The sequence below is a fragment of the Colletotrichum scovillei genome (assembly GCF_011075155.1).
Source record: "Colletotrichum scovillei strain TJNH1 chromosome Unknown Contig00006, whole genome shotgun sequence".
NCBI lineage: Eukaryota > Fungi > Ascomycota > Sordariomycetes > Glomerellales > Glomerellaceae > Colletotrichum > Colletotrichum scovillei.
This window is the reverse complement of record NW_023336264.1, coordinates 1,825,754-2,276,523: the sequence shown is the minus strand read 5'-3', so window position 1 is coordinate 2,276,523 and position 450,770 is coordinate 1,825,754. Positions and strand designations below refer to the sequence as shown.

The window sequence follows — 450,770 nt, the reverse complement described above, 5'->3', positions numbered from 1 at the left end:
CTCTATCTGTATGTACATGTGAAGAGGAGACTTGGATATCGTCCACTAGGACAATGCTAGCGACAGATATCCTTTTACGCCAAGAGATAGCCCTGCTTGCAAGCCATCCTGCTAGGTTGCGTCCCGCCCACGGCCATGGGTCCTGTCGGTCAGGACGCGGCCGACCGGACCAGTCCAGTCCAGTCCAGTGAGAACCTGGACTGCCATGCCTCGACCAACTACAGTATGTGAGCCTGTAAGGTCTGCGGCGGCGCGGCCTGCCAGCTTCTCCAATCCCATGGTGAGTTTCTGCTCCTCGTGACTTGACTTTGCCAGTATCTCCATGTCTCTCCTCATGGACTCTTCCCTCGGTACGTACACTCGACAAATGTCGGGCTACGGCGGCTTTGCATCGTTGTAATGACTACCGGTACCTAGCATGCGACACTGCAGAAGTGCAGATTGACATCTCTCTTCTTGGGTCCTGGCTTGCCTGTGTAATAACGGGTAGACGATCCAGAACCAGGGCCAACATCGACGCCGTTGTCGTAGCCATTGCCGCAATAACCAACCGCCTGGTTCAATTGCTGAACTTGCTGGCGATCCCTTCTCTCTTGAATCTCGCGTCAAAACGTCTGCAGCTCATGTACCTGACTTGTCCGGTTTGGGATACGCTGCTGTTCCCTACCGGCGGCTCGTTGGATTGTTCTTTCGAGGGCCGAGCTAACGCATAGCAGAGCCTAGGCGTCGCCGTGGACGTCCTGTCAGAACTTAGAACCTTCGCACCGACGCTGTCAAAGCCTTCTTCGCTGCCTTCGATCGCTTGCGGCTTGGTTTTCACGGCTTTGGGGCTTGAGCCACTGCGTTCCTCCTCATGCCTCGGGAGCACACACTGCTGCCTTCATCTGGCGACTATCAGCCTTTCTGGGCCAGTCCCTGCAGAACGAAGGAACATGTCAGCAAACACCAGCCATTTCTTTGGACCCTCGATTGCTAACGCCTTTCCTTTTCTCACTGCACTGTGCCCCTCAATTTTAGCTCCCTCATCCTAGGTCCGGGCTGCCAGTGGAATCCATGGGAAATAAGCGGTCCAGGTATTCCACAGTGTAGCACAGTCGGCGGCGCCATGGCTGTCTAAACGGTGGTCAAAGCATCGTGGTTTGCGGCATTCGGCTGCATTGCGAGATAGGGCGGGAAGAGAAGCAGGGGAAAAGGGGCGAAATGTTGCTTACAACGTGCCAAACGACGGGAGTCAGGGAGAGCCTAGGAAAGACCCTCTTTCGAAATTGACTCCCGCCCTCGATTGTCAAGACACGAGAAAGCACCACGCGTGCTGCGTGCAGCGTGCAATATTGAATGAGCGCGCCAACGAAAAATAATTAATGATTCTTGGGTCCTGTGGGGTGACTCCTGCCTTGATGATTGGGACCTGTGGAGAATTGAGGGATCGGGAAAAGCGCCCAGTGCGACGAGCGTGCAGGGTACAAGATCAAACCCCTGCTGCTTACCGCGACTAGCGGTATCGAGGACCTCGGCTGGTCTTGGTTCTGTCTCCCGTCGCTTTTCGACATCCTCGATCGGCCCGCCTGTTGTTTGGCTGCGTTCAGCTGGTGAAGATACCTACTGTGCCGGCTCATCGATGAAATTGAATGCCAACGTCGAGTTGTCATGCCCCCAGTCAGCCGGCCTGTCGAACCACAACCTGCGCGTAAGGCTTCCGAGCGGCCCTTGGTGCAGCTGGCAACGACGCTGGAGTCGTTGAAATACGCAGTACAAAATGCTTGCGCTGCACTGCACTCGGTTTGCAGGCGGGAGTGTGTGGAACATTGCGACGCGGTTTGGCTTAGCGTCTTCCTGCTGCGCTCGGTGTAGGGGTGTTCCTAGATGGCCGCTGGAAGCTGATTTCCTGGTTTGGAGAGCTGCAAGCCTGCGAATCGACCGAGCTCATTTACGCCCATTCTTGAGTAGCGCTCTAGAAGCCTGCCTCAATCAGCACTGGCATGCCGTCCATAAAAGGAAAGTAGCTCATAGTTCTTTGACCTCAAGACAGACCGTCACGCGCGCGCCCGAGAGAAGATGCTGCTCAGCGGCGACGGCTTCGTGAAGCGCAGCATAGTACATCAGCCGAGTGAGAAATGACAATTCAAGCAACCGTGAGGTCTCGCAGGATCTCAATAGACTATTGACGTCGATTGCTACCCCCAAGGCTGGCCTCCTGTGAGTAGGGGCCACAAAGACATCCGATGCGCGCCATGAGACGACTTTCATCATCTACCTAAGTTACCAGTGCAGGGCCAACCCGACCAATCAATGATTGGCGGAAATTGGCAATGGATTGGTATTGTGTGCGTGTATTACTCGACGGTGGGCTTCCATTCTCCTGGAAATCGATAGTGCTGGCCAGACCCAGCCGCGACTGGGACTTGGGGACTTCGATGTGGTTGTCCTGTCTCTCTTTCTCTCTGGACAGGTGGGTGTTCGTTCGTTCGCTTGCTCGGTCCATGTGGATGCCCCACGCCGTCGCCGACCGAAATCAAACGACACGACACGGCGCGGGCATGGTAGTTGGGACAAGGGTCTGGTTGGTAGTTTGCTGGGAGGTGGATGGCAAAAAGACGCCGTCGCGCTGCGGCACAGCACACAGTGCTTCAGGCGCAGGCGTTCAATATGGGACGTGCTGTTGAGAACGTGGCCCCAGAGCGGAGACACACAGGGCGAGCTAAGGATGGGTAGCGTGTGATTGCAGCGGCCACGGGTACGGAGCAAATGTCGTGAGCGTGGAGTCGAGGGTACTTTGTAGACTGTATCCGTCCATACTGCGGAGGATAGAAAGTACGAACAGATATGTTACAGTTCCTGTCTGGTTGTTGATGGCTGCAACTCGAGACAAGAAAACACTGGGTCGATGCTGGTAGAGATTTCGGGGCTTCGGAGCGGATCTTGGAGGAGCACATGTTTGATGGGCAGACGGGGTTGTCAGGGCAGGCAAATGACAGGTGGTAGATGCGATTCTTTGCTCTGCTGCCGCGGCTATTGTACGGGTCCAACGTGTTTCTTTGTACGAAGTCTGGTGGCACTGGAGCTTTGTGCCCGCCTTAAGTTGGAGAGCGGCGATTCCGTTGCGTATGTCTCGGAGTCGGAGAAGAGCGTATTAAGGTATTCGTGAGGTTGCATTGCGTTGCGCTGGGTCACGGACCTGAAGGCGGCAGCCGAGACAGGCGTGAGAACGAGAGCCGCGATTCTTTCCTGGAAAGATGAATGAATCAACTGCCGTCGCATACGTACGAGACAACGCGTGCTTGTTCACACGTGGAGAGTATTCGGTAAGCATTCAACTCGAGTTTGACGACAAAGAGATCTCAAAAGCAACGCCCCAAGATGGCCAAGAGTTGAGTGGTGGGAGGAAAAGAAACGATGACAAGACGGGTTGAGTCTTGATATGCAAGCTTTGACAGGGGCCGTCATTCACCGGTCTGGCTCTTGCTTGGGGCCTGGGGTAGGCCGCAGGGTGGGATACGGCTGCTGGACATGGTCTCGTAATCCATTGCTGTCCGTCGTCGTTCTTGCGAAAGGCGAAGTACGCGGCCATCAATAAGTCTAGGATGCTGAGATGCGAAGTCAAATCTCGGTACTAATCAAGCCTTTTTTCGACGTTGGATTGGAGTTGAAGAGGCTGACACGGGAAGGAAAACCAAGGGATTCGAGACCAAGAACAAGGTGGGATGTCAGGCCTGACAAGGAAAGGCGTGCTGAAATTGACTTTTGTGCTCCCGAAGGAGAGATCTGGACGTTGCTCGATTCGTCTTGACAGCTTTGATGACAGCCTTTGGAGGACCAAGGACCTGGGGCAGATGGCTGGGCTTGCAAGGCTCGACGGCGCGTGCTATGCTGGACGCGGCTTGGGCTGGGCTGGGCTGGGTCGGATTTACCGGTTTGCCGGGGGCCCATGACGAATGGAAGGTGATGGGAGGGGTTGGGACGCGGAGGGCCGGTGCATCGTGACTGAAGCCGTCCATTCAGATTCAAGCCTGCCACACTTTGGTCCTTGACTTGGAAAGTTGTAATTTTGGACTCTTCGAGTGTCAAGACTCAAAAAAGTCGATGTAAAAAAGAGTGCAGCTGCAGGCTGCAGCAGCAGGCGAGCCCCTCCCCTTCCCCTCCGCTCTCCCATGTTCCAATGTGCCCCCCATGAAGTGTGGGACTGTGGAACGAAGCGGGGAGCAAGGGGGCCGAGATTGGTCCAAACCCATCCAAAAGAGCAGAGAAATTGATACGGACGGGGACATGGAGACACAAGCGTGGTCCGGAACAGGGGATGTACGTATCTTTACCTACCTGACTGGGCAGGCAGGAGCTGCGGGTTTGCACGAAGAAAGGCAAGTGTCCACGGGAGGAGCAAGGCAGTGGCAGGGTACGTATCCGCCACCTCGCAGTTAAGGTATGGTTCATCGTGCAACTCCGGGCTCACTCTCACTCATGGCGACATCAGGTCGGATACAAGGAACATCTCAACCCCCATGAGGTCGATGGCGTCTTGAACACGCGATGAGAAGCTGGGCAACACGACAATCGAACATGGGTCTACACTATGGACTACGGATAAGGTGGCTATTAAGTTGGTTGTCATTACCTTTTCCAGGAATAGACTACTACTTCACAGTCAGTAATTGCTCATGAACATTTGCTGGAGGATCGAGAGTAGGTACCTAGAGCGAGGCAAGAGCGGACGCTAATCCCCATCAGGAAGTTGAGTCTAGATGTCTCCACACAGTGCACATCGTCTCAGAGGGTACTTCATCAGCTACCCGTACGGGTACCCGAGCGAGACGAGGAAAAGAATGCAGGGTAAATGAGAGAATCAATGTTCAATGTATTGTGTGCCGGGCTGCAGTCTGCATGTAAGGTATTGCTCGCTCTGCCTGCAGATGCATGCAGGCTAAGCTACTGGATTGATTCGCCTTTGCGACTTGCCATGGAACTTGCCGTCATAGCCCATCGTAAGGTGAGAGTAGAGGCCACCAACATGTTTAGGAAAATGACATTCGAAGGGATGCCTCGAGACATGGCTAGATTGTTTCCTTCACTAACAGCAGAGTCTCTAGGAACACAATCTGCCAGGGTCACGAACAGGAGCTGCTTGCTCTTCCTGTTGCTTTCCTCTACCCCTGGCACATCACACGCGAGCATGCTGACTTGGTCCACTGGATCGGTTTCTTTGATCAAACGAACTCGGACTCCGGAGCGCGCAACAGAAGATGCTTGTTTGGTGTCAAGTCAGGGGGGGACTTGGTCTGCTCCGTGGCCCGTTCATCATCGGGCCCGTTTCTTATCGAAAGTTGTTATTCTGCAGCATCTCGCGGCAGTACGACTTCACACAAGACAAGCAAGGCCTATGTACGCTGGAAAGCCACACAAGATGAAGAGGAGCGGTGGTGGCAGCAGCGGCGGCAACACAGCATCGTGCAGAAAACAAATAATGTACTTCTCGGTCGTTGCCAATGATTTCCTTTCCCTTTCACGATGCATCGCGACAGCAGACAAGAGAACATGCACACGGAGTGGCAGGCAGCTCAGATGCCTCACGCCCAGCATCGGCGTCAGTCAGCAATGGAAATGCCAGAGTGAGAGTCAGATCCAGGTCCCGGGGAGAACTGGCGAGCGGTTGCCGATCGAAGAACGCCTCCCCTTACCCTACCGCTCCTTCCCTGCAATTCCCCAGTCATAATAAGTCTGTGTCTCTGCGTCGCACCCCGTTGAGCCCAATTCAACCGGATCTTTTCCGTGCACGTGACGATCCGATCCTCCACCCCGGTATAACACTTGTCAGAGAAAACGGTGGCTCTTGCTTCGCCTGATTCACTCACGACTTGCCTGCGGCGTGCCTGCTTTCCAGACTCCCGACTCCAGACTCCAGTATCCTCTTTCCCTTCCTGCACCGTGTGTGTTCGTGGTTTCCGAGGCTTCGACCGACCTTGCCTGCTCCACACCACCAAACCGCTCTGCCCGATGCACTCGGGGAGTCGGGGCTGCAACTGACACGGCGTTTCGTTTCTTTCGACAAATTATCTGACCTCAACCGTTTTCCTACCGACCTGTTGGCGCTTGTCGCTCACATCCGGCTCTACCCTCTTTTTTGTACTCTCGCAAGCGGATAACCCGTACGTACTCGTTCGCATCCCGCCAGACTTGTCCGCAGGACGTTAGAGACCGTGCGTGTGTGATGAGTTCGCGGCGCCTCGAACCGCGGTTCACACCCTCAACATCCTGGGGCACATGGGATCACTGCCGCTTTCGGTCTCCGCGCAATATGACGGGATGGTTCGCAAGAATCTCGTTCAACGGGGCAAGCGATACAGTCCAGCCTTGCGCTCGGTCGGTGCTCTGAGCCCGAGTCAGGTTCGTTTCCGAATCCAGTGTACCTAAATGGGCGCGACTCTCGTTCATGTCGCTCGGAAGTCAACGGCTTGACGTCAATTGTATTTTGAAGGGTCGCACTCAAGTCTTTCAGGCCTGTCAGTCTACGTGAACCAGATCTCGCGGCATTCCTCGGCCAAGGAAAGGCTCTTGGTCTCTAGCCTACCGAGGGCCAAATTCGGGAGGTACCAGGCGGCTCCCATGACGGATTCTCGTTTTCTCGCCTGGCAGTCGATGCAAGAGGAAGTCGTCCAGAAGCAGAAGCTATTCGAGGCATGCCATCTCGCTGGTACTCCGGCCATAGATGGGACGGTAGCTTCGTAATGACATGCTGACCACGTTGTGCCTAGGCTCCTGCGATTCGCCGTTGCATGTACAAAACGGCTTGAGCCAACAGTTCCCGATTGAAGCAAATCTAATGGGAATTTTGTTCCCGCGTAATATTTCCAAGCAGTCAAGTGAATTGGGAGAAGAAGGGGACTAAGATGATATCACTGAAGAAAAGTGCCAGTCTGCTTTTCTGAGGCTGCACCGTTGTTGTCTCCCATCTAGAAGGATGGCACCCTCTCTGCTTCGTTTCCAGAGTATTCCTCCATGATTGCAACGCAAACACGGCTGAGAGCTCCACGGGTGTAGTGAAAAAGATAACGCCTATAATGCAGACTATATCCAGCCGCAAGACGACATCGTCAAAAATCCATAGGCGTGCTAGACACGTTGGGCTGCGAAAGCTAAAAATTTCCGGCGACAAGAGTTTCGAGTGTATTTACTACTAGACAGGATACTAGGCATGGGTACCGTGTTACTCTCGAATTCGACTCTGGTGCTCGACAAATCCAAGCGGCCGATGAGCCCCGCGAAGCATCGCCATCCACTGACCATTCGATGATTTCTGCCCAGCCATGACGCTCTCGATGTCGTTGATTGCTCCGCGTCCAATTCCAAAATGGTTAGTGGCCGATCTCACGAGCCCGGATTTCAGCGTTTATCGGCCGAACCACGTTATTCGGTTCTTAGCAAGTTCAAGCTTGGCATTCTGCCCTGTCCAACGTCTTTTGACTCCAAGGCTAGACGTCTTTGGGAAGCAGAGGGGAAGAGCTAGTAAAGCGTGTGCACTGTCGTCCACGAGAGCGTGCTACTAGCGAGGATGCCCCGAAATAGGGATGTCAGCAAGGACATGCTATTTTTCTTTCTTTTCGACAATGCCATACTGCTCATAAGGAGCAACCGGCTCGGACAGTCTTTCTCATTGCAGTCTATGGATATGAACGACTGTTCGGCGAAATTACCGCGGTATCTAGACCAACTTCCGCAGGGACGACGAAGTGGGATTGCAATTATGGGCATTTAGATCGCTACCGCCATCATACATACATAGCCCACATCACGAAGCACATCCTGTCACCCCGGCTGCCTAGAGACGAACAGCGCCCGCTCCACAAAGCTTCCTTCTTGCTCTAGCCTCCGAGCTTCAGCAGCCCCTCTCTCCTCTGTGTTGCCGCCCGCCCTGGTGTGATAAGAGAGATCCTGCTCAACCTGCACCATATCACAAAGCCTTGGCTCGGCCTTCGCCTTCCGGCTTGCGGAGGTAAAATTGCCGTGAAGAAGAAAACAGCCGGCTGGTTCCACGTCCACGTCCACGTTTTGCGTGCTGACAAACGTGATTTGCTGGTTGGAAGGGGAGCTTTTTTTTTTTACTTTTAGGGGAGAGGGGCCGGCCCACGGTTGGTGCTGGGACTAAAGGAAGACGCGTTTCTTTCGTGAAGTTGCTTAAACGCGCTTCGCGTCGCGCCGGGATTTCCTACAGCAAAGCCGAAGCCGATCTGAGGATAGTCTGTCCGGACGTGGATTATCTACTAGATGAAGCCGTTGTAGAAGTAATGGTAAGAACTTGCGAGGCAGAAGAGGCATTGAATTTGGGGGCTCGCTTTATTGGTCTTGTCTTGCGGCCACTTTGGGGGGAAAATATCGAATCAATCATTCCGGAATTGCCATTCTGCTCAGACACATAAATGCCTTTGAGCTACTCTCTCTTGTTATCAATACAGTCAGTCACCTTAGTCCCCACCAGTCTTGCCAAACCCATCCTACTTGCAATGAGAGTCTATTTCGGATTCGAGGCCAGGCAGGCTGTGATGAAGACTTGAACACATCCTCCCCTGCCAATTGCCCCAGAATGCTACAATGTCATCAGTATCTCTCAGAAACCCATGAGAAGTGCGGTCCAGACTCCAGGGGGGGCGACATGGTATTCTCGAGCCAGATCTCCCCGTATTGATGCCCCTCGTTCCCGGCGTCGGTCTTTGAGTTTGACCTAGTTCCGCCTCGGATCCAACGTCAAATCCGAGGAACACCGCGGATCGCGTGTGCCGGGGACAGGAGAGACTTCGCCACGCGGTATGCTGTTTGAGTTTTCCATGGTGCGATGTCGCTGAATGTATGTTGTCGACTATCGTTTTTCTTTGTCTATGTTGCCCTTTTCCTCCGGTTGAGAGCTATCCTCTTGCGGACTCGATATAGTTCAATCGCGCACGGGACGAACCGTTCGTGCATGTATGTATTCAGCTGTCGGCCTTACACACATCCTTGACTGGAGCCAAGTCGGGTGGGATAACCCGCAGTCTAGGTATTTGAAACAAGTGCGCGTAGGAAGACTTAGTAATACTACGGTATATATGATTTGTGGTGTTTGGCGCTCCAATGAGAATTTTCCTTTCATCTACCGGAAGATCCTAAGTTTGCATATTCAGGTGGGAATAAAGTCAAAATCTCGAACCTTCTTGATAACCTTATTTGAGTGCCATCGACCTATCCCCCATGTGTGGTGCGAAGAACAAGGTAATCCTAAGCGGCGAGTGATTCTGATTACAGCTCATCAGAGTTGAGCATTATGAGCTATACGAAGACTGTTTACTCGAAGGCTGTGGCTGATGTGTCGATTTGCCTAGCCAATATACTGAGGCCCGCCAGCCTTCGAATACTCTCGTGTACAGTCTCTCATCGAGCCTAACAGTATGGCAGAGACGTGTCAGAGCAGCTCCCAGCAATGAACTTCTGGCCCACCTTGGGCTTATCTGCTTCAAAGAGTTGCGCCGATGGATCAAGAACACGATCGATGATATGAACGACGCCCTAGGGCCAAAACTCCCGTTAGCACTATTGGTTCCGAACAGTTCGAATCGACACAAGTTGGAGATCTTGTCTTTTTCTTTGCAAAAACAGAACGCACATTGGTAACCCTCAAATCTCCCTCCGTCACCGCCGCAACATCATTCAACCACACCTGTCCATCCTTGACCTGCGTGCCAACGTACAAGTACGACCCCGTCTGGATCCTGGTCGCAGTCTCGTTGAAGACGCTGGTGAGCAGCTGCGAATTCGGCACGTAATGGTGCTGCACCAGATTGCCGAGCCACCACTTGCCCTTTGGCGTCGGCAAAAAGGTATTGAAGTACTGTCCCGTGTGTTTCTCAAACGCAGCGTTCGAGGGCGCGAAAAATGTAAAGTCCCAGGTGGGAACGGTGTCGAACGCCTCCGTGAAGCCCGCGGATTCTTCGAGGACCTCGGCGAGCGTTGTCAGGTCGCTCCTAGATTTGATAAAGTCTAGGAGGGTTGTCGTGTTAGGGGTCTTTGAAGGCACGTAGGTACCCGCCGGTTTGGATGCGTACGAGAGCGGGTTCCTCTCTGCGGCGGTCACCGTTGATATCGTTCCGAGAGTGAGAATGCTCAGTAGGTTGATAAGCTTCATTTTTATGTGAATAGCAAGGTTTGTCAAATTAGTGTCGCGAGGAAAAGAAGCAAGATTCAACGACACGAGGAGTGGCAGTCTTATACCAGCAATTTCACATGGACGAATATACCATGCTAATTGGACCACAACACTCGTTGTATTCAATTCATCCCAATCCCCCGCGACTAACAACTAGTCACCGGGTCAATCTCCCGGGCCGGCTCCATACGCCGAGAGTCGTCCCGGGATGCGGGGAACAAGATGGAAAGACGACCCCCCGCAGATCTGATCTTTCCCCGGACGGGGAAGCTGCAGCGGAAATATCCTCCGGATGAAGTTGGATTTCTCTAGATGAGAAGAGGTCATCGTTTCCCCGAAAGGCCCATCAGCTGAGTGTAGACCTTGGTTTAAAAGGGAACCACATAGCTTCCATGGCGTCTTGATTCAGTCAATGTGCATGTATCCCATGCTTACCTTCGAGAGTCAACACCATGCGATCTTTGACGTTCCTCGCTATCTTTACCGCAGCGCCCTCTGCCTTAGGGGCGAGCAAGCCACAAATGGGTGAGAGAATTATCCGTCTCATAGAACTTCCAATCCAAAACTCAAAGTCAATGTCCTACTCACTTACATGTCCTCTCTTCCGAGACAGGTTGGAACTCGTGGAACACATTCAAGCAGAATATCAACCAGACCCTGATTGAGGACACAGCAACGGCAATGGTAGAAAAGGGCCTAGCCAAGGCGGGATACAGCTACGTCGTCATGGATGAGGGCTGGCAGGCTCTCGAACGAGACGTCGAGGGCCGGCAGCAGCATAATGCTACCCGCTTCCCGTCTGGTATCTCGGCACTCGCGGAGCACGTACATAACCTAGATCTCAAGATTGGTCTCTACAGGTACTCTACTTACTTGCATGGATGCTTCTCACTCTGCCTCCCCCTTCTGCTCCTTTCCCTTGGGGCAGGTCGAGCTGAAGAGCAGAAAGCGACTCGCGAAAACGAATGCTAACGAAAACTTAGTGACTCGGGAATCTTTGGCTGCGGCTTTACACCCGGCTCCTGGGGCTACGAAGAGCTCGATGCCCAAACCTACGCCGCCTGGGGCATCGACTACCTAAAGTACGACAACTGCGGCGGCTTCCACGCGGGCACGCACACCCAGCAGGAACGCTTCCAGACAATGTCGTCCGCCCTCCTGGCAACCAGTCGCGATATACTCTACAGTCTGTGCCAGTGGGGCCACCAGTTCCCCTGGTACTGGGCGGATCAGGTCGGTGCCGCCTCGTACCGTATGTCTGGCGACATTTACGCGCGGTTCGCCGAGGACAAGACCAATATCTGCAAGACGGCGTACTGTCTTAACACCGGGTACGCCGGAGTGAGCGTACTGACTATGATCCGGAAGATGAGGGAGATCTCGCCGTTTCAGGCCAAGGAGAAAGGTAGTTGGGCAGACATGGATATGTTGGAGGTCGGGGTCGGGTATAATCTCAGCGGAAAGATCGTGTACATGTCCGAGGTGGAGGAGCAGACGCACTTTTCGTTTTGGGCGGCGCTGAAGTCACCTCTCATCATCGGTGCCGACATCACAAAGATCCGGGATTCGTCGTTGAGGATTCTACTCAATCAGGACATCATCGCCATCTCGCAGGATGAGAGGGGCGAAGCTGTGAGATACTTGCCCAGGTTGTCGAGGGAGGACGAGGTGCAGGTATGGGGAGGCGCCATCGAGACGGGGGCGTACCGCCACGTTATTCTCGCCTTGAACTATGGGAAAAACAAGACGAACATCGAGGTGCCGTGGAAGGAGGTCGAGGGGTTGGAAGAGTGTCCCGGTGGAGGGTTAAAAGTGAAGGATGTATGGGCCGATGAGGATTCGGGGATCGTCAAGGAGAAGATCACCTTGGAAGGGGTGACGGTCGGGCAGACCAAGGTTCTCTTGCTGTCTTGCTAGATATGCAGGAGGGTATTCTGGTAGTTACATATCTGGCAGAGCTACAACCAGTTCAAGAGGAGCATCTGTGAGCCAACTCGTGATTTCAACAGTTAGATGGAAGTCTTCGGATGGAGCTTCATAGAAAGGAACAGAGTCTAGGTTTGTTATATGTGTCTAGCTTTATTGGTTCTTGTTTCATGCCTGCATCTCGCTTGAACCGTATTGTCTTAAACTTGGCGAAATCTAAGGCTTACCAGAAAAGAAAACCAATCTCGAAGGTTGAGGGAAAGAAACATGATGACAGGCGGGTTAAAAAAGTCAGATCGATTCTGGTGACTATATCAATCTCACGGTAGTAAGTCCCAGCCATGATCTTTGGTCTCCACGGAGAAACCCGGAGTGATCGGCTTCCAACATGTTCGGGGACCTAGAGGCCAAGGAAACGACTATTGGACTGGCACCAGCGGCAAGCCTCAGTGTCCATTTCGTGGAACACTACACTAGTCTCTGAGTAATCCAACAGATTGACCCTTACAAGCGAGGTCCTCGTTCATTCTTGCATCCCGAGTGGCTTGGTTTTCTCGATTCCCCTATACCGGAGTGCGGAGCAAGTCCCGGACAATCCTCCGGCACCACCAACACAACGCAGAACTTTCCACCGAGCACGACAAACCGCTTTTCATCGATAGGCTATGCGGCCCGAAAGCTCTACCGCCGGGAGCCGATGGGTCGTCTGTCAACTTGCGAGCCATGTTTCTATCGGGAAGGTTTGCCCGCGGGGATGTGTTCCATGACTAAGGCGTTGTGTCTCTTGGCCGTAATCCCCACGGAGTCAGAGGTCTGGGAGGCGAATAGGATGAATAGGAAAGTGATTACTTGAATGCGGTGCCCCGAAAGACGAGTTCCTAGTGAGTACGTTCCATCAGTCTCTTATGTCCTTTGAGAAAGCGCGCACTACAATTTGCTGTCGATTACTCCAAGCCTACCTACTTCAGAAGAAATCACAGGACAGAGAAGCTTCAACTAAGTCAAAACTAGCAACATGACTACTGAAGCCATCATAACAGAAGAAGTCCCAGTCACGAACAATCTCAGTAAGAGGTTAGTTGACAATGGCACGGACTTCAAGATGGGCGGCAACGCTTGTGTGAGTAAAACCGTGCTCTTAACGCCCTCATCACCATCGTCACTACCGCGGCCCCTCCATGCTAACGCAAAGTGTTTTCACCCCAACAACAGAAGCGCAGCAAACACGTTCAGGAGAAGATGGAAACAGTAGCCGGTCTCACGACTCCTCCGTTCTCTTCAGCAGAGATCATCAAGCAGGGAGAAAAGTCTCTGGCGGCCTCGCTCTTCTCACCCAAGGTCGCAGCCAAGATCTGGGGCGTGGCACAACAAAGCTTCTCATCGGTATGAGCAACTCCCCTAATCAGCTGCCGTAAGAATCGAAAGCTCCATCATCTGCTAACTAATCTTTTTCGGTGCAAAGTCTTTGCCACCGAGCTTATTCCCGGAGTACACCAAACCAGGCGGCACAAAGTACGTCTACCGCGAACTGGACTTTTGGACCTCGGGTTTCTTCCCCGGGTGTCTTTACCTCCTCCTTGAGCGAAGGCGTAGACATCCCCACCAATTGAAACAGCTAGGCTGGTCAACAGAGGATGAGCCTCACTTACTACATCTCGAGTAAACATCCCAAATACCAACATTCCAAAAATTCAATCAACTAACCTGCGAACTAAGGTTTGCTTGTAAGTGGTGGACAGAAACCCTCCACCCCAACGCAGAGCTCAAGACGACACATGACCTGGGCTTCATGATCTTTCCCTGGGCACGACCCGCGTGGGAGCTCTCGGGTGACCGCAGATCCTTCGAGACAGCTATAACGGCAGCTAGGTCGTTGTATAGCCGATATGACGCTACCGTGGGATCCATCCGGTCGTGGGACGTCTGCGTGACGAAGCGATACAAGTTTCTGGACCCGAGCAAAGACTTTCTCGTGATCATTGTAAGCGTCACCTCACAGCTACCGTCGACAAAGATGAATCACGTCACTAAACCGAAACCAGGACAACATGATGAACCTCGACATGATCTTCTGGGCCGCTTCCCAGCTTGGAGATGATGACATGTGGAACGCGGCTGTCAAGCACGCCGAAACGACGAGAGAGCACCACATTCGCCCGGACTCTTCCACCTTCCACGTCGTCAACTTTGACCAGGCGACCGGCGTGCCAAAGGAAAAGATTACAAATCAGGGATACTCTGACACATCCTCGTGGTCGAGGGGACAGGCGTGGGCTGTCGCCGGATTCGCGCAGACCTATGGCTGGACACGGGACAAATCTTTCCTCGATACAGCCATCTCGTGTGCGGACTATTTCCTCGAGCAGCTCCCCTCGAGCGGGATCCCGCCGTGGGACTTTGCTGCGCCCAAAGACATGGCACAACCTCCGGACGTCAGTGCTGCCATGATTGCGACGTATGGCATGTTGCTCATTCACGAGGCTCTGACGGCGCTTGGGAGGCCATCGACGTACCTGAGAAGTGCCATCGGTCTCACTCGCGCTACCTGCAACAACCACATCAATAGTGGTGGAATCTATGTGAAGTCTCAAAGGTCGATCGATACGGTCGAGCACGGCACAGTGGTTGAAGAAGTAGGTTGGGAAGTGGAAATGGGGGATGAGCCGGAGACCATATTAAATGGGGCAACCATCAACAACTACGAATTTGCGCCGCGAAGGTGGGCAAACCACGGACTGGTGTATGCTGACTACTTCTTTCTGCTGGTGGGGAACAAGCTTCTGGAAATGGGCGTCCCAGAGTTGTTTGACGACAACCAGTCTTGAGCATTTGAACGAACGAGGAGAATGACTGAAGTATATTTAGAGAGTCTTGTTTGATGAATTATCCGTAAATAATGTCAATATGCATCCCTAAGTCCCAGCTTATAGAGCCAATGGATTGTTTTTATCGTCATCATTCGCCTGCGGATGCGTTGGCTACTCTTTCTCAGCTGCTCCCGAGAACATACTGATTCGCTGGTTCGGCAAGAAGGAGTAGTCCAAGTAAGCGTTGAGATCCTCGAAATCTCCAACTGGGTGATGTATGTTGTCATGGTTATTTACAACGCCTACGTCGAAGTGATCGTATCCATTCGCGTGGCTTGGCATTATCGCACCGCCAGGCACTGGTGACGGCATGGCCGTCGGGCCTCTGCTCGCACTTTGCGCATGGAACGCTATCGGAAGCGGAGGAAATGCCAGAGATATACTGTCAGGGGATGCCTCTTGTTCATAGTCCATGGTAGAAGTTCCAAGGCCGCCGACAAAGGACTCTTGGCCGGTGCCTTGACTCGGCGAGAATGCAATATCTCGATGATTTGATCTAACACGAGATACCCCAGGGGTCCTCGGGTTGTCTCCAGCCGGCATGGAGACTGTGTCTGGACGGGCATCATCCGAGTAGACTGCTTGCCGTATGTCGAGCATTCCCCTGCCCTGGTGCCGCGCTTGAACCAGCCGGCCAGCGAATTTGGATGCTAGGTTGTCGGACACATCGCCAAGACCGTTCCATCTTTGAGCTATGACACTGAGACTGTTTACTAGTGAATCAAAGCCATCCGGAAGAGCAACGTTGTAGTAGGTTGAATGGGCCAGAAACATTCGTCCACAGATGAAGAGGCAAAACGCGAATTGTGGGCTGACGACTTGCTGCGAATCTTGTAAAAATTTCTCGGCAATGATAGCCACCTCTGTTGCGGCAGCCATGCACGTTTCCGCACTAGATGCTGAAGGCAGTCGTATTCCAGTAGCTTGCCATTCAGGCAACGGATAGGCGACGCCCTGATGAAGCAGCACTACACTCGAATTGTGCGTCAGGTGAGCGAGAGTAAGGTTTGGGTCCATGATGCCGTCCACGTTGAGGACGCATGCCTCCCGCCACTGTTCGGGAAGGAATATTTTCCACCTGTAGGATGTCAGTGTCTCTCTCAGAATCGATGATTACTGGAAGACTCACTGTACCAGACGCAAGTCAAGTTGTTTGAACTTCATCAACCAGACTTGTATCTCGTGTGGCTTGGAAATATCAATAGCTTGCTGAAGAAAGAAGGACGTCACCAGACTAAGACTCTCGGTGGCTTCGATGCAATACGCAAAACCTCCCAGTGAATCCTGGGCTGCCTCTTCCAAACGTGCAGTAGGAAGGGTTCCACTGGAACCGCTGGACTGATCAGCTACACCGAAATATGGTGTTGGGGTTTGGAGCGGTTCTCCATTCTCCCACAGCGCCCCCTCGCAGGGTAGACGCCGTTTCACGTCTGCGCTGGTAAGGGAAAAGTTCCAACCTGTTGCGACACTGCAGAACCTGTCCATCAGGAAAATATTCCAGAAAACTCGACGTCTCTCTTCTCGTTCGCTCCAGCTTCGACATAGCGGCAGGAATGCCATCCGCTTGATGAGATGCTTCGCAGCCGGTGGTTGGTCTTCGTCTTCGACACTGAGCTGTAGCTGCTCAACCGTTCGGGTCATGCTGCCAACGATAGACTAGAAACATATAAGTATGGACCAAAAGTGAGGCGACGTGCCACTAACCCAAGCCGATGGACCTCTGCCACTGCCGATCTGTGTTCATTGATCAGCTAAGTTATCTGAACTTAGGTTGAATACAGATCTGGGACTATACTCACGGTGTCAAAGGCAATAATTGTCAGAGCTTGAAGGTTCTCCACTGAGAAGGACTCCATGCTGTTCAGTATCACAAATTGCCGACATCTTCGTGCCCTGCGTGCCTTTTCCTCATGCAGTCCTAGGCGGGGATCTTGGGAGAACCTTGCGCACAAAGAAACTATGGCATGAAAGATGGTGCTGAGATGGGGACGTTGGGCAGGGTCCTGCATCCTCTCCCGAAATTGGCGCACGTGAAGCATAGGAATCCAGGGGTGAATATTGGAAAAGTAAATCTCGACAAGAGCGTCCATGAGGTCCAGCTCTGGCAGTAGGTCTGCTTCTGTCATGGGATCGAAATTGAGACTTGTTCGCGCTGGCTTTCCCGTCGTCTTTCCCGGAGTGGCAGTGTCTTTCGTCGGAATGGTTGCAAGTGTTGTCAACGCAGGCTCTCCACCTTCGGCCAGGGTTGCGAGAGTGTTTTTGAGCGCGGTTGTTCTCTCGTTGAGCGACACATTCGAAGAGCCGTCTTGGCTTGGACTGGGGGCATTGCGGCTGACTGCCGAGTTCAAGCAGTTGAAGACCTGTTGCCACAGAACTCCTTGACCTAGGAACATGTTTTCGAGCGTGGCTTTAAGCAGAAATCAGCTTCATGATAACATTTTCAAAGACTCGCCAGACGCATACCGACTCTCTGGCTGAGGTTCTCAACGGCACCAGTGCGCAATCCCGGTTTTGATCGTCTGTCATCGTACACGCATTCTACATCTGCAAATGGAATTAGGGGAGTTCTTCATTGGCGTCAGAGCAGAGACTGACTGTATCGTACACATGCCGAGCAAGGCTGCCGCCTCGAGCATCTAGCCTTCTTCTTTCGACAGGATTGACAGCTTAAGGCGTCGTATCAGCATGGATTGGTCATTTGCGCCGTGGTCAATTCGGGAAGTATCTCACGCGGGGCCTTCAGTATCCACGCCATTCGCTTGCGCACTTGAGTTTGTCCGCCTTTTCTTGGGTCGGGGCTGGTTGTCTTCCTCGCCGCCTGAGCGACCGGACAGCGCCTCGTCGTCGTCCTCAAAGACCATCGCGCATGCAGGGACTGCAGAAAGAAAGAAAAAGTCAAGAATGAGGAGGGAAGTTGGAGGATGCAACGACGGGAATTTCCTTCCCTCACATTCTTTTCCAGATCATGGCAGGAGCTATCTAACTGATTTGTCCATCTCCCGTCACTATCCAAACCAAGCGAAGGCGCCGCTGTCGCAAGCCACTTTTGGGGATCATGTCGGGGTACGACCTGAACGTGGAGAAGGTGCATGCGGGGAAGAAGTGGGCATCCATCACAATAACATGCCACTGGACCGCTAAAAGAAGCCACTATGGAGGGGATCCTTGACTTGCGAGCCTGCTGATCGTCGCTGTAACCGTTACTTTTCCTCGTCTGAACGCTTCTGAGACTGTAATACTACAGCCGTAGAGGCCGGATGAACGACTTGACCACGAGCATTTGAGGGTTTGAAAAAGACATCATATTCTGAGATCTTCAGTCTAGCTTTGTATGGCATGAATTGTCTCTGTTCAGATCAAATTTGCTCACTTAATTCCCATGGTAGTAACATCAATAGGCCAAAAGTCGATAGGTACGAGGTACGGGAGAAGACTCCTTAAAAGACGGATAAGCAAGTAATTTCGACAACCTCGGATAGTCAAAATGACAAGAGGAGGCCGGGGAGCTTAGCGTAACCCCGAATCTTGATCTTTCTGGTCTCAATCAGAGCCTTCTACCGTTACACTAATGCATAGCAACGCTCCCGGTCTCTGAGCTGACGATCCGCCCGCCAACCCCAGCTCCGGGCGCGGGCGAGGTCCCGGAGACTGCCCCGAGGGGACATTCCGCCCGCAACCTTCACCCCGGATCACCATCAGTCCACGTTTTTTCCCTCTAGGAGCGTCTCTGACTCCGTCGTTCCGGGCTCGTGAAAGCTGGGGTCCCCAGAGTTTCAATATTGGTTGCATATAGAGGCTTGTGATCCAGGGAAATCCGGGGTAAGCTATGAGACAACATCAAGCAGCCTCAGTTACAATAGGTCTGAAGAACAACTACATTGCACTGCAGAAACCAGAGCGCCGTACAGCATGAAGCAGGGACATACCGTCAAGGAAACTGGCGACAATGCCATCGCGCCGGCACCTTCCCATGTGGCTTATGAGCACCAGGAGGGAGACAAGTCGGTGAGTTTACTCTTTCAATATCGCAGAACCATGGCTCAATCGTAGAAGAGCAGGGTTGAAGGTGACGTAGGGCTTGGGGAGCTTTTGACTACCATGTATTCCTTATGGAGATAGCATTCGGCTAATACACCCCACAGGCCAACGGATATGCTGATGCTCAAGCGATCTATGTTGACGACAAGACAAGCAAGGAGCTTTTCTGGACAGTCAACAGACGAATCCTGGCTTGTATGCTGGGCACATACTTTTGCCAGTCCCTCGACAAAGGCACCCTTGGCTTTGCCTCCATCATGAACATCAAGCAAGATGCCAACCTCGTGGGCCAACAATTCAGGTAAAGCAATATTACCTTCTACCCGTAAGCGGGAAAAGAAGGTTCCAAAGAGCAACAGCTTACTCTTTGTTAACTAGCTGGCTCGGAACCATTCTGTATATGGGTGTTCTCGTCGGAGAGTACCCGACCAATTTGCTTCTGCAGAAACTCCCCGTCGCAAAATATCTCGCCGCCAATGTTTTCTGCTGGGGCATTGTGATTGCATGCTCAGCTGCCGCCAAGAACTTCACAGCCTTGATGATTGTCAGATTTCTGCTCGGAGTATTTGAGTCTTGTGTTCAACCGGCCTTCATCATCATGTTTGTCAACCCTTGCCCCTTGAATGGTAGACAATCCTGCTAACACAACTCTCACAGGACTTCCATGTGGGTATGTAGTTACCCTCTCTCTAGCTCCAGTATTTCTCCTATTTTGCTAACAAGGAAACTGCAATTAGTACACAAAAAGAGAACAGTCAATTCTGACCTCCCTGTGGTACTGTATGAGCGGAGTCCAACTAATGGCACGTCTACCTCCTTCCAATAGCCTGAAGCCTCCACAACACTCGACTAACACAAGCAACGTAGATCGGTGGCATCATCGCCTGGGGAGCCTCTCACTACAATGGTCACGAGATCAAGTCATGGCAGCTGTTGTTCCTCGTCCTTGGCGTGGCGACCTGCGCCTGGGGCCTCTTCATCGGCTGGTGGCTGCCCGACTCGCCCATGGCGGCCAAGTGCTTCAACGAGGACCAGAAGCGCCTCATGGTTGAGCGTGTGCGGGCCAACGAGACGGGCATCCAGAACAAGACGTACAAGCGTTACCAGATGATCGAGACCGTCACCGACCCCGTCGTGTGGTGCTACGTCATGCTTCAGATCACTTCCACCCTCATCATCGGCGGCCTCGGCGTCTTCTCCAACCTCATCATCTCCTCGTTCGGATTCACGTACCTGCAGACGCAGCTGTTGAACATTGCACAGGGTGCCGTCACCATCATTGTCATGGTTGGCAGCGCGACCTTGGCTACTTGGTCGAGGCAGACTGCCTGGGTCATGCATGTGAGTAAAAGCCAAGAATTACTCACTGTAAAGAGACGAAGCTAACCCTTCTCGCATGCAGGGATGCACAATGTTAGTGATTACCCGTTCAAAAGGAAAAACGACGCGATATGCTAACATCTAGAATATAGTCCCGCCATCATCGGCACAGCCATCATCTACAGCATCCCACCCAGCACCAGCAATCGCATCGGTCTTCTCATCGCCTTCTACTGCACCCAATTCTACCTGGCCGAGGGCAACCTAATCTTCTCCCTCATCTCGCGCAACGTAGCGGGCCAGACCAAGAAGTCGACGACGCTGGCCATGACCTTCATCGGCTGGGCCGCGGGTAACATGACAGCGCCCCAGATCTTCCAGGCCGCCGACGCCCCCCGCTACCGCAAGGGCTTCACGGCTCACTTCTGCCTCTACGTTCTCTTCAACCTCTTCCTCGTCCTCCTGCGCTTCCTCCTCGTCCGTCGCAATATGGCCAAGCGAAAGGCCGCTGCTGCCGCGGACCCGGCGAACATGGCGGCCGAGGAGGTTGAACAGGACGTCGGCAAGGCCGGGGCTGTCGGGGCAAATGACGAGAAGATTGAGCACTCGAATGCGTTCGCTGATATGACGGATAAGGAGAACCCTGACTTCAGATATGACTTCTGAGCAGTGTGTTCAGGCTCGAGTGATCTAGCCTTGCATCGGCCTTATTTCCGGATGGCAGGTTGCGGTTGAGGAGAGTACCGTAGGATGCGTGGTTCGAGACGTGGAAGCGTTTGGAGGTGGAGTGGATTACACAATGATTTGCCGTTTAATATCTAACCTTGATTTCTACTACTGCTACCATATCCATGTTGGCTTTCTCATTCGCTTGAGGTATGTCGCTCTCTACGTCTTCTCAAAGACCATACTTTGAGAGGCCTTGTAATGGGACAACTGATGTAGTAATCATAAGAAGGACGACAATTGTGGGTTGACCGGCATCCTATCTTGTCAGCTTGGCTGGTTAAAATGTGTATGTTGGCACGGCAGAGTCGACGCTGGCATTACGGACTTGATGCTCAGTTTTCAATATTCGTCACCTAGTTAGAAAATTCACAAAAGAGTCGTATCTATCTACTTTGAATTCTGCAGCCAATGCAACTCGTAATTGAAGCGCCACAAGCCGTAGAAATGTCTCACCATCCGTTCCCGCTTTTTGCGCCTCATCACACCCCTGTCTCGTGTCAGTTGCCCTTAGTCGAGAAAATATCGTGGCCCTCCACACCTCGTCCACAAACTTGAGCACAATTTCCGCTCCCACTCACATCCAAGGACATCCACTTGGAGTACAATCTGCCCTGATGGTCTAGCGGTATGATTCTCCCTTAGGGTCTTCACGACACGTCTGGGAGAGGTCCCAGGTTCGAATCCTGGTTAGGGCCCAATCCTTTTGCCGATTTGAGATCGATGCTTTTTGTGGTGATGGAAATCGAAGAGAGGGCATTTTAAACAATTTTCGCAACATTGTGGTCGTCGGCGTGTGACTGGAAGTGGTACGTGCGCATGCAGTTGTTGACTTTTGAACTCTATTTCCCCTGGATTTCTTTAGATTATCGGATTACATCTAAGTCTTGTTTGCTCATCATCTAAGCACAATATATGGAAGTGCCGGGCTGCGCCGCTGAAGAACATGAAGATTTCCCAGTTTCTGGGCGCAGCGATAATCCGAGGTGTTGGTTGTATAAGGTAGATCGGCATCCTCAGCTCGCTGCACAACTTGCGTCCCATCTATCCATGCTGCCTCAAGAACCACTGGAAATATGATCGCCTGGTAGCGAACCGTGAGTGACATCGAAACAGTCCGGAACAATCAACAAACAAAGACCACAAATCCGAGAACCAGAGGCAATTCAATCGACGAATGCAAGTACCGGCTCAGAAGTTGCCGGACAATGAAAGTGGAAATGGAACCGCACGCTGTTTCCAGGCTCGTCGTGCGCACGTTTCCTGTTGATTGCACCATGAATCGAAAATGAAATACCAGACGACGCAAAAACGGAACGGAACGGCATCGCACCGCAGGATGCACGAAACGACAGGCATCGAACATCCACGGCAATGCTTTCCACTCGGATAGCACACCTTCTCAGTGGGTGGAACCCGGGCTTTTCCGTCGAAAGGCCAACAAGACCAGACTGTCTGAGGTCTGCACTGTCCCTCGTTCAAAGGGTTGGAGAGTTCTCTCTTGACAGGTCTGGGCGTCCAAACCAGCGGTAATTCTGAAGAAGAAAAGTCCGAGAGTTCTTCCATGCAATCCAGAGGTGCGTTGCGGGTATACGTTGGTATGCTAGGGATGCGTATGCAGTCTCTATACCACGTACGCATACAGAAATGCGTAAAGAGACAGAGCCTCATTACGGATACTCCAGGCAGTTATTCATGTGACAACGGTAAATCGACACTGATCATGGTTATCAAACTCTGATGAAAGACCAGAGGAAAGAAACTAAAGGGAGGGTCCGAGTCGCTAGCGCCTCAAGATCCCTGGCGTCGTTCCCGAGGAACCACAACTGTCTGCTCACAAGCACCGGCGACTACCAGTCTTTTTTAGTCGCACATCTCCGGATTACCTTATCATGGAAAGCGTTGGTGGGGAAGCGTTGAAGCGTCAGACATGGTTCGGCAGGTGAGCCAAGAGGATGGAAATTGGGCGGTAATGTGGTGCCACCGTACCACCGCTGTCTTGAGTCTATGAAAAAGGCGAGACCATCGGGCTGAAATCTCACTGGATCGTGCCACGACGATGGGAAGAGGGGCTCCTGTCAAATTCGAATTTCGCTGGCAGGGAGGGGAGGGCTCACAGCCTCGGGCGGCGGGCCTGAAAATGAGGTGTAGACAGTAAGGGAAGGATTCTGAATCGGTAGAGTGCTCCGCGGTGCCCGGAGCTTACCTTGAGCAGCACACTTTCGTACGAGTGCCAAGTGGGAGCCGGCCGACCTATCCTTTGAACAGGGCATCTGTCCGTAGTGTACTCCGTACTCCGAGAGACAGTTATCACTACGGAGTACCTAGTAACGACTGTATCCGAACTCTGTACGTTGTCGGGCTAGCCGGCACAGGTTGTGGATTCAAGAGGCCGTCGACGCGTGTTATAGTGGTATTCGCTATCGAGGGTTGTGACATGTCTCGCGTTGCCGCGTCCACTTGGTGAGCAATTGGGCCCTTGAGGTGGTTCCTGAATTCGTCTCCTGTTTGATGATGTAAGTCGAGGAGGCTTGAGTGTCTCGAGGTCTTGGGAGGACAGACCGTTGGGCCGCTGAAGTAAGCGTAACAATAAGGTGTTTTTTCCGCCAGGTACCTGAGTGTGGCAGGCATGAGCCATGCTTCACCACGTGAAGATGTAAGGGAAGAAAATGCTACGTAATGTAGCGTTCCAGCGTATGGTTGGTGGGTGGTGACTTCTCTCAGCGTTCCAACCTGCAAGTTCTCTGGGTGTCTGGCAAGGGCCAAGCAAGGGCCAAGCCAGGTACCGAAAAGTGACCAAGCCTCCAAGGAAGGTACGCGCAGCCCTAAGCCATTGGCTCAAACGGACGACCACCCCAATCTGGCGACTCTTGGACGATTCTGGTGTTGTGATTGGCCACGATCCCGGACACCAGCGCCTGCACGGCTTCTCGATTGGTGCGTGCCACAGCCGCCTGCATGAGGTCGCCCCTCGATCCTGAAACGCAGTCCGTCAGGGAGTCGGATTCATCGCGACCTCCCTCAGCCCTCTTCTTCCCCCTTCACAGTTCCTTCTCTGCTGTTGTCTCGATCTCTTCACACGGCTCCCTCTTGCTGGCTCACTGGGGGCAACAAGGCCTCCAAGGCACAGTGTGGACGAGCAATGGGCTGGTCCCAAGGTGTTTCTGGTGCGTTTCTCATCCTCGCGTCTGCTGTTCGAGCCTTCAAAGACGGACGAGGGGCCCTGACCGCCCGCCAATAAGGTACCTAAGGTAAGACTAATGTATGGATACGTAACCAAGTAACCGCTCTCTCTCGAGTAGTCTCGAGTCTCGATACAGCGCCCCCTCGCCTGACTGATTGAATCTGGCGATTCCCCTCTGGGGTCTCCCTTGCCTACACAGGTCTCGTCCGAGACAGTATTGTGGACCCCCCTTACCGGCTGCTCTCCCGCTCCACCGCCCACGTCCCATTCTCTCATGGACCCAGTGGAGAGAGAGACTCAGACCTCGTCTCTGTTGCACTACGAGGCATCTCTTCTCCTCTCCTCCCACTCCTCAGTGCTGTAGTCGGGTTTTGTCATCTGGAGGGTGATTTTCGGTCCATCTTCACGTTCTTCTGTACAATCGTTCACTCCAACCTTATTCCCTTCTTCGCGACGGCTTCGTCGACTTCTCTCTTTTCAAAAACCCTTCCTTCTCGTGTGCTCGTCCCCGCTGGGTGGTGGAGGTTCCGTTACATTTTTGCTGGTCGAAGACAGTCCTTACCCACCGACACCAGCGATACCGACGACACCGACGAACGCATACCCGCCGATTTTCCCCCTACCGATCACCAAATTATAGACACCAAGAGACGCCGGACGTCAAAATCAAACATCAATCTTTAAATCGCAAAATCTAAAAACTATTTCCAAAAAAGAGGAGGATTCTTCGGAAGAAAAAAGAGGAGGAATTGCAGCACAAAGGAGCAGCCAAGTCTCTCCGAGCGACATCTTGGTTCTCGGGTCTCTAGGCTGCTCGGTTTCATCGAAAAGCTTCAGCCATGGCGAACAAAGTGCTCATGACCTTCGTGGTCGCCGACATCGTCTTCGTCATCACCGGTGCTCTGCTTCTGGGTTTCACCCTCATCAACCAGAACCTCATCAAGGAGGCGCCCACGGAAGGAACCGAGGCTGTTATGCGCTTGCTCACGGCCCAATTCCCACTGACAGGTACGACGACGATCCAAGAGGATGTCACTTACGTGACGGAAGTGAGCAAGGGAACATATCGAACATCGTGACTGACTTGACTTACAGCCGGTATTGCCAATGCCGTCTTCATCTTCGTTACCTTCCTCTCCACCATCCCCGGAATGATCACGCCGACTCGTGGCTGGCTCAAGATCTCGGGCTACCTGACCACCTTCTGCGGCCTCTTCAGTCTGATTCTTGGTGTTTACCTTTGGGTTCTTACTCTCACCACCAAGAACGACTTTGGCAAGACGTGGAACGTCCAGGACCCTCGTGTTCAGGAGCTCATGCAGACTGCTGTAAGTGACCTTTCTTCTACTCTCAAGCATCGTCACCAATGATTGACACTCGACATCAGTTCAAATGCTGCGGATACTTCAACAGCACTTCGCCCGCCTTCGTCACCGACGCTCAGTGCCCGAGTCCCGCCGCCGCCGCCCTGCAGCGCGGTTGCGCAACCCCGATCACGAGTTTCGCCAACATCTTCGTCGACAACATCTTCACTGCCGTCTTCGGTATGGTCGGTATTGACGCCATGCTCATTGTCACCATCGCCATGCTGCTCAAGGATCGCAAGGAGCGCGAACGTTACCGCCACATTGACGAGAAGGCTGGTTACCGCGGTTTCTAAGCCGGCGGCTCAGCTTTGGTTGTTCAGGGCAAAAGAAGCCGCTGGCTCGAGTTGGCGCTCATTCTCTGTCGTCTGTCTCTCGCTCGGAAAGCCAGCCTCTTCTCGGGAACTCCTTTTCTCTTTTGCGTGTGGCAAATCGGGAGCAAGCAACTGTTTGTGGTCTCCTTTCCTTCGGACCGGGGAAAAGACTGAATCGCCTCACCCCCGCCGCGGCCATTGATTGGTCTTAATCTTGTTCCAATTTTCTTTAGACAAAGTGGACAGGCAGAATCAATAACTTGACCCCTTCTCTTTTTCTGCGTTCCGCAGAAGCCCCTCGATCTTCTTCTCTGTTACGAGGAGACACCGGGGTGGTGTACGAATCTTAACGCATGGAAACGAATTTTCGGACGGAGATAGTCGAAGCGACAGGTCTTTTTTTGTGTGACGGCCAACATCTCTCTTACCTCTCTCTCTCTCTCTCTCTCAAAGCCTTCCTTACCGACGAACCCCCTTCTTTCTTGTTTGTGCGGACACCATATATAGATTTTTAGTGTTGATTATCTCTGTTCTGTAAAAAAGGGGGGAACTTGCCCTGAAAGCAGTACCTGTTTTTTCAAACTCTCTCTTCGCTCGTTCGATGGTTAGTGACCGGTGACTGAACATGTGGACTCGAGTGAAATCGATGGGAGGGCGTGAGATGTGTAAGAATAGGGGGAGGCTCAGCTCCTCATGTCGACAAGGACGGTTTATGCTGTGATCATATTCCAGGACGGAGGGAGATGCGTGTGTGCATATATATAACAATTTCGGTAGTCCATTCTAGTGTGAGTACGCCACTATGCGCCGGATCTATTTGTGACATGAACGACGTTGTACATTGGGATAGGCCAAGGGCCCAATCTATTTGTTTGCAGCCCTCACGGATTGAAATAAACAAGATTGACGATCATGGTAGGTGAACCACAGATGGCATGTGCCAGATTGACTGGCCTACGGACAGAGTGTCGTACGGAGACGGGGGGGATTGGAGGAGCTGGAAATAGAAGAACTCTTGGGGTGTATAGTGTAAACACGCCAAGCGAAACCCTGTTGAGCCCGTATGGCGGAGGAAGGGAAAGAGGCCGGTTGAGGATTTTGGGAGCTGGGTTGAATGGGATCAAGCACCTGGTAGGAGGTTGACGGACGAGAGACACTATGATGGAAGGGAGGGAAGGCATAGAGAGGGCGGACGTAATGTGACTCCACAATGTAGATGGAACGAGATAAACGAGCTGGATCATCTACCCGGATCAACGGCGGGCAGGGGGGCGGCAACGGCCACCACCTTCAACGACACCAGTTTACAACTCTGACTCGGCATGGAGTACCGCGTCACCCGTCAACATCTATCTCAATAATACGCGGCTTGGGGTGATGGTCTTGTCTGTCTATTGCTGCGAAGCCGAGTATCCGAGTTTTGTATCCGTGTGAATGGGAGAATGGGCGCGGCGACTATTTGGGATGCATGATGTCTGTGGAAATGTCGTGTCAAGTAGAGCCGATCCGGTTTTCTCTCTCTCTCTCTCTCTCTCTCTCTTTTTTCTCTCGCGTGCGCTGAGTGAATGATCAATCTCGTTTGACGCTGGATTAGCAAGCAGACAGGTCGATTTACGGCATGGACTTCAACTGTAATTCCCACGCAAGGAAGGATAAAAGAGATCCCATTATTTGACTAGGTGTGGTACTATGTCGAAATCTCGCCGGATGCTGGAGACTTACCTCGATTTGTTTTTTCATATGCTCATCGGAATCAATGGGGTATTCATCTCAACAGCTTCAATTGAATCGCCTCCCGTCAACTGTTCGTACACAAGATGGCGCCAATACCTAGTTATCCGATATCTCCCAACAGACAGCTTGAGATTTCCTCGCCCCCCTCCCAAAATGACGTTATAAGTCTCCGAGTCAAGATGAGATGGTCCAAGAGTACTATACAACAAGCCGCTAGAAAGAAAAGAAAGTTTACCTGCACCGTCGCTCTCCCGCCAACAAGTGCGATAAATATAGTGGCTTTCTGACTCGGTCAATACGTAGATGAGAATGAGCCCAGTAGGTTTAGATAGAAGAATCCGAACCTAGCTGCCCAGCTACGTCCTCAACCACACAGGGCTTGCAATCAAGCCCATGCTCTCTCTTCGTTCTGACCATATCAAAAAAAACCAAAAAAAGGAGCGAGCGATGACAGGCTCACCTTCCTTATCGCGGGTATTGTGTTATAGCAAATTCGTCAATTCTGAACTTTAGGTGGTGTTGACATGAACGGCGCCCATGGCCCACTGCCATAATGATCCCTGTCTAAATGTCCAAAAAGAACGAGAGAACGAACAAAGGCTAAGTTTTGTAACATCACTCACATTGACCGTGCACCTAAAACGTGACAGCTGTCTTTTATTGTCCTTCATCCACTTCTCTACATCCTTAGAGATAATTTCAGCACTCTGAACAGACTCTCATCAGACAAAGATAGAAAGAAAAAGGGCACTGAAATGAACAAATAAGACAAAGTGTCTACTCGTAGTAGACAACTGACCTCCCCCCCCAAAAAAAGCATGTTTTGACCAAAGTCAAATTCGACCATCCGATGTACCTGGCTCTATGACCTCTCTGTGCTGAACGAGGTCATTGATCAAGACACGTTGACGACAGGTGCTCCCATGAACTATATCAGACAGGCAAATGATTCAAGAATCATATAAAGTCATACTACTGGCAATTGGCACATGTCTAAGTAATCGCTATTATGCTCACATAAAGAAGTAATGGGGTTTCTTGATAGAAAGAAAAAAAGAAGATGTTTAAAAAGGGAATAATGACGTGACAAGTGTTCCAATACTCATACAGGCGAATCATCATTCGGCCGCCGGTCCCGTCCCCTATCTCGGGACCCGTCGCGTCCATCATTGCCTCCACTACCACCAATATCCCTTTCCCCTTCCCCTTGCCCCGTCGTCGGCGGAGGCTCGTCTCGAAATGCGGGCCACACACTGCCGCTCCCGCTGCTACCCGGTGGATTGCTCGCGCCATCGTCTCCTCTGTCAGTTCGCCACCACTTGAGCTTCCAAATGCCGCCCAAAGCCTCTTGGAGTGTGGGTTGACTGCTACTCTGACTCTTGCGCCGACGGCGGGCTGTGAAGCCCGGAAATCCCGTGGATTTACGTCGCCTCCTACCCGGGCCGGGCCGGCGTGACGAAAGGGACTCGGAGCTGGGTCCCGCTTCTGAGGACGAAAAGAGAGGATTACCGCTACCGCTACTTACACCACGGCGGTGCGGTAATAAAGAGGTAGATTCGGTGAGTTCGCCAGGCATAGTGCTGGAGCGCCGGCGCGAGATGGGCGGGCTGGACGTGTCGCGGTCTTCGAGCTCGCCCCAAATTTCGGCGCGCTCTTGCCATCTCCTGCCCGTCTTCTTCCGCTTCGGGGTCGGTGTCAGCGGCGTTGTCTCGCCACTGGCCACGTTGAATGTTGAGTAGGTTGTAGCTGGTAATGGGTCATCTTCTTCGTGGAGGCTGTAAAGATCGTCGCCACCCAGAAGGGACTCTTCTTCATCTTCTGTGTCCTCCACGAGGCCAAGTCCTGGTGCCAAGGATGACTGGCCCACGCCTGGCGTGTGCTGTTCGTCGCTGAGTCGCCATGACAATGCCAGCACACCGGCAAGTAGGATGACTGTCCCCAGTGCAATGAGACATGCCCGTAAGGGGTTGATCTGGTCCGTCTGCTTAAAGTATATCAAACCGTCCAGGATCGCGATGATGTTGTAGATGCAGAAAACCATGGGGTATAAAACCGAGGTCGAGACGAGCTTCAGGCCACGGTGTAGGTAGTATAATTGACTCAAAGCCAGGGTGACCAGCGCCAGCACGAGGACCCACGCCTGCCAGTGAATAAACTGGTTATTGCCGTCCGCGATCGTCTTAATGATCAGCTCAACAGCCGACTTGGCAACCAACAGCGAATGCGCCGAGAGGATACCACTTATGGCTCCGTAGGCGAGGCCGCGGACGAAGCGGAATCTCGAGTTGAGTGACAGGCTCGTGAAGTGATCGAGGCAGTCCACACTGATGGCTATTGATAGGACGAGGAAGGCCTGCATGATCATCCATACCACGAAAGGCTTCCGACCGAGGAGCTCAAGCAGCTCCTGGAGGTTGTGCGCAGGCGCGGGAATGGCGCCAAAGATGGCGATCAGCACGGCGCCGGTGCAGACGAGCAGTGTGCCCCATAGCGACCACCTCGTGAAGGGCTCGTTAAGTATGAGGGTAGCGCATATCGAGTTGAAGACGAGGCCAGAGGCCTGCAGGGTTGAGAGTACAGGGAGAGGAAGGGTCGAGATCTGGACGGAGCTACCGAGCAGGTTTGCGGCGATGAACATTCCCATCCCCAGCTGCCATTTCCCTCTCCGATACGGTGGCCGACGTATTTCGTGGGGGCCCTTTTCGTCCTCGAGAATGTGTGATTTTCGTTGGAGGGTGAGACCCAGGCTCTGGACGCTCGTGGACAAGAGACCTACGATGATTCCTATCTGCGCGAGGGGCAAAATACAACGTTAGCGACGGCTTTTTGGTCGTTCAGCGAGCGACAGAGGCGCAAAAGGGAGGCGGATGCGTACGGCGATTGTCCCCCCAGGGGAGATGCCGCCGAGGGACCCCATTGCACGCGCAAGGAGCTAGCCGTCGGTCATCTGGCGGCGGTCGATGTTGAAGCAGCGGCGGTCGGTCTCATGGATTTATCGTCGTCCGTTGTTTTCTGTGTCCGCGCTGCCGTGTGTGTCGTCCCGCCGGTATCCTAGCGGCACGTTCGTTGGATGTGCAGCTTCTCTTTTCGCAACAAGGACCAGATGAAATCGACTCCGGCGGTGGGACGGAGGGAGGGGCAATCGAACGCTTCGGCAGGATGGAGGGGGCGGGATAGGTAACGGTGCAAACGAGGCGTCTGCGATTTGCTTCGACGTTGAGAATTGGAGATGATGTGGTTAGGTAAATTTGTCCGACGGGTTGTGTCTCGCCACGCTTGGGTAAATGGTGACTTTGGTGTCGCTTCCCTCCAATAGCCGCCAAGAGAGAGCTTGCAGATGGGTTTCAAGTTCGGATGCGCGTCTAAATGGAAGCGACAAAGTCGGAGCGTCAGAAGGTAGGTACTCCGTCTTCCAGGCCGGCTGTCCTCTACGAGAAAATGCTGGTTGCGTAAACCTGATCAATGCAGCGTTATGAAATACCGAGTTTCCACATGGCCGGAGTCGGTGAACAGGTCTCTGGTGTTAGATGATGGCTCAGCTCGAAACACCAGACAGACGTACGTTCGCTATGCACCGACGCAATGGCCGCTCTCTGTTCCCATCGGTGTAGAAGAGGGTCGGGGTGGTCTGGCCAGGACGGAACCAGGAAGGGGGAGATGCCGACTGCACCAAGCAACCAAGTCACCAAGCACAAGGTACGGTCAAGCATAATAGTGGTGCAGCAGCAACCCACATCACACACCCCAGTGATCTCAAGGTAGGTACCTCGCCCGCAGCAACCAAGCAGCAAGGGACTCCCGCCGCTCTCCACCTCTCCAGGTGCCGCCTGCATTGCATTATTCAGTTCAGGTACTCCGCGTCTAGCCCCTCTGCACCTTTGCTATGCGCTATTGTGGTAGGCGGTGAGGTAGCTCAGCTGGGTGCATGACTGTGGTGGGTGAGGCGGCTGTTCCTCGGGCAATCGTCACCTGACGTGACCGGATTATCTTATCGCTCCTTCACCTCCACCTGCCCGGTTCTATGGCGGGAGGTGAGGCCTGGTGGGCCTTGGGACTGATAGGCTTCGCCGCCCCCCGTGATGTCACAGCTCGAGAAGGAAACGTGGCTGGAGAAGTGGACAAATGCCACCAGTAGTAGCCGCACAGACCAGATGTGGCTCAAGTGCAATCTGAGCCGGTTCCCGTATCGTACCCACCCGGCCAAGCAAGCAATCTGTGGCTGACGGGACGGATGGATACCTGCTATGTGGTTCCTGAAGCTGGGGGGGCCGAACGCCCAGTGATGCGCTTGCTGCGCGGCTCAGAGCACCTTAGGTAGTCAGTAGTAGGCCTCGTCAAACAACAGCTTCATTCAACCACCGCAATCCGATCCCGATTCTCCCCCTCCCCCCATCGCGAGACCTCCTCCCGACGGGCTCCCCACCAGCTCCTCTCTACATCCCACGCGATCTCATCATCGCCCGTCGTCCTTTTCGTCTCCGATAAACCTAATTGAATCAACAAAAGTCGCTCACGCAAACGCCCCAAAAACCGCCCATCATGTCTCACCAACCGTTGACGGACGACCAAGTAAGCTCTCCCCCCGTCCACGCCTTACATTTCAAACCTCGTAGGGGTTAAACCGAATATCCCGATGTACACGAACGCACACGAGAATGAGGGGGGGATGGAGATAGACATGGACAGACGCAGCCCGGCTAACCAGACATGGCGTGCACCAAACAGGTCGGTCAGGAGCTCCGCAAGATGACGGCCTTCATAAAGCAAGAAGCAATGGAAAAGGCCCGCGAGATCGAAATCAAGGCCAACGAAGAGTTCGCAATCGAAAAGTCCAAGCTCGTCCGCCAGGAGACGGACTCCATCGACGGCCAGTACGAGAAGAAGTTCAAGCAGGCCCAAATGTCTCAGCAAATCACCCGCTCTACCGTCTCCAACAAGACGCGGCTCAAGGTCCTCGGCGCCCGCCAGGAGCTCCTCGACAATATCTTTGAGGACGCTCGCAAGAAGCTCGCCAACGCCACCAAGGACAAGGGCAAGTACCAGGCCACTCTCAAGAACCTGATCCTTGAGGGCCTCTACGCCCTCTCCGAGCCCGAGGTCGTCGTCCGCGCACGGAAAGCCGACTTTGATGCCGTCAAGAAGGCCATCGATGAGGCCACCAAGGAGTACAAGAAGGAGGTTGGCAAGGACACCACGGCCAAGCTTGACGAGTCGGACCCCCTGTCCGCAGAGAGGTACGTGATATACGAAAGAGAATCGGGCAGACATATCACGATGACGTATCATGGTGCTAACGAACGAGGCAGCGCTGGCGGTGTTTTCGTCATCGGTGGAAAGGGCAAGATTGAAATCAACAACACATTCGAGGAGCGTCTAAACCTCCTCCAGGAGACCGGTCTGCCGGCCGTCCGAGAGACTCTGTTTGGCAAGAACCCCAACCGCAGATTCACTGACTAAACCACTACCCTTTTCCCATAAGTGCGCCTTGCAAAAACCCTGTATAGCCCTTTTTATCTCCCTTGGGGCTGGACACACTGAACGCTGCATGAAGGACTCCCCGGCGCCTACCCTGTTTCAAACTCCTTCCTGTGGTGTATCTTAGATGCTGTATGATGGTGGCCAACCCTTGGCGTATTAGGTAGTTATCGTTGCAACTACGAGTTCGTTATCATCTTAACCTATTGCCGTAACGAAAGTCTCATCCTCGCTTGAAGCTGGCTCGACGTTGGTATCTATCTCGGACGGCTTGTTCTTCCGAGAATGCACGAATCTTTGCATAAAGTCCTGTTGACGCCTCTTCTTGGCCGACGACGGACCCTGGTCTCCAAAGATGCTCTGTGTCGGCGGGCGTTTGGTTCTGACCGAGTATGTCAGACGCTCTCCAACCCATTCGAGCACGCTCTTGGCCTCTGTGCGAGCCAGGTTCGCAGCTCCTGTGTCGTTGATGCCTCGCCAGATGGCCTTGAGACGTTTCGCCAGATCGTCAATGTTACTGTTGAACTCCTTTTCGTAGTCCGAGTCTTCGTTATCATGCGCGAAAGCCCCTTCATCTACTGCCATGTCGAGGAGCTGGACTAGAGCCTTCAAGTTCACATAGTCAGTCTTGTTGTTGATCTTGAAGTCACTGTCCTTGACCCGGGCAATGACGAGGCGAAGGCTAATGACATCGTCAGGGTGCTCGTTTGCTAGAGCAGCGTCTCGAAGGAAGAAGGCGACTGCTAGGCGTCTGCGCAGCTCGTGCAGCTTCCGCGAAGTGACAGGCATGCAGATGAGCGGCAACATTCGCAGCGAGGTTTTGTCGAATCCATGATAAAGAGACGAGCAGGTCTCGGCGCACTATGACAGGCCATATTAGCAACAGCATCAACTTAACACCCGAGGGATATACTTACAAACTCATCCCAGGCACCATCCTCGACAGTATCGACCAAGGCTGCCAAGGAGTCCTGATGGCGCGTGAGAACATCCACATTCTCGAGGACCACCTTGTCAGCTGCCATGCGCAAGAGCATCTTGACAGCGTACGCAACTGTTGCATAGCTAAGATGATGTGCCATGTAGGAAACCCACTCCAAAAACGACTGAAGAGGTTCCCATTCGTAATCGGCGTAGATATCTCGGCTTTCTCGCACAGGTCGTAGTACCTCGTCGCCTACATGGTCCGCTGCGCCCAATTTCTTCAAGCACTCTTCGAACTTCTGAGGCGTGATCAGGCGCTTGACCTGTTTGCCATTGGCAGTGACAATCTTGCTGTATTCCTCCCGAAGAACACCGACTCTCTCAACGGCAACCATATCCAAGATCCAGAGATATAATTCGTCCGGAAACCTGACATTAACGGCAAGATTGTTCGGCAGCCCCGACATGATGTGTCGATCTCTGGTACCAGGTTTCTCGAGAAAAGACCAAGGACCCTTTGCAAATTTCTTCGGGAACGGAGGAGGTTCATCGAGGTCGTGAATGTCCTTTTTGAAGAAGTACCATCTGGTCCTCGAGGCACCGGCATCGGTTCGCTCCATGGCTCGGAGAGCCTTGTCCGCATCTTCCTCCGTCTTGACACCAGCAATCTCGATCAGCTTCTGGCGAGCTTTGCTGGGACTTTCTTCGACATCAACCATGATCTCATCCTTAGGTGCAGGCTCAGCCGGTCGTCGCGGGCTGTCGAAGAGCACATCGTGCCTCCTCGAGTGGGCGTCCAGCGTCTTGAAGTCGAATTTGTGCTTCGGCTGGATGGTGAGAGGTGACTTGTGAACCATCCTGGCCCGTCTCTTGGCCTTTGGCGTGCCATCAGGCCTCGGTTTGGTGGGGCCAAGCATGTCGAGATCCGGAAAGGAGTCATCGGACAAAGAACCGTCGTCGTCCTCGTCATCGGACCCTTTGATGACTGCATCCCTCGTGAGAATCGGACGCTTGTTCGCAGTCGGCGGAGAAGATGGAAGGGCCGGGGAGCTAGGTAGACTTGGAAGTGACGGCAAGCTGTTGGGGGATCCATCGACTTTCGGCTCCCCTGATATATCGCGCTTTGGCGTGCGTTGCAGCTTGCCTTTCTGCAATGAGGGTAACTCGGGCAGATCACCGGCTGGAGGGGAACCTGTTGGGCTCTCGCTGGCCGTCTTCCTGCCTGGACTCTGACCAAAGAGCAGCCTTCGTGGGGTTGTTGGCTCCTCGGGCTCAAGAGACACCCGAGGCGACGATGGTAGCGATGAGAAGCGGACCTTACGCGGCGAGCCGGTACTTCGCCCTGACCGTAGTGTTTTGGGTGTTGAAACCCCCTTCGGCGTGCCAGATCGTGACCGCTGTGATCTTTGCCGTAGTGGCGTTAGGCGAATGACACGCCGCATGGCTGGAGATAGAACCGGGGTATCTTGAAGTTCAGATAAGGATGACATGGAGGCATTGAGATCTGATGCCGTAAGGGCAGGCCGTTGGCCGGCGGATGAGTTTGCGCCTTTGCCAGGCGAGAATTTGGCGATCTTGGGATTCTTGTTCTCGTCGAGGTCTCTGTTTGGCGGGGGATTCTTGCTCATCACCGTTTTCACATCTCGGGCAGGAGCGCGGGTGGGCAGGAGCTCCTGGGTTGCTGCCGAGGACTGAGAAGCAGAATTTTGAGAGGCCTGTGAGGAAGAGACGGCAGGCGCGACCTTCGTAACAGCGCGGCCGGCACCAAAAAAGCTTCTGATATCGCGGTTCTTGTTCGCACCTGCCTGGGCGGTGTTGGCCGATTTGCGAGCCATGGCGGATGAGAGCAGGCGCCTGCAGCCTTGTGCACAAATCTGACCACGCAAATGTCTGTTAACCCAGGCTACTGAGAACCCAGCGGGCTAAAGACGGACGTGCCTTTCAGGATGTGTGGAGAGTCGTGATAGAATATTGGTTACATAATTCACTGAGGTCGGATACAGCTGTAGTTGGGAGGCTCGGGGGTCCGACGCGTGGGTGACGCTTTTCGCGTTGGGCGTGGTTCGAGGAGCATTTAGTGGAGACCACTTTAGCTGTCGTCTTATCTTATCAACCCTTATGTCATCAGGGCACCCCTTTGGAGAGAGGCTCTCTGGAACAATGGAACGTGTGCGGCCATTCTCGACTTCATGAATATGTTTCTCGATAGGTACAAAGCATCAGTTTAATAGTGAGCAACTTGATAACTGATATCTCCGCCTCATATTCTCGTTTGGACGGAACCATTTCCTTTTAGCTACTGTGTCCATACTCATTCATGGTAGAGGGGTTGGCGTCTTAAACCGCTCGCACTTGGGCAAGCGTTCTATGTAGCTGTGACATTGCTTGTTGATTTTTGTGAGATATTGAACGAAGGAGCAACGGTTGACACCTGACAGCAAGCATCCGGGTACCACAGTGGCAGCTCACGTTTTGTTGCTTCTCTTCTCTGCCAAAGCTTCCCTTGGCTGCGGCACATGTGAGGCCCGGCGATGACTCGACTCGGGTTAGTGTCGGACGAACAGAGGTTCGGCAACCGCGGGGCGGCGGAGATGATTGCGACGGCGGAAGCTACGGATAACGGGAGTAAAAGGATTTCGGAGGTGCATCAAAAACGGATTTGATCATTCATCACCGCGCAGGAACGCGGGCAGCGGACTGCTCAGCAGTCCACAACCCCGGGCTGTCAATGAAGAGCGGCCAAGAGGACGACCCCGAGGATCCCCAGCGCGAACCGTTGGAGACCGCATCCATCCCTCGAGATCTTTTTTCGCGGTTTCAGGGGCCAAAAAGGACTCCGGAATAGGGGCCATTGTGGTCCTGGGTTATCGTTGCGGTACATGACTGCTTAGTTCAGGAGTTCCTGGGCGACGTGAACAGGTAGCCGTTTGCCATGTCCCGTCCCTCATTCCCCCTCTTTTTCTCGCACATCTACGATAGCCAGGAAAGGTCATGGCCCTGCAGACAGTCCTTGGCCACGCTGCCCAGACGCTTGGAGCACACTCGAAAACTTGCCGAGTTTGTCATCAGACCAAAAATTGCTCAGGGAACCCATCTGTAAAGACAGTGGTCCGGGTCAAAGGTGCATCGTTGAACCTGTTCCAGGACCTTGGGCCGCGATCAAAGCGATCATCCTAGAAGGTTAAATCAGCCTGCGTCCCGTGTAAGCCGTCTGGCCTCCGCTTGCACGTTTGGGAAGGGCTTGCATCGAAGGGGGCGTGGGGATTCCAGCGCGAAGCCACATTCTGTCTCCCGCCTCCCATCTATTGTCCTCCGTCCGTTTCCTTGCGGGAAAAGACTGAATCCCAGAGAGGTCCTGGATTGGATGAGAACAACCTAGTGTCAATCGACGTAGGTACGAAATCTGGGTGTTGGCTTGAGCGGGTTCCGCATCTGATTTTAAGTCGCACAGAATTCTCGAGGCAGAATCTGTGCGACAAACGCGGCTTGGAAGAGAAGATGCTTAGCAGCCACTGCTGCTAACAACCGTTCCGCCCTTTGATGCCCAAGCAAAAGTCCACCTGTCGAGCTGCCCATGGTGTGGTGCTTGGCGCGTTTTCTTGGGGTAGGTACATTGTAATACTTTCTACTTGTGCCATTCAAGGGCGGCGTCCGCTTGTGAGAACGGCGCGCGAGAGTCTCACTCGTCCCACCCTCGTCGTCCTCGGCGTCAAAATGGGCTCCGTCCGCGCCGTGAATGCGTGGCTATTTAGTGCGTCCTGCAAGTCCCGCGCCCCCCGTCCTACCTCCGAATGGACATATCGCAAGCCCCGAAGGCCCGACTCTGCATACGTCCCTCCACTTCCTGTCTATATCCCAATTGAGATGTGTGCGGTATTAGTACGCTCATTGCTAGCGAATGTGGCAGTATGTCCCCTTGGAACGAACCCCTTCAAGTGGAGTCTCACTTGGAGATAGACAGCGATTTGACTGCTTGATGCAAATGGCTGGACCGATCAATGGTGCTGACGAGGAGGAGCCTAGAAGGTGAGGCTAGCTGACTGATGTGACGGCTACCTACTGCTCGCCGGCCCGGTTTTAACGACTCTGTTGGCTTGGAATCAGCGTTGACAACGTCGATGTTCCTTGGTGAGCGCTGAGTAGTTCATTCTAGCATTATCTTCCCTGTATCGCAATAGAAGAACACGGACAGATCTGTGAGCAAAGGCGATCCCAGAAGAGGCTGCCAAGGTCTGGCGCAAAGAAGGTTGCCCCTGCCAAAGGTACCAAAGGGGTGCTGAGTGACTGATTGCATGCCTTCACAGCGGCTGTAGATTTGTTTCAAGATGCCGTTCCCGTGTAGCTAGGACGGTTTGGTCGAGCGGTGCGATCGGGACGGGATCGCCTCCTCGAGAGTCTCTTCTCAATGGGTGTTCAGCCTCATGTTTGCCCCCGAACGGTTGGATCTCTATGTGTGTTTGTATGTGACTTTCTGCTTCTTCCATGCCATTGATGTACCGCTGTCTTGCGCCGTTGTAGTGGTGGACTGCTACGAATCCCGCGCGAAGGAATTGAGCTTGGCTGGCGAGTTGTTTTCTGTAACTTGACACGACATAGGTACTGAAAAAGCTTGGCTCAGGTGAGGAGCACTAGCAGGCTTGCTCGAGCGCGCATCTCAATCCCGCATGCCTAACAGGCCCTAGTGCCACAGGCGCAAAGATTCGCGATCCGTCCGGGCGCCGTGGGTACGATGCAACCCTGAGACCCGTCGACCGCCCACTTCCATCACGGGGGGCCTGGCCGATGCAGTGTCGTCGCTTGCTATTTGAGGTGTAAATGAGATGGGATATGGAGCACACGGCGACCCGGAGCCAGTGAGCCCGGGATGGCATCGGTGGCTCGTAAATGAGGCGTCAGTTCTGATGCTCCGCCAGTCATCAAGACAAGACTTGAACTGCCCCTCTGGGGGCCATCTGCGTGCTCCCCCCTGGCTGGCACATTCTTGGCCAATTTCTCCTTCGGGGGGCAGTTGACAGCCAAGTATGGGTCATTGTCAGAACCGGCATATCTAATTTCTGGCGAGAAGCGATACCTGCGCCTGGAACGGGTCCATCTTTCAAGTCCCTGTTAATACGCAGGAGAACGGGCAGTGGATGGGCCAGGGTGACGACGATTGCTTCCCGTAATAAACGCGCCAACTGCTCAGCCTCAGAGCAATTGGAGGTAACAGGGCAATACTGTGACGCAGCAAATTGGTTTTGGTTGATCCCGGGCCACTGGCTGGGAAGTGGCCCAGAGGAATCGTCCTGTGTCTGTAGGTGACCGCCTCGAGGTTGGGATTTGCCTGGTTGCGAGGAAGGAATGCTGACTGGAGCTCATCCGAGTGAACCAGTAGCCGCCGTGGTTGCTCTTGAGATCTGCCTGTGGTCAGTGTGTAGCGTTGCCAGCACACAGTCGACGGCCGGATCGATGTCAGCGAGCAGTAGCAGTGGCTGGGCTGTGCAACGAGACATCCATGCCTTTTCTTCCTTTGGTGCTTGTCTCTTCCCAGTTGCCCACCATGTTCTTCCATAAAATTTCGGCGAAAGCGGTAGACGGAAAGGGAGAAGAAGCCTGGCGGGGCAGAAACGAAAGTTGTGCTATGCAGACACGGGAAGCCGGTAGTCGGTACACGTGAGCGCTAATACGCAGTGCGCAGACGGACGTGACGCATCCGGAAGCAGAATAGACGGCGGATCATGGGTGCTGAGTGTTCCGTGTTAGTTGACGCCTGGGAAGAATGGCAAGCAGACTCTGGGGTGCTTGAAGATGAAGTGAATTGGGTTGGGTCGGATCTTGATCGATTGGACGACTGGATGTAGTCGCAAACCTTGAAGGTGAGTGTATTTTGCTTCATTAGGTTGTTGATGCAGCATTGCAGACAGAAAAAAAAAAAGAGACAACCGTTCGCTGGGAAGGGCGAGCACAAGGATGACCGTGGCATCCGTTGTCGTTCTTTACCAGAAATTGCCGATCAGGTAAGCATCTTCCTTCGGCGTGATTAGACAGGAAGGAGCTGTGGCTGGCGGGAGGCAGGAATGGCGAGGTACGTACTCCGTAGTGAGATAGGAATCCGCTACCTTAGGTACCTAGCTGGAAGCTGCTGACATGATCAACATCAAGAATGTTCCTCTCCGGCAAATTGACACGGACGGGTACTTCTGGTCCGCGCCCAGGGCTTAGGTATCGTGACGAAGGAACTAGAATTACCAGACGGGAATTACCAGACCTGGGCTCACTGGTTTGACAGTAGGGCGTTGCATTACAAGCCCAAGGCCCTATGGCCACGGCCCGTTCTGTGCCCGTTTGGCCTGGTCTTGTTGTGTTCGTGCTTGTTGCTCATGAACCACAACCATCATCAAATGGCCAATGGATTAAGCTATGCGTACCTACCTAGGTAGACGTGAATGGGGGGTAATGTGTCGAGATTGGTGAGGTCAGATAGGTATGTTGACTACAGTTCTCATCTCCTCACTGGCTGGCTGTGTTTGGACGACGACTATGGAAGCATGGGGCGAAGAGGTCCCGGACGACTGCTTGCTTTTCCTTTTTCTCTTTCTCATGCACGCCTCGCAGTTGCAGGCACATCACTAGGAGTCTAACGACGAAGTTGCGAATGAAGGTACGGTGTACTGCGGCGGTTGTCAAGTTGTCCACATGGCCAGGTATACGTACGGATACTTTGTACGGATACCTGATAGCGGTCGGGTATTATATCAAAAACGGGGTGGGAAAAAGAGGGCGAGGCCTGGCACTCAGTGGGCACATTGCAGGGTAGGTTGCATGGGAAATGGAAATCTCTAGAGCCGATGCTAGTGCAAAGGAGAAAACATGGACAGAGTGTCAATGTCCATGGCGGGTTCCATGCTTCAACTCTTCTCGAATCTCCTGTCGCCGTGGTAGCGAGAGTGAGGGAGACAGAACGGGACTGGGCCATTGGCCAGGCTGGCGGGTGATTACCAATTGCACGCATCCATCAACCTCCATCGTCCGCCGAGCAGCCGACTAGCGTCAAGGTTGCGACTTGTATCTGTAGCCAGTAGGTAGGGTATCCGTAGGTGGTTCATGATTGCTCATCGACTGTACAAAGTACATGGTCATGATTACAGAGACAGAAGCGCGGCTTTGATCTGTCGTACAAGACAAGACTAAGCGGGAATCGTCCTCTTCGCCGTGCTTGCTTAAGCAAGAAAAGATGGGAATTGTCGCCTTGCGCTTCCCTTGAGCAGTTTCTGCTACCAACGTTAGCCCAGTCGTCTGCAGGAGCACTGGAGCAGAGACGGACGTGGAGTCTTGCTAGTCCCCGGGCCATCCGGGCGGGCGGCCACTTGACGCGCCCATCCCTTGGTACTCTGCCATGTACCTGCGGCGCCACAACTCTGCGGGAGGGTGGTGTGCATCGGTGACGCGAGTGACCACTTGACGGGCAGAGAGGGACTTGAGGGACCCGACGGGGCTGTCTGGGTTTTACGGAGGAGTCGTGATCATGGTGGTGCATTCTTGCTTGTCGCTTGTTGGTTGTGGTGGTGGTGCCGCCATTCTGAGGTGCATCTACAACACTCCATCTGCGGGAAGGGAAAGAAAAAGAGGTGTGAGTGAGGTGGGGGGAAATGGGAGTTGGGAACTGGCCCGGCCGACACGGCACCCGCACCACGGGCTCGCGCTTTCGGTTGCTTGGTTGCTGCTTGCTTGGTTGGATAGATGGATTGCTCCTCTCTCCAGTTCTTTTCTCTCTCCTCCGTCTTGCTCTCCTTCCTTTCCGCCCTTTCCCACTGTTCTCGAGCGTCCAACTCCGTCTGTCTCCCTTCCTTTCCGCTTCTACCTTAATCGTGCATCCCTCTCTGTGCCTTTCTCCCTCCGACTTATCTCCAGTGGTGCGGCGTGCCCTGAGAAATTTGTTACAAACGTGGAACTCGACCCTTTGCACATATCTGAGCCATCAAGCCTTTTAGTTAGGGGGACGGGAATCAGAAGAAAAAGCACGATACAAGGGCAATTACAGACAGTACCTGTTCTGGTCTGGTCAAGGTCCGTACCCAGTTAGGCTGTTTCTGCTACAGTCCCCCACTCTAACGGTAGGGCGAGATACTTCCGCCGCCATGCTCCCTCCAAGTACCTCCGATACGTACATTTGCCTACCCCTGCGCCATTGCACAGAGTGAGAGCGGGAGTGAGATCCATGAGGTGAGGTGAGGTACTTTATCCAAGCGTGGATAACTTCCATGTCTTGTCTCTCCTCTCCCCCCTCTCAGTCTTCTCCGAGTCCTCCCCCCCGTGCCTCACAAACCCGTCCTGGCCGTCTAAATGGCCGAAGCACTGTCCAATTCATCTACTGCTATGCCGCCTGCATTCTGCACAAACTGACTGCGCGCACCGCTGCTCCCAGACACTGAAGGGGTTGACTCGAGGTACCTTACCTTCGCCTACCTACCTACCCACCCACCCCCGTCTGCCCCGGTACCCAGCTGTACTCTGCACTCTGCACTCTGCACTCCCCTCCCCCCTTCACAGCGGGTTTATGGACAACGCTGTCATCAAACACCGCGACAGCGCCTCCCGGCCCCTTCAGCCAAAATAATTCTTGCCCCCTTCCGACCACTCCCTTTCAATTCTGCTACTCCCTCGCACGAACCACACATCTCGCCCAAGTTCCAGCCAACACCACCACAACACAACCTCGGACGGACATCGACGACAACGACGACGACGTTACGCTGAACACTCACGGTCGCTCGTTTTCCCTCTCACAATTCATTCAACAATAACAGTCTGCTTTACTTCGACCTCCGCAATCGATTACCCCGTCCTGGAATACCACGCAACACATCGTCTCCCTTCCCCGTCTGGGACCAACGTTGCGGCCGGACGTGGCCATACTGGAGGACCACTCGGGTTGATCGGGCTGCTCGCCCGTATACCAAGAGACCACGATGGCGCCCACGAACGAAGAAGGGCCCAACGCGGCCCTTGATCCTGCTAACGATCCCGCCAACGATCCCGAGGGTCCCGCGCTGACAACATTGAGGACGAGATGGGCTACCCGCAAGATGACGATAAAGAGCAGCAACAAGAAGAGGCTTTCCATCATGCACCGCGCCGGCCACAAGAAACATAACAGCGAGAAGAGTCGTAACTCCGGCGGCACTGAATCTTTACAAACCGAGGCCAACACGGCCACTGATCCCGAGGAAGGAAATGGTGGCAGGAAAATGTTCTTCAACCTCCCTTTGCCCGCGGAGCTTCTAGACGAGGAAGGTCACCCAAGTCAGCATTTTCCGAGAAACAAGATCCGCACAGCAAAGTATACGCCCATAAGTTTCGTTCCCAAGAACTTGTGGTTTCAATTCCAGAATATCGCAAACATCTTTTTCCTTTTCCTCGTCATCCTGGTGGTAAGTCGGACTCGAGGTCTTCCCCAATGCATGTTTGAACCAGTTCCAACCCTTTGTAGTTCTTCCCCATTTTCGGCGGTACGAATCCAGGTCTCAACTCGGTACCTTTGATTTTCATCGTCACTGTCACGGCAATCAAGGATGCCATCGAAGATTACCGTCGCACCATTTTGGATATCGAGCTCAACAACGCCCCCGTTCATCGTCTGCGCGGCTGGAACAACGTCAACGTCGAGGATGATAACATTTCTCTGTGGAGGCGCATTAAGAAGGCCAACAGTCGCTTCTTTGGCCTTGTCTGGCACACAATCGAAAGCATTTGGTCCAAGAAGGCTAGGAATGAATTGGCAGTGCGCAAGAACCCAGAAGCGTACGCCGATGCGCCGCGACCCTCGGTTGAGACCCACATCCCTCGAGACTCCTTCAACCAACCCCGATCCAATCGAGACTCGTTTGTATCCGCCCGAGAGGATATCCAGATGACGCCGGTTCCCTCTCCACTTCCCCGTCAGACTCTCGAGGTCCCGCAAGAAGACGACCACAAGCGCGTCAGAGAGTTGATGCAACGAAAGGGAGACGTGGTGAACCGCAGTGCACCGGTCAAAGGTGACGCCCGATTTCACAAGGATCACTGGAAAGACTTGAGAGTTGGCGACTTTGTGCGGATTTATAACGACGACGAGCTGCCAGCTGACATTATCGTACTGTCCACATCTGACCCAGATGGCGCCTGCTACGTCGAAACCAAAAACTTGGACGGCGAGACGAATTTGAAGGTCCGACAAGCACTGAGGTGTGGTAGATCACTGAAGCATGCCAGGGACTGCGAACGAGCCCAGTTCTGGATCGAGAGTGAACCGCCGCAGCCCAATCTCTACAAGTATAACGGTGCCATTCGTTGGCATCAAACCTTCGAAGACTCATCCGAGCCCGACTTGATGACCGAGCCCATTACGATCGACAACTTGCTTCTCCGTGGCTGCAACCTGAGGAACACGGAATGGGCCCTTGGAGTCGTCGCCTTCACGGGACATGACACCAAAATCATGATCAACTCTGGTATCACGCCCAGTAAGCGTCCCAGAATCGCCAGGGAAATGAACTTCAATGTTATTTACAACTTCGGCATTCTCTTCATTCTCTGCGTCTTGACCGGCATCGTCAACGGTGTCGCATGGGCGAAAACGGACGCATCTTTACACTTCTTTGACTTTGGGTCTATCGGAGGAACGGCACCCATGTCCGGCTTCATCACATTCTGGGCCGCTCTTATTGTGTTCCAGAACTTGATTCCCATTGCTCTCTACATCACTCTCGAAATTGTCCGCCTTCTGCAGGCGATTTTCATCTACAGCGACGTTGAGATGTACTACGAACCCCTGGACCAACCCTGTATTCCAAAGTCGTGGAATATTTCCGACGACCTTGGCCAGATCGAGTATATCTTCTCCGACAAGACCGGTACACTGACACAAAACGTCATGGAGTTCAAGAAAGCAACTATCAATGGACAGCCGTATGGCGAAGCGTACACGGAGGCTCAAGCTGGCATGCAGAAACGCCTCGGTGTTGACGTGGAGAAGGAGGCAGCCGAAGCCAGAGCCGAAATTGCGGATGCCAAAATACGTGCGCTCGACGGTCTCAGGAATATTCACGACAACCCTTACTTGCATGACTCCGACCTGACTTTCATTGCGCCTGACTATGTCTCTGACTTGGCGGGTGACTCTGGTGATGAACAGCAAGTGGCGAATGAGCACTTCATGCTCTGCCTCGCCCTGTGCCATACCGTCATCGCCGAGAAGATACCCGGATCTCCGCCAAAGATGCTGTTCAAGGCACAATCACCTGACGAGGCGGCCCTTGTCGCAACAGCCCGCGACATGGGTTTCACGGTGCTTGGCAGCTCTCAGGAGGGCATCAACCTGAATGTGATGGGTGAGGATCGGTTCTACCCGATATTGAACACAATCGAGTTCAACTCGAGCAGAAAACGTATGAGCGCAATTGTACGGATGCCTGACAACCGTATTCTGCTCATCTGCAAGGGAGCGGACAGTATCATCTATTCGCGTCTGAAGCGGGGCGAGCAGCAAGAGCTTCGCAAACTTACCGCAGAGCACTTGGAAATGTTTGCCCGCGAAGGTTTGAGAACGCTCTGTATTGCACAGCGAGAACTCACCGAGGACCAATACGCCACCTGGCGCAAGGAGTACGACGCGGCCGCAGCGGCTCTTGAACATCGAGAAGAGAAGATGGAGGAGGTCGCAGATCACCTTGAGCGCGAATTGACACTACTTGGAGGCACCGCTATCGAAGACAGACTGCAAGATGGTGTTCCCGATACCATCGCTCTGCTGGGCGACGCTGGCATCAAGCTTTGGGTTCTCACTGGCGACAAGGTCGAGACTGCTATCAACATTGGTTTCTCCTGCAACCTTCTGAACAACGACATGGAGCTTATCCACCTGAAAGTTGACGAAGACGAAACTGGCGAGACACCGGACGAACATTTCCTCAACATCTTGGAGCAGGAGCTCGACAAGTACTTACAGGACTTCGGCCTGAAGGGCGACGACGACGACTTGGCCAAGGCCAGGAAGAACCACGAACCACCTGGCCCTACCCACGGCCTGGTCATTGACGGTTTCTCTTTGAAGTGGGTTCTCCACGATGCTTTGAAGCAGAAGTTCCTGCTTCTCTGCAAGCAGTGCAAGTCGGTTCTTTGCTGCCGAGTCAGTCCTGCTCAGAAGGCCGCCGTAGTCAACATGGTGAAGAACGGTTTGGATGTCATGACTCTCGCCATTGGAGACGGCGCCAACGATGTTGCCATGATTCAAGAGGCAGATGTCGGCGTTGGTATCGCAGGTGAGGAGGGTCGACAAGCGGTCATGTCTTCAGACTACGCGATCGCTCAGTTCCGCTTCCTATCGCGGCTAGTGCTCGTACACGGTCGATGGTCGTACCGTCGTCTCGCCGAGACGGTTGCCAACTTCTTCTACAAGAACGTTGTGTGGGTGTTTGGTATCTTCTGGTACCAAATTTACTGCGACTTCGACGTTACGTATATCTACGAGTACACGTACATCTTATTGTTCAACCTCCTTTTCACTTCGGTTCCGGTGGTCGTTATGGGTGTTCTTGACCAGGATGTTTCGGACAAGGTCTCTCTGGCTGTACCGCAGCTTTATCGCCGTGGTATCGAACGGTTGGAATGGACACAGACCAAATTCTGGTACGTATGGTCACAGCAGTGGCCCTGATGCGATGCTAACTAGGTTCCAGGCTTTACATGCTTGACGGCGTCTACCAATCGGTCATGGTCTTTTACATTCCGTACTTGGCAGTGAGCAGCACGAGCTTCGTGACGAAGAACGGTCTGAATATTGAAGACCGAACGCGACTTGGCGCTTACATTGCACACCCCGCTGTCTTCGTCATCAACGCGTATATCCTCATCAACACGTACCGGTGGGACTGGATCATGATCTTGATTGTAGTCCTCAGCGACCTTATGATTTTCATCGTTACCGGCATCTACACAGCCACCGAAGGGTCAGTGTTCTTCTATCAAGCCGCCCCGCAGGTATACGCCCAAGCATCGTTTTGGGCGGTCTTCTTCATTGTACCGGTCATCAGTCTCTTTCCCCGGTTCGCGATCAAGGCGATTCAAAAGGTCTACTTCCCATACGACGTCGACATCATCCGCGAGCAAGAGCGGCAAGGAAAATTCTCTCGTCTCACGCAGGGCGACGACGCGACGGTTATTGGGGAGCAGACGGCGAGTAAGACCCCGTCGAACTCGTCGGTCAGCTCGCGCAAGGGTAAGCATATACACTATGCCAGTGTGGATGAGGACAGAAGGCCAATCTATCCACCTTCAGTTGCAACACACACGACGCACAACCCGCGCAGCCAAAACGGCAGCGATGGCACCAACTACACGGGCCACCGGCAATCGATGGACATGATGCAAACGCAGTCCCTCGACATGACCCCTCCGATGCGATCCTCCTTCGAACGACCCCGTCCCTCCTACGATCGAGCCCGACCATCCTACGATCGAATGCGAGCTTCGATGGACCGCACACGGGCCAGTTTCGAGGCCAGTAACGACTTTACCTCGGCCGCTCGCCTCTCACGGATAGAGTCTAGCCAGTCTTACAGCGATCGTTTCCATCCTAGACGACTACGGGGTCTGTCATTGACAAAGAGCGCCAACATGTAGCGGCTGCTCCAGATCCCGACCGAATCGAATCGAATTCTCCTTGTACTATATCCGGCCTGGCCCTCCCGACAGGGCCGTATTGTTTCTTTTTGCTGTTTTGTTGATATCCCCCGATGCATCACGATCTGCATGAGCGATCTACGACATTCCACCTCTCGCACGCCAGCGACTCGATGCTTTGTCACCCACACACACTCACACACACGCTCGTCACTACTTTTTTCTGTTTGGTTCCGAATCCATTGTGTTTTGTTGGTATTTTTATTGTGTAGGGATTCCTACTGCGACGGCGTTTTAGGAGGACAAAGGGATGGAAGTCTCGGAAGGCATTTTTGTGCAAGCTTTGGTGTGCATCCTAGAATTGAGAGGGGGGCGCCAGGGACCAGTCCATGCTGAGGGTGCTGGATGTTCTTCGTCAGGCCCTAGGGCGTTGTGAGTCTGGGCGGACCAAACAATGTGATGGCGCACAGCTCTCGCGCTGTTGACGCTTTTTGTACATACGCGCGAGCATGAGAAGGGAAAAGATGCAAAAAAAAACCAAAACATAATAGGGGGAAAGCTTGAAGATGAGCCACACAGACAGAAGCCAAGTGGTATTTGAATTGTTACCAAGACCCGTTTCAACTTTGAGTTCCTTGGGTGTTAAACTTGTGACTCCCCTTCATCAACTGACAGTATGAAGACGAGAAGATTGCGGTGATGATGTTTTTCAAATACCTAGTAACGTTATCAGGCAACACGCCTTGCTCAGGGCCTAACATTGCTTTCCAAGAGTCCAGTAGAATATGAGCACTTGACTGGGACACTGGGAAAGTTCAGGTACCAAATGTATTGCGCACTACCTGCCGTGTGCCTGTCACCCCTGCAGCTAGCCCCTGCCCAATGCCAGATGCAAGTCCCACCACAACGAGGGCCCTGGCAAGGAACCAGACCGGGGCAAGCTCCCCCGAGCTCTGCTGATTTTTGACCAAGAACATCCGATGCGCCGCAACCTCATCGATGGATCCGCTTGGAGGGGGCTCGGTGTTTGAACAAAGCATCTTCACGATCCCAGTGCCCACGACGGCCATTGCAGAATCTCTCCGTCACAAGCACTCTGGAGATACACAATTCGGCCCGGGTAAACTTCATCATGGACGCACAACTCTTGGATGAGGTCGCCGACAAGTTCAACGCGTATCTCGACGCCGTTCCGTAAGCTACTGCCAGCCGAAAGTGGCGTCACAGTTGTGCTCGAGACCTAAAGACTAACTCGACGTGCTCGCAATAGGGCCGGGTTTTCTCAGTATGTTCTAGCTGCGGCTGCTATTGCGATCAGTATTTTTCTCTTGCGGCTGGCACAGAGCTGGAACGAGGACAAGGCCGTCCCATACACCGTCCCGCCGCCGAAGATTCCCGACGAGCACTCCATTGTCAAGGAGACGAGTGTGAAGGTATGGTATACTACGTTGCCTAGATCTCCACCCCTTTCTCAAGCTTGAATCAATGGCTGACAGGGCTGTACAATTCAGATCTCCGGCACAACCGCAGTCCAATGCTACGCCCCGGCCACGGGGCAGTTTCTCGGCTTCATCAATCCCTCCACCCCGGCCTCCATTGACCGCGCCGTCGACGCTGCCCATGCGGCGCAGGCGAAATGGAAGAATACTAGCTTTCGCGAGCGCCGTCAGGTGCTTCGCACGATGCTACAACACGTCCTCGATAACCAGGAAGCCATCTGCCGCGCCGCCTGTCTCGACTCGGGCAAGACGATGGTGGACGCCCAGCTTGGCGAGATCCTCGTGACCGTCGAAAAGCTCACATGGACACTGAATCATGGCGAGAAGGCCCTCCGCCCCAGCCCGCGACCTACGAATCTTCTCATGGCATACAAACGGAACGAGGTGCGGTACGAACCACTCGGTGTTGTCGGTGCCCTGGTCAGCTGGAATTACCCGTTCCACAACCTTGTCGGGCCCATCATCTCGAGTATCTTCGCCGGTAATGGTGTGCTAGTCAAGGTCTCTGAACAGACGGCCTGGAGTTCACAATACTTTACGAGTATCGCGAGAGGGGCTCTCATCGCCCACGGCCACGATCCCGCCCTGATTCAGACGGTTGTGTGTTGGCCGCAGACGGCGAACCACATCACCTCTCACCCAAAGATCTCCCACTTGACTTTCATTGGCTCGCGCCCTGTATGCCTAAAGGTCGCTGCCTCAGCTGCCAAGTCTCTCACACCTCTGATCGCGGAATTGGGTGGCAAGGATCCCTCCATCGTCCTTGACTCCGCCGCCAGGGATTTGAAGCGCATCGTTGAAATCCTCATGCGAGGTACGTTCCAAGCTTCCGGGCAGAATTGCATTGGAATTGAGCGCATCATTGCTACGCCGAAGCTTTACGACCAGCTCGTGGCAACTCTAGCGCCAAAGGTCCAGGGTCTTCGTCTGGGACCGACTGCAGACGTGGGCGCCATGATCTCGGATGCCGCGTTTGACCGTCTCGAATCCCTCGTTGAGAAGGCAGTCAAGCAAGGAGCCCGCTTGCTGGCAGGTGGCAAACGATACATCCACCCAGAGCACCCCAAGGGCCACTACTTCGTCCCGACCCTCCTTGTCGATGTTACCCCTGAAATGGAAATCGCCAACGAAGAGTGCTTCGGCCCCGTCATGACCATCATGCGCGCTCCTGGCCCCGACGCAGACTCAGTTCTGTCAGTAGCCAACGCGCCAGAATTCGGTCTCGGCGCTTCCATCTTCGGCGGCGACAACGACCCCGTTCTCCGCGCCGTCGTCGATGGTCTCAACACCGGCATGGTAGCCGTCAACGACTTTGGCGCAACCTACGCCGTCCAGCTCCCCTTTGGTGGCGTCGGCGGCTCAGGGTACGGCCGGTTCGCCGGCGAGGAAGGACTCAGGGGCCTCTGCAATATCAAGAGCATCTGCGTCGACCGCTTTGGCTGGTTGGGCGTTCGCACCGCCATCCCCCCGCCCGTAAAATATCCCGTTCCGGAACAGGAGCGGAGTTGGCGGTTTACTAGAGGTGTTGTTGGCGTGGGTTATGCGCAGAGTCTGGCAGGCAAATTCAAGGGCATTCTCGACATAATGAAAAATGCCTAATTCACCTTTAATAGCCCTTGCGAATATTGAAATGAAAATGGAGGAGCTTCACTGCTCTGGCTTTCTAGATCTTGTATCATAGTAATAATGGGGGAAGGAAAAGTAAGAGGTTGGAGTCATAGATATCAACTTAATCAAAAGCATCGAGACTTTCCATTCATGCCTAGCTTCATTCCTATCTATTTATATCACTCTGTGAGTCTCAAAGTGTACTATACATGTGTCACAGAATCAGGGAACCAAATGAACAAAGCTGGCTGACTTGCTTGCTTTCTCGTGACGGATGTTGTCAGCCAAGGACTTGATTCTGGAGTATCAGACACTTCTAAGTTGGACCCCCAAGCGCAAGTTTAACAGTCTGGAGGCGCGAGTGTGGGTATCAAGAGATAAAATGATTCATTAGCTGCGATCCTATTCCATTCTGGCAAACTCCATCAAAGCATTCCGAATAGACCGCCCCAACTTCTCTCATCTATCCCATCTTATGGTCGACATACCCCGCAAAGAACCCAAACTTTGCCTCTGGAAATGCAGAAGGTATTATCTAATTACCAAGAACCACCACCGCCAGAAGAAGCGCCCCAAGCGGGAGCGGCCTCGGGCTCCTCCTGCTTGGTATCGTTGCCGGCGGAATCGCCGCCACCACCCCAGCCAGAATCGCCTCCAGTAGCGCCCCAGGAGCCATCGCCTCCAACATCGCCACCGCCGCCCTCGTTGGACCAGCCGCCGCCCTCGCCGCCAAGGTGAGCAATGCCGGCCTCCTCAGGGTCGAAGTCGCTCTCAGTCTCGAACTTGAGGTTCTCAAGGCCCTTGCCAGTGGGCTTGAAAGGCTCGAGGAAGTCAGGAATCTCCTGCTTAGTCTCCAAGAGGGTGCGAACGAGAACGCTAGCCATGGGCTCATCGCGGTCAGTGTAGAAAGAAGTCGCAATGCCACGCTGACCCATACGACCGGTGCGGCCTGATGATTGGTTGCGTTAGTGACACTTCAAAATCACGAGAGAAAGGGCACAAGGCTATTTTTGATGCGCAAATGAAAACATGCAAGAGAGGGCTCTACTTACCGATTCTGTGGGTGTACTCCTCAATGCCACCGTGATCCAAGCTAGGCAGGTCAAAGTTGATGACGTGGTTGACATTCTTCACGTCAATGCCGCGAGCGCTGATGCCAGTGGCAATAAGGATGGGAGACTTTCCAGCACGGAAAGCGCGCATAGAAGCTTCACGCTCAAGCTGAGTACGATCAGCATGCATCGAGGTGCAAGGGAAGCCAAGGTTGAACAAGAAATCGTCCAAGTCATCGCAAGTACGCTTCTGGTTGACGAAGATGATGGTGCGGCAGGCAGGAAGGGAATTGATCTGGTCCTTGAGAGCCTCCTTCTTCTCGAAGGCGTCGAACTTGAAGACACGCTGGAGAATGTTGGTGTGAGTGCTTCCAATGCGACCGATGTTGATGCGGACGCTGGAGGAAGACAGGTTCTCCTTCGCGAGATCGCGGAGCGGCTTCGGGAAGGTAGCCGAGAACAGCATGTACTTGATATTTCCCTCCTGCTGTTCTGGAAAAAAGGTTCAGTGGAAGTTCGCTACAAGAACCGGGAAAGAGTACTTACCACCGCCAGTCATGATGACGTCCATCTCCTCGCGCCAGTCATCGTGAAGCATCTCGTCGGCCTCGTCAAAGACCATGTATCTCAAGCGCTTGAGCGAGAGAGTGTCAGGCCGCTGGATAAAGTCGACAAGACGACCAGGGGAAGCGATGAGAACATCACAGCCCTTTCCAAGCTGCTGAATCTGGTCTCTCAAGGGACCACCGCCATAGGCGACACAAGGGCGAAGCATAGTTCTGTAACAGAACTTGCGGGCCTCGTTAAAGATCTGAATTGCCAACTCGCGAGTTGGACAGACGATGACCACCAGAGGCTCTGCACGAACCCACTGCTGTCCAAGAGCAATCTCGGCAGGGTTAGGGCGAGGGGCAGCAAGCTTCTTGGCCTTGCCCATGAGCTTGTTCAAGATGGGAATAAGGTAAGCTGCGGTCTTGCCGGAGCCTTTTTGAATACGTTAGAAATAGTCAACCAGATGCAAACAGAAGGAAACTTGCCGGTCTGAGCGATAGCCACAACATCGAGACCCTTGTGAATGGCGGGAAGGGTATACTTCTGGATGGGGGTCGGGGCCTCATAGCCGCAAAGCTCGATGTTCTCCAGCATCACAGGGTGCAAGCCGGCGTCCTTGTAGGAGTGGACAGGCTCGACACGGATCTCACCCTCCTGGGTAACCTCGACAGAAGAGATGCTATAAGACGTCAGCTTTGTTCACACCACTGTCAAAAGGGAACCTACACGGAGAAGTCGAGGCCGGAGTTGGAGGCAATGCGGGAGTTGGAATCACCGAAGAGAGCCAGCTCGAGGTCGGGGAACTTCGGGCCAACATCGCCATACTCCTCATCCCACTCGTAAACGGCACCGTTGCCAGCCCACTCAGTCGCAACCTCGGGGCCCTGCTGGGCAAGCTCGTCGTAGTTGTAGGGCAGAGGCTCAGCCCACTTCGTACCGTCGCTGTTGACGGCAGCGGCAGGGGCCTTCTTGCCATCGGCAGGAAGAGCCGACTGCATATCGGCAGTGTCGAAGGCAGACATCTCGACGGGAGGAAGTCTGCTCATGTTGATTAGTTTTTGGTTTTTGGGAGGCCGGGAGGACGCGGCTCGTGGTACTTACCTTGATTTGCTTGATCGAAGGATACTGCGAAAATTGCAAGGAAGACTACACGGGGCGAGAACCTTGGTACTGGATAGTTTGTCGATGAGTTAGTACAGCGCAAAGAAAGAAGAAGGAAGCCGTATTTGTGTGAGAGAAAACAATGGAAGCCACTGAAATGCGAAAACGGTTGATGTGTTTACAATGAGGAAGGAAAGAACGGAGGACTGTCAATTTCCGAGGAGGAAACTGGCAGGAGCTTTGAAGAAGGGATGTTCTCGAGAAACTGCAGCCTCCGATGGAGCAAGCAGATCGGGATCAAGGGCTGGGAAAATCAACGTGAAAGTTGATTGCAAAGTGAAAACAATTTGGGGGATTGAAGCCAAGAATTTGGCGCTCGTCAACATCTTCCACAATTGAAGTTGAAACGGCGAATCCGTCGATGAATGATGACGGGGATTGATGGAAAAATAAATGGGAATAATGAATTCGCTGATCAAATAATTTGGAAAGTACTCACCTCTCAGACGAAGAATGAAGTCAAAAACTGATCTCCTGCTGGTGATCCTTTCTCGACGATCTGTGATGGGTGTGGAGGAAAAGAGGGAAGAGGAAGAAGTTGAGCAGCAGCAGATGAGATACAAATATCCGTGGTGGGAAGCCTTCGGAAGGCTGGAAGGCGGTAGGTCGGTCCGTAGAGGGCGAAAGGGCTGAAGGCCGAGGGCAGGCACCGCCCTGAGAGGAAGGATGACACAATGAACGAGGCAGGTAGGTAGGACGACTAAGCGGGCATGAGGGTCGAAGTGTGACTGCCTCGTGAGGCTTTCAAATTGGGCGGGAGAGCACCATCCGGGACTTGACCTTCTGCCTCATTTTTGAAGGCTCATCGGAACTTGGAAACACTGGACGATATCTCATCGAAGCTTCGGACAAGAGGAGAGGCCAGACGAAGGAAAAGATCTCTTCTTTGACAACGCTCATTTGACATGACACTGACTTATTGTCTCGACAAGGTCCTTGGAGTTAGCTGCCTACAGCAAGACAAAACATAGAAAGAGAGAGAAGTAATCCGGGGAGAGGTTGAACAGTATACGAGTGATCCCGTAAAGACAAAGGCAGGTGAAAGGCCTTGAAGATACATAGTATTCTGCGTATTTCACCTTTGTATCTGAAGTTGAGTCGATTTGAATAGTTCCCCATGGAGAATCTGACCAACGAATCAGAGCATGTGAGAAGCTGCTTGATGACAGCTTGGTGTCAAGAGTAAGGCTAGACGAAGACAATTCAGGAGCTTCCAATCTGATCGGCTCACCACACGACCCCAAAGGACAGTCATTCACCTGAGAGATGTCTTTCCGGCTGTGGGTTCGGAGTAACTACATTCTTTGGACAACAGGAGTCTCACCGAGGTGAGATGGGTATCATTGATATATCCATCTATGGATGCTACATGATGAGGTAGCGGATGGCGACGCTCTTGGGACTTACTGAGCGGCTTGAATAGCACTTCGCCCCGTCCGCCAATTCCAATAAACCAAACGTCTATCGCGATAAAGCCTAGAGTCATTCTATCTCGCAAGAAATCCTCCGGCGCTTTACTTTGCCCCAACAGTCAGGACGCAGCTGCTCGGGCACTGACATTCAGCGGCAGTGACTGGAACCTCCAATACTGCAGGAGAGCGGTTGATACGAGCAGGAAATCTTGTCGGGCAGGTTCCTGAGACCGCCAAAGATTGTAGATGATTGTAGATTTGCGGGGCCATATCCTTCACCACAGATCAAGGAGATCTTGAGGCTCAACAGCAGACGTCGCCTCGTACCCGCTCATACCTTCGGTCAGGGCCTGATCCAACGCAACGGCTGAACGACCGATGGTACCGCCCTCTTTCTTAGACTGTTCCACGCCTCGCTGGAACGAATCCATGAACCTCCTGTGGAACACCCGTTGCCGTGACTCGCGGTCGTTATACATCTCAGCTTCTTCGTCCCGGCGGGTCCCAAAAAGGTTGAGGTACGCAAAAGGGTTCGGCGTCCGGGGCACCCGATACATATTGTCCGCATAGGCATTGGGGTTACTCGGCCTCGCAACCTCGGGCTTGAGTCCGGCCTGCAGAAACCTAGCCAGCACGGCGACCTGCCTCGCGTGCGACTGTGCGTCCTTTGTGCGGAGGCCCGTCTTGGGCGCGGTCGACCACCCCGAGCTCGTCTTCACGGTCCACCCCATCAGCGCGCAGAAGCTGTTGAGGGTCTTGACCCAACCGCCGGGGCAGCTGACGGTCTCGTCTTCCGCGACATCCAGAAGCCACTCGAGAACGGATAGCGAGTCGTTGCTGATGTCGGCAGAGAGGTGAGTCATTCCTGCGCGGGTGTACATGATGCACTTTTCGGCGTGGTGCTTGACCTCTGCCTCGGGCAGGGCCCGGAACAGCTTCAGCAGTTGGCTGCGAACAGGACCTGACGCGTCTGAGATCAGGGGCAGGAGTTTGCTTAGCACCGTTGCGGTTCCGACGGGGTTGTTGTCTGCCAGCACCTGGCTTGTCAGATGGGCCAGAGATTCTTTGCGCTGCTTGTCTGCTCTTGACGTAGAGGCTAATGAGAGGTTGTGCTTGAATTGAGTGGCGTTATCAGGGGCTTCGGTTGAAAGCTTCTGGTGGCCCATAGCAATGGACTTCGCCTTGAAACTTGTGTCTGTGAAGTTGGTAGGCTTGGCCTTGGCCTTTCCGACCTTGAACTTTGGTTTCTGTGGGAGCATGTTAGCATTGATGCGAGGTCTCATGAGAGGCAGCGTTACTGAGATGTTCATACCGCAAAGTCCTTGGCCTTTTCCTTCTTCTTTCTCGTGCTAGAACCCATGATGTCTTATTATTCGGATATTCTCCTTTAAAGTTGACTTGGTTTATTTGTGAATCTTATGGCTGTGAGACTGAATTTTCGTAATATTTCTCGAGCGTTGAGCAATAAAGTCTTGGTCACTTTTCACATGAGATGGCTGGCTCATTGAAGGTTAGGACCCCTGCAAAGTCTGGAGCCAGAACTTTTCGGCGGTCAGGTGCGGCAGAATCTGGTCGAGCTCCTGGTCCCCTCGCAACTCAGCCCCACCACAACGTCGAGACGCTGTTACCCGGTGAATCCTAGCTCCAATTATTGGGCACTTTAGCTTCCAACCCAGCCTTACAGACGAGACCCGACCCAGCTTTCGGGGGCATTCATTTGTTTCCACGACCCAGCGACACTCGATTTTTTTGCAAAGTTTCAGTGCCATTTAAGACGCTCTCAGAAGCAGCGTCGCCCGTACCTGTCTCTCGTTTGTTCAACTCTCAGTCCATCAAATATGGCCGACGCAACACCCGTGAGCGACCTCGACCCCTCCTCCTCTCCAGCCATGGCGTCATAGCTAAACAAAGAATGTGTCCCCTCGCAGACCAACGGACCAGACACGCTGGACGAGACCCTCAAGCGCCTCTCAAACAAACCCGGCGTCAAAGCCACCGTCATCCTCGACCGAGTCACTGGCGCGATACTACGAACGAGCGGTCAGCTGTCGTCCTTCAACGCAGCAACGCTACAGACATCCGGAGGGGGCTCCTTCTCGGGCGAGGGCGCCGCCGCGCAGCAGCAGCAGAACGGCGAGGAGCAACCGCAAGGCTTGGAGGACTTTGCCGCCAAGGTCTGGAACTGGGTGAATGCGTCGGGCACCCTGGTGTTGGACCTGGATACCGAGGTAAGAGGAGTGACACGGCTGTCCGTAGAGCGACTGCGGAACGAACCTTCACCCCTGAAGGGAGAGCCGAGGCTAATCATCTGGAACAGGATGAGCTGAAGCTACTGAGGCTACGAACGAAGAAACAGGAGCTGGTCATTGTACCAGATCCGAAGTACCTCCTCATCGTAGTACATGACACACCGCCGGCTTGAAAAATCTCGAGGTCTGACTCACGATGTTGGCATCGACCGGCGTTTCACGGACTTATCGCCATTGGCTTCACCGAGCGGACGTCCTCCAGAAGGATTTGCGTTTGCCAAGCTGGGAGGGCAAAGGGGCCGGGATTGATATGCTCATTGGTCGACTCCAAGGCGATCGTATTTACAAATACGCAGGAAAGGGAAACTGGGAAACCCTCCTTCAAGCTGCCAAGCTGCAAGCTCTACGCACATACACACACATGGAAAACAAACAAGGGGGGAAAGAGAGATAGATAGCTGCTCTCGGCATGGACGGTCGAGGCGGGCGCGATTACGAATGATACCCTGATATTACCATCCGCCACGACCCTCAAGCATATACGTCCGGAATGAAGCCGGTGCAGGTGTTCCGCGGGCGATCGCGGCCAGGGCCGCGGCCCTGCCGGATAGCTCGAGATGAATGCAAGAAATGATGGACAAGTGCAAACTCAAAATGATGTTCGAAGCCATCATCGTTTCGTGATATAGGACAAGGCGGACAGCCTAGCCCAGCCCGGCCCAGACCCCCCGCGGAAGCCATACCCGTCAGCTCCGGAAGCTGGGCATTTCCCTGCCTTCCGTGACAAACCGTCCGAGCCGAGACGTCCGCTTCTCCCCTGTCTGGTTTAAAAAAAAAAAATTTAACATTAGCATTCTGACACTGGCACTTCCAGCTCTGAAGCTAAAAAAGTTAGCCTCACGAACCAGGTGTAGCACCACGGACATGAGCTCAATGTCATCCGGGAAGCTCAGTGGCTCGCAAACATATTGGTAAGCTCCCCCCCTAGAGCTTGGTTGGGGCTTTGGGTGCGCCTAGAAACGTGGCGCGACACCGAGCGAACGGGAAGTGGGCTGGGACTAGGCCGGGATGAGGCGCCGGTTCGGATTTGGGAAAGTCGAAGTTCAAAACGTTGACGGGCAGAGGTTGCAACCACACACCCTTGCCCCCCCCCCCCCCAAACACCTGGGAATTAAATTAAAGGCCCTTCCCCTTGAGGAAACCACCAGTTTACCACCACCACCCACGTCGCTTTCTCGCTTCAGTGTCGCTTCGGGCTTGTCGACCAGTTGGCGGCCGAGGATTTGCTACTTTGGCGACGATTGCAGTGGATGCCGGCGAGGAATTTGGTCCGGCCATGCTCCGAACTTTTTTTTCTCTCCATCTTTGCTAGCGCACTTTTATGTATGAGCCTTGCCTATTGTTTTGGAAGGCTTTCCTCCTCTCGTTTCAGTAACTTGTGGCGAGGTCTTGCCGAGACTCCGGGGGCCTTACTCGGCTCGCTTGCTCACGCCCTCGTCCTCTTCTGTTCTGGCCCTTCTCGTGTAAACTTGTCATAATGGGAGATTGGGGCTCCTTTAGAGTTTCCTTTAACCTTTTTCTTGCGTCCTTCTGGACGTTCTCGCTTCTATAGTAGCATGTCAATGTCAATATGTCTACGGCGTACGCAACGCACCAGGGCCAGCTCTGTTGCAACTCGTTGGTGTAACCCGTTCCATTTTGAAGTCACCTCGGCGGTGGGCTTTTATTTGAACTCTGTTGGGGATTTTGACTGGTGTTATAGTCAGGGTTCAGAATTAGTCCGCGGGACGCAGCTCTCTGCTTCCCGAACTTGTCAACTTTGTCAAGACACCTTTCTGATGATATGCCTTCCTTCCCCTTTCCGGCTTGCTGTAGGAACCGGACCTTCGGCTGGGAATATCACAACCTCCTTTCTTATTCGTTTTCTTCCACCTGCCTCCTGTCCCCCTTGCTCCAGTGGTATGAGACGAAGATGTTCGAGAACAATGGAGAGAAGCCCGGCACTCCTTCCTCGTTGTCCACGTCGCGCCCACACTCACCCGTGACATGTCGTCTCATGTCCACAGTACAGGCAGATCCAGGTCCACCAGCTGCCCAGTGCTCATGCTCTCCGGCGGAGACCTTCTCCCAAGCCACTACGACGGAGGCCCCCCTTGTCAAAGAAAGTTGTCCCATGCTCCGTTCTCGTGGCGGGAAGGGTAGAGCAGAGCTTGTCGTTTTGCCGCGTGAGGCAAGCTTCCCGTTGTCTTCGTTTCGGAAATCATTCTCGAAATAGGACCATGATGTTTTCAATACTAGACCCTCTCTATCTAGATTTCAGAATGGTCACGAGGGGGAGGCAGATTGGGCTGTAAAGTTCAAGCTAGAGCTTCAAAGCCAGAAGTTCAAGGTCATCATTGCGTCCAGGGGACTCGGTTCCAATTAAATCCCACCAATTCATGGTCGGCTCGGCGGCATTCGAAATGCTGGTTCCTCTGCTAGACGTTCGAGAAGAACAGCCGAAGGGAAGATCTTTAATGCCAAGGGGAGGCGGGCGGGAAGAGGTTCAAGTTCTTCAAGGTCTCCAAGCCACACACAAACAAGATGCGACATGGTACCTCCGTAATACGCTATTTCTCTGCCGTTCGGCCCTAAAACCCATTGGTGGCACAATGCGTGCTTCGGCTTGCAAAGGAAAGTGATGTGCGACGACTGGGCCCGGCAAATGGGTTTTGGTTTACTGACGATGGTGGCGTTCGAGTTCTGCAAGAAATGTCAAATTACACCATCTTTGCCGCACAAGCGTGGTCCTTGCTAATTCAAACCTGGCCCTGCCCAGAATTATTCTGCACTGCCTGTACGGCGTATGGAGTAATCGATTTTTGACCTTTCAGCGGCATATACGAAGTTCGTGGTATTCTTGCTTTTTGGCCTTTCTCTTTAATAATGTGGTATGTGCATTCTGTTTCTTTTCTTCCGGTAATATTGTCCCACCGTATTCGGCATGAGGGTCTTTCGGGGTCAGAATCCCACGATTCCGGTGAGTACTGAAATCAAGGCCTTCCGAGAAAAGCAGACAACGCAACGTCAACCAGAGAAGAAGCCCACCGCAGCTGCAACACGGAATCCATGGGACAGACACCTTGATCCATCGTCAATCCTCCCCTTCTCTCCTCTCTGGTTTCCCACTGCCCAAAGGGTGGAGAGAGGAGCGATGTTGTGTGGGCTTGCGGATCCCCGAAACCACCTAATCAGAGATCTTCCCCAAAAAGACGAACGAGACCCCTGTCTCTGAGGGCCGCGAGCTGGCGAGCATCGTAGCGGCTTAAGGCAAGTTGGGTGGATTTCACATGCACTTTTCGATGAGCGAGAAAGAAGGCTAGAGCTAGGCCAGCTGGTTTTACGGATACCTGCAGTGTAGTGTGATTTCCAGCTTTCTGAATCTGGCCTGTTGCAGGTGTCTTTGCGTTTCGTAACTTCCTTCGTCTCTTCTTCCTCATCTCCATTACTTCCCACGAAATGACTATTCTTCATGATTTCTTATTCTTTCTTCATCACCAAGTCCATCTAGAAGAAACTCCACCTGTTTGTTGATGACGAGAGAGGGGGCCCCTAAAATGGTGTTTTGTTGCGGCCGTGATCATGGGCCTCCTTTCCCCTTACCCGCTGCGGCTGTCTGATGTGTGAGTGTATGTGTGTGTCTGCTCATCTTTTTCTCTTGCCTCATGTACCCTTGTCGAGTCCTCAGTTGACATCTCTCGTTGGTGATGGACCTGCCGGAGACAATGCAAGACCGAAAAAGATGAGCGGCGGGCAGAACGCACGCTATCATGCAATCTGACATTAGCACCACTGCAATGACGAGGTGAGGGAGGGTATAATTTGGTTGGCGTTATACGGGATGAGATGAAGAGAAAAAAAGCACAAGCCGCCAATTTCAAAACCTGACATTCCTCTCCTCTGTGCGCGCCGTGCGACATTTCAGAATTGCCATTCGAGCTGGTCGTCATCTTGTTGATCTCTTTTTTTTTTCTCTGCCCTGCTGCTTTATCATCATTACACCACGGCAATTCCAAGGCTACGGCAACGCGAGAATGGCGAAGCCGGCCGCCACGCGGGAGTCTGGGTGGAGCACACCTAAGGTATCCTAGAGGTTTACATGGAACTGGGCTATTCGTTTTTATGCTGGGCTGAGCACTCCCCGATGAAGTCACAACGCAGCAAGTTACACGACGAGGCATGGGAGACAGAGAGAGTGCAAAAACACACACATGCACACACATAAAGTCCATGCCATGCCTGCAAGACGCGGAACGCCCACTCTGGCACTCACACCCCTCCCCCCCCTGGTCCATCTGGATTATGGGGTGGGAGAATGACGAACGAACGGGAAGCTGAAGGTCGCTCTGCTTCCATAGGGCATTCTTTTTTCGTCTCTTCCCTAATCTTGTAATCTTGCTGATCTCCCTTTCGGTGCTTTTTCCTCTCTGCTCGTCCCTGTCTCTTTACCTTTTTTATTCTCACTCGACATGAGAGCATTGAAGATCTGAGACTGCCGTTCGTTCTGCCCACCCTTTTCTTCTGTTAGCCCGGGGTGGGAGGGGGAGGGGAGGGCTCATCTTCCTCGCTTCCCTCCACCCCCAGAGCTTTCTATCCCAGGGTATGCAGCTATATTCTATTCAGATACGTGAAAAGTAATAGGCACAAGGACGCTTTTCTCTCTCTGTTTTTCTCGCTCTCCTTGCCGTAGCAGACCACACAGCCAGACCCCCTCCCCGGTGCCTTGTTGCATGTCGCCTGCGGCTAGGACGAGGGGTACACCAACAAAGTGGATATGGCTTCTTCTGCGGCCCCCTCGTCGTGTCCTATCCCGTGGATGTCTTATCCCGTCACTGTCCACTGGTCCAGTCAGAAGGGGACCCCCTTCGTCGAAAGAGTCAAGCCCAAAGGGCCCCAGGCCCAGCCCAACACCTGGACTCAGTGAGTGGGAGGTAGAGAGCGTGTCTAGCAGCGCAAAGAGGGGAGTGAGGAAAGCAGAAGCGACAGAGAAATAGTGGATGATAACAGATAGAGAGAGAGAGAGAGAGAGATACGGATACAGAAAGTGTTGTTCTTGTTGTCACTCCCCTCCAAGTCCAAGACCACCCCTGCCTTGGCAGACCATCGACCGTGTGTGTCTGTCTGTCTCTGTTATTGATTCGCATTCATTTCTTGTTTTAACATCCTGCCGCCTTGCCTCTCATTTGCTGTAAGACTGTGCGTCTCCCACTTCTTTGCTTCTGATTCTCATCTTACAAGACTTGACCCCCTTCCCCCTCCTCCTCTACTACGTCTCGTTTTTGTTTTTCCTGTTTATTTTCTTACCTGCCTACGACCTTTCGAAACTTACCTACCTATCGTTCACTTGGGCCCGCGTCCACTTACCTTGCTTGCAAGAAAACTTGGACTCAACACCGCGACTCGGGTTTTCGCTGCGACATATGAAAGGTTACCTTGCAGGAACCTGGACTTGCATCATTCCCGTCGGCGATAAGACGTCGGGTCTTTCCCTCCACCACCATCGCCATCACCCCCAGCTCCTCCAACGACGCCACTTGTTGATCAGCCACCTTGGAGGATCAGGATCACGCGGTTGAAAGCTTGTCGAAAGAGCAGAAGAACTACAAGTTGAAAGAGAGTGGGAAAGATTCTGGGGAAATCAAGACAAGAAAGAGACTGGAGAATTTACTTCGCCTTAGGAGAAGAACAGGGACGAAATCGAGACGAATGAGACGAACACGACGACAAACTTCATCCCAACCCCCGACTAACACATCTCGCGACTGTTATCCGTAGCAGTAGCAGCAGCAGCAGCAGCAGCAGCAAACATGCCGTCGCTATCACTCCTCAGACGAGGATCCAAGGCACACGACCAGCGGCCGTCATCTCCTTCAAAACGCCAGCAACGACAACAACAAGAAGTCCGACCACCGCTCTCGCCGCCACAGGAGAATGGAAGGGAGGCGCCGGCGGGCGGCTTGGGGATCGGAACGGGCGAGCCGGAACGGGAGCGCAAGTTCTCCAAACGGGACCTTTTTGGAGGGCTTTTGAGTCGCAGCAAAGGCCGGAGTGTCAGCAGCAGCGCATCGACGCCGGCTTCGTCAACAAAGTCTGGACGGGGCCCTGGTGCCGAGTCACCGACAAAGTTGCCCGTAAGTTTGCATTTCTTCGTATCTGTATCTGTCGTTGTCTGTCATTCCTTTCTACACCAAACAGTCCGCTCCCTTCAGAAAGTTTTAGCTTCCCACATTTCGATCGATGCTTCAGTGTCATCAGATCGCCAGCGTCTTTGTCGTTTCTATTTTCCACCTTTTTTGTGGTCCTGTACCCCAGTTTGTCTTTTCAGGCAAGGTCCCTGAGATGAGGTGCTTCGAGTCTACCTAGTCCGTCGTCCCCGATGTCACCGGTGCCGAACGCTGAAAGATGAGGAAGTTCCTCAGAATAGCAGCAAGGCCGTACCGGGAAGATGCACGCAATGCAGTAGTGTTGGTTGGATACAAACTTGCTTGCGCATAGCTTACATGCTTTATCCAAATCACACGCACCTTTCCTTCACTACCACCCACCATAACCCCCTTCCTTCCGTGCTGTTTCCCCCGCACTCTCAGACCAGGTCCGGTTCCCGCGTCGGTGTCGGTGGGTTTGTCTTGGCCAAGGCTGGACATTCCGTGCGCCGCAGACGGAGATGGAAAACACAGACAGTGGAAGAGGAGCATCTGCACAAAAGTGGCAGTAGCAGTGGCAGTCCCCTGCCTGTGCTTCTCGGTCCTCTACTGTGTATACTACGTACTCCGTAGCTTCCTGGTTCCAAGCTCCCTCTCTGTCCCCACCTCACCGGGCTGCGGCTGCATCTTGAGTTCTTGGGTGAGGATACCTTGTTCTAGGTACCTTACGTAAGGCTCGGAAACGGTAGCAGTGACGGTACTGCGTAAGGTGAGGTGAGGTAGACGGCGCCACAGTCTGCAGCACGACGCACCACAACTGCACCACGACCTCATCCCCCTCTCCACCGTGTCACTCCCCCGCCATCGTCCTATGCAATCCATCAAATGGGAGCTGCATCAGGCCACTTCTGGTCTGCCCTGTCTTGCAATTTCTACTTGCCCATCCATCATCTCATTGCTCATCAGTTCTGCTTGCTTGCAGTGACGTCCTCCGAGATGTTCATCCGCTGTTCCAGTGTTCCTTAATCCTTACTTAATACCTTGTTCCCAAGTTTCCAAGCCTCCGTACCTACCCCGTTGCTCAGACTCTGACGATCTATACCTCCGTTGCTCCCTTGCATAACCCGTCCCTTCTCTGCCGCGTGATCAGCTTCCGAGACTCCAATTCCTGTCCCCTCTTTACTTTAGTCAATGTTACTTGTATAACACCCCTTTCTGTCTTTCTCTTCGTCGACAGTCTTTCTTTCTCCAAGTCTACAGTTTCTTTTGCAGTCTATTGCTGCCATCATCAGCCACGCCTTTCCAACGGTCAGAGACAAAGACGTCGTCTCCCGTTTACACGCAGAGAAAGCAGACCATCATACCAACCCAACCAACCACCTTGCCCTTTCCAGTCTCAGTACCTAACACCAGCTCTTCTAATTACCCCAATTGGACCGCGTCTCTTTGTTCAACCGTTGTAAAAGCCGTTGTGTCTCACCAGCAAACCCTAGGTTTCCCCTCCGCAAAGCAGTGCCGAGTCCCGTTCCTCTCGATCGCCGCCCCCTCTCAACCCCAATAAGCCACTGCCTTCCCCGCCTCCCTTCGCCTTCGACAGCGCCGACCAGAAAACCAATGGCCCTCCCGCCAAACCAGTTCTGAAACTGACGAAAATCATGGCAACCCTCAGCGACGACGACGTTGAGAAGCTCTTCTCTGGAGCTCCTCAGTACTTTGCTCGCTCCGAGGGCCATTACACCGGCGCTCCCCACCCATCTGTCGCCTTTCCCTGGGACGAGTCGCTCGAGATCCGCGACCTGACCGACCATGTCCAGATCGAGGACGCCGCCTGGAGCTGCATCACAGCCTGGCCTCATATCACGAGGGACATGAACTCCAATCCTGCTGCTATACGATGCGCCAAGGAAAGGAAGCGAGCCCATTTCTACCCCCGATGCCGAGAACGGCCTAATATGCTCAGTATGCAAGGCTTGGAGAAGGGCACAATGGGATACCAGGCGGCTCTGGAAATGCCCGTTGGTGATGCGCTTCAGGAAGAGCAATTTGGCTTCGACAGCATCGGATCCAAGGCCAAAGCAATCGTCGAACAGCGCCAGAGAATGTTGGCTTCCAAAGACGGACTTCGCCGTTTGGAGGAATCGTCCATTTTGGATCAGCTCATTAAGAATGGCGCCAGGTACAAGGAGAACAAGGTCCACAGAAAGATCCACAACACCCTGTATAACGAGCTATTCTTGGGCATCCTGCATCCGCCAACCCGTGTCATTGACCACCATGACCCCTACAGTCTCTCTGTCCAGATTTCGGCGCTCGTCAAGGTCCTTGCTGCACCCAATGTTTGGATCGACTTCTCCCACGTGGAATGGAGAATCAGACTGGGTCAGATCCTCTGGGGTTCCTTCGAGGGCGATGAGCTCGAAACAGATGTCGAGATCGACGACGCCGACAGCAACGAGGAGCGCAAAGAGGAGAGGTACTGGCTGTTGCTTCAGATTCTTCTGGCGTGCGAGCTGCTCATTAGGCTAGATGCCATCACAGAGGGCGAAGAGCTCGGTATCGAGAGCATTAGACCCACCGAGATTAAGCGCTTTGAAAAGGATGCAAACTCAACAGTCAAGTGGTCATTGCACTTGGCACGCGCTTGGCTAGAGAACATTGAGATCATTGAGCGAAAGGTCGATCCGGCGAACACTCAGAAGCGCAACTCTGGTGGATGGCTGGCATCTTTGACTGGGAAGATGAGCCTTCACCCAAATAACCATGCTCATTCTCACGGCGACGTCTCCGTGTACACCATTCAGGGACGGTACAGCGAGAGACAAGTCAATGGCTTGACGAATTTTGCAAGAAAGCTTCGCTGGCCCGATATCGAATCAGACACATACGCCGAGCAGATTTCTGAGACAGTCAACAAGGTATCAGAAGCAACGCCGATTCACACGCCTGCGGAGACACCAATGAGCATTGACACAAAGAGATCATCCTATTTCGGTGGCGGTCGGACAGAAGCGAGCGTTACTCGACACCCGTCCGGGAAGCACAAGATCTCGGCAGCTTTGCACCCGTCGGGATGGTTATCCAAATCTTACGTGTCCGGCCTCATGCTTCCAGGCGAAGGACTGTACCACTTGATCATGACCACTCTCTTGGAGAACGACAAGGAGGCAATGTCCAAATTGGGCCCGATGGCAAATCTGTGCGGTGGTTTCGTGTATCGTGGAAAGAGTTTCTGGAGCACGGCTTGCATCATTGGCCGCGTTCTTGCTGCTGGTGCTGGCTCTGCTCAGTGTATGGGATGGATCTCGAGCGATATCACTCCCCAAGGACATGGTGACGGCTGGGTCAATATTGACGTTGCCGAAGTCTGTGGTAAGTGACCCTCTAATCAGCTCTCCATTGACCTAGACTAAACATCGTTGGCAGATGACATGAAAAAGACAGGCAAGCAAGCCCGGTTGTGGGGTAAGACTCACGTCGAGCGCGAGTCTTGTGTTCTGGGTGATGCGGATCCCAGCTCGGTACTCCCCGCGGATTTCATCATCCCTTATGAGAATAACTATTCGGAGCCGCCTCCCAGCCTGAGCATTTCCTTGACGTCGCTCAATCTCTCTGCGCCCGTGGACTCAACCCGCACCACTCCGACTGAGGAGACGGTGATGACCCCCTTCTCGGACGTGACCCGAGCACACGAACTCTACACATATCCCGCCTCCATCTCCTTTTCTGTCGGCCCCAACGGCGGCGAAGCAAAGGAGCACCAGTTTTCACTGATGAAGGACATCCATTTTGTTACGGCTCATCCTTGCCACCCGTCTTCCCACGTCAGGGTCTTAAGGTCCCCTTCAAGCCCCACCATCCAGCAGATCGACGTGGACGGCAGCGGCATCGGCGGTGTGAGCTCTAAGCCGGCCACCATCACGGGTAAGAAGAAGCGACTCCCCCCGAGACAGCCACACAAACTGACCATCATCTAGGACATCCCCTGCACAAATTCTTCACATATACCGTCATCCACCTTTCAGAGCTTCTTGAGAAGCCAGACGCCTCCCTGGATACTTTACTCCTCAACACGTCATCTGTCCGACGTCCATCTCTCACTCCCACCATGAACACCACACCTCGCGTTCTGGTCATTGACTGTATCACCGGCTTCAAGCGTCAGGCCCCGACGCAAGAGACCCCCACGTCTCCCATCCTCGAACGTACCGCCAACGGTGCCAGCCTTGCGACGACCAACATGCACCTTGAGTCCCGGCGTCGCCAGTTTGGGAGTGACATGGAGGTCCTGGTGAGAGCGTTCTGCGCAGAGAAGGGCTGGAATGCCATCATCTCGAGACGCCGGCGGGGTTGCCTTGCATGCGCCATCAGAGAGGCCGGCGCTCTGGCTTGGAAGGTCATCATCCGCGTTGACTAGACGCTTTTTTCTTTCTTTCTACTTTGTCTTGAGACCGTTCAACCTTTTCTTGTGTGTACATAATTGGGGACGATTGACGGAGATCAAGTCATCATTTCTGGCGTCGGGCCTATGTTTTTGATAAGGGATACCAGGGGTACACACGCACACGTGCACACACGAGAGGCATGCATAGCGTTTGATTTTGTTCGCGGGAACGACTGAGAAGGGGGAAAAGAGAAAGAGATGGACTACCTAGGGTGCCTGCATTGTTACGTCTGCGAGCTGTAGTGCTAGATACCCCCAAACCCTGATATAATACGCTGTAATGATGCATCCGCCCCTCCACAGCCCGTTTGCTATTATGTGGCTTGATTCTCAAGCTTCGCAGTTTTGAAGTGCGCGCATATAGTGTGCATGCATGATGATTCAGCTTCAGTAGTCTGCGTATCTCGCGTAACTACCGCAAGTACTTCAAGAACCAAATTCTCGTCCAAATGACGTTGCCGATTTGGGCAAAACTGGCATGTAACTACTTATCAAGTAACCGACCCAAAAATGCATGACAAACTAGCAAGCCCCTTTGAGGCCTTTGGGGTCTGGCCTTGTAAATGGTATCATACCAAAAAGAAAAAAGGATTGGATCCCTCCCGTACGCAAAACATCAACTACCTGATCAATGCAGGCGTCATCCTACTCAACACACATTCAAAGGTCCTTGCCGTCAAACCAGCTGTTGACGCTCCACTCCTTCCAGCCGCGCTTCTCACCGGGGAGCTCGATGGACTCGTACTCCTCCTTGGTGACCTTTTGCCATTCCTCGAGGGGGATCCAGCCAATGTAGGCGCGGTCACCGAAGCCGCCGATCCAGTAGACGGATGTGACGACGAAGCGAACCCACTCTGATTCGTGGACGGGGCTGCCGGGAAGCCAGTACTTGGAGTCCGGGTGCTTGTTCACGAAGCAGTGGGCGAGCTTGAGGGAGGAGACGGGGTCGACGGGGATCTTCTCGAGGTAGCCGAGGAGAGAGAAGCGGGGGAGGTTGGCGGCGGAGTAGGGGACCGTGTCGGGAAGGCCGGTGGCCGCCGCGTCGGCGTCGGAGGAGGAGCCAAAGATTCTGTTCTTGAGCGAGGAGAAGAGGGAGATGCGCTTCGCGGGCGGGAAGGGCGGGACCCAGTGCATGGAGAGGGAGATGTTGGAGCCGGCGCGGACGTTCTTGAAGGACGTGGCGATGGTAATGGCCAGGATGGTGGGGTTGCCCTCGTCCTCGCAGTCGGCGACGTAGTCCATGAGACCGATGGGCATGCCGGAGAGGTCACCGCCCGAGGCGGAGTGGGCGCCTGCCGGGAAGACGGTCGCGAGCTCGGCAAGCTTGGTCACGGCGAGAATGCGGCGGCCCATGACTGCGGACTCATATGAGGTCGGGATGCGGTTTGCGTCGGCACCGCCCTCGGGGTTGGAGAGGAGGTGCTGCGGCATGCCTGGCTCGAGGACAGCGGTGGCGGCGGAGGCGGCTAGGCCGGCGAGGATGGCGGATGTCTTCATCTTGTTCTCAGGTTGGACAAGACCGAGAAGGAGAGGTATGGGACTGGTTTAACGGTAGGCGGGAGAGAGGGTGTAGTAGGAGGAGGATCTGTCGGGAACGGGCGTGTGCGAGGTTTTGTAGCAAAGTCCTCACTTGAGGTGCGTGTATGTGTGTGTGTGTGATCGGTCGGTCGGTCGGTCGGAAAGGGTGGGATGGATCGGATCGTACGAGCTGCTCGTGGTGTGAGGCGGTCTCGGAAGGGTTAGGACGTAGGGCCAAGATATTTGGGAGGGAACTATTGAGCGCGAGTACGGCGGGGACGATGTCTTCTTCGGGGAGGATTCTTCGGCGTTGGGGGATGGATTGAAGAACAAAGAGGATGGAATGGATCCGCCTGGGCAAACACGAGTTACCAACAACGTTGGTAACAGTCAGAAGAACGAGTCGGGTTTCGTAACGGGCGAGGACGGGGAGGTCGGTCTGCAACGGTGGTGGGCTGGGGTCAGTCAGAAGGTTAGGTTACCTCAAGTTGGGTTTAGCTGGGCAACTCCGCAAGAGAGGAGATGGGCGCATGTGATGTCTGGGATGAGACGCTTGGAAAGTGGCCCGGGGTTAGATCTGATAAGCCAAACGGCGTTTAGCGCGACAACGACCCAAGCCTGACTCTATCCACTCCGAGCCATGCGAGCATGGGGCAGGGCTGCTGGCGGCTGTACGGATACGCAAGGTGAAATTTCTAGGTCTTGTCCCGAAATTGTGGGCTGGCGAAAAGCTGTCTTGTCCGTCTGCCTGCAGGTATCTGGGTTGCATGATCATCTCCGGCGTCTGGATGAGCAGATGTTGTTGGTGTACCTTACCTTACCTTAGGTATCTGCAATCCCAAGACCGGGCAGACGGTGAAGGCACGGGATGAACAGCCGCCAGTGTCCGGTTCCATTCGGCCCAGTGTTCCATGGCTAGGTATCAGCTTATCAGGAGGAGGGGAATACAGTGCATAAATCAGTTTTTGAATGATTTATGCCTCCAAATGCACACTGTACTGGCTTTTCTGAGGTGGGGGGAAGGAGCGGAGAGCCAGAGGGGTTTTGGGTGAGGAAGGCACTGACGGTACACGATTAGATGGCAGAAGGCGCCCACTTGTGCTAGGAATTTTCCAGGAAGGAAGTACCGGTCGCTCTAGAAGGGTCTTCTCATTGCCAAGTGCTGATTGGTGCGCGCAACTTGTCCGTTCGCACCTCAAGTCAAGTCTTTTCAGGGAAAGGCATAGGTCACCTCACAAAGACCACCAAAGACAACAAACTGAGGTACCTGACCTACAACACCAAACATGAAAGACTCAAGCCCTTCGACTGACAGGTATTAGCAGAAGAAGAAAAAAGAAGGCGCGCCTTTTTGCACACAAATCTAGCACATACTCAGGGCCCTTCGCCCAACACGAGGCATTTCATTTGCCCCTCACTTACTCGATTATCCAGTGTCGACTTGAACAAGGGTCTATGGTGAGCCCAGTCTCCATTCTTGCCCCGCTGAAAATTCACTCTCAACTTCCTTAGCATTGAGGGACTTGGGCGTCCACAGGTGAGACCGATCAACTAGGGTCCTTCAACACCAACGTGCTTACAGTACCTGTCTGACGCCGACTTCACACTAGGCCTCACAACTGATTGCCATGGAAGAGGAGACCAACATGGCAACTTGGAATGGTTTGCCTGTCGAGCTTAAGGGCCTCATTCTCGAGCACCTCGCCTACGGAGCCGTCGCCGAGAGACGCTCAAAAACATCAAAGTCAAAGAGCAAGCGTCATGACATGGGCAGCTATGCCGTCGTCTGTCAACAATGGCAGAGATTCATAGAAAAGATCAACTTCAACAATCTCGAGATCAACTCCGCCAAGGACCTCTCCCGCTTCGACGAGATTCTCCAGGACCCCATCCGTCGCTCTTATCTGCGCCGTATTTCACTTCGCATTGAGCTGCCTCGCTATAACAGCAAGCTGGCCAAGGTTCCCGAGACAGACACTGAGCAGAATGAAAATGAGATTAAATTCACTCAGGGAATCTGGAACCTTTTCGACATCCTCAGTAAATGGACCCCTTCGGGCCAGAGTGTCGAGTTGGAGCTCAGCGCCGCTTCACCCAGTGACAAGAACAAGCTGTTTGGTGAGCTGGGCTTGGATCAGGACGGCAACTCACGCTTCTTCGACCACGACCTGGACTTCTGCTTCATCACTGCCGGCTGCGAGCAGGTCGGACGACATGGTCTCCCCGAGGTCTCAATCATCAACAGCTGCCAGATTCTTCGACGTAACCATCGCAACATCTCATCTCGAGCATTGCTCAGCATCATCTCGAGTCTGCCTAAGCTCGAGGAAGTCCGATTCGAGCCTTGGCATCAAGTCGACTTGGAAGCGCAGCTCGAAGTCGACTCTGGTATGCCCCTTTTGTCTCACCGTCCACAGACCTAATACTGACTGACATTCTCAGATTATGCCCGTACTTTCCCTTTCTGGCCTTCCCACATTAAGCGAATCAGCATTTTTGAGCATTTCGATGCTTTCAACGATGGCCCGGAAGCCGAATGGGAGGATGCTGAGTCTGTCGACGACAATGACGCCGACCCAACCGGTGGAGACATCGCTCTCCCCGTGCCCCCCGACGGTGCGGAGGAAGGAGGCGACGTTGCCCGGACCTCATGCCCCAGCCTTGGTCACAATTTGGGCTTCCTCAGCTTGCAGGCCGAGGAGATGGCCGTCTCGAATGTCTCTGACGCGACCGCCTTCTTTCAAGGCCTCCTCGCACGCAAGCCCGTCTGGAACAACCTCCGCCGACTTGCGCTTACCTCCCACACGATGATTGACGGCATCGACCACGAAACCGTTAATGGCATTCTGCGTTCGATCGCCAGTGCCGCGAAGCACATGCCGGCATTGCAGGTGCTGGAAATCTACAAGACCGACCAATTTGGAGGTGCCGTCTTCCGCTACTCCGTCGAGATATTGTCGACCACGGCATCGTGGGAGAGCACCTGGGACTTTCACATTGGAGCCGATGTGAAGGCTGCGTGGGCTGAGGTCGCTAAGAAGAACACTCCTCACAACATTACCTTCCTTCCTGAGATTCGCCAGAGCGACTACCGAGGCCCCTACGTATTCTTGGACGAGAACCTGAAGACGAAGGATCTGATCATCCACCCGGCATCGTTGGAAGATATGCTGTCCAAGAAGTTGGATAAGTGCTTGGCCTGCAATGGATACTGCGCCGACCCCAAGAGCGAAGAACAGATGTGGGGTTCTTCGGGACTCAACAATGCTTGAGCAACTGAGAAAGATCCGATGTATACACACGAGAACATGTCTAGATACCCTGTAGAGTACGAATGTTGGACGGCTGCGAAGATGGATAACGGAAAAGTTGGCGTAAGGGAAAAGCGAACATCATCAAACATTGGTTGATTAGCACAATAGATCCTTCTATCAGTCATAGCGGAAACACAACTGGCATCCTGAGTCATTGTGGTCAATCGTGTCTCCCAACTACTCGTGTCCACCAGTGTTACCTAAAGGCTACGACGAATGTTGTTCAGCTAGCGTTGCTCGCCGATGATTCATCTCGCCAGCGCCACTGCAAGAGCTCAGACCACCGAGTGCTGAGCGTGGCTCATATTGTTGTGTTGATAACCCCTAAGGCCGAATTTTCCGCCCGGACCACCTCTTCCGGATTGGGGCGGAGGCAAATGAAGGAAGGTGACTGGCTGAGTACAAGAAAGAAGGCAAGCCCCCTCGCCCGCCCTGTTCCTTCTCCACTCACTACACGTGACGCACAGAATTACGAACCGAACCCCCAAAATTGTCCAGGCCCGCAACCCTCCCACGCAATCCGACGCCCATTGCCCGCGCAGAAGACGACAAGCCCGCTTCTCGATTCCATCGACAACCAACTCACCGAAACACCACAGCAGCAACTCAAACCGCCACAATGGGAAAGGTTCACGGATCGTTGGCGCGTGCCGGAAAGGTCAAGTCTCAGACGTAAGTCTTTTTTCTTATCCGCGAGAACAGAAAATACCCCCCGTGCATCTGGGAATCGAGGGTGGCAAACCGACGAAAACTTTGGTCACCACGGACGACGATGAGGGGGAATGTCGGTTGGGAAAGAGAAGGGACAACAACACTACTCATTCGACAATCTACGACGGGAGAATTCGATTTCCATCGAAACGACGACCGACCGAGAGACGGACCGTGTTATTTTTGATGATGAAATGTCGAAACCGTGATCGCTGACCACTGCAATAGCCCCAAGGTTGAGCCCCAGGAGAAGAAGAAGACCCCCAAGGGCCGCGCGAAGAAGAGACTCACATACACCCGCCGTTTCGTCAACGTCACCCTCACCGGAGGCAAGCGCAAGGTACGATTTTGATAACGACTTCCCTCTTTCTCTCGATGACCCCAGATGACTAACTTTGCGTACTTTGTAGATGAACCCCAACCCTACCTCCTAAGCGCCTTCCTCTTCCCACATGCATTCGATACGACTCTAGGAACGTCTGGGCCACTGGCATGAGGGTGGAATCGACGGGACAATCAAGTTCAAGGGTGGTTGGCGAAAATGGTGAAATTTGGGACAAAATGCCGTCGTGGTTTCGGAAATCTTATCACGCCCCTCATATCCCTCCGGTTTCCCTCCGCCTGACGACGGCTTGAGGAATCCCCTACCGGTGTGGTTTACTTGGGTCCGTCTGTGTGTAGATTGATCTCTCCCGACCCGACGAAAGCATAAGAGACAAACGAATGCGTATTGCAGAATTCGTAAAAACTATTTGGGTTTTTTCTGGCATTCAAATCGGAAATGGGGAATACTCGCTTTATCTTTGAACTTGTCTTTTGTCAAACTTTGATGAGCGCTCGCACATGCTTGGGGAGAAATACACGGATTTCTTCTGCCAACTCTATGACTTGTGCTCAAGAATTACTGTGATTACATGCTACACAAGATCTCTCCCCATCAGTCCCACGGGCCGAATGATTCAGCCATATGCTGAGAGACAACATAGCACCGGATCAGAGGTATTGGCCTGGCTGACATCCAATTTGCGGCCCTCGATTGGGTTATCTGTATCGTGATATCATCCGCAGCCTATCTGTAGATGACCTACCTGTCATGAATCACTGGCACAAAGAGGCATGACAGCGAGGAGACCTTCGTCAATTGTATGATGCGCCAGGATGACACGGAGTGCTAGCCATGCATGCATACTTGACGAGGCAAAGCTCGGGGCGACAACTCGAATTCCAGGTCGCTGTAAATTGTCCGTATCACCAATACATGGGAAACATCCGCATCTAAAGAGTGCTAGTCCGGCAAGCCCCTCGTTTTGGGCAGATACCTCTACTCAGATCCATCTTCGGCACACACCATTAGGAGCGGGCGCAACCGTAGAGAGTCATGATTATCCTACCAAACTCTGGCTTACAAGAGCCAGATTTTCCAGGCTGTTCCGGACTGTGTGACCATGACCTGCTCGGCTTATGACGGGAAATGGAGGCATTTCTCTTCGCTGTATAGGTCTCAGGGCGGTAGATTGCTTGTTTCTACAGCAAGACGCGCATTGTGTAAGGTCCCCTTGTGTGTCCCATTCTCAGTGGCCGATGGTGGAGAGTGCAGACTCAACTGAGGACTTGGGAGGCATGAACATCCTGGCGTGGAGGCATGATAGGATGCAGAGAAACGACGAGGTTGCGTCTCAAGCGGTTTTTGTGAAGCGAAGTATGGTATGCTGATGTTAAGCCGGAGAGCAATGGGGGTTCGAAAGGCAGTGCTGAGCTTTGATGTATTTATCCCATCTCCATAAAGCATCACAGTCAAGCCTACGAGATATTCTTTAGTCAAGTACACTTCCATACCGGAACTTCTGTGCAGTTTCCTCACAGAGTTCATCTGACATACATTCTTTGCGGATTTCCTTCTTCTGTGCGAGATGAATTGCGCAGTCTGGGTCTCAGGTTCGATTTTCGGGGATGAAGATACTGTGGCGAGAAGCCAAAGAGCCGGATCTAGAGTGTTGGTATCACGTATCCTGCTAGTTACCATAGCCTCAAGATTCTTGGGGTCTCTAGGACTGGAATATGAAATTCATAAAACTTGTCCCGAGTAAATCAAGTATGGGCTACCCTCGGCGTGGGATGCTGTGACAAATGCCTCCCGCGTTAGACATGGGAGCGCCAACTTCGAGACTATAGAGGCTGTTCAATCCATGATCATGATAAGTTGTTCCTCATCATGTATTATTTACGGAACCAGGACTACGTTGTAACTAGGTACTCACCCACATTGGCGGTGTCATGTCAAACTTCCACCCATTTCTCCGGCATGTAGCTATTCACGAAACTCAACGCTCGTCTGTCTTCAATTTTCACGGATACTTAGCCTTTTCTGTACCAGAAGAGAAGATGTAGTGAGTTTTATTTGCAATAATGTTCACTGCCGAACACTGCAGATTTCTTGATTGGGCTTGCAGATTACGAAGTCCTCCAAGCAAGACAGCAATATCTTCCAGCATCGTGGTTCGAGACAAAATTACCTGGCCGAAAGGTCACTTTACAAGTTGAAAACGCCGCCGTTGATTCAATCAACAATTCTCCCGAATCCGTCAATATGTTCACGCCAATCCACGTCGTAGTATATCTCGCAACGACACTCTCTTTGAATTACGGCCGGAAGCCAGCTGATACGTACAATAAGCCAAGTTACCCCGCGAGCCAAACGATGAAATATTTGCCACGGAGTAAGTCGAATCATACTCGAGGACTCGCCCACATTCAGGCCACCAAACTCAGCCAACCTACTTCCTCCGCCCATCGAGGTGCCCACCCAAGTGTCGTCAACCCGCCCGGAACGACGCACGTGCCCCCACTCGGCCCCCGAGACGTCCCCGGGGCCGTGGAATGCGGGGCCACATAGACGCCTACCGCTCCATCACCTGTGAGCCTGTGCGAAAGAAACATCTCGCGTTGCTGTAGAAAAAGTATTTATGTCACTTTGCGAGCCCATCAAGTCAGATACATCTTGTAGAGACACATGAGATGTTTCTCAGGTCATTTGTCACATACAATGAGGTTACTATGATCAATCAGTGAAATACATGTGGCTGCTACCGCTATGCCTGCTCCATAAACACCATCCCATGCCATTGACCATCCTTTCGAGTCAAACTTGCGTCACTCGCTACTACAGCAACACCGCCGTGTTGCCAGAAAATTTCCAATATTTCGAAAAGATACCAAGCCAAATAATGTCGAGAAAAGTACATTGCAGAAAGTTATGGCAAATCCGAGCTCCCAGCCCGCGAAGGTCGCCCTGCTGCCCCCGAGCCAAGGTCATGCAACAGGCTCCGTAGACTCTCGACCAAGGGCGGTAAAGGCTCCGAAACCACGGGGAAGTTGTTCCGGAAGATATCTCGCGCGATAGAGAGAACCACGCTCGGATTTGAAAGCGATTCCACGCCATCGGCAGGGTTTCCGTTGATGGTGATGCCAGGTACTCCGCGGTCAAGCTGGAGAAAAGCTCTGGTGTCCCGGTTTTCGTCCGAATCCATCAGCGTGTATCCCGACGTAGACCTGCTAGTGCTCATGCCGTTACCAATTTCTTGGTCGGAACCATGTCTAGATGCCGAACATGATAGCAACCCATATGCCCATAGCGTGAGACATGCGTAGTACACGGCGATGGCGTTAAATTCACGCAGCGACGCAGGTGGAAGCTGGCGAGCATGGTGAAAGATCTGGCCAGCATGCCATATCGCGTAACGTGCCTCGGACGTCCTTACCCAGCTGTCTTCCAGGCTGGTATACGTCCTACGGGCCTCGTCCTCTCCCGATTTGCCAGCAAACGTCTGCAAGATGTCGGGAGAGACGTGTAGGAGCATCATGAGAAGCTCTGACATGACTGCAAGTTGAGCTGTGGGCCGCTTTGATGTGAGGATCATGGTTGAAAAGTCGTTCAAATCTCGGTAGAGCTCCTGATACTGTGTTTTGAGCCACAGGCGGTGGGTCGCATTCCTCTTACTCGAGAGACCATCGGCATAGAACTTGATGGCTTCACGATATGCCGCTATTTGACCCCAGTAGCCATGTAGCAAGGCCATGTAGCACAATTCTGTATCGACCAGTTGGTCGAATTCGTCCAGAATTTCAGTGCAGTGCATCACTTCTGATACACGTGGAATGATACGGTCTGGGGCTGCGTTTGTTTTGGCGACATACACATTCCTCCATTGCTCAGCGGATCGTGCCCTCCATAGATCTCGAGAAGCAGGAAGGCTGAAGTTGAGTTCGGTGTAAGACATTAGTGGGTTTTTGCAGAACCCAATGGAAGTTTGGATATCGTGAAAGAACATATGCAAAACAAGGCGTTTGTAGGATTCACGCTTCGCAAATTTGCGCCACTTCGAGTCCAGGACCTCGGGGGAGTCTGTCATCATCGGGATCATAGCCGAAGAGTCTGGTGGGGCCGAGAAGTTCCCTGCACGTCTGAGCATGGTCATCGGGGGCTGCAGGAAGCTCTCCGCAATCTCCATTTTCCGCTTGAAGCCACTCCAGATGCCAATATCTAGGTTGAGCATGAATGCTTGGAGAGCCGCCAGTTCTCTCGTGAATGAGTTTGAGCTTTCGAACTAGGCAATGTTAACAAGATAATTTGTTGCAAGGCGGATGGTCAAGGGTGCTATCGACTTACCAAATCTGCCAGCCCAAGCCGGAGCACTTCGTGTAGCGAGAATCCGAACTGCCACACAGCAGGAATGGAAATATACGTAGCACCGCTGGACAGAATACCGGCAAGTAGTTCTGGAATAGCAGCAGCAGCATCAAACGTCGCCAGATGAATCCAACTGTCGCTCTGGTGCTCATCGTGGATGAAATGGGCTTGCACGAGGTAATTCAGGAGATCCAAAGAAGGGAAAGATGGTGTACGTGTGCGACCGCCTTTCGAGACTGTGCTAGCTACCACCATGGCCAGAAGACTGTCTCTTGAGAGGGAAGTCATCTTTAGCTTCGTGCCCGGAGTATTGATGAGCTTATCGAAAGCGGGAGAATTAGCAAAGGTGCCGTTGTCAAGAATGAGCTGCTCCTTGTCCTGCGGTGACGCATGATGCAGCGCGTAATCCTTTGGCCCCGGCTCCCACAGCCAAGGCGACCGTTTGAATGCCGCGTGTGCCTTTGACGCATTTCTTGTGTTTGATTTTGACCGGCTGGTTGTAGTGGATTCAGGGGTTTGGTTGACCTCAGGTTGTGGGATGGTTATGGCGTCAAAGTTTAGGTCCCATGAGGAAAAGTCCATGTCCTGGAAGTACGTGTGTACTGGATTGAAGTTGACAATATCGTCCATGACCATGTCCATGACAGGGTTCGAAAAGCCATCGTCCATGTAGGAGGATGCGTCCAGATCATGGTTCATATCGGGGTTTGGTGGCATCATGACCAGTTTGGAGGCCGTATAAACGGAACCTGTGTCCATGCTGCCGTTCATGTCGACGCTCATATGCAGTGTTGATGTCTCGGAAGGGCTGGAGGCGCCATCGATTGACGTCCGGTGAGGATGTGTACGCTTCGAGGGGACTTCGCATGGTAAATTCTTGGATCGACAGCGAGAACATGGCTTGGCATCCTGGAAGTGTATCAGCCTACTGGTACTTTGGACAGGACTATAGTTTTTCCCGAAGGAAAGGGGAAGCGGGTTTACCTCGCATTTTGACTTGGAAGCGGCACAATTCAGGCACGCCTCGGCAGCCCGATCGCTCCTCCGGATGAAGGTTCTACCTTTGCCTGTATTATCTCGGTCGTGGGTTGTCTCATGGCGGGTGAGGAGGTCGGCTCTATTGAATCGCTTGGGACAGCGGGAGCACTGGTAGGGACGAGCATTCTCATGAGAGCGTAGATGTCTCGTCAGATGATCGGCCCGCTCGTAGACGCGCTTGCATATATGACATACATGTGTCGAAGAGGGAGAGGCGTCGGATGTGCTCAGTTTGCGTTTCCCGGCCTGTTGGGGTAAAGGTTGGGCTGATTGTTTCGGCAGTTCCGGCGGGGAATAGAGGGGGTTCAGCATGTCAGAGCCGGCGGCATCGCAAAGGATGTCGATGCCGTTCATGATATGTTTGGCGAACGGTGGGCGGGAAGGAGGAGGAGGATGTAGATGGGGCCGGAGGTTAGATTGAGTTAGGTAGATTTGATGATGAGCTGCAGAGGCTCTTTGCGCAAGTCTTGCGACGGCAGCGGCATCAGGGAATTGGGCACCGGGAAGTGGCGGGGAAGTTTACCTCAGGACGGCAGCAAAGTGGAGAGCAGTCGAGCTCATATTCTGGGGGAAGGCCCGTGGTGGGCAGGGCAAGAAACACTGAGCGGGCATGGCCGCACTGCGGGCACGGTAATTGGCATGTCACGGCGGCCGGGGAAAGGTAACTCCCCGCACATATTTGTATGAAAGGGTACTTTTCCCAGCCTCGACGCTCATCTGTACCTTTTTGCGGGGTTTTAGGCCCAAACCTAAGACAGCCTGGATGGTGGAAGGGGGGGAAATACATAAATACCCAGCGCCAATGGGGACCAGAGCCGTTGGATTTTGCCTTGACGTGGTTGGCTGCGGAACCGGAGCAGATGGTCAGGCTGGAGGACAGCAAGACGGGACGGGAGCGTAAAGTTGATGCTCGATTTGCTCACACGTTGTCGAGAGTCTAAATCTGACTGACGGTTCGTTGCAACTCGTTGCAACTCGTTGCATTCGTGGATCTTGCACACCATTTCGTGTCGAGTCGGCCCATGGCTGTTTCTTCCTTGTGGGGTCGACAGGCCTTGTTCATGAATACGAGGCGGTTGAGACAGGAATAAGGAACAATTCGAGAACAAATACCTAGGACACTCTGAGAATAATGGAAGTGAAAGCCCTCCGATTGACGTCTCTGCTACATTGCTGGGCATCGAAGACTAAATGTCATCATGGCGGACCAAGTTCAAGAAGAAACAATTCCATTGATAGGGACAAACTCAACTAAAACGAGCCGCAATGACAACCTTTAGAAAGCGACGACATCCTAGAGCACTAGGATAGGTCAAGTACTAGCTCCAAAACGGGCTATTGACGACTCCCACCCTCGCTGGACTTCAGTCAGAGTAAATTGGTAGTGATGATGATGACATTTACGTGAGATTGGTGGCCCGGATTGATGACTTGCTCCTGCTGGTCGTCTATCTTCTATTGCTTTTCTTCGGGTCAAGAACTTCCCATGACTGAAACCCATTCTGAGCCTTGAGTTCTCCTGTTTGACAGTGAGTGCTAAGATTATCACAGAGAGGACCCATAGATCCACAGGTACTGTCCCGTCCAAAGGGTCCGGTTGCGGGCCGGAATGATAAGGTTTGCATATCTGATTAAGATACAGCAGGACCCTGGAGGAGATGGGCTCCGTTGCCATAAATAATGGTGATGGGGGAAATAGATGAGATATTTGTCAGGGTCCTGACTCCTGGGTGACACCCAAGTGCAAATTGTCATCGTTCCTTGAGGTGTTCTGACTTCAAATTATGTTGGGGCTTTCTGTCGTGCGTGATTTCCCCATGGCCCGCTGGCAGGCAATTTGATTCTCAGGTACGGAGTACGGATAGAAGGAGCGGATTCCCATACTCCGTACTTCGTATCCACCCAGTTTCGACAACTCACGTGAATGAATCTTGCTCACATTTCACAACTCACTTGAAGAATGAATGAAGAAGTTGCGATTGAGAGTGAGGCAGGCAGGTGGGGACCAGTGCTTCAGATCGGAAAGTGAGGGAGGAGCGCATTCGAGACGCGGGCCAATCAGGCAGTTGACACAACACACAGCAGGTGCCATCGAGGAAGTTGTCAATTCTCAACTTCTCAACCCAACGCAGCCTCAATCCATCCTTGCTTTTTCTTCCCTTTCTTCCCCCAGCTCTGGCCGCCATTTCTTCTGTCACTTTTCCACTCCTTCATCCTCTTTGCAATGGAACTTCACAGTGCTGAAGCTTGACGTCCCTCCGAAACTAACGGTGAACACTGCCAAGCATCGTCTCTTCACACCGGTGTAGTAGCTACCCTTCCTTTCCTCCTTTTCCTCGTCCAACTCAGCTTGCCGACCCCTGAACAAATCACCAGCGCTTGCAGACATACCCTGCCTCGTCATATGATGCGTCCAATCAATACCTGACTCTACTCATCGCTGCGATTCAGTATACCGATTCGATCTTCGCACAGCCTGGCGCTATCCAACCTGGAGGGAATCCTCACCGCGCGGCAAATCCATGGCATCTAGGCCAGGACTACCCGTGCTGTCACTTATGACGGTTTTGCATGTCTTACGATGAGAGACATGACCGCCCATACAATCCTCATCTTTCCCTTGCCAGCCCAGGCAGTGGCATCTCCCGCAAGGCGGCTTTTCAGGACCCCGTCGCGATCCGTCACGATCTGTCAGAGACCCGGCAACCCACACTCTCTGACTCTTGCCATCTCGCCCAAAGTCATTCCTGAGAGCAAGACGTGCTGGGACGCTACGAAGCTAGGGACATGGATCTGGATCTCAGCTGGAATGCACCTTCCTGGATGCCGGCCCTGCTTTTTGACAGGCCTCTGAACTCCCTGTCGAGTGTTGCAGGACGTCCACTCGTGCGTCCTGCACGCCGTTTGGTGTAACGAGTCTGACCCAGCTGGCAACTCCAAGCTACCTTACAGCTGTGTGTGTCAGTGGAACCGTGGGATCGGGACCGATTGGGCTGATAGGGGACCTGATCGCAACACAACCACCTGAACCCACGCAAGCCCGAGGTCCGCCATGCATCACCGCTGTTTCCGTCCTCCACGCCGACCTCCCATCCCCGTTGTAGCCCGTCGGTCCGCAGCTACAGACACAGCTACGAAGCCCCGCGCCGCAATCCAGAAACGACTTGTCATCACTCCAAGGCCTGCACAAGATGCAGCTCGCAACCTTATGCTGAATATGGTCATTAGAATCGCCATCACCTGCCAGGTTTCCATCCAACGCGATACTCTCTTCAGAGAGACTGCTACCTTAATCCGCACTTGATATCCAGTGCCAAAGTACCTCTTTGCTTTTCGACTCATCGTCTCTTTCCCCTTTCCAACTGCGATACCACCTCGATCTTGACCGATACACACATCAGGGGATCGGGGTTTCCCCCCATGCGACGACAGGCATTGCTGTGCCCATTCGTCGCAAAAACGGGCTCAGCGCCAGCCAATACCACACCCCCGGTGTTATCTCCGAGCAAGCCACAGCCCGCGTCCCGTCCGGCACTGTCGCGATCGGGGCCATGCGATGTGCTCCGGTCCATACAGGTGTCGTCGGCCTGCATCTGAATACTCCGTTCTTGGTCCCAAGATCGAGGGTGGAACCTGCACAAAGGTACACACCACTCGAGTCCCGTCGCCGTATCCATACCTCTGAAATCGATTCCGATTCGAAACAGTCAAGGTCCAAACGAGTTGCGAAAACGAATAAAGAACCTGTATGGTGTCTGATTGAAGCAAGTATGCCGAAAGCGGCTACCATTACATTTCCAAACTCCCCCTCCAGGCCCAAGCCCAAGCGCCAGTTGGTTTGCCCATGTTGTTCTTACCCCTCTGCTCATCCATTTCCCGCCCATTCTACCCCTCCGACTGTACATTCCGATCTGAAAATCGGACAGACATGGCTCGTTAACATTACAGGGCCAGTACCCAGATTGGCCCACCCATCGATTTTGATCTGCCCCCTTTTTTCCCATTCCCTCCAATGAACCCAAAAAATGACGGAAGAAAAAAAAAGGATGAAAAGAATTCCTCGTACTCGAACAAGCACAACCCCCTTTGGTCATCTCATTCTCGCTCGCACACAACCCCTCAATCTATAGCCCTTGTGTGTCGCCGTTCGCCGTTGTCCCGGGGTATCGTAATTGTTTTGGTGGTTCCCAATATCGCATCGCAGTCCCAGCTATATGACTCTTGATCGGGGGATTTCAGCGCTGTACAAGAGTCAGCCTCACCGCCACATCTTTGCAATGACGCGGGAAGAAGTTGGAGAACTCACATGAGCTGTCTTAGCCGCAGGGGGTGCCGCAGTAGCCGCACTCTTTTCCGGGTAGTACCCACACCTCTTTACCTGAGGCATGGCACGTAGGGCAGCGAATGCCTGGGAGAAGGTGCTGAGAAAAGAGAGTTAGTTCGGGCCCTGTGTGGACGTGGGGTGCAGCCATGCACACTCACCTGTTTCGAGCCGCTCTTGGAGGACGACGATGGCTTCTGTTGGTTTCGGAAAGCGGTCTTGTCGACCTGGCAGTGGTTTGAGCAGACCATGTTGGCGAGATGTGATGGCGAACTTGGTTGGTTGAGTGTAGTTCTGGTTCGTGGGATCTGGATTCGAAAAGGTGTGGTGGGGGTTTGGTTGGTTGGGGTTGGACTCGAAGTCGATGTGTTGATGATGGAGATTGGAGTTTGGCTGCGTCAAGCTGAAGTTCCTTTGAACCTGTAAAATGTCCGATGATGGTGATCTGGACAAGGCGAGAGAACTCCAGGCGGCAACCGTCGATACTTATAGTTTGGCAGATTCCTTTGAAATCGCACGACAAGGACAAAGCACTCGCTAGCTGGGCCGTCGAGACGGGCAAGGACCAGGTCGGCACAGCGAGGGAGACTTCGCTCCAGGCGGGAGCGGGTGTTCCAAGTCCCTGTTCTGGTTACTAGTGCAAGAAGAAAATATGGCAGTGCCATCTGATAATAATCAAATCGGCGAGCAACCGGCGGAAGGCCGCCAGCAGAAAAGTAGCAAGCAGCAAAAGAAACCAAACAGGCCGGTAGACCGGTACAGTGCAGAACATGGCACATATCACATTCTGGTGCGGGACTAGCAGAGACCCCCCCGGAGGCGTAGGTATCAGTGGCAGTTCAGCGATGAACGACGGTGGCGCGAACCAGGTTGCCAGGATAGGCATGGGTACAAGGATCTGAACGATGGGGGATGTGGATGGATACCTTGGGATCACTCTACTTTGTTCGAGGGGGGGAGCAAGGTGGGGTGGAACCAGGCCCCATGGTGATGGCTGAAGAATTGTTCATCGGGAACGACCGTAAGGTACGGTACATACATACACGCTTCGTTTGTGTGTGCGTGTGTGCGTGCGAGGTGTGCCGTGGGCGTGGGCTGCGTGTGTGAGCGTAGGTAGGTAGTTGCGTGTACATGCATCCGGGTGTGTCTCTTGTTTCCTTCTTGCTTTTGGCCTGTCTGTCTGTATGTATGTTTCCTTGGCTTGGCACGACTAGCACGAGCTAGCTCTTGGGTTTCTTGTCTATGGGGAGGGGTGGAGGGGGGTAAGAAGAAGAAGAAGGCGAAGGCGAGGATGAACAAGAAGAAGATGAAGAAGTGATTGAGAGTTTGTGCGAAAATGGTACTTTGGTCTACGGGAAAACCAAGAAGCCCATTCTTTTGCTTGTATTTTCATTCTTTCCTTTGTGGGTATCGTGGACTCGTGGGTAAGACAAGACAGACAGACGCCGAACCAGCTCAAGCCATGAAAGCCATGAGGTGCCCTCTCCGAGTCTCCAAACGGGGGACACGGCTCGGCTGGCGGCGGCTCCTCTGGGGGCCTGGGCTGAGGGATGGACGGAGGTTGTTGGTTGATTGGTTTTTGTTCTCTTGTTTTGTTTTACCGTGGTTTTTTCTTCGTTTTTTTATATCCCCGAATCCTCCTTGTTTGGAATTAGATACCATCATACCAGGGCATCACCACACACGGGAAGAAGTGTTGGAAAGAAAAAGTGAAGGCAGAAGCGCTAGCTGCTTACCTAGGTAGTACTCATTATTCTCTACCACACACACCTCTCTCTCTCTCTCTTTCCCTCGTTCTCTTTCCCTCGTTCTCTTTCCCTCGTTCTCTTTCCCTCTCTCTCTTTTTTTTTTCTTAAACCATGTAAATCCGGATGCTCCCCCCCTTCTCCCCAATCCCAATCCCCCCATGCCCATGCGGCCATGCCCCCCCGGGGTTGCTCATTGGCCCCTGGCGGGCAGTCGATCGCGAGGCTAGTGCAGGCAGGGGTATATTCGAACAGGGAGCGAGCAGAAGAATAACCCAGATGAGTGGATGTTCCAGAGCTCTGTTCGATCTGCCCCGGGATTCCGCGCCGGGGAATTCCTTTCTCTGTGACTGTGTGACTTTGCAGCAAAGAAAAGAGAGGGGGAAGTTCATTGCTGTTGTATGTAGTGTAAGTACTGCGTAGTCATTGAAGTATGGCAAGGTTAAGGTATCTTTCGCGAAAGAATCCCCCCCTGGTACGCACCCCCTCCCCTCCCCATATCTAGGTATTCTCTCTCTGTTTACTCCGTACCTCTCCCAGTAACGCACGTATGAGCGGAGAAAGAAAAGACTTTGGGAAACTCTGTAATAGTGTATCCGTATTACACTTCATACAATGACCCATATTGTCCCATGTTGTCCCATGGAGCAGACCCTCCCCGTGGATTCCTCTACTCTGAACTGCATGTATCCGGTAGCCAACGGAAAAAACCCTGCAGAATTGTCGCAACCACCCCCCTAGAGCCGACGTGGAGGCTCAAACGGCTCTCTGTCCCCCCTCTCTTCCCATGGTTCTTCTTCTTACCCTAGCGCTTCCTTTTTTGGGGTGGTCTAGAGGGGGGGAAGATCGGTTCATAGACTCCACATCGCGGATGGGTATGACGAAACACCAACGAAAGCGAGAACGCAACACTTTTTGGTTGGCACTAAGGTAGCTCGGACAATATTTCAAATTGGCTTTTTTTTTTTTTTTTTCGCCTTTGGCAGAGTAGAGGAAAGCATGGCAAGTGTAGGTAAGGGAGGGGGTGGCGACGGAAAAGGAAGAAAAAAAAGGGCTTGTTAAGTGTCTTTGGGTCCATCGCAAATACTATCGCGTGCCCGTTTGCTTTGGTAAACGCCCCCAACGGGGACTAGGTTACTAGAGTGAGAGAGGGAGGAGGGGGAACGGGATGTGGCTGGAATAAATCAACCACGACGAAAGGGGGCCTCGTAATCCTCTGCAACAAGAGCCATGGAAGTTGTAGTAGCAATGCAGATTGCCAACGAAGGCACAATAAAGTTTGGAGAATGTCTGGATTGCACGTTGTTGGGATAATCTGATGGGCATGGCGAAATGCACGTAATAAGTCCAACCTACCTAGTTTCTGTTTTTAGCGGGTGCGAACTACTGCGTAGAGATGAATAAGGTAATGGAGATCCAATAAGAGACGACATATAGGTAGTTTCTGTTGTTTGCGTGTGTCAGTGAGTGAGTGTGTGTGTGTAAGTAAGCCTGTAAGGCGAAAAAGGCCGAACGGTAGTGTCAAACGTCCACGAGGGAAGATGCTTGCCGGGGAAGGGTTTGTATGGCTACCCGTTCGGAGCACTGACTCCTAAGGACTCCTTTTGATGGGCACGAGGTGATGGCAAGCCCGGGAGGAAGCTATACCGTAAACTCTGTTTGCCCAGGCTTCAGCCTAAAAAAAAGAGGTGACGGCAGAAGTGTGTGTGTTCGTTCATCTCTCCTCCGAGAACGAGGGGGGGCGCGCAAAATGCAAAACGAAAGAGAATTTAGTTGTTGCTTTCCAAGTCCCAACAAAGTCGATTATGTTCCTTTTCTGCAAGCCGGGATATTTGGATTCCTGGGACGGGATTTGTGAGCAGTCGTAAAAACAAATTATGATTAGTATGGATAGCCTGTCGCAGAATAAAAAAAGGATGGCCCAGACATTTACCTACCTACCCTGGAGAGAGGTTCCAAGGTACGGATACTCCGTAGAGACACGCAGAGAGTGTGAGAGAGTTTGGGATAGCAGCAAAGCAATGAACGAATGACAGCGACCCTGGTCCTGTCTTGTTCGGATGACCCTATTGGTTCATCCCGGGGGGCTGAGTGGCGCTCCTCTTCCTCTCGTCTCGGGGGCCCGGGTGGGAGGTCGTGGGAGGGGAGGGGAGGGGTTATCGCGGCTGGTGAAGCTCACCTTACCTTGACTGCATACTCCGTACCTACCGTGATTGTGGCCGGCGGCTGCCCGATTGGTGGCTTGCCCATGGGTTTGTGCGTGCGAGCACACACACATACACACAAGTTACAAGTTACAACCATTCACACCACAACCATGACACCTTTTGCTGCATCCATGGATCTCACTCAACATCTCCGACATCTCCAACATCTCCTCACATATCGCACTTTATTCTTTCCAGTCATGTACGGTCTGCTTCAACTGACACGCACACACACATACACACATATGCCGGGATCTTTTTCTGTTTGACCCAGGCTGCATGCCGATGGATCTTGCAACCGCTGCGGTTGTCGATGTGCTCCATAGATAGAGGTTACCTTAGTTGTGCGACCTCACCACACTCCTGGTGGTCACTCGTCAGGAAGTAGTGGTGATGGTGGAGACGGAAGCCATTGCCCCTGCTTCCCTAGATGCCAGGGCTAAGATGCTACCAGATCCGATACCCACCTTTTTCTTCGCACTTCCACAATGTATCGCTTTGATCGATTGCCTTCCTTTTTGCCTACGAAGTAAGGTACTTCGTACCTACCTTACCCTCCGTCACTCTTGCGCAATTCACCTTCTGACTAATAACTGCCTCCAACTTGTATCTCTTAGTTCCCATATTCTTTTTCGGGGATAGCCCTTGACTCGAGCTGAATCTCGAACCTCAGGTCGACCGTATCTCACCAGTGTCCATACCTTAGCCTACTGCGTCTGAATCTCAGCCCAGCCCATTACCCACCCCCAGGTTCGAATTTCCCAGCCCTGTCTAGCCTTTCCTAATTTCGTTGATCATCATTCATTCCCGTCACATGGTGAAATCTGGACCGTCGTCTAAAAGCGCCTGAGGCCCAACTGCTAGACGCCAGGGCTGAAAGCTCCGATGCAGCGCGCAAGCTCTCTCTCCCGCGAGTCTCGCTCTGGCTCAGCTCAGCTCCTCCCGATATGAGAATCTGCAAAGTATCCGTACACTAATCAAACTAGGAACGTCGTCGTTGAAGCCCCCCCAGTTCCTGCCTAGCCCTGCCCAGAATGCACTCAAGCGGGGCCAACACGTGTGTGTAGCGAAGCGTAAAGGGAGAGACCACAAGAGAACCCAAGGGACCCCCGCGTCAAATCTCCAAGAAAGCACAGGAGGAGCATGGAGGGATTTCTTCTCTGCGCTTCTCACGCTTACGAGGGAAAAGGGGGAAGAAAAGGGAAGGCATACAGATATGCCGAGTCGTTCTCTTGCATGTAGGTACTTACATCCGTCAACCTCGATGGACACATATCTGTACATGAGGTTGAGGAAGAAGGAAAATACGACCTGCCTCTTTCCTGCGTCACAGCATAGAGCTCTTGCCTCCACGTCGCTTCCGTCAAGTATCTTGTATCTCCACTTGCACACTTGCAGTGACCAACTTGGAAGGGAAAGTGTGTACGAGTGTGGGTGTACTGTACGTACCGCGAGCGCGAGGTCCAAACTTCCAAGAATGTAAACCACGATCCGGGGTCGATCATCGACATCAAAACTCTTTTTCTTAGTTTTACCGAGATTTCAAAGCGTGGAATGTGGTTCCTTGCGTCAGCTGCTGCTTCTTTCCTTTACCTTGCGCTCCCTCCCCTTCCCCCCTTCCTCCTAACTCTGATTGCATGCCCTGAGGAAACTGGGCTCGCAAACCGCAGTGGATCCAATTACCTACAGCAAGAGAATGAGATTTCCACCTTAGCAAACATCAGGTCCCCATTTCACCTACAACATTTCCTTCCTTTCAATGTCAGTGATACCAAGGCTTCTTTTGCGTTTAGTTACTTTCCATCCCTTACCTTGCTATCCCTTCATTTCTTCCTAGCTAGAAACGTACGACCATGGGAATGCCCTCTGTGGCCCACCCTCCGAGTTTTCCGCAACGTCCTCCACTGCTGCAAACACCCGGCCGCGGCAACGCTTTGCTCTCTTTTCGCCAAATTTCACTTACTTTTCTATCCTCTTTTTCTGATGGAATAATCCGTCCCATTCTTTCTTTTCCCATGGGACCCAAGGTTCGCGTTTGGTTCAAATCTTACTCAAATGTCTCCACTCGACGCACAAATCCGCTTTCTTCTTTTAGTCCCTGCTCCACGGACTTACGGGCTCCCTTGCCCATAATTGCTTTTCTCTTTTCCCTTCTCCTCATCCCAGGCTCCTTAGCGTCCTGTTCTGCAACAACTCGCCTACGCATCGATCGAAAATGGCCATGGGCTCTCTCGTTGGACTGGGAGGTCAACGGTGTCCTTAACGTTCCTTCCGCACCGTGCCCGCACCTACAAACTACCTACCTAGCTATCGTGAGTAGGGGCAAAGAGCAGCTCGGCTCGACGGAAAGGACGAGAGTCCCCCAGTGGATGTCTGTTGGGAATGTGAACGTCTGGCGCCGTCTCTGCTCATCAAGCGGGAGTCTAATTCCAAGCCAGCGGGATCTCGCTCATCGTTCGCGATATCGCTGCTCCAGTGGATGGACTTACACCTCGAAACGTGGACAATCCTGACACACCCCCTCCAAAGTCGACCACAATACCTACCGGCCTGGCGTTGCTGATCGTTGCACAGCTCACCAACTACTGCAAGAAGCAAGAGCCTAGCCTCATCCCAGCAAGCTGGTTAGGAGGTGGTCGCACCGTGATCGGCCGCGTAGACTTTGACGTTCAGCCGTATCCGCCATCACATCCCGCGATCTACGGTGCGCACACGCTACTTGTCGTTACCGCGGTGTGACGAGGCCGCAATACGAGGCCGCAACAAAAAGTGAATGTGTGATACCACAGCCCGCCGCCCTTGGTCCAAGCGACGCCAACGAGGTTTGACACATGTGCCAAGGTTTGTACATAATGTGACGTCGCAGTGGCCTTTTCTAACGTCTTTGCATCTCACCCCATCACACCAGCCCTGCCGAAAGACACGAGATCATACGTTTTCGGGCCTCCGGCTGTCGTCCCGGCTGTTCTCGCAGACCTGCCGCCGTGTGTTGGAGGCATTGCCACCAAAACCTCCATCAAACGAGGAAGGTGTGTGCAACTACTTGGTGCTTGGGGCAGAGTCGTTGTTGATCGGTGAGAGTATGGTGCCGCGGCTTATCCCGCCCTGGCTCAGGTGTAGCTCAATCCACACCGACCCATTCAATGGCAGGCCATCTTCGAAATGCATGTGGGCAGACTCACCGATAATCATCGAAGGGTCTGGATTCAGAAATCCCGATTCCATCGTCACCGAAATGTGAATCGACAATGTTAGCTGGCGCCGACCCAGGAGCACCATAAGACAATCTCATGTCTCACACATCTTGGTTTCAAATAACCAACAGGCGAATCGACGTGTCAATTGTTCTCGGCGAAATATCATTGTTGTCATTTGTGACCACCACTAGCGGAACACACAACACGCACGCTCTGAGCCTCCTCCCAGTGTCAACGACTGGTCATTACGGAGTAGTCACTACCTCTAGCCGACGTACCAACACACATCTCTCGGCCTTCGTCTAGCAGTCGACGCCTCCAACATTCGACCTGCATACTCTTGCAGACAGCTTTGTGCGTAACACTACGGATATTCAGTGTCAGATCCGGGGGCTATTTGGGAGCCTCAATGCCCACCTCCTGCGTGGGCCTCAAGCATACCAAGAGGCCGATGTGACCTGTCATCTCGTAGACGAGATGCGCGGTCGATCAGTCAGTCTCTCATCGAAAATCGGTCCATGCCCGGCATTGTCCCAGCCTCCGCTTCCAATTTCACGGAGGCGCAATCGAACGGAAGAAAGTGATCTGTCACATTGACTACATCTCCGGCTGCAGACCTTCACTACCCGCCCATTCAAAGACATTTTCTCCGTCACGATCACTATTCAACAATTCCGCGATTTGGTCGCGCTCAAAAATGGTGAAACCATGGGAAAGAGCGGCAATTTTCTTCTTGCAAGGATGTGGCAGCAGTAATTTGCGAAACTTCGAGAGGCTCTGCTGTTGGAAATTTCGACCAGCAAATTGCATTAGATCGGTAGCGTCTAGGTCAAGCACAACTGAGCTGCTCAATCTACCGCCCTTGCTTCGGGAAACTTGGCTGCACCAGTGTTGCCTGTCAAAAGATTCCATTGACTGCTCCAGAGCTGGCACCAAGTACGAGAACAAACAGGTTTTCAGCAATTCTTTCGCGTATTCCACGACTGCACATCACTAACGACGAGTCCCTTGCGGTGAGGGTACTTGCATTACATCTGCAAGCAACCGGAGAGACGTGGTGTTTTGGCAGCCTCCAGCTTTGATAGGCGTATGTCTCATCAAAACGCCAAACGACTGTCGCCAGGATCCTCAACAAGGACTACAACTGTTCCGCCTCCTCGTTTGGCTATTCTGGTTCATGGCCTAATTGATGGCTTGCCGCTCCAAGTCTCGAACTCAAGGTTCCTGACACATGGTAATCACCGCTTTTTGGGCAAGGCTAAGAGGTAATGATTGATGCAAGACTAGGATTCAAGTCTCAAGACAGCCCCATTTGAAGCTCCATCGGATCTACGAGCGATCCCTCCCTCAATCTCCTGATCATCTCCATGGAAAACACCAAAACCTCGGTAACATGCTCCTGGACGACAGGCATACCTAGCTAGTCTTCCAGACTGTCGGAACCGCCCGCAGCAACCCGAACAGTGTACCACATGGCCAGTCACAAAACCGAGAGGCAATGGCGGGTTGTTGCATCTTCATCACTATGAAGTAACCAGAGGCTCGATTCCCAACGGTACTCTTAGATTGAGAGAGATCTCGATGATGCCCCCACCAAACGACTTTCACAACTGACAGAACAACCGCATGTCTCACTTCCCGAACCCTTGCGCTTTGCATACGTACTTTAGGTACCTTGGACACCTTTGCCATGGCCAACTCCTATTATTACTCGAGGGCTAGGCGCTTGGTGATAGCCTTGTTACACCGCCCTAGTTCCCGCAACGCCAGGTAACCACCAATCGCCTGTCTCAATATCAAGCCATAGTACTGTCAACTTTAATTTGGCGACATTTGTACTCGTTGCGGACAGGAAGATGGCCGACTTCCGATGGCTACGAGTTGAATCAACTGGTCCTGGCTTCTGCGTGACGGCTCGAGGGGATGGGCTATTGAGATGCCTACTCAAACCTGCAGCCGAGGCTGCTTATTCCGCGACGAACCCCCTTGGTCGGATCAGTCACACCAGCAAATCTATCCCCGGTGATAACTGACAAGTTGTCTACTGTCGGGCCGCGCCAGATACCATCTAGTCCGGCGCTATGATTGTACATGACGGCCATTGTTCCTTTTTTGTCTTACAGACATGCAAGATGAAATGGCTTCATTGGATAACTTTGGAACAATCTTTCTTATTCTACGTTATGACTTGTCTCACGACCAACGGCCACACTGGGGACCTCGCCTTTTGGCTATACCATCACGCCCGCCACAGCGGGTTGAGACTTCCTGGGGATCGGCGCACTCCCGCTTAGCTTCATCTGTTCTTATCGATGGCTTGCTTCCTTATGCCGAGCCTGCAGCCCACAACTGGTGCCACCGGGTTAGGTATCCAGGCAGGAAGGGTTGCCAATCGTGCATCTTTCGGTGCCAAGCCGCAAGAGCCGGGCAGGGCTGCAGCGTCGTCTGTTGAGCCCTCACCAGGGTTGAGATTGTTGCGGGTGGGGTTCATGAGAGCCCTTCATTCGTCGCAGACAACCAACGCGTGATGGCGGACAGAAGCAGTCTAGAACCTTGCCTTTTACGAGCAGAAAGTCCAGCTGCAGTCAGTCCTCTTGGCACGGGAGCGGTTGGAGTCACAACCAGAGTCGTTACACGGCGGCTCAACGAGGGCCGACTCCCGTCGAAGGAGCGGCAACAGAGCGGCAACAGAGCGGCAGGAGGAGGACATCTTTTTTTTTTTTTTTTGATCCATTGTTGACAGCAGGGAATGGAGTCTACCGATGGCCGGATATGATGCCCCGTCAACTCAGAACTCGTCGCCGTCATCAGCCATTTTTCTTCCTTCCAAGGTTACACAGTGTCGAGAATCATATTATCCAACCTCGATGAGAGAATTCCCTTGGTCCGCGAGTCTATTGTCTTCCTTCCCGGCGTCGTACAACCAAGAAGTACGTCTGCCCAGGTGCGACGTGAGGCAGAAAAGCAGAATCTCGTTCGTGGTCCCACGACATGCTGCCATGGGGGAACCGACAGCTACCCTGATGGTCATGACCCTTGCAGAGAGATAATACGCCAGACAGGGGGAAAAAAAAAGAGGTTGTTATGGCGATACGCCCGACATGTCATTGACGAGATTCATTGTTCGTTCTGCATGTCCCGATACAGGGTCTGGCAGGTATCCGCTTCCCGTCTACATTGCAGTGACAACCCGTCGTATTTGACTGCTACACAGCAATACAGGAGGACATCCTCACAAGTTCGCGTTGGTCAATACTCAAATATGACAGATCTTTCTCGGCGGGCGGCGGTCAAGCTTCAGGATGGCCGGCAACAGGTTGCCCCCCCCAGATCCGGTCACGTTGGACAACAAATGAGACCGTTTAGGGAGGGAGCCGTTGACAGAAGAGACGGGAATGGTCACACGGAAGCGACGACATGTCACGGATTGGGGCTTTAACGGGCCCCCCCCCCCCCCCAAAAAACAGAGTCTACATGTGTAGGTGAGATACCTTGGATTTGTTCATTTCCTCTCCACTACGAACGATACGGTAGGTTTTTGGGTTCCATCCCGCCTCGCGCTTCTCTGCGTCAAGATCGGCGCCCCACAGGTTTGTAGGTTTGTATGTGTGCTGTTCGTCCTTTTGCGCCCTGTCTTGTATCTCATGTGTGTGTGTGTGTGTGTGTGTGTGTCTTATCTCAGTGACCTTGAGACAATCCTTTCCCACCAGCGTATAATCCTGTCTCTTGATCTTCTGACCTCATCAAGAGAGGGGGTTTTCCTTCTCTCACACCACCGCCGCCGCCGCCCGGCCCCAAAATAAGGAAATGACTCTCTCATGACTCTGAAATGACCTGCTTTGTCTCTCCCGCTGGTTTTCCATCCGATTCTCAATTTTTTGCCTCTCGATCAAAACAGGAGAAAAACTCCCCGAGACACACAAAGGGAACCTCTCCGAATATACCGCGTACGGTGTATGCTCAGAAGAAAAGGAAATTATAGAATAAAAGAAAATTGTGGCTTGATAGGGAATAAAAAACCTGAAACTCTAGGTTGTAGCAGGGGGAAAATAGGTATCGCTTGCCTCGAGAAAGGAAAGAAGAAGAAGAAGAAGAAGAATACGAATGAACGCCATGCCAACGCCCAACTAGCCAACTGTGTTATGCAAAAAAAAAGTTATCAGAGCCTCCCATGGAAACCCGCAGAACCAGAGAGAGAAAAAAAAAAAAAGGAACAAAAGGAAAGAAAGGCTTTCCCTGCTAGAATGTCTGCCACATCGCGCGTTACAGCATTTTCGCTTCTGCCCCTAGGCCGGGTACGGTATACGATATCACGGACAGACGGACGGGACGCGCGGGTCTCTACCGCACCACCTTGTCGATCTTTACGAGCAGCTTACCACCTTCAATCGGCCTGTTCTTGGTGTCCATGAGCCTGATGAAGCGATAACCGGGACGTAGACGGTCGAGGCGGATACATGCCCACGAGAGAAGCTCGTCGCCACCGAGGAGTGGATCATCCTCAATCTTGAATCTGCGCGGTTCAAACACAAGTCAGTAAAAAAAACATTCTCATTACTTTTTTTGGCCATGGCTATTCGCAGGATGCAGAGAAGCGGGAGAAAAAAAGAACAACGTTGCGGTGTGCGGCGGCCCGGGCTGTCAACGCAGCGGCCCGCATGGTAGGTGAGTATTGACGGGTCAACGGTTCGTGAACGGGTAGGGGACGGCGACACGGCATGGAAGAGGGACAGCTCGACGACCGACTTCGTTCCACGAGCATACCCGTCTCGTGCCTATGACGAAGAGCGGCGACGGGTCCCGGCATGGCATCCGAGGATGAATCAGGCCATTCCCGGGGGTCGGGGAGCCGTCACGACTTCGGACAACGTTACACCGCCGGAGGTGTTCAGGTCTTGCAGGTCGGGTACGCCGGCGCGCGGGAGGGTAGGCGCGGAGCCGCGCATATCCTTCTCGCCGTCTTCTCGAGTTGTAGGATCAAAAGATCGTCAAGGCCCGTAGGCCCAGACATGCCGCTGCCGGGGGAAGAAAGAGAGCAAAACATGAAGGAGACCGTGACTTTTCTTACCTGAGGAAACTCAACTCCTCCACCACCCTCGAGATCTTGGGGAACTTGAGCCGTGCTCCATTCTCCCACTCGGGGTGGTCAGTCTTTCTCGACCCCGTCTTGAGCTTGAAGTCATCTTCGTCCGCAGCCTTTCCGTTCTGCGCTCCAATCTCGACGTGAAGCTCGCACTTGACAAATGGCCGGAGGTGCTTACCGCGGCTGCTGTCGCTGGCAGAATCGTCGTCGACAAAGATGTGCTGGCCGGCGATGATGGTGACGGTGAGCTCCAGGTCGCCTTGCGGCGCGGCGTCGACCTCTGTCAGCGTGTCCTTGTCAGTGCTGCGGTATCCAACGGGCTTGAGGACCCATCCCAGCTCGTCCGCGAACATGCCCTCGTTGAGCATCATTCCTTCGTCGAGATATTGCCAGTTCAGAGCAACCATTTGCACGCCCTTGCGCCAGAAGAGACTGGGGTCCGGGTTGGAGCTGTCGACACGCGAGCCGTTGGGGAATGCTCGCATGAAGAAGTTTTTGTTGTGCGTGAACATCTCGCGGGCCTTGGTCGTGTGCAGTTCCAGGATCCTGTTCTCACTTATCGAAAAGATGTGACTCGGCTTCTTAGCCGCCGGTGTTTCAAAGCTCTTGAAGTGCTCGCTGTGAGTGTAGATAGCCAGACTGCTGAGTGCCTGTTCTCACTTATCGAAAAGATGTGACTCGGCTTCTTAGCCGCCGGTGTTTCAAAGCTCTTGAAGTGCTCGCTGTGAGTGTAGATAGCCAGACTGCTGAGTGCCTGGCAAATTGCCACCTTTGTGCTCTTGGCCGGCTCGTTTCCACTATGGACCTTGGCCGGGGCATCAAACTTGGGTGTCATGGGTGGTTTCGGTGTCTCTTGCTTAGGTGCCTCCCTGTTGCGTTCATCGTCGGAACCCGAAGCGTCCTCGTCGTTGGCAAACACTTGAGAGAGGGCTGTCGTGCTGGGAGGCACCTCAATCTTATTAGGCGCCTTCTTGACCTTGACCAGGATCTTGCGCTTGAGCTCCTCGAGCTTGGGGAGGCGGAACCGGGGATCAATGCCCTCCCACGACTTGTCAATCAACATGCCTTCCCACTCCTCCTTCATGATCCTGACCATGACCTCCTGCTGCTCCTTGTCGGCATGGACCTCAAGACTAACAATCAGGGGTAATTCGTTCGTCTCGAAGGCGGACTCGCGAACGGCCTTGCAGACCTCTCTGAAGCCACAGGGAGTTGTCAAAGTCCAGCCATGAGTGACAATGGGCTCATCCTTGGGATACGGCAGGCGATTCTTCATAGAGGGAGTCGGCGATGAGGGCCGTAGGGTTTTGCCGAGAGAGTCGGTGGACTCGCTCGGTCCCAGGAGAGTGGCACTATCGCGAGGATTCAGAGATTTGCTGGCAGTGCTGGTGTTTCTGTTATGGCCATTGCCGTTCGTGCTGCGTTCGATCAGGAGATCTTCCACCGTCTCCTTGACGCTCGCAGCCACGTTGGGAAGGGAGGAGCCAGACAGATTCCTCGAGTGATCAGGTTTGGGAGAGCGGCTGCCCTCTTGGGTGGTGATGGGTGTGTCTCCGTTCCAGATATCAATTTCGATACACCGACATCCACGGCGAAGGACCTGCAGTTCACATGTTAGAAGTTATGTCTCTTTGCTGGGCGAATGCTGGGCGAATGTGAGCTCAGAAAAACATACAGTTTTGTAAGCCTCGGGTGAGCTCCTGGAGGCAAGCTGGTTGCCCTCCAAGTATGTGTTGTGGCTGCTGCTGATGAAGTAGTTCGTAATGGGCCGGCTCAAGTCCTTGTCCCCCTCCTTTATTGGGCGGGTGGCATCCCAGCCGTAGTTTCTCCACCACAATTCGAGGAACTCGCCATAGTTGTATCGTTGCTGACCCTCAGGCAATACAGCCTCGACATCAGTCTCGCCCTGGGTATTCTCGAGGAATACGAGTAGTTGGTCGCGGGTCACAAAAGGTTCGCGGGATAGTGAAGAGCGGCGGGAGCGTAGGTCGTTGAATATCTTCTCGAAACGTTCGCGAATGGCCTGGCTGAGCAGGATCTCATCGGGGCTGGGCGAAACTACTGCCTCCTTGGGGTCCGATGCGGCCGATGACGAGGACGAAGGGTCGGTAGCGCCGTCGACGTTTGTGATATTGATGAGGGGCATCGGCCGGGGAGCGGGCTGGAAGTGGAAGCCGTCTCGTGTAGGTGCCAGGATCGTGGTGAGGCCAACCATCTTCTTGAGGGTATTGGCGGAGGTCTTGTTGGAGGAGGACCATAGCGGCATCGTGAGGGTTCGTTTCTTTTGTGTCTTTTCGTTGCTCGGGGCGGTCTTGCGGCGCCAGAACTGTCAAGATGTGTGAGTCTTTGTGCGATGATTGACCACGAGCTCGAGGCCAGTGTCAAAAGGCTTTGAGAAAGTGCAGGAAAGGCATCATATGCGGGCGTTGCCAATGCCGGAGCCTTGCATTGAGCGCACAACCCCTACGGGATATGGTGAGAGACGTACAGAGAGACACATGGCGGGCGAGCTGCAGCGGCTTGATAGCCTGCCTCCGGGTCAAGTCCTCTTTCTCTATGTGTGTGTGTTGGTTGACCGAATCGATCGTGCGTACGGCTGACGGATTGTCGTCGCGGGAGGGGGTAATTCTTTGCTCAGTCAAGCCTACTCTGGTTCTAGGGGTCAGAGGGGTACGGCTTCGGAGAGCGTATGGATATGATCATTAGCCCATTGGAGGGACAGGATAACAAATGGTTACGGAGACGAAGGAACGGAGTTGTAAGAATACGGGTTGTCGTTGAACGAGAGTTTAGGATTATTTTCGAGGGATTCGAGGAAATTCGAGGAACGAAGGCATTCGAGAGACAGTAAAAGGGTAATTTCAACGAGAGTAGGAAGCGTGGATATGCATGTCAGCATAGCTGAGAACATGGGTGGGCAGGGAAGTACCTACCTTACTGTGGTGTAAAGTGTGATCCAGCGTGATGGGGTTCCCGTTCCGTAGCACTTGGAGCCCTTTGGAGAGCACTTGCAGGGCACTTGGAGGGGGACAGCCTCGTCTGATGGGTGTGCTGAACGATACAAGTAGCCAATGGGAAGGGGCCAGCACTGCCCCCGATGGTTTGGATCCCTGCTGTAGGTGGTCCCGAGGGCCCTGTCGAAGGTGCCCTCTAGCGTGGTGTTCCTTACCTCTACTGCCTGTTGAGATGGAAACTGGAGTGAGACTCTTCTCAGTCTCTGCCAGAATTAATTGAGACATTGAGGGACGGCCTCCTCGGGATCCACGTCCTTGGTTCTCGAGCTGGCCTCTGCATCTCGACTTGTTTCGTTTTGTTGTTGATCACGTCGGAGCCCGCGTCTCTTCCCCATTCTCCCTCGACTTAGAAATGTCGGCCATTGGACGAGAGTGACGCGTACCGCATAGTTTCTGTCATGACTGTCTGTTTTGAGTACCTGATATGCATGATGATTGTCAGACTAGAGAGTGCCAGGCCTAAGGCACATTTCCCGACGCTCATGATCTTCTTCGAATACTGAAAAAACTAAGTGGTGATGCCTTGTTTTCAGAGGGGCGGAGTCTGCGCGTATGTGTGTGACTCTCTCTGGTCTTCTCCCTGCATCGCGAAGCGGAGCGTCACACTGAATCCATCTGCAGATGGCTAGTCTTGGCCCCCAATCGCAGTCTGCCCTGTCTGTCTTACGGGGTGCCTCTTTCGGAACCATTGGACGTGAGCCTCGATTTATCACTGACAGATTGGTGTCGCTTCGTAGGGCACACTGGGAGGCTCAATGCCCGACGTACTTTGGCTACTACATAGAAGAGCGCTCAGCCCATTTTCGCCTGCCACAAGATGCAGACTGCAGCAGCACCTTAGCATACAACTCACCATGCGTCGTTTGCTGTGCTGCGCTGTGCTTCCATCGCTGTGCTGTCCTCGCGAGATCGAAGCATTTCATGCTATACCTACTGTCACCGGTCCCGGCAAAACGGCAGTACGGCTGATGCTTCGAGACAATTGTCGCCTGCTAGCCAGCCTTGCCCCTATTCAATATTGACGTCTCGCAGTCCCCCGTTCGCGATGCGCTAAACATAGCATCCGTACGGATACAGCGGGTGGAAACCATCAGTGTACGGATAGGCCCTAGGCAAGCTAGGGTATTTCGTACGGATACCTTATGTCGTAACTAGTGGAGGCGTTGCCGCTTCGTATGGAGGGAGGGATGATCCCCCTACAAAGTGATATCATGACCATGCTAAGGTCGAGGGAATAGCTCGCTAGGCAGCCATTAAACACGGCGACACGCCAGAAAATGTGGAAAGAGCTGAATGAGAGTGACACAGTATGTGACAGAGTCTCCAGGGCTCAGAAGTCTGGAAACCCAAGCATTCTCAAGTGGTCTCCACTTGGCCTGACAGAGCCTTGGGGCGGTTTTCTTCCGTCGAGCCGTTGTCTATGTTCCACTTCAGTGCATAGGTCCAGCCTCGGAGGGGCGTCAAGTCTGTCACCCGCACGCCAAGGATTGAGGGAGCGTGGTGGCATGGCGGGGCCTGTGCCGGTGCTCCGAGTTTGTCTGCTTGCTGTTGCTGCTGCTGGCCACCAAGCCACGCATTTCCCACCGGCGCCTATGCATCTCTTTTGCTCGGCTGCCGCCGCTGCGCCTCCCGGAAACCACCGTCATTTCAATCGCCACACGGCATCGGGGCACTCGGGGCATAAGTGGGGGACGGGCACCCAAAAGTCGGCTTCCCCCACACTGCAGCCGACTCTCGAGACCTGAGTACGCGGACCACCACCCTCCCCTCTGGGCACCCGACCCGGCGTTTCTAAACATCGACTCCCGTACTGAACTATCTCAATGAGGCTCCTCTCAACTCGAATCAGCTCAGTCTTCAAAGGAGAACATACCTGTCAGCTGCGGAATCGCCGACGAACAGCTCTCGGACCCGGTCGACTGCACAGAGCTCGACATCTGATCTTCTCTGACGTAATCGCAAGCTTTCTTCAGTCTGCCTCCGTCGCCGTCGCCGCCACGCCACGAGCGAACTTCTCGACTTTGCCTTGCGCACATTTACCCCTCAGCTTCAAGCCAGCAATCGCCCAGTATTGCAGCCATGCCTTCTAAGCCCAATTCCCAGCGTGATAGCGAGTCCGAGGTTAGATCTTGGGGGTTTCCTCATGTCTTCACTTGGACCGACGGACCGTACGTGATGCCCACTGCCTTTTTGCCTTTCCTTCTGGCCTGCCCCCAAGCGAAAGCCAAGTATGCACGAACTGACGATCAAAGCTCAGAAACGCGCACTACTCCCCGCATTCGCATCGTGGTCTGACGACCCATCTGATCCTGCGTGGGAACCTTACCATTACTTATCCCAAGGACAAGAACCCCGACAAGGTTACTTATGGCGTCGGCGATCGTATCGACGTGGACGCCGGCCGCGTGCATGAAGTATGGATTGGCGATGAGGGTTGTACCTATGTCATTGGGGAATGAGGCGGAAGTCTTTGGTGACCGTGTCTTGCTTCTGCAATGTTGCTAGATCACGGCTGTTCTGCGAATTCAACGTGGTGCGTTAAAGTCAAGCACGACAAGCTCTTCCCTGGCATGCAGAGTCTGAGCAGGCTCATATCCCTCTCCCATTCTCTATTATTGGAGGGAAAGAGATATGGGCCGAAGAGGCCGTTAACCTGTGGTGGGATAGATGGAGCTTCCCGCCAAAGTCCAGATACCTGGTATCGACATCAAACGTGAAATTGTCCGATTTGACTTTGAAAACCCCCTCAGGTGAGATTCATGCCCGACTTGGACCTCCGAACACCCGGTCAGAGCTTTGGTCCCCTTATTTGACGGTCTGGTGCCCTATGAGACACCTTCACACATGTTCTCTCTGGTAATGAAGCAGCCAGGCGCCCTTGGCGTAATAGATCTCGACTATATCTGCGATGGTCAGCCTTCGTTGTCCAACAGTTAAGTCTGGAAGAAAATGGATCCTCAAGCGTATACAATGCGCTCCCCAGCCGATTTGCCCAAACCCCATCGAACAGGATCAGAAGACCAACTCCGTGAAAGCGCCAACCTCAACCCGCAGTGGAACTAGTGCTTGTGTTTTGGACCAGGGCAGAATAATAGAATTTGTCCTCTCGCCGTGAGGGAAACGACTTTGAAACATGGAGAAATCCTTTGCCCGTGCACCAGGGCCTTGAGGACCGCCCCGACTCGTTCAGGAGCATGGCGATCAAAACGTTCCGGAAGGCCATGGAACCTGCCCAACCACCTTGGCCACGAGGCAGCTTCGTCTGTTCAATGCAACAGCTGACTCGAGTTTTGGGTAGGTATACCTGCATGCTTGTAAAAAATGGTGCATACTGTCGAGCTTCAGTATCGGCGTCCTCAATGTGTCCTCCGAAAGAGGCCATGGTTTCTGAAGCAAGATACGTGACCAGGAGGCTAGGCAACAATGCTATCGATTACACGCCGCTTGAGAAAACTTGGCTGGGGTCGACGGAAGCGTGCTTGTTCTCTGCTAGATCTCCCGCTTCACTGATGGATGACAAGCTCAAACCAATCGAGGCTATCTCGTAGAGTCTGTTCCCGCTTGGATAGTAGGCGAGCGATCAAAGCTCTGTAGCCCAGCAGTCCGCATCTTCAGGCTGTCTGTGAGCGCTTGGACGCCCGAATTTCGTCCGTCTACCTTCATCTCATGGCCTTCTTCCCGGCGGTTGGCAGCAGTATTTGCGACAGCAACTGTCTGGCTCCAGGCATGGGTTTGGACGATGGCTCCTAGTCCTAGAGGCCCCAGAGAAGCTTCGAATCATTACCGACCTCCTGCAAGGCTTGACTCGAGACCAGACGACCGTGGTTTAGTAGTCTGCGAGATGTTGCTCGACTTCGCTCACTCGCTGGCGGAAGGGGGGAAAACCATGGAAAGGTCCAATCCTTTGATCATGTCTGGGTTGTGAAGGAGTGCGTGCGATGAGTCGCGTACTCTGTGACGTGGACCACGCTTGTGCAAGTTTCGCATGAGGTTGAGTTTGGTCATATAGCCATGTTTTCTTTCTTCCCGAGTAGCGACATATGTCGTGCGCAGGTCAATTTTGAGGTGCCTACGTTGTAATTCAATCTCTTGAAGGGGATAGAGAGGCGCGGGGAACAATCTCGCCCAAACAGCGACGGCTCGCGGCGCGGGCATTTTTCAGGTTGCATGATCATCGGGCCTTATTTTATGGAGCTTGCCGTGCCGACATCTGCAGTCTGCTCCGAAGCTGCTCCGAAGAGGAACATACCCCGTCGGTGCTGCTTGATCATCATAGTGGCTCCGACTCCTTGTGATTCGACAGGTAACAATCGGGTGTTTGAAGAAACTGCATTAGCTGGGTCCAACGGGGAGGAGTCCCACGCGTGAGCGGGCAGTATCAGACGGTGAATGGCATTTGATCATGTACACCGTAGAGTTCGTTCACACAAGAACTCATTCTTACATAACATCCTCCACCAGCGGGCAAAATAGACAGTCCATAGACAAGGATGGCGCAGATAAACGTCGTCGGGAAGAATCCGTAGTCCAATCTAGAAGTCTCAGTGGTGCTGCGGGCAGGTGGGGTTCGGGTCGATAGCAGACGTGATAAGTTTGAACGGCGGAAACACCGCCCATCGCTTAAGCCAGGTGAGCTGGCGAGGTAGTCGATACTTCGCTGGTGGGCATCGATCGCTCCCACGCGAACTGGTATGGTCCTTGGACTGTGAGAGATCCTAGGGAACACCCGTCTGCTGCGTCGGCCGAACGAGAAAGAATTGGTGGCGTGTCTCGGGGAGTATGTGCTGTTAACGTTTGGTACCAAATCCAGAGCGAGTCGAGCGGCACAATTACCGGTCGACGCTGGTACGGACGATGGATTGCGAGCGGGGGAGTTGCAGTGCATAGCAGCAACGTGTGTCTCGTTTCCTTCCATGTCCGAGGCTGGTACGGATACTCCTGGCTAGGCAAGGCCAGGCATGCTAGGATACAATTACGGCGCCTAGATGGAAAGAAATGCGCGCACTTTTGGCGATTACAACCGTGCAACGCCACTAGTATTTTGTCCGCAAAGACGTGACCCGTCACCCTTGCTGTCAACCCGGCCATTCGGAAAATAGGTGATGGGAGCATTCGTACTCCGTACTCTTGTGCAGCCATTGCAGAACGAGAATGACCAATCTCGATCATGACCGTTGCCCGTGTCAGCTAGCGGGCCACTTCGCAATTCAGCGTGGGCAGCCGAGCCCGAAAACAGGGCATCTGTGTCTACATGACGTTCCCAACACGTGGTTTACAAAATGGGCCGGAGCATCCTTCGTTGACCATCTCCGTTTGGTGTGGAGGACCGGTACCACTGGAAACCGGCGAGGCATATTGCAGCTTCGGAAAATGAGCTGTGTATGATGAAAGATTGATGAGTCGTCTTTTCTCTTTTGTCTCTCGGTCTTTGGTGCTCTAAATGAGGAAGCAGCCGGAGTAGGAAGGGCAATTTCGCAGGCCCCTGAACCTTGTTTGTCAGGGCGACAGAGCTAATTCAAAGTGGGGGAGATTGCCCGCCCTTGGTGTCTGGTGAGGCTATCTTGGGCGGGGAGCAGATTCTCCATACCAGAGCATTCGTCTCGCGGGCCGTATCGCAGGACGGCTGATGATGTATCTTGTGTCGGTGTCTTGGGAGTTGCCGGAAATGAAAGACAAAGTGCGAATGTCTCGGTCATCTGAGCAGAACAGCAGGATAATGGCGTGCCAAATAGAGTGCTTCGATGCAGGAAACGAATACGCTGCTTGACCCTCGTCTGAATGTCGACACCTAATTCCTCAAGTTTTGAGTGCTATCGCAACAAGCGACACTAGAGCGAGAGTGACGACTCTGACGAGCCGGTTTCGGGGAGTGGGTGGTCTCAGATAGCGTTGTCCGACGTTGAAAGAGTGGCTGTTGGCAGCCGATGATCGACGACGGGCATCCCTTCGCATGCACGAACTGCATCGGGGATGTTGGGGACTGGTGCTGGCCTGACCAAGCATGTTGCCTGAGTTGCGGGCAAGCCGGGGATCATTGATGAGGATATGCTGGTCTTTGCAAACTTCCGATTGACCCATCAAGTCAAGTGGCACAATCTGAAACGGGCACACTTTCTGAGAAGATCTGAGCCTCAGACGAGGGATATGGCACACCGCACGACGGAAAGGTGACGGATGCTGCCACATTACTGCTTACACTAGTGCTGCGTAAGGAATTCGTCAAGGTTGGTTTGGGCTCGATTGTGGTTGAGAGGGAGATGCATGCCGCGCAACAGAGACAACCCGGACTGCGGCCGAGATGGGACAAGCAGAGATGAACGCTTGACTTGTCGTGCTGGTCCACGGGCACGCAAAGGTCGTCAAGAGGAGCGAGTAGGTATCCGTAGCAGCGACTGTGTCTTCCTTCCGGTCTCTGCCTCTCCATGGGAGAGGGGAAACATCCTTGTTGGCACCTGGCCATTGTAAGAGGTTGGCGTCGCAACCCCGTACCCCGTACGAAAACGAGGCCACGGAGAGATGGCAAGTGACCGGACCAGCCAACGCAAGATCTGGTATTGGTATGCTGGATCAAGGCAGAGAGACAGTGATGTCCCGATTCAGGCGGTTCTCATGTAATGTGATGATGAAGGACGGAACTTGGAAGCGAGTCGGCATCGGAGGAATAGCTGAGGTGCCTCACTGAAATACGATGGATGCAATGGATTAAGGTAGGCTGGGCATCATGTTTGGCCTTGGAAGGAGATCGAGAGGGCATGAGGTGCCTGCCTGTCTGGACAAGCGAACCAGAATCAACAGCAATCTGGGCGAGGCAGGAACTCGATGGCAAGGTACGCAAGGAAGGAGGAGTAGGAGGTTGAGGTTACGTTCAGAAGCACCTGCCTCAGCAACGTGGACATAGCACGCCGCACGACACACGAAGCGCCGGCAAGAGGAAGGCGGCACGCACAAAACCAGGAGCAGGAAGGAGCAGTAACAAGATAGGTACCTCACGAGGGAGGCAGGAGCGTCGCAACGTGGTGGCTTGATCTAGAATCTGCGAATGTGCCCATGTAAGCGGGGGAAAGAGCTCTTCTCCGCATTCACTTACCAACCTTTTCGACCATCTTGTTTTATTGCTCCATGTCCGTACTTTGCTCTACTTGTTCAGATGCGGCTTCCTCATGGGAACATTGACCGAAAGTCGAAAAGACAAATCCCAGAATGGCGGCATGGCTGCAGGGCCACCCAGTATGGCGGAGGTACATATCCGGCACTTGGGCCTTGTTTTGCGCCCTCTTCAAGTAACAAGGCCCATCTAGAACACCAGCCGGCATATACCTCAGCTCAGATAACGACGCAGATGGCCTAGCTCGCGCCTTCACAGCTTGCCTACTGGACAAGATTAGGACACGGCCACGAGAGATCACGACCTATATTGATGCCGGCTGGACCGCCACTACGTGACAAGACGTCCTTCCGGGTCCCTAGCGGACGGGAATCCACGAGAGACAGCTTTGGAGCCTGAGCGATTGGCTTCCCGCTAAAACAAGTTCAAGACGCCGTTCAGAGCGAGTCTGACGCCCCCAAATTCCCCCATCCAAGCGGATCAAGACCTTGAGATTGGGACTCTGAGGGAAAGAGAACCTTGGACCTCATGGCGTGCGAAGCGGGCAAGCGGGGTCGACCCGGTTCTGGGATCCCGAGCTGCTTGACGACGCCAAAGACGGGCAAGTGCAAGCCACCATGCATTTCAAGTGCTAGTTTCCTGCCTTCCATCGTCTCAAACGTACAGCTCATCAGCAACCACCAAGCTAAGCTGAACTGAAATGATGATGACGACCAAGAGATGCCAACTCCGAAGAATCAGGGTCTCTGCAGCAATGGCTAAAGCTTACGGTGCAAACTACCTTACATCACCTCCATTCTAGAGCTTTATTGACGACAACCTTGACGGCTTTGGGTACGGAGTACACCACGGATATACGGATAGTCATCGGTGAACCAAGACAGAACCCCGATCCAGGCGTCACGTCGTCGATTAAACTCCAATCAACTTTGCCGGATGCATCGTCCACTGGCGTCCGAGCCACAAGTGCCACACTCCCTCTTGCCGTGTTGGTTCTCCGTTTCTCTCTCTCTCTTCCTCTCTCCTGTCGTCCTCTCTCGGTTCACTTACACTGACACTCCCTCCAGCTGAGCTTTTGCTTCTTGAGTTACCTACCCGCCCTAGCGCATCAAAGACATGGAATGACGCCTTGCCAGTCCCCTCGCATCATTCTCACCTCATATCCCGTCTGCACTCTGCCCGTCTGCCCGTCCGCCTGCTATGTACATCTCGGACGCTCCTAATCTAACCCCACCCTGGCTTCGCTTGGTCAACCCGATTGTATCGGATCATTTCAGTAGACCATTATTGCAGCTTTTGTCCGGAGCGGAGGGGCTAGAGAGGGGCAATGAGTGTCCGTAATCCGTAGGTATTTGCCAATAATGCGCCTGCGCACAGCCAGCTGCGCAGAAGCCTTTCAGCAGCCACACAAAGACAACTTGTACATGGACCGGACTGGACGGACGGCCGTGGCTGACCCCAGATAACAGGTACGGAATACGGATACCTGCTGCAGTTGCAGTCGCAGTCTGCAAGACGCCGGACTGGTAAACGTTTTGCTGGTTGCACAAACCACCATTCAAAGATTGGGGGCTTGTGGATAGAGGCTGGACGCCCCGTCGTGGAGTCTTTTCAAGCGCAGGACAAGGGCAATCTTTAGTCTCGTCTCCGCCAAGGTTGTAATACCCAGGCCCCGGCCAGACCGCAAAATGGCATCAATCAGACGAAATACCATAACTAATCATCATCCATCCCGTCTGGATGTCCATCCACCATGGGCCATCCACCATCTTGAACCGGGCCGCGCCCACAAGAAGAACTGTCGCCGGTACACGGTACCTTTGGACTTGTTTTGCTGGCCTTGTTCTCACCTTAACCTTCACCTTACCTCAGCCATCCAACATTGCCAATCACCGTCTCGTCCTCTTGGTCTCTTGTGTCTCGCCTCCGCCTTTGCTGGGTCCTCGATGCAACTTGATGCCGCTACACCCTTGCGGATAGCCGTCCGACACTACTTGGCACTCTTTCTCCCTCCCTACCCTACCCTACCACACCAACGCACCTCTTCATCCACGTTCCGCCGGCCAAGACGCATGCCACTACAGCCCTGCATGGGCCAACAACGAGCCAGTCTTGGAACTTGGAACAGCCCTGCCCATTCGCTGCCGCAGGCGGTACTCTACCCTTTTCCGCCGTGCCCCAACCCACCTTGCGCGTCTCAAACCATGTACGTCGTCACCGTCAGTTCCACCTCCTGGTTTCCTGTCGGTGTCCATGTCCATCTCTCAGATGCCATCTGAGGCCCATTCCTGCTGCACTCGCACCGGCCCTTGACCGTCGCTGTCCGTCCAATACTCCCCAGACAGAGACACCTGTTCCCGCATATGAATGCCTGCCGCTGCTGTATAATCCTGCACAACTCGCCACTGACCCTGGCAACTGACTCTGTTAACAGACCAGGCATTCCCTTATGTGGAGTTGGCAAAATCGATAGACGCTTCGCTCGGTCTGGTCCGGTGGTAAATGCTCAGACCCATGCCACCTCTTCTTTAATTGCGCCTATCCCACCTTCTACCACCGCCTTTCTCTCTTCGTGCTGGTCTCCGGCGGTGATCAACTAGACTCCTCGAGCCTCCCTCCCCCTTTCCTTCTTCCTTTCACTGGTTGCGCCTGCCCCCATTGTCGCCTCACAGTCTATCTACTTGGAAAGGAGCATCGTTCAGGGCGCAGCTCACAAAGGGTCGACAAATATCAGACCATCTCGCCATTCTCACTACCGCAGATAGTACTCGAGGATCGCTCAACCTACAATCCACCACCCACGAAGTAACGTTGATAATTTCAGAACAACTCGCGCGGCATGGCAGTTTCAACAGTGTCATCGTAACCAAATTCTATCGGCTGGCCGTTTCGAGCACTGCCATCCGCAACCCGTACCACTTCGAGGCGATTTTCTCTACTTTTACTAGATTGCAGACTTTTTGTCATCTGGTTGAGGACTAGGGAATCGTCTCAAAATTCCACCTTTTAAACGTCAAGATGGGCAATGCACAGTCTACCGAGACGCATCATGATTCACATGTGCCAGGTGGAAGCAGCAGCAGAAAGTCACCTCACAAGTTATCGAAACCTAGAGTCGGCAATCATGCCTCTCCCACACCCCAATTACCGGGCCCCAGCCAACTAAGCATACAACGTGCTGCATCCGCCAGTCTGCCACCCTCTCGATCGAATTCGCGACTTCTGCCTGGGCAAAATTCGCCTGCACCGTCACCTATTTCTGCAACCGCCGGATCTCAGCTTGGTGCAGTCGCCCGAGCACCCAGCACCGCTTCCATGGCGGACCCAGAAGTGAAACCTGTGAGGGATTGGAAGCGCAGGGCAAGCTTGTTCAGATCAAAGAGCTCTCAAGAGCCCAGGAAACAAAACCGTAGGGAAAGCATGGTGCTGAGCCCGCCTGTTCCAGACAGAATGTCGAGGGCAAATTCAATGACCTGGGAGAGTCAGCAGGAAATGGACATTTCCAGGCAGTTGCAAGTTGAGAGGTATGGTCAACTCCCAAGCATTTCTTCGCAAATACTGACTAACGGCGGCTTTAGCTGGCATGTTCCCGGGAATCGTCAGTCCATCAACTACAATCTCATGTCATACGAATCGAGAAGGCTCCTGAACCTCAACGAAGATCTCACCGCATGCGAAGAGAACTCGATGGTGTCTGAAAGCAAGTTCGAGGTGTCACCGAATACTTGGAAAAGTTCGCATCCGCACCAGCCAGTCCTTGCACAATCAGTCAGCGCTCAGCTGCCTCTACCCCGAGCCAACTCAGATTTGGCACTGTATGCACCCGTACGGCGACGTTCCATGATCCAAACTCCAGGTCTTGCGACCCGAATGCCGTCAGAATATGCTTCATCTAGACGGTCGAGTGTGCGGCACAGCATGCCTACAACGCCAGCAGGAGGGCGTTCGCGAATGAACTCATTATCGGTCGACTCGAGCGCATATCCGATCCCGACGTTGGAAGAATACGTCGCTGAGCGATTCGCCTCGGAGCCCGAATATCTGTGTGAACCAGTGGCGGAACCTGTCGAAAGAGCCTTGACCCCTTCTGATATGGATTACCGGCCGCTAGGTGCTATGAAGTTTGGCTCGCTGCGGATCACGAATGGAGAGGCCAGCCCGCTTCCAAGTCCGGATTTTGAGCCAGCAGTTCAGGTCAGCATAGCAGAAAAGTCGCAAATGGTTGCTGTTGAGGAGTATTTCAGTCACGAGAACGGATCGGGTGGGACGGGCTTTGAGAGCAAGGACATCGAAATCACGGTCTCGACAGTGCAAGCCAGTGCTACTTCGCAGACACTCAGTCCGATCAAGACTTCGGTTTTAAAGGCAGAATCGCAGAGGCGGCGGTCAACTTCGTTAGTAGTCTCCCTTGCCAATTCGTGCAGACGGCGCCATGTTGTGTAAGGCACCATGAGACGGCTCACGCTGACTCAAATATAGGCCACTCAGTCCAGAGTTGAAAATATCATCCAAGCACACAGCAATGGAAGACGACCTTTTTGCGGAAGAAGATGAAGATGTGCAAATGGAGTACTCTGTCGAGGTCCTGACGGTCAGAAATGACCCGAACGCAAAACCAAGTTTCGAGCGACTGAAAGCGGATCAGTCTCAGAAACATTCCCGAGCAATTGCACGCGCCGACAGTGGAGTCGTTGCTAGCCCGACCACTGAGCACCAGCCCAAACCGCTGTCCAAGGCCGATTCCGGCTACAGTTCTAATGTCTCGCTGAGGTCGTTTCATGCCAAGCAACCGTCTGCAGGCAGCCGTCCAGCTGGCCGTGCCGCATCGGAGGATTCGGGCGATGAACTGTCAGACTCAGCCGCATCCCCAACTGTAGCCGTCAGCGGCAACAGGCTGCAAGTCAGTGTTCTTAAGACTGACATCCGCCCTGTTGATCCTTCACAACTTGGCGCCTCAGTTTCTTCGTCTCTGCCCCCGAAGGACGATTTTCTTGTCTCTCCGACTAACAACACAATGACGGTCACATCGCCCAAGTTCTTCTTCAACCTCAGCGCCGGTCATTCCTTCCGCAAGGACCGGAAATCTCCGGCCCCAGCGTTAATTGACAGCACTCAATCGGCCAAACAAGGCCCCGCTTCTCCGGCCGCCATTCGTTCTCCCGGAGCTGCTTCCGAAAAGTCAAATTCCTCCTTGAGCATTGGCAACGGCTTGCAGAAACCTGGCAAGTTGCAAAGACTTCTCAGCGGCTCTGGGATGCGAGGACCCCCGACCGTTCACGCAACGCATCCGTCTGACGAAGAGATACCCTCGGTACCCCAGGATGTTCAGTCAAAGCTTGAGGAGCACTCTGGTCGGTTTCCTATCACAACCAAGCGATTGACTCTTCGTGCGCAGGCCAGTAAAGAGACTCTCAAGACCATTTTCAGTGTCGGAAGCTTCGATGCCGGCCATGCCGACGACAAGCGCAGCTCTGCGCTCCTGGTCGATGCCACTCAGGTTGTGAGCGAGGTGATAGCAGAGACGCCTGGACCCTCTGAGAAGCCCAAGTCACCCTACCGCCGTTCCTTTCAGACTATGCCAGCCTCGTTCGCTCAAGCTGCGGCTTCTGTCATGCCGCGGCGCTCTATCCACCGCAAGCCAGTGCCTTCTGGCGTTGCGAGCAAGGCCGAGTTTATCGGCGAAGCCAGAGCCGACGAGATCCAGGTCGGCTTCGAGTCGAACATCACGGCCATCGACAATGTCGGCGAGAGCGTCGGCAAGAGTGCTTTCGACCAAGCTTTCATGGCGCTACCTCGTGAACAGCCTGTTCAGACCCAACACAGTCGTACTCTGACAATGCCGGCGCACATGGAACGTGAGATTGGGCTACGATTTCGTCCCACCGAGCCTCTGCCTCCGACAAGCCGCCACTCCGAATTCGCGTCTCAGAGTCTGCAGGTTCCCGAGGTGTCAGTGAAGAGGAAGACTTCTCCGCCCGTCAGTCTGCATACCCGCAGTAGCACCAAGAGTCCCCGAAAGCCAGTGCCAGTGCGCCCCCAGTCATCCTCGTCCAGCGAGGCCAGCCGAAGACAAACCTTGTCGAGGCAGAACAGCCGCGAGACCATCCACAGCTACCCATCGGCGTTGATGGGGGCATCACTCGATGACGCTCTTGCTGTGCCGCCCATTCCGCCAATGAGCCCTCGCAGGGGCATGACGATGCTCGAGAAGCAATACGCCAGGCGTCGCTTGACGACTGAGGACAAGTGGCGCCCTACCAATGGTTCTTTTCCCGAGTTTGGCCAGCCAGTTACACGCAGCGCCTCCACCAACCCAATGGCACATCAGCAGCAGCGACAACTCCGTCATCGATCAAGCTACGACAGTTACTCGCAGTACCGGGGACCTGTTGCACGCGGACATTCAGTTATCAACCAGAGCCCGAGTCAAAGCGGCAGTTACTACCAGCAGCAGCTCTTAAACATCCAACAGCAGCAATGGGAACAGCAGCAGTACTACTCCCCCGACGCCGTTCAGCCGGGTCTTTCCAGAAGCCGCAGCCGGAGCCGTAGTGTGCACGCAAACGGTGACCAGCCCTATAGAGTCCTCCACAGCTACAACTCGCCGGCGTACCGCAACGCACCAATCTGGGGTTGAGTCTTTTTTCGGTGGCGTACCAAATGCAGTAGCTGACCCATCATTTCACTTCTCGAGGTGGCCAGTCCCCTCATACATAATTGCTCTTTTTTGAGCGTCCAATACGACATCAACCGATTCTCGCCAACTTGCGCAAGCTGGCGCTGGTTTTGTCTACAAAGTTCTCTATGTACAGTCTTGCAGCATACGCATTTCACGATCAGGCTAGCAACACCGATCGTCTCGGCATGAAACTCGCGATTTACGGATTTTACAGAAATGCGAATTATTCCGGTCGTTTTCCTTTGACACGAACACATACACAACCTCGGATATACCCAGTGGTAAAAAAACACAACGGCCTGATGAAACACGGATAAACCGGCCAATGACATTTCTTATACCCGATATCGAAACAAGAGGGGGGGTTCTTTTTTTCGAGGCTTTGTTCATTTCCCAATTCTTGGAACGGGCGGTAACACAGTATACGTCATTCTTGGGGAAACGTCTGCTTGAAACTTGGTTTTGATTTTGCGCCGAACGGAGTTTGGAATACCCACTTGAAATTGTCCATGATTGGGAATCATTTGGGGAAAGCTGTAGTTCTGGTACACAGCTGAATGGGATAGTATCATCGGGAACAGGAGTGATGCAATAGGTTCATTAGGTTTTCGATTAGACTAGGTAGGGATAGCAAGCAGAACCTGTCTGAACAATATCGATGAATACGAACATGTTTGTTTCAAAATTGACCATCGCTCCGTGTTTCTTTGGCGCAGATCGATCGGACATGGGGTCCATGACACTGAGTTGAGGAGAAGAAGTCTTCTTCCACACGGAAACGACGCTGCCGATGTAAACACATGTGATTGACCAAAAGACAGTGAAATCCTTGGGAAACCAGATTCTGAGATGTTCTACAGCGTACTTTTGGTGAGGCATATGTCCTCCATTCTCTGTGTTAATGGCAGCTTTAGGGCAGGTTGAAGGGTAGTCATCGAACGTTGGACACCTTCCTGCCACGCCTGCCTCACCCACGAGAGCTAACGCCACACTTTCACCGAGGAATGTTCCGCACAGACCAAGGAGAACGCGAGAAAACGTGGGAGCCGGGACACTACCTTAGGTACCTACCTTGGCTGCGGGAAACAGTGGGGGTAGGTTGATGTACTGGGAGGAGAGGTAGAAGTATCTCTCCACGACCGTTAGAGATGGTATCCCCCAAACGGACAAGTTCGTTTCTCCTTTTTAACAAGTATGACAGAATAATGGAATATTAATTCGAGGAATGCATTGATTCATCTCGATAGATACAATTTAAATCAGATTAATATCATGAATTGATAGTAATTTCTCCATCCGGCGACCTAGAAGTCTCCGAGCAGAGACAACTCTGGGAAACTTGACGTTGAACCCCCCTCATGTGTACTTGCTCAACAGGGATGGTACAAGGATTCTCCACTATTTATATTCCCCTTAACGCGTCGCGTCTTGGTGCAATTAAGTTAATGGGATGAAGATTGATGCTGGGAACCCTTTCTATGTGACCAAACCTTTGCTATATCAGACACCGTGATGGATTCCCAAGCTCCCACAGTTGACTCGATACTTAAGACTGAAAAGGAGCTCCAGGCGAGTGAAGCTATCACAGCTCAGACGACCGCCACTGAGCCCAACACCAGCGACAACGAGGTCCCGGCCGGGCCCAGTGGAACCGGGGACACCGCAGCCAGCCACGGAAACGATGATGACACAGCATCTGTAGCCAGTAGCGCACTCTCAGAGGACTGGAAGCGCTCCTTTGAAGATGACCTCACCGAGGCGCTTGCCGGCATCCAGACACAGGGCACCTTTGCCTCGTTCCACCCTCTGAAGCGCGTGGACCTTGACCTCGCCGTCCATGATGTCGGACCCGTTACCCTGCCGCTGCCGGAGCCGACGGTGCGGCAACTGATCGAAAAAGCCACTCGTGCTCCGTTTGGTAAGGGTAGTGAGACCATTGTCGACACTGCTGCACGCAACACGTGGAAGCTGAATCCCTCGCAGTTCGAGCTCCGGAGTCCGCGCTGGCCGGCGGACTTGCAAAAGATATGTGCTGTCGTAGCAAAGGATTTGGGCGTCACGTCGCATGTGACGGCGGAGCTGTATAAGCTTTTGATTTACGAAAAGGGGGCCGTATCCAAGGCTCATACCGAGTAAGTCAGTCTTTAGTGTGTTGTCCTTTATGGTGCGTGAAGATGAATTAGATGGCTGAGACTACACGGGTTATCAGCACTGAGAAATACCCCGGCATGTTCGGCACGCTCGTCATCTGCCTTCCCTGCAGCCACGGGGGAGGCGACGTAGTCGTCAAGCACTGCGGCGAGACGAAGACGTTCCAGACCTCGGGAGTCGACCAGTCCTTTGCGTGCTGGTACTCGGACGTCCACCACGAGGTCCTGCCCGTCACGGAGGGCTACCGCGTGGTACTCACTTACAACCTCACCATCGATTCGGCGGCGACGGCCTCACAGCAGCGGCCCTCTGCGACGCTGCGGAGGCAAGAGACCGGGGCGCTGAGGCACACGCTCCGGCGGTGGCTGGAGAAACCCGAGCAAGGCGGTGTCGATCACGTCTACTACGGCCTGGCTTACGAGTACACCGAGCCCGGCATCTCGATGAAGGCGCTCAAGGGGCGCGACGCGGCTGTCGTGCAGACGCTGCAGGAGCTCTCTGCGGGGCTCGAGTTTGACGTGCTCCTGGCGCTGACGGAGAAGATGGAGATGGGCCCGGCAGTGTACGAGGGCAGTTCGCGGTATTCGGAAAATAGACGGAGCCGGCGTGGGAAGCGGAAGCGGCTGGCTGATCGTTTTAATGATTTTGATGGAATGGATGGATACGATTCGTGCGGTGTGCCGTATGAGGATTATGCATCCAGCTCGGACGGGTTCGAGGAAGATCCAAATGAGGCGGGCATGTCTCATGACATTGAGGATGTGACGGACGAGTCGTTGTCTGTCAAGGTGCTTGTGGACTTGAGCGGGCGCCCGATACTCCGTGATATCGCGTTGGATTGGAAGAATGTGCTTGATGCTAGCGAGTTCTTTGAAGGCGTTGAACGAAAGGAAGAGTATGAGGAATACCACAGCTGGGTAGGTCTTCGATCCAGAGGAGTGGCAGATACGTTTGTCATGTTGACAGAGATGAACTACAGGGACCAACAGTTAGCCACCGGTATTGCGTAACAGTGAGCTTTTTGTTCCCCTTTCCCTTCGCGGCTTCTAGCTAATGTTGGACTCAGGCCGCGCTCATCATTCGCCGAGACAGGATCCCTTCATTCCTCAAAGCCAGTACAAGGTCGGGACGGGATCACTACCAGGACAGCGCTGTACTGGTCGATTATCTCACAGATTCGATCCTCAAGGCCTCGTCGAACAGCAAGTCGTCATTTGAGACACTTAAAGACGTATGGGATACGTCGGTCCCTCGTCCAGGCAGGCGCACCCAAAAGGCTGAAGACGAGATCCTGTGCAAAGTGTTGCGATCTGCTTTGGCTATGAAGGATTGGGACTTTTTCGAGAAAGTCAGCAAGAAAAAGGCTGAAAAGGGGCTGGACGGGCCACTGCCCGCGGGCTACTATCAATTACTTCACGCAGAGGTCTCGCAGGGCAAAGCGGACTTCTCTCAGATCAAAAACGGGTGCGTTCTCTCCCCGATATCCAGCCCATTCTTTCAGGTTCGCGTCCTAACCGCGTTATCGATGTTCTAGCTTGACTTTCACAGTATCCAGGGGTCGGTATTTCTTCGAGATCTTCGAGGCGGTTGAGGCCTTTGTCCCAACCGATCAGCCCCTGTCTGACGAGATTCGGGAGTGGGCACGAGCAACGCTCACCAAAGGCCTCAAGGACATTGCCGATACCGCGATCTTCGTCCGTCAAGATGGACTGGCTTTAGTGACGAGCGCTGAGAAGTATGCTGACTTTGGTTGGCTTTCCTCTGAGTAAGTCTCTCCCAAGAAACCCTAATCACAGCTAGGCGTACATACGACTAACTCTTACTTGCAGGGCGATGCCCTTGATCGAGGAGCTACTTGTACGGACGCCCGCTTTTGCACTAGAGGTCCTATCAGCACTGCTCTCATGCGCTAGACGAAAGGCCTTTCCGGTGACTCTGGCCGTCAACTTGTACAAGAAGCTCGCCAAAGACCTCATCTCTATGCTCGATCTCGAAAGGGTCCACGGGCCCAGGGAAGACGACCCAACCCATAAGGCGGCGAGGTTCACATACGGCCAGACGGCGCCGTCCCCCCCCGACCACCGCCTCGCCTTGAATCACGTCGCCCTGGCAGACCTCTTTTCCGGCCTCACCAAGCTGGCATCCTCCCCTCCGCAAGAAGACCTAGTCCTGCCACTGGCTCTCAAAATCGTCAGCCACGCCCCCAACATGCACGCCCTTGACTTCCCCGTCCTCTGGATCCCGCTCCTGCACGAACTCTTCGCCGTCCTGGAAGCCACCAAGACGCCGCTCGACACCCCGCGCTACCAGCAACTCTTCGCCGCCGTCCTCGAAGCCTACCGCGATAACTACGTCGGCTCGAGACCCGTCCGCCCGTCGTCCGGTCAGCTGGGGAGCGGCATGTACCTCGTGCAATTCTGCACCTGCGGCGATTGCAGCAAACTGGACAACTTCCTCGCGAACCCGGCGCAGACGTCACTCCGCCTGATCATTGGCGCCAAGAAGCAGCGACACCACATGCACAGGGTGATCGAGGAGCACGACATCCGGGTCACGCATGAGACTGAGCGGTTTGCGCCTGGAGGCCCCACGATGGTTATTAACAAGGTGGGGCAGACGGATGTTGCGAAGCAGCAGGTGAGGGCCAAGGAGGCAGAGGAAGCCTTCAAGGCTTTTGATCAGACCAAGTTGGGTGTATTGCTGGGTGAGGATTATCCTGCTATTGCGACAGCATTGTGGCAGCGGCCGGTGAATCTTGTGCCAGGGCGGGGCGGTGTAACGTATCCGCCGGCACCGATCCCAGCTCCGGCACAAATGTCAGCCCCGGCTCCGGTTGCGGCACCAGCTGCAGCTTACGTTCCTGCTCCGGTTCCAGCTCCAGGGGCCGCTGCGGCAGGTTATGTACCGCCGGGACATACCATTGTGCCGGCAGTTGGGCCCGCGTGGGTTCCGCCGCCCACGGACAGACATCAGCCGATGACTGGGTCTGCCTGCGGCCCGCCGCCGTCACATTACAATAGGCCAATAGCCGGACCATCGTCCGTTCCTCCGCCTATGAGCGGCGCTCAACCGATGAATGGTCCCCAGCCGATGAACGGGCCGGCACGGGTGACTGCAGGAGTACGAGCAACAACCAGGGCTTTTGCGCCGACGACGGGCAATGCGGGATCGCCGTCGCGATCACCGCCCTCGGGTCTGAACGGGATGGGCCTGGTTGCGGCTTCTGGGCCAAGTCGGCCTCCGCCACCTATTGCTGGGACGAAACGAAAAGCAGGGCCAGAGATTATTGATTTAACTTAGGTGACTAGTCACTATAATTGGATGATGTTCTTTTAGCGTGCTATTGATATGTTCTTTCAGAAGCTGCACCACATGCTCCTTGGTGAGCCGTCATAGGCTGAACTGATCGGTCGTCACGACATCACGAACGAGCTGCGCGTCATGACAACGTAGCATGGCCAATATGAAGCATATTCATCTTCAGTCCCGCTAGCCCATTACCATGGATCACGACTGATTCTTGGGACAAACCTTGTCCACCGCGCTGTTCGCACAAGGAAACGTGTCGGGACAAGTGTTGAAGACGTAGAAACCAGTCCCGCAGCACGTGCTGATGCCACCGCAGGAGTCCGCAGGGATGTTACATATGCCAGACTGTTCATTCCCCCACGTCAGCATTTGCATTCTCAGGTTTTGTTTGTTCCGGTCGTTGTAAAACTTACCTCGGAAAAGCGGAAGTCGAACTGCGAGTCGCAGCAGAACCTCGTCTTTCCGATGTCCCCGCCGTCGCCTGCCAAGTTTTGGCAGTAGCCCATGGACCTAGCTGCGATAGCACCGGTCGCGAAGGACGCAGCCGCGAAAACAAGTGTGGCACGCATGTTTAGAGAGTTGTATACCGAAAGGATCGTGGGTAATTGGTGGCAAAGTATGACGAGAAGGACTCTGGCCAATTCACCTACTCAGGGACTTCAACCTCATGTTTATATCAGTCCATCAGACTTTATCCCCGTTAATGAGTAAGGAATTCAAAATACGAACTATCCCACGGGCACTTAATATGCCTTCGAGTCAGGCAAATCGGTAACGGACAGCTGCGTAGTCCGCCTACTCCGTGCTGCGAACCCGCTGGAGGATCTGCGTTGACGAGAAGAGAGTTTGGGCCAGTGCACTCAGCCAGTCATGCTTCACTCGGTACGGGTCAATATAAACGAAATTAGCACTATAGTCCTTCACAATAACTTTCTGCTTTTGCCGATCTCAGGAAATATATCCCTACGGAGTTTTTAGGCGACTACTTCGGGATTCCTCTGTCTCCCAAACTCCGTATTGTGTGCAATGACGTACGCGGTGTTGGTGCATGGGGTTTTTGGGTAAGTTCGACCTACCAGCCTGGTTCCCTTGGAGATTCTGTACAGGAACATGACGATTCGTAAGTCAATTCTTGCATATCAAGTCTGACGTTGAGTGGCTAGTGGCCCTTTCCTGACAGGAACGAAGAAACTAGTCATTCGCAGCATTCGCTGAGGCTTGGGTCTAGGTAGTGCTATAACACTTGGGACCAAGGCAACGAACCTTCCTCCAATGCTTGATCTCTCGAAGCAATTGTCACTTCGAGTCTCATAACGGGTCTTCTGAAACTGGTAATCGGACGTCTAGAGAATAAGGCTCGCTATAACTTGTACAATGCCGGAATTGTGTCCCGTGAGGCTATGGTCCATACACCTCACTCAATTCCTAGACCCCGTTCTCGTTAAAGCTTCTCATCTCCAAAAGAATAGAAGAAAGAAAAAAAGCTCAAAGTCCGCTTTTACTTTGTACTACAGTTGGTTCCCCTTGACGTATTCGTGATAGCAGGAACCAGTCCCAAAGTACGGGAGCTCGGCAAGGACTGGGAGGTTGCGATTTGATTAGGTGCTAACTTCCACATAGCGGCATTCGTCCAACCTAAAGGTCAGGGGCTTCCGGGTCCTCTAGGTAAGGCCGGCTCGTGTCTTACTCGGAGAGCCACGCCGTATCGGAACTTACAAGACTCGTGTTTGCGCTCAGACGCACTTCCGTTATCTTCAAGTGTTTTGAACCAATAAACATTTCTTTCTATAATATAGACTTCGATTCATAGCAAAGATCAGCAAATCGGGCGTATGTAAGGTACTAGAAACAGCTCAGCGTGGCCTCTCCACTCTCCCGTTCCCCCCCAAAATGAGATGGCTCGGACCAATTCAGGAACGCTGGCCTTATAGCGGCCCCTCAAAAGTAGCTCACTAGCATAGACCTTATGCACTATTGCCAGTTTGATCACACTCCTCTGCGGGCTTCATTCCTTATACTAACTTGCTAGAGCAGTGTAAGGCTATATAAGGTTCTTTTAGGGTGCACTAGGTACGGTGTCTCCTCGGCGAAGACGATTACCATGATTTTGCCTCGTGTTCTCCGGCCATCAACGGCAGCCACGCACGTGTGGCTTGCTTTATCTTCTCAATGCCCTGTGGATGTCGTTTTTAAACTCTTGCCAAGCCCCCGTCCGATAATGAAGGCTTCGCATGGACGATGGCGTGACTGAATACGAGACGACTTGTTTAGTTGAACATCTCGAATCAAAGATCGGAACACCGTGGCTCAATTCTCTCTTTGTTGAATTCCATGCTGGCGGAGGAGATACCGAACGCTGCTAGCGTCGTGTTCCGTTTGCGAAACTCTGCTTCAAGATGACAAAAGCGCAGCATCCCTGCCAGTTCGTCCACACCTCAGCCCTACCGCATTACTGTGGTAGACAAGATGGATTCTCAGGAATGAGTTTCCGCTCGATCCTGCGTGCCTGCCCTTGTCGACCACGCCTAGCCCAGCGGAGCAGCTGTCGTTATCAGACTAGGGTAACAGATGAACGGGGTGTCGGCTGGCGATGGTAAGCTAGAGTATGGGGCACGTGGTAGGTTAGCCACTGTGAGTGTTTCACAGTTAGCGCCATTGCTCTTGCATGCAGATACACTACTCGAAGCACCGTCGAATGCCCCCCTAACCTAACCTGCGAGGCGACCAGTCGTGTGAACCTCTTGAAGAGAGCGGTTCCGCGGACCTTGGGGGCCGCACTGCAGAACGACTCCTTAGGTAGAACGAATTCCATATTCAATTTGTCGGGATCTTGCCGCGAAAGCTCTCAGGTCTCGTTTTGTTTTCCTACTCCCCGAAGTTGCTTTCCCCCACGAAAGACTTTGCCTTGGCTGCCGATTTTGAGTTCACAGTCACCCAAACAGCCGACTGGTACAGCTTGATCGCGACGATGAAATCTATGCTGTTGAGGACAGGTATCTTGGCGGCTTTTGCGATAGTGGCAGGGGCAGAGTCAATTTTTGATATAAATTCAACGGCACTCACCCAGTGGCTCGCTACAACGCCAAAATGCTCGGTACGTAATGATTCCCTTGATTTGGTACATAGTGCCTTGTCGTGGACTTCAACACCAGTCCAACCTGAATCCCACTTCAACAAACCCTTATACAAATCGCCTTAGACGTCATGCTTCTCCGAGCCACTCTCATCCGGAAGATGCCAACTTAACGGAATTGCGAAATGCGCCTGTACGAACGACGAAATCCAACTTCGAGTCTCTACTTGTGTACAGCTATCCTGTGACTTTCCTGATCAAGTCGGTGAGCACATACCGCTACCCGACACTATGAGCTCTATACTAACATTCAGCTTGTCCAGAGGCTTCACGAAAGTCCCAGATTCTGTGTTATGAATACCCAAATAATAACCAAAAGGGAAATGCTCCTCTATATGCTATCGCGCTACCTTCTATCACATCGGTCATTGTATTATTAAGATGTTTCGCTCGTTGGATCGTTGCCCGTCAGTTGTGGTGGGACGACTATGTCACATTACTGGCCTTGGTATGTTCGTCGGTACTCCTATCTAATGACTCTTTCCTAAGGGCTAACAATCTCAGGTCTTACTTGGTGTTCTTTCAGCATGTGGTTTGGCCAGTAAGACACCTACGATTTCGCCTCAAGGCAGTAGGGAGAGTTGTATGCTGACATTACTCTGCAGTCGTTGCTCTGGGGTTTGGGAAGCATTACTGGGCCATCAACCCCGATTCAGCAAAGACGCTTCTACAGGTAAAAAGTCCTTTGCAAAGTGTTCCTTGACGATGAAGCATCTAACCTGTATCACAAGTCGTTCTACGTTATGCAAATTTTTTATGTTCTTTTGAAGTCAGTTTCCAAAGCCTAGTCGGGAGCATTTCTAAGCTAAACCTCACCAGTGTTACCGCAAAAATCGCAATCTGCTGTTTTTACATCCGAATTTTCCCCAAACAACGATTCCAGCTGGTTACGAAGGCCGTTATCGGTCTGCTTATCGTCCGCGGTCTTGTTATCGTCTTCCTAATCTCGTTTCAATGCGTCCCGATTACTGCGATCTGGGATAAGTCGGCTCAAGGAAAGTGTCTTAACCTGACGGCTATCGGGTATGCGGGTGCTGCCGCTAGTATTACCGAGGATGTGGTATTACTTATTATGCCGATCCCAGAGCTTCTACATTTACAGCTTGGCCTGAAGAAGAAGCTGGGCCTAGTCCTTATGTTCTGTCTCGGCTCCTTGTAAGAAATCCGCTGCTGGCTCGATTGGAGATACTAATGAGGCACTCAGTGGGTGCATTGCAAGCATCGTTCGACTAAAGTACCTGGTCTCTTTTGCATATAGCTTCGACCCAACATGTGAGTCACCACCCTAAGGAAATACGACTACCCATGAGCGGCAGTGGGTGCTGACCAATTTTCTCCGATAGGGGACAACTCAGACATCATCAGCTGGAGTGGCATCGAGGTCAACGTTGCTATCATTTGCGGTAGCTTGCCAGCATTGCGGGTCCTGTTTCAGTATCTACCAAACCCTTTTACCACAAGTGAGAAAGCTGGAAGTGAGAGTATTCACTCTCTGCAAAGAGTAACAGAACAAGAATTAAGTAAGGCTTGAGGGGAGTCTCTAAACCTTTCTCTTGATGGCTGTACCCCGGTGCTAGCACTGTTGTGGCGTTGGCCAAAATTCCTCACTGACCTCGTCGGCCCACCTCTTCCCCGCGTTCTGACCCTGCAATCGTCTCATTATCTTTCCTATAGATGGCTAAAGCTGGCGTTACTGTATCCCCGTTGGGAAATGAGGAGATAGAGAGGAGTGCAGGTGACAAACAAATAGGTAGCAAAGACTATGACATTGACCGCAAGCTCTCAAACCCGAGCCACGCCAAAGTGAAGAAAACGGCCAAGGATCAAAGTTCAAGAAGTCACAGCTTCGTGAACTTGGATGACCAGTCAGCGTTTCCCGAAACGCCGATGTCAAGTCCGCCGCAGAACGCGTTCACCTCACTTTCATTCCCAAACGCAGTCAGCGAATCAGACATCAAACCTTTCGGGCGTGTGGGATGAGAACGAGAAGTGGGACTCTCAGCTTCGGCCAAGACAAAATCGCGATGGCCCTTGCTCAGTTGAAAACCTGCAAGTTTCAGCCTACTATTCGCATATGTCATCGCCTGCGCGCTCTCAGAGTTATGCTCATCTGCACCCAATTGAAGCTACGAGATCTCGGTTGAAAGCTTTTTGAATGGAATCTTGCCAATTGCAACCTGGCAGGCCGCATCGCACCGCGAGCCTGAGTCGCTCACCACGGAGGATGTTGGAGGTGTCGGGAACGACAGGGGAGGTCAACCCTGAAGCCACCTCAAAGCATCAGCCACAGTATGTTCTCATCTCATCCTCACTATGTGACTGATGATCTAAGTAAGCTGTCATGTAGCAAGTAAGCTTATTCCGCTACACTCTCCACTCCTGCAGTGATTGACATCATGGAGATGCTGTGTCAATGGAAAGGCAGCTTGTCGAAGACGCAGATGTCTTCAGCTCAGGTTGCGTCGGCAACCATCAGCGATCCCGCCGCCAGTCAACTGGGACATCTCAGGAACACCAATTGAAAGGGCCATGTTCCATCATGTACGCACATGCACAGTTGCGGGCTTCGGAGCTATCTCCTTCCTGGAGAAGCTATGGCACAATTACATCATCCCATTGGGATACTATTCCGACTCAGTTAAACACGCCCTGATAGCCTTGGGGTGTGCACATCGAGGCTTCATAGGTGACTACAAAGAAGAAGATCAGGCTGCGGGCGCGCAAACATACGATCTGCTAGCAGTTCAACAATTCTCCAAGGCCATGAAGTTCACGACTCAGGATATGGAAAGACTTTCGCCTACCACTCTCAGGACATCGCTCGTTTCTTGTTTGATATTCATCTGCTTTGAAATCATGCAGGGACGTTACGACAAAGCTATGCAACATCTTAGATCCGGCTCCAGCATCATGGTTGCCCTGTCGAAAGCGGCAACGGATGCTCAGGCAGGATTACCTCTTTCGGTGCACCACAGATGTCTGGCTGAGACTGTCAAGGACTATTATGATCAGTTATGCGATCTTGCTGACATGTTCACCTGCTTGGGCTGCGATGCTGCCTACTTACTGGAAGAAGGGGAAGTCATTCCTGACCTGTCTTACTTCTTTCGGAGCAATAGCAACGAAGATGCTTCCAAGCCTTACTCCTCCGCCACCGAGGCTCGATACGATCTCCACCTTGTAGACCAAGCTTTCGGGAAGGCTTTACGATACAATGTTCGAGGTAGAATTCCGATGAATCCGATATCTTGGACCTCATTCTTGAATTTGCCAGAGAGCATGTCACCACTAAGAGATGACGACCGGCGGCTCGGGGAATGGCTTACAGCTCGCCATCTCTTTGATATCTTTAGTAGTCGGCTTGCAACTTATACTGAGCATCTCAAGTCAAGCTCATCAACAACCAGACAGCAGTTATGGGAGGCACGGCTAATGTCAGTCATGCAAAAGGACTGGTCGGTCATCATCAAATGCTTGGAGACTCCGAGCTCACAACCTCTGGATCGACAATATTTTCAGGATCTTTTAGAAGATGCTGAATCGCTCATATACGCCGAGGCCGAGCCGATGCAGTATCCAGTCTTTACCCTGGGTGCGGATGTGATCCCGCGAATGAGCCTCATTGCCGGGTTCTCTGGTGAGCTGGACCTGCAGCAAAGGGCCATTTCGCTGCTGTATGCCATGCGAAGGAAAGAAGGCATGTGGGATAGTCGGGAGATTGCGAGTGTGCTAGAATCTATCTTGCTGGCTAGGGAAAGCAGCATCTGGGACATGGAGTATGAGAGGATCTCTCTTCCGCGAATAGCAGGGATGCTGTTATCGCTGAAGCTGTATGATGGTAGCAGTACGTTACCTCTGGCTACGCTGGTAGACTAATGCTCTAATTCACTGAGATACAATGGTTGTCGTTGTAACGTGTAAGAGCAGCCTGCAACTGTTCACGAAATTTGCAGATAGCAGAGCACGCTCACTGCTACAGCTTGACCTTGTTTTGCCTGTGTAACCCTGTTTAAACTTAAATATAGCCTAGTAGTGGCATTCAGGCTAACCTAGCTTCCCGTGCCTCATATTCCCGCGTGTAGTCACCCTTATCCATCACTGCTGCACGCAGAATAGTAGGTAGGGAACGAGACGAGAACGAAGGAATATGATTACTGCAGAGCACATCATGACATGCTATAGTTCTCTCCACTAGATTGCTCTCAGAATGATGACTCTCAGGACCTCCCCATCCTCTTCTCTAATTCCCACACACCACGAGAGTGTTATCCCTACTCCCACCACGCTACGTCCGTCTCCCTGAAAGTGTTGCTTCCACAATGGACCTCGCCAAAGGTGTGGTGATGCGACATGAAATCGTCCACAAACCCGACCTCCATACCAGCCTTTGCATATGCCTCCCGGATGGCAACCTCCAAGATGTCTCGTCCCTCAACCACGGGACCCCAAGTCTTGGGACTCACGTAGTAGTTGCCCAACACGACGCCATTGATAGCCGCCGGGCTGAAGCTCACTAGCAAATACTCGCCCTTTGCTACCGTTTCAGTCAATGAGGAGAGCGAAGACACCTTGGGAGCCTTGAAGAGCGAGGGGATGCGAATCACATGATCTCGAAGAATAGGTATTTCAGCGAGCAGGATTCCCAGATTAGCATCAATATGTCTCTGCGCATAAGCGTTGACCTCGTGAAATGTCTCGTTTGCAAGAAGCTCATCGACTGTCATGGCCAGCTCCTCTTTCGTGATAGAAAAGGAGCCCTCAACAGACCCATTGAAGGAAATCGCCCGCACACCGCCATGCCCCGCTGCTGAGGTGTTTCTGAGCAAGTCGAGGGCGGTCATGGTGTCAGCGATACCAATCGTGAAGCCAAGGCCCGTCTCGTTGGAAGGTAGAAACTGGACGAACTCATCAACATGACCGATGAGTAGCCATCCAGACTCAAGGAAAAGGGGGGTCTGAAGCTCTTGGCCTTCCAAGAAGGCAATCGTGGCTTCCGCTGGCATCTTGTCATAATGCTTGCCATGGATGATCCGGCCGGCAGGATATTTGACTCCACTCTTGGACGTGTAAGGTGGGATCGTTTCGAGGTTGCCGTATGCGTTGATTTCTCGGGCGCCATAGCCGCCGCGTCCCCCCTCAGGCTGGAAACCACCAACACTTTTCCCGCGAAGCTGCTCAAAGACCTGTCTTCCAGCAGTACGAACTGACTGTGCCGACCTCAACATAATTCTGAGCGAGATCGGTTGGCCGTTAGGTCCAGGCATGCTAGCATACGCTGGTTCAACAAAATCCTGTGCCCAAATATCGTCACTCTGATTGAACAGATACAATGGCTCCTGTATCCCTGCCGCCTTCCGCGCCTCGTCAAGTCGGCTGAGAAAACCGAGCTGTACAGGATCAGACTCGTTTGCCGCAGTACTGACAAAGGCGCTGACACGTTGGAGATGGTGATGGGTCAGAACTGGAGCCACCTTGAGCTCAACGGCGTCAGATATGACAGTGCCATTAGCGTGAACATCGAAGTGCACCCTCACTTTGCCGTCCCATTTTGTCAAATCCTTCACAAACTCACGCCCGTCAATCCCGAGAGTGATACCCGCTTGGACATGGCTTGCATTGAACGTAAATTCAGCATCCACAAAGCTCCAAGAGGCAGTCTCGGCGGGATTGGCCGACGAGTCGTTCAGGTAAAAGAGACGAACCCTTTCAGATGCGGCATCAGGCGTGGCGTAGATGTGGGCAATAGTGTCGTTTGAAACTTCCAATGGGATCGTCTTCAGGGGAGCAACCAGGCTTGGCTCAAGGAGTAGGTGGCCAGAAGCATCGTGACAAGATGCTAGCTCGTGATTACTGAGAGGATTACCCTGAAGATCCTGATTAGGACAGCGTTTGAGAGAGTCGCCGACGTTGGGCAGGAAGATGGCGCCGCGAGAAGGGGTCCAGAATGCTCTGTCCGTGGCGTCGCTGTCATCGACGATACCGTCACGGTTGGTATCTGCGAGAATCATAGGCTTAGGCTGCTGGCCATGAACTGCTCCGAAATGCAGCGTGACCAATACAATGGCCACAGCCTTGGCTGATAAATGCATCTCGAGATAAGTCTGATGAGGAGAATGTTCGAAAGGCTCATGTAAGAAGACGCCGCTGGTTGTATCATTCCATACACTATCTAGTTGGGGTGTATGATTACTCTTTATATCAAAGAAGGACATACTCAACAATGAGTGCGATCATCGAAAAGCATTCGATGGTAATTCCAGCCTTCCTCTCAAGAGTTTCCCTTCAAGATACCGGCATCCAGTATTGAGGCCGTAGATAGTAGCAATCACGGTTAAGAAAACCATTTCCACCAATAAACCGCGTCAATACGCCGTATTAGGAAAAAGTTGTACATGAGATGCGCTCACGATATATCAAAAGTCGGTGTTACTATCTTACGAAGCCACATTGACTAACACATGCAACTGGGATCGGGGGCCGTGATCACCGGCTCCGGACCCAGGGGCCAAAGGACCATAGACCCTACTCATATGCTGGCGGAGGCGTACGTCATGGCATCCACTGTTGCCCCGTTACCAGCTACATTATGCTTGTTGAATTTGTCGAAAGTTTGGCCATGTCCGTAACTGCAACTCTTACCTCTCGAATAGTTTGTTGCCAAGATCAATTGCCCCGACTTTGGGCCTAACCTCAGGAGAAATCGAACTCTTTCCTTGCATCACACACCAACTGCAGCGGAATATTCGGAACCCGAATACGTATGGAGAATGCGTCGGGTGCCTAGCTCGGTACGTTTTCTTCTGCTATGAATCTCTTGATCTCATCTGACTACCTAATAGGTATGCCACGAATGAACGTAAGAAAGTAGTTTTGATGATATGGAAGATAAGAAAACATTGCTCTCATAGACGTAGAGATATATTTACGCCGTAGCCTAGGCGACATGTTTCTAATTGCCGCACCTCTTCAAGCATTCGTCCTGGTTGTAGCTATCATCAATTATCTGTTAAACACGCCGCGACCAACAAAGAGTAGGCCAGAGCAAGAAAGTCGTAGGCAGCGGCTATGTTGCGATGAAAAATGAGCAAGTTGCCCGAAAGAAGTCACGGAAGTCGCGCGCGTTACTGACGGTTGACGAACGAAGTGTTAACTCTAGATCCTCAACCCTGTGCATTCCTCGATCCCGATACTCTACCTTGAAATACAGGCTCGCCCTTCTTTTATCACTTTCGAGCATCCGACGCCCTTAATCTTGCATTGCCGCCCTACTCCGCTTGTTTCCGGGATCGACACGTTCTGCCCTTGAGCAATGCCATCCCAAATGGCAGATATGCCGCCACAGCTCCCGGCGTGGGGTTGCTCATTGAGGTTTCTTACTTATCCTTTCTAAACCTTCACCTTGTGACGCAAAAAGATGTCTACAAACTATTGCTGTTCAGCATTTTCGTTCGTCTAACTTTATAGCGATGATAGGAAACACCGGAAACGTGCGTTGAGTATTCTCCGCTCAGCACATATGCGTGGGACAGATTGGTACAGTAACAGTCTAGCCAGGCTGATTGAGACACGATCTGAAATACCGGACGAGAAGCTTGGGAGTCGTAGCGTGTTTCGACAGTTACCATGTAGCCGAGCTGCCATGAGATGGCTGGGGTGTTGGCTGCCAAGCCTTCCGTCTACCTCAAGCACAATCAACACATTACGACTGTTTTGCTTCACTATGACTGTACATATTATAAGTCCGATGTTGGAATCGGTCTCCGTGAGAGAGGTGCTATGCATTCGGCCGAGCCGACCGAGAGATTCAACGCCCGGTAGATATCTTAGCCGTTACCACACCTTGTTGTAACGACTTGCTCAGTAAGCCGCCTCACAATGTAAGGATGTAGCGAGCATCGCCCTTGGGGAATTAGCCTGTTTGAGAAGGAAAAGACCCTCTCATTGGTCGACGGTAGACTAGGCGTGATAGAGACGCCCGATAGCTATGTCAATCGAGGCAGTGCTTAAGGGGGCTTGTGAACTCTGATTTACGGCGACTTGATACCGTTTTCGGGTTCTATGCAACTGCTCCCAACCTGAGTCAAGACCCGCGCGCCGTTACAGTTGTAAGGGGCCAGACGTAGGTAGTCTAGTGATTAAGCTTAATTTATCGGATGATCTACTACAGGCGTAGTTGTTTGGGCTACAGTCGATTTCCGGCCATAAGCTTAAAACCGTTATTAGTGTCAGCAACTTTATCCGAGTAGTTGAGTAGCCTCTAGCCGATCATGGAAACGTAGAGGATCATAGCCAACGTCAACCTTGTCAATGGCCTGATGAGATCCAAGGACGAAAAGCAGCTTCACTAACTTCGTTTTCGCCAAGCCATAGCCTTCGTGTGCTAAGTTCGACTATTACGCGTTCGCCAAGTACTCGGCCTTTAGTCCATCATGTCTACTGATATTGATCATTGTCTCGTGAGTATAAGTTTACTGACATCGGACGAACATCAAGTCACAATGCACCATCTCATCAACCTTTCTCACATCAATCACCCCTCCATTTCAAGATGCGTCTTTCACTCCCTTTGCTGTGTGCTCTCCTGGCCCAGCAAGTCTCCGCGGCTGACATCTCTCTCGGCTTCAACACCCCACAAGTCAACGAAAACCGCACCATCGACGAAATCTACCAAGCCGCCCTAGCCGAAGGCGGCATCGTAACATGCTGGCACGGCGGCGACGAAGTCACCCAGCAAGACGGCCTCAAGCGCGCCTTCGAGACCCGGTTCCCAGGCATGACGCTCAACATCACGGTCAACCGCTCCAAGTACCACAGCGTCAACGTCGACAGACAGCTCGCCTCGGGCAGGCCGCTCGAGGTGGACACCATTATCCTCCAGGCCCTGCAGGACTACCCCCGTTGGGAGCAGCAGGGATCGCTCCTACATTATGCTCCGAATAACTACCTCAAGGTGCTGGCGCCGTTTCGTCATGTGCGCGCGGCGTACTACGGCTTTGCGATGAATGCGTGGTCGACTGTCTGGAACACGCAGAAGCTTGCGAACCCGCCGCGAGAGTGGCCGGATTTCTTGAAGCCTGAGTATAAGGGCAAGATTGTCCTGACGCACCCCAGTGACGACGATGCCATTGCGTACATCTTTGACCTCGTGTAAGATACTCTCAGAAGGTCCTGTTCTTCGAGAGGCAGAGTGCTCACATCTTCTTCTAGCATGCACCAGTATGGTCCCGAGTGGTTCGACGGCCTCCTCGCCAACGAGCCCCGCTGGGTGCGCGGTACGGGATCGCCCCTGGCCGTACTGCGCCAGCCCAACAGCACGCAGTCCGTGACCTTCACCGCCAGCATCGGTCTCCGATCCTCGGGCAGCCTCAACGCCTCCTTCCCGACGGAGGGGCTCTTTGTCAGCTGGCCGAGGTCTGTCGCCATCTTCAAAGACGCGCCGCACCCCGAGGCCTCGAAGCTGTTTGCCAACTTCCTCCTCGATGATGGGTTCCAGCGCAATTCTTCTCAGTGGAGTGCCCGGAAAGATATCCCGGCGCCTGGCGGCTACCCTGGGATCCTTGACATGGATACAACCAACTCTGCCGAGTATCTCCGATTCATGTCGGATCGCGGTAGGGTGGAGGCGCTGAGGATGATGTTTGAGGACAAGATTGGGATGCCGCAGGGACCTAGTCCTCTCGTTGATGACCTTTAGGCCGCCAGATGTCCGAGAGCATATTTGCTTTGTCTTGTATCGAATAGACAGAAACACAGTTCCTACCGAGAACGCCTACCCATTCTCACGAACATAGTAAGAATAGAAGCTTGACTCTGCAAATACCTTGATTATTGAAACCACCGGACTATATGTACTACGAATGTACAAGAAAGAAAAGTGCCCATGAAATAGTTCTAATATGCGCCCGCTCGCTGACTCCAAGCCGGCGCCTCAACAACATTGACCTCTTCGCGACCAGTCGTCACCACCTCGCCGGCATCAAGTCGGAAGTTCTGCACGCGAGCTCCACCGTTGCCGAGTGCCCAGAGGGCCAGACCAATGTAGTTGGTCCCCTGGTACCGGAGGATGCCCTCGGGCACGGGGAACCTGGTCTGCGGACCGATATTGCTCACGTACCGCCCGTATTGGAACCCGTTAACGTACAGAATGGCGCGGTACGCCCCCGTTCCGTTGGATGCTGCGATGTCGTCAAAGACGAAGGCGAGGGGCACATCGAGGTCCGTAGCGGGGATCTGCAGATCCAGTTTCGCGGCGTAAAAGGCCACGCCGGGCGCGTCTGTCCCTTCGAATGGCGAGCGTTGTGTGTTGAGCGCCGATTCGGGTGGAGAGGGGAGGTGATAGCCCTGGCGCTCGATAAAGAGCCCGCCCTCGTTCAACGGGCCGCGGGCCCTGTCGGCGTAGTCCTCGCCGCCGAGGTTCCCCGTAATCTTCCACGTCGTGACGTTCGTTTGGGCGCCCGAGGGGGACGTGATGCTGTAGTCCATGATCCCGCGCGGGGTTTTCATCACGTCCGCGGGGATGACAAAGTTCTCCTCGAGGCCAGTGGTGTCGACGAGGACGGTCAGAACGTACGTTGCGCCCGCGGTGAGGTTGGCCAGGGTATAGTTGGAGGTGTTATCGCCCGCGGCGTCAGGTCCGTTGGCGAAGGAGCCGATAAAGGTGTCGTTGAGCCAGACAGAACTCGCAAAGGCGGAGCCGCCCTGGGTTGTGATGTCAAGCTTGTCTTCTGTGCCAGTTGAGGTGAAGTAGCCCCGGAAGACGAGCGTGCCGGTGTGGAAGCCGTAGTCTGAGGCGAAGAGGGAGACGGGGGTTGTGAGGTTGGCGATTGTGTTGTTCGTGGTTTTGTGGTCGGCGAGAGGCCATGCGGAGTCGTCGTAGCCTGCGCGAATCTCGGGGAGAGAGTCGATGAAGGTCCAGTTGAGTGACTTGAGATCCGGTACGGTGGGTGCGGCACCTGCGAGGGACGGGTTCGCGATCCAGTTGGTTAGGTTATTCGTCGTGTGGTCCAGTTGCTTGCCGTTGACTTCCAGCTTTGTGACTTCCGGGTCGACGCCAATGATCTCTATCTCTGTGGTACGGTTGAAGTCCGCCTGGACTCTAAGAGTGCCATCCTGTATCGAGATCGATCTTACCAAGTACCCACCATTGACGATGAGAGAGTCTGGATTCATAATGGACGTGCCATACGCCGGTTGGCTTCCGCTGGGTTTGTCTGGGACCCAATAATTGTATGCCGAGTTGCGGTCTTCCTTCTGTTAGTCGCAAGGTGGTGCAAAGTAGCTGGTGTACTTACCCAAAATGTATATAACCAGGTTGTCGACCTTCACTACCCGTCGAGTGCTTGATGTTTCCCATGCCAGAAGCAGGGTGTTGTTCACATAATTGTGATCAACGCTGGTACCCTCAACGAGGAAAGGCGTCGCGGGCGATTTGACCGCAATCTCGTGCGTCTCGCCAGGTCCACTGTAAACGACGAGAACTGTCTGATTCTTGTACTGTTTCCAGGTAAAGATCTCCGCTGTCGAATACAACAGAGTCGTGTTTCCAACCGGGTAATCCGTGACAACGATCTTCGAGTCACGACGGGTAAGCTGCAGCAGATCGCGGGACTGCGGGATCGTGATGGTTCCTTGCGACGTGGGCAGACGAAGCGTGTAATCGGTCGTTGCAAGACTGTTGTAGTTGCTGTGCCGGACAACGAAAAACGAGCCGTTTCCGTTCCCTAGCAGAGGTGTGACCGTGATGTCTGGAGTTGCGCTGTATACACCGACGGTCAAGTTGCCAGGCGCTGCAGTCAGGTATGCGGGCGAAACTTTTAGGAACTGTGCCTCGAGCTTTAGCTCAGAGTACTTTTCCCTTGAGACAGTCCTCTCTTCCGTGATTGCCTTGAAAAGCGTCAGTGAGTGTAACAAAAACAAATTAATCGGCTTTATACTCACGGAGCCGTAATCGTACGACGTGTATCCTCCCGGATGCCCCAAGTTACCCCAATTGGTGCCGCCGAATATCTAGGTTTTCGTCAGCCTCGGTCTCTCATTCCCCCTCCCTCGCAGTAACTTACCATACAGATGTTATATATAGTGACACCAGCTCCAAAGTTGTTCTTGTAAAATACGCGCTCAAACTCGTGATTAACCAACGCCGCACACTTTTCGAACCCAGGTCCGCCGTAGGGGTCAAAGGAACCTCCTTGGAACTGCAACGAGTAAGCGTACGTCTCTCTATTTCTTGTTGCAGGCATACCTCTGGAATCGTGAATGGCGTGCTTGGACTTGTTTGCAAGTGTAGTGCGTGGTAGGTGGTTGGTAGAGCGTTATCCGGCCACGTATTCGGGTTTGCCTACACACCTCGGCGGTCAGTTCCATTTACTGGACTTTTGAGGATGGGTTTCAGGATCCTACGCACACAGTTGAATCCAAGCGGGTACGCATCAAAGCCCTTTAGAACGTATTAGTCTTGAGTCTCTACGACAGCTTCAGAGTGACTTACATAAATGTCCACGGCGCCTACGCCCGTTCCCGGCGCATTGTGGCCCGCTGCTTTGGCGTCGTTGCTGATGAGGGGAACGACAATCCCAGCTTTGCGAGCCTGGTCGATGACATACTGGAAGTATGGCCCATCGGCACTACTGCCGTCTACAAAGTTGGTGTACTCGTTCTCCGGCTGGAAGAGAATGACTGGGCCACCGTTGGTGATTTGGGCCTTGGCGATGATGCCGCAAATATTTGCCATGTAGCTGATTACCAACATCAGTCACTGATTTTACCAACGAACTCCTCCAAATTTGAAAGGGACTTACTTGTCCGTTGCAGAAAGAAACTCGGGGTCCGAAGTCCTCAGCTTCGCCTTCAACCTCGCCAACCAACCCGGAAACCCACCACCAGAGGCCTCTGCGTTGATATACGGACCGGGCCTCGCAATGAGGTAGATGCCCGCCTTGGTCGCAGCGTCGAAAAAGGGCTGGAGATCAAACACGCCCTCGGCGGTAAAGTCACCGGCCTTGCCCTCGAGCAGCGCCCAGTCAACGTAGAAGGAGACCGTGTTGAGGCCCAGGGCTTTCACCTTTTGGAAGACGTCGAGGTACAGCGACGGGACGGGCAGGCGGAAGGGGTGAATCTCGCCCGAGAAGATCATAACCCGCTCGCCGCGGACGAAAAGCGAGCGCTCATCCCATGTCACGATGTCCTGGAGCTGGTCTCTCTTTTCGTCCAGGACTCTTACTACGGGAGCGAGGGCGAGAGACGAACGAAGTCCGGCGCCGAGGCTGCTCGCCACGGAGGCGGCGGAGCATAGCCCGAGGCCTAGCGAGGCGATGGTGAATAGAGACGGCCTCATGTTTGACAGGTTACCCGGGTGGCGGCTGTCAAATGGGGGAGAGAAGGGTGAAGGGACGGGACTAAGAGACCACCCGGGTGCCGTCCGTACATGTTATAATCGTCAAAGTCACAGCCTCGGACATTTGCAGCTGCGCGAACCCTGAGAGTCATCCGGAGACCAATATCCTTCTAGGTGCTCTAGCGCTGTTCATGCGCAGATGATGCGGATAGTTGAGGTGTGCGTAGTATTGCCCATCGTTCGTCCCTTTCCCCTCTCCTCCATTGCCGGGAACATGCAGTAGCGGCACTGGAAGCATGATATGGGCATATCCGGAAGAACAGGTGTGATTAGCTTCGCATACGAAACGATCGTCCGATGCCCGGTTGCTGAGGAAAGCTTGGTCCACAATATGCAAAGCCATTTTCTGCAGCCTCGAAGTACGACGGATCCTGAGAAGAGGCTGGTTGGGGATTAAGCTTCGCCGGCTTAGCCCGCGCGAGCCGTGCGGAGACGCGGTAGTGATCGTTGGAGCATGTGGAGGAAGCGGTTCCAACAACCCCTCCTTTGCCGTCCTTGGCTTGCTTTACCAGGTATAATCTCGGCCGATTGTGTGCGGAGGCAGATCCGACTGTAAAATGCGACGGAAAACAGGCGTATCAGCCAGTGATGATCGTCTCCAGTACCTATCTCGATATCAATTAACGCGATGCCCGTTTATTGTCCGTAGAGCCGGCCTTCCCGATATATCAAGTGCCGAAGGTCGGAATTCCTTTGATTGCGACTGTCTGGTCGCATTCAAGCTCGTATCCGTAGCCTGTTGGTGATGATCCGGCCAGCGCAATGTAACCTTGCTGCTCGTCACGGCCAGTTGGAGCGGGCAAGCGATTGACTAATCGAATTCAATGAAGCTCATATGACGCCATGTCAAACAAAAGTCCAATCCGACTCCTCATCGGTGCTTGGGTTCGAATCAATTGTCTGCTCATCGAAGAAGCCGACTGCTCGCCCGTCCTTCTTCCAGACCTTGCCGTCCTTCATGACAAAGTTGACTTTCCTCAATGCCCCCTCGTCTTCTCTCGGGTCCGCGTCCAAGGCAATGATATCGGCTCGGTAGCCTTTCTCGATGGAACCAAAGTAGAAACCGCTCCTCTCCTTACCGCAGCTTTCCCAGCCTCCCATCACACATGCTTCCAGCACATCCACGACGGGAACCCCGGCCTGGATCATGAGTTCCATTTCAAAAGCACCTTCCCCGTGAGGAAATGTTCCGGTATCGCCCCCGGCAGCAAGACGCACGCCGAGATCGTGTGCCCTTTTGGTCTTCTTCGCGATGCTGCTGAAATCAGGCGAAGTCTTCATGATCCCGAGCGTCGGGACGAAGATGGTACCACGGCGCGCCATTTCTCGAAAGACCTCATCGGTGGCCTCTTGGCAGTGCTCAACGGTGTCGACGCCGGCCTTGATGGCCATAAGTGCCCCCTTGGCTGAGCCTGCGTGGCACGCCACGGGTAGCCCGCCTAGCTTGGCTTCCTTAACGATTGCGTCCATCTCCTCTTGATTAAACATCACCACAGTCGGGTTGGGCTCCGAGGGAAGAAACGGGATCGGTTCCTTTGCATTCGGAAATCGCATCACCTTGCGCCGATAGTCCGCGTAGAACTTGATGATGTCCGCCCCGTCGGCCGCACGACGCCGGACAGCCTGTGTCACGCCTACCGGACCGTCGCAGGGGTCCGAAATGCGCGGTAACTTCGCCCACGAGTTCTCGTGACGAACCTCGTAGGACCCAGTGCTGGCGAGACACTCGGTGGCCACGAAGAGTCGCGGGCCGGGTACCAGACCTCGGTTGACACAGTCTCTCAGGTTTGCGTCGTATGAGCGCAGCCCTTCGGTGCCCAAATCTCTGTATGTCGTGTAACCGGACAGAAGGGCAACACGGAGATGATTTGTAGCACGAACGATTCTCTCGACGACACTTTCGTCGCGCATCTGGACCGTCGATGAAGCCTCACTAGCCAAGGTTAGATGAATTAAGGGCCTTGTGCCACAATGATTGGGCTCACTCGTATGGATGAAGAAACACGTGTGTGTGCGCGTCGACAAATCCTGGCATCACAACCTTCCCTCGCAAGTCTATATCATGACTTTTCAACTCGACATGTTTGGATCGCTGCCGGTCATACACATCTGCAATGGCGCCGTTCGTTGGATCGATGACAATCGAGATATTCTTGTCAAAGGTCTTTTTCCTTGGATTGAACAGCAATGACGTGTGTATTGTAAATGGTCCATCGCCCTGTCTGCTACACATTTTTGCGGCGTTGCAAGGCCTTTTGATACTACAAGTGAGTTCTGGCTCAGGTAATGTTTTCGGGTTGCGAGACTCGTCGGTAATATAGCAAAGTCAACAAAGAGTGCTCAAGTAGACTGCAGAATGAGACACCTAAATGATTACCGTCTGATGATGTATTCACCTGCGGGCGAGATCCTAAGCTAGCTGTCATAGGCAGCTCGGCTATCATGAACTCCCCGCTGAAACGTGCAAAAAGTTCAAGGAGAGACACGCAAAGGGACTTTGGTAAATAAAGCAATCTCGTCTCCAGGTATTCATCGCTGCATGGTTGATCAATCGTTTCACTGTATCGAGAGGCGACGCACACTTCTAGTGTACGATTAAGGGTTCAATGCGTGGGTTGACACCGGCAGGCTGTAAGCTGGAATGCAATGCTTCACATCATCGTTGCACTATGCGGGTGTCCGTGAGTAGGCGGGTCCTCCGACGCCGACATCCGCGGAAGGAAGACATTGATCCGAAATGATGCTTGCTGCGGACGGATTATCGTTCTACCATCGGTTGCCTCTTGTGCTCTGCATCCGCACGCAAGGGTCTCCAGTCTCCTCCATGGACGGAAAGCAAACACTGTGCCGGGATGTGGGAAGAAGGGGAACCCATGACGAGGGCGCTAGGAAACACAGCTTCGAATAAAGGGTACCCTGAACTGTAAAAGCTAGGCGAAACGCACTCGTTGAGTTTTCAGTTTCCTTCAAACAGCTGCTAGCTGAGTGGTTCATCTGGAGGTTGACCATTGGGTGGAAGAATGACGCATGAGGGGGCATCAGTTGCATGCCAACGAAAGGTTTGAACAGAGCTGTCGTTCCCAGTTCGAGATGCTTCGGGCGCAGTCTGAACGGTATCCTCAACATCGTCATCCTGCAGGCTGTACTGCAACAGTAGGTAGTCCTGTTGATTGTTGTTGCAGGGGCCCTCGGTGAAGTGCGAAGACCCTCGAGCGCGGAAGTGACGTCGGCCACCGCGGAAGGCAAATCTTATGGCCCAGTGAGGCGATGCCCGTCGTCCGAGAAATTCTTGACCCCTTCCCCATAGACCCCTCACATATCCTAGGGTTGTTGTCGACGTCCATATTGGCATACCTACTTGCGTACGGTAGGGCATGCGTGGTGCAACGACGAATGCCGAGTTCTGGAAAAAGTTGTGGAATCCGGATTCTTGGACGGGGCCGGGAAGAATGACGAATGCTGGGAGGGGCCCGGGGGACGGTGGAGACGTGCTTGGAAGACCCTGAGGAGAATTGGCCGGGTTTGGCACGCCAGGCTGGCAGAAGCGGAGGCGGTTGGAGCAAAGAGCGACGGGTCGATGCTGAAAATAGAGACAAGATCGGCCCTGGGCAGGCATGTTGCATTGCCGTGGATGGGGACAACCAGTGGCTTCATTACTGCAATATTGCCCTGGTGTTTTTTGCCATCGTTCCATTGGTGCCGGCTGGCAAAGCATGTGTGCGTTTGTATGCTTTGCTTTCGCTGATGCTTGGTTTTAAGCATCTATGAAGGGTTTGACCCAACGGCACATGCCATATGATTGTCGCTCCTTTCCATCCTGGATTAGACAGACCAGCACGAAGCCTGATGCGTATCCCATCGTCATCGTCATGGTGTCCTGCATTATGTCAGTGGTGTAGTCAACGGTTCTTTGCTGTCGACAGATAGTTTTGTTGAACAATAGACAGACAGACCATGGTTATTTTTGGGATGTTCATTGTCTGCTGATGAAAGGAAAAGCGCGCCATGTAAAATCGGATTGCTGCATTCAAACGCTTGGGGCTTGGGGGCTTGCAGAGAAAAGCTCCTGATGGCAAACACCTCAGTCGGCGCCAACCGCTACGAGGAATGCGGCAGAGTCAGCGGTCGCAGCGGGCTGGACCAGTCTCTCGAAGTCTGGAGCCATCTGACGGGCTAGAAGGGGCCGTTCAAGCCGTTTTTCATGGGCACCAACCATTCGGCCGCTAAAGACTGCTGACAGCTGGACTGCTTCCTTGGGGTGTTCCAACATCTCCTACTGACCTAAGAGGCTCGGCGGTATTCTCGGTTGTGTCGTGAACTGTTGGAGGCGGCGAACAGACGATTTGACTGAGCGTTTGAGCAAAGGGTCGTGAGCAGTGAGCTGGAGGCTGAGCCGTGTAAATTTTTCGAGAGGTGAGGCCATGAGGGTGAGCGAAACTCAAGGAGGGCAACGACGGGTCTGAGGGTGAAGCCATCTCTGATTCGCCGAGAGACGAAGGAGACGAGAGAGACGTACTGTGTACGTACCTTTTAGCATTGATCGTCGTGTGCCACAGTGCCCCGCGCCGGGCCCAGGGTTCAAGCGGTTTGGCCAATGAAAAGTTCTCAACGCGCGAGAAGCGGACAAATCTGAGATGGGTAACCTGATGTCTTAGGCCGTCAGACCGCCACCACGTTGTCCCTTGCACCAGAATCTGGCAAGCATCCACTGCCACTCACCCCGGTCGCTACCGGCTCGTCCTCCCACCTCTAACTTCTGTTCCCCCTTGCGCAACGTTGCTGGGCAGTTTTCTGCTTGGAGACTTGAGGTTCCCTTTTCTGACGCTTGTTGGCCCAGGAAGAAGCCAAGAACAGCCACCACACGGGTCACGGACAGTGCGACGGAGGAAAGAAGAAGTGGCCCGGCCCTGCATCCCTGGTACCTGCCTGGACCCGTGGACCTGTCCCCAGCGCTTTACTGCGTGCACAGTAACCCACCAGTGACTGCCCACTTGGCAACCGCACCTGCCTTTTCACACTGACCACCCTCTTACGCCGCTCCAGCTCGAATACGAGTCTTGTTTTTCTGACCTCCCGCTCGTTCCACTCCAATGACCACCCCCCTCAAAACCTATCCCAACTCATCCTTCACTTCATAAAAACCATTCACTCGCTTTTCCCTATCGTCACCTTTGGTTCCTTCCTCTCGTTCTACTCTGAGTGATTTCCGCGTCACAATCAACAAAAAATCGCCTTTTACCTTTTTTCAACCTACCGGTCGTTCCCGCCCTCCCACCTTGACCCGTGCCGCCCTCCTATTTTCATACCCACCCGGCACGTAAGAACTTTCCGAGAATTCCAGACGAACCGACTCGACTCATCTCAGAACCCTGTGTCTTCGACACCACCACGAAAGAATTTGGTTGTCGGCACACAAACGAACGATTCTTCAATTTATCTGGCCGACCGAGAGAACTATTTCTACAGTCGGCTGACTTGATATATCATTCTTGAAGCACCACCAGCATACTGGGAAACTCGTCATCCACCAAAGTCATAATGCATCCCCAACGCGCTGTTCAGGTCCTCGCCCTCGCCTCGGTCGCTCAGGCGTCATGGTTCAACTTCAACAAAGCCGAGCCCCGCGATGGCCTTATTAAGAGACAGTCAGGAACCGCCAGCGGTGCCGAGACTACATCGACTGCCGCTGCTCAAACCACCACATCTGCTGCTGCCGTAACTACAACAACGACTGCTGCTCCGGTCACCAGCACCACCGTCGCCGTTGTCACTACCACATCTCCCGCTGCCGACCCGACCACATCCGCCAATGCGCCTGCATCAAGCACAACACCGGGAGCCACGGCTGCTCCTACAACCCTGAAGACTAGCACCACATCTGCTGGCAGCAACAACGACGAGACCACCAGCGCAAGTGCCGCTTCCTCCACCCACTCCACTACCGCCGAGCCCGTTACCTCCACCATCAAGACCGTCATCACCACCACCAACTCCGCTGGTGTCGCAACTTCCTTCACCTCTGAGGCCACCGTCACAAGCACGCCCGGTCTTAATGAGGCAAACTCTGGAGACTCATCTTCTGGCATGTCGTCCGAGACTCGCAAGACTGTCATTGGTGTCGTTGTTGGTGTCGGCGGTGCCATTGTCCTCGGTGCCCTGGGCTTCGTTGCCTGGAGAATTTGGGGCAAGAAGAAGCAGGCTGAGGAGAACGATGGCCTTATGGAGTACAACAACCAGTACGGCAACGAGCCCAAGAACGAGATCGGTAGCGCCCAGGGATCTGGCTCCGGCCGTACCCCCTTCCAGTCGACTCTCGAAAGCTACCACGCGCCTAACCAACAAGTCAATGCATCGTCCAACTTTTAAATATGTTTGTTGTTGCGACTTCCAATGATTGTTTCTTGCGGCAGAAAGCGTTGATTCCCCAGTCCTTTCCACACGGATACCACACTCCTTGATTTCTCTTTTTACTCATTTGTTACGGCTGGCCTTTCCACCAGTCATGTGGAGTTTAGGGCCGCCAGATCATCATGGCAGGCATGGTTGCATATCGCAAGGTCTTCGGACTAATGGATAGAAATATGTACATAGAGGGCTGAAAATTACTCTTCTTTGTCGGCTGGGCTTAGGATGATCACTTCACTGGACTAGCGTGGGCTTCAAACGAGTCGCGCATCAGGACAGGGCATCGATACCAGCAAAGACGCACGGCAGAGACCGCAACAAGCAAGTCTGATAGGCAGCCTTCTAGGCCCGTCGGCTTGTACGTACGTTAAGATACAACTTTAATATCAGGACCACCAACTCTTAAACAATTCAAACATTGAAAGGCAAAGAAGAAGCACATACCACATTGAAAAATGACGCAAGTGAAGCCTGTTGGCTCATGTGGCCGGGGGTTGAGGGAGAGAACTGAGTTCAACCGATTGATTGCAGCCCCTCCTCCCTCTGAACTCTATTCCATTCTATCTTTCCCGATATGATCGGCCGTCATCCGAGGGGGCCAACTGCCATCTGATGAACTCCATGTCTCCAAGCCAGCATGATCGTCCTTTTTCGGTTGCTGTCCCGTCTGGGCAATATCACGTGGACACAGCAAAGCTAGGCCATCCGTAATATGATTTCCCCGTCTCAGTGGTGTTTCGGGTGTGCTTTGTGGTGGTGTTGCGGTGGTGTTGCATCCCAGCTTTTTGTGGGCAGCCGTGGTTGGATCTCTTTCCGCGTTTCAGGTTCCCTTTGCTGCTTGCTGCAAGGCCCCAATCCAATACCAATCTTCCCCCTCCCGTGCCGTGCATGTGTCGCAGCGCAGCCGCGGGCGCCTGTTAATCGGAAAAAAGTGCTGCTAAGGTTTAAGGGACGGACGTTGGGTTGTTCCTTTTTGCTTTTCTACTCCTCCAACGTCTTTTCGGTGTTACGGTTTTCTACGTACGAGCGCTGCGCGTCGCCAATCCACACTACAACTCCTTCTGCGCTTCGTTGACGACGCTATATACTACGATTCGACGAGGTTGAGCCTCGGAAATACCATCACAACGACATATTCCTAATATTTCAATTCGACGAGCTGGTGAAAGGACGGAGCTAGGAGACTTTATCTACGACACGAGAGGGAGAGATATCAATTGGGTTACGATCACAATTACGGAACCACGATACTCGACCAGAGCAACCGACGCGATCGATTAATCAGTCCGAAGGAGAGTAAACCCGATAATTGCATTCGAAAGGACGTCATAAAACTGAGCGAGCAACGCCAAATCACTGTCGGTCTACGACAAAGATCAGAGAGAAAGCAATGAGAACGTCAACACTCTTCAACGCCCTTTCGGGGGCCGCTGTGGTGGCGGCGGGTGTGCTGGCGATGGACCTCGGTGACGAGATGCGCATGGGGTGGAAGTATGGCCTGCTGCCGCGGCAGACGACGCAGAACCTGCAGACTTTTGAGGGGAATTTGGGCGGTGTACAGGCGTCAGCGGTATGTGATTGCATCTCCATCTCTCGGGATGTTCTTCCCCTCCACACTCGAGCAAGAGTCCAGATCCTCAAGGGGGGGGGGGGGCGCAAACGTTTAGCTCCGGGGAGGTGTTCGGTGTGGCGTTCAATGGGTGGCGCTGTTTCAGGAGTAGGATGAGGGAATCGTAGGACGGAACGTTGTTTGCTGACTATTGTGGCTTGGCTACAGATTACCAAGTCAAATGACCCTAGCAGACCGTTCGAGGTCGACGGTGATACTTTTGTGAGTTCTTTCCGTGTGATCTCCGACGTTTACTCCTGGAGATAGAGAGGAAGAAGTGAGCGTGGTGGGTACGGGAAGCAAACGTGCTAATGCGTGCTTGGTTATAGCCCGACTTCAACACCGCCGCGGGCCGATCTTGCGACAATCAGAAGAACAAGTGCTCACAAGCAGCCAACAACGGACCGCAAAAGTTTGAGGTGACCAAGTGTGACGAGCAAGCTGGTGAGTTTATGTTACTCTCTTGGGGTTTGAGGGTTCCATCACACATGAGGGCCACTATACTAATACGGACCGGCAGAGCAATGCAAAAACACAATCGACACAATCACAAAGCAGAGCTTTAGCGATCCCGTGTTTTCGGGTACGGTGGGAGATTTTGACATCTTTTGTGATCCTTGAGAGGCTCATCTGAGTTGGTCGAGCGAGATGTCGGTCGTCGGCGGTGGCGATGATGATGGTATTGCTGTCTCAAGAGGCTATGTGAATGAAGTCACGTCGGCATGTGTATACTGAGAGATTGGGAAAGGAAACGAGCGAAGTAGGGGGTGAAGACAGCAAGCCAAAGGATTTGGCAGAGGTGTTGATGGGGATTTTGAGTTGTACATGTTAAAGGTTGGTTTGGTGTTATAGGCTCCTCGAGGCGAAGATCGAGGATGATGTCCGGCGGGCATGACGCTCGGCTGTTGATGAGGTCGTGGAGGTTATTCTTCTTCTTATTCCATGAATAATACAATCATGATGAAATTTCAATGGTGCCACAACATCCTCGGATGATATTGAGAAGCGACAATACAGAATCGTTTGCTGTGAGTTGTGATCATGGTTTATGATGTCTCAGAATGCCTTCACTTTTGACAGCAGACAATCAAAGGGAAAAAAGTTTTGAATGCAGCTGTTTCCAAGCCATACCTGCCTTTTGATAATGACTAGGAAGTGGTGCGTCTTCCTGGTGACATCGACACAGGCTGTAGGCAGGATTCACTTCCTTCTTGGCGTCCCAATTCTTGGTAAACCCAAACTCCCCTCCCCCCGACCTACCTTATACGTAGTCTCTCAAATATGGAGAATGACCAAAAGAACGAGGAAAAGGTCGTTTCAATCGAATTCTTCGCCTGAAAAGGTAGCAGCTATAGGAACAAATGAGATCCCGACCCAACGGCCGACGGGGGCTCTCTTTCTCGAAATAAACCACACGGGCGCTAGGATCCGTTTGTCTACCTACCTAATTAAACACATCCCCCAGGTTCAACGCTGTTCCGGGGAATTTACCAACCTGCGTTTGTTTTTGCCCCGAGCTCCTTTCGTTTTTCGCGTTTTGTGGCCGGCTTCCAAGGGAGTAAGACAATATGGAGTATTGTCTTGGGTCAATGAATCTTAATCTCACAATCGAAAAGGCGATTTTCCCGTGCCTGGCTGGGGCGGGGTGCCACCTGATAACATGCAGGAGGCTTCTCACGGATGGTCTAGTGGGAAGGGACGGAAACCGGGGATGAGACGAGACGACGTTCAGCTCCGATGAATTTCTGGAGATCTGTACCTGCATATTGCATATTCTGGAGGTTGGACCGAAACTGCAGGAGTGTCGTGGGAGAAAAACGTGCGTTCAGGGGATTATGGATGATGGACGGACGGATGACAGCAGTAATTTGACAAGTTGGGGCTCCCGTCATGCAGGTTTGCTTTGGTGGTACTTTGATTTCTAGCTGTTGAGGGAGTGGACGCTACTACTAGACAGGACCATGAATCATAATATGGCTTATTATACCTTCCATGTCTATTCTAGAAGGTCGAATCCGCGATATTGGATATTGGCAGCATGGCGTTTTTGGACGAAGTAATAAGTATGCCAACGCCAACTTTGACGCTGAATTCAGTAACGATAGCTATGCAAACACAGTGTCCCTTTGGATCCAGGAAGCTGCTTGCAGCCGAACAGAATCATCCTTTCAATGTAGACAGACATAATGTAAGCAATCTGGCAATCTGAGCACGAGCGTGACGGGCCGGACATTCGAGCCATTGGCAAATACGATGTCGTCTAGGAATCCAAGCGGCGGGGCCTCTCATCCGGCGGGAAATCACCCATAGCCCCAGATGCGATGCAGTAGTAGGGGAGGCGATTTCCGGGGGCAATTGATCGATGATAATAGAGTACATTCCCTCTAGCGTACAATCATGGGGTGTTGGATGTATTGGAGTATCAGCCAAACAAGGCGAGATTGGGCTGGTCATAGCTCGGCCCCGTAAACTCTCATTAAAACAAAGCTGGGCCGCTGAGTGGCCCATCGTGCCGTCGTCGTTCCTCTTCGCCCCGTGCGTGGTGGGTGGAATCGTGTGGATTGGACAGCCTGTCCCTGGCGACTCGCACTCCCCCGGTCCATCCCATTGGAAAGCGGGCAGGGGAGGCCCCATCTCTTCCAAGCTTGTCACTCTTGTCTGCCCCGTTTTCCCAATGACATTCGTTCATGTGCTCGCAAGTTGGCTGGATCAGTGGAAGAGAAGGGCCCCGAAGTTCAAAGTCAGAGGCAGAAAATGCCAGCTGTCTTTCGTGGAGCGCGGCCCCAGTTGAAGCCGGCCAATCTCATCGTGCCACTGGTGCCGGACCACCGAATCAAGGTCTCCACGTCTACTCGAACCCGAAAGCCTGAGGCGGAGGTATCCCGTCCTTTCTCTTCTCGAGTCTCCACGAATTCGTGCCGGTGCAGATGAACTATCCTGTCGTGGTTGTCACTGCATTGAGGGACGTGACGGTTTCTGTTCAACAAAGGTGTTCAACGTTTAGGTAACGGAACCAAGAAAGTCTGCCAAGTTGCCTAAATACCTAGGTAGTACTCACAAAGGCAAGGTACGGCTATGTACTATGTAAGGTAGGTACTAGGTAAGTTATGTAGCGAGACTAAGGCAGCGTTTTGTGAGCTGTCTTCGGCTGGCGGTCGTGCCTTAGCTCTGCTGTACCTGCTCCTTCCCGTGCGCGTACCTGTACCTTGCCATTCCTGTCAAAACCCCGTTCCCAGTCTTGTGCATGTACATCGAGTCCCTTCATTTTCCTGGCCTTCCTATGAACCGTCCGGAGAGTAAGGTACACCTAACCTAAGTCTTGACCACCTAACCGGCCGGCACCATCTCTAACGAGAACTTTGGAAAGGAAACTAGGCAATAATTCTTACCTTAGCTTCCCATGTGTCCTTCCAGGTTGCCTTTAACCTCGCCATCCTGTCCAGTCCTCACTGACTTACCACCTTGCTCCTGACACATCACGTACCTTATCGACATTTCCATCCTCTCCTCTCCTCTGTCTCTCCACCAAAGCCGGCAGCATCGTGCCATATCGACGGAATCGCCATCATACGTGTAGCTCAACCTGTAATCCGATGCGTCCGGTAACCGCATGCTGCCACTGTCTGCCTTCTCTTCTCATGTCGCTCCTTAGTCAATAATTTCCCTCTCTCAGTTCCTTTCTGCAACGGGCCCCCCGTCCCTCTAATCCCTGCACTGGGTCACCACCTGCAAAATAATACCTTATTTCTGCTGGCTATCCTTTTTTTTTTTTTTTTTGTCCAGGTCCCCTTCCCTGTCCGCCTAACAAAAAATACCTGGGCTACCTACCTGCGGATACGCGTCGCGACCAGAAAAACCACCCATCGGCCCCAAATATACACACTCATCCATCCCCAATCACACGGGCCGCCTCTCCTCCACCCCCTTATTCCTGTCAACAACCTCGACAGCGCTCGTCCGTTCCCTTCGTTCTTTTCTCTCGCGGCCTGCTTCGTTGTGTGTGCATGCCGATTTTTGAGGGCTGTTGAAGAAAGGGTCCTCGACGCGAATACACAGAGACTTGGCTGCAGACGATTCCCATCGTCTGCGCTGATCTCACCGTGGTAAGCTACACCTCACCGCATCCTCACCTTACCTTACTTTACATTCCCGGCGTGGTACGGATACCTTGAACGTCCACTCGCCACGCCACGTCTTTTCTTGGACCCATTCCTGATTGAAACAGAGTCCCACGAAGACGTCTTCTTCCCAGCAATCCCATTCTCCTCCTGCTGCATCCGCACAGGACGGCACAGGATCTAATCGTCCATCCTTCAATTCGCCGCCAACGTCTCCCGCCCTCTCATCGACGTCCACAGCTGCCGACGGCGAGGGCCTTGGGTCCTCTCCAATTTTGCCTTCGCTACCCGCGCCCAGACTCCCCGACCGAGCTCGGGAAATTCTCAGAAGTCAAAACCAATCCAATCCCGAAGAAGAGGAGAGATACGTGACAGCTAGCTGGGGCTCGCCCTACTCAACTGAAGAGACGAACCTCATTCGCCGCGAAAGCATCGGCAGCGATCAATCCGAAGGCTCGCCTATCCATCACATTGCTATCAGCACTCCCTTTCTTCGACCCCCACCAGCGCTTTCGCTCGGACAGGACGAATCGCACGAGCCATACCTCAGCGCAGCTCAAGTTCTCGCTAATCGCGCTCGGAGACCTGCGCGACGATTGACTGAAGATTGGATTCGCCAGCACACGGCGGGTGATCATACTGAGGGCCGACATTGGTTCAGCGACGGAAGCGAGCACTCTTCACTGAGCGGCTCAGGATCTGGCGACGAAGCTGTTTGGCACGATAAGGAATCTCTGCGAACCCCTAGAGCCCGACCACGCCTGACGCGCGCATCGCTCACGGAACCTCGCTATCCTCGAACCCGATCCAGCGTTGAGACCCTCAAGCAAGAAGACGTGAAGCCTCGAGACGAGATAACAAACGCGAAGATGGAGAGTCCAGATCTCTCCAAGGCCGACTTGGCCCGCGACCTGCCAGACCTCCCACCAATTCCCACAACGCCCAGACGGAGTGCTAGTGCCGCTGTCGGGAACACGGCGAGGACGCCAACTACACCAATGAGGAGTGCATCTGCCAGAGTGACAATCAAAGAGCCCAGCATGACGCCTCGGGTGAAGAAGAAGATCCCGTGGAAGGGCAAGAATATTATGGTTCTTCTTCCCAAAGACGAGGAACGCGGACGTCCCGGCCATGCGCCCAAGCCGTTGAACCAGAACGAAATCGAGGGCATGTTTAGATCGTGGGAAGAGCTTGGATACGATATCAGTGGCTTCGATTTGGATCTTGCAGAGGGCACGTACCAGGCCCCCACTGGATACTCACAGAGTCGAGACGCTTGGCCTAGCCCCGAGGACCTTGTTCGAGAGCGTGCGCAACATACATACAAAGTCACATTGCCTGATTTGAATGGTAAGTCTGCATCGTGCAGAGGGAAAGCAACAGGAATGCTAATTGTTATGCAGCTTGGAGAGACTATGTCAATGAGCTTAACGAAGCCAAGTTGCGAGCTCTTGGAGTGTCATTCGGCGACGACGACCCCCCGGCACCCTCAATATCGCCTGCAGTATCACAGCCCAGCCGACAGGCCTCTGCACAATATCCGCCTTTACCATTCTCCCCGCCATTGCCTACATCTTCAGCGTCGAGCAATCATGTGCAAGGCTATCCGTTCCCGCCACAGTTCATACCCGGTGGGCGCTCTTCTGCAGGCCACAGTCACAGCCCGAGCATGGCCTCGCCCATTGGCTTTGGTAGTCACCCTGCCAAGTACAATAATCGACAGTCGATTTCGGTTCCCATGGGCCACTCGCCTTTCCAGATGCCAGGTCAACCATCGCCTCTAGGCTGGCCAGGTCCGCATAGAACAGAGTCGCCTAATCTGCTGAACGGAATCCTCTCTCCAGTCTCCCCCTTTATGCCCGAAGGGTTTGCGCCGACTGGCAGCCCTGCTTTCAATGCGCACCAGCGTCACCAATCTTTGCAGTACCCTATGATGCCCCATCAGCAGTTCATGCAGCAGCACCAGCAGCAACCGGCGCGCGCATCACCTCGTCTGCAAGAGGTGCGAGAAGACGAAGAGGAAGAGGAGGAGGCACACGAAGAGACGCCCATGAAGCCTGCAGAGCCTGCACAAATCAACGATGATGACCTCCAGGCAGAGATTGACGAGGCCGAGTACCACTTGGAGGAGCAGATGCGCAACGAGTTGGAGCACGAGGACTACAGCCCTCACAACGAGGAAGCTGCGGCCGAGCAGCTGGCCAATTTCTCTCAACAGCAGCCTCTTGCGCATGCTAGAGAAGCATCGGTCCAGTTCCAGGCACCCCAGCAGCTTCCCAAGCAGTTCGGTCCTCAAGGCGGCGATGGTCCAGTCCTTCACCACCCGCGCCCTCACAGCCGTGGCCACTCTTTGTCCCAGAACTTCTTCTCTCACCATGACGAGACCCGACCCCGCGGCGACAGTTTGGCTGGATGGCACGAGGTTGACGCACAGCGAATCGATGAGGCGGCGGAGATCGAGACCAACCCCAGCAATCTCGGCACCCCCGTACAAGATTTCAGCCTCACGACGCTCTTGCAGCAGCACCAGCGATCGTTCTCGACAACGAGCAATCCTTGGAACGATGTTTCGTCGATGTCAAGCAACTCTGGCATGCCGAGGAGACCCAGCCATGCTAGCAAGCCCTCGCTGTCCAAGCTCAACGTCAAGGCACCCGAGTTCAAGTTTAACCCAGGACACGAGTCAAAGACGAGCTTCACTTTTGGTGCTGGTAGCAACAGCTTCCAGCCCTCAGTCTTCCAGGCTGGTGGTGGATCATTCGCTCCGTCAGTCACTTCTCCGTCAGCGGGCTCGTTTGGTGCAGGGTCCATGTCGTCCAAGATTAATGCGGCTGCCCCTGTCTTCTCACCTGGTCAGAGCGACTTTAGCTTTTCTGCCTCTGGTCCCAAGTTTCGACCGGATGCACCCGCCTTCACACCCTTCGGAAATGTTTCGGATTCTGTCACCAGCCCTGTGTCGGGCAGCGAGAGCGCTGGGAACCGCACTAGCTCGATTTTCGGCAACATTGATCTGAACCTTTCGGACATTGTCAAGCCTCCCAAGAAGTCAAAGGCCGTCCCAATTATCCGTCCCAGCAGCAGCGATAACAACCACGATGAATCTCAAGACGATCTTCCGGATGATGCAGATGGTCGCTTGATTGACGAATCTCGCTTCAAGAGGGCAAAGGCGTCAAGAGGAGATGAGGACGATGTTCCGCTGTTCGCTGAACCATCGCCCGAACCCACGACGTTGCAGTCACTCCAGCCAAGGAAAGAGGAGCAGGATGCCTCTGACGAGCAAGCTTACACGCCCGCCGACACTACCATGTCTTCCACTGTTGCTTCCGAGCACCCCGCCGACTCCAAGGCTGTTACGGCTACTAGCCCCTCGGATACTTCGCCTGACCAGCAGCACCTGAACTGGGCACCCTTCGAATTCGACTCAAACAACGATGTTCAAAGCTTCGCTGAAGCCCGACCTTTTGGCATTGACACGTACAAGAAGGGACACAACAAGTCGCTCTCTGCTACTGCGAGAGCTTTCATCCCTGGCGGCGGCTGGGCGCCTACTCCGGCAACCGAATCCGATGAGGACGAAGAGGACGAGCGTGATAGAGAAGACACCGTTGAGCCAATCCTGCCCAGCACCGAGGCACCCGCCCCGGTCTCGCCACCTCGCGAGCCGTCTCCTCGGGCCCCGACACCTCCCAAGTTCGCCGCACCCAAGGGACTGGGCGCTTCTCGCTTCGCAAGCCCGCCTAAGACTAAGGGTCTGTCTGCGTCTCGGTTTGCTGCGTCTCCATCGCCTGCGCGAAACGCTGGAGAAGAGGATTACGAAGACTCTCTGGAAGAGGGAGAGATTCCCGAAGACTATGTCGTTTCTGAGGGAGAAGAGTATCTTGATGAGCCCAACGCCCATGAGTTCACCTTCCCGTCAAAGTCCGCGATTGATGCTAGTAACGAGCAACATGAGCCAACATTCGAGGAGATTGATGACATCATGAACCACCTCAACCAGAATGACCCGACTTTTGGTGTCAACAAGGCCAATGATGAGGCCGCCAGATGGCACCAGCCTAGCCCCAACAGACAGATCCAGGTCGCTGGCGTTACCAACTTGTCGCCGTATAAGATGCAGGCCGGCAGCCAATACCGCAGCAGAACCTCCAGCCCTGTGCGCCAATACCATGGACTACCCACCGACAACTCGGCTATGCCGACTACGGAGTTGGAAGATCCTTTCGTCGATCCTCCACTGAGTGCACAGTCATTCGATGCTCCGATTACCCACTTGGTTGGCCAAGAGAGTGCTGCGCAGAGCGACTGGGAAGGTGCATTCAGCGACGAAGAGCAAGCCAAGTTGGAGCAGCGTGTTCAATTCTTCGACGGTCGCGTCAACGAAGCCGTCGGCGATCTGCTCTCCGCTCGCCTGGGTCCCCTTGAAAAGACTCTGCTGTCCATCAAGCAGTCCCTCCGGGGCGACAGAAGAGCCTCGTCTTCCGTCCGCCGCAGCGTCTCTGCCGATATACAACACAGTGACGCTGATGATGAGGATGAAGAGCCCGTGCCTCGTCGCTCGCTTAGTCCGCGCCGCGACAAGCGCATGGAACAAATCCGTGCTGCTGTTCTCGATGCTTTTGCTGTTCAGCAGCGTGGTGCCGCCCCCGTACCTCAAATTTCAGCCCCTGCTGCCGATGAGCCCTCCAGCACTGCTGTTCTGAAGGCTTTGGAGGAGATGAGAGAGCAGTTTGGCGCTTCAATGCGCCTTGATTTCCGTGGCGAGGATCTGCGTAACATTGTCGAGGAAGCTGTCGAGAAGCGCATGCCAACCCCGTCTCAACAGCCGACCGCCGATCGTGATCATGACGAGGCCGTCAACAACAAGTTGAGTGAACTTCAAGCCAAGGTCATGGATCTCGAAGAGCGCCTCTATGTTGAGCGTAGTAAGACCGAGAAGGAGGTTACCGACCGCCGCGCCGCCGAAGATCTCGCGGCAGAGCTCGACAGGAAGCTTCAGACCGCCGAAACTCGCGTTGAAGTCGAGATCATGAACAAGAGCATTTTCGACCATCGCGTTAGCGACCTGGAGGATAAGCTCCGACACCAGGAAGAGCGCACTCAAGCAGAGCTCGACGGTCGCCGAACCGCCGAAGATAGACTCTCTGAGGTTCAGCGTCTGCTCCGTATCGCCAGCGAAGAGGAGGTCCGTCTCCGTGAGGAAGTCGAGGAGCGGGACCACAAGCTCAAGGCCTTTGAACAAGCCGCTTCCAAGCAAACAATGCGCATGGCACTCATGGAGGCTTCCCAAACCAACGCTACTCAGGCGCAGACTGAACTTACCAACAAGATCAACGCTATGGAGGACGAGGTCCGAGGCGCCACCCACGAGGCTAACCGCTGGAGATCCGAGACAGAGCGTGTGGTTGAGACTGCCCGCAGACAACAGATCGATCTCACCGAGACACTCCAAGAGAACAAGGCCATGCAGAAGTTCATTGATACCCTTGGAACTCAGCTTCAGGAGAACGAGCGCGTCAGGGAAAGCTGGCGTGCCAAGTTTGTCTCCCTCCAGGAAGACATGGCCAAGGCTGCCCGCGACATCACCGAGGAGAATGCTCGTCGCACCAAGCGGGAGCAGCAACTCGTCGCTCGTCAAGAGGTCTTGGATGCTAAGCTCCAAGCCGAGGCCCGTACGCGCGAACGGATTGAAGCCGAAATGGAGAGGCTCGAGAATGGTGAACGCCAGGGCATGCGTGCCGTTAATGAGTGCAAGCGTCTCGAGGGTCTGCTTGGCGAGATGAAGACCGAGAACCACAAGCTTCACCAGTCTGCCATGCGATACCAGAGCGAGTTCAAGGAAGCGAGAGAGTCTGGCATTGCCGAGGTTCAGCGAACGCGCGTTTCTATGCAGCGCGAGATTGACGAAGCCAACCACCACGTCAATGCTGTTCGTGAAGAACTCGAGGAGCAGGTCGCTAAGCTCAGAGCCGAAATTGATCAGGCCAACATGGACGTCGAGACTGCCAAGGCTCAGTCTGAGATGATGATGGAGGAGGCTCAGACCAGCAAGACCGATGCCATTGAGGAACTCAAGCGCAAGCACCAGAACGAGCTCGAAGACTTCCAGACTCGCTGGGAGCGTCAGCTGAGCAACGCCGTCGAAGATGGCCAGAAGACCGAGCAGCACCTCCTCGAGCGTCTCAGCCTGTCCACGTCCAAGACCGAACATCTCCAAGACCGTGTCGCACATTTGGAAGAGAAGCTCGAGATCGCCAAGGAAGCCGCTCGTGCTGCCGCTCAAGCTGCCAAGTCCGCAGGTGTCGAGCCAACCGTTCTGCCCACCGCATCTTTCCAGCCCAAGGCCGTGGCACCTGCCGCACCCGTCGTGTCGAAGGCCATGGACCTCCCAGAGAAGATCTCGCCCCAGGCGTTGCGGGAGTCCATCATGGTCTTGCAAGAGCAGTTGCAGGCACGCGAGCAGCGCATCGAAGAGCTCGAGTCTACCGTCGACAAGCTGGATCCCGAAGCTCCTACCAAGATTGCCAAGCGTGACGACGAGATCACTTGGTTGCGCGAGCTTCTTGCCGTGAGACATGGCGATTTGCAAGACATCATCCTTGCCGTCTCTGCTGAAGACTTTGACAGGGAAGCCGTCAAAGATGCGTCCATCCGTCTCAAGGCCAACCTTCAAATGGAGGAACAGGAGCGCGAGCGTGCGATGAATGGCGGATCGGCAATCAATCTGCCCAACATTGCACAGTCGCTGCGGGAGGCTGCATCGCCTCGTGTTGCTCAAGCTGTAGGACCCCTGGCTGCAGCCTGGGGTAACTGGCGCAAGTCGCAACAACCCATCTTCGCATCGGGCGGACGAAGCGGTAGGCCCTCTACGGCCCGTCCTGCTGTCAATAGCAACCACACCCCGTCCCGATCTACCGCGTCGGCCTCTTTCAGCAATAACCACAATGGACTGATGACCCCGCCGGCTTCTGGTCTCCGTCAGACCCCCCCTTCAAACGCTACGCGCGCGGAGGAACCTCAACCAACGGCGTTCCAGACCACTGGACGTCGGTACACGGCTCAGCAACTGCAGGCCAGGAACCGAGGACCGTCCATCACGGAGGTGCCATCTGAGCCGATGCCCCTCAAGAGCCCGCCCGCTCGCCGTCCGTCGAGCCGTTCCCAACAACCCATGACTCCTCCGATGATGCGGTCAAGCGGCTACGACTCAGATGCTCACCCGGGCGACTTTGACGACACTGACTTCTTTGAAGACTAAGAAGGAGCAGTGATGAGTGGAAGGAAACGTGGGGCCGTGGAGGATTTCCTTTGTCTTTCGCGCCGCAGTCAATCTTTCTCTCTCTGTCTCTATCACGCAGCATGCTTTTGAGCCCAAAAGAATGGACACACTAGAATGATGATACCCCCTTTTTCGCAAGACTACTTCTACTACATTACAATCCACTGAGGGTATTGGAGGAGGATTTTCATATACAAACACTCAGAATCGTGGATTTTACCTTCTTGTAATCACACCTCACGGGGGAGGGGGTAATATCTCCTCTCCGATGGGGAATGAGGATGAGAGGGCTAAATTTTAATTTCCTTTGTTTTCCTTTGTTTTCAGTCCGATGCATAGCGGGAAAGAAAATGACGATGAAATGGAGAAGGGGGGGTTTTGAAGGGCTTGAAGTATAGCGTGTTGGCTTGCTGGGTCTATCTATGGGCTTGGCTTGCTTTTACCTTTTTACTTGGCCTGGTTATGTTTACTGCAGCCCAGCCCCTCTTTACTTACCTATTACACTACACACCAAAGAAGTATATAGTAATAATTCGCACGCCTGATTTGGCCTATCAATCTTGATCATTGAAATATTTTTTACTAGGACTTGTCGTGACGAAGGGTCAATATGGCAGAATGCTCGTGGCTAAACATGAACGGCACATATGTGTTTTCGTGGGACCCGAGAGATAACTAAGGTAGGCATATCGCATGGAGACTATCAGAACGCTTGATTTTGTTGGGGTATCATTGATTCTCGCCATGGAAACCCGATTAAGTTGATTTCATTTCATCTCATTTCATATTAAAAGGTGATTTATACAGGTATACACCCAAGTAAGAGGCAACTTCCATTCCCTCTCCCTCTATAGCCCTTCTTCAACCCCCAAACGGAGAGAAAGCGAAAACCTTACGAACTGCTCAGGAGCTTCTCAACCGCCCACTTTACAGAAAAGTTGCGCAGGTCAGAGTAGTGCTGGCCGACGCCGACAAAGAGCACAGGGACGTTTGTGGCGTGGACGAGACTGACGAGGGTGCCGACCATGTTGCCGACGGTGTCGCATTTGGAAATGATGAAGCCGTCGAGGGTGCGGACGGAGCCGAAAGCCGCGTTGAAGTTGCGGGCTTGGGCTACCGAGTCTGTGCCGACGAGGGCCTTGGGGGAGAGAGTCAGTAGTTGTTTGGCTATAAATGTGAGAGGAAAGGAAGGGGCTTACCTCGCCGACCATGAGAATCTTATCGGGCTGAGCAAACTTTGCAAACTTCTCCAGGGAGGACATGAGACGCTGGTCGTTGTGTCTGCGTCCGGCCGTGTCAATGAGGACGACGTCGAAGCCGTCCTGCGCGGCGTGAGCCACGGCGTCGCGCGCAACGGTGGCGGCATCCTTGCCGTAGCCCTTTTGGTACAGCTCGACGCGGCCGCCCTCACGGACGGTGAGCTCCTTGAGGTTGCGGACGTGCACGGCGAGCTGCTCGACGGCGCCGGAGCGGAAGGTGTCGCCGGCGGCGATGAGGACCTTGTACTTGTTCTGCAGGAGGAAGAAGCAAATCTTGGACAGGTTGGTAGACTTGCCGACGCCGTTGACGCCGACGATGGAGATGACGTAGGGGCGGGCCTTGCGGAGGGATGTCGCGGGCGGGGCGGTGATGGCGTCGATCTCGCGGAGGAGGTCGAGGGAGGAGGTCGGGGTGAGCATCTTTGTGAGGGAGGCTTCCATGGCGGCTTGGATCTTTGCGTTGATGCTCTCGAAGGAGGCCGTCTTGGCGCCGAGAAGCTCCTTTTCGACGCCCTCGCAGAGCCGTACCGCGGCTTCGCGCGCGACGTTCTTCTTGAGGAGGTGCTCTTCCATGCCCTTCATCGCCTTGTCGAGGTCCGCCTTTGATAGCGTCTTGCCGCCGACAACATTGCGGAAGAGGCCTCCGATCGTGCTCAGGCCGGACCCGATAAGTCCGCCCGATGCCTCTGTCTTGTTGGAAGAGTCGTTCTTGGCATGCGCCGAGGCGAGGATGTTGTGCACCTCGTCGTCTAGGTCCTTTAGCACGAATTGGCCCTTTGACGTCTTGGAACCCCATGTCGTGTGATCGACGTGCTCGACGGTGGAGGAGCGGGCGGTCGTCTCGGCTTCCGAGTCGCTCGTCGCCGACTTCGGAGCAGCCGAGTAGTCGAGCACCACGTCGTCCTCCTCGTCGGCCATACCGTCTGCGTCCCATTTGCGGCCCTTCTTCGTTGATGATCTCGTCGCGGGCTTGGGTCTTCTGCCGGCGGACTCGTCGCCAGAAGAAAGGGGCGCAGAGTTGCCCGCCTTGCGCGCGCGCCGCGACATCTTGGCGACGGGGCCGGCCTTGCCTACTAATACGCCACCGGTTCCGGGAGTCGAGGGTCGAGAGGTCGTGGGCGTCGCGATGGGGGTCGAATCGTTGGAGGTTTCGTTTGCGCTGTTGAGACCACGACCTGGGAGGGGATTTGTTAGCTGCTTGCACACTGATACACCTGCACGGCGCATTCGGCTTACCCCTATAGTGCAGACCAGGAGGGAGAGGAGGGTCATCGCCGAGGTTTCCAGACAGAGTCTTCTCCTCCTTTGCGAAGTCGGCTTCTGAGACGTTGGAGTCGCCCTTTGCCCCCGTCGTCTCCAGCTCTCTGACCTGCTGGTCAAAGTACTCGTCGAACTTGTGGCATTCGACCACTGTCGTGTGCGGCTTCGTCAATTGCTCTCCGTACAGATCTACAAAGATCGTCTTGATGTTGTCGACGAGCTTGTCAATCCATGACAGGTGAAGTAGTGATCTGTAAACAGCCTGTTCGCAAACCTCGTTAGTACCATGGCTTGGAGGGGTGCGGCGCATTAGCTGCTGTTGGGTTTCCATACCACAAAGATGACACCTAGCTCTTTTACAAACGTATACCGTAATGTGTGCTGGTCGCGCTTGTATGGGGCGTTGCTGGCGGCGGACTGGCTGGAGGCAGCGCCGCCCTTCTCCTCGATGAAGACATCGGCAATGAAGTTGTTGATGACGGACGGGTTGACCGGCGCATAGGTTCTGGACCAAAGGACCACCCCTGAGGTGGTTAGAATCTCGAACGTGTCCAACATTGTGTGTGCGATTCCGGCTTCGTGATTGACGGCGACACCAAAGATCGTGGAAACTCGGGGACTAGTGGAAGAGGAGAGAGGGTGAGGGTTGAGTTGGAGGCGACTTCCTCGATCCCAAAAGCTGGCCTGTGGCGCAAGACCCGTGGTCAATGAAGTGGGCTGGACGCTCCTTTGGGCCCTTGGAGTGGGTGAACCCTTGGCCTTGGGGTCCCTTTCTTATCGATAAGCTCTGAGCATATAGGAAGATTACACTGTATACGTACTGTATATTTGATGGTTTAGGGGACGGCCTACACAGTACAGATTGAAAGCTTACTTCTATTCTAGGTATGATTGAGTTGCTTCCTTAGAGTATACAGATGGAATTGAAGGTAACTCCACTTAAGGTATGCGTCTTTGCTTCCTCGGCGAGTCTTGCCTCCAGTCTTTATGTCAACTCGTCTTAGTCTCTCTTTGCACCTGTAAAACGATACCCAATTGACCCTCCAGCGGCAGGTATAGCTCAATGGTGTGAACATGGAGATACGATACTTGGTGAAATGAGACTTTCTAAGACGGCTTCCGTACCACGGGTAAGAAGACACATCCTATCAATAATACTAGTATGCGTACATCTTTACAAGAGTATGCCACGAGAAGCCTGCAAAGCGATGATAATAGAGGTATTGGTGGTACCTGCAGGGTAGGTAAGAAAGGAGAGTCGTTGATTGATATGCGCCGATGCCAGCTTACTGGCAGCTGGCAGCCGGCCGGCACCAGGCCTTGAAGCGGCTTAAAAAGGCCCGCAAGAGGGCTTGTGCTGAGCTGGCCAAGAAGAACTCCGAGCTAAGCCCCTTTGGGCCACCGCTACCTGTCCTGCTCATCTGGACAATGTGGGACATCTATGGAAGTAAACACCTTTCCGTACCAGCTCCATCGCGGCCCGCCAAAGACGACGTGGACTCAGAGAACCTGGAAGGGAGGCATCCCAACACCCACGCCGCCGTCGAACCCAACATAGCTTCACAATCTTCCGACAAACCCCATCGAACGATATTCACGAACAGAAGACGAAACTACGAGCTCATTTGCACATCATGCAGCGTCCACAAACCTACGGGCAGTCGCCCCCCTTGCACCACCCCGTACCCCAGCATGTCTCTACAGTTCCGCAGTTGCGCTCGCCCCCTCCTCCCGTGTCGCAATCGCAATCGCAACAAGGCTATGGTGGCAGTCCCTACCAACAGCAAGGCGGTACGAGTGGGAACGTATTCGGCGCATACGGACAGTTTATGAATGATCCCACGGCGCAAGTGGCAGCGCAGTTTGGCCAGACGGCTTTCAAGCATGGCCAGGAGTACATGGAGCAAAACGTACGTCGAGTCTAGGGACGGGGAGGCAGGCCTCTAAGCATCTCGACGGTCAACTATCGAGATGCATCAAATTTATTCTGAAGCTAACCCTGCTTGAAGTTCAACCGATACGTTAACGTCAACGCCCTGAAGCACTACTTCAACGTTTCCAACTCCTACGTCATCAACAAAATAGTCCTCGTCCTCTTCCCTTGGAGGCACAAGCCATGGTCGCGCAAGCAGTCCGTCGGGCCTAGCGGACAGGAGGGATGGTACCTCCCTCCCCGAGACGACATCAACAGCCCCGATATGTACATTCCCGTCATGGCTGTCGTCACGTACATCCTTCTCTCTACGCTCCTTGCCGGTCTCCGCGGCCAGTTCCAGCCAGAACTTCTCGGATACACAGCGTCGACGGCCCTAGTAATAGTCATGGCAGAGATCCTCGGTCTCAAACTGGGCTGCTACTTGTTGGGCATCTCGAACGATTCGCAGCTTTACGACCTGATCGCGTACTCCGGCTACAAGTTCGTCGGCATCATCGTCACCGTTACTGTAGCCGAGATCTTGAACGGTGGCAAGGGTACCGGTGGGTGGATTGGCTGGGGCGTGTTCCTCTACACTTTCCTGGCCAATTCGCTGTTCTTGGTATGTCCTCGTACAAGTCACCGCGTGATACAAGAGATTAACATTCCCATTAGATGCGTTCGCTCAAGTACGTTCTGCTCCCTGAAAACGCAGCCAACGGTGCCGGCCCTATGCAGACTGGCGATTCCCGAGCCAAGCGAAACCAGAGGACCCAGTTCCTCTTCTTCTACTCCTACATTGTCCAGCTACTTTTCATGTGGATCCTGTCGAGGCCTTGAACCATCATTACGACACTTTCAAGTTTACGCCAAAAGCACCCTTCTATAGAAAAAGGTCAACATGAAAAAGGAGTCCGAGAGTAGGTGGGGATGCGCTTGCTAGGTGGTCAGACACAAGGAAGGGATGGCCGGTTGGGGTCAGCTTTTGTGATGTGCGAATTTATCGGACAGTCATAGATGAATTGTACGATACAACAACGACGCGTCGTCCTAGCCGCTTGCGTTGTTTGTTGTGAAGAGTCCCTATCATATTGGGGGGCTGGGTATACAGTAGCCGAAGATGAAGCTCTATCCCTGTACTATAGGACCAGTCGGAGCTTGTCACAAGGGGCAATCCACGAGCATGAGACGACGAGGGGCACGCGAATAAAACAAACATTAGAAACCTGTATTGTAGTACCTACCTTACCAGTGCATTGAAGATTGCGGCAAAACATCATGCAAGCTCTTTGCTGCCTCTTTGCTGCCTGTGTGTCATTCACCCAATAAGGTTGCGCTAGTAGGCGCGGTGAAGTCCACTGCAGCGAATCAACTTTGCTGACATCTATGAAGATGGCAGCCTTTCTAGGCATTTTCCCAGTACAGTTGACCTCTTATGAGACACAATAGCTATGCTCAAGCCCAATGAGACTCGCTTTTGTTGACCTTGGTACTTGTTGCCTATTGTGCCTGGAATCATGTAAGTGAGCAGCCACGTCGTCTAGCCTATTGGAGCTCTAGCTTGCTTTGAACGGACAGCTGTCAGGAGACCCACAAATCAGACATGTCATCAGTGATTCGCCGGTCCGAACTTGGACTGTTGGAGACCGGCCACCTCCACAAGCCGGGGTCGCTCCTCCCTCCACAGCCCATGAACCCCCGCCAAACTTTCAACCATCCGGGCCTGCATCCCGTCAAGCCTCAACTTATGCCGATTACAAATGCTCCTGCTCGGAAGGGTTATTGAACAGATTGCAACTTACATTTGACTCACGTTCCTCACGCAGTATCGCATATAAGTCTCGACGTCTCCAGGCACCTGTTTCGCATCAAGGACGTCATCCGTTCTTATCTCCATCTTTCTCTGCCTCCCGTCATCTTGGTTTAAAGACGCATCTCAAGAGTGCACCTGCCGTGGTTTACCCGGCACAACGGTATACGTCGTTCATCTAAACTCACAACTTCATTTCACGTCTTCATCAAATCAAAGTCAAGCTTGCGTTTTCACAAGTCACCATCATGGCGCTGCCTCCCATCGTCACTGCAACTCTGCAGTCAGCTGCCCTCAGTGGCACTTCGAACATACTGGCCCAGGTCCTGACGGCCTACCAGACCGATGTATGAATTTCCGAAGCTCATGGACTCTATAATGTGTTTCACCGTCATAATATGGCTTCATATGACCATCACTCGAGACCTTCGTGCTAACACTGTGACCAGAAACAACTCGTCATCGACTGGGTCCCCGTTTTCCAGTTCATCATCTTCACCCTCCTCAGCACGCCGCCAAACTTCTTGTGGTGGGTCTCCCAGCGAGCACTCGTCTTTCACCATCGCGGATCCCTCTTCTACCTGCATGCACGATACGCGTCATACCCCAGACCGTCATCACTGACACATCCCAGGCAAGGTTTCCTCGAAGAGAGCTTCCCGGCCTACCACGTCTCGCCCACCAAGAAGGCCATCGCCTCGGCCGCGGCCAACGACGACAAAGCGCTCGACCGCGAGGCGCGTGAGGACCAGCTCGTGGAGCCCAAGCTCAACATCCGCAACACGCTCATCAAGCTCGTCCTCGACCAGACTGTCGGCGCCGCGCTCAACACGCTCGCTTTCAGCATGTTCATGCACAGCATCCAGACGGCCATGGTGCGCCCGGAGCACCTCGCGGCTGCGCAGCACTCGGGCACGTTTTTGTTTTCGCGGGGCGCCATCGACTATAGTAATGTTGACTGGCAGTCCGTCGTCCACAAGAGCCAGCTCGAGTTCGTGCCCATCTTCATCGCGGGCCTGAAGTTGTGGCCCATGGTCAGTTTGGTGAACTTTGCCTTTATCAAGAGCATTGAGGGTAGGAACTTGGTTGGTTCTCTTGCGGGTGTCGCTTGGGGTATCTACATGAGTCTGGTTGCTGCACGATAAAGGACGCAATGGCGATGTAAGCCCGCATCGTGGTGGGATCTCCATGCGTTCGACGATGCGAAGAAAATGATCCCTAGACGGGGCTGAGAGGGTAACGGCTGGGTTGATACCACATTTTCAAATTTTGGAGGAAGCGAGCGACTGGGGAATGATAAAGGGCACTCGGGCAGGAGGAAACAAGGCGCATGGCAAGACAGAGGACGACTTCCAAAGCTCGCTTAGACGAAGTGGCACGAAGGTAACGAGAGGATCGAGAGGAACGCATCCCGGTTCACCTTGGCACTATAAGCTTAGACCGTTGGAGTGCCAGCACGAAGGGGTTTATAGGACACACTTGATTCTAGCTATAGATCCTAGCCACACTATTGACGGTTGTGCCGACAACGACATTGTTCAAGCCTCGACCATCAACTAAAGTGACCCCCTCGAATATAGTTGTAAAGACAATGGGATTCCAAATCTTGTCCTCCGCGTGCCTGGTTCACATTCTTGAGGAATACTTGCCGCCATGCAGTCTCACCTTCGAAGATGGGTCGCCACGCGGGTGACAAGGTCATCCGTCAGTCTCCGTAAGCTCTCACTTTCCACCAAAGATCTACAAAGCACTACGTAAGTCAAAGTACGTGGGAAGCTACAATCTAATAGAGGGGAATGAGGTAGGTATTTTGGGATATTTTGAAGTTGATTCATCTCTTTTATTATAGGCAGTGTGGGCCCAGAAGACTGGCAGATGAACCTCTTACCCAGGTAGAAGCTTCAAGTATGGGCTTCAACAACCCGATCCAGAAAAGAACGTTAATCTCGCCCACATTCTTTTGGTAATTTCTTTTTGGGTGGCTGGCTGAAGAGCCAAAGCGGGCTTGTTATTTGGCTATTAAACGGTGAGAAAGCGCCGCATGGCGTAATGACGTTGAAGGTCTTATAAAGTAAGACACTCGGCTGCTATCCGTGCAACATCGTGTTCGCGTAGTGTACTATTACAGACGGATCGCATTGGTTCAACGATGGAAAACGACGAGGATCGGTGTCTCTCCACCAGTTGGCCTTTTCGGTGAAGTATTCCCACCTTAGCAAAAGCTCGGCTTCCAAACCCCCCCAAACTGCACACAGTCAACTCGGCCGAGGGGGGCTGTGGAGCGTGGTTATTTTAGGTGCATTGCCGATCGGATTTCTAGGTATGCAACTCTCTGTATCATGTAGTACAGAGGCTCCGTATCCGTACAGACGTACCCATCTCCTGGAATCTGCAAGTCCCAACCGACTGGTCTACGGCCACTGGTATGGTCTTGTCTGGTGATTTTGCTCCGGAGCTTTCTCCTGCGTCGACCATTTGAGAGGTTTTCATTGGCTCACTCGTAACGACGTTGGCAAGTGGCCTCTGATTGGTCAAACGGCAAGTAATCCGTGCCATCCACTCCGGGAACGAGGATGATGCCGTCTGGAAGCGATGTGACGTCAGGGTTAACGCAGAGGCCAAACCCCCCGAAATCTGCGCTTACATCATGTGCATGTCGGGAGCGCGGGAAGGGACGATCTGGCAACCACCAGCAGCGAGCAGCCGCCAGGGCCGAAAACTCTCTTTCTCTTCAGCCTTCAGGAACAGGATGAATGTCTAGGTATTGCACGAGCATGGTGCATGACCGGGGAAAGGGGGGAAGGAAGTAAACAAACAGCTATCCGATGGAGTCTCGGAAACTAGCGATGCTGGCTTTTTGATGGTTGCAATTGAGGTGGGAAATGTGGCCGGGATGGGGGGAAGGAAGGTGGCTGCGGTGGTGGTATTGGGGGTTGAGGACGCTGGTTGTTATTGGCGACTCCACGTGTGAAAGTCGGGATGACGTGGGGCTATAACGTCACTGGCAAATGAGCGGGCTGAACTATCTTTTTGGTAACTATTACCGCTCAATGCGCGCCTTCTCAATAGGTAGGTACCTTACCTTAGGTAGCTAAGGTGCTACATAGGTATGTCAGAAAATGGAGGGGTTAATCTTCCACATAAACCTCTAAAGCTCTGTTTATCGAGATGGAAGGTCTCAAGGTGCAGACACGGCTGGGACCAAGTGGAATGGTTGGAAGGCGCCATAGCCGTAAAAGAAGACGGAGAAGAAGACGATCCGATTTAGCACGGGTTGACAGGTCCTGTAGCGTCGAATCCGGGTCTCCATCGAAGCTTTTAGTGCAGTACTGAAGAGACGGTCCAGGGAGGCACGATGCAACCCTGGCTGCCCATGATTGGTTGCTGTGCCGTTAATTCCATTTTGCGAACCGGGTGGAATCGTGGGACCTCTCTTGCTCTCTTCTGATTTCTCGGGGAAGGAAGTCGACCTTCGGAGAGTGTTGGGCATTCCCACTTTTTGCCTGCCCCTGCCCGCCCCCCCGTTCCTTGCTGCGCTGGTTGGGGCCTTTTTTTTTTTCTTAATTTTCTCATTTTTCTGTTGCATTTGTTGCTGCTGCAGTTTCCCTGGCAGATGCAGACGTACGGATACATATGCGGACGACATGGTCTATTTGGCCCAATTCAGAACCTTTGCGATCGGATACCACGCTCAAGGTAACAGTCTGGGAGTTGATCTCTTCTAAAATTGGTCTTCGGGGGCCGGATGATGGATCCCTCAATCTCACCCAATATCACTAAACCATCGGCATCTTGTTCCATCCATGTATCCTTCCTCACCTACCGTAAGGTAACTGGTAAGGTAGGTTGGCACGTTGGATCACTGGAGCAGATTGGAATCTTGGAATACTTCTTGACCGCCTTCACGGGGCTCTCTCCCCACCCCAATCAACATCATGCCGTGCTGTAGCGTAGGAGGGGAGGAGCGACAAGTTGTCCAATACTGTGAGTGCGAGGGCTGAGACGCGCGACTCAAAAGGGCATGGGACGGAAGCACTAAGAAATAAGCCATACTGAATCATTCTTTCTTTGCCGCCGCCTATAACCTATTAGTGCACCTTCCACTTCTGCCCCCCATCGTCCAGGACTCTCTATCCAGCCATACCTTACTTACCTTACATTACCTAGGTAGGTAGACTGACTCTACGGATACGGATAATAAGTGCACAGTACCTAACTCCATAGACTCGAAAGACTCGCGTGCCGGGGTCACGATACCTTGGCAGGAAGGAGCCTTCGTCATCGGATTCCGTTCCGCGCCCCCCCCGTCCCTTGTCTTTCCGCCTTTCCACCGCCCAGCCCTGGGATGCCGCTCTTCTAAACCTTACCTCCTTGCCAGCGTGACCTTGACTGCCCGGATAGGCACTTTTCGTTTCCTCTCGCTTCCTCTCACGAGCCCACCTCCACCATCTGGCATCGCCAGCCTGCCATTCTCGCGACAACAAAAATTCACCTACTCTGTCCAGCTTCAGGTCAGCCCGAGGCCACTCCGTGGGGACAAAGGAGAGCCTGACCCGGTGTTGGCACCAAGAATCCGAGTCTGCTATTTTTCGAGAGACCGCCATCTGCATAGCAAGCCACATTGCGACGTCCGTTGTTCAGCCCCCCTCCGACACTAAACCCCGGTCAACCATTGGAAAGGGTCGTCACATCATCCACCAGTGATCATCCTCCTCTCACCATCTGTTCTGACCTGCCAGCGTGCCCGTCTACCCATCCCATCTTCCCTCTTCTTCACCTTGGGACACCTTCTTCCCAAGGTAACTTCTACCGCGCATCTTGGCCTGCACGTCGAATCAAGGCTTCTTCCCTACGCTTGCGGATCCCAATTTTGGACCAATTCACTGCCAGCGACCCGAAAATCGGCCAAGGTCCGATGCGAGATACCCACCGCTGCAGATTTACACAACCTCCCGGACAACGCATTCACGGCAAACATCCCGCGACCTCCATCTAACAAGCTTGGTTGGAACTTGGGGGTCCTGCTGAATCCCATCAAGACGACTCTACCAGCAACCAACCAATCTTCAACTTGGTGGCCCGCTCACCACGGACTGGGTGTGCCGCCGCGTGCGCTCAACTCCACCCGGCAAGCAGAATCGCAACTTCCGAGCTCAACCACCCTCGTCTGCCTCATCCACTTTGGGCCACTATTGCACACATTACAACCCCGGCTCGCTTCTGCCGCTTTTTCTCTGCTTTCCCACTTGCGCCTGCGCCTTTCTAGCATCTCCTTCTCCTGCATCGAAAACCCGCCCATCAGCCTCACCTCACCTCGTCCAGGGCCACATCGCGCGCGCGGACATTTTGCCGATCCAGGCTCTTTCTTCACCGGCGGGACCGACGGCATCTTTCACCAACCAGCCGCAAATCGAAGAGGAGGAACAGCGCCGAAATAGAGTTGAGCATCTGGTCTGCCTGCAAGACCTCTTCTCATTCTACGCCAAGATTGGTTGAGAATGAGAGAGAAAACAGATACTGACAACGAGACTTGCCGATCCCTTGGCTGAGCGGACGACTCATACCCTGCCCGCAGCCATGCATCCTCCCCCGCTCCTCGGTGTGGGCGTTGTTGATCTGCTCGAGTCCGACCCCCGACCGAGCTTCGTTGTTGCGCTACCAACTTCATTCAAGGACCCCGCGCTTGCCGAGGTTGTCTACAGCAATCCGGCTCTGGTGAGCAAGCCTGCCCTTTTCGAGGTCCTAGGATCATTGTCAAGCCGCGACCATACGAGATTCTGGGACTGGATCACTGCCCAAGACGCCAACCCTCCACAATCTTTCTTGTATAACAACCACTTTTGGACTCGGAACACCTTGCTTTCCAGATGGGTTGTTGTGAGCTCCAACGACTTCCCAATCTCCTCGGAGCCTCCGAGAAAGATTCGCCTGGATGGTTCGAGAGGCAGAGAATCCAGCAGCGGTATCTTGCACCCGCATACCTCAACCGTGCCCTCAGTGCCTTCGGCAGAGTCGTCCGCAGAAGACTTGTCATATCCCCGGATTGTTCGAGCAACCACCGAGCCGCCTATAGTCCTACCGGATTTTATGCCAGACCAAGAGCCTTTCCTCGATATGGTTGATAGCGTTGACTGGAGCGCGACTCCCCTGGGTGCCATGGACCGGTGGCCATCGCTGCTTCACCAGTCTTATAGCCAGATTTTATGCAATTCTCAGCCTACAGCAATCTACTGGGGCAAAAATCTCACAACAGTATACAATGAGGCTTATGGAGAGATGATAGGAGCAAGACACCCCAACCTTATGGGCCATTCTGTGACTGAAGTTTTCCCTGAAATCACGGATCAGCTCAGAGATATGATGGAGAATCCCGGACAAAGTCGTCGCGCGAGCAACGAAGAGGCATTCCGCTTTTTCCTCGAAAGACCCGACGGATCACCCCTCGAGACGTACCTAAAATGGTCAATCGTACCGGTCATGCAGAACGGCGAATGTCTTGGCTTTATCCACTTGATATCGGACACGACTCTATACCACCTTTTCCGTCGGCGAATTCAGATGCTCGTCAACATGGGCGAGGAGCTCGTCACAGCCAAGGATGTTAAATCCTACTGGAGCAAGCTGATCGAAGAGCTCTCCGAATGCGATCCCGCCTACGATATACCACTGGCGATGCTCTACTCGATTGAGTGTGATGGTTCATCACATGCCGGAAGCGAGTCGCGGCACGATTGTAATCACGTTTGTCGTCTCGAGGGCGCCCTAGGTGTCCCAGAAAACCATCCCATCATGCCCGAGACCCTGCGACTGAAGGACACCGATGCCGGTCTGGCGCCACAGTACCGAGCTGCTCTGCGCAGCCACGAGCCGCTGATTATCAGCAAATCAGACGGCAGTCTGCCCAAAGAATTACTGACTGGCCTGCAGTGGCGTGGATTTGGCGATCCCTGCGAAGCTGCTATTGTCTTGCCCATTCGACCCACAAAGGAGGAGGAAGTCATGGGACTGCTTGTGTTGGGCCTCAACCCTCGGCGACCTTACGACGATGCATATACCCTCTACATCCAGTTGCTAGCCCAGAAGCTCACGACATCCCTGGCTTGCACGGTCTTGTTAGAGGAGGAGCGACGCCGAGGAAGGAATGCTGCCGAGCAGGCTGCATACGACCAGGCCATGCTGAAAGAAAAGCTCGCCTACCAGACCAAGGAAGCCACAGAGTACACACGGTTATTCCAGACAGTTTCGGACTTCATTCCCAATGGATTCTCCCTCGGGGACCATCAAGGAAACATAACATTCGCGAACGGCCTGTGGTACCGCATAACAGGACACCCTGATGAAGGCGGTTCTTTCTCTTGTGTGTTGGAGGCAGACCGAGAAAAGATTCGCGAGGCATACAAGGAACTGCAGACCAAGGATGAAGTCGAATTTGAATTCCGCGTCAAAGGAACGGAACACACCAATCGCATGCTGGCAAGGAGATCGCCCTTCAAAGCCGACGTATACAGTGATCTTGACGAGGATCTGGAACGTTTTGTAATGGCTCAGGCAAAGGCTGAACGAGCAACTGACGGAACCATCATTCGAACTTTCACTTGCCTGACAGATGTCACCGCACACAAAAGGACGGCCGACGAAGCCACCAGGAGGGCTCAACAGGCAGAGAATCTCAAGAGGATGGCTGAGCTTGCCACAGTTGGTATGTTCGATATGGACACCGGAGGACGTCTGCTCGGAGCAAACAACGTATTTTTCGAGTTGTCTGGGATAGAGAAGGTGGACCTTTTGCAACACGAAGTACGGCCATGGGAAGTCTCGGTCGTACAAGACGACATCCAGACTCTGAGCGAGAGCGTTGCGCGACTTGTGGCGACGAAGAAGCCCCAGTCAGCTGAGATACGCCTAAAGACCACATGGACAGCTGAGGACGCCGGAGGGAACCAGATCACAGCGCCCAGATGGGTACACATTACCCTGATGCCAGTCTGTAATTCAGATGGCATCGTTCAGTCGTTTACTGGCTGTGTCAGCGACGTCTCATTGCAAAAATGGCAACTGGAGTTGGAAACTCAACGCACCGAGGAGGCAATCGACTCGAAACGGCAACAGGATAACTTCATCGACATGACTTCCCACGAGATGCGAAACCCGCTCAGCGCCATAGTTCACTGTTCAGACGCCATCATTGCCTCTCTTGCGCGATGCGAGGAGCTTGTCGACCGGCCTCCTACTCCCAAGGCAGCTAAATCCGACGAAGAAGGCACCGACAAACACTTTGATATCAAACAGCTTCTTTCGGATAGTATCGAGAATGCGGAGACGATTGTTGCTTGCGCACAGCATCAGAAGCGGATTGTGGACGATATCTTGACAATGTCCAAGTTGGACTCTAAGCTTCTAGCCGTCACTCCCTGCACAGTCAATCCCGTTCAGATTGGCGAGGAGGCTATCAAGATGTTCGACGTAGAGGCTCGTCGTGTTGATATTGACCTCAAGATGACTGTGGATAAATCGTATCGGGAGCTGGGTCACGTTTATCTAGATCTCGATCCCTCCCGCGTCAAACAAGTCCTCATCAACTTGCTTACAAACGCTCTCAAGTTCACAAAGTCCGGATCAATCAGGAATGTATCTGTGTGCATGAAGGCATCGCGACAACGGCCAACGGACGAGACGGGACCGGTCACCTTCATTCCCCGATCCTGCAAAGAAGAGTCAGAGTATGAGCAGCCTGCTCTCGACAATCGTAGAGACCCAGTCTACATCATGTTCGAAGTCAAGGACACCGGTCAGGGTCTCTCGGAAGACGAAAAGTCAAATCTCTTCAACAGGTTCGTGCAAGCGAGTTCGCGGACTCATGTCAAATACGGTGGAAGCGGATTGGGGCTATTCATCTCGCGACGCTTGACAGAGCTGCAAAAGGGTGCCATCGGTGTGTCCAGCTTGCCAGGGGTGGGGTCCACGTTTGCATTCTTCATCGAGGCATACGTGCCAACAGAGTCGTCGCGGAGGGAAGCCGAATCTGCGGCCGCGGCTGTGAGAATGACGACTTTGGCTACTGCTGCATCAAGCACGCCATCCACGATGCCGCGGATTAGAGCCCCCGCAAACGAACAGAAGGCACCTGGCTCGCGACCGAAGCCTAAGAATTACGACCCCCGGCTGGATGGGATTCTTGTCGTGGAGGACAACCTGATCAATCAGCAAATAACCCGTCGCGGCTTGCAGGATAGGGGGTTCACTGTCGACGTGGCCAACCACGGAATCGAGGCTCTAGAACGACTCATGCAGTCCATGTCCCTGCAGAAGCAAGACGACCCGGAGTACTTTACTCATAGCAACTCGAGTCCTCAGGGGCCCGCCGTATCGATCAACCTTATCCTCATGGACATAGAGATGCCAGTGCAGGACGGGTTGACATGCACGCGGCGAATCCGAGAACTAGAGAAGGAAGGAAGAGTGTTTTGTGCAAGCGGTGGAAGAATCCCCATCATCGCCGTCAGCGCCAATGCACGGCCGGAGCAGATGCAAGACGCCAAAAGCGCAGGGTGTGACGATGTGCTCGTCAAGCCTTATCGGATGCCGGAGCTAATCGAGAAGATGCAAGTGGTGGTACGGCGGATGGGGGGCCTTTCACCTGGGTCGCCTATACGATAATGAAAGCCAGTGCTGCCTATTGAGGAGGCGGAGCAGGGAGCGGCGAACAAGCATTATCGGTCACATGGATAACCAAGGGCTGGTGATCCTGAAGAGACGGGTACGGCGTTTAGGTAAAGGGGAGCCACAGCAGGACTGGGCTCGGGAATGAGGACTGCTTCCGGGGTTTAGTCTGGTCACACTTGGCTGTGTGTCATGTGGTGGATGGACGAATAGAGATACCAAAAATGGCCTTGGATGCTGGCCGACAGGAAGACTCCAGACGTTGGATGTCACACGGGCGAGAAATGGACTTGGCATCGGATGGCGTTGATCGGCGGAGGGCCTAGCCATGTCGATGGATCCGGGAAGAAAGACTGGCTTAATTCAGAGAGGAGACAGAAAGGAAACCATTTCGTGGAGTTAGGTTCCTTGGCGTCTGTTGCCGGGGTACATCTAAGGATTATTCACCAACGTAGACGAGCCAGACGGAGAGAAGAAATAATACCTTGGGTGTGAATATTCCAGCCCCATTTCGTTAGATGGAGCAATACGGACATCACGCACGTTGCTTCAGACTCGTCGCCGCGGGTAAACCCTTCACAGGCACCTATGTGCACTTGAGACTAAATCATTTGTGCCTCTGCGAGCTTATTGCTCTCCTATGTGGGATTAGCCACCCGGCTTGACTGTTACTGGCCTAGGTCGAAGGGAGTCCATTTTCGTTGTGCTGGGAACATGATCGACACAGTTTAGATACTACCTGTTGCTGCTTGAGGGCCAACTAGCCTCGGGCTGCGGAACAGGGCGAAATCTCAGACTTCCAAGTGACCATCAGGTGAGGTTGTCGGGACGGTCTCCCATGTCAAAAAGTTGCCAAGGAAAGAGTGAAAGGGAAGAAAGAGTACGAGACGAGACGAGACGGAGAAATTCGTAATTGGTCGGGATTTTTGGGGGCCGCTCGCCCGCCCGCCGCCGGCGATGCACTCGTTGGATGGGTGCAGGGGAGCGGTTTGTGTTACGGCCCCACTACCTTATGGACGCCGCGGGGCTTGGCCGATGGTAAAGTGGTTCATGGAAGGAGGCCCTGTTCGATGTAATCTGATGTACGCTTTTTCTTCTTCACGAGACTGAGTAACATAAGTAGCCAGGTACAGTAAGGTAGGAAGGCCGTAGTGATTTATGTACCTACGTACGGAGTAAAGAAGGTCCCGTGTTGTGTAAAGATGGCGTTACGCAGGTCGGGTACGGGCAGCAGGGTGTCCGGGCCGGCGCGGGCTATTTGAGGTGTGAGAAGATGTTTAAGTGACCATTATGAACATTGGGGGCCATCTCATGCGTCCCTTGAGTCTTTTCGCGTTCTGACGGGTAGGGTTTGCACGTCTGTTGGAATATAGTATGGGACTAGATAGGGACTAGATACAGATAGTACTCCCGTTTGACATGTGAGATGACGGGAAGGGGTCTGGTAATGCAATGGGCTTTCCCTGAGGCGATGGAGCTGTTTGTGATTTATCTTGCGTATGGGCTTATGCATGTCATCTAAGCACTAATTACTATGGTCGATGAAGTGCTTGTGTGTAATCAGACGATGGGGGTTTTGTTCTTCAGTTCTCGAGGCCCGCTCGCGGCGGAGGTTGCCTGGGGACGGGAGCTTTTCCTTTTGGCTTGGGGAGGGTCCGTGGCTTGTTATCTGAGGTTCCTGCCCGAGCTTCTTTCCTTGGAGAGGCACTCAGGTCGGTGCTTGAGCTACTACTAGGTAAAAAACAGCAATTGACGAGGAGGCATGACCTGTATTTTGTTCTCTCCCTTCCTTTTAATTCCTCAAGACATGCTCTTTCTGCGAATGTAAACGGGCAATACCTTAGCCGTACCATCAGAGGTGGATACCTAGTTGGCAGGTTCGATTTGTAGTGTAAGAGTGTAAGATTGGGGGAACGAGGGGAAGTACCTTACCCCTCCTCCCACCAGGCCAGGTACCTTCGCCTGCGTCGCGGGCAAAGCTCCTGCATGGCGCTATTCCCCCCACCCCCTCATCCGAGTGTGCAACAGACGGAGCTCCCACCCGAACCTCACTTTCCCTCTGCTCACTGCACTCACAAACAACCGTCCCTGCGCAACGCCGTCTTCAACCGATCACCTGCATACACCGGACCTGACCTTGCATACAGCTTACCTACCTAGCCAACCGGACTACCGAATATAAACTCTCCGCAAAGCCTCCTCCTCTTCTTCGACGCCTCTCTTTCTCTTCCTTCAAATGCCCCCAAACTCCACGCTCCTCCTAAGCTCACTCCAAAAGTTGCCCCGCCTTCGGCTCCGGAACTCCATCCTCAACTGCAGCGCCCCGCCATCGCCTTCCCGGTCTCGCGCCTTTGGGTCTCTCTGCTTACCTACACCGACGACGTCGACGAAGACTACCTGCCGAGGAGCCATCTGCGACACACGGCCACAACAGCCACCCCAAAACCGCCGATTCTTCGCAACCGGCGCCGATCGTCAAGGACGAAACGTAGTACTGCTCGGACAAGAAGTGGGCGTCGAGAGAATCACAGACGAAATGGCGGACCGAATTCACCGCGTGACCATGTTCAAGATTGCCGATGAGGGGCAGCAGAAGCAGTTGATTGAGCAGTACAAGATTCTGGGGGGCTCGCATAAGAAGGTGTGTTTATTCTCTTGCCCTCGTCTCTTTTCATGATTGGCATTGTGGTCGATTTGTTGTGTTCGTGGCTGCGTGACGGGGATGTGGATGGGGAGGGTGAGCTTTTGTTCCATCGGATCCCGGCACCCGTAATTCGGCCCCACCATGGCTTGTTCGCGCCGACGACGGTTTCCTGGGTGGCTATCGAAAGACGGACGACGAAAGCGCACGTTGGATTTCATATTTCTACGGCTTTACCGTTCGGCTTTCAATGAAACCACACTCCCAAAAAGAAAAAAGAAAACAGGACTAATACTGACGGAAACCCACTAGGACGGAAAGCCGTACATCCTCTCCATGGTCGTCGGACCGGCCGTCGACGACCCGCGCGCCCAGGGCTTCACCATTGTCGCAAAGACCGAGTTCGCCTCGCTCGAGGACATGAAGTACTACGACGACGAGTGCGCCGCCCACGGCGTACTCAAGTCCTTTGTCAAGGGCAACCTCACTGTCGGCGGCGTCATGTCCGTCTACTTCAAGCCCGAGGCCGTTGCCGTCTTGTAGATGTGTTTTTGTGACAGTTGGGAGAAGAACACCCACCGTAGTCCTGCCAGGGTCGATGGGAGATCCAGAGGGTACTCGGAATGGTTGCGTGTAAAGGGGAATCCATTCAGGGTGAAAAAGAGAAACCTGTGATTTCTCCGTGTCTCTGGTGTAATAGAAACTTATTCCAGAAGAAAATGTCAAAAACTCCTTGTTGCCGGTTATGGACAGGTATCAAGCTACTTTGCATACACGGAATTCCTCCCCTCCAAATCTGAAACACAATCATCAATTCCTCCCCTCATCTTCAGTCGCCCATTGTTGCCTCGAACCGTTGTTTTTTATCCATTTGTTTTCTTTGTTTTTTTCTCCTGCAGAGCTAACGATTGACAATCGCCTCTGCAATAAAAACCACTTACAGCCCGGGATATGAGATAAAGGAAATAAGCCGCATCACCGACAAATCGACAAGAGAAAACAGGCATAAGACCACAACACGCACACACGAGAAGCTACACGATCACGAAGCGGCGGCAACAGCAGGAGCGGAAGCCGGAGCAGTCGCGGGCGCCGTAGTCGAGGCTGCAGTCGTAGCAGCAGTCGTGGCAGCCGCGTCAGTAGCGGGAGCGGCAGGGGGCTGCGTCAGGGTGCCCTCGGAGAAGTTCTTGAGCCCCTCCATCCAGGCGGCGAAGCCCATCTCGAGCTGGCCGACCATGGTGAAGCGGAGGACTTGGGCGAGGGGACCGTAAAAGGTCTCCCAGCAGCGGTACTCCGTGCCGTTGCCGTCCTCGGTCTCGAGGAACTCCTGGACGCGCTCGGACTTGAGGACAAAGGGGGGCACGAGACCGCCCGTCTTCCAGCAGACGCGGTAGCCCTTGCGGCCGCGGTGGACGGGCTGGGTCTCGCCGTTCGCGACGGCGGCGGAGGGGGCGGCGTGGGTGTACTCCTCGAGCTTGGTGACGACGAGGGCCTGCTTGGTGGTGGTCTTTGCCGGGTCGAGCGTCATGTGGACCTCAAAGGTGACGTGGGTGCCCTCGAGGAGGAGCTCGCCGGGCTGGTTCTTGGCGGCGGCGGAGTCGGCGAGCATGGGGGGGACGGCGAGGCCGGAGGGGCGGGAGACGGTGGCCTTGGGGACGAAGGTGTTCCAGGCCGGGTAGGTGGCCGGGTTGAGGACGGCGGCGAGGACGGCGGTGGGCTTGGCGGCGATGGGGGTGGCGCAGGCGATTGTGAGGACGGCGCCGACGTCGCCGTGGGACGGAGTCGCGAGGGGAGGGGAGACGGGGGTGGGCGTCAGGGAGGTGGGGATGGAGTCGGTGCCCTTGTCGAGGGCCTTTGGCGACTTGGGCTTGAGCTGGTCGGGGATCTGCTTGATCGAGTCCGGGATGGTGATTCTTTGGCGTATGGCCTCCATTGTTTGTTGTTGATGATTAATGTTACTGACGGACTTCTTTTGGGGTATCTCTGGGTATAATGATGGATTGGTGGAAATCAAGCCGGTATCACAAAAAAACTCGGTTCAAAAGAGGAAGAAGTTTTGCCGGATGGGTATTTGATGTAAAAGATGAAGGAAAGACGGCGAACGGAGAAAGGATGGAACGATGGAGGAGGAGGGGGGGAGGGGGAAAGTAAAGGAACTCAAAAGTAGGGCGAGGAGGCAAAGAGAGGGCACACAGGTAATAGAAACGGGAGCGATTCAGGTTAATTGTATCAAATGGACGGGATTGGGCTTTAGACTTCCTGGTCTCGTGAGGAGATGCGCGTCATGGGATGGGGGGAGGGATGTATGGATGCCGGCGGAGGAGGAGGAGACAGATGGTAGAAGGAGGAGGGGCTTGACGGTTGGTTGCTCCAGCTGGATGAGGTGTATCCAAGGTGTAAGGTGTAGAGGTGTAGGTGGAAGACAGCAGAGAGCAGGGGAGGAGGGGAGGAGAGAGGGGCTGTGAATCTGTGATCAAACGGTAGTGTCGTGAGCGTGATGTGAAGCTGTGGTATGAGGCTGGCCCGAGCAGACGGTTGGGATATAGGTAGATAGGTGGGTGTGTATGGATGTGTATGGATGTGTAAGGTAAGGTATATGTGTGTGTGGTCGCTATGGTGTGTCGATGAGCGAGATTTGATGTGCGGTGGGTGGTGGTGGTGAAGGTAAGGTAGGTGTAGGTTGCCGACGATGATGAGATTGGCGACCGCCGACGGGCGATTTTTAGTGGAAACCTGCGCCAGCGAAAACCGATGGAGAAAGTTGGGGAGTCGTGGACGTACCTGGCTCGACGGCCGCCGCGGTCCGGATCTGTCCATTTTCGGGTCCAGGCCGCCCCCCTTCACGTCTACCCTCCCCGCTTTGAGTCCGGGGGACAGGGGGGTATCGATGACTCCACCACGCAGGGATGGGGCGGGATGAGGCGGGATGGAGGGGTTGTTCTCTTCGGCGATTAACCACGGAGATCCGGATCGGAAATGGCATTTAACATAGTACTGATTAAGCAATTGTCGATTGAGGATGAGGAATGAGTTTCGGCCTCAGTTCAATCTCCCATCTTTTCCGGCGCTTTGCATTATTCCGATACGGTTCAATAGAGAAGAATCCGAATGGAAGCTCAGAGTGACTTGGCGAATGAAATCCAAACGCGAAAAGGCGATCTTGTGCCCAACCCGGCAACCTCCATCAGCATGAAAAATACCAGTATATGCCCTGCTCGCAACGGGTCTGACACGTGTAAGTGCAATGGAGAACCAAGTCAACTGGCTGAGGTGCAAAAAGCAAATCAACCACCCACTTCCGCCCAGCTCACCAACATCAACTGGGAAGTAGCCTGTTGTATCTTGCGCATAAACGATCGAAGCAGACCCGAGGGGAACGAGTATCCACCCGTTGGGCGCCGATTGTCGTTCGTTGGCAAAAAACGGCTTTCTTGCGCAATTAAATGTGGATGGCGAGGGGGGGATATAATAAGGCACCACTTAATTCGATGAGGACAATGTGAGAAGAGGAGGAGGGGTCTAGGGAAGACAAGACGAGACGGGGCTTCTTGGGGAAAAGCTGGCGAGGCTGAGAGGAAGGGTTCGAGCGCTGGACTTTTGGGGAGTTTCGCCTCGTTTTCGTCCTTGGTCCTTTTGTTGGCTGCGTTGGTTCTCCCATTGAGTTCCAGGGATAGGGGGTGTAGAGTCTAGACTGTAGTGTGCCACGGTGCGATCTTCTTTTACATCAAAGCAAAGGTGAAGAGAAAGTGCCATAGCTCGGAAGATGGAGTAATACCTTACACAGAAAGGTAGGTATTTCGAGAGAGGGGAAAAGTCGCCCCATCTCCAAACCCAATCCCTTTTCCTCTTCTCAAACTTTCAAGTTTGACGCCCTTTTCCGGCTGGCCGTTTCGTTGTCGGCCTGGAAAAAAAGCCATAGCGTTCGCAGACGGCAGTCTGAGCCGATGATTCCAATTCGACGAAGACTTTTCTTTTCGAATCCTTTTTGGAATGTTACTTTAGTTCTGCAAAAAAGAAAAAAAGAGAGAAAAGAGTCCAGTCAATCCAGTCAAGTTTACGATACGAGTAAGGCAAATAATGGTCGGGAATTTTAAAAATAGTCAGGGTTTGAATTAAACCATCTGTTCGTTCTTCTCATCTCGCAAGCCCTCCGCGACAAGAATCCGTGCTCCAATTACAGGAAATAGGTTTCACACACAGAGAGACCGCGCGCAGGAACCATTGTCTCGGTTCCAAAATCCCGAATCCCTTCCCCTCTCCCTTCTATCCGTACATCCCCCAAGTAAGCAACTCACCGGATCAAAGACAACGTCTCAAAACCACTTCTCCTCCCCGTCCACATCCACGCGCCCAACCACCACACACAACCGTCACACCGTTGCCAAGAGCCATGTCTTGGTCGCCTGAATGGAAACCAAGAAGAAGAAAAAAAAAAAGCACGAGGCAGAAGGCGAGTTGTGCGCTCTTGTCTGAAGATGAAAGCCCCCCTGAGGCTCGCTTGGTGACTCATCTCTTGATCTCGATGGATGTGGGACAAATTGCGGCTCGTCAGGGAAATGAGTATCAAATTCTTCTATTTTGAAAACGACCTTATGCGGCGGCGCCGTTGAATTAGTCACTTTTCGATGCGAGATTCGCATCGCGAGACGCACATGCCTCAAGATCTGAACCGGTGGGGACAAGCTGCGTATCTCCCGGTCTTTCCATTAGGCGCATCCACCCGAACCCGCTCATGTTAGATCCATGGGAATGCTACTAATGTTTGATGCTATCAATGCAATTAACTCGCATGACGTATCACAAGATGCGCGAAAAGAGTATTGATAGTGAACAGTCTGTCTTTTGTCGAAACTTTGAACCGCTTTGAAGGAGGCGAAAACTACTCTACATACACCAGAAAGTTCCTAAGCCATGATGCAGCTGGACGCTCGCGACCCAGTCTGCCCGAAATGCTTACGAGAATAAGCGCGCATAGGAGTGCGAAAGCACAATACCTCCCTATTCCTTAGCCGATGCCCCCCCGGTTGACGCCTTGTAACTCCCTGAAAGAAGCAGATCCTGGTTTTCCGATTCCCTGAAATTGGATATTCCCATGAAGCTATATGACCGTGTTGGACAATGCGTTGACCATGAAGTCTAGGCTGTGCGACCGTGGATAGTAGCCGAGACGGCTGAGTGACCAGAGCGAACACTGGCCATGTCGCTCATCTCGGTGCCGTCGTGGTCGTTGCCTTCTTGCTGCAGGCGTGTCTTATTGGCTTGCTGCGCATGACCAGTGAGAAGGGTGATGGATCTGGGCTCCTTCTCCCAAGTAAAGACGGCGGCGACCACCATAATGGCGCAGGCGGCGATCATGAAGATAGTCTGGTCTCTGAAGGAGTCTGCGTAGACTCGCTTGATGAGGTTCTTGAGGTGCGAGTTCCACGCGGAAGATTGGGTTGGGGAGTGGGCCAGAGTCTCGCGTTCAGACGGAGAAAGGTGATCACGGAGAACCTCCAAGCGCGCGTTGAAAATAGCAGTGCAGATAGCGACACCAAGACAGCCGCCGAGGGCGCGAGCTTGAGCGAGAATTCCTTGGGCGACGGCGTGTTCCTTGGTCGATTCCGCTTCGACGCCAGAGAGAATGGTCGTGGAGCCAAAGTTGAGGCCGACGCCCAGTCCGAAAACGAGCGTGAATCCGTACGCAGGAGCAAAGTCCGCCTGAGCGTCGACGACCATAAGCATGAGACTGATACCCAGGACTTGCGCAATCGACGCGACAGTCATGACGAGAGCCACCTTGTTCGATTTGGAGTTCACCGCTCCAGCAACGAATGATCCAACTGCGCAGGCTCCAAGCATAGGCAACAGGTACATGCCAGACTGAAGAGGGCTTTTCTGCGCAATCACCTGCATGCGTTCTGGTATAATGACAGTGAGGGCGACATAGGGGAGTCCAGTGAGGAAGGTAACGGCCAAGCCGCACATGAAGGGCCGGCGTCGAGCAAGGTGTACCGGAAAGACAGGCTCTTGATGCGAGCACCGCAGATGGTCGATTAAGAGGCAGCGATTTCGGTAAAGGTAGTTCTCGAAGATGCCAAAAATACCCCAGCAAGCCCCAGAGCACACGAACATGACGATGACGGTCCAGTGGTCCCAACCGTAATATGCGTATCCACCACGCTCGATAGCGACAACCAGGAAGGCCGAGCCAAAGAAGAGAGTGGTCATACCAACCACGTCAAGCTTCTTGAATGCCGTCCAAGAGTAAATCTTGAAGGCCTGTCGGTCTTTGGGGTAGGACAAGACGAGGCAGGCCACGGCGAACACACCGATGGGGATGTTGAGTCCAAAGATCCATCGCCAAGTAATCTTGGAGACAATGACACCGCCCAAGATGGGGCCTAGAAGGAAAGCCGCGGCGAGAGTGATTCCGATGATGCCGCCCATTAGGGCTGGGTTGTGGGCAGGACCTTGCTCAAGCAGACAGGTCTGGGCGAGGCTGTACAAGCCCGACCCTCCGACGCCTTGAAAGGCGCGGCCGATGATCAGGAGCTTCATGCTTTTCGCGCCCGCACACAGAGCCGAGAAGATGACGAAGACAGCCCAACTGTAGAAGAGCATGGTTCGGCGACCGTAAATGTCACTGCACTTGGCAATTCCGACAGCGCAGCCCATGTAGGTGAGAAGGTAGGCCAGAAGGACAAAGGAAGCGTGCTGGCGGTCGCCAATCTCCTCAGAGATGGCAATGAGGGAAGTGGCGATGATGGATGTATCGAGGGTAGCGAGAAACAGGCCAACGAGAAGGCTATCTGGTCAGCTGGGTTCAGGAGAATGCTGCAATTCCCTTACCTGAAGACGATCAAGACTCTCTCAATCGTAGGCTGGCGAAGGCTGGCAGTGGAATACTCCGCACCACGGCGGGGAGCAAAGTTCGCGACAGCGAAGCCAGCGGTATCGCCCAGAGACGGGTTGGGATAAGACAGCTGGTCAGCCATCTCGCGACGAGAGGGAGACTGGGCGGCCATTGCTGCGATGATCTTGACGATGATTGGCGGCGCGTTTTATTGTCGTGAGAGTGGAATAGAGTGAGGTTGCCGGCTGTCTTCTCCTCTCAGGGGCAGAAGATGGAAAGATGCCTTCGAATCTTACCGATGGTAATATTCGGAGCTTGAATCCAGCTTGTCTTGAGGCGAGATATGGCGAAGAAGCAGAGATTGCCTGAAAAGCAGAGGGGAAATAGAGAGATTGTGTGGGTGTGGTATGGGGAGAGAAGGTGTTTGGGTTAAGGAAACCTGGTTGAGGAAGGTCTCTGAGGGTACCTGGCTGCTCTCGCCTCGATGGGTATAGGGGCTAGCTTGTTTTTCCTGATGGAAAGGGAAAGAGAACCAGTAACAAGACAGTGATCAGCCTTGTGCCTGCCTGTCCTGAGGGCCTTTGCAGAGTTGATCGAGGAAGGTAGACGTGGGCCTTGGCTGGTAATTGAATTGTTGGTTACCTCGACGATGCAGCAACAAGGCGGGTGGTGTGAGGAGGAAAGGAATACTTTGAGGGTACGTGTGTGCGTGTGTATGTGTGAACACACATCCCTCTTTGGTGTGAGGACTTGAGCGGCAGCAAGGAACAAACGAGGTAAACAGCTGCCCATCCTCTCTAATTTGGACAGTGGCCGCAACACATAGTTATACTGACCGCAGCTCTTTACCCTCATGTTGACAGTAGAAGAAGAGCACCAAATGCACCTATCCATGATGCCCGAGACAGTGGTTTTCCTAGAGGCTTGCTCATCCAGCCTAGATCAGGGTGAAGATGAGATCTTCTCTGACAGTTCCACCTTGGGTAGGCGAAGACACGGACAATGACGGGTGCTGTGCAAGGTAGGACAAACGACTTGAAAGCGTCAGGACTGTGAAGCATAGTTGTGGCAGTTGTTCGCGTGCCCTGTGCCCTGGCTTCGCTCGGCTGTGGTAACGACGACACTATGTTCCAAGACAAAGACTTTCTTGCTCGAGAATGGAGGCCGAGGAAAAGCCAGGGGCAGGTTGATGACTGCGCATCCCACCAGAGGGGAGAAGGCAAGCCATTGGTAGGATGTGTCAGGCAAATGTCCTACTTGCTGGTCTCTCAGAAATGGAAGAGCTGCCACTGGGGTGACAGGAACAGGTCCCGTTGTTGTACGAACCCCAGGACTCTTCAGCATTCTAGGCCGTGGCATTTCGTAAATAAGCCACTCAAGTTCCCGACTGGGGTGGGGGAGGTTTATATCAAGCGACACTGTTTGACTCTGAGCCGGTGCAACAGAATATTGACTGGCTGTCTCCGGTTGATGCCAGAATCCGACAGTGCTACCTTGTGTACATTCAGCTCTCTGCTTTTAGAGTAACAAGACGGAAAGAGAGAGAAAATCGCAGCAGGAAAACGAAGTGCCTACCGGATCTGTGTATCCCCGACCGACCTCCCGTCTGCATCACTAGCTCTGCACGCCCCATTTGGGACGTTGTGTTCTCAGATGCCTCGTGGTTGAGTCGCCATCGTCCTACCTACTTGGGTAGGAACAGATGCGAAGAGCGCCACTAGCACCCGACTCTGCATTTCCAAACGTTTTGTTTACTCCGTCCTGTCGAGAAACGCAGTGGAAGAAAGGCTGCTCTTTTGAAAGTATGAGAGCTGCGAAGTGAGGTCATGGGCCACGCTGCTTAGCCGACCAACTCTTGGTCCGGCCTGTGTGCGACCTCGCCTGGCATTCCCTCAACGGTTGCTGCAGCGCTGGGCGACAATGTTTTCGGCAGCATGTCCTTGTCAAGAACTGGGGGATGTGTAAAGAGAGGCATGTTGAAGCGCTTTGGCCTGCCAAGATGGTGTGTATCACAGATACTAGGGGTCGAACTCCCCTCGTCTTGATTGATGAGGGTTGTACACCTGCTTGTGGAACATCAAGTCGGTCCCAAAATGGTTCGATTGGCCAGACTGGGCAGAATGGTCTCGTTGTGTCAATTTCACTGTCAATTCAGCTCCATTTTGAACTGTCGTACAGGCTTTGAGTGTTTCGTCAATCGAGATGGTGCGGCCTCTCAATGGATTTCAGCTACATGAGATCACATGAGATCCTAAGAGATGGTTGGATATGAGTTGGCATGATCGACTTCAAAAGGAAAGGAAAGCAACAATGAGCAACATGAATGGAGGCGCTCGGGCCATGAAAGATCCCTGACTTCGTGTGTGAAGTCGGAGCGGATTATATGTTCGGTCCGAGATGCCCTTGGCTGAGCCTCTGAGGTGTGGTATGGATGGGACTGAAGTGGACTTCATCCGTATGGTGGAACTTGGCAAGCGCATGATACGATAGATGTACCCGTTTGACATTCTCTTCTCTGGGCATAATCTTATATCTAAAGTTCCATTCACAAGTCTTCTGAGGCTAATTCCCAGGATGCGATCTTGATCTATATTTCCCTGTCCTCTTGAACGATGTTTCTGGTCTCATTCTCTGCTTTGCTCGATGTTCCCCATTCAACGACGGTGGAAGTCTGGAGCCAACATGTCTCAAATGGGTTCCTGCATATGAAAACACGCTACACTTACGACCATGTCGGTCTGGCACATTGTAAACATCATCGCCTAGAGATCTGATTCCAACTTCTTCGAGAGGTCGATGAGAGGCCAGTCCGCTCGATAGAGTCTTGGAACGGAGAGCAACACAAAACTGACATCAAGTTGGCGCCAAGTCTCCGGAACATCGGGCCTCCATATGTACGGCCGCGTCGGTGAGTACTGCACAATGTCCTTGGGCGAGCTACACTCCTGCCAATGCCACCAACCTTGTTCGACACGTCAACGTCCCCGCCCAAAGAAATGATCAGGAATAGCCGGTTACCTGCTCCATCGTGGTTTGTCAAAGCTCCCCGGTCTTCTCATCGTCCGAAATCAGATTACTCGGCCTCTTCTATCCAGTCTCATCCGCTTCTCGTTTTGTACTCGGGCCGAGACCGCGGAGCTGGCGATCCAGGCCCTCCTGAGGATTGGGCACCACCACGAGGAAACGGGTCAGATTGACTGTGTTATGCATTTTCTCTGCCCGGGTCATACCGTCAACCCTCCGTACAGCCCCTTAGAGCAGGGCACCATTGGCAATCAGTAGTCGTGGCAAAACGAGCACGAACATCGTGACAGGTTGGCACTGACTCGGGATCTATCTTCTGGCCAAATCTCTTCCACCGTTTGTCCTACAACCATAATTAACCACTGGAGCACACGCCAGTCTGACACTGTATCGATCCAGGGAAGGAATATGTGCTACTCCCGTCATCCCCGCTGCAATGGAGTCGGAGCATCGGTGCTCCTCAAAAGTTCTGTTTGCAACATGCGGTAAAGAGATGGCCCTCATGGGCCATGCCAGCGTCCAGCGGAAGGATTCCAGGATCGATAGTTGTTCTTCTCCTACGTACATAAGTTTATGCCATGTTGGAGATGTTCTTGCGGTCCCCTAGGGCTGATTGCATGCCAAAGTGGGCTGCGCCCCATCCCTGTTCTATTTCAAGCAACTGGCTCTATCCTCTTCCCGTCTTCATAGCTTCTCTTGATTTGACCGTCGGTCTAATTGCAAGAAGCCGTTGATATCCGTGGGCTATGCTTTTGAAGAACCACAATCCAAAGAGGGCCGCACGAGGGGAAGCTGTACCGGATGAAGTTGCCCTTATGATTTTGATACGAAGAGCCAATATCTTCCATGTTAGACGGTGTTATGGCTACATTCAAAGGGTTGGTGGAAGATTCCCTGAGAAACAAAGACCGTTGATCACAACGAGTGACGTTCATGCAATTACGATGACAGTCATATCATACAAAGAGCCGTTCCTATACCAAAGGATTGATGCTGACCGCCAGGTGAAGTTCTAAGCTTCATGCCGTATGCTCCCGCCCCCGCATATGAGTGGAATAAGTGGATGGACCTGGCAGTGCCTCTGGCACCAAAGGCAGCACGATTTCACCTTCAACTCATATTCACATTTGAATATCAAGGCCGGGGCCCCCTTGGTCACCCGCCGTCAGCTGTCCGGTGGCAGAAAAGATTTTCAACTACCCAACTTCACCTTGGTTCTCCAGAGATTTCTTTCCTTCCCTTTCCATCCTGTTTTCCAGCCGATTGATACCCTTTCCTTCTTCTGTACTCATCGACCCAGTCACAAAAGAGACAGAATCTTGTTGTCTGAGCTGCCCTCGTACAGTCAGATTCTTTTCGCCTGGCGTCGCCCCTCCTACCACCTTGTCTGTCGATACTTCCCATTGAAGACAACACCTTGGTTACAAAATTAGTCGAGGCGGGCAAGATGGAAGACATTGCCATCGTCGGCATGGCCTGCCGCTTCCCAGGCAATGCGACATCTCCGGAGAAGCTTTGGGAGATGTTGGTTGCGAAGGAGTCGGCCTGGTCAGAATTTCCAAAGGATCGCCTCAACATCGACGGCTACTATCATCCAAGTGGTGATCGTCAGGGCAGCGTGCGTTTTTATCTCACCCTGTCCAAATTGTTTGGGTATATCTTCAGACTGACCTGATTCACCTAGATTTCGTTTCGAGGAGCGCATTTCATCAAGGACGATGTCGCAGCTTTTGATGCGTCGGTGAGTCCCCATCAGCGACCTTCGGATGTGGAATGCCACTTTTTCTGACCCTCTATAGTTTTTCTCCATCATGGCAGAGGACGCTAAGGCCATTGATCCTCAACAGCGATTCCTACTGGAGGTTTCCTATGAAGCGCTTGAAAACGGTGCGTTGGTCCTCAACCTCTCGAATAATTCCGTGCTAATCTGAGATAGCTGGTCTTCGCATGGAAGACCTTAAAGGCAGTCCGACTGCTGTCTATGTGGGCTCGTTTGTAAAAGGTTTGTTATTACCTCGCTTCTCTCTCACCTTGCCCTACTGACTGCCCCTAGACTATGAACAAATATGCCTCAGAGATATGGACTGGCAGCCCCAGTACGCCGCCACAGGCACTGGCAATGCCATCATGTCGAACCGCGTGTCCTACACGTACGACTTCAAGGGGCCCAGCATGACGATCGATACTGGCTGCAGTGGAAGTCTCGTTGCAGTTCACCTCGCCGCCCAAGCTCTCCGAGCTGGCGACTGTTCAATGGTTTGAATCCTCCATTACCGTCATCTTGGAGCTCGCGCACTAACTTCCCAAGGCCCTCGCTGCCGGTGCTGGTCTTATTTTCACACCCAACACAATGATGCCCATGACAGCACTCAACTTTCTCAGCCCAGACGGAAAATGTTTCGCCTTCGACTCTCGTGCCAATGGTTACGGTCGCGGGGAAGGTATCGGCTTCGTTGTCTTGAAGAAGCTCTCGGATGCTGTCCGAGACAATGATACCATTCGAGCTGTCATCCGTGGCACTCACGTAAACCAAGACGGCCTGACCACAGGTGAGTATCCCACGTTGCGAGGGAACTGGGGGACAAAATTCTGACGGTTTTACAAGGCATCACTCTTCCGAGCAAGGAGGCCCAGGTGGCCAACATCCGATCCCTCTACTCCAAGCACGACCTGGACATGAACCAGACGGCTTTCGTCGAGTGTCACGGGACTGGAACACAGGCTGGCGACTTTCGGGAGCTTAAGGCCATCTCTGAGACTTTGGGTGACGGAAGGTCGATCGAGAACCCAGTGTTTGTAGGCTCTGTGAAGACAAACATTGGTCATCTTGAGGGAGCCGCCGGGGTCGCTGGCCTGATTAAAGGCGTTCTCACTACCGAAAAGGGCCAGATACCCCCAAACATCAACTTCGAGCAAGGGAACCCCAACATCGACTTTGAGAACTGGAAAGTGAAGGTAAGACTTATCCACTCGTACATTGCGCTTCTACTGTATGCTGATGAGTATCGCAGGTTCCCACGGATCTGATCAAGTGGCCTATCCAAGGTGGTCGAAGAATCAGCGTCAATTGCTTTGGCTTTGGTGGAACCAACGCCCATGCCGTCCTCGATGAGCCAGCCGCGTATTTTGCCTCGCGCGGCATCTCCGCCAACCACAATTCTGTGGTCGACAACGGCCAGCCAAACGAAGACAACGGAAAAAATGCGAACCAGGGAGTCTTTTCAACTCCTCAGCTCTTTGTCTTCTCTTCTAACGAGCGTAAGGGCGTATCTCGCTTGATGGATACGCACCTTGACCACATTGAGAAGCTCACAAATGCTAATCAAAGAGACGCCGATAACTATGCATACACCCTGGGGTGTCGCCGCTCGGTGATGGAGTGGAAAGGGTTTGCCGTGGCAAGTTCTTTTGCTAATCTCATCGCAAAGATGATGGCCAGAGACGAGTCAAGCTTTCTTCGATCTAGTCGTGATTCGAAGCTCAAGATCGGCTTCGTCTTCTGTGGCCAGGGTTCGCAATGGGCTCAGATGGGACGCGAGCTTATGTGTTTTGAAGTTTTCCGACAAAGTCTTGATGCGGCGACCCAGTACCTCAAGACGATCGATAATCACTTCCACCTCACCGAAGAGATCATGCGACCCAAGCCGGAGTCGCGCATTCAAGAGCCTCAGATTTCGCAGCCGGCAACAACGGCAATTCAGGTGGCGCTGGTCGACCTGCTGCGGTCGTGCAATATCACTCCCAGTAGCGTCGTTGGCCACTCATCAGGAGAGATCGCAGCTGCGTACGCGTGCGATGCCATGACCTGTGAAGCGGCTTGGGCATTGGCATACCACCGTGGCCAGAGCGCTGCACTTCTCAAGACTTACGCACCGTTTCTTCAGGGCGCCATGTGTGCCGTCAAGATGACTTGCTCTGAAGCCCAAGCTTACCTCCGGAGTCGGCAGAATCCTGGCGATTTGGAGATTGCTTGTATCAACAGTCCAAACTCGATCACAATCTCTGGCGAGCTGGAGGATATTCTACATATGCGAGATGAACTCAAGTCGCACCGGATTCTTTGCAAGGTGCTCGACGTGGACATCGCCTACCACTCGAGGCAGATGAATATGGTTCAAGAGGACTATCTGGAGCGCATCAAGTCTATCCGACCCAAAGACACCACCGGCAACATCCCTTTCTTTTCTTCCGTAAGAGGTAGGGCGTATTCGCATGCTCTCCTCGGGAAATTCTATTGGGCCGAGAACCTGGTTTCGCCGGTGCAATTCGTTTCCGCGGTCAAGGCTATAATGGACTCTCAGAACAGGCCGGATCTCTTGATCGAGTTGAGTCCCCACGCGACGCTGGCATCAGCACTCTCTGAGATCATGGCCGAGCACAGCCCTAGCAGCCCGCCGACGTATCTCTCGCTCATGCAGCGCAAAAAGGATTCCGCAAACACAATGCTCCAGGTGATTGGAGAGCTCTGGGCTCGCGGCTACCTCGTTGACATGCATCAGGTCATTTCCAAGTAAGCAACTCTCTTCTTCACGCTTTGTCTATCTTACTCACAATGATGTACTAGGGGCTCTGATAATCCTACGTTCAAGACGCTTGTCGATCTACCATCCTATCCCTGGAACCATTCCAGGACCTTCTGGCACGAGTCACACACTTGTACCGAACATCGCTTCCGGAACTTTGGCCGTCAAGATCTCATCGGGTCTCCTTCTCCAGATGCCACCACCTTCGAGCCGCGCTGGCGAGGTTTCTTCCGCATCTCTGAGAACCCTTGGATCCAGGATCATCGAGTCCAAAAGACGATCGTGTACCCGGCGGCAGGCATGGTCACCATGGCTCTCGAAGCCGCGAGCCAGCTTTCTCATGGCATGACGGATGTTTTGGGATTTCACTTGACCGATCTGACGATCGAGAGAGCTATGATCATTCCTTCTACGGCTTACGGTCTCGAGTACTCGCTCAATCTGAAGCAGTGCTCTACCAACCTTGAGTCTGAACCGGCGTGGGAGTTTTCCATCTACTCAAAGCAAGAAAATGGCCCATGGATTCGACATGCCGACGGATGCATCAAGATTCGACAAGAGGCCGGGCGGATTCCGTCATTCACTACCGGGAACGAAGCCATGTTCAAGAAGATCGAAAGTCAATGCACCACGACAATGCCTCCGCGACAGCTATACGAGATCCTGGATATCGTCGGCCTCAACTACGGGCCTTGTTTCCAAAACGTCGCGTCTATATCAACTCATCAGAACTCATGTATCAGCAAGGTTCGCATTCCCGATACCAAGTCAAAGATGCCAGCAAACTTTGAGTATCCTCACGTCATCCATCCCGCCACGTTGGATGCCATGTTTCAGACTCTCTTCGCCATCGATAGCAAGCCGATGGTTCCTTCGTCTATTGAAAGCATCTTCGTCTCTGCGAACACACCCCATGGCGCCGGTTTCGAGTTCACCGGGTTCGCCACGGCCAAGAGACACGGTCTCCGCGACGCCACTGGCTCTATTGTGATGGTGGCTGATGTCAGTGACTGGGAGACTCCGTCCATCGTTGTTGAAGGCTTGCACTTCACTGCCTTGTCGGCACTTTCAATCGAGAATGGTGGCTTCATTCCTAATCATCGCAACCTCTGTTCTAGTATCGTATGGAAAGAGGACTACACCACGACGATGTACGCAGACTTCACCCACATGCTAGAGCTGATGGCGCACAAGTACCCATCTCTATCTGTTCTCCATTGCGGTGGAGATGATCAGATGGCTAGACATGTTCTGGAGACGCTCTTGGACGGCGACAGACTTCTTTTGTCCCGCTTCACCATCACCGATGCCGCTACGCTGTCTGTTACACAGAAGATCTTTGAGGGATCACCGGCTGTCAAAGTCTTGGAGCACCGTGATTGGGAAGCTGTCAAGAGACATTCTGCTCGCTATAACCTCATCATCGCGGCCAGGAACTCAAGCATCGATATGATCGAAGCAAGTCAGCTCCTGCTGCACGATGGGCTTTTGCTTAATGAGGTGTCGCCTCCAATGACCCCGACCACCACCGACTCCATGTCCGGATTCCAGCAGCTTTCAGATGAGTTCGCCTCGCTCCAGGTCTCTTTTGAGCCCGACTCGGACGATGTCATTCGCTGCGACATGCTGGACCAGCATTTCGAGGTTCATCTCTTTGCCGACGCGTTGGACCCCGTTTCATCACCCGAAGTCGTCCTTGTCTTGCCCGACACAGCCGACGCAGCTCTCAATAGCTTTGTTAAGTCTTTTAGCAATCTCTTGTTCAACAAAGGATTCGAAGTGAGCGCTGGCCTCTTGCATGATGTCGACCCTGCTGGCAAGACTTGTGTCGCGCTTCTCGAAGCGTGCGAGTCTTTTGTATATAACTGGACGACCGAGCAGTTCAGTGACTTCCACAATCTTCAAAACACAGCCGAGAGCCTCTTGTGGATCACCCGTGGCGCAAATAGACGTCCTACAATCCCCCAGAACGCTCCTGTCATTGCGCTTGCACGTACGATCTTGTCCGAGGATCCGCAAAAGACGATTGTCACTCTCGACTTGGCCGAGGCTACTGAGCTTACTTCGTCTACCCTCCCCAAGACTGTGTGGTCTGTCCTTGCTTCAATTCTGGCTGGATCAGTGGAGGCGGAGTTTGCGGAAGAAGAAGGCGATCTGTACATCCCCAGATTGAAGCCCCAGGAAGAGCTCAACAGAATGATCGAAAACGACTCTCATATCGAGGTTGTCCAGAAGCCCATCTTTGACCATTCAACAAGCAAGGGCATTTACAATATGACGATTTCTGAGCCAGGAATTTCGAATGATAACTTCCACTTCGTCAGGACCTCGTATTCTGCAAAACTCGGCCCTCAGGAAGTCGAAATTCAGACCCTCAGCGCGGCCTTGCATCTCTCTGATCTCCACACCGCCATGGGCCGGAATGATGATGACATCCTGGGTATCGATGTTATGGGGATCGTCAGCAAAGTCGGCTGCGATGTGAGGGACATTCGCTGCGGAGAACAGGTCGTGGCCCTTGTCCCCGGCGCTTTCAAGACGGTTCACCGAGTCGACCAGGGTTTTGTCAAGCCCGCGCCGCCGCCCTTCGAATGCTGCCAGTACACTCCAAGTACTCTCATTGCTGCGTTTTATGCAATCTTGGGCGTCGGCAGACTATCAAAAAAGAAGACGTTGCTGGTCCACGCTGGTGCAAGCTCTTACGGTCAAGCTGCAATTCGCATTGCCACCCTGATCGGTGCCGAGGTTTTTGCGACGGTCCTGGGAAGCGACTCTGAGGCCCAGCGTGCAACTCTCGTCAAAGCTCACTCCATTCCAGAGGATCACATCTTCGACGCTAACGGAGAGTCTTTCGTCGCTGATGTTCTCCGATTCGGAAAGGTCAACATCGTCTACAACCCCACCCAGGAACACACTGCCGTCAATTTCAAATGTGTCAAGTCATGTAAGTCGTCAAGTATCCTCACCTGGTGCGAAGCTAATAGTACATAGCCGGCTGCATTTTCCAGCTCTCCTACAAAACGGGCCAGCCTGTCAGAGGTCCTGTTGCTACTTCCATAATGTTCATGCGTTTCGACGTTGCCACCATGATGAAGGATGACCCTGACCTCATCAAAGAGTTCTTCACCATGGTAGATCGCTTTGCCTTTGACTACTTGCGCAAGAGCTCGAGCCTCCAGTGCCAGCCGGTCCACCGATTCCCCATATCCAACCTTGAAGGAGCTTTCAAGCAGATCGACAAAGACCCTTACCACGGACTTGTCACCATGACGGCCGACCGCGATACCCTCGTCTCTGTGGTCACAGAGACGCAAATTAAGCCGCTTGCCGATGTCATCGACCCGAAAGGCACCTATGTTCTCGCTGGTGGTCTGGGAGGCTTAGGAAGGAGCATAGCGAAGCTACTTGCCGACAAAGGTGCGAGGAAGCTGGTGTTCTTGTCAAGATCTGGCGGCAATCAGGTTGCCCAGGATTTCCTTCATCATCTCAGCAAGTCAGGCGTCCGAGCCACAGCAGTCGCGGTAGACATCACAGATCTCCAGGCACTCAAGACACTCGCCCCGACTCTTGGCAAGATCTCTGGCGTTGTCCAGTGCGCTGCGGTCATTCAAGTCAGTCTTCTCACCCTCTTTGCCCCGTTTTTAGCCATAGACTAACAGAAAGCAGGATGCTCTATTCGAGAAGATGAGCTTTGAAGACTGGCACACCGCCTTCGCTCCCAAGGCAGTCGGAGCCATCAACCTCGTAGACGTCTTCGGCCGAAACCCCGAGCCCGGCCACATGACCCAGGCTGCCGTCCCCTGGTTCCTCTTCCTCTCGAGTGCCTCGGGGATAATCGGCAACCGGGGTCAAGCCAACTACGCGGCGGCCAACGCCGTTCAAGACGCCCTCGCCCAGGCTCTCCCTCGCGCCGTCTCTCTGGCTCTCGGTCCGGTCCTCCAGGCCGGGATGCTGGTGGAGGACGAGGAGACTCTGGGGAAGCTCCGCGGTGCTGGGTTCTACGGAATCCGGCACCAGGATTTCCTGACGATGGTGGAACGGGCCATCACGGGGGAGGTCACCCCTGGCGTCGAGACGAATCCGCAAATCGTCTCGGGCGTCGGCACCGGTGGCCTCATTCGCCAAAACGACCCCGGCGACCCCTTTTGGTCGCGCACGGCGCTCTATTCGCATTTGAATATGGTCGACGTGCCGATCTACTCTCCGGAGGAGGATCGTGATGATGGCGGCGTCTCCAGCGACGAAGCTGACGTCAAGAAGATGCTCGCCGTGTGCTCCGGGGCGGAGGAGGCCGCGGTCATCATCTGCACCGGCCTGGTGCAGTTGATGGCCAAGGCCATGTCCCTCCTCCCGGAGGAGATTGATCCGGAGCGGGCGCCCAGCGCGTACGGCGTCGACTCCCTTGTTGCTGTAGGCGTTCGGAACTAGATTTTCCGCAACGCCGGGGGAGTCGATGTCTCCGTTTTCGAGATCCTCGGGGAGACGTCCGTTCGGGGCCTAGCTGGTGTCGTTGCCAGCAAGGGGAAGTGGTGAAGGGGAGGGAGGGGGCCAAGTTCCCCAAGAAGACTGGCGTGTGTGTGGCGGTCCGTACGAGACGAAGATGAGCAGAGTGAGGTGGCCCAATCCAGTCGTACAATGGGGTTGTGGTTGTCTAAGTGTGAATGAGAGGATACAAATGGGCGGGATGGTGTGTTTTGTGGGAGGGACCGGATAGATCAACGCTTTAGAGGTTTCTGGGCCGGTTTCTCGTTTTTAATCAATAACTGACCGTTCTGTAATTATGCAAGAGATCAGGCGGAAAGTATTCGTGTCCCTCTAGTAGTTTTCAAATGTATCATAACAAGAGGAAACTCCCAAATGCTTGTAGCAAAGAGTAGTCCTATACCAGCTGCTGAAAACGAGCCAATTTACAGTGGTTTCAATGAGCGAGCGAGACACAAGACGCTGATGAGTGAGTATCTCGAGCAACTTTCTTCTCCTCCCTTCCATTGAGCTTGAAAATCAAGTTGTGAAGTGTAGGCAGTATGATAGCTAAGGTATGTTTTGTGAGGTGGCAAGAACAATCTAAGCCACAGCTTTATGACAATACCTGGCACACGGGCGGCAATTTACATTCAATATCATGATCACCTGGTTGAGGAGCGGCGGTAAAGTTTCTTCTCATGAAAGCAAGTGAATTCATACTGCATTTTTCGAAACATAATCAAATACCCAATGGTAGAATCAAGGCCTGCTGCTAAGTGTGCATGCTGAAAGCCTGGCTGGGCAAAGTTGCAAGGCGGGGTTTGGGCAAAATATATGCCTTAGCCTCTGGACTATAATGCATGTTCGGCTGGCATGCAGGCTGATTGTGCGAATTTCGTGAATAGCAAATTACGCGGTGAGAGATTCGATGGATACAATGTGACGGCGTGGTAAAACAACGGGGAGCCAACCAACAGCCTGTGCCTCCTTCGAGCCTAATGAGTCAAGAAATAATTGCACTGGGAGGCGGCTGCAGCCTGGGGCTGATTGCAGGTATCCGTGTCACCGAGACATGTTTGAGTGAGGTCAAGAGTAGAAGAGCTTGAGTAGAGGCATTGGCTATAATTTGGGAGTCTCAGTGACTACTTGAGCCACGTGTAAAGTTATCTTAACGTGAGGAGGAACATTCCTTAAGGAAGGCTCTCGTAGTCCTCGAGTGTCAGCCTAAAGAGCCTCAACGTCAGGTCTCAATTTTAGTAAAGTACCATAGACTCATGTGGTCAACTAGTGGGCACACTGATAGGCTGCCTGTTCAGACCGGTGAATCCAGACATTGTACTTAGACCAATACACCAGAGGGCGATGCAATAGGTGAACACACACCGAAAATACTGGAATGGGGCTCTCGAGGCAGTCATGGTAGGATTGGTGGAAGGGAAAAGTGCAATAATTGCATACCTGAGTATGCATGCGTGGGCCAGAAATTTGGACCCTTGAAAACACTCGGCATCGTACTTTCCTCAAGAGGCAAACGCATCGATAAGTTTTTTGGGGTCCGCAGACCCGGTACGTACCTGCCCTGTTGGTTCCTCAAAGTACACTGTTAATTTAGCCAACAACTGCCACCGTGCCTCAATGTCCATTGCGCGCTCCAATTAACGCGTCGCGCTATTCCAAGTGACGGACATGACATCAAATACTTTGGAGGAAGCTGCGATAAGATAAGGAAATCACCACTGCAAGCAGGACCGAGAGACTACCTTACCTTGCCTCTGCCTAAAGGTACCATCTCGTTGCGCCTAGATGATAAATATTGCAGACCTCATGCTTTACCCTCATCGCTCTGGCTCAGCAAATCGACCAGGGATCAATCAGTGGTTAAACAAAGATTGGGAAGGCAACGACGCCTTTGGTCCTTGCTCACAGTCCTTGGAGCCGAATTAATCATCGCTCTTTCAGTCTCTGCGGCAACGATCTTTCCATTTCCATCACAACTCACTTCACTCTGCCGACAGAGACCGATTTCTTCTAGACACCACACGGTACTTCTACCACTTCGGCTCCCGACCCATCTCCGACAGCCTGCTGCAGCACAACATAAACCTCTCCGGCGCCCAGCAGATGTTGCAGCACCGCGCCACACACCTTTTGACCTCGTCACCTGCAGCTCGCCTCATTTGAGCGAGGAAAGGGAAACTTCGCCCCGCCACCGCCGTCTTGCCCAGCATCCCACCGACCGACCGACACTCACACTGCGTTTGCGCAACCAACAAATATGGACGACGACCCGGCTGCCACCCAGGCCCGGGACAAGGAGGCACTCAGGAACCTCGCCAACGAACTCTTGGACCTCGAGGGTGAACGAGACTTTCGACAAGCCATCGCCGAATCTCTCGCCGACGGGAACCCGCGAGACTACGAGAAGGCTCTTCGAGAATACGATTCGGCTGCGAAAACGATTGATAGCAAGACACTCGAGAAGCAACGACTGGAACAGCGGATTCGGGCGGCCAAGAACTCTGCGCGCCAGTCAACGAGAGACGCTACATTCGGAGAAGACGCAAACATGAGAGCGGCTAGGGACCGCTGGGGAGTTGGTACGTGGATATTTTCATTTTGCCGAGTTATTGCGAAGCCTGCTCAAACTGCCCGAGTTTTGCACTTGCGGATTATCCCGATTTCGGCTCCAGATTCTTCAAGTGAAGAAGTCAGCCGTGGTACACAAGCGATTAGTATGCCAGAGGTGGAAGGACGGCCAGAAGTCTGGCCTGTCTATCCATCATTTCGTGGTCATGGCAAGCGTGTTGGCCGACGGGAATGACAGCCTCAGGTTTCCAAGGTAGCTTGAAAGACCTTGTCTTTTTCAAGCACTTGATCGAACTGCGAATAAGTAACGAAAACGTGGGGCTCTCATATCTATGTCTGTCCGAGATCTGGGGGCATAAGGCAGGCAGTATTCTCAGCGCCGCTCCTGCCTTCCCAAAGTAACTCAGTCCTGCCTCACTCCTGCCTAGTCGACGCCTTCCTCTTCCTCCTACGCCTTCCATAGGGTCATGTCATAACCTGGGCTTTTCATATTTCACTCCTCTCATTCCTCACCCAACTCTCTACACTGGCCTGAAGCTCAACCAAAACCCCCCGCCTTCAGAATACCTGTCTATTATTGATCTTTTCATTCTCGTCTCGCCCATCACAGACAACCCCTCACACCTATCCACGATCAAACATGATTTCGATCTAGGCATATTTCAGCCTACCTGATTTACTAGTACCTTGGTCACATGGGACACTGATGAAAACCTCTGTGAAACTGACACTTTCCCAGCCAACGTCCCCTACAGACCATCTCCCGGGTCCCAAAACGCATCTCAAGAACCTTCGAAGAACGCATACGCCATGTCTAACTCGGGTTCTGCTCGTGCCGGCTCGGCTTCCTGGAATCCTTCTGAACCGCCTGTGCCAAATCTTGGTAGTTCGGCAAGTCACATCAGTCCGTTCAACAAGAAGAGAGCCTTTGGTTCCGCCTATGAGTCTCTTGGCCAGGCCAACTCAGGCCGGAACAAGTCTCAGCGCACAAACGATGTGTCTGATGTTATCGACCTTACTGGGTAAGTACAAAATATATTCCACTGCTGGGTCGGGCTTAGGTCTGGGCGGCAAATTACTATTCATTTTCTGATGCAAGGACTAATAAAGTTAGTAGGGACGATGATGATGTACACACATCGTTCATGTCGCGCTCAAAGCAGGCGGAGGCACAGGAACGAGGTCGTAGAATGGCCTCAATGGTACGCACTCCTCGCAATTTCTCTCAGGCCAATTCATACGACGCCAGGCCTCCTCATCCTCCTCCTGTGGTCCGTCATCCCCCAGGCGCATATGGCAATGGATATGCCAATGGGCTCAATCCCAGCATTGGCATTCCCCAGGGATATGCCAGCGCGAGCTCTTCTTCGAGTATGGCTTCAACCCCTGGCGGAGATTTCATGCCCCGGATGCCGGGTTCTTACATCGATGAGGAAGACATGAACTTTGGCTTCACGCCGGCTAGCCAGATGATGAACCGGCAGCTAGCCAATCGGAATGGATATCCTTTCGGCAACAGATCTTCTCTCAGCACCTCTGATGTGATCAACAGAGCTAACAACTACAACTTCATGGACCTTACCGACGGCTCCGGAAACCCGCTGGATGCTCGCGTTGTCTCCTTGATGGAGGACATTAACAATGACCCTCGCAGATCCAAAGAGGAAGTGGAGGCACTTCTACGGAATGTGCATGCCGGCATGGATATCCCCGAAGAAGATCGGGAGGGAACTCCTGAAGCCATGAGATACCCTCTTTATGCGCACCAGAGAGTTGCGTTGACATGGATGAAGCGCCAAGAGAAGGGCACCAACAAGGGAGGTATTTTGGCCGATGACATGGGCCTGGGCAAGACAATTTCCGTTCTGTCCCTCATGGTGTCACAAAAGTCGACCAAACCATCATGCAAGGTAGGTTTGCTTCCATTCAATTTCATACGCTGCTAACTCCCCCGGACAGACCACTTTGATTGTGGCCCCGCTGTCCCTGATTCGACAGTGGGAAGATGAGATCAAGAAGAAGCTCAAAAGTGGCCCGCCTCATGCCTTGACGGTATACATCCATCACAGCACTCAAAAGACGAAAGCCCAAGAGTTGATGAAGTACGATGTCGTCCTGACCACCTATGGGACCCTCGTCTCGGACAGGAAGAAGTATGCTGCTTGGCTCAAGGACTTGGATGGACGTCCTGCGTTGACCAAGACCGACCCCAACTTGGCAAACTCTGTCTCCCTGTTCCATCCAGACTACTCAAAGTTTTATCGTATCGTTCTGGACGAAAGCCAACAGATCAAGAATCACAAGGCGCAGGCGGCTGGAGCCGCTTCCCACCTGCAAAGCGAGTATCGTTGGTGCCTATCCGGTACACCGATGATGAACGGTGTCGACGAGCTCTATTCCCTCTACAGATTCCTGAGAATCAAGCCATACAGCGACTGGTCTAAGTTCCGCGGCGCCTTTGGAGTGCTCTTCGGGAAAAAAGGTGACCCTCAGGCCCAAGCGATGAGAAACTTGCAAGTTCTCCTCAAGGCGACTCTTTTACGCCGGACCAAGACCTCGCAGATTGATGGCAAGCCCATTTTGCAACTTCCGGAGAAAACCGAGGAGGTGGTTTACGCAGAGTTGGACGAGGACGAGCGCAAGTTCTACACTGATCTAGAGACCAAGTCGCAGGTGCAGATCAACAAGTACCTGCGAAAGGGTACTCTCGGCAAGCACTATTCTCATGTATTGGTGTTACTTCTCCGCCTTCGTCAGACTTGCTGCCACCCGCATTTACTTCTTGAAGCAGACGATGCAGTGCCTGAAGTTGATGACGATATGCTCAATCGCGTCAGAACTTTATCTATAGCGGTTGTTCAACGCCTTACTGAGAAGTCTCGCGCTCTCGAGAGTGCCGACGCCATCAATGAGGGCTTTGAGTGCCCAATCTGCTACGACATGATGCCCGACCCGACTATCCCATTGCCCTGTGGGCACGAACTCTGTGCGGGCTGTCTCAAGCAGCACGTTGACAACGCTAGGCGTGAGAACATTAGAAATGGCGAAGACGAAGGCCAGGTCAAGTGCGCTGTCTGCAGAGGCACGTTAGACCCGACGAACATAATCACCTTTTCAGCATTCAAGAAGGTCTACATGCCTGATGAAGCTGCTAGCGGAAGCTCTGAGGATGAAGAGTCTGACGGCTCCGTTTGGAGTAGCGATGATGAGGAGGAGGAAGAAGAAGAGGAGCAAGACGATGCCGATGCAGATGACGCCGACAAGAACGGCGATCTCAAAGGCTTCGTCGTTCCTGATGCTTACGCTAACATTAGTGATGATGAGGACGAGCTGTCAGGGTCTCCAGCGCCAAAGCCCAAGCCGACCGAACGAAAGAAGAGGAAATCAAAGGGCAAAATGAAGGCTGCAAAGTCCTCAAGTAAGGAGTCGAAGAAGAGACTGAAGAAGATTAAGGGCAGCCAGTTGGCAACGCTTCGAAAGAATGCCAAGAAGAATGCTGGTGCCTGGCAGGACTACACGAAGTATCTGAGCCACCATTGGCTTGCTTCATCCAAGACGAGAGCTTGTGTGGATCTTCTCAAGAAGATTCAGGAAACAGGCGAGAAAACAATCATTTTCTCCCAGTGGACTATGCTGCTGGATCTTTTGCAGGTCGCGATCAGAAAGCAAGGTCTCAACATCAAGCATTGCCGCTACACAGGAGAGATGTCGATGGCGCAGCGTGATGACACTGCTTTCACCTTCTCAAACGACCCGAGCATGAAGGTCATGATGGTGTCGCTGCGTGCCGGAAACGCTGGTCTCAACCTTGTCGCGGCTTCGCAAGTCATCATCATGGATCCTTTCTGGAACCCGTACATTGAGATGCAAGCCGTTGATAGAGCTCACCGCATCGGCCAGCAAAAGCCTGTGAAGGTGCACCGAATCCTGACTCAACAAACGGTTGAAGATCGTATCGTCCAGCTTCAGGAGAAGAAAAGGGCAACGGTGGATGCAGCTTTGGACGAGCGTGAGGGTGCCAAGTTGGCTGGCCTCAGCATGACTGAACTGCGTTTCCTTTTCAATCTTTGAGAGAGGATTTGACCGATCTACATTCGATTTCGAAATCCAGTTCCCAGTCTCGTTTGTGGAGGTTCACAACACAATCTCTGACGATCTGGATCGGAAGTCAATTTCTTCTGTGACTTTTTTGCACCAGATTTCGTTCTTTCTGCGAGGCGGAGGATGCCTTTTTTAATTATTGGTCTTGGGGGAGGGTATTATGAATCGCTTACGACTGGCATTTTATTGCATCCGCATCACTACGGAGAACAGGGAACAAGGGAAGGGGGAAAGCATACCCATGACGAAGACATGGGCACAGAAAATAGGCTTCGCGGCCAAAGACCACGGGAATTTGACGAGGATGGGAAAGGGGGGGAAGGAAATATCTTCTCCCCCTGTCACTTCATCCTCTTTTTCTTTTCTTTTGTTGTCACAAATCCCATGAGGCGTCCAGGGTACAGGTACAGGGCCAGGCTCAGGCTCAGGACGATACAGCTGCCATTCGGCATGCGAAGTTCGTTCACGGAAACAGGAAGGATCGCTAGATCGACAGGGATTACCAATACTATTGCTCATCATGATTTGTGTTTGACCCTGCAACAAATATGTGCGTAATGTATCCAGGCAAGTGGGTGACAAAATCGATTTCCGTTCGACATGTGCGACAAGCGGTTCCACCGCTATCATCACTACCTAGTATTGACACTGCTATTATCACTAGCATTAATACTGCTATTATCACTAGTATTGATATCTATCAAACAGAGTTTATTCCTCTACATATATACCTAGGAAGGACTTTGATATAAGAAGGTGAGCAATTATGATATGAGTAGTGAAAGGGGTACTTGTTAAGATGAAGAGCAGGAAATCGGAATCAGGTGTCACCCGCTTGGCAGGCTAGTATCAACGGTCCCGTTGATCAACGACACGGAATCGCTCATCGATTGTGAAGGTTAGCCCAGTAACAAGGCTGACAGAAGTAGAGAAGCATCCTGATAATTATCAAGCATGTTGTAAATGACTTTTGTTATTGATGATAGCGGGCAGAGCAGACCACCCTACCTTGGCCTCGTTACCACCATGCATCCTTTAGCTATTTACCCCCCTTGGCTAGACTACTAAAAACACCAGGCAATATAATTCCGTCGAGAAATGAGCCTCCCCGATGATCCCGAAACACGAGGAGGCGCTTCTCATTCGCTTCATTCGTTCTTTTCGCTGTTGAAGAACCACGCCCTGACCTCCTCCCTACACAGACGGACTAGGGTGGTCTCCTACACCTCCCTGGACTGGACGACAGCGGCAACGATGTCACTGACGTGGGGCTGCGACGACGATAACGACGGGTCGCCACCAGACGCCCAAGACCAGCGCTGCAGGAGAGGCTTATCTCCCGCGCGCCAGGCGGCGCCAATTTGCAGCGTTGGCCGGTTGTCGGGACCGCTGTTGAGGATATCGAAGCGGATCTCGCGCGTCTCCGTGTCGATGTCGCGAATGGCGGTCCCGCGGACGGACTTGATCCACTCCGCGGGGGTTGGTTCCGAGGGGGGTGTGGACGGGTTGGCCGGCTGCTGCGGCGGGGGGATGAGGGACATTGCGTAGTCTGTGAGTGCGTGGGCGGCTGCGTTTGTGATGTAGAGCTGGACGGAGGCGATGTCTGGGTACGGGTCGCGGGAGGGAGGGTAGGAGGACTGCAGGGTGTTTGGCGGCGGCGCGGGTGGTTGCTCGCCGTTTGACGGTTCGCTTCCTGCTGTCGCTGCTGCAACGTTGGGAAGAAGTTGGAGTTGGAATTGTGTTGTTGTCAGCGGGAGGAGGAATGTGCGGCCGCGGATCTGGAGGCGAGAGGTCGGGGTCAGGGTCAGCTCGATCTGGAAGTCTGCCGGGGATGTGAGCATATTTGTGAGTGCTTGGGAGGCGTTGGGCCGGTTGGAGGCACCGCCCGAGGTGTTTTTCAGCTCGGCGGTCGGGAAGGGAGGGGTGTTGAGGGTGAAGGAGGCTGCCTCAACACCGGCTTGTCGTAGCACGCGGGTGAGGTCGCCGGCGGAACTAGTGACCTGCTCGACGGAGCGGTCGTAGAGGATCTTGGCGATGATGGGTCTGAGGAGGTGGTACTGGTTTTGTGTTTGGTTGCGGCGTTGGTGAGGGGGCGTTGGCCGCAATCGTTGTAACTCGTTTAGACGATGAGCATGGCTGAGGAGGATATGTAGACCGAGATGCGTTGCTTCGGCAAGGACGTTGTCGGGCGATGCGCCGACGGTCGCGGCGCTATCCTCGAGGGTTTCAAGCTCCAGCGTCAAACTCGGTCCCGAGCTGGGGTTAAAGTTAATGGAGTTGTTATCCGCGCGGACTCCATATGAGGCAAGGGAGTGTGCTTCACGATGAAGCTCATGCCAGAGCTCTTGTGCAAAGATGGTATTGCGGGCTTCGAGGACGCGATCTGGTAGCAAGGCCGAGTCGGGTACGGAGGCCCCAACAGCAAGACGGCCGCTTGGCTCGCCCGATCTGCTTACGGTGATGGCGAGGCGTTGACAGCCGGACCCGACGCGGCCGTGCTGAAGAAGCGCCGAGCCGTCATCTCCGCGTCGCAATGGCGCGAGACTGCTATTCCTGAATTCAGGTGATGCTATGCACGGTCAGCTTTGTCCGATACTCGAGGAGGGGACGAAGGCACCTGCCTTCTGAGAACCCGAATCTGACGCCGAGGGTATGTCTTTCCGCGGGCAGCCTGCACATAGACCATCCCGCCTGGTGTACTGACAGCACCTCACCCCAATACTTTGCTTCACGCTCCACTTCCTTGCTCAAGTGGGTTGCCGCCTTGTCGGCCGACTCCTTTGTCTTTTCGATGTCGAGCAAAGCCCAACCCAGAGACACGTCGCGGTTGTCCTTTGCCTTCTCGGCATCCCTTTGCTTCTGTTCCTCGTTGTCTTCGCGCTTCGCGATACCGAGGGTTCCAATGCCGGTCCAGTCGCGCAATTGCTGAGAGAGAGTGACACCTGCCTGGGCAGGGCTTTCTTTCGAGAGTAGTAATGAGATGAAGTCGAGAGTCATTAGGGCAGCGTTTTGCGCGGTACTGGCGGCACATAATTAGCCACATTTTCAGGGAAAACAATGCTTCCTTTGGGAGAACCAACTCAATATTCCTCAGCACTTCCATCCGCGCGGCGCCAGCATCGGGTGGTTCCTCGTCCTCATCCTCTCCCTCGGCCATTGTCGTGTCTTCCTCCTTCACCTCGCCGACGCCATTTTTCTTATTCTCGACTTCCTCTTTTAGACTTTCTTCGGTGACATTCCGGAAGCCGCGCTCCGCCTGTACGCGGGCAATGAACTCGCCGAGGCTCTTTGGTTTGCGATCGCCCGTGGGTACGGGGTGGAGGGAAGAGAAGGGCATGGAGCTGCCCGACGCCATGGCGGGCAGTTCGAGGTCGCGCGTCGATCTTGAATGGGTGTGTCCAGAGATTCGAAAGTTGTGGAATCAGAAAACTATAATGCGCAGGGCGGCTGCATGGTGTGGAAGGGAATTTGCGTCGCGAATGGTGGTAAGGCTGTAGTGCGAGGCTGGTGGTTGAATGAGAGCAAGAGCTATGGATTGGTTGGAGCCACCGAGCCGGTCCAAGCTCCACCGAGCGACCAAAGGGTGCGCATTTTCGGTGAAGCTACCAACTCACCGAGCATGACCGAGTTCAACTCACTGCCAGTAAACCGTGTCGGCCGCACCTCTAGAATTTAGATCACACTCAAAGAAAACAAATCCATAGTCTCCTGATTCAGCTACAGATTTCACTCAGTGGGATGCGCCAAGATCCAAGGTGCCTGATGTCATAGCATAGGCTTGCGAGCAATCATGAGAATACTCATTGCCATCGCCATAGTCTAAGAGAGAATTGATCGGACAAAGGGGCCTCGGCATGTCATGGCAGATTCATTGCACAGTAACTAGTCTGTAGGTATACGACGGGAAGATCGGAAGCAAGTCATCTCGGCATTCCTGCGCGACCGTGGTTCGGCTTTCTCGGGGGTGATCCAACTGATCTGGAAGCTTAATTCAGATATCGCTGTCAAATAGAGACGCTGCATCAAGGACTCTAGGATGATTTGTGCTGTGTAAGTGTGTGCGATCACCGTCGACTCAGTCTGACTGACGGCCGGCAATTCTGAGTCGACGAGCACGACGATGAGGCTTAACTCAATGCGGGCTATGCCAATCCGGCAACTCTCCACCTGATGACGTCCAATTTACAATGTCCATGGGTGAGTACCGGTAACACGAAAATGAAGTGAAGTTGGTCTTGCGTGATACCGGATCATTTACAGCTCAAAGTCCTCATGATCTTACCACGTATTCAGTGGTGACGTTGGTCGCAACGGTAGAAATGCAAGGTTCGGCGGAAGTGCTGAATAATGAGGCCGAGATATCTTGAGTTCGCCTTGATGATATCGTGATGTCTGGTTGCACCACTTTGAATGAGTATAGATGTCGGACGACTTATGAGTTGATATGTTGATCTGAAGATTCACCGTCGTCGCCGTCGCCGGGACTTCGGAGGTTAATCCTTGCATCCCTGCGAGAGACGGGCCCTCCACTGTGAACGAGTCACTGGCTAATGGACCAACTGACGAGAGTAATGAATGTAGTTTGGGTGTTCACATGGAGCTAGAAGCACAGGCGCGCAGTCTAGATAAAGCAGCATGGAGAGCTCTTACGAGTAAACGGGCGTATGGGAAATGGGCCAGCTATGTCTAGACGATGCCATGCGATAGTACATAGTATGTTTGTCTGCGTCGCAGTATTGTGTTAGTTGATTTTAATAAAAAGAGGCGTGCAGACAAACCAGCACCCACCTCGTGGATTGCCTGACATTCTCATCGACCTGAGTCCTTGCACCGGCCGTCGGCCAGCCCCGCACTGGAGCTCGATGGAGGGGCAATTGAAAAGGAACCATTGGTAAGTTGGTGCAAGTCTGGACCTGGCAACTGAGGTGGATTTTGGTGCGACTTGTGCAAGGAGCCCAGAATAAGCCCGAGATGGGACGCTGGAAGAGGCCGAGTGAACCTTGCTTGGTGGTTTAAACCCCTCACCGGCGACCGGAGTAAGAGCGAGAAAAAAAAAACACGGAGGAGACCAGTCACCAGTCAGTCGACGGATTGAGACTCCAGTTGCAATATTCCCAGTATTTCCCTCACTCACCAATGGGTGTAGCGCGAAATAGCTTGACACACTGCTATTGTCGCAGCAAATGAGCGATTAAGCCAGCCATCCCGAGTTAGGTAGACAGACAGCACCATTGTATGTAGACGGTTGCGGTTGGAGAAGCTTCTGCAACACATCGCTGATCGACTACCCGCAGCAGGCTCAGCTGAAGAAACACGTCGAGTGCCCAAGTAATACCTAGGTAGTCCACTGTAACCGGGCTGGCCAGTAAGACCGTTGCATCGTTCCTGATTCAGCAACGTGAACGGTTTCCCATAGGCTCGCTGTGACACCGGTGCCCTGCTCCTGTGACGATGCTGTGCGGCCTCTGCGGCTTTTGGACTGTTTTATTTCTGTGAGGTGGGCTTGGCTGACCTGAAGCTCCCCCGCGCCAAGATAAGGACCCGATAAGAGCTGGGCGGGCTGTTTTGGAGGGCACTCAACGTCACTGCGCGGGCTCACTGTTGGGGGAGGATGGAGGGGTCGAATCATGGGCGGATTACCTCAAAGTATTACCAGGTAGGGAACCTACGTTTGGTGAGCTGAGGTCCAGTGAGGTAAGGTAACTTTCCAGGTTAAGGCATCTGACCCCCCGTTCCGCGTGTAATTTTTCTGCTATTTTTTCGAGGTGCGGGTGCTTCAAAGTGGCTCCGGCGAACTTGGTCCCCCGCCATTAAACCTGTCTGGTCGTCTTCTGCGCACTGCGAAGCGTGAGGTGTCCCACGCTATAATTATCTGGCACACCAGACGGCCTTTTTTTTTGCGGCGTCCCCCTCCAAGCCCGGCCAAGTGTGTCTCGCAGCTTCCCCCCTCGACCTATTCCTGTTCCACGTCCAAGCTCCAACCACCACACAGCTTCTTCCAAGCACTTGGCGCCTGCCTCGTCTCGCCTGGAACTTCATGATCTTTTCCTCTCTCACTCTCCCTCCCTCCCCCATCTTCTCTGCCTTACATTCCTATTCCCTCTCCCTCCCTGGTTCCGCACACGGCCGGCTAGCTCGTACCATCATCCCTTGAACATCTTACCTTCAGCTCCGTAGAGTATCCCCTCTACGCCAAATCTCGACCGACGGACCTTTAGACCCTGAATACGGTCACCTCCGCCCTCCTCCGCCTCCCTCCCCCCATTGACTCCGAGGCTTCGACAACCTACGAACATCACCACCACAGCTACTCTCCGCCGCAGCCATGGCTCCCACGGCTGCCAAGAAGAAGATTGCCATCATGACCTCGGGAGGTGACTCCCCAGGCATGAACGGCGTGGTCCGCGCCGTAGTCCGAACCGCACTTCATATGGGATGCGAACCCTACTGCATCTACGACGGATACGAAGGCTTGGTAGTAGGCGGAGACCAGATCAAAAAGGCGGAATGGGGTGATGTGCGCAACTATCTTGGCCAGGGCGGTACTCTGATTGGAACCCGCCGCTGCATGGCCTTTTACGAACGACCCGGTCGTTTGACTGCTGCCAAGAACATGATTCTCAACGGAATTGATGCCTTGATTATTTGCGGTGGTGACGGTTCCCTCACTGGTGCTGACAAGTTCCGCGCCGAATGGCCTTCTTTGATTGAGGAACTCGTCTCCTCCGGCCAGCTCAAAAAGGAGCAGGTTGACCCCTACAGACACCTCAACATTGTTGGTTTGGTCGGATCCATCGACAATGACATGTCAGGCACCGATGCCACCATTGGATGTTACTCTGCCCTCGAGCGCATCTGCGAAATGGTCGACTACATTGAAGCCACGGCCTCGTCCCACTCGAGAGCTTTCGTTATCGAGGTCATGGGCCGCCATTGCGGCTGGCTGGCTCTCATGGCCGGCGTTGCGACAGGTGCCGACTTTATCTTCATCCCTGAAAAGCCTAGGGAGGAGAACTGGGAGGAAGAAATGTGTGATATTGTGAAGAGAGTAAGGCCGGAAAACCTAGCACTAATAGTAGTCAAGACGATGCTGATAGGATGTAGCACCGAAGCTTTGGAAAGCGCAAGACCATCGTCATCATTGCGGAGGGCGCCAACGACAGCAACGGCAAGAAGATCACATCCGAAATGGTCAAGGACCTGCTCGCAGACAAGAACGGGCTTGCTCTGGACACCCGCATCACAACCCTCGGTCACGTTCAGCGTGGCGGTACGGCCGTCGCCTACGACAGAATGCTGGCTACCCTCCAGGGTGTAGAGGCCGTTAAGGCCGTTCTGGAGGCCACCCCCGAGACCGAGACCTGCTTCATCGCCATCAACGAAAACCAAATCTGCCGCAAGCCACTGATGCAGGCTGTCAAGGATACCAAGGAGGTTGCAAAGGCGGTTGACGAGAAGCAGTTCGAAAAGGCAATGGGCCTCCGTGACACTGAGTTTGCCGAGATGTTCAGCTCTTACATGATGACCACAAACGTCAGAGTGGATGACCACCATCTGCCGGAGAAGGAGGTTTGTCGATTGAGCTTCGATTACAAGAGAAAACGGGAAACTAAAAATTTTGCAGAGAATGAAGATTGGCTTCATCAATGTTGGCGCACCTGCTGGTGGTATGAACGCTGCTGTGCGCGCTGGTGTTGCTTACTGTCTTTCGCGCGGCCATGAACCCGTCGCCATTCACAATGGCTTTGCCGGATTCGCTAGGCATCATGGCGATAAGCCCGTCGGTGCCGTGCGACCTTTCGACTGGCTTGAGGTTGACAGCTGGGCCAGCAAGGGAGGATCGGAAATCGGTACCAACCGAGAACTTCCCGCAGAGTCGGGCATGGAGCTCATTGCCAATCTGATTGAAAAGTACGAGTTTGATGGCTTGTTCCTCGTCGGTGGCTTCGAGGCCTACCACGCCGTTTCGCAACTGCGCAAGGCCAGAGAGCTCTACCCCTCTCTGTGCATTCCCATGGTTCTCCTGCCAGCTACGATTTCCAACAACGTTCCTGGATCAGAATATTCTCTTGGTTCCGATACTTGCTTGAACGAACTTGTGCAGTACTGCGACAAGATCAAGCAGTCCGCTTCCGCCACGCGTCGTCGTGTGTTTGTTGTTGAGACACAAGGTGGCAAGTCTGGATACATCGCGACTCTTGCCGGTCTCAGCGTCGGCGCGAGCGCTGTTTACACGCCAGAGGAGGGCATGGACCTCGAGATGCTGGCCGCTGACGTTCGCCATCTCCGTGAGATTTTCTCCAAGGATAAGGGCCAGTCGTCATCTGGACGCTTGATCCTCATCAACGAGAAGGCTGACGATGTGTTCAACGCCAAGCTCATCGCAGACATCATCCGCAAGGAGGCACGCGGCCGATTCGAATCTCGCGACAGTATCCCCGGACACGTCCAGCAGGGTGGCGTTCCTTCGCCCATGGACAGATGTCGTGCCGTTAGACTAGCGATCAAGTGCATGCAGCACCTCGAGGAGTTCCGTCCCAAGTCGCATAACAGGTGTAAGAGGGACCCCATGAGCGCCTCTGTCATTGGCATCAAGGGTGCCAGCGTCACATTTACGCCCATTTGGGATCTCGAGGACCACGAGACGGACTGGAAGAACCGTCGGCCCAAGAACGTTCACTGGGCGCACATGGGCGATGTGGTCAACATGCTGTCCGGCAGACCTTCCCACCATACACCGGAGAAGCCAATCACCGGCCTCAAGGCAAAGGACGTCAAGAGAGGCCTCGACGATTGAGAGTCGCCGCAAGAGGCAATTGGCAAGGTGCAAGCGAACAAGCGCTACTTTAATACGAGGAGAAAAACTTAAATGCAATGGGAAAGGAAAGGGTGCTACTTGATTCAAGCTGGGGAGATGTGGCGCGTCGGGGTTTGGCTTTGATTATTACCTAGGGAAACTTGATGAAATGCATTTTCTATTAGACTAGACGATATCGCTTCACTCTCCCCGCACTGCATGGCCCGTGAGACTGGCTGGCGTGGGATTTTGAACTTTTCCGTCTTCAAAGTGACCCGGTTGTCAGGCCCTCTCGACCTTGTAACCTTGCTACCGTGGTAAAGCGAAAGAGCATCGAACCCGTTTCGGGGAAACATCTCCGACCCTAGGAACCGTGGTCTAGAACCTCACATGTGTCCAGACTCTATTGACTAGTGTAGTGTGTTCTCAACGGCCGCCCATCCCAAGTCCGAGGCGTGGAGAATCAGTCCGAAAGATTGTGGGTGCCGTGCGAGTACAGATAAAACCGTACTCCATGCTTCGTGCGGATAGATAGGTACAAAGTGATAATCAGTCTATAGACAAAACGGGATATGGATGGCGAACGGATATGGCTCGGTTCGGACGAACCATGAGCTCTTTTCGTCCGCACTTCTCGTCCCATTTCCCATGTGTCCCGCCCATGCCCTCGGACCCCGCAACCTGGAAGCCTTGCGGTGGCGAGTGTTCAAGAATCAAGACACTCACTGATTCCTGAGAGCGGTTTTCTCCGTTGAGTCTTTCCTACTTTAGATCACGTTGCATATTGGTTGAGGTGATGGCTCACGGGCGATCTTGGGTCGTGATAGCCTATCTATCTGCTTACCTTTTGTCCGGATACAGTCCGAATCGTCATCTCAAAGAACCCTTGATCTCCCGGAGCCGGGGAAAACCAAATTATACACCGTTGTAGGCTACGGGTTAACGTTGGCCACATGGCGACGGGAGTCAATGGCCCGAGGCTCCAATGGACCTAACTCACAGTCTCTCTCACACACACACCTCTCCCCCCTTGGGAAACGAACGAGGGGAAATCCTTCCCGTTTGGAAAAGGGCTGAAATCCGGGTGGTTCAATAGATAAGCTTACCTGGGTGAGTTAGTGAATGCTGCGCTGGGCTGATGTCAGAAGAAGAGTGACAAGGGGCGGTTGATATTAATGTGACGTGAAGTGATTTCACTGGCCCCTTATTCAATGAGCAACAATCAGCCGCTGCTGAGCGCATAGCGGTCCATCTCTGACCATGAAATTGACAAAGTGGTCAGAGGAGTTTCCGGTTTTCAGTCAGAATAGACGAGAAAGCTGAGGATATGGAGGTGAGCGCAAAAAAGCAAAGATTGTCTCTACTTCGCCCCTCGCACCAGTGAACAATCAGGCTCTCTGCGGCTGAAGGATTCGGATTGGGGGCCGTTGATTACTAGGCGTGAGAAGGCATGTGGCCAACTTGTCTGTGCCTTTCGTATGGGCAACTCCGGGACTCAGCGTAATGATTTTCCCCCGTCTCGATTTCCAGCCTCGAACTAGAAACCAAAGTTCCGTCAGAGCCCGAAGGAATGAGATATCGCACGACTGCATGGTCGTAGGCTCGCCCGCGAGACTAGAGTTGACGATGGGAGCCACAAGGTTTAGGGCGAACCTGGTCGTTCGCATGGTGAGGAAGGGTGGGCGCTCAGTAAGCACCGCCTGCGAGACGTAGGTAGTGTATGGAGTGGCTCTGGCCCCATCTTAATGTGGTTTCCCCTAAACTCGGAGGAGAGATTTGCGGGCTGGGTTGCAGCGCAGGCTTTTAGCTCGTTCCAAGGAGGTAAACCGAAGCGAGAGACCATTAGAAAAAAAAGACCATTCTGGCCCCCAACCCTGGGCGATATCCTGTGTCTTCGGGCCTGGGCTCCTTGTTCATGGCTCACGAGGAGGTTGGTTATGTTGTGTTGTGTCCGTGGAGAGACTGGGAGATTTGTAGGTTAGCTTTGTCGCCTTTGAGCAAGTGTTGTTTCCAGTGAACGAATTGATGAGCGAGAGGGCATCTTCAAGGTTTGTGCTGACAGCATAGTTGTCAGGCTTAGGCAGCCGCACATGGCCCCCTCCGGATATCTCGTCAACCGCCGTTGTCGTGATCAGCTGTACCTATACGGGCGTTGACATCTTGTTGGCTCTGGATCAAGCAAACTGCAAGCACACCAAGCCCTACCGACAACGCCACAACCGAACTCTTAAAGCCAAATCCATGCGGACACCATCGCACTTTAGGCTTGGCTGGTATCTTTGTTCAAGACCCTTGATCGCGGCATAGGCCTTATTTGTCAATGTCTTCTTCATAAGCGTTGCCTGCCTGCCCAATAGCCAGTCTTTACCCCCGAACGCCCCACGCGACTTCCCAGACCGATGGCTGTGTCAGCGACATGGGTAGATCAACAAACGGGCTGAAAATGTCTCTGAGCCAACGAGCTTTCAAGTCGTCCGTGGAGGCAGAACGAAGGGACCCTTTGCCTTGTAGGTTCTTCCGGGGGTCACGCTACTGCAAGTCAGGTTGCTGCGGTTGAGCTTCCCGACTTGGGATTGAGATGCAACTGAGCATCACGGAAGCCCGGTTCAATACATCCCCGCCGGAAGACTGCATGGGGCTGCTGGTGATAAACCCAGCGATCCCCGAGTCTGAGCGGGCAACCAACTCCTTCGCGTCCCGTTATTCCGCCCGTGTCGACTTTTCACCACGACTATTAGGTCCCGGCCTATCGAGATTACCGAGTCCCTCTTGCGAAGTTGAATCGCGTTTAGCAAGAACTCAGACTTGTCCTAGCGATAGTCTTGGCGGTCGTTCGCCGTAGCCGTCTGCGTTCACCGGCTTCCATGTGGCATTCTTCTCAATAATGGCGAGATCCTTTGGAATTCTCTTGGGGGTATTGCTCGTCTTGTCCTCCCCAGTATCGTGTCTTACGGCATGGTGGACGGAGCTGAGCCCCCATCTGGCGTTGCAAGACCCTGCGACGGGCGACATTCAGTACACCGCTTGCAATAGTAACTCCACGCCCATCTTGCCAACAGATGGGCTCAACATCTTTCTTCTCCAGAGAAAGCCGAGACTTGGCACCTCTATCGCCGCTGCTGGATGGTACGATGTGCCGAAGAAGACGACGATTGTAAGTCTCTTCTGGCTTCACAATGTGAAACGTCGCAGCTGACCTCTCCTTTCAGGCCTCGATATTCTACCAGGCCGAGGACAACTCCATTGTGAACGGCTACTTCACCTGCAACTTCGATACAGGCCATTACGCCATCAAGGGCGAGTACGTCATCTCCGCAACGGCCGGACTCGAGTCCATACACAATCAGACTGGCTTGGCCGTCGAGCTACTGGGTGCGGATGATGGGTATCGTGTCTTCTTCCACGATGAAGCAAAGACGGTCAACGTTTTATCGTACACGACCAAGACCGACTGGCGATTGCAGGGGCCAATTTCGCAGGACCCCGTAGGAGGAATGGCCTTGACCTCGGTACACTCGGGACAGCTCAACATGTCTGTTATCTTCCCCAAAGACTCGGAGAATGTCGAAATATCGAGGATTTTCAAGGACGAGACGTGGCGTCTTGGTCCGTTTCCCCCATTGTTGTTGTGAGTGATTCACTTGCTGACCATTGCAAAGCTACGCTGCCTCGCCCACTCCTGGGGAACGCAAATGAATCGACGAAAGCAGCCGATATCCACCTCGATTCGACGCTTACTCCGAACTTCACCATGCCGGCTTTCGCGAGCAACCTGACTTCGCTAGGCGCAACGGTGGATAAAGCATATGTACGCAGCATCTTCTACCTGGGCACCGACGCGAAGCTGCATCAAATGTCGAACATCGATTGGCAGTGGAAGCTCATGCCTGACCAGGATGCGCGCCTCTGGCCTGCTGCGGATGTTGCGAGTGGCTCTTTCGCGACAACAAGCAACTTTGACACTAGCGAAGCGTGGATATGGTACCAGTCAAACGGGAGCCTGGTTCAGTTATACCATGCTGAAGATGGTCTTTGGAAGCAAGCCGTGGTGGTCCCCAGCTTCAATGCAACAAAGGCGGTCGAAGAGGAGCCCCAGGGAACAGCAACACCTTCAGCTTCATCAACGGCCACAGCGAAACCAGTTGTCTTATCAACCGGGGCTAAGGCTGGCATAGGGATCGGCGTTTCTTGTGGAGTTGTTGCTCTTGCTGGAGGTATCATCATCCTCCTAGTGCGGAGAAGGCGGCAACGGGCAGCCGAGGCCGCGGAGGCAGCTCGTCTGAAGGAAGCCGAAGCTGTTGCTCAAATGGGACCGTACGGCGAAGGCGGAGTGGGCCCATATACGGAATTCGGAAACTTGACGTGGGGTCCCGGGACGCCGAATGAGAAACACGGCACCGAAATACTCGAGGCAGATGCGGTGGATACGACGGCACCACAAGAACTAGCCAATGGAGGCGAAAGATACGAGCTCGTTGGCGAGGGCCATTGGAGAGAAATGGACGCGACAGGACAGAATAAAGCGAGAAGAAGTATCGGAGGCTGGAGAGAGGCGCAAGAGGCGGCAACAAAGAAGTAACGAGGCCGTGGATAATGAAGCCACGTAGTGATGAACGACCATAATGATTAAAGATTTTATCGAATCGCGTCAAAGGCACTGTACCTGAGGGCAGCTGCAGGACTAGTGACAATGTGTCAGGACGTGTCAAGAATGCATCGATTGTAGCAAGCCGTCTCTCTGTTTCCAATATGATTGCTGCCGGCTTAGACGACCAAACGACCCCTGCTTAACTCTGGGAGTACCCAAACACTTAGCCATATGTCTTGTGGTACGCAAGCTGGGGCATGAATAATTGAGAAGGTATCTGAACTTGCTGAGATTGGTATCAGGTCGGAAGACCTGAAGTATGTCGAGCTCGACGTAGTGAGAGAGTGGACTTCAGTACTCGTAACGATATTCACGCTGTGGATATGATCTCTGCGACAATTCGGGCCCCTTGGGTGCAGCGAACCATGGCGAGCACATGGTGGTCGACGTGCGGGGGACTAGAGCTTCAGAGGGAACGAGAGTATCACGTTCCAACAGTGACTGGTGCCAAGTCAAGACGAAGCTCCCTGCTACCGGAGAAGTGTGTGGTGTTCGAGGCTGAAGTCATCCCGAAAAGGCAGAGATGGGATTTGTGATGTATGAAGACCAGGTCATGTCTCAAGATGGTATGGGAGGCTACTCCATATCGGAGCATCGCGTGGACGGCCCGGGTGATGGCATGTCTCTCTCCAGGGTCTTCCGGGACGTCGGGACGGTCCAATCAGGGATGGCTGTTCCGGCATGTCTCCAGGGTCCGAATTGAGGTATTGAGGGCAGGAAGCGGGCGAATCAAAGGCGATCTCTCTGGGCTTCCCTTCAGAGTGAGCTTTGGGTGGAAGACTGGGCGAGCATATTCGTATCTACCAGCTAGTCAGACTGTGAAAGTCCTTGGGCGTGAGTGATGGGTCGGTCCTGACGATCAGGCTGTGACTGGAGCAACGATATCCTGGCTCAGTCGGTGAGAGCCGAACCTAAGCCTAACTGCGGAGAATTGGCGGGAACTATTTGACGACACATGGCTTGGACTGTTCAGTTGCCGAAGTCTTCCTCTTCGGTCACATTTTTGATTGGACAGTAGGTAGCTGTTCCCGTATGTTCATTTGCGATGGGGATCAAGCCTCGAGAAGTTAGTTGTGCTCAATGGAAGGTAGCTCCCAGTTTGCAAGACGAACGAATGCGACGTGATGATGGAAAGTTTCTAGTTGAACTGGGAACATTTGGCACAGAACAGGATGAATACGTGTTCTAGGGAGAAGGCCCGGCAGTTGTCGGGAATCCATAAGTGGCATCGCATGGGACGGCAAGCATGAATTGCAAGTGATTCTTTCTGTCTTTACAGCTGGTGTCCAAGGAATGTCTTGGCGTAAGAAGGAGAAGCAAAAGTGGGCAGAGGGCGGGGCAGAGCCGACAGAAAGGTCAGGGCAAGGTGAATGGTGAAATGCGGCATTGCAGTACGGAGTAGTGGAAGGGAAGGAGTGACTGGCCGGGGTAGATGCAGGATTGCGTCAGTGCCTTTTCTGGCGATGAGTTTTCAGAGCAGGTGCGAATGTGACGGGGCTGGGCACGGCGGATGGAGGGGGAAAGAGGAGGGGGAGGGGAATGGTCCGAAGGGAAGGTGGGAGGGGAGACACTGGCTGGACGGTACTGCCAAATGCAGGGAAGACGCGAGCAGCTGTCAAGTTACTGTGTAGACGGGGTTGTCATGAGCTTTCCCGTCCCCTCTTGCCTGTTGGAAATCCAGAGTGTGCTTGTGACAGTGACATGGTGACTGGTGACGATGACTGGTGGATAGCGGATGGGAAAGAATGATTGGAAAGAAGGAGCGAGAAAAGTTGGACAACGACCAGTCCAAGCTCCACTTTCCCATCGTCTTAGCTTCGTCTTCCCGCCATCCTTCCACAATTACTGCGTAGGAGCTTTTCCTACCTCTCGCCGTCCCCTGTTTCAACCGGACTTCCTAAGCAATAGCAGAGATACAATATGATCTAAAATCAGGTCTTGGGGGTTCTCAAGCCAACTTCATGCGTACTTTGGCGGCGGACTTTTCAGGGACACAGAGCTCCATCATCCTAAACTTGGGGTGTCATTGAGAGACACGATGGAACGCTGGTGGAAGCAGCCGGACCAGGCTGTCTGTCTGCAATAAAGAGACACCTCAAGGACTGGAAGTGATGGCCTTGACTGGCGTGCTTTCTTTCTTGCCTGCCCGGCCGTACCTTAGGGTATCTTCAGGTAAGTAAAGCAAGGTTCCTCGGTTATGGGAGAAGGGCGAGGCAGGAGTCAAGGCCATTTTTATCACATCGATACTTTCCTTAGGTACACAAATTTGACTCCTTCCACAACGGCCAGTCCAGAACACCTAAGCCTTCCTCGGGCGGACACTCAAGCTGTAGAAGAGATGCGGGATATCAAGATGCCTCTGTACGGAGTACCTTAGTAAAGTATACTTCCTGCAACCAGTCTGCAAGTCACAAGTCAAGCAGGCAGACAGTCATTGGGCACCAGAGATCGGTGAGAAACCAGGCGCCCATTTGCCCTCTTCTTGTCAGCCCAATGAATGCCCAGGAAGCAACTCCTCAGCTTAGCTGCACCACTGCCACTGCCAGCGCCCAAGTGGATGCCTCCCGATGCAATCAAGTGGATGATTGACGACTTGACTGAATGAGAAGAAGGAACAAGTCCCAAGATCGCCTTTCTTTGCATCTTCCATGCCTTTCCTTCGGCTTACCACCAGCTGCCCGTCATCAATCACCATCTGCTACGTACCCTACCTTACAGATACCGTAGGTATGCTTCGCCCGTCTCCAGCTGCAAGTCGTAACCTATCGACATCTTTCCGTTTGCTTTTTGTTGGCCCAGCCCAACGTAACGCAGCCTGCATCGTTGATTCCCGGATCGCTGGAGCCTTGTTCCATTTTCCCCATCTTCTTCCGTTTCTACCTTATTTGACTGGGCATTCTCGACAGCCGTCAAGGGCTCGCGATAGGGCACCCATTGTTAACGCCTCACATGCAAATCCAAACACAAAGTTTGACATCCGAATATCGTAGTCTGTAGAATACTGCCGTCCGCAAACTCTCAAATCCCAAAATTCGGCCCAAATTGCCCTCAACTAAAGTGTACACACGCGGGTCCCAACAGGGCCTCGACACCCTCCGTTCTCTTTGCGACGGCATCCCTACCGTCCCGCTTCCCGCAGCAACATAGACAAAACGTCGGGAACACCCCTGCTCAGTGACAGCGGTTCACCGCGCGGCGCTTGCCCACAGCTGGGACTGGACTCGACTCGAACTTGACAGACCTCGACCGCTCCCGCTATGTGAAATAAGCCTGTGGTGAGCAAGAACGGCTTTCATCTCTTGAGCCGGCCAACCCCTCCCATTTCCATTGCTCTCTCCCGTCCCTCTCTTTTCCCCCTCCACTCCCAGTCCCCCATCCACCAAGGCCTGAGTGAGATCCCCCACGAACCTCCAAGGACCACACACATTACAGCCTGCTGGTGCCGCCCTATATCACCTGTCGGCTGTCTTAATTACATACCACCTTGCCTACTTGCCTACCTACGTCCTACATACATACATACCCGGCTCTCCTACTGTGGTATGACGACGTTGCTCCTACTCTGACTCTTTTCCCTCTCACCTCTCTCTCTCTTTCTCACTCACTCACCCCTTCTCTTCACCCCCTCCTCCCCAGCCGGCGCAGCTCTAGGCTCGGCCTCAGATTAAAGTATCTCTTCCGCTACCATCCGTCGTGTATCGCTCATTCCCAGCGCTTCAAGACACGTTTGGTTCATCCTCTTTTCAGCGTCGCCTTTTCTGTTCGCGCAGGATCTTGGTGTATCGTCTTCTTTAGTGTTGGTAACGCTCACGCTATTACCTGCGCTACACAATCACCACCACACCGGCTTACTACCCCGCCATTCATCCCACCTGTTCAGATAAACTCACAAACAAACACTCACGGACGCCTATCCGTCACACCTCTCCTAAACCGAAAAGCCGTTTGCGTTTCGCCAACAAAACATGGCTCACCGGTCCAACGACTTTGAGGAGCGTTTCTACGACGCCCCCCGCCGCCAGCGCGCCGAGAGCCGGGTTGCTTTCGACGAAGTTGATGTTCGTGTGAGGGAGCGCGAGCGTGAGCGAGAAGGTGACCGTCTCCGCTTTCTGCGCGATGAGCGTCCTCCCGAAGCCGGAGCTCTTGTTCTGAGCCGCAGAGAGGTTGAATCAAGAGAGCTATCACGGCCTCGCGCCCGCAGCCCTAGCCCCGTTTACCGCGAGCGGGTTGTACGCAGAGCCCGCAGCTTGACACCTCCGCACGTTCATCATGAGCAAGAGCTCGAGCGCTCCCGAGTCCGCGTCACCGAGCGCGAGCGAGAGATTCGCAGTCCATCCCGCGGCCCTCCTCCGGAGATGATCCGCGCTCGATACGTTGAGAGGCAGCGCTCACCCTCTCCTCCTCCCCCCGCCAGAGAACGCAGCCGCGTTGGCGTGCGCATCGTCGAGCGTGAGAGGGAAAGAGAGCGGGTTCCCTCCCCCTCGCCCTCACCGCCACCACCACCGCCTCAACCTCAGGTCATTCGTGGCCCCACGATCGAAAGAGAAGTCATTACGCACTACAGAGACATCGATCATGGTGAGTACAAGGACAAACTGCAGGAAATAAGACCCCCGCGAGGTCTAATGCATCCAGGTGTTACCCGCGTGCCCAGCCCGCCGCCTCCCCCTCGTCCCGCTCCTCGCCCCAAGACCCGCACCGAAGAGCGGGAATTGGATATCGACATCACCACCTCCCGCAGAGGGACCGACATTGACATTCACCGCTCGCAAAGCCGCCACCGATCTCCTAGTAGGGAACGCAGATCCCCCGCTTTCCAGGACAGCAGAGAACTTGTCGTCAGTACCGACCGTCTCCGCATCGACGACCGTCATTACCATAGCGGATCACGCCGTAGAGCTCATTCTGCGGCCGCACGCACACCCGTCGATGAGGAAGCCGAGTACATCACCTCCAAGATCGACTCACGCGGCAAGATGGGCGAGGCTTGGAACGGTGCCACCAAAGACTGGTCCATTGTCGATGTCCCGCCCGGTACCGAGCGTGTCCGTATGGATGGCGTTGGCGGTGGCTCTGCCGAGGTCACTTGGCAGCGTTACAACGGTGTGAGGCGGGCACAGTTCATTCCCGAACGGGACGGCGCTCCCATCTCGGCGCCGGCCCCACTTCCCGCCGAACCCTCGCCGCGAGAGTCCCGAGACCGGCTCAGCCTCCAGGTTTATGACCGTGAGACTGAGATCGAAATTGAGAAGACAAAGGACCGCGCCCCGCGCCGCGGACCTCCATCAAAGCGCAACGAAATGTGGACCGAGATCACAAAGGACCTGGTCATTCGCGATGCCATTATTCAGCTTGGATATGATTTCGAGGAGACTGAATACTTTTTCTACATTATGCAATACCTGAAATACGTAAGTCTTTTGCCTCTGATGTTAGTATGGTCAGATTACTCACCAAATACAGGATGATGTGCTTGAATTGGTGCAGGTATCTGACGATATCCGCCGCTTCCGCAAGCAGCGCGTCCGCGAATATGAGAGGGAGTGGGTGCATGATGACTGGGACCGCCGGTCTTCTCATCACCATCACCACCGCGGACCAAGCAGCAAGTACGATGATGAGCGAATCTACGAGCGCGAGGTCGTCTACGACAGTCAGCGTCCCCGACGTTATTAAGCATTGCATAAACACAGCACAAGTGAGACCAAGGAACATACAAATCGAATACCCAGCCGACATGCGGCAACTTTGAGGGGGGCCCGAGACAGGCACGCCTTACATTTGGATTCGGACTACAGAACATATCATTTTCGGGATGGGATGTGCTGCATTAGAGAAACCGGATCTGCCGGGCGGGCAAATGTGTGTCTTTTTACTTCCCTTTTTTTCCCACTCAGCATGTGGGGTTTTCTGCCTAGCACCATGTGTAACGATTTATGAATACAACATAGCGGCGGAGAAATAGAGCGGAGTTTAGATTGTATTAGGAGCAAATAACGAACTTATGACTCAAAATTCCCTAAATTTGGCTGCTTGAGTGACTGAAATCTTACATTCGATAGTCTCTGGCGTTTCTCGTGAATGTACTTGGCCCGCCTTGCGCAGACCCCCGTCTACATCGCCTGGAGGGAGACAAGACGAGCTTGGTTAAGGTTGAAGTTGAGAAGGGCTCTTTATGTTTTCACCTGACCAACACGCTTGAAGCTGGCTTCTCATGTCTCCTCCCGACGCTTGGAGATGGAATGTCGTCAGGGCTTCAGCCATCAACCATCCTTCTCAAGGTCTTGGTCGTATAATGACCTTAGGCAATCTGTTACTTCTATGTCCATACATGCAGTATATCGAGATATCTGAAGTCAAGCAGACAGAAAGAGTGATCCAGTGTCAATTCAACGCCGAGTTGACGTATATCCCGTGATAAATTTCACTAGACTAAGCAGCTGAGGCCTTTGTGACCATTTCCCTATTCCCTGTAAATACACCAGCAGTTAAGGCGGCAGATCTCTGACACCTCAAGGCACCCTGGGCGTTCTCGGTGTGTTCGTACGTAAGAATCACACAGACTCATGACCCAGAAGCAGGCAATACCTCATCTAAGCTCACTCAACCTCTCCAGAGTTACCTCGCCGCCCAGACCTGCGCCGTATACCTCTGTAAGCCTCTTTCTGAGTATTCAGAAGTGAATAGAAGGCTTCGACAGGCGGATAATGAGATACGTGTAGGCATACTTGGAAAATGTCATGAAGTGACTAAAGCTAACTGACCTTTGGGCTTAGAGAACGGAGTAAGCATACGGCCGCTGTGGAAAAAGCTCAAGACCAAGTTTGATTCACTTGGGATACATTTGGCTTCCTACGTCGGCTCGAGGGCATTGGCATTACCCAAATCGGAAAACTGATAGGTCTTTTATATCACAGTTAGTCGCATTCGAGGAGGCAGGGTAGTCTCCGGGGAGCATCTTTCGTTTCTCAAGGTGTATAGCGTAGAGTACTTAAGAGCAGCACTGCCGCCTCGTGTAGAATCTCGAACGGAGGCACCGAGGCTTTGCTGTGTTGCTGATTGATATACACTGCGAAAACTCTAGAGATAAGCGCTCGAACAGGGTAGTCTGATACCTTTGACCTTTCTCGAGGCGTAGCCCTTGGAACGTAGCGACGAATAAGAGAAGTATCTCTTCGTCGATCCCTTGTTGCCTTTAGTTGAGTATTCAGAGGCGAATGACCATAGTGAGAAGAGTAGGCGACAGGACCTGAGAGACCTGAATTTAGTAGAATGTGGAACGCATGTGTATCCTTTACTAATACACTCCCTGATCAGTCGCCATTCCAGATCCATCTCCTCGGTGTCGTGGTCGACCTATACCCGAGCCGTAAATGGCCGCATATCATCTCTGCTTGCAAGTCTCTTGAGAGGTGGCAGGGAATCGAGTCTTTTTATACTGTAATACGTAGAACATGTAGAGTCCTAACCTAGGTACATGTACTGCAACACGCTCCGGTGATGCGAAGCTTGCCTCTCGTATCTCGAACGGCGGCATTGATCCCAGGCGGGTGATGCTGCCTCCACGAAAGGATAGCTGCCATAGACACGAAGACAGCCCTCCCAATTCTTATCGCTCCGTCGTTGTCACCGCTGACTGGAGCTGGCCAACTCCAACTACTTGAATCCATGTAGAGAACTAGTCGAGCAGCAGGCATAGAACATCTAGACACGAAAGACAATCGCAATACTATAACATCTCATTCACTGGCGCCTATCTCGCACTAATGGGCTATTCGCTCACCCGAGCCTGTGCTCTCCACGTCAACATGAAAATCCTCTTTCAGCCCTTCGAAAACCTCGACAACTTTTGATGACACAAGACAAAGCAAATTAAAGTGATGTACAGCATCCTCGCCTTCAGGCGGGAGAGGTTCATATGAGTTTAGTCTCATCAGTAGGGTATGAACTCGTAAGAACGAACATTGAAACGACAAGACAACAAGCAAGACATCCGCTGGCGATCGGGTCCCCAGAAGCAGTTCGACATATGTATGTGAACAGATTCTCGCAATGTCACCTAACAGCATCGGTCAGAGGGCCTTTTGCAGGGGCGGAATTCACCTAGCAAGGTCAGCTTCATGTCCCGACATCACGGGCATCTCCAAGAGACTCACTTGCGAGAACGACTAGCCCGTGTCGACTTGGGCTTCTCCGCCTCAGCAACAGGAGCAGCCTTCTTGCGACCCTTGGGTGCCGCCTTGGCCTTTTGAGGCGCGGGCTTCTCCTCCTCTTCCTCGGATTTGGCGGTGGTCTCGGGCTCGGCAGCGGAGACCTCCTCCTCGCTCTCCTCCGCCTTCACCTTCTTGGCTGCTTTCTTGGGGGCTGCTTTCTTGGCGGCACCACGCTTAGGCTTGGGAGCCTCTTCCGCCTCTTCGGCATCAGACTCCTCTTTTTTGACAGCAGCAGCCTTCTTGGCGGGACCACGCTTGAGCTTGGGAGCCGCTATCGGCTCCCCATCATCGGATTCCTCCTCCTTGGTAGCGGACTTGCGAGCACCGCGCTTGGCCTTTGGCTTGGGCTTCTCTTCCTCCTCGTCCTCAGCCTCGGCCTTGGTGGCTGCCTTCTTGGTGCGCTTAGCCTTGGGCTTCTCCTCCTCGTCGTCGTCGGCGGCCTTGCGACCTCGCTTCTTGCCCTTGGCAGGGGCCTCATCCTCCTATATTCAGGCGTCAGTATGTAAAGCCGCACATGCACAGTGGTGAGACGAACATCTTCCTCCTCGCCATCATCCCAGTCCTTGGGCTTCTTGCCGCGAATGCCGCGCTGGCCCGGCTTGTTCATCCAGGGATCACCGTTGAAGTCCTCGGCGTCAATGTGGCCCTGCTCTATAGCGCTGCGGATCTTGGCCTGAAGATCAGGGTGATCGCTAGACTTGCGTATCAGCGGCGTATTCTAGTGTGGAGAGAGAGAGAGAGTGAGCTAGGAAGGAATGCAGGCTGACCCCATCTCATCATAGCCATCGAAGGCGTCAAAGTCGAACTTTCCGTTCCTTTCACAAAGGTCCTGTACGTGCTTCATCTGCTCTCCAGAAACACATCCCCTTGAATCGATCATGTTAGCGTTTTGTCATTTGGCTGGCATCAAAGTTGTGTGCAGCGGTCGGGGGAGTGGACTGTGACCAGAGGAATGAAAAGGGGGCCAACATACCAATGCTTCCACTTGAAGGACTCATGATCCATAATCTTGGTCCATGTGCCGAAGCGAAGGGAACCCTTCAAGCACTTGGCCGCAGCCTTCTTACACACGCCATCGGTACATCCAGCGCGGTTATTGGGTGACACCTCTGAAATGAAAGAAGATTGAGTATTAGCATGCGTATATGTGCGGGTGTTGCGAGAGCTTGAAGTGACGCTTGAGATCGGTAGGGAGTCTCGGTCGCCTATGACGTGAGGTCGAAATTTGGACGCGTCACCGGCTGTCCGCCAGACGCGACCGTAGCTCCAGACAAGCCAGACCGAAAGTCAAAATCACAGCAAATTGAAAACTTACCAATGCGGTAGTCAGGCATCTTGGCGATAGATTTGTAGAGCGACTGAATGTGGGAAATGGGTTTCTAGAAGAGAGGGAAAATAATGAACGAGGGTGTCTGGGAGAAGAAGAAATGAGAGGGAGGCGAGGAGGGAAATGACAGATTTGGGAAGAAGCACCGCAAGTTGCCAGACGAAGGGAAAGAACAGGGGAGTGACGTTGGTTGAGAGGTGGGCAGTGACCATTTCTCCCGTCTTCTGCCTACCGGGCCCATTTTAGATGCCCAAAGCTCCTGAACTTCAGTGCGTCTATTCACTTAAGCCCCTGTGCGGGTACCTAATCATAGCCAGGCAGCGGCCCTAAACTTCTCCAGCTTGGAGAGCTTCCCATGGCCCGAACACGTGGTGGCCGATAAGACGATGGCATGGAATGCAAACGAACTGTCCCATTTGTGAAAAGAAACAACAACACATCAAATAGATAACCCCGTCAGTGAGAGAATGAGAGAGTAGACAGACATTGATTTTAGGACTATTCTCAACACAATGTTTGAAAGAAAGTGGAATAAATAGGTACAGTAAACGCCACACATGCTATCATCTGCATTCGTTGCACCACCACCAACACCAATGTCCGCCCAAACCTCCATAGTCATGCCTCTGAGCATCCATCGACGCCAATTCTAGCCCGTAATGATACCCTCTCATACACATTTCCCCAAAGACCCAAACTCACAAGAATGGGCACCATCCGATATACATGGCCGCCAGGTTTCTCGGATCAGCAGCCTGCTTGATCAATTCCTCTACCTGGCCCTCCACACCCAGCGGGATCGTGTCCTGTCCCATTAGCCCCTTAACTTTGCGCTTGATGCTGTCAACAACAAGCTGCGGCTGCATCCTGGGCGCTCCGTCCTGCCGACGGCTCGTCTTCTTCTCCTTTTGCAGATCTAATGTAGGATCGTAAATAAACGCCTCGAGAATAGTCATTAGCGTCTCCTCCTGCTGCCGCAAAATCCCCAGAGTCAGCTCGCTGCAGTGCCGGAAGGGACCCTCGTATCCGTAGATACCCATCGCCGCCACCATGTTGTGCGTGAGGCGGAACGGCACCTTCTCTGGCTGCGCAAACGTTAAGCCCTTGTCGAAGAGGCAGTTGAAGTCCACATGGAAGATGCCGCCATTGTCGCGTTCCAGCAGCACGTTCTCACCGTGTCGGTCGCCGAGTCCCAGGATTGTACCCACCATCGACATGACGGCGCAGGACCGGGTGTATTTGAGCCGCGCAGAGAACCAAGTCGAAGGGTGAGGGAAACGCTGGACGAACCAGTGCTGCAGCACGGGCGGGAACGTGCCCAAAACGCCTTCCGTGAACATCTTGATGTTGTTCGGTCCCGTCACCGCCTCAGCCATCATCCGCTTGATCTGGTTGTAGTCGGGGTGTACCTGGCGGGATTTATACTGATCCAGAAGAATCTCGCGCAGTGTCTTCAACCCATCAACCCATTCGATGATTCCGCATTCCTCGTTCAGAGGCACGACGGCATACGTTTTGATGTACAACTGGCGTCTGCTAGCCTCAGGATCTCGCTTCAGCGACCTGTTGATCATGCTGTTGAACTCCATCAGACGCTGGTCGGTGCGTAGATCATCCTTGGGTTTAATCATAAGCATGTAGCTCTTTCCGTCCGTTCCGCGTGCAGTCAGTCGACGCGGCTTGGCCAAAGATCCCAGAACCAGTACCTCATCCAGGAAGGAGTCGATGGTAATGACGTCTCGCGAGAACGCCTTGTGGGTTTTGACATTGTCAGTCAGTGTCGGCAAGGCAGCCGTCAGACACGACTCGATGGGCACCACCAGAGGGCAAGGGGTGCACTTGTGGTTGAAGTTTAGATCGCGCGTGATGCTCGCAACAGTCGTCCTGTTACTTTGGAAATCGCCGTTATTACAAGCCAATAGGAGTTGCTCTGCGAGCTTCTCACCCATCCTCAAGAGCTGCCTGAGTTCATAGTTGCTCCCGTCAACTTTCTTGGTGACTCCCTTTAAGGCCTGCAAGATCTGTTGACCCCTTACCCGACGTTCTGAGGTTTGTCTCGTTGTCATGATTCCAAACAGACTCCAAAGAGCCTGCCGAGGGTGGGATTGCACAACCTTGATGACTATATGCGTCAGACGTTCATAGACATCCTTGTTTTGATGAGCGATTCTTGCGACAACTTGTGGAAGTGCCGTGTAGAATATGTATGCTGGTAGTCGGGCTATAGACTTGTCGAGGAACCGGTGAAGGAGGTTCAACTGATCCGTCCGCCTCCTATGGAGCTCACGAGACAGTGAAACTTTGCCTTCGGGGGCCTTGTCAACCTGCGCTCCGAACTCAAGCCACAGTGTAAGAATTCTCGGCATGGTCTGGTAGAGATATTTGGTGCCGTAGTTTAGAGACCGAAGGTAATTTTCAACGACGAGTCTGGTGTATTCGCCTTGAATGCAGGGGTCGGTTTGATCGTCTGCCTTGAGTGTCTTCTCGGATTCCAGTACTTTCTTGTAGTATCGCCCCAGGTAGTAGTGGCCCTTCTCCCAGGCGCTAGCTGTGAGAGGGGGCTGTTGATATTTCTCACGCAGTGTCAGATGGTTGGTCTGACCGGCAGCGTCTAGCCATTTGGCAAGCATCAATTGAGCTCTGGCCGTCAATTGCCTTTGCTGAGCATCCATGCCACGGATGGAAGAGGAACTGTTGGTCTGCGTCATGAAGTTATTCGATTCAATGGCTCCCTGTAAAACTTGGATGGCCTTGCGCGTGTGGCCATCTTTCCACAGAAGCCGAGCATTCTCAATGACCGCAGCTCCGTCGCCAAGTTGGGAAGCATGTAGTACGGCATTGAACGACTGATGAGTTGAGTTGGCTTTTCTCGCCAACCGAGCGCTTGAGAGCCACAGCGAAGATATGTCGAGATCGGAAAACTTGGGCCTATGAAATGTTAGCTTAGGTTTGCTGGAAAACAATGCTGCACATACCGTGAAAGCTCCATGGCTGCTCTGCGAATACCCAACAAGTACTGCTTATCGCCCACGTACGCCCCAAGAACCTCAAGGCGACGGTTGAGCATCGTTAGGACCTCCTGGTGTGCGTCGCCCTCCGAAGCTTGAGTTCCAGCAATGATCTCGAGGTCAGTAAGGACATGGCACCTAAGTCGTAGGTCATGGCAGGCCTGCAAAGATGATGTTGCCCCGTGTGTCATGGCGGAGGCGATCTTCTCTCTCATACTCTGCAACATTTCGGCGAATGAATCGCTGCCGGCGCCCCTTCTCTGTAGAGCGTTAAATAGCTTGGCGATGCCGACGTTGAAGTCCTCCAGAGGACTGCCATGGAATCGAGCAGTATACTTGTTCAGAGTATCCCATCTCCTCGTAGCCCATGCTGCTTCAACTGCGTATGGAACAATCTTGTTTTCTGTTGAAGGCTCTGTTCGCATGCCTTCGACATAATTGAGCAAAACATCTGACTATGTTAGCACTTGTGCGCCACCCGTGGTTTGGTAACATGTTCTCTTACCGTGTTGGCCGGACTGCTTTAGACAATTGAGCAAATCAATTTGCACGTCAATATTATCAGGCTCTTCTGCCAACTTGATTTCGTACCAAGTCTGAGCTGCAGTATATCTACCTGCCTTCTTGTGACTGAGAATCTGCTGATTGATATCCAAGACGTGCAGATGAGCGGAAATTCCTTCCAGCCCGTCAGGTTCGTCAATCTGGGTATAGATATCCTGCAGCTGCTCAAGTAGTAAAGTTTTCTGCCTTGGGTCGCTGTTCTCAACCTCTATTTGCTGGGCATGCTGCTCGAGGTGGAAGAGCGCTCGCGGGTACTCTCTACAATCCATCGCACGTTGAGAGATGAGCACTGGCGGGATGGTGTTGAGCAATTCCTGAACACGTCCTATCGCGGGCAGATCATCGTCATTCTTGCGTCTTGCGTCCTTCTCTTGGAGCCATCTACTCGCGTAGTCGAGCGCTCTGAAGACCGCCTGGTTTTGGTCAGTGACGCAACCAACAATTCAAGAAATCTTACTCACCTCGCAGTACAGCTTCATATCTTCTCGTTCCGAATAAGGCGCGTCCTCAGCGGGCTGGTGCTGAAGAATGCCAACGAGCTCTCCAATGACATTGTCACGATCCTTTCGCGTGCTCCGGTGACCAACAATGACATGAAGCACAAGGTATGGCAGCAGAAACTCAGCAACGGCCAAGTCCTTGACCTTGATAGTGCGACACAATGGTTCGAAGATGAGATCCGCGTGCCCATTTTGCCCCTTGCCCAAGAGATCCATGCTAAATGAACGCATCCAGTTTCCGTAGGGCTTTCCCGGGCGGAAGATAGGATACTCGACCGGAACCACGTTCATAGGTGTCAAAAGATATCTGGAGGTAAGGAAGGGTGTCAAGACATTGCGGTCACTCTCCGATAGTGTGAGCCATTTTCTGTAGATGACACCACCATCCCGCATTCCAGTTCCTTTCATAGCCAGTGCAGCCTTGATATCTACCCGGTCGAGCAGTTCTTGCATGGCGAAGGAAAGGAAACCTTGGAGTTTGGTGTCTGTAGTGGACAAGAAAGCCTTGACGAGGATCTGTCCCAAGATGAACAACACGAAGTCTGTCGTCTCGTCTGCACTCTCAAAGTTGCTCAAAATGACCATCGACTGCTGCTCTCGTGGCGCTTCCACTCTATTAGAATCGAGGCAGCCCACCAGACCAATGCATTGAGTACAAAGACTGGCAATTTCAAGCTGGTGCATAGCACTATACTTTGCTGCACAGTCTAGCAAGGCTCGTATCAACATAGGTACGACCGGGTCAGGCTGTTGGCTGATGGCTGAAGTCTGGAGGAAACCTCCACTCTGTCTGAGGTAGACCTCAAGTTCGGTCAGTGCCAGTAATACGACACCCGAATTCTCGTGAGACGTGCGCTCGGCAAAGAGGGCAAATGCCGTCCTGCTGTCCAGGACTGGACGCGCCGCGTTGAGCTCCGCTTCGACATCTGCCAATTCTGTGATGTGACCCAAAGAAGGTAGCTTGGTGATGTAGTCATTGAGGCTGTCACTGAATTCCGTGATCAACTTCCTGATCAAAGTCTTAGCCATTTGTCGAGAGGATTCACTAAAGAGCGGCCAGTAGTGGCTGATGACGAAGAATGTAGTCTCGATCAAGACCTCGACGTCTTCAGGCTCGAGACATGTAAGCAGAGCCGCCCAGCAAGAAAAAGCGGCTTCTCTGAGATCATCCTGAGCGAGGGATGACAGAAGACATGCGGCGATCTAGAACATTTAGTATGAAGAGCGTCTTCAAAACCAATCATTACTCACTTGTGGGCGTGCAATTCGAACATAGACTTTGCAATGTCTGATCATCTCCTCCAAGGCCCGTATGCAGCGTCTCTGTTCTTCGGCTGGGGGAAACACAAGTGGCATGTCATTGATTACATCCGCAAGGCGAGCCATGAGACCAAGAATATACGATTGTAGATATCTCCCAATCGTGTTTCCCTTCTTTGGTTTTGACTCTTTGTTTGCGATCATCATCATTGAACAGAAGGATGCCAATGCCTCAATTATCTAGCACGGGTCAGCAAACCAAGTGCTTTTGGTGAAAGCAATGTACTCACTCGGGGTTTTCGTGCTTCATCCGCCTCGCCGGCAGCCTTGAAAAGCTCTAGAGCGACCGAACAGACTTCGGATTGCACAAGCTCAACCAAAGTAAATGTCTCTAGGTGAGAGGACACCTCAACGAGCCTAGACATGACAAACTTTTCGATATTGCCAACATCCTGAACAAGCAAAAGCGCAATGATTGAGCCAGCATTGGCCGGGTCCAGGATAGGGACCCATATGTCCCTTTCTCCTCGCGCTTCGGCGATTTTCTGGACCACCTCCTTCTTTTTCATTAATACCAGCCAAGGTAACGCATGGGTCTGGATAAGCAGCAGAAATTCAGTGACGGATATCTGCAATAGGTCGGCAATGGCGCGGCAAATTTGCGGCCGAGCCTGCATGTCCTTAACAGCGAAGTATGCAAGGTTCCTCCAAAAAGGTTCAAACAGACGACGCGGTGTTGTGTTCAGGGCAGATGCTAGGTTGAGAATCTAGGAGCATGTTAGCCCTTGTCTGTTATGTCAAAAAACGAGAGATCTACCTCGTTGAAGGCACATGATGCAATCAGACTGTTGATACTACCGAGGTACTCAAGCAACTTGTGTAGAACAAGATTGAGTTCGTCTCCAGTCACGACCCTGACCCCGTTAGTATACTGCATATGAACAGACCTAGTCGCTGTAGCTTGAACTACCTACCGTCCAAGTTGGCCCCAGGCCAGGATACCGCTTTCATGGAATATGGCTGCATCTTTCTCGGAAGCAGCTTTGAGCAGACTAAGTGCATTCTTTCGGTTGCGAATAATCAGAGTTGGGTCAAGCGACTCTAGGTTGTTGTCTCTCAGGAACAGAGGAAGAGCACGTCTGCCATCAGTCAGGTGCTGTTATTTGCCAGGGAGTAATTTTGGTTTGAAGTTAAACATACCCAGAAGCAATTCTGAGCTCTCTGATGGAGCTATGCAAACTTTGCAAACACCATTGGCCCAGGGGAGATGTTTCGAGGTCAATGAGTTCTGTAATGTCGGCGTGGTTGATAATACGTCTAGCAGAGATCATCGCGACAATCCTTGGGCGCTTTGACTCCTTGAAGTTCGGTAGATGAATGAGCTTCGTAAAGATGGATTGCGCCTCCCTTTTTTCTGCGGCTGTTGTCACGTCAAGGCTTCGAGAGCCTCTATATTTATCATCGCAGATTGTGCATCCCATGCTGTTACGATTCCCTATGCTTGCAGCGCCGTCAACAACTGTTGCCAAGTCCACTGCACAACATAGGCGGGCTACCAGGTCGATAGCTCGACACTGGTTGTTTTCGCTGAGGTCGTTGTACTTGTTCCTGTGCATGTGTAAGCTGACAGATCAAACGCAATGAGACAGAGAGACATACAGGAAATTATGCTCCAGCCCTCCGGTTTCCTCAGCCTCGTCCACTTGGCAGACTTCGTAGATACGCTTGATCAACGCTCGGAGTTCAGGAGCCTCTGAGGACACCTTGAGACGCTTTGAAGCGGGTTCTGCATCCTCAGTGGCCCGATTTTCTAAACCAAGCTCTTCCACTGCCTGACGCAAGTCGGCGTCGACAAAAGAAGCGGGTTGAGTTTCAGAGTCGAGGGCTTTCGGGGCGATAGAACCGGACGTTTGCTTCAGAACTTGAATGGAAAGCTAGAGGTATGTTAGTCGCAGCTCGAAACGGTGTCACGGCTATTACTTACTATGAAGTCGTGGGCATCGCTGATTGTCGCGAGTGAAGGGATCTCGTACTCCAAAGGACAGACAATCTTCGGTGCTGCTAGTCTGCCGATTTCTCGATCTACGAGCGACGCATGCGCCAACCGGATAAGCGCCAGTGAGACCGTCTTCCTCGCTGCCACACACGACTCATTTGTTCCCTGTATCTCTTCAGGATGTGCTGCGAGCTCAGCGCAGAGTACTGCTAGCACAGCGTATGGCTTCTTTGAGTCGAAAGATTTCTTGCCAGGACGTGGCTTATAAGGAAGCAAATTCAGAGCAGTTTTGAGCAAGTCGGCGCGAGGCCTTGGCACAATCGCCTGCCATGCGTTCTGTACAGCACGAAGGGAAAGCAAAGAATCAAGCAGCCACGGGGCCAGCTGAGACAATGTTGGTCTTGACACGAGACTCGGAGTTTTGAAGATTGAGGGGTGCGCCAAGGCCGAGGTCAACGTCGTTGCTTGATGTATGCACTGAGAGACATGTTGGACGGTATATGTGGTCTGTTGGACAAAGAGGGTGCCAGGCTTTCCTAACAAGAGCTCCAGTGTACCATCCGAAGGCAATGTCATGTTTACAGAAGCGTCTTTTCCAGTTGAACTTGGTGCCATATTTTGCAAGTGATTTATAAGAGCTGCGAGAGTTAGTGGTTTGACCTTGAAAATGAACTGATGTCCGAAACTCACCCCTACTGGTCTCGCGCAAGTATAGTAACATGGAAGGGAGAAGCTTCCACATAGATCCCGTACGGATAACCACGAGGATCACAAATTGGAAGAACCCCTCAAAGTCTCCCATCAGCTCAAGGCAGCGAGAGTGGCCAAGTAACCGAAGGATCTTTGGGAAGACCCAAATCCAAAGAGGCTCCTCCCCGCGGAAAACGAATTGTTTCCCATCTGTGGTATGGTTCAAGACATTCGGTGTCTCCTCGATTGTGACCTTCAAGAAGTTTATGGCCTTGAGCGCCTCGTTTCGCATGTGGTTTCGGTCGGCAAACGGATCGTCGAGCTTGATTCCTTCGAGGACAACGCGGGCGTATACGTAGATGAGCATATGATTGTGATCCGTCCTCTGCTCGGCAGTCTCTAACAGTTCAGGCTTGTTTTTGACCTTCTCGATTACGGCAAACAGCTTCTTCAGCTCGGCGTTTTCATCGGATCGCGTGGACTTGGTCGAAGCCGAAATATTCTCGACTAATTGTGCAGCGAGCGTAGAAGGAGGCGGTGCGTTAGGAGCGGCAGCGGCAGCCGGCCTGCCATTATGATCTGCAGCCATGACTTCGTCCTCATCGTATGGCCAGAGGACGTCGAGCTGGTGCAAAGTCGCAGTCGGCCACTGCTTGAAGGATCAACACCCTCAGGACGAATGTCCAGAGCTTGACGCGCCTGCGGGGGTGGGCCATCTATCGGATGCGCGCTGAACCAGGCGCGAGGTCACATGTTCAATTAATGCTGCTTATGTAACGAAACCTGGCCCGTGCCCTGTCTACCTGCGATTCTCCGGATGCCTTCAACTTCAGGGTGACCGTCCATCCTCGTCGTTAAATGGAATAGTGATGACAGCTTGCGCGCCAACTTGCGGCTTTACCGCCAAGTTCGGCTTCGGGAAGCTTTTCAAACATCTCATTACCTGCGTACATGAATGGCGTGATTACAAATGCAAATAGCTGTTCCCCTGCACAAGGGACCTTGGTCTGATCTTACTGCTTACACAGTTCATGTCTTGCTTAGAATATAAGTAATCGCCAACCGATCCTCTCTCCATTCTTCAGCTTTGATCAACCACTCATTCCCGTAGCTCAGAAGTAACTCAATTGAATCATTGCTACGTCTACCTTTCATCATGAACATCGCCCTCAAGGACGCAATGCCAGAGGCTCTCCTCATCCAGGGCGCTCCCAAAAACCCATCGTCGACAATGGAGATGCTCCCGTTGAAGTCACCAGCAAGCACATCGAAGCAAAGCACTTTATCGCATAAGCTCAGTTCCCTTCCAAATGATGAAGTCCCAACAGCAACAGAAGCAGAACCCCCTCAAGGTTCCCCATCACGCAATGTTTCCATAGCAAAGAGCATCACCGTAATCGTCACCCTCGCCGGCATAAACTTCCTTAACACAATGGGCTCCGGCATCCTCATCGCCGCCCTCCCGCGCATAGCCCAAGACGTCGGCCTCGACGAGAGCCTCATCCTCTGGCCCGCCGCCGTCTACAACCTCGCCGCCGGCTGCCTCCTCCTCATCTTTGGCGCCGTCGCCGACGTCGTGGGCGCCAAGCTCATGTGGCTGACGGGCAGCTACCTCTGCGTCGTCTTCACCGTCGCCGTCGGTCTGTCCCAGACGGGAATCCAAATTATTCTCTTCCGCACCGCCGTCGGCGTCTCTATTTCGGCGTGCTTGCCCACGGCCATGGCCTTCATCACAAAGACTTTTCCCAAGGGCGGGTGGCGGAACGTTGCGTTTTCGATGAATGGGATTGGGTTCCCGCTGGGGTACGCCCTCGGCCTGGTCCTGGGTGGCATCTTCACCGATACCATCGGCTGGCGTTGGGCGTACTACATGATGGCCATTATCAACTTTGCTCTGTCAACCGCGGCGGTCTGGTCTCTGCCTTCGATTCACCAGCCGTCTGAGAAGAAGTGGACGCGTCGCTTGGCGGAGGATATCGATTGGATAGGAGCCGTCATCATGAGCGTTGCGCTGGGTTTGCTGCTCTATGTGCTGGCGATGACTACTTCTTCGTACACAAAGATTGCTGATCCTACTAATATTGCCCTCTTGGCCGTGGCAGTAGCTTTGCTGGTCGTGTTCCCCGTCTGGATGAACTTTCAGACTAAAAGGGGTAGTCCGGCGCTGATTCCCAACCGTCTGTGGCGAAACGCTGCCTTTACGTCGATTTGTGTAAGTGAACATCCGAGCATAAAGAGGTGAGGCACGTCTAACATATCTCCAGGTGTCAATCTTTCTATGCTGGGCTTCTCTCAATGCGATTCAATACTTCATCATGCTATAGTCAGTGCTGTGTCGTGGAGCCCAAAATTTTCCAATGCTAATATCGTCAAAAAGTTTCCAAAAAGTCCAGGGCATCTCCGCGCTGCAAAGCTCTCTGCGATTTCTGCCTCACGTCGTCATGGGCACTCTCGTCAACATCGCAGCAGCATGGCTCGTCTCACGGATAAAGGTCCAGACTCTGGGCGCCGTATCTGCAGTCATAACAGCCGCGGCGCCGATCCTCATGGCCACAGTCAGCCTCGATGGAAATTACTGGTTTGCGCCGTTCTGGGCCATGGTGCTTTCGCCAGTGAATGCTGACGGTGTGTTGACCCGTCTCCCCTTTCCATGGCATGCTTGAATTCTCCATGATACTAATCTCAAAACCTCCAATAGCCCTCTTCACCGTCTCGAACCTAATCATCTCCGACGCCTTCCCTGCAGACGTGCAATCCCTCGCCGGCGGCGTTTTCAGCGAGATCGGGCAGATCGGCAACGCGGTGGGCCTCGCCGTGACTGCAGCCATCGCGGCCTCCGTAACGGAACACTCGGCTGTCGTTCACGACGATGCCCGGGAGGCGCGCATGGAAGGTTACCGCGCGGCATTCTGGACTATCTTCGCCGCCACGGTTGCGGTGCTCATCATTGTGGTCGGAGGGCTTCGAAAGGGTGGCACGGTCGGGAAGAAGGATGACTAGATGATGCTACTGCTAGACATACCTTAGGTTCCTAGCGTGAGAATTCCTGGAAACCGACGGCACTTGGAAGTGGAGGGGTAACCGCCGTTGCCGCCGTCTAGTAAGGCAATGTTTGCATGTCTTGGGCCGACAATCTCTCAAATTAGCAACTTGCGCAGATAAATCTCAGTCATCGTGATGTGAATCCAGGAAAGCAAGCACTTTGGGTCGTCCTGGCAACTTCGTCACACTAACTGAACGACTTGGAAGGTGGGAAAGGAATAGCAATCACGCGCGGTCAATGCCATGGTGCGGCTGTTTATGCATGATGAGTACACCCATGGTGCGATGAGCAATAATTGAACCGCCATTACGATCAGTACCTCAATAATTCCTTCGCGTCAACAGGCCAGCTTAGGCAGATGCCCCTTTTAATCCGATGTCGACCCAGTGGAAGGGTTTGAGTTTTATCGGGAAATCAGACGACTAAACTCAACTGATGGTTGAAATGGACAAGCTACTCAGTGTAACTTACAGTTGTCAAGTGATGAGTTGTTCGAAAAAGCCAAGATAAACGGTACGTGGCTCATGCCTTGGCCGAACCCAAGACTTGAGCACTCAAGCGAACGCCATATTACGTGGAGAGGTGTAGGCAGTCTGTGCAAAGATTAGTACAAACCCTTAGAGTTTATGGTAATGGTCCCACGATTCTATGGGAATTGAGAGGATCCGGGGCCGATCCCGTGCCGAGTTCCTTTGCTTTCGCAGAGACATGGGATTGCTGACAGCATACTGACATTATCGTGACCCGGACCCATTCTTGCCTGATGCCCATGCTTGAAGATTAATGGGAATGTCAGTGGTGGTTTGATAGAACGTTTGTTTGTGACGATCGTTTCGCAGGCCGCGCAAATTCCACTCAATCTGGATTTGGAAATGAAAATGGAAACTTGAAGTAGGTAGTTGAAATGCGGTGCTAATGCGACACCCTCCCAGAGACTTCTGAGTTCGATAGCCCCGGCGGTTTATGGTTCTTGGCAGCTTGCGCAGCGGCAACGTCGATCTGGTGGTTTCGTTTCCCCCTCTTGGGGCAGGGCGAAGGTAAACTTGGCTATTGCCGTTTACCTCACACACCCTCTTGCGGCATTCAGAGGAAAGCGACGATCAGTTGGAGAAACCCCTCCGTTGGTGCATGCACAAGCTAGCATGCCGGACGGCTCCAGACCCTTTTTCTCTGCCTCTCTTTGCAAGGTGATTCTGATAAGGATCAAAGTGTGGTCGCGTGAGAGTGTCTTGTGTCGTGTGCTCATGTGCCACACTTCCAGGCCCGTGTTCAAGCCACTATCTCTGAGAAACCTGGATTGGGGTTGCATCTGGCGGTGTTGTCGATGTACCATCAAGTGAAACACTTACCGTACTGTGTAGGTGTGGCGGCGGTGGTGGAGTGTCCAGGCTTTGATTCGTCGACCGGTTTGGACTTGAAAGTACAGCTTCACATGTCTCCTGTACACAAAGTAGGCATAGGTATTGCATTGCGGCGACTGGGAGGACTTCATAGTCGTCAAGGTCGACCCCAAGAAGTCTGAACCTTTTCATACTCCCCGCGAAATGTTCACTTGGTCCTGCACGACAGCATCATATAGTTACCCAGTCGTCAGGATCGAGTCGAAGCAGATAGCGTGCGGCCGTCACCCTTGGAACGGACCGAGACGGCAACAAGGAACATTATTTCCGCAAGGTAAGCCGAGATGAGAAGTGAGGGAAACGGTCAGTGAACAAAGCGCGTACAAGGAGATGTATCCGTACTTCGTACATAGTATTCGTAGAAGGTAGGTCGCAAGCAGGTTTTTGAATGACAGCTGTAGGGCTGCCGGGTGGTCTGGTCGTCATAGTGGATAGGCGGGCTACACGTAGCCCCAGTTAGCAACATGTTGAGGTTTTGGTTGTCTCGCAACCTCCCACACATGAATACCGTCTACAGGTTCTGGGCCGTTGACACGGGCTGGTTTGCGTAACCTAACCACGTTCGGGGCTGGAGAGACAGAGTGATGTTGGTCGTTGGGGTCCGAGGGATCCTGTTGTCCGTCTCTGGATAGCGGAATCCGTTAATGGGTTTCTTTCTTGTGCCCCTTTCAGATCGGGGATTTGGCTCGAGTTGGCGCCTTGGTGGGGTAGCGGCGGGGGATCCGTGTCGTCCCGATGGCTGGGCAAGCTGGCTACTGCGCGGAGCACCTCATTCTGCCGTCGTCTCATCGCATCCTCGAATGCTGTCAAGGTGTGATGGCGGGATGGCAAGGTTTGGTTCCTGAAGCATGATTTTGATTACCATGTAGAGAGCCCCCCATCTTCGGTCTCTTCCCGCTCTGTCTTGGCTGTAAGTTGTAAGTTGTTTGCTGTTGACTGGTGTTACTGGCTCCGTTTCTTCTTCTCTTTGGAATCGGTATTCACATTATCGTGAAGCTGCCATGGTCTCATTGTAGGGACGATGCCTGTCCTGTTCCCAGATGGCTGGCGTGGTGGATTAACCCGAAGTTGCAACCGCACCCGCTATCGCTCCTCCTTCCTGTCGATTACAGAGAAACAATAGAGTAAGGTACGTACCGAGTACTCTGGAATACAAATGGAAGGCACGTCGACTTGTCTCCACAAAATTGGAGTCTCTCCGCAGACCGGTGTTTCCCCGCCAAGACTTCCAAAAGCACCTCGCAATCCATCGACTGGCTGGGAGGAACCGCAACGCGAAGAAGGAAACAAAACATCCGTACTCAAGTACCGTGGCAGTCTCACGGTGGTAGGTTTCGATCGTCTTATTCCCACGAGCCATATTGCCAGCCAACGCAGCCGTGCGTAAAGCTAGATACCTATCAACCCCCAAAGAAAGACAACAACAGAACAACTCACGACGGCAGGTAAAAGCTAACCCTCTCGGCGGTCTCGGGGGACGTCGGCAACCGGTGGAGATGGGACTAGAGCACTTTCCCACGGGCTTTGAGGCTTTCAGAGAACGGGAAAGACGGCGCTGGGCTGGACCTGAACTGGACTGGGCTGTGCTTGCTTCCGCCAGAATGTAAACCGGCCCATGCCACCCGCAGTCAAATAACCAGACGAACATGGAAGTGGAAGGTTCAAGTGGACCGTCTGTCAGTAACCCCGCGCTTACTGACGCCTTCTCACGTCTCACTACTATTCACTCCATATCACTGCCGCAGGCCGGGAATCTCCAATCCTGTTAGTCGGTACTTGTCAGAATGGTCTTGTTTCCACTTGGAAATAATTCCCTCTCTCTAGAATTCCTATCCTTCAAGTCTCCTGAAGCGGGCATTCGTCTATCATCTCTAGCATATGCCTTCACCTAGACCTCGGGACAATCAATTCCCATGTCTACGGCTTCTATGCCTGTTCCCTCCTAGCCATCCCGGAAACTCGGTCTTTTCCCTTCAGTGACAGGCCGGAGGCGTTGTACTGATGATGGCTTATGCACCGTACCTGTCGTTCCCTCCCACTTTGGCCCAGCTCGTGCCGGCCTGAACCATATCGGAATCCTATTCCTGGCTATGGCCCCCCCAAATACGCCGCTCAATATCCATTTATCCCTCCACTCTGCCCACGCCCCCAGAATCCCAAATGGGGTGCTTTCCTGGCTGAACTAACAGATGCCCCATCGTCGTCAGCCAATGCTGGGCGACGGCACGTTTGCGCCAGGAACACGACGCCTCGGGGAGCCACTTTCCCTCCGGTCTCTCCAGCTCGTTCAGGCCATGGCTGATGTCGTTGCTGTTTCCATCCAGTCTTCTCCGTTCCTTTGCCCTGCTTGTTGTTCATCCTCAGCCCCTCCACGACGTAAGAGAGTCCCCATCGTCTTCTTCTATCAACTGATCTAAGTATGTGAGAAAACACCGCGCCGGGCCTATTTCCTCTTGAATTTGTTTTGTACCTACCTATCCTGATCTAGTATAAGGGGACCATCCACGCCCAACCCAACCTGCATGCCATCCATCCTCATCTGCTCGTTCCCTTCCTGTTGCCTCGACCCCTCACCCCTCCCTCTGCATCTCAAAAAGGAAAACGATACATCTGACCTGCATCGTCCTGCCTTCCCTTGCCTGGCCTCAACACCACAATACTGCACAGTAGAGAAGCCGTCCTGTACCCTGCTTCCGGCTGGGCTTCTGTTATAGTTCTAGTCCCTTACTCACGTGTCCCGCACCACCTCCTTCATCCAATTTGGAGCACAGGGTAGTAGTTCTCGACCCTTGAGGCCGCTGCAGTCTACGGATACACAAAGATACATTCGCACGAGAGGCTCACCACTACGCTACCGCTGCGCCAAGCTCCAACCTTCCACACACCCACCCCTCCATCACGCAAACTACGCACCAAGGACACCCACCTTTCGGGCAGAGGCATCCCAGTTCCCGCCGGCTCGGACTGGACTGCAGCCATCGCTGGGCTGCTTTATCCGTGGGCGGCGTCCACCTTGTCTCTCTCGCTTCGAGCGTGACCGACTTATTATTCTTCTCCCCTGACCTACTTGTCTTAGAACTTGGGTCTCGGAAGCCGTCATACACATCCTACACGGTCGTTTCCCAACCTGCTCAGGATTCTGGCCATCTTCCTCTGCTCAAGTTAGAGTCGCACAGCAATACACCCTGGCTAGAGATCTTCGCTTGATCTACCTGCTACGTTGATCCTCGAGTTGCGCTTGCGCAGTTATTTTTGAAAGGCCCGGATCTCCCTCCGTAACCAGATGGTCAACATTTATCCTTCCACTCTCCGCACTTTACCTTCGACCGGTTACTCCTGAACTCTGGAAGTTTTGCCCACCGTTTTACGCTCTATTTCACCAAGAAAACTTGCGACAAAATGGCCGCTGCCGTAGCTGAACACCCGCGTTTCTTTCCTTCGCACCATGATGCGCTGAGCCACGATGATTTCGAAACAGCCTCGATCCGCTCAGCCGCGCCGTCTTATTGTGAGTTGTCTGTTGTCACGAGCGAGCCTTATGTGGGACGCTGGGAGGGCTTCTTTGCCTTCGCACGGGACGCCGTGCTGGCGCCTGACATGCTCGAGCTTCACCGACAAAGACATGTCGCAGTATACCTCGAAATGGAAGTGGTCGAGCTAACACCAAATAATAGTCTCAGACGCGCCCTCTTACCACTCGATCGCTCCGCATCCCGAGCCTATTCCTCCTTACTCCCCGCCCGCCAACAACAACAATGTGAATCGCACGGCCACTGGCTCCACTCAACACCCAACGTCCCTGCTCCCTGCTGTCCCGGCCCCGAGCCGTTCCGGGAACTCGACGCCCCAGCCCCACCGAACCACCGGCCTACCCCCGATTCCTCCGGCGCCGCCCAGCGCAGCCCCACGACTCGATCAGTTCCGCATTCCGACGTGGTCAACGGTGCACACGAATCCGACGCTGAACAACGTCGCCCGAAGACGCATGAACCAAGGTGCCGATCCCGTTGCCCACCTCCGTCGCTTCATGTCTGAGCGAATGGCTGAGGAGGAGGCGGCCCAGCGAGCTCGAGACTTCCGACCGCTCGAAGACCCTTACTTGGTCGGCGAGGAGGCCGCTGCAAGTGCTCGCAGGGAGAGACTTGCACGCGAGTCTGGTGAGGATATTCTCTGGGACGAGGATCGCCGTTGGAACCGCTTTCTCGGTAAGTCTTGGTCTTTTATCTATCTGTTTCTTTCAGAATGTAGATATAGTTTGCTAACATTCCGGCAGCGCAAATGCAAACTTGGGAGGACCGCGATCGTAGTAGTTGGAGAAACCTGCGCCAGCCTCCACCAGCGCAGCGCAAGAAGCTGACCCGCCGGCTTGCAGGACGTCTTTGGTAGACCACTCGACGTGATCACGATCGTCATGCGCATATGACATGACTGAAAAACGAAGGGTTTGTCATGTATCGGGAAAAAGGAGTCTGTCGTTTTTTGCTCTCTCTCTTATCATTCATCCATCGGCGTCTCTGCATAGAGCATAGGGAAGCCGATGATTCCTCCTAGAAAGGAGATGATTTCCACTCAGGCATTTTTTTTTTTTGGTTTTGGGTAACGGCCAAGGCATTCGGGCCTTGTTCTCTTTCTTTCACGACATTCGTCTTGCCTACGGTCTTGGTCCGGGCATCGTAGGGTAGATTTTCAACAATTTTCGGCATCGAACCCAGACTTTCAGATGCATTCAGGGAAGGATTCGGGAAGGCCGAAGACAAGCTGCCTACCTTAGCTTTGTTGAGTTTCTACGCATGGACAGGAGGAACATTTAGGCCTAGATTCCTGACATTCAGGATATACGGAACCAAATTGAAGAAGATATTTCATCTACGGCTGGAACCGTGCTACAGATGACTAGGTACCCTTTTGTGATGGTATGTCTCTTGACGTTGATTACCAGGCGAGAACAGTCACTCGGTCTCGCTTCCCTCGCGATGATTTCACACGTGCGTAGTTTGATTTCTATAGGACAAATGAAGCGCTCATGTTTGGGGGATCCGCTATCTAAGAGTTGTTAAAAGGCCATTCTTGCGAGAAGACGGTTGGATTTTGTGCCTTGCGTCATGGTGTTTATACTAGGTACGGAAGATACATGTGGCTCAACACAACGTCTCTTGAGCTGGCTTGCTTCTATTCCCCGCGGTCAAATCTCCTGGAACTCGCTCTCAATCCCGCGCAATGATCTGATTGTCCGGCCAGGGACACCTGGATCTCTGATTTACTCACAACCCGAGTTGAAAAGATTGCCACTTCGTCGGGATAGTGAAGCCGTCCAAGTCAATGAAGGTGACACTACTTGGTTCAAGACAGGAGGTGGAGGAAAGTTGTAAGGTATCGACACTCAAGTCTTTCAAGTACGCTTGGATGCTGTCTAGGTACCACCGCTTCAATGGCAATTCTTGGTGTGAATGAAAGAAGGGAGCCCTCCCAAATCTGTCGGCTTTACAAGACCCCGGCGCTTCTGCAAGTCCGACGAGTGGAATACAAGTAAGCGCCTCTTGATTGTCGACGAGGCCTACGAGGATACATCGAAGCCTACAACGCAACGGTGGTTATTCACTTGACGGTAACGTATGAATAAGATGGTTCAAGGTTGTCCACGTGCTCGAGCAAGCGGGTCATGATCCGTTCCTTTCAAAAGTATCTTCAGCACCAAGCGAGGTCCCGACAAAAACCATGATTCATCGACATATGTGTTGGACACACATCAACGCTTTCCTACCGAATGATCAAGATCACGCGGAATACACCCGATCCAATCGTCCAGGCACTCCCATACCCCCTAATGTCACGGTCACGTGTTACGTACCTCGCGTATATTCATCCCATCCTCTCCATCAGAATACACCGCAAGAGACCCTCAAGCCCTTCATATACCCCGTCGAATCCATTCCCGTCACCAGCCAGCAGGCGCCCCCCTCGGGGGGTCAGGTCGAAACTGGCTGGGTGGTGGAGTGGTTGAAGTCCACGAATAGCCTAATCGGTGAAGGCTTGAAGAGGTCCCGTGTTCGAGTCTCAGCATGTGCACCAGAGATGTAGCCCCCGTTCGCCACCGGGGGGGGGTGAACTCTTTTGCTATCCTGGCTTGTTCCTGTTTTGATATTGGCTCTTGGCGTTGACAATGGCTAGAGAAGTAAGGCTGCGGTCTGTGTCCTCTGGCTAGACGAGGAAGCGCGGCCGATGACACTGGTAACGGGGTTTGTTTATTGACACTTACTCACTATTGTTGTTGTCGCAACTTTTGGGCCTTCGATAGGAAGGTCCGTCAAGGCACGCAGGGATGACCAAAGCAAGCCTTTCTACTGGAGATGATACTTGAAAAGTCTCTCGGTCACTACTGCACAACATTCCCCTTTTACACGCCGAGCCTACTGTCAAGCTCACCATCCTAGCCGGGGAAATTATCTGAGAGTCGGTATGATATCAAGCTGAGGCTGCGATACGAAGTCGATTGTACTAGACCTCGAGAGCTTTGTGTTGCATAGAGTTTCCCTGCTGGGGAAGTAAGCTAGAGACAGTTGCCGACGCTGATACCGCACATGGCCTTTGGGGTAACGGAATGATAGAGATTTCTGTCTCCTCCTCATCACAATGCCGAGCTACATTGCTGCTCCGTCTATACTAGATAGCCGAGTTCCATACACTTACTCGCGGCCCAACCACAGATTGGTCTGGCATGTGTACCACTCATCACAGACAATGGAATCAAGTTGCGTTCGAAAAATTTCAAAGATACTGAACCCGGATGCCTATCATACCTTCCACAGCTCCCGAGACCATCTTCTAGCCCGTCATACATGAAATCTACACGAGGGTCCTATTGTAACGCCGTGCCATATGCTGGTTTGGTCCAGAAACCACCCATACACCTTCTCTTTTGATGTTTCTTCAACCTGACGTCCGGCGGTTTCCTGGCTTAATGTACAGTTTGTTTCGTTGAAGGGTGGTGTTAAGTTGTAGTAATTTATCGCCGTTTGGATTGCTCGGAAAACTCGGGAGCTTCTTAGCCCTTGGACTTGGTGTTCAGGATAAGGGCGACAATGAGGCTACGTTGGTCAGCATCTATGCACCTGGCACATCTATAACCATGTGACATACCCGTAAAGACCCAAGACTTCGCCGAAAATAAGAATCAGGACCATGCCGACGAAGATGCGTGATTGCTCCATGTACGAGCGCACGCCCTTGTCGCCAACGACACCAATCGTGTAACCAGCCGCAAGGCCAGTGAAGCCGACGGAGAGACCGCAGGCAAGGTGCATGAAGCCGCTATTCTCGAGTCAGCATACAGGGGTCTGTTGTAATCGTGTATCTTGTTGCGACTAACTTGAACAAACTGTAGTTGCTTCCAGCACCGGGAGGGACCAAATCTTGGGCGATGAGGACCGAGATAACCAAAGAGTAAACAGCAATGATACCGGACATGACGACGGGAATCAGACACTACGGCAGTGTTAGCAGACGCTTTTCGACCGGGGTGTGGTATTCGATTGGCATGCCTTCATAATGAGGTCGGGTCTGAAAGTTCCGACACCAGCGATACCGATTCCTGACTTGGCGGTACCATATGCGGCGCCGATGCCTATCGAGGAGAGTCTGTTTAGTACACTGTCCATTCATCGTCGCGTCGGGTAAAAGCATAGCTATGCTTGCAGAGTCAACGTACATCCGAAGATCATGGCAGCCGCAATGCCGGCCTAGATTGAAGACATGTCAGCACAGGCTCGAAGGTACATGCCATAGCTGTTCGTAGCTTGCTGGAGTAACAGCTACTTGAGCAAGCAGAACGTCGGGGGGCGAGAGCTTACCATTCCGATGAACGGCGCGAACTTGGGGGCGAGGACAGAGTCTTCAGCCATGGTGGGCAAAACGGTGGTCGGACTCGATGCGGGGGATGCGTGTTGATGGCCGACGGAGGGGGGAGGGATATGCGTGTCGAGGATCCCGCGATGTTGGCTTCCTGGATCTAGGACCTTGGAGCTTGGTGACGGTGACGAGGCCCAATCAGGACTGCACTGTGGACAGGCTGAGGAACCCGTGACTCGGCGCCATACCGGCCCGACACACCAGCCCCAGTTCAACGGTGTTGTGGCTGGTGTAGCATTTGGGGAGTGGGCGTGTGGCTGGGCGGGGCTGGCAAGAATGGAGATGGTGCTCGAGTGCGGCGCAGCGGTCTGCAGCAACGTTCTCCAGGTGGCCTGTGCCTGACCGGGGTCTGGATTTCCTCTTATCGATGTATACCTTAGCCTTATCGCGGCGCATCATCCGAGCAGCGGGTGGAATCCCTGGGCTTTTTGGCCAACTTTCACTTCCACCCCCTTCGACTGCAGGTCACAGCTCTATCTCATGTTTTTGGCGCATTTTGCGTTCTTCACTCATAGCCAAATGGGAGGGGCGGGATGCGCCTTGGCGCGATGAATACAATTAACCTTTCGTCGCGTCTCTCTAATACTCGCGGGGAAGTGTCTCTTCTGGTTGGACAAAGAGGGCAGGAGAGCTTCGAGGGACGTTGTTAATTCGAAGCCATTCCGAATGCCGACCACAAAAAAAGTCAAGCTGACCTCGAAACATGGGCGCATTGCAAACAAGAGACAGGCCGGGGGGCCTCGTTGTTGGCGTGCGGTTCTTGCATGAGGAAGCTCCATTTCTTCCGGCAGTCACGCTGCCCACCTCACGCGGCGTTAAGACGGTCTCCAGTCTAGCCCCCCCTGTTTCTAGCAAAGGTTCTTGAATAATGAAGAGTGCGCTATCACAAGTCAGACATTGTTATTCTTAGATTTTGACATCGCCAGACCGCATGTTAGAGGAATGCCCAGGCCAGGCGAATCGACGCCTTTTAATATTGGATGCAGAGAAGCAGGGCGCTGCGTCTAATTCACGGGCGGAAGGGAGACGGTGGATCGGGCCAAGTCTCTCCCAAGTCCCAAGTCCCAAGTCCACCTGTGCTGGCGTCTCGGTGGATCGTCCAAATTGCACCTTTTGGCGGTCGGCCGTCCCTTTTGACATTGACTGGTTTGATTGATCTACTGTCCTAGCACGTTCGCAAGTTGTTGGCGTGCACCAGGCACGCTTCTTGCTCTCTGTGTGTGTATGTATACCATACCGGGTGTATCTGGGTAGCAGCAGCAGCAGCATCAACAGCAGCGAATGGAAGGGAATGGGCGCAAGTCGATCGCACAGCAGTTGTTGCCTTTGTAAGCGTGACCTTTTGTGGCACTTTCCTGGCCAAGCAAAAGAAGGGAAAAGAGAGAAACCCGCAGGCAGGATGTATCACTGTCCAACAGGCATACGCCGTCAGGTAGCATAACCGAAGGTAAGCAAGCAGGCAGGCTTAGGTGGAGGCCACCAGAACCTGGAATTACCTACCTCATCCGTACCTAAGGTAAGATAGATGAAGAAAGTGAAAAAGGTACCTTACATGTGCACCTCCCGCAGGAGAAAACGGCGCATCCAAAAAAGTACTCGTCCCGACCCTGACTAAGGTAAGGCGCCCTCCACCGACGAATACTTACTGGAGAGTGAGTACTCCTTAGATAATACGTAGTACCTAAATGCTCTGGACACCAACAAGAGGTGGTTGGTCCCCTCCCAGCGGTATCCCGTCCATCTTCCATGCACCACCCACCGTACCTAAGGTATCCAGACAAAGCTTTGGCTGTCTGCCAGTTTTGGTGCCGTCCTATCAATCTATCCCCAGCTTTCGACGCCTGTCCCAACCAACCTGGAAGCACCCCCAGTCTCCAGTCCCCGACCCAGTTCTAGCCCAATGCCGATGACTTAGCACCAACGACGACCAGCGACCCAGCAGCACCCTCTTCCACCACTACTACCACCACCTCCTCCACCACGAACCACCACGGCCACCACCATCCTTCGACTTTTTGCCCGCAACATTTCCTAGCCGCCAGCAACAAGTTACTTAGCATTGCTATCGCCTGCCCGCACGCACAACTGCGCTGCCTTATCTTACCCGACGCTCCTTTTCGCATCGTCTCGACATAAACAAAAGTTGCCAGATCTGCCGCGGCTCGGTTTCTTTTTCGTCGCCTTCCCTGTTTCCTTTCTTCTTCACCCCCCCTTCGACAATCGCCCGGGTCAGGGCCGTGTGTCAAGTCATAGGCCCATAACGTCACCCGGCCCATCCTGGAAAGGGGACGCAGAACACCTAGAACGAAGGGGGAACGGATAGCAACCACCAAAAAAAATCCTCCCCCACGCCGGCCACCGCCTCTCCGCCAAACTGACGACCGCCGCGTCGACATCTGCTTCTGATTTCGCCAATTGTGCCCTCTCAGCGGTTTGGGCGGTCCTGTGTCTCTTGGCCATAGTCGGCGGCCGTTGAGGCCTCACGTTGTTAGTACCACTCACTACACCTCTCTTTCCATCCTCTTGTACCACATTTTTCTCCACCTTGGCACACTTGCCATCTCTCCCCTTTAACCCAACCAACGACCAAAAGCTGATAAGGGCATTGTCGCCGACTTCCAGTTTCCTCCATCGAACCCATCATGTCCGACTACCGCGGCGACCCGAGGGGTCACTCGTCCAACTACCAGCGCGAAGCCGCCTACTCTAACATTTTCGGCGCCAATCCCCCGCCGGGACGTTCGCAGACAATGACCTCTTCTTCGATGCCTCCTCAGATGATGCCACAACAGCAGGGAGGAAGGACGCAGACAATGTCATCTTCCATGTCGTCTATGCAGCGACAACCGCCCCCGAGGGTGCCTCCAGGCCAGTACATGGACCGCGACCCGGGCTCTCCGAGAGGTGCTCCCATGCAGCCGAATGGCTACCCGGCTCAACAACGCTCAGCGTCCGGCGGCTATCAAGTGCCCAACCCGCAAGCACAATACATGCAGCAGCAACAGGCTCGCCGCCCTTACGGAGGACCTGCCGGGCCCATCCCCCAGCGTGATGGAAGGGGGCCGCCGCCGTCCCAAGGGCAGTACGGCCCACCAAGAACAGCAGCACAGCGATTTTACCAAGGAGCAGGAGGCGCGGCGCCAGCTATGAATAACGATTCATACCGCTCACAGTCTCTTGCTTCCGCCCCGAGACCGAACATGTACCAGCCTCCTTCCAATGGATACGGCTCACAGCCGAACCACCAGGCCCCGGCCAATGCTTTCCGCCATGCTCCGTACAATCCGAGCTCGTCTCGCACAACGGCACAAGGAAGGGTCGTTCCAGAACGCCAAGACGATCGAGCCATGTCAATGACTGGCTATCACCCGCAGGACCGCGATATGCACCAGTACCAGAATTCCCACCAGACTATGAGCGGTCGGGTCATTCCGAATAGAAGGGCGCCCGTGGAATTGCCGGCCACTAATGGAAGTTTCGGAGGAGGCTATACACCAGCGCCAGGGTCTCAGACCAGAACGATGAGCATGGCTTCTTCAATAACCGGTGACCCGAATAACCAGAGGACGATGTCGATGGCGTCTACGGTGGCACCAACGATTACGCCTTCAGAGAGCGACGCGACCCTGACGCATAGACCTTCTATGAGCAAGTCTATTGACGGCGAACGACCTCCAACTGGCAAAATTCGACCTCCCCTGGTTTATCCCGCACTGCTATCGCGAGTGGCCGACTGCTTCCGGCAAAAGATCATCACTGGCGACCGGACGAAGAACGAGCTCACGTATAAGAACGCCTTCAGTGGTGCCGAAGCTGTGGATGTCTTGTCGTACATTATTAGGACGACAGACAGGAATTTGGCGTTGCTGTTGGGACGAGCTCTGGATGCCCAAAAGTTCTTCCACGACGTCACCTACGAACATCGCTTGCGAGACTCCACGTCAGAAATGTATCAATTCCGAGAAACTCTGATGGAAGAAACGGAGGAGAGACCTGCGGTCGATGGTGTCTTTGTGCTCCTTTCCGAGTGTTACTCGCCGACTTGTACAAGAGATCAGCTCTGCTACTCCATTGCGTGCCCTCGCAGACTGGAGCAGGTATCTCGGCTGAACCTGAAGATCCAGCCTGGTCTGAAGAAGGAGTCTGAGAACGTTTCGAATGAAGATGATGTCGACCAGACCGATGAACAGAAGCTCTGGATCAACTCCGTTCCGAAAGAAGTGGCCGACAGCATCGGCGACAGGGAGAAGAAGAGACAGGAGGTCATTTCAGAAATCTGCTACACCGAGAGAGATTTCGTGAAGGACTTGGAATATCTGCGCGACTTCTGGATCCTGCCTCTGCGCTCCAAGGCTTCTCCGATTCCTGCTAACAAGAGGGAGAAGGTTGTCAAGGCAATTTTCAGCAATATTGTCGATCACCCAAGTTTGCATGCTGTGAGCGCAAAATTCGCCAAGATGTTGACAGAGCGGCAACAGAAGAACCCTGTTGTTGGAGCTATTGGCGACATTTTCCTCGAGTGTGTGCCTCAGTTCGAGCCATTTATTTGGTATGGTTCCAAGCAATTGGAGGCCAAGTTCGAATTTGAGAATGAACGATCCGCCAACCCCTACTTTGCCAAGTTTGTTGATGAGATCGAGCGGCGGAAAGAGTCACGCAAGCTGGAACTCAATGGCTACCTCACTAAGCCGACGACTCGTTTGGCTCGTTACCCACTTTTGCTGGAGAACGTGCTGAAGTACACAGAGGACGGTAGCTCTGACAAGGAAGACATCCCCAAGGTGCTCAAGTTGATTCGCGACCTCTTGACGAGAGTCAACGCCGAGTCAGGAAAGGCCGAAAACAGATTCAACCTGAGGCGACTCCATGAGCAACTGCGCTTCCGGCCAAACGAGAGGGTGGATCTGCGATTGACGGAGGAAGGCAGAGAGCTGGTGTTCAAGAGTCAGTTGAAGAAGACACCGCAAGACGCGTCTGAAATCACTGCTTTCTTGTTCGACCACGCAGTCCTTCTGGTGAGAATCAAGCAGGCTGGCAAGGGCGAAGAAATCAAGGCATACAGGCGGCCGATTCCTTTGGAGCTGCTCGCTATCCGTGAAATGGAAGAGGTCATTCCAGGCTCCGGTGCCATGAAGCGATCTTCGTCAAGCTTGCTTCCCGCCCTTCGAGCCAACACAAACGATAACAAGAAGAGTGAAGGCTGGCCGATCACATTCAGGCACTTGGGTAAAGCCGGGTACGAACTGACGCTCTACGCGTCTAACCAGGCTGCACGTAAGAAGTGGCTCGAGTTTATTGATAGCGCCCAGCAACGTTTGAGAGCTCGTGCCGACTTCTTCAACACAAGTGTCATCTCCACAGGCTTCTTTGTGGGCACAAACCAAGTCAACTGCGTTACGCCGTACGATGGTGGCCGCAAGTTGCTATATGGCACGGACAACGGCATTTACCTTTCTGATCGCAAGAGCAGAGATGCGATGCCCAAGCGTGTCATTGAGACGACGAGCGTCACCCAGCTCGATGTTCTCGAGGAATATGGCCTCCTTCTGGTTCTATCCAATAAGGCGCTTTATTCGTACCCGCTTGGAGCATTGGATCCGAACGAACCTGCTCTCTCGAAGCGACCCAAGAAAATCCAGAGTCACTGCAACTTCTTCAAGACAGGCATCTGCCTCGGCAGACATCTTGTGTGCTGCGTTAAGTCCTCAGCTCTCTCGACTACAATAAAGGTGTATGAACCCAACGACGCTATGTCGAAGGGCAAGAAGCAAAAGGGCTTCGGCAAGATGTTTGCTGGACAAGACGAGCTCAAGCCGTTCAAGGAGTTCTACATTCCCACGGAATCATCATCGGTACACTTCCTCAAGTCCAAGTTGTGTGTGGCATGTGCCCGTGGATTTGAGGTGGTTTCACTTGAGACTCTTGAGACGCAATCATTGCTTGACCAGGCAGACACGAGTCTCGACTTCGTTGCAAGGAAGGAGAATGTTAAGCCGATTCACATTGAACGCCTCAACGGCGAGTTCCTTCTCAACTACTCCGAATTCTCGTTCTTCGTCAATCGTAATGGATGGCGCGCGAGACCTGAATGGCGGATCGACTGGGAGGGTACACCGGGAAGCTTCGCTCTTAGCTACCCGTGGATTCTGGCGTTCGAGCAGAACTTCATCGAGCTCAGGAACATTGAGAATGGTGCTGTGCATATTGTGCCGCACAAGAACATTCGGATGCTGCACAGCAGCACGCATGAGGTAATGCTTGCTTCCTATCTCCCGCTTATCACGCACCTCACTGACAAATTACAGATCATCTTTGCGTATGAAGACGAGAAGGGAGAGGACGTTGTCGAAGCCATCGATTTTTGGAAGAGCAACAGGAGATCCGAAATCCCTTGATTTTACTCCACGAGTGAGCTGTTTCTCATCCGTCTGCCGAGGGAAAACATGTTTTAAAGATCGATACCAGAGTGATTTTACTCAAGAAATTCTTTTTCAGCCGTATCCGTGGCAGCCTTTCGGCGATGGAGAGGGTTGCGGTCTGCCTGATGGGCGCCAATCTCCGGGGCCGACGGTGTCGGGGGTGATGTTTCATGTAGAAGGGGTGAAGGCAATCCTGCTTCGCCATCGATACGTGGTTCTATTTTGCATTGTTGTTTCTACTTGGATGGGGATTCTTGTTCGACTGGGTAAGCAGCTTGTCCGCATGCAAAGGCTTGGATGTGGAAGGGCTTGCCACGGGAGTAGGATAGGACTCGGGAGAGAAAGGATGAAGGGCGAGGATCTAAGGAGAGAAGGAGAGATACAGGCGAGCGGTTGGCCGGAACAATTCGAAAGAAGTTGTTCCCATGCAAAAGATGCTTGTGTATCGCGTGAACGTGAGGAACGTGAGGCGACGACGATGAAGGGTAGGAATAGGGGGCCATGACGTGAGGGAGATTATCTTACGCATTGTCGTTTGAGCTTTGGGTCTGACGTTGCATACTGTGGTGCGTGGGCGGTTGGATTGATGTTCGAATCTTTGTAATTGCATGAGCGTGTTGGAGAATAAGATCCGGATGTTTACTGACATTGTGTTTCTTACTCTGCTGGGCGTGACGGGTGATGATGTTTCCACGTGCGATATCAAGTTTCGAGGAAGGTGAGGCCTCTTATCCCGTCTACCTTCCGAAAATCGAATATCATGCAGGAAGGATGTGATGTGAAAGTTACTTGATGGAAAGCAGAGAAAGAGAGTATGGGCAAAGTTCGGCCATTCTGAATTTTCATCAGAATCAAATGACAACGAGGTAAAGGGCTAAAGGGCCTTGAACGAGTCGATGTATCTGGTGAGCTGCGCAGAGCCTCAGACATGGCTGCCTTGCATGTCATATTCTAGGGCCCTGGTATATAATGGTCGGTTGGAATCACTTGCTAAATGCTGGCAAGATGATCCAATAGGGTCGTACCGTCCGTCTTGAGGCGGCGGCTACTGCAGAGATTCGGTTTCGTTGCAGAAATCATTGCGGCAGTTGAAAGAGATCTAGTGAAGAAAGCCACGCCTCCCTTTATCGACCTCCCTCTTTTTCCAGTTTTTAGCTTTGTTTACTGTCTGTGTATTGCGAAGAGAATAATATCGAAGTGTGAGAGAGCAGCTACTGGCCGTGATGCCTGCCATCTTGGGTAGCATGGAAATGTATGCAAATCAGAATGATATGCTACATCCACCAACCCAGGAGATAGCTTCTCAAGGACGTTGGGGTGAGCTGCGAACTCTTCTACGACGAGACCGGCTAGGCGTACCCTTGGTAAGGTAGTGCCCGCGGCGGTGCCTATAAAAGCAGCTTTTAAGCTAATGGAGGACTACAAATTGGCCCAGCTGGCCGTGCGACGCATGTGGATCAGTCTAGATGCACCGACTGGGCTCTCCACCCCCCGACCTCTATACACCGGCGCCGAAGACCATGACATGCAAAACAGCCTTAGATTAGGCTTTGCGCAAGGCTAGGACACAGCAAGACTTGAACTGAATCAGATGACAGTGGCTATTTGTCGCGGAAGAGCAGCATGAACTAGTAGAGCTTCCGATGGGTAACCCAGAACTCGTCACAATGCAATAAATATATGTGTACGGCATTCTTCTCGCATAGAAAATACTTGTCTGTATCTCAGACAGAGAGCTTCCTGCAAGAATTCAAAGATCCTATCTAGGGTTGGCGTTTTCAATCCGCAACGCCAAGTGAGTCAGTCCTTGAGATGTCAGCGATCGTGTAAGTCAACGAACTGCGCTGCTCGCGATTAACCTGACCTTGAAGCATTGAAGTATTGACAACCATAATTATTCGGCTCTTCTTCATGATGAAAACAGATGCAGAGTACTCAACTTGGATCCTTAATCAAGTACCCGTTTGTAACGTCTTGTCAGACGGCAAGCACCTGGCCTCCATTCTCCCACGTCCTTTCCCTAGGTACGCACTTAAACCGCCGTACCTGCCTTCTCATCAGTAGCCCGGGCAAATTCAGCCCTCTGGACTTTCCTTCTTCGCATGGAAAACAATAGACCGTTCCCACCTCACTTTTCCCCTTTTCTTCTGCGGCAAGACGCTTCCACGTCTAAATCTGATTCTCATCACGCCAATATTCCACACCCACTCGCTCCAGACCAATCTTTACTCAGACAACCCAACCAAAAAGGCTCGCACAATGGCCGAAGAGGATCATCGATGGATGATGGAAACCGGCACGTTGTCGGATTTCACAATCGTCTGTCAAGGCGAAAAAATACGGGTCCATAAGGTAGTACTCGCCATGTACTCCAAGTACTTTGAGGCCATGTTTCACAATTACTACAAGGTTACACTCGTCATTCCCATTTTTTGATCGATAGAATCTGACATGGGAAACAGGAGAGCAAGGACGGTGTTGTCGAGTTCGAAGACGTCAGACCGGACCTTATGCGTCACCTGCTCGACTATTTCTACAAGGGCACTACTGAATGGAAAGTGCCTAAGTCTGATCTTCTTCTGCACGTCGAGCTCTGGATTCTCGCCGATCGATTCGAAGCAAAGACAGCTATGCTCACCATTGAGAAGCGAACGATGGCCGAGTTGAAGCCCTTCAAGAACAAGACCCGTGTCACCGGTGAAGGTGTCCTTGACTTGGTTGTCACGCACCCGACTTGTGAAGAATCTGCCATGTCATGCATCATCAGCGAGGCCGCTTACGTTGTGCTCCTTGATCCGAAGCGTCAGGCTTCCGCTGGAAAAGTGAAGGATGCTATCTCAAGACACCACACACTGGCAGAATTGATGGCCTTTTGGTCTGCCCAGTACGTTGCGTCCAGTAGCCATCAGGGAACGATTTCTCTGTCGGCCAAGGGTGAGAATGTGCGGGACGACGTGATCGCCCAACATTTCACGAAGCTATTGCCACCGAAACGTCTTGCTAAGGACGACTCCATGCCAGGAGCGAGGTACTTTACTCCATCTCTCTTCTTGTCAAACCGCCACTAACTAATCGAAGCAACGCATCTTGAGTATTATCACATCACAAGGCTACTCCAGTTAGTCACTGGCTGTTCACTCGGGGGAGAAACTGGACTCTAGAGGGCATGTTGAAGTTTCTCGCGATGATTGGGGTTGACAGGTCAGGGGAAGGAAGATGAAGATGGGAACAAGTATTTTGAAGTTTGGAACCTTCATAACTAGAGGCATGATGCCTTACACATCGAGATCCCGTCGTCAATGAATTCGATTAAACACAGATAGGCAGAAACTATACAGGCTATAACAGACGAGCGAACGAATAGTAAGGGGTCCAAAGTGATTTGATCCTTTTCTAAGCTATTTGCATCAGTTTGTTTTGATGAACTGTTCTTGGGACATATTTGATATTAGATTCTAATGTGGTATCGAGCTAAAGTAAACACAAGCGCCGTCATGCGAACCATGAAAATCATCACCCCTGCCCCTATTACAAAAAGAAAAGACACCGATTCCTCCCCTATTTCTTGGTACCAGCCAGGTGCCACTCAAACACCTTTCTGAACCTCTCCTTTCCATCGCCCTGAATGGTGTCTCCGTGGCATGGGATGAGCGTATCAAAGTCCCACGCATCGATCCTCTGAATGCTCTCGTTGAAGCTCGGCCTGTTTTTGCTGCTCATCACATACCACTGGAAGCGCTTCACCCACTTGACGTCGCCCTCGGTAGTCTGCAGGCCGCCAAACAATTTGTTACCGAAACCGGAGGAAGTGTCGCGTTCGCCCTCGGGCGCCTTAGAGTACTGCTCCCTTGGGGGCAAGTTGAAGAGCAGATCCGCCTGGATGAGGACGCGCTCGGGCTTGAAGTAGAAGACGAGCTCCTTGTTGGCATGGGCGTCGACGTACTCGTACTCGAAGTCGGCGTCGAACTCGGGGGTGATGGTGGTGCTGCGCTTCTCGGCGCCGTCCTTGAAGACGACGAAGAACTCGTCCGTGGTGTTGATCTTGGGGTCGCCCGTCTGCTTGGCGCGCTTCTGCGGCAGGCCGTCGGGGCCGATGATCTTGGCCTGCGGGTAGGCGGCCTTGTACTCGGAGATGAAGATGTGGTGCTCCATGTCGGGGGCGATGATGTAGGCGAGGTTGCCGCCCTTTTCGGCGATTTTGGCTTTCACGGCGTCGGTGAGGGCGACGGGGCTGAAGACGGCGAGGGAGCCGGAAGTGAGGCGGACTAGGGTTGCTCGGCCGCCGATTTTGAGGGTGCCGAAGCGGGAGAAGGGGACGGAGAAGGTTGTGATGTTTGGGGTGAGGTCGCGGATGACCATGACGTCTGCCGGGTTTTGGGGGATGAGTTTTGAAGACATTGTGAGGTTGTGGATTTGGTCTTTGGCGGATTTGAGAGGGCTGGTGTGGTTGTCCTTGAGTTGTTGCTCTGGCGAGTCGAGGGTGTGTTGGCCCTGGATTGGTGACTGCGGATTGGTGTTTGTGTTGTTGTTGGTGTGAGATGAGGTCCCTCCTGCTGATTCTTGCGCTTGGGATCGAGCTTGTGGGTTATGAGTTGCTGTGAATGTTCTGCGATGGATGCGCGAAGGATTGAGATTGCGTGCGTGGGCTGTTATAGCCGGGTATCTTGATAGTCTCTATATGAGGAACGTGATTAGAAATGCGAACGTGCGTGACGAGGTGTGAAATAGCAGATCTTGAAGCTCTTTATGAGTTGTGAGCTCAGTGTGAGGAGGGTGAGCGACTACCTATATATGAGGTAATGGCGGGCGGCGGGCTGCTGGGATGAGGCAAGTTCACGAGCTAAAAAAGCACGTACCATTTCAAATTCAAATGTACCTTGCGGTAAGGGTCCAAGTCCGAGGGAGACGACGTTCTAGAATTGGGGAGGTGGGAGGGCGCGGGAGTGGGGGATGCCGTCAGCAAATTGGGCTTGCCAATTTTTTTCTTCACAAGAGGTGACTTGGGAACGGTTTGATAGGTAGGTGAATGGGATGAGTTCCGCGCAGGAGAGAGATCGTCCGGGTGTGGTCGGGAAATGGTGCTGAGTCGGGGAGAAGACGTTTCATGGAATCCGATGGGGTGACCGGCGCATGGGAAATGAGATTTGAATGCCTTGTTTGGGTCGGCCGAGCTTTTTCTTCTCAGCTGTCCTATGAACTTGTTGGAAGTTGGTAGGACCAGACCAAACCAGAACTCTTCTCTATTCTTGTTGCGGCGAGCTTTGCCCTTTGTATGCCAACCTTTGTTCCGCTTTCTGGTTGTGTCTTGCTGTATCCGTAGACTCTCAATTTCAACTTATAATTAATGTTGACTGACGACCAGCCTCTGGTTGTTGCGAAAAGTCTCTGTACAATCAATTTGGATTGACATGCGAATGCGAATATGTCAAATTGGTGTTCGATAGGTGGTCAGTTGGGTCTCCGGACCAGCCGCGGCGGATGCTCCTGCAGGTTGCTGTCAGTCAGAACGTTGTTTCCCACCACAGCCCACTGAAAGGCGCTGGGCGTGGCCCCCCCAAGTCATGACATCACTGGCCAGGTGGTGTGAGGTGGGACCGCATCAGAGTGACATCTTCCATTGCGCCCTACACTAACTAAAACTGCCGCGCTGTTAGTAAGCCAGGCGCCAGCAGCCATCTGTAATAGCATAGTAGTGCCTTTTGCTAATCCCAAGCTCCAATTCCAAAAGAGCTCGATATTACTCTGCTTGGTATCTCGCGGCCGAGGTAGAATCGGGGACGGCGGATCGCAGAAGCCGTTCAAGGCCCCGAACGAATGGATTTCGATGTGCTGGTCCGCTGGTGCAGCAAGTGCCGGGCCGTGTGACGGGATCCTCCTTCCTAGTCTCTTCATTCGACTTGCTTGTCTTGGTAATCCAAAACGTTCTCCAGCTGCCAGCAAGCCAGGCGCGCTTGCATTTCCGCGAAACATTTCCTCCGATTCCCTTCTTTTTTTATGGGAACCGGGGAGACGAGTCGTTCCGTTGCAGAACTTTGAAGCAAAAAGTGCAAAACAGAACAGGTACGGGGCCGAGGCACAGACGCCGGACTAGACCGAAAGTGGGAATCTTCTGGATAGTGGGGCCCCGGGGCGCTAGGCCCTTTTCCGCCCCGTAGAGTGCGGCTTCTTTCCATCTTTTCTTCTCTCTTTTGCAGATAACATGGTGGCCCAGGGTCCCGGGACGGAACTGGAAACTGGACGTGGATGACACGACATGGGCCCCGTTCCCCGAATTCCAAATCATGCGTCGGAGTGCTGAGCGGAGGTTATCGTCAGTTTGTCACTGGCTCACTGGTCACTTGTCGGCCAGTCACTCACGCAAAGTCCTTTCGTTCTCGTTTCCTGTCAAGACCATGTCAAGAGCGGGCACACGGATCGTCAACTGGTAAATGATGCCATGTTTCTCAAAATCTCTTTGCATGCTATTTCCCAAAACAGTAGTCATCCGTACAACCAGTGAACCAGTCCTTACAACCATGTGGTAAGCAATTACAACAAGTTACAGAACAGTTCCCAACGCCGTTGAACTCCGTGGAACCCTAAACGAACGATCCGAACAATTGCTCCCTGCAGACTTCCCGGACATGCATACGCAACACCGTTTATCGTTTGCCCCATCATCAGACGAAAAACTTCTACCACACATCACTTTGCTCACTGCTAGAATCTCCGTCTACTGACAGATCCCCCGCCAAGACGCTCCCGAAGGATACCCTCTCATCTGCCGTCCTCCGCCTCCCGCGCCTTCCACGGGCACGAACTTTCACTCCTTTGCTTTCCCCTCCAAACCTCAAAATCACCTCCTGATGCCCGCCGCCCCATCGTCTGTAGTGACAGGCACAGGAGGCTCCGTCGTAGAGAACCCAGTAAGCCTCATATCGATCCCGTCGAGACCCCACCACCTGGATCGTTCCGGGTGCAGAGCCCTCTCGATGTAATACGCCCTCGTGTACCCGTTGGCCATATCGTAGACCTTCTGCACGGCCCACGTCGCCATGAGCGCCTGGTACAAGGAGTAGAACCAGTACAAGATGATCGCGTCCTTGATCGCCAGCGCCAGGAGCTTGGGCGACGGAATCGTTGGTTCGCCCGGTCTCCAGCGCCTGCCGGGTAGGTAATAGACGGCCGAGTAAAGGTTCCCGGCGACCAGCCAGTAAAGTGTCTGCCTCCACGCGACTCCGTGGATGCGTATGCAGCTCCAGAAGGCGAGGAGCAGGCGCGCGAAGTAGCTCAGGCGCGGGTTCTCGATTCGATCTCTCGTGTCGCTGTCCATGCGTAGGAGGCCGGCCAATCGCACCAGGAGAAGGCCGTCGTCTTCGGGGACCTCGGCCGTCTCCGTTCCGGAGGCGGCTTCGGCGGTCGTTTGGCTTCCAGCGCTCCTCATTTTGGGTTTACGACCACAGCAGCGTCTGTATTTGGCGTAGAACTTGACAAGGTCGTCGATGACTTCTTGTCTAGCACCTATCGGCCTGCCTGCTGAATCGCAGGCAGCAAGGCAGGGACAGCCACACATCTTGCCGCTTCCTGTCTGCTTCTTGCCGGGTTCTCGAGCACCGCCGCTGGAACCTTCACCGTGGTTGTCATCATCATCTTCGTCGTCGTCGTCGTCGTCGTCGGGATCACCATCAGGACCACCGGGTGCGCCTGCACGCTGCTTCCCCTTATCCTTCTTCTCCCGCCCAGGCTCCTCTCCAGATGTCCCCTCTTCGGCGGCCTTCAAGTTCTGCTCATCCTGATCAATCATCAAATCCACGTTCGTTCGAGCTTGCTCCTGCAGCTGCTTCTCCATCAATACCATTCTCTTCTTGGCATGTTGCAGCTGCATCCTCTCGGCCTCCAACTCCATCTCGCACAACCTGAGTCGCTGCCTCTGCGAAGCCAAGATCTCCCTCAACTTGGACTGCTGAAGCTTCATAGAAGCGTCTCGTTTAGCCAGTCTGTCGTCGAAATCTCGCTTTTGCTGGCGAACTTGTCGGTCGTTGAGGTCTCGCAGATTCTTCGACTGCCTCTCGTACTCCTTCATTGCGTCGACGAACTCCTGCTCTCGCTCCGACTCCGCCTCAAGTGGGAAATCTTCGATCTCTTGGTAGTCGGGAACCTCCAGATGTAGAGCGTTGGTGATGCGCTGTCGCATCCGGGCCAACTTTTGTGCGTCGGTGCCCGATGTGCCCGCCGTGACGTCCAGAGCCCGTTCCATGTCGGTCGCCAACGTCCTGCCTCTGTCTACCAACTTTTCGTTGGCCCTCCGCAGCTGACGGATTTCTTCTTGCAGGTCCTTGATGGTTTCGACGGTACCATCGAATACGGCGCTCTTCGTCGACTGCTCCTCGGCAAGCTTCTTCTCCAGCTTCGCGATCTCGCGCTTCAACTTTTCAACTTCCTTATTTTGCTCTTCGTAGTAGTACATCGTCTCGCGGATCTCCTTGTCCACGCCGTCATCAATGGCCTGTTTCTTGTCTCTTTCTAGCTTGCTGATAGTCTCTTTCAGCTTCTCGTTCATCTTCTCCGAAGTTGATGCGCGGGCATCTGCAGCGAACCGTTTGAGCCTCTCGTCGTTTTGTCGCTTCGCGGCTATCTGTTTGAAATCTTCGAGCTTCTCTTCCAACCTTTTGTTCTCTTTCTTGAGTCGCTGCGCCTCTTCCGTGAGCTCGTTGTCAGACCGTCCCTCGAACTCATTGACCTCTCTCGCCTTCAGAGCGGTAATTGTTGCGTTGGCCTTTTCGAGCATGATCTTGAGCTGTCGGGCTCTGCTGCGCAGGAACTCATAGTTTTGAGAGTTGATGCCGTCGTGGATGAGGCACTCGATGGCATAGTTGAGACGCTCAAGATTGCTTTGGACATTCTCACAACTCATGGACCAATCATTCAGGGGGTCCCAGATGCTTCTCGGGAGGTAGGAGGGTAGGATTCGATCCGTGGTGGGAAAATTGAAGAAATCACTTGATGCCTGCGAGGAAATTTCGGTCGCGAGGTCGTCAAAGGCGTTGTGGCTCTGGAATGCCCGCTGAGACTCGTCGTTTTGACTGTCCGGGCTGGCTGGCTGCGCGGCAGCAGACGATGGTCCTGCCTGAGAAGATCCTGGGCCTCCTTGATCCGCGGGTGCGCTGGGGAGCGGATGTGCAGAGACGCCGGAAGGCGTCGGTCCTGGCTGGTTACGGACGGGATCATCAGCGACTTGCAGATTCAGCGTGGCCTCCATGATGGCATTTCGAGCGTACATGCAAGCCCGTTGTTCCCGGTATGTTAGCGTCAAGATCTCCCGGATGGCATATACGCGTGCCTCCCAAGGAGTCCGCTTGGGTGACTCATATTGATCGATATCTCCATCGACGGTGCTGTCGCCCGAACTTCCTGGATCGTCGCCGTCGGGGAATCTGTAAGCCTTCTTCTTCCCTCTCCACTTATCCAGGTCCTCTGATGGACGATTCAGCGAAGGGTCCGGGGGCAGCGGAGGTTCGGCGACGTTGGGCTGGGTGCCGGAGGCTGAGCTTGTCCCGGCGACGGTGGCCTCCGAGTCAGCTAGGTCTCTGACGGCCTGTCCCACGGCCCTCCGTTCTCGTTGGAGCTGCTGGGTTGGCTCGCGCGGGTTGCCGAGATCTTGGTATAGCCGGTTGAAAATCCTTCCGTAATGAGCGATGTTTCTGCGCAATATCCTCCCCTCTTGCTCTAGGGTTGCATCGGCCTCATCCCTCATCCTCTCCAATGCGACGATGGCTTTGCGGAGTTTCTTTGGATCGTCACCGGGGTCCGGTCCGTCTATATCAAAATCATCATCGTCGCCGCTGCCAGAAGGAGTTTCGCTACTGCTGGCAGTCACCCAGCTGCTAGCCTCGGACTGATGAGGTTGGCTGTCACCATCACTCCCGCCGGCATTGTTTCCGCTGCTATTCTCGTTGGCTGTCGCGTTGGCTGTCGCGTTGGCTGTCGTGTTGGCCGCCGTGGTGGCCGCCCTGATCTCGATCCGCTCGAGCCTTTCTTTGTACATGTGAATCTTCTGCGCGAATTCGTACAGCTCGTCAGGATAGTTCTCAATGTTGGTCTCAAAAAAGTGCCTTTTCGCCAAGCCCAGTTCGTACATCTTAGTACGAGCTTCGTTGAAGGCGTCACGGAGCTCTGCCAAGCGGTCAACTTCGTACTCGTCAGGATTTTCTGGTAGCTCCATTTTCCCAAGCGTGTCGCACAATCTCTTGAAGAAGGAATCAAGTTTGTCGGCGGTGGCAGACTGCTTTCGTATCAGACCTTTGAAAGCGTCTTGGAACTGCTGGTGCATGGCTCTGAATTCAGGAGGGGGGCCTTGGTTGCCTGATGTCGTCCCCAAAGTCCCCTCGCTGGGCGGTTGGTAATCGGGGTTCCGCGTCGAGCTTTCAACTGGTGGCGTGTAGTGAGTCTGTGTGCCCTGGTGAGAGATCATGATCCCGCTCGGCACGGCTGTAGCCGACAAGACTCGTGTCAGCCCTTCGTTCTCGCTCGTTAGAGCAAGGACTTGTCGTTCCAGCCCAGCCGACTCCCTCCGATGGTCCTCCTCCAGAGTCTGGATCTTGTGTTCGAGGGCATCTACCGTCTTGCCATGCTCTTCTTTGATCTTGGCTAGATCAGCATCCTCATCAGGGGCTTGGTTCCGATTCTCCAGCTGTTGAACCCTGAGCTTGAGCTCCTCCATTGTCTTCTGTTGAGCTTCGATCTCCGCCGGATCTGTACCCTCGTCGGCAGCCGACTTGCGGCTCTCCAGGTCGCGGATCTTGAACTCGAGGCCATCCACCACTTCCTGGTGCGTAGCTTTGGTCCTCTCAAGCTCAGTTTCGCCCACCTCGGCTCTCCGCTTCAAGCTTTGAACCTCGTCCTCCAACCTCTCGACGGTTTTGTTGTGCTCCGCCATCCACTCTTCTCGCAACTCCTTGTCTTTCTCAACCAGCCTGCCTTTGATCATGTTTTCGAGGTGGTCGACACCCTCTTGCTCCACTATGAGGCGCCTCTTCAGCTCACTGTCGTATCTTTGTTTTGCAAAGCTCCATTTATTCCGGAATTCGGCCACCTTCTCTTCAAGTGTGCGTACTTCCGCATTGAGGCGCTCGCCGTGTTCGTGGCATTCGTCGAGAGCCTTCTGCTTCGCCTTCAACTCCTCCATCTTTTCCTTGAGTAAGAGGTCCTTTCCTCGTATTTCCCCATCCTTGTGTTGGATTTCTTCGTCCTTGCGTTTGATCTCTTCAATCTTCTTCCTCATTTCCTGCTCGATTTCCCGTAGTTGCTCAAGGAGTCTGACGTTTCGTTCTGCAACTTCGTCCGCAGAATCCATGTACGTCTTGAGATCCTCCTTCAATGCGTCTCTCTGTTGGGACAATTCTACCTTTTCTTCCTGGAGCTGATCCCTCTCAAGAGTCAGGCTGTTTCTTTCCTCTCGAAGATTCTTGGCATCCTCATCGAGGCCGGCCACCGTCTGTTGGATCTCCTGCAGATCTCTGCGGCTCGCTGCCTGGTCGCTTTCCGCTTTGTCCACGCGGTCGATCAGGTCGGCCACCAGCTTGAGGTGTTCTCCCGGGTCGTCCAGCGAGCTCGCACCTGTGCTCGATCCGTCCGCTGTGGCAGCCTCTTGTGCCATCTTTTCCTGCGCCAACTTTTCTCGCGCGCAGGCGTACATAGCCTTGGCCTCAGCTTTGCCCAGTCTGTCGTGGACAGCGCTTAACTGCCCCTTGAGCTGTTCAGAGACCTGCGAAATGAACTCTTCCCTCCTCTGGAGTCTCTTGAGCTCCTTTGTTCGTTGCCGGAGCGTAACTTCCAGGTTCTTGATCTTCTCGTCGGCTTCCTTGAGGTTGGTCTCGGCGTCTTGTTCGTCGCGCGCCTGGATAGCAGATGGTCTGTTGGCTTCTCTCTTCATTCGTTCGGCATTAGATTCGTGCTCCTCGATGGTCTGCTCCAGCACCCGAGCGCTTGCTTCCAGCTCCGCAATCTCATCAACAAGCTTCTTGGCCTCATCTTTGAGGTCTCTTATCTCCTTGTCGGCTTCCTTACGATGATGCTGGCACTCGTCCAATGCGATTTTGGTACTGCGTAGCTCACGGGACACGTCCCCTTGGTCAACCTTGCTTCCCTGGGTCCCCTGAGTACTGGTTAGCATCGCGTCAAGAATGGAGCTGCTTGAACTCACTGCCGAAGACACTCTATCGAGTCTGCTGAGTTCGTCCTCAATTGTCTGTAGCGTTCGATCGGGGCTGCCCTGGTTCTCTTCCGGTTCCTATGAACCCAATTAGTAATTTCATCCAACCTTGCGAGGTTCGATTCAACTTACCGCGGAGGACTGGCTGTTGAATTCTCCAAGCTCCTTCGCGAGATTAAGCCTCTCTTCAGGCTCGCTCTCTGTCTGCGATTCTTCGCATTTTGAAGCTACCGCCCCAGAAGTCCGCTTGGGAGGCGAGAACAAATCATCAGACAGTGACTGCGAAGGCTTTTCGTCGGAAAGCACGACGGCATGAGGGTATCTACGAAAGCCGTCGTTGCCGTCACAAACCAAGTCCGCTAGCCTAGCTTCCTCTTCCCGCCAGTTGCTGTACAGGTTGCTCGTGGCATCGTCCATGGCGAGGCCGTAGAAACCGACAACCTCTCCGATGATGTCCCGCATATCGTCCATGGGAACGTCTTGTTTTAGTGCCTCGTCGCGTTCTGTCTCTGCTTGAGCTAGTCGTAACTCCAAGTCCGAAACCTCGCCCCTCGCATTGTCGACGAGCTTACGATACTCGGCCAGGGGAACGTTCTCGTGGTCGACGGTGAAAGTCATGTTTTCCACCTCGATTTGGGCCTGGGAGACTTTTCTGGTCTGTTCCGCCAATTGTTTCCGAAGGCTCTCGACCATGGCTTGCGCTTCCTTGACTTGCTTTTGGTAGTCCACCAACTGCTTTTCCATATAGGAGACGTCCTCTTCGTGCCGCTTCTCCTTCGCCTGCCATACGCCCTTCTCTTCTTCGAGTTTACGCTCCGCTGTCGCCCTGGTTGACATTTCGGCATTGAGCTGATCACGCAGCTTAGAAATGGTACTCTTGAGCTCTTCCTCGTTCACTGGAGGAGCCATTTGTTGGATGCGCAATTGAACTTCATTGAGCTCTGCTGTGCGGTGCTGGAGTGCAATCTCCTTCTCGTTGCACTCATTCTGAGCTCTCTTGAGCTGGTTTTGATTTGCTTCCAGGCCCGACTTGAGTTTGTCTCGCTCGTCGATACACTTCGTGAGCTGCACCTCGAGGTCTCGTGCCTTTCGCTCAAGTGGGCCAAGTTCGCCAAGTTTGTCACTTTGCGTTGCCACGATCTGTTGCAATGCAGTCTTTTCCCTCTCAAGCTGCGCGTGTGCTTGCGTCGAGGCCTCAAGTTTTGAACTCTCGATCTGAAGTTTCTCTTGCCACGTACTACATTCTTCGGAGACCTTTGAGGCAAAATTCTTGAAGAGTTGCTCGCATGTTGTGGGCGCCGGCTCCTTGTTGACTAGATGAAGAATGCCGTGTGATTCCGCGAGGCCTCTTAAGTAATTTCTCACATCCTCGAGCCCTTTCGACTCAGTTGACTCAATTAGCTCCGCATTAGGTGCTGGATTGCTCGCTTGAGTCTCCTCGCCTTCTTGTTGGCCCAGCGGAGTCGACTCAGAGGTGGATGGGGCCGGACTTTTCGGCCGGCTGGTCTGCTTTGTCTGCCTCGCTGGCTGAATGGGAATAGTGCCCCTGGAATCGTCGGGGTTGCGACGCCTGCCCCTGGATACTGAACTATCGCGCCGGGACATGCTTGAGCTCCTGGAGGCTGAATCTGACGGCACTGCTTGGCCTCGACCTCGACTAAACGGAAGCTCTGCTTCGCCAGCAGGACGATCAGAGGATACATCCTGTATGGCTGTTGCGGGCGTAGCTGGTGTTGGGAAATCATCGCGCGAAGGGCTTGCCACGCTCCGCATATCCAACTTCGCTCCAGTGGCACCCTTCCCAGCCAAAGCGGCCCAGGGGACCCTGGAAGGCTTTGCTGTGGTTGACGAGTCACCGCGAGGCGCTGATGATGTGGACGCCCTGCTTCCACTTCGCTGTTGCTCTCCATTTGCTGGAGGTTGTCTAGAGCCCTGGTCCGACGAAGCCCGCACATCTAGCTCATCTTTCTCAGATGTTGCTGTGGTTGGAGGTTCCTCCCGAGAGATCGTTCGACCTGGGGTCACCTCACTCTCTGGAACCTCATCGCCCTTCTCCCCAGCCATCTCTCTCGGTGCCAAGTATGTCAGCTTTCAAGCAAGGTGTACTTACAATTTCTCTCATATGATCTATGATGTAAAACAGCAAGGAAAACAAGATAGAGAAAGCTAAGAAGAGGAATGGAAACAACGAAAGCTGCCCAAAGGTCTTTGATCTCTGAGGACACGCCGTACTTATATCATAGGTTGTCTTCAGGATGGCGAACATTGACTTGGCCTTGAGGAGTCCCGAAGTAGGAAGCATACTCGGAGTCATTCCATCAACATGATACAAGCAGTCGACTTCTAGGGAGGAGCAGATTCTCCCAAATCGAGGGAGACGATAATGCGTCCGTTTGCGTATCAGAATGCCCTGGTCAGTGCAACTCCCATTCAACTCTCAACAAAGCTTACAACCCCGAATCTGAAAATAACAAGTCAAAGGCTCAATGTTGAATAAGGGAGCGTGAACCAACAATGAGAACTCTGGAGTTGGTCAAAGACTTGCGGACGTGCACATCCCCTGGAATCTTAGATTGTCTTTGTGGCCGGTTACCCTACCGCGTCTTCGCCTCAATGACCTCTTGGTACCTTACCTTATGACATAACACAAGGTTAGCAAGCCCGTTCTAAGTTTCGGCAAGTCGGGGACGGCCCAGAGTGTGATGCTGCGGAGGGCGTCAGCTGCCCCATCAATTCATTGCTAGGTAGGTCAAACAATTGCCCCATACTGGCGTCCTTGGGAATATTCCTCCAATCCTCCGATCTGTAAAACCTCCCACAAAACTCCATTGCAACATTTTGACCTGGTATTCTATATGTCGTCCTGCACCAGTGAACGACGGAACTAAGATGCTATGCCGAAACGCCAAATACGCCGTTTTGTCTTCCTCTAACTGTACCATCCCCTGGCACCGGGACCTTGCGCTGTTGCTTCTTTCCGATGGGTGATCATCGGCTCCTTAATCTCAAATGTGTCAATGATATCTTGCCATGTTTGCATGTCCATGGAAAAGATTGCTTGCTGCTTCGCTGTCTCACGCTTGACTGTGCCGTCCTCGTTTGCGTCTCCATTGCTGATGGGATCTGAAGTCCAGTCAGTACAATCAATGTCACATGTTCAGATGATGACTGGCTTACTGAGAGAGGGGTATTCGTCGCTGTCAAACTCGATGCCAACCTTTCCGTCACGAATGAGGAAACTGACGTAGAACATGTTTTCCACCGTTTGGCCAAAGGACTTGGGGTTGACAACGAAACGAAGTAGGTCAACACCGCCTGTATCCCGTAGACCGTACTTCTGCATGAGTTGAATCTGCTCGGCGTCGTCCATTTCGGTGTTTTCAAATATTTCAGAGAGCTCCGTTTGAATGCTGCTTTGCACCTTGTCCAGCTGCTTCAGAATCTTACCGCAGATAGCGGTCAAATCATTCTCCTTCTTGGCAAGGTCCTCGACATTCAGCACCTCGGGTCTTGTCTCTTCCAGGTTATTGGGTCTGAACGGGGCGGTGCGCTTCGATATCTTGCGTACTTTCTTCTCAACGGACAAGGGACCAAGGAGAAAGCCGGGCAAGGCTGGCCGACGAACATTTGGTAAGGAAGCGAAGCGTCCGAGATGGCTCCAGTTGAAGGCCTCGTCGTTCCCTTCGTCCTCATCATCGCGTGAATTGTTATTGGTGCGGCGTCTCCGTCTTTGTGTACCCGATAGCTCTGGCGCCTCGTCGTCTGCGATTCCACCGGCTTGCCGCATGTAGGTGCAGCACTTGGAGACGAACTCATCCACATCGACACCCTCGGTGGAGCTTCCCTGCATCAACCTCACGGTTTTGCGGTACGACATATCGACGGCGCTGACAAGCAGGCGAGAGTCTATTGTCGCCTCCGTAGTTTGCTTCACACCCTTAGCAACGCGCTGAGCCATCATCAAGGTATCCTTCAGACCCGTTGAGCCTGGCAGCATGTACTCCTCCATATTTTCGTTGATGCCCTTATGAAGGTCTCGGAGCTTTCGTTGGATTTCTCGACGTTCTTCCATCGGTTGGTCTGGGTCGTAGATGTCCGAATCGTATTCTTCTTCTCTCTCAGCGGAGCGCGTAGCTCGGCGACGAGCGGCATGACCCCCATTTTCCGTGTCTGTACGTTTCCGCTTGCCAATAGAGACATCGCGACCTTTGCCTTTGTCTCTCGCGGCGAGATGACCGCGCGCAGGACGGGGCGCATCATCTTCGCTCGACTCGGGGGAGGACGAGCCTCCAACTCTCGCCGGCATTCTCGATATTGACAGGGTCGCTTAGTGAGAAGTTGCTGTGTGTTAGGTATTATAGTTGTCGAGGATTTTGGCTTGATATGAGGCAGGGCCTGACGTAGAACCAAAGGGGGCGCCTCCTGTGCGGTTTCCGATGACGAGCTCGAGTGGTTGGGCGGGATATCACGCGTGAAATTGCGACTGAACATGGAAGACGCGACAAGCACTTCTCAGGCGATCCTTCCACTCAACGCGCTCCAACAATCGTTATCGCACCCATAGGTGCGTGGGGTGAATGTGGCTGGGGACGACTTTCTTATCGATAAGATATTGCCTAGGTCTGGAGACATGTGGCTGAGGCGGGGGTCACAGACGACAGAAGTCCACAGCATGCTAGCCCATACCGGGATGTACTGCCTACCTAATGCACTCCACTGGAGCTTCCCACAGTCAGCTGCCGCCTACCAGTGCTTATCCAGTCTGGTGCAGTCAGTGACCTCAACCTGCGCTACCTACCCACAAACACATGCAACCGCTGTCTGTCGCATTCGCCGAACGACATTCTGCAACTTGCCTACTTCATTGCATAATGGACTCATAACCTCTTCGTACGAGCTCCTATCCTCACAATGGAGCCATTTTCATTTGCCAGCTCCGAGTCTCTAGACTATCCAGTCAGCATCCGCATGTATGCGCCCATCTACTGCGTCGTTCCCAACCCGGATAATGCGCGTGACTGACGCTGCCGTGATAGTATTAATCTAGAGGGCGACGAAACACCATTTCTGCATTCCACTTTGTTGGAAAAGGCCGAGCTGAGACATATCGGCTCTAACACAAGGTGATACCTTTCGTACGGCTGCTGGTCGCCATCGCTAACTTGCTAGCTCGCACTCCGATCTCTACGTCACCGTGCAAGTATGGGCCGGCTCGAAGCCGTTGACAGTACCTATCCAGACGGCATACAAATCGTTTCGCAATGAGAGGAGGCAAGTCGCACCCCTTACGTCTGGTGGATGATCCTGGGAAAAGACCTCTGACGCGGAGCGCGCATAGATGGAACGAATGGCTCACTCTACCGATCAACTACAAAACCCTCCCTCTAAACTCCTGCTTAGCCATCACATTATGGGACTCGTCACCAGCTGGTGGAAAACAAGCGAGAGGCCATGCGATCCCCTTCGGCGGCACAACGCTCCCACTATTCGACCGAGACAATCAGGTGCAGAAGGGCCGGCAGAAATGCATGGTCCACCGACACAAGAACGCTGATGGAAATGACAATACCACTACGCCTGCGGTTCCGCGGAAGAAACGGGACGGCTCGAGGAAAGGAGCCACTCCAACGGTAGATAAGGATGCTGAAGAGCTGGAGCGCATGGAGAAGCTATTCAAGAAACACGAAATGGGCGAGATACCCAGAGTCGACTGGCTTGATCAGCTTGTCTTCCGTGGCTTCGAGAAGCGCGGGCTACAATCGGCAAAAGCATCACTCAAGACTATGCAACGCCAGAGGACGACAAACGGAGATGCATCAACCGAAAAGGAGGGAACTTCAGACGACAAGGGTATTGTGAACACCGAATCCCATCCTGGGTTTTCCAAGTTCCAGCTCAACGTGGAATTGCCGCGATTCGACTTCCCAGTTGTATTTGCGGACCTAGAATATGATCCTCCGCCGATTTCGGCGCTTCAGCATGTGTCTGCTTCTCAGTCTAACGTAATGTTGAAGCCGCCGCCCGAAGTGCAGTTTGGTCCCGGTATCGACGCGCTTGACGACTCAGCTGGGAGTCGATTGATGAAGGTTTATGACCCTGAGGTTGGTGCTCGCGACAATCCAGCCGAAAGCAAGCACAGAAGGCTTGTCAGAAGTCAGCATCGTCACGGGGTTCTCGACAAGGATCTCAAACCAAATGCCAAGGTCCGAGATGAGCTGAATCTCATCATGTCGTATTCGCCAACCCACACGTTAACCCCGGAGGAGAAGGATTTAATCTGGAAATTCCGCTATCATCTCACTCGAGACAAGCGGGCTGTTACCAAGTTTGTGAAATCAGTCAACTGGCAAGATCAAAGCGAAGCCAAGCAGGCAGTGCAAGTCTTGGGACGCTGGACCGAAATCGACGTCGACGATGCTTTAGAGTTGCTTGGCCCCACCTTCGACAACCAAGCTGTTCGAGCATATGCTGTGGAAAGACTACGTAAGGCGGATGATCATGAGCTGCTCCTTTATCTGCTGCAATTGGTGCAAGCCTTGAAATACGAGCATATCCAGGCCGACTCTTCCCAGGAGGCCATTCATGATTCGTCTCTGGCTCAATTCTTGATATCCCGAGCAGCCGGTAACTTTCTTCTTGGCAACTACTTCCATTGGTACCTGATGGTCGAATGCGACGATCACAGCCCAGACCAGGGATTGGATAACCGCAACATCTACCGAAAGGTGGCCTACGACTTCATGACTGAACTAGTGAAGCAACCGGATGGAGTCGAATCGCGGAAAACACTCTTGAGACAGGCTGAGTTGATTGCCATCTTGTCCAAGATTTCTGGAGAAGTCAAAACGTCACACGAATCCATCGCGAAAAAGACTGACCGCGTCAAACACTTCTTGGCAGATCCAAAGAATGAAATTCTGACAATCGACCCGCCGTTACCTTTGCCGCTCGACCCTACCATGCTAGTGGTCGGGGTGGTACCTGATGAGACGACGGTCTTCAAGTCATCTCTTTGCCCAATCAAGGTCACCTTCAAAACCAGCACCGGCAAGAAGTATCCCATCATCTTCAAGACTGGTGACGACCTGCGCCAGGACCAGTTGGTCATTCAAATCATTACTCTCATGGACCAACTACTGCAGAAAGAAAACTTGGATTTGAAGCTGTCTCCCTACAAAATTCTGGCAACCAGCACAACAGCAGGCGCTTCTCAATTTGTTCCATCCGTCAGCTTCCAAAGCATTGCTTCGAAATTCAGAAACAACCCAGCACTGACCTACTTGAAATCCAACAACCCAGACGACCGGCAACCCCTAGGTCTACGCCAAGAAACTCTGGACACCTATATCAAGTCTTGCGCAGGATACTGCGTGATTACCTACATTCTAGGCGTCGGCGATCGGCATCTGGATAACCTTCTCCTCGCCCCGGACGGTCATTTCTTCCACGCCGACTTTGGTTTCATTCTTGGCCGAGATCCAAAGCCGTTTGCACCAGTCATGAAGCTCTCAAAGGAAATGGTAGACTGTATGGGCGGAGTCAACTCAGAGCACTTCAAACAGTTCAAGCAGTACTGCTTCCTGGCATACACTGCTTTGCGTAAATCCTCCAATCTTATCCTCAACTTGTTTAGCTTGATGGTGGACGCGAACATTCCTGACATTCGACTCGAGCCTGACAAGGCGGTGCTGAAGGTTCGTGAACGATTTCACCTGGAACTTACAGAGGAGGAGTCAATGCTGTTCTTCGAGAGGATCATCGAAGACACCCTCGGAGCCATTGCTCCGGTTGTCATTGACAAGCTGCATGAGCTCGTGCAGGCTTTCCGAAACTGAGGGATGGTTGTCAGGCTTGGAGGCTCCGTATGCATTAGAGTTTGAGGTCATAATGGACAGCAACAACAACGTTGGCGAGTACCAAGAAACCACAGTAGTCTCATGGGCACACCCGATTCTTGTTCTTCACTTTGGGGCCCAAGCCTGCTCATCGGAGATACCGGGCACCTCGCTGATGATACCTTGACGGAGTCCTTGCCGCAATGTGAGCAGATTTGGAAAACCCGTGACCTTCCCACCAAGAAAAAGTAATGGTATGGAAGCCATCTTCCTAGCGAATCTGTACATGATGATGTATACTCTACGTATGAGACTCTACGGGCGATTTTTATATGTCGTATAAGGACCGTAGAGGCGCACGGCTTGATTCGTAACAGTCCAACTCTACCTTGCAACGGGTTGAGAACTATCGTGCCAGCCAGATGTACCTATCTCCGATACGTATAACCACGTTGAGACCTTGAGAACTGAGAAAGATATATATAAAGGTCTTATGCTCTCCATTACAAGTTTATTCTTTCGAGCCAACATCCCACCAATCGACCATAGTTCCCTTCTCTTGAAAATTTCCAATCTTCTATTCTGCCCATATCAAGATGGACGCCCATAACCTTCCCACTTTTGAGGAGCGCCGTGAACGGCTTGAAGACATATTCGACTTCCTTGGAGACACCGAACCTGAGAGCGTGTCTCCTAGACTGCGCGAACCTCTCCTAGCACTGCAGCGTCGCGCTGTTGCATGCCGGGCCCCGTACGATGCAGACATCGAAGAAGAGCTCGCAGTGTGGCAGGACTTTCTCGAAGTCCAGGCGGACATCCACAGGTTCATGGGCTACCGCCGCTTCCTCTGGAGACTGAGAGAAGCGGATGCAAAGAACTTCCTCGCCACTTATCTCTCAGGTCGATCCTGGGCTCGAGAGTGGTTGCCGAACGGAGGTGTTCCTCACAACGCCTGCGAGCAATGCACTAATTGGCTTCCTAGCCGCCAGCAACAATGTGAATGCCAGTTCATCTGCCAACCTCTGTGGTGGATTCTTGAGGATTACCATCATGAGCGAGATCAATTCAACGTGTGGCTTAGGAACGCCACGATAGCGATGGGTGTAGCAGATGAACCTCAACCTCCTTCCCCCGTCGACGACTTCTTCGCGAGGGTCGCCACCTACAGCCTGGAACACGACGCCCCTGAAGAGTCATGGAGTGTCAGAAACATTTACGAAGTCTTGTTACAGACGTATAGCCATGCAAGGGGCGGGCAGGTCACTTGTCGCGACTTCCTCCAGATGGGGTTGGACTATACGCTGAACAGGATCAACTGGGACCAATTGTCCGTTCTCAATCGCGTTCGCGGCATTCTCAGCGACACCGAGGCCCATGAGCTCGTGGAGGCGATACATTACGATGGTCTGATGTACTACGTCTCGTCTTTCCATCTCGACGTCGACGGCACGTATGTCGATCAGCAGCCCCGCCAATGGGTCGTCAATTACCTAAAAGAGAATCCTGTGCCACGGGATATCTACAACGGCATCCCATTTGGTCGGATTCTGACCCCTAGTTACCTCTGGAATGAATATTTCATCGACGACGATGGGAACGTCGCGGTCTTCTGCCAATTCCAGGAGACTGGTGATGAGTGGGTCAAGTATTGGCTGGGCACTGGTAGGCCTCTTGACCGGGAAAATGGTGTAGCTCCACGAGAAGATCTTGCTATGTTCCATGGACGCCATCATCATCAACCTCAACTCAATGTCGGTCATCACCAACCGCCGCGAAACGATCCGGTGGAGGAGGACACTGGCCGGAATGGCGCGGGCCTCGGTTCTCTCGTCTCCGCTCTCGCTTCCGCTGCCAGTGGTGCTGCTCGTCGTGTTGCTGAGACATGGCCCTTCGTCGAAGTACACAGACGAGTCCTCCGAGGGGTCAATGATCTGGCTTCCGCTTTCCAGGGACCGGCGGAAGATCTTGGTGGCAGCGTGTATGAGGATCAACCGGCTGCGGAGAGCAAAAGTGAAAGTGGGAATGAGGAGGTGGAGGATAGATGGGCTGCGGATGACATCTATGATGAGATGTTGGATGAACGGCCGGGGATGTGAGCTGTGGTGACGACAGAGCCGCTGAGAGCTAAGGGTTCGGGGTGACGGACAAGACTTATGTAGTCTAATGTGACATACAGACTACATCAACTTATTGTGTCCTTTATGAAGTGATGTGAACGCAGGCTCTGCTTAAAACGTGAGACAGACCAGTACGACTACATGCAATAGATGCTAAATAGTAGTGGCTCTGCTTCGAGCTTGCCCGAGAGTGACAAAGTCAACAACAACCAAGTTTCATACATCAGATCTGTGAAAGCTATGGTAATGTGAGGCTGCGTGGCTTATTCGTAGGACTCGACGTAAAAGAGGCAATCCTCTCCACGAGGTAGTGTATATACATCAGGCAGCAAGAAGGTGGTTGGTTCCTTCCTCAATAGCTATGGAAAACATGACCTCGTGCCTTCCTTCAGCCTAGGTCTCGAAGGCCGCGCAAATTCAAATTCTTTTGAAAAATACGCGGCGCGTGAGGAACTTACCTACCACCAGATCTCCTTCTTCGTGCCCATCTCCAAGCCTTTCTCGCCTTTCCTCACACTTGCCTTCACACTTGGCTTTCCACTACCTTTTCACTCTCACCTTTTTACTCTCACCTTCTCACTCTCACCTTCTCACTCTGGCCTTCTCACTCTCGCCTTCTCACTCTCGCCTTTTCACTCTCACACCTTCGACTCACATCACTACCCTCACCCCATCACTGTCTTGATCTCGCCCCGATCCCAACATCTCTGCCGTTCAATCAAATTTTTATTCGGTTTTCGAATCATCGTACACAACTCTCTTGGGTCTCTTCAAGACTTCCTGACAATTCCATCAAACGCCCGGCAGCGAGAAATCGCCTCCGCGCCCTGCATGGATCCGCCAGCATCACCACAATCTCGAGAAGAGGCGGATGCTCAGCTACAGACCATCGTACACGATCGAGGCATAGAATATGGGCAAGCTAAGAGATTCGCGGAGAAACAACTACGAAACGCCCTCGAGATTCTCGCCAAAGATCTGTATTGCACAACAACCCATTTCATCTTGGAGCTTCTTCAAAATGCCGACGACAACGATTACTCCAAAGCCATTCAACAAGGCTCACGCCCAAGCTTTAGGCTGAGCATCGAGAGCTGTATCGACGACAGCGGCGAAACTGTTCACTACTTGGAAACGGGATGCAACGAAAATGGCTTTTCTCTTGGGCAAATCGACGCTCTCTGCGCGATCGGAGAGAGCACAAAGAGCTTATCGAAAGAGGTCCATTCGGGATATATTGGAGAGAAGGGCATAGGCTTCAAGTCTGTTTTCAGTGTCGCAAATGTAGTCTATGTCTCGAGTGGGCTCTACAGCTTCAAACTCGACAAGACAAGGGACATGCTGGGGGTTCTCCTGCCCCTCCCCGCAGTATTCATCAAACCGCAGCGCGAGTCTGAAAATACAAGCATGGCTCTTCAACTGCTTGGCAATAGCAAGTTGGAAGAGATTGCCGTGGAGCTTACCAAGATCAAACCCGAAATACTGCTCTTTCTTCGCCGACTCAGACGCATCGTTATCCAGACACCGGATGAGCAGACTGACTACTTGGCTACATACACAGATCACGACACAGACTTCCACTGCGAAACGCGGACTATTACCATGCACACAAACAACTCGGAGCCAGCGACGGAAACTAAGTACGTCATTATCCGAAAGGCAGTGGAAGAGATGCCAAAAGAATCTACAAGGGAAAACATCAGCGTCTCAGAGGTTACTCTTGCATTCCCGCTGGAGCAGGATGGTAACCCAAAGGTTCAAGAGCAGCCATTCTTTGCATTCTTGCCAGTTGGTCACTATGGCTTCCAAGTAAGGACCAAAATCCTTCTGGTTTCTCGAAAACATCGCTAACCGGACGTTCAGTTTCTCATTCAGAGCGACTTCATTCTGCTCGCGGATCGGGAGCGCGTTACCGCCGCAAACGCTTGGAACAACAAGATCAGAGAAGCAATTCCAGTTGCATTCGAGGAGGCAGTCGAGAGATTCAACAAAGGTGGAGGTAAACTGCGTTACTCTTGGCCACGGTACTTGGTGCAATCTCCCTCTCACGATGACTTTTGGGACGGTTTGGAAGAAGCCCTGATCAGACATCTTCAGTCTCGCCCAGTTCTTCAGAGTCGCGCGGGGATTGAGGATCTGCGAAAGCCGCAGGACCTCGTCTTCGTTTCTTCTGGATACTGTCTAGATGGAGTGCCTTTGATCGACTCACCGAAACAACGTCACCGCCATCTAGCATCCGAATACTCTCAAGAAGGAAATCTACCCAAAGGTTTCATGCGTCTGGGGGTAAGTACAATGGTTGCTGACGTGTTTGTGTCACATTTCTGTGAATGGGTCTCAATAGAGAAACCCGACCTCACCACCAAGTCACAGAAATGGCACAGTAAAGTGGCTGCTATTCTCGTCCGCTCTGATTCTTGGAAAGAGAAACTACGACGCTTGCCACTTGTGCCGACACTGGATGGGGATCTGCTTCCTGCGCGCACGGCGGACCTATACCTGGCGGCGAAGGCAGACATCCAAGGTGCTCCTCAAGGCCTTGGCCTCTTCTTCGTGCTCCCCGATGCGCGATCCGATGCCAAGAGAGACGCCCTCTTCGAATGGTTAGGGATCAAGAAGATCACATCGAACGATATTTGCAATCGAATTCTCCAAGACCATAACAAACGGAATCACGGTTGGGAGCCCCGAGGAACCGAGCGTCTCATCGAAGACGCATTCTACTTATTCCACAATCATCGTCCGCATTGGCTTCCAAAGATGAACCTCTGGGTTGCTACCTCCAACGGAAATGAGGTTTGCCGCGCCGATGCCGCCTACCTCATCGACCCAAAGATTCAACGTAACCTCATTAGCAAGCACTCTTCTGAACGGAAGGCTTGCATGAACGTCCTGCATCCTAATTACTTCAGTCGAGGCGAGATCACAGGTGAAGAACGGGCCGCCGAAAAAGACGCTTTCATTGAGTGGTTGAAGAATAAACACGGAGTCGCAACATCGTTCAAGTTATTTGTCCGTGATCAGTCTTCTTCGGAAGTCGTCATCAGTCGCGAAAGTCGATGGCTTCTCAAGAATGACTCCATGGGCTTCATACAACTCTTAAGAGACGAGTGGCTTCGAAACGGGCTGTTCTTCGAATACAAGGACTGCCTCTCAATTCTGCACCCACATGTCCAGGCCATGACAGTGCCTTGTCGAGACGGGGTCCAACGAAAACTACAGGACACGGCGATACCAACCAAAGCTCTGCTCCTCCACTGTCCACATCTTGCATTTGGAGTTTTCCCTGACCCAGAGGACTTAATATGGCAAAAGTTTGGAGCCTTTTCAGTCATTACTAAACCCAGTGTTGAGGCCTACGTCATGGAGCTCGAGATGATGAAAGGTTTGGCCATCGATGCGGATACTAAGAAGGCTGCAAGTCACATTTATCTGTATCTGGCCAACAACAGCAAAGAGATCTCGGATGCTCAGTGGTAAGGTTCTATTCAATTGATCGCGGGCGAGATAGCTAACCCGAGCAGTCAAGCCTTCAAGCGCGCCAAGATGGTTTATCATCCAGTCCATGGTTGGCTCACCCCGAGCGAATGCACTTGGAAGGCTCCTGCCTGCCTTGAGAACATCCGACCCCTTGCTGAGTTCTATCCCACATGTGGGACTTTCTTTCAAGAGATACTGCAAATCCCGGATGCCGGTATTCCTGACATTATCAGAGAGTTGGAGCGTTTGGGAGGCCTATCAGCGGACACTCCAAAGGCACAGTCGATAAAGACAGTGCTCCTCTTCTTGTGCAAGTATCTCTCAAGTAAGAAGGATCCTGCAAAAATGCCTCGGTGCTTCGAGCAAAGAGCACTCCCATATTTCAAGGTTTTCCCCATGCTACCTACCACGTACAACTCAAGAGGTCCAGACAGCGCAACGTTCTTGTCTCTCAATGATAGCTGGTACATTGCCGACCGCACGGCATTACGGACAGCGTTCGAGGGGAAAGTTCCCCTCCTGGATTTCGACGTCAAAGATATTGACGAGATCATGCCATTGGTAGCATGGCGTCACCTCTCTCCTCGACTCCTCAGCAATGCGGTAGAAGAGCATATCACTTACGTGAGCGCGCCGATACCCCATCCACTGTGGTCCGAAAACATACAGAAGAAAGCAAAGTACATCGCGCTGTAAGTCACGTTCACCCAAACGTTATTGCATCTCACTGACCTCATATAGCCTCGGGACCAAAGCGACGCCGACGATTCCTACCTTCAAAGTTTCGCTAGCTTTGGGCATTTCAGTGCAAAGAGCAATCGGCGAGATAGTGGGCGAGTCTCGCAAAGGACACATCTCTATCACGGAAGAGAAAGATGTCATTCATATCATCGTCTTGCAGAACCCTTTCAAAGATACCAATCGACGGGTCGACATGGAGCTCGCTGACTTGTTTAGCCGGCTATTTGCAATCCAGGACGTCGAGCGCGGCCTTCTCATCTCACACATCCTCAAAGGCAGCTTTGCCGACGTGCGAGACATGTTGGAAGGAGTCAATATTCGGGTTCTCTTCGACGACGACCTCGACGTCTCTACCGGCGTGTCCAGCTCAATGACCAATCCGACGGAAGATCCCGCCGTCGCTTACAGAGAGCTGACCAGTGCAGTCGGGATGGGGGATGTTGCCAGGCAGTCAGCTCCCACAATGTCCTACGCTCGGGCCTATGATAGAAGTTTTGGAGACGATGATTCGGACTATGATCCCCAATCTTACAGGTTCGAGGAAGTTGGATTTGCGGCAGAAGATTTTGTATGCGACGACGCTATGGCACGATGAAAACTCCGCTAACAAATTTGGTAGGTTAATTGCTACTTTTCCAAGGAAATACCCGACTGGGAGCCCGAGAAGCATTGGACAAGCCGTCTTCGGAAGAGAGGTGGTTACTCGGACTTCCTTGGTGATGAGTCGGCCACAGCTGATTTCACGTACACGGACAAAGAAGGGGGATACATGCTCCCGCTACTTCATAACGTGGGCATCGTTGAGGAGGCCTGGTTCCGCCGAACCATCACGTATCACATGGAAGTGAAGGGAACGGTTCGCGGACTCGAGGAGCCTTTCCACCTTAGCCAGAAGCAGATGAATCTGGTGAGTTCTGCTTGCTCCTGTCATAGGGCCATCCTTCCTCGGGAAACATAACAAGCTTACTGACTACTGTAGGCTCAAAAGTATCGCTTAAACAAAAGCAAGATACCAACGGATGTCTTCATCATCGTCCGGGTCTACGAAGTTGAGGGAGAGAAGCCAAGCTTTCGTTTCTACCTCGACCCGTGGGCCAAGATCTTCAATGGAGAACTGGTTCTGACATCGGATCATGGATACTGTGTCGCGCCTTCGAGCATTAGATGGACTTGAGATACGCGGAGAAGAAGCTGAAAAGCGTTTCTGGTTGAATAGCGAGAGCACGCGACGGGCTGCTGAGTTGTCAGGATAGATGTAGACGATGTAGCAATAACCTTTCTCCCAGTTGACTTCGGTGCCCTTGACCTCCGCTGAATGTTTGCCTCATCATCAACTTGTTCGGCCTTTAGTCGTCCAAGCTGTCATCGCATGCAGTCGAGGATTGCAAGTGCCACCCCGGACGAATCGAACCCAGTTCGAACCCACCGGAGACTTTCGAAACCCAACCTGCGGAACATTAACGATCGAATGCTTCATCGAGACATGACCAGCCGGGCGGAGAGTGAGCGCGGCAGCCAGATGCGACCTTCAACGGGACGAGCTTTCGGGTGTGAGCAAAGAATATGAATAGTGGAGAAAGTCGGACATTGCTCAGAGTTATCGGGAGAAAAACAAAGAAACGCTTCATCGGTTGTTGATATTCGGGCCACCAGAGGATGGCTGCGGGTAGTTGCACGGCACAAACACGGGCACAATAAGACGGGGATCAGAGCTCGTGTCGAGTGGGTTTATTGCCAGCGGGGATCGGCATAGCAGCGCAAGGAAGATTTCCAAGGAACAACCTTTTGTGAGTCGAGCAGCGACTGGGAGCTAGAGGTCCGAACGTTGGTACCGAAGCGAACTCCACGTTTTATTTGGTAGCCGAAGGTCGGGGAAGCTTCCAAGTCGTCGAACCGTTGGCTTGCTGTTATTAATATCGTTCGTGTTTACTCCACGGGCTCGCTGCTGGGTTGCGTGTTGCAACACATGGCAAAGTTGGCGGTCAGAAGAAACGGCTACAGAATGTGCGAGGAGAGCGGCAGAGTGTCTGTGAGCAGCCAGCACTGAGCAGCGCGGTATCGCGGCAGCGCCATCTTTCTTGATGAATGAACCAGCCGAGATGAGTTTGAGTGAGTAAAGAAAACCCCTCGCCTGATAAGGCAAGTCTAGAAGGTTCAATGTTTCTTTGCCTTTCTAACTAACCTTTCTCTTTCCTTCTCAGTAAAATTAATCAGAAACTCTACAGTATGTATCCCAGTCTCTTCGGCCACAGAGTTACCAGAAGGCGCCTAGGCAACCTGCAGAATAGAGTAATTCATTGTTTCTTTGCTGCAAGGAACATATTGCCAGTGACAAACTCTAATGAAATTGGTCAAATCAGGTGTTTACCGTGGGGCCCTTTCTCTCTTTTCCCTCCTTACCAAAGTCACCAGCACGGCAAAAACGGCCATTGGTCTCTCTGGTTTGGGTTTCCCCGTGCGGTAGGTATTCTGACTGACCCCTGGCCCCTGGTCTGCTGGTCCCGCATGTCACCTCGCACGATGTCATGCCAGCCCGGCACTCAGGTCGTAGAACCGGCCGGCCATCAACTCGCTTTTTTTCAGGTGCTTTTTGCTACTACCAAGACGGCGACGCGTCAGGTTTGTCGGGCCTTGACAACTTAACCTATCTCTGTGCGCATAGCTTGCCCGGCGACTGATCAGCTAAAGATAGTGAGAGCGGCAGACACACTGACTAATAGAATCTCCGAGGGGGCACCGGGGGCAAAGCAGAACTGATGGGAAGGAAAAGTGCCGACGCCACAGGGCAGATAGATAGATGATGGGCAAGTCGAGGTAGTTCGATTCAATCCGATGGTTGTCTCAGCACAGCCAGCCGGCTCAACGCGTTCTTGGTTGGGCTCAAGCCACCTGCCATCCAATCAAAACGCACAGATGCCCGTATTTCGTCCGTCTCGTAGTCGTCTTTCGGCTGTCACACTTTTCATGAGGCTGGACGCTAAGCCAAGGTCGACGGGCAATCGAGAGTCAGGACACGAGCTAGAGAGCTGAAGCGTGAGTTGGTTAGAACGGACGGACGGACCGCGAGACAGCGTGGATCAGCTAGATAGCTAGACAGCAAGATAGCTGGATGGTGGACAACCTCGCGAAAGAATCCAGCTGCTTGCGCCAGCCCGTTGCTCGAATGAGCTCGAAAAAAAGGGATACATCAAACAGCAATTCGCTTACGTTCCATTGGGGTCAGAAGAGTCAATTGGATGTCACCTCAATCACCAGTGCCACAAATCAGTTCACTTGCCCAGCTCGAGAATGATCACGCTGGTTCCCCGTCTTTTTTGCCCCTGCCAACCCTTCTCACACCCGGAGCCAACTTGCCATTGACCAAAGAGATCATGGTTGCATGTTCCTGGCCAGAACCCGGTCCGTAGCCTAGGGTCTAGCTATAAGTCGAATGGGTCCAGGTCCAGGTTCCCAAGTCCCAGTGTATGTTCTTCGCAGTAGCTCGACGGCCCCAAGGTTCACACCCCCTTGCTCGCCAGTCAAGGTCGCGTCGCCCCAGCAGAAAAGCGAAAAGCTAACGCCTCCCCAAGCGGAGCTAACGTAACCCTCCACCCTCCACGAGTCCACCCCAATGGATATTGGAGACGCCGCCGTCGCGCGCGCCCGCCGCTGCGCGGTGCGGATATTTGGGATAAGCTTTTTGCAAGCAGAGGGCAGAAGGGGAAAAGCTTCAGAGTCAGGGCCAGGGGTCCCTCTCACTCGCTCGCTCCTGTCTCTGTCTCCCCTGAAGGAACGTGGTGGCTTGCCGGCGCGCGTTGGACTCATATTTATGGCCCATCCCGTCTTCTCGGGTCGACGTTGAATGCCTCTTCTTGATTCCTGTCTTGCTCAACTTCACGTCCACTAATTTCAACGTCGTCCATCCCATCACGTCCTATATCTTACTGATATATCAACCTAATACCGTGTAATACTCACAACAACCACACAACGTTCACAATGAAGTTCACTCTCGCCCTCGTTGCCGCCGGCCTTGTCGTCGCCCAGGACTTCTCTGGCCAGCCCTCCTGCGCCGTATGTTACAATTCTTCTACCATCCCTACGACCCCAAACTAACATTCCTCCCCCTCAGATTCCCTGCCTTACCGATGCCATCCCCAAGGTTGGCTGCGCCCTGACCGACACCGCCTGCCAGTGCACCAAGGAGAAGCAGGAGGCCCTCGTCCCCGTCGCCGCCTCCTGCCTGCTCGCCGCCTGCAATTCTGCCGACCTCGGCAAGGCCCAGTCCGCCGCCGCCGCTGCTTGCGCCGCCTACGCTGCCACCGCCGGCTCTGCCCAGCCCAGCGCTACCTCTGCTGCGGCTTCCGCCTCCGCCTCCGCTTCCGCTGCTGCTTCCTCGGCTGCCGCCTCCGTCTCCGGTGCCGTCTCCTCTGCTCTCGCTTCCGTTAGCGCCAGCGCGAGCGCCGCCCTGTCTTCTGCCTCTGCTTCCGCCTCTGCCATCGTCACCTCTGCCCGTAACGCCACTGCCTCCGTCAGCAGCGCTACCCTCTCTGTCTCCCGTACCGCTTCTACTGCTGTCACTGGCACCGGTACAGGCGCCAGCGCTACTGCCACTTCCACCGGCAACGCTGCTCCCCAAGGCGGTGTCGCTGTTGGTGGCCTTGCCCTTGCTGCCATTGCTGGTATCGTTGCTGCTATGTAAAGGGGTTGACATTTGACGATGGTTCTGGGGAGGGACTGCCTCCTGGAAAGGGGTAGCATGTACGCACATACTGTGTAGATGAAACTACGCCATAGGAATCGTATGTGTAGGATGAATTAAAGCAACTGGACGTCTAGACTTAATGAGGATGGGCGGAAGAATTAGGAAGAAGAAAAAGTTCATGATCATGGCCTGGTTTGTTGCTATTGGCGCAACTGTCTAGCAAAGACGCAGGATAACATACTTTTTAATCAAATATACCAAATACACAAGATCAACAATCCGCTTACGCCCTCATAATTGCCTCTGTTTCGCTGCCATCGTTTCCGCTTCGCGTTCAGTCCATACTATCGACAGGAGACAATCTAGACTTTATGACGAGAAAGGCTAATCAGATCCAGGATCGGATGGAATTCAGCGCTGCTTAAGTCACAGGCAAAAGCTTCGTTGGTGACGCCATTACTGACGTTATCCTTTTTGCCCCTCTCAAGAAGACTATACGCTTTGGGTTTTCCGATCACTCTGAGCAACAGCGGCAGGATGGCAAGCAAACATTTTGCCCGAGTGCGCCCTAGGAAGCCTCAAGTTGTACTCACGTATGGCAGTACCGGTGAAGCCAGACTTCCAGCAGCACCAAGTTCGGTGGCAGAATATGTGTCACCTGTCAAACGTTACGTTCGATTTCAGAACGCCACTTCCTTTTTCCATCGGCTATCCAGTCCAACGTCCGGTGCAACTGTGTTTAGAAACAAGCTCGCTACTTGTGTCTCTCCCCAGGCGTTAGAGCGACGGTAGTTGAGGTAGTCCATCGGTGTCTCTGGGAGACAAGACACTGCGTTCGGCCGGATGTGGGGCCGAGTCCGGGCCCGGTCAGTGCTCGTCGTTGTCGCCCGCTGCGCTGGGAACGCCTTGGCTTGAACAAGCTACCTTACATTTCATGGTGAAATACGATAGCTTCTCATGCGAAGTTCTCGATGTGTCGAAGCTTCTCTGCACCGTTTTGAAGTAGCCCAAATTCCTCTAGAATTTAGAACCCGTCACTTGAAAATCGTCAGGTTCTGTCCGAGAAGGAGGGAAGCATGACTGCCGACACCGCAATTTCGGTGACGTGATTCGAATCTATAATGCAATTGGTCAAAATTCTTAACAAAAGCCGTTTCTGGCGCTCAGAGAGTGAGTTTGGGGAAGGCGTGACTGGTTCGATTGCTTCACGGGTGTAACGAGTAACAGCAATCGCCGAAGATGATGTAAGTTTTGATCTATCACGTCAGTAGAAGCAATAGTCCCGTAGAGGGTACAACTTAGAGGTCTCATTTGAGTCAATATTAGAAGCTCACCGCACTATAGCTTATCCCCCTTCTCATGTTGCTTCCTTGTATGAACTTCCAAGCCTTCGTCAGCCTCCTGAACTCATCACATATTTTGAGAGACCTAGTAACACATCCAATACCTGTATACTCCTTTAGTTCTATGTCATCTACAAGTAAAAATGCTTGAGGGATGTCCGATTGACGCCCATTGTGACGAATATCAACCCTGGGAGCCGAATAGCGATGTAGCAGGAACTGGAGTAAGTCTAGTGCTTGATAAGGATTACCCCTCCGTTTGCATTGGCGACTTCTCGCGAAAAGATTATGGAAGAACTTGACTCACACTCACCAAGGTAATCATTGGCTTTTTCGGCACAGCTTACATCATTTTTCTCCTCATTCTGGCCCATTACTTTGTCGCGTATGACCCTGAAGTCCCACCACCACGACAAAATCTCGACATCGAACGTCAGATTGGATCTACCGTGCGACGAGCACCGAGAAGTCGAGCAGCCGACCCAGATCAATCTTTCAGTCCATATCGCTGGGCTCCGAATCCGATAGATGTGAAACTGCTGGCCTGGCTGAGGTTTCGAACCAGGAAAGTGCTTGATAAGTGCAGTATTCCAAAGCCCGTCTTTGGAGCTACTCGTTCTCAACGTATTCGAACCGGCTTCAACCACGTAGGGCCCCAATCAAAAGAAACATAAGTTGTCTAGCTGAAGTAAATCTACTTTAGTCCATTCTCAGCATGTGTGATATCCAAACCATAACGGGTATAAGCATTCTTGCAAGTGGCTTCATAAGTATGACCGACAATCGCCTACCAGCCATTCACTGGCAAATAATCGTTTATTTGGCCTGGTTTTCTTGTGTTACCCACATGTCTGGCTTGACAGTCTTGAGAACACACTTGCAGGAAGAAACGTGGGCGAGGTACACCCGCCTGGCATTAATGCTAGTCCTTTTGCTCATGCTCATCGTGGCCATGGCACCGACGGCGTTCTTCAACTGGGACCAGGGCGACAAAAGCTATCAAGTGACTATGGCCTATCCCGATACCCCTGTCATTTGCTTTTTTTCAATATCCTGTGGGAAGTATCTCTACCAACAGGTGGAAACGCTCCAACCTTTCAGCCATACGGCAGCCTTCGCGGAGATGCTCATCTCACAGGTGCTCATCAGCGCCGGATTCCTTGTAAGATCTCTCAAACTATCGACACGGCTGTGTGAAGGAATGCAACAAAACCTAATGACTCCGTGCGCCAATCTTGTTCGTCGTGGATTGAAAAGGCTAGAAATGCTCTTGTTCCACGGTACTCATGCAATTGGTAGATCAACGACCATGGTGAACAACAAAATTTTCCGCTACAGCTTGATATTTAGGCCTGTTCTGGCCACGGTTCTACTATTCCGCACGCAAGCGGATTTATTCAACTCCATGTTAGGAGAGGTGAGTCAACCACACACTCCACGTACCACCAGAATAAGTGACCAACCTCGATAATCAGATATTTTGGCTCTGGGTCATTCTGCTTTGGGGTACCTCGAAGCTGTTTGTTACCGCCGCTAGAGAACGATGGAGAACATTCATGGTGGAGGACAGCCCCCAAGACACTCATTGGCAGTTTGGTCAGGTGCCTCCAATGCTACTCCTGGCGGCACCTCTTATGAGCCTCCTCAGCTCGTTTATTTCCGAGTCGACTTGCACAAATTGCAGGAGACACAATATGGATACATCACAAGGTTCTGCACCTGGCACCGATCAAAGCCAGCGAATCGATGAGGCTTCCTTGCCAAACACGACGGCACTAGATACGGCAGCAACCTCCGATAGCGAAGTCGCCACGGATCGAACAGATAATAGCAGCTATCTCAGTCCATCAGTTGCTGTATCTGTGGATATCTATTCTGATATGGAGTGCATGGTACCTTATCTGACTTCAAGTCTTGTTGTGATCGGGGTACATGTATATTTTCTCTTCCGAAACGCGACTAAAACGTTGTTTTATATGGTTGCGTTATCTCAACACCCGGATGAATATCCAGACCCATATCAGCATTATTGGCTCTGGCCAGACTGGACACCTACAGAGTACATGTTCACAGAGGTAGGAGTCTTCCATATGGCTCTTTTGAGCTATCTCTTCGCAGGACATGGCACTATCCTGGCCGGTCTAATGGTCCATGACTGGGCCAGTCCTCCGTCTGGAACACTCGGCTATTACTTGAGATTTGCTCTTACCTGGCTTTCATCTATTGTTACATATGGCTTTTACACCTGGATTATCTGCTGGGGTGTGATCAATTCAGACTTGAAGATCTGGTCGGTCGTTCTTGTCACGGTGGTATTGTATGGATTTTACGTTGTTGCGTGTCTGGCCAGTCGTCTCAAATGTTTCAGATGGAGAATGGCGCATGGAAGCCAGCTCTGTTACTGAAATAGTATAATATTGCATATTCAGATTAGTTAAAGAGTGTCATGTCAGACTACGATTCTTGCAAAAGAAATGCTTATGAGATCGATGGGGGGATCTGAACCAGTCGCTGTGAAACGGGAAACTGTCTCTGGTCAAATCTAGCGAATGTTCCTATCAGCTACCTGAATCTCTCAATAATGTCGGTCCTGGTAATTTCCCAGCTATTATTGTCGGATTTTCCGTGGTGGTGACAAACTTCGGAAGGGTTCAAGAGATGCAGGGTCACTGCTGCGAAGCTCGCGATTGCCGCCCATTGCAGATTATTGACTTTAGCACTCCTGCAAAACTTAGCTGGAATTCTTCAGACACTAGAGACGAAACAGCCTTTGTTACTCTATCTGCAAATTAGCTGGTAGGCTGACTTTCAGGGCTTCGGAGAGTCGGACGTCACGGTCCGGGGGACGCCGTCAGCGCCACGCCAAGTGGGGCCGAAGGCCGGACCTGATCTTGACATCGGCGGGCGCGGTCCGGTGATTCGGCTCTACCCTGTCCTATTCTGCGCCGCTGCAGAAACTCGCAGCTAATGACATAACTTGGATTCTCTATATAGTTGATCCATTCCGCCGGCTGCGCTCAATGTAGCCTCATCCGGATGGGGTGTCGCGCTTGCAGAACATCAGGCAGCTTACGACATACAGGACGGCACATGCTGATGGTGATAGGTCAGCCTGATTTAAATCAGTACGCTATGAGTGTAACCGAAGTGGCACAGAATGATCCTCCAAGCAATATAACAATTCTTGACAAGCCCATGGGTCATTCTAATTCGCTAGAAGGAAAGGGAAGCTGACCTCCTTGCGATTCGGGTGCACGATTATGCAGAGGAGCCAATGTTTCCTGCAGCATCACTATTTGGATTGCTACATAATCATCGCATCCCACAATCAATGTGGCCATTTTCCAAGGGATAAGAAGAACAGGTCCCGCTCAGGGCTGTTTGAGATTCCAGCAATCTCAATCAAGCATCTCATTAGGCCGAGAACGACTTCACCGGATCCAGATTCTCGGCACAAGAATCAAAGAGAGAGTTGACTGCCACAGTCTGAGGATGTCACAATCCGTGTGTCCCACCAGGCTCAAATGCCAGTCAGCTGAGGCCTGGAAGCCTAACAGTGATATAGCCGGCTTGGGGGTGAGTTTTCGAACCCATCGTGCTCATGAGCACACGAGTCTGCAATGACCAGAATCTACGTGTAGATGACTCGCTAATAAGATGTCTCTCAGGTCCTGATTGGCTTCGTGGGGACAGGTTATCTTGTTTTCGCCCTCCTCGTAGTTCACTACTTGGTAGCATACGATCCAGAGCTTCCTCCACCGCGGAAAACACCGGATGACGAAAGGCTCAGCCAAGCAACGAGTCTGGAGCACCTAAGAGCGAATCCGTCAGACGCTTCCGCTGCAAACATCGTCACTCGTACGGATCCAATGTACTGGGAGCCAAACCCTATCGACGTGAATCTCTTGGCTTGGATCAGATCAAGAACGGCAAAGCTTTTGGTGTTTCTAGGAGCGTCACTTCCGCTCGTCGGCCAGGCTACTTCTAATCATATAAGTCGATGTTTTAACACTGTGAGTGCTGGAAAACTTCATGCCGATTGTCAACAGTAACGCACTTGAACGCATCAACTAACCTGGTATATCTACGGCAGTGTGTTGTCGCCATGTGCGACGTTCAAATAGTCACGGGTATGAGCATCCTTATAGGCGGTTTCATATGCTTGGATGAGAACCTATCGGCTCTGCACTGGCAGATCATCACCTACCTCGCTTGGTTCTCCTGTGTGACACATCTATCTGGTCTAACGGTCTTGAGAAGATACTTCCAAGCACACCCGTGCGAGAAGTCCCTCAGAATCACTCTCATGTTTATCTTGCTAGTCATTCTTATAGTTTCTATCGTTCCAACCGGCTTCTTCAACTGGAGGTCACCACGAGCAGACTCTTCTGTACTACAGGCAACCGCAGCTTCAGCCAAAACTTCCGCAGCATGTTTCTATAATCTAGCATGCGCAAGACGACTCTACCAAGACTCTCTATGGAAGAATTGTACAGACTCTTGTGATCGATTCTTCTATGAATCAGACACGATGTGGAGCCGTGAGCTCTGTCCAAAGCGTAACAATATCGGGTCATTCGACTGTCGTTGGCTTGCGAAGTCTTCTGCAATGCAAGAAATGATAGTATCGACGGTACTGCTTTTCTTCGGGTTTGTTTCGAGGACAATCAAGCTGTCGACTCACTTTTCGAGCATAATTTACCGGAGGGTGACGTCGCCGGTGAGCACTTTTATCCTTTACTGTTTCGCCAAAGTAGAAGACGTGGTATCAGCACCCGACGCCCACGCCGTGTCAAGGTTGCAGGCACGTACACTTCTCTTTGAAGTATGGAGAGGTTTCGTGGTGAGACCCTTGCTTGCAGTAATCATTTTCTTTTCAGCACACATCGATCTCTTCAACTCCATGCTAGGTGAAGTAAGTCATCAACTCTCCTTTACTGCACTTTGATTGACCTGTGAATAGCTGGGCTGGCTATTGGCCATTCTTCTTTGGGGAACGTCAAAAGTCTTGTCAGCACACTATGACGAGGAGTATTACACGAATAAACAGCAGACAAATGAAGAAACATCTACAAGGTGGGAGTTCGGCCAGGTCTTGCCGATATTGCTCTTGGCCGCTCCCCTGGTCGCGGTCCTTGGGACATTTACCTCAGCTGAGAAGCATAGCGAAACGGCCCAGTCAAGAGACCGTCTCGAAATACCGAACATAAGCTTTGGGTCCGTTCCCAGCAGCTATAGTCGCCCTCTACAGTCTGACGGAGACACCTGGGAGTTGACAACTCTCTCGACAACCGGGAGTAGATTGGTTGCTCGAAGACGTCCTGAAAATGACCAAAGTAACGATGAAACGAACGATGCCGACTTTTCCGTCGGTCAAGACCAAGGCAATAAGAGCAAAAATGTTTTCGCGCGAGACTACTACAGAGTAGCCCTGTGGATGCCCCCTTGGATTACTATCAGCTTCATGATGATTTGGGTTTACGTCTTTTTCCTCTTTTGGTTTGCGACAGATGTTTTCCTAGTTGAGGATCCAGTAAACTCGAATGTGGAAGGGAAAATGTCACATTCTTTAGACTACCTCTTCAACCCGACTACAGGCGTATTCTATCTGATACTCGAGTCGTATCCTCTCGCAGGCCACTCATTCATATTGGCGGGACTGACGGCTGACGAATGGACGAACCCGCCCCAAACTGCCTTAGGCTATTTCACCCAAAGTGCGCTATCTTGGATTTTCACACTGGTGACGAACACTACCTTTATTTCTTTCGTCTACTTGTCTTCCGGTGTGGAGAAGGAGTACCAGGGGAATGCTGAGAACAAGGATAGAACTTGGCTTCTTGGATCAATCGCTGGCGGGCTGTACGGCTTGTATATCTTTGCATGTTTGTCTCGCTCAGCTATACGTTGGATAAAGCTTGTTGCAAGAAGAAGACCTTGAACCGGTGTTCGTAGAATCGACTACCTTCAGCATACTCACGCACGATAGTACGAAAATATACTTGTTCTGTCTTCGAGTCCTACCTTATCACCGGACAGCAAATTTTCTTCATCAAATTACTTTCCATGGCGATGGATTCAACAACATTCAACGACTAAGGCTGAGCATCCTGCGATACTAGTGACAATAGTTGAAGATTACAGAGTTCCCGAAGGACTCAAGAGACCCCGCCGAGCCCGCGGTTGCCGCCCATTGCAGCACCCCACCAACGCATCCCAAAGCACGCCAACACGGGCCATGTGCAACCCAGATCCCGGGCAAGTGCGCTGACGGACGGGGATCAGGACCCCCAAAAGAGGACGTCTTGGCCGGCGCGCCGTCCACTGGGAGGGAAGGCGGTGGCCCGGTGGGTGGGAAAATGGTTGGAAATCGGCCGGTCCCGCCATGTTGGGCCGGTTGCGGTGCAGCGGTGGTGCAGCGGTCGCAGTGGTTCTAAGGAGCCGGACCAGTCAGGCGAGCGGAAGCGTCACATGAAGAAGGAAACTGGCGGGTCCTCCCACCCCCATGGCCCCTCCTCAAGGCTCGTGGCGACTGCGATAGCTCCCCACTGCTGCATCCCGACCACCACCACCTTCCCTAGGGCGATAGTGCAGCTGAAGTTTTTTTCTTCTTTCTGGGCTGTTGGTTCTCTACCGACTGGGATGTTGCCGCGATAAAATTCCAACCCTTTTGTCGCATTCTTCCTCCTCACTTCTCCTTCCCCTCCCTCTGTTGCGACAGCTCGAAGCACAAAGTTTTGCGCCGGTACCAAATCGACTACATCACGCGCTGCCTGACCAAAAGGCATCAGAAAACCGCTTCGAACCCCTCCGACGATCATCATATGTTGCGCGCCGCCTCGGCAAACTTCTTCGCATACCACTTCCCGGCGCATCGTCCATGTGCCGTGCTATCGTAAGATAGACAAAACAGCGAGCGACTTGAGTCTTTGCGCTTGCTGCCAGGGGACGAGAAAGACCAGAGCAGTTAATATCACTACAAATCCGTACCAATAACCACACATCGCGAAAACTAAACTCGACCGAGAATTGAGATCGTTCCGCGCAGACGATACATCGTCTGAATACCCTCTTGTGCGCACCAAGGTATGTAGAATAAAGCCGGCAAACAAGACGACTAACCTCGCCTCAGATCGCTGTATGCCTAGCATCGCATCCCGTCGCTTCGAGTCCATTCTGTCGCTACCGCGCCTACCCTTCACCAGGACCACAGAAACCAACACCGACCCCGGCCACGCCTACGCACCGTTGCCCACCATGGCCGCCGACGACGACACCACCAAGAATCTCAACGCCGCCCCGGTGACAACAACACAGATCACCGCCGGCCACGACGAGTCCGAGCTCGTAGGCCAGGGTCTGCACGACATCGAGGCCAGGAAGGTGCACTGGTGGAGCTACTTCACCACCGTCGACTTCTGGATCGTTCTCATCATCGGCCAGATCCTCGCCTTGTGCATCACCTCGACGAACACCTTCACCTCCTTCCTCGCCAACAACGGAGTCTCGATCCCGGCCTTCCAGACCGTCTTCAACTACATCTTGCTGTTCCTCATCTACTTCCCCGTCACCATCTACAAGTACGGCTTCAAGAAGTGGGGGAAGCTCCTCCTCCGCGACGGCTGGAAGTACTTCATCCTCTCTTTCCTCGATGTCGAGGGCAACTACTTCACAGTTCTGGCCTACCGCTACACCAACATCCTCTCGGCACAGCTGCTCAATTTCTGGGCCATCGTCGTCGTCATCATCCTGTCCTTCTTCCTCCTCCGCGTCCGCTACAAGGTCTTCCAGATCGTCGGCATCATCGTCGCCATCGGCGGCTGCGGTGTCCTCCTGGCTAGCGACCACATCACCGGCTCCAACGGCGGTCCTGGAATCGACATGGTTAAGGGTGACCTCTTCGCTCTCCTCGGCGCAACTCTGTATGGCGTGACCAATGTCGCGGAAGAGTGGTTCGTCAGCCGCCGGCCCGTCTATGAAGTTCTCTCCTTCATGGGAATGTGGGGCATGTGCATCAACGGCGTCCAGGCCGCCATCTTTGACCGCGAGTCCTTCCGCGAGGCCACCTGGAACGGCCCCGCCATCGGCTACCTCCTCGGCTACACGTTCGCGCTCTGCCTCTTCTACAGTCTGGTGCCTCTGCTGCTGCGCATGGCCAGCGCCGCGTTCTACAACATTTCGCTGCTGACGGGCAACTTCTGGGGCATCATTATCGGCGTCAACGTCTTTGGCTACTCCATCCACTGGATGTACCCCATCGCCTTTGTGCTCATCATCCTCGGCCAGGTCGCCTACTTCCTCGCCGGCAGCATGCTGGGTGATTCCAAGAAGCCGTGGCTGGGCGACAACCAGGAGAACGGTGTTGCTGGTCTCGGCACGGCCAAGTTGAAGGCCATCAACGCGGCGCGCAAGAGGCAGATGGCTGCTGCCGAGCCTCCGGCGTATGCTTGAGGGGGCCGTGTAAGGCCAAGACTCTACTGAAATATGTAGTTCTTGGTTGAAGAGGCGGGAGGGGGTTGATGGAAGATTCATGTTGACATCTTGATCTGAGTGATTAGCATAGAAGAGTCGTCATCGTGGCTTGCTACGCTTGTCAAAGCAAGCCCCCTTTTCTTCCTCCCGGAAAACTCACAGTCTTTTTCTCTAAAATATACACTAAAGTAATATAAATACACTATTGGATACCAACACTCGTTATTTCCCGTTTAAGCTGCCGCTGCCGCGTCTCTGCCGCGTCATGATTGTGAAAACTAGGAAATTTAGTCAAACACTGGGCTCTTGACCAGGTTTTTCGAAATAATGACAACGTCTCTTGACGACGATGGCTTGTTTGATGTTTCTTCTGATAAAATCGGCAACTTCTGGAAGCCCAACTCTGGAAGACATGAGCAAGAAAGAAAGAGGGAAAGAGAAAGCCGCACGGCCCCTATTCAACGACGTCAGGTCCGGTCTCACCGTCCTTATCGTCACCGTTTACCGACGGGGCGGATGACACCGGTCGTCTGGTGGCCCTCTCAAATCATTGCGCCTCGCTCGCAGGCCCAGCGGTCTGGCCTCGGGAATTGTTCTCTTTCTGTGAAGCGTTATGCGTAAATGCGAAGCCGTCAAGATGCGACACAGCATTTGATTTGGAGGCAGGAGGGGGCTTCATACTTCCGCAGGGAAAGGAAAGAGTACGGAGTTAACGTATCCCGCTCGAGTCTGGTTGTGGACTCTTCTCTCTTCAAGTCCCAAGATCTCCAGGTGTTAGCATATAGGCATTTAACTCGAGGACTAGCAAGCCCTATGCTTCATACCTCCTACCAGGCTTAGAGACTTGAATAACTTTTGTAACATTATGATGGCATATCGGGATGCACAGAAAAGAGGAGAAAAGACCCCGAGGGCAGTGCAAGACCACGAACCTTCGGCTAACGCAGTATTCATAGTGTAAAAAAAAAAAGCCCCAGTAGACCAACCAAGACTGCCGACGGGAGCACGCTCTTTCGCAGCACACGCTTGCGCGACGTCGTTCACGAAGAAGCAAGGGTACGTGCGGCGCAGAACAGGCGCCGCAGAAATGGAACCTACGTAGTAAGTTACAGTACCCGTCGTGCGCAGGCGCCGCAGGGTGCAGGTGCAGTTCTGCATTCTGGCGTCGCATTCACGGCACTGCAACGGAGAGAGAGAAAAAAAAGATATGCGCGCACTTCCCGTCCCTCCCTTCCCCCTCCGTCCGCGTCCGCGTCCGCGTCCCAGGTCCAGGGCTCGAGAGCTTTTTTTGATTCTGCGAAACCACCTTACCCCCTTACCTGGGCCGTGGAACTCCAAAGGCTTCCTTCTCCTGCAGAGTCACGGCTGTCTCTCTACCTTATCTACGGTATCGGCAATCTACCTTCGTTTGTCTCTCTTCTGCATTTTCAAGTTTTCAACTATAGTCATTTCAGCAAGGGACTGCGGCATGGAATCACATCTTCAGACAATCCCCCCCCTCCCCCCTCCTCAAAGAAAGAAAACCATTCTTCTGCACTAAGAAACTTGTGTTCGGCGCCGGCACATACACCATCGATAGTCGAGAGCGTTCGTTAGCCCGTTAGCCCCCGATTCCCCGATAGGCGTTCCTAGTCAGGGCACTCGGGGCCAAAAAAAAAAAAAAAGAGGGTTTCTTGGCGGTCCCCCGTCTGCTTTGCCAAGATCTCTAATCTCGACGAGGCGGCCTACGGCGCTTCGTAGAAAGTTAGAAAGAGAAATAGAGCAGGAAGAGAAAGCGACAGAAATGGTTCCCGTTTTTGATTACTGAAGTCCGGGAATTATGACTAACCACCTTTGTCCCTCGTACTTTAAGTGCCAGCTGCTGTGTCTAGGGTGTAAGCAGCGGTTACTTGCCTGGCTGCAAGTTTCCCACCCTGCTTGCTTCGTTGCCCGATGAGAGAAGAAAAACAACGCCAAGTAAGGGTGAAGAGCCAAGGCCAGGAGGCTCTTCTCGTTGGTAACAAAACGGGCGTACGTTTCGCTCTAAAAAGACACGACGACCACAAAAAGTCGCGCGCCATTGGGAGACGGGGGGCTAGAGAGTTGCGTCGTCGCCCTCTTGCGCCTCACTGAGTCCACGTCAAGGGTCAAAAAGGCAGCCGCCCGATTGGTTGCGCCATCTTCCCAAGCTTTCGCCCGGCTCACGTATTACACGTGTATCCGTACGATTGTTACTCTAGACTCTCGAGGCCTCGAGTTCATGTTCGACAACCTCGAAAGTGTTTGTGTATCCCCGAGGTCGCGCCCGCGTTATGCTTCTGGCCCAGAATCTTACCCGCAGCCTCCCGCCATCCTTGCTTTCTCACTTGTGGCGATCAAATCTCCTTGGTCTTATCCAGAGACCTCGAATCTCTAGATGATTGGCAAGTGCTGGATAGTGTCCGTCCAAAGATGGATGCCTTGCTGGACGGCCCTGTTCGCCCCCAAAGTAGTGGGCGTAATCAAACAACCTTTTTCTTTCCTTCTTCCGCCCACGCCGTCCACGAAAATGTCCTAATTTACCGCCTAGTCCTGCCATCCCTACGCTGGGACGCCGAGCCTCGAAGATCATTTCAGTTCCAAAAGTTTGGTTGTCTCTGAGTTTGCTGCTCTGCTGGCAATCGCCGGGCTGTCCGGACCGCCAAGACTTTCCCGTACAATTCATACGCCAGAACCTCCCCCCTGACTTCGTCTCAGAATCGCTGCGTTGACCTTTGACGAGGGTTCTTAACTCTCTTCGTCCCGTCTCTGAGCTTTTCCTTCTCCACGATTTTTATGCTTCTGGCCTTGCCTAATCTTTTTGCCTCTTCTTCTGGACCGGGATTGGCTTGTGAGGGAAAAGAGTTGCGCAGCGGGCGATTCCATCACCGACCAAAATAAGTGCCCGCCCTTTGCCGCCTCGGCCACCGTCCCCTGGGTTGCTCCGGCGAGAAAAGGCAGCTTACGAGTCGTCGCAACAAAACACAAAGTCTATTTTCGTTCTCGCCCAACCCACTTGTGTCCACAGATCGCAGGAGTTGTTTACTCACCCTGCCAAAAAGGAGGAGGTCTGAGCTCAACGGCCGGTTCGAGCGTCATCTGATATAGCGCGGGGTGTTCGCTCAAGTTCCTGCAGAGGGACTAAGATCGGTTCCCTTCACCTGTACTCATACCGAGAGGGCCGTTGAAGGGTTTTTGAATTTATACCTTATTTCCCTTCTTGTCGCTTCATTTCCTTCACAACATCAGCACGAGGAGCAAGCGAGAACAGCAGTAAGAGAGCGGAAACTCAACAGAAGCCAAAGGACCATGGGTCCGACTCACGACCACACCATGATCGCAAACCAATCTCGATGGACAGTACTGAGGAATGGCTCCTCTCGCCGGTCAAAAGTACTCATTGGTGCCTTCTTCATCTTCTTATTATCCGCGATCTTCGTACTGCAGCCGCACTGGCACGTCGCCAGCTCCGGACTGCCAGTGCCTAGCTTACACCGACCTACGCCAGAGTCTACACCGAAGGCGCCGGCCGGGAGCAATGGTGGCGATAAGAGCGCTGACTCACGTACAGCTGTTTTGACGCCGGACGCTGACGGGGTCCTCTTGTCCGCGGGAACGCCTATTTTCACATCGCCTAGCGGTCGTCACGCTCTCGTTCTGCAGGATGACGGAGACCTGGTTCTCAACAGGGTTGACGATGATGGCAGCTCTCATGCCGTGTGGTGGACCGCGACAGGTGATTTGCACAAGGGCGGGCGCACAGTAATTCTTGAGAATAAACAAGGCCATGTTCGTATCGTATTAAATGCCATGTTGAAGAATACGTGGACGACGGTTTGGCATAGCGACCTCGAACCGGCCTGCAAGAAGACACAGGGAGGCATCATGGGACGGAGCGAGGACGGCGGGTCGCAAGCAATCGCCAAGTCGAAGAGAAGCTCCGGTCAACTCGAGCTATCGGATACGGGGAGACTATCGATTCCTGGGCTATGCGATTTGTACGTGCCACCGAGTGAGCGCGAAAAGGAGCGCAGTCTGGCTGTCATCATTGCCGGCCTGTACAGGACCAACCACGTTACCTGCAAGACGCACATGTCAGAGCTCATCGCCGACCATCCGGCTTTCTCGAGGATCGACGTCTTCGCATACATGCTCTACGAGCCTGGTGACATAGATGTGTTCAACCGAACCAGGGAGTCCATTGAAGCGAACCTCAGGGAGTGCTACGGCTCACACCTGCGATCGGTCGACGTTTTGCCTGTGAGCGAGACGGAGGTGAAATATCCCGGCGGCACGGAGGCGATGGCGACGACACCATGTGGCGAAAGACTGGGCAGGTTGAACAATCAGCTGAGAACCGTATCGTTGGCGGCGGAGAGATGGTGGGCTTGGAGTGTCACCAACGGATACACCCATGACACGGTACTGCGGATTCGACCGGACACGTCATTATGGGCGAGACCACAATTCAAGACGCTGGAGGAGCTGGGCCCAAACACACTCATTCTGCCTCACCCTCGAGGTGAACACTACTTCTACTGTGCGCGTATGAGCGGACGTGTGGGTGTCGGTATGTGAATATCAGCGAGATGCCTGAAACAATGTAACATGACAGCTGACCTGATATTCGAATAGGACCAACCGATCAAATCGCGTACGGAAGCGCGGCGGCCATGGGCCACTGGCTCTACATGTACGACCGGTTTCAACAGATGGTCGACCTTGCAGCAACTCCCTCTCGGCCGGCGCTCCGCGACTTCTCGGGATGCGAGGTTATGCCGTCAGGTCCCCTGGCAAGCGACTGCCCGACGCCGGCGCCTTGCTCAATAGAGTGTCTCGTGGCATGGTTTCTCGAGGCCCGCGGTGTGGACTTCCACATCGAGTGGGGATGGGAGCAGAACCCATTGAGATGGAAAGACATTGGCCAACTTGGCGCAGAGGAAGAGAGACTGGCCGATCACGACGACGAGGACGATGGGATGACGTGGGGATGAAGTTGGTCGAGGCGAGGTTGTAGGAGAGGTGGCGCATCTTTCTTTTGTCTCGTTGATTTCTGGAAAGCGTGGTGTTTGGGTGATTTGGGAAGGTCTTGAGATTCAAGTACCTGAATAGAGATGTATAAGTGAAGGAGAGAGCGACTGGTGGGTACTTACCCTATGCATTTGGCTTGAAGGTTACCTGGCGTCAACAATTGGAAAGAACACCCCGGAAGCGGAAGGAACCGCGACAGCATATTACCTTACCTTACGGCAGGGCTCTTCAAGAGTAAGGTACAACTCAACTTCAAAATGAAACAAGTTGAAAATAAAATTGAACAGTTGACATCGATCCGTTGAACATGTTCGTATCCCGAGTGAATGGTCCAAGTCGATGATCTTGTGGGCTACGCTCATGAGCCAGAGCAATTGCAGCAGAGACGTAACAAATCATGATGCTCTATGTTGGCCATGGCACTTGCCGGCCACAGCTCTCTGGTGTAAATCCTGCAAACATCGATTTGAGGGTCGTGAGATGAAGTTGAAGGAGCAAGTGAGATCTATCAGGGGTCGGTGACATCCAGGTGGTTCGGTTACCTTGAGGATCGGGCGGGGTAGGTGGAATGTGGGTCGCTCCTGTCTCTTCCTCCCGTCTTCCTCTTGCCTTTTTCGGACAACACCGAAGCCAACTTCAGTTGCGACGACCTCCGGGTTTCCATCTTCATCTAATTAGGTACCTCCATGTTCTTAACCGCAGCAGTAAGGTAGGTCAAGTCTTGAACCATTCACCAATCATGTAATCGTCGAATCCTTACTGAACCTTAGAAATGAAAAGGTTGAGGGATAGGCTTCAGCTGTAATGGTTCAAAGTAGAACATAACCTTTGCATATTCGGCACGTGAGTTATTGTACATGGAATGAAATGTGCCTAGGGAAAGAACTCTTTCAGTGCCCCTAGGAATTGAAATCCTTGCTTAATCGCATCGAGAGAATCAGACCGTGGTCTTGGTCATTCGCAGGGATTTGCATCCGTCTTCGACACAGCAAAGGGCCGACCCAATTACATGGGGATGGAATGTGTCTCCGACTGCCACCCGTTGATGAGCGGTGTCATTGAGCATCTAGTCCTATTGACGTTCTTGGCGCGTGAAACAGCAGATGCCCGACGCCCCAGAAACACCACGAGGGCGCGACACGTGCTGACATTGTATCCTCAGAATAGTAAGAGGGAGGTAGCCAGCTGCCTACGGTACTACCGTGCATCAATGACAGATGTATTCCAAGCTCAGCCAACACGAATTAGCAAGAGCACGTTTGATGAGAGGTGTGGTGAAAGTTGGCCTAGGAGGGTGTGAAAAGAACTTTGGTGCTGTTAGTTTACCAAAGTCCCAAAATATTTCGGCCGGTGTGCCACCTCTCTGCAGCCACCAATTTCCCATCTTCCACCGTTCGGCCGGTAAGGCGCGAGCTACGGTCCACCAAGGCGGATAAAACGTGATTCCACGGGGAAACTCGAGCTATCTCACATCAGTCTAGCTGAGGTACACCGTACAGCTGAATTTACACGTAGCTTCCCCCTTTCTTGGACCCAAAAGTCAGTGTTTGTTGGGGCCAAAAGGATCGTGTACCTATCACGTGTCGGTGACTTCATGTAAGTGTTGTCGGTCATTCCCATCACACATAAATCGAAAGTGACATAACCTGTCGCGCCTTCTTCGGGGAAATCCACAGATGCGTCTGTATAGATACTGTCTTTGGAAGCTTGGTCTCAAGTCGACTGGATTCTCTGAAGTAATTAGTGTGCCAGACTGGAGTGGCCGAGTGCTCGCAGGAAACAGGCAGCAAGTCTACCATGGCATCTCCATCATCGAGACCCAGTTTAGCGGGATATTTCTCTCACCATCTCTCCACCAACTGGGCTGAGGACACAGCTAGTGAGAAGACGGCTTGAAGCCCGGAACGACGGCCCAGCTTCTGTCGTTGATGCAACCAAAAGCCAACGCCAATGGCCCAGAGCTGTGGGTTGCAGGTCCATTCGTGGTTGAAGCGTGGTTGAAGTCTGCATTGGCGCCGCTGACAGGCAGTAGTTCCACCTAATTCAGGGGACGCAGCGAATCAAACACGAGAAACGACCCCTATTCACACGTCGCTTAGGTGACGCTAGTCCTGTTCCTGTCCCTTCAGCAGCTTCATTGGAACCGGCCGCCTTTGTCCTGCGCCGGGCAGTGAGAGCCACCACGCCTGGACCGCCGCCCAAGAAGATGACCACTGTAGAAACGCTTGCCTGTTTGGGAAGTGGTGCGTCTGGTGTGTGCCCACAGCCGCCCACTTTCTTGGACCTCGTCTCTTCCATCGTCACAACTTCAACTCCGCTCACCACCACGCCGTCGCCCGCATTGCCTGCACACCCACCCGCTAACACACATCAATGGATACGCATCCCACATCGTCGCCGTTGCGGTCTGCGCCGCTCGCGGACGTCAATGCCTGATCGTACCTCTCGAGCAGTCCTCACGAGGGGGGAAACTGGTCCCCTGCACCCCTCGCCATGATGGCTTACACCCACAACTCAATTTGCCTCTAGGCAATTTTTCCTCAACCGTCCCTCAATGTAGTTAGTCACTACATCGTTGCGCCGCTTCGTGGAGAGCGGCAATGGTTCACTTATGAATGGGAGCCTTCTCTTGCCGTTCCGTGTAATGTCTCTTTTCTCTCTTTCCTGATTTCCTCACTCCATCTCTGTTCCTGTTGAGATCTAGAGACTACGGTGTGTCTTCACCATCTTGCAAACATTTGTGTTTGCGTCCTTTCTTTGATCTTAGATCACATCTACACTCTTTCACGGCCTCGGCCACCTTACAATCGTTGCGAACAACGTACAAAAACACTTAATCGTCTAATACTACTACATCAAACATGCTCTTCAGCAAATCATTCGTTGCCGCCGCCGCGGTCATCAGCCCGGCCCTGGCCCATTCTTCTTCACAGACAACCACGAGTGCCTCGCCACTTCTCGGACTCAACCTTTACTGGGGACAGTATGGCCAGCCTACCGACCGCCTTTCAAGCTATTGTGATGCTCCGGGTGTCACCTCCGTCTCTCTATCCTTCGTCACATACTCTCCCAAGAACAGCGCTGGATACCCCGGTACCAACTTCGCCGGCCACTGTGGCGGCGAGGTTTACTACAAGAACCCCAAGACTGGCGAAGACACCAAGTTGATTATGAACTGCGACTACGTCAAGAAGGATATTCAGTACTGCCAGGCCAAGGGCATCAAGGTTCTCCTGGCTATTGGTGGTTACTGCCCAACCGGAGGCCCCTGCAGCTACGACATTGACAGTGAGCAGGATGGCCATGAATTTGGCGATTTGTTGCACAAGACTTTTGGTCCTTACGATCAGGGATGGAACGGCCCTCGTCCCTTTGATATCAGCGAGACTGAGCACATTGCTGTTGACGGTTTCGACTTTGACCTGGAGTTCAAGTATTGTATGTTGATAAGATCGCCCCTTTTCATGATGAATGATGATACTGACTTCAACAATAGCCGACCAAAAGCCCTGGATCAAGATGGTTGAGAAGCTTCGCAGCTGCGGTATCTACCACATTTCTGCTGCTCCCCAGTGCCCGACGTCAGACACCTGGTTCCAGCTCAAGGAGCTCATCTACAACGCCCAATTCGATTCCCTCTTCATCCAGTTCTACAACAACCCGGGCTGCCAAATCACCGATACTCCCAACTACGACGACTGGGAGACGGTCATTTCTCAGACCTCCAAGAGCAAGGATGCGAAGCTGTACATTGGTGTCCTCGCCAGCGTCGAGTCCGGATGGAACGGTTATGCTCCTCCTTCCACGATCAAGGACTTGATCTGCAAGTACCAGAGCAAGCCGCACTTTGGAGGTGTTTCTATCTGGGATGCCACCCGTGGCGCCATCAACCAGATCAACGGCCAGTCGTTCCACGAGGCCATTGCCGATGCTCTCAAGTACGGTTGCAACCCCATCCCTGCCAAGACCTCCACCATCAGCATCTCGACTTCGACTTCGTCCGTGATCTCTTCCACCGGCACCTCGTCTGCCATTGTTTCCACCACTTCGGCAAGCTCTAGCTCTAGCTCCAGCTCCGCGACCTCGAGCTCCAGCCAGTCCGCCTCGGCATCCGTTTCTGCTTCAGGCTCTGCCTCTGCTTCTGCTTCCACCTCGACTTCCGTGTCTGCCTCTGCCTCAGTCTCTGCTTCCGTGTCAGCCACTGGCTCAGCATCATCGTCTGGCTCAGCATCTGGATCAGCATCGGCATCTGGCTCGGGATCTGTCTCCGCATCAGCGTCTGCTTCTGTGTCCGTATCATCCTCCGCATCATCCTCCGCGTCGGCCTCGGCCTCGGCTTCACTCACCTTCTTTGGCAACTCTTCGGCGTCTGCCACGGGATCTGCTTCGTCACGCATCATCACAACATTGAGCTCCAACGCCACTGCCACTGCTAGTGCTTCTACGACCAAGTCTGCGACTGTTTCGGACACTTGCGATGAGGACGACGAGGACTTCCCAACCACCACGGCGGGTAACTCCCACACCGCCACTGCTACTGCCACCGGCTCAGCAGACGCAACAAAGACTGCCTCTGGCAGTGTCACCAACAAGGCCACTGGGCCTGCCACTGGGTCTGCAACTGGTTCTGCTACGAGGCCTGCCCAGAACTCCTTGACGGTGTCCATCTCAGACAAGCCCACCGGCACCAAATCAGCTACCGAGTCCGCCAAAAACACACTTAGTGTCCCCGAGCAGCTGACCACAAGCACGGTTTTCACCACCAAGATCACCACCGTCACCTCTTGCAAGCCCGATGTGCCCTGCACCAAGGGCCAGGTTGTCACCGAGACCGTTCCTTGGTACACCACTGTCTGCCCCATCACGGCAACATCGTCCGCCGTCGCCGTGCCCACGATCAGCCCTCCTCCCCAATTGGTCACCAGCACAGTCTACACCACAAAGATGTACACCATCACATCTTGCGCTCCTGATGTACCAAACTGCCCTGTTGGCCAGGTCACGACCAAGGTCATTCCTGCATACACCACCGTCTGCCCGTACACCGAGACGACACCCGGCAGCAGTAAGCCTTCAGGCGACGTCCCCAACCCTCCCAAGCCCTCTGGCGACGTTCCTCAACCTCCTAAGCCCACCGGGGATGTTCCCAAGCCTACCGGTGGCCAAGGTGGCAACAAGCCCTCTGGCGACGTTCCTCAGCCTCCCAAGCCTACTGGTGATGCTCCCAAGCCCACTGGCAGCCAAGGAGGAAACAAGCCTTCTGGCGATGTTCCTAAGCCCACTGGCAGCCAAGGTGGCAGCAAGCCTTCTGGGAGCATTTCTCCCCCCAAGCCTACCGTAACTCCCGTTGTCCCCGGCAAAGGGGATGACTCGACGACTTTCATCTACAAGACCCTGACTGTCCCCGTTACGATTGGCAAATACAACTCCACACTCGCGGGTACCGGCTCCAACTACAAGCCCACCTCCACGGGCGGGTTCCCCAGCTACACAACGGCTGCTCCCGTTCCTAGCAAGCCTGTCCAGGCTGGAGCTGCCAAGATTGGAGCTTTCGGAGTCGGTAGCTTGGCCGCCCTTGCCGTTGCCCTTCTGCTCTAATGTGTGTAAGGGATTGATGATTGGTTAACACGGATATGGCATTTATTTCTTTGATTCTGTTCACGAGATGTATAAACATGACTAATATTTCCTTTGTATACCTATGGTGCTGCAATCGAGGCATGTAAAAGCAAGCCTTGGCATACAGAGCCTCGTGATAAAACGTTTGGGGCATTGCATGCTAGAGCATATAGTAGAAGAAACATGTTGTATGTAAATGCAAACAATGCCATCAGCCCGTTGCTGGGATTTGTTATCTGTTCCTTGAACAACCTGATGTTTTGACTTTTTGGGTGTCGCCTATGCGCTTTAGGCCCCAAGGTTTCTTTCTCAGTCGTCCGGCCGAATCGGCGTGCGTGGGCTGAATGAACCGATCTCGGGAGCGACATGGGAATCTTCCTAATGGGCTTGCTTACCAGTGCCGGCCCGGTTTTCAAGGAGCCGCTCGGCAGAGATTGCGCGCGCCGTTTCCAGGAAACATCTCAGTGAGGATACTGAGGAGCGATCATGGTCAATCAGTGCCCGATGCGGTTGGTGTACGGAGATGGACTAAAAGTAGTTTCTAACTTTCTTCAGCTCTTGTGTGTGGCTCAAACAACGGGCGCCACAGGTACCCGGCGACCGTCTGCGCTGCTCTTACTGCCTTGGATACTCTCCACGGCACGACACGGGTAGTCAGTCGAAAAAACAAGATACACGTATTTCATCTTGGCAACCTTACCACCTTACTAACCCTACAGCTTTACCCCTCTGCATCTCACCGTATGCTCCCCCAAAAAGGGACCAAAAGGGGTGTCATCATCGGGTGGCATTAAAAGGGTATTAGGGTGTGTCGCCTAATTAAGTCCGTTTCCATGGAAAGACTGGACTCGCTGGGGGAGAAATGATGATATGATTGGCTGGGAGCTCACGGGTGGGATGAGGGGGGCCGCAAGCCTGGTGGTTTCGTCACCCCCCATCTCCAAGGACGGGAACGTCATTTCTGGATTTCTGGATTGCTGCAGGGAACCTGGCACGCCTGGAAAGGGAGAGAGGTACAATCTGAGCAGTGAGAGAGGAGGGGGAAGCAGAATGAGGGGCGCACCACAGCAGGCCAAGGGTTGATTTGCGATGACCTTATTGCACAAATTCACACTAGGCGCTAATCTGGACAGTCGTCGAGGTTCTATCGTGTTCATCAATGGGGCTATGCTGGAATAGCGTCGGTACCTTGGTTGTTTGAGTTCTTTATTACAACCTGAGCTGGTGACCTTACCTTATGTGATTCAGGCGCAGACTCGGGACGAGGAGTGGGAGAGAGATAGAGAGAGATAGATACCTTAGGTTCTGTGTATCCCGAACAGTCGAGAAGAAAGAAAGAAAGAAGACCATCATCTACCCGTCCATCCCGTCCAACCATCCATCCCACCTTACTTCCACACTACACTACCTCACTCCGTACATTACATGCTCAGCTCGCTTTCGTTCTCGTGCGACTTGCAGAAAACTTGGCAGCAGAAGCAACAACAACACCACCATCCTCGTTCACGAACGACGGCGGGATTCCAACGTTGGAATCTTCTCTTTCGTGGGATAATTAGCACTCCATTGGTTCCAACCGCGCCGCTCACGTCGATGCCTACCTATCTCTAGGTATCTTCGGATATTCATCACAGCATCCACAGCTTTACTCTACGCATTATCCAACCCACCCCACCATTGTCTGTGGTTTGTCTGTTGTCGCCGACCAAAGCGTCTCACATTCCCCCAACCGAACCGACATCCAGCCAGTCCCTCATTCAGCAGCATCCTCCACCAATTCTCGTCCTCATCCAAAACCCCCCGCCGACCTATCAACAGGTCCGAGTACCCAGTGTTCCTGCGAGCATAGGCCATAAACTGCCTTACCTTTCTTTACCTATCCTTCTCCTTTGGCTCCGGAGTGCGGCATACGGATAACAAGCCCGTCCCTTGTGCTTGACCACCAGCTGCTCCATTCTTTACCTTACATTACCTCCCCACGAGAGACGGAGTACGGGATCCAGGACACGCTCATATAAACTCAGACTATCTTACGAGGAAGTGGGGAACCCAAGCAACCTTGCCTGGCCCGCGTTCCAGAGGTGTCCATAATAGCATCCTTTTACGGATACAGTTGCTCTCCAGCTAGGTTCGTGTGCGTGTGAGTGAAGCCGAGCTTCCTTACTGCTCTGCAACATGTCGGACGCTGGCGATAGGTATGTGATGATCCACCTCAATCTGCTCCCGTCTTCTCCACGCCTGTGGCATTCCAGCTGCGATGCACACATCCACAATATCCCATCCCTTCTGTCACCATCCTCCCATTCCCATTGCACCTGTCATCGGGACCGACATAAACCTCAGCAGCAAGGCGTCTGCCCACACACTCTCTCTGGGGCGGCCTGCAGCAGCAAGCGACAGGAGCACCATCAGCACCAGCAACAGCACCTTCCGCATCCCAACCTTGGCGGCAGCAAAGCTAACCCTCTCCTGATTCTCCAGCACCCACAAGCGGTCAAAGTCGGCCGCTGCCCTCTCACTCCTCCGACGAAATCACTCCCGCAGCGAAGAAGATCCATCCACCACGGATGACGGTGCGCCGCTGACGTCGCCACCTTCTACAGCGGCTTCCGCGACAAACATATCCATGGCTCAAAACGTCCCCCGCGGCAACGGGGCCAACAGGCTCTCCATCTCCCCTTCCATGGGCCGAACCCCTTCCCACAACAGCCCCCCCTCCGCAACCGCATCTACATCCGCATCCAAGATGAGCGTCGCAGGCAGCGAAAAGGGCGTCTCCCTCGAGCAGTCTGTTCGCAAGTTCCGCATCGTCGAGGCTCTGCGAAGCGGCGACACTGCTTCTATTTCCAAGGCCATCAGGGATACCGCCGAGGGCGGGCCCCGCACGAGCATCTCCTCCATCAATACCCTCAGCGGCACCGGCCTCGACGACACCACCGTCCTTCACCTCGCGATCCAATGCGCCGAATACCCCGTTGTCGAGTACGTCTTGTCTGACGGCGCTGGAACCATCGATATCAACGCCAGAGACAAGGACGGCAATACCCCGCTGCACGTAGCCGCCGTCCAGGGTCGGACCCAAGTTGTCAAGCTCTTGCTCGACCAGAAGGAGATCAACGATGCCATCGCCAACTACCAGGGCCGACTGCCCATTGACGTCGCTCGAAACCCCGATATTTTCCAGCTTCTCCAGCTGTCGCGATCCATTTTTGCCGAGAACAAGGTTAGACAGATCCAGGGCCTGATTGCGCAGAACGACTACAAGGCTCTCGAGACTGTATTGGAGGAGTCACGCCTCAAACAAATCCTCGACATCAACAGCACAGAATTCGTTACCGAACCCACAACCCTCCAGGCCGGCGGAAACCTTCTCCACGAGGCCGCCCGCAAGAAGAACACCCAGCTCATCCAGGTCCTCCTGCTCCATGGAGCCGATCCCTTCCGTCGAGACCGCAAGGGCAAGCTCCCGCAGGATGTGACAAAGGACGATACCACACGCGCTATGCTCAAGCGATCCCCCGCTGCCGTTGCGGCTCAGAGAGGCATCCAGGAGAAAGCCGTTCTCGGCCAGGCGGCTTCACAGGGCGCTGGAGCCGCGGCCTCTGCCGATCCTGTGGCTGGGAAGGAGGCGAGAGAGATGAAGGGCTACTTGAAGAAGTGGACCAACTACCGCAAGGGATACCAGCTTCGATGGTTCGTTCTCGAGGACGGCGTTCTGAGCTACTACAAGCACCAGGACGATGCTGGCTCCGCTTGCCGTGGCGCCATTAACACGCGCATTGCCAAGCTGCACATGAGCGCTGACGAGAAGACCAAGTTCGAGATTATCGGCAAGTCTTCTGTCAAGTACACCCTCAAGGCCAACCACGAGGTCGAGGCGAAGCGTTGGTTCTGGGCCCTCAACAACTCTATCCAGTGGACAAAGGACCAGGCAAAGGAGGAAGAGCGCCAGCGCGCTCGCGGCGCCGAGCTTCTGAGGCAGGCCAAGGCAGAGCAATCTGGAAAGTCGCCAGAGCTGTCCATCAACGAGGCCCAGAGCGAGAGCGCCAGCGTGGCCGATGGAAGAAGCAGTGTGCAGATCCCCCGGACTATGTCGCACAGCAAGATGTCCGTCCCCAGAAGCGACTTTGCTGGTGCAAGCACCGTCGCTAGCAACGATGACGACTTTGCCGATGCGGCGACAGATGCGGGCCAATCTCGCGTAACAAGAGGGCACCATGGACCAGACGATGACGATGATGATGACGACTTTGAGGATGTCAGTAGCCGTGAAGAGCCCTCTGTTAGCAAGGACGCCTTCAGCATCACAGCTCAGTCGGCCAAGCTACAGCTCGATACCATTTCAGCTGTCAACGCTGCGATGCTCTCCGAGGCCTCCAAGAACCCGAATACGATTGTTTCCGACACCAAGGTCACTCAGGCTCTCACAACCTACGATGCAGCTGTCAGGAGTCTGACGGGACTTATCGGAGACCTTATGCGGATTTCAAAGGATCGCGATGCCTACTGGCAGTACCGGCTGGACCGCGAAATCGACATGCGCCGCATGTGGGAGGAGAGCATGGCCAAGGTTGCCAAGGAGCAGGAGATCCTGGAGGAGAGAGTTGACCAGGCTGAGCAGAAGCGCAAAGCTGCCAAGCGTGCGCTGCGCGAAGTTATGAACGAGCAGCCAACGGCCTCTAGCCAGGACCTCGAGGGTGACAGAAAGGTAGATGGTACTGCGACAGTTGAGGCCGCCGTCGGTGCCGACGACACGAACATCGCAGCCCCACCAGCGGCGCCTGAGAGGACCTTGACAAGGAAGAAGACGGTTCTTGATTCGCTTGAGCTGTCTGACTCTGAGTCGGATGATGAGGATGAGTTCTTTGATGCAGTTGATGCTGGAGAGGTTGAGGTCAGCCACTTGCCGCATGCCGACGCGGTGCCTACTCCTCACGAGGAGAAGGAGGAACAGCAACTCGTTGTATCTGGTGGCACGGATCTCAGCAGCTCCTTCAAGGGTTATGAGAATGGCATCAGAAGTCGCCTCAAGATGGATGCCGATGATCGGCCCAAGATTTCACTTTGGGTAAGTTACACCCTATCTTATGCGGTGCATGTCCAGCTTGCTAATCTGCCTGCAGGGTATTCTCAAGTCCATGATTGGCAAGGATATGACAAAGATGACTTTGCCTGTGTCATTCAACGAGCCTACCTCTCTGCTATACCGCGCTGGTGAGGACATGGAATACGTCGACCTTCTGGACCAAGCTGTGGAGCGATCTGACTCGATTGAACGTCTCATCTATGTGGCTGCCTTTGCCGCTAGTGAATACGCTTCTACTGTCGGTCGTGTGGCGAAACCCTTCAACCCGCTTCTTGGAGAGACTTTTGAATACGTCCGGCCTGACAAGAACTACCGCTTCTTTATTGAGCAGGTTTCTCACCATCCTCCAGTGGGTGCCGCCTGGGCTGAATCACCCCACTGGACCTACTGGGGTGAATCGGCTGTCAAGACAAAGTTCTACGGCAAGTCCTTTGACGCCAATCCTCTTGGAACGTGGTTCTTGAAGCTTCGACCCAAGTCTGGAGGCAAAGAAGACCTTTACACCTGGAGAAAGGTCACGACGTCCGTCATTGGCATTATCACTGGTAACCCTACTGTTGACAACTATGGACCCATGGAAGTCAAGAACTGGACGACTGGCGAGGTGTGCCAGATCGAATTCCAGCCGCGTGGCTGGAAGGCGTCTAGCGCATACAAGATTTCCGGCAAGGTCCTCGACTCTGACGGAAGAGTCCGCTACAGCATGGGCGGCCGCTGGAACTCCAAGCTTTACGCTCGTCTCACGCCTGGATACGAAGCCACGGTCGAGGATCCTGGTGACTCGGCTTCGCTCCACAAGGGCAGCATCACCGACCCTAACAAAGCTTTCCTCATCTGGCAGGCCAACCCCCGCCCGCCCGGCATTCCCTTCAACCTCACCCCCTTCGTGCTCACCTTCAACCACATCGACGACAAGCTCAAGCCTTGGCTGCCGCCCACGGACTCTCGCCTTCGTCCCGACCAGCGCGCCATGGAGGATGGAGAGTACGACTTTGCTGCCGAAGAGAAGAACCGTCTGGAGGAGGCGCAGCGCGCGAGAAGAAAGCAGCGCGAGGAGAAGGGCATCGAGTTCCGGCCCGCGTGGTTCGAGAAGACGACGTGCGAGATTACGGGCGAGGAGTACTGGAAGTTCAACGGCAAGTACTGGCAGCAGAGAGAGAAGGCCGGTCCTGAAGGGAACCCGCAGCAGGCCTGGGAGGGCCTGGAGCCCATCTACGAGGACGCGAAATAGGAAGCTCGCGTCGTTCTAGGAGGTGTTCGTTCTGTCAGTGGAGGTGGGATCGGTGGAGCCAGCAGCGGGTATCAAGGCGTGCCGGACAAGAAGCCGCAGCAGGCGGTGCGTCTTGCGGACGGGCCGAGCGGCTTTCGGTGGACTGTTGCCGGCAAAAGGTAGATCCCGCCTGCACTGCGTGGCGGAGAGCCAGGATGCAAACGATGTAACATAGATGATATTGAAATAAGCAATCGCTCGTTCTCGGCATGTCCGTGTGTGTAGTACATGTTATTGTGAAGTTTGGAAGAGCGTTTAGCTCATGCTGGATAAGGCTATGTATGGTATGATGTCAGTGTGTCTTAACGAGTTCGATTGTAAGACGGGTCTGGCTTAGGAAAGATGAGAGGCTAGCGATAAACGAATACGGCCTGTTGAAGAGGAAGCCGAGAGAGGTCTGTCCACGGAGGAAGTGGGTAGGATGGATGCGCGGACAGTCAGATACTTACCTTGGGGAAAAGGATCTGGTTTTTTGAACGGCCGCGGCTGGAAATTTTGCTAAATGGGTTCATGGACTTTTGTTGTCCCTCAAGGTACACAACTAAGGTCACGGAAGGCGCGACTAGGTCGGACCCTCATCCACCCTGCTTGCTAGGGAAGGTACGTATATAAGGCATTCGAATGTTCACACTTGATAGATCTTGTTCAGTCGCTTTTTTCCCTCTGCTTCTGAGGTCTGCTTCTCCATGAACTGGTGCATCTCAGGCCGACTAGAGGAGCAGCATCTCTTCCATTATGGCTATCCTCTTCACCATCATTTACTGCCTAGGAAACAACTACTTGTAGCTGATAGGCCTGTCTATTTTTGACGTATTCGTCTTGGAATGTGAGCGAAAGGGTGAGATGTGGCTATCTGAGGTGCCTGTCTGCCTACTAGGTGGCTGCATACCGACTTTCACTTGGACCTGTAATTGCCCTCTATAGCCAGGATCCAACTATCCACACTCAGCCTTCGAACTGAGATATCAAGCCCTCTGACTCGGGTGCTTTACTTAAACGCCCAGTCAGGGAGATGTGACTTGGCCATAGGTAATGTGGTACTGCAATACCTAGCTTTTGTAGCCTACGGAACGTGGTGTCCAGATATAAAACAACCTACCTAGAGCCCGCTGGCAAAATTCTTTCTCCAGCTCAATTCAGCGGGGTGAACGGGACCAACAGTAGCTTGTCTTTAGCTATGGTATGCTCTCGTTCGCGTGCTCAATCGCCTTCGTGATCTGAAGGGGCGACGGTCTGGAATACGAAACCACGTAGTGCAGCCAAGTGAAGAAAGCATATCTCCCATCCCTCCGCCCATTCTTTCCCTTGTGGTATTTGATTATGAATACGTGGGAGGTGAGGACGGTGTTGAAAATGCGGTGGTCATATAGTCTGTCTATTTGGGTGTAACGGTGGCGGCATAACTGCCCGCTTGCTTCGTGCTGCCTGACAACATGCCCGGTTATACCAAGAAGGTAAGCTTGGTCTGTTGGTATGCGAGCGCGTGGAGGACACAGTTATGGAAGTAGAAGTCGAGGTGTTTGATGGGTATTAAGTATCCTAATTCGATGCGAGTGCCATGAGCGGCGCAAGACCGCCTCTACGGGAGGCATCTAATCAGGTATGAAAATGTCTCGCCGCCTGCTGGAGATCCCGGAACAAAAACCCTGTTATTGGATCTTGCCTCCGGTATATGAAGCTGAAATCAATGTGAATATGCAGGGCACAATTTTAGTACGCATGGGCACGGTCAACGAGTTCGTCTCACTTGAAGTAATTTGCTAATCGTTCAAGACACCCTGCCGATATTGCTATTGGATAACTTGGTCAAGATGGTAACGCTGGGGTAAAATGCAGACATGAGACGCATTCCTTACAGTCCGCCGATATCTTGCTTGCATTAGGCAGCTTGAAGTTCTAGAGCCGAGGCAAGCGGCGGCACGGGACGATTAATGAACCTGGAGGGACACCGGAAGCTCTCCCGCAGAGGCTCTACGTTCGAACGGATGAATCGAACGACCGTTCAATTGTTTGGTCTTCAAACTGTGAAGAACGCGTTGCATCAGAACGCACAATTGCAATGTGTGATGTGATATGTGAGGGAGTCTATCTACGGCCATCAGGGGAGGATATCGTACGTCGCGGAGCTACCATTTCGGGTATTTATTTGCACATGACCCCTGTGATCTTCTCTGCCTCTCCTCAATGGCAGTGTCTACTCCGTACAGACTACATATAGCCCAGTCCTGAGTTGATGCTTTCCCCTGACGACAGGTGCAGTTGAGCCTTGTTGGGCAGCTGCCCCGCCAAGAAGCTTGTGATACCGGTCGGAGCTTGGGGTGGAGGGCGGCGTGTGCACCCGGCGCCCGTGGGAGGTGGGACTTCAAGGGAGCCACTCACCGAGTCCCGGGAGCACCTCGGTGAGCTCGGGTGGAGAGCGGCACGTTTCCTGCAGCAGGTGCAGGCGCTGGAGACTCGCAGCTGCCCACGACTCGCCACGGTCCGTGATCCCCTGACCGCAGCAGTGACATCCAATCAAACCGCTCCGCTTTTGGACCTCGGCACTTTCCCCCCCTTGCTTGACCACTGGCCACGACCCCAATTGATGTCACATTTAGGGGACCTGGTCGCGCATCTCAATCCGGGCTCCTGGGTTTATTCACAAGCGAATCCTTTTCTCGTCCCCATTGTGTCGTTCATCTTCTTCGTCGTTCATACCATCTCTTTATCTTCATTTGTATCACGCGCACACGGAGAGGTAGATTGAGAGGCGCAGCGCACAGAAGCGGGCGTGTTTGACCTTGCGAAACGCCAAGACTCGGTGTTTAGAAGAGAGAGATTTCTTCGGGGCTTAGAGGCGAGCTCATCAACATCATCATCAAAGACGGTAGACAGCAATCGATTTAGAGCCAAACCTTTTGGAAGAAGAATATACCGGCAAAATGGCATCAGGTAGATCAACAATCATCCGGCCCCCGCCGGATGACCCGAACAAGAGTCCGATGGAGAACGTATTGGAGGTGACGGAGCTCGGCGTGCTTGGTCCGGTGAGTGAATCCCATCCGATGCCGTCGGCGGCCACATGTCTGCGAATGACACAAGCGTATATGTCAGGGAGTGAACACAAACTGACTTCGTAACCAGGACATCTTCACGAACACGCGCACGCCGTGGCACCCGCCCGGCGCCCGCGGCATCTTTGGCGGCGCCGTCATCGCGCAGTGCCTTGCCTCCGCGCAGAAGACAGTACCCAACGACTTCTTTCTTCACTCGTGCCACTGCTACTTCCTCCTCGCGGGCTCCTCTGAGATCCCTATTCTCTTCCACGTCGAGCGTGTCCGCGACGGCCGCTCCTTCGCCACGCGCACTGTGCAGGCCCGCCAGCGCGGACGGTGCATCTTCACGACGACCGTCTCGTTCGTCAAGGAGGGTAGCGGCGGCGAGAAGCAGGTCCGGCACGCGGCGCCGCTACCCGACGGCGTGAAGCCGCCCCCGGACAACTGGAAGGGCGAGCCCGAGTGGAGTACGCACTCGCCGTTCCAGACGCACCGCATCTCGATCGTCGGGGCCAGGGACAAGGGCAAGAGGCTCGACGAGCTGAAATCTCGCAACTGGGTCCGCGCGCGGGGCCGCATCTCGGTGAGCGGCGGCCACCAGGCGCATCTGAACGCGCTGGCGTACATGTCGGACAGCTACTTCATCGGCACCGTCGGGCGGATCCACAGGCTGTGGCGGTTCCCCTTCAAGCCCGAGGAGTTTGACGACCTCCCGCCCGAGCTGCGAGAGCAGGTCGAGCGGCTCAACGAGTTTGAGGGCAACACCGAGGCCGGCGGGATCGAGTACTGGAAGACGAGGCCGCACTTGGGCATGATGGTCAGCTTGGACCACTCCATCTACTTCCACGAGCCGAGGCGGGTGAGGGCGGACGAGTGGATGTTTACCGAGATGGAGAGCCCCTGGAGCGGCGACGGACGTGGCGTGGTGCTGCAGAAGATTTTCGCGAGCGATGGGACGCTTTTGGCGACTTGTGTTCAGGAGGTGAGTCACCCCTTCATTGCCGTCTTTTTGTTGCTCTTGTCTTCTCCCGTTGATATGTGATGTGTGCTGACTTGTCTGGTACAGGGTGTCGTTCGGTTGAAGCAACAGGAAGACGATGACGAGAAGGAGCCAAAGTCCAAGTTGTAGAGCGCAGATATGGCGTGTATGAGTGTGTAGAGGTAGTGTACCAGCTCTGAGTCTGTTTCAACAATTTGCTTGTTATATAACAAGAGCATTTGTTATTTCGATGATTTCATCACGAAGTCTTCTCCTCCGCTTCTCGAGCTGTTGGGACATCGCAACGCCCATGACGGAATCATCTATATGGAAAAAGCTGTTCTTGGTCATCGAGAATGATCGGACATGAAAGTTCTTCACGATGCCAATGATCAAGAATTGTCAGAAACTACCATGTGTCATGCTTGCGATACTAGAAAGGCCTTCGTACTTGGGCGTTCGCCCGTAGTGACTAGCAGAGTTCACAGAGTTCTGTCGCAGATCGCGAAACTCGTTTAGGAAACCTGTCACCCGGTCGCCTCTATCACGAATACGCGTCGGACCGCTGATTAACCTACGTCACGTACAAAGCTCCTCTAGACGTCCGTGAGGGTGGCGCGGGAAGTCGATGAAGTGGGTGTCGAGAGGGGCGTGTGGTGTGGTCGCTGGTCGCCTTGGGGAAGTCCAGACAAACCCAACCGTACTCTCAAACTTGAAAAGCCTGAATAGCCGTGAAACGTATGGGTGTGACAACAAGCTCAAACTTCAGATCCAGCCTTCATTGCCAAGCTCAAGCTTAAGCTTCAGCTCCTAGGGCCATATGACAAAAAGTTGAAATTGCAAATTGAACAGGCTTCATTGGTAGGAAAGTGCCGACTGTCGAAGCTCCTCGCAACGGACCATCTCGATAGATCACTCATCACACCAACAGGACCTGCAGCACAAAACGCACATACGTTAAGCTCAAGCTTACATCCTGGAGCTGTCCGCAGGCTGGGAGGGTTGCTCAGAAAAGAAGAGAAACAGCAAGCTTTCCCCACGCGTCCGCCCACCCAAGCCGTCCCTTTTGCATATCGCAGCTCGGTTTGTGACGCACGCACATACCCATACCTGCTTGTCAGATTCCATCCGGGCCACCCGGGCAGAAAACTCGTCTGATCAATATCAACAGTTGTAGCTCTTACCACGCCATCTACAGGAGTCCGATGGGGACTGTCTACGCGCGCGCGCTGTCTCTTCTTTGATGGAATCTTCGCTGTCCGTGAAACTTGTTCGTATCACAAAACGTAACTCTGTGTGACAATTCTGAGAAGACCAAGGCATGGAACAGTATGCTCTTGCCGTCGTCGTCTCGTAGGAAGAAAAGAGCATCATTGATCTTTGGTCACTGCGTCATCAATCAGACGGTTCGGATCGGTGATGTTCTTGAGGTGTAATATAATAACAATCTCACACCTCGAGGAGCTAACTGACGACAAGACAAAGACCCCCCAGGCTTTCATGTTGTAGCCTCAAATTTACATAAGCATTCCATACTTCATTATCGTCAACTTTAACCAGAGCAGGCTCTCACACCATGTCCGGCCCTCCTCCTAATCTTGGTCCCACACGAGTGATCCTCCACGTGAAGGGAGACGTACCAGACTGGAAGGAGGAGTTCAAGCAGTTTCTGTTGACTGTCAAGGATTCAGAAGGATACTTCCGCTACCGATGGGGCCCTTGGGAGGAGGATCACAGCAAGCTGGAGATTCTAGCGAGTATGTTTCTGTCCCCTGACTTACAACTCCAGCTTCGTCCCGCTACCAGACCGAAACTAACGATGCCTTCCCCTTACCACAGCCTGGGCCCCAGTCGAGCACCGTCAAGCCTTCGGCCGCTGCCCACACCACCAAAAGGCCATCGACGCCCTCATGCCCGTCCTCAAGGCCGTCCCCTCCAAGTGCCCGCGCGTCGACTTCGACGTGAGCACCATTGTCCCGCCGCCACCGCAGCTCATCAACAGCCCCATTTGCGAAATCATCACCATCACGCACTTCACGGGCGACAAGGACGCCGCGGCGGCCATGATCAAAAAGGTCGAGGCGAATGCCGGGTGCTTGGCGTCCCACTCGGGCATCACGGCGACGGACACGCCCGATAACGGGACCGTGTGGTTGGGGTTTGTGGGGTGGCAGGATTATGCTTCGAGTAAGGCGGCGGATAAGAGTGTGTATATACCCTCTGGGGTGGGCAAGGTTGAGTCGCATCATATCAACTTCAACTTTCCGATCAAGGGGTTCTCTATTACCAATCCTGGTAGATAAGGTAGACTTTAGTTGAATGAATGAGGACAATGTGGTTTCGAGTTGAAACTTGTTTTCTTCGAGCTGTAGCCCGTTATGATAGCCTGCCGTGGTGTATCTCGGACCGAAGGCAATCCTAGTCCTCCGGTGAACCATGAATGTGTTGGGTTTTGTACGCCACTGAGCGGGTTGATGTCAGTAGTTGATGAGACCTGCTCGTGTAATTCCGGCCACAGAGGCAGCCTCCACATTTACTGAGGAAGAACATTATGGAGCTTTGCTAGGTACGTGTAGGAATCAAGACTAGCCAGCTGACCTCTTGTAACTCCCAAATCGAGAAGTCTGTATAGGGTCGTGACTACAAAAGAACATCTGCTCTGAATCTCGGGTGCTTGACTCGTGGGGGTTGTCCGTTTCAATGCTCACATCAGGTCCCCAAGGCTTTCATACGCCTGATTTGAGAAGTCCAATCTGAAGCCCTGCGATCCCCGATTACAAATCTCAACAAGACTGATGAAATGAAACGACCTGCGGCCTTGGCTCCTTCTCTGTTTACTTCAATGATCTTCCCGACTCCAAAGAACATATTGGTTGCCACGGTATGGACCGACGGGATGTGTCAACCCAAGAAAACTTAGAGTCCGAGTTGCCCACTTAGAGAGTTGGAACTTGGTGCATACAACCAGAGCCGCGGTAAGCCATCTTTATCGCGTGATTGGTGATCTAGTAGATCGGATGACAGCTGAAGAGAGAAGGTGTGCGAACGGCTTTCCAGAAATAGTTAGACGATGAACCTGGCTCATGACTAGTGACGGCAGGGCTGGAGCAGTGGAGGTCCGCAATCTCAAGTCACAACTTACATGATGTAAACCAAGCGGATGAGAGGCCCGAAAAGGTAGCGTAAAGAAGTGGACTATCGGAAGTCCATGTTATAGTCCAGCGAGGGAAGTTCCGCATAGATTGAATGGTGGGAATAGTAACCATATCTAATAAAGAGCTTATTGTTTCAGCGGTCCGTAGCTACGGATGATGGGACTCTACACTTACGCTTCTAAGACTACCATGAAGCACGGCGCTGGTAGTTGTCAAATCATCCACGGTCTTCCATTCACAGTAACTATCGTCCCGTTTTACTCCGTCGATCAGGTAAATCTTATGAAAACTCATGCAGACTCGGATTCGTATCTCTGAGTATTTACCAGGCTCACCTCATCCAATGTACTTCTTTCCCATAATCCAAGCATCCTTATCGTAGCACTTTGGCCAGACACCGCCTCTTCCGGGAGCTAGAATGCCATTGGGATCCAGGGTGTCGTGAATCTCCTCATGCATCTTCCACAGGGCACCATTGTTGAAGTCATAAGCATCCGCAACTTGATCCATGAGACCCACGTGAGTCCTGAAGACGCTCCAGCCGCGAGCCTTCCACTCCTTGACCAGGGTCCGGCCCAACCACTGCGCGCGGCCACGCATGTCCTTGTCCTTTCTGTCATACGGGATGATGCACACGTTGTCTGGAAGTGCGATGTCAGGTTATGTGAACTAAGTAGTTACTTTCAATGATCCGATCAAGGGAAGACTTACGCATAGTCCGGAAGTATGCGACGTAGTGGCTGATGTAGTCGATGCCCGCCTTGGCGAACAGCTCCTTTGCCAAGGAATATTGCTCCCAAACAGCCTTGCCCTCAAGTCTGGAAATAGCCGCGACCATGATGACGGAGCAGTTGGGCAGCCACTGCTTCATCCAAGCAAACTCTCCCATGGACGAGATACCTTGGAGGTACGTGGCTCTGACACGAACCAGGTTCTGCTCACCGGGGCACTCGTCGAGCGTGGCCCACTTGCTACCGGGGACCTTGGTCAGCTCCTGTTTGATATCCTCGATGAAAGCTGCGCGGACTTTGTCGGAGCCGAATACGGCGCCAATGTAGCGCCACCGGCCCGTGTTGAGCTTTTTGGCCATCTTCTCAAAGTCCTCCTCGGGAATGACTTCCTTGTGAGAGGCATTGGTGTAGCTGGACCTCGGGCCATAATGAGCAGCCTCCAACGTGAGATTGCGCAAACTGACTGAACTCTGAAGCGTGCCATTCTATAGAGAGTCAGCTGGATCAAATTTACGTTCTAAGCCTGAAGAGAGGTCCTACCAGATCAAGGGGCTGAATGCAGTCGACCAGGGCGGCCAGATCGGCTTCCTTCTCAAAAGTGACGGAGAACGGCGTCATGCCCTGCGGAGCGGGCATCAACTATGATCAAAATTGTTAGTTTTCCTTTTTCGACGTTGTGGTCGTACTAGGCCAGATTTCATTGGACGGGGCATCTCACCCAGAATCCCATCTTGGTGACAATGCCAGCATTGCCCTGCGAGAACAGACCATCGTTCATTGGGCCCCAGCCGTACGGGAACAGAGCGAAACATTCATTGAGCTTCTGATCGGCTGGGTGAACGCCCTGCTCCGCCTGTTTGCGGCCCTCCGGGTCCTGGATTGCTCCCATCCCCATCCTGGCGACCTCACCGTTGGGCAGAACAACCTCCATTCCGCTGTGTTTTCCCCATCTGTCACCGTACAAGGAAGCACCACCTCCGCGGTCCAGGGCATTTCCAATCATGGATCCCCAGCCGAGGCCTGACGAGTCTACTCTGATCTTGTCCAAGAGGCCGCGGTCATGCAGGTAACTTTGTTGCGGGAAGCCTGTCAGTCTCTCGGTTTCTGAGATTCTTTGATGGGATGATCGGCGACTTACTCGCTCATTTGCATGAAAGTGACACCCGGCTCAACGATGCAGACGCACGCTGTCTCATCCAAGTGCAAGATACGGTTCATATGCGTGCTGAGAATCATCACCAGCGATCCAGGAACCTTGATACAACCTGTCAGTCTTTCATGGTGGGATACAGGGACGATATGCCGGTTGTTGTGCCCACCCTTGGTGCCGAGCCACCGTACGCGAGGTTTCGTCCGGTGCTGATGGGCCATACGGGAACCTTTGACTCGTTGCACGCAGCGAGAACAGCCTGAATATCCTGCACGCTGCGCGGGTGGCACAGAGCTGAGCCCACCAGCTCGCACTCATCGTCAAAGGAACGGTAGTAGTCGTGGGTGCGGCAGTTGCGCCCAAAATCATCATCTTCGTAGCCCTCAAAGTCACAGCCAGCCGTGATGACAGTGAAGTTCTCGCCCCCTCCAACCGCTTGGATCACTCGGCGAGCGAATTTGGTGAATCCAGCCTGCGTGACTCCGGGAGGGAGAATCTTGGGGACCTCCACGTCTTGTTGCTGTTGTTGTTGCGTCGGCGCTCCGTTCTTGGCTCCGTTGCCGGCACCGAGCCAGAAGTGGCCACTGCTAACATTATGAGGAACAGCGGCGGTGGTCATGTTGGTGATGTGAGTTAAAATGTGTATCGGAAGTACTGAGAAACACGATGGAGGTTAAAAAGTGGATGGCAGTGGCAGCGGCAATGGTAATAACAATCTTCTTGATGATAGGCAAAGCATGTTAGTCGATGAAGCAGCTAACTTAAACATGTTTTATTTTATATCTTCCCTCTCTTGAGATGCAGAGGCCTTCGAAGCCCGTCCCTAACCGCATCACTGTTTACAATCAGTCCACGCCCCCTCTTTGACATCACGAACTTCAGGCAAATGCCTTTATGGGAAATAATTGCTCGTGAGTCTCCCTCGAAGAAGAAGGCCAGGGACAGAAACTTAATTTGCTTCCCCCCCCCGTTAAGTATCTTTTCCATGGGTGAAGGAGACTCTGATGGGGGCAAAGATACAAAGTGTCAACTTATCAAAGCGTAGGAAGATACTGCCGTCTTTGCCCAGCACGGAGCTCGATTCCGCCTACAGTCTAAGCGCTTGAGTGACATCTGCGCGCATGTCAATCTCGGACGTGCTCGCGGGCCGAAGTGCAGTCACTTTCGTCTGTAATTATTGGCCACTATCTTTTGGATTAGTTTTGGTCCAATGTTTCCGCGCCTTACACGCGCTCCGCCATGCCGCTTCCGACCTCCTCGTAGTGTATAGGTAGTGCAGGTAGCAGTGCCCCTACGTTGCTTTTCCTACTGAAACGACGTTAAAGATACCAACACTCTTACAACGGGAGTAAACCTTGTGAGTTCTGGTGTGCACAACCTTTGTGGTTAAGCTCCCAGGAATCAAGACGGCCAACCTACATTGCCCCGGTCCCGGCCCCGAGAAGGTTGCAAGTGGAGTACTCCAGGTTGGCGTAGCCTGCAATCGAAGATGATCAGCAGGCATAATGGGCATACCCGCGGACAACGTAAACTCTCAGTCCTGTGACTTTGAACTACTATTCCCAAGTCCGGAAGCTGCGAAGGAGTTACTTAGTCTATACAGAGACCCACCACATGGTTTTACTTCAAAACCTTGGCAGCAGTAAGCCAGTCTCACGGTCAACGACATGCTCGCCAGATTGGACCATCACTACAGGTACTTTGAGCTTTCAAACATGTATCTTGCCTGTAAAAACACGTACGGCGTCCAACGGTCTTTCGACTTTAAGGCGGAAACAGGAAATAAGCAAGGCGAAAACTCCAGTCTACGCCACGGACTCGCAGCTTTAGCCTGATGCATCCTAATTGCAGCATGTAGTTCAAGCGCTCCAGGGCGGTTTGAGAGTGCGATCTGATGTCGTATTGGGCTCGGTCCGGTGCCCCCGTAGTAGGATCCTATCAATAGTCCTCGCAGTGGAGAAACAAAAGTTCCTTGCAGGCTGTTGGCTGGTGTATTCGTATTTGTGATATCCAACTTGTGGGAGACATAAGTAAGCAACTGAACCTGTCCCCTTTTCAGGATATCATAGATATGCCATATGCGCCGACTTCTCCTATATTCCTTTTCTCACGGACCGTCACTTAAAGCCTACATCTAAGATGTCTCATTCCTCAGTTGCCGCAGCACCCTTCTCGCTTCATCCCGCTCTTTCAGCTACCCCAAGAGGGCATCAAACTCGTGACAATGATTTGCTGCCGCAAAGAACCCATGGGGTTCGAGAGAAAATGCTTTTGCAGCTCCATGGCCAGCAAATTCGCATCCCCGACCTGGGACGGCTGATGGAAGATTGGCCGAGAGACCAGAACCCACACCTCGATGCTGTAGACAGCAAGATTCTCCAGATCATTGAGAGGTAAGAGAACTTCATAGCGATGATCGGGATGCCACTGACCAAGCAATAGCCACGCAGTCAATGATGCCGTTCGTGGTCGTCTAACGAAGGCCATGCTATCGAAGCAACTGACGGGCTGGTACCCATATGCTTCCTGCGATAGAATCGAAGCTCTCACTTCCTTCCAGGCCTGGATGTTCATCGTCGATGACATGCTCGACCAGTACTCGCTCATACAAAAGTTCGACTTCGCCTCGCTGCATGTTCTTCTGGCCGATTGCCGGGACTTCATTGACCGTAGCCTCGGACTCCTCACTACTACCTCTGAAACCAGTCAACCACAGTATCGGGATCATGACGCCGTTGTATCATTTGCTGAGTATGCTGAAGCTGTCATGAAGGCCAACGGGGACAATTACAGCTACCGACAACGCATCGCCAAAGAAGCTACTGCCACACTTGACGGCTATCGACAAGAAGCCGTGAACCGGTATGCTGGTCGAGCCACATCGCTCCAAGAATATCTCGGATACCGCGAGGCGTCGTCCTGTATCATGCAGGTGGCGGTCAACCTCGAGTTCGCCAACGGCATCAACCTTCCCGAGGAGGTTATGGCATCCCCAGAAATGCGCGAGCTGTACCGAGCTGCTGTTGCCATCGTCTGGATCGTCAACGACATTGTGAGTCTGCGCAAGGAACTCAAGGAAGGTTTCGTCGAGAACCTTGTTGTCTTGCTAGCCAATGGCGATGCGCAAAAGGGGCTAGATGGTGCTGTGACTCGATTGGAGTACGAAGTCTCTGCGCTCAACGACGCCGTCAAGGCTTCTGCTCGCCGCTTCGACGATACGCCATATAAGAATCACGTCACTCTGCTGGCGAAAAATTGCAAAAATATGTGTATGGCAAATTGGTTATGGAGGTAAGCAAAACTCAATCCATCAATCGATGTGCTCAAATCTGACCGCGACGCGAAACAGTATGAAGACTCCCCGGTACTGTCTTTCGGACATCAAGCCCGATGCTGAAGGCGGGTACACATTCACGGTTGATTCCACGCCGGAGGAGAGCTGATCTCTGCATTTCGCCGCGATGATGAACATGAGCAAGCATATCATGCATGGTTGTTGAGGTTCTGCAATTTGAGTAGAATTCTGGGCTGGTTGACGATTCTAGACTGAGAGCCCGGTCGCTCTGTGTGGTAGAATTTCATCTTCGCCAAAACCCCTCAAATCAAATCCAAACACGCACTATCAGTATGAGTAATCATTAAAGCTGCAAGCCATTCCTCGCACATTCATCCACGCATGGCGTGATTTATGATCATCCAATTACCAACCTTTGCAGAATCGTGGGGATCGTTTGTGACACTTCTGACTGCCGTCGATCAAGGTTTGAACGTCGGTATCGGTAAGTTATCTCAGTATAAGCTTTAATATCTCCAACGTGACGTACAATGGTTCGCTATTTCTTGCATATTGCACACTTTGTCTTTCATCGGTCGATTGATAGTTCGCTTTCGCTTAGGACACGCCTTAAAGCATTCACCATTCTTCCACTAGAGAAACGGCTTCACATGCCGTATCATTGTAAGTTCTACCTCACCGGGGCTGACTTGTCCGCGGACCGCCTTTCAAAAAATCCGACGGCCCGCCCGGAGCGTCCGGTGGTCCCGGTGTTCCACTCACAGCCTGCCAGCTTGACCAGCTGGCTCAACATGGAGTAGAGACGTGTGGGTAGCTCTCACACAACTAGGTTAGCGTTTGGCTGATTGCCTCAATTGTAACTATAGTCGGTCTTCATAGGGCGAGTGTGCTCAGCGACAGGGATTCGGGATCGTACCTTCTGCCCAGTGGGGTGTTGCCTATCGGGACAGGTTCAAAGTGTATTGAATTAACATTCAGACAGGCAAACTCGCTGTTAATCTTAGTCCTCAAGCAGTCATTTCGATGCAACAATGCCTACTCAATTACTCGAAAAAGTGGGTTGATGCCGCTCTTCGTCGGGGAAAGCTTCCCTTTTTACCTTATCTTGGGTATAATAGCCAACACTAAGGCAGCACTTTGAGCCACTAGCTCGAGATGCTTCACAAGGGTTGCTCTTGGGTGCCGAGAAAAAGGCACTTCCACCCACCCTGAAAATTACACATGCTCCCAGACCCGCGCGGTGCGGCATTCATCACTTTTCATTTCACGATGAGTTCCGTATCGATTTCATACAGTTTCCACAGTTCGCTTTTTCTTGTCTGCTTCCGCTTATAGGTAGCGCCGATGCGTAAGTTCTAGTAGATAGGCAAAGTAATCTGTCACAATTTCATGCCCAGAGAGTGACAAAAGCTCTTAGGCAGTACACAAAAGCTATGCACATGAATCACTGCAAAGCAGCGCCACCGACAGCGCTAAATATGGAGGTGGCTCACGGCGACGCCTATGGCCCAATTGCTCAATAGCACTGCAGTCACCTAAGCACCTTATTATGATGGGATGTTGAGCAAGGAGAAAATAAACTCTATCTAAGTCAAACAATTACCGACACAGAATAGACCCATCAGGATACTCGAACTTGGTTTCACAATTAAAGCAAGTCGCATCATTCGCAGCATATCTTTTGCAGTTGTTGTAGAACTCCTTTCCATCAATTTGGCCACTAATCGCTTTGAGCTGTTGTCAAAAGTCAGTCGTGTCGTTTCCCTGGGTACTGATCGAGCTAGAATTGAACTTACGAATCGTCCTTGGAACCTTGGTCCCGAACCAGATGATCGACCAATCCAGAATTGCCCCGAATTTTGGCCTATAAAGCTTTTAGCTGCGCAACTCTGATTGGCAAAAGCCGCAAGACCTACCATAGGTGTAGCCGAACCTGCAGTCACCGGCTAGCAGATCAGTGGCGGCATAGTCAACTGCTGAGTTGGTTTTGTATTGGCATGCGCAGTAGTCGTGCATGTCAGCCATGGAAAATCCCCTTGCGAGCGTTAGCGACCTGAAGTTACGAGTATTCAAGGATGAACCTCAAGAACATACAGGAAAAGGGCCATGGCAGGAAGAACGGAGAAACGCATGTTGAAAATTAACTGTGATCGATAAAATGCGATGGACTGAATCAAGGCAGGTAGTGAAAGTGCTCAAATGTCAGAGAGCGTACTTAATAGTTGTCTTCGAACGACTGAAGAGATACATCAAATGCTGCAGGTTAGTATTCCGGCAAAAAGCGGCTGGGGACTTATATGCTCTATGAACCAGCGAAGTTGCGAACTCCGCGGGTTCCATTCGCAAGCAATCATTGTATTGGGTGTAAGTTTGATTGCATTCTCGTGATAATTTGCAAGAGTCAGTGCCTTCGCTCAGAGTTCTGAACTAAGAATTGTAAATATTCCACTAACAGAAGCTGCCACTTCAATTCGGAAAAGCGTGCCGGAATCGGAAACGTTCTGGAATCAATAAGCTGACGTAAAAATATACCAAGCTTTCAAGCGATCCTCTAGTGATGTCGCAAACTATTGGCTGTGGGCGCTTTTAGGCCCGTGTTCTGAGCCTCATTTCCAACTGGGCAGATTCGAGAACAATAAGGCATAATACTGAACACCGAGAACTCCGTAGTCATATATTTGAATTTTTGATGGAAGATTACAGAGATCGTAGATGTTGTACTACGCGGAGATGCCGAGTTCCATGATATCTGCGCAGGTAAATAGAAGTATATAGCTATGAACTCAAAGCCCCGGGCGATGAGAGCTCTTCATTTAGAACATCTCGCCAGCTCGTTACCAACTCACAACATTCTTTCTTACTTGTACAAGACACTCGTTGTATTCAGCTTTGAAGATGCTCTGGCTTCTTGCTTTATTTGTTGCTCTGGCTTCATGCTCGCCAGTTCTCCAACCTCTGGTACAGGAGCGGGGCCTGACATGCGTCGGTTACCGCGGTGCCCCAGCCGAACTCCCCGCCATCAGCATCGACCTTCGCGGCGATATTGAAGCCCACGTCTTTGATGGCGCCACTCCCACTCTTTCGCAGCTTCCTTTGAACACTTGGGCCGGTTCGGCTCGTGATCACCGCCTGGAGTACCGCGCCTGGAGAAGCACCGGCCGCGACGGTATCTTCAACGTCCATCTCGAAGTTCAAGTCACCGGCTACGCCAACGTCTTCGTCAACTTTGGTGCACAGTCTGACCGCGGTAACGGTGATCCCGGCCTGTCTCGTGTCGATAACGGCTTGGCCGTCGGTTCTGGCTCGAACCCCTACCCAAGGCGAAGTACCTTCAGCATGGCTCTCGGCACCATTCATCGGAACATCAACTATAACCTTGTCGGAAACTGGAGTAAGTACACCATTCAGAAGATTCCCAGACTTAGAATATTGCTAACCTTTTCCAGGACTCTGACTGTGCTCTTTCAATGAGATCATTGAGATGTACAGGAGTTGAGGCCGTTATATTGGGTACCCGGGCTCCAATCGTTCACCCTCAGCTTTCCCGTACGCCTCCAAAGTATTTCAAGCTGTTAGCAAATTTTTATGTAGTATAGAAGTATCTCAATGCTTCTGGCTGTCAATGAGACGCACTTTGAAAGTTTATGGAGACAAGAAAGGCACAAACGTGCTTACAAATCTTATCATCTACTAGATAGCGTCAATATGTATGTGCGTGCCTTGTGGGGAAGTGAGAAATGCATATCTATCTGACCCTATTTCCCTTTCACCCGCCTACTTTATAAATGACTTTGAGTTAAAGTTGGAGTTGGAAAAAGACTGGAGACGGCTGAGACATCCTGGCACCTTCTGGCAGTTGATGGGATAGATTGTCATCGCCAGAGCTTAGAAGCTTGAGCTCATATGCGTCCTGAGGAAGAGTCGCGATGACAGCTGCAGATCAGTCAGTTGTGCACTTTCCTAAGGTACCTATTATGTGTCGATCAAACAAACCCATGTAGTGCCTGGAGCAACACAATTCTCCGTAAGTCAACGGCTAGGCTACGGACAGTTGGTGCATCAACAAGAGCCACACCAGAGCAAAACCAAATGTGCAACACTGCTTGGGCTAGTACTTGTTGAAGCACAAAGACGGATCTAGGCACGAAGCCAGGCTCACTAAACTAGAAGCACTGCTAATACATTTATTGCAAAAGTCTCACGAGACTACCCGTGAAGGATTTTGAAAAGGAAATCAATGATTCAATGGCTATGTTCGAGGAAATTACAAACAGGACATGTCTTGCGGAGTGTTTGCTTCAGGTCCATCTGTAACGAATGATATGAGCCTCACCAATCTAGATATCATGAGTTGCAATGGGAATTTGAGGCCAATAATAATCCATGTTGTATATTCACGCTATTGGAATGTTAAATAGACACGGGACCCGAGTTGGGGCAAGTCAGAGAGACCCGAGTTCGTGCATTCAGACTGCCCTCAAGGATTCCTTCTGCGGGCCTAGCACCCTTGTAACTCGGTTGAGACATTATGATTGGTTCCAGATATCTCAAGTCGTCTTTGAGGCACAATTGCATCTGCAAACCGATGGACGATGAATTACTTCCGGATTTGGAGTTATTAGAGATTGAGTTATTTGAGATGGCCTTGTGCCCACGTTGAAGAAACTCCAGTTCTCCAAACGTCAACCGGCACCTTCAACTTTCTTTAACTCCTTTTAACAAGGAGAACTATAAACCACACCCTACAATGTCTACCACTAGCACAGACGGCCTCCTCACGGAGTACATGCCACCGAACGCCATTGCTGTTGTCGGCGTGGGTTGCAAATTTCCCGGCGCCGACTCAGTTGAGGAGTTTTGGCGCATGCTAGATGCGGGAGAGTCGAAGCTAAGCGAACCACCCAGCGGACGCTTCCCTGCTCACGAACACCAACGTGACACGGACAAGACAGTATACTTCGGAAACTACCTTGACGACATTGCCAGCTTTGACCATCGTTTCTTTAAGAAGTCAGGCCGCGAAGCAGCGTCCTTAGACCCTCAGCAACGACTCCTGCTAGAGGTTTCCTACCAAGCTCTTGAGTCGGCCGGCTTCTTCGGCCCCCGCAAGCCCGACTTGGACGTCGGCTGCTTTATCGGCGTATGTGCGTCAGACTACAATGACAACGTAGCCAGCCATCCGGCCAACGCATTCTCTGCTCTTGGGACTCTGAGAGCCTTCGTTCCCGGCAGGATCAGCCACTTCTTCGGGTTGTCTGGGCCTTCAATTGCCCTGGACACGGCCTGCTCATCATCAGCAGTCGCCATCGACGCCGCCTGCAAAGCAATCCTGCACGGCGACTGCAAGAGCGCCATCGCCGGTGGTGTCTCCATTTTCACCAGCCCGTTCTTCTACCAGAACCTGGCTGCCGCCTCATTTCTTAGCCCCACTGGCGCGAGCAAGTCCTTTGACGCCAGTGCTGACGGCTACTGCCGTGGCGAGGGAGTCGGCCTTGTCGTTTTGAAGCGACTTTCTGATGCGGTTGCCGACGGCGATAATGTGCTTGGTACGATACTCGCTACCGCTGTTAGGCAGAGCAGCAGCAAAGTGCCCATCACCGTTCCGTATAGCCCGTCACAGACGGAACTCTACCGCAAGCTTTTGACTACGGCTGGTATCGCGGCTGAAGACGTTACTTACGTTGAAGCTCACGGTACCGGGACGCCCGTTGGCGACCCCCTCGAGTTCGGCGCCATCAAGGAGGTCTTTGCCAGCGGGGACAGAGATGTCCCTCTTCATTTTGCGTCTGTAAAAGGAAACATCGGCCATACTGAAGGGGCCTCTGGAGTCGCTGGTCTCATCAAGACTCTTTTGATGATGCAGTATCGCGCCATTCCGAGACAAGCTCATTTTCAATCTCCTCATCCCAAGATTAGCCTGGTTCCTGGGCGAATGTCAATCCCGACAGAGACCATCCCTTGGGTTGCCGATACACTCATCGCTTGTGTGAACAATTACGGGGCAGCTGGTAGTATCGCCGCCATGCTTGTCAGGGAACCGCCTTCGAAGACCGCCCTGGCACGGAGTCACCGAGCCGTCGCATCAAATAACCTCGATAAACTTCCGGTTATTATTACTGCCAACAGCGTCAAGAGCCTCGGCGAGAACGCCGCCAAACTGCTAGACTACATCTCCTTTCTCCGCAGGGGCTCGGCTTCAGAGGTCGAAATACTGGCTGATCTCGCGTTCAACTTGAGCGAGAGGCAGAATCGGACTCTCCCAAACATGCTTGCAACGACAGCTTCAAGCCTTTCAGAGTTGGAGAATCAACTTCAGGTTGTGACTTTCAATTCCGAGTCACCTCTTTGCCAGATCAGCCCCAAGCCCAATCCAGTTGTCATCATCTTCGGCGGCCAGACCTCCCGCTCTGTGGGCCTCAGCAAGCACGTCTATGACAGTTCGGCACTCCTTCGCAAGTATCTTGACGAATGCAACGGCATAATACAAGGCTTCTCACACCCGGGGATCTACCCGGGTATATTTGCGACCCAGCCAGTTGATGATGTGGTTTCGCTGCAGACGATGCAGTTTGCCCTTCACTATGCCTGCGCTCAGTCCTGGATCGCTTGCGGCCTGCAGATTGACTGCGTTCTAGGTCATTCCTTCGGCCAGCTTGTCGCTATGGTCATTGCCGGCGTTCTGTCTCTTGAGGACGGCCTCAGATTGGTATATGGGCGAGCCGTTTTGATGCGCCAGAAATGGGGCTCGGAAAGGGGCTCCATGATTGCTCTGGAGGCCGATTACGAGACCACGAAGGACCTCATCTCAATAGTGCAGAGACTAGACATCTCTTCTGACTACCGTCTCGAGATAGCTTGCTTCAACGGTCCTTCAAGTCATGTTCTCGTGGGGTCTTCTGCTGCAGTCGATGCTGCTCACGTTCAATTCATGAGCAGAAGTCCTAAAGGCAGGGCCAAGGTCTTGAATGTGACGCACGGCTTCCACTCGAGGTTCAGCGACCCGATTCTTGCGGACTTGGAGAAGCTCGTCGAGGGCTTGTCTTTCACTAAGCCAAGGATTCACTTCGAGACCTGCTCGATGGGAGAGGCGTGGTTCGACATCACGGCCAAGCAAGTCGCCGATCACACTCGCTCACCCGTCTACTTCGAAGATGCCGTGAAACGTATTGAGGCCCGCTTCGGCGCATGCACATGGCTGGAAGCTGGGTCTAACTCAGCGGTTACTAGCATCGCTAGACGCGCTCTTTCTAGCAGCAACACCGATGACCACCTGTTCTGTCCCATTAACTTGACTCGGGATGACGCGTTGAATTCAGTAGCAGACACAACCGTCAATCTCTGGAGGCATGGCCACCATGTTCAGTTCTGGCATTTCCACCATTTCCAGAAGCAAAGCTATCAAGCCCTGAATCTTCCTCCCTACCAGTTCGAGAAGACGCGACACTGGCTGGACTTCGACCTTCAGGCGGGAATCTCATCTGAGCTGTCTCAAGTGCCGGCGAAAGCGCCCGAGTCTCTTGTCGTCGAGCCAGAGCCAGAGCCGGTGCTCATTACGCTATCCGAGTTCCAAGATGGGGCATCCCGTGGTCCCAAAAAGGCGACTTTCACCATCGATCCTCGTTCCGAATGCTGGAAGGTGCTCGTCAGTGGCCATGCTGTGCTGAACGAGGCACTTTGCCCAGCGACTATGTATATCGAGCTAGTCATGCAGGCCGCCAAGCAGATCGCGGCCGTTGAGAACATCGCTTGTGCGCCTTTTGCACGTGTAGATGATCTGGAGATTTCCTCGCCCCTCGGAATGGGGCAGGATAGGATCGTTCAGCTTGTTTTGAGTCCTTCGGATCAGCTTGGTTGCAAGTTCGACTTTGCCTTCGTCTCACAAGAACGTTCAAATAGGCAATCGCAGGTCACTACTACGCATGCTACCGGAAAGTGCGAGATAGTACCGTCAACCGACAAGAGCATCACGACTGAACTAGAACGGACCAGCAAGCTCCTTCATCGCATGCAAAAGAACCAAGACATGGGTCAGATGTTTACCGAGATGGTAACGCAGCCTGGTGGCGAAGCTGTCCAAGGCAAGCTTGTGTACAAGGTGTTCTCCAGGGTCGTTCAATACGGCGACATTTACCGAGGCGTCCGCAGAGTCGCCGGCAACAGCGACGGTGCCGTCGTTGCCGATGTTGTCTTGCCCAAGGCACAGCCTGCCTGCACACAAGATCTCATCTCTACACCCGTCGCTATCGACAACTTCTTCCAGGTCCCCGGTCTATACGCCAACTGCCTTGCTCCTTGTCCGCCAGATGATGTGCTCGTCTCTACATACGTCGACCGCGTTCAATTGTCGCCTGATTTCGGCAAGGCACAGGCCGAAGGGAGCAGCCCTGGCTGGGATGTTTTTGCGATATCCACCGCTACGAGCGACAGGGAGAGCAGCAACGACATTTTCGTCACAGATAAGATCACTGGACAGCTCGTTTTCGTTGCTTTTGGAGCCAAGTTTAGCAGAGTTAGGATGGCATCTCTCGCCAAGATTCTGTCCCGGGCGAACCCTTCCGATAATTCTGAGGCTGTGTCTTCCAAAACATCCCAACGGAGTTCGGCTACAGCTATTAAGCCCGCCACAACTGAGGCAGCGCCTTTGAAGGCTCCATCGCCAGCTTCCATTTCTCTTCCGAGCATCGCGGCTGCAGTCAATAGCATACTGCCATCTTCACCGCCGGTCCGCCTAGCCATTGCTCCTAGTGTGGCAGACGAGCTGCGTGACTTGTTGAGCAAGATGACAGACGTTCCGGCAGATCAATTACATGATGACACCACGCTTGAGGAATTGGGCATTGATTCTCTTATGGCTACGGAAATCGTATCTGAGGTCAACGAGGTGTTCAAGATCTTGATCCCGCAGGATCAACTTCAGGATATGCAGACCTTCTCAGCCCTTTGCGCCTACCTCGATGGCTATGGAGCTCAACAAGCATCTCAGAGGGTTCAGGGGACCCCTCAGGTTTTGAAGGATCCCGTCGTAGCTGTTCCTTTCGACCAACCCACGAATCCAGCGAATCGAAACATCATCTCCAACTCTGAATCCCAGCCTCACGCGTCAGTGGCAGAGCCAGCCGTCTTACAAGAGCAAAACGAGCGCATTGATCTGATACCGCGACTAGCAGAACTGCTAGGAAACCATCTCGAGTGCCCGGCTACTGACTTTAATCGCTTGACGAATCTCATCGATCGCGGCCTGGATTCTCTTCTCTGCATGGAACTTATGAGCGACATGGAGGAGATGTTTGGAGTTGCCATCGACGCATCCTCTTTCACAGACACCTGCACCTTCGGGGACCTCACCGACATTCTCATTAACGCCGCCGCACCCGTTGAAAATGCGGCAACGACGGAGCCCAGCACGGCCGACTCGTCCCCAACGCCGTCCTCTGGTTACTCGACAGACGGCACTGACTCTAGCGTCATCATCGACAACACTCGTATCCCGCTCAAGACAGAGCAGCTTCTCTCATATCCAGCCAGCCCGGCCCTTGCCAGTGCAGCTCAGGAGTTTGAGGGCATCAAGGGTGATTTCGACAAATTCGCCGCAATGTACGGCTTCAGTGACTTCTACACTCAGGTAGCCGACAAGCAAGCAGACTTGGTTCTCGCGTACGTCGTAGAGGCCTTCTCGGACCTCGGCGTTGACCTCAGTGCACTGGGGCCCGGCGAGAAAATTCCCAAGATCCCAGTGATAGCGAGACATGACCGTATGCTGGGAGTTTTCGATAAAATCCTCCAACGCGGCAAGCTGGCCGACTACGATGGCAGGCAGTACGTCCGCTCAGAGACAATCATCGACACCACGCCTTCCAGCAGCCGTTTCAAGGACATCCTTGCGGAGTTCCCCCAGCATGCCAAGGAGCATACCCTCCTGAATATCTGTGGTTCAAAGATGGCTGCGATTCTGAGTGGCAAGATGGATCCGCTATCGATTCTGTTCGGTACCAAGGCGAACCGCAGCGTGCTAGACGACGTGTATGCGACGGCCCCCATGTTCATCATCAATTCCCAGCTTCTTACATCCTTCCTCGAGAAGGCGTTGTCCAATTCCACCCCTGGACCTGATGGGAAGTATCGCATTGTTGAACTGGGAGCGGGAACAGGCGCAACAACGCGATGGGTAGTGGACAGACTTGTGCAGAAGGGGGTACCTATCGAGTACACCTTCACCGATATCTCTTCCGCGCTAGTGTCTGGGGCCAAGCGCAAGTTTGCCGGGCTTGATTGTATGAAGTATGGCACTATCGACATCGAGAAGCCGCCCGCGACACAGCATCTGGGGCAGTACGACATCGTCCTAGCCACGAACTGCATCCACGCCACCACCAACCTGCACAACTCTTTGACCAACATAAACAAGCTCCTGCGACCTCATGGCTTTGTGTCACTCGTTGAGCTTACGACACGAAACTACTGGCTGGACATGGTGTTCGGTCTCCTGGACGGTTGGTGGCTGTACGACGACGGCCGCCCCTACGTACTCGCGACCCCAGAATTCTGGGATGACACAATGAGGCAGGTCGGATTCCAACACGTCTCGTGGACGGGCGGCCACAAACGCGAGTCTGAGGTCTGCAGGGTCATCACCGGCTTCAAGCAGCCCGTCCAAGATGCATCTCAACACCACAGCATACCCCAGGAGAAGGCTGGCGGCGTTGAAACCATTGTCTTTACGCACACAGACAAGCAACTTCCGCTCCGAGCAGACATTCACTACCCTTCATCATCTCAGGCGTCAGCGCATAGGAATTGGGTTACTGGTATGATTTAAATCAAGAAGCTCGCATTTTGTACATAGACACCGGAGCTGACGATGCTCCGCTACAGGTCTGATAGTTCACGGAGGAGGGCATGTGATGCTGTCACGTCAGGACGTGCGGCTGCGTCAAATTCAACTTCTTTTAGACAACGGTGTCTTACCCGTGAGCGTGGATTACAGGCTTTGCCCGGAGACTACCATCCTCAATGGGCCGCTTGTTGATGTCGCCACAGCATATGCTTGGGCAAGAAACACCCTGCCAGACCTGAAGCTAACTCAAACGAAAATTAACAACCTTCTCGATCGCGACCGCGCTGTGGTAGTCGGCTGGTCGACCGGGGGCACCTTGGCCATGTCTTTGGCCTGGACCTCGGTACCGCGTGGCATCCCAGCTCCCGATGCGATCCTTGCTTTCTATTGCCCGACTGATTATGAGGACGAATTCTGGCGGAAGCCAAATGTCCCAGACCACTCGAGTGGGTTCGCAAACGAGACCTACAATGTCATTGACGGGGTCTCTCCTGCCCCCATCACCGCATACAATGTGCCTCCAAAGATGATGGCAGCAGCGGGCTGGATAGCACCAAAAGACCCTCGCAGCCGTGTCGTGCTGCACATGAACTGGCACGGACAGACACTACCCGTCCTCTTTCGTGGCTTGCCTTCGGGCTTGGACGTGCCATCACACGCGGCGACCGCATATAATAAGCTGGAGCAACCCGCACTAGATGAGGTAGTGCGCGCAAGCCCTTATGCCCAGATTGTCAAGGGCAACTACAAGTCACCGACGCACATTGTTTTCGGCACTGGAGATGATCTGATTCCGTGGGAGCAGGCCCAGCGCACGGTGGATGCCATGAGAAATGCGGGCGTTCAGTCGGGACTTACTCTTGGCCCCGGTCAACCTCATTTGTTTGATCTCTTTCGGGATCCCGATGGGAGCCGTTGGGGTTATGTGATGGAAGGCTACAAATTCTTGTTTGAGAAAATTAGGAGAGATATCAAGTAAGACTATAGCAAACGAAGCTTCGTAGCTTTGACGTCATTATTTTGTTTTGTAGAAGAAATATGTTTCACAACCATATCTTCACGACTAATAAATTTGCTGCAATTTTGCTTCAGATGTGCTGCGAAGGAATCAAGAACATTGAACTCTCGAAGCAGGACTATGGGAGAAAGGGCTGTTTCTGCCGCCTCGCCCCTGTTCTGCTTTCCACCAGCCTTGGGGAGAAATGGCACAACTCTCCTTCTGGTGTCATCTCAGGAACATGATCCCTGACACACCTTGTTTATTGTTAGGGTCAGCCGAGCTGGCCTAGTCGGACCCGAGTTGTTCGATGAGCCGGCCAGGATAGGAGCAGCCAATAACCCGAGTGATGCAATCTGCGCCTGGTATCTAGCTACCGCATTTAATTCTCCATCGCGTAAGAATTGACCATCAGTATCATATGTCGCGAGGGCGAAAGGGGATCTCAAGCTGGCGACCATCAGCCATCCATTCACACATCCTTTACCACCGCCGCAATGTATTCAGAAGGGCTCTTTGAGAAATTCGATGATAGAGCCTGTCGTATAGTTGGATTGCTGGCGGTCGTAGGCATATTCATCTTGGTTCTGGACAATACGCGTTCGTACATCCGGTTGAGACACATCCCTGGACCACCTGCGGCAGCTCTCACCAACTTCGTCCGTCGATCGTGGGTCAACACTGGCAATGCTCACGAAATTCACACCAATTTACACAGCAAATATGGCACCGTTGTGCGGTTTGGTCCCAATGCTGTCATGGTCTCCCAGCCCGATGCGATTGAGAAGATTTACGGTTTCAAGAGAAGATTTGAGAAGGTACGCGACCCTAGCATTGGAACCCGACGTCCCGTAGAATTCTCTGACGTGTATATTGTTACAACACTAACCTCTATCGCAGTCCGAGTTCTACGACTCGATAATGCCGAGGATAAGGGGCGGCAAGATTCCAGATGTCTTCGCTACTCGAGATGAGAATATACATCGGCGAATGAGGCGCCCCGTCGCCAATCTGTACTCGCTCACAAATCTGATGTCGTTTGAGCCAGTCGTGAACTCTACTTTACAACACCTGTTCCAGCGACTAGACGAGCTATTTCTAGACAAGAAAGTTGATGTCGACCTGTTCAAATGGACGCAATATTTCATGTTCGACGTCCTTGGAGAAGTCACATTTTCAAAGGAACTAGGATGCCTCGATCAAGGTGGCGATGTTGAAGGCGTCATTGAGAACAACTGGCGCTATTTCAACATGATTGCTGCGGTATGTGAGAGTTCACGATCCTTGACATGATTCTTATGGAATGCTGTGCTAACCATTTTGCATACAATAGAACACGCAGATGCCTTGGCTTGACTACTTGTGGAGGGACAATCCTCTCATCCCCGTCTCGGCGAAAAGAAACCCGCTCGTAGAGTTCGGTGCTGCTAGAATCAGGGAGCGAATGAGTCTGATCGAGAGCGGCAAAGGCGAACTTGACCAAAAAGACTTTCTTTCCAGCTTCATCTCTGAGAATGCCAAAGACCACACTCTACCCGCAATGTATGTGCCCACACGTAGCATCTTGAGCCTCGCGCGCGGTAATAAGAAACCTGGACTGACGCAAATCGCAATAGGTTCCTCCCCACCTGGGTCAATTCCAATATCGTGGCAGGTGCAGACACGACAAGCATTCTATCTGGCGCCTTAATATACCATCTCCTCAAAAACCCACCGTCGCTCGCAAAGCTTCAAAAGGAGATCGACGATGCCACTGCCGCGGGGCGACTCTCCAAATTCGCGACTTGGAAAGAATCCAAATGTCTTACTTATTTTGACGCCTGCGTTAAAGAGGCCACAAGGATGCATCCACCATTTGCCCTCCCGTTCGAACGCGTGGTTCCTGATTGTGGACTGGAGATTGACGGGTACCATATTCCCCCGGGAACAAGAATCGGAATTGTAGGGCGACATATTTTTCTTCTTCTTTTTATGGCTTAAGTTTGAAGATACCCTGATGCTGACAATTCACTCCAACTACCCAGAACCCGTGGTCGCTGCACCGCGAAGTGTCACTCTATGGTGCCGAACCGGACCTCTGGCGACCCGAGAGATGGTTGTGTGATGAAGAGAAGCACGCCGCTATGTACAATACACTTCTGACTGTAAGTCTGACGAACAAGAAAGATCTAAATTGGAATCGCGTTGACTTTATTGGCTTCACAAGTTTGGCGCTGGTCACAGAAGCTGCCTCGGGAAACATCTCGCCTATTTTGAGATATATAAGCTCATTCCCTCGTTATTGCAACGCTACAACGTGAGTAGACTAGCATTGCCACTCATTTGAGAATGAAAATTAACTAAACCTCCCCGCACTAGATACAACTGGTGAATCAAGATGAGGAGTGGACTGTTGAGAACAAGTGGCTTGCCAAGCCTTCGGGATTCCGCGTCAAGCTTTCGACTCGTAGCTAGGGTCATGTAAATAGTTTACAAGAACTTTGCAGAGAAAACATGAATCAATTAGGCTTTAGTACAAGTAAAATGAGTCACCTGCACAGACATTGTTCGTTATTTGCACGCATTTTCTCTCAACCATAACTTGTCACGGGTGTAGTTTGCCTTGGTACCCTATTCAACTGGACGTGTATGTGGTCTGGACTGGAAAAGTATTTTTTGCATCATATGATTCTTCAAAAGAAAACTTTCGTTGGCTTCAATTGTCTAATTGAGCTCATCTGCCCGTGCGCCATCTCTCGTTCATGAAGCAGCTGTGTAAACTAGGGCGGTGCAGGTTGTCGGGTCCGGGGCCGAGTTGACTCGGACCAAGCCCTCAGTGTATGTGCATCGGCGTCAGTTGGCTGACACAGTATGTGTTGACAGGCCTTGCATCCTGCTTGGCATGTCCCAGCACTAGCTGGGGCACTTGCCTCAAAGCAACTCTTGCCAAGATTTGCCCAAAGTGGTCCTTATACTAACTCGGGTCCCGTCAACCCCAGTTACACCGGTCGCAAATAGGCCGACATCAGCTCATCTTCACCACCATATATTGCGCTGGAAAGTATTGTTACAGTAAAGGCCTTCGTGCCTCTCTGAGTTGAATGATTACTCTTTAGTCCGTGTTCATTTGTCCTAGTCCACGATGCCTGGACTTACAACCCAAACCCTAGTCCAATCTGAGAAGCCTGAGAAGCCACTCGTGGTTTGGCGGTCACTCAAGAAATGTCTTCCGCCAGCGGAAAACAAGGACATTGAATTTTGGTGGAATCTCACTGGGTATCATCTCGCAGTCATGACCGACGCGGCAGGTTACTCTACCCAACTACAATATGAAACCCTTCTCTTCCACTACCACTGGATTGTAAGCAGCTTGCTTCGTGCTCTTTCGCATCTTCTGTTACGGGTTGGACACTAATTCAACACTTGTTCAGGTCCCCAGGCTGGGTCCGGCGCCTTACCCTGATGGCACTGCGGTCTTCAAGTCTTTGGTCGCTTACGACGGCTCGCCATTTGAGTACTCGTGGAAATGGAACACCACATCCGGCGAACCCGACATTCGCTACTCCTGGGAGGCGATCAACAGCTCCTCAGGAACCGCCGCTGACCCTCTGAACCATGATCCCACGCTCGACTATATGGAGAAAGTGCCAAGCGCTCTCTCGGGCGTCGACTTCTCATGGTACCGCCACTTCCTGGCAGAGTTGTACAACCCAGACAGGTCAGTCTACGCCAAGGAGCTGGAGGACGGCGAGCCGCCAGCGACGACCCTGATGCACGCGGTTGAGTACAATAAGAAAGCCAGCTTTGGGCTCAAGTCGTATTTCCTCCCGCGGAAGCTCTTCCAGGGCGGAGACCCCGCGACGCTAGGGGAATGGGACGCCGCCATCAAGAAGTTGAATCCGGATGGCAAGCACCCGGGCAGAGACGCCCTGATGCACTTCCTGGCCAACAGTCCCGAAGGCCGTCTCATGAAGCCCAACGTCATGGGCATGGACAATGTGACGCCGTCCAAGTCGCGCCTCAAGATGTACTTCACCTCGCGCCACACCTGCTTCAACTCGGTCCGGGAGGTTATCACCATGGGCGGACTCCGAGACGTCTCCGAGGCCAGCCTGCAGGACCTGCGCTCCCTCATCCTCGTCATCCTCGGCCTGCCCGAGGACTACCCTGAGGACGCCGAGTTCGCTCCGGCGTCCGCGAGCGGCGACAACAAGTGGGACGACTTTGATGCGCTGTGTGAGGGCTTCACATACTTCTTCGACATCGCGCCCTCAAGCGGTACGCCTGACGTCAAGTTCTACCTACCCACGCGTAAATACGGCCCTGACGATTTGACTATTGCGAGGAACCTGGTCGCGTGGCTCCGGGAGCGCGGCCGTGGCGCCTACTGCAATGAGTATCTCGCCATGCTGGAGAAGCTCGCCGTCCACCGCGGGCTAGAGAACGGCAAAGGCATGCACGCGTATATCAGCTACCAGTGCACCGACAAGGGTGAGCCGGATATCAAGTCTTATATTTCTCCGGAGTTGTATCATAAAGCGAGGTACCCCTCCGCCTAGGAATGTCTACATGTAGCGAGGTTCCGAATGATGAATACGTAGTTCTCAAAGCCCGCGTTGAGTCGATTTTGCGGGTGGTGAAAGAGCGGTGCCGCGATCCTCCAACTTTACTTCATAAACTTCCTCCCATAGACACCGCGCGGGGGCATCATGCAGTGTGTATATCCACGGAAACCCGCTGAGATGGTGGTGAACGGTTGCCCAGTCGCGCAGATCTGCACGGTCGCAAGTCTCCGCGATTGCAAACAGCAGCCAGCTGTGGTCATTGACTTTTAGAACCGAGATAGCGCTCATAAAAAGAATCCACAGCAGCAGTGATACATCGCCAATTCGCGCGTCTTTGTGTTTCGAATAGAGTTCTCGAACGGCTTCCACTAGGCGAGTGCATAGAAGCGACGAACTGAAGTTATCACGACAGTAGTTGGGAAGCAAGCCGGTCATGAAAGCCAGCATAGCGAGACGTGCTGCGTCGCCGTAGAGGCCTTCCGAAGCAAGCAGGGGCTGACTGAAAGGTTCACCTTCCAAGAGACGGTATAGGAGTGATATGAGCGTTTCCGTGTAGTCCAAAGGGTTGAGCTTGGATCGTCCGTTCTTCACCCTGTCATTGAGAATGCCAGCGAAAACGATGAGATCTAGCATACTGCGGGGCAGTCCAGGGGGACAGGCAGAAAGCTGTTCTTTGACGGTGCTAGAGTCGCACAAGACAGTTGTCACTGGTACTTCCTGACTATCAAACATCGTGGGTGACCCATTTTGCATAGCCAATTCAATATCGAGTCTGCTGTTGGTGAGTATTCTGTGCTTCGAAGATTGGATGCAAGATTGTGAAGAAGCTGCTTACCTGAGTGGCTTGAGGGCCAATGGACGGTTCTCCTTCATCAATCTGGCGATACCCCCGCGTAACTCAATCATTCGATGAAGCCCTCTAAGGTGCACAAGGCCGGTGGAGTGTTGCTGGTGTATCTGTTGGTAGATGGCGAGGGTGACCACAGCAGCAATGGCGCTATCCGATATGGCTTGGGGGCCTGAAAGTTTGAGGTTGACCAGCGAATATGCCTGACATATATGATGCAAAGTCTTTGACGATGTGGTAGGCTTTCGTTCAAAGAAGTCAACGTAGGATGCCGACACCGCTAAGGTCGAGTGAAAGTCTGGGGCGGCGGTGAGTTCAGTGTAAAATGGCAATTCGCCCGCCATGAGTTACTCACAAGCTTCATCTACCAGTATGCAGTTAACCCAGATCGATTTCAATATATCGAACTTGTAGCAGAACTGGGGAGGAAATAGCGTGTCACTGATGTCTAGGAACCCTGGAAGAAACAAGCAAGTTAGAAAAGCTTCATGATAGAGGCTAGGGTGGTGACAAGGGGTTGGGTGAGCCGTACATCGATGCATGAGCCTAGTGGAGTCAGGATCGAGCTCTTGCGGGAACGATGTTAGACAGAAGTCATTCCAGAAAACCCGTCGCGGTATCTTCAGCTGACGCTTGATGGGGACATTGTTCGTTTGTTTTCGTGTCGAGGGCCGTGGTCTGCCGGCATTCTTGCCCCTCATGACATGAGACCGAAGGGCACGACGGTCCGACTTGCCTATCCCGGCCGCATTCTGTTCAATGAACACCAACGCAGGGCTCATCGTGGTCGCTCAAGCGATCTGTTCGATGTCGGTAGTGAAGATTACGGCAGGCGGGGTACTCTTCCTTGGCAATTCATGAACTCAGCTGTTGCCTGTCTCCAACGGGATGGGCTATTTTTAGACTGCGCTAACCTCATGTCGGACTTCTTACATGTTAATCCAACCTTGCTCCAATCACAAAGGTCGAAACCTCACATTACATCTTGATGGTGATACAAATTTAAGCATGTTGTCCTGCTCAATGAAAGACGCTCGTGCAGTCCAGATCTAATCATTCCTCAAGATCGACGCTATACTGAAAGTCGACGCTAGCAGGGCACGGTGCATAATGGAATCTTGAAGCAAGTTCAGGAGGAATATTTAGATCATGGCTTCACTTATATTACATGGCTAGTTCGCGATTTTCCAATGCGCTTTGATGAGGTCTGACACAAGCCATTATTTAATTTCTAGCAGTAGTGAAAATAACAAATTCAGTAAGAAATAAAAAGTCTTTGCATCCCTCGAAAACGTTCTCGATAGATCATGGCCACCCTAGCTCCAGCCCGCTGCGTTGGATGGAACTGGGTGGTATCCGTTGAAGAAGCCACGAGGATCGAACTTGTTCTTCAAGCTAGTCAAACGCTCATGGCGCCACTCATCGTATCCGTACAGAGCCGACAGAGGCTCGTCCTCGTTGGCATAGTTCTGGTAGACGTAGAGCTTGTCGTAACCGGAAGAGCTAGGCTCGGCAAACTTATCGCGCCACTCCGCGAAGAAGCTGTTCACAGCGTCGGCAACAGAGTCGTCCGTGTACGAGCCAATGGACTCAATCACGTTCTCAAAGTGGTCGCGATGGGGGAAAGCCGAGTAGTCGTCGGCAAGCGCCTTGACCCCCTGCACAGGGAAGGTCTCGATCATCATGGCCGAGCCGGCAGCGAGAGGGTTCGCTACCAGGAACGTCTCGAATGCGTCGGTGAAGTTGACCCAGGTGGCCGGGTTGAGGACCTTGGTGTTGAGGGCGCGCAGGTTGTATCGCGGTCCAGTCGCGCAGGATTGCGGGATGAGGCCGTGGACCGTCTTCGTGGGCAGCTCTTCCCAGCCCAGCATGTTCTCTTGGAGATCGACGCTGAACGAAGAGAAGAGGTCGGTATATTTTCTGCCCTCTTCCTCCGGTCCAGAGTAGACCAGGTTGACGATGACGGTGATCTTTGGAGAGGTAAGCAAGGAACGATTGTGATAAGCTTGATAATGACACCCCGACGTACCTGAGATGTCGCAGCATCCAATGCGAAGAACATGAGGACGGCCAGCCTTTCATCCAGACCTCCCGCGGTCAGCTCATTCGTGATCTCCATTACCCGTTGCACAGAATCCTTGGTGAAGACGAGGTCCGCACTGTAGTGCTTTCCTCCATTCGTCGCCGGCCAGGTCTCGTACGTTGACTCGATAACGATGCCGTAGTTTTGGCCAGACCCCCTAATTCCCCAGAAAAGATCGGAGTTGACGTTGTTGGAAGCCTCAATGATGGTTCCGTTCCACAGGGCCAAGCGGACCTTACGGAGGGCATCGCTAGTCAAGCCGTGCAGGCCCTGAAGACGACCGAGGCCACCGCCCAACATGGCGCCTGTAGAACCCACACATGGGCATGATCCCACAGCTGTTATCTCTCGAGTTAGAAAATAAGAGCATGTCATTCTCATCTTGGTGTGGCTTACTCAGTTCTCGCCCAGCGGCCGCTACGGTGTCGATGAGGTCGCTGAAACGGACACCAGTCCCCACGACCGCCGTGTTGTCGTCTTGCAGCTTGACGTAGTTGAAATTCTCCAAATTGATCAAGACAGCGTCTTGGATGGCGTGGAGAGACGGAGCATATCCATGACCTCCAGACTTAGCCAGCCAGGTCATGTTGTTACCGGACATGTACTCAAGCTATATTCACGGAATTCTATTAGTCAAAGCTTCTTGCTGTCCGAAATCGTTCCATCCACATGGAACAATACTGTGTGTGCCAACTTACAGCAAGGGAGAGCTGTTCCTCAGTTTCGGGAAGGAAAACCTCATCAAAGGTAGGGGCCTTGTAGGACGACCAACGCGTCGTCTTTTCGCCGAAGCTAGCCCAGGACTTGTCGTGTACCAGGCTAGAAACTTCCGCCGGCCACAATATTTGAGAATCGTTGCGAGGATACAATGTTGAGAAAGTCAGGGGCGTGCTTGATGCCGTCTGGATGAAGGCCAAAAGAGCCGGTAGGGCTTGAAAGATCGCGTGGCGGGCCATCTTAACTCCTATGGGAACGAATGTGCAGGAGTCTTCTTGCTGTTCAGGTTTCTTGGATAACACATCAAAAAGACTAGATTTCGAAACGAGGTCCTTGAACTTTTATATTCTTCTCACTCGTAACTGTTCACGATGGTGGCTTGCTGTGCCTCAGCCATCAGGCCCCCAATTATCAAGAATGAAGCCATTGTAGGGCCATCGTGGAGAAACTGTTCTGCTCCTGAGACGGGGCGCAGCGCTTTCCAGCGACGCCAGGCTCCTCTGTATGCCCCGAAGTGGTGATAGTCCGGATGAGAACATTGTAGGATTCTTCAGTCAGGGCTCAGCCGCTACCCTTCCCAACCCGATTGGGGATGGTTTCTCGTTTGGGGGCCTCGGTAAGGTGATAATAGGGCCCAATCTCAATCCAGAAGCCGTACCTTGCGAGATGTAATTTATTTTGGTTGAATCGAGGCTCGGAGGCGCAATCCAGAGGCATTGTGTACGTCCCTGAGGGATCACTAGTTCGAGGCAGCCGCATTCACCGATCCTTCCGTCCCGATAAGCGGATATACCAAGACCATGTGAAGCTGGTAACACAGGGCTGTGAGTACTTGAGCGCTTAAGGCGAAGCCGTGACAGCCGTTCGGGACTGAGGAGCCAGTCGCATCAGCCGGAGGCGTTTTCCGATGGGCGCCTGCCTAGAGCGAATAGCCCTCGTGTGAGACTGACCGGAACGAGAGGGAACTTCAGCTGATTCTGCAAGGGCGGCGTGGTCAGCATCGATGATCCGGACGACGAGGGGCGACAAAGGTGGGCGTTCGTCCCAAGATCCTCACCCCCCTCACCCCCCTCACCCCCGTCCTGGTCCGCCCGAAGTAGCGAATCGCTTCGCATGGCCTCTAAAAGGTGGGGCTTGTCTGGAACGAAGAGCGAAGAACATGATAACAATAGTGTCACTTGTTTCTAGTTCGAGTTCTCACAGATTTGTGGCTTACTGGGCTTCTTGATCTTTAACTCGGGCCCGAGACCCACAAATCCAACTCGGGTCCCGGGCCGCGGGGCACTAGTCTCCGGCAGAGCAGACTCCGTACTAGACCGGAACCTGTCGAATGCCTAGTCGGAAGTCAAGTGAAGCCTAATTTGCGCAATCAAACCCATCTTTATTTGGTAAACCAAGCTGTTCGAGAGGTGACATCGAAATTCCGAACACAATTCTTACGACCATCCCATTCCCCAACTTTGACGTTGATAGAATCCCTACCTTAGCAAGCCATGGGTTCAGCCACTGAGATTCCAGCATACACTAGAAAGACCGTCTTGGTCACTGGGGCAGCTGGGATACTCGGCCAAGCGACTGCAATCTCGTTTGCCGCCGCAGGAATTGCCCGTCTTGCCCTCGTTGACCACGTCGACGTTTCGGATACCCATGAAAAGGTGGTCCAAGCAGCCATCGACGTCGGTAATCCGGCACCCGCTGTACTTACTTTGACCATAGATGTCTGTGATGCCGCGAGCGTCGAAGCAGGCGTGCGAGAGGTGTGCTCGAAGTGGGATCATGTCGACACTTTTGTCAACATCGCAGCTTCTTCGCCTAGACCCGTCATCCCTCAGGGTGATGTAACTGGATTGAGAGACGTGGATACCTGGTGGAAGGTCTGGGAGGCCAACGTCAAGGGTATCAGCCTCATGGCTCGGGCTCTGCTGCCCCTTCTTTCGCGCAGCTACGAAAGGACGATCGTGAATGCGGTTCCTGTGTTCTCCGTCAATCCCGCGGCGCCTCCAAGCGACAATCAGTTGTCTGTGTTGGCCTCTACGCGGCTCTCTGAGAGTTTGATGCTCGACTACGCGCATGAGGGCGTCCTGGTTTACTCTGTAAACCCAGAAATCAATCTGGAGGGAAGAGTCCCAGAGGTCACGAGACACGGTAAGTAAAGCTAGTGACGATTCATGTTCTAAAGTATGAGCATATTCTGGGTCAATGCTGATACTTGCCAGTAATGAATGCTGGATGCGGCGATGTCATTGTCCATTTGGCCGGCAAGCGGCGCGAATGGCTGGCAGGGAGACATGTTGGGAGCGTGGAGGACTTGCTTGAGCTGCAGGCCCGGGGCGAAGACTTTGATGGCACTCCTCTTTCAAAGATGCAGCCTCCAATTGAGATAGCTCCTTTCAAAAGTGAAACTGTTGTGCCGTCTTGGACATCCAGGAGGGGAAGAGTGCCTCGCAGCAGTTACTGAGCAGTTCAGCATATCGTTATCACCGAGGACTGATGGCCTTTCTTTAATAAAGCATGCATGACTTATTGGGCAATGTCAGAAGAACTCAGAATGAACTGTAACGGTCGTTTTATCTACGAATGAATGCTGCAAATCACATGTATCTGAGGTTGTTTCTTTGGTGTTTTTATTTCTTATTGACGCAACATCAAAGGCTGATACCCGGGTACTTGAATAACACTGTGATCGTTCCCACTCTATAAATGGGTTTCTTTTCTTTTCTTGCAAAGTTATTCGACTTGATATTTTCTGAAACACACAATAGGACATCGCAAGCTCACATGATCTACTTACCTAAGGTATATAACGTTGAGTAGTCCTATTTGAAAGCAGTCAACATCTATGGACGAGCATCAGCATTCGAGGTTTAGGTTTGATAGACAATATTTGGCAGAAGAGAATGCACTCGCGTGAAAAGTAAATTAATCAGGGTATCTTATATCCCCTACAACCTAACTTCCTAAAAGCCAACATCAAATCTACGAAATCTGAGAAATACATCCAGGCTGCACCTGCTCCAGCTTGGCAACGAGTTCCTTCCATGTCGCCTTCTGCAAGCGCTGGCCCTCATCGTTACTAACCCAGTCTGGCACCCAGAACTCCTTGATCTTGCAGCCTGAAAGGAGCTTCCCATGGCCCTCCTCGCCAACCACCAGGCCGTGCAGGATGGTGCGACTGCCCACCTCTGCTGTGCGGGCCATCATAGCCCGGACCGCCTCATGCATGATCTTGGTAAATGTTCTCGCATCACGTCCCAATCCGGTGGTGCAGAGACCAGGGGCAACCATAGTAATGACCACGCCCGTACGGTTTACGGGAAACTGGGCCGCAAATTGGCGAACAGCAAATTCCTCGACGAGCTTTGTGAGAGCGTACCTGGTAATTTTGCGTCAGTACCGCCATGTTCAGTCTGTCCTTTCTTGGACCTTCCTCTGACGTACCTTGAGTCCATGTTTGCGCGTTTTTGGTCGTTGAGTCCGTCAAAGACACTCCCATTACGACTCTTGTCCATCTCCGCCTTGACGGTGTATCCCAAGACGCTGACAATGAAGACGAGCGTTGGCTTGATACTGAACTTGCGAGCGCTTTCGCTCAGCTTGGGCATCATCAGGGCTCCAAGGAACAACGTGTTGACGACATTGACGAAGATACTGCTCTCGATGCCTTCGAAAGTCTCCCACTGGTCGATCATGATTCCGGCATTGCAGACGAAGCCGTCGATCCTGTCCAGCTCCTGTGAGATCTGCTTGGCAAAGGCTTGAACGGCAGCGTAGGTTGATAGATCCAGGTGTCGCACCTTTTGCCACCAGGGTTATAATGTCAGTCTGTCTTTTCTCAGCCGTCGTTGGTTGGGGCAAATCGAGGTTACCTGTACGACACCCTTGCGTCCCGTCGACTTCTCGATATCTGCTTTGGCTGTTTCTCCAGCGCTGAGATTCCTCACTGCCAGAACGACTGTCGCGGCGGACGAAGCGACGAGGTGCCGCGCAGTCTCCAGGCCCAAGCCGGAGTTGCCTCCGGTGATGACATAGGTCTTCCCCACGCAGGAGGACTCATCCACTAGGATGGGGAGCTTCCTGTACTGCTCTGCAGTCAATCGTAGCATCACCATCTTTGCAACTAAAATTAAAAAAAACGAATCGAAGTTTTTGCAGGGTCTTTGGGGAGACAAAGAAAGTAGACTCTAGGGTAAATTCAAGAAGGGCGATGTGCACGGAGTCTTAGGTGTGCCGGAAGACACGATACTGGCGTGTTCACGACACGGCATTCATCTTTTATATCCAAGACAGGCGGCATCTTACGAAGTCTTCCAGAGACGAAGGCAGTGTCAAGGCTACGGCACGGTCTCGGAACCACAATGGATCCAACGCGCGTGGCATCATTTTGTTCAGTCAGGATGTGAGTTCAAGTTAGAAGTGGCCAATCAAAGGACCAAATCTGGATCTATACAATGTGGGGGAGTCTTAGCAGCCAATTAGATATTGCTTTCTACTCTAGGACTAGCGTCAGCGGACCGGTCCCTCCTGCCGACCTCCACCCCGAGCCAATCAGATACTGATTGCCTCTTCTGGAAGTCGGCGGGGAAGTACAAAGATCAAGTTCCTCCATCCTCGGACTTTTATCCAATGAATTGTGCTCAGATAAGATGATAGTATCCACTCCTCGGATACTTAGCTTGCGGCTCCACTGTCAGCTTATATGTATCCGTAGATTTGCACATGAAGGGGTATTGAATCCTTCCACATCGTAGAACCCTTGGAATGATACTTTAAGCTACCTAAACAAGGTAGTCTGTGTTGCGTGATCCCGCCAGCCTCAACCGAAGTACTTCGTACGGGCGATTGCAGGCCCAGCCCGCCCGGTGTATCGACAGGGAGCAGGGTCCTTTCGCCTTACCCGTCCGCCATCCATTGGCGGCTTGGCCCAAGGCTCCTCCGTGCCTGCATATGCACATTGAAGACTTTCAAGCCTTGATAGCGTGAGTACCTCGGTGTAAACAATGATTCATTGAATGCCTTACATTCTTTTCTGACCTGCGGCGCAGTCTATCCTCGTACTGCGTGTGGCCCGTAAGACCATCCTCCCTTCATGCATCCGAAGGGGTCCCTGTCTATCTAGCTTTAGACCCTTGTCCCAATATCCTCGAGAGCGCCAAGAACCAACACATTCTCAGACAGAATTTCCAACAAATTAGACCTCCTCTGTCTACATGTAGCTATCAGATTCAACTTCGCCCCTCGTCGTTCCGAGATGTCACCTGCGCCAGCCAGCTCGCCCGGAGGCGACGGCTGAGTAAGGGACATCTGGCCCGTACGTGGATCTGACATACAGCTAGCGCGGCAGGGCGTGCATACCGTGCCTTACCGGTCGGGAATCTTCGTCTGATTTATCCGTCGTCCCCCGGAGGAGTTGGACCCTTGATCTGGAAACGTGTCGCGAACTTGCGGGGTGGGCTGAGGTGACGACGAAACGAGGAAAACAACATCCACTTCACCCAGGCATGCACGAAATCCGATGGCGAAATCTATGGTCTGACAGGATCTGGATCAAATTGGGCATATTCTAAGCGGCTCTTCTGCGCTTGCTTGAGCTGCCTAATGTGACGCTGCCTTTTTGGACTCCCGTATAGGGCTAGCCGCCTGCTGCCCGTTGCGGTATCAAATCATACGAGAGGATGGCTCATCTAGAATGCTGCAGATACAACCGATTCGAGGAAGTTGAAGGATTGCATAGTGTCACACCAAGCAACTTTACTACATACCAAAAAGAAACCCCTTTTGCCTGGGATCCAGTAGAAATGGTCTAGGTAGGAATGGGTGATGGCTGGCACATACATGTAGTATTGGCGTTCGTCTCCTCTGCCCGCAAGAGGCGACCCCTGCCTATTGTCGCTACCGCTGTTGCAGAATACACCGAGCTCCAGCCACTGAACCGAAGTTCTGCATGCAGAACTGCGCTCATTTGATTCCTTCGCTTACGAGCCAGGGCGCGGCACAGTGGGGGTCCTCGAAAGTAGGCTGCGCTAGGGAACGATGGAGGCGCGTTCTAATCATCACCCTCGTTCATCATATATCTATCTAGATACCAGCTCTCATGCGGTACGTTCTTCTTCATGAGAGCGAATCAGACAGTGAACCTTTGTAGACCGTTTCAAGCTTCAGGCTGTCCTCATAGAACACTGCTGGCATCTGCTTATCTTGTCTTTCCTTCTGCATAAAATCCGGAAAACAACATGCCTCCTACAAGAGAAAGAAGATGGTGGACGAGCCAAGAAGATGACATACTCAAAAGAGAGGTGCAGGGAAAAAGTACCAACCCCATCTCCCCCCTTGTTACGCGTGCTGCCAAATCTAACAAAGATCTCCATCTTCCAGTCCGCCAAGGCGGGAGCGTCCAAAACTGGAACGACATCGCCATGTCATTACCGGGCCGTACCAACAAGGACTGCCGCAAGCGGTGGGCAAAGATCCAAGTTGATATTCGAAAAGGTGCTTGGACACAAGAAGAAGATGAGAGGTTGCAGAAGGCCGTGCTGCAACTCGGATGCAAGTTGGTTCACCCCGCGCTTCCCTATTACCCATTTCTCGGGTTTCATCAATGCTAACCTCCATCCTTGTCATAGATGGTCACAGGTAGGAGCCATGGTTCAAAGTAGAAATGCCGACCGTAAGTAGAAGTCAGCCTCGTTGGTATTCCATCATTGTTTCCCCTCAGTGCTGAGATGCATCCTTGCTGCAGAATGCGCGAAACGTTGGCAACACGTATTGGGACCCGACGTTAAGCATGTTTCCTGGACCCCCGAGGAGGACAAGAAGTTGTTGGACGCCATGGGTAAGTTTGGAAACAACTGGAAGCAGATTGGTCTTACCGAGCTGCCGGATCGTTCCACCCACGATCTACGCAACAGGCAAGTCGAAAAATCTGAGCCATCATATGCATGGATTTACGGCTGACCATGGCTCGCAGGAGTCTCATTCTCGGCCGCAGGAATCGACATGCACAATCTAATGGCTCGAATTCCTCTTCACGGTCATTACCGGAGACCAATGACGAGGAAATGGCCAACAATAGTCCTGACGTTAATGATGAGGACGAGAGTTGCGACGGTGACGGTGACGACGTATTTGATGAAGGTTCCGAGTGTGAAATGACCGACTCAAGCGGAAATCAGAAGCCTCAGCTCCTGATGGACATGAGTCTCCTGTCCGAAGAACCAGTGGATGCAACCGAACTCGGGCCCACGTCTACGATCATGCCAGGCTACCGGCACTCAGACACATTCTTGGCAGTACCTGCTTTGGAATTGCCAAGTACGACTTTCAACATGTTCGACCCCAGCTGCATAGGCACCTCAGATCACTCATCGGGGAATTCGGCTATTCAAACTCCGGACAGCGATTGGATGTCTTGGCTCAATTCGCTTGAGACTGACACCTCAGTTTCGCTGGAATCCCGGCCCCCATGGTGGGATGAAGGTCCTATTGATCAAAGTTACTTTCACGACTCCAGCTATGGAAGTTTTGATGTCAACACGGCTGGTATTTCGGATACTATTCATATCTCAAGAGCTAGGAAACGTGTTAAAGGCGAGACTTCTCCAAGAGCTTCTCTCGGGCCAGTGACTCGCGCTGAGAACACGTCGAAGGACAATGGACAGATGGGTCTTGTCACTTTGTCTCTGGACCAAGTAGACCCGATAATCGCCAACGAGATAATAGGAAGCGTCATGAAGCACAGTGCTGGTCTCAAGATCAACTGTACCGTCAATAATCACCCATAAGTCTCGAGTAGTGTATAATACGCATGTATACATATTTATAGCGCGCATACGCGCACAATCATAGTGAATAGACGAACTCATGACAACTCCCCATAGAAGGCACATTGATAGCGTAACAAATCTTCTTTGTCTCTCGATACTGCTGGAATCATGTTCCAAATCTTTGCACACATGATCCTCGACAGACATCGTCATAATTTTGGTCCAGGAATTTCAGCAAGGACCCGAGTTCTGCCACTTCTGCGCCCAGTGCAGTAGCCCAACTTGGGTCCAAGCACATCTGATTGGTTCACTCAAATGCTCTATTGTTTGTAGTGAGTGTGACAACAAATATCGAATTGTTCTTGATGGTGCCACTGGCATACCACTTCAGAATACACGCGGTGGCTGCCACAATCCAAGTTCTCCTATCCACCCATCTTCCCCTGTCATCCGGATACCTATGCGCCAATGTCGTCTTTCAGAACGCCCAAGGTGAGCCTAGAGCCCGCTTCAACGTCTGGCCTGCGAACGCTTCCCGAATTGGTCGACTTCCACGCCGAAAGCAACCCCAAGCACCTATTTTGTCTCCAAGCCGAAGCAAATGCGGCTGGAAATGGCCACAATTTTGTGCCCTTGAGCTATGAGACGCTACAACGCGCCATCATCCGCTGCCAGGCATGGCTCATGGAACAGACAACTAGTCTTCATGCACCGAAGACTGAAGCCGGTGGTAGCGTGAAGAAATGTGCTCCCGTCGCGGTGCTCATGGAGAGCCATGTTGGCTTGGTCATCTGTGTGCTCGCGTGTATGGGCATGGGTGTGCCAGTTGTCCTTCTGTCGGCGCGTCTGAGTGCGCCGTCCGCACGACATCTTATCCGCGATACGGGCGCGAAACTTGCTCTTGTGTCCCCGCGCCTGTTACCCCTAGCTTTCGAGGCGGTTGGTGCTGAGAATCAAGATGGAGAAGAGATCCCTGATGAAAGCACGACGACAATTCGCACTGTATCCGGCTACGAGTCGTTTCTTGCAGATGAGCCCGCAGAAGACCAGAGTCGTACGCTTCGCGCGGCCAATGCGGATCACTACGTTTCGGATGATGATCGCCAGGTTCTCATCCTACATTCCTCAGGGACTTCAGGTCTCCCAAAACCGATACCTTGCTCCCATCAATACTTTCTGAGCTACGCCACATGCCACAGTTTCGAATCGACCAAAGAAGCTCATGGACTGACGGTTTCTACACTACCGTTCTTTCACGTAAGTTGAAATGAGAAAAAGATTTATCCCTAGTGTCGCATCTGACCATAGAGGTAGGGGTTTGGCTTTGTATCCGTCTGCCTGTCCCTCAACATCGGCAAGACATTTTGCGCCCCTGTACCTTCCACCATCCCCAACGGTGCCAGCATCGCAGACCTCATAGAGGACTCCCAAGCGAAGGCGTTATTGACAGTACCGTCTATCTTGGAGGAAATTGAGGGCTTGCCAGATGGCAGAGGCCATGACATCCTTCGCAAGCTAGATTACGCGGGCTTCGGTGGCGGCAGACCGAAAACCTCGGTCGGTGAGAGGCTTGAACGTTCGGGCGTGAGACTCGTCGGCCAGTACGGTGCGACGGAGACTGGTCCAATGACACCCTTTTTCGTGCCCGGCAAGGAACACGACTGGCGTCGACTGCGACTGCGTGCTGATATACTCGGACCGCTTCAAGTAAAGCTTGACCTCATCGATACAGATGCAGAAGAGAGGGCGCAGACCGAATCCGAAGCAGAACGATCATACAGCTACAAGCTGAGCATGAAGCCGTTTGGGTGGCAGGAGCGGTTCGAGCTGCAGGATATCATCGTAGCACGCACGGAATGCGCCTCGGCTGATGACGTGGGACAGCTGGATTTCGTAATTGCGGGCCGCAAAGACGACTTGATATGTCTTGCTACCGGAGAGAAGGTGAGGCCAACGATATTGGAATCACTTCTCAGACAGCATGAAGACGTGAGGCACGCAACTGCTTTCGGTGAAGGACAGTTCGAACTCGGTGTCATTGTAGAGCCTGTTAGGTCCGTCGGACCCAACGATATGGCCAACTTCAAGGCGTCGATCTGGCCGGCAATTGAGGAAGCAGGCCGTCAAATGGATGCTCATGCAAGGATTACATCGTCTACCGCGATTCTCGTCGTCGCTCCCGAAGCGCTCCCGAGATCGGACAAGGGCACTGTTCTCCGGAGCGCAGTGTCAAGGAAGTTTGCCGATCAGATGGCGGCAGTCTACCGTGATCTTGAGGCAAGCATGGTTGCACCATCAATCGACCTATCCTCGCCTGCGACCAGTATCAGAAATCTCGTTACCCAGGACGTTCTGGGGTTAGACAACGGCCATGATTGGCAGGACGACGATGATTTCTTTTCACGCGGCATGGACAGCCTTCAAGCGACGAGACTACGAAGACTGCTGACGGCTTCACTGCGCGCAACGTATGCCACCGCTGAGCCTGGGACAGTCAACCTCCTCGCCACGGACATGATTAAAGATGACATCGTCTACCGCAACCCTTCTGTGAATAAGCTGGTTGAGGCACTGGTTCCCAGTTCGTCCAATACGAATGGAGTCATTACCGAAACAAAGCTTATCGAAAAGCTGGTGGACAAGTACTCCAGCAGAGGCAACCACCGAGAGCAGCGGAAATCCGTGGTATTACTCACGGGCGGCACTGGCAGTCTCGGGTCTTTTTTCGTTGGGCGGCTCCTTGCGGATGATAACGTGAGCAATGTGATTTGCTTAAATAGACCTAGGAAAGGAAGCCCTACAGAAGCTCAGAAACAGGCGGTAACGTTACGAAAAGTCTCTGTCGATAAGAACGCTTGGAAGAAGTTGGAAGTCCACGAGACAAATACTGCAGATCAGTGGCTCGGCTTGCCAGAAGCCGAGTACCTGCGTCTCACGGCTAGGGTAACTCACATCGTACACATTGCGTGGCCCATGAACTTTAAAATGGGTCTGCAGTCGTTCGAGGCTTCATTCTCAAGCTTGCTGAACCTCACTCAGCTAGCGCGTCAAGCGAGCATTCACCAGACACAGAAGCCAAAGCTGTTACTGATATCCTCAATTTCTACGGTGGGGAACTATCCGTTAATCAAGGGACAGACTTTGATCCCCGAGACGTCCGTCGAGGATCAAAGCTGGACGCTAGATCTCGGCTATGCCAAAGCCAAGCTTGTCTGCGAGAAAATCATCGAACGCACGGCACAGGACCATCCTGAGATTGAGGCGGCGGTAGTCAGAGTCGGCCAGATTGCCGGCTCTAGCACCGGCTACTGGAACGCTTCTGAGCACTTTGTAGCTGTTTGTGCTTCTTCTCAAAAGCTGGGGAAATTTCCCGACCTGCGTGGGGTAAGTCAAGATGTCAAAGAAAAGGGTGTTCTGCTAGCTTGAACATTGGGGTAATTCCATCTTGCTAATAAACTTTGCTAGACCTTGTCGTGGCTGCCGGTTGATTTAGCTGCCGAAGCCCTCAGCGAGATTCTCTTCCATCAAGAACCGCTCAGTGCAGTCTACCATCTGGAGAACCCAGTCCGGCAGAGCTGGGAGGAAGTTGTCAGACTGATGTCTAAGGAACTACGGATCAGCAGCTCGTCCATCATCCCGCTCGAGGCCTGGCTCGACCTAGTGGATGCTGCACCGGGACCAGGCAATCCTGCTGCAGGTCTCACACAATTTCTTCGAGAAGATTTCGCCAAAATGTCGTGTGGGTTTGTTGTCCTGGACACCAGCCATTCCCGCAATGTGAGTTCGACCATGGCCAAAATGACGTCGGTGGGGGAAGATCTAATCAGGGCATATGTCTCCTACTGGAAGAGTATTAAACTGTTGACCTAAATACCTTACGGGCCAGTAGCTCTAAATTTATCAATATTTAGTGTTTTAGATGAGACTAAAAGCTTTATCGTGTCTCGATCTCAGAACGCAGAAAAAGCACCAAAGCTCGACTTGGTCATCTTTTTTGGGCACTGATTGTTTACATGTTCAGCGTGATACAACTAGACCATTGGCAGACATTCCGGCTATTAGATCACGTTCTGTCTTAAGTTTCTGCTCGGCGACCTCGACATGCTACTTGCCGCTGTACTTTTGGGGCATAAATCCATAATAACATCACAAAGATAGCGTCGTAGGTAGTCAGAGCGAGGAGAGGAAGAGTTGGCAATCCTGAGTGAACCAAATATTTAAATTAGGCTTATCCTGAGTTCTGTATACATGACCCCATACCGCAACTGTTTCTAACCCTACGTGTCAGCCGATTTCAATCATCTGAGCTGCAATCTAGGCAACCGTACCTTGTGGCTTTTAAGGTGTAAGCGTGCAACCCAAATCCTTATTGCATGTGTTCAAACACTTCTCAAAGACGGCATTGCTTCCTTTCCCAAAGAAGCAATCTTTGCGGCAAAGATCGCACTATAATATGTTGGTCAGCGTTTGCGTTAAAAAGGCCGGGGACATAGCTAACGTACAGCTGTATTGGTAGTCTGGCGAATCTCGAGACTAGCAGGGCTGGCGAAGGTAACGCCTGCGAAGAGAGCAAAAATAATGGTAGACAATTGCATTTTGTAATGATATGATATCTTCGGTCAACGAAGGATTTCGTAGCTTGGTAATAGTGAAAGAGAATAAGAGAGAGAGAGTTGCTAATAACTTTGTTTAGAGACAGAACAGATCTATAACGTTCCTTGAAGCTTGAGAGAGATTGAATGCGTAACTCATCTTAATTAGGTATCCTGAGAGAATAATCCAGAAGTATTTAACTAATTACCTACATGGGGTCTTGGCAGGGGCTCTTTCGACGTTTGTCTAAGTCTGGGTGGCCTGACTTGATGTTGTGGACAGCTGACACAAACCTGACACAGTGCACGGTTGGGTCTTGGAAAGTGACGGCCAAGGATCCCGCAGAAAAATAGCATAACAGCAAAGAGATGCTCTGGTGATCAAGTGGCCTACTTTGCACGCTGTAGTGCTGTCCTGTACGTGAAAACCCCATGTTTTCACACTCCGGCACCATTGTCAAGACGAACTCTCGGCCATCACTGGTGGACCAGCACGATGGGACACTGACTCAGGTAGTTCATCCGGACAACGCGATAGTCAGCAGGGCAAGAATAAAGTTCTTGTCAAGCAATTCAATAGCTCGGTTACCAAATTTGTGAAACAAACAAGGAAGGCCTTGATATAGAGGTTCGGCCTGTCCCATCTCTCTTTACTTATGACTAGTAGGCTCAGGCCGTCCTTAGTCACGTCGGAATAGCCTCGTATAGCAACACATAGGTCCACTATCTCAACATTGCTCGTTTTCTTTTTCTTGCGATTTTAAACCTTCTCCTTTCAACACGGCCTCTTGCAATAAGAAGGCTAGATGATTGGGGTGATAGTCGAGAGCCCACATCAGGATTCGTGATATCAAAGGAGCACTGCTTTTTTGCTCTCTTCAAAGGAGCCCTTATTTCGGGCTGCTTAAACAGCTCTCGAGATTCAATAATTATTCGACTGGCAATTAATTACGCAAGCGATTGCCCACAAAAACTGTATGTGCTGTCATTCTTGAACACTCACGTACCACAACATTCATGACCCCCTCAAAACATGCGGGATCTTAGTTTCCAAGACTCGGTCTCACAATTCTCGCAGTGTGAATGCCGACTATGCGTGAGCAATATTGATTGAATAGTCAATAGTTCCTAAGAATGCAGTGAGGAGGATTGCACATCCTCTTCAACTGACATTACTCGTGCATCCACTAATTACACCGCCGCAACAAGACAGAGTTTGACCTCAAACGTCAAGAGATATTCAGTTCCGCCTGAAACCTTCCCCGGAAGCAATCAATTATCCGCTAAATATCGGAGACACCGGCAGCCCACCGGTAAACCACTAACACCTTTGCTATAATACTACTCTTTTGAGCAGAGATCAACATCCAGAGAAGAAAAGTTTCCCGCGCGTCCCAAGTATTCGTACGGTCGAGATTGGCATATAACATCTCTCACGGAATAGAGATGATCTGGTATCAGCACTCGTCGGGCAAGCTATCACGCGGTTCAACACGTGAATCCTATATTCGCTCAATGCATAGACTGCCATCTTTTCTTCGTTTTGGTTGTATTAATACCAGCTGCTTTCAATACCTTTATATACTCATTGCTATGTGTCATCCCCTGCGACAACATTTTGCCGGGTTCTACTTGCTCGTCAGGTACGAAGACAACAGCGTTCATGCTTCCTTGGTCAACGCTCAGCGGCCACGAAGCCTTAGAGCTTTCGCTGACTGCCTGCAATCCTGCCGGCGACAGCCTGGTGTCTTGCTTCGACGAGAGAGGGATTCCGGGGAGTCAAAGCGAATTGAGCAATGATGATATCAGGTGAAGAAATTCGAGAACCGTCTTCCCGAGGCTTGGCTCAGGAAGAAAAGATGCATGTTTCCACATGCTGCGTTTTACATATTGAAGTGCTTAAGTAGCATGTTTCAGTCATGAATGATCGCACAATGAACGCAACGCTTTGTTGGTGTTCGGCTATACTGAAAGTCAAACATTGAAGCGAAGTCGCAGTAATGGCCGTAAACAACTACTTCTTGGGCTTTGTATACCAAGTTGCGTTTCAATGCTGACATTACATGGTCTTGGAACACATGCTTATATGCTAGCTGAGATCGGTGTTACTGTCCCTAACATGTCACACAGGTTCCAGGGAACTCCTCTGAAACATCTTATCAGGTTATCCCATTGAATACTAGATAGCATATAAACATAGGTACTCTCACAAAGGGCGATACTTATTGCCTATCAATTCAACCAACTTTGCGAATAACTTCGAAATGTAGTAGGGCTACCCGGAGAAAAAGTAGAGACGGACATCCTGACGCTATTGTTACTGGCCGTCGATGGGATGAAATTGGACCTCATCGCATGATGATTTCATCAAGCATGGCCCGTAGAGGGTACTTCTTGTGACGGCAGATCAGAAATGACTGCAATTGTGCCAACGCTGGTAACGAGGTGTGCCAGGCTGTGTGGCGTACAACCAGCAACTCATTGGAAGAGCAACTAATCCAAATCTTGAGCTAGGCACTCCTCTTTAAAGGTCAGGCGTATTTCTCAATTGTGAGTTAGCCGTTGAAAATTCTGAAGTCCTTTCTTCTGGGCCTCATTCGTGCATGTCACCTGCCCGCCATTCAGGTCGTCTCAAGATCAGGCTGTAAGAGCCTGCAGCTTATCCCTATAAAGCCAGCTGCTTCCGCCGTGAATGTCACTTCGAGACCATAGGCAGTCGGATAGTTGCGGCTTGAGACCGCCGACTTGAGGATTGGAAGCATCATGAGTTGGAAAGCTGATCGTCTGGGTCCCGAAGTAGACGACAACATTGTCGTACAAAGTCCGTCAAGGGGCCGCAGTTTCCATCTCAATGGCCTCAACATGAGTCCGATAGACGGTTTCTCTCACGGTCACAGCATGTCGTCGATATCTCTTCGCCCATATGGCACAGAAGAACATGGCATGCTTGGCCGCGACGTATCGCGGAATCTTTTGCATAGAAGCAGCAGTCACGGCAGACCTGGCATCGCGCCCACAAGTTCCAGCACACACCTCAATCAGCTTTCTGGATATCTTCCACTGCTTGGCAAACCAACGATAAAGAAGGGCTTCTACTATTCGGACCTAGAGATGGCTATACTATCCTTCATCTGCCTCACCTTAGAAACATTGGTGGTTTTCCATGAATCCATCTCTGTCGGTAATGACCAGCTCATTGTCTTCGGATTCCTGCTCAGCACCATGCATCTATGCTTAGGCAGCGTCGCGCCGATTCTGTTCGTTCTCATGGAGGCCAGATTTGGCGACTCCGCTATCCAGAACTACGACGGGCTTCTGCGCAACAAGCCTACCGCCTCGAGACTCGGTACGTCTTGGAGAGTGGCACTCCTCCTCATGTTGGCTCTTCCCATTGCTCTCAGCGTCGCATACAAGACCTTCACTGGCGGCGAGAGTCGAATGGAGATCGACAGCTTTGACTACATCTCCAACAAGACCTACTATGGCATGTTCCAGCCGCCCGGCATACTTTTATTCGACGGCGTCTCTGGGTTTTTCAACGCAACCACGGCTTTTCGGGGAGCCACGAAACTCAGCTCGAATGGCTCTAAGCCACCTTTTCCGACGCTGCCGCGCGCATATGGCTACAATACTTTGCTGTTGAATGAAACAAGCGCCGCGGCGCTTGACACTCTCCAGGCAGATTATGTGATCGCGATACAGGAGCGTCTCGCAATAGGTGAATCATGAACCATCGCTACACCGGTGACAGGGACAGCAGCCACTCTCAATAAGATGAAAGACTCGGTTCGGCAAGCATTCGAAAGCGACTTTGTGTCTTATTGTCTGTTAAAGAGGTCGCTTCGGACATCGATATGTTCAACGGGTGGTCACTCCCCCTCATGAACCGGATATCTGACTCAGACCAATCTATACAGTATATCGGACTGGCACGAACTAATTCGAAATGTGATTCCCTTGCGAAAAGTGTCTATCTATACAACACCTACCGGCAGCAATGCAACGGAACTTGGTCAGTCACACGAGGTGGTTCCCAGCTGCTGAGCGGCCATTGCGACGATGCAATCTTGCCTTGGCCGCAACAACTACCATTCACGTTCACATAATTATCTCGCACTAGGGACTTGGTACATGCACCCCTTAATGGAAATGATAGGTCCATTCTGTGGACACAACAAAACATGTGACAGAGGCATCTAGTCCCGTTGAATGAAGCCATATATGACCACATCGGACGTTGCGATGTTATGGTCGAGGAACGCTGTCATGAAAGGCTCGGGGGCCTTCAACTCTTTCGAGTTGAACATGAGTTCCACGCCCTGGGAGTTGAAAAACGGGACCAAGATACCGTACGAAGACGTCCGAGTCAAGTACAGAGTCAATCAAGCCGAGCAGATCATATTCTACAACCGACCAACGCTACCAACGCTACAAAAATCGCCTTGGCTGTATCTGGTGCTTGCCATCCAGCCATTCATGACGGCAAGCATCCTCAGACTGACTGTCATGCTTCACTCGAAGCCTGGGCAAGAGGATCGGCCTCGTCTCGATTCTGTCGGGCATCGACAGTCGGAGCCTGAGCAGCTTGGCGGGAGCATCTCTTCTAGAGGAACTGTCGCGGCCTGTCCGGCTGACGATGTTCTCCGTTCAAACCGGCGATAAAAAACGATTCTATATCGTATAGAGGCAACTTCAGAAGGGTGGAAGCAAAATAGGAAGCTACCTGGGAAAGTTTTCTATCACTGAGGTGGGGGTTCTCAATAGGGGTAAGAGGACATTGATATTCTTCAACGATATCCTATCTTCTATTTGTATAAGGATACGTACATATGAACTGTAAATCTGTCTAGTATTTGATAGGAGAAGGCCATCATTTTTGCTCAATCAAGTTTATCAGGAGTAGGACGCATCACAAAGAAGACAACAATCATATCTGTAGCGGAAATGGGCATCTCAAATCTTCAAGTCTATGGCAACCTTGATTATAAAGCGCATGTGTCCGAGCAAGCATGCAGTTAAGAAGACCATAAACGCCGCGGATGGTGATGGCTCATCGGAACGAATACAGACCGTCGAGTCTCTGCTCAAAGTGCTAGAAACAAGAGCCAGGACAGTGCAACAACAAAAGCCAGACAAGCTGCTGACTTCAAAATCTCATCTCCCTTCTTGGTTTTCGGATCTTAACCTACAAGGCGACATCTCACCGTGCCAGAAAGCAAAGCTAGCCGGACCCAAACATTTCCTACGAAATCCCATCCACGCCAAGCCTCAAGGCGAGCTCACAAAGGCAGGCATCCGCAAAGACTCGGTCGTCTGACGTACCTGCCTTGAGTACAGTACCTAGACAAGACCAAGTTCTCGACTCTGCACCTTCCCGCCGGACAGCACCACGCCACGACCTCCCGGAGAGTAATTCGCCTGTTCAAGAAGACATCTGAATTCAGGTTCCAAAACAAGAACTCGTCGGCTGTTCGCATCCAAGCACGGCACAGCAGTAGCTGTTCGTAGGCAGTCGAATCGGAGGATTTGATCCTGAGCCCTACAACCCCTGAAGCTGAAGGAGAGCGGCCGTAGCTCTGGTCCGGCACTTCGCTTTTAGTATCCCATTGGCGAGTATGTTATCCCGACGGCCAAGTGAGCTGACCGAGATGCGGGCGTGGCAAGTTCAGGGCCTCGTCCTCTTGGACCAACATCGGGCGTTCCACGGTTCGTGGGATCGTCAACTTGGTCCTGGCAATTTCACATCAGCGTATTCGGATTGATATCACTATGGATGAGCAGATGGTGCTTCACTGCATGCTTGGAGTCCGAGGCGGCAAAGTTGCAGACGAGAAGGCTGCCGCTATAAGTCTTTTAGTCCAACCAGCAGACGTCAAAGTGCCATACCGCCAGTAGTCGAATCTTGAGCCGCAGGTACTCGCGACGAACGACAGCCAATGAAGCCAATATCGCAACAAGCCGGATCAGTGGACATCCGTGACCTTGCTGAATGATCTTCATTGCAGTTGGGATGCAGTAGGCAAAAGTCTGGGGGTGGCCGCGTTGGAGGGACCTGAACTCATTTTGAACGTCCCAAGAATCGCAGAAAGGGAAAAGGGTGTGCATCAAAAGACGGAGAGCAGGGTTTGGACGACGACCCGTCGTTTGAGCGTGGTCCCGGAATTGGTTCTTTCGCGTAACGGCAGGGCGGTACTGCAACGTCGACAACAACCCCCTAGTTCACAGCAAGGTCCCCGCCATGACCGGAGAATTTGGGCCGCCCTTTGGCCTGGGATCTGGACCGTCTCATTGGAAACCACAGATTGACGACAATGCTTTTGTCACAAGTTGAAGGATTTCACGGGACGCGTTTCGGTCTTACCCCAGAAAAGCCATAGAAATCTGAGAGGTGTTCGCCACACCAGTAGTAGCTCCTGGATCGAAAACTAGGTTGCCATATGAGGAAGCGAGCTGATGCCGTCGCCAACTTTGGAGGGTTCGGCATGCAGGCACAACACAGCCACGATATGTTAGTGAAAGGAGAACGATAGGCAGGCATTTTTGACAGGTCAAAGTCTCCTCACTAATAAAGACAGCCGGAGCAGGGATGCCATGCGCCATTCGGTGGCTTATTGACTGGTATCCGCAGGCACAACGGTTGTGCCATTTGCTGATCCACATTGAAGATCTCCTTGATTACATCCAGTCAAGTCGACGATTCGGGCACTACTTGGTTCTACTGAGTCTTTGGGTACTAGGTTTGAGTTATTCGCCGGCACTTGTGTAGTCTCCTCTCGATCCGAGCGAATGGCCAGTGTGTCGGCGCTCGAGAAATACAGAGCGCATACGGTCTTGTGACTGGGTCATGATTGATGCGTAAGAGGTTGGAGATGAGGAGCGAGAGTTGAGTTAGAAAGCGCCGGCCGAAATATTCATGTCAACGCAGTACCAAAGTTGATTCCATAATGCTTGCTGGGTTTAATCGCTGCATGTGCCGTATGCCAACCCGAACGATGCAAGTATGCGCTGTTGAGGGCAAGCCTGATGTTCCGTTCGGCGCAAGCGGTGGTCGATCAGTGTCCCGCCAATTTTGTGACAAGGGTTGTTAATTGAGGCAACAAGTAGCCAATAACGACGAGTCAACGCTCATCTCTGGCCTGTCTGACTGTAATCATTGACTCTAATCATCTAATCATCGATCCATAGAAATTTCAGCTGAGCAGCACACTCGAATTGAAGCCGTGGTGCAGGTGGTTCTATCCGGAATTGCAATGATGAAGTGCATTGTGAGAGGGACGTAACGCTGCCGCCAAGGAATCCAAGCGCGTACTCGTATTGCCGAAATGTGTGAACGGCTGGCTGCAGACGAAATGCCGACTCTCAGCCTCGATTTCCCTCCGCGATGTCTTGCTTTTTTTCTTTGCCGTTGCCGCTCCTGCGAACTGAGGAACGGCCGTGGCATTAAAGGCATCCAACGACCAGCGCTGACAGATTTGATAACGGCTGTCGGGTGCATTGGACGCGCGAGACCGTGTCTTGGCTAGGCAGCTCGTGGCGTTGTCCCCGAAGAAGCCGCCCGTTTCTGGGTCTTTGGGATGAGCGTTAGGAGGGCAGCTAATATCGACGGGGATCCATGATTGTGGCGCGGCCTGTCGCCCTAAGAGGTTACGTTCAGTGTCCGTGAGTAGCATTCGGTGCGTCATCCATCAACAAGGTCAACTTTTCAATAGAGATTGGCCAGGGGGCAAGGTAGCTCTCAGCAAAACGAGTTCGCATGCCCTTGGGAGCGGGTTGCTCCCGGGAGAAGTGGGGGAAACAACGGTGTTCTGGGCTTCGAGGCTTGAGATATGAGCCGGCCGCACTGCCAGCTCCAAATTCTCAAGGATAAGACGATTGGTCATCCAAAGATTTCGAGAGCAATTGGAAGACAAGTCGGAGTGCGGTGCGGCGTTGAAAAGTTTGCAAGGGCCGGGACAGCTGAAGAGTTTACACCCCGAGAGAAAAGTTGGCCCCTGAGTCTTCCCGTCGCGGAGCTCATCAACGACTAGCCAAGGCTAGCGTCCTGTCTGTCTCTCCAAAAATCGAGCCGCCCGAGTCAAGACGGAGAGGGAGGTGGCACAGACGATGATTTGACGGGTGCCAATATGACGAATTGCTGATGACAAGACCAGGACGGCTGAAGGATTGCTACTAAAAGCCTGGGACCACGGAGGGCTTTCCCTAGCCTAGCGGCGAAGCCAGGTGCCAGTGGAGGGCAGGCCAGGATGGCGACCAGCAGTCCCGGGGGGGCATATCAAGCTGTGTCTAACTTTGGTGCTAAGGCGACTCGGGTGCAGGGATGCGCGGCACACCTTTTCAAGCACTGCACCACAACTTGGCATCTTGGATGGTCTCTTGCTAATTTCCCTTCCAAGGTTGAGATGCAGCACACATGGCCGGGAAAACAACCGAATCCTGATGTTGCTTTGGGGCCGCAAAATGCCTGCATGTCAGCCTGCTCTCCCATCCGAGGTGTCCTTGGGCCTTTTGGTCGCGAGGTATCCGTAGATTGTATCTATGACAATTGCCATCCTGTTGATGACCCCTGAAAGAGGAAACGGCTAAAGGCCATCTTTGCAATGCTCGTCAGGCCTGGGAATCTGTCCGGAGCGCATGCAGGGGAGCTTCAAAAGACATTTGATTTGCAATCCCGCGGCCGGGCTCGCCAGGCACGCCGACAGCCAGGGGTATGATTGACAAATGGGGCAGCCTAATTCATATTTTGCCGGGGCTCCGGATCGCCTTTCTTTGGTATCTTGAGTTCTTTGCTGCCGCCGACGACCTGTATTCGCACATGCTGGTGCGGTTGCTATCCGAAGGATGCGGCGAGCAGCCATAAACACGCGTATATTGATGTTCGTGGAGACGCCTCACCCTTGCTTGGCGGTCTTTCCAGCCTCTAGACTCCGATGCGACTTCTGCTGTGCCTCCGTTCTCCAAGCGTGTTCTGTTGATATGCGATCGCAGGGCCCGAAGATACATAGACAACAGTGGGGGCGCCATGGGACATTATTGCTGCTGCATTGCAACATGGTCCGTATCAAGGCAGAGCGACAACGGGATGCATGGTACCTTGTGCGACTCCTGTTGCGCCCTGATGGTGTTTACCGGGTCTTGGCGGCATCGACACGAGAAAAGCGCATGCGGAGCCTACAGAGAGAAGTCATAATTGTTAGCACTGAGGCTGGTGATGTAGTCTGCGCTCATCATGTTCGAAATAAACAGCGGTTGTGGGAATGTGGGAGAGCCTAGGGGATCGTTGATGGAGTATTTCTTTTGCTTGGGGTGCGGCATACCGATTTGGGGCGCCACTTTTGACTTGCGAGTGGAGCGGAGCCTAAGTGCAATGGGCCATGGGCATTGCAATTGGGATAGGACGATGGGCGATCGAAGATCCAACAATGCTGGTGCAACCGAATTCTGATTATGGGCCTGAGCAGCAGTAGGATGCAAATCTGTTAAGCGATCCTTCGCCTGGGAAACTGCTTTGTAATAATTTGTATGTACAGAGTACTGTGTCTGCCCAAAACTCATAGCCGGCACGCGCCGCAGGATGATGAAGCTGCTTTTCTGATATCTGCATCCGGTTCTCCTGTCGCATGGCTTATTATTAGCACCTCAGGCGGAGGCAAGCGGATCTAAATTCTTCATCCATAACTTCGGGTCTGGTATCCGAGCAACGGCATGGCCTCTGGGTGTATTAGGTTGAGGGTTGATGGCGTTTGGAATGTAAATGGACGAGAAAGGCCGGTGTCGAATGTTGATACATCGTCATGTGCTCGACAAAAATACTGGACTGTCCACTCTGGGATGTGTCTTCATCTCGATTGTATTCCTGGCGTTATGGTGTTGTGTAACTGTGGTCTGCGAACCGGGATAAATGCCGTCGAAGGCCTTTGGCCGTGTTTCCAGGACCTGTGATATCCACCTTTGTTGTGCATCCCGTTGGTAGTCTTGGCGGTCGAGTGGGACTGTGCAAGGAATGGGACGCCAACAACAGGCACCGCCAGGCAGGATGGGGAATTGGAGTCTTTGGAGATGGGGATTTCGGTCCACCAGTCCATGCTGGTAGGGTCGCAAGCAGGCGGGCATCTGTGGTCCTCCTGGCTGGCTTCGGCCGTCGTCTCATGCAAAAGAGGGAAAACCATGGCAGAGGCGATCGAAAGAGTGGGACAGGTCGTGCTTGCGGCTTGCCAGCCAGGTTAGAAAGGCACTCCCGTCGATAGATCATGGCAGCGCGTCCGAAGGTCCGGCCGATGTGCAGAAAGAAGGAGTTGGGGAGGAAACAGCTGTTTCGTGCTTGACCTAATTGAGCCATGATGCGAACAGATTCGAGCATTCGTGCCATAATTGCCGAGCTAGCTACGCATCAGCGGTCTCTGCTATTCCTGCTGAATCATATGTGTTGACATTGGTAAGTTGTTGCCGTGAGGAATCCGAACTGGCCATTGACTGGCATGTGGATGACCGATGATGAGCTGCTGGGGGGTAACCGGGGATGGGATAAGATTGCGATAGTTGGAACGGTGGGCGTTGGACCGTGCACGAGATGACGGATAGCCCATACGCCGTACCTAGACGTTGGATGACACCGTTTTGGCTGCCGAGCTGTCGGTCCGTACCTAACTCTGCACACAGGGAGATGAAGGAGGTTTGTCGGTCCGTTTTTAATGTCCTCGAGTAAGGTAAGGAAGGAACACTGCTTCAGCCTAGGTACCTACCTACCTTACTGTACCGTAAGATATCAGGTGCGAGGAAGCCCTAACGACTAGAACACTCGTCGCAACTGCCCGATAGTGTTCATTAGGTCCGAGGGAAGGAGACACGAAACAAGACGATTCATTGGTAACGTCTTGCCATGGTTCGGACGGAAAGAACCACCCCCATCATGTTCGTTGGACTTCTGACTTGCTTCCTCATCCAAGGTACCATGAAACCTTGGGGTGCGCCTGACCGAACAGCTGCCTTCCCAGTTCATCTGTTCTCTCAGACACTTCAGGTTGATTGAAGAGTAAATTCTTCTTCCGTTCTGGAAGGAACAGAAGCAGGCACTTCCAATACCTTCCATTGATTGTTCTTTTGCAAGCATAGAGGTTCGGCACAAGCTCAACCATCATCTAAATTCTTATTACCTTGTTTCAATCTCTTCCAGGTCTTCTAGCCACTGTGTACAGCTCTCTCTCGTTCTCTGTCGCTGCCTGATTGACCGTCCCACATCAGGAACACGAAATTTCTCTTGCCAAGCAAACTCAATTCGCAAGAAAGAAGAAGAAGAAAAGACTAAGAGAAAGGTGGCCCGAGACACCGGTTTTCCGTCTGTGAAATTGACACAAGCTTAGGCATTCAGGGTTGCTCTTTGGCTTTTCCACCTTGGTGCTGTCTTTCCCGATGTATCGGTTTCCCACGGAGACCCGGATCCCGCCGGGCCCGCCAGGCCTTCTCAACGGTCCCGTCCCGCCCGCCGATTGACGTGAGAAGTATCTGCCGTCAAGAAAACTTGCATGCTGCCAGCAAAGTACTCGCCCGAGACTTTGAGCTCGGCTGCCTTCTACGGATACGTTATCCCCTCCAACACTTTGACCTTTCGTCTCCCACATGGTATAGGTCGAAGCTGTCTGGCCTGTCAGTCCATCTGTCATCTGTGTACTACGTATGTACTTGCTTACGGAGATCAACAGTTTGCCAAGTCCGTACCGCACTGCGTAGACCCTCACCCTGCCCTCCCCACCTCAAAGAATCCAACCAGAAGGTTGCGGGCTCACGGTTCCACGCTAGGTCCGACACAGCCACAGGAGAAGGATGATTTTGACGTGTTCTCGCGTTCTGGGAGTGCGTTGACTGCGTCGTATACCTTTGTTCTGCCCCACGTTGAAATACCAGAATACGGCCCCTCTGCCCAACCCCTGAGCAATGAGCACGCCAGTGGCCGCGACACGAACGCAGAGGCATGATGTGGTGTCGCATTGGCAGACGCTGTTGACAGCTATTGGTCATGCCTCAACACGCAAGTCTGCGGGTTCTGTCCATTCTTTTCCCTCCCAAAGAAAGAACCGCTTGCTGACCTTGCCGGGGAAAGACAGACTACAGTACGTGAGTGCGTCAGATCTGCGGGTACCAAGCCGTACTGCGAACATGGCGGGTGGATGCCATCCCCTTCTCAACTCTATCCGGATAGGACATGCGGTGAACCCCGTTTTTGCAATGGTTAGGCGTTGCGTTGTTCTGGCTCGGACGTCCGGCGCGCGACTTGCAAGATAGTAAGAAGAATTGCGGAAGCCACGCCACGACATGCACAACAACGCATACACAGTACAGAGGTGGCAGAGGAAGACCGGCGGGATGGAGACCAACAACTGCCAGGCGGGCCCTATTACCAACGCTCGGGCACCGAGCTAATATCCATCCCCTGGTGGCCAGCAGAGGTGGGATGTTTAACGCTGCTGGTCTACATACAGTATCTTGTTGCTTACAGATCCCAAGTGTCTATTCTCTTGTTTGCTAACGAGTTGGAATGGGCCTCGTTGCATTTTCCTACTGACTTAGCTGCAACCTGCAGTAGTCTGAGGGCTGCCGTTGTCTGCCGTACCCTTACCAAGCTGGAGCGTACCGATAATTACAGGCTACCTTGTGCAGTACAGCAGCGTTGTGCTTGGACATTTCTTTTCTTTCTTCATGGGCATCCCAGCTTCCGACTCGTCCGCCCTGTTTGCCCGGCTCTTGCGCTGCAAGGCTTTGCTTCTGCATTGCATCACAGAAAATGGAACCCAGCAACAAAAGACGCCCTGTGGCTTGTCAGATTAGCCCCTTGTAGCTTGCCCTGCCAGGCTTGACAGCAGCGACTACGAAAGTACGGATACCATACGGAGGAGTATCTTTTTCGTATTCAACTCCCCCTCAAGTACAGGCTTGAATCTCAATTGCTTTAAACGAGCCATTGGGTCCCAATTGATGGCTCTGCCTTCTCTCGGGCACACATCGTCCTCAATCTTCTTCCTTCCCCCTCGGGCCTCACTTACTGATCCAGTTGGTGACATTCGGCCCGTCGGATTTAGATGGGGTTGAACCATTCCTTATCGCCCGGTGCAAATTTCATAAGCCCTCTATTATTTTCTTGTTGCTTCTGATCCAATCCAGCCTAGTCTGATTACGGTTACAAGAGTGCCCAAACAGGGGGGGACATGCCCGATCCAGTCAACAACTCACAACCACGTAGGCCCCCAAGCTAGTAGTGGAAGATCCCGCGCGCACTCGCCGGCGGTGTCGTTACTCATGGGTATTTGGACCGCCAAGGAGTAGATAGCGCAATGAGATGTTCGTTGGGAAATCTCGCCCGGGGTTATGGGTTACTTGATACATACCTGTACTGCGCAGTAAAGATCCAACTCAAGTGCCTACTACGCAGTAGTACTTAAGGACACTCTGTGATCGGAGATTTTGGTACAGGGAAGGGGCCTCTCTACGAATGCTGCAAGGAGGTGGACTGCTCGACCTATGGAGACACAAAATGCCTCCCGAGTTCCCGGGGAGGAGAAAAGAACCAAACGGGGCCACCTCAGTGCACCTACATACTAGGTAGAGTACCCAAGGCATGTACTATCTGCCCGGGCTGGTACGTATCCAACTATCGAATGGGTACCGACTTTTGGTGGGATGCTGTACGGCGTACGCAGTATCTGCACAGATAGCAGCAGAGGTAAGGCATCTACGCAAAGTACCTACATCTTCATTGGTCTTACTCCAACAGAGTAAACGTTGGCAAGGGAAAATCAAACATACGGGAAACCATCGGCAATTCTTTCTCCTTCACGTTTCCCTTGAACTTGCTCCGAGCTATGCATTTGTCGATAGACACACAGCACAAGCTTGGAATTAGGTACGGGAAAGTCATGATCAGATCTGTGACAATGCCGCGATGGCAGCAAGAGATGGAGGCCGACTACGGATACGGATCCTCCTACTGCGTACTTGTCAGTCAATGGCAGCAGAGGTGACAGGCATTGAGATTTGAGAGAGAGAAGTGTCTACCATGCTGCCCCAATCCAATATGCGCCAGGTCCCAGTCAGTTTAGTCCAGTCCAGTCCAGTCCATCCCAATCGCAACCCACTTTCGATCCGATTGCCATCCCATCCCATTCCATCCGTTCTCCCCGTCTCCAGTTTCTCCCATCCGTCCACGTTTAGAACGGTGAACTGGTGCCTGACCGGGATTCTGTCTGTGAAGTGACTGCTTGGAGACTGGACCGCTGCCTTGGAGTGAGGAACTCGCCCACCCCGGCCTGTCCCATTTCTCTTTTCCATCCGCTCTGAGACATACGCCCAGAAATGTCAATATTTTTGTCTCCATCTCACTCTCCGTACCCTTTTCCTAGAGTTCTTTCTGCGCTCTTTCTCTCGTTCAGTCTGTTTCTCTCTCCTTCTTTTTGCTAAGATAAGTAGCTGTGTGTGTCTGGATCTGTCTCAGTGAATTTGTTTACGTTTACCGAACTGGACGCCAGTCAATTAGAAGCAAAGTACTGTGGTAGTTTGTCAAGCATCTTTGCCTAAGGTACCTACAGTAAGGCAGGTAATTAAGAGACAATCCTCTCATCGCCGGCGCCTACATTCACGGTCCACGCCCGTCCTCCCTGAACCCCCCCTGTCCCTTCCGTCCTTCTCCTGCCTTCCGCAGACGCCGCCCACCTCATCCTCCATCTCCTCCCCAAATTCACCCACGTACTTCCGTAACTTAGGTACGTCGTACGCACGGCACGGCCACACTGGAAACTGTTTTTTTTTTTCTTCCTTTCCCTCTGCTCCTGCTGGCACCGCGTGGCTCTCTCCTCATCCCATCATCCCAACTCTGTCACCGTACCTCCCTACAACCCACCCCTACCTCCCTTTTACCTAGTCGTGACTTCCCTGGCTGGCATCCGCAGAGGTGTCTTTGCCCGAAACGCACCACGCTTCTTACACACCTCCCGCACAGCCCGAGGTACCTCGCGTGTCCCTTGGTACCTGCCTCTCCTACTTTACTTTTAGACGCCTCTTCCAGCCATTGCCGCTCTCTCCACCACCTCTGGCTCACTCACCCTCCTTCTATCATCCCGTCCCAATTCTCCAACCCTCTCTACCCTCTCTACCCTCTCTACCTTACCTCTTCCCTCCATATCCTCGTTGTTTTTTCGCACCGAGCGAGAGACCGTGTTTGTCCTACGAAAAGAACGACAGACAGAGCTCAATTCTACCTATCCCGTCTCCTTTTCTTTCTTGTAATCCTAAATCTCGTCATCTCCTTTCGACGATCACGCCCCCCGTCCGTTCGCTGTCCTCCCCAAAGAACCAAGACCGGCCAGTCTTCGAAACACGACACCACCTCGGGGCAGCCAATCCATTCGTTACATAGACAGAAAGTTGCTTGCACATACACACTCACACATTCACCTTTGCCGCCAGCTGTCGACAAGTACCAATCGACCTCGCATCATCATCTTGACCGTGCTCCAAGCCAGCTGTTCTTGTTGTTGCATCGTCTCGCCGTTTCCCAGGGCCCATTCAGTTAGCCCACTTCAGCTCGACCAGCCGCCCCCGACTTCGACTAGCCACTACAGGCGACACGTTCGTTAATTCTGCTGCATCGAGAGAAGCCTTGGTCCTTGATCCTGCGCCACTAGGCTACCAGAACCAAGAGAGACTGACGACCCGTCGCCGAATCGCTTCATTTCCTCGTCGCTCCAAATCCACGCCCCGATACGCTTGCCAGCGTCGAATGGGTCTGACGCCTGACGCACCCACAGACGCGCCCACCTGCCGACCTGCTGTCGCCTACGCCTAGTAGGGGGTTTTGGAACACGGGAATCAGGTTAGGAACAATCCACCACTTCTGTGTGTGCGATACACAGGTCGCTACACCTAGTTCGACTCCAATCGACGATTGAACGAAGCCACACGCTGGTTGCTGTTCCATTCGCCGTCGTTATACAAGGCCCAAAAAGCCGTCTGCGTTGTCGCGAAAAAGAGGTGTACAGAGGGTACAACAGGCGACCACTTGGCCCAGCCCACCAGCTAATCCACAATTGGGCCCATCATGGCACCCATGACGCCCCGGCTCAAGATCCTCTCAGGTGCGTCCCATTTCTTTCCTGGCTTCCAGTCTTCCCGCCCGCTCGCTCCAGTAATTGCTTCTTCTTGCATCAGTGCGACGGTGTGGATCGGAATTTTGTGTTCCTTTATCTCTATCCGTCAGCCCGGCTTTTCTCCTCCCCATTACACCTTTCCCGTCACAGACCACACTCGTTTTTCTTCCCCTCTCTTTTTTTTTCCTTCTTAATATACACAGTACTCGCCAATCCAGGGACCGGTGCTCTTGCATCGTGTCGACCGTATTTCAGCATGGCCGACGACAGCGAGCTAATGAAAACCTGTGTAGTGGGAGGGAATCCAGTTTCGGCCTTTCTATCATGGAGATTACAAGCGACGAATGCTTGCGACGTTACACTGGTGTGGAAGTCGGGATTCGATCACGTTGCGCAATACGGCATTTCCTTCAAGTACGTCGCCTATCCTCTCCTGCGACCTGCGGGCGCGCGTCTAATCAAACATTTGCAGGTCTCCCATATTTGGCAACGAACGATTTAAGCCGCGACACGGTAAGCTCCCAATCCACCTTGGTCGGCAGAAGAATTTGAAGATTGCTGACAGTCTGAACCCGCAGTTGTACGCGTTCCCGAAGAAGCCGCACACGGCGGTGGCCCATTTGACTATGTGATCCTTTGCATCAAGGCTCTCCCCGACGTCTACGACCTCGCCGCCGTCATCGACGCCGTCGTCACCCCTCAGCACACGTGCATTCTCGTTAACACGACGCATACCCTCGGTGTCGAGGCCGCTATCGAGGAACGATTCCCTACCAACGTTGTGCTTTCGCTGGTTTCCAATGCCGAACTCTCCCAACTGGGACAGAGTGAATTCGAACACAAGGGCTCAACAGAAATCTGGGTTGGACCCTCCTGCAAAAATGATAACATTCCCCGCGCGATCCAGAGTGATATGGCCGAGGCATTGGCGATGACGTTGAACACGGCCCAGGTTGACTGTAAAGTTTCCCAGAACATTCGTCAGCAGCAGTATGAGCGGGTCATTGGGTAAGCTTGGATATGAATAGATTTCGTTTGGCAGTCTTGCTAACCTGACGACAGACCTATTGCTTTCCACCCCGCCAGCGTCATCTTCGAGACAGCAAGCCACGCCCAATTGCTTGAGAAGGTTGGTGTCAAGGATATGGTGACCGGTGTAATCGACGAGTTGCTTGCTTTAGCAGACGCACACGGCTGCAAGTTATCTCCCGACTTCAAACAAAAGACCATTGACGAAATGACGAAACCCACGAACCCCGAGAGCATCATGTGGCAAGACTACATCGCAAAGCGACCGATGGAAGTCGAGACGTATCTGGGCTCACCGATAAAATTGGCCAAAGAGGCCCACGTCCCTGTTCCTCGCATCGAGTCGCTTTACGCTATTCTGCATAACCTTAATATTGTCAACCGCCAGAAACCGCCAAAGCCTATCGATGTAACAATGGCACCTCCCGGCTCACCTACGTCTCAGTCACCCCTCCCGAGGATGTCATCAGCAAATGGTGCCCGACCCATGATGAATGGTAATGGTATGCCACCAAACCGGGGACCGCGCCCACGCAACTCCTCAAATTTGGGCCCAGGACCACCGCCCGGTATGCGTCGGCCCCCCATGAACGGGGGCCCTCCCAACGGCTTCCCTCGTGGCCCGCCTCCCCCGGGATCTAGGGCTGCTTCGAGACGTGGGTCTATGGAGGGAAACGATTTGGAGGAGTTCTCACATCTCATGATGTATGATGATATTCCGGAAGGTGGAGAACCTGGTTACAGCCATGGCCCTGAGGGTTCCGAGTTGGCTATTCGCGAGCGTGAGATGGAGTTGCGTCAGAGAGAGCTGGCACTGAGAGAGAGGGAGATGCGAATGAGATCTAGAGGTCCTCCCCCAAGGCGAGGCCCGCACCCCATGCGCAACAGCGCTCAGGTTTTCGACGAGGAGGATGACGACGACGACTACTTCGACCCCAACTCTGGACCACCGGCCCCAATGATCGACCCCGATAACTTTGACATGATGAGCGTTACCTCACGGAAGAATCGGAAGGCGGCAGCCGCAGCACCGCCCACCCGTGCTCAGTACCACAAGAACGAGATTTACGATGCCGGAGGAGCACCGCCCGCCAGATCTTCCCGATTCCGCCCCAATTTTGGACGCAATCGTTCCAGCCAGATTGCTAGTATCCCTGCTGCAAATGAGAACATCCTAGACGACCCCCTCTTCTCCTACTCATCGAATCGATACGGTGCCGTTGACAGAGGTACGATGCAGGCAGGCTCGAGAGCAAACTCGCTGACGGCCTCACGTCTGGACGAGATGCAAATGGGCGGGGGCCCCATGGCCATGGGCATGAACGGAGCCTTTCCGCGACGAGCTAGCCAGTCTCCCGGAAACCCCTACAGTCCATCGATTCGGGGCGGCAGCGGCCGACCGTCGCCGCCCAATGGATATCACGGCCCTCCGATGAACGGTCGTCCGTCTCCTCCTGACGGTATGCGTCAGCCGGTGCCCCGATACCCTCCCGGCCATGGTAACGCAGTCGCGCCACAGCAGGTTGAGCAACATATCGGGGTGAGCGGTCTTGTTCCTCCACCTAAACAGAAGAACATGAGAAGTCTGACTGGTAGTGCGAGCGCCAGCGCGGGCAGTGGTGAATCACAGAATGACACCGAGCCTTCCGCCCACAGCAGCCAAAGCAGTCTCGGGCCGAGACCGGCTATAGGAGTCCGGTAAACATCACTCACGAGGCTGCTTTGATCGCTCTACGGCATTGACGATGTCGCGGTCAGCGATACGGAACGACATCAGCTTGCTTGGCCCGAATGCGATCCGAAACGAACTCGACGACTACGTCTCTATCCTTCTACATACTCATAGACCCAGGCTTGCTATCGCATTCCGTTGGTCTCAAGAGGTCACTCTGCCGGAGTTCCTCACATATCGATGCGCGGTAACACGATGACGACACGAAACGATTAGACAGGAACCGGTCTTTCATTCGCGGCACAACACATAGTTAATTCGACGACTTTTCTCATTTCTCATCAATCGGACGCAAGTCCAGTACATACGGCATTGTGACGATGGGGGTCAATTCCCTTCGACTTCTGGTAATAGCAGCAGCATTGGCGTGGACGGCATCGATGTTCTCGTTCAGCAAAGGGGAACCAGCGTTGGAGGTTGGATAGCAGACGACGTCCCGGCAACCCGATGGCTTCGGGCTTGTAACTCGCACCGAGGCTCGGATCAAAGACAAAAAGATGGGACGTGAGATCTGACCATCCTCGAGTCATCTTGGGCGAAAGCGAGAAGTTGGATGTGTATAAAAACGAAACGCCCCTTCTCGGGCACTTTCCTTTTCTTTTGTGTCTGTCCTTTACGAAAAACATTTCTTTTTGCAGCCAAGGCACAGCCACGGCTAGGTACGTCGAGGGGATTACAAGTAACGAGCATAGACAGGGGGAGGAGCCGGAGGTGGTTTTTGAACCGGCAATACAAAGATGGGCAATATCATTGCATGGCAGCAAACAACGATTGGGGGACACGCTCAGACTGAAGCCTCTCTTGATAAGGGATTTTGGCTTTCCATAATTTTTAGTTTCCCGACGATGAGAGAAGGGCGACGACGGGCGCAACCCATGGGGATGAGGAGGAAAGGGGTGAGGTGTGTGTACGGATGTAAAAGTTTAGGGGGCGGGCAAGTAGGCAGCCTCTTTAGGGAAGTTCAATTGAACGCAATGGAAGCCAGACAGGTGCGAAACTTGGCATCGTGAAAACAAACGTGAGGTCTAGAAAGATTCTCCACCAGGGGTGCGTGCATTATACTTTGGCCCTTGAACATTGTCAGACGAGGTGGGTTGAGTATAAGGTAAGCAAAGCAGTAAGCAGTAAGTTGAGTACCTAGATCTATGCCCAGGAGTTCCGTCGCCCCCGGCCGAGGCTTGTGGCGGGCTTGAGGTTCAGGCGCGACTGATGAGACGCTGGCATGTTGGTTGATTCAGAACTAAGACCGTCGTCTCTGACCTCAGGGGAAGGCCGGGAAGGGGCACTGGGAAGAAGAGAACGCGCCAGCCGAAAGCCACCATCTGGCGCCGCGTCCCCGAAGCCGAGGAAAACAAAAAGGAGAAGGAGAACCTAAGGGGCGTGGAAAGAAAGAGTGCGTTGCTGACACGTGACGCGTGCCTCTGGGGTTTGAGGGCTGCACGCGACATGATCTGATGGTATGATATGATACACGTGAGGTAGTTTTACCTCGTAATACCTAAGTAAGGTAGGTATGATGTGATTGTTTCCACGGCGGGTACCTAAGGTAGGTAGGAAGTCCCCTCCCTCACCGCTCACCGAGGGAGCGACGCTTGAATGTTCGGTATGGAGGGGTTCTTTCCCGGGCACCTCAAAGGGGGGGCTTTTCCTCCCCCTCGAAGAATGTGCCGTGCCGAAGATCCGGGACATGGAAAAAAAAGTCAAAAGTCTGCCCTGGCGAAGAGATGCATGGAAGCGAACAGCCACCCCGAGACTCTTTTTCTTTTTTTTTTCCATCCCGTGTTTGCCCTTGCAGGTGCACTTCAATGAGCGTGAGGTCTCCAATTCGTGGGTGTTTGATGTCGGGCTGTCTCTTCCATTACCTAGGTATCTTATCTTATCGCGCTGCTGCTGGGGACGCCGTGACGGGCGCCGGAGCACGGACCATAGGTATTCTCATCTGGCAGCTGGCATCTGCCACGGTGCCTGCAAGAAACTCAATGACGAACAGACCCGCGAATCAGAAGTCGAGATTTTTGTTTACTTTCTGTTCTGCTGGGAGGGTCCTGCCTTCCGACCCCACCTCCGTCGTCCGACGACATCCCGTCCCCTCCAAACAAAATCAAGCATTTGGGAAGTGTGAATGAAGAAGGCATGAATTAACGGCCGTCTGTTAAGATATCCTTCCCCGCCACCCATTACTACCACCGCCAACTTCCCGCCGCGAGATAAGACAAGTGTTTGGACGAAGGAGAGTAGAAGGGAAAATAAGCAGTGGGGTTGCATGAAATCGTCTGAAGAGGAATTGATTACTACTATCACTTGTTTATTGTTTCTTGGCGACTACCTTATTCGTTACTTTACCTGCCCGACGGGTTTTCTGAGTTTGGGTTGAGGCTCTGCTGGTTGTTTGTTTCGGATTTTTGACGACGCGTGGTGCAAGAGGTGAGTGGTTTTTTGCGATTGTATTTCGTGGTGAGGACGTCTGCATGAGATGAGAATCGACCGCGGGCTTGCTCATGAGTCCTTTTCTTCACCTTTGTCCTAGAGCGATAGGGATAGATGGAAAGAGAGGTCCGGAGTGTTTTCGAGGAGGGTCCTTGCAGAACTGCTAGCTGATCCCGTGTTTTGTAGGACGAGCACTGAGAAGAGCCAGAACACAAGTCGTAAGAAGGATGGCGTCACGGAGTATCAGCATGGGTCAGACGACGAGACCGTCCATGGCGTCTAGCTCCGGCAACGCGATGAAGACGCGGCAGTTGGTGAGTGTCTATTGCCCTTGTGGTGTTTGTTCCTATCTCTGCTCTGGGAGATGCGATGGCGTGAAAGCCAGAGGAAGAGAGAGAGGCGAAGAGATGCTCGGCGGAGAGGAGATTGATTCCGAGATGTACCTTCTTCGTGCTGACTGGACTCGATATCGCAGACACACCTCCATTCACAGCTGGCGCAGCTGTCTGCTAATCTTTCCGATACGGAGAACCTGGTTCGTATGACGAGCGTTCAGGCTGAGAGTATGCGGGGGTTGGGGGCGTGGCATGGCGGCATGTGAGTTTTACTTTTCTTCCTTCTCTTCATATGTGCCCTATCTTTTTTCTGCTTCTACTTTGATGTTGCAGTATCCCCATATGGATATGATGCCAGACCGGGCATCACGCGCGGCACGGATTGGGCTCTGGACGCTTTTTGAGGCGATGAGTTTCGTTTTGCTGACGGAGGTTCGATGATAGGTTCATGGCTGCGAGTAAGGTCCTTGGGGAGGAGGCTATCAACCGCGATGCGGCGGCGCAGGCGAGAGGCGGTCAGAGATGAGAGAGAGCATCTTTCGTATTCAGGGAAGAGAAACATGGAGCAAAGATGCGAGAGGGCGGCTGAATGCTGCGGGTCGCGAGAGGCTCTTCTATGCGTTGTACCAAGAAGAGGCAGCCGCCATTTGGCTGGTTTTCATGACGATCAATGAGCTTCTGTCAAGTCACAGTGTGGGTTCCGTACCACGTAGGGAGGGTCTGGGGAGCCGCTGAGATCCTTAGGTGATGCGACGGTGCTGGATGTGAAGGTATTCAACTCGCCTTGTATGGCACCGCGTCGGAATGGGTAGTCGCCTTGCGTATTGGTGTCATCTACTTCCTTAGGCGCGTCCATCTGTGGCATGCATGTTATTCCTCCTACTCCCCTTATGCTCTACAACTGCGAAACATAGACTGCCGCCTCGGCATGCTCCGATTTTCAATGCTTGCCAATACTCGTCGCCATGGTACTGGACCCTTGGAGGACAACGAGAAGACACCGATATGGCCTTCATGGAACTGTAACACGACATTGGGTCAGTTCAGGTGAGCTTTGGTATGAATGCAGAGATTCAGACCTTGTCGCCTGAGAAGAGTTGCTTGATAGGTCTCTTGGTACGCCCATGGCGCTCGTCACACACAGATAGACCACGTAAGAGACTATCCCCTGTCCCTAACGCATGAGGGACGATGCCGCCAGGGAGTCATCTAGACTCCCTAATGTGGCGGAGGACACCATCATCGGAGAGAGTATGTCCGCCCGCCATGAGCAACCCCGGTTTCTCGGCATACGTCGAAACCTCACATCAGAGGAAGAGGATTAGGACGATGTGTTTGAATATGAATTCGTGTGAGCAAATGCTGAGTAAGATCTCCTTAGGACCCCTTGGTATCGCTACATGTTATCTGCAGTTGTTGTCTAGAGGCGGCAGTCCCACCGCCGGACCACGTCCACGGTACGGAGTTTGGGACAGCCTCAAAGGTATATAAGACAGGCAAACTGCTGCCTGACTGAGAGGATCCAAGGGGCCGAGTAAGCCTGTCTTAGACACGGTTACGGCGATAGTCATAAAGGTCTACACCCTGTTGCTTTGCGGCAAAACGGCAGCTTGTTGATGAGACCCTGGGTCTGACGTTGAGGTGAAAGAAATCGCGGGATATCGTACCAATACGACGATGGCTGTAGACTCTCTTTGGTATCCCATGTGTATTCGAGCCTTTCCATACTGCGAGAAGTGCCACATAGTGCCACGAAGGGTGTAGAGCGTAGCGGCGAGCGAGCTATGGAATAGTCAGAGCTGGCCTTGGCTATCGCCGGTATCGAGAACATGCCTTTAGACAAAGTCAATCAGTCTGTCGTTTCTCCGAAACGTGCATAATGGTAGACCATGTTTGGTCCTATTTGGTTTATTGATCCTCTAACAACTCATTTGGTTGCTTTTTTAAGAACGAGTCGTTACGCGACAACTTGTTATATACCCCGATACCGCGGTCTTACGCACTGAATGAACTCGGCTACATGAGCTGTTCAAGTAAGCCACTCGCTAATGCCGCGGGGGCTACGTGACTACTTGGTCTGACGGCGGTCTCACGCAACTCGTCGATTGTTTGGCTTTTGCCTTGAACGTCTAATCCAGCTTTGTTCTGTAGGACCGTGAGTTCCAGGACTCAGGCGCATCTTTAACTGACGAAGCCTCTGAGGCCATCACCTTCCTTCAAGCATTCTGACGAGATACTAAACGTTTCTATAAGGCGAGTATGAATCTGACCCGCTGCGGCAGGGCCAGACTACCACCCAAGCCCATGCTCGTCAGGTTCACATCTTGGGCATATACGCTACTCAATCTGAATTTGTTGTGTCTTGTGACCTGAAAACCCACATTCGCGAGAGATGTTCATCGGCGGGGTGCTGCTTGAGAAGCTATTCGTAGAGGGCGCCGATGTTTTTTCCAAGTCTTCAAAGCGCTGCTTCTTCCCATTGATCCTGCGTGCTGTAGCTCAAGTCCGTTCCATTGGGATGAGCTCAATGTCCATGAGTCCAGCCCCTTCGCCTTCAGGCAAGGGCTCAAGGTCAAGCTCGTTTCGCTGAGTACAGGTATCAGAGGTGCGGAGCCCGGAACCGTAGGGGGTAAGTTCAAGGGCGGTCCCGTGGCTTTAAAAGACAGGGCAGATCTAGAAAGACCCGGGACACCAGGGACATTTCGAGAAGAATGCCAAGGACTGCCACTACTTGCTTTCGACTGTTCGACTCAAGCTCGCTCTGACGTGGTGTCTGATATCAGCACATGCAGTCAGATAAGTCCTAAAGGGAGCGGGGTGAAGGAATATAACAGTACTCAGCTCCTAATACCGTCCTAAGTGTATTCCGAGAAGAACACCTTGCGGGATATGGTAAAGGAACGCGAGTGCTAACTTGGTCAGAAAGGCTTATCCTGAAAGTGCTGAACCCTCGCGGTCTGTAGCATCGACCACAAAAACTATAGCGACTATAGAATACCGGGAATTTCAGAGATATCGCGGCCCAGCAAGATGAACTACACATTCGATTCCTGGCGTGGTCTTCTGGATCCAGCTAGCTGCGCCATGCGCCGTCTTTATATACTTGGCCGTTCAGTCGAAGACGTCTACCTGCCTTCGTTTCCGTCATCTTTAAGCGCGTTATCCGAGGGTGATAATATGTTGTCTCCTAATACCTAATCGAGCCAAAAGTCACAACCTCGAGGCTCCTCATGAGCCGTGAAGCACTCGTAGACTTTGTTGAGTTCAGAGAAACAAGCTGCCTCTCATCGGCGGCAGCGCCTGGCTGATCTCTAGGTCTTGTTAGCGCCATTGGGTTTGTGAACAGTATCATTGAGGAATGTCACTTGAGCGAGTGGGACCTATCCGGAACCGATATATTCGATTCAGTATTGTGAAGTGAGGTGTCTATTTTACCCAAAACGATGCTCCCAAAAACAAGTCGTTCCTTTCATACTTAGCTTACATTGAAAAGTTAGCAAACCCATGGTTGTACGGTAGGCCAGAAGATAAAGTAAATCAAAGCCAAAACCAGTCCGACAGACAAGACAGCAACTTCCTCGGATCCGAAGTGGAATCCGTACCGCACGTTATCCAGCTTCTTGTTGCCCGGTGACAGGCTCTGGGGCTTCAAAATACCGTCGAAGCCCCGGGCCCAGGGCACTTCCAATCCCCGGTCATCGAGAATCTGCTCAGCCGTGATCTTGGCGCCAGCCATGACAATGGGCACGCCGGTGCCAGGGTGCGTGCTGGCGCCGACGAAATACGCGTTTTCCAAACCCTCTGCGCGCGTACGCGGGCGGAAGGCAAGAACGTTGAAGATGCCATGCGTCAAACCCAAGATGGCACCCTTGTCGAGGTTGAACTTGTCCTCCCACGTCAGGGGCGTGTTGACAATCTCATGTGTAATGGAATCAGTCAGAGGCGCGCATCCCGTCCTGGCGCTCACAATCTCTACAACAGCAGCGCGGGCGCGAGCGACGATATCGTCCCAGTGCTTTGGGTCCGACGTCAGCCCCGGCCCGTCGCCCTTTGACTCCTGAAGGTGGCCGACGGGCACGAGGACGATGACAGTGTCCTTTCCCTCTGGCGCCGCCGAGGGGTCGATCCTGCTAGGCACGTTGACGTAGAAGCTGGGCTGGTTAGGGAGAGAGTGGCGCTTGAAGATGGCGTCAAAGGACTCTTGGTACTCCTCGGCGAGGAAGATATTGTGGACGGACAGCTCGGGGATCTTGCGGTCCATGCACCAGTAAAAGGAGATGGAGCTGCAGCTGGCCTCCCTCTTGCGGAGAGATTTTGTGTAGTCGGTGATGGTCGGGGTCTTGGGGAGGAGGTTGCCGTAGGCGTAGACGAGGTCGGCGTTGACGATGACGACGTCTGCCGTGAGGGACTCGCCGGACTCGAGCTCCACGCCCGTCGCCTTCTGGCCGTCTGTCAGGACGCGGGATACCGGCGTGTTGAGGCGGTAGTCGACGCCCAGCCGCTCGCCGATGCGCACCAGCGCCGCCACGACCTGGTGGAAGCCGCCGCGGGGGTACCAGATGCCCTCGGCGAACTCGGTGTACTGGAGCAGAGAGTACGTCGCGGGCGCGTCGAAGGGCGACATGCCCATGTACATGACGGCGAAGGTAAACACCCTCCGCAGCCTCTCGGTCCAGAAGTACCTGCTCGCGCGGCTCCAGATGCTCTCCAGCGGGTGCAGGTTCACGACGTGCCTGACGAACCCGGGCCTCGCGAGATCCAAAAACTTGCCGAAATTCCGGTGCAGCACGTCCTTGACAGAGATCTCGTAGTGCGTGTGGGCCTCGCGGAGCCACTTGAGATACCGCTCGAAGCCGTCTTTGCCCTCCCAGCGCTCGATTTGCGTCTTCATGGCGGCGAGGTCGGACGAGTGCTTGAAGAGCTCGCCGTCGTGGAACCAAATGTTGTAGTTCGTCTCGCAGCGCAGCAGGTCGACGCCGGCGTCGGCCATGGTGGTGTCCAGATCCCGGAAGGTCTCGTGGAAGAGCTGGGGGAGGAGGAAGAGGGACGGGCCCTGGTCGAAGCGGTGGCCCTCGTGGTGCATGAGGGAGCAGCGGCCGCCGGTGAAGGAGTTCTTTTCGAGGACGGTGACGGAGAAGCCTGCCTTTGCGAGGCGGGCGGCGAGGGCTACGCCGCCGGCGCCTGCGCCGACGATGATGGCCTTCTTGGGCTTTTCCCCGAGTTGAGGCATTGCTATATTATATGGTGGGTTGTCTATAGATGGATGCGCTGGGTGTACGGCTATAAGTGATGCCTGTGAGATTGTCGCGAGGTTGTATGGCTGGGATTATAATAGGCCCCAGAGAGATTATCACCAACTCACAAGGCAATGAGGAAACGTGAACAGAAGATGGGAGATTGACGCAAGGGAAGTTGATCAACATTCATACTAGAATAATTATCCTGCCATTCCAGCAAGCATGTGAAGAGAGACGGCGGCGGCCAATTGCCCCTCGCATGCCATGGGATCCACAAAAGCAACGGAGCGGCAGATGCAGGGGGTGGGAATGAAATCGCACGAGGATGAGCTCCGCACCGGCCGGTTCGGGGGTGCGAGTTGGGAGAGTGATGACACCTCGACTTCGGAGGAAGCTCCTGGCTTACGAACGTTGAAGAGACAGGACGGGCGGGACGGCGCACAAACTTCACCCCAATCTTTGTGTTCCTTGCTGAGGTGAGCTGCCAACTGGCTTGGGGGAGCATAAGGCGTGCGAAAGCAAGGGGCGTGCCGCGTGAGAGAGCTCATGCACAAACAGGGTGGTAGGCTGATAGGGTACCTTAGCACCTTAGCTACAGGTACAACCAAACAAAACGGTTGTTGAGACATTTGATATCGTATTCGCAGATCGCGATCGTTTTTTATCCCGCTTCATCGGCTACTGCTTTAGATGGATCATGGAGTATAGTATAGAGCCAAGCTTCGCGGACTCGGACATTTGTAACATTTTAGTCTTCCGACTTGCCATTTGCCGTGAAGTGTGTAAGTCGGAGTGGGCATTTTTCATCAATTAGACGTTGGTGATGAATCACCTTGGATCTCATTCATCTGTCCGGCCCCCAAACAATTCATGTGTTCCAAAATCCAGCCTCCAACAGGCTCTGTGAAATTGTTCCCGTCTGAAAGGCAAAGCACCTAGCATCCATCCCGCCTTGTCTTACTCACCCCTTCTCACCACGTTTGACACATGGCCGTATCTCTCTCTGCTGCTTGAGCTCTCTTGTCCAGAAAACATTTAGTGTCTCCTCTCCCACCTGGCTAAAAAACCACTAGATTCGCGCCCGCTTACTATCCGCCCATCAATCCCTGGTCTGATCAGAACCTGAAAGTGGGCTGGTTGTATGCGAAATCCCATGTTGGGACGCGCATATGGTCGTCATAGACTTTTCAAATTCCCTTCGGACTCGGCCAACCAACCACGCCGGGCCGGACCAGCCACCTTGGAAGTTGGAGCTTCCATTCCGAATTAATCACTGTCAGAGTCAGACTGTGTAGCTTCCACTAAGACCAAGACGCCAGAGGGAGCTGTAGCTGCACGTTGGATCCTCAACAATCTCATCCCAATTCAAGCTCCATCCCTACCTAGCTCCTCCCCCCACCTGGTTCAGCGCATTGTCTTACCAGATCCGGAAAGAAGCTCTGTCTACAGGATCCTCGCAAGCGCCACCACGTCCATCTTACACCACAGTCCGGCCGCACCTTTAGCATCTTCGTTGCCTTCGTCTGGAATCTCTGAACTTCAGAAAGTCCGAGCCCCGAGCAAGAAAACACCGCCTGGAAACACCAGCCGGAGCAACGTGCCCGCGAGACAACAACTAACCCGGATTTCTGTCCCACTCCACTCGGGGCAATTCACCATTCCTCCCACCGGGAACTAGCCGACCGGCTTCCGTTATTCTCTTGGGGTTACGGATACAAAGTCCAGCCATCAACGGTGTATACTCCGTCTTCAACAGAACAATCAAAGTGGACGCGATTAAACAAACGGCAGGGCAGATTCGGGTGCAAGTTGTAACGCTGCAACGCCGACGTGGGGTCTCACCTCACCTTCTCTTACCTTACTTGCCTACCAAGCTTACCTACCTACTTACTTGGCGCTAACCTCTCCGTCATAATTGCGCTGACACCCGCCCGATCTAATCCCACCTCACCTTTCGTCTCTTCCACACGCCCCAAGGTGCCGTCTTTTCTTTTGTGCAACCTAGCCGCAGGAACAGCTTGCAATCTGGCCTGCTTCGGAGTCGGACGGACTCTAGACAGGGCGAGCGCCGCTGGCAGGAGCCGCCGAAAGACAAGCCTCAATTCTTATCAACCCTCACTGTCGCCGAGCCTGTGTCCTGAATTTTTCGATACCCTATGAGAATCTGCTCATTCTCGTGATTCTTCACGGCTTCCAGACTCTGCAGCCCTCTCAAGATGGGTTACGACTACGCGCTGGTGTAAGTGATCTTGCCATTGAGCTGTTCTTCAGCGACGCTTTGCTCATCCCTTGCTAGGCACGTCAAGTACACCATCCCTCTGGCGGGACTACTCACTTTCATCTCATACCCTCTATTTACACGCCTCGATGTCGTGAGGACTCTCTTCATCGTCACAATTGCTTTTACCGCCACGATTCCCTGGGATTCGTATCTGATCAGAACCGGCATCTGGACGTATCCCCCAAGCGCAGTGTTGGGACCAACCCTCTATGACATACCAATCGAGGAGCTATTCTTCTTCGTCATACAAACCTACATTACCGCTCAGCTCTACATCATCCTCAACAAGCCTGTGCTTCATGCTCAGTACCTGAACTCCCCCGCCACGCTCCCGCAATGGATAAAAACGGCGAAGCCTCTCGGCCAGCTAGCGCTCTTCAGCAGCGTCGTCTTGGGCGCATGGCTGATCGCCAAGGAGGGTGAAGGCACCTACCTGGGCCTGATTTTGGTCTGGGCATGCTCCTTTGCGCTTCTCACCTGGACTATCACGGCGCAATTCATTTTGGCATTGCCATTGGCTTGCACCGCTCTACCCATCTTGCTGCCCACCATCTATCTATGGGTCGTCGACGAGATGGCCTTGGGCCGCGGCACCTGGGCCATTGAGAGTGGCACAAAACTCGAACTAAAGCTCTTTGGCAGCCTCGAAATCGAAGAAGCGACCTTCTTCCTTGTCACCAACATGCTCATTGTCTTTGGCGTGGCAGCCTTTGACAAGGCCGTCGCCGTCTGCGATGCATTCCCAGACAAGTTCGACAAACCCGCCGACGCCCTGTCCATGTCACTGCTTCGAGCTCGTGTTTTCCCCTCATCTCAGTACGACATGGAGCGCATCTTGGGCATCCGCCAGGCGGTCACCAGACTGGCCAGAAAGAGTCGTAGCTTCCATCTCGCCAGCTCCGTCTTCCCAGGCCGCCTACGCATCGACCTGACGCTGCTGTAAGTAGAGTTCCAGCGCCCCAAACCTAAATGTAACCCTATATCGCTGACCAACTGCTCCTCTCCGCAGCTACTCCTACTGCCGGCTAGCCGACGATCTTGTCGACGATGCCGAGACCCCTGACGAGGCCGCTTCCTGGATCTCCAAACTCGACCGCCATCTAAGCCTGCTCTACAAGGACCCCGACGCGACCTCGGCGCCGCTCGCCGCGAAGTACGCTGCCGAGAACTTTCCAGATTCAGCTCTGTCGGCTCTGGACCTCCTCCCCTCATCGCTCATACCCCGCGAACCCCTCGCCGAGCTGCTCAAGGGGTTCGAGATGGATCTCTCCTTCAGCAAGGACACCTTCCCAATCACGGATCCCGAGGATCTCGAGCTCTACGCTGCTCGCGTTGCCAGCACCGTCGGACAGGCCTGTCTTGAGCTGGTTTTCCGTCACTGCCAGCACAATCTGCCCGATTACATGCAAGCCTACCTCCGCAATACAGCGCGTCAAATGGGCCTTGCGCTGCAATTCGTCAACATTGCGCGCGACATTGCAGTAGATGCCAAGATTGGCCGCGTCTATTTACCCACATCCTGGCTCAAGGAGGAGGGCCTGACGCCCAAGGATGTTCTCGCGAACCCCAACAGCGAAGGCGCCGGCAATGTGCGCCGTCGCATCCTCGCAAAGGCCTTTGACCACTACGGGGAGGCGAGGGACTCCATGAAGTGGATTCCCTCGGAAGCGCGCGGCCCCATGGTCGTCGCCGTGGAGAGCTACATGGAAATTGGCCGGGTCCTCATGCGCAACGGCGGCGCTGCAGCGGACGGGAGTGGGCGAGCTACGGTGCCCAAGTCGCGTCGCATCTGGGTTGCTTGGAGCACACTCATGGCCGCTTAGATATGATTCCGCACCCAGAACTGGACTTGGGGGGGTTGGATTCTCGTCTTAGATCTGTTTGGCCTTTTTGTTTGGTTCCTCCTCTCTTTCTCCTCTTTCCCTCTACCCACTCAGGCCCCTTTTGATGGCGTTGATAGAGGCATTACGAATAGACAGCATGGCGTCCATAGGAGTGGTAGCAGTATGACATAGACGTGACCCAGGATGCAAAAGGAATTTCCACGCCGTTTTCTTCGATACCAGGTCCACGATGAGATGCAATTGCTTCGTGTTCCCCACAGGGATCGATCCGTCCGATCGAAGCGTCGTAGCAGTGACATCACGTCAAGCTCCGTGGTCCATCCAGATTGCTCCAGGGAGCTATGTAAGCGAGGATCCGTGCGCGGCCTGCAGTGGGGACATCTGGCCCAAGCTCTTTCACCGAATGTTGGGCTGACTCACCGAGTCGCTGTGAAGGCTTACCGAGAAACCAGGGACCCAAACGAAGATAGCTAGGTCTCCACCAAAAATAGAGCCGCCATCGACAACTACTCAAATCGCCAAGTTTCCCTCTTCACCCACCTCGACCCATCCAGGGGGAACAAGAGCCAGCACGTTTCCAACCCAATTGAGCCGGTCGCTCAAAGACCTCACTCTCATTACAAATCACCGCATGCGCCATTCGTAGAACTTCGACAGACAAGCCTCTCAAAATGATACCCAGAGCGCCCGCCCGCCGTCTCCTCCGGGACCTCATCCCCGCGCACCGCATCGCGCCGCGACCCTTCCTCCGACCCTTCACATCCACGCCCTCCTCCCGCCTCCAAGCCCAGCGCCCGCCGCCGCCGCCTCCCATCACGCAGTCCCCTCTCCAAACCCAACAACAGCAGGCCGCCGCCAACGCCGCCCTCTCGAACCTATCCCGCCTCACCCCGGCACAAATCACAGCCCTCCTCTCGACGACACCACCGTCAACACTACCGGGAGGAGGAGTAGGAGGCATACCCGGCGGCCCTCCCGGCTCACCTGCCGTCGGAGCAGCCCCCTCCGCCGCCGGCCCCTCCCGCCGCTCAATCCTCCTCCGCCGCGCCCTCTGGGCCCTCTTCTTCTTCGCCCTAGGCTACAAGCTCACCGACGACCAAATCGCCACAATCCGCTTCACGGCCCCCTTTCTCTACCCGCCCGTCGAGGCAGACGAGCACCAGATCCCCCTCTTCCGCGCCCACGCCACCTTCCAGGCCATCGAAGACTACCCCATCCTGCAGTCCCTCGTCCCCAGCATGCCGCCCAACACCGACCCCGGCGCCGCGGGGAACCCGATCCCCCAGCTCCCGACCTCGGACTGGGAGAACTGGGAACCCTACCGCGACTTCTCCCCCGAGCGGACGGCGCACCACCTCTGCGCGGGACCCGCGCTGAATAACCCCAACGGACTGGGTCTGGTCAACATTGTGTTCCGGCACAAGTACACGGGCGAACTCATCCTCGCCATCATGTTCGGGCAGGGGACGTCGGGGTGGCCGTCCGTCGTGCACGGCGGGATGTTGTCCACCATCATGGACGAGGCCATGGGTCGGCTCGCGGCGCTGAATTTCACGGCCAACACGGCCGTCACGGCGAAGCTGGCCATGGATTTCAAAGTCCCTGTGACGCCCGGGATGCTGTACATCGTTCGCGTGGGGAAGGCGCTGCCGGAGTGGCAGAAGGAGCGGCCCGACGAGGAGGATAAGACGGATCGCAAGCTGTGGATTATTGGGCGGATGGAGGATCCGGACGGGGCTACTGTCGTTGAGGCCAAGGGGCTTTTTGTAGTGCCCAAGGGGATTGAGGTGCAGCCTCTTGGTGGGAGGTTTTAAGCTGGGGGGATGGATGGTAATGTCAAACGTAGAGTTTGTTGTTTGACGAGGAGGAGGGTATGGTAAGGGGGGATATCAACGTGCATTCAGTGGCGTTGCAAAAAGGGATATATGGCATCTCAATTGCCTCTGGCCCTGAAGCTGTGGCCGAGAAAAAGGGGGGGCCCAGAAGTTACTGAAAAGTGACATGTATCGATAGATGTGGAACTCAAGAAAAGAAGCAAAATAGACAAAACTCGTGATACCTCAAAATCAGTTCAACATACCAGAGCCATCATTCCAACGTCCTCTATCACCCCCTGACACTTCACAAAGACTAACGTCGCAAGGCCTTGATTCGCCTGCGTGGTGTCGTGTCCACTAAGGACCTTCCGACCTGGATATATAGTCGAATTTCTTTTAGCCCTGTTCTTCCAGAGGTCGAGGAAGGGGGGGGGGGGAGGGTTAAACTGAAGTGGAGAGGCCCGCGTCATTTCTGTACTTTGGTCAAATGAAATATCCAGGTTGCACAAACCGGTACAATTATGTGTACTATGACCCCCTGTATACACGCTCGCTATCTAAATGTCTTTCTCGATCGTGTGTGACACTAGTGTTCTATCCATGGGAAACACAGCTTCAAAGACACCAGAAGTCTTTGGGACACCAGACAGACACCAGACTTTTAGAGGTCATAGACTATCGACCACGGTACTTGGCCAGGTACAATTCTTCTTCCAGATAGCAGGCGTGCGTGATTTGTTTGTTACTTTGGTAATCAACCCAGTCCACGAGATTGCACAGGGGGAATGCAACGGTCCAAAATACCAATTTATACATAAGTGAGAAAGCGCTAGGCACGTTTCGCGCGTGCGTATTATACACTGCCTGTATAGGCCCACCGTTGCGAGCGATTGTAAGGCTTTCCGCTGCGGGATCAAGTTCCCAACCACTTCACAATACCTTGTTCCCATCCATTAGGAGTTCTCTGGAAACACCTCTACAAAGTCGTGTCACGTCTCATACCGCGCTTTACCAAAGCATGATCCTTCTCTCCATCGTTCGTGCTTTACCCAGTGTGTATCAATGTGGTCGGTTATTATTTCGTAACCGTAAAACACCTGCCAGAGGTACCAGTATGTTGTTGAAGAACATGAGCTCAATGGTGTCGGTTTAGCGGCGACGGGCAATGATGGGCAGCGATCGGCAGCGATGGGGGTCAAGTTGCCAATACCGCTCCCCATCTCTGCCGCGAACCCTCCTCCTGCACCTACAGAGGACCTACGACTGTTGTAAAGACGCCGCTGTTGTCCACTGTGGCCGCGGCTGATTGTTTGCCAAGGGGTACATGTTGGCAATGTGGTAGGTGTTGAAGCCTCCTCCCCTGCCACCTCCAAACGACCCACGACCACCTCGGTAGCCTCCTCCACTTCCACCGTTGCTGCCATCACCTCCACCGCGTCCGCCCCGTCCGCCACGGTAGCCACCGCGGGAATCGCCACGGAACCCGCCGTTTCCTCTGGTGGTACGGTACCCCTGAGGGCCATTGGGTGGCGACCTAGATGAAGAGTGGCCTGTCGAACCTTGATCTGAAGCACCATTCGAGTGACCGTGGCCTCCGTTAGAGCTTCCTGATCCTGGTGGAGGTCCACGTGATGGCCCACCGTTGGACCCATTACTCTGATGAGAATTACCTCGACCCCTTCGACGATTGTTATACTGCCTCCTGCCAGTCTTTGGTTTCCCTTCCACCGAGAAGTCAATCTTCTTGATGGGGTTTGTGATCATGATGTTGTTGTTCAAACCGAGACGTTCAAGCTCATCCGCCGGTGTAGTCCAGAGTTGGAACACATTCTCCAACTTTCCAACCTTTCGAGTTTCTACGACCCAAGCTTTGACGTACTCTCCATCTTTGTCATAGTCGAAAGCTTGCTTGACAGGGTTGAAGATTCTGTTGTCACCGCGAGGGTCATTGCCGACACCAGCAACGTACTGCCAGTTGGACCAATTCGAGCTAACATCGTAGTCAACAAGAAGATATTCGTACCATTCGGCTCCGTACCGCCAGTCGATACCGAGATGCTTGGTCAAAAAGGAAGCCACATTTTGACGAGCTCTGTTAGAAGTGTAGCCAGTATGGTACAGCTCGCGTTGCGAAGCATCAATCAACCCCATGCCGGTGGTTCCCTCAAGGAACCTGTTCAGGGTCTTTTGAATATCGTCCGGCGAAGCACCAAGGTTGTCGTCAGAAACCACGTGCTCAGGGTCCGCAGACTTCCACTTAGGCGTCTTGTCGGCCTTGAATCCAGTCACGCGGAAAAGCTGTCCTCTAAACTTCTTTGTGCAAAGGCGCATGTAGTCACGCCACAGAAGTTCGAATCGCACAGCCTTGGTTCCGTCGTTTTCTCCCTTTCCGTACCCAGGTGTGTCTTTGAACTTGGCATCCTGTCCATCTTCAAACTTGACCAAAGCCTCATGGATCTGGCGGCCCGTCAAGCATCCCAATGATAGGTAAGCTGAAAGTTTGGTGCTGAAGTCGACTCCGAGGAGACCGTTACGAGTGTCTTTGTAGCTAGACATGGCACCTGTCTTCACAAGGTGATCCAGACGGTCAATACCGACATCCTCGCCACCGCTGAAGGGATGAACTGAAGTCGCCTTCTCCGGAAACTTTGGCTCTTGCTCGAAGGGACACTTCAAAGGTTTAAGAAGACCGGACTCTAGGGCATCGTAGGTGGATGGAATCTGGAATGGTGCTGGTTGGGGAGGGATAGCGGACTGCTCAGGGAAAGGCGGAAGGGATCCCTTTGCAGGGCGGGCCAGCGTGGGTCTCGGTTTCTCGCGGAGCGGCTCTTGGGTCTTTCTGAAGGCGGTGAAAACGTCTGCGAGGTCGCTGGGAGTTTTGAAGCCGAGGTCGCGGCTGTTGGAGGGAGGATCGTTAGGCTGATAATGTCTGGGTGGGGGATACACTTACTCGTCAATGAAGTACTTCTCGTCCAGCCAGGTTTTGAATTCAACACCGTGCTTCTCGCAGGCTTTGGCCACTGCCTTCTCATCCTTCTTCTCTTCGATGGCTTCTTCCTCGACCATCCAGACCGCTCCAACCTTTTGACGTTTGTCTGCGAATCCTTGAAGGAGGTCGCCAACGACATCACCGAACCTGCCTGCGCGTAAAGCCAGGCCACTTCCTACGCCTTCGAGGGATTCCTTGACGTTCCAAACAGACTGAGCGATGAATTTTGTTCGATGAGGTCCACACCGCCAGAACTTGCCAATCTCGCTGCGAGCTTCTGGGTAGGGGGACTTGCTTCCTTCGCGCAAGAGGCCGGAAATCTCGATCTGGTGTGCCGGGAATACGTAGACAGGGAGAACATGTGTGAATCCGTGGTCAGACGCGGTCACGAGATGGTGAAGGATAGGATTATCCGCAATGCGAAGATCGTGCCGGAGCAGGTAGATGAGGATATTGGACGCCGCCATCGTGATGGATGTTCGTCGAATATTGCTTTCTAGTAAAAGCCGAGATAGTAAAGTCGAGTTCTTTCGTTGCAGTGTCAAATAGACACTGTTTTTGGTTTTGTGATTTGATGGAGTGTTCGTTTGTGTTGAGACTAAGGTTGGTTGGCAAGAGAGAAATCAGGAAATAGTGCCTCGGATGGCTATTCTGAAGAGCGAGGGAGTGGGTTAAGACAAGTTTGCGTTGGTAGGAGTCTAAACCAAAGTCATGGCGTAAGAGAAGCCGTTAGATCTGCTTTAGCTCCCGACCAGCTGGGAAAGAGACTAGTCTTGGAGTCGCCACAGAAAGTGCAAAGATGATTTGCGGGCGAGTTGCAAATAGGTAGTAGATAGAAGGGGGAGGTTGACTGGAAGGGAAGAGTAGGCGAGGAGCGGGAGACAGGGTTCCCCTTAGGGCAAGGAACAAGCTAGGAGAAACCTTGGAGTCTGGGTCTCTCAAGAGAAGGGGGGCCTGGGAGTGGAAGGGAAGATGAGGTTAGGTCGGGGCCGAAGAGAGAATGACGCAGCAGCCGCTAGTCCAGGGGTCCTGCCGCGATGCGATGGTAGGGTGGTCGGATGATGAGGCTGCCAGAGAGCTACGGCATCGACTTTTAGGTTAGATGATCGGGAGTGAAATGGGAAAGTAAAGGAAGTGTATGGAGTGGCCAGAAAGAGAGAAGGGGGAAGGACGATCTGTCTCTTTGTAATAACAAAGTACGGTCAGGAACGGAGCCGCCTCTGGTTCGGGTAAGAAGGGCAGAGTTTTTTGTCCAGATGAGCAACAAAGTCCCGGGGCGTTTTACTCGAGAGTTCTAGCTGGCCGGAGCACTGCAGAGAGTCGTTTACGCAGTTCTTGATGAACACTGGGACACAATGCAGGGTCGAGCCACCGTCCCAACTGAGCTGAACCCGGAAGGTTCACGACGCAAGCTCGCTAAAGGGGTGGAGTACTATGCAGTGAGATAGGCACCGCGTGCTAGAAGGAAGAAAGTTGACGGTAGGCTTGATCGTAGGATAGTTACTGTTATCCCGAGATTTGATCCAGCGAGATCGATGAAGTAATACCGAACAGACTGAAGGACGGCAGGTTGTACGCAGTCAGGTACGTAAAGAAGACATGGATGGAATGGAACGTCGTCGGAAAAAGAGAATTGTAAAAGATCCAATCAGTTTGCACGGACAAACCGCCGATGGCTTAGAGTAGTCATGACGCCTCCTCTCAATGTTCTCCTCCTCGAATGGCGAGCAGACAGACTAAGTCACATTGGACCCTGAAATTTTATGATCCCTCCGGGCCTGGGCCCCCCCGGCCACCCCCTTCCCAGTCTGTTCGGGTGGCCGCCAGATTTGGATTTGCCATGCATATCCAAGAGACAGGAGAGCCTCGACAGCAATTGGTGCCTACGTTTGTCTGCGAACTGGAAGGGTGTTCTTGCCTGTCGGCCGATTCTGAATGAGGCAAGGAGGACGGCCATGGTGGTGGTTGCCGGGGTCAACTCCGCGACTCCCCGACCATAGACAGAAGTGATAAGATACCTAGAATCTGACAGTTCACACATATTGCGTAAGGATGGGAGGCAATTTCCATGGTTGAAAAGGCCGAGACGTGGCACGGGGAACGCACTGGTACCGGCACATAGCAAGAAGCGAGCAGAAAGGGCCGCAGGATTGCATGGCGATGGTGAGGGCATGGGAAAGATGGATAGCAGTGCACCGAGATCGAGAGGTACTTCTGATGCAGAGATAAAGTCCGGGGTTCCAGCGATCGAGTCCACCCGGACGGATCCATGGGACTAGTTTTAGTGGGGATCATCTCTACGTACCTTACTGTGTCGGTACGTACTTTATATGCTGCCCTAAGGTACCAGGGGACCACACACCCTCAGGCCACCGACAAGCCCAGCACTCCCAGCACTCCCAGTAACCTCACACCTCACACCTCACTTGCTTACCTCACGTTCCTACGGATATTCCTGCTGCTCGCCTTTGTCACATCTCTGATTCATCGAATTCTACTTTGCCTTGGACAGCAATGGGATACGAATACATACCCCCGAGTCCCGGAACTCCCAGCCGCATCGCCCCTGGCATGGCACTGCATGGGAACGCGCCGTTAAGGCTGCCGAAAGAGCTTACCAAATTCAACACCCTTGGCCATCTCGCTGTGTTCGCCGACGCAGATTCCCATCCACGATGTCCCCTGATCCATCGGACTCCATCAGCAAAAAGAAGAACCACCCGATCGATGCCATCGTCGTGTGTCAAGCTGCAGCAACCGAGCATCGCGGGCAGAGCGCAAACCCATCTTCAATCCACCTCCCTGCCTGTCAATGCAGGTCGCAATGACCTTGGAGCTCGGAGCGGATTGCGGCTTCCACCTGGGAATATGATGAATCATCGGACACCACCAAATGTTCCCGCTTTGTTCCCAGACTCTGTCTTTGGCTTTGGTGCCGCCGCCATCGCCGCCGCCGCCGCCCCCTACTACGGACACACGCCCACTACACGCCACAGCCACTCGGCCGATCCATTGATGGATTGGGAATGACAGCTCGGTACGAGAGCAGAGCCTCCAGGCTCCAGGCTCCAGGCTCCAGACTCTTCGCAAGCTTCAGCGCCTTCGTGAACGCTATCGAGTCAGTCTCCGGTTTAACTCACGGTTTCAACACTGCAGTCTGCGCGGCACTTATTTCGCGCACAACTTATTTGGAAGCTTTGGTACTTGCCTGCCTTACCGTGCCTACGCCCCTCTCTCTCCCTCCCTCTAGAGAGCTAATTTCAAAAGAGACGGATTGTTGGTTGATACTTTGAAATCCTACCTTGAGTCGCTCAGCTGAATGAAAGTGCAGCTGGGCACCCTGTTTCGACAAGCTTCAACACCTCAAAGATGCACTGTTATTCGTCAACATCACACCAACCTCCAGCTGAACCAGGGTGCCAGCTCCAGTGTTTTTCTGAGCTAAAACTCGCTGGCGTATCATGCATGCGTACGAGACTCTTCACTTGTTCGTCAAGGTGCACGTCGTTCCCAACCCGATACTTGTATGATTGAGCGTAAAGATACGCCATTCGGATTGCATAACACCGGCCGTGGTCAAGTCGAGTCATAAGAGGAAAAAGAAATTCAACCATTTTCCGAGGGAGATTCCAAAACTCGTCTGCTAGAAAGCCGCACTTCGCGATAGCTCCCAAGCGGCACCCGGCCTCTGCTCCCGCGTGCGCCAAAGGCTAAATTTGCCTTGCCTTGTTCACACATTACCTCCAATGAAATGGTCCGGGGCTGATACACAACTAGGTGCCGGAACTTGAACCCCTGGCCAGGGCGACGACTCCCTTCAACTCGATCTGCGTTCAGAGCTTGGCCGCCCGGCATCACAGCTCCAGGAAGTTGCGAGCTCGTGCAAGTTCTGGCAAACGGAGAGTAATTGTGATGGACATTGACAAGCCAACCGCGCTTCCTCAGCCTGGCAGACAGTGCTGCGCCGAAACCCCCCAGATTACTTAGCCAATGACGGCCTCCGCGCCAACCCTCGATCTGCGGGCTCGATGCTCAGAGAGCCATACCGATGGATCGGACCGGGTATCTGCGTTGGTGGCACTGTGATATGTAGAAATGCCACGCTCTGCTTGGTTACGGCTTTTCCGACAGCACCGATTTGTGCTCCCATTCTAGGCCCTTGATCCTGAACCGGCAATCGTGTCGGAGATTCCTCCACCACAAAACGTGCGTTGGCTTAGTGCTTGGCTCTTAAGCAAACGGCGCCCCGCCGTCAGACCTGCGAACACCTACTGTTGCACTGCAGTCGCGGGTTTCACGTTTTCAACGTGGATGTCGTTTCTTCTTCCAGAACTTTGAATGCGACAAGCGGCGCGCTACAGCATGCCTCGCGATGCAAATGAGTAGCGGCAAGGCTGGTATCGGAAACCTACACTCAATACCAAATGCTACACGAGGGGCCTAGACTATGAGGAAGGAATTGCCTTTGCGAAGGAAGCCGATCTCGAATCGGCTCTGTGCAGCGGATCTTGCTGCTTGCTCACAGAATATGACACCTATACCATGCCGTCGATGCAGGTGCTGTAGAGCATTCTTAACCATCGAATCCATCCGACTCATATTGCTCTGCCGGGCCGCAGCTTGTCGAACGAAGTCTCATTCCCGCCCCGAAATTCTAGGCCCGCCTATCCCCGGTGACACCCGGGTGAGGTACCGGACTCGGACTCCCCGTCCCACATTTCATCGACATCCGGATCGGGGTTGCGAAGCCGACCTAGGAAATATCGTTGTCTCACATTTTCCAACGACAACGACTTTCATTCCAGACTTCAAGTTCTCCATGCCACGCACGTCACTGCGTGCTCGCCACGCTACGGTGTTTTCAAGAGCCTGATTGTTTTCACCGACTGCGTGCTTACCTACTTACCTATCCCTGTCTGCAGGTCTTAGACTTAACGCTGCTGCAAGGACTCGCCCGTGCCTGGCATGCGAACAGGTTGGCAGAAGAAGTCTCGACCGTGACCGACTCTCCTACACGTCACTAGCGCAGATTCTAGCCTCCATTAACCCGCACATTGTCTGGTAGACTTCAATCTTCAATTTTTGTCGGCATTGAATGCGTTCACGGTGCGTCGCCAGCCTGGCGAGGTTAGCCAAAGAACGTTTTCAGAGCTCAGACACTGGTTTGTTATCATGCCTGGGGTGCGGTGGCTAGGAGTGCGGTATTCCTCACCTACCTCCTCTCAACCTCTTATAATCGATAAACGCATGCGCATTCGCTATTCGCGGTCTTTCTAAGAGATTGCTCTCTGGCGCCTGCCTCCCATGCATTCTAGTCTGATTATCCAGCCTGATACGACTGAAAGTTCGATGATGGGCCTAGGCCCCAGATGTGCATGTCCGGAAAAAGAAAAGAAATAAAGCAGAAGGATCGTCCCCGACGATCATCGCCCAACCGTCCTATGGCATCCTCAGTTTCAATTACCTCCGAACCAGGTCTCTGGAGCCTAGGCAATGCATCCGTCATGTTTATAGCCGATGCCAATCAAGTGCGGTATCATGAATATCCATAGCGTTTACCTGCTATTTCCGGTTCGCCATGTGGCTACTCTACGTCTGAAAAGTCTAGGCAATCTCGATGAGCGAGTGTGCCATCATTCAGACGTCTTTTCTAACTACTGGCAGGCAGTTATAGTCGAGCGATCTTTTCCTTGCGCAGTTGTTGATTCTACCGTATCAGCTTGACCAGGCCACCAGACGTATGTACCAGCCTGATGCTGAGAAATGCCCATCGATTCCGTGCAAGAGCTATGATGGCACGATGGATCACTGTCGGGGGCCACGCTGCAACATGGGAATTCTCCGCGCAGTCGAGTCGAGTGACGTCTTGGTTGAAGTGGCGATTTCTCGCGTATGTGTGCTTCTCGGCTACAAGAAAAATACGCTAAAACTCCACTTCTTCTGGGCCAACCTTTTTTCCAACCGGTGATCAGTGGCGGCTCTCCCCGGAGCCGAGATGACCAGCCCGGGACTCTGATGGCACGCATGGCTTGGGTAGGTGCCTAGTGACGACATGGGCAAGGGAACCGCACTAGAATCAAGGTGGGAAGGTCCTCGTGGCATTGCGCTCTACGAAGCGGCAGCAAGGGCCGGCCCGGTGCTTTTTTTTTCGATAGCTTAAACGTTTCGAGATCTCGTTTGGATGGAGTGGGATATGAATCGGCTGGGATCCGATGAATCGCTTAGCGGCGGCTACCCTGGCGAATTTTCCAGATATGATGTGACGGCCCTGTGGTACCGGCCTGTCGTGGCTGTGACAGGTCTCACGTAGAATTCGCCAGTGTAGATGGGAAGCTGGTTGGCGATTTCTTGCGCATGTTGGGGATCTAGTCCATGATTGCTTGGACCGCGATCACGGGGGTTATTGCTTTGGTCCGACGACGGCAGTCGTGCTGCATGAGAGTTTTCTCTTTTTCGAGTGGTAGCATGATCGCTCATCGTATTGAGCCTTTCCCTAGATGCAGATGCTCCAAACAAAGGTCTATCTCGCCGTTGTGCTATACTACATCGATGGCCTGGCCTTTTATCAACGCACAGTTGATAGACACGTAAGAAGTGGTGCCTCAACCGCAAGGTGACTTGACCAGCAGCCCCTAGCTTGGCCACGATCTATGTCTCTGCTGATTGGGAGACATTCCATTTTCATAGCATATCTCGAAGCAGTATGGTGTTTAAGCAGTTGCGCGTTCAGAACGTGGAACCGTAATTGTCGAGGAAATAGGTTTGACGGAGATATGAAAGCCTCAAGGCCGATTATGGCAGTCAATTTACTTTATGCATTCTATCCCTTCAACTTCGAGACGGCGGCAATATGTATTTACGTCCTTTCCTGATGGAGAACACTTAGTTGAGTAGCATTGAGCTGACCCTATTTCCCTCGAATCTGTCTCTGAATGACATCGAAATAAGGTAGAATTAGAGAAAGACTGGAGATAGATATTCCGACGCCATCTAGTAGTTGATGCAATAATAGCTAAGATGTGAAAACCTGGGTATAGACGTGGAAAGAGGAAAACAGAATGCAAGCTCCAACAGCCAACACGAACTCTTCCACCCCCAAAGGAGCCACTACGACGACTGTTGACTCGAAGACACCTCGGGACGCAACCAATCAAACGTATCGAGCAAATCAAAGTTGAAATCAAGCTGCGTAGAGAAATCCCAGTCCATGGGGACATCCAGCATCACCCCGGCGGACAACCCGCCGTCGACGGCAGACGAGGCCGACGCTGCGGGGCTGTTGAGCGCCTGGTCGAGGACGCGCTGGATGATGACCTTGCAGTCGGCGCAGAGGTCGCCGTTGGGCGCCGTGGGGCTGACCCAGTCCAGGAAGCCGACGAGGAGGCTCAGCTTCTGGATGATGCTCGAGCGGGAGACTTGGGGGTTCTGCGGGTGGTGGCCGCCTTGGAGGGTGGGTTTTAGGAGTTCCATGCAGAGGATGCCGCCTCCGGGCGCCGCGTAGGCCATTACCTGGTGATTTTGTAAGTCTTTCTCTGTGTTTTGTTTTCAAGGGTATAAGGTGTTGAAAGAGGCAAGGTAGTTCAGAGTCTTGGATACGTACGAGCCATTCAAAGTCGCCGTTCATGCAAGATAGACGATCCATGTTTGTCCAGAACATGAGGGTCTTGGAAACCATTTCGAAGCTGACGGACAGCAAGGCGCCGTCGTCGTGGCCTCTTTTCGCGAGCAGACGCTCGATGAAGAACATGTTTTGGAGGTGTTCCAGCTTGATGATAAGTCGGGTGTACAGCAACGAGATGTCGAGTTTCCTGTTCTGCACGTCTTCTTCTTTCAGGGTCAGAATATCAGGGAACCCGGCGACGGTCCGAAGTTGTCGTTCTTTGATTTCTCTGAAGGGTGCATATCAGCAACGCAATCATGTATTCCAGATAGGCAGTTACGTATTACAACTGCCACGATCATCACTCACAACAACGTCTCGACCAACGTCACGGAGCCCTGGCCGAGAGCGATCTCGAATATTTCGTCCCGGATATGTGCCAGCATCACCCGGGCCCGGACGATGGTGGCAGAGTAAAGCTCGCCTTTGGTATTCCACTCGTTTTCATCGAGCGCGGCCACGTGGCGCGCCAGCGATGCTTCGTCGGAGAGGAGGTGGTCGTCCTTCAGGTCCAGGGGAGGAGGAGTGCGCGCGTACCGGCGGCTGATGAGGGGTGGGCGGCCGGCGAACGAGGCCAGGACCTTGTCTACGTAGAAGACGTAGGAGAAGAGTTTGCGCTTGATCTCGGAGCAGACGGTCGGCTTGTAGCCTATCCCCGGCGCCGCTGCGACTTCGTCGTGGAAGCCGAGGAATGTTGATAGGGCTACTGTCTCCGCGTGGAGTTGCCAGCAAGCGAAGCCTGAGATGAAGCGTTAGTAGGCATCCCCGCAGAGATTAAGAACACTGTTCACTCCATTGATAGGCATTAAAACAGCCTCCGACGGTTAAATCAAAGACGTGAAAGACGCGACTTACTGGCATCGCCCGAGAAGAGCGATTCGATGATGGTCCGCTTCGAACACATGAAAAGGAGCAGTGTATTTCCCCCGCTACCGGCAGCCTTGGTCAACTCTATGCAAGCACCAAGGCAATACCGATACTGCATGACCACCTTCGTCCCTTCATCTACGCACTGAAACCGGGAGCCGACGTCCGGCCGGTACGGTCCGAGATAGCGAGCCGCCAGCTCCCAGTACGCAAACATCACGCCCAACGACTCCCATCGCAAATTGGTGCCGGTGAACTGCGCCATCCACTTGGCCGGGTCCGACTCCTCGTCAGACACGCACTTTGCGGTGTTTCCGCAGATGGTACGTGCGAGTGCGGTAAGCTGGGCATCATCTGGCCGTTGTCCCTGTTCGCTGGTGGGAAAGTACTGCGGAAAGGTGTCGTACAGCGATATCATCATGTGTTTTGCCGCCAGGCGGATCCACCCGTCGCTCGGGTTCAGGTGGCTGTCGAACAGCTTGAGCCCCGTCTCGCGGTCCGGGACGTGGCGGAGGATAATCAGGCATGTTTCGAGCGCCTGTGCCGTCAGGGGCGGAGAGCACTCGAGCCCGCAGTAAGCCGTGGTCCCAATCTCTCCGATGGGCGCCGCGCTGGAGGGCTGGAGCTGCTTCAGACTTGAGCGAGTCTCTTCGTAGATGCCGCAGAAGGAGGTGAAGCCGAGGTAGCCGATGCCGAGGACCGCCGGTGTGACGGCCGGAGTGGCTGCCGTGCCGGCCGAGTCCGGGCTGGTGGGGAGACTTGCGGGGATCGAGGGGCGGTTCCGGGTCGTGGATGTCGCGGGCGAGGTTGTGGCCGTTGCTGTTGATGCTGTCCGCGAAAGCGCCGTTGGTCTTGGACTTAATTGCGATATCGGGATGACGGTGGGCTGAAAATTCGAAGTCAGGGGAATAGACGGCGCTCTGGAAGCACGACGTTGCTCTCGCGGCCGGGTCTGCCTTGGAGTTTCTCTTGATGTTGCTGGACTGTCACCGAGGATGTACTCGCACACCTCCCCGGGACGCTTCGACTTTCTGCATCTATTGCATATTGGTTGCGCGTGATCGCAAGCAACTTTGCGCTTTCGGCACGGCTCACACGCCTGCGGCCGCCCGTTCTTTCGGAGTAAGAGCCGGGGTGGTGTTTGCGTTGAATCCATCTGGGGGAAGACAAGAATTCTCGTCCTTTGCTCAGACGATCGGAAGCCCACAATGTTCCCCGTAATACAAGGTTGAATGTTTCGTAAGAGAAACTTCGGGAAGTGAATTGGGAATTATCACCAGCAGCACGGCATCGGCTCGACTGTTGACCGCATGAAGTTGGTGATGTGAGATCTCGGCTTCGGCTTCGGGGACACGGGCGGTTGGAGTCGGCTTCGGAAGTGGAACCCTCTCAGCCCGTTGGTCCCCACCTCCTCCAGCCGTCGCACGATGACTAAATTCTCATCTTTTGACTCCTTCAGGACCTCCACCCTCTAGCCCGACTTGACTGACCGAACAACGAACAAAACCTGAAGTTGAAAGTGACTGGTCGTGCAGGTCTAGCCCAAAACGACTGGCCGTGCAAGCCTCTCCGCCAAGGGCCTCACCAACCAAAAGATGCAACTTTCAGCCCCGAGGATTGGGAACGAGGCGTGATTGGTTTTAGGAATCTCCCTCCTAGGTCGGAGAGCCGGCGGGCACCTCCACTTCGGCAACGATCCCCCCGTCTGACCCCCCGTCGAAAACAGACACTAGCACTGACAAGACTTGTACCAATGTGAACATTTTTGACCTACGACTCACAAACCGCGCCCTTTGACATGATGCCATGTACATTGGACGTGCATTCGTGCCATTGAGTGAGTCAAATGGGGACTGGCCTTGCCGAAGCCGCGTTTGCATTGGAAATCAACATCAGGCTCGTGATGTATAAAAGACGCGGCCCACGACCTCCTTCCCAGGGTCTTAGATCTAGACCGTATATTAGCAAGCAAAACCAAGCACGACATTGAGTACATTACAAATCCAGTGACGATACCTCAAAGAACCATCAAGTCAACCACTTCTCCGTTCTATTATTACTACTACTCCCCTTCCTCCACATGACTTCCATCGAATCTCAACAATACCTCAAGGCCATCCTCCGGGACAAGACAGACAACAGCAAGACAAGTAACAACAAGAACAACAACAGCACGATGTCTGGCTCCTTCTACGAATCAGCTTTTGTGATCCCTCACATGCAGGCTTCTGCCATGCCTCGTAGGCCTCGCCAGCCTGCGCCGGCACCACGAGCAACTGTTGGCGCCATGTCCTCAGAGTCAACACTCGTCGACAAGGACGGCGTTCCTGTGATGTCCAAGGAGAAGAACGAAGCCAATGGCGACATCTCTGGTAAGTCGTCTAACTTATTGCAGTCTATCCTCCCTCGAGCCCTCCCCCTATCTCATTACCATCGGGCTCGTATGGTCTGCCAGTTACTTTGATCGTGCTCGCCTGGCCTCCATAACTCTCTAGGAAGTGGGATTCTAACGTAGGCTTCTACAGGTTCATCATCATCGAGCAAGAATCTACTCAAGCGTCTTTTGAAGAAAGCTTGAGTTATTTTTGCAGATACAAAAGACTCAATTGGTCAAATAATTCGCGCTCTACCGCATCACATGGAACTTTAGAGTCCCGGGCTGGCGTCAGCCTCCTGCTGATCCTTCTACCCTAATACCGCGACAACTGCGAATCACTTGAGCACTCATACCCGTAACGGTTGCATGGCTGCAGTCTTACATCGGACCATATGCATACACGTTCTTGCCAAGCCTGGTGGTTTCCATCAGATGACCAACCGCACTTGCGCAGTTGCCAGGTTCATTTGGCCAATAGTACGACAATGCATTGATCCTGCACCGCAACTTAGTGCTCCTTCAAACACATACACTCTTTAATCATAATCCGACATCCAACTCGATGCAGCTGGGAGAGTACACGTTGGCTTGGGGGCGAGTTGGCTTGGAATTGCCTCATTCTGTCTCTTACACTTTCGAAGCCGCGGAGGACAGGGTTGGGCTGAGTGTAACCAAACACTGCGGCTCTTTATGAATAACATGACCCTGGGAGATGAAAGTCAGCCTGGAACAAAGTTTTTGAGTCGGAAAGACCACAAGGGTTGGTTTGGCCTGAGCCTCCAAGGCCAGAGTTTTCACGCAACGCCTCGGAACCTTTACGACTGCAACTTGTTTTCCATGGTAGTTTAGACTTCTACAAAATCAGACAACAGGAAGCGGAGAAATATATTCCATTTATTCATTCAACCCTATGAGGGTTACAAAATGTGAAACTTTTGAGTTGCAGCACACAGTCCTGGGTGCCATTTACTCAGTGCCTTGGTCAAATCGCAGGTCAATCCCTTCAACAATCGCCTGAATGTCTGATCAGTCGTCCTGAGTTTTCAGTCACGCCCATCATGATCTGCCAGACCATTCTTCTCCCTTTCTTGGGCATGGCATCGCTTTTCAGCGTCGCACTTGCCCAAGCATCTCAACGTCCTTCTCTAGATACTGCAAGAGACCCCCTCAACTGGTGCGGCCAGGATGAGAAGGTTCATGCGTTAGGAAGAGAGGACGATTTGGCTGCCCTTGAGGCATTCTCTAAGCGCTCCTTGAACACAGAGCAGGCCTCGATTCACATACCTGTTAATGTCTTCCTAGTCGGAACGGAAGAACAGCGAAACTCCATTAAATACGTAACTATCCCACCACTTGCTCATCAGAAAGACCATGACTCCGGGTTACATGCACTGACTTAGACTATGTACCCAGAAAATCGAAATCCGTTACATTGGAACCACCCTCAACGATGGCTACGCTAAGCACGGCATCACCTTCGGCCCGATCGAGACGTACGAAGTCGCCAATGATACCTACGCCAACATGAACCACATGGAGCACCGACATGACGAGACCCGGGAGATGCAGAGAGCGCTTCGCATCGGCGGGCCCGAGACGTTGAATCTGTACATGGTGCCAAAATTGGATACCGGCCTCCTCGGATACGCCGCCTTTCCCGACTTATTGACAAACCCTTTCGGTATCGTGGGAGCGACAGGGACGTGGTTCGATGGGGACGCCGTCGTTATCGGCCACAGCGCTCTGGACGGCACTCTGTTCGCGAAGGCCGTGATTCACGAAACGGGACACTGGCTGGGGCTCTACCACCCGTTCCAGGGCTCCTGCAAGGTCCCCAACGGCGACTACATCCCGGACACGCCGCAGTCGCGGCACGAGAACTACGCGTGTAAGGCCAAGGACACGTGCCCTGAGTTCCCGGGCGAAGATCTGGTCTGGAATTATATGGCGTACTCTTCGTGGTAAGCTGAACCCTTCTGGTAGAAACTGCGTATAGGATGAAACGGTTTTCTGACGACAAATGCAGTGACAAGAACTTATCTTTCACCCCAGGCCAAGCGTAAGTAACAATCTACATCTCTACACCCTCGATCTTTGACTAACACGTTGTGTCGCAGCCTCTTCATGCGCCAATCTTGGTACAGTTTCCGCGACCCCAAGACTAGAGACCTCCCCGCGGAATCGCGAGTCCCCTATCGAACGACACCTAATAAGGACATGATTGTCCGTTCAAGATTCGGGAATGCGTAGTTCTTCGGAGCCTCACAATTTTGTGTGGCAGTGTGAACAGCATCAGAAGCCTGGAGGATAGGTTTCGACCGAACGGTACAAAAATGAAGTGTCCGAAACGGGTTGTAGTGTTGATGGTCTAAGTGTCTCTTGAATAAGCCTGGCTGGGAGGCACACCAAGCAGTATTCAAACTTAAGAACTAGGCATAGTCCGATGTAAGGCTAGTCCAAATCGACTTCAGTCAGACGCTGCGCCTCTATCTGTCCTTCATTTAGTACCTTGTAATCACGGATCCATCTAAGTTCGGTAACGTGAGCCTTAGTCCGCTATGCCGTGCAGCCCCACTCCGGCTCCGGCCCAGATCCGTGTGCCGGAGCGACATCGGAGGTGGCCTCAAATTTACAATGCGCTTCCGAACTATGTCGTTTTTCTTCTTCGTTTCCCTTTTTGACAAATAATGCGGCTCCTGATTAAGTCCATTCCGTTTGCCCTTGGGTACGAATGGACTGTTGGCGACATCCTGTCAAACAACACGAAAGTTGAACCAAGCCTGTACCTGGCCAGCGGGCCTATGCCTCCAAGTGGTGGACTTTGAGAGCTTATTACTTGGAGAGATTGAACCGCCTGTTTGTGGCAAGAGGATCCTCATGATGCTATACGCCTGACCCTAGGGGCAACATTTCTCCGAGAATTGAAGAGCTCAACTGAGGAGGCCTCATTGAAAATCGGCTTCAGTCGTGATTAGCTGGAGGCTTTCGGTGCCAGACAGTTTCTTCACATGCCTTCAATACACTTTGAACTTCCCTTTCCGAGGTTACACTGAGGCTATTGTTTTACTTGAGCCAGGTCATTATTCAACATAAACGAACGAGAGGCAAACCAGCCAAACTGACATGTACGCCTTTTAGCTGTCTGTGGCCGTTGTGACTAGGATTTCCCGCAGTGGCAGGGCGTGGCTCTAACCAGACCTGGGTACATGTTAACCCCGCTGTGGGATGTCCCACTCAGCCCCGCGAATCTGCCATGAGGCCCCCCACGTCAAGTCGAGTCTTTTTCAGCTTCACTTGCTTCTATTACTTCAGATAGCCATTTATCACACTTCTCATAAGGACTCAAAAGTACAGTTCTCGGCCGTACTCAGAAAGTTTGAGTGTTGGTGTCCTAGCTGATACGCAAGTCACCGAGCCACTCACTACTGCCATCTCATCTCACCACCCGAGAAACGGCTTTAATTTCATCTACAAACTCATCCTTCATTGGCACTCCATCACATTCACCTGCGCAGCCTAACATGGCGGACCTCATTGTAACCCAACACGGGTCCGAAAAGGAAATCAAGTTCGCCTCCTCAACACCTGCCCAGCGTGAGGCCGCATGGCGCCTCAACGGCGTCTCATGGGCCCCTCCAATGTCCCTTGAGAACTACATGGCCCGCGAAGTCGCGCTCTCTAAGACGGCCCTCTCATCTCAGTGCAACTACTACGTCCTCTTCAACCCGGCCGACCCCGAACACATCATCTCATCCTGCGAAGCGACCGCCAAGACCCTCCTCGTCCGCGATGCCTCCTCTTCAACCCTCCGCGAGGAAAAGGCCTACGCCATCGCCTCCGTTTACACGAACCCGACCTACCGCAGCCACGGCATGGCAACGCGGCTACTGAACAGCCTAAAGGAAGCCATGGACGCCGACTCCAAAGCCAGCGCGCTCTACAGCGACATTGGCCTCACGTACTACGCCCGCCTCGGCTGGGCCGTCTACCCGTCACTCCAAGTCTCACTGATCCCGGACGATGCTTCAGTCCTACGCAAGCCTGACGGTGTGCGATACCTCGAGGAAAGCGACGTCCCCGCCTACTGCGAAAAGGATGTCGAGCTCCTGAAGAAGAAGCTCGCGAACCTGCCTGAAGACGGAAAGACGCACGTCGCCTTCGCGCCCTCGGCCGACCAGATGCTCTGGCACTTCACGCGAGACGGCTTCATGGCCAAGCAGCTCGTCGGTCGGGAGGTTACGCACCGTGGGGCGGCTACCGTTAACGGCAAGGCGTGGGTGTACTGGGACCACGACTTCCGCGAGAAGAAGCTCAAGGTCCTCCGCGTGGCTGGCGACCCAGAGGCGGACGTAACCGCGCTGCTGCAGGCTGCGGTGATTGAGGCCGCCGAATGGGGGCTCGCAAAGGTGCTGGTCTGGAACCCTGATGAGGGCGTCTCGGCTTCGGCAAAGAGGGTGAGTGACAGGACCGAGGGTGCCGTGCGGGTCGTCTTTGACGAGAGACTTGATGGCAGCATTCCCAGTCTGCGGTGGAAGGGCGAGGGTGAGGTCGTGTGGGAGGATAATGAGTACTATGCGTGGTGCTAGATGGCTTTGGAAAAGCGTATCATCGATGGTCTCATTCAGTTACGGTTGCTCTATAAATCCTCAAGAATTTCGGATATCGACACAGAAATCATTCTATTATTCCGTCTCTTGCAATGCCAGCGCTTGAATCAATCCCACAAATCCGATTTCAATGGCATCCGTCATCCCATCAGCGATCAGCTCCTGGTTTTCAGAGAACGAATCCTTCCACCGCCCGCCTTTACCAAAATACGTATCAACAAGAGGGAACGACAAGTTTCTCAAATTCTCCTCTCCATTTAGCCCTTCATTGCGATAGTCCTCGAGCATCGCAGCCACAAGCGTCTCTATCTCGCCACAAAACAGGGCAGCCGTCCCTGGCTTTATGGCTTCCTGCACATCGACCCATATTGCCTCCCGCTGCGCAAACGTTAATTGCGAACCAAGCTCCTCGTCTTGCTCAAAGACCAACAACGACAACTTGCCCTCAAGCGTCTTCTTCCTTTCGGCAGGGAGATGAATGTCGACAATGTCAATGTGCCGCTGGATCTGCTCTCGCATGCTGTTCATCGACCAGCTGGCTGCTGTCCACTTTCCGACCACAGCGACCCATCGTTTGATATCCGCATCCGAAAAGTATGACTGGTTCCTCGACGGCGCTTCTTGGGCGGCCCTTTTCGCCGCGTCGTGTATCTTGTCTATGACTTGCGTAAGAGCAATGACAATGACAGCGTATCGTACTTCCCGCCAGACGGTCTCCCACAAAAGGCTCCGGATAGTGTCCGAAATCTTCCGCTCAGGATTTATTTCCAGTAGCAGCACGTGGTGCATCGCGTCCGTCGTCGTGAGTCGCGGGTGAACATCGTACTTGTCATCGAGATTTACGACATCATCCGTTCTTGCAAAGTTGTCATTGAAAGGGTGGATGAGCGTCACGTTGACAGGCGGTCCTTTCCAGTTCTTCGCCATCCGTACAAACTTACCGACAATAGCAAACTCCTGCTCACCGACGGATCCGATGGTGATGTAAACCATGCAACCTCCGAGGACCCTTGTAAGGTAGGTGAAGAACTTCCAGAGAGACGCCACACTGTTGTTGGCCTCCTTAAACTGCTCCAAGTCGATCCCGGCGTCGATCATGACCTCTGTCTTCTGGACCAGGATCTGGTCCACGAGTGAAGCTATCGCTGACTGCGCTGTCATCCCGCGCGTCCAGATCAAATACGCCGACGGGACATGCGACGCAAATTTGCGCTGCTGCTTCTTCCAGACCAAGGCGTGCTGCGGATCCGGGGCGTCACATTCTGCCTGTATTACTTTTGTCTCGTGGGAGTATCCCGAGGGAACGTATTTCTGCTCCATGCTGAACCATTCGATCCACGCTTTTGACGTGGTGACCTCGTACGTAGCTTGCAACTCCTGGTGAAATCCGGCCTGGACTTCGAAATTCTTGAACAAGTTCTTCCGTATCGCTTTGAAGAGGTCTGCTGTTGGGTTTTCGGCGACGGCTAGGACAAGTTAGCAGGATATCTTCGTTCCCACAACGTCACCTTTGCGTACATTTGAAAGCCTGGTGCATCGTATGCCTTTGAAGCGGCAGTACAGTCCGGTATCTATCTATGGCGTGATTGACCATTGCGTGCCTGATATGGAAACATAGCTCTGCGTCCTCGCGAATGTCTAATTGTGTCTTCTTCATCTTCATCACTAATTCTCCATATCTGGCATCAAACGGCTGTAAAAAGGTCGTCATCGCGCGCTCTGTGCTTTGGTAAGTAGTCGGAAAGTCATCTAAAGTACTAAGCTTAATTACTTACTGAGAATATTTTTCTCTGCATTCTTCGCATCTCTTATGACCTTTTCCAGAAACTCAACAATCGCCGCATATAGTTCGGACGAGAACTCGAGCATTCGCGGAGTTGGGTACAACGCAATGTACCCTCGTATCCTTTCCAGGTCCCGCCCAATATCAATCATCACATCGATGACTTTGGAGAGAACGTTGGAGTTGTTCTTCGTCACCTGTTATTTTGGTGAATAGATTGTCATCTGCTGAGAGTGGTGAATGCCTACTAGTAGTACAAACTTCAACCCGCCCCAGATTAACGGCAGACCTGAGAACTCTGCTTGTGACAGAATATCAAAGACTCCCTGGTAATGATCCAAGCACTCGATAAGTTTCTTCGTCTTTCCCTCCCCTAGCTTCGCCTCTTTAGTCCGTTGTATATCCCAAGCAATCCGATGAAGATCTGCTTTGGGGTCACTCTGCTTGCCAATGGTACTTTTGGATAGAACTGTGGCAACTTCGTCCTTATTGAGATGAGAGTGAAGTGAATTTACGGCGTTTCTGTATGCTATCTCGGCTTTTCTGCGATGTCTCTTAGCCAATACTACTTGCGAGACCACCGACAACAATGCAGTTCTTCTGACTGAAGAGCCCGAGTCTCCAACACATAGCCACCTCCTCGGAGCAAACTTACTCGAATGTCATGCGATCAGCTCCTCCCTCGTCTTCTGTCGCATCATCAGAGAAGCGCCGGAAGACCTCGTTATGGGGTTTCCAGCGGATTATTGGGCTCGATGCACTCTTCGGGCTCCCATTATCGCGGCTCCAAGATGGCGTCCGAAACACGACGCTGGTGTTCAAGGAGGGAAATCGATGCATGTCGCCGGAGCATGTCGGCGAAGCTTGAGAACCAGCTCCCAAAGATAACGAAAGTTCTTCAAGAGGTTGATAGGCTAGCGGCGTACTGTGTGTGTAGAACCTTCATTGGTCGACTGTCTAGAATGCAATAGCTGGAATTCCATTGAGAGTTTTGACCCTTTTGAAGATCACCAGTGAGAGACTCGATACGATGAACCCCTAGACCTCATTTACACCAGAGTCAATAGTAGAGTACCACCACGACTATTCAGGGGGAATCTCGGAGACCTTGAGAGGGCCCTCCTACTACACCTGTTTCCCTCTGATTCACGTCTGCAGAACCTGGGGATCACGAGACGAGGGGTGTGAGACAGAAAGGAGAGGGTAGGCTTATAGAAATTGCTTGTTTGCTCAAGGCGGCCAATCAGTGTGAGCGCAGCTTCCGCGTTTTCCATGGTGGCGCCAGCTTGTGTCACGAACAGGACATGCCTTTTCGTGCTGAGGCTGGTGCTTTTCGACTGTTGAGGCCTCTGATTATGGACTATCGGCGGTCTGGACGCAACAGGAGACACAATCTGAGGTCGTATTCCCAGCTGAGGGCTGATTGTGTTACCAACTACCATCCTTCACGATAGGCTTTCCGAGGAAGAACTTGGAGACGAGCTCCAACGCCTGCACTGAGACGTGTTTCTAACCTCGATTCTTTCCCGACACAATACAAGTAAGAGGAATGTGACGCCATCCGCCACTATTCACGCGGCACACAAGGATGCCGATATTTTCGAGTATGGGGTGGCTCCGTAAGCGGATGACAAGCTAGAATGCTGGTTAATGTACCCCTTGGCCGCCAGCTTGCTCAAAACTACTACCATAAACGATCATCGTACTACGCTTTTCACAGCGTGATTCTCAATGGGAATGAAGAAATCACGAACTCAAAACAGCAATAATAGCAGTAGCAGTGATAGAAACGCTAAAAAGAGAGGTAAGGTATTGAGCGATAACCTAGTACCTATTGTGTAGGTATCCCAGTTGCTCAGCTCTACAGCCACACGACTTCGAGCTGATTCATTGAATTTGGAAAATAGACTAGCGCATATCTCAGCCGAGACAGACTTAATGAAGTAGCGGCTTCTGCCGTCGAACTGGTGTTGGGTTTCCTGTGCTGGCAGAGAGGCCCGAGGGCGAGGAACAAAGTCAACAGAGATAGCCGAGTGCTCTGAGTTCAAAATACGCTAGTAATGCTATAAGGAGGTATGTAGAAATCATGCCTAGTAGGCGATGCTCACCAAGGTACGTCGAAAAGCACGCCCAGGTAAGAGAGGCAAATGTACAGAAGTCATATAGGTAGACTAAGGTGACCCGAATATTGGTCATGAGTCCGAGGAGAACCCCGGGAATAGAGCTCATTTTAGCCTGTACACCAAGTGGGTCGTGCGGACCGGAGCCACGCCGTGCTCGGCCCCGTTTCCAGACTGACGGGCCAGTGACAGGTCGACTGATGGACCCTGAAAACGGGGGGATGCAGCAAAGCGGAGCACCACGTGACTCTATCGCTACGATAAGCTAATGTTGCCATCAAGGTGGTCCGTCACAGGGGTTCGAGTCCCGGTTGCGATTTTGGGATCCAAAGAAATTAAGTGAAAGAATTGTTCGGCTCGGCGTTTACTTCAAGCAAAAAGAGGTTACGTCTCACAAACATCACGGGTCCATGACTTAGGAACGACTTATACTTCGCCCTTTTGCCCTCCGGCACCTCCCGTCAAACCATGTCGATACGCCGTCCCAGCGCAAGGTCCCGGGCGGACCGCGACAACACGAGTCTCCTTGCCCCCGATACGTACGACGACGACGCCTCGTCCATCCACAGCACGCGAAGCGACCAGGACAGCGACAGTGACGATGACCAATTGCAATTGCGTGCGCGGAACAGCCGCGAGCTGCGTGCCGCCGACAGTCTAGTTTTCATGGAAGAAGAAGAGATCGAAAACCTCGTCGAGGAGACACGCAAGAAAAAGGAGCTGCAACGCCGAGGATCTGGCCTCGCTGTCCCGAACCCCCTGAAGCTATTCGGTCGAGGCCCAGACGGCCAACGGCCCGGATCCAGAGATGGCTCATCCGAGAATCTCCTCGACGAAAAGGACAGGCGCCAACAACGACGTATGAGGAGGAAACAGAAAAAGGATCGGCTGCTGGAGAAGGCGACCCACGGCGAGGACGGGGAGCTGATGTACGAGATGGAAGAAGGGGCCATGAAGGAGGGGAGCTCGACTGGCGAAAGCAGCGAAAGGGACGATAGCGACGAACTCGACCGACAGAGACTCAAGATTGTGACCAATGCGAAGAGTGACAAGAGGAGGACTTGGCGCCGTTGGCTGCTCATACACAGCACGATTGCTGTCGGTTTTGCAATCCTCTTTCTGGTGGCGTGGAAATTGTCAATCGGCAGTAGGTCGACACACAAGGCCGAGTTCGTCAGCAATGGCACGGCGCTCTTCGCGCCGACGACGATCATTATCAGTCTTGACGGCTTCCGCGCCGACTTTCTGCAGCGTGGGATCACACCGAGACTGAACGCTTTTGTGAAGGAGGGTGTTTCACCAAAGTACATGCTCCCGGCTTTCCCGTCTGTCACATTCCCGAATCACTACACGCTGGCGACTGGTCTTCACCCCGAGAGTCACGGCATCGTTGGAAACACGTTTTGGGACCCCGACATGCAGGCCGAGTTCTACTATACCGACCCAGCACGCAGTCTCGATGCGAAGTGGTGGAGTGGAGAGCCGTTCTGGGTGACAGCCGAGAGGCAGGGCATTCGTTCCGCGATTCACATGTGGCCCGGCAGTGAAGCGCACATCCTCGGTGTTGAGCCAACATTCCTCGACAAGTTCAATGGGAAAGAAGTACTGGACAACAAGGTCAGCAGGATCCTTGAGTTCCTTGACAAGCCGGGCATGGAAGACAAGACCGCGAAGGTTGAAGACATGCGCCCACAGCTCATCGCCGCCTATGTGCCCAACGTCGACGCGGACGGCCATAGATACGGACCCAACAGCACGGAGATCCGGGTCTCCATTGAGTCAGCCGATGCTATGATGGATCAGCTCTTCCTGGCTCTCGAGCAGCGCAACCTCACAAAGATTGTCAATGTCATTGTCGTATCTGATCACGGCATGGCCACAACAGATACGGCGCGCCTGCTTCAGCTTGAGGACCTCGTCGACACCTCCAAGATTGAGCATACCGACGGCTGGCCGCTGTACGGCCTCCGGCCAAAGAACCCAGATGACCTTCAGGGGCTATACGATGGCTTGGTCGAGAAGTCCAAGACGAACCCCAACTTTGAGGTCTACCTCCGCGACGTCAACATGCCTGAGCGCTACCACTTTTCCAGGAACAAGCGTATTGCACCCCTGTGGATCGTTCCCAAGGCCGGATGGGCCATTGTCACAAAAGAAGAGATGGATGTCGAGAAGGCACTGAAGGATGGTACGGTCTACAACCCCCGCGGTTTGCATGGGTACGATCACGAGCATCCCCTCATGCGCGCCATCTTCATCGCCCGCGGACCGGCTTTCCCGCATCCGCCAAACAGCCAGATCGACAACTTCCGTAAGTGTGCTCCGCGAATATCATGTCACACCATGAGTTTGGACTAACGTTTCTAGAAAACATCAACGTGTACAACATCCTGTGCGATTCCGTCGGTCTCATCCCAGAGCCCAACAATGGCACTCTGCGCCTGCCGCTCACTACTATGGGCACTCACAAGTCCGAGGATACGCCTCCAGAGCCCGAGGACCCTGTGCCCCCGTACACCACCACCCAGGTCCCCGCTCCTGCCAGCACACCAGCGGGACAGTCGGCTACCCCTGATAAGTCCATTCAGGTGGACCCCGTTCCCCAGCCGACGCCCTCCGCGTCCGCGTCGAACGATGACGAGAAAGGAGATGACGAAGAGAGCGAAGGAGCCGATGAAGACGCCATGCAGAAGGGCAAGGAAGCCATGATTGGAGTTTGGGATTGGCTCAAGGATAAGTTTGGAAAGGTTTGGGACAAGATCAAAGGATCAAAGGGGGATAAGGAATCGGAAGAGAACAAGGGATCGGAATGATTTCCTGTGTATAATTGGGTACATGATTTGGCGTTCACGGGTAGGGGGCACATTGTGGTTTTCTTTTGATACTCCCGGCGATTTTCTGTATTTTCTATAGACTGAAATCCCCAAGGTTGTTGTTTCTTCTGGCTGGTTGCATGTCCTCTTTGTCTCTCCCGTCAATGCACCCGGTTGGCCTCTTCTGTAGCTGCTCGTTTGATGTATGTTCAGTCTCAAATCCCTAGCCCCCGCTATGAATCCCTAATATTAGATCGGGAATCTCAGGTACGCAATCAAGGCATGACTTACCATAGCTGGGACTGTTCTGACTCGGGGGATCCCCATGATCGAGGAAACGAACCTCGCTCACCATTGAATGGTCAGGATCTAACCTAAAAATAATCCGCCTGGCTTGATCATGCCGTGCATATTGCCCTTCACATCCGCCTTCTCGTAACCGAAGTCCACATAGTCGCGATGAATGAAGTAAGCGTCTTCCGAAGGCGTAAAATTGCGGCCGACTTTCTTCACTATGATCAATTCCGGAACACCGATGTTAAACCACTCCCCAACTAGCATTTCATCCTCGTAAAAGGGTGACATGGGGTGATTCGAGAACGTCGCGGCCTTGAGATAGTTGGCATCGTCCTCTGTCCAATCCTTGAGAACTCGGAGTCCGACCCGAAGAATCCGGCATGGAACATCGATCTTAGATTGACCACCAGGAAACATATCGCTGAGGCCATTAGGCGTCATGGTGAGGGGCGTGATGGTAGCCCATTCGTTGCCATAGTGTCCGTCGAACTCTTCGCTGACATGGAGCCACGCAAATGTGTTCTTCTTGACCTCTCGAAAGAGATGGGTGCTCGGGTGGAAGAGGAAGGCAAGCGATGCCTTTTCCATTGTCCAGTCCTCCTTCAACTGGACGGCAACGGTTCTCTCGGTAGCCATGATGACAGTCGATGTTCGCCTTCGATTTGATGTGGCTGCAGGCTGGTTAGACTTTGAAGACGGAATAAAGCAGCTGCAAATTTACCTGTTCGAAAGTACTGGGAAGGCAGACTGGTTCTTTCGCAGTTGCTGTTTTTGGCAAGAGAACTTTGTTCGCCGAGGGAAGTGGGCGGGATATTTAGAAAGTTGACAATTTAAAAAGAGATGTCCTTTTATACTGCCCAGTGCGATGGATGTGAAGGAAGGAAGTCAAAATCTTCTTGGGGCCCCGATAATACCAAAGTGTTGCTCGAAAAGTTGCGTGGGGAAGGTTCGAAATGAAAAATAAGACAGGTTTTCAGAATTAGGAAGGAGACGGAGACCACATCAAGATGTATATTCCAGAGATGGGTAGGTGTAGTATTCAGCAGGAAACCCTTAGTGAAGGATATCTATCTTACTCCCCATCCGTATTGTACACGTGTACGCTTCTTAATCACTCCGAAAGGCTTTTGGTTGCTCCCAATCCAGCGCAGCTTCCTCTCTCAGTCCTGGCTCTGGTTGAGTCTCGGACTGTAGATCAAGCAATGGTAAAATCTAACAGTCTATGTCAAAAGTAAACCCTACCCATGTCCAAGAATCAATATCACTTCCCGAGAATGTCAACACTGACGCACAACCAAGCATTGAACTAGTTCTTTACAGCTATAGGGCCGGCTATCTGCAAGCCATACTCGACAAAGTCGCGAGGAATAGCTTGCTCGATACCAGAAGCCCTATAGCCCCAATGCTTACCGGTGCTAATGTGAAGCTTCTTGACCATGATGACATCGGGCACGTCGATGACAAAGTGGTCACAAACAGCCATGTCGCCGGCATGAAAGACTCCTTCTCAGCCTGCGTGGTATTGATCCTGGTCTTTGTGCTAGCCTTAGGCGAGATGGGCGTCATGGTGTCAGAACGCGGAACACCGGGTCCATAATCCTTGACGATCCGAACACCAATACGGGGGAATCGGGCCGGGACGTCGATATCCGCGTCTACCTCGTGGAGCATGTAGGCGAGACTGGTCTCGGTCTGCTGAAAAGGCTGGATTATGATAAGCGAGGGTTGTCAAATGGGCCTTACGGCTTCTGGTTCAGGGCGACAAGGGCCGTGGTGTCTGAGGCAAGGCGACGAAGGGCTTTGTGGTTGGGTGGAAGAGGGAGGCGAACCTGTCATTAAATCCGGTCCATTCTTCTTTGAGCTGTACAGCTAGCTACCCGGGGAGGGATATTCAAGATGCTACCGAGGTGCTTCTCGATAGGAGTTGATTCGGGAGGCGGCTAATACCACATCTTTAACGTGTGGTAGTGAACATGAGAGGAGAGCGCTTGTGAATGATTGTAGTGTCATTGGTTTAGAAAGACGTAGGGGATGAGAACCAGATCTGACTTTGGGGAGCTCTGATCCAGTAGTCACGAGAGGAGCTCTGCAGTTGCCTGACAGACAGTTCGATATAGAGGAGAGTCAGTCTCACTTACGTTGCCTTGAGAGTCTCGACAGATGAAAGAAAGCTGTTTCATCATGCAAACAAGAAGGAAAATTATCATCAAAGACCATGAAAAAAAGAGTTCACCACCGGTGTGGCTACATCTCTTGGTGCTCATGCTGGGATTCGAACCCGGGTACTCGCTAAGCCTGTCGTCGAGTAGGCTGGTTGGCGTATAATTGATTATCGACCTTGAACCACTCCACCACCCAGCCAGTTTGACCTGACCCGTCGGCCTAGACGGGCGCCTGCTGGCTGGTGACGGGAATGGGTTTGAGGGGGGCTATAAAGGCTTCTTTCTGTGTGTATTCCATTGAAGGTGGTGGAGGTAGGGTGTCACGTGTGGAAAGTCCGTTGTTGCCTTGCGATCAGAGGTCGGTCGAAGCCTGGATGTAAGGCAACAAGGACCCTGAGTGAGGTCCGGCTGACTTCGATGTTAGCTTCGTCAAAGCTGCTCCCGGCTATCGCCTTTAACCGCCACTCGCAGAAGAGTAGAGAAAGGCAGCAGCGTCCTACGAAACAGAGACACTTTGGCCAGGCTTTTAACGCATTGCAAACGCCCTTGATATTTAGATCTGAGAATCATACAACATGGCTTAATCATGTCTTGCAGGGAAGTGCAGTCTCACTGGTCATGATTTCCTGGGGATTGCAACTATACCCCAAACTAGTACTGCAGAATGAGAGACCCTCGAAGCCTAGGATTCTGTTGATACATCCTGCTACGGAAGCTATAAGAGCAACTCCCTGCCTGGCCTGCGAATGTTTTGTTACAACTTCGCTTCTCCTGCCCCTTGAACATCCCATAGAACATGCAGTAATTACCGACTCTATCGCCGTTAGCTTGCTGATCTGATTCATCAGCCCGAGAGCACAGCTTACTAAAACAGACGCAGACTGATACCATCCCCAGTTCCAAACATTTCGGGGTGAGATCAAAGCTTTGGGCCAAAGGCTCGGTTTTTTGGTTCGGGTGGCAGCCCATACCTCACAAGGCTATAAGGAATAAGACAGTGTCTTCTCTGTCCATCGACAGTCCAGCCTGCGCCACGGACCGTGAGAATCATGGGAGGGTGCATGGAGAAGTCCTCGTGCGTGGCCATGTCGCCCTTCAAGAAGATTCCTACTTCTCCAGGAGGATATCGGGCAGCTAGAGCATCGTATTCGGGCACTCTAGGCACAAAATCTCGAAGAATAAAGACTTCAGCGCTGAGATAAGAGACCGGAATTTCTACTAGGCGCTCATCATACGGGTGTTCGTAGTCCTCCAATGAGTCCCAGTGAATACTCCCGCTTCCATTTGCATCCAAGAGAACCGGTAGAGACGGGTAATAGAGTGCGATGCAGACCCATTCGCGATAGTCGCCGGGTTTCCGGAAGGGTTCTTGTTTTGGAAGCCAGGCAATGGTGTCTTTGCGCATAACGATGAGTTCTGGAAAGAATAGGCGACCTGAGCCGTCAAAGTCGTACCTTTTGCGAATCCGACTGACGGGAGTCCAGTCGCGCTTCAGGACCACAACGATACCCCAGGGGAACCCCATGGTCGTGTGAGACAAAGTATTGCTTGGTGCGTTCCGGGGAGAATTGTTGAAAAGCCTCCAGTATCGCGTGATCGTATGCAATCAGCCTAAATGTAAAGCCGTTTGGGAATTGGAAGATGCGGGTAGGCAGAGATAATGTTGTTTACAGGTAGAATACGTGCCGTCGTTGGATGTGTTGTTGTTTCGTGGATATGGATCTACTGGGGATTGGATGCGCTGCAGTTCTTTCCAGAGAGATTCAAGTTCAGCACTGGAAGTGACGTTAAGCAAAGAGGCGCTTTCCTACCAGTACTCTTGATATGTCACTAGTCAGGAACAACGAAGTATCTGCGTCCACCTCCTGCCTCTTGCTTCTGCTAGAACACCAGAGGCAGCAGCCATCGAAGCATTCTTTCCAAAGCACTTCCCTTGAACGACTCTGTTGGGTGTGACGACTTTGTCAAACGTCAACATTGTATTATCCACAAGAAGATGGTTCACGATGTTACATTTCAAGGTAGACTGAGCTCCACTAGTCGTTCATGGCTATGCAGACTGGACTAGCGAGCCGATAACAATGTACAAGACCCTTGAAGCATCCGCCAATGGTTCAAGTACGGCTTGAGAGAGCCTAGAGCCGTCATCTCAGACTGCTTCTTCCGTTAGCAGGTTCAAATTGCAGACGGGGAAGTTTCTTTCAGATGAAGCTTTGATGAGGTGTATTACCATGTACTTATAGAACAGTCTGATTAGCCTGGATAGCACGATACAATCGATTGATAGTGCTCGATGCCAAGACCTTAGGCAGCTGGTACCGATTCGACTGGACACGAGTACTTAGCGCAAAAAAATAACAACGGTGTAGTTATGCTCATGGATTGGACCTCAGGTAGAATCCGTAAACAAGTGCTCTGCCTGTCATACGTCAGAGCAGTTCTGCCGACTGATTAATCTCCAATGGCTACTTTCAGCACGCCTGAATGCGTTGTACGTAATCACTGGAGACTGGAACCCGCTGGAGAATTCGGTTTGATTCCTGAAGAAGCTGTTAGTTTTGCTGAAGTCCTCACGGTTTTGTCTAGCTTCTGAAGTATGGTAGTAGGCGGAGGAAGCGGTTACTTGCTAACCCGCATGAGTCCCTGTCCTGACAAGATGGTGAACGGGTCAGACAGGAGCTGTGCGAGAGACTCTAGGTAGGGGCAAAAGTCTGGTTGGGAGCTCTCATAAGTATTTCGGTTGGCTGTGCTGAGGGGGGAGATAAAGTCCAAAAAATGTAACACGTCCTTTCGTCTTTCATCTGCAATCCTATGAACTGGAAAACTCCATCTCTTGCATCTACACTCCATCCCCTGATCTTCCGACGCCAAATCTCTCCCCTTATGTCTTCCAATAATTTGAGCTCATCCCAGGCTAGTCCTGCTACGCAAGCGTGGCGGAAACGGGAGAGCATTGAAGTATAGCCCACGGCAGCATTTGCGCGTGAAAGTAAGGGGTAGATGTCCTCGAATGGTATACCAACTCTTTATGGTTCCGACATGACTTCATGCCTGGAAAGCTTTCTCGCAATAAAAGCAGAAGGTACAGCCGGTACAGCCACTCGCGGATCTGAACACCCCAAGAATGCAAACCACGTGATATTGTTATGTATCATCTCGTGAGGTCTCGAGATCGGTCGACGTGGCACGTTCGTTTTTCAGCTTGCCCTCGATGGAGTAGACATACGAGTGGCAGAGGCAGAACGTCGTATTCGGAGAACCGAAGAAAGTCGGCTATAGGAAAGATCTTCGATGTCCAGCAAAGCTCTGTAGGGAGTTATCGATAGGATCAGAGCTTAATAGTATCGCTTGGGACAGACTGCTTCGAAATCGTTGTTCCTCGATTCGTCCCAAACTTGCCAAGTCAATTCCTGTCATGTTAGTCCAATGGAAGTGGGATAGAAGTGATCTTCGTATTAGAGCGATTTTCAAACCCGCGAGATACCTTGCGACTCGCTGGCGAAGTGTCGTCGCCTGCCCCGCGGGTCTTCGTCGGATGACGTTGAGGGCGGTCATGTGACTTGCTCTCCGGCCTGGTGGGGCCGGCGGTTTCCGACGCCGCCCGTCGCCACCGCCGTCGTTTCTGTTCCCAATTAGGAAATTTTGAAAAATGGCCAGCGGTCGCCGTAACAGCAATGCTCATCAACCTAGCCAACCTGGCATGGGATATGGGCTGGTTTAAACAACATTCATGAAGGATGGAAGAGATTCATCACGTGACACTAGATTTTTTTCTGTCTCGGAGTTGAGCCCCTCTTATCGCAAGCGCAAAAAAAACATGGAGGGGCATGGCATGGAATACCCCTCATTCTGCTCTCGTTTTTTTTTTTTTTCTCTTTGTGGCTCGGCGGCGCTTCGTGTGAGGGAGGGGTCTTGCGCATGGGCTGGGGCGGGCGGTCGCACTCGTCTTGGTCTTGTTTGGTCCTGGCGCCCCTCTCCGTGGCCCCCTCCTACGTGTCACTGCACCGCGTTGTCCGTTTATGCTGCTGCTGCTGCGAAATCTGGCCGGACGCCCGATAGATTCTCACTTTATTTCGGGAGAGAGATGCCAACGCGATGGCAAATATGCATGCAGCCGCGATACTACCTAGCCGTCTGGGAAATCTCGCTCTGGGAGAACGCGAGAGGATGAGGATAATTGTCCCTTGACGGGCGGCGCAGGCGCTTAGAACGGGTTGTTTAGGACTTTAGGTACCTTTCACCTGCACGTCACCCTGGAGGCCAGGATCTGTCGGACACCCATGTCTGGACACTTTTTTTTTTTTGCCTCTTCTCTTTCTGAGATCAGATTTTTTCCAACCCCGCACCCCGTCAGAAAGCCGCATCAGCCACAATTCTTTTCGGAGTTAATGCACCGACAGTTTGTGAGAGAGAGGACGATAATATGGACCCGCTTGGGTTGGCATCCCCTTGACCGATGAAAGAATAAGCAACACAAGGAGGATTTCCAATGCCCCTCGATGGTCGATAATTCCTACGGAAACCAAAGGCAAACAAGGACTAGCCTCACGGAGGAGCCTTGGTCTTGAGGTGGGATGGACCATGGCGACGGCGACGGCGACCACGGCCCCAAACCAAAATGCTACGAGGAGGGGCCCCAAGCACCTGTGTCACCAAAAAGGTATGCAGGAGAAGGCTGTAGCTGTGCCAGTCTCCAGAGGGAAAACTGCCAGATACGTGACTCATGCCGAACGAATGGGTTGGGCACACACTCTGACGGTCTGACGGTCCAAGAGAGAGAAAAAAAAAAACCTGGGCTTCGTCGAGGGGCAAGGAGGGGCCCAGGTTGGGCTGCGCGGCAACCTACCTTGTGTGTCTGACAGGGATTGGGCGGGGTGGAGGGGCAGACCGCAGAGTTCGAAGCTGTGGATGTCTTATCGTTGGCAAAGTAGATCGAGGTCACTCGGAACAAAGCGCTCCCTCTGATGAAAATTTTTGTGTGTGTGCCAAACGGCGCTGTGTGTCTGTCTGTGTCTGGCCGGTGAGGTATGCGTGTGGATGGGACGAAAAGAGAGAGGCACCTCTCACTTGAGACGCGGCCGATGGTCTGCCTCAAGGTGGACTCCGACGATGAAAAAAAAGATGAAGTGGCCCGACAACGAGGGGAAAGACTCAGGCAGGTCCATATTGCCCCTCCTTGCCTTCCCAAAAAGAAGGCGGCTAGCTAGTGCCCGAGGGAAAATTTGATCGTGATGAATGCGTTTGTTATTGTTCATTACTTTAGCTGGGCTGGCGATTCGACGAATTGACATCACTGGGATCTGCAGCAGTGAGGCCTGGAGCTTCCACGGTGGGGTCGACAGGCCAGGATCGTTTGCAGCGCCCCCCGCGACACAGAGAGCGCGGTGAGAGCTGCAGAGTGCCCCTCCATGCCCCCTTACCTGTGACATCAACATGCCATCCATCCTGTTGCCTCAACTCCTGCTGCCGCAACAAGAGCTGAATCAACGTAGAATATGCTCTTGTGAAGTCTTGAGACAATGAATCAAAGTCGGTAATAGTGATTTCGTTGATAGGAATGAGCAACAGAAATCGTCTAGGCAGCTGGAACGGTATAATCATGGATAGCGACGATGAGCTTTACCGCCCGTCGCATGCCTTAGGCGCAGGAAGGAGAGGCTAAAGGAGGGGTGATACGATACGTACCTGCCTGGAGCGGCCCCGCTTAGTTCGTGCCGTGGCGAGACTGAACCAAGGTACAATGCGCTACTTGTCCGTGAGCCACGATCTGCTAAGAAGCCATCTACACCTGGAATAAACAACAACCACCCAACCAACCACAAAAAAACTGAGCCTGTGAGTGAAAAATTCTACCTTAGGGCAATTCGTTCAGGCAAGAGCCTTTGACCCCACCTTCCTGCCTTTCCATCCCTGCAGACTTTGGCGGACTAGCCCACTCCCCCTCCCACCTCTACTCAACCCACTTCGACCCTCTCACACTCCCACTCCACCACCCAACTTTTCCACTCACAAACATACAAAAGCCTCGCTCGCCCACCAAAGCAAAGCTTTTCCCTCCTTCTTCTGCTCTTCGTCGTACATACCGAATCCAAATTTACGGATCACCTGTGCAGTAAGTATTTATTTTACCACACTTGGCTCTTGCTCATCGGAATCTCATCACTGACTTGTCAACCTCACCCAGCTTTTACCTTTCAAACACACAACTCGATCACATCCCACCGCCAAAATGGGTAAGGAAGAGAAGAACCACATCAACGTCGTCGTTATCGGCCACGTCGATTCCGGCAAGTCGACCACCACTGGTCACTTGATCTACCAGTGCGGTGGTATCGACAAGCGTACCATCGAGAAGTTCGAGAAGGAGGGTAAGCATACTTCCATCACCACTCTATCACGCTGAACTAGTAACTAATTTGAACGCAGCCGCTGAGTTGGGTAAGGGCTCTTTCAAGTACGCGTGGGTTCTTGACAAGCTCAAGGCCGAGCGTGAGCGTGGTATCACCATCGACATTGCCCTCTGGAAGTTCGAGACTCCCAAGTACTATGTCACCGTTATTGGTACGTAATCTCACTACTTTCACCTTCCGGAAAGCTTCAGAGCTGCTCCTGCTTCGTGCTTTCACTGGGGGAAAAAGAGCGATCAAAAACAATTTTTTCGAATTTTTGCTGACCGATTTACCACAGACGCTCCCGGTCACCGTGACTTCATCAAGAACATGATTACCGGTACCTCCCAGGCCGACTGCGCTATTCTCATTATCGCTGCCGGTGTTGGTGAGTTCGAGGCTGGTATCTCCAAGGATGGCCAGACCCGTGAGCACGCTCTGCTCGCCTACACCCTCGGTGTCAAGCAGCTCATCGTCGCCATCAACAAGATGGACACCACCAAGTGGTCCGAGGCCCGTTACGAGGAGATCATCAAGGAGACCTCCGGTTTCATCAAGAAGGTCGGCTACAACCCCAAGACCGTTGCCTTCGTCCCCATCTCCGGCTTCCACGGCGACAACATGCTTGCCCCCACCACCAACGCTCCCTGGTACAAGGGCTGGGAGAAGGAGACCAAGGCTGGCAAGTCCACCGGCAAGACCCTTCTCGAGGCCATTGACGCCATCGACACCCCCAAGCGTCCCACCGACAAGCCCCTCCGTCTTCCCCTCCAGGATGTCTACAAGATCGGTGGTATTGGAACAGTGCCCGTCGGCCGTATCGAGACTGGTGTCCTCAAGCCCGGCATGGTCGTCACCTTCGCCCCTGCCAACGTCACCACTGAAGTCAAGTCCGTCGAGATGCACCACGAGCAGCTTACTGAGGGTCTCCCCGGTGACAACGTTGGTTTCAACGTGAAGAACGTCTCCGTCAAGGATATCCGCCGTGGCAACGTCGCCGGTGACTCCAAGAACGACCCCCCCATGGGTGCCGCTTCCTTCAACGCCCAGGTCATCGTCCTTAACCACCCCGGTCAGGTCGGTGCTGGATACGCCCCGGTTCTCGACTGCCACACTGCCCACATTGCCTGCAAGTTCTCCGAGATCCTCGAGAAGATTGACAGACGTACCGGCAAGTCTGTTGAGAACAACCCCAAGTTCATCAAGTCTGGTGACGCCGCCATCGTCAAGATGGTTCCCTCCAAGCCCATGTGCGTTGAGGCCTTCACCGACTACCCCCCTCTGGGACGTTTCGCCGTCCGTGACATGCGCCAGACCGTCGCCGTCGGTGTCATCAAGTCCGTCGAGAAGTCCGCTGGCAACGCTGGCAAGGTACGTTCATCCAACTCATCTCACTTTAATGTCTCTTCATCAACTAACACCTTCATCACCAGGTCACCAAGTCCGCTGCCAAGGCTGGCAAGAAATAAGCGATCTAACTCACCAGGGTTGGTTGCTGAGTTCGCCCACGGCCTCACCGCTGTGGCTCACTCACTTCTACGGCTTTACGAATTCCCTTTGCGTGGCATGAGGACATTATGATATGGCGGACAGCACGAATATCGAGAGGAAGGTTGGACCGGATGATTCTACGTCAAAAAAGCTTCTCATGATACGTGCCTAGTAGCACAAAAATAGAGTCCTAGAAGTGATTCCCAAGTTAAAAAACAACGTTCCAAAATGCTGTGACATGATGTCCTCGTGATGTAATATTTCCACTCCCAACTAGTCGCTGCTCAGATACGAGTCTAATGCTGCTGTTAAAGTACGCCTGATTGATCCTGGCAAACCCTTATCCTGTCGCAGTGCTAGTGAGGCTGTCCACAGTCTACTAAGCCCAAGTACGGCAGTTCGGTCCCGAGGCTTTCGTTTTATCTCTACACGTGCCCCCGTGAGGCTGTGGACCAAAATATGGACCTTGCCTGTTTCATGATAGCATTGAAGGCTTCAGCACATAGTCTGTATTTGATCTGAGTCGTAACGCTCTCGTGTGATGCCTTGACTGGGTAATAGTAAGTAATTAGGCTGACGGAAGAGTTCCAAGGCGATCTTCTCCCTCCCAAAGCTAAGCGCTCATACGTAGAAAGGAAGGCATTCGCACATTCACCTTCATCAAAGACTCCCCTCACAACGTCCTCAGTGAACCGCCCCTTTTTCGGTCATATCAGCATCAAGTGATTAAGGCTTTGATACATCAGTGATGGTACAGTTGATCTACAATTATTTGGTACATGATTTTACAAGTCATCCTTCTTTGGCGTCTCAGCCTCGCCGTCCACAGAAGTCTCATTCTCAACGTCCTCGTCGGCCGGCGCTTCGACGTTGTCGTCCACAGGAGTCTCAGCTTTCCCCTCCTCTGCCACTGTCCCCTCAGGTGCTTCTAGCTGCTCCGCGGGAACATCAAGCTCACTCTCTCCAACAGTCTGCTCCTCCCCAGCCTCCGCGACCTCAATCTCCTCGACTGCCGCCGCCGTCGTGCCTTCAACTTCCTTGAATTCTCTCGCAAGATCCCTCTCTCCGATCCACTTCACAACACCTCCTCTCACAAAGTCCTCTGCAATGTCGAGGTACTTCGTCGCGTAGGCCTTCTGTTCGTATTTTGACAGATTCGCATCGGCAGGCGGTGGCACAGCTTCAAAGTTCATTTGAGAGCGGCGACCGCCGTGAAGACCGGCCTCGATACTCGCCAACTGAATCTTGTGTCCCTCGTAACCCACCTCAAGAGTCCGACGCATCTCGAGACCGGCAAACATGTACTTTACGGGCCCGGAAACGCTGCCGTCGTCCTTGGTGGAGGGAAGACCCGATAGCTCGACCTCGGGCGGCGGGCGCAGGCGTCCTTCGAGGAGGTCCAGCTTCGCGGCCTCAATGTACTCGCGGAAAGCAGACGTATCGAGGGCCTCTGGTGACATGGTTGACACCAACGGCTGCGAGAGCCGCAGGTCGACGGGTTCGGAGGGGTACGCGACATCGGTAAAGGTCTGACTGAGGGTGGCGACGAGGCGCTTGGGAGTGGCGTCCCACGCCAGGGGGCCTTCGGGTAGGTCGTCTGGAACGGTCAGGTGGAGTTCGAGGAGGTCGGGAAGGTCGTGGGCTGTTTCCTTGGCCATGGAGGGGTGAGGTCGGAAGTAAAGGAGGAGGGTGGTTATGATGGGGCTTTCCGGGTTCGCAGAGGTGACTGACTCCACGATGGGTGTGAGACCTGCGGGAGGCGGAGAGCTAGGTGAGAAGATGTGGTTCTGGGTTTTGGCTGCCTTGGCGATTGTGAAGCTTCCTTCGTCGTACTTGTGGAGTATCTGGCCAAAAGAAGCGGTTGTCGAGACGTACGGCTTGCTCCAAGCAGCATCTGAATCCAGAGCCGGGGCCTCGGTGGTCAGAGGTAAAGGCAGAATGTCGCCTTCCGTGATGGTGAACGCCTTGTCGGTGGAATTTTCTCGGCCGGCTTGCTTCACCCATCGAGACCACTGTGTAAGCCTCTCCTTCCACGAAAGCTTCTCGTTGCCGCGAGGCTCGGCAACAAGTCTTGCCTTCTTCACATTGGACTCATGTTTCAGAGTTATGGACTGTTCTCTCGGGAAGAGGGCAGAGTGTAGCAGACGCTGAACAATATGGCCCAGCTGTTCACCAGTTTCATCTTGGTCTACCTGTTCGCCGAAGGCAACTTCAGTGTTTCCGTGTTTGATCCACGACACCTCAATCTGCTCGGCTATTAGTCGTGGCCATAACCGCAATACAATGAGTTAGACGCACCTCTTTACGCTTTTTACGGTCGATGAAAGTATTGGTGAGCTGGCCCAAGTTCCAGAGTAACTTGCCGTCGACCTCGCTATTAGCAAGCCAATCGGCTTTGAAGTTCTTCACGATGATGGCCTTGGAAGCTTCGTCCAGCCTCTGAAGAATTGCCTGCGTCTTGGCCTTGGTGGCGTTGATCTTTAATATCGAATCCGAGATGTCAATCGTTTCGCCTGGACTAAGATAGGTCTCCCTGATGGCATCCAGTCGCTGTTCTTGATCTATTTGCATGTTAGACAGCACCGCTGTAGCTGGGTCGCATTACTCACTCGTAAGCAGGGCAAAGAACCGCTCATCAATCCGCCCACTCAAATAGCCTTGGCCGTCGACAATCTCCCTCATGGTCAAGCGCCAGGCCTCCAGCATGAGAGTCAATCCCAGTCTCTCCTTGGCTGAGCCGTCGATTTCGACGCTTGCCACGGGGGTCCAGGGCGTCAACACTTCTACAGAATCGTAGAGCTGCTTCGTCTTCTCCTTGGGCGTGACAGCAGCCCTCGCGTTCGCACGGCTTACATATGCCCTGAGCTGGGCAACTGTGAAGCCATTGATGAGGACATCCAGCAGTGTATAAAAGTCATCGTACGAGACAATGGGGTCGGAGGGCCGGAGCTCTTCGAGGTTTGATAGCGCCTCCTCCATCGTCAGATCCTTATCTTCAGATGCTAGGCTTTGGCTGATGTCGAACGCCTCGGGAATGAGCTCTTCAACGGGCAATTGCTTGATGTCCCGGTGGCTGCGTCTCATGTCGCGCATGACGATCGCTTGTGCCTTTTCTCCAAGCATATCAACGTCCAGTGCCTCAGACTGCAGGTACACACTACGATTGCCAACGCGGCGCCTTGAGGGGCGGTCTTGGGGGTCTTCGCCGATGTAGTATCTTGTTAAGAGAGGGCTGCTTCGCTTCGTTGGCCCACGGGACAAGGTGGGAGCTTCCGGCTTGGTTTCGATCGATGCGCCATCTCCTTCTACTGTTTTAGGCGACGCCTGACAAGGCTGTTCTTTCGTAGACGAGACTTCCTTCTCGGGCACCTGGCTGCTTGGCGGTTCTTCATCCCTCCCTTCTGAAATTCTGGTAAGGCGTTCCCATGCTGATTCGGAACTATACGTCCGTCGCTCGAGGAGATGGGTTCGAAAAGGGGCGATTCGGAGTGAGCTATGAGCTCTCGGTCGGTCGAGGATTCGTAATTGGCATCGCAGGCATACACCACGAGCAAACACTGCTCGCGAAATCATTTGAAAGAAAGAAACGCAGAATAACGCTGTATGAGCATTCACATGCCTTTGCGAACATACAACCATGTCACTCAGACCAGAGCTCCCAAATTTTTGCGACGGGAGCTGGGTGCGATAAGATAAGAGATAAGATAACGCTGCGCGAACCTGCAGATGTGAAGGGCCTAAAGTGGCACCGCGAAGAGCGCGTCCCGTCGCGTCGGACTGCAAGTTCACCGAACTTTAGCTACCAGTACAGTCGAACAGCCTGCGCTTTGAGTTTTGACTGCATGTCAATCGCAAAATTCCGATCTTTGAAGTCAAAACTCCAGCATTGAAGCACAATTCTTCCCTTCATACAGAACCACCATGCCTCCCTCACAAAGACGGAGACGACCAGTATGCCCCGCGCTAAATCTTCAAGGCTCGCACCAGAGACTAACAGCACCCAGGTCGATGACGAAGACTCAGACGAGGAACCCAGACACCCGAGACAGAGGCGCAATAATGATGAGTCCGCAGAAGAAGAAGAGGGTTCCGAGCATGGTGCTGTGGACGCGGAAGCGAGCGCGGAAGATCAGCTCGCCAAGAAACTGGTGCGATATGCGCTGGCCTGCGAGTTTTCTCGGACACCTATCCGTCGAGATGGTATCAAGGAGAGAGGTACGGAGATACGATGGGCTTGTAGCACTGTGAACATTACTGACGGTCGCTTCAGTGCTTGGAGACCAGGGTAGAGCCTTTAGGAAAGTATTCGACCTAGCGCAACAACAGCTCCGCCTCGTCTGGGGCATGGAGCTACGAGAACTCGCAGTGAGGGAAAAGTTCACAATGGCGGAGAAGCGACAAGGCAAGTGTCACCTACGGCACGACGTCACCTGGCATCCCCCGCTAACACCGCGCAGCATTAAAGTCCGGCTCCCAAGCAAAAACCAGCTCAGGCGTCTACGTCCTATCCTCGACCCTCCCCTCCCAATACCGCTCCCCGACCATCCTCGCCCCCTCGAAAGCACCGAGCACCGACGCCGAAGCATCGTACGTGGGCTTCTACACTATGATCGTGACCATCATCTTCCTCAGCGGCGGCGAGCTGTCGGAGCAGAAGCTACGGCGGTACCTGAACCGCCTCAACGCCGAGGCGAACGTGGCGGTGGAGAAGACGGAGGACGTGCTGAAGCGCATGCAGACGCAGGGCTACGTCGTGCGCAAGGTGCAGAAGAACGCGGGGACGCAGGCGCAGGACGGCAGCGAGGACATTACGTGGCTCATTGGCCCGCGTGGGCTCGAAGAGATTGGTGCCGAGGGGGCGGCGGGCATGGTGCGTTCTGTCTGGGCCGATCAGGCTGATGCGGAACTGGAGAAGAAGATTGGGGCGAGTTTTGGGATTCGCCCGGCTGAGGATGGCGATGGCGATGTGGATATGTCACAGGCCGAAGCTGGGCCCTCGCATTGAGGTAGTGTAGCGGCGTGCGAGACACTGAGGAGGTATACGATTAGTGAGGCAGATTTCGGTGGAACGGGATACCCAAGTAGCAGCAAGCATTCCGAGCGTATGCGTTCATGAGCAGCCAAAATTGGCAAATGGATTTCTGAGGGTGTCTAGCCCTCAATTACTAATTCCTAAACACATTATCCCCAACGCCAGTGCCCTTGTAATCCATGTATCTGTCTTCAACAACCATGCCCCTACAGTCGTCGCTGGTCGTTAATCTTCGCGTTGTGGTGGTGGACCAGCAGGTTGCATCATTTTCTGTGAGCAGTCAGCACGCGCGTTTTCAACCATCCAGAGTTGGGCTTCAACATACCCTGATTAACCTCGCGCGCAGAAGCTGTGTGGGCTCATTCTCAGCCAACGCCATGTACGACAGCATAGGGGGGTGGCCGGCGATGGATGAGTAGGTGTCGCGGTAGATATTGGTCTTCCACTCCCAACTTGTCGTATCGGGGTGTCCGGTGCCAACGTACTTGGCCTGGAGGCGCTCGAGTTCTTGCTGGTTGCGGAGTTTGTCGGCCTATACATGGATCCTGTTAGATGGTTCTCGAGTTTCAACGGGAATGTCAACATACCATGTTGTCTTGTGTTGCTGAAGAAGAAGGTGGATGGTGTTTACAAGATTGCAAAGCCTCAACGCACTGGACTGTCTTCCATGGATGCGCCGGCTGAAGCTCGGCAGACGCTCACCGAATGAAGCTGGCTGGAAGGGACGTGCGCGCTTGAGCTGCCTTCACCTTGAAGACCCACTCCTTTCCAACTCAACCACGGACTTCTCAGTCTCCTTCAACTACCTTACATCTCAACATAAACAAAGGGACTTCATCAAACGGAGGATATTGCATCTCATTAGTATTATCTCCTACTCTCATTGAAGCATCACTCTTGAGAGGACGAAATCCTCAGATACTCTTCTCTCCGCCAACATCTTTCGTTGCCTACGACAACCACAGGAACAAAGCCAAGATGAGCAAGAGCCAGATCCAGCAGAGGGTCTTGCAGACCAAGCGAAAACAGCAGGGAAATGAGGCCGAATCCATCGAAAAGTTGAAGGCCAAGTGCGCGGAGGGGCACAGCAAGGCCCACGTTGCGCACTGCAAAGACTGTTACGGGGAGGTTGTGGAGACGATGAGAAGTAGATATGCCGATTCCAAGGATGAGTGGTTCTCCGACAACAAGGCCTTTCTGAGTGATCTCGACGGCTTATTCGCCAAGCTGAAAGACTTTACAGAAGACCTCAAGTCTATCGAGGCTCGGATCGATAAGGAGAAGCAAAGGCACTACCGCGAGACTCTACCTAAATCGGTCGCAGGGCAGATCGCCGAGGCGTCGATTGGCAAGGAGGAATTCCAGGCTGCATTGGAGGACGAGCAAAAACCCACCACTGTTCTCATTGAGGATGTCCGAAAAGTCGTCGGCAAAGGGGGCAACAATTCTCCGGGTTTGGAGGAATTGGCACCGAAATTCGACGACCTTCCGCCAGAGAAGGCGACTGATGTCCTCATTGACGTCTTCTTCCGCGACCCGAGCTCGGGTGAGATCCCAGCATCATGCAGCAAGTACGTTGAGAAGCTGCGGTCCGGATCGTCCATTGACGAAGTGATGGGGGCCATGCAGGCCGACAAGTCGGCAAGGTCCAACGCTGCTGGGAATATGGACCGGCACAAGCGGACACTGAACGAGCTTAAGAGGGCGCAAGCGGCACATGAGCAGGATAAGCTCCTGAAAGCTCAGAAGCGGCAGCAGCCCCCGCCTCAGGGACCGCAAGTCAACAAGGAACTGTACGATCTCCCGCCATGCCTCGCTTGCTCCGGCAAGGTGTCATCGGAGGTCATCGCGTGCCCTTTGTGTTTGATCTTTGCCGAGCTGAGCCTCACTAAGAGGACAGTCTTCGACTCGGAGAAGTGTTACGACGAGGCATATGTAAGCCATTCTCCATCACTGCAGCGACTACGTTGGTAGGCTAACAGATGCTACAGGATGAGCACGTGAACACGGCGCACGGCTGTGCGGCAGGGAAGGGATGTATCCAGCTCAAGGAGGAGGACGAGGAGATGGGCGGTAGTGGCGAGGGGCCTGTGATCTGCGAAGAATGCGCGGAACAGCTTGGACAGAGTATAGTGTACTGTTCTTCTCGCTGCGCCAGCTCGGATTTCCAAGCCCATCGAGAGGGAGTTCACATCCCGAATTGGAAGGGACTCGGTATCGACCTTGGCACTCAGGGGGAGCACTTGGTCTACGACAATGATGAGAAGACCAAGTATCACGTCAACGATATCTCCAAATTCGTGTGGCGCCTTGACGACGCGTTTGATCGCGTCTTCAAGGGGAACAACCCTGATATCAAGGATTTACAGCGCTAAGGCATGTCTCCTTTGAAAGCTCTCAATAGACAGCACGACAGTTGACGAGGCGAATCTTGTCCGTGAGGTCAGCTCACTTCAATTCCATCACATTCAAATAACAATAACTGATTCCACTAAAATCCCCAACTCGGATGAGTGTATGAGAGTGTGGTTTAACGAGGCTCATGGTGACGTTTCAGAAAGACACACTGCCACTCCAAGACTCCGAAGTGGTTCGGAACTTATCGTCAGCACCAAGGCCAAAGCCACAGCCACCACCATTCAAGCACCTAGAGCTGGTTAGGTTCGGTAAAGACTCCAAAAGACCCCTGGAATCCGCCCTAAGAGCGGAGCCGCCTAAGCCTGACGCATGCAACTACCCCAAGGCACCGGCCAATCAACAACATCCGAACGTCGCCGGAGGACTCGTTCGACTCATTCGCCGCTCTTTTCCTCAACCCATGTCTCTCTGCCCCGCGAACTTCCCAATGTGCCGGATGTTATGGTTCTTGTGGAATTACACACAACTCACTTCCTACCCCCATTCGCTCACCTGCTAGACGTCCAAGGCGCAAGCTGAGCTCTGAGCTGCTCAGACAACGCTCTCATTCATCTCAGCTCCACCATCATTCCCTTTGCTCGGTGTAGCTTCGCAGGCAGTGGATCTAAACTTTACTCTCCCAGCTCGTCCAGATACGGGAAGGCATCAGTCGCTTTCTCTTCATCTCTCTCACTCCCCGCCAAGCTTCTCTGCAAACATCTTCGGCACTTGTTTGCCTATTTAGTCACTTCACTCGTTCCGGGCCGAATACCCGAGCACCCCCCATACACCCCGATCCGTCACTCCGTGTCGCCAACACATCATGGAGCCCGGTACCGATCCTGACGCCGGCGCCAACCCGCGGCAGAGAGTGACCAATGCCTGTGAAGCGTGCAGGGCGGCCAAGGTCAAGTGCCAAACCAGCGTGCAGCTGGGAATATGTCGAAGGTTTGTTGTGTGTGGCAACCTTAGTCCCGGGCAGTACTCCCCCGAGCTGCCCCGGCGTATAAGTCGATTCATCCGTATGCTCACCAACCGCCCGAACAATCCAGATGTCTCGACTTCAAGAGAGAATGTATCTTCCGCACCGGTCCAAGGACTCGTCGTCCACGGCAATCTAAGCAGTAAGCTCTCGTCACTCTCTTTGTATCCATTGCCTGCTATTGTGCGATTTCTCAGCTTCAGATGAGTTTACCGCCTCGCCAACCATACTCACATGCTACAGAAACCAAGACGCACCCAGACCACCTCCCCCACCGGGGCCCTCAAAGACGTTCAGCATCGACTTTGAAATGCCCCAAGTGGAAGAGCCAGACGACCTCGAAAGCCTCGCCGCCCGCCACGACAAGTACGTGGACGAGTTTCTACCACCAGAGTCCGACCTAGAATCCATCGACATGATGTTCGGCCTCGACGCCGGCTCCGGTAGCGGTCCCCACTCGTCCATCTCGTCCCCACCATCCTCGGGCCCGTCCGTCTCGGTCTCGAGCTTCGGTCTCAAACCGCAGTTCAACCTAGACTCAGCAGAAAAGCTGCTATCAACTTTCCGCGTCATGCTCAAGCATTTCCCCTGTGTGGCACTCCCGCCCGATGCCACAGTCACTTCACTTTCAAAGACGAAACCGTTCATGCTTCTCGCCATCCTCTCGACGGCGTCTGCTACCAGTGCATTGCAGGGCCACACTCTCTACGACGAAGAGTTCCGCAAGATTCTGGGTCTCAAGTTTGTGGCTGGTGGTGAGCGGACGCTAGAGCTCCTCCAAGGGTTGCTCATCTATACGGCATGGTGAGCTTTCCATAACTGACTGATCCCTCTTTGAGGCAAACACCCCCTTACACAATTCAGGTACCCGTTCCACCTCCGGCCAAAGAACAAACAAGCCTTCCAATACGTCCGCATGGCAGCCGAGATCCTCCACGATCTCGAGCTGAACCATCCACCTAGCCAAGGCGCAGGCTCACCTGCCGGCGGCGGCGGGACGGCCTCGTCATCGTCCTCTGCGCCAGATCAAATGGACGGCATTCGTGCCTACGTGTCCTGCTACTACCTGGTGTCAGCGCACGTACTGCCCTTCCTGCAGTATTTCCGCCGCACGACTCTGACCGATGCTAGATTCGCAATGGCCTGGGCCAAGATGGCGATCCTGGCCCTCGACTACACATCGTGGACGGCCACCTGCTGCGATCTTCTCGAGCACAATTCTGCGCTCAAGGGCGATCACACGCTCGCGTGGCTGGCTAGGCTGGTTCACATCACCGAGGAATCGGCTGCCATCGCAAAGAGTATACCGCAGGGAGATCAGGCGAAGCAGCAGGTTCACTTCATGTTTCTCGGGCTCGAGAGCCAGCTGAGGGAGTGGCAAGGCAGGATACCAAGCAGCCTCGGCGACATCAGTCAGTCTCCATTCTCCCACCCATCCGACAAACACACACTCCTCCTCATACTAACTCAACCCGGCCCCAGACTCCCTCACACTAGCCAACCTATTCACCGAAATGTTCCTCCTCGCCGGCCCAGTCTACACCCTCCGCTCAACAGCAAAAATAGGCGACAGCGACCTCGGCCCCCCGATCCCAGCCCACCGCCTCGACAAGTGCCTCACCCTCCTCCGCACCCTCCTCGACTTCATGACCAACCTCCCCGCCGCCGCCTTCGTCGAGCTCAGCTCCATCGACTGGGGCCGCTTCATCCAGGCCGTCATCCTCGCCATCCGCCTCTCCTTCCCCATGCCGCTCTGCCCGGAGTGGGACCATGCCCGCGCCCGCGAGCAGCTGCAGTTCGACTCGTACCTCGCCCGCCTGTGCGCCAACAGCGAGGCGCCGACGCTGACGCCCGCGACCAAGAGCACCATGGACGTCCTGTCTGCGGGGAAGGTTGTCTTTGCCGTCGTCAAGCGCAAGTACGAGGCTCGCGTCGCGAATATCGAGACCCCGGTGAATAAGCTGCCGCGAACGATCCGCGGGTGTCCGATGTTTGATGGGAGTCTGGATCAGTACTTCCCGATTTGGGATCAGGATCTGAGTAGGGACGGGACGCATGGGTTGGTCTCTCCCGCGACGAATGGGACGCCTGCGATGGTGAACGGGCAGCCTGTCTATCATGACCTGTGGGCGACGATGACTATGAACTGGCCTGATGGTATGGCTGGTGCTGCTACGCCCGGGTTTGATCTGGGCCAGGCACAAGATCCGACGATGAGCCTCGATCCTTCGTTTCAAGGGGCCATGAACCTTGGCCCTTCTCCTAGTGGTAGCGGGTGAGATTGGTTTGGTCTGCAGCATTTGGCGCTTTATGTCATCCGGGTCATTTTGAGCAGCGGCAGCGAACCTATTGCTCTTGAATGGCGTTTAGATTTAGGTCTCTTCTTATTATTTGGCGGGCGATGTTTCGGCTTCATCACATAATCCGCATTAGTGGCGTGGATGAATTCGGCATCATGTGTTTCAATCTGGTAGAAGAATATCATCCCTCTTATTTTCTGACATTCCGGCATCATCTTACTCCTTTTTCCTCATTGACATGTCCATTGTCGGCTACGTCTCGAGATCGAAACAACAACAAGATAGCTGCTGTCTGCTTATTGCGGAGTATAAAAAGCGTGCCACGACCGCGATTAAAGGCAAGCGACCAGTGCTGCCCACATAACAAGGGCAGTAGGCTCTGATGTTTAGGCTCTGATGTTGTTGATGATGAGCCAAGGACGGCGCGCCCAACCTATGTTAGTGGTCGGAGTAAAGAAAGGAAAGAGAGACGACTCTCGGCCAGAGAGATAAAGGCTCGTTGTTCGTTCATTTCCCGTGACCCCGCCCGTATTCGTCTCATACTACTAACAAAGCTGTGCATAATGGCGAACGATAGGACTGTAGATAACAAGGCTAGTGAAAGGACTATAGGAAATAGGGAGAAAATAGGACTTTAGATAACGGGGAGAGTAATTAGACTATAGGTAACGTAGAGAACAATAGGACTTTGAGAAGTAGAACTATGGATAACGAGAAGAACAATAGAAGAATAGATAACGGGGAGGATAATTAGACTGTTGGTATCGTAGCTCCTCTTTAGAAACTCGCTTCTTTGGTCTATGTATAGCAATAGAATGGCCTCCCTTATGTCCCGAGTAGCAAAACACAGATGAGTAATGTCTGACGGCTGGACATCAGGCTCCCTGCCCCTTAGAAGAGGCACTGAGCTGATATGTTACCACCATGTTCGGGTATAGTAAGTGTTAACCTCGTCTATTAGATATGGGATGTCATAACGCACCCAGCTTATAGCAAAGTCTGTTCTCCACAGCATTACGTGTCTGCATATAGATAATATCAAGTTAGGAGGATCGAGGGACAAAGCTCTCCACTAAGAAAACAAAGGCTTAGCGTTCGTTCACTGCCCGTGATCCCGTCCGTATTCGTCTCACGCTTACAACGAATATCACGAAGCCAACAAAGCGAGATGCTGCGAACGGGCGTTTAGACCTTGTATTTCAAACCCACATGAGAAGACTAAGAGCACATGCACACACATAGACACCTCACAGCAGCTCACTCGGAAACAACGGCTTGGAGATTGGACAAGGAGCACACTCCTTCCATGACAAGATTGGCAAGGACGAAAGTAGGCTGACTTGGCGTTGAATACTTGTATAGCAGTTCAGGAGATGGGCAGGAGGGACATGTTGGTTATGCCGTTTAGGGCAGCGGTAACGACCCCCTTGGGCTTGGAGCAAGGCAGGCAATAACGCCAAGGGTAAACTTGTGATTGAGAATGGCATTTTTGAAGCTGATGTCTTGAGCCAGGTTATTGGACACCAATCTATTCCATTCAGTGGAATCGCACACCTTCCTTCTACTTATAACAAGATGGACAAGGACGTCGAGGTTTGACTCGTCATTTCGAATTTCATCACCATGTTGAAATCATTGGAGAGTGGTCAGTCACTGGGCACTGTGGATATCCTAGAGGATGATAGACGCAGTATCGATGCGAATATCTAGTTTGAGAGATATAGAGACCCCCTTTTCGAAATGGACACTCTTTTTCCAAATATGTTCATGGCAAACATAAGTTTGCTTCCAGGTCGACTACTGCTTGGCAATGGTATCTCTGCTTTGACTGCCAACCTACAAGAACCATCTCGTAACATGAAGCCTCGTATATGCTAGCCTTCTTCATCTTCATATCTCACATGGCTACCATTGTTCAAGGGAGGCTCTCCAAGCAGGCATGGTCGCATTCATCTACGAAGAAGTGTCGCCAACGTCTTCGTATCTCAGATGATATTAAACGAGTCCTGGGCTTACATCTTCGCCTAGCGTGAATCTCTTCCTCTCAGCCACTTGAACTGATTCTATTGAGCTGATCTATCCTTGGCCCTCCCTGTAAACTACGCACATAGTCATCGTGCAGAATAGCCGCTCACCTCACCCCTCGAACCGGCCTCGTCAGAATCGAAAACACATCCCCAATCCACCCAGTCCACCCCCGAACATACTCAACCGTATTCAACACCCGAATCCACCTCCACACGAAGGCCTCGCAATCCTTATAATCCTCCGCATACACATCCCACACCGCAACCTTTCCCCCCTTCCTACCAACCACCATCGTCTCTCCCTCCTCATCCTCCTCGATCAACCCCAAAGCATCAACCTCCGGCCCAACAAGCAAAGCCCGTCCCACAACCCCCTCATCAGCAACAAGCCTCGTCGCGGCATCGACAACATCCCTCCCCTGCGCCCCGCCCGCCCCGCCACCAAGCAACGCCGCCTCCGCCGCACCGGGGAACATCTGGCTCCCGCTCACAAAGTACGGACACACCATATTCATCCGCACCCGTTGCCGCAAATACGCCGTCCCGCGCATCGCCCGGAAAAGACCCGTAACGGCGTGCTTAGACATGGTGTACGGCGCCTGGCCCGGGAAATGCCCCACACCCGCAACGGAGCCCACCAACAGCAGACACCTGTCGCGGGGCGAGCCACCGGCACCGGCACCGGTACTGCTCCCGTTCCGCGGCAGCCAGAAGAGGGCGAGGTGCGTCGTGTACGACAACCCCGTGATATTAACGTCAATAATCTTCGTCGACGGCTCCCGCGGCGCGTCCGGGTCCGACCTCGAGGCCAGGGGCATCTCAAAGCGCCCATTCGCACCGGGCTCGTTGACGCCCGCGTTGGCCACCACGACGTCGATGGCGCCGTTCGGCGAGAGGCGCGCGCCCTCTTTGAAGAAGGATACCTGCGATTCCCAGGACGTGACGTCGCAGGTGACAAAGTGGTGCGATCCTCCTTTACCCCCTTCTCCTTCCCCTGCTCCTGCTCCTCCTCCTCCTCCCCGCTTTGGATACTCGGCGCGGAGTTCGGCCACTAAAGCCTCGCCCGCGGACGGGTTAATATCACCGACGATGACATTCGCCCCGTGCGAGGCCCACTCCCTCGCAAACGCCGCGCCGAGACCGAGGGCGCCGCCGGTGATGAGCACGGTCTTGCCGGCGAGGGTGGAGGCGTCGTAGGGCTGCGTCGTGTCGACGGGTGGCGAGAGGTTCGTCACGGGGATGAGGTTGTGGTAACCCTGTGCGACTGTCATGATGGAGGAAGGGAGGGGGACAAGACGCGCAGGCGCAGACCGCAAGGCGTAACAGGCGCGTGTGAGAGCGGTTGAGCGGTGAGTGAAGGGCGGGAGGAAGGCAAGTGACACGCTGTTGTGAGACGTTTGATTTTTTTTTTTGTTGAGATGCGGGAGGTTGCAGTAGTCGATGAGCAAACGTCCCGGGTGACTTGGTGGTGAGTTGAAGCGGATCACGTCAAAAAAGAGTGAATGTCTTTTACGGATGAGTTTGTCATCTCATGCATTTAGTAGGAAGAAGAGATTCATGACTATTACACCTTCTTTAGAATTAAGAATCTAGCCAGGTGTTCAGATTAGATATCAAATTATCCCTAACAAGCCACGCGATGCGAGGGCGGAAACGACACAGGAAGAAGTGGGCTGTAGTGAGTGGACTGACGCGGCCAAAGTGCCCGTCCGTTGGGTAAGAATCTGACAGCGTCGCTACCTTAGGTACGGATACTCTGTAAGTGTCAGGTAAGCACCGTATACCGTAGCGCGCTGCGGCTGAAAATTACGAGACCCGAGCCATGTGTGCCGCCTCTCTCGGCTGGCAGGATTCCCGTCCCTGCATCACTTTGTGTGCGCGAGAAAAGGTGGGCATAAGATAAAGGGGCGGGGAGGAGAGGGGAGAGGCACAGTTGGTCATTGCCAAAGATGACGACGGCGGATCTTTTCATCAAAAGGTCGTCTCCGCCCCGGTGACCGGCACGAACATCCCAGACCATTCGGTCCGGCCAGAGAAAAGAAAAACACGGAGCGGGGCGCCGGAGCCTTCAACTCAGAGAGAGAGAGAGAGAGAGAGAGAGAGAGAGGGTCCCGCCATCCTGTGGGAGGAGACGTTTGAAGAAACTCTTTTGATAAAGATCAACTTTCGAGTCAGGGAAGACAAAATAGCATGCAACTCTCGCCGGAGCCGCTTGACCTAGACGGGCAGATAGGTACGCGTCGGCGGGGGGCCCAGCGGGCGTCGAACCCGTGTTCGAAGCCTGTAATCGGGCTGAGGATCCTTACTCTCTGTACGGAGTATCTGTAAGGTATGCCCATACTTCGTACTCCCGTAGTTAGCCCGTCTTCTGTAGTCAGCCACATGCTTAAAGATTGAAGCAGCAGCTGCACGTTGACAAGCAGGACGAGGTTAGAAAAAGTTGACCCTGGAGATAAAACCCCAGACGCAGTGTGGCATGGGGCTCTGTGGGCTCCGTGCCAGGCTGGTCGAGCACACCCCTCCCCCCTCCCCGCCAAATGTTTCGGTTGTCTCGGGGCCTGCATATAGTTGCTGCTGCCCGTGAAGTCTCTCTCTCAAAGTGTGCGGCCCAAATTTAGACTCGATGGGAAGGAGACCGAGGAGGGTGTTATGGTTGCGGCGGTTTTCGGATGAGTGCTGTTTGGTGTGCTGCAGCTCGCACGCTTGTTGATGACAGAAAGAAGGAACTTAAGAAAACAACCTTGGGAAGAGGCATATTTTGCCTCTCGCAGGCACGGATTCCTGTCGCTGGAGAAGGACCCTTGCTTTGACATTCCTCGAGATAACTAGCCTGCCCCGAGCCAAAAAAGCAAGGCCTTGCTGACGGCCAGGCAACCCTGTCTGCCCAAGACCGCGGAAGCCCCCCGAGTGGTTGACTGGAAAGGGGACAGAGATTCAGAGGTCAGATGACCTTGACTTTGAGCAGACAGAGCTGGCCACGCCTCTAGGTACCGGTATCCGTACCATGGCTTCCGCTTCCTGGGCATTCGGGAATGCTCCTCACGTCCGGCAGTGGATCGTGGTTCGAACCAGCCCCTTGGGCTTTTGCGAGCGCGAGAGCCCAGAATCACGGAACAGACGCGCTCCGGTTTGTCTTGCGCATGCCACCATCCGCAATCTGAACTGTTCATGTGGGTTTGGCCTGTGATCGGTGCAGGATCTGTAATGATATCACGTAGTAGGTACGGGCTCTCTGCTCTGCACAAACAAATATCACGTAGCCCGGGCCTGGCGGCGGCTCGGCGCTTCGGCCACCCGAACGCCTGTCTTGTCCAAAGTCGAGAGATGATGAGGGGTTTGTTCGCTTCAGTTCCCAAATGCTCCAGACTCTTTCCAACATGCTTGAGAGTCAGCTCTTCTGATCCTTTACATGACAATGCAATCAATAGCATTGGCTTCTAAACGCACCTGCCAAACTTCAGCCAGCCACTTCCTCCTGTTGGCTTGTTTGCTCGTCTATCTCTCGCGATTGGAGTGGGGCTCGCCTCGAATCTGATGTTTCAATGAAAGCCCGGCCGAGATCAGTGGCATGGGAAGGCCATGGAACCGAGAAAAGGGGAGGACAACCTCCGTGCAGGATACAATCGGGTTTCCGAAAGCCTTCCAACGTCGGCAGTCATCTGGGCAAGTTCGTGAGAATCGACAGCGCCAAGCTTTCCCAACAACCCCGCAGACCCCTCCCTCTTGTGAACGGTGGGACAGCCGACTCCATCGTATCGGAAGTCTTCCTGGCGGACACCCTCCCCGTTGGGTGGTCCTGACTCTCCATTTCTTCATCTTGGGCCGCTTTCAGTCCAGTCGACCCCGCTATCATTCAATCTTAGCGCTTCTTCTTGATCGGACCCTCTCATGAGCGTGCTCATAGTTCGTCATTGTTTGCACTAGGTACCTAGGCATCTCGCACCATCAGCATCTGGAGTTGAAGGCCGGAGAAAGAGTCGCTGTTGTGACAACCATAGCTGATATTCGTAATCTATCGCATCTTGGTGTCTCCCCAGCAAACTGAGCTCGACCTGATACAACAGCCACAGACTTTCACTGGCACCTCAGTCAGTACAGATTTGACAACGGGATGGTCGACTACGTCCTATGAGAGAGCCGAGGCTGCTTCATCTAGATCTCAGGAGGCACAAGATTAACGAGTCTATCTCAACGATGTAGAGGCAGTAGCCAGCCTTCGGCATCACTTTGGGAGCACACCTCCGCGGATAGAGATGCGCCGTTGCGGATCATTCACAAGTGACAGATGTCAGACCGAGCCTCCAAGGCCCAGGCCCGACGTTGTGTAGGTCATAGTTGCTGGTTTAGCCGGAGCTGGACACATGCAGACAGCTCATCGCTGTTAGGCTCGGTACCTGAAGAGTCATCATGATTGGCAGGCCTGCCCACCCTCAACCAGCCGTGAGAGCCTGGTGTCTGTTCATGAGTTTACGAATTACCGAGTCAAACTGGGGCTTGCTTACGGACGTTTCCCATCCTTCCCAAGCTATCCTCGATAGCCCCCCATGCCGCTAATTCAACCCGGAAGAGGGTTACTCTGAAGACATAAGATTGTAGCCAGTGGCAGGGCCTTCTGCCCAGTGCCATGCGAGAAGCAAAGTTTGGGCCAATCTCTCCAAACGCTGAGCGCTTGAATTCGTCCCAACAGTGCATCTTCCTTGCTAGTTTCAGGATTCTGCATCCGGAAGTGACTGGCCATGGCATCCGTACAGTAGTCCCATGCACGACAAGTGGTACTTTCATGGGTTGCCGGCCAATGAGACTCTACTTTCAGGAAGTCGTCTCTCTCGTGCATGATCTAAGTTTCTAACGGTTGGCTGACGAACAAAGAACGTACATGGTCGTTCAGGAAACGTCAAGATACCAGAATGGCTGCTACTGTATGTGAGGCAGTGGCTTGTCCTGAGCATCCGTTCGGACTTGGTACTCTTGCGGAGATTCGATATCGAAAATTACCTGTAAAAGGCCAGGGCGTCTCACGCTTCGGTCGAATATGTCCAGCAGAACGTCGATGTCGCTATGATTAAGAATGCCGAATACCTTCTGTCGAAGCGACGAATGCAACAGCCAGAGAGACAGGTCAAAACTCGCGGTGCGTGAACTCTAAGTTGGGAGGAAAAAGCACAAAAGGCGAACTTGTGCAAGGCTGGAGTTCCTCGAACGTTCCCTACGCTTGGTCAATCGTGGAGTCTGTTCACTTGTGTAACCACAGCCTGATGAATTGGTGTTCAAGATGAGCCTCAAGGAGGGGAATTCTTCCAAAATGAGTCCCCTCTAGGCCACTTCGAAGATAAGAGGTGATTCGACAGCCTCGAGGATGATGTGATTCAGGAGAGCAAGTCCGCCCCTGATATACTTTTGATCGTCGTTTGCGTCCGTATCTGCAATCGCACCAAGCCGGGGAGGAGACTGGTCCTCTTGCGAGCTCGTGCTCGCTATGTGATTTCTGCCAGCCACTACGCAAAGTGGTGAGTGCCTCACTAACCAAAGAAAGCACGAGTGCCCTTTGTTGTTTCGTGACAATGTCGGAACTGCTGGTCTGCATTTCGAGGCCCTCCAGGGGTCGGGTATATACAGCGGCACATGCTGAAGGGTGGAGGAGAAAGCTCGGCAAAGATGACATGGATGTATTTCCGAGAATAAGTTCACTTTTTGAGCGTTTGGTATGGCGATCGTTTCCGACATACACAGTGCCGAGTTCTGTCTTCAGCCTCGTGTCTCCAGCTTGCTGATCATTTCGGTATTCCTGGACTCAGGTTGTTTTCTGAGCTCGTGAAAGGGCGAAAGCGAGGTGCTCTCGGATTTGTTTTGGGTAACAATTGACATCCCATGCAGTCTCGTTGTCCCCTTTATCGGGGGGTTGGCTGGTCTCTCAAGCTGTTGATGGGATGGCGAGCGGATGACGGGACAAACCAGAAGCCAGCATCAGAGAGCATTGGGCCGCAGACGTCGACTGGGCTGCGGTAAGGAAATAAGTCAAACACCAAACGCGTGACTGTGTAGAGCATTTTAGACGCACCGCGGAATATTACTAAGGAAGATGGCGACAAAGTAAGGCTCTGCATTGTGATCAGGTCCTTGTACGTTACCGGCAGATGCCTGTGCTACAAGCTTCCGGAGGAAGCCCAGAGAAACATGTTGTTATTAGGAAGCTGTGGCTTTGGATGCTTCTGAGACGAAGGTCTAACAACCAAGCTGGGGGGAACCTCTAGCACAACGTCTACCTTTCATTGTGGTTGTAACGACTTATATCCGTGAGTTTCATGACTTGTGTCTGTGAGAGAATTCAAGTTGCGCCGCATGCTAATGGGTTGCTCGCTTCTGATGGTTGTGAGAATGTGTGGTGAAGTTGATCGAGTATGTTGGTAGCCACCAGGCAGACTTACACTGACGAGCTAGTCATGGTTGCCAATCTGCGAGTAGGCAGCTAACATAGGAGGCTAAAGAGTGTTGTAGAAAGTCGATATCTCGAGATGATGGTAGCAGCTACCGCTCCCAGTCTAGCCATCCTCAAGAGAGTGGAACGACAAACAATGATGAAAGTCATTGGATTAGCCTCCAGCGTTGGTCGGAGATTTTCTCTTCACGCAAGGATCTCATCAGGATGGGTTGTCGCGATGCATAATTCCTGTCGTACAAACTGTCTTTGACTACTCAGGCGTGTCAGGTTTGCCAGGCCAGAGGGGATTAGCTGGGTGAAAATGTCGTATAACAAGAATGGAAACGTGAGAATCCACCAACTTGATCCAGAGTAGTGAGTGGAATCCAACTTCACGTGCGTGCACCTTGCGACTTGTACCCAAATTAAGTCTCTCTATGTTCAGATGCACGATGTGCCTGTACCAGCCTGCAGGTAATCGGCTAGCTGAGAGCATGTGCTTGCGATACGATGTGCTCTTTGAACATCTTCGGACTTTGAGTGTATCAGCGACAAGCAGAGATGCAGGACAACAAGGATTCGGAGGCGCCCTATGATAGGCGCACTGCCACAGGGAGGAGCCATGTTTGAATAGTTGGTGGAGTCGAGACTGGACGAGTTGCCTCTGGGCAAAGACCGATCCACTGCATTCATCCGCCCGGCCTATCCAGAGGCAACCACCGGGCCGGAGAGGTTTAGAAAAGAGTGGCATCGTGTTGACAGCCGGAAAATCGGAGCTTGCTCGGCAATCCAATGGGCAGCCGTAGTCTTGCTTTAGCGTCATCGTGGGAGACCGGCCATGGTCGGTGTGGGTGACTAGTGTACTTGAACCGGTCAGCCAGCAGTACCAAGGCATTCTGTCAAAACTCAACGCAGCAATCTAAAGCGAAAGAGATGTCCAAGGAAGAGGGAATGACGCCACAATTCCCAGGACCAATCTGCAGGCTGAGAAAAGTAGAGGATGCTCAACGCTGTGCTCGAAGGAAATCAGGGTCTGGGAGGTTCGACATCGCTGTCATATCTTATCGAAACCGCACTACCTGTAGCTTGTCAATTAACTTGTAGATAATCTCTTTTATGTTGCTTTGCGCTTCAGACTAATTTCTCCATCTTCAAGTTTGATGGATAGAGAAATGCTTTCCATGGCCCCCTTCAACGTGGATTGGCTTCGAATCCATCTCCCGGCGGACGCTTAAAAGACAACCTGGCAGCCTCAACGGCATGCCGACCAGCATCGCGATTGGCAGGTGACATTCACACGTTCCAACTCCTGGCTGGACTGCTTTCACGTATACTGTGACCGTAGCGATATGTTGAGGCGCAAAAGTTTCGACTGCATATCGGACCTGTAACCAAAGGGTGCGCCCATATATCTTGCCTGCAGATATATGTGTGGTCTGCTAATAAGGCGTTTCGGGGGGTCTCACCGCAGAAGTTTGATTATCTGCATTTGACGGCACCAGCAGGCTTGCGCCTCGGCGCATGCAGAATGTGTGAGGCGGGAACGGGTGAGGGATGTTTTGAGTACCGGCAGGAGGGCTGACGATGTCTAGAGTCTTAGGCGCGGCACAGACTCGAATCCCCAGAACTCAAATTATGCAACGTTAACGGGTCGGGGCAGAAAGAATGACCAGATGTGAGGGCAATTCGAATATCGCCGGCGGTTCCAAGGATCTTGGCAGTCGGGCGCCGAGGACCATGAGCGAGAAAGTGCATGTACCCTCCAACCTTGGCCAGACACGGCCTACGGGTACCTAGCTGGCAGCTCCCCCTACAAATGTACCTATGTGGAGGGTATTTTGAGTGCCTCACGGCGGACGCACAATGACGGCCCATGATGCAGCGATGCAGTTGACAGTACCAAGGGGTTTCATCGAAGAGAAGTGTAGGTGACAGGGCTGGCGTCGACACCATCTTTTTGTCTGCGTCGCAAAAAGCTGTTGGCCTTGTGCGCAGGTTGACAGTTGGAGGGGGAGTAGAGAGCCCTACAGATACAGAAACGAAGTGAATACCCCGTGTGGACAGCTGCCCATGTCCAGGTCCTGGTCCACGCTATCAGTGTTCCGCACGGGCTTGAGGGTCTGGTCGGGTCCCTTGCTTCGCGGATGCGGATGCGGTGTTCCTTGCCCCATGCTGCTGGGCTGGTGGATAAGCAGACGAAGTATCGGTAGGTACTACGTACTTTGGGACGGAACTGTTGTCGACAATGGTGGGTATCACTATGTATGAGTACCGGGTTCGGACTGGTAAGGCAAGGTGAGTGGGCTAGTAGGCTAATGTTCTATGCAGCTTGGTTTGGTTTCCGCCAACTGACCGGCGTGATGGGCACATGGCCTCATCTGGTCTGTGGTCTCGCGTGGTAGATCAGGGCCGACATATTTGTTGGAGCCATGGTGGCTGTCTGTGACTCTGTTCAACCCTCGGCGTGCAAAGAGGCACAAGAGAGGCAGAGGAATGATGTACCGGTATTCGTGGTGCCGTACAAGTCGATGTCAGAGGCGAGAGGCGCGAGGCGCGAGGTGCAGAGTGCGCGCAGCAGAAAATACTGCGTAGGTATCTCACCCTACATTTGAGTCCGTCCTCCCGAGCGGTTGCAAAGGCGCATCGAGGGCGAGGCACACTCTTGCTTGTCTAGCCCCATGCAATGACCCCGTTCTCAATCCTCCTAGGTTTCAGCGGCGGCAGCTTACGATGCAGCTGGCCATGCTGGCCTGGTGCGGCGGACTCGAGAGGTTTCTTCATCATTTGATTTGGTTCTTCAGGGACAATACTGGTGATGCGTGCGCCGGCATCTGCATGGTAGCGAAGTGCATCGAGAATCGAGCATCGAGTACCTTCAAAGTATCAGTCGTCGTGCAATTAGAACGTGGGCTTATAAGGGGGGCTTGCCGTTGATCGAATTTTACCTTATCTTCCACACGTGCATCCACAACCCTTCCTTCTCTGACAATTGCTTGACGCAAACAGCAAAAAGCATAATACGAAGGGGGAAAAAAAGAAAGAAAAAAAAATGACAAAACAAAAGCTTCACGAGAAACAGACGAAGTACCTTACGTAGGTAGGCAGTCGAAATATCCGTAAAGCAAGGTACATCACGCAAAGCCTGAATACCGGTACCACCTAAGGTAGGTAAGTATGTAATCGCAGTACGGATAGAGACGTGAAGGGAGGCAGATGGAGGTGCAACGTGCAAGAGAGACACTTCCATATGAGGCGGACAGTGTTGCAGATATGACGCTCGTACAGTGCAATGATGGCCGGCTCGTTCTTGCCTTTCCATTCCCATTCCCATTCCCATTCCCATCCCCCTTCCCGTTCAGGTATCGGCCAAGGTACGGGCATTTTGCTCCCTGGTGGCAGGTGCTTCCCGTCACCAGGGCAGGTAGGTCTTCAAACTCTTGTGTTCTGCACGTTGAGCAGGCAGGGAGGGAGGGAAAGGTGAATCTGCAATCTGCGGTGTTCCTTCTTTTCCTGTTTCGAAAAGGCCGACTCCACCCTGTCGTTGCTGCCTCCCACGTCCAACTCAGATTGGCGAGGGAAGGAAGGTACCATGCAGTTATGTGGTGCTGGCAGGTACGAATGCTCCCACGGCAGGAGCACACGGTATCCGTAACTACCCACCTTACCTTACCTAGTGACGGTGCGCAGCAATGAAAGGTGTTCAGACTTCAGAGGCAGGAAGGAAGGTATTCGTGAGTGCGGAGGTAGGAAGGAGTCGAAGGAAAGAAAAGGAAAGGAAAGTGCGACAGTGCAACCATTCAACACCAAGCTGGCCAATTCATTCCCAGTTCCGTTTTCTAACGTAACATACCTCACGTCTTCCGCATTATGCTCACCGTGTCTTCCTTTCCTTCCTCTTCACCCGATTTACACAATCACCACTCCTCCTGTCCCTCGACGTTACCTCTGGCAGACGTCGACATATGTCGCGCTCGTACTCCCGGTTCGCACAGTTACAGATACACACCTCGCACAAAGACAAAGAACCAGACACCTTCGGCCCGCACGGTTCTCACAAACGCACCTCCAGTTAACGCGCACTTTACACGCACACACGCACAGACGATAGCACAGACGCGCAGCCCTTCAACTCCGTACCGTTCTGCCCAAAGACACAGACGGACAGACTGGCAAGACAAGAGACAGACGACAGCCCATGCCGATATCTGAAAGAGAGACACCACCATCCACCACACGCGCCTCCTGGCAAGCACCAGCCCTCAAACGGTGCCAACGATCGCCGAAAGTCTACAAGACCCCTGAGCCCGGTCGCACCGCTACCACCACCCTGGACCAATCCGCACCCTCTCCTGACGCCGTTATCCCCTCTAAAGGCTGTGCCACCAAGAAAACCGGCCTAACAGGAAGACGTACCGGCAGGGGCCTCCCTTCTCTTGTCTCTCTCGCTCGTTCGCCCGCCCGCTAGCCTCCAGGTTAATTCCGTCTCCCACATCCACCGAGTCCAGAAGCTGCGTCTCCTCGACCTCGACCCAGAGTCCTTGACCTACATCACCATCGCTTCCCAACCCTACCATACCATTACCTCGACCTCGACCTGCCTCTGCTGCTACGGCAATCAAAGACACACCTCCATGAGCACGCAACCTCCACGACACTTACCACCAACCTAGCTGCCAAAGGACAGCCTACACGTACCTCCTCCTGCTCAGTATTTCTCCTTTTCCCGCTTCTCATCTGCGGCTTGCTCCCACGGCTCCCAGTCCCTCTGGAAAGCAGACACTGGCACCCTCCATCTCACCAGACCAGCTTCATTCGCTGCACACACCCCCAATCGAGCGCCACAGCAAAAGCACAGGCGCAGAAACTGTCGACGCAATTCGCCAACTGCTCTTGATATCAAACGTTTTCTTCCAAGAATCAGTGTCGAGTCGGCGACTGTCACTCACAGGTTTCTCTGGGCGAGGCAGACATAACGCAATCGCTGCCTGTCTGTACGAATACCGCACTCTCGACGACGGCGACAACATCTACGACTGCGACAGGCTAGTCACTTACACAGAACCTTCGTCAGGGTGGTTGCACCTCCCCACCAGGCAAAGTAGACAGAAAGTATACTTCCAGGTCGTGCCTTAGCATTGCCTTAGCCCACACCAAACGCTTTCCCACCTTACGCGATCGGCTTCTGATTGGTACGATACGTCCCTCCCGAGTGCTCCAGCGGCGGCGCAATTAGACCTCCACAGTACGAGCATCCCTTGTCCATCCCTTCCACTCCCACTTTCTGAAGAGTAAAGTCCAGAAAGTCCAAACGCGACTGGAGTGGTGGACTGGACTGGACCACAACCCAAGAGAGCTCGAACAGGGACCACCACCTTGAGAGGAACCACCGTCGACGCCCTAGGCCCAACAGCCACCGCGACCGACCGAGTCTGCTTTCACACACCCTCCCAGCGCCCCAGCTGCAGCCTTTCCGCTTCACTGGCTTTTCGATACTAGCCGGGTACTTCACGTTTGTACATACGAAAACACTACGGAGTACTTCGCATCTCTCTCCACATCGCCAGATTCCCATCATCAAGCGCACTCCCTGGGTTCCCCTAGGTACAGACCCAACAGACTTTGGCTACAAGCCACCTTTTCTCGATACTTTGCGCCGCCAAACCCCACGATAAACCGACGACATTGACGCCGTCCTGCAACATCTTTCCGCACTTCCGCCCGCTTTTTTTCCTTACGACCCCTCTTCTCTCACCCAAACTCGACACCTTCGCGCAGGCAGGCTCACAAACAAAATCGTGCCCCCAGTTTCTTCTGTCCTGCCGACCAGGACCCAAGCAGTCTAACTCCAGAAGGACCCCCCGTCACGGTAGTCGTGCTGTCGAGTTTGGCTTAGTCGTTTTCCGACTTTAATCATCGAGTCAACCCATCCCGTGGGTGTAGTCCTATTGGGTACCTGTCACCATCAAGCTTCGAGGGGCCCCGGCAAGTCGACCTGCTCTGGCCTGTCATCTGCTGCGTGCCTACCACTCGCCGGTACCCAAGTCTCAGTCACCTCGTCCCAGTTTCCCAGAGAGCTACGGCTACCCGACTGTCGAACGCAACCAGCCCAGCAGTTGCACTGCTTCCCTGAGCCCCCCCCCCCCCATGCTCTTGGAGCGAAGCAGACCAGCCAGGAGCCCGTCCCTTTCCCTCTTCCATCCATATCCGCTGTCCTGACGCACCGCACCGCGCCGCACTCAACCCAACTCAACTCAACCCATCAAGGCGCGCACACCATTCTTCCTGGCCGTCTCTCACTTTAACCACTTCATACTTCGCCCACCACACACTTCCCACCATCACACCTTGCCTTTGCATCCATTTGTCTGCCATCAGTGCCACCACTCCCTCCCGGTACCTTTCCACCCTGCTCAATTTCTCTCCTCCTCCCCGAACTTTAAGGCACGATACATAACCTTGCGACAACTCCTCCCGCACGCTCCATCTCTCCCCCCCCCTTCTCCCAAAACCTGTCCAGCCCCCTCAACTTTTCGATATCGCTCTTTGCAACATTCTTTCGTCGCCCTGTACCCTCCCGTCGCGCACTCGAAAACCGACACCAACACCCGATAATTTCACCGCGTCTTGGCCCATTTTCCCGCATTCTTGTTCGCACGCGCTTCCAAGACTTCCCACTTGAGCTGCGCGACTGTTGCAATCCTCCCTCTCTTTGTCGCAGTTCCGAGGCAATCCAAGGCACCACGCGCCAGCGCATGCACCGCAACACCGGCGGATGACAAGCAAGCATAGGTGAACCAGGCGCATTTACAGTCTCATCAGCCACACTCGACCTTCGGGGATGACATCGAGTCGCGACAATCCTCCTACATCAACAACGACAAATATCAATCAATTAGAAAACTACTGCCATGGCTGCGCCGGCTTTTCTACAACAATCGCAACCCTTCAGGTCCTCAAACACCCAGGCACCGTTCCTCTCGTCCGTCAACCCCTTTGAGCGCGATGCGGCTATGCCTGTCGGAACGCCATACGCCAATCCATCTTCTGTGGCGGCCTCTGTCCTAATTCGTCGCCTTCCGCTGAACACTTCGGAAGAATCGCTTCGCCTCATGGTGGTTTGGTCCAAAGAGCTTGTTGACGTTGAAGTGCTCCCCGTAGATCAATCAGAAGACAAGGGGTTCCGCTCGGCCGTCCTGAAGTTCCGGACTACGAATGGGGCAATCGAAACAAAGAACATGCTGAACGGGAAATCCAACATTTCTAACGACGCCAATATGATTGTCGAGATCCTTGGAGGCAGCCCGACCACGTCGAGAAGGTACGCCGAACCCGCTGGGACCGGATCGTCGAGCACTGCATCCTCCGCGGCCTCTTCAGCCCCATCCTCGCGACAACCATCACGATTCAACGGCGGGTTCCAATCTCTCGAAAAGATATCGCCCCCTATGAACGGTATATACGGCTCCAGCGAACTTCCCAACCCAGAGTCCAGCGCGCACTACCAGAACCTGTTCTCGCCTCAGTCTCCCATCGGAAATCACCTCACAGAACGGACACGCATTTCTGGGAAATCGTTGATTAACAATGATGCGGCCGATGATGACGAGACCGGCGAGCTATTGAAGGACCCAGTCGCCTACGCGGAAAACGGAGCTACGGCTCAGAGAAGAGCCACCGCCCCACAGCTTCCCATATCACGTTTGGCGAGCCTGTCCCTCAACACCACCAGCACAACACCCAGCCCATCGTCGCTTCCGCAGTACGGTCAACAAGGAATGGCAGCGATGTCGGCTCACCCAGTCATGTCACCCACTGTGATGAGCGGGGGCCCACACACTGTACCCTTCCATATGGGAACTGGTCCTTACGGCCGCCATAACTTCCCCCCGGTCAATCCTGCTGACCAGAATCCACCTTGCAACACTCTCTACGTGGGCAATCTTCCTATCGACACGTCCGAGGAAGAGCTCAAGGCTATGTTCTCCAAACAACGGGGCTACAAGAGGCTTTGCTTCCGGACCAAGCAGAACGGGCCCATGTGTTTTGTGGAGTTTGAGGATGTTTCCTTTGCTACCAAAGCTCTCCATGAGCTCTACGGACATCCGCTTCATAATAGCGTAAAGGGAGGAATTCGCCTCAGCTTCTCGAAGAACCCATTGGGAGTCAGGTCGGGCCAGACTCCAGGCCAATCAACGTCTCCAATGAGCGGCATGATGACAGGTTCCACGAATGGGTTCAAGACCACCAACGGTCCTCCTCCAGGACTTTCAGCGCCACCTGGTCTTGGCTCTGGGCGATTCAGTAACGGCTCCTCGGGCACCCCACCTTACGCAGTTGCTGGCTTCCCAGCAAGCGGTAATAACAACGTGTGGAACGGATACAACAGCAATACCATGACTGCTGGTGGGCCTGGTTCCATGATGAATGGAAACAACTCGAACTACCTGCCACCTCACATGCTTGGCAGGTAAGGCATGCAGTTATGTTGGGATGCCTGTCTGACTTCCAGAGGCAGTATGGCGAGAGTTCTGGCGTTACGGTGTTCAAGTGTGGATACACGGCAACAAGGCAAAGCCACAAGATACTTGGACAGCATCGAGGACGGCGCTGTGTGAAGATCTCGGCGCATACGCATTTACATCGGCATCTGATTTTCTAGGCATCAGTCACTGATCTTGATTTTTTTCCTCTTTTCCCGATATCACATGGTTTTAACTCGCCCTTCCCTGACGGGCCTGACTGCACTGGCCTTCCGCAGTCACCAGCACTGGCGTCGTGTTCGACTACTTCGTCCATGTTCTCAACGGAGTTCAGAAACACATCATCAGTGGGCGTTCAATCCTCGACGACTTCGATTATCAGGCTGCAGTATAGTGGAGGCTTCCTTCCGGCCTTGTCTTTCCTTCGTTTACCAATTCATTTCGGTTTGGGTTTCTTTATTTTCATTCAGCATGGCGCGTGGAACGGACATTTACTATGGTAGACGAACTTGGGGGAATCCGGTCTCATGCCCTTCGGACAACAAATACCCAGCGCCAACGACTTAAGGATGGAGTTCTTAGGTTCGACATTTTCGGCGATGCCTTCACGAGGCGTCCTGACGATTTTGGGCAACGGGTTCGAGGTTCTCGCGCGAAAGAATGGAATATTTACTGGCACAGCGACTAGCGATTGATGTATGGGGAGGGAACGTTGAATTGAGTCTTGGGAGCATGGCATGAGTTGACCCCAAAAGAGAAAACGCCCAAAAGCACAGAAGAGAGCGCGAATGGTTTCGGGTGATCCCGCAGCACCCGCCAACCAAAACAAAAAATACGGCATGGAAGTTCAGAGGAAGAAGTCTTTCGTTTGTTTCACTCAACGCATGTACGAGATATAAAAGGCACGCTCCACCAGAAGGCGGACAGCGGAGAAGGGAAAACCGCCGCGGGCATAGGAGAGCTACCTGGCAGCGACACGTTCTGGTCACATCAGAAACTCTCGCTGGTGCAGGTCAAGTCCATCACTGGATGGGACGGCTGGAGGCCAGGCTGCATCAAGCTGTTACGCACAAACTTTACGGATACGCATCATCGGGGTTATCGTTCGGCATCAAGACGGAAGGGACCTCATCATCACACATCCATGGGTTTGGTCGGGACACAATAAGGGTTAGGAAACCGGGAAGGATTGTCCAGTCCAGGCTATGGTCCTCGAGGGGGCATTGTCATGTTTCATTTGATTTGAATTTCTCTCTGATTTGTTATTTTTTTCACACTCCCAAGCCCGTTTCGTTCCCCTATCTATCCCCCCTTTTCCTACACACTTGACTGGGACCGAACTTTGACTTGCACATTGTGGGAGCGAACATACCCCCTTATGGGATTCTCATAGGCCAAAGAAAGGAGTTTTTGATTTGCTGATGATATAAACCTGCATTGTCTTGCCACTTTCCATTGGTTGATTAGGGATACCTTGAAGTGAGTGACGATCTTGGGCGACCCGATGGCCAGGTACGGTCGGTGGGCATGTGGACAATCATGAGCCCCGCTGATTGACAGGCACGAACCACCTCTGACCGGTGTCACAATGTCGGCGGAGACTGGGGGGGTTTTCTCCAGAGCCTTGTGGGGCCAAATGTCATTTACTTCCAGGTTGTACACTGATGACTGTACGGATAGGCAGAGGGCATTGCGTTTCAAAACCATGCCCACGATGAGAAGCTGGGCGGTAGAATATGCCGAGCTTCGGTGTAAAGGGGCAAAGGACATGGACAAAAAGCACCGAGGCGCGAGGCGGGGAGAGAGAAGAGGAAGAAGGATGCGCCACTTTGGACCCCGGTCGATCCACGTGAAGAGAGTCAAAACTTCGGCAGAAGGGTGGAACCCTAGTCCTTGTCAAGCTCTTGCACGCAGTCACGCAGTATAGCAATTTGGGGGAAGGGGGGGCTTTGCTGGTATTGCGTCTGCGAGGTTGTTTGGATGCGGCAGATATTCTTCGTTGACAGCAGTAAACTTGGCAAGAAATCGCCGTCAACCGAGGTGGTCATGGTGGTGTGATTGACAGGTCCTACCTTATCCAGTGAGGCATAGCCGGATACCGGAGCTGCCTCCGAGACTTTTGGCTTAGGCGGGGGGGTTGAGGGCGCATACGTCCGAGGAGTCGCGCGATTGAACACGACCTCGCAGCCCGTAAACCGCCGTTGGGACACACTCTGAATGCATTCATAGTTTCGAGCACTTTTCCATCCGTCAAGTTTGCAGTTTCGCGGCAAGAAACTTTGTATCTGCGCGCGATACGGTCCAATGTCTTGCTATGTTGGCAGTTAGGATTCTGGCAAGGGGGCATCCGTCGCGTACATCGAGTGCCCCAACGACATTGCCAGCCCTCGCAGCATGGCATTTCGTAAGGGTTGCAGAAGAAGCGTGTCTTGAATAGACGGCTCTATGGTCGGCACCCATCCACGAAAGATGGCTTGCGATGATCGTGGCGTCCGAGACAGCCCACGTTGAATTAATTCGGGATGATGGTGGTGATCCAGCATTCTTGGAAAGGGTGCACTGCGCATGAACGTAGCGGTGCCATACTTGCTCATTGGATGGAGCTCTACCTTCTGCTGCCGGCCATTGGCCGCCAGAGGCCTGGTTGGTGGTGTGGAGGCTACCACCAACCTGAAGCGTGGGAGTCGCAAGTTGGTGTTGATGGGATGAAAGTGAAGGGGGTGGACACTGGAAGTCTTGGACCATCGCCATATTGGGACCTTATTTGCTTTCCCTCGCGGCGCGCGCGCGTGTGGGTAATTTGGTGGATTGGGATGATGGGATCGCGGGATGCCGGCAATCGCACGAACCGAGGTTCTCAATGTTTCTGCGGCCTCTGGCAAAGCTTCTGCTGATTATGCGGAATATCGAGATGTCGAGAGATGCTCTCCGTGGGGGAGAGGAGAAGGTGTGTGGAGGTTGGAATCAGAATCAGAGGTCGAATCGTCATAGAGGGGTTTGCTTCGAATCATGCGACAGCCTTGAGAGTGAAACTCGATGTCTGTACCAGTAAGCAGAGACTATCCCATCGATAAGCAAATGCAGCTCAGGATGGGGAAAAGTGCAAGACGCAACAGCAGGCTGCGAGTGCATGTCTGTGAATGGGAACCTACAGAATCTGTTATCCTGCGGCACAGACGCCATGGGACGCGGGCGCGCTCGCGCTACCTTGGCTCGTTCTGACGTGTTCCAGGTCAAATTATCCCCGGTGTGGCACGCAAACACTGCGGACGAATGAGGGCGTGACAGCGACATTATCGATTCTTTTTCTTTGTATCGTGTGGTGTGCAAGACGGAAGTCAGTCAGAAGTACTGGGTAGATGTAGCGGAGAAGGGGAAGGTGGGAAACATCGCTGCGAAGGATGGGTACGGAGTAGAGGCAACCAACGCCAGGACTAGCGACGGCGCGGCGGAATGGGACGGCTCTTCTCCCTAACGCTCCCGACACGGCCCCTTTGACTTGCTCTGGTCGACGTGCTAGATAGGCCAAGTATCGTACCAAGAGTCTTGCGGGGGGGTGGCATTCGTGTCATCTAGGTGCAGTGGTGATGGTGGTGACCAGCTGTTAGTCGGGCGAGGACGGACTGTGGCTGGCGGGATGGGCTTCACCGGTGAGGGGCGGCGTCTAGGGACGGGACGGGACCGGTGAGAGCAGGTGAGTGAGATTTCGAGCAAGAAGCCAAGAGGGCGACGTTTGTTTCGTGCGCGCATATGTTGGGCAGTAGTAGAAGTTGAGAAGGGTGTAGGTAGGTAAGCTGGAACCCAGGCCCGGCCGCTAAGGCAGGATGAAGTGGCAGGGGGTGAAGATGGGTGAGAGGTGCCAGGAGGGAGGGAGGAAACTGTCACGTTGTGAGTACCCAGTGGAGTGATCTCTGTCAGTTGTTCGATTTTCCGAGTTTGAATTGTGAATCTGTCATCTGCAAGTTGCTTGAAAGGGCATGTTTGACGAGGAGGCCGTTGAAGAATGGGAAAGGAAAAGGAGGATGTTGGCGTGGTCGTGTGGACGCTCTCACCCCTAGCGACTTCCAACGTTTGGTTCGCTTAAGGTAAAAACGCTTTGGAGGGTGTCAAGGTAGGAGGGAACGCGGAGGTGGCGGCGACCGGTCTGGACCTTCTGCCTAGAGAAGCTTCTTGCCCTCATCTCATCTTGCCTGTGTTCTGGGCGACGATCAGGAGGGAAGGCAACCAACAAGCCACTGTGCGCGCCCATCTCTCGGCGATCCGGGCCCGGGGCCGATAGGCGGGGCCGGTGTGGACGTAGCCTCCACCGGTGCGGGCCCCGACCACCGTCGTGCGACCACCTCTCTGATTGCCACACCTCCGCAGTGTGTCGGACAAAGCTTATAAGCGGGCATGATTTTCGCCGTGGTGTAACCTGATAGCTAGAAGGTGTGGAGATGGCTTGCTGTCACGCCGTGAGACGTTTTTCGGT

The 450,770-nt window shown here is 53.1% G+C and overlaps 101 protein-coding genes across 101 annotated transcripts; 66 read left to right on the top strand and 35 right to left on the bottom strand.

Moving 5' to 3' along the window:
• Positions 1 to 9,399: 9,399 nt before the first annotated feature.
• HER10_EVM0002163 (uncharacterized protein) lies at positions 9,400 to 10,141 on the bottom strand (the record flags this gene model as incomplete). The annotated part of the gene is made up of 3 exons (XM_035471888.1): positions 9,400 to 9,525; positions 9,623 to 9,925; positions 9,956 to 10,141. 3 exons carry the CDS (start codon positions 10,139 to 10,141, stop codon positions 9,400 to 9,402), a joined length of 615 nt encoding a protein of 204 aa, XP_035332245.1.
• A 473-nt stretch (positions 10,142 to 10,614) lies between these two features.
• HER10_EVM0004592 (unsaturated glucuronyl hydrolase) lies at positions 10,615 to 12,079 on the top strand (the record flags this gene model as incomplete). The annotated part of the gene is made up of 3 exons (XM_035474228.1): positions 10,615 to 10,687; positions 10,776 to 11,022; positions 11,146 to 12,079. The coding sequence occupies 3 exons, from the start codon at positions 10,615 to 10,617 to the stop codon at positions 12,077 to 12,079; spliced, it is 1,254 nt and encodes a 417-aa protein (XP_035332517.1).
• A 674-nt stretch (positions 12,080 to 12,753) lies between these two features.
• Positions 12,754 to 14,913, top strand: HER10_EVM0005185 (unsaturated glucuronyl hydrolase; the record flags this gene model as incomplete). Its single annotated transcript, XM_035474808.1, has 6 exons — positions 12,754 to 12,774; positions 13,161 to 13,208; positions 13,301 to 13,471; positions 13,551 to 13,747; positions 13,805 to 14,069; positions 14,131 to 14,913. 6 exons carry the CDS (start codon positions 12,754 to 12,756, stop codon positions 14,911 to 14,913), a joined length of 1,485 nt encoding a protein of 494 aa, XP_035332593.1.
• Positions 14,914 to 15,066: 153 nt separating this feature from the next.
• HER10_EVM0001616 (C6 transcription factor) lies at positions 15,067 to 17,816 on the bottom strand (the record flags this gene model as incomplete). The annotated part of the gene is made up of 6 exons (XM_035471360.1): positions 15,067 to 16,033; positions 16,085 to 16,611; positions 16,660 to 16,689; positions 16,755 to 17,362; positions 17,419 to 17,499; positions 17,723 to 17,816. 6 exons carry the CDS (start codon positions 17,814 to 17,816, stop codon positions 15,067 to 15,069), a joined length of 2,307 nt encoding a protein of 768 aa, XP_035332184.1.
• A 1,048-nt stretch (positions 17,817 to 18,864) lies between these two features.
• On the top strand, positions 18,865 to 20,979 carry HER10_EVM0005988 (allantoate permease; the record flags this gene model as incomplete). The annotated part of the gene is made up of 8 exons (XM_035475586.1): positions 18,865 to 18,960; positions 19,098 to 19,294; positions 19,372 to 19,593; positions 19,651 to 19,663; positions 19,731 to 19,796; positions 19,861 to 20,334; positions 20,396 to 20,406; positions 20,466 to 20,979. 8 exons carry the CDS (start codon positions 18,865 to 18,867, stop codon positions 20,977 to 20,979), a joined length of 1,593 nt encoding a protein of 530 aa, XP_035332710.1.
• A 3,199-nt stretch (positions 20,980 to 24,178) lies between these two features.
• On the top strand, positions 24,179 to 27,441 carry HER10_EVM0007747 (tetraspanin). The gene is made up of 3 exons (XM_035477292.1): positions 24,179 to 25,231; positions 25,319 to 25,551; positions 25,611 to 27,441. Exons 1-3 carry the CDS (start codon positions 25,063 to 25,065, stop codon positions 25,881 to 25,883), a joined length of 675 nt encoding a protein of 224 aa, XP_035332920.1. The 5' UTR covers positions 24,179 to 25,062; the 3' UTR covers positions 25,884 to 27,441.
• A 1,010-nt stretch (positions 27,442 to 28,451) lies between these two features.
• On the bottom strand, positions 28,452 to 31,283 carry HER10_EVM0010970 (uncharacterized protein). Its single transcript, XM_035480414.1, has 2 exons — positions 30,511 to 31,283; positions 28,452 to 30,423 (listed from the first exon to the last, which is right to left on the bottom strand). Exons 1-2 carry the CDS (start codon positions 30,550 to 30,552, stop codon positions 28,738 to 28,740), a joined length of 1,728 nt encoding a protein of 575 aa, XP_035333314.1. The 5' UTR covers positions 30,553 to 31,283; the 3' UTR covers positions 28,452 to 28,737.
• Positions 31,284 to 32,174: 891 nt separating this feature from the next.
• HER10_EVM0007458 (V-type proton ATPase subunit E) lies at positions 32,175 to 33,092 on the top strand (the record flags this gene model as incomplete). The annotated part of the gene is made up of 3 exons (XM_035477013.1): positions 32,175 to 32,204; positions 32,361 to 32,869; positions 32,942 to 33,092. 3 exons carry the CDS (start codon positions 32,175 to 32,177, stop codon positions 33,090 to 33,092), a joined length of 690 nt encoding a protein of 229 aa, XP_035332879.1.
• Positions 33,093 to 33,308: 216 nt separating this feature from the next.
• Positions 33,309 to 35,662, bottom strand: HER10_EVM0007409 (uncharacterized protein; the record flags this gene model as incomplete). Its single annotated transcript, XM_035476967.1, has 2 exons — positions 33,309 to 33,971; positions 34,028 to 35,662. The coding sequence occupies 2 exons, from the start codon at positions 35,660 to 35,662 to the stop codon at positions 33,309 to 33,311; spliced, it is 2,298 nt and encodes a 765-aa protein (XP_035332874.1).
• Positions 35,663 to 41,754: 6,092 nt separating this feature from the next.
• HER10_EVM0012348 (phospholipid-translocating P-type ATPase) lies at positions 41,755 to 48,333 on the top strand. The gene is made up of 3 exons (XM_035483179.1): positions 41,755 to 43,444; positions 43,504 to 46,679; positions 46,730 to 48,333. The coding sequence occupies exons 1-3, from the start codon at positions 42,983 to 42,985 to the stop codon at positions 47,670 to 47,672; spliced, it is 4,581 nt and encodes a 1,526-aa protein (XP_035333498.1). The 5' UTR covers positions 41,755 to 42,982; the 3' UTR covers positions 47,673 to 48,333.
• A 320-nt stretch (positions 48,334 to 48,653) lies between these two features.
• On the top strand, positions 48,654 to 50,918 carry HER10_EVM0007204 (aldehyde dehydrogenase). The gene is made up of 3 exons (XM_035476768.1): positions 48,654 to 48,866; positions 48,943 to 49,105; positions 49,184 to 50,918. Exons 1-3 carry the CDS (start codon positions 48,805 to 48,807, stop codon positions 50,768 to 50,770), a joined length of 1,812 nt encoding a protein of 603 aa, XP_035332848.1. The 5' UTR covers positions 48,654 to 48,804; the 3' UTR covers positions 50,771 to 50,918.
• Positions 50,919 to 51,318: 400 nt separating this feature from the next.
• HER10_EVM0004145 (DEAD/DEAH box RNA helicase) lies at positions 51,319 to 56,439 on the bottom strand (the record flags this gene model as incomplete). Its single annotated transcript, XM_035473797.1, has 8 exons — positions 56,269 to 56,439; positions 55,236 to 56,203; positions 54,106 to 54,244; positions 53,110 to 53,405; positions 52,869 to 53,062; positions 52,378 to 52,815; positions 51,832 to 52,323; positions 51,319 to 51,728 (listed from the first exon to the last, which is right to left on the bottom strand). The coding sequence occupies exons 1-8, from the start codon at positions 56,314 to 56,316 to the stop codon at positions 51,319 to 51,321; spliced, it is 2,985 nt and encodes a 994-aa protein (XP_035332469.1). The 5' UTR covers positions 56,317 to 56,439.
• A 169-nt stretch (positions 56,440 to 56,608) lies between these two features.
• On the top strand, positions 56,609 to 57,729 carry HER10_EVM0008669 (uncharacterized protein). The gene is made up of 3 exons (XM_035478183.1): positions 56,609 to 56,812; positions 56,885 to 57,184; positions 57,274 to 57,729. Exons 1-3 carry the CDS (start codon positions 56,795 to 56,797, stop codon positions 57,376 to 57,378), a joined length of 423 nt encoding a protein of 140 aa, XP_035333024.1. The 5' UTR covers positions 56,609 to 56,794; the 3' UTR covers positions 57,379 to 57,729.
• A 6,126-nt stretch (positions 57,730 to 63,855) lies between these two features.
• HER10_EVM0002250 (uncharacterized protein) lies at positions 63,856 to 69,876 on the top strand. The gene is made up of 3 exons (XM_035471970.1): positions 63,856 to 66,756; positions 66,811 to 67,308; positions 67,362 to 69,876. The coding sequence occupies exons 1-3, from the start codon at positions 65,043 to 65,045 to the stop codon at positions 67,799 to 67,801; spliced, it is 2,652 nt and encodes an 883-aa protein (XP_035332258.1). The 5' UTR covers positions 63,856 to 65,042; the 3' UTR covers positions 67,802 to 69,876.
• Positions 68,489 to 69,325, bottom strand: HER10_EVM0010051 (uncharacterized protein; the record flags this gene model as incomplete). Its single annotated transcript, XM_035479521.1, has 1 exon — positions 68,489 to 69,325. The coding sequence occupies one exon, from the start codon at positions 69,323 to 69,325 to the stop codon at positions 68,489 to 68,491; it is 837 nt and encodes a 278-aa protein (XP_035333192.1).
• A 714-nt stretch (positions 69,877 to 70,590) lies between the features above and the next one.
• Positions 70,591 to 72,618, top strand: HER10_EVM0011585 (uncharacterized protein; the record flags this gene model as incomplete). The annotated part of the gene is made up of 2 exons (XM_035481013.1): positions 70,591 to 71,734; positions 71,789 to 72,618. The coding sequence occupies exons 1-2, from the start codon at positions 70,975 to 70,977 to the stop codon at positions 72,616 to 72,618; spliced, it is 1,590 nt and encodes a 529-aa protein (XP_035333397.1). The 5' UTR covers positions 70,591 to 70,974.
• A 516-nt stretch (positions 72,619 to 73,134) lies between these two features.
• Positions 73,135 to 74,318, top strand: HER10_EVM0006074 (uncharacterized protein). Its single transcript, XM_035475671.1, has 3 exons — positions 73,135 to 73,332; positions 73,600 to 73,711; positions 73,782 to 74,318. Exons 1-3 carry the CDS (start codon positions 73,280 to 73,282, stop codon positions 73,803 to 73,805), a joined length of 189 nt encoding a protein of 62 aa, XP_035332723.1. The 5' UTR covers positions 73,135 to 73,279; the 3' UTR covers positions 73,806 to 74,318.
• Positions 74,319 to 76,622: 2,304 nt separating this feature from the next.
• Positions 76,623 to 79,603, bottom strand: HER10_EVM0004746 (uncharacterized protein; the record flags this gene model as incomplete). The annotated part of the gene is made up of 3 exons (XM_035474379.1): positions 79,043 to 79,603; positions 78,038 to 78,967; positions 76,623 to 77,975 (listed from the first exon to the last, which is right to left on the bottom strand). Exons 1-3 carry the CDS (start codon positions 79,448 to 79,450, stop codon positions 76,623 to 76,625), a joined length of 2,691 nt encoding a protein of 896 aa, XP_035332534.1. The 5' UTR covers positions 79,451 to 79,603.
• A 14,445-nt stretch (positions 79,604 to 94,048) lies between these two features.
• Positions 94,049 to 98,735, bottom strand: HER10_EVM0003897 (phosphatidylinositol-specific phospholipase C). The gene is made up of 5 exons (XM_035473559.1): positions 98,138 to 98,735; positions 97,325 to 97,975; positions 96,404 to 97,249; positions 95,635 to 96,299; positions 94,049 to 95,079 (listed from the first exon to the last, which is right to left on the bottom strand). The coding sequence occupies exons 1-5, from the start codon at positions 98,147 to 98,149 to the stop codon at positions 94,908 to 94,910; spliced, it is 2,346 nt and encodes a 781-aa protein (XP_035332444.1). The 5' UTR covers positions 98,150 to 98,735; the 3' UTR covers positions 94,049 to 94,907.
• Positions 98,736 to 100,742: 2,007 nt separating this feature from the next.
• Positions 100,743 to 101,122, top strand: HER10_EVM0007705 (uncharacterized protein; the record flags this gene model as incomplete). Its single annotated transcript, XM_035477251.1, has 2 exons — positions 100,743 to 100,831; positions 100,921 to 101,122. The coding sequence occupies 2 exons, from the start codon at positions 100,743 to 100,745 to the stop codon at positions 101,120 to 101,122; spliced, it is 291 nt and encodes a 96-aa protein (XP_035332908.1).
• Positions 101,123 to 107,559: 6,437 nt separating this feature from the next.
• Positions 107,560 to 113,108, top strand: HER10_EVM0013392 (uncharacterized protein). The gene is made up of 3 exons (XM_035482753.1): positions 107,560 to 109,292; positions 109,347 to 110,162; positions 110,248 to 113,108. The coding sequence occupies exons 1-3, from the start codon at positions 108,787 to 108,789 to the stop codon at positions 112,403 to 112,405; spliced, it is 3,480 nt and encodes a 1,159-aa protein (XP_035333615.1). The 5' UTR covers positions 107,560 to 108,786; the 3' UTR covers positions 112,406 to 113,108.
• A 1,080-nt stretch (positions 113,109 to 114,188) lies between these two features.
• Positions 114,189 to 117,898, top strand: HER10_EVM0011073 (2OG-Fe(II)oxygenase superfamily protein; the record flags this gene model as incomplete). Its single annotated transcript, XM_035480515.1, has 5 exons — positions 114,189 to 115,515; positions 115,578 to 115,610; positions 115,665 to 116,062; positions 116,133 to 116,363; positions 116,428 to 117,898. The coding sequence occupies exons 1-5, from the start codon at positions 114,631 to 114,633 to the stop codon at positions 117,896 to 117,898; spliced, it is 3,018 nt and encodes a 1,005-aa protein (XP_035333335.1). The 5' UTR covers positions 114,189 to 114,630.
• Positions 117,899 to 117,933: 35 nt separating this feature from the next.
• HER10_EVM0012915 (uncharacterized protein) lies at positions 117,934 to 119,482 on the bottom strand. The gene is made up of 2 exons (XM_035483196.1): positions 118,321 to 119,482; positions 117,934 to 118,252 (listed from the first exon to the last, which is right to left on the bottom strand). Exons 1-2 carry the CDS (start codon positions 118,474 to 118,476, stop codon positions 118,106 to 118,108), a joined length of 303 nt encoding a protein of 100 aa, XP_035333565.1. The 5' UTR covers positions 118,477 to 119,482; the 3' UTR covers positions 117,934 to 118,105.
• A 1,402-nt stretch (positions 119,483 to 120,884) lies between these two features.
• HER10_EVM0010985 (uncharacterized protein) lies at positions 120,885 to 122,571 on the top strand (the record flags this gene model as incomplete). The annotated part of the gene is made up of 9 exons (XM_035480428.1): positions 120,885 to 121,001; positions 121,107 to 121,245; positions 121,304 to 121,488; positions 121,545 to 121,581; positions 121,646 to 121,713; positions 121,772 to 121,809; positions 121,860 to 122,195; positions 122,245 to 122,312; positions 122,384 to 122,571. The coding sequence occupies 9 exons, from the start codon at positions 120,885 to 120,887 to the stop codon at positions 122,569 to 122,571; spliced, it is 1,176 nt and encodes a 391-aa protein (XP_035333317.1).
• Positions 122,572 to 123,569: 998 nt separating this feature from the next.
• Positions 123,570 to 124,916, top strand: HER10_EVM0010095 (C6 zinc finger protein; the record flags this gene model as incomplete). Its single annotated transcript, XM_035479565.1, has 1 exon — positions 123,570 to 124,916. One exon carries the CDS (start codon positions 123,570 to 123,572, stop codon positions 124,914 to 124,916), a length of 1,347 nt encoding a protein of 448 aa, XP_035333197.1.
• A 395-nt stretch (positions 124,917 to 125,311) lies between these two features.
• HER10_EVM0005913 (arginine deiminase type-3) lies at positions 125,312 to 127,129 on the bottom strand (the record flags this gene model as incomplete). The annotated part of the gene is made up of 1 exon (XM_035475515.1): positions 125,312 to 127,129. One exon carries the CDS (start codon positions 127,127 to 127,129, stop codon positions 125,312 to 125,314), a length of 1,818 nt encoding a protein of 605 aa, XP_035332698.1.
• Positions 127,130 to 129,375: 2,246 nt separating this feature from the next.
• HER10_EVM0005530 (ABC transporter) lies at positions 129,376 to 130,734 on the top strand (the record flags this gene model as incomplete). Its single annotated transcript, XM_035475143.1, has 2 exons — positions 129,376 to 130,187; positions 130,248 to 130,734. Exons 1-2 carry the CDS (start codon positions 129,589 to 129,591, stop codon positions 130,732 to 130,734), a joined length of 1,086 nt encoding a protein of 361 aa, XP_035332642.1. The 5' UTR covers positions 129,376 to 129,588.
• A 197-nt stretch (positions 130,735 to 130,931) lies between these two features.
• On the bottom strand, positions 130,932 to 134,373 carry HER10_EVM0010050 (glycosyl hydrolase family 35; the record flags this gene model as incomplete). Its single annotated transcript, XM_035479520.1, has 8 exons — positions 130,932 to 132,283; positions 132,332 to 132,923; positions 132,978 to 133,046; positions 133,100 to 133,234; positions 133,282 to 133,377; positions 133,444 to 133,476; positions 133,528 to 133,774; positions 133,838 to 134,373. The coding sequence occupies 8 exons, from the start codon at positions 134,371 to 134,373 to the stop codon at positions 130,932 to 130,934; spliced, it is 3,060 nt and encodes a 1,019-aa protein (XP_035333191.1).
• A 906-nt stretch (positions 134,374 to 135,279) lies between these two features.
• Positions 135,280 to 136,666, bottom strand: HER10_EVM0004491 (amidohydrolase; the record flags this gene model as incomplete). Its single annotated transcript, XM_035474133.1, has 2 exons — positions 135,280 to 136,366; positions 136,419 to 136,666. 2 exons carry the CDS (start codon positions 136,664 to 136,666, stop codon positions 135,280 to 135,282), a joined length of 1,335 nt encoding a protein of 444 aa, XP_035332507.1.
• A 2,568-nt stretch (positions 136,667 to 139,234) lies between these two features.
• Positions 139,235 to 141,285, top strand: HER10_EVM0011604 (uncharacterized protein). The gene has a single exon (XM_035481032.1). It carries the CDS (start codon positions 139,972 to 139,974, stop codon positions 140,797 to 140,799), a length of 828 nt encoding a protein of 275 aa, XP_035333400.1. The 5' UTR covers positions 139,235 to 139,971; the 3' UTR covers positions 140,800 to 141,285.
• A 186-nt stretch (positions 141,286 to 141,471) lies between these two features.
• On the top strand, positions 141,472 to 143,349 carry HER10_EVM0000252 (uncharacterized protein). Its single transcript, XM_035482825.1, has 3 exons — positions 141,472 to 142,408; positions 142,616 to 142,669; positions 142,777 to 143,349. Exons 1-3 carry the CDS (start codon positions 142,229 to 142,231, stop codon positions 143,011 to 143,013), a joined length of 471 nt encoding a protein of 156 aa, XP_035332016.1. The 5' UTR covers positions 141,472 to 142,228; the 3' UTR covers positions 143,014 to 143,349.
• A 2,578-nt stretch (positions 143,350 to 145,927) lies between these two features.
• HER10_EVM0009164 (myosin class II heavy chain) lies at positions 145,928 to 154,387 on the top strand. Its single transcript, XM_035478663.1, has 2 exons — positions 145,928 to 147,915; positions 147,969 to 154,387. Exons 1-2 carry the CDS (start codon positions 147,435 to 147,437, stop codon positions 153,821 to 153,823), a joined length of 6,336 nt encoding a protein of 2,111 aa, XP_035333082.1. The 5' UTR covers positions 145,928 to 147,434; the 3' UTR covers positions 153,824 to 154,387.
• A 195-nt stretch (positions 154,388 to 154,582) lies between these two features.
• On the bottom strand, positions 154,583 to 157,050 carry HER10_EVM0010012 (SRP54-type protein). Its single transcript, XM_035479482.1, has 4 exons — positions 156,697 to 157,050; positions 156,340 to 156,625; positions 155,044 to 156,278; positions 154,583 to 154,982 (listed from the first exon to the last, which is right to left on the bottom strand). Exons 1-4 carry the CDS (start codon positions 156,919 to 156,921, stop codon positions 154,737 to 154,739), a joined length of 1,992 nt encoding a protein of 663 aa, XP_035333186.1. The 5' UTR covers positions 156,922 to 157,050; the 3' UTR covers positions 154,583 to 154,736.
• Positions 157,051 to 157,760: 710 nt separating this feature from the next.
• Positions 157,761 to 159,547, top strand: HER10_EVM0004574 (uncharacterized protein). Its single transcript, XM_035482963.1, has 2 exons — positions 157,761 to 158,273; positions 158,373 to 159,547. The coding sequence occupies exons 1-2, from the start codon at positions 157,998 to 158,000 to the stop codon at positions 159,165 to 159,167; spliced, it is 1,071 nt and encodes a 356-aa protein (XP_035332516.1). The 5' UTR covers positions 157,761 to 157,997; the 3' UTR covers positions 159,168 to 159,547.
• A 425-nt stretch (positions 159,548 to 159,972) lies between these two features.
• Positions 159,973 to 161,655, top strand: HER10_EVM0011969 (Mpv17/PMP22 family protein). Its single transcript, XM_035483170.1, has 2 exons — positions 159,973 to 160,435; positions 160,538 to 161,655. The coding sequence occupies exons 1-2, from the start codon at positions 160,337 to 160,339 to the stop codon at positions 161,231 to 161,233; spliced, it is 795 nt and encodes a 264-aa protein (XP_035333442.1). The 5' UTR covers positions 159,973 to 160,336; the 3' UTR covers positions 161,234 to 161,655.
• A 2,590-nt stretch (positions 161,656 to 164,245) lies between these two features.
• HER10_EVM0007596 (hsp90-like protein) lies at positions 164,246 to 170,252 on the top strand. Its single transcript, XM_035477148.1, has one exon. The coding sequence runs from the start codon at positions 165,666 to 165,668 to the stop codon at positions 169,743 to 169,745; it is 4,080 nt and encodes a 1,359-aa protein (XP_035332896.1). The 5' UTR covers positions 164,246 to 165,665; the 3' UTR covers positions 169,746 to 170,252.
• Positions 170,253 to 171,821: 1,569 nt separating this feature from the next.
• HER10_EVM0001307 (stress responsive A/B Barrel domain-containing protein) lies at positions 171,822 to 175,147 on the top strand. The gene is made up of 2 exons (XM_035471062.1): positions 171,822 to 172,389; positions 172,702 to 175,147. Exons 1-2 carry the CDS (start codon positions 171,985 to 171,987, stop codon positions 172,930 to 172,932), a joined length of 636 nt encoding a protein of 211 aa, XP_035332140.1. The 5' UTR covers positions 171,822 to 171,984; the 3' UTR covers positions 172,933 to 175,147.
• On the bottom strand, positions 173,432 to 174,322 carry HER10_EVM0004141 (uncharacterized protein; the record flags this gene model as incomplete). Its single annotated transcript, XM_035473793.1, has 1 exon — positions 173,432 to 174,322. One exon carries the CDS (start codon positions 174,320 to 174,322, stop codon positions 173,432 to 173,434), a length of 891 nt encoding a protein of 296 aa, XP_035332467.1.
• Positions 175,148 to 177,525: 2,378 nt separating the features above from the next.
• On the bottom strand, positions 177,526 to 179,396 carry HER10_EVM0007808 (major facilitator superfamily transporter; the record flags this gene model as incomplete). Its single annotated transcript, XM_035477352.1, has 2 exons — positions 177,526 to 179,176; positions 179,221 to 179,396. The coding sequence occupies 2 exons, from the start codon at positions 179,394 to 179,396 to the stop codon at positions 177,526 to 177,528; spliced, it is 1,827 nt and encodes a 608-aa protein (XP_035332929.1).
• A 4,299-nt stretch (positions 179,397 to 183,695) lies between these two features.
• HER10_EVM0007599 (beta-ketoacyl synthase domain-containing protein) lies at positions 183,696 to 188,924 on the top strand (the record flags this gene model as incomplete). The annotated part of the gene is made up of 9 exons (XM_035477151.1): positions 183,696 to 183,866; positions 183,933 to 183,989; positions 184,048 to 184,135; positions 184,302 to 184,504; positions 184,557 to 184,797; positions 184,854 to 185,203; positions 185,260 to 186,758; positions 186,813 to 187,638; positions 187,890 to 188,924. 9 exons carry the CDS (start codon positions 183,696 to 183,698, stop codon positions 188,001 to 188,003), a joined length of 3,549 nt encoding a protein of 1,182 aa, XP_035332897.1. The 3' UTR covers positions 188,004 to 188,924.
• A 43-nt stretch (positions 188,925 to 188,967) lies between these two features.
• Positions 188,968 to 191,304, top strand: HER10_EVM0002987 (beta-ketoacyl synthase domain-containing protein; the record flags this gene model as incomplete). Its single annotated transcript, XM_035472678.1, has 4 exons — positions 188,968 to 189,715; positions 189,763 to 190,382; positions 190,438 to 191,163; positions 191,200 to 191,304. The coding sequence occupies 4 exons, from the start codon at positions 188,968 to 188,970 to the stop codon at positions 191,302 to 191,304; spliced, it is 2,199 nt and encodes a 732-aa protein (XP_035332345.1).
• Positions 191,305 to 193,045: 1,741 nt separating this feature from the next.
• HER10_EVM0002994 (SNF2 family domain-containing protein) lies at positions 193,046 to 198,344 on the top strand. Its single transcript, XM_035472684.1, has 4 exons — positions 193,046 to 193,832; positions 194,561 to 194,843; positions 194,939 to 195,731; positions 195,781 to 198,344. Exons 1-4 carry the CDS (start codon positions 193,511 to 193,513, stop codon positions 197,890 to 197,892), a joined length of 3,510 nt encoding a protein of 1,169 aa, XP_035332347.1. The 5' UTR covers positions 193,046 to 193,510; the 3' UTR covers positions 197,893 to 198,344.
• Positions 198,345 to 198,680: 336 nt separating this feature from the next.
• HER10_EVM0006086 (RNA polymerase II mediator complex component SRB4) lies at positions 198,681 to 201,728 on the bottom strand. Its single transcript, XM_035475682.1, has 3 exons — positions 201,003 to 201,728; positions 200,544 to 200,941; positions 198,681 to 200,491 (listed from the first exon to the last, which is right to left on the bottom strand). The coding sequence occupies exons 1-3, from the start codon at positions 201,275 to 201,277 to the stop codon at positions 199,143 to 199,145; spliced, it is 2,022 nt and encodes a 673-aa protein (XP_035332726.1). The 5' UTR covers positions 201,278 to 201,728; the 3' UTR covers positions 198,681 to 199,142.
• Positions 201,729 to 203,638: 1,910 nt separating this feature from the next.
• Positions 203,639 to 207,035, top strand: HER10_EVM0009511 (6-phosphofructokinase). The gene is made up of 3 exons (XM_035478997.1): positions 203,639 to 204,970; positions 205,027 to 205,491; positions 205,547 to 207,035. The coding sequence occupies exons 1-3, from the start codon at positions 204,248 to 204,250 to the stop codon at positions 206,717 to 206,719; spliced, it is 2,361 nt and encodes a 786-aa protein (XP_035333123.1). The 5' UTR covers positions 203,639 to 204,247; the 3' UTR covers positions 206,720 to 207,035.
• Positions 207,036 to 208,870: 1,835 nt separating this feature from the next.
• Positions 208,871 to 211,563, top strand: HER10_EVM0011615 (uncharacterized protein). Its single transcript, XM_035481043.1, has 3 exons — positions 208,871 to 209,873; positions 209,929 to 210,325; positions 210,379 to 211,563. The coding sequence occupies exons 1-3, from the start codon at positions 209,604 to 209,606 to the stop codon at positions 211,296 to 211,298; spliced, it is 1,587 nt and encodes a 528-aa protein (XP_035333404.1). The 5' UTR covers positions 208,871 to 209,603; the 3' UTR covers positions 211,299 to 211,563.
• Positions 211,564 to 214,175: 2,612 nt separating this feature from the next.
• On the top strand, positions 214,176 to 217,375 carry HER10_EVM0001709 (uncharacterized protein). The gene is made up of 2 exons (XM_035482868.1): positions 214,176 to 216,778; positions 216,831 to 217,375. Exons 1-2 carry the CDS (start codon positions 215,333 to 215,335, stop codon positions 217,041 to 217,043), a joined length of 1,659 nt encoding a protein of 552 aa, XP_035332198.1. The 5' UTR covers positions 214,176 to 215,332; the 3' UTR covers positions 217,044 to 217,375.
• Positions 217,376 to 221,491: 4,116 nt separating this feature from the next.
• HER10_EVM0000407 (phosphatidylinositol 3) lies at positions 221,492 to 229,591 on the bottom strand. Its single transcript, XM_035470190.1, has 12 exons — positions 228,926 to 229,591; positions 228,224 to 228,873; positions 227,899 to 228,173; positions 227,440 to 227,847; positions 227,214 to 227,378; positions 227,057 to 227,153; positions 226,530 to 227,006; positions 226,231 to 226,479; positions 224,941 to 226,182; positions 224,421 to 224,892; positions 223,883 to 224,366; positions 221,492 to 223,835 (listed from the first exon to the last, which is right to left on the bottom strand). The coding sequence occupies exons 1-12, from the start codon at positions 229,512 to 229,514 to the stop codon at positions 221,606 to 221,608; spliced, it is 7,338 nt and encodes a 2,445-aa protein (XP_035332030.1). The 5' UTR covers positions 229,515 to 229,591; the 3' UTR covers positions 221,492 to 221,605.
• Positions 229,592 to 230,081: 490 nt separating this feature from the next.
• On the top strand, positions 230,082 to 231,925 carry HER10_EVM0009966 (major facilitator superfamily transporter; the record flags this gene model as incomplete). The annotated part of the gene is made up of 4 exons (XM_035479436.1): positions 230,082 to 231,137; positions 231,190 to 231,248; positions 231,303 to 231,550; positions 231,624 to 231,925. The coding sequence occupies 4 exons, from the start codon at positions 230,082 to 230,084 to the stop codon at positions 231,923 to 231,925; spliced, it is 1,665 nt and encodes a 554-aa protein (XP_035333175.1).
• Positions 231,926 to 235,181: 3,256 nt separating this feature from the next.
• HER10_EVM0004951 (uncharacterized protein) lies at positions 235,182 to 238,237 on the top strand. The gene is made up of 3 exons (XM_035474577.1): positions 235,182 to 236,876; positions 237,043 to 237,573; positions 237,642 to 238,237. The coding sequence occupies exons 1-3, from the start codon at positions 236,768 to 236,770 to the stop codon at positions 237,752 to 237,754; spliced, it is 753 nt and encodes a 250-aa protein (XP_035332561.1). The 5' UTR covers positions 235,182 to 236,767; the 3' UTR covers positions 237,755 to 238,237.
• Positions 238,238 to 240,410: 2,173 nt separating this feature from the next.
• Positions 240,411 to 241,266, bottom strand: HER10_EVM0012500 (V-type proton ATPase proteolipid subunit 2; the record flags this gene model as incomplete). The annotated part of the gene is made up of 6 exons (XM_035481894.1): positions 240,411 to 240,453; positions 240,506 to 240,676; positions 240,735 to 240,850; positions 240,940 to 240,989; positions 241,074 to 241,104; positions 241,216 to 241,266. The coding sequence occupies 6 exons, from the start codon at positions 241,264 to 241,266 to the stop codon at positions 240,411 to 240,413; spliced, it is 462 nt and encodes a 153-aa protein (XP_035333513.1).
• A 1,677-nt stretch (positions 241,267 to 242,943) lies between these two features.
• Positions 242,944 to 248,340, top strand: HER10_EVM0009108 (CNH domain-containing protein). The gene is made up of 2 exons (XM_035478607.1): positions 242,944 to 247,524; positions 247,579 to 248,340. Exons 1-2 carry the CDS (start codon positions 243,916 to 243,918, stop codon positions 247,666 to 247,668), a joined length of 3,699 nt encoding a protein of 1,232 aa, XP_035333078.1. The 5' UTR covers positions 242,944 to 243,915; the 3' UTR covers positions 247,669 to 248,340.
• Positions 248,341 to 249,951: 1,611 nt separating this feature from the next.
• On the top strand, positions 249,952 to 250,760 carry HER10_EVM0000612 (BTB/POZ domain-containing protein; the record flags this gene model as incomplete). Its single annotated transcript, XM_035470386.1, has 2 exons — positions 249,952 to 250,101; positions 250,155 to 250,760. The coding sequence occupies 2 exons, from the start codon at positions 249,952 to 249,954 to the stop codon at positions 250,758 to 250,760; spliced, it is 756 nt and encodes a 251-aa protein (XP_035332063.1).
• A 490-nt stretch (positions 250,761 to 251,250) lies between these two features.
• On the bottom strand, positions 251,251 to 252,090 carry HER10_EVM0010947 (uncharacterized protein; the record flags this gene model as incomplete). The annotated part of the gene is made up of 2 exons (XM_035480391.1): positions 251,251 to 251,877; positions 251,959 to 252,090. The coding sequence occupies 2 exons, from the start codon at positions 252,088 to 252,090 to the stop codon at positions 251,251 to 251,253; spliced, it is 759 nt and encodes a 252-aa protein (XP_035333308.1).
• A 2,437-nt stretch (positions 252,091 to 254,527) lies between these two features.
• Positions 254,528 to 261,946, bottom strand: HER10_EVM0005167 (uncharacterized protein; the record flags this gene model as incomplete). The annotated part of the gene is made up of 3 exons (XM_035474790.1): positions 254,528 to 259,825; positions 259,874 to 259,960; positions 260,015 to 261,946. The coding sequence occupies 3 exons, from the start codon at positions 261,944 to 261,946 to the stop codon at positions 254,528 to 254,530; spliced, it is 7,317 nt and encodes a 2,438-aa protein (XP_035332590.1).
• A 658-nt stretch (positions 261,947 to 262,604) lies between these two features.
• On the bottom strand, positions 262,605 to 264,351 carry HER10_EVM0005819 (uncharacterized protein). Its single transcript, XM_035475423.1, has 2 exons — positions 263,060 to 264,351; positions 262,605 to 263,005 (listed from the first exon to the last, which is right to left on the bottom strand). Exons 1-2 carry the CDS (start codon positions 264,186 to 264,188, stop codon positions 262,812 to 262,814), a joined length of 1,323 nt encoding a protein of 440 aa, XP_035332684.1. The 5' UTR covers positions 264,189 to 264,351; the 3' UTR covers positions 262,605 to 262,811.
• A 339-nt stretch (positions 264,352 to 264,690) lies between these two features.
• Positions 264,691 to 268,259, top strand: HER10_EVM0003778 (phosphatidylinositol 3). Its single transcript, XM_035473442.1, has 4 exons — positions 264,691 to 264,852; positions 264,919 to 265,005; positions 265,052 to 265,153; positions 265,221 to 268,259. The coding sequence occupies exons 1-4, from the start codon at positions 264,794 to 264,796 to the stop codon at positions 267,715 to 267,717; spliced, it is 2,745 nt and encodes a 914-aa protein (XP_035332422.1). The 5' UTR covers positions 264,691 to 264,793; the 3' UTR covers positions 267,718 to 268,259.
• Positions 268,260 to 268,313: 54 nt separating this feature from the next.
• HER10_EVM0008782 (uncharacterized protein) lies at positions 268,314 to 269,813 on the top strand (the record flags this gene model as incomplete). The annotated part of the gene is made up of 2 exons (XM_035478291.1): positions 268,314 to 269,431; positions 269,693 to 269,813. The coding sequence occupies 2 exons, from the start codon at positions 268,314 to 268,316 to the stop codon at positions 269,811 to 269,813; spliced, it is 1,239 nt and encodes a 412-aa protein (XP_035333042.1).
• An 852-nt stretch (positions 269,814 to 270,665) lies between these two features.
• HER10_EVM0012295 (heterokaryon incompatibility) lies at positions 270,666 to 275,229 on the top strand (the record flags this gene model as incomplete). Its single annotated transcript, XM_035481692.1, has 6 exons — positions 270,666 to 271,643; positions 271,698 to 273,310; positions 273,359 to 274,006; positions 274,056 to 274,623; positions 274,675 to 274,962; positions 275,035 to 275,229. The coding sequence occupies 6 exons, from the start codon at positions 270,666 to 270,668 to the stop codon at positions 275,227 to 275,229; spliced, it is 4,290 nt and encodes a 1,429-aa protein (XP_035333491.1).
• A 2,292-nt stretch (positions 275,230 to 277,521) lies between these two features.
• HER10_EVM0007736 (uncharacterized protein) lies at positions 277,522 to 279,022 on the top strand. Its single transcript, XM_035477281.1, has 2 exons — positions 277,522 to 278,108; positions 278,167 to 279,022. The coding sequence occupies exons 1-2, from the start codon at positions 278,034 to 278,036 to the stop codon at positions 278,734 to 278,736; spliced, it is 645 nt and encodes a 214-aa protein (XP_035332919.1). The 5' UTR covers positions 277,522 to 278,033; the 3' UTR covers positions 278,737 to 279,022.
• A 7,628-nt stretch (positions 279,023 to 286,650) lies between these two features.
• HER10_EVM0002544 (uncharacterized protein) lies at positions 286,651 to 288,836 on the top strand. The gene has a single exon (XM_035472250.1). It carries the CDS (start codon positions 287,223 to 287,225, stop codon positions 288,531 to 288,533), a length of 1,311 nt encoding a protein of 436 aa, XP_035332292.1. The 5' UTR covers positions 286,651 to 287,222; the 3' UTR covers positions 288,534 to 288,836.
• A 1,953-nt stretch (positions 288,837 to 290,789) lies between these two features.
• On the top strand, positions 290,790 to 293,806 carry HER10_EVM0012719 (uncharacterized protein). The gene is made up of 2 exons (XM_035482107.1): positions 290,790 to 293,121; positions 293,187 to 293,806. Exons 1-2 carry the CDS (start codon positions 291,861 to 291,863, stop codon positions 293,543 to 293,545), a joined length of 1,620 nt encoding a protein of 539 aa, XP_035333542.1. The 5' UTR covers positions 290,790 to 291,860; the 3' UTR covers positions 293,546 to 293,806.
• A 2,101-nt stretch (positions 293,807 to 295,907) lies between these two features.
• On the top strand, positions 295,908 to 299,404 carry HER10_EVM0008525 (endochitinase). Its single transcript, XM_035478043.1, has 2 exons — positions 295,908 to 297,020; positions 297,079 to 299,404. Exons 1-2 carry the CDS (start codon positions 296,444 to 296,446, stop codon positions 299,178 to 299,180), a joined length of 2,679 nt encoding a protein of 892 aa, XP_035333007.1. The 5' UTR covers positions 295,908 to 296,443; the 3' UTR covers positions 299,181 to 299,404.
• Positions 299,405 to 300,475: 1,071 nt separating this feature from the next.
• Positions 300,476 to 305,737, top strand: HER10_EVM0004891 (oxysterol-binding protein). The gene is made up of 3 exons (XM_035474519.1): positions 300,476 to 301,396; positions 301,683 to 304,269; positions 304,325 to 305,737. The coding sequence occupies exons 1-3, from the start codon at positions 301,377 to 301,379 to the stop codon at positions 305,516 to 305,518; spliced, it is 3,801 nt and encodes a 1,266-aa protein (XP_035332554.1). The 5' UTR covers positions 300,476 to 301,376; the 3' UTR covers positions 305,519 to 305,737.
• Positions 305,738 to 307,839: 2,102 nt separating this feature from the next.
• Positions 307,840 to 309,959, top strand: HER10_EVM0009550 (acyl-CoA thioesterase II). The gene is made up of 3 exons (XM_035479035.1): positions 307,840 to 308,583; positions 308,681 to 309,574; positions 309,659 to 309,959. The coding sequence occupies exons 1-3, from the start codon at positions 308,479 to 308,481 to the stop codon at positions 309,719 to 309,721; spliced, it is 1,062 nt and encodes a 353-aa protein (XP_035333126.1). The 5' UTR covers positions 307,840 to 308,478; the 3' UTR covers positions 309,722 to 309,959.
• A 1,188-nt stretch (positions 309,960 to 311,147) lies between these two features.
• Positions 311,148 to 311,874, top strand: HER10_EVM0008808 (uncharacterized protein; the record flags this gene model as incomplete). Its single annotated transcript, XM_035478317.1, has 2 exons — positions 311,148 to 311,328; positions 311,411 to 311,874. The coding sequence occupies 2 exons, from the start codon at positions 311,148 to 311,150 to the stop codon at positions 311,872 to 311,874; spliced, it is 645 nt and encodes a 214-aa protein (XP_035333046.1).
• Positions 311,875 to 313,062: 1,188 nt separating this feature from the next.
• Positions 313,063 to 315,226, bottom strand: HER10_EVM0005740 (FAD binding domain-containing protein; the record flags this gene model as incomplete). The annotated part of the gene is made up of 6 exons (XM_035475344.1): positions 313,063 to 313,367; positions 313,438 to 313,942; positions 313,998 to 314,096; positions 314,176 to 314,527; positions 314,596 to 314,711; positions 314,777 to 315,226. The coding sequence occupies 6 exons, from the start codon at positions 315,224 to 315,226 to the stop codon at positions 313,063 to 313,065; spliced, it is 1,827 nt and encodes a 608-aa protein (XP_035332675.1).
• A 1,520-nt stretch (positions 315,227 to 316,746) lies between these two features.
• HER10_EVM0004402 (terpene synthase family protein) lies at positions 316,747 to 318,050 on the top strand (the record flags this gene model as incomplete). The annotated part of the gene is made up of 3 exons (XM_035474050.1): positions 316,747 to 317,000; positions 317,050 to 317,898; positions 317,957 to 318,050. 3 exons carry the CDS (start codon positions 316,747 to 316,749, stop codon positions 318,048 to 318,050), a joined length of 1,197 nt encoding a protein of 398 aa, XP_035332498.1.
• Positions 318,051 to 320,797: 2,747 nt separating this feature from the next.
• Positions 320,798 to 321,356, top strand: HER10_EVM0002799 (histidine permease; the record flags this gene model as incomplete). The annotated part of the gene is made up of 2 exons (XM_035472494.1): positions 320,798 to 321,293; positions 321,349 to 321,356. 2 exons carry the CDS (start codon positions 320,798 to 320,800, stop codon positions 321,354 to 321,356), a joined length of 504 nt encoding a protein of 167 aa, XP_035332324.1.
• Positions 321,357 to 322,649: 1,293 nt separating this feature from the next.
• HER10_EVM0010404 (beta-ketoacyl synthase domain-containing protein) lies at positions 322,650 to 329,715 on the top strand (the record flags this gene model as incomplete). The annotated part of the gene is made up of 2 exons (XM_035479864.1): positions 322,650 to 328,707; positions 328,775 to 329,715. 2 exons carry the CDS (start codon positions 322,650 to 322,652, stop codon positions 329,713 to 329,715), a joined length of 6,999 nt encoding a protein of 2,332 aa, XP_035333241.1.
• A 515-nt stretch (positions 329,716 to 330,230) lies between these two features.
• Positions 330,231 to 332,187, top strand: HER10_EVM0001617 (uncharacterized protein; the record flags this gene model as incomplete). Its single annotated transcript, XM_035471361.1, has 7 exons — positions 330,231 to 330,551; positions 330,634 to 330,996; positions 331,067 to 331,275; positions 331,350 to 331,674; positions 331,758 to 331,877; positions 331,940 to 332,029; positions 332,092 to 332,187. The coding sequence occupies 7 exons, from the start codon at positions 330,231 to 330,233 to the stop codon at positions 332,185 to 332,187; spliced, it is 1,524 nt and encodes a 507-aa protein (XP_035332185.1).
• A 661-nt stretch (positions 332,188 to 332,848) lies between these two features.
• HER10_EVM0008855 (aromatic prenyltransferase) lies at positions 332,849 to 334,271 on the top strand (the record flags this gene model as incomplete). Its single annotated transcript, XM_035478363.1, has 2 exons — positions 332,849 to 333,073; positions 333,144 to 334,271. Exons 1-2 carry the CDS (start codon positions 332,855 to 332,857, stop codon positions 334,269 to 334,271), a joined length of 1,347 nt encoding a protein of 448 aa, XP_035333050.1. The 5' UTR covers positions 332,849 to 332,854.
• HER10_EVM0010044 (uncharacterized protein) lies at positions 333,726 to 335,931 on the bottom strand. Its single transcript, XM_035479514.1, has 4 exons — positions 335,657 to 335,931; positions 335,480 to 335,581; positions 335,113 to 335,422; positions 333,726 to 335,049 (listed from the first exon to the last, which is right to left on the bottom strand). Exons 1-4 carry the CDS (start codon positions 335,904 to 335,906, stop codon positions 334,317 to 334,319), a joined length of 1,395 nt encoding a protein of 464 aa, XP_035333190.1. The 5' UTR covers positions 335,907 to 335,931; the 3' UTR covers positions 333,726 to 334,316.
• Positions 335,932 to 336,358: 427 nt separating this feature from the next.
• Positions 336,359 to 338,206, bottom strand: HER10_EVM0013091 (uncharacterized protein). Its single transcript, XM_035482460.1, has 4 exons — positions 337,906 to 338,206; positions 337,604 to 337,817; positions 337,154 to 337,545; positions 336,359 to 337,094 (listed from the first exon to the last, which is right to left on the bottom strand). The coding sequence occupies exons 1-4, from the start codon at positions 338,161 to 338,163 to the stop codon at positions 336,441 to 336,443; spliced, it is 1,518 nt and encodes a 505-aa protein (XP_035333582.1). The 5' UTR covers positions 338,164 to 338,206; the 3' UTR covers positions 336,359 to 336,440.
• A 1,211-nt stretch (positions 338,207 to 339,417) lies between these two features.
• HER10_EVM0010954 (short-chain dehydrogenase) lies at positions 339,418 to 340,077 on the top strand (the record flags this gene model as incomplete). The annotated part of the gene is made up of 2 exons (XM_035480398.1): positions 339,418 to 339,604; positions 339,641 to 340,077. The coding sequence occupies 2 exons, from the start codon at positions 339,418 to 339,420 to the stop codon at positions 340,075 to 340,077; spliced, it is 624 nt and encodes a 207-aa protein (XP_035333310.1).
• A 785-nt stretch (positions 340,078 to 340,862) lies between these two features.
• Positions 340,863 to 342,224, bottom strand: HER10_EVM0002707 (short-chain dehydrogenase). The gene is made up of 3 exons (XM_035472409.1): positions 341,791 to 342,224; positions 341,363 to 341,718; positions 340,863 to 341,297 (listed from the first exon to the last, which is right to left on the bottom strand). The coding sequence occupies exons 1-3, from the start codon at positions 342,031 to 342,033 to the stop codon at positions 340,901 to 340,903; spliced, it is 996 nt and encodes a 331-aa protein (XP_035332316.1). The 5' UTR covers positions 342,034 to 342,224; the 3' UTR covers positions 340,863 to 340,900.
• Positions 342,225 to 344,154: 1,930 nt separating this feature from the next.
• HER10_EVM0008611 (uncharacterized protein) lies at positions 344,155 to 345,702 on the top strand (the record flags this gene model as incomplete). Its single annotated transcript, XM_035478126.1, has 5 exons — positions 344,155 to 344,230; positions 344,297 to 344,471; positions 344,545 to 344,588; positions 344,661 to 344,753; positions 344,849 to 345,702. 5 exons carry the CDS (start codon positions 344,155 to 344,157, stop codon positions 345,700 to 345,702), a joined length of 1,242 nt encoding a protein of 413 aa, XP_035333017.1.
• A 450-nt stretch (positions 345,703 to 346,152) lies between these two features.
• Positions 346,153 to 349,554, top strand: HER10_EVM0008893 (uncharacterized protein; the record flags this gene model as incomplete). Its single annotated transcript, XM_035478400.1, has 3 exons — positions 346,153 to 346,941; positions 346,999 to 349,068; positions 349,150 to 349,554. The coding sequence occupies 3 exons, from the start codon at positions 346,153 to 346,155 to the stop codon at positions 349,552 to 349,554; spliced, it is 3,264 nt and encodes a 1,087-aa protein (XP_035333053.1).
• A 468-nt stretch (positions 349,555 to 350,022) lies between these two features.
• On the bottom strand, positions 350,023 to 350,279 carry HER10_EVM0013043 (uncharacterized protein; the record flags this gene model as incomplete). The annotated part of the gene is made up of 2 exons (XM_035482415.1): positions 350,023 to 350,130; positions 350,187 to 350,279. The coding sequence occupies 2 exons, from the start codon at positions 350,277 to 350,279 to the stop codon at positions 350,023 to 350,025; spliced, it is 201 nt and encodes a 66-aa protein (XP_035333576.1).
• A 2,760-nt stretch (positions 350,280 to 353,039) lies between these two features.
• HER10_EVM0012827 (uncharacterized protein) lies at positions 353,040 to 354,005 on the top strand (the record flags this gene model as incomplete). Its single annotated transcript, XM_035482209.1, has 1 exon — positions 353,040 to 354,005. One exon carries the CDS (start codon positions 353,040 to 353,042, stop codon positions 354,003 to 354,005), a length of 966 nt encoding a protein of 321 aa, XP_035333556.1.
• Positions 354,006 to 364,916: 10,911 nt separating this feature from the next.
• HER10_EVM0010611 (uncharacterized protein) lies at positions 364,917 to 370,238 on the top strand. The gene is made up of 5 exons (XM_035483126.1): positions 364,917 to 366,394; positions 366,700 to 366,820; positions 366,879 to 366,919; positions 366,985 to 367,414; positions 367,469 to 370,238. The coding sequence occupies exons 1-5, from the start codon at positions 366,358 to 366,360 to the stop codon at positions 369,135 to 369,137; spliced, it is 2,298 nt and encodes a 765-aa protein (XP_035333270.1). The 5' UTR covers positions 364,917 to 366,357; the 3' UTR covers positions 369,138 to 370,238.
• A 1,020-nt stretch (positions 370,239 to 371,258) lies between these two features.
• On the top strand, positions 371,259 to 372,906 carry HER10_EVM0011502 (uncharacterized protein). The gene is made up of 3 exons (XM_035480934.1): positions 371,259 to 371,908; positions 372,070 to 372,191; positions 372,374 to 372,906. The coding sequence occupies exons 1-3, from the start codon at positions 371,822 to 371,824 to the stop codon at positions 372,453 to 372,455; spliced, it is 291 nt and encodes a 96-aa protein (XP_035333389.1). The 5' UTR covers positions 371,259 to 371,821; the 3' UTR covers positions 372,456 to 372,906.
• A 2,337-nt stretch (positions 372,907 to 375,243) lies between these two features.
• HER10_EVM0000745 (phytoene desaturase) lies at positions 375,244 to 377,544 on the bottom strand. Its single transcript, XM_035470513.1, has one exon. The coding sequence runs from the start codon at positions 377,157 to 377,159 to the stop codon at positions 375,423 to 375,425; it is 1,737 nt and encodes a 578-aa protein (XP_035332078.1). The 5' UTR covers positions 377,160 to 377,544; the 3' UTR covers positions 375,244 to 375,422.
• A 1,046-nt stretch (positions 377,545 to 378,590) lies between these two features.
• Positions 378,591 to 381,548, top strand: HER10_EVM0002660 (squalene/phytoene synthase). Its single transcript, XM_035472362.1, has 3 exons — positions 378,591 to 379,405; positions 379,463 to 380,386; positions 380,457 to 381,548. Exons 1-3 carry the CDS (start codon positions 379,383 to 379,385, stop codon positions 381,268 to 381,270), a joined length of 1,761 nt encoding a protein of 586 aa, XP_035332306.1. The 5' UTR covers positions 378,591 to 379,382; the 3' UTR covers positions 381,271 to 381,548.
• A 259-nt stretch (positions 381,549 to 381,807) lies between these two features.
• On the top strand, positions 381,808 to 383,271 carry HER10_EVM0004715 (thioesterase). The gene has a single exon (XM_035474349.1). It carries the CDS (start codon positions 381,963 to 381,965, stop codon positions 383,103 to 383,105), a length of 1,143 nt encoding a protein of 380 aa, XP_035332532.1. The 5' UTR covers positions 381,808 to 381,962; the 3' UTR covers positions 383,106 to 383,271.
• Positions 383,272 to 383,836: 565 nt separating this feature from the next.
• On the bottom strand, positions 383,837 to 387,959 carry HER10_EVM0009105 (DASH family cryptochrome). The gene is made up of 2 exons (XM_035478604.1): positions 386,059 to 387,959; positions 383,837 to 386,004 (listed from the first exon to the last, which is right to left on the bottom strand). The coding sequence occupies exons 1-2, from the start codon at positions 386,562 to 386,564 to the stop codon at positions 384,366 to 384,368; spliced, it is 2,145 nt and encodes a 714-aa protein (XP_035333076.1). The 5' UTR covers positions 386,565 to 387,959; the 3' UTR covers positions 383,837 to 384,365.
• Positions 387,960 to 392,871: 4,912 nt separating this feature from the next.
• Positions 392,872 to 395,880, bottom strand: HER10_EVM0009020 (fungal specific transcription factor domain-containing protein). The gene is made up of 3 exons (XM_035483082.1): positions 394,613 to 395,880; positions 394,067 to 394,496; positions 392,872 to 393,986 (listed from the first exon to the last, which is right to left on the bottom strand). The coding sequence occupies exons 1-3, from the start codon at positions 395,778 to 395,780 to the stop codon at positions 393,278 to 393,280; spliced, it is 2,307 nt and encodes a 768-aa protein (XP_035333067.1). The 5' UTR covers positions 395,781 to 395,880; the 3' UTR covers positions 392,872 to 393,277.
• Positions 395,881 to 396,341: 461 nt separating this feature from the next.
• HER10_EVM0003837 (uncharacterized protein) lies at positions 396,342 to 397,909 on the top strand. The gene is made up of 2 exons (XM_035473500.1): positions 396,342 to 396,996; positions 397,150 to 397,909. Exons 1-2 carry the CDS (start codon positions 396,705 to 396,707, stop codon positions 397,200 to 397,202), a joined length of 345 nt encoding a protein of 114 aa, XP_035332432.1. The 5' UTR covers positions 396,342 to 396,704; the 3' UTR covers positions 397,203 to 397,909.
• A 150-nt stretch (positions 397,910 to 398,059) lies between these two features.
• Positions 398,060 to 399,251, top strand: HER10_EVM0007843 (metalloprotease 1; the record flags this gene model as incomplete). The annotated part of the gene is made up of 4 exons (XM_035477386.1): positions 398,060 to 398,338; positions 398,415 to 398,962; positions 399,028 to 399,060; positions 399,119 to 399,251. The coding sequence occupies 4 exons, from the start codon at positions 398,060 to 398,062 to the stop codon at positions 399,249 to 399,251; spliced, it is 993 nt and encodes a 330-aa protein (XP_035332935.1).
• Positions 399,252 to 400,522: 1,271 nt separating this feature from the next.
• On the top strand, positions 400,523 to 401,587 carry HER10_EVM0009883 (uncharacterized protein; the record flags this gene model as incomplete). The annotated part of the gene is made up of 1 exon (XM_035479355.1): positions 400,523 to 401,587. One exon carries the CDS (start codon positions 400,523 to 400,525, stop codon positions 401,585 to 401,587), a length of 1,065 nt encoding a protein of 354 aa, XP_035333165.1.
• A 96-nt stretch (positions 401,588 to 401,683) lies between these two features.
• Positions 401,684 to 404,231, bottom strand: HER10_EVM0001834 (uncharacterized protein; the record flags this gene model as incomplete). The annotated part of the gene is made up of 5 exons (XM_035471569.1): positions 401,684 to 403,074; positions 403,127 to 403,327; positions 403,384 to 403,588; positions 403,640 to 403,934; positions 404,047 to 404,231. 5 exons carry the CDS (start codon positions 404,229 to 404,231, stop codon positions 401,684 to 401,686), a joined length of 2,277 nt encoding a protein of 758 aa, XP_035332210.1.
• Positions 404,232 to 405,833: 1,602 nt separating this feature from the next.
• HER10_EVM0000646 (type I phosphodiesterase/nucleotide pyrophosphatase) lies at positions 405,834 to 408,468 on the top strand. The gene is made up of 2 exons (XM_035470418.1): positions 405,834 to 407,822; positions 407,879 to 408,468. Exons 1-2 carry the CDS (start codon positions 405,980 to 405,982, stop codon positions 408,322 to 408,324), a joined length of 2,289 nt encoding a protein of 762 aa, XP_035332067.1. The 5' UTR covers positions 405,834 to 405,979; the 3' UTR covers positions 408,325 to 408,468.
• A 225-nt stretch (positions 408,469 to 408,693) lies between these two features.
• HER10_EVM0005334 (uncharacterized protein) lies at positions 408,694 to 409,257 on the bottom strand (the record flags this gene model as incomplete). Its single annotated transcript, XM_035474955.1, has 1 exon — positions 408,694 to 409,257. The coding sequence occupies one exon, from the start codon at positions 409,255 to 409,257 to the stop codon at positions 408,694 to 408,696; it is 564 nt and encodes a 187-aa protein (XP_035332611.1).
• Positions 409,258 to 411,755: 2,498 nt separating this feature from the next.
• Positions 411,756 to 412,818, bottom strand: HER10_EVM0011499 (uncharacterized protein; the record flags this gene model as incomplete). The annotated part of the gene is given in 2 exon segments (XM_035480931.1): positions 411,756 to 411,763; positions 411,780 to 412,818. 2 exon segments carry the CDS (start codon positions 412,306 to 412,308, stop codon positions 411,756 to 411,758), a joined length of 537 nt encoding a protein of 178 aa, XP_035333388.1. The 5' UTR covers positions 412,309 to 412,818.
• Positions 412,819 to 416,595: 3,777 nt separating this feature from the next.
• On the top strand, positions 416,596 to 418,873 carry HER10_EVM0008703 (translation elongation factor EF-1 alpha). Its single transcript, XM_035478215.1, has 4 exons — positions 416,596 to 417,151; positions 417,210 to 417,344; positions 417,471 to 418,543; positions 418,606 to 418,873. Exons 1-4 carry the CDS (start codon positions 417,013 to 417,015, stop codon positions 418,639 to 418,641), a joined length of 1,383 nt encoding a protein of 460 aa, XP_035333029.1. The 5' UTR covers positions 416,596 to 417,012; the 3' UTR covers positions 418,642 to 418,873.
• Positions 418,874 to 419,357: 484 nt separating this feature from the next.
• HER10_EVM0005581 (uncharacterized protein) lies at positions 419,358 to 422,279 on the bottom strand. Its single transcript, XM_035475190.1, has 3 exons — positions 421,273 to 422,279; positions 420,962 to 421,224; positions 419,358 to 420,909 (listed from the first exon to the last, which is right to left on the bottom strand). Exons 1-3 carry the CDS (start codon positions 422,234 to 422,236, stop codon positions 419,449 to 419,451), a joined length of 2,688 nt encoding a protein of 895 aa, XP_035332650.1. The 5' UTR covers positions 422,237 to 422,279; the 3' UTR covers positions 419,358 to 419,448.
• A 162-nt stretch (positions 422,280 to 422,441) lies between these two features.
• HER10_EVM0010483 (MAGE family protein) lies at positions 422,442 to 423,668 on the top strand (the record flags this gene model as incomplete). The annotated part of the gene is made up of 4 exons (XM_035479941.1): positions 422,442 to 422,614; positions 422,668 to 422,878; positions 422,934 to 423,065; positions 423,121 to 423,668. The coding sequence occupies exons 1-4, from the start codon at positions 422,585 to 422,587 to the stop codon at positions 423,666 to 423,668; spliced, it is 921 nt and encodes a 306-aa protein (XP_035333251.1). The 5' UTR covers positions 422,442 to 422,584.
• A 151-nt stretch (positions 423,669 to 423,819) lies between these two features.
• Positions 423,820 to 424,321, bottom strand: HER10_EVM0010332 (splicing factor 3B subunit 10). Its single transcript, XM_035479795.1, has 3 exons — positions 424,283 to 424,321; positions 424,021 to 424,227; positions 423,820 to 423,965 (listed from the first exon to the last, which is right to left on the bottom strand). The coding sequence occupies exons 1-3, from the start codon at positions 424,283 to 424,285 to the stop codon at positions 423,921 to 423,923; spliced, it is 255 nt and encodes an 84-aa protein (XP_035333231.1). The 5' UTR covers positions 424,286 to 424,321; the 3' UTR covers positions 423,820 to 423,920.
• Positions 424,322 to 424,497: 176 nt separating this feature from the next.
• HER10_EVM0011442 (uncharacterized protein) lies at positions 424,498 to 426,158 on the top strand. The gene is made up of 2 exons (XM_035480875.1): positions 424,498 to 425,630; positions 425,687 to 426,158. Exons 1-2 carry the CDS (start codon positions 424,674 to 424,676, stop codon positions 426,068 to 426,070), a joined length of 1,341 nt encoding a protein of 446 aa, XP_035333383.1. The 5' UTR covers positions 424,498 to 424,673; the 3' UTR covers positions 426,071 to 426,158.
• Positions 426,159 to 426,205: 47 nt separating this feature from the next.
• On the top strand, positions 426,206 to 429,474 carry HER10_EVM0010911 (uncharacterized protein). Its single transcript, XM_035483135.1, has 5 exons — positions 426,206 to 427,047; positions 427,145 to 427,216; positions 427,318 to 427,878; positions 427,939 to 428,486; positions 428,557 to 429,474. Exons 1-5 carry the CDS (start codon positions 426,971 to 426,973, stop codon positions 429,351 to 429,353), a joined length of 2,055 nt encoding a protein of 684 aa, XP_035333303.1. The 5' UTR covers positions 426,206 to 426,970; the 3' UTR covers positions 429,354 to 429,474.
• Positions 429,475 to 431,202: 1,728 nt separating this feature from the next.
• On the bottom strand, positions 431,203 to 433,494 carry HER10_EVM0002102 (putative short chain dehydrogenase). The gene has a single exon (XM_035471828.1). The coding sequence runs from the start codon at positions 432,670 to 432,672 to the stop codon at positions 431,506 to 431,508; it is 1,167 nt and encodes a 388-aa protein (XP_035332237.1). The 5' UTR covers positions 432,673 to 433,494; the 3' UTR covers positions 431,203 to 431,505.
• A 9,463-nt stretch (positions 433,495 to 442,957) lies between these two features.
• Positions 442,958 to 448,467, top strand: HER10_EVM0011030 (RNA recognition domain-containing protein). The gene has a single exon (XM_035480472.1). The coding sequence runs from the start codon at positions 444,728 to 444,730 to the stop codon at positions 446,288 to 446,290; it is 1,563 nt and encodes a 520-aa protein (XP_035333328.1). The 5' UTR covers positions 442,958 to 444,727; the 3' UTR covers positions 446,291 to 448,467.
• The last annotated feature ends 2,303 nt before the right edge of the window (positions 448,468 to 450,770 follow it).

Excerpts from the sequence above, each read along its gene's own strand:
- HER10_EVM0007747 (XM_035477292.1), top strand. The coding sequence starts at position 25,063 with ATGGCGAACAAAGTGCTCATGACCTTCGTGGTCGCCGACATCGTCTTC. Across the intron at positions 25,232-25,318 it reads GGCCCAATTCCCACTGACAG|CCGGTATTGCCAATGCCGTC; the intron begins GTACGACGACGA and ends CTTGACTTACAG. Across the intron at positions 25,552-25,610 it reads AGGAGCTCATGCAGACTGCT|TTCAAATGCTGCGGATACTT; the intron begins GTAAGTGACCTT and ends ACTCGACATCAG.
- HER10_EVM0010970 (XM_035480414.1), bottom strand. The coding sequence starts at position 30,552 with ATGGGGTCCCTCGGCGGCATCTCCCCTGGGGGGACAATCGCC. Across the intron at positions 30,424-30,510 it reads CCCCTGGGGGGACAATCGCC|ATAGGAATCATCGTAGGTCT; the intron begins GTACGCATCCGC and ends CCCCTCGCGCAG.
- HER10_EVM0012348 (XM_035483179.1), top strand. The coding sequence starts at position 42,983 with ATGGCGCCCACGAACGAAGAAGGGCCCAACGCGGCCCTTGATCCTGCT. Across the intron at positions 43,445-43,503 it reads TTTTCCTCGTCATCCTGGTG|TTCTTCCCCATTTTCGGCGG; the intron begins GTAAGTCGGACT and ends AACCCTTTGTAG. Across the intron at positions 46,680-46,729 it reads TGGACACAGACCAAATTCTG|GCTTTACATGCTTGACGGCG; the intron begins GTACGTATGGTC and ends ACTAGGTTCCAG.
- HER10_EVM0007204 (XM_035476768.1), top strand. The coding sequence starts at position 48,805 with ATGGACGCACAACTCTTGGATGAGGTCGCCGACAAGTTCAACGCGTAT. Across the intron at positions 48,867-48,942 it reads GCGTATCTCGACGCCGTTCC|GGCCGGGTTTTCTCAGTATG; the intron begins GTAAGCTACTGC and ends TGCTCGCAATAG. Across the intron at positions 49,106-49,183 it reads TCAAGGAGACGAGTGTGAAG|ATCTCCGGCACAACCGCAGT; the intron begins GTATGGTATACT and ends TGTACAATTCAG.
- HER10_EVM0008669 (XM_035478183.1), top strand. Across the intron at positions 57,185-57,273 it reads TGTTGGACCTGGATACCGAG|GATGAGCTGAAGCTACTGAG; the intron begins GTAAGAGGAGTG and ends CATCTGGAACAG.
- HER10_EVM0002250 (XM_035471970.1), top strand. The coding sequence starts at position 65,043 with ATGGCAACCCTCAGCGACGACGACGTTGAGAAGCTCTTCTCTGGAGCT. Across the intron at positions 66,757-66,810 it reads TGACGTTGCCGAAGTCTGTG|ATGACATGAAAAAGACAGGC; the intron begins GTAAGTGACCCT and ends CATCGTTGGCAG. Across the intron at positions 67,309-67,361 it reads TAAGCCGGCCACCATCACGG|GACATCCCCTGCACAAATTC; the intron begins GTAAGAAGAAGC and ends ACCATCATCTAG.
- HER10_EVM0006074 (XM_035475671.1), top strand. The coding sequence starts at position 73,280 with ATGGGAAAGGTTCACGGATCGTTGGCGCGTGCCGGAAAGGTCAAGTCT. Across the intron at positions 73,333-73,599 it reads GGAAAGGTCAAGTCTCAGAC|CCCCAAGGTTGAGCCCCAGG; the intron begins GTAAGTCTTTTT and ends CCACTGCAATAG. Across the intron at positions 73,712-73,781 it reads TCACCGGAGGCAAGCGCAAG|ATGAACCCCAACCCTACCTC; the intron begins GTACGATTTTGA and ends CGTACTTTGTAG.
- HER10_EVM0003897 (XM_035473559.1), bottom strand. Across the intron at positions 97,250-97,324 it reads CACCCGAGGCTTACAAAACT|GTCCTTCGCCGTGGATGTCG; the intron begins GTATGTTTTTCT and ends TGTGAACTGCAG. Across the intron at positions 95,080-95,634 it reads GAGGAGTTGAGTTTCCTCAG|ATTCAAGATTGAGGATGATC; the intron begins GTAAGAAAAGTC and ends TGAACCGCGCAG.
- HER10_EVM0013392 (XM_035482753.1), top strand. The coding sequence starts at position 108,787 with ATGGGCAATGCACAGTCTACCGAGACGCATCATGATTCACATGTGCCA. Across the intron at positions 109,293-109,346 it reads AGGCAGTTGCAAGTTGAGAG|CTGGCATGTTCCCGGGAATC; the intron begins GTATGGTCAACT and ends CGGCGGCTTTAG. Across the intron at positions 110,163-110,247 it reads CAGAGGCGGCGGTCAACTTC|GCCACTCAGTCCAGAGTTGA; the intron begins GTTAGTAGTCTC and ends ACTCAAATATAG.
- HER10_EVM0012915 (XM_035483196.1), bottom strand. The coding sequence starts at position 118,476 with ATGCGTGCCACACTTGTTTTCGCGGCTGCGTCCTTCGCGACCGGTGCT. Across the intron at positions 118,253-118,320 it reads TCGACTTCCGCTTTTCCGAG|TCTGGCATATGTAACATCCC; the intron begins GTAAGTTTTACA and ends GGGAATGAACAG.
- HER10_EVM0011604 (XM_035481032.1), top strand. The coding sequence starts at position 139,972 with ATGCATCCCCAACGCGCTGTTCAGGTCCTCGCCCTCGCCTCGGTCGCT.
- HER10_EVM0000252 (XM_035482825.1), top strand. The coding sequence starts at position 142,229 with ATGAGAACGTCAACACTCTTCAACGCCCTTTCGGGGGCCGCTGTGGTG. Across the intron at positions 142,409-142,615 it reads GCGGTGTACAGGCGTCAGCG|ATTACCAAGTCAAATGACCC; the intron begins GTATGTGATTGC and ends GCTTGGCTACAG. Across the intron at positions 142,670-142,776 it reads AGGTCGACGGTGATACTTTT|CCCGACTTCAACACCGCCGC; the intron begins GTGAGTTCTTTC and ends GCTTGGTTATAG.
- HER10_EVM0009164 (XM_035478663.1), top strand. The coding sequence starts at position 147,435 with ATGGAGAGTCCAGATCTCTCCAAGGCCGACTTGGCCCGCGACCTGCCA. Across the intron at positions 147,916-147,968 it reads CACATTGCCTGATTTGAATG|CTTGGAGAGACTATGTCAAT; the intron begins GTAAGTCTGCAT and ends ATTGTTATGCAG.
- HER10_EVM0010012 (XM_035479482.1), bottom strand. The coding sequence starts at position 156,921 with ATGTTGGACACGTTCGAGATTCTAACCACCTCAGGGGTGGTCCTTTGG. Across the intron at positions 156,626-156,696 it reads AGCTAGGTGTCATCTTTGTG|GCTGTTTACAGATCACTACT; the intron begins GTATGGAAACCC and ends GTTTGCGAACAG. Across the intron at positions 154,983-155,043 it reads AGATTCTCATGGTCGGCGAG|GCCCTCGTCGGCACAGACTC; the intron begins GTAAGCCCCTTC and ends CTCTCCCCCAAG.
- HER10_EVM0004574 (XM_035482963.1), top strand. The coding sequence starts at position 157,998 with ATGCAGCGTCCACAAACCTACGGGCAGTCGCCCCCCTTGCACCACCCC. Across the intron at positions 158,274-158,372 it reads AGGAGTACATGGAGCAAAAC|TTCAACCGATACGTTAACGT; the intron begins GTACGTCGAGTC and ends CCCTGCTTGAAG.
- HER10_EVM0011969 (XM_035483170.1), top strand. The coding sequence starts at position 160,337 with ATGGCGCTGCCTCCCATCGTCACTGCAACTCTGCAGTCAGCTGCCCTC. Across the intron at positions 160,436-160,537 it reads TGACGGCCTACCAGACCGAT|AAACAACTCGTCATCGACTG; the intron begins GTATGAATTTCC and ends CACTGTGACCAG.
- HER10_EVM0007596 (XM_035477148.1), top strand. The coding sequence starts at position 165,666 with ATGCATCCTCCCCCGCTCCTCGGTGTGGGCGTTGTTGATCTGCTCGAG.
- HER10_EVM0001307 (XM_035471062.1), top strand. The coding sequence starts at position 171,985 with ATGCCCCCAAACTCCACGCTCCTCCTAAGCTCACTCCAAAAGTTGCCC. Across the intron at positions 172,390-172,701 it reads TGGGGGGCTCGCATAAGAAG|GACGGAAAGCCGTACATCCT; the intron begins GTGTGTTTATTC and ends GAAACCCACTAG.
- HER10_EVM0002994 (XM_035472684.1), top strand. The coding sequence starts at position 193,511 with ATGGACGACGACCCGGCTGCCACCCAGGCCCGGGACAAGGAGGCACTC. Across the intron at positions 193,833-194,560 it reads TAGGGACCGCTGGGGAGTTG|CCAACGTCCCCTACAGACCA; the intron begins GTACGTGGATAT and ends ACACTTTCCCAG. Across the intron at positions 194,844-194,938 it reads GATGTTATCGACCTTACTGG|GGACGATGATGATGTACACA; the intron begins GTAAGTACAAAA and ends TAAAGTTAGTAG.
- HER10_EVM0006086 (XM_035475682.1), bottom strand. The coding sequence starts at position 201,277 with ATGGCGTCGGGCAGCTCCATGCCCTTCTCTTCCCTCCACCCCGTACCC. Across the intron at positions 200,942-201,002 it reads GAAGTGCTGAGGAATATTGA|TACCGCGCAAAACGCTGCCC; the intron begins GTTGGTTCTCCC and ends ATGTGCCGCCAG. Across the intron at positions 200,492-200,543 it reads CAGATTCGGGTTCTCAGAAG|CATCACCTGAATTCAGGAAT; the intron begins GCAGGTGCCTTC and ends GACCGTGCATAG.
- HER10_EVM0009511 (XM_035478997.1), top strand. The coding sequence starts at position 204,248 with ATGGCTCCCACGGCTGCCAAGAAGAAGATTGCCATCATGACCTCGGGA. Across the intron at positions 204,971-205,026 it reads TGTGTGATATTGTGAAGAGA|CACCGAAGCTTTGGAAAGCG; the intron begins GTAAGGCCGGAA and ends GATAGGATGTAG. Across the intron at positions 205,492-205,546 it reads ACCATCTGCCGGAGAAGGAG|AGAATGAAGATTGGCTTCAT; the intron begins GTTTGTCGATTG and ends AAAATTTTGCAG.
- HER10_EVM0011615 (XM_035481043.1), top strand. The coding sequence starts at position 209,604 with ATGGCGAGATCCTTTGGAATTCTCTTGGGGGTATTGCTCGTCTTGTCC. Across the intron at positions 209,874-209,928 it reads TGCCGAAGAAGACGACGATT|GCCTCGATATTCTACCAGGC; the intron begins GTAAGTCTCTTC and ends CTCTCCTTTCAG. Across the intron at positions 210,326-210,378 it reads GGACGAGACGTGGCGTCTTG|CTACGCTGCCTCGCCCACTC; the intron begins GTCCGTTTCCCC and ends ACCATTGCAAAG.
- HER10_EVM0001709 (XM_035482868.1), top strand. The coding sequence starts at position 215,333 with ATGGCTCACCGGTCCAACGACTTTGAGGAGCGTTTCTACGACGCCCCC. Across the intron at positions 216,779-216,830 it reads TTATGCAATACCTGAAATAC|GATGATGTGCTTGAATTGGT; the intron begins GTAAGTCTTTTG and ends CACCAAATACAG.
- HER10_EVM0000407 (XM_035470190.1), bottom strand. The coding sequence starts at position 229,514 with ATGGCTGCAGATCATAATGGCAGGCCGGCTGCCGCTGCCGCTCCTAAC. Across the intron at positions 228,174-228,223 it reads GCGATGCCCACGACTTCATA|CTTTCCATTCAAGTTCTGAA; the intron begins GTAAGTAATAGC and ends ACATACCTCTAG. Across the intron at positions 227,379-227,439 it reads GAGCTCAGAATTGCTTCTGG|ACGTGCTCTTCCTCTGTTCC; the intron begins GTATGTTTAACT and ends GACTGATGGCAG.
- HER10_EVM0004951 (XM_035474577.1), top strand. The coding sequence starts at position 236,768 with ATGGCCGCTGCCGTAGCTGAACACCCGCGTTTCTTTCCTTCGCACCAT. Across the intron at positions 236,877-237,042 it reads CTCAGCCGCGCCGTCTTATT|TCTCAGACGCGCCCTCTTAC; the intron begins GTGAGTTGTCTG and ends ACCAAATAATAG. Across the intron at positions 237,574-237,641 it reads CCGTTGGAACCGCTTTCTCG|CGCAAATGCAAACTTGGGAG; the intron begins GTAAGTCTTGGT and ends ACATTCCGGCAG.
- HER10_EVM0009108 (XM_035478607.1), top strand. The coding sequence starts at position 243,916 with ATGTCCGACTACCGCGGCGACCCGAGGGGTCACTCGTCCAACTACCAG. Across the intron at positions 247,525-247,578 it reads TGCACAGCAGCACGCATGAG|ATCATCTTTGCGTATGAAGA; the intron begins GTAATGCTTGCT and ends GACAAATTACAG.
- HER10_EVM0005819 (XM_035475423.1), bottom strand. The coding sequence starts at position 264,188 with ATGCCGGCGAGAGTTGGAGGCTCGTCCTCCCCCGAGTCGAGCGAAGAT. Across the intron at positions 263,006-263,059 it reads CGACGAATACCCCTCTCTCA|ATCCCATCAGCAATGGAGAC; the intron begins GTAAGCCAGTCA and ends ACTGGACTTCAG.
- HER10_EVM0003778 (XM_035473442.1), top strand. The coding sequence starts at position 264,794 with ATGGAGCCATTTTCATTTGCCAGCTCCGAGTCTCTAGACTATCCAGTC. Across the intron at positions 264,853-264,918 it reads TATCCAGTCAGCATCCGCAT|TATTAATCTAGAGGGCGACG; the intron begins GTATGCGCCCAT and ends CTGCCGTGATAG. Across the intron at positions 265,006-265,051 it reads CATATCGGCTCTAACACAAG|CTCGCACTCCGATCTCTACG; the intron begins GTGATACCTTTC and ends CTAACTTGCTAG.
- HER10_EVM0007736 (XM_035477281.1), top strand. The coding sequence starts at position 278,034 with ATGAAGTTCACTCTCGCCCTCGTTGCCGCCGGCCTTGTCGTCGCCCAG. Across the intron at positions 278,109-278,166 it reads CTGGCCAGCCCTCCTGCGCC|ATTCCCTGCCTTACCGATGC; the intron begins GTATGTTACAAT and ends CCTCCCCCTCAG.
- HER10_EVM0002544 (XM_035472250.1), top strand. The coding sequence starts at position 287,223 with ATGCCTAGCATCGCATCCCGTCGCTTCGAGTCCATTCTGTCGCTACCG.
- HER10_EVM0012719 (XM_035482107.1), top strand. The coding sequence starts at position 291,861 with ATGGGTCCGACTCACGACCACACCATGATCGCAAACCAATCTCGATGG. Across the intron at positions 293,122-293,186 it reads GAGCGGACGTGTGGGTGTCG|GACCAACCGATCAAATCGCG; the intron begins GTATGTGAATAT and ends ATATTCGAATAG.
- HER10_EVM0008525 (XM_035478043.1), top strand. The coding sequence starts at position 296,444 with ATGCTCTTCAGCAAATCATTCGTTGCCGCCGCCGCGGTCATCAGCCCG. Across the intron at positions 297,021-297,078 it reads TGACCTGGAGTTCAAGTATT|CCGACCAAAAGCCCTGGATC; the intron begins GTATGTTGATAA and ends CTTCAACAATAG.
- HER10_EVM0004891 (XM_035474519.1), top strand. The coding sequence starts at position 301,377 with ATGTCGGACGCTGGCGATAG. Across the intron at positions 301,397-301,682 it reads ATGTCGGACGCTGGCGATAG|CACCCACAAGCGGTCAAAGT; the intron begins GTATGTGATGAT and ends CTGATTCTCCAG. Across the intron at positions 304,270-304,324 it reads GGCCCAAGATTTCACTTTGG|GGTATTCTCAAGTCCATGAT; the intron begins GTAAGTTACACC and ends ATCTGCCTGCAG.
- HER10_EVM0009550 (XM_035479035.1), top strand. The coding sequence starts at position 308,479 with ATGGCATCAGGTAGATCAACAATCATCCGGCCCCCGCCGGATGACCCG. Across the intron at positions 308,584-308,680 it reads AGCTCGGCGTGCTTGGTCCG|GACATCTTCACGAACACGCG; the intron begins GTGAGTGAATCC and ends CTTCGTAACCAG. Across the intron at positions 309,575-309,658 it reads TGGCGACTTGTGTTCAGGAG|GGTGTCGTTCGGTTGAAGCA; the intron begins GTGAGTCACCCC and ends TGTCTGGTACAG.
- HER10_EVM0010044 (XM_035479514.1), bottom strand. The coding sequence starts at position 335,906 with ATGAGCCCTGCGTTGGTGTTCATTGAACAGAATGCGGCCGGGATAGGC. Across the intron at positions 335,423-335,479 it reads CATACTGGTAGATGAAGCTT|ACTTTCACTCGACCTTAGCG; the intron begins GTGAGTAACTCA and ends CCGCCGCCCCAG. Across the intron at positions 335,050-335,112 it reads TTGGCCCTCAAGCCACTCAG|ACTCGATATTGAATTGGCTA; the intron begins GTAAGCAGCTTC and ends CACCAACAGCAG.
- HER10_EVM0013091 (XM_035482460.1), bottom strand. The coding sequence starts at position 338,163 with ATGGCCCGCCACGCGATCTTTCAAGCCCTACCGGCTCTTTTGGCCTTC. Across the intron at positions 337,546-337,603 it reads GGCCGCTGGGCGAGAACTGA|CTGTGGGATCATGCCCATGT; the intron begins GTAAGCCACACC and ends GAGAGATAACAG. Across the intron at positions 337,095-337,153 it reads TGGATGCTGCGACATCTCAG|ATCACCGTCATCGTCAACCT; the intron begins GTACGTCGGGGT and ends ACCTCTCCAAAG.
- HER10_EVM0002707 (XM_035472409.1), bottom strand. The coding sequence starts at position 342,033 with ATGGTGATGCTACGATTGACTGCAGAGCAGTACAGGAAGCTCCCCATC. Across the intron at positions 341,719-341,790 it reads GACGCAAGGGTGTCGTACAG|GTGCGACACCTGGATCTATC; the intron begins GTAACCTCGATT and ends TGGTGGCAAAAG. Across the intron at positions 341,298-341,362 it reads CGCGCAAACATGGACTCAAG|GTACGCTCTCACAAAGCTCG; the intron begins GTACGTCAGAGG and ends CAAAATTACCAG.
- HER10_EVM0010611 (XM_035483126.1), top strand. The coding sequence starts at position 366,358 with ATGGCACCCATGACGCCCCGGCTCAAGATCCTCTCAG. Across the intron at positions 366,395-366,699 it reads CCGGCTCAAGATCCTCTCAG|TGGGAGGGAATCCAGTTTCG; the intron begins GTGCGTCCCATT and ends AAACCTGTGTAG. Across the intron at positions 366,821-366,878 it reads CAATACGGCATTTCCTTCAA|GTCTCCCATATTTGGCAACG; the intron begins GTACGTCGCCTA and ends AAACATTTGCAG.
- HER10_EVM0011502 (XM_035480934.1), top strand. The coding sequence starts at position 371,822 with ATGGCGTCACGGAGTATCAGCATGGGTCAGACGACGAGACCGTCCATG. Across the intron at positions 371,909-372,069 it reads CGATGAAGACGCGGCAGTTG|ACACACCTCCATTCACAGCT; the intron begins GTGAGTGTCTAT and ends TCGATATCGCAG. Across the intron at positions 372,192-372,373 it reads GGGGCGTGGCATGGCGGCAT|GTTCATGGCTGCGAGTAAGG; the intron begins GTGAGTTTTACT and ends GTTCGATGATAG.
- HER10_EVM0000745 (XM_035470513.1), bottom strand. The coding sequence starts at position 377,159 with ATGCCTCAACTCGGGGAAAAGCCCAAGAAGGCCATCATCGTCGGCGCA.
- HER10_EVM0002660 (XM_035472362.1), top strand. The coding sequence starts at position 379,383 with ATGGGTTACGACTACGCGCTGGT. Across the intron at positions 379,406-379,462 it reads GGTTACGACTACGCGCTGGT|GCACGTCAAGTACACCATCC; the intron begins GTAAGTGATCTT and ends ATCCCTTGCTAG. Across the intron at positions 380,387-380,456 it reads CGCATCGACCTGACGCTGCT|CTACTCCTACTGCCGGCTAG; the intron begins GTAAGTAGAGTT and ends TCCTCTCCGCAG.
- HER10_EVM0004715 (XM_035474349.1), top strand. The coding sequence starts at position 381,963 with ATGATACCCAGAGCGCCCGCCCGCCGTCTCCTCCGGGACCTCATCCCC.
- HER10_EVM0009105 (XM_035478604.1), bottom strand. The coding sequence starts at position 386,564 with ATGGCGGCGTCCAATATCCTCATCTACCTGCTCCGGCACGATCTTCGC. Across the intron at positions 386,005-386,058 it reads GAGAAGTACTTCATTGACGA|CCGCGACCTCGGCTTCAAAA; the intron begins GTAAGTGTATCC and ends TCCCTCCAACAG.
- HER10_EVM0009020 (XM_035483082.1), bottom strand. The coding sequence starts at position 395,780 with ATGGATTCAACGCAAACACCACCCCGGCTCTTACTCCGAAAGAACGGG. Across the intron at positions 394,497-394,612 it reads GCTCTTCTCGGGCGATGCCA|GCTTCGCTTGCTGGCAACTC; the intron begins GTAAGTCGCGTC and ends GCTTCATCTCAG. Across the intron at positions 393,987-394,066 it reads ACGTTGGTCGAGACGTTGTT|AGAAATCAAAGAACGACAAC; the intron begins GTGAGTGATGAT and ends TGCACCCTTCAG.
- HER10_EVM0003837 (XM_035473500.1), top strand. The coding sequence starts at position 396,705 with ATGACTTCCATCGAATCTCAACAATACCTCAAGGCCATCCTCCGGGAC. Across the intron at positions 396,997-397,149 it reads AGCCAATGGCGACATCTCTG|GTTCATCATCATCGAGCAAG; the intron begins GTAAGTCGTCTA and ends AGGCTTCTACAG.
- HER10_EVM0000646 (XM_035470418.1), top strand. The coding sequence starts at position 405,980 with ATGTCGATACGCCGTCCCAGCGCAAGGTCCCGGGCGGACCGCGACAAC. Across the intron at positions 407,823-407,878 it reads CAGCCAGATCGACAACTTCC|AAAACATCAACGTGTACAAC; the intron begins GTAAGTGTGCTC and ends TAACGTTTCTAG.
- HER10_EVM0008703 (XM_035478215.1), top strand. The coding sequence starts at position 417,013 with ATGGGTAAGGAAGAGAAGAACCACATCAACGTCGTCGTTATCGGCCAC. Across the intron at positions 417,152-417,209 it reads CGAGAAGTTCGAGAAGGAGG|CCGCTGAGTTGGGTAAGGGC; the intron begins GTAAGCATACTT and ends ATTTGAACGCAG. Across the intron at positions 417,345-417,470 it reads GTACTATGTCACCGTTATTG|ACGCTCCCGGTCACCGTGAC; the intron begins GTACGTAATCTC and ends GATTTACCACAG.
- HER10_EVM0005581 (XM_035475190.1), bottom strand. The coding sequence starts at position 422,236 with ATGATTTCGCGAGCAGTGTTTGCTCGTGGTGTATGCCTGCGATGCCAA. Across the intron at positions 421,225-421,272 it reads GTTCTTTGCCCTGCTTACGA|ATCAAGAACAGCGACTGGAT; the intron begins GTGAGTAATGCG and ends ACATGCAAATAG. Across the intron at positions 420,910-420,961 it reads ACCGTAAAAAGCGTAAAGAG|ATTGAGGTGTCGTGGATCAA; the intron begins GTGCGTCTAACT and ends ATAGCCGAGCAG.
- HER10_EVM0010332 (XM_035479795.1), bottom strand. Across the intron at positions 423,966-424,020 it reads TGCGCGCGAGGTTAATCAGG|AAAATGATGCAACCTGCTGG; the intron begins GTATGTTGAAGC and ends GACTGCTCACAG.
- HER10_EVM0011442 (XM_035480875.1), top strand. The coding sequence starts at position 424,674 with ATGAGCAAGAGCCAGATCCAGCAGAGGGTCTTGCAGACCAAGCGAAAA. Across the intron at positions 425,631-425,686 it reads AGTGTTACGACGAGGCATAT|GATGAGCACGTGAACACGGC; the intron begins GTAAGCCATTCT and ends CAGATGCTACAG.
- HER10_EVM0010911 (XM_035483135.1), top strand. The coding sequence starts at position 426,971 with ATGCCTGTGAAGCGTGCAGGGCGGCCAAGGTCAAGTGCCAAACCAGCG. Across the intron at positions 427,048-427,144 it reads GAATATGTCGAAGGTTTGTT|ATGTCTCGACTTCAAGAGAG; the intron begins GTGTGTGGCAAC and ends CGAACAATCCAG. Across the intron at positions 427,217-427,317 it reads CGTCCACGGCAATCTAAGCA|AAACCAAGACGCACCCAGAC; the intron begins GTAAGCTCTCGT and ends CACATGCTACAG.
- HER10_EVM0002102 (XM_035471828.1), bottom strand. The coding sequence starts at position 432,672 with ATGACAGTCGCACAGGGTTACCACAACCTCATCCCCGTGACGAACCTC.
- HER10_EVM0011030 (XM_035480472.1), top strand. The coding sequence starts at position 444,728 with ATGGCTGCGCCGGCTTTTCTACAACAATCGCAACCCTTCAGGTCCTCA.